A 576,716-nucleotide genomic window follows, 5' to 3' on the forward strand; every position below is an offset into this window, starting at 1 on the left:
AGAATAGAGTAAGACAGTGGAGAGCAAGGCCCTTTGTTTGTAAAGGACTATCACAGGGTGACTTGTCCAGCGCTCCTGTGCTAGAATAGGTGCTCCCAGATTGGCCAATTAAGAGGGCAGGTCATTACCTGGGGCTATAAAGAGTCAGGCTATGTCACCTTGCCTCAGTGGGTCACAACTGAAAATACCAGATTCAGGACAAACTGCTGAGAAATAGGGCAGGCACACCCCAAAACTGGTGATTATTCTTCCATATGATATACCAAACCAACAACAAAAGTAAACTTCTGTCTTACCAGACTCACTAACAAGAAGTCAGAAATGCAGTCTCCTTAGGTATTCCAGTCTTTGTTTCGTCACCCAGACACTAGACTTAGTGATGGGTGGTCATTTAAAACCAATTTCATCAACCAAAGGGTTCTTCTGATCCCAAAGGACCAGCCACATACCCAGGTCAATATATAACTCAGATCTTACCCAATAATCTCGCTGTTCCCAGTCCTTTAGTATCTAAGAGCCAAAGGTTTATTTATAAGAGAATAGAAAAGAAAGAAATGAGAGTTAAAATGATCAAAGGAATCAAATACATACAATAATTGCAAAGTTCTTGGATCAGGCTTGAAGGAGTGATGGAATAAACTGCTGGTTTGTTAAGTCTCTGGTTGCTTCCAAAAGATTAGGTCATCAGTCTCGTGGTTAGAATACTCCCATTAGTATAAGTCATAGTTCAGAGATCAAGCAGGAAAGAGGCAAAATGGAGATGCTTCCAGGCATAGGTGCCGACTCCGTGGGTGCAGAGGTTGAGCACCCCCAGGGAAATGAGAAAGCCAGCACCTGGTGCTGTGGGGACAGATGGTGCGTATCTATGGACAAAGGGGAAAAGTCCTGGTGCATTTCTGTGAATCTATTAGCTGTTGTACCATCTTCATCTGGGCTCAGTTGCCCCGTGGGCATGAGCCAAAGCCCATTGAAGTCAATGGAAAGATTCGCACTGATTTCAGCAGGCTTTGGATCCAGCCTTGGGATCCTTGTACCAGCTGGAACCTATTACTTGATCTCTTTGAGTGAGGCAAAAGCTCCTTCTACACATGCAAAGCAAAGCCCTAAGAGGCAGGCGTCAGGCAGAAACCCTCCGAGTTAATGGGTTTTGCTCTCTAACATGCAAGAATCTTTGAAAATTATTGTCTATTATTTTACTCTGCTCTTGCCTATTCCTGTTGCATTGAGTGACTATTGTGGACAGTGATTACATTCCCTCTGATGGGAGCGTTTCTGTCTTTCTCCTATTGTCTGAGATTTATGTGTGAAAAGCACAACATGCACTATTTACTTTGAAGATAAGAAAATAAAGCTAATTATAATGTGAGAAGAGCCAGGAAAGGCAACTACAATTACAAAAATGCAGCTTCAGCTAAGGAAAATAACTGCACCAAGAGAGATTCATTTTTGTATTCCTACTGTCAGTGCGCATTACAATCATGCTCACTGCCATCCAACACTGACCAAGCATGCAGCTTGAGAGAAATCACACGGGAAGCCAGGAAGTGGCTCGGCAATTCAGCAGCATGGAAGAAAAATAACTGTCCCTATGGACATTTAAGGGGGGAAATGCTGCCTCTGAAGAACAAGGAATGTCTGTTGGATAGAGTTGAGTATATTGCAGTAGCAGATATTGTTTGAGTTCCAGCAGGTGCTTTATCTAAGCACCAAGATGCACTTACATCTCCCAAACCACTTAAAAACTCATTAATGTGTCTCTACTTGTTGCACCACCCAAGAAACTCCACTGACTTCAGTAGAGTTACTCTGGAATTACAATGGTGTAACAAAAACCAGGATCAGGCCCTTTCTACTGTTTTTCATCTGCAGATAAAACAATAAAAGATATTGTAAAGACATTTACCATTTTGAAGTGAAGGAAGTGCTCATATATACAAATATTTCATAGTAAGACATACACAGAAGTTGAGAATGAATTTTCCCCTAATACAGCTAAATAGCATTTATGTTGTTGGAGAAGTTTTTGTAAGTGGACCTGTGTTATGTTTTAATTATTTAGCCTACAAAGTTATCCTAAGTTCAGTTGTAAGAAGTATGTGAAAGTTGATAAGATGTTACAATAACCATGAACATTGGTCAAGTTGTTTACGACAAAAAGGTGCAAGCAAACCGGATAGAGAAACTGTTATTAGTCCAAACAAAACGGCCTGTTGATACAAGCCAAGGACAGTGGTGAGATCACACTTGGTTTACAGGAAAATGTGGGAACAAAGTTACCTGTGCCCAGTTTGGCCTTATGGAAATGGATTTAATTGGTGGACAAAAGAATGAGGAAAAAAATATGCCACCCACTTTTACACCTTTTTGACATTCTTAACAATAGACTTTGAAAAAAAAAGAATCCCCAGCTCATCCCCCAACCTGCCAGCACTGCAACTCATCTTGTCTCACCTAAAGGACTTTCTTCCTGAGAGGAAGGCCAGCCGGCCTTGCTCTTGTTTGAGGAACTTTATTTCTACCTGTGAGTGCTTAAAGTCATCATGTGATCATATGCAGTGTTGTTGTAGCCATGTTGGTCCCAGGATATTAGAGATACAAAGTGGGTGAGGTAATATCTTTTACTGGATCAACTTCTGTTGGTGAGAGAGACAAGCTTTCGAGCTACAGGGATCTCTGCTTCAGGTCTGGGAAATGTACTCAGAGTGTCACTGCTACATACAAGGTGGAACAGATTGTTTAGCATAAGTAGTTAACACATATTTCAAGGGAGAATTCAAGGTAAAGTGGCCTGTTAACATCTCTACAGTCAAAGGGGGAAAGGAAACACTTTCCACAAAGGGTATGTAGAGGGTCCTAGAGCCTTGGTTGCAGCCCAAGCCTGAGCATCTACACTGCAGTTAAACCGCCTCTTAGCCCAAGTCCCACAAGCCACTGAGTCAGCTGGCACAGGCCAGCCATGGGTGGCTAATTGCAATGTAGATGTACCTAAAGTGATCACTCTATACCTGAAAAAAGAAAAGGAGTACTTGTGGCACCTTAGAGACTAACCAATTTATTTGAGCATAAGCTTTCGTGAGCTACAGCTCACTTCATCGGATGCATACTGTGGAAACTGCAGAAGACATTATATACACAGAGAGACCACGAAACAATACCTTCTCCCACCCCACTCTCCTGCTGGTAATGTCTTCTGCAGTTTCCATAGTATGCATCCGATGAAGTGAGCTGTAGCTCACGAAAGCTTATGCTCAAATAAATTGGTTAGTCTCTAAGGTGCCACAAGTACTCCTTTTCTTTTTGCGAATACAGACTAACACGGCTGTTACTCTGAAACTCTATACCTGGCCTCTGAGTCCTCATCTGCAAAGGAAACCTGCAAAACACCGTCAAAAGACGAGTTTGGGAGCTTAAACGCATAACTTTGCTGCACACTAAAAATCATGGACTGAACAGAGACACTGGATTTATGGCTTATTACAACAATTTATAACCCATTAACTCACACACACACCTACCTTCCCCCCCCCACCTTATGACTGGAGGGGTGTTAACAGGCCACTTCACCTTGAACCATCCCTTAAATATGTGTTAACTACTTAAGCTAAACAATCTGTTCCACCTAGTATTTAGCTGTGACAGCCTGAGTACATTTCCCAGACCTGAAGAAGAGCTCTATGTAAGATCAAAGCCTGTCTCTCTCAACCAACAGAACTTGGTCCAATAAAAGATATTCTTTCACCCAACCCATCACATCATCATGCCATCAGCCCTCATGGACAGTGGGGTTACCTGAGCTGGTATGCAAAGGTACATAGGATAATAAGGTGATAAGTAACAGTCAGCATGGATTTGTCAAGAACAAATCATGTCAGACTAACCTGATAGCTTTCTTTGACAGGGTAACAAGCCTTGTGGATGGGGCAGAAGCAGTAGACATGGTATAGCTTGACCTTAGTAAGGCTTTTGATACTGTCTCACATGACCTCAAAAACAAACTAGGCAAATACAACCTACATGGAGCTACTACAGGGTGGATGTACAGATGACACATGCCTGATGATACTGGGGAGGACACAATGTAAAGGGGCAGCCATGTGACCAACCCACGTGTCACCTCTGGGAGGAACCTTCTAGCCCCACCTCCCTGGGCCAGGGCAGCCAATCACGCTAGTCCTTGGGAGACTGGGGCCACAGGCATGGGGAGCACATGCCTCTGGGCTGGGTTAATGGGCCCCGGCCCAACTCAAAGCATCAGTGGCTCCTTGGAGCTCCTGTGCCCTCACAGACACCTCAGCAGGGGGAAGAGAGTGGGCAATGCCCCTACATACGGCTGAGCAGAGGGACCAGGCTCCTGGCGCCTTCCCCAGTAACCCCCTGTCCTGCACCTGACCTAGGGTCGCCGCACTCTCCCCACTCCACCAGAATTACCTATGGGTGGGAAGGCTCTGTCCATCTCCTGCTACACCTCCCTCCCCCGCCTTCCCACCGCCAGCACTTCCTGCTCACTTGGCCCTTCTCCCTGGCAGCCAGGCCCGGGCAGGGTGGAGCTGCTTCTTTGGCCAGCTGAGGGTCTCTGCTTCTGTGCAGCATGGTGCTTGTCTGTGAGAGCCCAGCTGGGGAGGTAGCCCCTCCGCTCCCAACCCGGGGCTTCTGGACAGGAAGCCAAGCGAGCCAGAGCCCCCATCCCCAGTACATTTCCGGCTCACTCAGCCCTTGTTCCCCTGTCTAATTATCAGTGACCCTGAGCGGAGTCTGCTGGTGTGAGAAGCAGCTCCATCTCACCCTCTCAGCTCCCTGGATGGGCCTGGCTGCTGGGGGAGTGGCCAAGTGAACTGGAAGTGCCAGGGGAGAGGTGCAGCAGGACAAGAACAAAGCCACCCTCCCCCGGCGGTGGGACGAACAAAGCAAGCCCTGCGAGGGCAGCATGGCACCCACCGAAATTGGGGGGCACTTGACCCCATATGTCCCCCCTAACATCACCTATGGGTGGGTGCATAACTGATTGGAAAACCATACACAGAGAGTAGTTATCGGAGCTGGAAGGGCCTATAAAGTGGGATCCCACAGGGATCAATTTTGGGTCTGGTTCTGTTCAAAATCTTCATCAATGATTTAGATAATGGCATAGAGAGTACACTTATAAAGTTTGTGGATGATAACAAGCTGGGAGGGGTTGCAAGTGCTTTGGAGGATAGGATTAAAATTCAAAATGATCTGGACAAACTGGGGAAATGGTCTGAAGTAAACAGGATGAAATTCAATAAGGACAAATGAAATTTAGGAAGGAACAATTAGTTGCACACACACAAAATGAGAAATGACTGCCTAGCAAGGAGAACTGCAGAAAGGGATCTGGGGCTCACAGTGAATCACAAGCTGAATATGAGTCAACCATGTAACACTGTTGCAAATAAAGTAAACATCCTTCTGGGATGTATTAGCAGGAGTTGTAAGCAAGACACGAGACGTAATTCTTCCGCTCCACTTCAGGTTGATACGGCCTCAACTGGAGTATTGTTCTAGTTCTGGGTGCCACATTTCAGGAAAGATGTGGACAAATTGGAGAAAGTCCAGAGAAGAGCAACAAAAATGATTAAAGGACTAGAAAACATGACCTAAGAGGGAAGACTGAAAAAATTGGGTTTGTTTAGTCTGAAGAGAAGACTGAGAGGGGACATGATAACAGTTTTCAAGTACATAAAAGGTTGCTACAAGGAAGAGAGAGAAAAATTGTTCTCCTTAACCTCTGAGGATAGGACAAGAAGCAATAGGCTTGAATCGCATCAAGGGAGGTTTAGGCTGAACATTAGAAAAAACTTCCTAACTGTCAGGGTGGTTAAGCACTGGAATAAATTGCCTAGGGAGGTTGTGGAATCTCCATCACTGGAGATTTTTAAGAGCAGGTTAGATAAACACCTATCAGGAATGGTCTTCTAGATAATACTTAGTCCTGCCATGAGTGCAGGGGACTGAACTAGATGACCTCATGAGGTCCCTTCCAGTCCTACGATTCTATGAGTCTATAAGATCCTGTATTTTATTCTCTTCTCTTGCTGTGTTATTTTCTTTCTGCCCCACTGTTTCTTTCCTCCTATCCTAGCTCACTCTCTTGGCTTTCCATCGAATCCCGAAGTCAACTATACTGTATTAATCCAAACCTGCCTTGTCTATGGAAAAAGAATCCAACCAGATGACGGTCCTGACCAGATTGCAGCTAACCAGGGTCCAAGCAGCAAATGTTGTGAGTGACTTGCCAGCCAAAGCATCCACTCATAACTCACCAGCGGTCAAAAACATCAGCAAAAGCCATATTTCATCCATCTTTTCTATCCTAGTTCTACTCCACCTTGTGTCTGTCTGTTTGTTAAGAACAGAATAAGTGAATGCCCTTCACATCGGGACTGAGAGTGAAATTAACCTTTTCCTTTTCATCAAAGAAAGGTTGTTCTGAAAATAAGAAATTCTGATATTTTAACTCCAAAAGGAGAGAAACTTTGATAAGGTCGGACTAAGTTTGTTTTGCATAATCACCCAACCATAGCTGCTATATGAATGTTTGTTCTTTCTTGCGTTTTATCAATAAACTTTACTTTGAATGAATGCTTTGGGGCGTTAGCCAAATAACTGAGAAGAACCAGGGTGTCTGTAGAAAGGTATCCCCAAACCTATCAATCACTGGGTCATATTGGACAGTAAAAGAGTTTATTAACACTGTTTAACTCTTTAGGCTTTGAGATCAATTTCCATACAACAGGTAAGAGGGTCTTGTGAAAGATTTATCCCAGCCATTTTACCTGTCAGCAAGAGAAAATCCCAGTGAGTTCTTTGGGGCACAGACCTTGTCTACCTCCATGCACCGTACCTGGCATAACAGCATCCTGGTTTGGATCTTGACTGGGGCACCTGGGTGCTACTAAGTAACATTAGATAAATTCAAAGTAATAATAACAGCAAACACTTATGCTGCATGTATGGAGATTTGCCAGTTCATTCAGTTGGATTCCTTAAAAGGGAGACCCAGTAGAACCCAAATGGGTTGATTTTCATTATTCCTGTATCTTAATCTTTGGCCCTTATGAATAAGAGGGTTGCTATTTTCTTTTACACATGGATGTGAGGTTTGTTCACATGGATTTGCAGTGTTCCACCTCAGGCAAGGCTACACTGTTAACCATTCAAGAAATAGCACTTGAACATATGGCTCAGACTGAAGGCTTCTTTATAAAGCACTATATGAAATAAAAGTGAAAGTCCCCTAACACAATGTAATCCTGTGAAACTCACCTAACTGACAGATTTCTGGGTCTTCAGGAGTAGGCCAGTTAAGATGGTTCTGCAATACTAAGTCATCAAGCAGGAAGCTCTGCAAGAAATACAGGCATGGATACAAGGTATACATCAGGGATTGGCAACCTTTGGCACGCAGCCTGTCAGGGAAATCCCCTGGCGGGCTGGGATGGTTTGTTTACCTGCAGTGTCCGCAGGTTCAGACGATTGCAGTTCCCACTGGCTGCGGTTCACCATTCCAGGCCAATGGGGGCTGTGGGAACCAGCGGCCAGCACATCCCTCGGCCCGTGCCGCTTCCCGCAGACCCCATTGGCCTGGAACGGCAAACCTGTTTTCTAAAAGGATTATTTGGGGGGAGTTCTATGGCCTGTGTTATACAGGTCATACTTCACAAGATAATCATAATTAAGGGTATGATTTGTCACAGAGGTCAGGGAAATCAGGGATTCTGTGACTTTACCAGACCACCGTGACTTCACTTCAGCTGTCAGCTGTGGGGGCGGAGGTGGGGATGTGCCTCCCTGACCCGCAGCTTCAACTAGAGCCGGGGCTGTCTGCCCTCCCACACCCCTGAAGCTTCGACCGGTGCTGGAGCCAGGACTGCGCGCCCCCCTTGCAGCTGCGGCCAGGGCTGGAGCCAGGACTGTGCGCCCAACAGCTTCAGCGAATGCCAGAGTTGGGGCTGTGCACCCCCCATACCCTGCAGCTGCAGCTGGAGACTGGGCTGTGTTCCCCCCCTTCGCCCCCCCCCCCACACGGTTTGGGTTGGTGCAGTGCCATAGCTGTGCCCCGCTGTGGGGCTGGGGCTGTCAGTCCTGCTGTGGGACTGCACCTGTCATTCCTTCCCTCCACAAGCTCTCTATCCCCCTGTTATTTTTAGTAAAAGTCTTGGACAGATCACGGCTTCTGTGGAATTTTGTTTATTGCCCTTGACCTGAAAATATGAAAATAACCATGACAAAATCTTACTCTTAGTCATAATGGTCCTTTCCGGATTTAGGAGCTATGAGTCTACTTTCACACGGCGCATTTACCAAGCAACACATCACATTTACAATATAGATTAAGGGATTCTACATACATGTGCTGGGGTTTAGTTCTGCCCAGCAACCACCAAATTAGATTTCCAGGAGAAAGTAAACAAGCAAGTGTGCAGAGCAGAATCTGAGCATCTCAAATGTTAGACTTTTCAATGCTGCTTCAGTTTATCATACAGATGCTTAAAGGGCTCGATCTTGCAAGGGGCTGAGTCCAGCAATGCATTTAAGTTTCCACTTAACTTTAAGCACATACTTAAGTGCGTTGCTAGACTGGGGCCAGAGCACTGGGCCTCTTGCAGGATCGAGACCAATGTGAGCGACCTTTCCCAGCAATATGGTTGTGCTGTGGATAAAGGGAGCTTCCCCTTTCCAAATCAGTGTCTCACTTTTCAACCACACAAAACAGCAACAAAAAAAACCTCATCATTTTACTCCAGCGAGAAAACTGTACTTGGCAAAGAGATGCTCACAGCTGAAAATCTCGCCCTGTGGAATTTCAGTAAACACCCGGCACTACATGGGATAGAAGGAAAAGACAAGAGCAAAGGGATCCCGCTGCTGCCAAGAGCGGGACTATGCAAAGAATGTGACCACGAGCATCCATTTCCAAGGTACGACACTGTCTTGTGAACTGCTGGCAGTGATTTGATCTCAATTCAGGCTTTTCTTTGCGCCTCACTTACATAGTCCATCCTTATTTTCTGGTAAATCGACCATAGCGGGACACATCATTCCATAGATCTGAACAAACATAGCAAGTAGAAAAAAATATTGTTGTGTTTGTGATATCATATCATAGAGACATTATTATGTTATGATTATGGCATAATTCTGATGTATTTTATGCAAGACGGATCAGGTGAGATGTAATTGGAAAGGTTATAATTTACTGAGTATGATTATCCTATTTGTATGCATGTATCATTTTTGTATCTGAAGTTAGGAATATTGTTTATGTATCTATTACAAATGTGTTTACACATCAGGAATGCCCACTAGGCAGAATGGAATCAGTCTAGATGGCTGGCTGGGAAGGGCCAGTCAGATTAAAGGGCCATTAGAGAAAACAATAGGCCTTAGAAGAAGTATATCTCCCACTGGGGGAGGGGGCGGGGCGGGGGGAAGCTTCCTGAGGATGCTTCAAACAGCCTCTGACTCATGGCTGCTATGACACTACAGGGACATGCGATCAGGTCACCTGGTGCTGAGTCCATCTTGGGATACCAGTGTTTTTCCACTGACTGGCATGAGAACCAAGCTTTGAGACAAAGGGTTCCCGCCATGTGCAAAAGCTATATAAGACAGAGGAGTGACATCATTGTGGTTCTTCACTGACTCCCCACCCAAAGAGACTCCTGGAAACACCTGAGGAACAAAGACTGAACTGGGGGGAAGTGGCGGACCCAGGCTAAAGGGATTTTTAGCCTGTGAATGAAACACCTGTGGATTCCAAGCTATAAGTTAGTGCAGCTTGCCCCTTGAGAGCCTTCAGCCTGCTTACATCATCATTTAGGGTGAGAATTTACTACTCATATCTGATCTATGTAGTATATTAAGCTTAGTTTGCAAGTTTGTTTATTTGCTAGGTAATCTGCTTTGCTATCCCTTATCACTTAAAATCTATCTTTTGTAGTTAATAACTTTGTTTTTGCTTTGTCTAAAACCAGTTTGTATGGAAGTCCTAACTTGGGGCAGAAAACTGTCGTATATTTCCTCTCCACCTTGATGAGAGTGTGTGTGGGGGGGTGAATTTCATGAGCTTACACGGTACAGTTCCCCGTGCAGTGCAAGATGGTATAATTTTGGGTTTGCACTCCAGAGGGGGGTGCATGCCTGAGGAACTGGGAGGTGCCCTAGCTGTGCCTCCCCATGCAGGGGCTGGTTAAAGAACCTGTGTGCATGTAACTGCAGCTGGGTGTGTCCCTACCTGTATGTGTGCTGGTAAAAGGGCAGACTGGTGACAGCAATAGAGTGTAAAGGGAGCCCAGGCTGGTGGGTCAGGGGGGCTCTGCAGTACCCCGGTTCCAGGTGGCAATCCCAGGGGAACCTGTCACAGTGTTAAAAAACAAATGTGCAATAGATTTATTTCCCCCCCAAAAAATACCTGTATGTAAATATTTTTGTGCATGGGGACCATTGTCATGAATAGGTCATTCTTGTACAACTCATAGTCACATGGCCAGTAGATTTGCAAACAACAGGAGTAAAGATATTTTGTATGCACACATGTATTCAGAGATTCCAAGGCCAGAAGGGCCCATTGTGATCGTCTAGCCTGACCTCCTGCATAACTCAGGCCAAAAAACTTCCCCAGACGAATTCCTTTTGAACTAGAGCATATCTTTTTAACAAAACATCCACTCTGTCTCTCCCTAGGTATTGATAACACACCCATCATCATAGTACCTGAGCACAGCAATCCTGACAGGGCCTATCCTAGCAGCTGGCAGGGCCAAATGGATAATGCCTGGCACTGGGAAGCCTATTTTATTCTATTAGTTACAACTAAACACCATTCCACCCCCTGGTGACTACACAGGCAGAAAAGCAGCTTCTGCAGGGCCACCATTACCCCTGCTGTGTAGGTGGATGGAGAGTGAGCAGGCAAGGAGTGGATAGAGACTTGACTCTACTCCACCAATGCGTGAACCACACTTCAGTCACCAGGAGCCTTCCCCAGTAAACTACTGCTCCCCGGTCAGGTCTCTAGATTAAAGACTAAGCCCTCTTTTTTACAGCTTGCTTGTTCCTTCCAGCAGGCCTTGTTTAGTCTTAAAGAGACAGCACATGCTTTACAAGACCAGATACCCTTCTATAATAATGTTAAATGATATCTGTGTATGTGTTCTTGTTTTTATAATAATAACCGGAGTAGTATATACGGTGAGGGGGGCAAAGATATAAACTTTTAAACACCTCACATCAGTGAGAGCTGAACGCAGTATATGTGGGAAGAGAAAAGAACAGGGTTTGTATGTACACAGAACAGTATGGCACTAAGAGAAATAGACTCTTTAGCAAATAAAAAAATAAAAGCAGCAGCTGAGTCTTGAATAGGTGGTTTAGTTGTTCAAGGGTGTTCACTGAAAGCTTCAATAATACCTAGGGAAAAATAGGCCCATTATCTCTAAAGTTTTGTTTCTCTTTAGGATTATTCATTTTATGTTAGGGGGTAGATTGTGTATTACAAGGAACGAATGCTTTTGCAACTCTGTACTACTTCTAGTGTTAATTGCCTGCTTATTAAAAAAAAATCTGTTTTTGTTGTGGGGAAGGGTTGGAGGGGGTGTGGAAGGGGGTAGCCGGTATCCTTTAGGTTTAGGGAATCACAAAAATGATCATTTTTTTAACAATTCAGTCATTTCAGGTGGGAGAAAGGAAATGTTTATTTACAAAGGAAAAATCTTTTGCAAGATCATTTGAGGCTTGGATTTATTCCCGCATAGATGGTGAAAGAAAATTGGATTGCGCACCCATTATATTTGGCAGATTTGTGAGGAAAGAGTCTGTAATGCTGAATTAATTATGAATCACTTCTTTTCAGTTTGGTAAGAGGTGCCAATTTTCTCTTGATGACATTTTGTTCTATAAAATCTTTGCCCACATATTTTTTTTTTAGTTTTCTTCAACTTGAAGTGTTTTGAAGATTGGCAGGCTTTATTCTCCACTGCCTTACAACCTTGTGTATTGATTTATACTTAAATATTTATTATCTGTATATTGGTTGTGCCTAAAAGCTCCAGGTCCATTGTGGTAGGTGTTGTATAAACACTTAACAAAAAGACAGTTTCTGTCCCAAATAGCTGACAATCTCCGGTGAGAGACAACAGGTGGATGCAACACACAGACGGGGGAGCACAAGTTAACAGTGATGATCAGATGAGACAGAACAATCAGTGTGAATCAGAATGGTAGCATTTTATTTCTACTTTGCAATCTCTTTGCAGCGGTGCAAATGAAGCTGCATGGGGAACGAGAACGCAGAATCAGGCCCAGAACTTTTTAACCCTCACGGCCATCTCATACCATATTGTTGGTGGAATATGATGGAATTATTTTATTTTGGCACTGACAGTGTACTTAACACTGCATACTGCATGCCAACAAAGTCCCTATGTAGCATTATCAATTATTTTTTTGTATTTCTTGCTGCCTCACTTCCCACCCAATTGTGCAAACTTCTGGGGGGAGGGCGGGGGAAGGTGAGCTCCCATGCCAGGAATCTCATGGAAATCAATGGTGCTGATTCTCTGCTCAGTTACACTAGTTTACACCTGAGTTACTCATGATTAACACTGGGCTGAGAAAAGAATCAGGCCCATTGGGAGTACTCATGCAAGTCGTCATGCAGGTAAGTAAGGGTTGTGCACAGACCCTTCCAGGGTATGATTGGTTTGGCTGTAACTTGATTTCAGTCATCTCATTTATTGTACTATTCCCCATGCAAAGGCTTAACCTTTAAAACACAGTCTGCATTGTTAGATGTTGCCATTTCCCACTTTGAAACTTGCACTTCCATTAGCAACTAATAAAATCAACAATACAGTCTGCCAGAATTTTTCCCAGCCTGAAGAATGGTATAAAAAAGACAAGAAGCATCTGCAGGGACATCTGGGTTAAAGATACACAACAAACTCTGGCACAGGATGATGGCGTCCGCTTTGGTTCCCTGGTCTTAGTTGACTAAAGAAGTCTGCTTAGTCACTTTTAGTCAACTACAGCATGATGAGCCAAAGAGAACTGTATGGCCCCTGAATGACTGCTGTTTAGAGACCACAGTCACTGATTTCTTTTTAATTCCTACATGTGATACAGACTAAATCTTCTTTTTACAGAGATCCCATTTAGGTGCAAATGAAGAAGCATCGGTATAACTGAGAAGATCCTTTATTCCCCCCGCTGCTCCCCAAGTATTTTAAGAGGGAAGAAAGCAGAGAGGGATAGCCTCCTGCTTAATCCTGAAGGCTCCCCCATTGTGGGATGCTTTAGGCATACCCTGAAAGGGACAGACAGGAATATGTGATCTGGGCAAAGAGCAGAGTCACTGGAAGGACAGACCACTGCAGGGTGGAGCGCAATGAGCAAGGGAGGTGCCTGGGAAGAAGAGAACCTGCCACACCCCCACCTGACCACTAAATGGCCCTGGTGGTGAGCGTCTCCCTTCACAGGACCATTTAGGAATGCAGATGTGCATTACTCACCCAGCCAAACTCTTGTTATATGGTCTGGAGCATGTTATTAATGGACAGTGTGGTATAAAGACAGGACAGAATGTGTACCAGCTACCCTTGATTTCAGTGGGTGTCCTATGTGTGTGCACTTGAGGGACAGTGCGGCTCATGAGATTACATTCCCTGTTGTCGAGGGGAAAATAATGTGACATACATTTCGTATCCTGGAACTTGATCTTGCAGTCCTTAGTCAGGGAGCTAGATGTTTTTCTGAGGAACAACTGCAGGAGCTATCAGTAGGACCTTATAACAGCACTCATCAGCATGGAATCTGAGTACCCTATATTATTCATATAAATCTAGGATCATCAATGACTACTGTAAATAGGTGTATTTCCTAATATGCTGTGCAAACACAGTGCACACTCTACATAAAACCTTACCCCCTTCCTGCTTGATTGACAAAAAAAAACAAACCTCAGATCTTCTTTCCTCAGAGAGCCACTCTCACCTCCCTTATCTGGAGATGTGGTAACAAGATACCTATCTCAGTGAGTGTGTAGAACTCACTCACCTCTTTCCCATTAGGATCTACAAGTGCTGATGGGGTGGGGTATTTCAGGCAAACACTGTCAGTGTGTTACAACCATAGGCTTTCAAATTCATCTCTCTTGTCCCTTATCACCTGAGAATTGAAAGCACAGTGGTATGGATTTGCCTTATAGGCCTGGCCCAGCTCCTGCTGAAATCAATTTCACACTTTGTGTTCACTTCAGTGGGAATCAACTCAGGCTTTAAACACATTTTTCCTTTAAAAAAACAAAGCAATTAAAAAAACTCAGTCTGTTTCCACCACTGCAGAAATTAAATTACTGACATACATAAAATGCCAAGCATCGTTTTGGTGCTATGTATGTATGAAATAACAAATACTAATATCTAATCATTAAAAGTTAAAATGAATAACATGGATAATACAATTACTATATTCTTCTGGCCATAAGTATCTTTTGCTCCAAGAAACAAACTGACATAGGAAAACATACTTCTTGCATAGTTTGCCCAAGTTGTCACCTACATTCTCTTTTCCTCTAATCAGTGGTTATATATTAGACAGACAAAAAAAAAAAAAAAAAAAAGAAAAAAAACCTGTCCCTGTGCCAAGCAGTTTTGAAAAGGCTTCCACAGGAAATTCTGCTGCTGTAGGACATAAGTTCATGAGAAAGGGTTTCCAACATTTTTCCAGCTGACAGGAAACTGTTTGCCACAAAAGATTTCTTGATGTTCTGCCCCCAACTTGAGTCAATAATCAGGCATTCTGCTTGTGACTCAGGCAATAAAAATGCAAAACATCTGACTTGGAGCTACAAGATGAAGACACTGTGTGGAGATTTGTGAACTTAAAGTGAAATCTCATTGGATTCAATTCCAAAGAGGACAAGCTTACTTTTGAAGAAACACCTCTGATAAATATACTCCAGTATTCTAGGTGCTCATTTCCCACAGTGATGAGAAAAGAAACATGCCTTCAGCAGATCGCTAGACAGACAAATGATTTAATAATAATAATGTATTACAATATTCTGCATTATAATAAAATTATAATATTCCTTATTGCTTATGCAGGCAAAACTTCCACATCACTTTGTTTGAGGCATATCCTTAATGGAAGTTTTGCCTAAGTAATGACAGCAAACTTTGGCCACTTAATAATAATAATAAATACTAATAATAATTAATAATGTTTAGTTGTTGAAGTCAATGGGAGTTCTAGCTATCTACCTATTTGATATTTATATAGCCTTCTTCATCAACATAATATCTGAGCAATTCAGAAACATTAAGAAATGTATCTTGTCATAAATATAAAGGGAAGGGTAAACCCCTTTGAAATCCCTCCTGGCCAGGGGAAAGCTCCTCTCACCTGTAAAGGGTTAAGAAGCTAAAGGTAACCTCGCTGGCACCTGACCAAAATGACCAATGAGGAGACAAGATACTTTCAAAAGCTGGGAGGAGGGAGAGAAACAAAGGGTCTGTGTGTCTGTCTGTATGCTGGGTCTTGGCGGGGGATAGACCAGGAATGGAGTCTTAGAACTTTTAGTAAGTAATCTAGCTAGGTATGTGTTAGATTATGATTTCTTTAAATGGCTGAGAAAAGAATTGTGCTGAATAGAATAACTATTTCTGTCTGTGTATCTTTTTTGTAACTTAAGGTTTTGCCTAGAGGGGTTCTCTATGTTTTTGAATCTAATTACCCTGTAAGATATCTACCATCCTGATTTTACAGGGGGGATTTCTTCATTTCTATTTACTTCTATTTTTATTAAAAGTCTTCTTGTAAGAAACTGAATGCTTTTTTCATTGTTCTCAGATCCCAGGGTTTGGGTCTGTGGTCACCTATGCAAATTGGTGAGGCTTTTTATCCAACATTTCCCAGGAAAGGGGGGGTGCAAGTGTTGGGAGGATTGTGCATTGTTCTTAAGATCCAAGGGTCTGGGTCTGTAGTCACCTAGGCAAATTGGTGAGGCTTTTTACCAAACCTTGTCCAGGAAGTGGGGTGCAAGGTTTTGGGAAGTATTTTGGGGGGAAGGACGCGTCCAAACAGCTCTTCCCCAGTAACCAGTATTAGTTTGGTGGTGGTAGCGGCCAGTCCAAGGACAACGGGTGGAATATTTTGTACCTTGGGGAAGTTTTGACCTAAGCTGGTAAAGATAAGCTTAGGAGGTTTTTCATGCAGGTCCCCACATCTGTACCCTAGAGTTCAGAGTGGGGGAGGAACCTTGACATATCTTCACAACCCCCCTTTGATGTAAGGAAGTATTTATTATCCATCTCTTACAGGCAGGAAACTGAATCCCAGAGAGATTAAATGACTTGCCCAGTCTGTGGTAGAGCTGAAAAATGAACCCAAATCAGTTGAGTACTAGTCCAACATCTTAACTGTAAAATTACTTGCTCATGCACTCAGAATTTGGCCCCTGGAGTTGCACAAATATTCACTACCCTTTACAAAACTCTTGAGTAGTAGACAATTTGGGGTGGCTATATGACCTGCCCATCATCCCAAGCAACTCAGTGGCAGCATTAGGACTAGACCACAGGAGTTGGTGGATTCTAGTCCCATGCCTGGTTTACTCAACCACATTGCTTCTTCAGTCAGCTAGGAATGAGGTACTGGCATAACTCCTTTTCACTCCCCTGTGCCACCATGACCAGGGAAAGAGGCAGGGTTATTTCAGTGGAGCTCTCTCTCCAAAGTGTCTAGTAGAATTCTTCTGTGCCTAGTTCCAATACTTGTCTGTGTAGCTTTCCTGTTTGGGTCATTTTGTCTATGATCATTTAACTTATCCTGGGTGAGCAGGATTGGGTGCTGGGACCCACTGGGCCCAGGTTATTATTTCTAACTATGTATTGCTGTTTTACACAACCAGGTGCCTCTTAGGTGATGGGCTCTTAATAAATTACTGCACTAAATACATTTAAAATAGCTCTGGACATTGTCTTTTAGGCCATCACTCTAGCCTCCTATGGCCCTTTTTGTATTTCAATATCTTTCCGGCATCCTCGACTGGGTGATCCCAGCATGTACCTTTTATCCAGAGAAGATGTTTATTCCCTTCTAATACTTCTCTCCCAGCAAGGCCCCACTCAGACCCCAGTTCCTGACACACCTTGCCAGAGTTAAGGCTTTGTCCTGCAAGTTGCTGAGCACACTCCCCTTCTATCGAAGTCAGAGCAATGTTCAAATCAATGGGAGTTGATGGTGCTCCACATGGTAAAGGATCAGGCCCTGAGTCGGTGAGGGGATATAATGCAAAGATGTGTATGTGCAGTATGGATTCATGAATTCTCTCATATGAATTTCTCATTGAAGGTGGAATAGTCTCATGGGAGACAGCCACCATCTGTTTGCAGACTGATAGTGATGTGACTGAGGTTTTGGACTGAAGTGTGTGGGACTGTTCAAGTGTGTGACTCACTTTTTCTGTGGGTTCCCCTGCCAGAATTTTCTCTTGAATTCTCTGTACTGCTGTACCTTACAAAATGGAGAAAATGCACAGTGACTAATCTACAAATATCGGGTGGGAAAGGCTGTATTTGTCAGAGTTGTTTGTCTGACCTGGAAATGGATTTGCCAGTTTAAACAAAAAGAACTGCAGATGCATAACTTGGGCTGGAAAGAATTTTTGCTTCTCTAATAGAAAAAAAGGTATCATTTATTTATCTATTCACGACTCGTGATATTTCTAAGTGCCAAGTGGAGGGCAGAGAAAAGAAGAAATTTTAATAGAAAGTAAAGTTGAGCCTGAGCCCTAAAATTCAGATTCGGCTTAGAACCTGCATTTCCCCTAAATCTGGGCCCTTTTGCACTCTCTCTCTCGTCTAATGACCATTCCTTTATGGATAAACACTTAAATAATCATTGGACAAGAGAGAGAGAATGACTTTGTGCTCCAGTGATTGGGGCACCCACACAGGAGACCCTGGATCCAGTCCCCTTGTGCCAATCCCTTAGAATATAAGAACAGCCAAACTGGGTCAGACCAAAGGTCCATCCAGCCCAGCATCCCATCTTCTGACAGTGGCCAATGCCAGGTGCTTCAGAGGGAATGAACAGCACAGGTAATCATCAAGTGATCCATCCTGTTGCCCATTCCCAGCATCTGGCTTAATTATTTATGGACAGTGAAGCAGCTTCATCAGGAGAAACTGAGGGAGCTCTGCATCAGAATAGCCCAGCGCTCAGTGGTTAGAGCACTCTCATAAGAGGAAGGAGACCTCCTATTCAATCCTTTCTCCCATCTCCATCTGGAAGAGCAGGGAATTGAACCTAGGTTTGCAGTTGTTAAGCAATTATGTACCATGTAGATATATAGCCCTGTATATGTACTTAAGTGATGGGGAGCAGTCAGAAAGGAGGCTGAAACAGGCACCTCCCGAGTGAGTGCTCTAACCATTGGGTTAAAAGTTATAAGGTGGGCACGGCCACCTCCTCTAGCTGTTTTGTGCAGAGTGAGAGACGTGCCTAACCCATTCCTGCAGTAAACACCTTAGATGTCTGACTCCATGCAGCAGGTTCCCATTCGTGGCTCACTAAGCAGAGAGAGGCAGCTCCCTGCAGTCCAGACTTAGGCACCTATCTCTGAGAGCGGAGCAGGGCTTAGGGGACACCCCTGTCATCGGCATCTCCCATTAGCTAGCGTAGGCTGCTCCCCACCTAGCATGCTGGCTTTTGTGGATAGCATTCTTAGACCCCTATCTCTCCCCATGCATTGATTAGGCAGCCTTGGTACTGAACTTGGCTTTGAGGCTCACAGTGACGTTCTTATGACTTTCTAGGTCTGCAACACTCAGAATTGCTGCAAATAGGTCTCTTCATGAATCCCACCCAGGGAGTTCAAGCAACTTTCCCAAGGTCACACACAGTCTGTAACAGAGCTAGGATTGGAATCCAAATTTCTGGAGTCTGCAAAAAAACCCCAAACCCTACATACATAAATTACAATGATGCGGACATGTATATGTGCGTATTTATTTGTTTTTCCTAAATTTAATTAAGTATTTTAGTATTTAAGTATTCCTGTAGACAAGCAAGAAATTGTCCAGTTTCTGCTGATGACTCAGACTAGCCTTATTGGCTTTTAAATCATTCTTAACAGTTTGTACAAAGCATTCTGCCAGTCCATTTGTAGCAGGATTGTTCGGAGCTGAGGGTATGTGAATTTCATTTGAAGCTAGGAACCTCTGAAATCCATTGTCACTCACCAAAGGTAGCAGTAAACCAAACTGGGTAAACAAGGCACAAAGATGTCCAATGGTCTTGGTGGCTGTAGTAAAAGTCATTCTGAAAGCTTCCAGCCATTTTAAATGGGCATTGACTATGACCAAAAACATATAGCCTTCTAAAGGTCCAGCAAAATCCACATGAATATGTGTCCAAGAAGTCTGAGGCCACAACCAAGGGTGGAGACAAGCTGGGCCAGGGCCATGCTTAATTTGCTGACATATAGTACAGAACTTTGCCTTCCTCTCAGTGTCTTTATTGATCCCTGGCCACCAGACATGACTCCGGGCTATGGTCTTCATCCGTACAATCATGGATGGAGCGTATCAAAGGCAGGGAAAGGCTAAGCCTACCCAAACTGCCTGTGTGGCCCTGGCCACACTCCACCCCCAGGTTCCCTCCTGCTTCCCGTCACGCTCTGCTGTGGCTTTTTCTTTTCCCCTGTGGCCAGGGCCCTGGGCCAATGGCACTGGAACCAGGCGTGCCAGTAGGCCATAGCCCTCCTACTTTTTGAAAGTAGATGGGCCCATCCTTCTTGACCACTGGTATGATGGGTGTAGCCCACACCCCATGGGAAATCAGTGACAAGACTTCAATGTTCACTGAATTGTCTAAATCAGAGCACTACCAGAGGTTTCAGAGCATAAGGCATAACTCTGGGCTTGCAATATTTTGGCTGCCTGTCAGACTTAACTGTGAGCTTCACTGACGCATTGCTCATCCATCCAAGTTCTTTTTCAAAGACTTTGGAATGTCTGTCCAGTATTTCTTGAAGATTTCAAGTGCTTTTGTGATTGTCTTCATATCACTCAAGTTCACCTTGAGCTTCTCAAGCCAAGATCTGCCAAATAACGGCGGATACTTTCCTTCAATCACATATAAAGGTAAAATGACTGATTGTCCATCTAGTTGAACTTTCACTGGAGCATCCCTTGGACCAACTTTTCTGTAGTATAAGTCTTTAAAGTCATGGAGGTTTCTTCAAGGGGAACTTGTGACAAAGTCTGGTGATAGTTAGATACAGAAATCAGTGAAACAGCAGCTCCAGTGATCAAGCTCCATTCTTGTAGGAACTCCTTTGATCAAGGGTGTAACCCAGATGACATCTCTGACTCGAACTTCCAATAACACATGTCGTGCTAGATCTTGGTCAGTGTCATTAGAGCTGTTGTCTTTTTCCACATTATGAATTGCTGACTTTGATCCTTTCTTAGGCTCAGTCTCTATAGGTGTGTTCTAGGATGTACGGTCACTTTATGTTGTTGGTCGTCAAACTGTACAACAGGTCACGGCAATGAGTCCTTTCTTCTGGCACTTTCTGTAAATAACCTGACATGCCCAGCAATACTTCTCAGAATGTACAGTTTGCACACAATGGCCACACAGAAATTCCTCTTGTTCCTGTGGTTTTCTGTCTCACCAGTTCAGGAGGTGACCTTCCCAGTTCAGACTAAATTCCAGAGAATCCTTCTCTGCAGTCACAGGCTTCTTGAATGTAAGCATTGATACAATCAATAACTTCTTCCAGACCTGGTCATTGCATAATCCAGAGACTCACTGGTCACGGAGGGCATCATGTAATGTTTGTCTGAACTGACAGTGCTCTGACAACTTCCTTAAAGCAGCAACAAACTGTGCTACTGACTCTCCACTTCCCTGGTCTCGCTGATGGAACCAATATCGTTCTGCCAACATCGATGGGATAGGAGAAAAGTGCTCCTGCACGGCTGCAGTAATTGTGGCATATATGGGAGTTCCAGGCACAGTTGGAGACAATAGGTCATGCAGCAGTCCATATGCCTTCAGACCCATCGCTCTCCGCAAGGTTGAAACTCGTCCATCTGGAATGGTGTTGCTGGATACACATTGCTCAGAACATGGTACACCACCCACAAACACAGTTGTCATCAAACTCACCAACATTACCCACAAAAGATTCCATTTCTCTGTTCTTATGTCAGACTTCACACCTCCTGGATGCCTTCTGTTCCACAGGGAAATTTGACTGCACTATCTGCGCTCCCTCAGCCTCTGAAAGCTGTCCGCTTACACACTTCTTTGGCTGTACTTGGTCCCCCTCTGCTAGCAACAGACACTCAGTGCAGGCTAAGCCATTCCCCCGCCTGCCTGCTTGCACAAGGTCTGTCAAGATGGCTGCTTGTTTCCTACTTCCAGCTGGCTTCTGGCACATGCTATCCCAGAAGCAAAACACGCTGTCTGTCACTCTGTGCCTCTAGGTGAATTTAACCCCTTTTAATAGTATTATTTGCTTACTGTTTCTTCTTCTTGCAATGGGAGCACTGGACATGCATGGACTAGAAATCCTCATTGCTAAGGCTACGTTTTAGTCACAGGTATTTTTAGTAAAAGTCTCGGACAGGTCACGGGTTGTACCCTAAAATTCACGGGCCTGTGACCTGTCCATGACTCTTATTAAAAATACCAGCCCTGACTAAAACTTGGGCGGGGGCCACGGGTACTCAGGGGGTGGGGGAGGGAGTGTCCAGGGGCACCACAGGTGCTGGGGCATGTGGCCCGGGACCCCCACTGGTACTGGGGGGGAGTGGAAGAGCTGGCAGGGGCTTCCAACTGGTTCCGGGTCCCTGCAGCTCCTAGCGGCAGAGACAGGGGCCAGGGCAGGGGCTCTGCTGCTCCCGCCACAAGCGCCAGCTGCCGCAGCTCCAATGGGCTGGGAACCACAGCCAATGGGAGCTGCAGGGGCGGGGCCTGCAGGCACAGGCAGCGTGCGGCACAGAGTCCCCCCTTCCACCCCATCTCCTCCGCCCCCTAGGAGCTGCAGGGGTGCCATGCCAGTGGGAGCTGGTGAGTCCCCCCCCACCCCTAGGTACGCCCCCCCCGCACTCCCCAACCCCCTGCTCCTAGCCCTGAGGCCCCTCCCACACACCCAAACTGCTACTGCTGGCCCAGGGGCTGCTAGAAGAAGGCTGACAAGGCTTCGTTCAGCTTTAATGCTACAGCAAGGTGACTTGGGAACGGTGTCTGAAGAGGGTTTTTTATTATTATTATTAATAATAATAAACTGATAAGAACAGATAATTTTTTCACTTCAAGGTCCAAGAGACACAGACAAGGTTTTCATCTCAAGGCCAAAAGACCAAAAAACATCAAGACACTTGATCACGGCCTTTGATAGGCCAAGAGACTACTTACACTTGATCTTAGCACATAGAGCACTGAAGAGTTGGAAGCTGGAGCTTGCGCTGAGTTGCTTCTGAGACAATGGCATTCCGATGCTATTTTCAGAGCCCTAGAGAGTGGAGTAAGTCACCTTCTAGTGCTGAAAAACAACAGTTTCCTGGCGTTTTTTATATACATACACTTGTTCTTTTCTGTTGGACATGGTTCAAGGCTAGGTCAGCAGGCAATGGTGGTATCCGAACCACTTACCCTTTTGAGAGTATATGCCGTCTTTTGGTTATGAACAGACTATAGGAGCTTCCCCCGCATCCTACTAGAGTAGAGTATCTAGCCAGACCAATCCCTGGTGTGACTCCACTGGAATTCCTCCAGGGATGAATGTAGTTCTACATCCCTCTGTGTTAACTGCACTCTTCCAAAACATACCCTCTTCTCCTAAATGCTGAAGAACAGAGCAGCCTCCACTGTGTGAGCACTAATTACCTTTCTGTGCAATGCTTAGCATGGAAAAGGTCTGTAGTCATTTCTGTGTCCTTTTTTTCTGCTTTTGAACTCATTACATGTGGAAAAGGCAAGATGTTAGTTGTGCCTTATATTGCTTCCTTGCCAGCTGTAGATGCAAATTCCTCAAACCAGACATGTGAAGAAAGTTAATTACAGAAAGCTACCACCTTACTCTGACAGCCTTCATTATGAGGGGGAGGGGAATCATGGATTCAGTCAGTTGGGGCCACTCCCTTTTTTTTTTTGTTTTGTTTTAAAGGTCAAGAGTAGCTCAAATATACAGAATCTATTTTTTAAATCACCATAACTAAGTATATTTTAAGCTACAAAGGCTAAATCAGCCTGTATTATATTGGTAAGATTAGTCATTGAATACATCACACAAATGGCCGTCAGTGGCTTAAATGAGTTGCCAAGTCCTCTCTATCAACAAGAGACCCTTTTCAGACAGAGAAAAGGAAGGCCTCACTCCCAAAAGAGACAGGCTGTTTCAGAGAGCCAAGACGCAGGCCTTGTCTACACGACACAGTTTTGTCAACGAAAGTCAGGTTTCATCGACAAAACAGTGGAGCTGTACACGCAACAATGCTCCTCCCGCCGACTTAACTCTCCTGCTACGCCGACATAATAAAACCACCTCCACGAGCAGCATAGGGCCTTTTGCAACAAAGTTAAAGTAGACACTGCGCTTGCTTATGTCACCCTAAGTGGCCTCCAGGAGGTGTCCCACAATGTCCATCCTGAACACTCTGGTCAGCAGTTTCTACCCTGCTGCCCTGCAGCCAGGTACACCCAGGCATGCATCCCTCCCCCTTTAAAGCCCCAGGGAATTTTTGGAATTCCTGTTTCTTCGGAGTGGACAGCTCACATCGTTCCCAGCTGATCATGCCGGCTTTCTGCGGCAAACATGCTCCCGCCTGGAGTACACTGGAGTTGCTGGGTCTGCGGGGAGAGGAGGCTGTGCAGTCGCAGCTCCAATCCGGCCGTTGGAACTTTGAGACCTACGAGCAGATTGCTCGTGGCATGGAGTAGAAGGGGCCCCAAAGGGACCCACAGCAGTGCCGTGCTAAGATCAAGGAGCTGAGGCAGGTGTACTAGAAGGCAAGGGAGGCCAACGGTCACTCTGATGCAGCGCCAAAAACATGCCATTTCTACAAGGAGCTGCACGCCATCCTCGGTGGCAAACCCACCTCCACCGCCAAGAGTCTCATGGATACTTTGGAGGGACTGGATGCAGTGGCCAGCGGAGCCTACCCCGAGGATGAAGTGGTGGATGAGGAGGTAAAGTTGGAGGAGGATGTGGGACAGGTGACAGGCTCGTCTGGTGGTGTGGCGAGCCAGGACCTCTTTTTGATTCCAGAGGGGTCTAGCCAGTCCCATCAGTCCAGCTCTGGCAAGCCTGAAGCAGGAGAGGGGAGCTCTGGTAAGTACTCATTTCACTTTCATACTGCACGGTTACATGAGGTAGAGGGGTCCTTTATTTTGTTACAGGGTGCATGTAGGAAAAGGGTTTGAAATTAACAACACTAGTTACTGTTTGCATCTGCTTCTCATTCCCCTATGCCACTACGCAGTGGGGGCCCTGCGGAAAAGTTTGTTAATGCACACCAAGATCTCCTGGGAATCCTCCATAGAGATCTCTGGAAAACTTTCTTGCAGATACTCTGCAATCCCCCGCTGAAGGTTCCTTGTCAGAGCTGTTTTGTTTCTTCCCCCGTTGTAGGAAACGTTGCCGTGCCAATCGGCAGTTACTTCTAGAGGAACCAAAGAGGCACACAGGTGAGCAGCATAAGGACCCAGTCTGAAGCTGCATGCATGCAGGAGATGCATCCTGGCCTCTTCGGTCACCATCAGTAGTGTGATTTCAGCTTCGATCACCCCCACCTGTGAAAAACGGTGCCAGTATTCAGAATAGTGTCCCTAGGTGTTTGTAGTGATCCCCTTTTGAAAGCACCCAGATCCTTTGTCCCACCTTGCACCTTCCCCCTCTGGGCCAAACACACCATGTTTAGCGCTCTGGCCACGCGTGCTTGCCAAGGAAAAGTGAGGAAGAGGTGTAAGTAACTTTTATGATTCAAGCCTGTGAGTGTGTGCTCGACTCCCCCTGCAGCCCATTGCCTTCCTTAACTCCCCACACACATTCCTCTCACGTTCCTGGCCCATCACAGTACTCCTTGCACTCCACCTCTAGGGGCATTTTCCATAACGTCAGCTGGACTTACACACAGCTGTGAGATCCTCACTTCAGCGAATGCTGCTCACTGTCATGTTCTTGCAAGAAATGTTAATCTGTATATTGCTGTTTTTTAAAAAAAAATAGTATTACGAACACAGTGATTCATTATTTGTGTCCTACACAGGGTGGCTGCAACAGAAATTCATACACAGAGGCAATCGGCACATTTGCAGACTACAGTTAACTCTCAGGCAGGGATCATTACAGGGATCATTCAATCTGGCAAATAAACAATGCCTGGCTCAGTTCATTACAGACAGACACACTACTGGGGCTTATTATCAAAATGATTCGAATAGTCCCCTGACTCTCCTGTTGAGCCCCTCTAATAAACCTGCTGTCTAGCTGCTCAAAATCAGCTGCGAGGTGATCCACCTCAGTGCTCCACACCTGAAGAAACTTTTCTCCCTTGGCTTCACAATGCTATGCAAAGCACAGCAGGCTGCTATGGCTATGGGAATCTTTTCCTCATTGAGGTCTAACCTGCCAAATGGCACGACCCTTTAATCTGCCAAGTGCACATGCTATGGTCATTCTGCACCTGCTGAGCTTGTTGTTGAAATGCTCCTTGCTGCTGTCAAGGTTTCCGGTGTAAGGCTTCATGAGCCACGGGAGTAAGGGGAAGGCTGGGTCTCCCAGGATCACTAGAGGCATTTGCACATCCCCCTATTGGAATCTTCTGGTCTGGAAAGAAAGTCCTTGCATGCAGCTTTCTATACAGATCAGTGTTGATGGTCAGTGAAACAACCAGTGATCCACCAGTGCCTGCAATGCCATAGAGAAGTAGCCCTTTCTATTGATGTACCTGTCACAAGATAGTCTGGGGCCAAAATTGGGATATGTGTGCCATCTATCACCCCGCCGCATTTAGGGAATTCCATTGCCGCAAAGCCATCCACTATTTCCCACACATTGTCCAGAGTCACAGTCCTTTGTAGCAGGAGGTGATTAATGGTCCTTGCATCACCGCAACCCCCACGGTGGACTTCCCGACTGATTCACGACTGACCTGTAGCAGTCTAGAGTTGCCAGCTTCCACACAACGATCGCCACTCACTTTTCCACCATGAGGGCACCTCTTGTTTTGGTGTCCTTGCACTGCAGGGCTGGGGCAAGCTCTGCAGAGAGTTCAAGGAAGGTGGAAAAATTCTGCAGTCACTGCTCATCATCCCATACCAGCATCACGATCCGATCCCACCACTTGGTACTTGTTTCTTGGGCCCAATAGCAACGGTCCACCATGTGCAGCTGCTCTGTGAATGCAACATCAATCATGAATTGCTTTTTCCCATGGCGCACAGCAGGGCAGGTAGCACAGATTCTTGTTCAGATTCGCAGCTCATGAAATACTGCAGGATCAGCCACGTTGTGTTTGGTAAAATAATGTGGCCAGGCCTCTGGTTGTTTTAATCCTTCCCTCTCCGTTTGGCATGTTCATGTGGACAGACAAATAAAACTTTGCTTTGAAGAGGCTCTTCTGTGTCACTGCACCTTTTTACCTGTCACTGGTTCCCAAAGGTAAGCCAAGACCTGCTGGACCTGCAGAGGGCACATGGATGGTGAACAAGGTGTTGTGATCTGAGCACTCAGTCTAAGCGTGAGGTGCACTGTGGGGAGGAGTACAGGCACAGGGTACAGCTCACCCTGAACCATGATCTGTGATGTTAGAAATGTACAGCTGAAATCTTTAAAACACTGGAATCAAGTACAGCCCATTGTACGTCCCCCTGTTTGTGTTCCCTGCTGTGGATCTGAAGGCGAGGGTTCTTGAGCTTTCGAGCAAATGACGTTTGTTAGAATATAGATATTTCAGGCCTGCCTGTAAAGGGCTATACTTTAAGAACGTAGGTGTATTTTTACGTAGCTAGTTACAGGGGTATAAAAACAAAGAATCAAAATCACAGTCTGCCTGTGTATGGGCCTTCTCTCACGAGGACAGTCTGAGGCCTTGTTCTTAGGCTAAGGCCTTTGGCTAAGCAGCAGGGGCAGCCATAAGCTTGGAAGTGTAGGGTTACATCCCAAACCAGTCACATTGAAATAAGGTGGTATTGGGCTGTTGGGAAGACAATCCTGTCCTGATAGTGCCCATCACCACCAGATAAAGAAACAGATCTTAAGATGATTAAAGAAAATTTAGTTCGATAGAATCCTGTCTGGCAAGAAATCATTTATCAATAGTTGTGGTTGTTAAACCCTCATTTCTGTATTGTTTTATCTTTATCTTTATGGGCCCCACTTTTCTATTGTTAATCTGTCTGGTTCTCTAATTGTTTCTGTCTGCTGTATCATTAATTTTGCTAGGTGTAAGTTAATTAGGGTAGTGGGATATAATTGGTTAGAGAATTATGTTACAATATGTTAGGATTAGTTAGTTAAATTTCAGTAAAATGATTGGTTAAGGTGTAACTGGGATCATTACTATATAAACTGGGGTCAAACAGGAAGTGGAAGGGAAATTGGAATCATGCTTGCTAAGTGGGGTGACAGAGAATAGGGAACAGGGACACAGGCAAGGCTCTGCAGCATCAGAGCTGGAAGGGGGACGTGGAGTAAACGCTCTGCGGCGTCAGAGCTGGGAAGGGAAACGGGGTAAACGCTTTGCGGCGTCAGAGCTGGGAAGAGGGACATTGGGGAACAGGCTCTATTGGTGTATAGAGAGAAGCCCAACTGGTGTGAAGGATTTCAGAATATGCTTGCTTGGAAACTAACCCCAATAAACATCACATTGTCTGCACTTTGGACTTCTGGTCTTTTGCTGCTTGCTGTCTGTGTGACAAGAACCAGGGAAGTGGGAGGGCTGAGGGAAAGCCCTCTAACAGCCTTGTTTGTCCTTAATGATCCTGTGTGCTGACCCTTATACAGATTTCACAGGTTGTGTGTAGACTACAGAAGCTCCAGACTGATTATGATAAAAATGCACCAGAAAACTAGTTGCCCACCTCGAAGCGCAATGCCCTACTGAGAGCTAGAACATCTCTTTGTATGCTGAACTTCAAGCTATGTTTGCTTAGCATTTTATGACCAGCTGCCTTCTGAACTTCAAAAATTAATCTTCCTTGCTGTAAGGATGTGCTGTTTAAATTCCATTATCAGAAAATTAACAAACTTGTTGGAATTTACCAAGTCCTCCTACTGAAATCTGCATCCAGAAAATCCCAGTAGGTTATCCTACAGCCAGGTGTATGAGACATGCCACTAGATTGCACAGATTTATTTATAAACTTTTTAAAAAAATAGTTTTACATGACCAAGTAAAACAAATGCAGTAAGACAAAGATAAATCGCAAGTAAAGCCAACAAAGATAAGTGTGCTTATATTGTATAATTCAGGCTCACTATTTGTTGTAAGGCACTCCTTGTATAAAGCAGTCTGATTCCAAAAAGCATCCTCTTTGCATGGTCTTATAGCAGGCTTCTGGTAAACCACGGGACAATCGGGGTGTACCATGTTCTGCTAGTGCTCTGTTCACATCTTGCATCACATTAACTGGGAGAACCAATGCACCTTCCTGCCAGTGCTTACCTGGTATTTGCAAAATCTCTTAGTTCTGCTGAAGAGCCCTGAAAGATTGCCACCAAAGTACCAAGGATTCTCAGCTCCTAGAGAAGTCATGAGAGCTCATCATACTGCTCCACTATTAGGGTTACCATATTTCAGGTTCCCAAAAAGAGGGACACAGCCAGGGGGGCAGAAGGGGAGGGGAAGCTAGAGGTACAGTTGAGGGTGTTGGAGAGTGTGTGTACTGGGAGATATATGGGGGTGTTGGAGGGGTTGTGTACTGGGAGGGGTATTTGGGGGTGCTGGAGGGGGTACCTGGGGCCTCACTCTTGAGGTGGGGGAGCAGTATTGCCCCCATCACAGTGGCAGGGTGGTTGGCGCAGCCCTGGAACACAGCAACAGCTGTCAGTCAGTGTCTCCCTGAGGGGCTCGAGGGGCTCTCCTGCTCCCCAAGGCTGGGAGGTGGGGCCCGGATGGGCAGGATCCAGCAGCTGCAAGGGACCAATCAGATGCAGATGCAGGGGAGGGACCAATCAGGAAGCAGACCAATCAGGGCTCTTTTGGAGCTGCAACATCTGCTCTGCAAAAAAACAGAACATTGCCCCTTATTTGAAAAATCCGCCCGGACAGAGGATGGAGGATCAAAAAAGAGGCACTGTCCAGAAAAACCCATACATATGGTAGCCCCCTAACTATTCTTATATTGTGGTAGTGCTTAGAGGCCCTAACTGAGATTGGAGCCCCATTGTGCTAGGCACCATATAGACACAAAGTAAGAGACTGTCCCTCCATGAGCTTACAATAAATAGACAAAGGAAGGGAGAAAGGAAGTGTTATGCCAGTTTTACTGATGGGGAAATTGAGGTACAGAGGCCCAGCCTCAAAACTATTTCAGTGCCTAACTCCCACTGAGGATCTGAGCTTAAGTGACTGGACCAAGGCTGCACAGGAAGGCTGTGGCACAAGTGGGAATTTGTGATGAGGTGTCCACCCCACACAAGGCCTGAAGGGGTTAAAGTGGCCAGGTGGGCCAACTAACTGCCCAGGGTGCACCTGGAGGAGGAGCCAGGAAGCAGGGATATTTAGATGAGGCTCAGCTTGACAGGAACAGGTGAGACCTATAGAAAGCCCAGGAGCTGAGAGCAGAATGGGGGCTACAAGGATGTAGGCTGAAGTCCCTCCCTGGAGAAAGGGAGGTGTGTTTGGGGATATAGAGGCAAGTAGCCTTCAGTTACACCCTGGGAGGAGGGAGTCGTGCACCTGGCAAAATCAGAGAGCCGGAAACGCTCAAGGGAAAAGCAGCAAGGTATGAGATAGGGCAGACCTGGCTGCTGAAGAGAAGGCCGCTGAGCTGAAATCTGAAATAGAAGGCAGGCCCAGGTTACCCTACCAGCCACTGGAGAAGTGTCACAGACCAGGCAGTGGAGAGCGGACTGCCTGGGACCGTTTGCCCCAAAAGACTTCAATACCCTGGAAGGGGAGGAACATAGTGACCTGGCCGGAGGGCCGAGTCGTGAAGAGGAAGCTCTAGTTCCTGGAGCGAGAGGGGCTGCAGGCTGAGAGAAGAAGACAGGTTGGGAGACCGTCGGAGGAAGGTGCAGCACATGGAAGGTGCTAATCACGACAGTGACCAGGGTGAGGCGCCCCTAGTGGTGAGTGGAGCCTGTGACAGAATTGAATCCAGAACCATTTTCCAAGGTCTCAGTCCAGTGCCTTTACCACAGGATCAATCTTCAACCGTTAGTCCCTCCCCACCAACCCAGGTGCCTTTTAACACTCTAAAATCAATGACAGCATGAGCCATTAGTGAGTCTGAGCTCAACCTGTGCTTGTCTTATAGGAGCTTTGGCTTCCCTTTGTTATTCAGGGGCTTCTATCCCCAGTATGCTGATAAAACCCTATTGTCATGTACCCATAGTCCATAATAGCCAATTCAATTAGTCAGCATGAAATAAAACTGATCTTTCCCATCACAAAGCTGTCACCCTTAGAATGTAATTAGAAAAATGAAAACCATTAAAAGGCCCATGTGCTCACATACCCCCCACCCCCATTGCCAGTCCCCTCTGCTGAAAGCAATGGGCTGAGTACATATGTGTGATAAATGAGTGCACTTAGAACACTAATATTATAAAAAGAATGGGAGTGTGTGATTCTCCAAGCATATCAGGGATAACAAGCTTCCACCAGGCAATCTCCCACTGTAATAATTATTATTTTCAGTGACAAAACTTCTTTGTTAGACAATATAGGCTAAATTCCCGCACAGCATAATTCCATCAGAGTTAATGGAGCTAGGCCAAAGATAGCTTTGTCCTCCTGTATTGAGACTGGCGTGCTTTAACCACTGGGTTGACATGTGCTGTAGGAGCACCCTTTCAAAGCAATGAGCAGGAGAGTAGCTACGCAGCCCCTACAAACATTAATCAATGCTAAGGGGAGTTGTTGCCCACTTCCCACATGCAGTCGTGAAAATATACCCTACGAAACTTTCTCAGTTTTACATAGGCCACAATGGGAACAGCATGACCCAACCTGATTCCCCCCTTCTCATTTCTATAGGAGTGAACATAAACCCACACATCAGTAAGTCAGCATTGCAGTAAATTCAAGAAATCTGCCTGAATGAGCTAGAATTGACTGATGTGTGAACAGAGAAGGCCAGACAGACAGACACACACCCTTGCTTTAGCAAGCTATGAGAACTACAAGGATGCCTGTTAGTAGGGAAGGCAGGTTCCTGAGAGGAAGAGTGAACAATTAAACGGACTCCTCTCTCACATACATAATGTTAGTGTATAAAATCTCCAGCCACACACCTGTGTGAACACATGGTGATAAATGGGGTAGAGATCAGGCTATAGCTCAGGGCTGGATGGGGTGGGGGTGAAAGCAACGCAGATTCTCTGGAACACCTAGCTTTTAATCCAGCTTCAAATAAGGGAAAAGCAAAGTAGCTGCTGGTTTTGCTTCCCATATAAGCAGAGCTAAGAAGGCCCATTTGTTGTTGTTTTATCCAAAGGCCTCGATCAGGATTGGGTGGGGCCCCCTTGCGCTAGGTTCTGTATGAACACACATGAACGGGCATTCCCTGCCCAAAGAGTTTGCAAGGTACGTGCATAAGAAGATGATTCTGCAGGTTCAGATTCCACATTGCGAGGGACTCACCTGTTGTTGCTGTCCTTGGGAGCGCCCTAAAAGGGATCTCTCAACATGGAAGGACAGGACTCTGTGGAAAAGTTCAGACTCTGTTAACCCTTTGGCCCATTCCATGTGGGACTGCAGGGGGATGATACACATGCCCCTAGAGCCAGCAGCCCAGTCCCTTCCACCCTTTTCCTGTGGTCAGCAGGGTCTAGGAACAGTGCTATGGAGGTGACTAATCTCCCCTCCCCTTTTCATGCAGGAAAGGTCAAATCCACATACAGGTTTTGCCTTCCATGTACAGATCTAGCAGGCCTGATCTGACTCAATTCTTTGTCAGCTACTACCCTGGCCATTTCTCCTTCCTATTTGCTGAGGCGCCATGTTACGTTTGTGGAACAACTGTGACATCTAGAGGCTTAATGTATTATTTCCCTGAAGTAATTTGTGACTTTAATTCCACTTCATTTTAATAGTGTTTTGCTATGTTTGCGTTTACTACAGCCATGATAGGGGGCATAGTTTCACAATATCTGAGTCCACTGTAAGTAGGCTCAATCATGCAATCTCAAGGAATCTCTCCCATTTGCTCTTGGCCTCAACTAAATCTAAAAGAAGAGTTCACACTGTCGAGATTCACACTGTATTTTCACCAAATGAACTTTATAGAAGTTAAAGTTCCAGGCACCCTTTTGATGAACAACCGATGACTAGAATTGCCCCCACTTCTGGACTATCTGAGCATCTCACAATCTTTTCCTATATTTATCCTCACAACAACGGTGTGAGTTAAGGAAGTGCTGCTATTTCCATTTTAGAGATGAGGAACTGAGGCACAGACAGACTAAGACCCAGATCCACAAAGGGACTTTAGGCACATAACTTGCTTTGAAATCAATGGGAATTAGGCACTTCAGTTAGGGGCACCGGAATGGGGGGCGGGAGGGCCAAGGGGCCATAGCCCTCCCACTTTTGAATGTGGATGAGCCTGGCCCGTCCACTTTTCGCCACAGGACCGGCCCCCTGTCTCTCCTCTTTCCCTGAGGCCACGCCCACCAGCCAGGCTGAAAGCTGGAGCCTGGCCCAGGTAAGAGCAGCCCAGAGCCCGGACAGCTGTGGGAGCTGCAGGTGTGACCAGGTGTCCAGATGACCAGGTGTCCAGTTTTCGACTGGGCTGTTGACTGTCTGGTTGGCGGCGCTGCACAGCAGAGATGGCAGGCTCCCGGCTAACCTCTGCGCCATGCAGATCCTGCACCCCTAAGCCTCCCTCGCACCCCACCCCTGATCCCCCTCCCACTCTCCGAACCCCTCAGTCCCATACTGGAGCACTCTCCTGCAACCCAAACCCCTCATCCTCACCCCAGAGCCCGAAACCCCAGCCCAAGCCCAAGCCCTCACCCCCTCTCATATCCCATCCCACTGCCTCAGCCTGGAGCCGCCTCCCGCACTCTGAAATCCTCATTTATGGCCCCACCCCAGAGCCCTCACCACCAGCCAGAGCCCTCACCCCCTCCCGCACCCCAACCCCCAAGCCAGCCCAGTGAAAATGAGCAAGTGAGTAAGGGTGGGGAGAGCAAGCGACAGAAGGATGGGGGGGGATGGAGTGATCGGGGTGGAGCCTCGTAGAAGGGGTGGGGTAGGCGTGGGGCCTCAGAGGAGGGGCAGGGCAGGAGGCTGGGCAAGGATGTTCAGTTTTGTGCAAGTAGAATGTTGGCAACCCTATGCAGGCTCTTCACCTGCCCGGGGTGGAGAGACCTGAGAGCAGCCCCCAAACCGTGTCCCCGCCCCCCAGATCCCTCACCCAGGGCAGATGGAGGGTCCACAGCTCCCCACAGCTGCCCGGGCAGCTCTTAACCATAGTCTGGCTGTGCCTTTTTTGGAACCCGAGGCCCCGCCCCCCCCAGGCTGGGGTCCCCAGCTCCAACTTCTGGGTTGGCCAGGGGGACAGGGTTTCAGGGGACGAGGAGGGTCAGGGCAGGGCCATGGAGTGGGTGGGGCCTCATCCCCCCCACAGACACACTTTTAGGAATAACCCCTTGCCCCTGATCTCAATACTTCTCAGGATTTGGGCCTAGGTGATTCGCCCACAATCACATTGGACGTCTGTGGTATCCTAGGCTAATTCCCCAATCATTGAACCATCCAAAAATCATGGCACTAGCCATTCTTGTGACTCACAACTTGAACTAGACTTTCCAGGTTTGAGATCTGTTTAGGAAACTATGTTTGTGGGATTTGGTTTTGAAATGTTGTGTCTGAAGAAAGTATCTGTCTGTGTATGTGCAAATGAATACCCGGTTCTCTCTCTCACACACACACACACACACACACGATGAGTCAGGAGACGAGTGTTTAGAATCCGATTATGCCAATGATCTTTTTCTAAACATTTGGTACAGGTATAGCTGTACGGTTCAATAACTCCCTTTTCTCCTGTGCTTCCAACGGTTGATATTCTACCAGCAGCTTTGTAAGGCCATAATAGCAGTGGCAGTATTTCAGAGTTGCTGCTAACTCCAAGCCTAAGGGGAAACTGTCAATAAATCCAGGAGCTTTTACAAACAGGTCTGGAGTGGCTTGTTTATCAGAGTTTACATTTCTGGTGGACTGTTAACCTTCAAGTGACTCATTCCTAATGTTGCAGTCACTCTGCCGACAGTCAGATGTAATCTGGATCGTTGGAAGGCTGTTAAATGTTCCATGAAAATGAGTGGGCAGTCTCAGTCCAGTTCCTAAGCAATGGGTGTTTAGATCATGAAGTGGCATCAGAAGTGGCACTCATTGGCATCCTTTCTGGCAGGCTCACCCAAGAATTCAAAAGCAGTAGCAGCCCAAAGCTTGACCTCTCTGGCTCCAAAAGGTGCACCCTGCAGGTCAAGACTGAGGCGTACTGGCAGAGTGAGGTGGGAGATGCTGCTCAGCCGCTGCTACTAACATACTCCAGGGCTGAGGGATGAGTAGTTGTGTCTTTTCAGAGGCTTCAAAGGCCAAGATATAGGGCCAGGTTTTCCAAAACTATGGACATGCAACTGCATGTGCAACATGCAGCTGAATGCCTAATTTAGGGATGGGATTATTTTAACTGTGCACATGTGGAGTAACTGCACATCTGTAGAGCTAATAAGGGCACATCTGCATGAACTTGCATTTGAACTTACCATGGTTACATGCCTAGAGCTTTTCAAGCATGGTCACTCTTTGAACTATTCAGGATTTGGTACGGGTATAGCTAAACTATTCAGAATAGTGCCTGCACTATTCAGGATGATCAGAAAATTAAATGGTTTCAGAGTAACAGCCGTGTTAGTCTGTATTTGCAAAAAGAAAAGGAGTACTTGTGGCACCTTAGAGACTAACCAATTTATCTGAGTATAAGTGAGCTGTAGCTCACGAAAGCTTATGCTCAAATAAATTGGTTAGTCTCTAAGGTGCCACAAGTACTCCTTTTCTTTTAGAAAATTAAATGAAAATGGTCCTGACAGCAAGAGAGAGCTGAACAAAATTTGTTAGAAAATCTGGAAATACTAAAAAGGTCAAAGGAGCAACACTGTGTTAGATACTGTGTGTTAGATACTGACTGGGGAGATACAGTCAGTGTTCTGAAGAATTGGATAAATCATTTACAGGCTGTGGGTATGTGATGAGGGAGTGGAGAGACAAATTATGCATGGGGAGATGACTGACTACAATTAATAGGTCACAAACCTTGGTGAATATGTGGTAGACTCTACGTTAAAGTAGTGAAACATTTACAAGGTCTGAGTAGGTGTAGGAATGCATGAGGGAAATTTGTAGAGTGTAAGATTCGGAAGTCATGTGATGGTTGGAGACTGAGTAATCCCCAACTGAGACAGCTCCCAAATGTCAAAGGAAAAATTAAAGCCACAGGCCTCCAATTTCAAAGTGACCAGTGATTTTGGAGACCCAACATGAGATGTTTTAAAGGGGCCTGATTTTCAGAGTGTGAGTGATCAGCAATTTCTGAAAATCAAGTCCCTTTACAGCGTCTCAGGTTGGGTACCTGAAATTACTTACTTAGTAAGTGAAATTACTTAGTCACTTCTAAAAATATGGGCCAACAGTTTAAAAAAAAAATCCAGCAAAGAGCAGCAAGAAAATAAGAATGAAAAAGAACTTGTCTGAATCAAGAGCAGGTGTTATGAAAACTATGGCAAAGGAAAGTGTGAACTCAGCGTAACAGTAAAACAAACCTCTTTACAAAACAACAAGCAGACGGGAACTGTTCCTCAGCTGAAGAAATATTTCTGATGCATAAGTCATGTTGCTGAACCAAAAAAGCCATTTTAAAAAAAGAATTGGAGGTAGGAATGTTTGGGGATACATTAAAACATGCAACATTGTTGATATGGCAGATTGCTTATCAAAGCTACCCCTGGTAATCTGACTAAATGTAGCCAATATTTACAGCAGCATAAATCCAGAGTAACAGAATGGTAGATAAGTATATTTCATTATCTTTATTTTCCAGATGGGAAAACTGAGCGGTTAAGGCCCTAATCAGCAAAGCACACATATGTTTAAGTCCCACTGAAGTCTTAAATAGGCTGAAAATTAAGCATGTGCTTAAGTGCTTTTCTGAATCAGAGCCCAAGTGACTTGCTCAAGCTCACAGGGTGAGTCAGTGGCAGAGCTGAGACTGCTGAGTTCCAGGCAAGTCCGAGGCTTAAATCACTAACAAATGTTGCTTCTGTTTAAGAATCAAGGGTATGGGTGGGGTATCTGTTGTATTTGAAGTTTAATTTCTTTACCTGTCTCAAGGAGTATAAAAGGTTCCTCTACTCCTGAGAATTTTGTGATCCCTTTTAAGACTTCAGACAGCACTTTAAAAATATTTTGATGTAGATTCTCCTTTTGACTTTCAGTGCATCTAAATTGGAAATGTAATTTCAAAAGCTTTCTGCAGATGAAAGACAAAAATGGTGAATGCAGCTGAGTAAAACAAAGCAGGGGGTGAGGGGAAACAAAAAGGCAAGTGGAGAAAGGGCTGGCTTTTCAGAGAAGTGGCTTCCCTTTTTGCAGGCACAACTTCATACTCCGAGAAGAGAGGCTGAGTTTAAACCCTAGCTAAAATTCTTGGTCTGAATATTTCAGCCTATTTTCTTCCTGCTCCTGTATCACCAGCTAAAGGACCCAGGCCTTTGACTGGGGCTTCTCTTCCCTGCCTGCTTTTCCCTTTTCAATTGCTTCTCAAATTCATTCTGATTTTCTGTCTTCTCCCACCTACCTACAGCCCATTAAGTTGAGGACCTACAATGAGCATATAAGTCCCAGGGCCAGAAGACTTAAAGAGATGGATTTCTCTGTAGGGGAGAAGATGAAAAGCCAGTTCTGGCCAGCTTCATTTATATGAATTATAATGTTGCTTACCCGTAATTCCATCTACTAAGTGTTTTTTTTCTGTGGCTGGAGTTTGTTGTTTTGATCGTGTAAGTGATTTACTATTAACGTACTCATGAAAGGGAGAAAAATTGTGGTGGGATATTCCCTGGAGTGAGTGAGAGTCACACTGAGTGTACAGGTAGCGGATTTCGGGTTGGTAACAAAACTCATACTCAGATTCTGTGCTCAGAGTGCATCTCTGAGAATGGTCCATGTGAGAAGCCTTTGTCTTGAGGCCTGACTGGATTAGTGATAGTGCAGCAGAGCTGACCTGTCAGTACTCTGGCCTGCTAGGCTAACAGAATTAGAGTCAGTATCACAGAACTGGACTAGCTGTATGGTGGAGTGGCTCTCTCTAGACTGCAGTGGTCTAGAAGAGGAGAGCAGGGCGGGGCGTGGCTAAGAGTTTTGGCCTCAATGTGTCAGACCATTATTATTTGGGGCTGCAGAGTTCACCAAGTTCCTGGGGCGTTGGTTTGGATGGCTCCGTTTCTTAGGTATATGCATGTATAGAGGAATTTCATGTTGTTTTTAAAGGGTTTTCCCTTCCCCTCAAATAAAATGCTCGTTGTAGTTCTGCATTCCCAGCGGATTCTGAGTGCTTGTAAATGGGGAAGAACCACCGGCAAAGATGAGAACTTATGTTAATTTCACAGACCCGCAGTTGTTTTATTTTTCAGAAAAGAATCCCAAGACAGATTGAACCCAGCCCTTACTGCTGCTTTTGGCACCTGGCAGAAGGGTTATAGTGACCATCAGTAAGGAGAGGCATTTTATTAATTACAATATTGCAGTAGCCCCCAGAGGCCCCAGCTGAGATCCAGCTGATTGGCCTGTCACTGAGACTGAATGCTGATTGGCTGGAGTTTAGTATGTGATGGGCAGGGGGGCTAAGAGACTATAAGCGTCCCCCAGCTTAGACTGAGGTCAAGTCCAGTTTTGAAAGACTGAATTTAGCCTGGGACAGGCCAGCACAAACCAGCCCGGACAGAGTTTGCTGTAGTTTAGACAAAAGCTTGTTCTGACTGTGGGAAGTTTTACTGCACGGGACCTCATGCTCTATGTATGGGTGGGTTAGCCCAGCAGGAAGAGTCCCTGGGGTGAAGACACCCGCATGAATTCAGCAAATGACAGGATCACACATGTTTAGTATTGGAAGAGAGGGTCCCCTGGTGCTGCTGACAAAACCAGTTCCGCTTGCTCCTGAGGCAGGAAGTGCACACTCCCATCCCTGAACTCCCTCTCCGAGTCAGTCCTGAGACCATCTGGGAGGAGCCGTCCCCTCAAGGGGCTGTCAGAGGGAGTGCCAAGAAACACACTCTTATCCTACCAGCCCAGGAACATTACTTGAGCTGGAAACTATATTGGTTTGACATCGCTATGGAAATCTTTGTACTTTATTTCAGTTCCTTTGGGACCTAAAATTAACAGTATATTTTTCTTGTATATTTTCAATGTTTCAGAATCTGTCTCTTCTGCTTGCCCCTTCATGGTGTCAGTCTGTGATTCACAGTTCACATGCGGTAGATCGCTGAGTGACAGAGCTCCCCTGGGCGAGCCACTGTACCATAATAAGAGAGAGTTAGTCTCTGCACTGAAGAGCTTCTGATCTATTCAGACAAGACAGACAAAGGATGGGAAGGGAAACAGGCACAGAAAGAGGAAGTGACTTGCTCAAAGTCATATACGAGGCCAGCAGTAAAGCCACAAATACAACCCAGGTCTCTTGACTCCCAGTTGCAGTGCCCTCTCCAACTGCCACATTAATGAGTAAACTGTAAAAATGGGCCCTTCTTATTGAATGGATCCACTCACTGTGAGGATTTAGAGTTATAGCTTTACTGGAAAATTAATGTCTGTATCACTGTTCTCTCTTGTCAACCCTGCAGTACCACCAGAGCTGCACGGGATGATTTTATGGCTCATGCTTCACCAAGAGCAATTCCCTCGTCTTCAAATTCTGCCCTCCACTACACCTGTGCAGCCCTGCTGAAGGCAGGATGGTTACACAGATATGACTGCACATCTGGTCTGCAGCTGATGACATATCTGAGCCTAGAAGACACAGTTTGACTCTCTGAGTCTAACCCAAGATTTTAGGTTGGTGGTTAAAAAAAATCAGCTTTTTGTTTGAAGGTCTGGTCTACGCTACAAAGTTAGGTCGACATAAGCCATGTTAGGTCGAGTTAATAATGTATGTGTCTACACTATCGAGTCCCTTCCGCCGACCTGAAGGGCTTGTAAAGTCAAATTCTGTACTCCACCTCCGCGAGAGGCATAGCGCTTCAGTCGACATCCACAGGTAGACATGGGGATAATGTAGACACTGCGCTGTGTAATTCGAATGAATTGGCCTCCAGGAGGTGTCCCACAGCGCTCCTCTGTAACCACGTTGGAGAGCACTTTCAACTCCACTGCACTTCAGCCAGGTATACAGGAAACAGCCACCCCCCTGTTAAAGTCCCTGGAACTTTTGAATGTTCATTTCCTGTTTGATTAGGGGGAGAGCTCGTTAGCACAGCTGACAATGGATGCTCAAGCATGGAGCGTTCCAGCATGGAGCACACTAGATCTTATTGCTGTGTGGGGAGAAGAGTGTGCAGGCAGAGCTCCAATCCAGCAGAAGAAACGCTGACATCTATGCCAAGATCACGCAAGGCATGGAGGAGAAGGGCTACACCAGGGACACACAGCAGTGCCATGTGAAAATAAAGAAGCATTGGCAAGCATATCAGAAGACAAGGGAGGTGAACAGTTGCTCTTGTTCTGAGCCATAGACATGCCCCTTCTTTGACGAGCTGTATGTGATTCTAGGTGGTGACCCCACCACTACCCCAAAACGCTCCGTCGATACCTCCCAGGAGCCCCAGGTGACCTCGGGCAACAACAAGGAGGACATTACTGACGAGGAAGAGGAGGAGGAGAATGTGAGGCAGGCAAGCGGAGGATCCATTCTCCCTGACAGCCAAGAACTTTTTTTAACTCTGGAGCCCATCCCCTCACAAGACCAATTGTCGGCAGAGCATGATGCCAGGGAAGACACCTCTGGTGAGTACACATTTTTAGTCAGACTGTAGGGGTTACACACTATTATTTTTAATGTTGGATCTGAATTAAAAAATTGGGATAGAAGTTATCAGCGGCCACTCCAGCTACGCAAAGGGTGCTCTCAGAAAAAGACTGTTTATGTGCCTAGGGATAGCCCGGGAATCCTCCCTTGAGATCTCTCAGAAGCTTTCATGGAGGTACTCTGCAGTACTTTGCAGAAGGTTTCTGGAAAGAACTGCCATATTTCATCCACCATGGTAGGACACTCCAGTATTAACTCTGCTGGCATCATTGTGGCACACAGCACTGCAGCATAAGGACCAGGTCTGTACCCAGACACTTGCAGCATCTGCTCCCTTTCCACCTCTGTTACCCTCAGGAGAATGATATCGCATATGGTGACCTAAGGGAGATGGGGAAGTTTTAAATGCTAGCCCTTAAACTGCAAGCAATTCGGTAAGTAGTCTGCCCCTGTTTGATGAATTCTGGGTCACACTGCCACACTTTGCAGCCAGCATTTAAAAAGCGGAGGGGGAGAGGGGTGATGCTTCCTGTTCACCTCCCTTCCACCCCAACACCCGACTCGGTGCTGCTTTTGTAACAATCAAACTATTTCTGGGTCTTTACGCTGGTGCCTGTCCTCAAGCACCATCCAGGTTGCTATGGGAAAGGGGGTTGTGCTGAGGTTGCAACCATTGATCCCAAGGATGTTTTAACAAAAGCTGCAGCACAAAACCTCTCGCCCATGCTTCGTGGCCTTACTCGCCATGGTTGTAGCAGCAAACCGACTCTTGCAGTACCAGCGGTTCTGCTTAAGTTGTGGCTTGCAGAGAAGTGCATTGAGGGGTGTTTCTTTTATAAAAAAATTTAACCTTGCACCAGAAACAATGTATGTACTCTTAAAGCTGCCCTTGTGCTTTGTGTTCTTTGCAGCTGAAACCTTGTCCGTAGGCGCACGCTCCGCACCGGGACACAGACTTCTCCAGATTAGAAGGGCAGAAAAAGAAGACTCTGGAGAACATGTTCAATGGGTTAATGTGCACCTCCGAGAGTGACAAGATGGAGCTCAGCGCACAGAGGATTACACTGTCCATCAGACTGCACAATGATCGCAAGGACAGAAGAGCATGCAAGGAATACAAGCGTGTCACGCAGGATGAGATGGTGCGGATTATGAGGGAGCAAACAGACATGCTGAGGCGTCTGGTTGAAGTTTAAGAAAGGCAGCTGGACACTAGAGTCCCGCTGCAGCCTATGGTGAACCTGCTGCCATCTTCCCAAGCTCCACATCCTCCTCTCCCAGACGTCCTAGGATGCAGGTCGGTGGGGAGTCCGGTATCCCTTGCACTCACCTCCAGGGGAGGGTACAAGAACCAGAAGGCACCCATTCCCACACCTTTGATTGTTATTGCAGTGCAACTGTTAGCAAGCTGTCCTTGTCCATCCCCCTGTTTCCCCCCCAGCCAGTGTTATCAGCCCTTTTGCCCCAGGTTATCTTACTTTTCTTTACTCTCTCTCAGTGTTTGTAAGCATAATAAAAATCAATGCATTGAGAAGAAAAGGCTCTTTATTCATTCAGTACACAGCAGTTAGCGGGGGTGTAGTTTACAGGGGAGTACATGCAATGAAGTGGACAGCTAGGTAAGGAACAACACACATAAGTGTCACATTACTGTGGGTCATTGATTAAACTAGTTTTCAAAGCCTCACAGAGACACAATGTGCCTCGATGTGCTCTTCTTATTGCCCTGGTGTCTGGCTACTCAAAATTGGCTGCCAGGTGATCTGTCTTCACCTCCCACCCCACCGGAAACTTTTCTCCCTTTGTTTCACAGATATTATGGAGCACGCAGCAACAACAATGGGGTTATTGATTTCACTGAGGTCTAACCTAGTAAGTAAACTACGCCAGTGGGCTTTTAAATGTCCAAAGGAATATTCCACCACCATTCTGCATGTGCTCAACCTATGGTTGAACCGCTCCTTAGTGCTGTCCAGGCTGACTGTGTACGGCTTCAGAGTCATGGGAGCAAGGGGTAGGCTGGGTCTCCCAGGATCACAATTGGCATTTCAACATAACCAACAGTTATTTTTCAGTCTGGAAAGAAAGTTCCTGCTTGCAACTTTCTGAACAGACGAGAGTTCATAAAGATGCGCACGTCATGCACCTTTCCTGGCCATCCCACATTGATGTCGGTGAAATGGCCCCTGTGAGCCACCAGTGCTTGCAATACCATAGAGAAGTACCCCTTTCGGTTTATGTATTCTTTGGCAAGGTAGTCTGGTGCCAAGACAGGGACATGCGTTCCGTCTATCACCCCACCGCAGTTAAGGAACCCCATTGCAGCAAAACCATCCACTATGTCCTGCATGTTTCCCAGAGTCACTACCCTTCTTAGCAAAAGTCTATTGATTGCCCTGGCAACTTGGATCACAGCAGACCTCACGGAAGATTTCCACACTACAAATTGATTCCCAACTGACCGGTAGCAGTCTGGCGTTGCAAGCTTCCACAGAGCTATTGCCACTTGCTTCTCCACTGTCAGAGCAGCTCTCATTTTAGCATTGCTGTGTGTCAGGGCTGGGGAAAGCTCTTTGCACAGTTCCTGGAAAGTGGCCTTATGCATTCGAAAGTTCTGCAGCCACTGCTTGTCATCCCATAGCTTTATAATGATGTGGTCCCACCAGTCAGTGCTTGTTTCCTGGGCCCAGATGTGGTGCTCCACTGTGTCAAGGTGATGTGCAACTGTCACCAGCATCTGCGAATTGCTCCACTCCATGGCTTCCAGCAGGGCTGCTTGCGTGGCATCACATTGTTCTGCGCTTCGGCTCCTCCTTCAGCTGAGCAAATAGCGCAGGATAAGGCGTGAGGTGTTTGTAATTATCACAACATCAGTGTACAGCTGAGCGGGGTCCATGCTTGCCATGCTATGGCGTCTGCACAGGTAACCCAGGCTTAGGAAAAAAGGCACAAAAAAGGCTTGGTTTGTTTGCCATTGATTTCAGGGTGGGAGGGAGGGAGGTAAGTGCATCATGGGAGGCTAATGCCATGTTCCCATAACCGCTCGCACCAATGTTTTGGTCCCATGAGTCGTTGCAAGCCCAACCCAACATTCCACTCAGCTCCATGCACTGTGGGATAGCTACCCACAGTGCAGTGCTCCGTGAGTCAATGCAAGCCCTGCTAGTGAGGACGCGGTCCGCCGACACAATGTGTGTAGCGGGGACATGCAGAATTGACTTGCTTAAATCGGAGACTCAGTGTTGACCTAAATAAAATTGAACTAATTTTGTAATGTAGACATACCGTGAGCAAATCTGGCAATGAGACAATCAGCTGAGTGAAGGTTTGCAGGCCCTCAGCCAGTACGTCACGTAGCATCTCCATGTCTTGGTACCACAGCATAGTGTAAAGCGTAGTGATGTAGTTATTTTCCCACACAGTGCAAATACAGCTCGGTAGGCCTCCTTCGTTCTGATATGTAGCACTCTTCTGAAGACAATATTGATGATTCCTTGTAGGGGTACAGCTAGGAAAACTCTTCAAAATTCATAAATGGACATTTAAGCAGGAAAATTTGTTTGAATAAACTCGATAAATTTACTTCATCACTATCCATGAGCCATTTTATTGTCTTTCTCTGAAAATGTGTACACGTAATTTTAATTCGCAAGAATACTCACAGAACGACAGTGTTTTGAATTCAAAATGTGTTTACACAAGAATTTGAACCAGAAGTCACAGAAATGCTCCTGTGAATTTGTTTATGCAAACATTTGTGTCACAAGTGATTTATTAAAGTCTTCTTCCTTTTCATAGGTTTGCCATCCAACAAGGGAGCACACAACACTGTGTGCTTAAATATGCTCTGTGATTGGTCACCTAGCAAATAGAGTAAATAGTTGGGGAGTGATCAATGAGATTAAACTTGTTCCCATAAAACATTTAATGAATAACTTGGAATAAGAATAAAAATCAGTCTTTTTGCAGATTACCCCTTTTTTTGTTCACAAATTAAAATTGTCCGATAAACTTGCTGAGATGACCTGGCCAACTTTAATCAGAATTACAGGCTTTAGCATAATTATTTTTCTAAATTTACATAGATTTTTTTTTATTGGAATGATATGAGCCAGTATTTACAATTGCATACACTTTTCCCATTTAAAGAAAAAATAAAAGCAGTCTCTCTGGTGACACAACTTCAAGTGGAATACAAATGGAATTTTAGCCCTATGGAGCGGAGAAAGCAAAGAACAAAAGAACTAGTGAGAGAAAAACATGACGAAATCCCAAAAGGAAGAGGAGGAGGGAAATAAAACTTTCTTCACACTTCACACGGGTACATAACTCTTCAACCCTTCTTAGTTCCTGGTTTAGACATCTTGTCCTTTTATTAACAGAGTATTTAAAGGTAGAATTTAAACCAAAGAATGCATAATTTAGCCAGCTTTCACCCTGAGTTAGAGGTAGTCTTCCCTCTTCTAGCCCGTGCCACCCTTTGGTCAGCCTGGCATCTGTTGGCTGGAGGGTGAAATGGCTTTGGCAGTGACTGGCACTACTATGAAATGAAATATTTGTAGAAGCAGTAGCTCCATGCCTATGGAGTGAACAAAGATGACAATACTCGGCACCCTCCATGGCTCATCTCTGTAATAACTTGCCAATTTTTTAAGGACTAGTTAAGATGGACCAGGCAGCCTGACAAAATAAAGCCTCCTGAGCACTGGCATCAATTCTGCCCCATCATCCCATGAGTCCAAGGTCCTGCAAGAGCTATTTATGATGCAGAGGGATGAGTCAGACCTTTAGTGATGCCCTTCTGATTGGCATGTGAAGAAGAGAGCAGAAGATAGGGAGTGGAAAAAGAGGAGCAAACCCCCACGGACTGGGACTGAGCGGTGAGAGATTGGAAAAGGCATTTTGGGTAGCAAAAGGGGCAGAGCTTAGGAAGGGCAGCATAAAGCTGTAGAGAGGGAACCCCCATTGAATTTGTGCTTGGAAAGGTGGGCCATCTAAACTCTTATGTCCTGCTTCTGAGTAAGGCAATGGACTGAAAGGATGTTACTAGTTTGCCGGATAGCAGCTCGGCTCTGGCAGAGATTACTTGTGGCATCTAATGCCCATTTATTGGTAAAGCCAAGGATTGAATGAAAGTAAAGCTTCAAACTCAGCCCTGAAGGGGGGGGGGCCCTTTCAAGGCAGAGGAGGTCAGCTTTGCTCCCTGCTGTTAGACTATCTGGCCTCCTGACACAGAAAATGTGGGTCCCAACTAATTTTTCCCATGCGTCCTCTGTGATTGGGCAATGGAAAATCTCTGGGTCCACAATCCAGTCCTACAACCACAGCCCCTTCACCTGTGCAGAGTCATCCTCAATCCAAAGGGCCATCCAGTCCAGCATCTCTCTGAGGTCACTGACTATTTGTAACTCTCTGGGTCTGCAGACAGATGGAGGTATGCGGTGTCCCAGGAAACCACTGCCTGATACAGCCCAGGAGGAACCAGGCTTGGCAGCCATACCAGTATTCCTTCCTCCAAGGCCTGCCTGGTCAGGCACCAGCAGTCCCTCTGTAGGCAGGAGATTGGATGGCTGCTGGATAACATGACTGAGCAGCATAGCATCATAGCCTGTGCAGAAGTCCTGAGTCTGGCAGCTTCACTGCATCATACGATATAGATGATCTGGGGCGGGGCTTTCAGAAGAGGTGTAGGATTGAGATCTAGGAACTCCTGCATTCTAATTCCGGCTCTGACAATGACTTCTGTAACAGTAGGCCAAGTATTTAACCTCTTTGGCCTCGTCTTGACTAGGAAAAAGGCTCTGCACGGCCTGCCACATAAATTGGGCTCTCATCTGTGCAGCAACTTGGTTTAAAAAATAAAATACTATTAGTTATCCGGTGTCAGTTTATAGATGTGACTTGCGTGCTGTGACTGTCTGTAGCAAGGGGCGGGGTCAACAGAGTTTTTCTCCAGTCAGGAAGATGTTTTTCCCCCAGATGGAAGGATTACTTTTTTTCCCCTTCTTTAAGTTGATGGAGATGAGCAAATCCTTGCAGCGGGGAGCAGGATCAAAAGTGGTTTAGTTTTGCTGAGAACTCATTCAGATGGAGATTTTTTCTCCTGATCACCCACTCCATACATTTCTTTAGTCAACTGAGCTTCAGATGTCTGGGACTTTCTTCTGTTGTTAGGAGGTTAATTGGAATTTTCTGTGACTATAGAAAAGGGTTTTCATAGTTTAGCTGCTCCAGCAAGGGAGTTTCAAAAGCTTGGAAAGCAGAAGTAAGTCATCTTATACCTCTTCTGTTTCAATTGCTTTGCCAAAGTGATGTAAGGAGTGCTGAGATACCATTATCCCGGGCACACCAGGGTTCACTTACAGAACATTTCCATTCTAGTTTGCTTGCAAATTTAACTGGGTCAGCAGTTGAATCCCTCTCACTGTGGTTTGTAATCAATTATGGCTCAAACATCAGTATCACAGAAGATGATCATGTGAGTAAGAAGTAGGGTTGCTAGGGGAGGTTTCCTAGGTTGGTGGGCCAGATCATCTGCTGTTATAACTCCATTCAGTTACATAGCACCATGTAGTAAACCAGTGGTAACACTGGGATTAGAACCCTGGTCTCCTGACTCCCAGTTTAGTGCCCCATCTACTAAGACATTACCTAGTAGCACTAGTTAGAACACAGCTACTGTAAGTACTACATTAACACATAATGGAGGCTGAGTTTATGTCCATGTCTCCTCAGACACACCCATTCTCAAGTTTTCATGAACACTACATTCTGAAGAGCAAAGGGAGGGGGACTTGAGACTCACTCCCGCTCTGTGTGGAGGACCACACCTAAAGCTACACCTAACTGATGTACTCATACATGGCCTCCTCTCCATGAACTGGGAAACACAATGCTGGGTGGTGTTCAGCAGGGAGCTCAGGAACATGCAGAATCAAGGGCCATACCCTCACATGCTATGCTGAGGAACATGAGTGCTGAAGGAAGAGATTACTGGTGCTCAAGAATGTGTTCCGCCTCTTTCCATCCTTTAGTTATAAAACCATTCTCTGGGGAAGGAGAAGAGATGGGCTCTTAACTCCTTTTGGCTCTGGTCAGGGCTACAGCTGGAGAAATGTAATTGTTTTGAGAGTGGAATGGAGTTTGTCAGACTTTTGTATCCAGAGACGTCTGCTAGTGACTTTCAACATCCTTAGAAATAGTCTAGAATTTCCATTCCACACTCCTAGTCCACATCCCATCTTTCCAAGAGATACAATGATTTTGTTGTGATTCACTTGCTTTCTGGTCAACTGAATATGCAAATACTACTGGGTGAGGCATGTCAGCTGTTCTCCACCATTGGCAAATGGCACCAGAAAGGAGTTAAAAGGGAAGACCCATACAAGAAATCCTGCTAGCTTTTCCCAATCTCTCTCCTTTTAAGATTAGCTAATTTGGTATGGTGAGAGAGGTGGTCCCTCAGCCCTGTAAGAAAGGGGTTCTCCAGATACCACTTTGCTAGGTGTCTCAGACATGCCTGGCCTATTGACTCTCCTGCTTTCTGTACCAGACAAAAAATGCCCCTTTGACAGGTAGACATACAGCATCATAATGCCCAGTCAATTTCTCTACAACTAGCCCATCGTTAGCCCGGTATCTGTATAGATGCACCAGTGTTGATCCCTGAGTATAGACAAGAACATGGAAGGGTTAGCACTGACTGACCTCACTGAAGTTTAACCCCTACTTCAAGAAAGGCTAAACCCTGATTAGTGCATTCGGTACACACCCTGGCTTGCCCTTGTTTATATTTAGGGGTAACCACTTGTGCAGCTGCACTGATTTCTTGTCACCGATAGCTAAGTAAGGGATATTCCTGGCTAACTATTATGCTTTAGTCCAGGCACTCCAACACGTAGGCTTTGGACCTCCCTGGAGGAGGCAGCAGGTAGGAGCACCTCCTGTTGTCACTAATTGAACAAAGAGATTATAGGTGTCCTTCCTCACACGTGTCCTCAAAACAGCATCCAGCCTGTGTGACGAGCTAGGGAAGGAACCTTGGATTTTAATTCCCAGCCTGGTGCCATATCCACTGTAATAGTGACAAGAATAACTAACTTTTCCCATTTTCCCGAAGGAGGTACTACATGCTGTCCTTGAAATTTGTGTACACTTCCAGCATGAATGGGGGTCACGTAGGTGGATTGCAGGTGGTATGGAATGAAAGATAGTCTGCCTAATGCAGTGTTTCTCAAATGTGGCCAGCATGGCTGCATGCAGCCACCAGGGGCTTTTTGTTCAGCCACAGCCTCCTGGGTGGTGAATGGAGGTGGGGCACAAAGCAGCGGCCCCTCCCCAGGGCCGTCAGCAGGGTTTGGGTTCTGCCCCTTCTGGAGCCATACACACCAGAGAGGCAGGCCGCTTTTGTTTGTTCCCCACCTTCCCGGGGGTGGTGGGGTTCGGGCGTCTGGCTTCAGCCTTGGGGTGGCAGATGGTGGGCTCTGTTCTCCGGCCACAGAGTTTCACGGTCTGGCTGCAGAGCCATGGGCTCTTGCCCTGGCCTCCAGTCATGCGGCAACAGGTGCCGGCCCCAGGCTCACCACCCCACATCGCTCCTGGTCCCCGCTACGTCCTCCGGCGCCAGGCTTTAGCCATGCGGCTGCAGAGCTCCAGTCTTGGGCTCTGCCCCCAGGCTCACCAACACCCCCTGACCCCCACTGCCTCCCCGGACTCCTCATCCACCCGCCCACCCCATTGCATCTGGCCCCCACTGCCTCCCCACCTCCCCATCCGGGGCTTAATTTGTCCCCCGGCTTGCCAGGGCTAAGTAAGTTTGTTGTGAAAAGCGATATTTGTATGTTTGTTAGTATCACTGTTCACAGCCTCACAGATCACTAGCAAATCTGCTACTGTGGAAAGTGATATTAGAAAACATGCAGATATCACTTTTCACAGAAGCAGACTAGCAAGACTAAAAAAAAAGCAACCAACAAGCAAAAGAAACAACAACAAAAGACAAGAACATGCAAAGCACCTTATTTGTTTCTGAGTAACAGCCGTGTTAGTCTGTATTCGCAAAAAGAAAAGGATGCACGGTATGCATCTGATGAAGTAAGCTGTAGCTCACAAAAGCTCATGCTCAAATAAATTGGTTAGTCTCTAAGGTGCCACAAGGACTCCTTTTCTTATTTGTTTCTGTTCTGCTTAGGTCCAGTAAAGAAAATAGACAACTATACATTATTTTTATTATTAAGTCTGCAAAAAAACCCCAACATAAATAAATTACAATGATTTGGACATGTAGATGTGTGTATTTATTTGTTTTTCCTGAAGTTGATTAAGTATTTTAGGAAAAATTGTCAGAGCGGCCACCAGCAAGAGTTGGCAGCCGCACTCTGAAGCCACCAAAAAATTTGTTGTGAGAACCCCTGGCCTAATGCTACCACTAGATGGCACACGTCCCATGTTTTCAAGCAGAAAGCTACGCTGGCTGTAAAAAATCTTTTGAAAAGAATTAAATTCTATTGTGTGGATCTTTATTTGTAATCATTTTTAAGCACTTGAGTAAAAATAGCACTGACTTAATGCCTGTTACTTGGATCACTTCAGAATATGCTTTAGAACATTTACAGTTACCCTCTCAGTCTAAAGCATTTAATATTGGCCGCTTCTGCATGTAGCCTGCAGTAAGCATCTTATGAGTATTATTTATCACTCCTTACTAGTACGTTAGAGAGGCAGATTTTCCAATTATTTGCTGTTCCGGCCGGATGTTTTTCTTTCTTCAGAGTAAGTTCACGAAATAGGAGAAGCAGTCAGGATATTAGCTAAATACTGGTGTTAATACAAAAGGAAGTCCTGTTTACTGGTATAACTGCAGACAGTGAGTTCTTTTACTTGTGTTTGGATGTTCTAACCTATTGATTTAGAAAATGAAGACAGACACCACCTCTGAAATTTAACTGTGTAAGTTGGCTTTTTTACTGCTAGACAGACTACTGGCAGGCAAATAAGCCAAAAAACAAATCTGAACTTATAAACTAAGATAAACCTTGCACTACAACAAGATTTTGGTCTGGAATTTAAATTGTATGTTTGTTCTGTTGCTCTGTGAATATAAACCCTTAAGAACAGACACCCAGATTCCAGGGTGATGGACACACTATAAATAACCTAGGAAGACGGAATAGCAGTGATTCCTTAAATTATCTTGCCAGATTAATTCTCATTAGCTGCGTTTACCCTTTAAACCACCTTTTCACCCCCCCACTCCTAGGTTGGCTGTGTACTGGGCTGGTCCCGACCCCAAGCATAAACCAAAACAGCTGGCTGTTACCAACCACCAAAGGCTGTTACAGCAGCTGGAGTTTGCCAGAGGGCACAGGACCCCTAGCCACGCTCCCTCTGGCAGCTGGAGGAAGCAGCAGTGGTCTTCTGTACCAGTTCTACACCACTAGAAGAGCCCTCTCTACTGGGATGATCCTCTTACTCTGCTTTTGGTGGAGCACCACGAAGTGGTCTTAATGTAGCTGTAAATCAGGACCATCCACTGCACCTATGACAGAGTTTGGATGGAGCTTTGCAAAGATAAGAAGATGCTCTATACTACGGTGCTCTAACTCACTAAACTTTGACAATCTGTAACTGAACTCTCCTGGATTAAATCCAGTGCTACAAACTCTATGTATATTATTTTGATGTCTTGTAAAACCTCTTTGTGCAGGTTTGTTGACAAGAGCACTGACAAGCAGGGTACACTGGAATGCTCTAGAGGGCCAGCGGTTGTGGCTTTCATTTCTAGGTCACCCGTTCAAAGCTAGCCTACATTGCAGCTAAAAGTCGCTGAAAGCTATGTAGTGAGCTGTGTGAACATAGCTTTGTTCTTACTAGTAAGAGTGTCCACCTCACAACATCCACCACCATAGTTACTAGGAGCTTGCTGTCTCAGAGGAGAACATGGATTATAGGTTTATGCAGACTGAGCTAGTCTCTCCCACACTCTTGTATCCCTCCAGGTCAGCATTGAGGCACGCTAGCGTGAATTAACTCACATTGTCAATAGCAGTGCTGTCTCTGGTCTGTGGCCAGAGAACTTTAGGAAATGGTGCTGTTAATTTCTCAGTTAAATAATCTAACAAGGACCAGTGGAAAGTTCACTTTAGGTTCTGTATGAGGTAAGTGGCCTCATATCAAATTATGGCCCCTCTTTAGGAAAAGCGAGACTGATTAGTACACAATTCCTATAGTCTCCTTTATAAGAGCTGATTACTATCAGCTCTCCCTTGTGATTTAGTTAAGTATTAAAGATTATACTAATCTAAGTAATCCTGTGCACTCCTAATGTAAACAATTTGTGAGTTGTAAAATAATTATACCATAAACTGTAATTCTGATGTCAAACTAGCTGGTGAAAAGACTAACAGACAATTCTTAACTGATGAACAAACATGGAGTAAAAAAGGAAAAGACTTTCAGTTGCACTGGAATAACTATACTAGTCAATGTATTTAAAGATGGATTACTAAGAACAGAATTTGGCCCCTACAAAAGCCACCAGCAATACTGAGTGCCCTTAGTAGGCAAAATGATTTTGCTGAAGTTATCTATCTTCATTCTAGGTTCTGAATGCATTCCATGTTTTAAAACCAATCCTTCCATACTTGAAGCAGAGGGGAGCCTTACTTGAACAAAAATAGCAGGACCAGGCCGTGCGTTGCTTGTTTTTCCCCTAAAGTCACTAATAGAGCAGTAGCAGGTTGCTCCATGATCATTTTAGAGCTGTGCCATACATCTCAGCATGTGAAGAGGTTTGACTATCTATTCAGGCAAGCCTGGATGCACTGCAGAAAAGCTACAGCCCAGTCCTGCTTCCTCACCAATGCTTTTGAACCCAACAACCCCCTTCGGAAACATTCCTTCTCACTCAGACTTAGGGCTTCCTGGAATAAGGCTGCTCAAGAAGCTGAAACATGTCTTGAATTTTATCTGTTGTCCACTAATGATAGCTGGGAGCACTCTTGCCCAGCTTGGACCCAAATGTAGGTCTTAGGCCAAAGTTCTAACTCATTTAAGTGAAGCATTTCAGTTCTCTGTGTAACGCTGGCAAACCAGGTGCTGGAAGCCAGTCTGTTTCACTTGCATGTTAGCATGCTGAAGATGGGTATTGACCTCATAACAATGTGAAATGCTTGTAAATTAGTGCATAAAATAATCTCACATCTTTATCATACAGTGTAAGGCAATATTTAAGTTTTTGCTTTATAACTGTAAAAAAAAAAAAAGGTTGCCCTGAAACTGTCAGCAGGGATCTTCTTCTGCTCATCAAGAAGGCTATCAAAACTAAATGGGCCATTATGAGACATCACAACACAAATGTTTTGTCAATTGCCCCTTCATACTCACAAAGAGGTTACATTCAAGAGGGCTCTTCCCATCAGCTTGAACTCTGGAAGAAGGAAATAAAAATAAGGAACAAGAGAATTTTCATCTCTCTGGCTTTAGGATTCTTACAGGGTTGGAGCTATGAAACAGAAGTAGAGAACCCCAGGGCCAACCTGGGTTATCCCTAAAAGGCATACAGTGCTGAGAGATTAATACAACAGTCACCTTTTAAAACCCTAGACTGTAAACTCAGTGTATATGTTTGCTTGCTTTAACCTTGTAATAACTCATTTCTTTTCTTAGTTAATTAATCCTTAGTCAGTTTGCTACAGGATTGGCTACAAGCTTTGTCTTTGGGGTGAGATCTGAGATACAAATTGACCTAGGGTAAGTGACTGGTCTCTTGGGATTGGAAGCAACCTGCATCTTTGGTGTATGGCAACCAGCTATCACTAAGTCCAGCTTGTCTGGGTGGCAAAATAGACTGTAGTGCCCAAAGGGACTGTCAGACTCTATGATAAGACGATTCTAGTGCTTCAGGAGTTCACACTTGTTACTGGGTTGGTGAAAGCTAATTATAGAACACAAAACCAGTTGCAGGTCTCTGCCCTGCTTCTTGACTGTCTGTCCTGAGCTTGGCACGACACTCTTCACTTAGAAAGGAAGAAAGGGAGGGGTGATGGCGGAAAAGCAAAAAACCCACAATGCTTTGTGTTTACAACAGGAGGATAAAGACAGTTTATGAAAGGAAACTCCCCCCCCCCCCCAAAAAAAAAAATCAAGACACAAGAAGAATCCATTACTTATTCACAGAGGTTAACAAAATTTTATTTTGATAGAAAAATTAAATAGCAAAGTTTTTTGTACAGTGATAAATTAGAAATTTACAGTACATACATCAATGCAGATATACTTTCTGTACATCTAAAAAATTATCAGTGTCCATTCCCTTCAACAAGTTAGTTTCTCTTTCTGAAGCTCTATCATAAGTAGTTTCGCTTGTACCTGTCTGTCAGACGTTTCAGAATCCTGTATGTCAGCACAAAACACCAACTGGGGGTGGGACTGGCTTGAGAGAGAAAGGAGGAGAAGGGATTCAGCAGAAAAAGTAACTGTTGTAAAGTTTTGAGCTCTATAGCCACAGCAACTGCAATTCCAAGGCAGGATTAGTCACACATTGTTTGGTTTTAAATTCATAACTACGTTGAAATGAGAGAAACCGAGTTGCCGATATTCAGTCTTTGTAACTACGTGCTTCAGACTTGATCTAGAGTGGCTTTTCCAATAACAAATGCCCGAACAACTAGAACAGCAAGGTAAATGCACATAGTTAAGTTGTGCCTTTTCAGAGGGGCTTCTGCGGCCCTGGGTCAGATGCTCTGCCTCATTACCTGGAAGTAAATCAGGAAGAAATTCACTGAGCTCTGGTACATAACTGCAAGAGAATTTAGGCCCACTGTGTCTCAGACAGGCACAATGCCTCCAAGGGAGAATGGTCGCTATGTGGCTGCTATCCCCATACTATTTGAGTGCCTCACAACTTTCATGGATTTATCTTCCCTTCACCCTGCAATGTAAGGAAACATCATCCTCATCTGACTAACTTTCAGATGTCACTAATCACCAGTGCTATCATTCTAGTAAGAGATCTACTGAGTCATGCTCTGAAATTCAATGATAACAGGAAAGGTCACCCCTTAACAAATTCTGGGATGACGAGGATAAAAATGCATAGGTCAATCACATCAAATAGCATGAAGTTCAGTGTGTATGAATCCCCGAGCGTCCTTAACCTGTGACTTCACTGGAGGGACTCCTGGATGAATTTGGCGCACTCACTTTCTCGCCTTCACCCCTCAGAATTTAGAGCTAGCTTCTGATTTGGCATCCTTATTTCAATCGTAAATAGATCAAGCATCATGGTGAAGCCCAGCCATCCACAGCTTTCATTCTTGTAAAACTGTTTCCAGACCAGAATACATAGATCCAACAAGGCATTACCATCCAACAGAAGAGACTTGATAAAGGATTGGATTTGGAACACTCAGCTAGTACATAGAGCTGATCAAAATAATGGTGTGTTGTGGGTAGAATGAGTCAAGTTGTCACTTGCTCTGCTAGTGACTGATCCCAACTGCGCAGACTGAAATGAGGTTGTTTTGTTTTTAAGCACATATTTCAGCACAGACACAATGCAGGCCTTTAACACAGTTTGAGAGATAGAGGGGGGACCCCTTTCAGGCCTGCTTCATCCTACAAAAGACCACAGAACCCTCAGCTACCACTTAAGTCCACAGCAATTGAAGGCACTCAGCATCTCCCTTGATCAGGCACCCATACACCAGGGGTTGTCAAACTGGGTCATTACATGGGGGCGTCGCAAGCTGTCAGCCTCCAGCCCAAACCCTGCTTTGCCTCTAGCATTTATAATGGTATTAAATATATTAAAAAATGTTTTTCCATTTATAAGGGGGGGTCACACTCAGAGGCTTGCTATGTGAAAGGGGTCACCAGTACAAAAGTTTGAGAATCACTGCCATGCACTGAAGACAAAGCAAGATTTTAGGGCACACAGGGGAAGCTACTGGTGGGTCTTTCAAGGGGAGCACTTAAATGCTGCTCTTTATTTAGGTTTACATTATACTTCCTGTTAATCAAGCTGGACTGTGGCATTCATTAGTCTCATGCTCCCTATGAACATGACAGGCCAAGGGCAAGGAACCTTGCCATTAACTAGGAAACATATTACTCACCAAGAAGAAGTTGGACTTCTTCTCCATGGAGCCCTTTTCAAAAAGGAAAATGTCTCCATTGTTGCTGAAGTCTGATTACATTCTTACATATAAAATTTTTTTTTAAGTCACTTTCAGTGACCATCAGTTTGAGCTAGTCAGCTGTACTGCTATGTCATGGCTGGAGAATGTTCTTTTATTTTTAATTGACACACACACTTATACGACTGATCTGTGTTAACATGAAGTTGCCAAGTAACTTAACATTTCACTTTTCCCAGACTGGCGTCTGCATAGATGTAATCACACAGAGTGAAATATATTAAGTCTTAATTGCTTAATGCAATAGGTCTCCGGGGAGAGCCAGATAAGTTTACTTGGAGAAAAACTACATGTTCTGCTGAATAAAGAGTTTGTCCAAAGTGAGCCTTCATTCACTTTCCCTCAGCTGTATTTTGCAGTAGGAAGGAGAGCTATTAAAAGAAAAACCCTAAGTTATTAATGCAAAGGAATAAAATAGTCAGAATCTGGAAATAGCCAGGTTATCAAAAAAGGATAAAAGGGGGCAGGGAGATAAATGGAAACTATATATGCTGTTATGCTTCAATCTCCCAGTTAATCTACTTCTGATAAAAGAAAGTACTGAGTGAAGCTTCTAAACACATCAAACGAAGTACTGATGTTTTAGAGAGCAAAGCGCGTGCCAATGTAGAGGTTAGTATTAGGTTGTCAGCTGAGCTATACAGCAATACATCCTAACACCTAACTGAATCCTACAAATTCCCTGTTTGAGTTGTTTTTATACCTGGAAAGCTTCGCTGGCATTTGCATGAGGACCCAATCCTTGGCTGAATTATGCACCGTGCAACACTGATGAAGGCAACAGGCTATATTGGCTATGGGTCCAATCCTAAAAGGTGCTGACCACATCCCTTAAGACACTGAATTCAAAGGGAGTGATGCTGTCAATTGAAGCTGAGAGCACCCATCGCCTCACAGGATTGGACCCTAACCCAGCCCAGAATTTGGCCCTCATCCTCCATGCACTGTAACATGATTCAGGAAAATCGGCAACCCAAGTAACAAGATGCAAGACCCTGTGGCTTCTAATGACACTAATACATTGCAACCTGCTTTACAAAAATGTGACATATTCAGATTTTTCACAGCTTTCAAAGCCTCCCCAGGCTTTTGTATTTTGGGCAGCATGCTTTATGATTATTCTGTTTTTGAAATTATTGCTTATTCTTTAAGGTTTCTTTTCAGAGACAGATTTTGTACTTTACCTCCCCATACCACCCCAGCAACATTTCTACTGCAAGTGTTTATACACAAGTCCTTCTTGGAAGAGATGTCAGCACGGAGGTTTTGTTTACACCACAGTCTCATTCCCTTTCCCAGGTTTCACCCAACCATCCACTCTCTTCTCTCGTTTCACTTTCCCTGAGTTCACCAGTCTGTTAGAGCACTTCTGCCACGTGTGCAGAGTCTTGGCAGACCAAATCCACATGCCAGATGTGATACCCACCAGCAGAGACATGAAAATTTTGAGCATCTCCACTGCCATATTGGAATCATCCGCTGAATAGCGGAAGATAGCCCAGTTGGAGATTTCATAGAAGTAACATGCAATTACACATGTAGCTGGGACAGTGTATAGAACGGAAAAGACACCAATTTTGACCATCAGTCTTTCCAGCTTGTCAGTTTTAGTCCCATCTTTTTGAAGATTAGACCTGATTTTAAATAAGGCCACTAAACCTGCTGCTATGAATAAAGTTCCAATAACCAAGTAGGTGAAAAGCGGAGCAACGACAAAGCCAGTGAGTGCATCTAGGTTCTGGTTGCCGACATAACACAGACCAGTGAGCTCATCTGCATCTACCAGTCTCATAATCAAGATGACTATGGTCTTCACTGCAGGGATAGCCCAGGCTGCAATATGGAAATAGGAGCTGTGCATTTCTATAGCCTCATGGCCCCATTTGAGTCCTGCTGCTAGAAACCATGTTAATGTCAGAATCACCCACCAGATGGAGCTAGCCATCCCAAAAAAATACATCAGTAAGAAAATTATAGCACATCCTGTGTTCTTAAGACCTTCTTGGATAAGAACAGGTTCTGCTGCCTCTTCAAAATCACAGGATATCCTTTCCCGGCCTACAGTCAGCCTCACAATATAAGCAATGCTATAAATATTGTAGCACATGCTCAGAAATATGATGGGGCGCTCAGGGTAGGAAAACCTGGACGAATCAGTCAGGAAGGTCAGGACTGTGAAGGCCGTTGATATGAAGCACAGGCTAGCCCACACGGCCATCCAGATATCAGTGAATTCCTTAGCTGATCTGCTATAGAGACCAGCATCATAGCCACACTTAAGGACACAGCTCAGGCTTCTTTTTACCCAGATATACTGCTCTGAATTAGATCCCATTGTGTGACACTCTTCTCCTGGCTGCAAGGATGTCTTGCTGTGAAGGGGAACCTCTTCATCCCCTGGACCCTCCATACACATGTGGTTATGGTCATTTTGGGGTGGGAATTTACTGCAGTTTAGACTGTCTGGCCAGGCAAATCCAAATTCTTTCAGAACAGGTTCACATCTTCTTTTGACGGAAAGGCACATGCCACCGCAGGGACCTATTGGGATGTTAATCTTCTCTGTGCACATTGGAACATAGACTGAACAAAGGAAGAACTGGAAGAGAAAAACAATAGTCAAACTTGTGCTTAAAAGAAGATACAAATGGTAGACTATATAGCAAGTTCCCTCTCTATCCTCTTTAACTGTTCAGTTACTTTGCCTAAGTAAGCAAGGAGCAGCATGTAGTAAAGAAACCAAGGGAAAAAATCCTAAAAACCTCAGCCCTTGTTTTCAATTCAAAAAGTGTTTTAAGGCCAAATCTTGATCACTTTACTCACTAGAATTAGCTTTACTGAAGTCAATGGGCCAAATTCACGCAAGGCGAGCAGAACTTAGCCCTAAATCTAAGCCTCAAATTTACAGTTTAGGAGGGCAAAACACCAACTGAATAAGTAATTTAAACTTTAACACAAATATATAGACCTTAGTTTTTAAGACTGCATAGAGATATTTAAAACTTGAAATAAAACAGTTAAAATATTAAGAGCTCATTGAATTAACAACATTCATGGTTGAACTTGGTCTTTGTAAATCGTATTTTCTCTTATAATGAAGTTAGGACACTAATTTGCTCAGTACTTGACTCTTGTAATTCTGGTACACACAAAGCAAATAGATCTGTGTGTAAAACTGATCATTTAAGAAAAATGCCAAGCAATTATTAGTTTGGATACAACTGTCTGAAGAAGTAAGTTTGTTATTCAACAACATCTAAGTCATGGGCTAGGACGGGGATCTTGCCATTAATATGGGAGAGCAACTCCTACAGTGAAGTTACTGGAGGGGGTCCTCTTACCACAATTTTATGCTATGTCCCTTTGTTTTTTTATGATGACAAGTCACACACACATATGTTCACCTCCTCTGTCCATTATGTCTGGATGCACATTGGTTCACCAGCTCCATACACATAACAACTGTCATCTATGGTTATAAGTGAAGGGCTTTATATGCAAGCATCTGAACTGGAAAGTCATGTCCTTGAAACTGTCTGTTTAGTATACGCTGTACTTTCATGGTGTTCAAGGATAAATATTTTTCTTTAAGAAGTCAGTGAGAAAGTTCACATGCCTTGATCTGTAAAAGTCATATTTTTAATATTAGGCTAAATGACATTTTCAAACCCATAAAAAGAGAGATCAGCCAATTTATTAACCCTGATTTAGGGTGTTCCCTTTAGTCTTCACACTAGTCCAAATTCCTGGGCTACCAAAGGGAACATAAACAAGTACAGCATGCCAATCGACAGAAAAGTTTGGCTTCTTCTCCTAGCTTCTGACTTTGTGTGGAGGTTACTCCAGAAAGAGGACTGGGAACGGGGCTCCTTGTGTATTTACTTCAGTCTCTCAGCAACTGTAAACTGTGAGATTAAATGCTATTGTAACCTTATTGTACCTTCTTATCTGTAGATTCACACCCAGAGGGGAAAGCTAATCTTGAGCCACTTTGCAGCTGGAAGTTTCCAAATATATCTTTGTTTAACCCTTTTAATAGTTTCTTTTAAAACTTTTGTTTACCCCAGCAGATATTTTCACGCTCTTCTATCCTAGAAACTTGGGCTAAGAAATAACCCGAAACCCGCCCACGGCTGCTCCCAAATCGGCAGCAGGGAAACTAGGTTGAAGGAGATTTACAAAACAAAGGCAAGAAATGCAACAGATTGAAACTTGGGAGTCAGTGGGAAGTTCGCAGAACAAATGCAAGAAGTAAAGCGGGGGGGATTCGGGATAGTCCCTGCTGCTGGAAGCGAAACGGTCTCTTTCCACTCTAGAAACCATTAGTTTAGCACCTTAGGAGCAGATTAGGTTGGGAAATAAATGGGGAGGGGGAAATTTACAGCATTTAGGGGTGCAGCTGGCACCATAACGGCAGCCCTTTCCCTGCAGTCTGCCCCGCTCGGGTTTGCCCCACGAGAGGGATCCTCTGGCCGCGGCACAGATCCCTGGCGCGAGCGCCGCTGCCGAATGTCACTCGTGCGGGGCTTGCCGCGGCGGGGGGACCGGCGGAGGTGGGGGGGGGGAGACCCCCGCGCTGGCGGCTCCTGGCACCGGCAGGAGCCCCCCGCACACCCTGCCTCGCGGGCCTGGCGGTCAGGGAGCGGGGCCCGGGGCAGGGAGTGCAAGGGGCGGGCCAGGGCGGCGGCGGCACCCACCTGGAGCTGGCTGGAGCAGCCGTACTGGATGAGCGGGGTGAAGGTGGTGAGCTGCAGCTCCGCGTCCGCCTGCAGCTCGTGCCCCACCAGGTTGGGCATCTTGGTGACGTTGTAGCCCAGGTTCTGGCACATGGCGATGCGGATGGCATCGCAGCGCCGCTCCTCGTCCTCCCCGAAGCCGCGCGCCGCGCCGGGCAGCAGCCCCAGCCCGAGCCCCAGCAGCAGCCCCAGCAGCGGCAGCAGGAGGCGGCGGCGGCGGCCCCGCAGCCCCATGGCCCGGCCCGGGCCGAGCCCCGCGCCGCGCCGCGCGCCCGCCCTGCACCGCCCGGGCGCTGCCCCCGGCCAGACGGGCCCCGCGCGCGGCCGCTCTGCGGACACGGCCCGGCCGGACAGCGCGGGGGCGGGGCGGCCCGGCGGTTAAAGGGCCGGGCGGAGACACTGCCCAGGGGAGGGACCGCGCGGCGCCGCCCCGCCCCCGCCCACGGAGCGACCCACGGGCGGCGGGCGGAGCAGCGGCCCCCACTGCCCTGCCTCCGGGGAGCCATCCCGCCACATGCTCCCCGGTCCTCCCCCGGGGACCCTCCCGCCGCGCCCCTGGGGCAACGCCCCCCGATCCTCCTCCGGGGACCCTCCCGCCGCACCCCCGGGGCAACGCCCCCCGATCCTCCCCCGGGAACCCTCCCGCCGCACCCCCGGGGCAACGCCCCCCGATCCTCCCGCCGCACCCCCAGGGCAACGCCCCCCCCCGGTCCTACCCCGGGGACCCTCCCGCCGCGCCCCTGGGGCAACGCCCCCCGATCCTCCTCCGGGGACCCTCCCGCCGCTCCCCCGGGGCAACGCCCCCCGATCCTCCCGCCGCACCCCCAGGGCAACGCCCCCCCCCCGTCCTACCCCGGGGACCCTCCCGCCGCGCCCCTGGGGCAACGCCCCCCGATCCTCCTCCGGGGACCCTCCCGCCGCTCCCCCGGGGCAACGCCCCCCGATCCTCCCGCCGCACCCCCAGGGCAACGCCCCCCTCCCGTCCTACCCCGGGGACCCTCCCGCCGCGCCCCTGGGGCAACGCCCCCCGATCCTCCTCCGGGGACCCTCCCGCCGCTCCCCCGGGGCAACGCCCCCCGATCCTCCCGCCGCACCCCCAGGGCAACGCCCCCCCCGGTCCTACCCCGGGGACCCTCCCGCCGCACCCCGATCCTCCCCTGGGGAGCCCTCCTGCCACATGCTCCCCGGTCCTCTCCCGGGGACCCTCCCGCCGCACCCCCGGGGCAACGCCCCCCGATCCTCCCCCGGGGACCCTCCCGCCGCACCCTCGGGGCAACACCCCCCGATCCTCCCCCGGGGATCCTCCCTCCGCACCCCGATCCTCCCCCGGGGAACCCTCCCGCCGCACCCTCGGGGCAACACCCCCCGATCCTCCCCCGGAACCTTCCTGCCACAGCCGCGGGCAATGTCCGTGCGGGGAACCCTTCCGCCCCCCGGGGAACTCTCCCGCCACATACCGGGGCAGTTTCCCACCCAACCCCCTCCAGGAACCCAACCGCTGCACCCCGGGGCAATGCCCAATGTCCCCTCCCAGGCCCTCCTGGGAACCCTTCCCCCAGACTCTGGAGCAATGCTCCATTTCCCCCACACTGAGAACACCTCCTACCTCCCCTATCGCTCCTAGGAAATCACCCACCTTCCCCCACAGTGGGAACCATCCTACCCCCCAGCACCTCTGGAAAATGCCCCTCTGTCTTGCATCCTCTCCTCTGACTCATCCAGCATTGCCCCATTGGGAACCCTCCTGCCCCAACTCATCCCCAGAACCCTAGGGAAAATGTCACCTCCCCTCCACCCTTGAGACACCCAGCAACCCCCCATTGGGAATCCTTAAGCACCCCCTGTGCAATGCCCCAAACTCCCTTTCAGGAGCACCTTCCAGCACCCCTTCTGGCTCTTAGCCCCCACACAGACATCCTGGGAAAAGCCTCACTGTTTGGCTGCTGGGGAACCCTCATTCACCCCTTTCCCTTCCCCAAGCCTCCCATCCTACCCAGTCTCTAAGCAGTACCGCTTCCAAGATAAGACAATCTACCACCTGGGTAGCAAGCGGCTCCTGCTAATTGCAGTGGTGTATGTGCCTGATAAGATAGAGGGCAGCACAAAGCGGTCATATGCAGTCAAAAGTCAAAGTCAATCCAGTAGGAAATAACCATGTGACTTTAGCTTTTTGTTTCTCTCCCTCTCTAAGAGCGGGACATCAGAATGATGACAGCAACCTGGCCAAGAAAGGGCTTTCTTCTTCTCTTTCCCAGACCAGCAGGGTGCTGCAAGTAGAACCTACATATGCAAGTGAAGATGCATATTGGCCTGCTGGTTGCGCATGTTCAGTAATAGCAGGATTTGTGTTAAAGATGGAAGGAAGGAGCTTACTTAGCCGATGTCTACACTAGAAATGCTACAATGGCACAGCTGCAGCTCTGCCGCTGAAGCGCAGACGCTTACTACAGAGAAGGTAGGGGTTCTTCTGTTGTTGTAATAAATCCATCTCTCCAAGAGGCAGTAGCTAGTTCAAGCGAAGAATTCTCCCAGTGACTTAGCAGTGTCTTCACCGGGCCTTTGGTTGTCTCAATGATGTTGCACAGGGTGTGAAATTTTTCACAGCCCTGGGTGATGTAGTGAAGCGGAACTAACTTTGTAGTGTAGTGTAGTGCAGCCCCCAAATGATAAACTCTTTGAGGCAGGACAGTCTGTGTGTTCTTTGTGTTTGTATAGTGCCAAGCACAATGGGGCCCTGGCCCACAACCAGGCTCCTAGGCACTGTGGCAATACAGATAATGATAATTAGTAATAATTTCAAACCAAAGGCATTATTCAAAAGAAAAAATTATAATCATCCCTCATTATAATAGCGTATATTCGTGGGCAAAAGCAATTTGTTGAGCACCACTTACCGTCAGTGCCCTAATCCTACATTTTGGGCAGAGCTGGTTAATATTTTTCAAACTACAGGTTTGTTGTTATTGTTGAAAAATTCCCTTTTTTCCCTTTTTTGGATGTTGCCAAACAAGTTTGTGTTTTGTGAAAAATGTGGTGGCTTTTTGGATATTATTTCTGAATTTTTATCAAGTACTTTGAAAACATTTTCAAAATGATTATTGAAATTTGTTTACTGAAAAATGGGCTTTTGGGGGGGGGCAGGAAATCCCATCACCACCAATACCATAACCATAAGTTAAAAATAGACTAATTTTGGACTCTGAAAATCTTTAGCCATCTCTTCATCAATTATACACAGTAATAAAGAACAAGACTTCATATGCAGAATGTGACAGCCCATTCGTTAATGGAGTGTCTTGCCATGAGCATATTCAACAAGTTCTGTGATTTGCACTGGTTGCCTCTTGGTTTGTGGGGGAAACTTAAGGTGTTTCATTTGACTTGTAAAAGCTCACATTTCTCCCTGTGCTGAACCACTGCAGAGGTGCTCAAGTTAAATCCCTGCTGGTATAGACAAGAGCAAGTTGCTGGCATAGTGCTCTCTGGGAGGGCCCCATAGCTTAGGAATTCACTCTCTCCTTGGTCCAAAAAAACAGGTTGAGTTTGATGACCTTCAGAGCACACAGCACAGCTCATCTTCTTTCCCCATGTATGTGAAAACTGTGGGAGGGTGGTCAGGGGTTTTGGGCTTTTCAGTTATCTTGGGTTACTGGCAGTGAGTTAAATTGTACTGCTGCGCTTTAGTTATGTTTGGGTATTAATTTTGTTGTACTGTTAAGTTATGTCAAGGACACCTAGAATATACAGGTGGGTGCCATTTTTGGCATTTGTATAAACCTAAATAAGATAAATAAATAAATGAAATATAATCCTGACTTTTCAGTGGGATGGACTGGATGATCTAGTAGGTCTTTTCTGTCTCTGACTTCTGTGATTGTGTATAAAGGATCATGTCAAAAATAAAGATAAGAGTAGAGAAATGGGCTCAGATTTGAGACCTCCCAGCATTGTTTTGCACCTCTGATGAGTTCTGGTTTTCTCTTTACAAAAATGTGTCAACAATTAATTGATGTTTGTACAGCTCTTTGGAACTGTTTGTAAAGCCAAATTTAAGAGCCCTATTACTGTGTGTGTATGTATATTGCTGTGAACATCTCTAAGTATATATCTTGCTCCCAAAGATGCTCCACTCTCTCTTAAGTCTCCTAGTCACACTAGTCAGTGAAGTCCAGTTAATTTACTGAAGCAGAAGTTAGTTGCCTCTTCTCCTCCTCTGCCGGGTTGTGGATGATGAATGAGAATGTCAGTCACAGCAAAGGTCACAGATATGGCCACTGCCAGGTTTCCTGCAGCAGCTTGGTTGGATCCAGGGTGTTATTACTGCTGCCTTCCTGGTCTCCATCCAAAGTCCAATAAACATGACTGCTAGTGAGAATGTTCGAGTACTGAATGGTCATTAAAATGTTCGCATCTAATGAGATAAGTAGTATCTTAACTAGACTTTTATCAATCTAGGGACCTAGATGGCTGCCATCACCATAATAGCTCAGCTCTAGCCACAAACATCAAGAAATGTAGCCTCACAACATCCCTAGGAGGAAGTAATAGTATTATTATCATCTCCTTTATATAGATGGGCAGCGGAGGCGCAATGTGACCAAGCCAGAGCCATGAATTGAACTCAGCTCCTCTAAGTCCCATCTTTACCCACCAGCGTTGTCTGCTGTAATTAAATTTGACTATTTTTCTTTATAATTTCTATAATGCTATGAATGCCCAGGGTGCTTTACAAACATAGAGAAGATACACTCCATGACACAAAGTGCTTGCTGTCTAAATCAGACACAAGCAAATGGACAACATGTACACTAAAACGCCATGCAATGAAGCAGTCAAAAGAATGATGTAGGCAAAATACTGTCACGTGGGGTCAGATATTTTGTTCGGTCTTATGCAGGAAATCAAACTGGAGGATCATGGTTCTCCTTTCTGGCCTTAAAAATCTATGAATCTTTGCCCCAGTACAGCAAATCCTTTGTAATGTGAAGTCTTCTGCCACAGTTAGGTGCTGAAGCAGCACCAGCTGCCTCCCCAATCTCACCCACATACTCCTGTAATAGACCTATAACCTCTGGCTGAGTTACTGAAGGACTCAAATCATGATTTAAAGACTTCAAGTTACAGAAAATCCATTAAGTCAGAAGCCTAGAGCACTAAGCCACATGAAGTACAACATGAAATATACACAGTATGACTTGTACCCAATGAAGTGCAATAACAACAAGGTTCTCAAAAAGCTTCTAGAAGAAATGTTATACAGAAAGAATATCTAACTTCCTTATCTTCTGTATCAAAATCATCAAAAATGTGGGTATGCCATTGAACTGTTTGGCCCGTGGTGCAAAGTCCCTCAGCTGAAAGCTATGCAGAGATAGACTTTACTATAACCCTCCAGCCACGTTTTCCTGATCCTCATTCATGAGGCAGTGGCTTTCTTCCCTTTAGCTTTTTCCATTTCAGTGTTAAGAGCTAGCAGTAATGGTGTCTACCTGTACCCAGAGACAAGGGTGGAATTCTGTTTTTAGATGCACGGAAGTATACAGATGGAGTCTTGCCTGGCTATACTCATATGTACAATTGCAGAGTGGCCTGTAGCAAGGTTGACTGCTACTTGCACAAGGCAAAGCAAGATCCCAGAGATGGGAGTAAACTGGGAACTTGATTATTGTTTCTAGTGCGTCTGTGACAGCAATCATGCACAATGACTGCCTGCTTGCTTACACTTCATCTCACCTTGCTGTCATTTATGTGCATATTATTGTTCTCTTGGCTCCTTATGATCACTTTGCAGTCCCTTCTTGGCACTCTGATCTGTATACATCATTAGAAAGTGAAAGCTCTTCTTCTTGAGCCAGTGATAATCTCTGGTATGAGGTTGATCACAAGTTGTAAACTGCACTCTGTGAATGAGGAAGTGTCTACATTTTTACAGTGTCTCAGCAGGATTTTTTGGGCTAAGGTAATGGCTCTGAGAATAAATTTTTCTAGGATAGGTTGGTATGGTGCTGTCTGCATGGAAGTCCAATAGGCAAACTGATGGAGGGAGTGATTCAGTGTCTTTCCAATGAAGATGCATATTATCATCTATATGATAAATACCTTTTGGCAGATCTGAAGAATGTGTGATGGAGATGCAGGTGAGTTACTGCATCTCCTGCAGGACCCCGAATTTGAGAGTTACAAGCGGAAATAATCTGCTTCTCTGCTGAATGCAATTACTGTCCCACACTCCTACAGATGAAATAGGTCAAGGCTGTGCACATTCGTTCGTATATTTCATTTCCCCTAGGGATTAGTGTCCATTTGTGAGATTTAAGTGGTGCACAGGCCTTACCCAGGCCCTCTACACAGAAGTGAATTTCATGCTAGGAGATTATAAAATCCCATTTCTCATTCAAGGGAATAATTTCCAATAATCTCTTAGGGCCAGATCCCTTTACTCACGTTGAACAGTACATTTTTCCAGGAGGGCTCCCACTGAAATCCATGGGACTGCTCGTGAAGAATGGTGCTGCTCAGTGTGAGCAAGGTTATGAGAATGTAGCCCCCAGTAATTTGATCTTTGGGTGTACTTTAAAAAATATTATGAGGCAATGTAAGTTTGACTGCTTCACTCTCCCCTCATTCTTCTGCATGTCACTTGTCTTCTTACACTATAAATTCCTTGTGGAGGAAGACCCTTTGATTATATGCTTGTACAGTATCTCATTCAGTAGTGCCCCAATTCTGACTGGGGCCTCTGGGTGCCACTGCAATATAAATGTTAAATAATTCAGATGAGTTTGGATGAGTACTGTAAACTATGTGGGTGGCAGTGAATGATGGAAGGTTATAAAATCTTGGTAAATTTTCTGGATCTCTTAACTGTTCATTAGCTGGACTCAACTAGAACAGATCCTTTAGACATTAAATTTTATCTTAACTAACATTTTAAGTCAAATTTCCATGGGTATGTTTTTTTTTTTTTAAATGAGCTAGAGAAGTTGAAACTGGCTTTAGCATCTCAGATCTGCAGGAGGGGAACCCTGCTGAAACACATCTTATAAGCCTCACCAGAGCAGGGCTCCTCTCCCCCAGTTAACAAGTCCACGTATGTGTGTATCATGGTAGGATTTCTACTTGTCTGGGATATGGGGGTAGTGGATGGTGGGTGGAGTAGAAAACTGGGAGGCTTTTATCTACATTGGAAACTATACACACTCCCCCTTACCTTGTCCGCATCTCTATCTGCCCAGGTCCTCTATAGATACACCCTACATACCTCTCCTGGTTCCCTGAACCCACTTCTCCTTTCCCTCGTTCTGTGTGCTTTCTCTGTCCTCATGCTCCAACACTGTCCTACCCCACAATGCGACCCATACTACCATTCATGGCTCTGTGATCCCCCTAGTAGACTCCTAACCCCAATTCCTGCCTCACCACATTACTATGGTCTCCCGTTCACCTTTGACTCAGCTTGGTAAGGTGAGTGAGGAGTGAGGTCAGTTTATATTTGCTCTTGTACACTTAAAAACAACTTTTATTCTCCTTTCAATCGCTACCCATTCTCCCACCACAAGCTGTAAAAAAGTCCATATCCTCAGCAAGACCAGCAAAACAAATATGGGCTTTCTAGGCCAAGCCATTATTGAGATCTAATTAGCCAAAAAGCATTAGGACATCTTTAAAAAAATTAACTACACTGTGAAAACATTATAATTTAAAAAGTTGCTGTCTGATTTTTACCATATTTGCCAGGAAACCTCTGCCCTGTAAAGAAATGCAATGTGTCAAATTTAAAGAAGATCTGTTTCTGTTTGGGAAAATTAGTGGATTATGATTTGAAAACCTGATTTAATGGGGAGCAAATTTCAGCCTGAACTATGGAACCAATACTGATCTACATATCACTTTCATTCTAAACTGCTACTTTCATTTGCTTATACCTTTTTCAAAGATTAATCTTTTGGGCTGAAATTTCCCATGCGTGATCTTAGCTCAGAAGATTATTATTTTTTGGAAACAATAAATATTTTTCATCTAAGAAAATTGTTCAGGGGCTTTTTTACACTCTGATAACTCAAAAACAGCTTGGTTTTATAACTTCAAATTTGGCATGTACAGTGTGCAGTCTTGGAGGAATTTATGTTTTGCTTGGGTTGAAGAACTTTCATTTTGCAATGCCAAATTGGTCTGGAAGTTTGGAAATGATAAACAGAGCATGCTCAGGATGTTATTTAACTTTGACATTGGAAAGACAAATTGAGTTACATTTCTCTTATAGGTCACATGTCATTTTGCAAGTTTGCACGGATTGCCTCTTTCCAAAGCTTCTTTTCCAACTGGATCTTCCTGTTTCCCATTTTTCTTTGATTACACAGGAGTTTCACTGGTTACTTCCCATGCATTTGTTACTCTTTGCACATGCTGTACTTGCAAGTCCCTCTGTGGCATTTCAGCGGAGCCTTCTTCTAACTCATGACCAGAAACTCAGCTATCACTCAGCTCACCTATGGCACAAAGAGAGAAGTAATACTTTCTTTGAAAGCATTAGACAGTGCTTTGCCTCTAAATACATTACTTATAGAAATCACTTATGATCTTTTAAACAAATTATTAGACTTCAGCCATGTCAATTTTACAGACATCTGCTGGCATAGCTGTGTCAGTCAGGGGTGTGAGGAGCTGTAACCTTTGACTGTGCCAGAAGCCCCTAGTGTAGGTAGTTATATGGCAAAACTCTACTTTTACTTGTGGTTTGCTTGGGGGATGAGATGGGGTTGTTGCTGGTGGAATTAGCTACACTGGGAGCTTTTCCTGTATAGGCTATATTCTCACCAGGAGCACATTGCTGGTACAGAATTCCAGTATAGTTATACAGCAAAGCGCTCCTAGTGTAGACATGGCCTTTGAATATCAAGTTAGGCTACATATAAACCCCGCTGTAAATGATAGATTAGAGGCCAGATTCACCGATCCCAGTTGCTTGGCACTGCTCCATTGATGCAAAGCAGACGTAAACTGGTTTAATTGGCCAGTTACTCAAGGTTTATGGTTGCTTTGTGTCACTGGAGCAGCGCAAAGCAGTCAGAACATGCCGGTGAATCTTTAAATGGGCTATTTTCTCCCCACAAAAAAAGCATGTGAACTAGCATGTCCTGCTTAGTTACATTACAGTCTATAATAACATGCCAACCATGGCAGAAAGTAACCTTTTTTTTAATATCACAGACAGGTGATTTTCACTCTCCTGGGAAGAATGTCCTGCCTCTGTCCAGAGCCTGGGTGAGCTATACCCACACTCCCTTTGTAGCTTTTGTGAATATGCAAAAAGACAACTTGAGGTAGTGTTAAACTGTATCTCTTGCTGATGGAAACTATAGGCCTGATTCTCATTTACATAAAAGCCTATTTACACTGGCCTGGCACTGCAAGGTAGCCCTAAAGCAAGTATAAATTATTAAAGCCCCTTTAAAGTTCCAGAGTGATGTAAATGAGCCTTGTAAATGAGAATCAGGCCCAGAATTTTTCAATTACATAGGCAGTAGGCTGGTCCAATTTTCAGAGATATTGTTCATTCACACATGGGCCATTTCCAACGCAGACATTGCTAAATTGTATTCTTCCTCTCTGTTCTTGGATTCTTTATCTTTTTTTAATGACCTGTGTGTCTCTGGATGGCCATTGTCTGAGATTTTAAGGCCTGGTCTTCAGGAACTGGTACAATCATTTCAGTTAGTGTATATTTTACTAATAGGATATTTTACTAATATAGTTATACTGGCACGGCCCCTAGTGTGGATGCAGTTAAACTGGTACAAAGGTGCCTTATTTCAGTATAGATTACTCCCCTTCTCCTATAGAAATAGCTGCGCTGGTATAAGGTACCTTATACCAATATCACTCAGTCCATGCGAGGGGGTTGGACCACTTTAACTTTTCTGGTATAATTAAAGTCGCACAACTTTTGTGTGAAGACAAACCCTGCGACTTGATTCTAGGTTCTGAGTAGGACATGTTTGACCAGTTTTGGGGCAACATCTAATTAGCATTAAAATTGGTAAATTAATCTTACAGGTCACTGTTACACCCACTGAAGGCCTTTCTGTGCTAGAGCCTTTATGCCTTTGCAAAACTCATTCAAGCACTTGAAATGGTGGTGAGAACACTTTATAGTCCCGCATGTATCCCTTTGTGTGTTCACAAAAGTGCTCAGAATGTTTCACAAGCATTCCATGTTCCTTGTAACTGCACTAGCTCCAAACAAGTCTGGTAAAAGAGTCTGTCTGTATTTTAGCTTTTGATATAGTGCTTATCACTCTGGCATTCTCGCAATGTAAAGCATTTTGGCAGGAAAGGCACAATTGTAAGATTATATCATTATTACTGCATCACATACAATTGAGCGTGGAATAATCTCTCCTTTTGAAACCAAAAAGAAAAGGAGTACTTGTGGCACCTTAGAGACTAACCAATTTATTTGAGCATAAGCTTTCGTGAGCTACAGCTCACTTCATCGGATGCATTCAGACTAACTCAGCTGCTACTCTGAAACCTTTTGAAACCGTATCATTTATAGTTGTAGGCTGACAATTCCTCTAATAACCTTTAGACCTAGACAGGAGGTTAGAAAATAATAAGCATGGATGTGAATTCTTGTGTTTACGTTTATATTGTTCAGAGGCATTTTTAAATCCTCAGGGAGTCTTTCATGGGGCCAAAATTACATGAGAACTGGTATTACTGTGGTACTTCAATTCCTGGGTGGTGGAAATAATACAAGATGTTCAGGTGATTATTTTGACCCCAGATTTTTTTTTTTAAAGCTTGTTAAAAATGTGACTACAAAAACAGAGAAATCGGGGTTTCAACCAAAATGTACAGACCAAGAAACAAAGCCTCTTATTAGCCAAAGATGGAATTTGCAGGCTACAACTGGCAATGATACTGTATGAGAGGATGAAATCATTGCACAATTGACGAGAGGGGGAACATGCCAGAATTCCACATGTGGAGAAATCACCTATGGAATATGCCAGTGTACAAAGGTCTCTCTTCTTTTGAAGCTCACGGGGCAAAGCAAGGGAGAATTGGTCTCTAATTACATACAGGAATCATCCCCTGTGCCACTAAAATGCAGCCAATCTCTAAGACTGAGTGCAGGGGGTGGTGGTGGAAAAGTGATGCCATGTCCCCTGACAGGCCCCCCCGAGACTCCTGGGGGGTCATGCCAAGTGATGCCATGTCCCCTGACAGACCCCCCTGTTCCCCATCCCCTGACTGCCCCCCCAGAATGTCTGCCCCATCCAACTGCCCCCTGCTCCCTGTCCCCGGAACTCCCTGCCCCTATCCAAGTTCCCCGCTCCCCACCCCCTTACCATGCTGCTCAGAGCAGCGGGACTGGCAGCTGCGCCACCTGGCCAGAGCCAGTCATGCCGCTGCGCTGCCCAGCAGGAGCTCGCAACCCCGCCACCCAGAGTGCTGGCGGCATGGCGAGCTGAGGCTGCGGGGGAGGAGGGACAGCAGGAGAGGGGCTGGGGGCTAGCCTGCCCGGCCGGGAGCTCAAAGGCTGGGCAGGACAGTCTCACAGGCCGGATGTGGCCTGCGGGCCATAGTTTGCCTACCTCGGATTTAAGGGCTCAATCACAGTTTGCTATGAGCCCTATGTTTGGGTCACCATGTCGTGCCAGGAAAAGCATTCACCAAGATATTGCAGAGGAGAATGAAGAGGTACATGGAAGTGGTGCTTGCAGAGGAACAGGCTGGAGGTACAATAGATCAGTTATTTGTGATAAGACACATTAGAGAAGTACATAGAACACAACCAAACCTGTTATTGTAACTTTGTAGATGTCAACCTGGTTTGTGATAGCATTTGGCATAAAGGGTTTTGGCATCCCCAACCAACTGATTAAGCCGATAGAGAACGGCTACAGCAAGTGCGATGAGAGCAGACAAGAAGCTGGTGGAAGATCACAGAAGTGAGACAAAGATGCATGCTATCACCAGATTTCTTCAGCTGGGTTCTGGTAGCAGTAGTGACGGTAGCACTGAGAGGTGAAATGAGATGAGTGATGTTGAGTGGGAGCACAGTGAATAACCTTAGACACAGATGATATTGACCTTATCGAATTGCCCAAGGAGGACATACAGAGACGTACTGACAAGGTAGAGAGTCTGGGAAAATGGAAAATTTGGACTCAAGATCAGTATGGAGAAGACAAAAATAACGGCAATTGGAAGACAAGAGGACGACGTAAAGATCAAAGTTGGTGACAAAGAACTAGAACAAGTGGAAAATTGCATGTACATTGGAAGACTAGTGTCAAAGAATGGGAACTGTGAAGATATGACATAAGAAGTATCCTATTAGCTGCTACAACATTTGGAAAACCCTGCAATATTTGGAAAGCTAAAGACATTTGAGACAACTGCTGTGCTGATACTGCTGTATGGATTGGAGCGTTGGAGTGTGAGGAAAGCAGTGAACTAGCTGAGGGGAATATTGAGAGCACCAAGACTGCAGAAAATAAAAGTGACAAGTGATAAGAAAACAGCTTGGGCAAGAAATTACGCTGTTGCAGACGATTAAAAAAAGACTGCCAAGTTGTGAATTTGTGTCAGAAATGGACCCCAAAAGGATACAATACAAGGTGATACCTCCCAGAGTACAAGGAACTAGAAACAGAGGGCAACTGAAGATGTATTGGGTAGACATGGCGAAGAAAGACATCGAACAAGGTTTAAAGATGAACAAGGCTGTGAAGCTGGTACAGGAGAGAAAGTGGTTCAAAGACTTCAGGTGGCCCCATTGTTGCTGCTGAGCTGGTGGACAGGAATCAAAGAAAGAAATTGCAGCACTGCTGCAAAAGCAGACTGGGAAACAAATTGTGACTCTGGTGGTTCTCTCTCCCCTGCGTTGGGGAGTATATTCAGCATCAGCATTACACCTGGCACAGCATATGTCCCTTAGCATGACAATGCCGCTGGGCTGATCAGCAGGTTGTGGATGGAGCTGAAGCTCTGTTCCTTCCCACCCACATTATGGGCGGTGAGGGAATGAATGCTGTGGTCCTATGAAGACTACTGTTGTTACCTGAGCTACTACCCGCCGGTGCCCGGGAATCTAAGGGTACTGAGGGCATGCAGGACAGGTCACCATCTGGCTCTAAATGATTAACTTGATAAAAGAAATACAGGAAAGGGGAGTGTGGAGGAAGGATATGGTGCCACAGATCTGATTATGAGGTTATTCGGATTTGGCAGATTAGACATGCAGCTTGGTGGTACACTTTTTTCCATCATAGAACAAGTTCATTTTTAGTAGGTGATGCTGTAGAAATGGGTTTTTAGGAGGGACCTGAATAAAGCAAAGGCAGAGTATCGGCAAGTGGGAGGGAGTATCAAACATGGCAGTGACACCTCCCCACCAAGCAGCTGGGTGGAGAGTAGGGTGACCAGATGTCCTGATTTTATATGGACAGTCCTGATTTTTGGATGTTTTTCTTATATAGGTTCCTATTACCCCCCACCCCCCTCCCGATTTTCACATTTGCTGTCTGGTCACCCTAGTGGGGAAGAGTGTCCAACAGAGCTGAGCTAGTACAAGGGAGGAAGTAACCTGCACCCTTTTCATGGCTACAGTAAACTACTTCCTTGGAGGGAAGAGAGGGTCAAAGGAAAAGTTGTGACTCCCTGGGTCAGAATTCCTGCCCCAGGCTTCTCTTGTGATGGTACACATCACACTGTGCTTTACTATTTATCCAGGATTGAACTTAATTGTTAATTAAAGACTTTATGGTTCAATCTAGCCAAGCGACTAAGAGAACAATACCAGCTACTGGCCCAATAGCACATCATCTTAATAGGTCAGATTCAGTTATGTGCGACTTTATTGAAGCCAATAGAATTACAGCAGGTATAAAACTGACCCACTATCATGTCCTGGTTTGTGTGGCAATATCAGTGTGGCTAACACTATGACTCTGTTTTCTTGTTATTAAATACAGCATCCCTGTAAGAAAGACTACAAATATATTTTTGGAAAAAATCCAGGTTTCTACAAACTGCAGGATATTACTGTGTGACTCAAAATGTTCACATGATATTATCCCACAGTTCACCCCATATTTATTTTGGAAAATATTACATCTGGAAAATGGGAAACATTCCAGTTAATTCCCTTACCTTTTAAATATAAGCAGACACAAGGGTATTTTGAGACCATTCCCTACTAAAAATGAACAAGTAACATGCACAATTGCAAGCAACCAAGAAAACATGCTCAAATACTGTGAACAGGTTTACACCTATAATCTAGACTGATTATAGGTGTAACCTGAAAGGTGAAGGCTGAAATGTCTTCCTTAAGAAGTCCCTATTTCCCTGGAGGACAATCTGTAAAGATACAGTTCATTTAACTTCCACTGACTTCCCAAGCATTAGAGACTATCAGGATACGTGCAAATAGAAATGATTTCCTTTATTATCAGCTTACAATTTGTTTCCTACATAGGTGTCACAATATTGTACCTTGGTCTTGACAAGAAACAGGTAGGTGAGGTTGACTGTTCCTAGGTATGTATATAGATAGGATGGAATTCCAGGCCTTCTCTATTGAGGGCCTGCAGCTCTCCTCTGGAATGCTCTCCTCTCATTCTCCAGATTATGTCTCTACCATCTTTCAGGAAAAGACTAAAACATCTTTTCTTTTCTTATTAGTTTGTTGCTTACTGAAGAAGATTAGCAGCAGTGTGATTATAAGTAAGATCTGAGTTATATATTGACCTGGCTAAATGGCTGATCTCTTGAGATTGGAAGGATCCTGTGCTTGATGAAATTGGTTTTCTGTAACCACTCATCATAGAGTCCAGTGTCTGGGTGGGGAAACAAAGGCTGGAATGCCTAAGGAGACTGCATTTTTTACTTCTTGTTAACCAGTGTGGTGAGACAGAAGTTTATTTTTGCTACTGGCTTGGTATAATCTAATGATAGAATAACCACATGATTGGGGTGAGTCTGCCCTATTTTACCCGTGGGTATACACATAAACACACACATGCATATATCAAATTACTTCAGTGGAGTAACATCAGGGATGAATTTGGCCCATAACAATGTGCTTAGCACTTATACAATCTTTCATGTCAGGCTCTCCAAGCATTTTAAAGATAAGGGTAAGTGGAAAGACACTGGAGTTGGGGAGAGAACAAACATAAAAGGAGAAAGAAACAGAGATGATAGCAGAAGAACTGCAGAAGAGGAAACAGAAAAAAGGGAAGATAAGACTGAGAAACCATTCTGCTAGAAACAGCATCTCTCATCAGTTAAAGGCAAGAGTAGCTACCCCCAGAAGAGCCAATTCAGGCACTGAACTGAGCATGCATAATAGGGAAGAGCTGAATCACCTAATCCAAGGTAGAAAAACAAATACAGAACAGAAAAGACCCCAAATTTGAAAGTATCACAGGGGAAAAAAGGCAAGGGTGTCATATTTCTTCTTACTTAAAATACTTCCAGATTGATTCAACATTTAAAAATGTTTCCATGGAAGGAATCCCAGGCCCCATACATTTGGAATTCAAAACCTCTAGCTAGGTTCAGTTCTTCTTTTGGATGATCTCATTCCTCTCTTTCCTCATCTTATTTTGATCCAATTAGCTAGCAGCTTCAGCTCCATACACTGAGGCGGCATGCAGAATCCCTCACCCCACCAGCCCAACTGTTATAGCCTTAACTTCCCCTACACGGCCACCTGCCCTGCCAGGGAAAGAAAACTAATAGAGTCTCTTCAAACTGCTAGCCCAGCTGAAAGAGAGCTGTGCAACACAACTGTAGTTTGTTTAGTCTTTGTCATACTAACCGTATATTTAAGACAATATGATATAAACCCAATGTACGCCACAATTTTGTAGCTGATCAATTTGCCACAGAACCCACCCTTAGTCTCAGAACTCAACCATTTCACTAACAAAACCACCCAAAATCTGAAGTTCCGAGCTCTTTTGTTCGTGCATGTGAATAGAGCACAAATCAATGCAGGGCTGTCTTCCTGTGGGGCTTGTCTACACAGGAAAAGTTTACCACTGGTATCATTATAGTTAAACCAGTATAGATCATTGTACAAACAGTCTTATTCCAGTATAAGAGTGGCTTTTTTCAGTTTAGCTTAACTCCCCTCTCTCCCCCAAGTGACATAAGATAAACTGAAAAAGGTCCTCTTATACTTGAATAAGAGTGTCCATAAAGGGGGTTGTATCAGTATACTGGTTAAAATGGACACGTTAGGCCATATCTACACTAGGGACTTTTTAGGAATACTAGTGTACTAAACTCGTGAAGTGCTCTGAGTGTGGATACAAACACAGCTCAAAGCTGTGGTTTGTACTGGTATAGTAAATCGACCCCCATGAGTGAAACAAGCTGTATCAGTGTCACCGTGCCTCAGTGGGTCACAGCTGAGAATGCCAGATTCAGGACAAACTGCTGAAAAATAGGGCAGACTCATCACAATCATGTGGTTATTCTATCATTAGATTATACCAAGCCAGTAGCAAAAATAAACTTCTGTCTTACCACACTGGTTAACAAGAAGTAAAAAATGCAGTCTTCTTAGGCAGTTCAGCCTTTGTCTCCCCACCCAGATGCTGGACTCTATGATGAGTGGTTACTGAAAACCAATTTAATCACATATAGGGTCCTTCCAATCTCAAGAGATCAGCCACTTAGCCAGATCAATATATAACTCAGATCTTACCCAATAATCACACTACTGCCAATCCTTTAGTAACTAAAATCTAAAGGTTTACTAATAAAAGAAGAGAGTTAATAGATCATATACATACAATAATTGCAATGTCCTTATATCAGGTTTATAGCAGTGATGTTATAGACTACTGGCTTGTAAAGTCTCTCCAGTAACTTCCGAAAGACTGGAAGGTCCTCAGTCCATTGTTCAGTATGCTACTTTTAGCTGTAAATCCAGTCCAGAAAATCAGGGCAGGAGAGAGGCAAGATGGAGTCATGTGCCTGGAAATTCACTCTTTCAAACAAAGCTCACAGCCCAGTTTGTGGAAAGTTACCGGCACAAGTTGGAGTCTAGGGTCACACAAGCATATCACATGTCTGTCACGGTTTGATGACTCACAGGGGAAGCCATTTCCCATATCCATGCTGAGGTGTCCACAGGAAGAGCTATCTGGGTGGAATGAGTTTCTTCCATGGCCCACTGTTAGAGTGAAGTGTCCTTAATGGGGCATCCAGCTTGAATGGGCTGGCAAGACTGGATGTAAATAACTTCAGATACAGTGAGGATACATGGATTTAAACAGGATGATCTTATTTACGCATCATAACTTTTCCATTGGCACCTTACATGACACACTTTGTACAAAATACGTTGCAATTGTCTAACTGTGGCAAAACCAAGGATATAAATGGTCATATTTCAATCATACAGCATCACAACCAGTAAAAGTGCTGCTTTGCTGGTATAATTGCATCCACACTAGGGACTACTTCTGGCACAGCTATGTCAGTCACACATCACACCTCTTCCTACCCTTAACGGACAAATCCTTGCCGGCAGAAATCTGTAATGTACGGGGAGTCTACACTACAATGGCTTTCCTAGTAGAGCTATACTGGTGCAGCACTGCCAGCAAACTCCCTCACGGAGAAACAGCTTATATTTGCTGGTCTAGTTAAACCACATCCCCAAATGACATAAATTATACTGACAAAAGGACTCTTTTGCTGGTATAAGTTGCCTTTACATTGGGGTGTTTGCTGGTGGAACCATGCTGGTTTGGGGTGTGTGTGTGATGTTTTTCACACGTCCAACCACAATTATACTGGCTAAACACTGTGAGTGTAGATCTGGCCTTAGCTTATACTGGTGTAAACTTCCCAGGTAGACAAGCCCTTGAGTCTGCAAACAGCCATTGTCAATAGCTCTGAGTACCATGAACTGCCCCCGTCACCTCTATTTGAAAGCTGAATATGTAAATTTCAGTATCAACACTGGTTTCAGAGTGGTAGCCCTGTTAGTCTGTATCAGCAGAAAGAATGAGGAGGACTTGTGGCACCTTAGAGACTAACACATTTATTTGAGCATAAGCTTTTGTGGGCTAAAAATACAGTAGCAAGATATATATATACAGAGAACATGAAAAATGGGGTTGCCATACCAACTCTTAACGAGACCAATCGATGAAGGTGAGCTATTATCAGCAGGAGAAAAAAACAAAACAAAACCTTTTGTAGTGATAATCAGGATGGCCCATTTCAAACAGTTGAGCAGAAGGTGTAACAGTAGGGGAAAAATTAGCATGGGGAAATAGTTTTTAGTTAGTGTAATGACTCATCCACTCCCAGTCTTTATTCAAGCCTAATTTAATGGTGTCCAGTTTGCAGATTAATTCCAGTTCTGCTGTTTCTCGTTGGAGTCTGTTTTTGAAGTTTTTTTGTTGAATAATTGTGACTTTTAGGTCTGTAATTGAGTGTCCAGGGAAGTTGAAATGTTCTCCGACTGGTTTTTAAATGTTACAATTCTTGACGTCTGATTTGTGTCTATTTATTCTTTTGCGTAGAGACTGTCCGCTTTGGCCAATGTACATGGCAGAGGGGCATTGCTGGCACATATCACATTGGTAGATGTGCAGATGAATGAGCCTCTGATAGTGTGGCTGATGTGATTAGGCCCTATGATGGTGTCCCCTGAATAGATATGTGGACAGAGTTGGCAATGGGCTTTGTTGCAAGTATAGATTCCTGGGTTACTGTTTTTGTTGTGTGGTGTGTGGTTGCTGGTGAATATTTGCTTCAGGTTGGGGGGCTGTCTGTAAGCAAGGACTGGCCTGTCTCCCAAAATCTGTGAGAGTGAGGGATCATCCTTCAGGATAGGTTGTAGATCTTTGATGATGCGCTGGAGAGGTTTAGTTGGGGATTGAAGGTGATGGCTAGTGGTGTTCTGTTACTTTCTTTGTTGGACCTGTCCTGTAGTATGTGACTTCTGGGTACTCTTCTGGCTCTGTCAATCTGTTTCTTGACTTCAGCAGGTGGGTATTGTAGTTGTAAGAACACTTGATAGAGAACTTGTAGGTGTTTGTCTCTGTCTGAGGGGTTGGAGCAAATGTGGTTGTATCTTAGAGCTTGGCTGTAGACAATGGATTATGTGGAGTGGTCTGGTCTGGATGAAAGCTGGAGGGATGTAGGTAAGTATAGCGGTTGGTAGGTTTCCGGTATAGGGTGGTGTTTATGTGACCATCGCTTATTTCACTGCTGAGCATTTCAACATCCAGCTTATTCCACAAACCCAAAATGCCTCCTACACCTTCCTGATACCAAAAGCCTTGGTCCTTCCCTATCCCTGCGCCAAAACATCCTTCCATCTATAATGTGGTTGTGTTTTCAATACAGCCTGCAGTTCATTGAGAATGAAAAATTATGGGGAAGGGTAAAACAAACCATTAGTATCAAATTAAATAGGGTACTGTAATTCTCAAACTTTTCTGGCATGGCCAACATCTGCCTTGCAGACCACTTCCCTTCCCATTCATGATGGTGTGGTGCAACTCCTCTCCCAGTTGTGATTACATGCACTCTATTGGTGCTCTCTGAATATTAAAATAATAGGCAAAGGAAGATGGTCGGAGCTACTGAGTTGGCTCTTGCCCCAATGGGAAACTTGCTGGAAGAGATGGGGAGAGGTTGGTGCCAGATAAATGGATAATTTGCAGGAATTAGTTGGGACTGTACAAATTGCTTGCAACCTGCTGAATTAGATTCCACAGGTCTCCCTAAGAATGGCCTGGAAGTTGACTACAGGATAAAGGAGTTCTTTTCTCTCTCTGGAACTGACCCAACTCCATACTTTGATGGGGGTATTGAACTTTTACTGATCCCTTGGGTTATTATTTTATGGAAAGGGAGGTTTTCTTCCTATCTCACCCTGGGGCCTGTTTTCTGTCCAGCTCCTGCGGTGGCCTTCTCCTGACTTGACTTTTGCACAAGGGGGCAAAGTGAAGAATGCTGTTCCCCACACACTGCTGCACGGGTGGGACTTGAAGGCCAGATATAAGGGAGCTGCAATAGTTATGAGAGTCGATGAAGCCTTGGACAGGAAGGTGAATGAAATCACAGCAGGATAGGACTGCAGAAAATAGCATAAAAGGTGACAGGCAGTTTTGCAGAGGGAAGATATGAAGGAGGACAGAGTTCAGGATCATGGATGAGCTGAGGAAATCAGGATATATGATTTAAAGAGGGATTTGGGGATGGAGCTCTTTAAGAATATGCCTCTTATCTAAGAGAAGCATTTATATCCTTCAAATGCTACCAAGTTTAAACTTAGTTCAGAGGGATGGACAGGAGTCATTAATATATGTGAGCTATGAACCTTGTATGCAGAGAAGACTTAGGCACAGTCCACAGAAGTCTGAAAGAGCTGCTGGAGCCAAGGGTGGGATCAGCCAAAGAGTTTGTTCCGATGATGTAATGCTTCTTAATGTTTCATTGGCTGAGTGTTGACATTTGATACCTTGCTGGTGAGTCTCTGGAGGTAGGCAGTTCTCTGGCTTGTTAGGTTCTTATTACATTGACTTATTCTCTAACTTGCCTCTGAATTCTTAATTACTCCAAAGTCAGGATTTGGCAGATAAAACTCTACACTTGAAAGGTACTGCTTTTATCGCGACTGATAATATCTTAAAAAAAAAAAAGAGGGCAAGGTATAGGGAAAATGTAAAACACAGCAGCACAAACAAAATTATTGTTAAACAGAATGTCCTTCGGCTGACATCTCAGAGAAAACTTAGATCTCCAAAGGTGGAGAGCTTAATTAGCTGATAAAAAGAAAAGGAGGACTAGTGGCACCTTAGAGACTAACAAATTTATTTGAGCATAAGCTTTCGTGAGCTGCTCACGAAAGCTTATGCTCAAATAAATTTGTTAGTCTCTAAGGTGCCACAAGTTCTCCTTTTCTTTCTGCAGATACAGACTAACACAGCTGCTACTCTGAAACCTGTAATTAGCTGATGTTTGCACATCACTTTGGTAATGTGCAGCCCTGTTAGTGCTAAGTGTTTTTATGACTCTCCTACTCTATCAATTAAAAAACATTGATAATGGAGGGATATTGCTGGTGGCAAGGACCAGAGAGAAAGAGACTGCATTTGACCACAAACAGCCCTGTTACAGATTCAGGAGATAGGCTGAAAGGGAGACTCATGTTACCACACCTGCTGCAGGACAGAAGCTAGCTCTCAGCCTTATTACAGGAAGGGGGGATCCCAAAACAAGCAATTAAACAAAGTAGTATGATTGGTTAGGATCAGAAAACAATTAAATACCAAGAGTACAGAACTGTAACCAGTACATCCCGGTGGAAAAACTGGAGTACTCTTCATCAATAATAATGGAGAGGAAGTGACAGGGACCATAAAATGGGAGCAGAAGACTGCCTCCAGGACTTAAGACGAACTGCAAATAGTGGGGTAGAGCAAAATGCTGTGTTTAAGGTGGGAAATATAGGTCAATGGGCATCGCCACTTTGCTTTCTCGAGGGGCACTGCTCCACATGACAGATTTGGGCAGCAATACCATGGTGCCCAAAGTCTAGAAAACTGGCTCCTCTGACCTCAGCAGAGAGCTTCCATCACTTTACATACTGTGTAGCATTTCTTATAGGGGAGATCCCCTTGTGGATACCACCCAACCCAGACCTTCCTTATGGAAGCTGTAATGCATCCTTCTAGCTGGATGGTGGCCCCTGGAACTGGAATAGCCCTGCTGCTTACTCTCTTACTCTTATTAAGCTCTTTTAGCTTGTAGTAGTGGCTTATGCTTCAGTTGCTGAAAGTTACTGTTTCTATCCCTGATGATGACCATGTGTTTGTGTGTGTATGGCCATGTTTCATTGCAAAATGGCACTCTAGATTGGATTTGAGCTCCTGTGGGCCTTGAACACCTGACACTATATAATCTAACATTGTCAGCCATGCAATCTGCTCATTTAGTGCATTTGGTTGTGTCTCCTTCTAGTGGGTAGTCGTGACAAAGTTAAGAGTCTGTTACTTATTGACAGTTAATGGAATTTCGGTTTTAGTTCTAGGTACATTAGCTTCTAGTGAAGGTCAGTTTCTGCCCTTGGTAATGGCTATATCTGACATAGGTGATGAGACTGTTAAAGAGAGTAGATGAAAATAAACTCCCTGCAGTGTAAAAGTCTGTAGTGTACACAAAACCTTACATCTGTATCACTACCCTTGAGCGACACAGTTAGCATATGTCTACATTAGCACTTTTGTCAGTATAACTTATGTCACTCAGAGGTGTGGAAAAAACTCCACCCCTCTAAGTGACATAGGTTGCACCAACAAAAGCACCAACATGGACAGTGCTATATTGCTGCTTGTAAGCTCGCAAGCGGAGACATGCCTCATACCGACCTAACGCCCAGTATGGACAGTGTTATGTTGATGGGTCCGCTTCTTCTGTCGACATAGCTACCACCTTCTGCAGAGGTGGATTAACTACACCGATGGGAGCTCTCCCGTCGTCGGTGTAGCAGCATCTTCTCTGAAGTGCTGCAGCTGCGCTGCTGTAGCATTTTAACTGCAGACCTACCCACAAACAACGGGAGGAAAGTCAGCATCATACAAGTATTAAAAAAGGCCCTCGTGCTGATCCTGGGAATTACAGAATCAGGTGAATCAGATGAAAGAATAACTAAAGACACAGTCATAAAACAACCAATTGAGGACAGCATGACAGATAAACCACCCCGGTTTTGTAAAGAACAAACATCCCTTGGTAACCAAAGTTATTCTTCATGTATTGCATTAAAATGACACTATCAAACAACGTAATTTCTCTGCCCCCCTCTCCCAATCACACACAGCTAAATCTACCTTTCTCCCCAACAAATTACAGCTACTTCAGGGGTTCTCAAACTGGGGTTATTCCGTGGCGGGGGGGTGTCGCAAGCTGTCAGCCTTCACCCCAAACCCCACTTTGCATCCAGCATTTATAACGGTGTTAAATATATGAAAAAGTGTTTTTAATTTATAAGGGAGGCCGCACTCAGAGGCTTGCTATGTGAAAGGGGTCACCAGTACAAACGTTTGAGAACTACTGAGCTATTTCATTTGCATCACAAGCTCTTCTATTGTAAAGGGAGCAGATGATGTCAAGTCTCTAGTATATGTTGACACAACGCATCAGACATTGACAAGGCTGGAAAGCCACAGTGAGTTGAGGAGTTAATCCCCTATCCATTTCCTATTAGTGCATGTGCGTCCCTCATTCACAGAGCACCTGTTATTTTATTTTCAAAGTACATCCGTATTCACCTATGTAGTGCCCCAGGTGCCTATCCCATTCATTACAACAAACATAGACAAAGGACTGCCCATAAATATACCCACCTCAACCCAGATACTTAACCAGGAAGGGAAAAGGGAGGTGGGCAGAAGGCTAACAAATCAGGGCTCTGGCCGTCGGGGTGCTTTAATGGTCCAGCTTGAGTTCCAAAACCGAGAGTGGCACAGACCTCCCCAAGTCCCCAATCAGCCCTCTTCACCCCACATGCACGGAACATTCCCCTTTCTCCGCCCTCATCCAGCCCTTTCCACCCCCCACCCCCTCCCCCGCGCCATGCACGGAGCTCCCCATCCAGCCCTTTCCACCCCCCTCCCCGCCATGCACGGAGCTCCCCATCCAGCCCTTTCCACCCCCCTCCCCGCCATGCACGGAGCTCCCCATCCAGCCCTTTCCACCCCCCTCCCCGCCATGCACGGAGCTCCCCATCCAGCCCTTTCCACCCCCCTCCCCGCCATGCACGGAGCTCCCCATCCAGCCCTTTCCACCCCCCTCCCCGCCATGCACGGAGCTCCCCATCCAGCCCTTTCCACCCCCCTCCCCGCCATGCACGGAGCTCCCCATCCAGCCCTTTCCACCCCCCTCCCCGCCATGCACGGAGCTCCCCATCCAGCCCTTTCCACCCCCCTCCCCGCCATGCACGGAGCTCCCCATCCAGCCCTTTCCACCCCCCTCCCCGCCATGCACGGAGCTCCCCATCCAGCCCTTTCCACCCCCCTCCCCGCCATGCACGGAGCTCCCCATCCAGCCCTTTCCACCCCCCTCCCCGCCATGCACGGAGCTCCCCATCCAGCCCGCATTCAGCGATCAGGCCCACACCGCCCGCCCCATGCAGAGTTCGCTCTCCGGTCCCGCTGGCTCCTCCTCCCGCCGGGTCGGTCGGGGTGGCCGCTGGCCTCGGGGAACACAAGCACTGAAACCCCCGTCCGCTCATCCCGCCAGCTCCCTGCGCGCGGGACGCGCTGATTGGCTGCACGGCTCACGCGAGCCGCGCTGGGGGCGGGTTTGGCCGCGAGTAACCCCGGCCGCGCGAGCTGCCCGCGCGACCTTTCTCCTGCGTTAGTGGTGCCGCGGCGCCCCTCCCCGGCGGTCGCAGGAGCGCGGCAAGATGGCGGCGCTGAGCAAGTCCATCCCCCACAACTGCTACGAGATCGGGCACACCTGGCACCCGCACTGCGGCCGGGCCTTCGTGCACATCACCCACGGGGCGCTGGCTGAGTCCCTGCGCATCTACGGCACCCTCTACCTGGTGAGCCCGGACCCGGGCGAGGGGGGAGGGGTATGGGGGCGGGGAGAGGGACGTGGCCGCGGGGGGGCGGGGGGAGGATGGACATGGGGGGAGGATGGGCAGGGGCTGCGGGGGAGGATCCCGGGCTTGTGTGTGGCAGGGAGGATGGGCAGGGGTTGTGGGAGGAGGGTGGGCAGGTTGGGGGGGACAGGGCAGGGATTGGGGGGATGACACTGAGTAGGGCGGAGAGGATCAGGACGGGGCGGGGGATGCAGAAGGAGACAAAGCACCCTGTGTTTGGTGAGCCCTGAATGGGACAGGGGACATGGCGGGAGGGCCAATGGGACAGGAGGAGGAAGAGGTCACCAGGTGAGTTCTGTTGGAGGAGAAGGGAGGAAGAAAGCCCTTGACCTTCGGGACAGTGAGGGGAACAAGGATGCACTGGGGATGACAGCGTCCTTTATCTGGTGAGAGGATCAGGAGGAGATCCTACAGGGAGCAGATAGAGAACCATGTGGTACAAGGGTGTCATCCCTGTCTTGTGAGGGAATACGCACCTGGGTGAGGCAGGGGTGTTGGGGGTGGGGGGACTTTGGAGAAATTTGGCACCATTCCCAGTGCCTGAGGTACTCCTTCCCCAAAGAGGAAACTATGTGTGTAGGGGTCTTTTTAGGTAGGGAGGCATTTGGGATGAATTCCGATGCAAGATTAAGGTATGTTACTCCTTATTTTGGAATGCATCTGGGATGAGCATCCTGCCTCTCTTTCTCCTCACTGTACATTTTTGGGGCATTTGGGATGTGTCCTCCCTGCTTAACTGTAGATATTCTCTCCCACCTTTCCTCCACTTTGGGAAGTATCTGCTGTTCCTTTCTAAGTACATTTTTTTTTCTCAGGCAGTTATGTGCTTGCCTCTTGCTTACCTCTCCTTTGCTTCCATCAAAAGTTTGTATTCCTCATTTTAAATATACTTATCCTACCTTTAACTATGTAATTTACAAACCTCTGTATCCTGGGGAACATGTGCAGAAAATACTCTCTCTCTCTCTATAAGAGAGAGAGTTATGCAAGACGTATCTTCACTTTCCCAGCAGTAGCTTCTGAGGCCAGATGAGATATTTTCCTAATTTGACTAGGTGAATAGTGATATTTCATTTGGGAGGAGAGAGATTGAAATTTACAAGATTTTATGCTGTTTCAAGTGGTGACAGGTTAAAAGAGAAAATTTAGGGTGTTGATCATTCTATCAATAGCAGCTGTGCAGCTCCCATTGGAATCAGTGGAAACTGTATTTGTAAAATTAAGAGGACAGTCAGGCTGACAATATCTTAAGCATGGATTGTCAAAGGAGCCTAAGTAGATTAAGCACCCATTTAATGGACATTGGGCATCTAACCCACTTAGGTTCCTTTGAAAATACCAGTTTAAAGATTGGATTAAAACACTCCATGCAGTCCTTCCTTACAAGAGAGGGAAACTTGAAGATATTAAAGTGAATCCAAAATGAGTAAGACTTATGGCACGTCTGAACCCTGAATTGTAACAGCACTCTCAGTCACTGAATGGTTTCACTAAATGAAAATCATGACAGGCTTGCTTCTGAGTTAAAATTTGTTGTTCCATACAGAGAAATCCACACACCAGTCTTTGCACAACCTTGTTATTTTTGTTTACCATTCTTAACTTTACCCATGTGAGTGATCTCATTAGCTTCAGTGGGAGTTACCACTTGTGAGTAAAGCAAAGTGCAAGTGTAAGGTGTTTGCAGAACCTGGATCTTTGTTTGAACAACTCACAGCAATGAGTAAAAAAATCCAAATTGTGTGAAGAAAAATCAAATTCTGCATTTTATGTATTCTAACTGTAAGTTCCCCCTTATTGTTCTATGTGCTTTGTGGCTACTGTTTCATCTTCTTAATTTTATCAGTGGGTGGTCAAGTGCTGTTTCCAGTACTACTTTAGGTCCTGTCCTCTTCATAGCAGTAGAAATGTACGTGTCTGGCCTTGTTCTCTGCCAAGCATGTAATTGTCTCTGTTTGTCTGCTTCTCTGGTGCCACAAGTTAATAAGTTAGGTAAGTAGAGATAACTAAAATTTCATCTTCCAAAAGTTTGTGTGGGAGTAAATTAGAGTGAACAGACAAGGAGAGAGTGACTGGCCGGAGGCTAGTGGTACGGAAATGAACACATTTGGGGACAGTTGTGAGCCACAGTCCCAATTTGTAACATCTACAGCTTACATTTCTGAAATGTTTGCCCACCTCTCTGTCAATTATGGAGACTGACTGAGCCAATTAAATGTAGCCAGCATTTGTTGAAAATTATTTGTAAGTGAAATGTTGGCCAAAAACAGTCTCTTTGTATTCTTAAGCACTCCTGATATTTTTTACACAACTATGTAATGTGCTTACATGTGCTTCAGGTAAAAATTAAGCCTGCAAGCTTAGTGTTCCAGCTGTCTTTAGCTTTGCTTCAGTTAATTTTGGAAAACCTTTGCCATTGACGTAAGGTAAATGGACAGCATCCTTTAAGGAGTATATTTGACAGTCATATAGCTGATTTTAGGTATATTAAGTAAAGCTGTCAGTATTCATGTAACTATCTTGTTATGATGAGCCTTGTTTCTATCTGTTCTTTGTATTACTGTAGTGCCTAGGAGCACTAATTGTGGAGCAGCACCCTGTTGCATGAAGCATTAAAAGAGGCTGGATAAACATTAAGTATTAAAAGTAACTGCCCCTAAACTTGCAATTGTCAAAATAAATAGTACTTTTCATTCTAGTGTCCTTACTTTGTTGTCTGTTCACTTGGTAATTCTCAGTGGGTCTTCCTGACACACATATTTAGAAGCTCAAGTAGAGACAAATAGCTTCTGAGGTGCTTAGCTAATCCATGCTATGACTCCTCTGGCCTGCCATGGCTCCCTGCGTTATTTACCCAGTTTACATCCAGAATACAAAGTGTCTGCTCTATATTGGTAGGAAGGGTTTTTAAATGTTCAGTAACTCATCATTGAGGGACCTCATTTCTGTAATTATGGTGTTGATTTTGGATCTGAATAGTTGTATTCCTCTTGTCCCCCTCATTCTCTGTGCCATCTTCCCCAACACTTCTCCCTGTTCTCAATCCTGTGGATCTGGCCACTCTGCAAAGATGTTTGAAAATAGATGGCTTTTATGCTGCACGTCCAGACCTCTATCATACATAAAGAGATCAATTTACATCTACAGTGTGCTTTTGCTCAGCTCTGAGCACCCATTAAATTTATATGACTGTCTTTGAAAATGCCACCAAACATGGGCTCCCATGCAGCTTGTGCATAGAAAAATGCCAACTTATAAAATGTCTGGCGTGCCCAACTACCACTTGAAGCTCTAGATCAATGATCACCAACTGGTCGATCATGACCTCTGGCGGCACAGCAGAGCTTCTAAGACAGGCTCCTTGCCTACTCTGGCCCCATGCTGCTTCTGGAAGGGGGCAGGGGTCTCCCTCTGCATGCTGCTCCTGCCTGCAAGCACTGCCTCTGCAGATACCATTGCCTGGGAACGGGTAGCTATGCCCAATGGGAGCTGCGGGGGTAGTGCTTGCAGAGAGGGGCAGCACGCGGAGCCACGTGCTGCCGCCCCTCCCCCCAGGGGCCCCAGGGGCTTGTTGGCCTCTTCTGGGTGCGGCGTGGGGCCAAGATAGGCAGGGAGCCTGCTTTAGTGGCAGCCATGCTGATCCAGCAACCAGGAGCTGCTGGAGATAAGTGCTGTCCAGCGGGAGGCCGCACCCCAACCACCAGCCTTGCGCCCCCCTCTGGGAGTCTGAACCCTCTCCTGCACTCCCAGCCCTGCCCCAGGCTCAGCGCAGAGCCCCCTCCCACACTGCAAACCCCTCGGCTCCAGCCCAGAGCTCGCACCTCCTCCTGAACCCCAACTCCCTACCCCAGCCTGGTGAAAGTGAGTGAGAGCGAACGATGGGGGGGCAGGGGATAGTGTGAGTGGAGCAGGGTTTTGGGGAAGGGATAGGGCCTCGAGGAAGCGGGGGGGTTAGACGCTGGGTTGCCCTTAAATTCAAAAAGTGATCTTGGGCATAAAAAGGTTGGAGACCACTGTCCTAGATGGTAGCCCGAATACCCAAATGGCTATTTGCATCTGCCCAAGCTTTTGAAAATGTTAGCAAATGTATGTAGACAGGACTCCTCATCTGTTTCACTTCCAATTCTGCAACATTCAAAGACAGGAAGTGAAAAAAGTGCTTTAATAGCATTTTTTAAAAACCAGGTGACTAAGTCTTCCTCTCCACCTATTTCTGAGACTTTTCTATCAATTTGAAGGCACTTACCTCATTGCCTCACTACACTACAGGTGCCCCATAAGAAGATTGCTGAAGTATCTTTAATGATTTTGAACTAGAGGGAAAGGAGTAAAATCAGGTAAAACAGCAATATTTGGAGAATCTACATCTTATAGCAATGATTTTTTGAAAATTCCAGCATCTGGAGTGCAGCTGAGCCTGAGCATTCAGACTTGGGTGACTGTCCTAAAACATGTTTTCAAAGACCAAGCATCTACCCACATTCTGCTTTGACAGTTTCCCCTGTTGTTGGTTATCTAAAGCTGGCTGCTCAAACCATCTGCAGAGTACCCAAAGGAAGCCATTTGCCAATACACATGCTAGTCATGAGTGTGAATTTGATGTCTCTAATGCAGTGGTTCCCAAACTTGTTCCGCCGCTTGTGCAGGGAAAGCTCCTGCCGGGCCGGGGTGGTTTGTTTACCTGCCAAGCTCGCAGGTTCAGCCGATCGCGGCTTCCACTAACTGCGGTTTGCTGCTCCAGGCCAATGGGAGCTGCTGGAAGCGGTGGCTAGTACGTCCCTTGGCTCGCGGTGCTTCCAGCAGCTCCCATTGGCTTGGAGCAGCGAACCGCGGCCACCGGGAGCCACGATTGGCTGAACCTGCAGACACGGCAGGTAAACAAACCTGCCCGGCCCAGCAGGGGTTTTCCCTGCACAAGCGGCAGAACAAGTTTGGGAACCACTGCTCTAATGCATCACAATTTTCAGTGAAGTCAATAGGAATTCTGAATCAGCTCCTTTCAAGCTCAGACCTTGGTAGCCAGAGTGTGACTACACCTACAAACCAAGAGAAGCTCTACATTCACTGGTATTTTTTACATACTTCCACTCAGTTTGAGTGAGGCAGAATTTTTCTCTTCAATTATACCTACAATTCCAAAGCCACATAAATAATAATTTTAGTGATGTGGTTTAAAATTTTTAGCTAAGAAAAAAAAGTTAAATATGAAAAGTTATGTTTTTTTCAAAGCAAGGCCAGTTGCAAAACCAGAATATCACCGTTTACCCTTTTTCAAGGAAACCTATAAAACTCGGGGCTTGTTTACATTCTGTATTTTTGGACCAACTACATCAGAACAAAAAAATCTGTAGCGTAGACAATCTTGGATCAGATTCCACATAACTGCAAGCTAAATATCTCATGGAACCTTTTTTTGAAGAGTTGTGAAAAATGCTGGTATACTGAGTAACAGTCTAAATCCTTTCTCTTTGTCACTGCAATGGATCCAAATATCCAAAACTGTGAACTACTGCGGGCTGAATAGCGGCTCTGTTTGCTTACACTTCAGTGCACTACATGTATTTCACTTACTACTTTGTAAACTGTTTCTAGGTAACTTGAACATGAAAGGTGATATGTAAAACTAAATTGTCTCCTTTTTCCACCACACAGTTTTCATTAAATCCTTGACCTGCCAAATTTAGTGGAACTATAGAGTTTCACCCCTCCCCCCCCACCAGATATATTCTTTCATTTAATGAAACCAGGATTTATCTTTATTCTAAATAAGGGAATTTTCATTTGCCTCACGTTTTTATAGCAGAAGCATGTTATACATCAGAAAGTGCAGTAGATTGAATTTGTGAATAAGTAAATTAAATTATGTGAATTTGTCATTTATAACTTGAATATTAAGTTTACTCAGTTGTGTTTCCTTTTCTGTGGAAAGAAGTAGCCATTTTTAAAACTTAGTTCAGTATTTGTCCTAAACTGTTGTTTTCTAAGTGGATTGTATATACTGTCTTGTTTTCAGTTGAGCTTAAGAAAAGGGTGGGTGGATGTAAGAGAATATAATAGTGTGTCTCTTGGTCAATAGTGGTCTGCGGAATCAGGTTTTTTGAGTCCTCTATTCAGCCTGCCACTGTGACTTTGAGTAAATCATTTTACCTTTGTGTGCCTCAGTTTCCCCATTTATAAAATGGGTATAATAATCCACATGACACCAAACTTGTGGAGTTAGTGGCATGAGGCATGATAATTAATACTTGTAAAATACTTTGAGATACTAAAAAACATTCTGTAAAAGTGAAAATTAGTATTTAGAAAAGTCTAGGGATTTTTTCTTTTTTTTTTTTTGCAGCAGATGTAATCATACCAAATCTCTGATCTCCAAAGAGTGTCAAGTATAAATGAGGCAGCAATCTTAGAGCAGTAACAGCTACAGCAACTGACTTTCTGTTGACAGATTGGCTAGCCAGAGACAACTCAAAGGAGGTACCAAACTGTCCCCAAAATAGTGAGCATTTTTTAGATGCTCCATTTTGCCACTAACTTGGGCAGCCAAGGAATCTCAGCAGACAAACACTGTTGGCTGCTGGTGACCTCATTGACTGCTGGATCTGTGATCCTTTCCCAATTTCCAAATAATAATCCTGAGTGGGCACATTTTGATTTTTCTTGTGGCCAGTGACTACCTCAAAAGCCAGGGATAGCTATGAAAGTGCAGCCCAAAAAGACTGCTTTCAGGAGGCTAGATACCTATCCAATGTCTAAAAGAAAAGGAGTACTTGTGGCACCTTAGAGACTAACCAATTTATTTGAGCATGAGCTTTCGTGAGCTACAGCTCACTGCATCCGATGAAGTGAGCTGTAGCTCACGAAAGCTCATGCTCAAATAAATTGGTTAGTCTCTAAGGTGCCACAAGTACTCCTTTTCTTTTTGCGAATACAGACTAACACGGCTGTTACTCTGAAACCTATCCATTACTGCTAATGCTATTAAAAGCATGCCCAAGCTTATTGAAACATCACAGACCTGTCTGTGCTGGTTCTGCTGTTCCTACTCAGTTAAAGTGTTTGAAATGGTGCTAGCCATATGTACAAGTTTTGCCAGTACTATGTAGACATGTTATCTTTTAAAAATGTAATTCTAATTTAGCTGTTCCTATAAAGCATCTGAACTGTAACATTTAAGAGTATTTAGTATCTCCTTGTGAGGTATTGCTGATGGTGAGGAGCGTGTCTGTTGAATACAGCACCCTTGTTTGAATACTGGAAACAGAACATGTAACATAATGGAAGAGGTAACAGTAGATGGCTTACAGATGGTGTCTTTGACTCCAGTACTCTGTAATACCTGTATTACCAGAGTCATTGTAAGGCTTTATTCTTTAATACTTGTCATGCACTTTGCTATCTTCAGATGGAAGGTGTTATAGGAAAAAGTGCAAAATAATTAGCTGACAGTAGTGCTAAAAAGACTGAAATAAGTTTTATAATAACGTTTTTCTTTAAAGGTGCTCCATGACTAAAACATCCTGAGTGCCCAAGAAAATATGACCAAATAACATAGCTTACAAAAGTCCAGTGTAAATAAGGCCCATTAATTAAAAATGGAAAGAAAAGAGAACAGAATTTGAAAGTGTCTTTTTGTATTTTGAGTCATTAATGGTTGGCCTACTTTCTAAGAATGCAAACAGACCGAGGGGGAAAAAATTATTTTTTTAAGACTCCTTCATTTAAAAAAATTAAAGCTGGAAAGGAGGACCTTAGGTAGCTGAAATATGAGGTTTGAAACATGTAGGCCTCTGGAGTTATGGGTTCAAATGATAGGAAGGTCTGTTTTAACCTTTCAGTTTTTTAATGTGGATAAAATGAACTTTTGTCCACTTACTATATGTGGGTCTCCTGAATGACAAAAATTAAATAAAAAATCCTGATTGCTCTATGTGAACATCTGAAATTTTTGTGGTACATTTCTTCTAAAGCAGCAGTGTTAGCTAGTGTCATGATTAAATTTTCATTTACATAATTGATTACGGTAGACAGAATTTAATCTTGCGATTTAATTTGGCTAAAGTATTCTTCACTTCCTCTTCTAAACTTTTGGTAAACTCCTTCTGTGTTTCATCCCAGAGGTGGCTGAATTACTGCGGTGGTAGAAATAATTGTTCTGCATGGTGTGTGTAGATAAATATACATTGTGACAAAGTTCCTGCTCTACCTTGGTGAGTCTTGCGCTTATTGGTGGATTTGCTCACCTTGGAGCTTCACGGCAGCCCTTAGCTTAGCCGTTTTTCTGAATTCACAGTCCAGGTAGACTCCTCCTGTGTCTGACCAGGAGTTGGGAGGATTTGGGGGGGAACCCAGGCCCACCCTCTACTCCGGGTTCCAGCCCAGGGCCCTGTGGAATGCAGCTGTCTAGAGTGTATCCAGGATCAGCTGTGTGACAGCTACAACTCCCTTGGCTACTTCTCCGTGGCCTCCTTCCAACACCTTCTTTATCCTCACCATAGGACCTTTCTCCCGGTGTCTGATAATGCTTGTACACCTCAGTCCTCCAACAGTCCCCGTTCTCACTCTCAGCTCCTCACACGCACGCCATAAACTGAAGTGAGATCCTTTTTAAAACCCAGGTGCCCTGATTAGCCTGCCTTAATTGATTCTAGCAACTTCTTGATTGGCTGCAGGTGTTCTAATCAGCCTGTCTTAATTGTTTCCAGAAGGTTCCTGATTGTTCTGGAACCTTCCCTGTTACCTTACCCAGGGAAAAGGGACCTCCTTCGCTTGCTGCTACTCTATTCGCTTTCTATGCTTTCCTAAAGCCCCCTAGCCTGGATTTTTCTTACTTTTTGACCCTGCTTAGTTCCCCCCCCGACCGGGCCAGGTGCTTTTTCTTTGTTTTGTTTTGTTTTGCTGTTTTTTTGCTGCCGTTCGAGTGCTGGTTGGCTGCCAGCTTGCTGCCAGCCCCCGCCCCCCCCCCCGCTTGCTCTCGAACACTACTATTTGCTCCAGCTGAAACCCCTGGAGGAGGGGGGGAGGACTGCCGACCCGCTACCCGGAGGAGGGGAGTGGAAGCCCCCAGACCCAGCCGTTTTGCTGTTGTTTCTAAACCCGTACCGAGCTAGGAAGATTCTTCTTATCTCTGCAACATTCTTGGCCTGCTGAAAGCCTGATTACAAAGCTGGAAGAGAAGATAGCTGACAGAAAAAAATCACCCGGGAGGGGAGGGGGCCGTAAGACTGAGTAATTTTGAATTGTACTCTCGTGTGGGGGGAGTTTGACTGTGTTTTAACTGCGTTTGTGGGGGCACAGGGGGTGTGGCACGGAGCTGCCCCCCGATCCATCAGTGCCCCCCCCCAACACTATTATGACCGTCATGGCCCCCTGTGCCGTCCGTCCCTGCTGGCAACTTGCCATCTGCCTTTGGATTCAGCTGTTTGCTTTGAATTTTGCCGTTCGGAGCGGACACAACAGCCGACCAAACGAGACTCTTTGGACAAACGTGCATGGATCCACGTCCCCCCCCCTCCCCCCCCGGTGGACTGTTTACCCCACAGTTTGCCCCTGTTACCGGACCCCAACTCCTGGTTTCCTCCCCCATCCAGTCCGACCCATTTGGCATCCCCCCCCCGCCTGCAGCCCAGCAGGGAGGAGTGGTTAATCTGCTTCCCCCTCCCCCATCCTCCTTCTGGTGTCTCCCCATCTCTCCCTGCTCACAATGGGGAATGAGAGGGGTGAAGCCCCTCTAACAACCTCAGTTGCCCCTCCCCCACCTACCCCCCAGCCCTCCCCCCAACCACTGCTGTCAAAACATCTGCCCCCGCCCCCGCTGGGGCATCGGCAGCAGGAGGCACCCGGGCGATTACTGCCGCTGCAACGTCCACCGCCCCCCCAGATTCTAGGAAACGCCCCCAGTTGGCCGGAAAGGCCAGGATGTGAAGAAAGGAAAAGGCCCCGCTAAAACCACCAGGCCCTCCATGGCAGGGGCTGCCCACACCGCTGTGGCCTCGTCATCGACCATGGCGTCCCTCCCCGCTGTTTCCTCCACCAGCTCTGCGAGAGTCCCTCCCCCGGCCCCCAGGACCTATGCCCGGGCGGTGCCACCGCCCCCCCCCCCGCCCCCAGCCTGCCGCCTCGTCATCTCGCCCACCCACCGCCTCCGCTACCATCAATAGCGGCCTGGGCCCCTTTCCCACCATGACCAGGAAGCACGGCATCCGTTGCCTCCTGGTCCCCACCTCGCCCCACGTGGAGACATACGTGCAGGCATTGGCGAGGGTGGTAGGACCCACGGCTATCGTGGCGGCCTCCAAAATGTACGGGAAGGTCGTCTTTTTCTTAGCATCGGAGGCTGCCGCCCAGGAGGCGGTGGAGAAGGGCCTGGCGGTCGGGGGGTGTTTGTCCCCCTGGAGCCGCTAGAGGACCTGGGCGTTCACCTAGTGCTCACCTCCGTCCCTCCCTTTCTATCCAATGCCGCCCTGTTACCCGCTCTCTCCACCCTGGGGAAACTCGTTTCTGTCATTAGCCCTCTCCCGTTGGGCTGCAAGGACCCCACCCTTCGTCACGTCCTCTCGTTCTGCCGGCAAGTGCAGCTTCTACCGCCGCTGGCGGCGCGTGACGGAGAGGCGCTCGAGGGGTCCTTCCTAGTCCCCTACCAGGGAGCCCGCTATCGGGTCTTTTATTCCACGGGAGAAGCCTGGTGCTACCTCTGCCGCTCAGCGGGGCATGTCCGAAGAGACTGCCCTTTGACCCAGCAGGGAGGGGCACCCGAGAGCCCCGAGACCCGGCAGGACGTCAGCTCCGTCGTTGCTGACGCCCCTGGCCGCCCGGCACCTGAAACCACCTCTCCTCCTGCTCGATCCACCGAGGCTTCCGTCCGGGCCCAAGAGACACCTCCCCTACAACGCCCAGACGAGCAAGGGAGTCCCACCCTTGCTATCAACAATCCAGCAGAGCCTATGGAGGAGGGTGCAGCAAAGCTATTACCGGGTATAGGAGAGGGCCCGCCCCAAGGAGAACCCCCGCCCCCCATGCTGCCTCACCATTACCCCTCCGAACCCCTGAACCATCACCTCTGCCCCCTGACACGACCCCTGCTAACCAACCCCCAGACGATGCTATGGAGGGCTGGACCCTAGTCCAGGGGAAGCGAGGCAAGCGAAAGGCTCGAGCTCCGCTGCACCCATCCGATGCGGAGACCCCCCGGAAGACCAGGAAGAGAGGCACTGATACTGAGCCTTCCGTTATGCCCACGACTCAGATCCATCCGCCGGTGTTGGGAGGGGAAGACAGAATAGCATTGGAAGGTAGACCCTCCCCTCCGAGACCCCTGAGGAAGCCCATTCCACCCGGATACCATCCGAACCTCCTGCGAACCCCGAAGCGACCGTCGAGGCGGGCCCCAGAGGAGAGGCCCCCGGGGTAGCAGAAGACGACCTCTCCTCCAAGTATGAGGAGATTGAGGCCCTAGGTTTGACCCCGGTCACCCAGGGAGAGGATGATCTACTGCCGGCTGGCCTCGATCTGGGCAACCTCACCCCAGTCCCCCTTTCCCCATGTTCCCTCCCCCTAACTGCCTTCCCGGGCGGGCACCCTACAGAAGGTGGTCCACCACCAGATGCCATGGCCGCCAAATCCACCACAGAGTCTGTGCCTAGCATCACTGGGAGCCCCCTCCCCCACCCCTCAACCCTCGAATCTGCTCAGGAGGCACAACTTTTCAGCTGCTTGCCTCCCGAAGCCCAGAGCCTCGCCTCTGCCCCCGCCCCCACCCCTGTCCCTGCCCAATCCACCTCCTCCTGCAATGCTATTGACACCCCTGGGGTTATTTCTTTCCCGTTTTTTGCGGATTCCCCCCAGGGAGCAGCCTTTGCATTCTCCTGCCATGACCCATTAGGAGCTGCAATTTTCCCTCTGCCATCCCCTTCTACCCCAAGGTGTGAGATGGACCTAATAACTTTAGCCTGTCAGACGCCCCGTCGGTGGTCCGCACCCTGCCTGCCCGCCTTAGCGGACCACGAGGCTGCATCAAGAACCCCACCAGGGAACAACCCGGAAATCGCAACCCTACCCCCCCCATGAGCTGTGAAATGCATTGCGGAAGTTTTTAGAAAACATCTGTGGCGCCCGCAACAGGGTACAGCTGGCTCTCCAGCTATGGGGGGACTTTGATCAAATCCTCCTGGCCACAGGGGCTCTTATAAAGGAGGGTAGAGGGCAAGGAAAGCATGGTGCTGCGGCCTAAGGGCGGGCCTGCGGCTTCCGTAATGATCTACTCACTTATGGGATGGGTCACGGATTGCTGCGCGACCCGCCGAGGGCCGCGAACACCCCCGCCAATAAGGAACCCCACCCCCAAGCCCTCCGCATGACGCCTCTCATTATCGCAGCTTTGAACACCGGGGGCTGTAGGATGGCTCTCTGCAGATCCCAGGTGCTCTCTTACCTTACTCTGTAGTTTTCCTGCAGGAGACCCATATGGATCCGACCGCCGAGGACAGCTGGTGGCTGGAGTGGGGGGACGGGGTCTACTTTAGCCACTTCACAATGTGGCAAGCTGGAGTGGCGACCCTGTTCTCCTCCAACCTACGGCCCAAGGTGCTAGGGGTCACTGAGGCCGTGCCAGGCCACCTGCTGCATCTCCAAGTCCGTATGGAGGGGCTCGTGGTCAACTTTGTTAATATCTATGCCCCGACAATGAGCCCGAAACGGCCACAATTCTATCAGCGGGTGTTCGACTTCCTCAGCACCCTAGATTCTCACGAGTGCCTAGTCCTGGGAGGGGACTTTAATACCACCCTCGAGGAATGGGACCGCTCAGGGGCCGAGCTGAGCCTGGCCGCTGCGAACATTCTCCGAGAAATAGTCGAATATCACTCCCTAGTAGACGTCTGGCGTGACCAGCACCCAGATGACACTTCCACGTTCACCTTTGTCCGGGTGGAGGCCCATCGGTCACACCACTCTCGTTTGGACCATATTTATTTATCCCGTTTCCATCTTTCACAGGCCCACTCCTCCAACATTTGGCTGGCCCCATTTTCCGACCATCATTTAGCCGCCATAACAGCCTCCCTCCGTGCAGAGAGGCCAGGGCCAGCCTATTGGCACTTTAACAACAGCCTGTTGGAGGATGAGGGCTTTGTGACGTCCTTCTGGGAGTTTTGGCTGGCCTGGCGAGAGCAGCGGCGTGCCTTTCCCTCGGCGCGGCGATGGTGGGATCTAGGGAAGGTGCGCACCAAGCTCTTCTGCCGTGACTACACCCAGGGCACGAGCCGATGGAGGAATGCAGCGATAGAGCAGTTGGAACGGGAGGTCTTGGAGATGGAGAGGCGTCTGGCCGCCAGCCCCGAGGACCCGTTCCTCTGCGGAGCGTGCCGGGAGAAGTGGGAGGAGCTCTGGGCCCTCGAGGACCATCGGGCCTGAGGTGCCTTTGTTCGATCCCGCATCCGCCTCCTTCGGGAGATGGATCGCGGCTCCCGTTTCTTCTATGCCCTGCAGAAAATGAGGGGGGCCAAGAAACACGTCACCTGCCTTCTAGCAGAAGATGGCGCCTCCCTCATGGATCCGGTGGAGATGTGTGGGAGGGCCCGTGACTTCTACACAAGCCTTTTCTCCCTGGATCCGACCTATCCTGGCGCTTGCAGGGTGCTCTGGGAGGAACTCCCCACGGTCAGCATGGGCGACCGAGACCGGCTAGAGCTGCCTCTCACCCTGGCCGAGTTTTCGGAAGCCCTCCGTCGCATGCCCACCAATAAATCTCCAGGCATAGACGGGCTGACCGTGGAGTTCTACCACGCGTTCTGGGACATCCTTGGCCCAGACCTAGCCACTGTCTGGGCTGAGTCTTTGCAAGGCGGGGTCCTCCCTCTTTCGTGCAGCCGAGCAGTGCTCGCCTTGTTGCCGAAGAAGGGGAACCTCCACGATTTACGAAACTGGCGTCCCGTCTCACTCCTTAGCACGGACTACAAAATCGTAGCGAAAGCAATCTTACTGCGGCTAGGGTCCGTGATGGCGGACGTGATCCACCCAGACCAGACCTATACTATCGCGGGTCGCAGCATTTTTGACAACCTATTTCTAGTCCGAGACCTTTTGGAACTCGGGCTTAGAGACGGTCTGTCGTTCGCCCTCCTGTCTCTCGATCAGGAGAAGGCGTTCGATAGAGTAGACCATGAGTACCTCCTGAGCACTCTGCAGGTGTTTGGATTCGGACCTCAGTTTGTGAGTTTTCTCCGGGTGCTGTACGCCTCCGCAGAGTGTTTGGTTAGGCTCAACTGGACCCTGACTGAGCCAGTCAGCTTCGGGCGAGGAGTGCGGCGGGGTGCCCCCTCTCGGGCCCGCTGTACGCTCTGGCGATTGAGCCTTTCCTCTGTCTCCTCCGCAGGAGGTTGACAGGGTTGGTGCTGCGGGAGCTGGAGCTGCGGCTGGTCCTGTCGGCGTACGCCGATGACGTGCTCCTCGTGGTCCAGGACCCGGGCGACTTGGCGCAGGTGGAGGCTTGCCAGGCCATCTACTCAGCAGCCTCCTCCTCCTGAGTCAACTGGGTCAAGAGCTCTGGCTTGGCGGTGGAGGACTGGCGGCAGGTGAGCTCCCTCCCATCCGTGCTTCAGACCATCTGGTGGAATGTGGGTCCACTGCTCTACGTAGGTGTTTACCTTTCTGCCATGCACCCTTCCCCGCCGGAGAACTGGGAAAATTTAGAGGGCGGGGTGATAGAGCGGCTCCGGAAATGGATGAGGCTACTCCGATGTCTCTCCCTCCGAGGGAGAGCACTGGTGCTTAACCAACTAGTTCTGTCCACGCTCTGGTACCGACTCAACACCCTGGTTCCGGCCCCGGGTTTCCTGACCAACCTCCGGACAACGATTCTAGAGTTCTTTTGGTCAGGAATGCACTGGGCCCCTGTTGGGGTTCTTCATCTACCCCTGAAGGAAGGAGGGCAGGGCCTGAAGTGTCTGCACACTCAGGTCCGTGTCTTCCGCCTCCAGGCCCTACAGAGGCTCCTTTATAGTGCAGGTAGTTCGACGTGGAGCATATTGGCGCACGCCTTCCTGCGCCGCTTCCAAGGGCCCTGATATGATCGGCAGCTCTTTTATCTCTGTCCGAGAGGTTTTCCGCGAGACCTCTGTGGGCTGCCGGTCTTCTACCAGGACCTCCTCCGGACCTGGAAATTGTTCTCAACGACCAGGTCCGTGGCGGCCACCGCGGGAGCAGATCTCCTCACGGAGCCCCTGCTACACCACCCCAGCTCCGTGTGCAGGTGGCGGAGTCCCGCTCGGTGCACCAGAGTTTGGTCTTGGCGGAAGTGACGAGAGTCGGAGACCTCCTGGACTACGACCGGGGAGACTGGCTGGATCCCCTGATGCTCGCCCGGCGCATGGGGCTCTCCAGACCTCGTACCCCCGGCGCGTACTTCAGGAGGTGAAGGCCGCCTTGACGCCCGCTGCTCGGGCTTATCTTAATCGAGCCCTGCGCGAGGGCGCACCCCGCCCACCCTCTACCCCAGGCCCGCTGGACCTTTCAATTGGGCCCCTACCCTGTAGATCCCAACAAACCCCTCACCCTTTCACTGTAAGCCGGCTGCATGAACTGCAGCCAGTCAGCTTCCAAATCGCGCCACGGAAATATTTATACACACTCACGCTTCACACCCTTCACGCCCACACCCGTGTCTGGTGTCCCGCCCCGATATAAAGTGGCGGGACCTCCTGCCACCTTTGGAGGGTGAGCAACCTCGGTGGGCCAGCCTGTATTCCACCTTGGTCCTGAGGCCCGTCGGGGACATTAGTTGGCGACTCCTTCACGGAGCTGTGAGCACGGGTGTGTTTTTGACACGGTTCACCCCCATCCCAGATACCTGCCCTTTTTGCAACGTGAGGGAAACCCTGGCGCATGTATATTTAGAGTGTGCCAGATTGCAGCCCCTTTTCCGGCTCCTCACGAATATTTTATTACGCTTTTGGCTACACTTCTCCCCTCACCTTTTTATTTACACACTCCCCATCTGTGGCCCCACAAAATCGTGAGATCTCCTGGTTAATCTCCTCCTGGCCCTAGCTAAAACAGCCATTTATAAAATCAGAGAGGGGAGGTTGGCTAATGAAGCGTCCTGCGATTGTAGGGCCGTTTTCCGATCCTCAATACATTCACGTATCTGGGCAGAGTTCCTCTGGGCGGCATCCACCGACTCCCTTGACACCTTCGAGGAGCGGTGGGCGCTGTCTGAGGTTCTCTGCTCGGTGTCCCCGTCTGGTTCCCTCTGCCTGACCCTTTGATTGAGGGGAAGAGCGAGAGACCCCAACCCCAGCCGTTGCCGCTGTGGATACCATCATCATTGTCACCTAGGAGGGGTCCTATAACATGTGGGTGTAATTCCCCCCCACCCCAAACCGCCCACCCCGCAGCCGTGCCCATCTTGTCGGGCACTCTCAGGAGAGGAATAATCGGTGACACTGGGGGTGGCACTAGGTAACTCGAGTGTCGAGGAAGCCCTCCTGCTCTAGGCCACCAGGTAACTCAGGAGGGTGGAAGACCACGAGTGTCGAGGAAGCCTCCCTGCTCTGGGCCCAGGCTAACCTGAACACTTCTCCTTCCTGAAGGCTGCTGTGTTATACCTTCTGTTTGCTTTTGTTTTGTTGCATAGTTTTGCTTTATTCTCTTTGGTGATTCTTTGTAAGTGTTACACAAATAAAATTCTTTTCTGCTTCAAAAAAAAAAAAAATTACTCTCCTGTAGCCATCTAGCCCGACTCTGTCACAACATTTAGAAAGCACTTTGCAAAATGTCTGAATAAAAGGTATAATTACAAAATAGCATTGTGTTAGAAGAGAGGGAGAAAGTACCAATGATAGATAATTTATTATATGTATTATTGAGCACCACAGAGCCCCAGTCATAACTAGGATGCCATTGTGCTAGACACTATACAAACACAGAACAAAACGACAGATTGTGCCCCAGTGAGCTTACAATCTAAGTGTAAGACAAGAGTAGACATACTGGCAGGGGGATGCAAGGAAACAATTTTGGTCTTTGTGATAGGCTGTGGTCTCCACACACCAGTAGTCTAATTGTTGTCAAGTTTTTAATGACCAAAACTCTTCAACAGGCAGAAATTTTCCTGTTACTTTTAGTGAATGTCAGCAAGATGGTGCTTCTGAACCAGTGCAGACACGTAGACAGGACCAAACCATGTCTAGCGTTACTACAAGTGTAGACAAGAACAAATGATCTTTACCATGATTTCATAAACTGTCTTTGAGGTTTGGGCAACTTTGTATAATTTTCAGTGCTAGCTCAGGTACACCGATTGCTGAGCTATGATGTTCGCAACAAAACTTTCTGGTGTAGACAGGGCTCTAATGGGCAAAGCTGAAACATTTTGGAGAATGGTCCCATTAAGGACTAAGGCAGGGAGGAAAAAAGAGTTCATGGGGAAGGAGATGTGGTATCTGGAGGTAGTTTGGGGCCAGAGGAAGAGGAAGGTTACAAACGGATATTAACTTCTTTATAACTTTTCCTTCTGTTCCATGTGACAATACAGTAGAATCTAGACTTTTTTGAACACCAATATTATCAGTGATCATTTATATGAACTATTTTTTCCTGATTGAGGGGGAAAACAATCATATAATGAAATTGATATATATGAAGAAGTACAGTAGAACCTCAAAGATACAAACATCAGAGTTACTGACTGACTGGTCAACCGGACACCATGTGGAACCGTAAGTAAGCAATCCAACAGCAGCATAGATGACCTGCTTCCGCCCCCCTCCTCCCCCAAGTGGCAAATACTGTACTGTGCCTTTATTGCATCTTAAAGGTAGGCACATCTGGGCTGTCTCTTCCCACCCCCATCCCTTAATTGCCACATGGGGGCAGTCACAGGTAGGAGGTGAAGATGCTGAGTTTCACAGGCACAACTGTGGGCCCCCGGGCAGGCAGAGCAGGAGCAGCTTTGGGGTCTGCAGCTTTCCTGTAAGCCACGAGCGCAGTTTCCCGCCCTCTCTGGAAAAGAAACTTCCCAAGTTCCTGCAGGAACCTGGCCTGGAGTGTTGCTGCTGGAGCTGGAGCCCAAGCTCCTGCCTGGATGTTGCGCTCAGGAGGAGCAGCTCAGTTTTAAAGGGCCATAGCCTGCACTGCATACCCACTGACACCGTGGTGCCCCAGGGTGCATCACTCATCACCCTTGGAGCCAGGGGGCTAGAACCAGCTGTCTGTGCACATCCCACTTGCTGGGCAGCCACTTACAGGTAGAGTAGAAGACACTGAAGTTCACAGGCACAGTTGTGAGCCCTCGCTCTGAGCAGTCAACCCTGAGGAGCATCCCATAATGTCTTGTTCAGTGTTATGAACGTTTCAGAGTTACGAACAACCTCCATTTCTGAGGTGTCTGTAACAATGAGGTTCTATTGTAGTTGCCATCTGTTCGCATTCTGATGCCTTCAATGCACTGGAAATCACTTTGCAGTGTTTGTAGGACAGTAAGAAAGTGATGTGGTGCATAATAGAGCAACTTACGCACTGTACCTACTGTAATTTTGGGCAAATACATGAAGATCATGACAGATAACGTGTCATGTATGTTTTATATAAATGATCAATGGGGAGCAAGATCACCCTTCCTCTGTACTGAAGTGATGAGATTCTGGAATTGGTGCATATGAAATCACAGCAGTTTACTTCCTGGGCATTCCAAACATCTCCACGAGTAGCCTCAGCAGACACTTTTGCTCAGGACCACTAATGGGAAATAGGTCCCATCATGCTCCACCACATATGGTGGTGGGACATCCTGCAGGTAGACCTTTTTGCGATGGCCAGAAACAAGAAATGCTTCCAGTTCTCGAGAGGTGGGCTGAGCTGCCATTCCTTGGGAGATGTCTTTCTCCTTCATTAAACATTGGGTCTGCTGTATGCATTTTCCTCCAGTTCTTCTAATATACAAGGTGCTGATCAAGGTAAAGAAAGATAAGGCCAGGGTTATTCTGGTGGGCCTAATGTAGCCAAGACAGGCATGGTTTCTTTTCCTCATCTAGTTGGCTGTTTGTCAACTGATCACCCTTCAGATGTTCTTCATCTTCTCTCTAAGGATGCCTGTCAAATTCTTCACTCCAACCTGGAAGTTCTTCGCCTCTAAGCATGGCTAATCAATGGCTTGTGGGATTAGACTCAGTCTGGTCTGAGGAGGTAACCAGAGTATTGTTGCACAGTAGGAAGCAGTTTACTCATAATACTTACCTACAGAAGTGGATGAGATTCAGCTACTGATGTGACATATAAGACACCTTCCACCAGCGTCGTCTTCACTGTCATATATACTAGACTACATCCTGGAATTGAAAAAAGACAGGGTTGTTTCCGAGTAGCAGCAGTGTTAGTCTGTATCCGCAAAAAGAAAAGGAGTACTTGTGGCACCTTAGAGACTAACAAATTTATTTGAGCATAAGCTTTCGTGAGCTACAGCTCGCGTCATCGGATGCATGCAGTGGGGAGATTTTATATACACAGAGAACACGAAACAATGAGTGTTACCATACACACTGTAATGAGAGTGATCAGGTAAGGTGAGCTATTACCAGCAGGAGAGCCGGGGGGAACCTTTTGTAGTGATAATCAAGGTGGGCCATTTCCAACAGTTAGAGCCAGAAGAGTACCCAGAAGTTACCTACTACAGGACAGGCCCAACAAAGAAAGTAACAGAACGCCACTAGCCATCACCTTCAACCCCCAACTAAAACCTCTCCAACGCATCATCAAGGATATACAACCTGTCCTGAAGGACGACCCATCACTCTCACAGATCTTGGGAGACAGGCCAGTCCTTGCTTACAGACAGCCCCAACCTGAAGCAAATACTCACCAGCAATCACACAACAAAACCACTAACCCAGGAACCTATCTTGGCAACAAAGCCTGTTGCCAACTCTGTCCACATATCTATTCGGAGACTCCATCATAGGGCCTAATCACATCAGCCACACTATCAGAGGCTCGTTCACCTGCACATCTGCCAATGTGATATGTGCCATCATGAGCCAGCAATGCCCCTCTGCCATGTACATTGGCCAAACTGGACAGTCTTTCCGTAAAAGAATAAATGGACACAAATCAGACGTCAAGAATTATAACATTCAAAAAACCAGTCGGAGAACACTTCAATCTCTCTGGTCACTCGATTACAGACCTAAAAGTGGCAATTCTTCAACAAAAAACCTTCAAAAACAGACTCCAATGAGAGACTGCTGAATTGGAATTAATTTGCAAACTGGACACAATTAACTTAGGCTTGAGTAAAGACTGGGAGTGGATGTGTCATTACACAAAGTAAAACTATTTCCCCATGTTTATCCCCCTTCCCTGCCCCCCCCTCCCCCCCCCCCCGTTCCTTAGACGTTCTTGTCAACTGCTGGAAATGGCCCACCTTGATTATCATTACAAAAGGTTTTCCACACCCTCCTCCCCCCCCCCCCGCTCTCCTGCTGGTAATAGCTCACCTTACCTGATCACTCTTTTTACAGTGTGTATGGTAACACTCATTGTTTCATGTTCTCTGTGTATATAAAATCTCCCCACTGTATTTTCCACTGCATGCGTCCGATGAAGTGAGCTGTAGCTCACGAAAGCTTATGCTCAAATAAATTTGTTAGTCTCTCAGATGCCACAAGTCCTCCTTTTCTTTTTAGGGTTGTTTCTGAGTTCCACTAGTGCAGTTTTGGCAGCTGTTACAACATTTCATTCCCAGGTGGAGGGTTTTTGGGTATTTGATCATCCAGTGATGAGGTTTCTCAAGGGGTGGGTGTGACGTTCCCCTGGTGTTATCTGGACTGGTGATCTGCTAGGTCACTCCAATCCTCGACTCTGGGAGCCAGCCTTACCCTGCTCTGCTGTGAGGACCCCCACTCCTGGCCTGTTCGTGCACAGCCTCTGGCATGTAAGCTGCTCCCAGCTACATGAGTGAGCACTTTTGGTCAGCCGCTGTTTGGATTGTGCATCTGAATGACACTAGTCAATACCTCCAGTCCCATACACAACCCTGTAAACTCTGTCTTGCAGTGTCCAGTAATGCCCGCTGGATGCTGCAAGCTTATATGAGTTTGTCTCTTTAACAAAGAAATTGATATGTACCAGGCTTGTTATCCCAAGGGGAGTCTGACACGCTTCAAACCAAATGCACTGCTTCAGGTAGAATAAACAAATTTATTAACTACTAAAGATAGATTTTAAGTGATTATAAGTCAAAGCACAAGAAGTCAGATTTGGTTAAATGAAATAAAAGGAAAACACATTCTAAGCTGATCTTAACACTTTCAATGCCCTTACAAACTTGGATGCTTCTCACCACAGGCTGGCTGGATGCCCTTCAGCCAGGCTCTCCCCTTTGATCAGTGTTTCCGTCGCTTGGTGGTGGTGTCTCTAGATGGAGGTGTAAGAGAGAAAAGCATGGCAAACATCTCTCCCTTTTATTATATATTTTTTTCTCTTGGCTTCAGCCCCCCTCCGCCCTTCAGATGAGCATTACCTCATTGTAGTCCCAAACTGACCAAGGGAAGGGGGGTGACTCCTTCGAGTGTCTTAACAGATTCTTTGATGCTGCCTAGGCCAGTGTCCTTTGTTCTTGTGAGACTGGGCTGGGTTTGTCCCCTGATGCCCTGTTGAGATGTGAATTGCTTCTCTGTTCCTGGAGAGTTTTGCCTGGGCTTGTTTTAAGCCATGAGGACACATTTTCAGCCTCATAACTATATACATGAAATTACAACCTATAACGTTACTATAAATTACTATAACAACAATGTTCAGTGAATTGTGAGCCTTCTGAAGACACTCAACATGAGAAACTTTGCATTGGGTATCACACAATCCTATTATACGGATGAACATGGTGGTGCAGGGTGTTCCCCCGAGATACAGAGTGTCACAGTGTAAACATCCTACCCTGATTTGGGAACCTCAGTTTGGTGCTTAGATGCCTTACAAGAGCCGCTGTTGAACCTGTGGCAACCTGCTCCCTCCTTGCCATTTTCAACAATAAGTCCTTCTGGTAGCCATTACTTCTGCTTGAAGAGTTGGGGAGATTAGGGCTCTGATCGCATATCCCCCTTTCACAGTATTTTTCAGCGACAAGGTCATATTATGACTATATCCCAAGGTCACATTATGACTACATCCCAAATTCTTACTACAGGTGTCTTCTGATTTTCACATTAACCTGCTTATTCAGCTTCCACTTTTCTTCCCTAAACAGCACCTGAAATAGGAAGATTTGATATTGCACACACTCAGTGTCAGAAGGGCTTAAGCCTTTTACTTGGGCAGGACTAAGCCATTTAGAAAATTTCCCAAATTGTTTTATGTCTATTCTGGACAGATCTAAGGGATCTCCAGTTCCCAAGCAAAGACTTTCTAGATGGATAACTGACTCCATTATCTGTCAGTCTCATGATCTTCAACCTCCTTCCAGAGTAGTAATTCTTTCTTTAATTTGATAATCATTCCTAAAAATGTACCCATTGCTGAAATATGTAGAGCCACAACTTGGACCTCCATACATACCTTTTCTGAACAGTATGCAGTAACTCATGACTCGGCTTTTGATGCTATGTTAGGCTCTACTGTGCTGTCTTCAATTTTGGACTGTACGCCGAAGCCCTCCCCTCCTTAGAGGGTACTGCTTGGTAGTCACCTAAAGTGGAGCACCCATAGGGACGCTAGTTGAAGAAGAAGAGATTACTCGCCCTGTGAAGTAGCTGTGGTTCTTTGAGATGTGACCCCCCTGGCCATGGTTGCTCCACCACCTGTTCTCCTTCCCCTCAGTTTTGGAGTTCTCTGCTATCGAGCTTTGTGGTAGAGAAGGAGATGAGGGAAGTGCGTCTGCACAGTTTTATATAGCCATGGTGCAGAGCACAAGGCTGGATAGTGTGCATGTGTGGGCCAAACAGGCACTGCTACCCAAGATCTCTGATCAAAGGTGCATGGGGTGTATACTTACCGGAAGTGTAGCACCCATAGGGAAGGAACTGAAGTGGAGCATTCATAGGGGGGACATATCTTGAAGAACCGCTATTACTGCACAGGGTGAGTAACCTCTTCTTCTAGTTCCCTTGTGTGAACACTAGACCATTTTGACTCAAATTTTATATTTAAAGAATGTGTGTGTATATATTACTTTCTGGCTCTCTCATTTTTTAAGCAGTATTATGGTAATTTGGCAACTAGCTTACAGTCTCTGACACTGAGTTCTGAAACTGCCACAAATACTACTTTTTAACTGTGCTCACTATGTGCAGAAGATCTTTGCTGGGTCACTGTTTTTCTGAAAAATGTTTAAAAAAAAACTACCTTGAACTCAAGCTCTTAGCTGTTTATAAGTGCTATAATTTCCACCTGAAGATAATTTTACAGTAATATAAAATATTTTATTCTGATTTTTAGTTTTACTATCAGGTGATCATATTGTAATTTGCTAGTTTTCAAAAATTAACAAATAATTTATCATATTCCCAAATTTACAATCTACTTAAGCCTCGCCTACACTAGAAAATTGTACTGTTTTTAACTGTATGGAATATAATTAAAGTGATACAACCTTCCTGGTGTGAACACAGTTATACTGGTATAAAGGTACTTTATACGAGTATAGCTATTCACGTAAGGAAAGGGGAATAACTTTACTGGTAAATCACCAGTATCTCGGTATAACTGTTATGCTGGGAGAATTTTGCACCACTGCGTGCATGCAGAATTCATGTACCCTACAGATTTCTTTGCTTTCCTGCAGAAAAATGCTTTCCTGAAGCAAAGGGAAGCCGCAAGAGCGGTCATGTGCCCCTCCCCAGCAGCGTGGGCCTGTTGTTCTGGGGGCCTGGAGCAGCTGGCAGAGAGGTAAATCACAGTGTGTGTGAGGGGAGAGGGGCTGGGTGTGCACTGGCTGGTGACTCCTACCCTGCATCAGACTCAGCTGCTATCCCGAGCTGGGCTGGGAACAGGGAAGGATGGGACTTCCTCTTCCCCTGCAAGGAGCAGCCGTGGGTCGGTCAGATCTACCCCCAGAAGTCTCCCCTGGCTGCAGAAAGTGCTACACCTATGTGGGCCCGCATTGCTTCTCAGCTGTGTGGGGAGGGGTCACTGTATGAGGAGCTGCTCCTCCATCCACTCTACCCCCCCCATACAGACAACCCCCTACCGAGCCCCCCGGACCGCCTTCCTGCTGAGCCTTGCTCCCCCCGCACCCAGACCTCCCCTGCATCCAGACCTCCACCCCTTCACCTGGACTGCCCTCTCTGAGCCCCCTGCACTCAAACCCCCACTCCAGTGAGCCCCATCCCCCTCCACATGGACAACACCGACAAGCTCCCAACAGCCAGACTCCCACCCTACTGAGCTCCTAGCACTGGCACTCAGACCCCCGCCCCACTCTCCCAGCACCCAGACCCCCTTCTGAGTCCCCCTTCCAGACCCTCCCCCGTTGAGCTGCAGCCACCTTTGCCTGGCCCCCTCCCCCACTGCAGAGTCCCATTTCCCCTGCACGCGAATCCCCAACTGAGCCGCCCGAACCCAGATTGCCCCACACAGAATTCTCTCACCCCACCCCTGGATCGCCTGCACAGCAGACCCCTCCACACTTGGATCCTCCCGGGCTGAACCTGCCTGCCTTCACCTGTATCGGGCGCAAAGTCTGGATGTGTGTGTGAGACTCTGTCCCTCTCGCTTACTGTCTTGGTGCGTGCCTGGCACGGAGGGTTGGGGCCCCAGGGTGTTTCTGGGGCAGGCCTGGCCCTTGTGCTGTGTCAGGGATGGGTGCAGCCTCACTGCTAAGTCCATATCCTGGGGTGGGGGGGCTACAGGGGGATCTCCCACCTCTGTGTAGCCAATGGCCTGTGTTCCCCACTGCCATGCTGGAGTCTCCACATGTATTTATTGACAAATAAAATTTGCAGAATTTTAAAATATTGTGTGCAGATTTTTTTTGGTGCAGTATTCCTTCCAGAGTAAACTGTGTCCATATTACGGCTTTTACCAGTATAACTATTTCGGTTAAAAAAATTGTATCCAACTGAAACAGTTATATTGGTAAAACTTTCAGACGTAGACTTAGACCTTCGACGATACGGACAAGGGAAGGGAGAAAAGTAGTAGTATTACGGCCATTTCACATATAGGTAGCGCACTACCAGATTCATGGTCCATTCTGGTCAATTTCCATGGCTATGGGATTTGAAAACTAGTTAATTTCACGTTTTCAGGTATTTACATTTGAAATTTCATTGTGTTGTAACCATGGGGGCCCTGACCCAAAAAGGGGGCTGTGGGAGGGTTGCAAAACTGTTGGGCGGGGGCGGCGGTCACGGGACTGCCACCTTCACTTCACCTCGGATCTTCCTGCAGCTCGAGGAGGCTTCCAGAGGTGGAGGTGGGTCCGATTTCCCTTGTGCTGCTGGGAGAGCAGGCCATTGGTGGATTAATGCATGGGTCCACAGGGGCCTAGCAAAATGGGGGCCCTGAGCCCTCAAAGACGCCATGGGCATGGAAGCCTTGAGCCTGGGTGTTCTGAGCCCTGGCAGGAGCTGGGGGAGCGGGCACCCTGAACCTTAGCAGGGGCGGAAGCCCCGAGACCAGGTGCCCTGAGACCAGGCACCCCAAGCCCTGGCAGGAGCTGGGGGACAGAAACCCTGAGCCCCAGCAGGAGCCACGGGAGCAGAAGGCCTGAGCCCGGGTGCCTCGAGCCCTGGCAGGGGCTGTGGGGGAGAGAGTCCTAGCAGGAGCCACAGCGTGGAAGCCCTGGCAGAAGCAATGGTGCGGAATCCCTGAGCCTGGCTCCTGGCCAGGCTGGGGAGGGACAGGACTTGCTCTTCCCCTGCACAGCTGCTTTCAGTGGGGAGATCAGATCCACCTCCAGGTACCTTCCCCAGCTGCAGGAAGCTCCGGGGCTGCTGCAGTGCAGAAGCCCTGGGTGTATCACCTTCGCTTCTGCGCTGCCCCTGGAGGTGGGTCTGATCTCCGCACCGAGAGTGACCCTACAGGGGAAGAACAAGTCCTGTCCCTCTGCAGCCCGGCTGGGACTAGCATTAGGAGCCCCTGGCTGGGGCGCTCCCACCAGCACAAAGGAGATTCGATTTCACTGGGAAGGGCGTATTTCACGGTCTGTGACATGTTTTTCATGGCCGTGACGATGGTAGGGCCAACATATAGGGAACGGCAGCTCAGAGACTGAGTTTCTGAGGTTACACAGGGACTCTGTGACAGAGCCAGGATTTGAACCGAGGCTTCTGAGTCCTAGTCCAGTTCTTTTTAATTTTCTCTTTTGTGTCTTTTTCTCTGACGTTTGCTCCTTTTGTCTTTCTCTTCCGTTCTTGACTTCATGTAATTTCCTACTATGCCTGTGCTTGTAACAGCCCACTTCATCTGGTGCACTTAGCACCTTCCCCTTCAAATCCTTCTTTAGAGTTCACTGTTTCTATTCCAGTGCTGATCTCTTTTTTTTTTTTTTTTTTTTGGCACTTTTTTTCTCCTTAATTGTTTGTTGCGTCTGTATGATTTCTTTTGTAAGGTCCCCAGGGCAAGGATCTTGTACACCTATGTGTTGCTAAAGGCCGTGTATGTTGTATAGTCTACAGTAAATCCTGTCCACATGTGATAACCTGTTTTGTCTATAATCCTGGAGATAATAGTGCCTGAACATTTAATTTAGTGGCTAGTTGCCAAATTACAAGGTGATTTGTTTTTGTTCACCTTTGAAACATGAAAATAATTACACTGTTGCAATTTTTAGGTTCAATCTGATAAAATGTGAAAAAAATGTATTAATTGTACACTGATGGTAGCGAACTTTGTAGATGTTTGGTAGGTTGCATAGGGATCCTGCAAGCCATAAAGGTCTTCTGTACTTGCTGGTGGTGTTCCAGAAGGTTGTAGTGAAATTCTTTAATGAAAATCAAGGCAAAAATTTTTAAACAATTTAAATACAGTTTTTACTCCTAATAAATATTAACCTTCGAACCCTAATTACACTATGAGAGAGGCATAGCTACTCTAATTTAAGCCCCATTTCAACCTGAATGTCATATCTTGAAAAATTAACTTGCAGATGCATACCCAATGGCACATTTTTGTAGGATGTTGTAACAAGTGCTGTGCATGGGAGATGAGGGTTTAGCTCTAGCTGTATATTTTTATGGAGACTGGTTTAATGTCAATTAAGGCTTTACTAGAGACTATTTAAGTTTACTTGCTTTTGTTGAAGTACAATTCTAAAATGTATGATTCATTCAAAAATTTTCAAAATGATACATTTATCTGTTCCTTCCCCTCATAGTGCAACCAGAGGAACCTTCATGGGGCTGAGTTTTATCCTCCTTTATTTGTATGTGCAACACCCATTGACTTCCAGTAACATTTAATCAGTTGGGAACTTTTACTTTGAGGACAGAGTGAAAAACCCTTTGATAGTGTAGCCAAATGCTTGTCCCTGTCTGCATTGGGATCAGAACCATGGCATCTACAAGTATACATTAAACACATTTGTTCTAGCCGAATATGAGTTCAATCCTTGAGGGGGCCATTTAGGGATTTGGGGCAAAAATTGGGGATTGGTCCTGCTTTGAGCAGGGCGTTGGACTAGATGACCTCCTGAGGTCCCTTCCAACCCTGATATTCTGTGATTCCCCTGATTAGTATTTATTCGAACTGTCTTGTCTCTACCCATGACATTAACGTAATAATGAAAACATGCCACGTCCTCAGTAATCAGATATTGTGCTAGTGTTTGCGCAGGAAAAACGGTCATAATGATGTTGATTAATAATAATAATAATTATTAATAATAAATACATTTGTAGTCATGGTTGCCGGTTGTACGGTGGCCAGAAAAACAGATCTGTGTGCACGTGAATGCACATGCTTTTATCACTGCGTCGAAGTGATTTATATAAGGCTTTTTATAAACACCGTCAGCTGCTGCAAGAAATAACTGTGTTTTTCCGATACCTAGTGAGTGGTGGTGTAATCGTTAGGTTATTCAAAAGACAATTTTTTTTTCAACTTTCACAGTTCAGTGGTGTCAGTCAGATTCAAGACTCACTGAATTTGTCAGACCACTCTGTTTATGAGCAAAGCGCTTTGCCAGTGCACCCAGATATATGTGAGCCTCCTGCAAAAGCTCAAGCTAACTTATTTATACACGTAAGCCAAAGCCAATTTAACATAGGAGACAAAAGGAAGCAGAAACTGACAAATATACATACGTATCTTATTTGCATACTACTGTTTACCAATCTCCTAGCTCAGTAGGAGCTCTAAGTTAATTAGTTTGAGGACCCATTGTCTCTCACACCTTAATGTTTCTCTTCCTGACAACTATATTTCAACAAACTCTTCAAGCAGCATTTCTTTAATGAATTATAATTTCAATATAATTCATTCTACTTTCACAGTTCCTCCTTTTGGTCAAGCTATGCAATTACCAACAATGATTGGGTTCCACGTATCAATCGTTCTTTATCTCTTTGTTCATCAGTGATATTTAAAATCATCAAATTAGCACTCTGGTTTGGGGCAGCTATCTGTGTAGCATGCCTGACACAATTTTGGATACAACAGGAAAGTAACTGAAAACATACAAAAATTATTAGGATTCCAAACAGGAGAGTTAGGGCTCCCTGAAACAGTTTCCTATGCCACAGAAATTGAAAAGGTTACTTAGCCACTTCCATAAAGAACTTGGCTCGTAGTGGGGAAGATATGTGATTTGTTTTAAGTGGCTAGCACAATCTATTACGTCATTGGTGTTGTCTGATATATACACACAGCAGTCTTTTCCAATGAGAGCACAAGTCCCTCCTTTTGCCGCCAGCACTATGTCCAATGCCTGACAGTTTTGGAGGGCCATCAGTCGGATTGCCCCTGTTTCTTTGGCCAGGGCTCTTAAACTTTCTCTGGTTTCATTTGCCATTATTTCAACTACTGCTTGTAACCTTAGGAGCCTTTTTGCATGGTGTATTACTCCCCCTAATGGTATTAAGGAACCGCCAATGGCCTCTTCCCAGGTTAAGGGGCTTATGTTATTTACATACCATTGGGCATCTGTTAAGTCCCTTCTTTTTCGCCTGAAATTGCGGAGGCGTTCTCAAGGGAAGATTCCTAGCACTCGGAATTGTGGGAAGAGTCGGGTGGGATAACAGATTCCTGACCAATTAGCTGGTAGCACGGTATAAGCTCTGGTCCCACACACCCAGTGATGGCCTATTAAGGCCAGGAAGGGTCGGTTGCACCCATTTGTCATATAGGTGTTTGCAAAGGAGGAGTAGTATCCCCCAAAGTGTACAGGGTAATTCTCCTTACGAGGAGTGGTGTTATTTGCATGATATTGAAAGATTGTATTGTTTTCACTAAGGTTACTGTAGGGGGAACATGAGATTGATTTTTCTGTTTGATCCCAGGTTGAGAAAAAATTCATATCTCCATACCCGGCCTGCCACTTTTTAGTTTTGTTTGAATAATCCCATACACCATTGGCCACGATATGCTGAAGGCAACAGCTTTTCCCCAGATCCAGCCCTGTCCCATTACACGCCCAACACCAATGACCTTTTCCCTCCACCACACATATCCATTTAGATGCATTTATTTCCACCGCTTCCCAAGTGTCATTGCTGTTCCATATTTTGTTAAACGGATGAGGCCCTCCAGTGAGGTCTGGGGACTTGAGTGGGATAGCCAGGACAGGAACACCAGTTTGAGAGTGGGCTGGGATGTGGCTGCAGACCCAGCGATTAGAAATAGTAAGGGTCTGAGCTATCCACACCTGCTGCTGGATAAAAGAATTGTCATCGTGGTCTCCCCAGGCCGTAAGATACCAGCAGCCGAGGAACAGGCAGAGGTGCATGTTGGAGGCAAGGTTCTTCTGGTTCTGAGAACCTCAACTGAGGGAACCGCAGTCACGGTTTTATGCCCACCAGGCAGTAGGCACTAGGCTCGCTACTGCTTTTTTTGTTCGTCATCTACTTCTGGCAACCCTTACGAGAGCATAGATTGTAAGGTATTGCAGACTGTTCCTCTACGTCGTCTTCTGGAGTCAAAATTGACTCTGCGTTGTCCTGCGGTGATGATTGGTTCTCTGGGGATGGTGCCTCCTTATGCTGTGAAGCATGTATCCACGCTGCGATGCCAGATAGTTTATCAGCTGTCTGTGTAGTAAGCAGTACCTGATGAGGACGCTTCCACCGGGGCTCCAAGGCGTGCTTTAGATGATGGCGCCGTACGTAGACCAAATCACCTGGCTCGAGGTTGTGGCAAGCGTCGGAGGTGGGTTCCGTGGGCCAGGCGGCTCGAACCTGTGAATGGAAGTGACTTACAGCTTGCATTAGTCCCTTGCAATACTGAAGGAGCGCACTGTGAGTCAAGTTCAAATCTGGAACGGGAGTAATGGTAGTCATAGCTCGCATCGGGCATCCCATAACAATTTCAAAGGGACTTAATTTATGCCTTTGGGATAGAGTGTATCTCATGTCCATAGGGGCTAATGGCAAGGCTACTGGCCATCTTAATCCTGTAGAGTTACAAATTTTAGTAAGCTTGTTCTTAAGTACACCATTTCGTCTTTCAACTGCACCTGCACTCTGTGGGTGGTAGGGACAGTGCAACAGGTGTTTGATATGCAATATACAGTCCAGGTGTTGAACAAGTTTTCCAGTAAAATGTGTACCCCGATCACTGAACAGAGTAGCAGGAATTCCCTTGGCAGGCATAATATGATTTAACAAACATTTGGCAACAGGCAGTGAGTCAGCCTTGCGACAAGGAAAGGCTTCAATCCAACCAGAGAATAAACATACCATAACCAATATAAATTCATATTATTGACACTTAAGCATTTGTACAAAATCAAGTTGCCAATGCAGGAAAGGTGCTTGAGGCAGGCCCTGGAACCCCTGGGCCACTTTTCCAGGTTTACCAATATTATGGCTTTGGCAAATGGTACAGGCTGCACAGTGGCGGGCTGCAAAAGAGCTAAAATGGGGGGCCCCACCATCCTGTCTTAGTTACAGCAGAGACCATCCCCTCCTTTCCGACATGCGAAACACTGTGTAGCAGGGCGGCCAGAGACGGGTAGAGTGAAAAGGGGGCTACAAAGGTGCCAGTAGGCGAGCGCCAAAGAGAATCGGGATGTAGAGAGCAACCTTGGGCAACCCAGGATTCTTTCTCGGTTTCTGGGGCAGGGTGAGGTCAGTGAGGGACGGCGGCGGTATAGAAACAGAAAGGGAACCTAGAAATGCATCTGGGGAAGGTTCTATGGCAGCAGCATGTTTAGCAAATGCGTTACCCTTAGCAACATCAGTACTGCCATTGAGTGACCAGGGCACTTAACAATAGCTAGGGCAGATGGAAGTAAAACTGCATACAGGAGGGCAGCGATGTAGGGCCCATTTTTAATAGGGGTACTGGCAGAGGTGAGGAAACCCTGAGTTTGCCAGGGGGTACCAAAGTCATGTACAACCCCAAAAGCGTAGCGGGAGTCAGTGTAAATGGTGGCGGAGCATCCCTCCGCCAAAAAGCAGGCACGGGTAAGGGCAACTAATTCAGCGACTTGTGCTGAGGTTACAGAAGGTAAAGGCGCAGCTTCCAGGGTTTCAGAGAGTGAAACTACAGCGTATCCTGCAAGGAGACGACTTTGGTCGTCTCGAAAACAGGAACCATCAGTAAATAAAACAAGGTCAGAGTTAGGGAGAGGGACATCAGAAAGGTTAGAACGTGGGACGGTGACAGCAGAGACAGTTGCAAGGCAGTCATGGGGATCACCGTCATTAGACAAAGGAAGGAGAGTGGCAGGGTTCAACTGAGAACAACGCTTTATGGTGATATATGAAGCTGATAGTAGTAAAAGTTCGTACCTGGTAAGGCGGGCAGAGGAGAGGTGGCATGTGTTATGTTGTCGCAGGAGAGTTTCTGCAGAGTGAGGGACCAGGAGGGTAAGAGGAGAGCGGAGAACAAGGGAATCAGATATTTCGACTAGACGCGCTGCAGCAGCCACAGCATGTAGGCAGGGGGGTAAGCCTTGGGCAACAGGGTCTGAAGTGGCAGAGAAATAAGCCACTGGGCTGTTCTTTTCTCCGTGCATCTGAGTGAGAACTCCAAGTGCACACCCAGATTGTTCGTGGCAGAAAAGGGTAAAAGGCTTAGAATAGTCAGGCAGCCCTAAGGCAGGGGCAGAAGCCAAACCCTGTTTGAGGGAAACAGGCAGAATTGGCCTCAGGGGGCCACGGCATGGGGTCAGGCACAGAGAATCGAGTGAGTTCCTGGAGAGGTTTTGCAAGGGAGGCATAATGGGGAATCCATTGTCTGCAAAATCCAGCCATGCCTAAAAACTTTCGGACCTGGTGTGGGGAGCGGGGTCGGGGAAAGCTAAGGATAGCTTGGACACGGGTGGGAGAAAGTGCACGGGAATCCTGGGAGAGGAGAAAGCCAAGGTATGTGACAGAAGCTTGACAGAGTTGTAGTTTAGAGCGAGAAGCTTTGTGACCCTTATTTGCTAGGGCAGTAAGGAGCACTAAAAAGTCAGTTTCAGAGGCAGACAATGAAGGGGAACAGAGGAGTAGATCATCTACATATTGGACTAGTGTGGACCTAGACGGGAAAACAAGGTCAGCAAGGTCTCGGGCTAATGCTTGGGAAAAATATGACGGGCTTTCAGTATACCCCTGGGGCAGTGTGGTCCATGTGTACTGTTGCCCCTTGTAAGAAAAGGCAAAGAGGAACTGGGAGTCAGGGTGAACCGGGACAGAAAAGAAAGCAGAGCACAAATCAACAACAGTAAAATGAGTTGCATCTGGTGGGATAGAAGCCAGAATCGTCGCTGGGTTAGGGACAACAGGAAAGGCAGGTATGACAATGTGGTTAATGGCCCGAAGGTCCTGAACAAACCGCCACGATTTACCATCAGCTTTTTGAACTGGGAGGATAGGAGTGTTACAGGGGCTGGAGCAGGGGATAATAATGCCTTGTTCCCGCAGGGCGGTCATGACTGGGGCAATTCCAGCCTTTGCTTCGGGGTTTAAAGGGTATTGAGACAGGCGAGGCAGAGGTTTGGAGGAATCAACAATAATGCAGACGGGGTCAGTATGTAAACGGCCCACTTCAGACGGGTGGGTCGGCCACAGAGAGGATGGGACCTGTGAAATTAGGTGTTCAAGGGACGGGACCAAGGGGCAGCAGGGGACCGGAGTGGAAAGGGGAGTTTCAGACAGCAGGGAGGCTACAGAATCACTCAGAGAGGACTGGGGGATTTGTAAGTAGACACCATCCGGGGAACAGTAGATGGTGCAGCCAAGTTTACATAACAGGTCCCGACCCAAAAGATTCACCGGAGTGGAATCCGAGAGGAGGAATGCATGGTCCGCGGAAAGGGGACCAACCTGGACTGGTAGAGGTTTTGAAAGGGGATAAGGGGTTGGGACTCCCGTAATGCCCACAGCAGATATGGTTTTTTTTGGAGCGGGGAACCTCAGGCAGGTCGGCAGTACGAACTGCAGAGAGCGAAGCTCCCGTATCAACAAGGAAAGGGAGAGAAAGATCGTTAATGGTCAAAACACATTCACCCGTGGGAGTGAGAGGTAGTAAAGGAGCTAAAATTTCCTGAGATTCCCTGGTGTTCTGTCATTGCTGTGGGACAAAGTAAGTCTGGGGACTGTAGGGCTGTGCCGACAGGGGGCCTAGCTGGTTGTTTACAGAGCTATTAGGCTGGCGCGGACACCCGTTTTTTCAATGTCCGGGTTGTTTACAGTAATTACAAACACCCCCAAAACCTGAAAATCCAGTTCCACGGCCCCTCCCATGACCACGTCCCCCTCCCCGGTACTGTTTACCTTGCCCTGAATAATGCTGTATTTGCAGGGCCATTAACTTTTGGAAAGATTGTTCCTCCTTTCCCTTTAGAGTGCGATGGCAGTGTTCTGCCACTGATTGCAATTTATCCATGGTTTCAGTTTCCCACCCAACACTTACTCGCTTTAGCGTTCTGCCAATAGTAGGTAGGAGGCCATTAACAAACGCGTGAGCCAGGGTGCCCTTTCCCATTGGTATTGCTGTATACCAGAATGTTGCAGAAAAACATCAGTCAGTCGGGTGCGATGGTCACCTGGACTTTCTCCCTGTCGCTGTTTACAGCAATGTATGGCTGTCCAGTTTGTTTTTGGAGTCCATACTCGAGGGATGGCCTCATGTAGGTTTTTAGCTCGGTCTTTACACTTTTTCCGGTGTTCAGCATCAGGACCGGCGTCTGGTAAAGCTGAATGGCGCTCACTGATGGGCCAGTTGGCTGCTGTGAGCCATTTTTCATGCTCGCTAGGGTTACAAGTAGCTTGCACAGCTGCAGGAGGTCTGCCTCAGAGGGTTCATAGGTGTCGCACACTAACAAAAATTCCTCTACAAATGTGGTAGGATTTTCCAGGGGCTTTGGAAAGCCTTTTACAATTGAAAGGAGCTCTGTATGAGTCCAGGGTTTATAGCTCCAAGTGGGACCCTCTTGTTGGCCCCCAGTATGCAGGATTTGGAGGGGAGCCTGGATAGGTTTAGAGCCAGAGCGTAAGCGTTGGGCCCAATCAGTGTCCAGGCTATCTTCGTATGTATGGGGAAAAACAGAGGAGTCAGGCAGACTGGAGGGTTTTGGGGGAATGGGGGTTTTTTCTTTACAGGTCTGAGTGGTACCGGAGGAATGGGCCTGGGCAGTATTGGACGATCCGGACTGGTCTGAACTGAAGACCCCTGGGAGTTGTTGTGACCGCCTATTGATCCGATGCAAGGATGCCAGGCCAATTAATGCATCTTCCTCATCGTCATCCCCAGAATTTAACAAGGGGTTTTCTTCGTCCCTTCCGACAATGAGATGGGAGTATGAAGGGGAATGGGATCAATCTTGATCTTCTCGGAGAACGGGATAAAGGGGAGCGCTCGGTCTGGCAGTGGGAGAGGAGGCTTCTAATAAAGCTTTTAACTTATCATTTGAATCCTTGAGAGAGGCAAGTTTTGATTCTGTCCACCTATGATTTGCCTCTTCCCACCACTGCATGAAACAATCAACCTCTCCTTTTGCCAATTTAGTTTTAGGTTGGCCGAGTTTGTCTTTTAAGACGTCTACACGCTTTTTGTCCCAAGATCCTAACAGTGGCCACTGAATTTTGGGATTCTCCATTTTTCCAGAAATTTACAGGAGTCCGGACCCTTCCTAAAATACATAAAATGAGCCAGTGTTCCTTTAGGAAACTGTCCCGACTTAGACGTCTGATTACGCATACAGGAGGACTTTACACACCAATCACACAAGAAGGAAAGGCGTGTTCGGCAGAGTGATGCCCGGTGCAACACACAAAAGGAGCCCACAGGCTACTGCCTCAATTGCCTTGCTTTCACACCAAGGATTTTACTCAAGGCGCAGTATGGCTGCGATTGTGCAGATTTCACTCACTCAGACTGTGGGGACAGGAACTCTTTGTTTAGCTGATCCCCGGATGGAGACGGCGCCCAGACTCAAACACACCACAGGGAGGATGGATAGACACAGAGACAAGGCAACCCTCAGTCCGGACAAAACACAGAAATAATTACCTGACCAGATTCCTGATGTCAGATCCTGGGATCCCTACCAGAACAGAGTGGGAACCAACAGGTTTGATGGTGAAGACTTCACTGTGGTCATGCACCCTTCCGTTCTGGTGGAGGACCGCTTGGGCCAGGTGCCGGCTTGCCACGGCCCTCCTAAGGACGGTCAGGAGTCACACGGCCCCAGTGAAGACGGTTGCCATCTCGGTGGGACCTCCAAATTGTCAAAGTCAGATTCAAAACTCACTGAATTTGTCAGACCAGTCTATTTATTAGCAAAGCACTTTGTCAATGCATCCAGATATATGTGAGCCTCCTGCAAAAGCTCAAGCTAACTTATTTATACACGTAAGCCAAAGCCAATTTAACATAGGAGACAAAAGGAAGCAGAAACTGACAAATATACATACATATCTTATTTGCATACTAATGTTTACCAATCTCCTAGCTCAGTAGGAGCTCTAAGTTAATTAGTTTGAGGACCCATTGTCTCTCACTCCTTAATGTTTCTCTTTCTGACAACTATATTTCAACAAACTCTTCAAGCAGCATTTCTTTAATGAATTATAATTTCAATATAATTCATTCTACTTTCACAGTGGTTATAAACTTTGTTAGTACGATAACTCATAATTGTTATATATTTTTTATTTTTATGGGTTATTAAATTGTCTAATGGAATTACTTTTATTCTTACATATCTGCAGTCAACTTTCTAAAAAGGACCACATCAACTTGAAAATCACAATTCAGTCTGAAAATGTTACCTATAAGTGTTACAAGATACACTTTTGACTAGAGAAGGAAAATTTCCTCAGCTTTTCACTTTCTTTTGTTATTTTTAATAGTACTCAGTATTCCTGTTTCTTGTATAGTTCACTTAATTTATTCTCGTCTGTGTGGATCTTTTTATGCATTAACAAAGGGTGGAACTTTTTTTTTAATTTAAAAAAAAGGAAAATGTCAATATCCTTGTAATAATTGGCAAGAGGATTTTGAGTAGCTGTGATACCTGAAGCTTCTAAATCATAATGTGAAATTGACTAGCTTTCAATTTGACAGTCTTTTAATGTAGCCTTTTAGCCAATAGTGGAAAAGATCTTCATTCACTAATTTAAAAGGAAGCAGCATGTACGCTTACAAAATTCACCAGCATGAAGATTTGTTGGCCTGTATAGGAAGGGAGGGGTGGGAGAAGGTGAAAATGTTGTTACTAATAATTTATAACTCAGAAGATGTGATTTTAATGAGGAAATCTGTGACTATTTCGCAGATGAATGAGCCAAGAAATCTCACTGAGCTCAAGGACACTCTATTCAAGAGTCCTCCCAGGAGCTCAGTTTAGACTCTGAGATGGAAGTTGCATCCACTGAAAGTCAGTGAGGCTCTCAGAGGAATTACTGTGTCACTTGATTCTTGCGAAGTGTTTGATAAGTCTCTTGTTCTTCTCTGGCCAAATCCATAATACCATGTGGTGGTCTTCCCATGATTTGAGACAAGTAGGAATATAGATCATAGATTGCTGAAAAGGCCTCTAACATTATCATCAAGCCGTCATGACCTCTGAATGACTTATTTTTGGGCAAATAATTTGCACATGTTGAGGATATATGAATTGTTGATACAGATTCCTGCACACCATGAGGCCTTCAGTGCCGTCAGTGTTAAGTCTTGCCTGAGTGGTACTGACATACTTATATGCTTCAGTAACATAAAAACATTCAAGTCAATCTGGCCTACTTCACAAAACTTTTTCAGTTTTTGCAAAGTTTTGTGAAGAAATTTGAAAGGAGAGGGATGAAGGAAGAGTCCCAGTTGAAGGATCAAATAAAGGACAGGAAATATCTGAGGTTCTTTACCTCTTCATCTCTTATGCTCCAGTTGGCCATGGGTTGAATTTTTCTGAAACTGAACAAGTGTCATATGCATCAGAAATTAGTTGGGTTTGCACAATGTAATAATACAAAACTACTCAAGATAGTTAAGTCCCAGGCAGACAGTGTAGAGTTACAAAAGGATCTCTCAAAACTGGGTGACTGAGCAACAAAATGGCAGATGAAATTCAATGTTGATAAATGCAAAGTAATGCACATTGGAAAGCATAATCCCAACAATACATATAAAATGATGGGGTCTAAATTAGCTATTACCACTCAAGAAAGAGATCTTGGAGTCGTTGTGGAAAGTTCTCTGAAAACATCCACTCAGTGTTCAGTGGCGGTCAAAAAAGTGTACAGAATGTTGGTAATCATTAAGAAAGGGATAGATAATAAGACAAAATATCATATTGCCTTTATATAAATCCATGATATGCCCACATCTTGAATACTGCTTGCAGATTTGGCGCCCCATCTCAAAAAAGATATATTGGAATTGGAAAAGGTTCAGAAAAGGGCAATAAAAATGGTTAGGGGTATGGAACAGCTGCCATAAGAAGAGAGCTTAATTAGACTGGGACTTTTCATGTTGGAAAAGAGGCGACTGTTGGGGGGATGTGATAGAGGTCTATAAAATCATGACTGGTGTGGAGAAAGAAAATAAGGAACTGTTATTTTTATTTACTCCTCATAATACAAGAGCTAGGGGCCACCAAGTGAAATTAATAGGCAGCAGGTTTAAAACAGACAAAAGGAAGTATTTTTTTCACACAACACACAGAGAACCTGTGGAACTCCTTGCCAGAGGATGTTATGAAGGCCAAGACTATAACATGTTTCAAAAAAGAACTAGATAAATTCATAGGTCCATCAATGGTTATTAGTCAGGATGGGCAGGGATGGTGTCCCTAGCCTCTGTTTGCTGGAATCTGGGAATGGGCAACAGGGGATGGATCGTTGATTATTACCTGTTCTGTTCATTCCCTCTGGGGCACCTAGCATTGGCCACTGTCAGAAGACAGGATACTGGGCTAGATGGACCTTTGGTCTGACCTACTATAGCCATTCTTATATTCTTAATGCTTGTGATGCATATAGCTAAGTAATTAAGGCTAATTTTACCTTTAAAAATCAGCTGGTTCCAGTGGGTGCAAATGCAGTTTTCTTCTCCCAGTGTTTAACACTGTTGTCCAGTTGGTGTAGATAGAGCAACCCACATTCAGCAACTGTTGTAAGAAAGCGTGGTTGGCCAGTGATTGGAACTGTGGTTGGACCATACTTTCTTAAATGAATGCTGAACTTGGTTGAGCCTGTCTGTGACTGGGAGATGCATTTTCATCTTTGTTCATAGGAAGAGCCATGTTTGACACTTGAAGTTAAAATGTCTGTTTCCTTTTTTATATTTATAATTTTTTAATAGAATTTTCCAAATACAACGCATACACCAAAATATCAGATTCATCGTAATACACAAAGCAAATAAACAAGGTTAGGTTAAAGGGAGAAGAGAGGAAGCGACATATGTATCTTTACTGTCTACGTTAATCATAGAGCTCTAGAAAGTCAGCCCAGATTGCTTTGAATTTTTCAGGCATTCGTCTTGTGTGGAATGCCAGTTTTTAGCTGTGAGGTCAGCTGTGTCATGAGTCAGGCATCAATGTTTGGTGGGGATCGATTTTTCCATTTTTGAAGGACTAACTTTTTAGTTCCCAAAGCTGCATATTGGAACCATGCTGCCCTGTTAACAGGGCTTTGGAGTTGTGCTCCGGCTCTGCTCCAGCTCCAGGCAAAAATGTTTAATACATTTCATTATGGCTTTTTCATGAGTTACATGGCCATAGATAAAAAAAAAATCTGTTTTATTTCTTCACCTTTTTTTAGAGTTATTTTCTCTTGGATAACTAAAATATCAATTTATTCATTTGAAATCTATGTACTTATGTTATACGGAGTACTATGAGTTAGCATATGACTTGCTAAGGTTTGAGAAACAATTGGTTGAAAAATGGATTATAGAGTTTTGAAATATATGTGCAACCATGCATATATCTGAATATCCATACACTGAAACAAAACTTTACAAATGAACTAATGAGGGCATTTATTGTATAGTGAGACTAATTGTGACTACTCAGTTAAAAAGAATATTGCATCTACTAGATGCACATATCTAAAATGTTGAATATATGAATCTCTCATATCGTTCGCTAGATATTTGTCTAGTGCGTCGCACCATGGGGCCCTGGCCTGATGCCTATGGATGCCTTGATGCATATGGGTGCTGCCACAGTATGAATTTTCAATAACCTGCTGAATTTGGAACACAGTTTTAAATTGCAGGGAAATTCAGTTAAACAGTGTAAAGTTTTAATTGCAAATGTAAATGCTAAACGTCTAGGAAATTCAAAGTTGTGGTTGGCTTGGAAACAATAATTTGGCTACATTTTCTACCTATATTAAATGTAACAGCCTACGTACTGCAGGTGTGCAAAGGGAAGGGATGAACAACAATTGCTGTAGAAACAATAACTGAATGTAGTGACTATGGCCCAGATTTACAAAGGTGCCTACCTCAGGTACTTTTGCAAACCCCACTAGGCACCTGTCTGCATCTTTAGGTGCCTAACTACTGTTAAAATTCTGGCCCCATGCCTTTAAATGCAAATGCATAGTTTGTGTTGAAAACATTTTCTAATTATTGTGTTTATTTCCTATCAAAGTGTATTGATAGACTAGCTCAATCTCGCAAAAATCTGCTTGTGCAGAGCAAATAGTTCTATTTTGAAGGGTGAGTAAAATACTATTAGTGTTTGAATTACTCTTGTTCCCCTTAATAAAGGGTGAATGAATAGATTTTAGGTCCTGGAGTAGTACATTTTTATGACAAGTCTGCAAGACTGGAGATATTTTTAAAAATATTAAGTCTGAGCATTTTTGAAAGAAGAGTGGCAGCAATACTTTTCTACAAAGTGTTGGTGTTCTGATATAATGGACTGTATGTTTAATTTTTCAGGTTTGAAATATAATACTGTGAAATCTATAGTTAAGATTGCGAAAAAGTTTCCATTAATAACCTCTTGTTTTTACTTGATGTCTCAAACTTTTTAAAAACTTGAAACTTAGTTTGCTAGTAGTCCTTAAGGAGCAATGCATGGTTAGCAAGTTTTTTTAATGAATAATCAAAGTTAATAGTTTAAATGTTTTCTTATTGAATAAAAATTCTGAAAATATTATACAGTACAGAAAGCTGCTGGACACTTAGACCTTCTCCCCCCTATATTTCAGATGTGTGAGAAGAGACCTAACACACTAGATGTAGAAACTGTGTTATCACCACCTTATGCACGACTGGAATTCACTCAGAAACTATGCTGATGAGGGCTGTGTAAGAAGCTACATAGAACAGAATTTTCAGAAGCTGGATATAAAGAATATTCTCTCATACTAAGACAGTATTTCATAGCAGAGCCCTGTAGAAGAGAACTGTTCAGGTTGAGTCTACAAATATGCAGAGATAATTTCCAGCCTCTTCAAGTTAGATCTGCTTGATCAGAAAACAATGTTAATTATTCATTTTGGCAAACAAACCAACACCCAATTTAAACATCCATTTATTTGCAATGCCGAAATTAAGGTACATTTAAAAAAAAAAAAAAAAAAAAAGGATCAAATAAGAAATGACACCACCTTAGGCAACAGATCTGTTTCCTGTGGGAAAAGGATATCTGGATCTGACATGTTTACAGTTACATATTAAGGATTTATTTAATCACTGTTGGCAAAATCCATTCATGCCCAAAATGAAGGATTAGTATCAATCCACAGAGAAGAAGATAGCATTTATAACTTAATCTGACAGAGTTCCAAGATATCTAGGAGGCTTTCCTGGAAACTGATGAAGAAAACCCAGACCTCAGGAGAATGAAGCCTGGGATTCTGCTGCCCTCACAATTTAAATTTTCCTGCTCTGTGGAGCTTTGTGCACTGCAAAGGATTTAAAATTTAAATGATAAGGTCAGCAAATGTCAGCCAACCCTTTCTCTACCGGCAATTGTTAACAAACTAGCTGACAGCTAAGAAACTCAGCTCTAACAGGCTCTGCAGTTCTTCTCAATGCTGCCCACAATACACTGAACTCTCTTCTCCTTCCAGCAGGCAAGACTCCATATCTATGCTGACTCTTCAGCCTCTCCTATCTAATACATATATTGCCCTCATCACCGTAATATCTAAGTAGCTCAGAATTATTAATGGATTTTATCCTCCCAGCACTCCTGTGAGATAGGGAAGTACTCTCTCCATTTTACTCTATGGTCTCTTGCTGCCCTTCAGACAACGTAGTTCCTGCAATAGCTGTGTGTCGGGAGCTGCCCTTACCTGCAGCCGCCTCCAGGTCCCCCTGAAAGGGGTTTTCCTCCTTCTTTTCTGGCAGTATCGATTTTAGTGATGCTTTCCCCTACAGAATTTGGGAGATGGAGAGGGAGAATAAAGTGGAATCCAGCTGGCTCACTTGCCCAGTCTCCTGTAATCCAGAGGGTCCCCTATTGACTCTGAGTGGGTGCTGTGAGTAGTATGGGGCCCTAGTTAATTTAGTTTTGTTGGTTAAAGGGGAGACTACAATGGGTCATACTGAAAAGTGAACTGTCAGGCGGTGGGGAGGTTACTGGTGGAGTTCCTCAGGGATTGGTCTGGGGACCAATCTTATTTAACATTTTCATTAATGACCTTGGCACAAAAAGGTGGAGTGTGCTGATAAAATTTGCAGATGACACAAAGTTAGGAGATGTAACCAGTACGAAGGAGGACTTAAATATCATAAAGAAGATTTTAATGACTATGACAAATGGAGTAATAGAAATGGGATGAAATTTAGTAGTGCAAAGTCATGCATTTCGGGACTAACAATACATTTGTTTTGCTATGAGCTGGAGACACATCAGTTAGAAGAGACAGAGAAGGAAAAACACCTGGGTGTACTGGTCAGTTACAGGATGACTATGAGCCGTCAATGTGATGTGGCCATGGAAAAGGTTAATGCACTCTTAGGATGCATCATGTGAGGTATTTCCAGTAGAGATAGGGAAGTATCATTACCATTATACAAGGCACTGGTGCACTCATCTAGAATACTATATACAGTTCTGGTCTCCCATGTTGAAGAAAGATGAATTCAAACTGTGACAGGTGGAGACAAGGACTGTTAGTATGATCAGAGGAATGTAGAATTTACTTTAAGACAGGAGCCTTAAGGAGCTCGGCTTGCTTAACCTTGGTTAACCAAACAAAGGCTGAGGGGAGATATGATTGCTCCCTATAAATAACTCAGAGGAATACACGACAGGGAAGGAAAGGTATTATTTAAGTTGAGGGCCAATCTTGACACAAAAGCAAATGGATATAAATTGTCCATAAAAAAATTTAGGCTTGAAATTAGGCAAAGTTTTCTAACTATCAGAGAGGAATGAAGTTCTGGAACAGCCTCCCAAGGGGAATAGTGTGGACAAAAAATCTAACCGGGTTCAAGGCTGAGCTTGATAGGTTTATGGAAGGGATGGTATGATGAGGTTGCCTACAATGGTATGTGGTCCATCTGAAACTGTTAGTAGTAAGTATAGTCGCACCTCAGTGTTACGAACACCTCGGGAATGGAGGTGGTTCGTAATTCTTGAAAAAACATTGACAGAATGTGAATACTGTTCTTTCAAAAGTTTACAGCTGAACATTAACTTAATGCAACTTTGAAATTTTACTATGCAGAAGAAAAATGCTGCTTTTAAACACCTTAATTTAAGTGAAACAAGCACAGAAAGAGTTTCCTTACCTTGTCAAATCTTTTTTTTTATCTTTCCCTTTATTTTTTTTAGTAGTTTACATTTAACACCGTACTGATTTTACCTTTTTTTTTTTTTTTTTTTTTTGGTCTCTCCCTGCTGCCTGAGTGCATACTTACAGATCCAAATGAGGTGTGTGGTTGACTGGTCAGTTCGTAATGCTGAAGTTCTATTGTATCTCCAGTTGTCTGAGATGGAACACTAGATGGGGGAGGGCTCTGAGTGACTATAGTGAATTCTTTATCAGGTTTTTGGTTGGTGGGTCTTGCTGACACACACAGGGTCTCATTGTCATAATTGGGGTTGGGAAGGAATTTCCACTGGGTCAGACTGGCAGAGACCCTGGGGGTTTTTGACTTCTGCAGCGTGGGGGCTGGGTCACTTGCTGATTTGAACTAGGAAACTTGGTGCCCTAGTCCACTTGGATGAGAAGGAAGAGAAGTAAAGAAAAGAAAGAAAGGCAATAGTGGAAATCTGAATAGAAAGTGCTAAGTGAATATATCTTTGTCCTTCACCACTATGCTAACTTCATGGAAATTCAGAACAATTATGTGAGCTTTTTCCTACCTGTAAGTCTTTGTTGATAGACTGAATCTAAAAAGCTATATGCATTTCTTGCAAGTAATCTCACCCTTCTTATAAAACATACAAGCAGAAATTTAATTGACCTCTAGGCATATTTATTGTCTATATCTAGTCTGTTTTCTGTTGGCTGACACTTATTGTGTGATTTTTTGCAAGAGAGGACCTACTCATAAGAGATGCTTTGTATAAATGATATGGCTATTCTAAGCACTCTCTTTCTGATCTCTGACGTCATAGTGAATTTTTTTGAGGAAGACTTGCCCGTCAAGGTAAAAAAAATTGTTAGGTTCCTTGAAGTTAAAATTTACAGAAATATTTCACTATTTTATGGGGGGCTGCATAAGGCATGTGCTTGGACTTCTTAGGGATGTTTTAACCTGTATTCATTTCCATACCTTGGAACACAAAGTATTGTGAAAATTTATCACCAGCTTAAAACAGCTAGCCTTCTCCCACTCAGCAAGGTCAGCAAGGTAGTAAAATTCTTCTTATAGTCATAATGGCCTCTGCATTTCTTGCACAATTTCAGAGGAAGTCTTTTATGGTATTCTTCATAAAAGTATCTCAGTAAATTAAGAGGCTTTGATTTATTGTTTACATGAATGTGTCTCCCTGTGCAAAAGTCCTCTTTTTCTTTACAGTGTAAAAAAACTAGTTGAATTCAAGTGTGCATCCTTTCTTTATCCCTCCAGATTGCGGCAGTTCTCAGGAAACGAAAGCTTGACTATTATCTGCACAAACTGCTACCTGAGATTTTGCAGTCAACTTCCTTTCTGACTGCGAATGGGAGCTTGTATATTGCTTTCTTTTGCATTTTAAGGTTGGTATACACTATGCTAAATATTTGAGAATGACTTGCTATATAGTATCTTCAGTTTTTCCTTTTTATTTGTAGAATTATTCCTATATGCTTCCTATTGTGACTTCTTTGAAAAGCAGCCACACCTTTATTGGAATAAGAAGATGATCTAATGAAAGGTTTCAGAGTAACAGCCGTGTTAGTCTGTATTCGCAAAAAGAAAAGGAGTACTTGTGGCACCTTAGAGACTAACCAATTTATTTGAGCATGAGCTTTCGTGAGCTACAGCTCACTTCATCGGATGCACCTCCGATGAAGTGAGCTGTAGCTCACGAAAGCTCATGCTCAAATAAATTGGTTAGTCTCTAAGGTGCCACAAGTACTCCTTTTCTTTTGACCTAATGAAAGGTTCTCCCATCTTGTTTTCTGTCTTTACTAATTCAGTGTATATTTTTCCCACTGTTTTTGTCAGTATGCCACTTTGTGAATTAATTTTTTCCATCCTTTTGTACTTCATCAATATCTATACGTGCACTAAGTGTAATAGCTGATTGATATTGACCTTTAATTTCTACTTCCTGAAGGAGACGTAAATATCATTATAATAAATTAATTTTTTTTGGTAACTTTCTCTTTATTACCTTAACTCTGGTCATAAAGGAAGGGGAGCAGAGCTCCAATACAGCTGCTCGTGCTTTCTCATTGGTTGGCTGGGTGAATGTGATTGTTCTGTCTTTCAGTCATTGTTCTTCCTTCTTGAACTGTGACAATGGGCTTTTCATAGAATCCTAGAATATCAGGGTTGGAAGGGACCTCAGGAGGTCATCTAGCCCAACCCCCTGCTCAAAGCAGGACCAATTCCCAACTAAATCATCCCAACCAGGGCTTTGTCAAGCCTGACCTTAGCAACTTCTAAGGAAGGAGATTCCACCACCTCCCTAGGTAACGCATTCCAGTGCTTCACCACCCTCCTAGTGAAAAAGTTTTTCCTCCTATCCAACCTAAATCTCTCCCACTGCAACTTGAGACCATTACTCCTCATTCTGTCATCTGCTACCACTGAGAACAGTCTAGATCCATCCTCTTTGGAACCCCCTTTCAGGTAGTTGAAAGCAGCTATCAAATCCTCCCCTCATTCTTCTCTTCCACAGACTAAACAATCCCAGTTCCTTCAGCCTCTCCTCATAAGTCATGTGTTTCAGTCCCCTGATCATTTTTGTTGCCCTCCGGTGGACGCTTTCCAATTTTTCCACATCCTTCTTGTAGTGTGGAGCCCAAAACTGGACACAGTACTCCAGATGAGGCCTCACCAATGTCGAATAGAGGGGAATGATTACGCCCCTCGATCTGCTGGCAGTGCCACTACTTATACATCCCAAAATGCCATTGGCCTTCTTGGCAACAAGGGCACCTGTGGACTTGTATCCTTTTCTGCACAAGGAAATTGACTGGAATAGGTATGCTTTAATAGCTCCCTATGTGGAGACTCTGTTCTGAAATAAAAGTATCTTTATTCTGGAATAGCTACTCTGCTCACAAAATGGAGTAATTCTGGAATAAAATCACTTTTTATTCTGAAATAGTGTCCACATGGAGGAGTTACTCCAGAATAGCTATATTATACCAAAGTAGTTGTGCTGGTCAGTTTCCTCCATATAGACAAACCATAACTCATCTGTGTAGATGTGTAAACTCGAAAGAACCTGACTTTCAAACCTTGTATCACGTCATGATAAAGTTCAGAGTAGCAGCCGTCTTAGTCTATATTCGCAAAAAGAAAAGGAGTACTAGTGGCACCTTAGAGATGCACCCGATGAAGTGAGCTGTAGCTCACGAAAGCTTATGCTCAAATAAATTCGTTAGTTTCTAAGGTGCCACTAGTACTCCTTTTCTTTTCATGACAAAGGATGTTGTCAAGCTTTTTAGGGACGCAAGTAAAACTCTCTTTAAAGTGTGGCTTTGCTCTGAAAGGTGACTCTAGGTGACCGTTACTCAATAGTCCTAAGTCAATGTGTATTGCAAGTAATTGTGGAGATAATTAAGGCTGAGACTTGCTTCCCTTGTAATTCTGCTTCTCTGAAGTTTTCACCTTGCAGGATTATAAATCACCCATTTACCTCCCTTTGAGGTTGGAACAGAATCTGTTTGAGGTGGCATTGTATTTTACATCTCTATTTTTAAATTCTTTTCTGAGCTGCTAGTTTTTTTTCCAGTCATTTTTAGTTTTAATGGCTGACTTTCTCTGGGGATATTTCACTTTCTGCTCTTTTGGAATTGAGTGGAAGGTTCCAAAGATTGAGTTAAGCACAAAGCATCCTGGGTAACAGTAAGGTGTTTAGCTTGTGCTCAGACGTCTGTCTGCTGCCCTTGAGAATTCTACCTTCCTCACACTAGGGTGTGGAGGAACCAGAAGTGAGACCCCTGGAAGAAGATATCTTCAGGGAAGCAGAATTTCAAATATATACCTTGACATTGTAATTATGTTAATACTTTGTACCTATATGGCACCCTTCATCCAAAGATGTTAAAGTGGTTTAAAAAGCATGTAAGTATTTTAAGTGTGGGATAACTGTGGGACACAGTTTGGGTAAATTTTTGAAAAGCAGCTAAGTCCAATTTTCAAAAGGAATGTGGGCACTTATCAGTTTCAGGCTCTTAAGTCACTTAAAAGCGCTTTAGAACATTTTACTCCTGATCTATACACTTGGATTGGTCATCTAAAAGTTTGATTGTAAACGGATTTAGTTATACTAGTGCCAGCCCCTCTGTAGACACTTTTATATTTGTTTAAACTTGGCTTATATTGGTTTAGCTTACAGGGGCAAGTTAAACCAGTTTAGACCAATAGAAGTGTGTTCACACAGGGGTTTTTCCCAGTTAACTAAATTATTGCATGTTTGTGTATAGACAAGCCTTAAACTTTGGGAAAGGCTGCATAGTGAATCAATGGCAGGGACTGAAAGAACCTAGGTTTCTAACTCCCTGTTCTAACCACTAGACACAACACAACAGTAATCTTGTAATCCAAAACATTATTTCTATCTATATTTTTAGATTCTTCATGATGAGAAGTGCTTTTGGCTTTTGAATTTGCAGACAATTGCACTATGTAAAATGTATATTGCTGTCTTTTAAATATTATTATCAAATTGAAAATGTAAGTATTAGTAAAATGATTCAAAACTATGCCAAAACAACAGATTCCTGTAATAATGAACTTTTAGCTGGTGCAGCATTTGGCATTGTCCAGTGAAATTAACCTTCTGTAGCCGTGGGAATGTATAGTGTGTATAATTGCCATTACATCACTCGTTGCTGATTCACTGACTCCTCTCACTTTTGAACATAAACTGGTCGTACTTCTTTGCATCATTGTTTTTGTGGCATATTGAGGGCAAAGATAGAATGAGGCAAGTCCTTTGCCCTTCCTAGGACAGGGATAAAATTGAGCTGGTTCAAATGGTGTTTCTAATTTCACTAGTTCTTTATTATGTGGTGCCATTTCTCATATGTAATTTCATCTCTTTTCATTGCCCCATATGAATTTATCATGTTACTTGTGCTGTTTTATGAGGACAGAGTCTCAAATGAGATTGTGCTGCTGAATCAGCTGCTATTGCTTGTTAAAGCTCTGCGTACAATCTTTCCACTTCACTAGTACCCCCATTCCTTGGAGATGGTTTATTGCCTCCACAGTCCATTCCAAGTAGGCTGAATATGCAAGAGTTCAGAATCAAGTTTTTAATAACTGACTGGACAATTGGGCTGCTACTGTAATTTACATTTAGCAAATGTGTACGTTGTTTTTCCCTTTTTCCACAGTAACAAATTTAATCTTTGCCCCAAAACATAATTCCTTACACGTAGTCATTATTTTGTGTAATAAATCCATTTTCAGAATGATTTTGTTTATTAATGTGCCCTGAATTTATAAGATTTTTTTTTATTTGTATTATTCCTGAAGTTGTGGACTCCTGGGGTGAGATCCTGGTCCTATAGAAGTCAATGGGAGATTTGCAATTCTTGAGTTTAATAAAGCCAGGATTTCACCCCTGGATTCTATTTTCAGCTCTTACATTGACTTATTGAGTGACCTTAGAGAAGTCACTTAACTTCTCGGCATCAGTTTCCCTATCTGTCTTCAGGACGTGCTGTGAAGTGTATTTATCTGAACCGCCTTGCGGTTCATTTGATAGCCCCACATTCATTCCATACACCTCTAAATCTTTCTGAAGAGGCTATCCTGACTGCAGAAGAGACCGTAGCAGTCTCAATTTTTGTGTAGTTCTACATAATTCTTTAACCTTTCATAAATATCACTTGGGGGCTAAGGTACTATTTGCTTTAAAATAGAAGCCCTTTGAAATGGGTGTAGTACTGATGTACCTAAGTGGTATTATGGGACTTAATGTTTATGAAGTGTCTGGAAATCTTCATTGAAAGGAACTGTGTAAGTGTAAAAGTATTCCTATTGGTGTCTGTGCAATATGAACTAATTCAAAGGGTGCAATGTATCTCTATCGGTGGAAAATGGACATGAATACAGTCTTATATTGAGCATAACACATGCATCATACGCTAACTTTCTTGTTGCTTTGGCATGTGATATAATAGATATAAAATTACATTTTCAGGAGGATACTTGGAAAATTCTACTTTTGGACTCCGGGCTTCGGAGCTGCTTTACCGGCTTCCTACGTGGCCATTCTCATTGAAAGGAAAAGCAGGTACATTTCATTTTATACGTTTTTACTGTTATACCAGTTCCTGTGCTTTCACTAATATGAGGAAGTTCAAATGGCTGCTCTTTGTAAAAGTCATTTGGACCCAAGCTAAAAAAAAAAAAAGTAGTTCAACTGAAATAGTATATATTTATTAATCCCATACAGTGGATTAAGAAGCAATAGTAAGGAAAGTGTAGACTTTGCAAAAATATGTAGTGTAATTTTTTTGGTTTAGTTCATGGACTGGTAGTGAAACTGGACACAGCTATTGCTTATAGACACAGTAAGTGAATCAAGATAGCTATTTATGTTTTTGTTTTTTTATTAATAATGCTGACATTTAGACAGTTACAAACTAAAAAGGGTATGTCTTCCTGTCAATAGACTAGTTTGAATCTTGAGGTCAGTAAACCCCCAAGTAAAGTTCTACTTTAAGATTAATGGACGTCTTGTATGCTTTTACTAATAATTCTATAGTTAGTATTCATGCTTTTATTGCTAATGATATTATTATTATTATTTCAAAGGCACTAATCCCTGTAGTGTCTGGATGTTAGTTATGTAAAATTTAAAGGTGACAGTAAATCACTCAGCTGAGGAACAACTACTCTTAACTTTTTGTGCTGAGAGGATTCAGAACGAGCGGATACACTTCCTTGAATCCACAGCTGGTTCTGTCTCTCTATCTTAGTGAAAAGCTTGCAGAAAGGGATGTCTTGCTACGTGTTTCAAAAGTGGTAAGGCTCTATCAGTCTCACTGTGGCGACAGCAAATTCCACAGCCCAGGGCCACCCTGTGAGTACACCCTGCCTCAGTAAGTTTTTTAAATCTGAGTTTGTCTCTTTTGGCTGCCTGGCTGCATAGTGAAAGGTGGTCATTCAGACTTCGCACTATCTAGGGCTTTAAGGGTAAAGACTAGGACCTTGAAATGTCCCTCATATTAATAGACAGCTGACACCAAGTATTGGCCTAACTAACTTTGGATGGTTTGCTCCACTAAGCAGGCAGACCACTGCATAAACAAGTGGTAGTTTCTGGATGGCCTTCAGGATCGAGCCCTGGTAAAGCATGCTGCACCTCTTTCAGCACTGGATATCCAAAGCATAGATTACCATACATTCAGAAGACGGGGATGGGAGGAGGAAGAGCACTTTCAGCTATCGTGCATGTATGGAACATCTGTATGCAATAAGTCTAAAAGGTCCTTTCACCTGAGACTGGTTGCAAAATGCATATCCACTATTTCATCCTCTGGCTGTCTGACCCTCATCTCACCCCCATTCTCTCTTCCTCATCATCCACTCTCTGTGTTTCCTAGCATGTATGGAGGTGTTTGGGTGTGAAGGATCTCCCTCACCATATTGTCGCTCCCCATTAACTAGCACCTGTTGCTCCTGGGGGGGTGAAGTCCTTTCCTCTGGATGCCCCCATGCCCTACTCAGCTGAATCTGCTCCCTGGTACCCGAGGAGTAGCTAGAGCAGGGTAGTGAGGGGCAGCCAGATGGGTGGTCTTCATTTGATGAAGATACCTGTATGGATGCGTGGGGGGGTGTGGTGCAGTTGGAGAGGGGAATGAGAAGTGACAGTTGCAACACTTCTAGTGGCTTTGGCAGAAGTACACAAATAAAGGAAAAAGCTTAGCAGGAAGCACATGCAGAGAGTTGAAGAGAAGTGGTGCAAGCTTGGAAATGTACTTTTTGTGTGTTTCCTTTGCTGTAGGGCTGCCCACTACCTTGCTAAACCTCTTATGATTATTCTGTTGAAAAATTGGGTCAAGCTCTGTTTGATCAGTGTCCCAAGTATTTAGCAGTTCTTACGTTATTTCCATAATATTCATTCTAATTTAGTGTAGTCAAGATATGTTTCTTTATCTGAAAGTAGTTCTTGAATGTAATCAAAAGGTTTTCGAAAGGAGAGTACATTTTTAAGAGTGGCATTTAATGTGGAGGGGAAACGATATTAAATGGTAACATTACTGTCTAATTGTATTTCACTTTTGTTTCATAAGTGAGTTACTTTTGTGGTAAGTCTTGGAATCTGACTGCCTGATGTTTCCCCTTCTGGAGTTACTTCCCAGAGGGTGGGTTCACTTTGGCAAGGTTTTACTTAAGCTAGCTGCTTAGATTCCAGCACTCCTGCTGGCTTCAGTGTTTCATTCCATGATATAAGCAAGTAGATTTTCTGCAGTTGTGCCAGGGACAAATGCCAGCTTAATTTTTACTACATGCCTGGCACAGTGTTTCATTTTTATTTTTTATTTTTCAGTGTAAGGTCAAACTCAGAAAAGTACTTAAAACATTAAGTGTCAAAATCAGGATGGTAGTATATTTGTGAATTGTTTCTAGCTCTCCAAATATATATGAACCAAGGACAGAAACTGATCACACTCCCAAATAATTTAGGATTTAGTGCAAAAGTGGAAGAAGTTGGAAAAACTTGCAAATTAAAAATAAATAAATTAGTAAAATGAGGCAAATGGCACAGTAAGACTCGATGGCAAATTAGGATTTTCTCACACTTCGTACTAATGCACTAAAGCATTAATGTTTATCATCAGTTTCTTTCTTCTTGTAGTATTAATTAAAAAAAAATCAAAGTTGATAAACAGTATCAGAAAGGTAGTCAGAGTTCATAGTCTTTGAAAACATAGTTGATATTTTAATGCCAAATATTTTGTTAGAAGCTCATACTTCTGACAAATGTAATTAAAGTAATGCACTGAAATAAGTCTTTCCAATTGTAGGTGTATTCATTTGTACACTCTTTAGCACAGAAAAAAGCCATATATTTTACGTTTAACTTTTATAAATGTCTGGAAAATCAAACTTTTGGTGACACTTTTTGGCAGCTACAACTATCTCTTTATTAGGTTTAGAAAAGAAAGTCTATTGACGAAAATAGGGAAACAAAGAAGCTGCTTGCTTTGTGTTTAGTTTACAGACATGTTGCTGGCCCTTTAAATTTTAGTTAGCAGCTGGCAAGAGCACAAAACTTAATCACTTAATCTCTTCCCAAGTGGATACCCTATTTTAGGTTCCTCATAGGCATTTGCTTGCACAGCATCCTTGTCAGGCTCTGAATTCAGGAACAAAATGCTTGTAAATCAGGCTGCCGATGTTGAGTGGTGGTGTTTTTGTATGCTAGGCCAGACTCTTGTACCCTATATAAACCTTAGAAAAAGGCAGGAAAAGAAAGTAGTTTTATATGGACCAGCAAGATACTTTATACTCACTTAAATGAAACACATTTTTTTAAACTATCACAAGCTTGCTTTGACTGTAGGTTTGTAGGGTAATGAGAAATTGGCATGGTAGTAGACATGGTAAACAGCTATGTAGCAATTAAAGCAATCAGATAGAGCTTTTGAGTTAGTTAATAATTGCAAACAAACTCCAATTGATGTACAATATTTTACTGTTTCTCTTTTTCTGTAGATCAAGATCCATATAATGATGTATCTGTATATATCTTAATTAATATTCTTGTAATATATTAGTACAGTTATCTCACCTGTGAAAACTGTCATATCAGAACCTGGAGAGATAAGGTCTGTGAGGTAATGTCTTTTATTGGGCCAACTTCTGTTTGTGAGAGAGACAAGCTTTCAAGCCACGCAAAGCTCTTCTGACCTGAGGAAGAGTACTACAGAAGGGATGTGGACAAATTGGAGAGAGTCCAGCAGAGGGCAACGAAAATGATTAGGGGGCTGGGGCACATGACTTAGGAGGAGAGGCTGAGGGAACTGGGGTTATTTAGTTTGCAGAAGAGAAGAGTGAGTGAGGGGGATTTGATAGCAGCCTTCAGCTACCTGAAGGGGGGTTCCAAAGAGGATGGAGCTCTGCTATTCTCAGTGGTGGCATATGACCGAACAAGGAGCACTGGTCTCAAGTTGCAGTGGGGGAGGTCTAGGCTGGATATTAAGAAACACTATTTCACTAGGTGAAGCGGTGGAATGGGTTACTTAGGGAGGTGGTGGAATCTCCATCCTTAGAGGTTTTTAAGGCCCAGCTTGAGAAAGCCTTGGCTGGGATGATTTAGTTCAAGGGTCTCAAACATGCAGCCCATAGGCCACATGCGGGCCAAGCTCCCCGCAGCCCCCCCCCCCTCCGCGCCACGTCCCCAGCCTACCTCCAGGCCAGGGGTGGGCAAACTACGGCCCCGGGCCGGTTCTGGCCCCTCAGGGCTTTGGATCCAGCCTGTGGATTTGCAAACCCCATGGTGCTGAGGCCCCCGCGCCGGGAAGTGGCGGGCACCGCTTCCCTGTGGCTGGGAACGGGGAAGCACGGCCAATGGGAGCTTCGGGGGTGGTACCCACAGGCAAGAATAGCTCACGGAGTTCTCTGCTCCCTCTTCCCCCGGGGCTGCATGGACAGGGTGCCCACCGCTTCCCGGAGCGGCACAGGGCCAGGCCGGGTCAGGCAGGGAACCTACCCTGAGCCCGGTGCTCGCCCCTGGCACCCTGGAGCCTCGCAAGGTAAGCGGCACTGGGCTGGAACCCGAACCCCTCCTGCACCCCAACTCTCTGCTCTGACCCCCCTGCTACACCCCAAACCCCTGCTGCACCCCGCACTCCCTCCTGCACCCCAACCCCCTGCCCTGAGCCCCCTGCTGTGGGGATGGAGTGGGGGGCAGGGGCAGCAGGGGGAAGTGGGTGATGCAGCCCTTGGGCCAGCATACGAGTCCTCATGTGGTCCTCCTGGTGATTCGAGTTTGAGACCCCTGATTTAGTTGGTGTTGGTCCTGCTCTGAGTAGGGGATTGGACTAGATGACCTCCTGAGGTCTCTTCCAACCCTAATATTCTGTGATTCTATAATTAGTGGACCTATTTCTATATCTATTCTATGTATTTGTTGCTTTAACTTTTTACGAGTAATTGGCAGGGACCCTGGAAAATTACAGGTGTGTTTTTTATGTTACATATTCTGACAGGTAAAAGGAAAATATTCTTGTAAGTAAGGAAAGTATTTGACACTTAATTGTATGGATTTGTCACAGAAAATGAACTAAATGAGGGTGTTCTGACTTTGCTTACTTAGGTAAGGTTTTAATGATTTATATTTTGATGAATATTACAAGTCTTGCAAAACTCATGAAAATGTACTAGCCCTGTACAAAATCTTCTTTCATGTCTGTTCTTATTCGAGTGCTTGCTCCTGTTGATTCCATGTTAGGTGTGTGTGCGCCCACGTTTATGGCAGCTGGAGATTTTTCCCTTAGTGGTATGTGTAGGGTCAGCTCTGGAACTCCATGTTCGTGCGCCGGTACATGAGGCGCCGTCAGTCCTGCGCCCTCTCAGTTCCTCCTTACCACCCCTGAGGTCGCTGGAATGCCTTTCTCCTTGTGATTCACAAGCGCTCCCAGTGGTTTTCCTTTTCATAGCTTTTGTATATAGTTGTATATGCTCAGGTCCCTGGGATTCAAATCGTGTGCTGTTTGCTACAAACCCATGCTAGTGGTGACCCCACACAAGTTGTCTGAAGTGTCTGGGGGAAACACACGTTAAAGAGAGATGCAGAATTTGTAAGGGCTTCAAACTACGCACTCAAAAAGACACATTCATCTGAAAGCCCTCCTGATGGAGGCGGCACTCAGATCAGCCTCGGTACCCTCTCGCTCCGACTTGGCACTGAGTACCTCGACCTCGTGCAGAGTGCCCCACTGGCACTGGGTTCACCTCAGCAATGCTCACCAATACCAGTGCCATGGAAGTGCCACAGGAAGCAGTGTACTGAAGGTTGGTGCTCCTCTGCCTTGAAGAAGGATGTGAAAGGGTGGAAGGCAAAACACTGATGTCAGGTCATCTGCCTCTGTGAGGGCTACAAGGTCCAGCCTCTCCAGCTAGGGATCCGACCCAAATATAGAACCACCCCTGACTCCAGGTAGTGGAAGGGGTCCCCTACACCTCATAGTGCCCTCGATGCCAGAGGTGTTTCAAGCGGCTAGGGACCTGTTGGCCCTACTGGAGCTGCCCACACCACAGGACCTCCGTCCAACAGTGGAGCCAGTGAAGGCTCCCCCTGCCAAAGGGAAGCCCTCCATGGGCCTGCCTCAATGGTTGCTTGTTCGATACCATTCTCCGGAGTCCCGGCACCGGTCCACGACTCCATGACCCCAGTCCCCAGCACCATGTCCGCGGTTCCCCACTATAAAATGGAGAAATCTCCTGTGGCCATAGAAGATAGAAATATGGAAGTAGTAGTCTTCGACCCCGGTTCCACGTTCCCGGTCTCCGGCTCCACGACGTGGATCACCAACCTCACAGCGTCAGTCTGTCTCCCTGGCACCAGCTGTCCTCCTCCTGGCACTGGTCACCGACACTGTGGTGCCACTCATCGACTCCTCGTCGCTGATCTCTGACACCTCGATCTCCATCTCCGTGGCACTCCCCACCCTCTCAACACCTGTCTCTAGCTTGGCACCGATCTCAGGACCCCCATCATCGGTTACCTTCCCCTCAACACCACTTGGCACCACATCATAGCAGGCAGCAAGAGGCACGGACAGCTCCCCCATGGTCCCCTAGAGAGGAGACCACCTCGGAGTCAGAAGGGGATTTTGAATCCCAGTCTCGGAGGCACTAGTCGGACTGCGGTACCATCTCTGTGACGGGCATCTGGCCGCAAGGTCAATGGCCACTACATTGGCCATACTGGAATCCATGGGGGCTCCCTACGATGCCAGGATTGTACTCCCAGTGGTAATCTACAGCTGCTTCTGGAAAGTGGACCATGGCGCTGCTTTCTCTGATGCAGAAACTAGACTTGAGCTGTGTTGCTGATACCGAGATACAGGCATCCTCTTGGGGGCAGCTTCTCTGGTGGAAGAGGGGGCTCCAGCTCCACATTCAGCGTTGCTGTCGTCCTCATCATCCCCGGAAAAGGCGGTCACCGGTCCCTCCCACCCACTCCCACCAGATGACTTTTGAGACCATCAGGACCTTCTGAAAAGGATGGCCTCCAACTTGCGACGAGAGGCAGAGGATCTCACTCAGCCTCAGATAGCTTCTTTGATATTTTGGTGGCCGCGGCACCCTCTAAAGTAGTGCTTCCAATATATGAAGGAGTGCTGGAAGTGGTTTAGGCCCTTTGGCAGACCCCATCCTCTCTGTCCCCAACCGCAAAAAGAGCAGAAAAGAAATATTATGTCCCGGCCAAGGGCTATGAGTACTTGTATTCAACCGCACCACCCCGGGTCTCTTGTGGTTTTTGTCATAATGAGCGGGACAGGCAGGGCCAGGTGAGCGCTCTGCCTAAAAACAAGGATGCAAGGAAGCTGGACTTGTTTGGAAGAAAAATTTATTCCACGGCCAGTCTCCAACTCAGAATCTCCAACCAACAGGCATTGCTGGGGAAATATAATATATGCGACTTCATGGCTAAATTTAGGAATTGCCTGCCACAGGAGCTCAGACAAGAGTTTGCATCCATCTTGGAGGAGGGCAAGACAGTTGCCAGAGCCTCTCTCCAAACTGCATTGGATGTGGCTGATTCAGTGGCCAGGTTTATGGCCTCCACTGTGTACAGGCGACGGGGCTCGTGGCTGCAATTGTTGGGGCTATCTCAGGAGGTGCAGCCATCCATTCAGGACCTCCCATTGAAAGGCACTGCTCTATTTTCAGAGCAGATGGATACTGGGCTGCATGGCCTGAAAGATTCCTGCACCACGCTTTGCTCCTTGGCCCTGTACATGCCGCAGGCCTCCAGGAAACACTTTCAGCCACCCCCATCACCTACATTCTCGGGTCCACAGCGGCAGAGCTCCTACAAGGAAAAAGACAGAGGCTTTAAATGCTGCTGACCCACCTTGTCCCCCTCAGCTGCCCAGTCGGGCCCCGTGTGCTACCCAGGTGTCCCTTGGCAGGCAATTTGAGGGTGTGCCTGGGGACAGAGTTCCAGTCTTGCCCCAGGACCCATCCTCCCGTTTATTTCTGAACCGTCTATCTCCCTTCCTCGCTGCATGGGCCAGGGTCACCTCAGACCATTGGGTGCTCAACACCGTAGCAGTTGACTACACTCAGCAGTTTTCCTCCATCCCTCCCTCTCATGTCCCTTCCCCATCCCTCTTCAGGGACCCTTATCATGAGCATCTCCTTGTCCAGGAAGTGGAATCCCTCCTATGTCTGGGGGCCATGGAGGAGGTTCCTCAAGATATGAGGGGGAAAGGGTTTTATTCCCGTTATTTCCTAATCCTGAAGGTCAAAGGGGGCCTCAGACCCATTCTAGACCTGCATCTCAAGATATCTCAAGAAGCTGAAGTTCTGCATGGTCTCCCTGGCCTCTATCATTTCCTCTCTGGAGCCAGGAGACTGGTACGCTGCCCTTGACTTAAAGGATGCCTACTTCCATATTTCTATCTTCCATAGCCACAGGAGATTCCTCCATTTTGAGGTGGGGCAGTGCCACTACCAATTCACGGCACTGTCCTTCGGCCTATCATCTGCTCCGAGGGTCTTCATGAAGTGCATAGCAGTGTTGGCCGCTTACCTGAAGTGTTGAGGCATTAAAATCTATCCAGGCCTCCATAACTGTCTTGTCAGAGACAGGTCACGAGCCCAAGTTCAGCATGGCTTTACTTTGATGAAAGCCACCTGTCAGGAACTAGGCCTGCTTATCAACAAACAAAAATCAACTCTGATCCCCGTTGAAAGGATAGAGTTTATAGGAGCAGTACTTGACTCCCCCCGGGCCAGAGCCTACTTGCCAGAGTCCCAATTCTGAGCTATGTTGGACCTCATTATGTATGTCTGAGCCCACCTGCTCACGACTGCTCGACATGTCATTCATCTCAAGGTATCACACCTCCCGGGCACCTGAAGTGCGCTGGCGGATCTCCTCAGCAAGTCCTTTTCTTCTTGCCATGAGTGGTCACTCCACTCAGAAGTTGTCAACATGATCTTCTGAAAGCGGGGGACTCCCCAGATGGCCCTATTCGTGTCTGGACAGAACAGGAAGTGTCAGCAGTTTTTCTCGTTTTGCAGGCTTGCTAGAAGCTCCCTGTCCAACGCTTTCCTGCTCCCTTGGATGGGAGCAGTGCTGTATGCCTTCCCGCTGATATCCCTGCTTCACAAGGTCCTACTGAAGGTCAAGAAGGACAAAGCAAAGGTCATCCCAGTAGCTTTGGCATGGCCGCACCAGCACTAGGTCAGCACACTTTTGGACCTTTCGGTAGAGCTCCCTCTCCAACCGGACTTGCTCTCGCAGAACCAGGGCCATCTGCTCCATCTGAACCTAGCATCACTGCATCTGATGGCATGGCTTTAGCGTGGCCGAATGCGGAGGAGCAAGCCTGCTCGGAGCAAGCCTGCTCGGAGCAAGTTCAACAGATCATGTCGGTCTGCCAGTGTTCTCTCATAGAATCTCCTTGTGGATAATCGCCTGCATCAAGTTCTGCTATGAACAAGCACAGGTGTTGTCACTGGCCATTGTGACTTCCCATTCCACCAGAGTACAAGCTTCGTCAGTGGCCTTCCTCATGTAGATACCGATCCAAGATATCTGCAGAGCCGCCACCTGGTCTTCAGTTCATACTATTACATCCCACTATGCCATCACCCAGCAGACCGGGGATGACGCCAGCTTCGGTAGAGCAGTGTTGCAAGCAGCACGACCGTGAGCTCTGTGCCCACTTCCAGGGATACTGCTTGTGCGTCACCTAACATGGAATTGACATGAGCAAGCACTTGAAGAAGAAAAATCAGTTACCTATCTTTTATAACTTGTTCTTCAAGATGTGTGGCTCATGTCCATTCCATGACCCACCCTTTCCCCCCCACTGTTGGAGTTGATGACAAGAAAGAACTAAGAGGGTGCAAGGCCGATAGCACTTCATAGACATGCGCACGAGTGTGGTGCTCAAGGGGCTGCCAGAGCTGGCCCAATGGATACCACTAAGGGAAAAATCTCCAGCTGCCGTGCATGTGGGTGCGCACATGCCTAAGATGGAATCTACCTGAGCAACACATCTTGAAGAACAGCAGTTAAAAAAAGTAGGTAACCATTTTTTATTACTTGACAATTGAGGGAGGGGGGTATTTCGCTTACCCATATTAGATGAATAACTCACCCAAGTTAAGATGATATAGTTTTTAGCAAGGGTTTTATAAAACAAGATTTCTTCTGTATTATGTCAAACAAATGTGCATATTATATTGTTAATGATTTTATGAATTCATATATTTAATATTACCACTTACCTTTTAAATTCAGAAGCAGGAATCTCCAGCATGCACATAGTGTTGGTATGTGCACACTCCTGTTAATTGTTTTTAATAAAAGCTATGCCCATCTGTAAAGATACAAGAACTAAAATTTTGCCCATCTGCTTTAACTTGTCCAAGTAATTCAAGGCCGTAGTCTCCTTTGAGTCCCATTAACATCAATGAGAGGTGTGCACATACCTGAGGGGAGACTGTGGTAGATATAGTCTCATCATGTTAACACTCTTTCCATTCTACTAGTATCTCAAGAGGATGTTAAACAGCAGCTTCTAAAGTTATACATTTTAAAATCACCAGGCCTGGATAACTTACATCCAAGAGTTTTAAAAGAGCTGGCTTAGGAGCTCACTAGACTGTTAATGCTAGTTTTCACTGAGTCTTGGAGCATTGGGGAAGGTCCAGGAGACTGAAGAAAGCTACTATTCTGCCAATATTAAAAAGGATAAACAGAATGACATGGATAGGTCTGCCAGTCTGACATGGATGCTGGGCAAGATAATGGAGTGGCTGATATGGAACTTGATTAATGAAGAATTAAAATACAGTAATGTAGTTAATGCAAATTAACATGGGTTTATGGAAAATGGTCCTGTGAAACTATCTTTTTTTTTTTATAAGATTACAAGTTAGGTTGATAATGGTAATAGTGTTGATATAATATATTTAGACTTCTGTAAGGCACGTGACTTGATACTCCATGCCATTTTGATTAAAAACTAGAATGGTATGAAATTAATGTGGCACACATTAAACTGATCAAAAGCTGGCTACTTGATAGGTCTCGAAATGTGATTGTAAATGGGGAATCATGAAGTTGGGGTAGTTCTGTCTACTGGGGTCCCACAGGATTCTGTTTTTGCTGTATGCATTTGTGACATGGACAAAAAGAAAAACTGTCATACAAAAATTGGGGGAGTGGTAAATAATTAAGAGGACAGGTCACTGATTCAGAGTGATCTGGATTGCTTGTTAAACTGGGTGCAAGCAAACAGTATGAGTTTTGATATGACCACATGTAAATGTATACATCTAAGAACAAAGAATGTAGGCCATATTTACAGGATGGTGGGCTCTATCCTGAGAATCAGTGACTCTGAAATAGGTTTGGAGTGGTGTTGGATAATCAGCTGAACATGAGCTCCAATTATGACACTGCCCTAGTGATTATATTATCTCTGTATCTGGCAATTGTGCAACTGCTGATGGAATAAGTGTGTCCAGTTCTGGTGTCCACAATTGAAGAAGGATATTGAGAAATTGGAGAGCGATCAGAGAAGAGCCACGAGAATGATTAAAGGAATAGAAAATTTGCCTTATAGTGATTGAGCTTCTTAAGATGGTCTATTTAGCTTATTAAAGAGAAGGGTAAAGGAGCTGGTCAGGTGGATGGCCTGCCTGCTTGGCTTCCATTGAAAATTTTACAGAATAGACTCATTCCCACAGAACATTTCTTATAAGTGTTGTCTGACAGGGAAAACCATTCTGTCAGAATTTTTTTTTACCACCTCTGTTCTTAAGCAAACCAGGGTTGGGCTGGGTTAGTGTTGACAATACAAGTTACTTTATTGATATTGTGGTAGAGGATGACTTATTAAAAAAAAAAAAAAAAAAGAAAAGGTAATACGTCAGAATTGAGGCGGGTTACGTTATGACTTACAATTTGACTTGTAAGAGGATTTGAAGTTTCTTTGCTTGTTTAAGACTCATGATCAAGAGGAAGAATGGCCTTTAGGTTAAACTCTGGACAGGGACTCGGGATACTGGTTCAGTTCTTGGCTTTATCACAGGCTTCCTGTGTGATTCTGGCCATGACACTTAGGTTAAACTTTGAAAAGTCCCCATGTCCCAATGAGTTCATCTGTTTTCAAAAACTTTACTCTGGAGCTTAAACTAGTCTCCTTAATTTCTTTATACCTCAATTCCCATCTGTTTCAGCCTTAGCGATACTTAAACCCGTTCTGCCTCTTTGACCATACCACTCTTGATGTGCCTTTCTGACTTCTTCTGTTTTAGTACTTCAAATGCAAGCTTTTCAACTTCATTTACAAAGTCCTACATTATCATGCTCCCTGAAGCCCCATTATGTGTTTGCCTTAATTTGGTCCTGGCCATTATCTACATTTGTCTTTCTGTTTTGTTTAACAGTGTGCTTTACAATCTTTTATTCAGTACTCACCCTCTCGGGAGCCTACTGCTTCATCTTTTAAATTTAGCTTTTTATTTAAGCTTTTTATTTTTATTTAATCACGCCTCTCTTACAAATTAATACACATTTCCAAAATATAATCGAGTACAGGAATGTACATGTACTTCTAATTTTTCCCTTGCTGCAATATCCCTGCTCTGTATTTGCCAAAGGGAACTTAAATTAAAACACATCTGAATACCAAATGAAGCAAAACAATAAAAATATATATCATGATTTTGGGTATTGGTATTGCACCCTGTGAAACAAATATAAAATTGAAGACTAGTTCTCTACCCTTCTGATATTTGGAACTCTAAAGTTCTTCACTCTGAGGTTTGCTTTTCTCATATATTGAATTCAAATTAGTGCATGCTATGCATAGCTAGACATAAGGGGAGGGGAAAGTCAGATTTCCAAGGCTGAATAGGAGTTTTTGTCTGGGAGTTTTTAAAAAAATTTGTTAAAAAATATAGTTGCATTCAATCCTTTGGCATTTTCTGTTTCTAAAACTTACTGAGGAGAGCTTTTCATATATCTGATTCAAATATGTTAAGTGACCTTTGTAACTTTCTGCCAGTAACTGTAGATTGTTGGGAAATACTATGTTAAATAAGTATTAGTATTGAAGTAGCACCTTGGAGCTAGGATCTATACAAACAAAACCCCAAAAGTTTGTGTCTGCCCAGAAGAGTTTACTTGTTCTAACTTTTTTTTTTATTCTACAGAGATACTCTATAAATAATTTAGAAATGAATAAGGAAGCTACCACACACACACTATTTGAAGGGAAAGAATTCTGATTTCTTTCTTACTTGAACAATTTTAAATAAATCAATGGAGAATATAGTAAGTTTAACTCTCTTGAATTCTCTGCATTTGTGATAACACTGCACTTCAATATTCTACTAAATTCCCACCCAAATTTGTTCACTTTTATAATTTTCTGGGCCAGTGATGTGAAGGTTGCACGTGCTTTGGCCATGTAATGCCCTGAAATAAAAATTTGGTCAGATTGCCTTCATGTATTTCCAGTGTTCTTAGAAGTAAAATTAACGAAGTCATCTCCATTAATTTCACTGGGAAAAATGTTTCCATATGGGAAACATAGAATAGGCAAAGGGGGAGTGATATGACTAGCGATTATGCAAGTTATATAATTAGAATGAAGGAAGGAATGAGTAAGCAGAGAAGCAATGTTGCTTTATGAAGATCAGCTAAGAAGTGTCAACACTCAGCTTCTTTGACTGTTTAGGGTATGTCTACACTACGAAATCAGGTCGAATTTATAGAAGTCGTTTTTTTAGAAATCGGTTTTATATATTCGAGTGTGTGTGTCCCCACAGAAAATGCTCTAAGTGCATTAAGTGCATTAACTTGGCGGAGTGCTTCCACAGTACCGAGGCAAGCGTCGACTTTCGGAGCGTTGCACTGTGGGTAGCTATCCCACAGTTACCGCAGTCTCCGCTGCCCATTGGAATTCTGGGTTGAGATCCCAATGCCCGATGGGGCTAAAACATTGTCGCGGGTGGTTCTGGGTACATATCGTCAGGCCCCCCTTCCCTCCCTCCCTCCGTGAAAGCAAGGGCAGACAATCGTTTCGCGCCTTTTTTCCTGAGTTACCTGTGCAGACGCCATACCACGGCAAGCATGGAGCCCGCTCAGGTAACGTCACCGTATGTCTCCTGGGTGCTGGCAGACACGGTACTGCATTGCTACAGAGTAGCAGCAACCCATTGCCTTCTGGCAGCAGATGGTGCAATATGACTGGTAGTCATCATCGTCATGTCCAAGGTGCTCCTGGCTGCGTCGGCCGGGAGCGCCTGGACAGACATGGGCGCAGGGACTAAGTTTGGAGTGACTTGACCAGGTCATTCTCTTTAGTCCTGAAGTCAGTCCTATTGAATCATCTTATGGTGAGCAGGCAGGCAATACGGATTGCTAGCAGTCGTACTGTACCATCTTCTGCCGGGCAGGCAAGAGATGATGATGGCTAGCAGTCGTATTGCACCGTCTTCTGCCGAGCAGCCATGAGATGTGGATGGCTTGCAGTCCTTCTGCACCGTCTGCTGCCAGCCAAAGATGTAAAAGATAGATGGAGTGGATCAAAACAAGAAATAGACCAGATTTGTTTTGTACTCATTTGCTCCCCCTCCCCCCCCCCCCCCCGTCTAGGGGACTCATTCCTCTAGGTCACACTGCAGTCACTCACAGAGAAGGTGCAGCGAGGTAAATCTAGCCATGTATCAATCAGAGGCCAGACTAACCTCATTGTTCCAGTAAGAACAATAACTTAGGTGCACCATTTCTTATTGGAACCCTCCGTGAAGTCCTGCCTGAAATACTCCTTGATGTAAAGCCACCCCCTTTGTTGATTTTAGCTCCCTGAAGCCAACCCTGTAAGCCATGTCGTCAGTCGCCCCTCCCTCCGTCAGAGCAATGGCAGACAATCGTTCCGCGCCTTTTTTCTGTGCGCACACCATACTAAGGCAAGCATGGAGGCTGCTCAGCTCACTTTGGCAATTAGGAGCACGTTAAACACCACACGCATTATCCAGCAGTATATGCAGCACCAGAACCTGGCAGAGCGATGCCAGGCGAGGAGGCGACATCAGCGCAGTCACGTGAGTGATTAGGACATGGACACAGATTTCTCTGAAAGCATGGGCCCTGCCAATGCATGCATCATGGTGCTAATGGGGCAGGTTCATGCTGTGGAACGCCGATTCTGGGCTCGGGAAATAAGCACAGACTGGTGGGACCGCATAGTGTTGCAGGTCTGGGACGATTCCCAGTGGCTGCAAAACTTTCGCATGCGTAGGGGCACTTTCATGGAACTTTGTGACTTGCTTTCCCCTGCTCTGAAGCGCATGAATACCAAGATGAGAGCAGCCCTCACAGTTGAGAAGCGAGTGGCGATAGCCCTGTGGAAGCTTGCAAGGCCAGACAGCTACCGGTCAGTTGGGAATCAATTTAGAGTGGGCAACTCTACTGTGGGGGCTGCTGTGATGCAAGTAGCCCACGCAATCAAAGATCTGCTGATATCAAGGGTAGTGACCCTGGGAAATGTGCAGGTCATAGTGGATGGCTTTGCTGCAATGGGATTCCCTAACTGTGGTGGGGCCATAGACGGAACCCATCTCCCTGTCTTGGCACCGGAGCACCAAGCCGGCGAGTACATAAACCGCAAGGGGTACTTTTCAATAGTGCTGCAAGCTCTGGTGGATCACAAGGGACGTTTCACCAACATCAACGTGGGATGGCTGGGAAAGGTACATGACGCTCGCATCTTCAGGAACTCTGGTCTGTTTCAAAAGCTGCAGGAAGGGACTTTATTCCCAGACCAGAAAATAACTGTTGGGGACGTTGAAATGCCTATATGTATCCTTGGGGACCCAGCCTACCCCTTAATGCCACGGCTCATGAAGCCGTACACAGGCAGCCTGGACAGTAGTCAGGAGCTGTTCAACTACAGGCTGAGCAAGTGCAGAATGGTGGTAGAATGTGCATTTGGACGTTTAAAGGCGCGCTGGTGCAGTTTACTGACTCGCTTAGACCTCAGCGAAACCAATATTCCCACTGTTATTACTGCTTGCTGTGTGCTCCACAATATCTGTGAGAGTAAGGGGGAGATGTTTATGGCAGGCTGGGAGGTTGAGGCAAATCGCCTGGCTACTGGTTACGCGCAGCCAGACACCAGGGCGGTTAGAAGAGCACAGGAGGGCGCGGTACGCATCAGAGAAGCTTTGAAAACCAGTTTCATGACTGGCCAGGCTACGGTGTGAAAGTTCTGTTTGTTTCTCCTTGATGAAACCCCCCGCCCCTTGGTTCACTCTACTTCCCTGCAAGCTAACCACCCTCCCCTCCTCCCTTTAATGATTGCTTGCAGAGGCAATAAAGTCATTGTTGCTTCACATTCCTGCATTGTTTATTCATTCATCACACAAATAGGGGGATGACTACCAAGGTAGCCCAGGAGGGGTGGTGGAGGAGGGAAGGAAAATGCCACACAGCACTTTAAAAGTTTACAACTTTAAAGTTTATTGAATGCCAGCCTTCTTTTTTTTGGGCAATCCTCTGTGGTGGAGTGGCTGGTTGGCCGGTGACCCCCCCACCGCGTTCTTGGGCATCTGGGTGTGGAGGCTATGGAACTTGGGGAGGAGGGCGGTTGGTTACACAGGGGCTGTAGTGGCAGTCTGTGCTCCAGCTGCCTTTGCTGCAACTCAACCATACACTGGAGCATACTGGTTTGGTCCTCCAGCAGCCTCAGCATTGAATCCTGCTTCCTCTCATCACGCTGCTGCCACATTTGAGCTTCAGCCCTCTCTTCAGCCCGCCACCTCTTCTCCCGGACATTTTGTGCTTTCCTGCACTCTGACATTATTTGCTTCCACGCATTCGTCTGTGCTCTGTCAGTGCGGGAGGACAGCATGAGCTCAGAGAACATTTCATCACGAGTGCATTTTTTTTTCTTTCTAATGTTCACTAGCCTCTGGGAAGGAGAAGATCCTGTGATCATTGAAACACATGCAGCTGGTGGAGGAAAAAAAAAAGGACAGCGGTATTTAAAAAGACACATTTTATAAAACAGTGGCTACACTCTTTCAGGGTAAACCTTGCTGTTAACATTACATACATAGCACATGTGCTTTCCTTACAAGGTCGCATTTTGCCTCTCCCTACCGCGTGGCTACCCCCTCAACCCTCTCCCCTCCCCGTGGCTAACAGCGGGGAACATTTCTGTTCAGCCACAGGTAAACAGCCCAGCAGGAACGGGCTCCTCTGAGTGACCCCTGAAGAAAAGCACCCTATTTCAACCAGGTGACCATGAATGATATCTCACTCTCCTGAGGATAACACAGAGAGATAAAGAACGGATGTTGTTTGAACGCTAGCTAACATACACTGCAATGCTCTGTTGTACAATGATTCCCGAGTACGTGTTACTGGCCTGGAGTGGTAAAGTGTCCTACCGTGGAGGACGCAATAAGGCTGCCCTCCCCAGAAACCTTTTGCAAAGGCTTTGGGAGTACATCCAGGAGAACCACGAATGCTAGGGCAAAGTAATCCTTTCACATGCTTGCTTTTAAACCATGTATAGTATTTTAAAAGGTACACTCATCGGAGGTCACTTCTCCGCCTGCCGGGTCCAGGAAGTAGCCTTGGGTGGGTTTGGGGGGTACTGGCTCCAGGTCCAGGGTGAGAAACAGTTCCTGGCTGTCGGGAAAACCGGTTTCTCTGCTTGCTTGCTGTGAGCTATCTACAACCTCCTCCTCATCATCATCTTCTTCGTCCCCAAAACCTGCTTCCATGTTGCCTCCATCTCCATTGAAGGAGTCAAACAACACGGCTGGGGTAGTGGTGGCTGAACCCCCTAAAATGGCATGCAGCTCATCATAGAAGTGGCATGTTTGGGGCTCTGACCCGGAGCGGCCGTTCGCCTCTCTGGTTTTCTGGTAGGCTTGCCTCAGCTCCTTCAGTTTCACGCGGCACTGCTTCGGGTCCCTGTTATGGCCTCTGTCCTTCATGCCCTGGGAGATTTTGACAAAGGTTTTGGCATTTCGAAAACTGGAACTGAGTTCTGATAGCACGGATTCCTCTCCCCATACAGCGATCAGATCCCGTACCTCCCGTTCGGTCCATGCTGGAGCTCTTTTGCGATTCTGGGACTCCATCATGGTCGCCTCTGCTGATGAGCTCTGCATGGTCACCTGCAGCTTGCCACGCTGGCCAAACAGGAAATGAGATCCAAAAGTTTGCGGTTCTTTTCCTGTCTACCTGGCCAGTGCATCTGAGTTGAGAGTGCTGTCCAGAGCGGTCACAATGGAGCACTCTGGGATAGCTCCCGGAGGCCAATACCGTCGAATTGTGTCCACAGTACCCCAAATTCGAGCCGGCAAGGCCGATTTAAACGCTAATCCACTTGTCAGGGATGGAGTAAGGAAATCGATTTTAAGAGCCCTTTAAGTCGAAATAAAGGGCTTCATCGTGTGGACGGGTGCAGGTTTACATCGATTTAACGCTGCTAAATTTGACCTAAAGTCCTAGTGTAGACCAGGGCTTACTTCAGGTTTAATACAGTTGCTTTAGATTGGTTTTCTTATAGCTTCTATTCTGGTTTATAGAATGACAGGTCACTATGGAAAAGTTTATAGTAAATAATGTAGCTGGTAGTATTGATGCAAACAAACACATTGGTTAATGCATCTAATAAGTGACAGCAGAGTATCATGATTAGTCTTCAGAATGCCTTATGGACTGCAGCTGTCATTGAAGTTATACTGGGATTATGAGGGAGCCCCTGGTCAAAGGAAAGGGATGTGATTTGGAGGTCATAAAGAGACATTGTGATACTGGCAAGATGTAAACCAAATACTGCATTTGTAAAAGTAGCTGACAGTCAAAATGTGCTCTGAATGAAAAACTATAGAAGCCATTTTGTGTTTTATACATTGTTTGTTAGTTCATGTAACTTTTGATCAGAGGCACTTTTTATAAAGGTCTTGAGAATTTTTAGGTTAATGCTCAAATACCAGAGAAAGGAGTCTTTTGACATATTAACATATGTCTAAAATATTTGAACCTTTATGTTGTTTTAGAGGGAGGTGTACTGTCTGTGACTAAATCTAATTGGCTCATATTTTCTGTATTTGATAATTGGTAGCTTCTGTATTTTTGTTTTATTCTTCTCCCACGTGCAATGTCTGTTCATTAGATAAGATCCTCTTACTTGATGATAAGGGTATGGAAATTCATGAATGGTGTGTCTTAGCCTCTGTTACTCTTATCTTTTTCAAAGTATATACCTTCTTTCAGTAATCTTTATACTAAGCCACTAACTTTAATGAAAGGCTTGTGCTTCTGTTTATATATAGATCAGTGTAAGTAGTACAGCCTGTTTGATCTATAAACTACTGTATTGCTAGCTGATCACTATGGCTGTGTGACACACTTTATTCTGTTGATCTAAGGTTCAGTTAGCAATAGAAAAAAATTGCCTTGGGAATAGTTGCAAAACTAAGTCAGATTTGTTTAATTAAATTTATTTTATATAACATGGGATCATGAGGGTTTAATATTTGGTATGTAGTTTAAGTTGTTAATTTAAATTGGCCTGCACTTGAGCATTATACTTAAATAATAAAAAATGCATATTTTTTTAAGTAAGCATCTTAAAAGTAAAATTTTAATCTCATTCTTAGCATGTAAAGACATTATTTCTATTTTCAATTAGTACTAGAGGCAAATTTGATATTTTAATGGTAGGAATGGTTTATGAAGAATTACTTTAACTTTCTCAGATAGCTTGCAAAGTGTACATGTTAATCATGTTACTTTATCTTTGCCAGAATCTGTCCTAATGAAATGCTTGTTTATTTTTTCTGTTCTAATTGAGTGATATGAATTCCTTGCAGACAGTCTGTCATCCAAATCTAACACTTTATTTCTATTTTAATTCTACATAAGTGTCACAAGGGCCATCGCACTCACTTGACCTCTGGTCTGTGGCATCTAGGTGTTCCATCACGTCAACCATGTTGTCAGAGGCTCAGCCTTCTGGCTGAGCCCCTGGACAGTCTGCATTTTCTGCAAAAACAAAATACAAATGATTTGTCCCATGGGTGTGGTAAGGCTCTGTTTTTCAGAGGGCTTCTGGTTGGCTGTGGTCCCAGTAGACTCTCAGGCTAATGCAAAAGGGTAGCGCTGCTAAGGGCTGGTCTACACTGGGAACTTGAATCGGCATAGCTATGTCTCAGGGGTGTGAGAAATCCAACTATGCCACCTGGACCACCAGCAGTGCTGCTGTAGTGGTTTAAATATAGACATACCATAAAAGTGGATCAGTATTGGGCCCTCCCTTCTTGCTGGGGAGTGGCCATCAGGCATTGGTATTCTGAGAAGCTCTTGCCTTCAGCCAGCTCCCTTTTTCAGGAGCTGAGAATGGAGGTCTGCTGTCCAGTCTGGTCTGCCACCCACTGTGCTGTGTTCTCCCCTTTTAAGCTCCTCTTCCAAGTCTGTCATCCCTCACAGGTGTGGTGGGGAGAACCGACTGAGCCCAGAATAGTTTATTGCTCAGTGTGGGGTTTGGGTACCCCATCTCACCAAGACATCAGAACATGATCTGATTGTGTAATCTAGGAGGATGCAGACTTGCACTACACTATTTTAATGTATATCTACATATAGTTTATAACCTTTAGCATTATCATTTCATGCCTCTGGTTGTTATTAGCTGTTGTATTTGTAAATTTACATGTATCCGGTTCAATAAGAAGGCATTTTTAATGAAGCGTTTACAGAATATTTTACATGAAATTCGAAGTGGAATCTCAACAGGAAAAGAAGCAGCTACTTTTTTAAAACAACAACAACAATGATTTAGGTTTTTCAATTTTCAAGACGTACAACATGCATCTTTATACCGTATACTGTTGCATGTGTAATCAGCCATGTTAACTTCCAAAGTCTGAAAATAACTTGAAACAAAGTTATTTGTTGTGAATTTTGTTTGGTTTTTAAAATAATGGTCCTACTGGGAGTCCTATTGCAAATCTGAGGAAGCCCACAAGAAGGAGCTTCCAATCAAGTAGAATTTAGGAACCTGGGTAGAATAAACCCTTGCTCCATTGGTGACCAATGCTAACCACTGTCCTCACATGCCAACTTGTAGAGAGTAGCCCCTATTCTTCAGATTTCCTGTGATCTGTAGAAAGGGAGTACTACTCCTGTGACTTTCCATAGGTCCTTGAGATCAGAATTCCTCTTCTGCAGAGATTAGTGTGTAGGAGTAGGCCTCACATCCTGTAAACTTCTTAATGTCTGAAGGACTGGGACTGTTTGTAACTTTTACTTGAAGTAAGGGGAAATGTGGCTGGCAGGAGGCTTGAGGGTCAACAGATCTTAGAGGAAGGAAAGAGCTTCCTTACTGCACTATATGCTTTGCCCTAGCCTCCCCAGAGCCTCTTTCTTCTGCTGCTCCCTATGATTACATTGAGCCTTGAGATGCACCTTGAAACAATAAGGCTTTTGAGGTTATACCTTGGGAAAGGGTGAGACACTAGGGCCAAACCTAGGTGCCTACACTTAGACCCCATATTTTGGCTTGTAAGTAAGTGTCTGTTTTCAGAGGCATTGAACATTCAGGTTTTTAGAATTTCCAGTCTCTGACATCAGAGTGCTGCAAAATTTAGGTCCAACAGTTCAGTCCCCAAAGCCTTGCAAGTGGTGGTGGAGCAGGTGCAGTTACTGCCATTATAGTTAAGGTTGCATAATGTTTCCATTCTGATCCCCTTTTTTTCACTCACAGTGTTTGGAAACTAACTCTGTAGACTAAAATATATCAGTAAAAGTGATTTAGCCATCTGAACATGAGGGTAGTAGAGAAAAACTATACTTTTCACTTTGTAAAAATATTGCTACATTTTAAAAAATGGTTCTACAGTTGAAATTACTGCAGATAAAGTGTGAAATTGATATTCAAACTGAGAAGTTGCCACTGAATGCTCTAGTGAAACTTGATTGGGATATAATGTTTTGTAACATGCATGCTGATTGTGAAGTGCCAGCAAAAGAAGGCTGAACTGTACTATGCAGGCATGTATATGTTGACCAAGTACTGAAAACTGTACTGAAGTTATAAAAGAATTAAGGAGGGAAACAACACCCAGAAAACACATGTCTAGATAAACTCATTTAGTGCAATCAACTGTATATCTCATACAAGACTATCACAAACACCAAGATGTCAGACTCATGTTGAGTAGTGCAAAGTGGTACATGAACCCTTTATCATCCACAGTCTTATCTCCTGACTTGGTCTGTGTCACTGAAACCTGACACCACAGCCCTCAAGTTGGCTTACATTATCCCCCCCCCCCCCCAGGTTATTCTATACATCTCATACCTTCACTCAGAATGGACAAACCTGGAGGATGGAATAGCTGTTATATGCTTATGCATCCTCAAATAGGGGAGACAAAACCTAAAATCAGTGTTTTGAATGCCTGCATGAAATCTGAGTCCAGAGGGGGAAAAAAGAACCCACATGAATATCTTGGTAATCTACAGACCTAAACACTAAAGGTTGCTGAAACCACTGTTTTCCCATAAATTGGATTGTGGGAATATTCTAGATGGGTTATAGACCCCGTGTGGAAGGGAGGCTGCAGGGTAGTGGGTTGGGGGGATGGTTGAAGAGTGAACCCGCCTCACACACACTCCACAGTGGTGGCTCTTATCTCAGAGCTGGGTCCAGCTCTCCAGTCCGGGTAGCGTGACTTCATGCATGTGGTTACAGCAGCACTCAGGTTTGGCCCAGCTGCCCCTTTGTCATGATGGAAGGCTGGATGGGCCAAATTGCAGTTTGTGGCATTGTGAGCTGGCACATGGGGTCTCAGCAGCACATGATGGAGGAGTGACTGGGCCAAACCTGAGTGGCACTGCAACCCCCTATGCCAGGTCTCGATTTCCAGAGTGGGGAGCCAGGCCTAGCCCTGTGGGACATGAGCTGCCACTGGAGGGTGAGTGTGCGGTGGGCTAGACCTCCAATCCTCCCCCTACTCCAGGGCATCTCCTCTGCACCAGTAATACTCATTGGAAAGTAATTGCAAAGTAATGTCCATTGGAAAATATAATCCCAATTGTATCTGCATAATGACGGGATCTAAATTAGCTGTTACCACTCAAAAAAGAGATCTTGGAGACATTGTGGTTAGTTCTCTGAAAACATCTGCTAAATGTTCAGTTGCAGTCAAAAAAGCTAACAGTGTTAGAAGCCATTAGGAAAGAGAGAAATAAGATAAAAAAATATCATAATGCCACTCCGTAAATCCATGGTACACCCAGACCTTGAATACTGCCTATCTCAAAAAAGATATGTTAGAATTGGAAAAGCTTCAGAGAAGGGCAACGAAAATGATTAAGGGTATGGAACAGCTTCCATATAAGGAAAGATTTAAAGACTGGAAAAGAAACAGAGGAAATATGATAGAGATCTATGAAATCTTGACTGTTGTGGAGGTGACTAGGGAAGCGTTATTTACTCCTTCACATAACACAAGAACCAGGGGTCACCCAATGAAATTAATAGGCATCAAGTTTAAAACAAAAGTAAGGAAGTACTTCTTCACACAGTGCAAAGTCAATCTGTGGAACTCGTTGCCAGGGAATGTTGTGAAGGCCAAAGGTATAACTGGCTTAAAAAGGGAATTGGATAAGTTAATGGAAGATAAGTCCATCAATGGCTATTAGACAAGATGGTCAGGAATGCAACCCCATGCTTTTGTTGTCTCTAGCCTCTGATTGCCAGAAGCTGAGAGTGGATGACTAGGGATGGATTACTCAGTGATTGCCTGTTCTCTTCAGTCTCTCTGAAACACCTAGCATTGGCCACTGTTGGAAGACTGGATACTGGGTTAGATGGACCATTGGTCTGACCCAGTGTCACCATTTTTATGTATTAGAAAACAACAGTGCACTAGGGGAGCACCCCATCTTCTTCATATTAAAAGAATTAAGTTTGTCTCCCTTTTTTAAATTAAAAATGCGTTCATGGAGTTACATTCTATTGAAGATAATTATCAAATGATTTTAAAAATAATTGAGTAGTCATGCTAACTTCCCTTCCTTCTTTTTATTGAAAAAAAGAGAAGCAATTTTTATTAAATTTTTGGTTTTAATGTGTTAAACGCAATAGTGTTTTAACTATTTTCTTCTAAAGGAAACAAATTCATACAGTCAGTAAAACAAATTAACTGTACACCCTGTAGAAACTTATTATAAAAAAAATTAACTCCAAACATATACAAACAAAAGATAATGAAGCAGTACCAGCCTTAAAGATTATAAGAGTAATTAACCCTCCCCAAAATTTTAGGGTACTAATATTTTTTAAAAAAGTATAATAACTGTGCTGACCATCTGACTGTTAAAGAAAGTAAGCATGGAGTAGCGTCTTAGAAGAATTTAATTATACTGTAGAATATAATGTTAAGACACATCATTTAAAATTACTAGAAGTCTTTCATTTAATTTCTATTACTGAAAGTTGATTAATGTGCTTATCTTTTGGAAACTGTTAGTCATTCATTTTATAAAAACCTGTCAATGGGGTTCTAGAATTTGAATTCTCTCTTTTCATGAATCTTGTGTTGTCACCAGATACTCAATTTTAAATATTTTAATTTCCCTTTTTTTAGGACAGTCTTTTGACTCTGTCTTGGCTCACTAGACATTAGGGAAAAATGGTGATGGGAAACTTATGTAAGACTATGCAACAGTTACATTTCTGAACTTTAGATCTTAGCTAGTAGTGCACCAGTTGAAAAGTCAGCAAGAATTATTGATGCTAATTTAACTGGACTGAATTACTGTAAATATCTTTTCCATTTGGCTTTTTATCCATATCTTGTTCTCTCTCATACACTTTTCTCAGACATATATCCAAAATAATAAAACATTATATCCAAGTTCACTTTTCCTTCTTTACAGAGCAACAAATTCTGAATATCTCAAAAAGAAAAAAGTAACCATTTTGGCTGACATGTAACCTTAACAGAATGAGGAAGTGTATTTGCTTCGAGTGAGTGCTGATTTTTAGAGTCATTTCCTGTTGTCCTACACTGTGGGCTTGTCTTCACTACTGGGAGATCGACGCTGCTGCAATCGATGCAGTGGGTGTTGATTTAGTGGGTCTGGTGAAGACCTAAGTTCCCTGTAAACTGTGCAGTCCATTTAGCGCCACGCAGGCGCTCAGGGAACCTGCTGGGGGAGGGGCGCCCCTCCCCTGACCCCAACTTGGCCGGGGTGCCTCTACCCTGACCCAAACCCATGTCTCTCATCACCTCCATATTGGTGCACATAACAAAATTCATTCCGCATATGGGTGGGAAAAATTAGAAGGAACAATGGTGAAGACCTGCTAAATCAACAGCAGAGCATTCTCTGGTGGACTCCGGTACTTTAGCTCCCCAAGAAGAGTAAGGTAAGTGGACCGGAGAGCGTCTCCCGTCGATGCAGCGCAGTGAAAACACTGGTAAGTTGACCTAGGCTACGTCAACTCCAGCTACGTTATTCAGTAGCGTAACTTAAGTTGACTTACCCCGGTAGTGTGGACAAGGCCTATGGAGTTTTCCTGTTACTTTAGCTTACAGTCCAAACTTCGGATATTGAAAACGACAGTTCAAAAAAAAAAAAAAGTTGGTGGAGGATCCCTATAATGTATATGGTGACACGGTGATATTTGATGAGTAATTTTTTTTTTTTTTTTGCACATGAAAATTGCTGTTATTAGGTGTTTGAAAGTTGAAAAAGTAGCAAATTTGTTTGATTTCTTATCGGTTTAAAACTCACTGCTTAAGTCTGTGTTTTATATTCTCTGTAGTATTTTGAAAACTTACCTGTTGTTGCTGGTTTTCGATGAAATTTTGTACTAGTGTTTCACTGTTAGATTCCACTGTCGGTAGGAAACTGGTGGGTGTGGGATTAACTATAACCTAAACATCAGCTGCAGTGCTTCTCTTATTTCGGAGAACCAACCACAGTTTTAAATCTAGAATGTAAGTTTCTTTGTGTTGTCAGTCTGCTGCAGGGAAGAAAAAAATTATCTCTTGATTTGATTGTGTTTTGAGCCATCTTTGATTTAGTTTTTACAGGTTATTAAGTGGGCTGTTTTACAGTGGGGGAAAAGTTCTTCCTCTTTTTGCAGACCACAAATCCTGTCTGGGGAGCCATTGTAGGCTATTATGTTAGATTCTTAGCTTGTGTTCAGAAACTAAAGCCAAAGTTAACTTCTTTCTTTTTCTTTTGCTCTTTTTGTTTCTCAAGCTGCATACAATTTGTTTTCAATGAACCAAAATGAAGCAGGAGCAAAATAAGTTCTCTTCTTCCCCCTATTTTTGTTGTAATTTTGAATTTCTTGATTAATTTGATTGGACTTTTGCTTGTGGGTTTCATATTTGTAAAGAATCCACACAATGCTTAACTAATTAAACCAAGGTGGTAGTTGTGTTACAATACCCAACAGTATTTGAGCTAATAAATACTTCTATTTGTCCCTATAGAATACAAGCCTGAGTTCATGGGAAAATTGCCGAATATATATTCTTCAGGAAGGTAAACTACAGTATATTAAAGCCATATGCAGTTCAAATCCTGACATAGGTCATAAGAAAAAATAAGTTGGGTTGTCTAATTTTAGTACTCATTTGTGCACGTCTCAGAACCACTACTCAGTCTGATGCGTTTGGCAGTTTTTACTCAGGAGAAATCCAAGACTAGAATAATAAGAATTTTGCAGTTTAAGATTGAGGTGTAGTTACAGAGATATATAGCAAATAGGTTTTGTTTAACAGTGCTATAAATGTTTGTGTCTTGATTGGTACTAAATTCAACTACAGATTTAAAAAAAACCTGGGTAAATCATTCTTAAAAAAGATGATTTTTTTCTGAAATTTTGGAATTGGCTAATAGCTTCTCCTTTGGTTGCTTCACTTTTGTGGAAGCTGTATGTGGAGAAACAGACTCCACCAAAGAGAAACTATGCTCTGAAAGTAGGTTTCCTTTATTTCATACGTGATGATAATCAGCCTTAAGAGTGTGTGTGGGGTGTGTGAGTATTATATATAATGTTTTACAAAACGTACAGGGTCACAGTTACCTTAAATCACACTTTATTTTGAAAATGTTTGATCAATTATTGTTACAATTAATAGCAAGAATTATTCCAACTGGAAGAGATTAGAAAAATGTTTATTCAGTTTGTATACACTTGTACGTACCTCACTATTTCATGTTGTGTAGTCTTTTTCTACTATCTGTACGCATCTTTCAACAGCAACTTTTAAAAATGAAAATATGATAAAGAATGCAAGGTAGATAAAATAATTCTAGCTAACTATTTTTTCCAATTGATTAGATTTCAAGTTGAGTGTTTCTTTAAGACAAAGTCTCCGGCCTGAAGGGTTTGTAATCTGGTTTGTAATCAAGCAATGTAGAAGACAGTGTTGCAAACTTAGGAGAACGTGGAAATATCATTGGAGAGAACAACAGAAGTTTCATGAAAGAAATGTATTTAAAGGAGAGAAGAGTGGTGGATGCACAGTGTGGGAGCCAGCCATAGAAACAATATAAAATAAGGCCCCAAGATGAGAGCAAGAGTCGGAGATGAAGGGTGCTATTACAGGAAAGGTGAGGGAGCACCATGAGTGGCAAAGGGTTTAGGAAGATGTAACATCTCAACAGCTGTTCTGCAGCCATCCAGGGAAAGTAAGTTTTCCGTTGGATATGGTACTTTTTCACTTTCTGTTCTAAACTGTTTTGTAGTGCTGCTGCTGTGTGATAAATGGTCACTTATACCCAAAATCACAAACATTCAGTACACCCAGTTGCAAGAGACCAGTCTCTCATTCATCTCAGTTTGCATCCCAGATGTCACACCAAAGACAACCCTGTAGCCAATTCTATAGTAAACTGAGTAGTTTATTAGCTGAGAAAAAGAAATGAGTTATTGAGAGGTTAAAGCAGGTAAAAATGTATGTAAAGGGGAGTATAAAAAGGTAGCAGAGATGTAGTGTTCTGCCAGTTTCCCAAAAGTCTTTCAGGGCTACCCAGAATAACTCTGGGGATATTCACCTCCTTTTTCAGTTTTCTGCCCTGTAAGAATAATCTAGACAGACAAGAGATGAAGAATTTTTCCTTGTGTCCATATTTATAGCTTCTCACAGAAATCAAGCTGACAGCAACAGTTCCCAAACAGGTCCCTTCTTCATTGGGCGGGGGGATGGGGAGGGAATGCACGTAGTCTTCGATATTTGATCTTGCATAATGGCTCATTTGCGTTTAATGAACAGGATTTAACATCTTCTTGTCAGAGACCGTCATTTGCATTACACAAGGCTTTTTCCCTGTTTGAGTTACAGAGTGGCAAAGGTTTACAATACAAATGCTTGCTATCACTTTACAATGTGCGGTATAGTTGAATGAGAGCAATATGTGCAGCATCCTACAAGTATTTTATAAAATAATAAATGCATTCTTATCAACTTAACATCTCATATTTATTTTGGTAATGCTAACACACAGGAAAGGAAGGCTGGTTTCCAGCTATGCATTTGTAAGTGTTCAGTAAGAGGTCTGGGGCCTTGGCATGAGCTGGTATCTGGTCTGCCAGCATCACACAGCTGCTGATTTATTTTCATTTCAGATATATCTCAGACATAAAGAAGTTTAATCAAGTGATATTTTTAAACTTTAAAGCTTACTTTTTTGATTAATATTTCATCAGGTATATGCTTTCTATAATACAGTTGGGTGTTCATGCATAAACAGGAAGATTGTGAAAGATAAATAGGTTTGAAACAAGTAGCACTACTAACTATGGTAAGTAACCATTGCTTTAATCAGCCTCCACCAGACTGGAGGATAGCTAATGTAACACAGATTTTTAAGAGTGGTAGCCATGTTAGTCTGTATCAGCAAAAACAATGAGGAGTCCTTGTGGCACCTTAGAGACTAACACATTTATTTGGGCATAAACTTTCATGGGCTAGAACCCACTTCATCAGATGCATGGAGTGGAAAATACAGGAGCAGGTATAAATACATGAAAAGATGTGAATTGCCTTACCAAGTGTGAGGTCAGTTTAACAAGACAATTCATTTGGCAACAGGATACCAAGGGAGGAAAAATAACTTTTGAAGTGGTAATGAGAGTGGCCCATTTCAGACAGTTGACAAGAAGGTGTGAGTAACAGTAGGGGGAAATTATTATTGGGGAAATTAGGTTTAGGTGTTGTAAAGACCTCCCAGTCTTTATTCAGGCCTAATCTGATGGTGTCCAGTTTGCAAATTAATTCCAGTTCTGCAGTTTCACATTGGAGACTGTTTTTGAAGTTTTTTTGTTGAAGAATTGCCACTTTTAGGTCTGTTATTGACTGACAAGGGAGTTTGAAATGTTCTCCTACTGGTTTTTGAATGTTATGATTCCTGATGTCAGATTTGTGTCCATTTATTCTTTTGGGTAGAGACTGTCCGGTTTGGCCAGTGTACGTAGCAGAGGGGCATTGCTGGCACGTGATCACATTGGCAGATGTGCAGGTGAATGAGCCCTTGATGGTGTGGCTGATGTGGTTAGGTCCTATGATGGTGTCCCTTGAATAGGCAGACAGCCCCTCAACCTGAAGCAAATACTCACCAGCAACTACACACCACACAACAAAAACACCAACCTAGGAACCAAACCCTGCAACAAACCCTGGTGCCAACTCTGCCCCTCTGCTATGGGGAGAACACTTCAATCTCCAATAACAATGTCATTCAATAACAGACCTAAAAGTGGCAATTCTTCAACAAAAAAACTTCAAAACCAGATTCCAACGTGGAACTGGAATTAATTTGCAAATTGGACACCACGCCTCAGTGTAAAGTGCAGAAATGAGTCCCAATAGGAGCCAGAATTCTATTAGACCCCTTGGAGCCAGAACTGTGTAAGGAAAAACACACCTCTCTCTTCTTCCTTCTCTCCCCCGACTCCTGACACAAGGCACTAGGCTCTGGCTGGACTGTTGTTAATTTTGATAGAATATGTCGGCCCAGAGAATCAAAGGAATTAACTTGACCTGGTTACTGCATGATGCTAAACAGTTAAAGATGGTTTGGGGTTTTCAGTACAGAGACCTTGGCCTGCTTTGTCCCATGACAAATATACACAAATATTCATGTCAAAGTTTTGGAAATTTATTAAGAGACATAAGAGGCAGAGCATAGAAAACTGTATCACAAAGCATTTTGAACTTGGATTGGTTTTACAGATATGATATAATTGGTTATGCAGAACAAACTTGATTAAAAACTTATCAAAGTCCCTTCTTCACAGAGAGGATATCAGTTAGTCTCTTACTTTGTCAAGCAATCCTTTGTGGGGAAGGAAGGGTAAGTTCTGTAATTGAATTTTGAGTTGACTGCTATTAATAGTGATTGCTTTTCCTACTTTTAACAAAACAGACTGATGCAGAAGGGGGAGAAAAGGTACAGATTTTGTTGATGTTCTCAGGTGTCTGCTCGGTCATAGGGGTATGCTCTGGCCTGGCAGGGTGGCCACGACACCTGTTGTTCTGACTTGCTTCCCTGGTCCGGGTTGTCACTTGACTGGTATAGTTGGATTCTTTCACTGGTCCTTCTCAGGCTGGGTGGAGCTGGATGGTCCATCTCATCTCATTGTGCTAATGCCATGCAGTGCAATTGGTCTCGGAATTATGTCAAAAAGAGATTTCGCGCTCTCTCTCTCTCTCTCTCTCTCATTTCCTCTTCCTGCCAAGATGGCTTCAGGCTCAGGAAGCTTTGTTCCTCCAGGAAGTTGTTTGGCTTTGGTGGTGGAAGAGTCTGGAGATTTATGCAGAAGTTATCGTGCACAGAATGGTGTAGCCTGTGGTGCTATTAGCAGACATTATGAGCCTTGTTCATATGGTACCTGGGGTTTGTGCCCCCATGCAGATGGTACCTGTGGGGGAACTGTAAAGTTCACATGGCTGGAGGCAGAGGATGGCTACTCATTTTCTAGTATTACTGGGAAATATCACAAGGCAGAAATGGAGTAACTGGTAGGAAAAAAGGGGGGGTGCAGCCCCTCAAAAAATGTTCTTTTCCTGCAAGAGCCCAGTAGGCTCCTTCTAACATATAACTTGCTTTAAGATGCTTTTCCAATTGGCAAAATCAGGCAACAGCATTGCAGTGTATTGGCTTAAAGTTTAGGAGAGTGTTAAACCAGAGGGAAATTGAGGTGGATAATCGCTGAACATGAGCTCGCAGTATGATGCTGTGGGCAAAAGAGCTGTTGCGATCCTGGGATGTATAAACAGGGGAGGGTTTGGTGGGGAGGGTTTGGATGGTTTATTTTTTGTGTCCATGGCTTGTTTTTCTTTGAAGTTTTTATTTCAATACACATGAACAGAACAGGGTGGGGTGGGGCAATGCAGAATAGGAAGAAAATAATGGGGAAGGGAAGACAGAGAAAGATCTCTTGTTTGAGCCTGATGTCTTCACTTGTCCAGTGATGACAGTCAGGCATCCTCACTAGTGTTGGTCAAGACATCCCAATGATCGAAACTCAGGAACAGAGGACAGTCTCTCTTGGATGAAACAGAGCCCTGTCATCTTTCGCCAAGGAGTCCCTCAGGAGTCTGGTCTTCCCTTTAGTTCCCTGAAATCACTTTCTAAGAAGCCCAAAGGAAGTATGGAGGGGATTAGTAGAATAGGTCATTCCCTCATTATTTTATTAATCAATTAGGCCTAAATTTGTCCATACACCAGTTTTGATTCATTAATTTCAAATTCTTCTTAATCAGTCTTTAACACAGTCCTTGGATTGTATCAGTAGCCCTTTTTGTTTAGACTAATCCAGTCTGTCTCCTTTTTGTACCTTTTCATCAATATTCGTTGTTATAGGTTATTGTAACTTAATATAAACTTTCACTCACTTTCCAACAGTTGAACTCACAATTGGAGTAGGCTTGCTAGACTCCAGTTATCACTGTGTAGGGAAGAACCCTTGCCCCTGTTTGAAGGCAGAAAGCTCCCTTTTAATCCCATGTCTGCTCCAAGGGTGTGGGGAAGGGAAACTCTCCTTGGGGAGAAGCAGAAGCAGTTGCAGCAGGCACTAATACTGATGACATCAGGTTGCTTTCTGCAGGTTTCCCCAGTGCACACTGGCTGTTTTGCACCAATCCCTCCCACCCTGTCACTCACAATCTCTTCTCCTCAGCTTCAGACCACCCCTATATTCCATGCTCCGCTCCACTCCCTCTGTCCCTCTCTCTTTTTCCTTTCCTTCCTTTGTCTTTGGCTAATCCCCTCCTAATAACCCTTTCCAAAATACAGCTAGTAGTTTAATTTTATCCTTACCAGCCTTGCATGTGGTCATTTTTGGTGAAACTTTTATTTTTGTAATGTTGTAAGCATTCTAAACTTAAATAAGAGGCTTGATCCATTGATTTTAGCGGGAGATCAGGCTATTCCATGTCTTGCATGGTCAGTCCCATGTTGTATGTATATAAAAACATTGCTATGTTTATATATACACAAGGTACAGTATAATGTATTTGTGAGCAACTGTAAATATTCACAGACTTCACTCTTTTAGAATAGCTGTGTTTGTCTGTCATGTCCTCTAGTGCATGATGGCAGCGTCTTCCTGTGTGTTAATAATACCACTGCTGGATACCATCAAGGTACTGATGTTTCCAAGGATGATTAAAAAAATGCATATTGTGACGAGCTGTGATCACAGCAGTTTAGCTGGAGGTCTTGATAACATGCAGTCCATCCTTGGGAGGGCTGTTAAAAATTAGTCTCTCTTTATTCTGTTACATGTATCGTCACTTGTAAGGCACTTTTATGGATGGATTTTTGTGGTGAGACACGTACAGCATCATTGAACTGAATAGATTTAATATTCATTAATGTTAATTTTATATCCTTGGATTTTTGTCTGTTTTTAGCTTGATATAAACAGTAGCATGAATGTATAGCTCAGTGATCAGAGTCCAGGTGGAAGGACGGAAAGTTTTAAAACAAATTGGAAATTTGGAACGTAAAGTCACACACTTTGCTCTTCTGGTGATCTTTCTGTAAATATGAATTCTTTTTAAAATCTCTTCAGGTGCTTTAAAATCTTTTTAAAAGCAGAATTCTTCTTTTTTAAGAACTTGCTAAAACAGTGATCTGCTATCTTGTAGAAGGCTATAATCTGATGTAAATTACTTTTATTTAAAATGTTTTGTAAATACATGTTTAGAATATTACATCTCTAGATTTTGTAAGTTTAATAATTTACTTTTGCATATTATTTCTTATATTGTTCTTCAGATAAAATTTCAGTGTTTGAGTATTTTTTTTTGCTATGTGTTAAAGAACTATAAATGCAAGCGTTCTGATAATGAATTTTGTTTTTCTCTATAAAATTAGTTCTTTTTGTGCAGGTAATAATTGATTGATTGATTAAATGAAGTAACTGGACATGCTGGCTACCTTTCTTAGTTAATTATTGTTGCAATAGTAACATATCCTGTGGAAGAATTACAACAAAAATCTAATAGGTAGATTCCGTTTTGTGGCATGTCACAATATTTTTTCCATGCTTAGGTTAATATTCCTGGAAATAAGTATAGTGCTGCTATAATTTAAAATTTTCTGGGAAATAGCGCAAATGAATTAAAAGTATATAGTAGTGCTTAAGTGAATTTTTAGTTGAAACTTGAATAAAACTTTATCATCTAATCATTTCTTGACCCCAGGAAACAAGTATAGTATTATCATGTTTCATTGTGATAAGTCATTGTGTGCATTTTTGCCAGTGTAGACGTTGTCAAACCACATCCTAATAGGGAGATCTTGTGGATAATCTTCCCTCCCATTCACAATAACATAATATATCAGTATATGGAAAAATAATTTAATGAAAGTCTTTAATGTATTTTAGCTGTCTTCAGTGTGGTGTAGCAGCAAGTAATGAGGAGAGAGGCAGCATTGTGTGACCAGGCAATTTTCTGAAGACCACTTGTGGTCCATTAACCACGGTTTGGGAACTGTTGTCTCAATAAAATTTATAGTGATGTGGGAAGCCAAACCAAAGACTTTGAAGGTGTGGACAGAGACAAATGATGTGTTGTTGTTTTTAGCAATGAATATGCAATGCAGAGAGAACAAATTGTTTTCATCTTTAAAGCATTTCCCACCCAGGGATCTCATGGGTGAGGTAAGTATTATCTATTTTACAGATGAGAAAACTGAGACACAGAGAAGTTGTGATTTGATCAAGTATGTGACATAGCTGGATATAGAAATAGAACCCAAGTCTACCCTTTCGATGTAGCAGAGTAAAGGAAACTACCTACCTGGGAAGTCTGAGCACTTAATCATTGAGACAATATTTTGGATAGGTGTGGAGAGGGTAGGTGGTATCCTATAGCTTTCCCTGCCCCTACGCATAAATCACTATGTTAAAAATAGTCTTTTGCAAGTCTCATAAGGCAGATGGTAGAGTTTAGTTTTTTCAGAGCAGCTTTTTGCATGTTTTCTCAATGAACATAGGTGTAAAATCATCAGAGGAATTGATCAAGATTCAGTTGTTGGAAATCCTTTGATGCACAATAATGTTTTATATAGTCATTTTAATAAAAACTGTATCTCAAAACAGTTTGGAAATAAGAGATACAAAGTTTAAAAAACCCTAAAAACCAGAGCAGGACAAATTATAAGACTTGGTCTAAAGAAGAGGTGTTTTCAGATCAGATTTGAAAATGGAGAGTTGAGGCAGACAGAAGACAGTTTTAGAGGGCGGGTTCTGCAGAAGAGATGACTTACACCAACAGTAAGATTGTATGGAGGGTGAAAGAGGAAGCCTATGATAAGTGAGGTTTTGTGTTGAAGGTCCCGGACTAGTACTTTGGAGATCTAGGTTTAATACTTTTCTGTTTTAATTCACCATCTTGAAATGGAGAGAGAACTTTACAATATGCCTGTAAAGTGGGAACAGTTATTTAATAGATGTAAGGTTTGATTCAGTATTACGATCATGAGTCTCTAAATATGTCAGATGACCAGTGGAAGGAGAGAGAGCATTACAGAGAGACAATCTGTGAAGTGTTTTGGAGAAGATTCATACACTGATTTTTAAACTGGATGTTGAAATAAAAATACTTTTGTACTTATGCATTATAGGTTCCATCTTGATGCTCTTTGCATATACTAGTTAATGGAGCCTCACAATGTTCTTGTGAAATAAGGTACCTACAGTTCTATTTTGCAGGTGATGAATCTGAAGCCTATGCACCAGTGCCATTCACTTTTTTCTGATTAAATTCTTCGTCTCAGCTGATTTGGATCTAATTGTTTTCTACTTTGTGAAATTGGCCCTTTTAAAGCACCATGTATGTATGTATGTACGTATATATATACGTATGTGTATATATGTCTAATAAAGACGTCTAAACAGATAAAGTGATCACAGAAATAAAAAATTAATGGTAGTTTAGGTACAAGTGATCATGACTTTATCAAATTTATAACGTGCAAGGAAAATAAAGTCTAAACCAGTTTTTATATATATATATATATATATAAAAACATACACACATACACACGTATATACATATATACGGACATACAAACATGGTGCTTTAAATGGGCAATTTCACAAAGGAGAAAACAATTAGATCCAAATCAGCTGAGATAAAGAATTTAATAAGAAAAAAGTGAATGCAAATTGGGAATAATTTAAGAATACTGTATTAGATGCCCCAAAAGCCACAATAGAGGAGGAAGCTCGTGCTGGTTTAAAAAACAGACCTGGTTTAGAGGGGAAGTGAAGGCAACTATAAAATACATATATAAATGGAAGAATGGGAAAGTTTATAGTAATGAATATAAATCAGAGGCTAGAAATTGTAGAAAATTCATAAGGGAATCATAGGACTGCAGGGGACCTTGAAAAGTCATCTAGTCCAGTCCTCTGCACTCATGGCAGGACTAAATAATATCTTAGACCATCCCTGACAGATGTTTGACTAACCTACTCTTAAAAGTCTCCAATGATGGAGATTTCACAGCCTCCCTTTGTAATTTATTCCAGTGCTTTACCACTCTGACAGGAAATTTTTCCTAATGTTGAACCTAAACCACCCTTGCTGTAATGATAGCCCCTTTGGTTCTTGTCCTATCCACAGAGGCTAAGGAGAACAATTTTTTCCCTCCTCCTTGTAGCAACCTCTTATTTACTTGAAAACTGTTATCGTGTCCCCTCTGTCTTCTCTTCTCCAGACTAAATAAACCCAATCTTCCCTCATAGGTCATGTTTTCTAGACCTTTAATAATTTTTGCTGCTCGTCTCCTGAAATTAGCGCCCAGAACTGGACACACTACTCCAGTTGAGGTCTAATCAGCAGGGAGTAGAGCGAAAGAATTACTTTTCGTGTCTTGCTTACAACACTCCTTCTAATACATCCCAAAATTGTGGTGGTATTTTTTGTTTTTTTGGTTTTTTTTGTATTTTTGTTGTTTTTTGCAACAGTGTTACACTATTGACTCCTCTTTAGCTTGTGATCCACTATGACCCATAGATCCCTTTCTGCAGTACTCCATCCTAGGCAGTCATTTCCCATTTTGTGTGCGCGCAACTGATTGTTCTTTCCTAAGTGGAGTACTTTGCATTTGTCCCTATTGAATTTCATCCTATTTACTTCAGACCATTTCTCCAGTTTGTCCCGATTTATTTTGAATTTTACTCCTATTCTCCAAAGCACTTGCAACCCCTTGCAGCGTGTTATCAGTCACAAATTTTGTAAGTGTAGTCTCTATGCCATTATCTAAAACATTGATGAAGAACTTGACCTAGAACCAATTCCTGCATAACCCCAGTCGATATGCCCTTCCAGGTTGACTGTGAACCACTGATGATAACTCTCTGAACAGTTTTCCAACCAGTTATGCACTCACCTTTTAATAGTTCCATTGTATTGCCCTAGTTTGGTTATGAGAAGGCTATGTGAGACAGTATCAAAGACCTTACTAAACTCAAGATATAACACATCTACCACTTTCCCCCCATCCGCAAGGCTTGTTACCCTATCAAAGAAAGCTATTAGGTTGATCTGACATGATTTGTTCTTGACAAATCTATGCTGACTGTTAATTTTCACCTTACTATCACCTTACTAGGTTAGGGATGGGCAAATTATGGCCTGTGGGCCAGATGCGGCCTGCCAGCCGTTTTAATCTAGCCCTTGAGCTCCCACTGTGGAGTGGGGTCTGGTGCTTGCCCCGCTCTGGCCGGGGAGCAGGGTTGGGGGCCGCTCCATGCGGCTCTCGGAAGCAGCAGTATGTCCCCCCTCCAGCTCCTATGTATAGGGGCAGCCAGGGGGCTCTGCACGCTGCTCCCGCCCCAAGCGCCGCCTCTGCAGCTCCCATTGGCTGGGAACTGTGGCCAATAAGAGGTGCAGAGGCGGCACCTGCAGATGGGGCAGCGCGCAGCAGAGTCGCCTGGCTGCGCCTCTGTGTAGGAGTAGGAGTGGGGGGACATGCTGCTGCTTCCGGGAGCCGCTTAAGGAAAGTGCTGCCCGGAGCCTGCACCCAACCCTCTGCCCTGATCCACGTCCCACTCTCCAAACCCCTCTGCCCCAACCCGGAGCACCCTTCTACACCCGAAACCCCTCATCCCCAGCCCCGCCCCAAAGTCCGCACCTTACTAGCTAGAGCCCTCATCCCCCTCCCACTCCCCAACCCCATTTTTGTAAGCATTTATGGCACAATTTCTATACCCAGATGTGGCCTGACCCACCCCTGCTCTAGGTGTTTGCAGATTGATTGCTTAATTATTTGCAGTATTATCTTTCCGGCTACTGAAGTTAAGCTGACTGGTCTGTAATTCCCTAGGTTTTCCTTGTTTCCCTTTTTATAGATGGCACTATATTTGCCCTTTTCCAGTCTGCTGGAATCTCTCCTTTCTTCCATGACTTTTCGAAGATAATCACCAATGGCTCAGATATCTCCTCAGTCAGCTCCTTGAGTATTCTAGGATGTATTTCATCAGGCTCTGGTGACTTGAAGACATCTGACTTGTCTAGGTCAGTCTGGCAAAATAATGGAGCAGCTGACACAAGACTAGATTAATAAAGAATTAAAGAAGGATAATGTAATTATTACAAGTTTGGTTGGTAAAGGTAATAGTATTGACATATTACACTTAGAGTTCTCTAAGGTGTTTCACTTGGTATTGTATAACATTTTGATTAAAACTAGTGACCTAAAGTTAGCCTGGCACACACAACTGGCAAACTGAGAGGTCTCAAAATGTAATTGTAAATGAGGACTCATCATTGAGTAGGTTTGTTTGTAGTGGGGCCCTGCAGAGATTGATTCTTGGCCCTACACTGTTCACATTTTTATCAATCATCTGGAAGAAAATGTAAAAGTTTTACCGATAATTGCAGATGACGGAAAAGTTGCAGGAGTAGTAAATAGTGAAGAGGACAGGTCACTGATTTAGAGCCATCTGGATCACTTGATAAACTGGGCACAAGCAAACTGTTTTAACATGATTAAATGTAAAATGATATATCTAGGAACAAAGAATATAGGCCATACTTACAGAATGGAAGACTGTATCCCTAGGAAAGTGACTTTGAAAAAGATTTGGGGATGGTGGTTGATAATCAGTGGAACATGAGCTCCCCGTGTGATGCTATGCCAAAAAGAGCTAATGCAATCCTTGGATGCATGAACAGGAGAATCTCAAGTAGGGGTAGAGAGGTTATATTACCTTTGTATTTGGCACTGGTGCAACTACTGCTGCAATACTGTGTCCAGTTGTGATGCTCTCAATTCAAGAAAGATGTTGATAAATTGGAGAGGGTTCAGAGAAGAGCCACAAGAATGACTAAAGGGTTAGAAAATATGCCTTATAGTGATAGACTCGAGGAGCTCAATCTCTTTAGTTTGTTAAAGAGAACGGTGACTTGATTACAGTCTGAGTATCTACATGCGGAACAAATATTCAATAATGGGTTCTTCAGTCTAGCAGAACAGATATAACATGATCAATGGCTGGAATTTGAAGCTACGCAAATTCAGACTGGAAATAAGGCATACATTTTTAATGGTGACAGTAATTAATTTTTTGAGTTTACCAAGGATTGTGGTTTATTCTCCATGACTGACAATTTTTAAATCAAATCAGATTGGATTGGTAAAAAAAATCCTCTAGGAATTATTTTGGGGAAGTTCTGTGGTCTGTGTTACACAGACAACAGACTAGATGATCACAACAGCACTTTCTGGTCTTGGAATATATGAATCTATGAAGACAGAGAGAGGCTAAGTGGCTTGTCCATTTTTTTCTGTCCAGTCAATGGAAGAGTTTCTTCTGGCTCCCAGTCCAGGACCTTAACTACAAGATTGGTGCCAGTAGTTTGTTTTGAGTATGGGAGTCCTATTTGTTGTTGATGTTGGATAGACAACTGTCATTTCGCAAAGATAATTTTACAAATGTGGATATAAATGGTTTCAGATACAGAATTGTTTAAAGGGCATTAAAAACCTGTTCTACGAGATAGAAAACCTTGTTTACTCAGGTGCTGCATACCATGAAGTTAACCTTGTTTTCTTTGAGCCTGTTTTATTTGTATATTGTTGAGTGAAGAAAGAGGAACTTCTAAAATCAGCATAAAATGGGTTCTTTTATTCATAGATTCATAGATATTAAGGTCAGAAGGGACCATTATCATCATCTAGTCTGACCTCCTGCACAATGAAGGCCACAGAATCTCACCGACCCACTCCTGTGATAAACCTTTCACCTATGTCTGAGCTATTGAAGTCCTCAAATCATAGTTTAAAGACTTCAAGGAGCACAGAATCCTCCAGCAAGTGACATGTGCCGCATGCTACAGAGGAAGGCGAAAAACCTCCAGGGCCTCTTCCAAACTGCCCTGGAGGAAAATTCCTTCCAGACCCCAAATATGGCGATCAGCTGAACCCTGAGCATATGGGCAAGATTCACCAGCCAGATACCCAGGAAAGAATTCTCTGTAGTAACTCAGATCCCACCCTATCTAATATCCCATTGGGCCTATTTACCACGAATATTTAAAGATCAATTAATTGCCAAAATCATGTTATTCAATCATACATTCTCCTCCATAAACTTATCGAGTTTAATCCGCTCGAACCCCCTTCTAAACACAACCAGACTTTCCACTTGCATCTCCAGTCCTCTGATCTTTTCCTCCATCAGCTCTATTAGACGACATTTCATGCAGACAAAACTCTTACCAGGTAGCCCCTCCAGGATCATATACATACCGCAGCTTCCACATCCAGTCATCTTCATTGTGTCTTCCACTACATGGGTCACTCCCACTGCTGTCTCTGTATCTGTCATAGCCTTCTCACCTATATCCTGTTAATTTGGGAAACACAAACCACACCAAAACACCACCACCCACAGCAAAAGCAAACCCCAAACAAGTACCACAATACAAACTCCCACTGAAACTCCTCTGTTTACAACTCTGTTTGCTGGCTCCTCTGCTGCTGTAGCTGTCTGTGCTGCTGCCTGACTGGCTGGCTACCTGTATAGGACCCCTAGTCAGGGAAGCCCCGCCCCCTAATCAGGGCTCAGCTTCTCTCCCAGCACAAAGTCGCTACAAGCCTCTGCACATACAAATAATACAAATACAAGACCAAATACAAATACCTTCTCCAACAGAACTCCCACTGAAACTCCCCTGTTTACAGCTCTGTTTGCTGGCTCCTGTGCTGCTCTAGCTGTCTGTTGTCTTGTCTTAAATACAAAATGACACCAGGATAATGTTCCAAAAGCATTTATTTTGTCATTTGGGGCCTAGCAGAGGGAACAGCAGAATACAAGTTTGTATAGTTTATTCTCTTACAAAATATTATGTGGCTCAGTTTGCAATTGTGCAACTTCTGGGTTCCTCCTCATTTGCTCTGACAGGCAGGATAATGACCGATTGCCAGCTAGGATTTTTCTGCTGTCTAGTGCTGCTTCTTCTGCCTTTTCCATTTGATTTGTGCCTTAGGGTAACATTTAGGGCAATCCTATGTAACAGTGTGTCAAGGTTCCTTCCCCACCCTGAACTCTAGGGTACAGATGTGGGGACCTGCATGAAAACCTCCTAAGCTTACTTTTACCAGCTTAGGTTAAAACTTCCCCAAGGTACAAACTATTTTACCCTTTGCCCTTGGACTTCCGCTGCCACCACCAAACGTTTATCTGGGTTTATTTATTAGGAAAGCATTGTTTGGAAACGTCTTTCCCCCAAAAATCCTCCCAACACTTGCACCCCACTTCCTGGGGAAGGCTTGGTAAAAATCCTCACCAATTTGCATAGGTGAACACAGACCCAAACCCTTGGATCTTAAGAACAATGAAAAAGCATTCAGTTTCTGAAAAGAAGGATTTTAATAGAAGTAAAAAAGAATCACCTCTGTAAAGCAGGATGGTAAATACCTTACAGGGTAATTAGATTCAAAACATAGAGAATCCCTCTAGGCAAAACCTTAAGTTACAAAAAGACACACAGACAGGAATATCCATTCTATTCAGCACAGCTTAATTTCTCAGCCATTTAAAGAAATCATAATCTAATACATATCTAGCTAGATTAAGTACTAAATTCTAAGACTCCATTCCTGTTCTGTCCCCGGCAAAAGCGTCACACAGACAGACACAGACCCTTTGTTTTTCTCCCTCCTCCCAGCTTTTGAAAGTATCTTATCTCCTCACTGGTCATTTTGGTCAGGTGCCAGCGAGGTTATCCTAGCTTCTTAACCCTTTACAGGTGAAAGGATTTTTCCTCTGGCCAGGAGGGATTTTAAAGGTGTTTACCCTTCCCTTTATATTTATGACACAGTGCCTGGCTGCCATGTGTGTCTCAACACAGTGAAGGCTAAAAGCAGGAGGTGGGAACACCTCAACTGTTCCTCTTACAGTACTGTTTTCCAGTGGATGCCTTCAGCATTTTCAGTTCTGTCACAGAGGAACCTTCCACACCTCAGTGGAATGAGACAACTCTGAAGCAATTTCTGTAGCTGTAACAAAACTAGTCATTTAAATTGTCCAAAGGGGAGAGAAGCTTATCTTCTGTGGCAGAGATATTCCCCAAAGTAGTAGTGGTGTAAGTTGCGGTTTGTAGCATGGTCTTTGATGCTATGAAAGATAAATCCAGTCTCTCAAGCGAAAGCAAAATAGACAAAAGCTTTCCCCCAGGTATCTTCAGGCTCTGAAAAGAAGGTGCTTCAATATCTTAAGGAGTAAGGGGTCCACTTCTTTTCCCTTAGCCAGTGAAGTGCTTGAGTACATCAGTGAGTTCTTGGCTATTTAATCTTAATGGGAGGGATTCCACATGTTATCAAAAACATTTTTTGAGTGTTCCCAGGGATTTACTCATGGGTTTCTTCCACTTTTTCCTGGTACTTATTTGACCTGAATGCTGTGTAGTTGATGATCGTACAGAGAACAGCAGGGGTGAAAGTAACCTAAAGGACTTACTCGTACTCCGGGGTCCTGAGTAGGGGGCAGGACCTCAACTGGAAGACGCAGGGCCTTTAGAGCCCCGGGCCCTTTAAATTGAGATTTTTGACCAGAGTGCCCCTCCAAAAACAGACCCTAGCAGCTCTGGTCAGCACTGCTGACTGGGCCATTAAAAGTCCGGTCGGCGGAGCAGTGGGGCTAAGGCAGGTTCCTGGAAGCAGTGGCATGTTCCCCCTCCAGCTCCTACGTGTAGCGGCAGCCAGGGGGCTCTGCACACTTCCCCCACCCCAAGTGCCCGCTTTGCAGCTCTCATTGGCTGGGAACTGCAGCCTGAGCTGGAGAAAGCTTAGTGCAAATTTAGCTGCCAGAATCTAAGAAGGCTCTACTGTGCATGTACACTGATTTTTTTTCTTTCAGCCACTGAGATTCTAATGCTATCTTTAGATTCCAACAGAAGGAGCATTATGGAAAACAGAAAATAGTGCAAGACTTGTGATAAAATCACAAGAGTTGGCAACACTGATAAAAACTAGGATTCGCCAAGGCATAGGTTCCAGACTAATTTTGGTGTGGGAATACACAGGAACATATGAACAGTGGAGTTAGTGAAAATTGCATAACCCTATAGCTGCCCTTTCACAGTGCAAATGTGCTCTTGTGACTGGAAAGCTAATGGGTGGCTCCTTGAAAGGAAAGTTCTGTTCTTGCTCCCACAGTGATCTCTAACGCAAAGTGTCATAGGACTAGCTCACATGTACAAGGCTGCAGATATGGGTAACAGCCCCCAGACCCAAGCTTCTGTCCTCTGCTGCAGTGGAACTCAACCAAAGTGCATGAGTATATATGTTCAAGCTTATGGACCTACCATCGTAGGTCCCTGTCTCAAATGGCTTATAACCACCTGCAGCATGGAGAACGGTGAGCTACAAAGCAAGAGCAAACACGCTTAAAATTCAAGTGGAAAAAAAGTTTTAGAAGTTCAAAACACCAAAAACAGGCAGAAAGTAGCAGGAGAGAAAATGGTAGCAACTATACCAGGGCCTGGTCTGAGGAGACATTGCTGGGATGTGTGTGGTCCTTAACCAGAAAAGGTTGGGAACCACTGAATTAGGCCAAGAAATCAGTTGTAGATTTTGTTAAAACTTTATTCTGTCATTGAGTAAGCAATAAGAATTAGAAACAATTGTCACTGAACTGCTTTGAAGCAATGTTTTTGAGCACAGTGTTATTGGCATGGTTTCTGTGGAGATACTTCTTGTTTTTTCTGCCATGGATAATGCTTGAAAACTACATAAGTAAACCAAAGCTATCTTCTAGAGACTCTAGGAAAGCTTTCTGTTGTTACGTTGTGATATTAAACTGTAATTTGTTTCAGCATGAGGGGTGATTAATATTGATATGTGTCTTATTCACTAATCTGTTTATTTCTGTTTATAGGAGAGGTCTGCTTACAATTTACATGGCCAATTTGGTAAGTAATCCTTTCTTCTAAGAATAAAATTATATGTGGTATTGTAAGTGCATATTATAAATTAATTTTAATAATTTAAGTTAATTGTCTTTTTAAACCTTGAAATTTTTTTATTTTCAAAAACTCAAATTATCTTAATGCCAAAAGTTTGACAATTACTTTTTAAAAGCAAATAATTTCAGAGTAAAGATTGAAACATAATTCATTATATGGTGCTTAGATTCTCTTCTACCTCAGTGCTAAGACAGTGGCTCATTCTATTTACCATATCAACAGCAATTTAATTGTAAAGACATGTAAAGAACTTTGTGTTTGATTTTGTGGATTAGAGTCTAGTCCCTCAAATTCCCTTGCATTTAAATTGTATTTTTAGTTAATTGATTTATATTATATGCTATGACTGAATACACACATTTTACCATGTGGTAATCTCAATATAAAATTGCTGTATAATCCATATTCTCTGTAAAATTCCATTAAACTCAATGATATGTGTGTTCAGTTTATTTCAATAGTGCATTGCAAAGTAAATGTTATAGTAATTTTACTTTAAATGTCTCATGATCATACTGCTCAGAATGATGTGGATATTCCACAAACAATATTCAACCTTGTTTTTTCTTTTTTTGTGTGATTTTTTTAAACTGATTTTTATGAAGAAAAATAACAAAAAGTGTTAAAAAGATAATGATTTACAGCTTGTATATGTTCCTGAATACTGTACGCTTGCAGGATCTCCAATAAAATTAGTTTTACAACTTGTCAAAAGTGTACAAATACAAGACAAAGCTATGTAGACATAACATGTGGTGGTGGTGACTTACAGTAATAAAATAGGTTTCAGAGTAGCAGCCATGTTAGTATGTATCCGCAAAAAGAACAGGAGTACTAGTGGCACCTTAGAGACTAACAAATTTATTAGAGCATAGGCTTTCGTGGGCTACAGCCCACTTCATCGGATGCATAGAATGGAACATATAGTAAGATATATACACATACATATACATACACACGTACAGATAAGTTGGAAGTTACCATACAATTGGCCTCTCACTTTGTATGGTAACTTCTAACTTATCTGTATGTGTGTGTGTGTGTGTGTATGTATAATATATATACATATATATATATCTTAGTAAGATAGATATATCTTATGTTTGTGTATATCTATATCTTACTTACACACACACACACACAGATACAGATAGTTGGAAGTTACCATATGTGTGTATATATCTATATCTATCTAATCTATCTATCTATCTCTTACTAAGATAGATTATATATACACATACAGATAAATTGGAAGTTACCATACAAGCTGTGAGAGGCTAATTAGTTAAGATGAGCTACTATCAGCAGGAGAAAAAAACTTTTGTAGTGATAATCAAGATGGCCCATTTAGACAGTTGACAAGAAGGTGTGAGGAAACTTAATCTGATTATCACTACAAAAGATTTTTTCTCCTGCTGATGGTAATTCATCTTAACTAATTAGCCTCTCTGTTTGTATGGTAACTTCCAACTTATCTGTATGTATGTATGTGTACGTATATATATCTATATATAGATATATATCTTACTATATGTTCCATTCTATGCATCCGATGAAGTGGGCTGTAGCCCACGAAAGCTTATGCTCTAATAAATTTGTTAGTCTCTAAGGTGCCAGTAATATAACAGGAGAAGACATTCATGAATAGGAATTAAAAAGCAAGGAGAGAGGCCTGGGAGGTGTTATTAGGTGAAATAAACATCTGACATTCTTCAAGCAGTCTGAATGTTGTTTTTTTCCCATCCAAATGTATCTGGAAATGGGGGCATATATCTTTGAATTCATATAATTGATCTCAGCAGCAGTAAGTTATTCTTTCTTTGGATGCTCATTCAGACAGGTCTGAAAACCACTGTTTTCTTACATCTTTGTAAAATCACTTGGTGATCATTGCATCCCTCAAGAACCAAAGTCTCTGTGGTGGAGTTAAACCCGGCCTAGCAGGTAAATATCCTAAAATATAATTTTCAGCATGGGCCTGGCTGCTGAAGTGAAGCACCATTTTCACGCTTGTGTCCACCTCTTTCCAAAGCTGCCTAACTGTTGGACAGGCCCATAGCACAGCTTTATTTTATTACAGCACCAACAAACATCAGAAGATGCACTTTTATCTTGTGCAACATCTGTAGCATCCAGTCCACTTTTAAATAAAATCTTTTGTTTTATCAAGCATAGTCTATGATCCAAAGAGGCGTCTTACACATAACATAGTATGATCTGCCATTGAGATGCTTTTAAGGGTGGTGGTAAATCCTCTTGTAATGCTTTAACAAAGAACTTGACTAGTGGAGTTCCTCTTCATTCGTAAATCATACATGTAGAGCCTGGGCCTGAAGAGTTCATGAAATATTTCTAAAGTTCCTAAGTAGTTCTGGGGCCTCTGGCAGTTCTATGTGTCCATGCCAAGTTGATGTAGTAGTAAATGTCTTCATTGTAAGTGCTGCCACTCAGCTGAGGGTGGCAGTTCATAGTAGTGCTTTGGCATTAGAAAAGGGACAAAGCACTCACTATTGATTAATTGGGAAGCCTGTATGATGCCCCTACTCTGCCATTCCTTCCAAATGATAGGTTTGTTCCTAATTTGCAAATCTGGGTTGCCCCGTATAGGCAATTGTTCACAAAACTAAGGATGTAACTGGTATCTGGTAGCTAGGATAGCCCAGATTTTCATGCAGCAATGACTGTGTCCCTGAAGACCTGGTTATCCGAGACCACATTGTTGGTCGTGATGTGAGAAGTTGCTAGAATACAGCAGTTGGATCCAGAAACTAAACATAGGTTTTATACACCACAATATTTGGATTTGGACCAATCTCCAGCCCAGTCTTTCAAAATCCTTTTCTGTGTCTAACCCTAGAATGACTGGGGTTCATCATATTTGACAAAATGTTGATATGGCAATGAAAGCTTATCAGAGCCATAATGGCCTCTGACAAACCCAAATTCTTTTGGGTGTATGGTAGAGCCCATAATTTCTCTAGTTTCCTCACCAAAACTTTTGCCAGTATGCCAATATTTTGACATCACTGTTAACAGGTGAAATTGGCCTATAACTGGAACAAAGTGTGGCATCTATTCCTCTTTCACTAAGGCTATGCTGGTTAAAAAACTGACTTGTTTTAAAGGGGAAGTGAAGGCAGCTGTAATTAGTGTGTATGTGTGCATAAGAAAAGGGAAGCTGATAGAAATGGATATTAATCAGAATATAGGAAATGTAGAAAATTGATAAGAAAGCAAAGGGACACAAGGAGTAATCTATGGCCAGCAGAGTTAAGCACAACAAAAAGGAGTTATTTAAATGTGTTAGGAACTAAATGAATCCTGATGATGGTATTGGTCCATTATCAGATTGAAATGGTAGAATTATGAATAATAATGCAGAAAAGGCAGAAGTGGTCAATAAATATTTCTGTTCCATATTTGGGGAAAAAATAGATGATGCAGTCTCAGCATATGGTAATAACACTTTCCATTCCGCTAGTATCTCTGGAGGATGATAAAAAGAAGCTACTAAAGTTGGACATTTTAAAACCAGCTGGTCCAGATAATTTGCATCCTAGAGTTTTAAAAGCACTAGCTGAGGAGCTAAATTTTGGAGCATGGGGAAAGTTCCAGAGGACTGGAAGGAAGCTAACGTTGTGCCAGTTTTTAAAAAGGATAAAAGGGATGACCTGGGTAATTATAGGCCTATCAACCTACATCAGTCCCTGACAAAAAAAAATGAAGTGGCTGATATGGGACTCAACTAATAAAGAATTAAATGAGTGTATTGTAATTAATGCAAATCATCCTGGGTTTATTGAAAATATATCCTGTATATTTGGTATATTTTGTATGAGTTTATAAATTTGGATGATAAAGGTAATGTTGCTGACATAATGTACTTATAGTTCTTTAAGGTGTTTGACTTGGTACAAATGACATTTTGATTAAAAAACTAAAACAATATAAAATTAACATGGAACACATTAAATGGATTAAATGTTGGCTAATTGATAGATCTCAAATTGTGATTGTAAATAGGGAATCATGAAGAGGGTGTGTTTCAGTGCGATCCCACCAGGATTGTTTTTTGGCCCTATGCTATTTAATATTTTTATCCATGACTTGGAAGAGAACAATAAATCATCTCTAAAGATTGCAGATGACACAAAAATTGGGGAAGTGGTAAATAATGAAAAGGACAGGTCACTGATTCAGAGCAATCTAGATCACTTGGTAAACTGAGCGGAAGCAAACAGTGTGCGTTTTAATATGACTAAATATAAAAGTATGCATCTAGGAACAAAGAATGTATGCCCAACTTACGTTATGGGGAACTTTTATCCTGGGAAGCAGTGACTTTGAACATTTTTTGGGGGGTGGTGGAGAATAATCTGCTGAACATTACTTACTGTAACTGAAGGTTCTTCGAGATATATCGTCCCTATCTGTATTCCACTATCCATCCTCCTTCCCCTCTGCTTCAGACTTGACCGCACTGCAGTAAGAGGAGGAACTGGAGTGCGGTCGACCCGCACTGCCCCTTGTACCCTTGGTCAGGAGCAGGAGAAGACGTATTGCACATGTGCAGATCAATGGATATAGCTTGGAAAAATCTTCCAGATTCAGGTGCATGGTATGTATGCACATCCACGTGTGAAATAAAGATAGGGGCCACACATCTTGAAGAAGCTCCAGTTACAGAAATAACCTCCGCTTTTGTGTGATATGTGATCCACTAGGAACTTTCCCATCCTACATTAAAGAAAATAGAATAGGTTGCATGCCTAGTTTCCTTTGGAATTTGAACAGTGGACACTAACATTTTTTTTAAACTGGGATTTTTAATAGAATTGTCACAGACTCTTTAACTACATAAGCTAACAGAGCTTTGGCTTCCTAATAAAAGTAATCTAGTCTTGCAAGATTTAACATTTTTCTTCCCTAATTCAAGTAGAATCAACTTGCTCAAGCATCTTGCAGTGGAAGTGTAGATTATAAGATTGGTAATACTTAATAGGAGATGTTATCCATTTGGAAAGGACTTTTCAGGACAGGAGTTCAAAAGGCTTGTTTAAAAAAAAATAGGAATAACCTAACGATTTTTTGAATTACTAGGCAAACGTTCCTTTAAAAAAAATGTAGCATTTGGTCTGCGTCACATTAGTTTTTAAGCTCTATACCACAAAGATGTCTGAGAAGGATACAATAGAGAAGTTAAGTAGTGCAACAACATTTAATGGAGACTGTTTGGAACCATGAACCTTCTCTAGGATGTGATGGTTTGGTGTTAAGAATTCTAATCACAAATCTGGATGTACTTTGAACAACAGTAAAATCAGAATAACAGGGCCCCTGCTTCATCAAGTCTGTTTAACTGTTATATATATGTGTGTGTGTATAGTGTGTGTGTGTATATGTATATATAATATGATTAATGTTCTCTTGGTTGTGTTGCTTTGCTATAATACAAACAGTTTTATATGCTTGGTGAGATTTACTGATAGTAAATTTAGATCTTCATTAGTTTATAGTCTTAATACACTTATATTTAGGATTGAGAGAATATCCTATTCTGGAGACTTGTAAAGTTTAATATTTAATGACAACACTTAGCTTTGAGAACTGAAACATGATTTATCTTAAGTGAATTACTAAGCAGTGCAATTGTTTAGCAGAAGTAAAATGGGAAATTATATATTGAGCTTTCTTGCACTTTGGTCAGAAGCAATATAAAAAAATGAATAAAGACTAATTCCATATTTTATTAATTCATTACATCTTTCTTATGTGATTAATAAAATGGGAACAATAATATTAATTATTTCTCATAGGACTGTTAGGTTTATCCTAGGCAGATGTTTTATGGACAGAGTATTTATATAAATGGTGCTTCAGACCTTGCTAAAATCAGTATTTTGGTCTGAGCTGTCATTTTTGTTTTACTTTATAGAGGTTTTTGTACATTGCTACATACATAAATTTGTCCAGTTTTAGAAATGAGAGATGGGTAGTGCTAAATTTTCTAGATGTTATAACAATTACTTTGCCTACTGCTGCAGTGAGTTTGTGTTTTGAATTCTGAGACCATTTCTATCATTGATAGCCAGGTGCAACTGATCATAATCCCATTGGCAGAACTGGGCTGTCTGTGTTCAGAGAACAAACCTAATCTACAATATGGGTGTAGTAATATTTATCTACCTCACGGGGGTGATTAATGTGATGTTTAACAATTAGGGTAGCGAAATTCAGCAAATTGTTAAGGCCAATGAAAGAGATTGGAACAGAACTCCTGCTTCCTAGCCTTATGCTCACTATAGTAAGAAGAGACACATTTAGTAAGCCTGGTGTTTGCTAGAAATATTTGGTCAAGGGGCCTGGCAAGTTAGGAGTAGTTCAGTGGTGAGGTAAACTAACTAGCTGCACTTTTTTATACTAACATAGAATGCCAGCTTGATAAATAAGTTATTTCAGGGGAGAAAAAATTGACTATTTAAAGGTGCTTTCTCAGTTTTACTTCAGCAGTTACCAGTCTAGCTTAACAGACAAGGTCATGAGCTCTGTTTTCTGACGTGTTACATCGGGAACTATATTTTTCTTACTGGGTTTTTAGAAGTAACTAAGAATTAGAAATAAACAAAGGACAAGATTATGTAGAATTTTATTTTTGATAATCAGAATCTAAAATCAATCAACAACCTCACTGGAAATCAGTGCAAAGATTTTACAAGTAAAGTAATATGGTTAGATCTAAAGTTGCTGAGAATGTGGGAGTCAGAATCTTGAACCAGTTGCAATATATGAATCAACATTTCTGTAATACCAAGGAAGAGAGTGTTACAGTGGTTGGTCCTGGAGGCCACCCAGACACATACAAGTCTTTCCAGTTCTATTTTGGATTGCACATGTTGAAGTCAAGACATTTCTAAGATGGTAAATGAAGTATTGCAATTGATCCTCTAAGGATAATTTGGGATCAAAGGGACCCCCAAGATTCCAACAAGAGGTGGAAAATGAAACATAATCACCAAAGTTGTTTTTGGCTGAAAAGGTAGAAAATATTAATAGATAAGGGAGGCCAATTAATAAGACACATGGCTGTTAGATTTCAAAAAGTTATGTCATAATGTATTGTGAACTAGGAAAACATTCAGCATTAGTAGAAATTGCTGTTAAGTAGAAGACCGCATATCTTCAAATTAATTTTAGGTGGTGAGAAGGAAAAACATACTTAGAACTTGTAGAAGGAATGTTCTATATTAAAGACAAAGGGATAGAATGTCAAGATCAGTAAAAGACCAATCCTGCTTAGGACCAACTTGATATATTGGCTATTGGGGAAATATACACTTTCTATAAAACACACAGCTATTCTTAACATTGGAAAGCTAACCAAAAGAAGTGGGTTAGCTAGCACCCATTGCTCAACCAGTGTAACTATAAAAAGTGCATAAATTAAACAACGTTGACTTTGTCTCTCTTTTCCCCTTTATCCCTTATACCACCTCTGTGTATCTTATCTGAAATTTAGTCTGTAAACTCCTTGAGTTGTGAACCTATAATTGTTTGTATTTTTTAAGTATCATGTGCACTTATTATATGGTGCTGTACTCCTAATAAACTTCTAATTTTTAAAGTGCTCTACAAAGATTAAATCTCACAAGATGCCTTTGATGTAGACAAGTTTTTCCCAATTTTAGAGGCGGGGAAGCTGAGAAACAGATTTGTAAGGGACACAGATCTGAGTGTCTGGATCTGAGTCAGTTGCAGAGCCATTATTAGCTCTCAAGATTCCTGGGTTTGTCAGACAACTAGATTATGCCTTCAGTCTTATTTTTAAACAGGCTCAGAAGTGTATGAACATAGGAGAGCATCAGACTCTAAACCTAAGGACTCCATGGTATTGTGTAAACGTTTCCCCCTTCAGTCATTGCTTACCCTTTATCATTTACCTAGTTTCAAAAACATATGCCTTAAAGAGTAAGACCCATTCTCTACCCTAGAGAACGTAGACAAAGAAAGCAATAATTAATACATTTATTTTTGAAGCATTCTCTTTGCAGCTGTCCCATTAGCCCCGCCCACCAAGATGTTTAGGGTCAAGTTCTGACACCTTTATTTGCATGGGGAAGAAACTTAACTGAGTTACAATGTTTTTATTATGGGACAGATTCTGACACTCTTCTTTTTGTAATTTCTTAAACAACATTAAAACACTATTTAAAACACCCTCATTAAAATTAAATAAAAGAAAATTGAGGGATTATGATGTAGAAACATGAGGGTGAAAAGACACCAGGAAAAAAGACTGTAGGCTGTTTTGGGCAGGGTTGATTCAGTGGTTAGGGCACTCACCTAGGGCTTTGGAGACCAGGGTTCAATTTCGTGCTCTGCCATAGACTTCCTGTGTGACCTTGGACATATCACTTAGCCTCTCTGTGCCTCAGTTCCACATCAGTAAAATGGGGGATAATAATTCTTCCCTACGTCAGGGTGTGTTGTGAGGATAAATATATGAAAGATTGTGAAGTTCCTTGAGATCTACTGATGAAATGTGCTATATGAGCTAGGTATTCGTATATTCTGATCGTACTACATGTAGTACAATGGGATCTTGAGATGGTGGGGCTTTAGGCATGACCACGGTATAAATGTTAACGAATAAAGATCAATATGGGGCAAACGATTGTCATTCAAAAAAACTACCATGTTGAGCAGAGGTGGACTGAGGTGGATTTCGCTAGGGCAGTGGGTTTCACAGTATTTCCTCCTGACCTTACTTACAGTGGTTAGTTCCAAAGATCAAAGGGCAACAATAAATATTTAAGAGCTGATTCTTAGACGTACTGCACTCCCTTTGTGCTGCCCAGGCAGCGCGAAGGGAGCAGAAACCTCTACAAGTCCTTGCTCAGACTTCCTCCAGCATGGGGGGAATAGAGGATGCTGTGCTGTCTCCTGTGCCTCCCTCCCTGCAATCCTTCATTCAGGGGGACAGTTTGGAGTGTTCTGCTGGGAGGCTGTTGTCAACTGGCACAAGTTAGAGCAGCCCCCAAGCTATCCTCTTTTTTTCCTTTTCATGGGTTGCCCTTGATGGTTGGGTGGGAGTCTACCTCTCTAGTGTTCTACATAGTGCTGGACATCCCGCGTCTGACCCTGATTTTTTGAGTGATGGGATGGTTCTGCAGCCTCATGTCTCAACCCGCAGCCTAATAGGGCTGTGCATGTGCAGTGCTCGAAGCTCAGCCATATGAGATGTTTCCTTGAGTCTGCAAGGGAAAGGGGAGGTGTCTTGTCCCTAAGTCTGCTGTGGGTATGATTGCTCTGCAGAGATTGTAGGAATGGAGGGTGCAGTAAAACACCAGGGGAAAAGTCCAGTGGCAGAGACCTGGACACTGGAACCCCTGAAAGGACAGTGATCACTGCTGCACTAAGATCTCATTGCTGTCAGATGATCCACAGGGGTGCTCTGCATGGGCCCACGGGTCAGCATGCCTTGCAGGATTGGGACCCAGGCTTGTAATGCTCATTTTTCCTCATTTTGAGAGTCACTGCCCCTCATTTTGGAGTGTGGGGGTTGTCAGAGGGAAGCCATCCCTTGCTAGGCTCTCTCCTGGGCTTAGGCAGAGCCAGTCAAGCTCCTTCCTGTTTTTCTGGGGGCCTTGCACAGTCCTATAAGTCAGGCATTGGAGCAACCAGTGTTACTTTCCTTGCTTCTCTTTGATGCAACAAGAGGCCAACAGGGAGCTTCTGAGCAGGTGCAGCAGGGAGACAGAGTGAATTAGTCCAAACAGAAAGGCCTATTGATATAATTCAGTGACTATATTAAAATTAAGCCTGGTAAATGAGAAGTGTGTGACCAGAAAACAATGAACCAAAATTGGCATTTCAGAAATGAGGTGTAATTGGAGGACAAAATAATGAGGGGATGGGTTGTTCCACTTATCACTTCTTTTTAAAAGAAAAGACTTTTGGGGGAGGGAAGGAGGGAAATTAAGAAGCAGCTGCCTGCCAGCACCCATTGTCATGAGTTTTACATTCATGGGTGCCACCCTTTGTCTCCTGGGACCACAGGATCCACCATGACATTGGGTCTTTGCTGTCTTGGTCCTCAGAGATGTCCTGACCAGATGGGGCCAGAGAGATGGGACCAAATAACATCATCACCTCCGCTGGTTCTGGCTGAATTCAGATATGAGACTTAGTCATGTCATCGTCTCTGTGTTTTCTTTTTCTTCCCGACCTTATTTGTTCTTCTTTTTCTCTTCTGTCTAATAAATGTCTGGCTTAGCTAGCCCACACTGCTGGTGAGCCTGTGACCAAAAGTCATTCCCTAAACACCCTGACACTGGTACAAGTTTTGCCAGGTTTCAAAGTGTCTGGTAAGACCATGTGCTGTGCCTGTGCTTTTCTAGCAGCGAGGTTGCAAGTGAGATTCAACGCCAGAGACCTAAACTGCATTTTCTATCTTTGCTGTTCTTTTTTTGTTCCTTTTTATCTGTTTGTCTTATTTTGTTTTCTAGGATTTGGGATTGGACTTGAGCAAAAATAGCTCCAGTCCATTTCAGTTAACTTGTACTCTTTTCCCCTGAAAGGATAGCTATTATAATTTAAGTGACTATCAAATAAAGGGGGTATCCTTTGAAAAACAGCTAAAGGGAAAGGGAACAGTGAATTGTTAAAATGTAAGCTTTATTTAATACTTCAAGCACTTCAACGTCTTTTTCCTTCTTTTCTATATCTTCAATAAAAGGTTAAACAAAATGAATGATGTATTTGCCATGGTACTAAGCAGGTTGAGGTGTCTGTATACCAAACCCTGAACCTTGTTTAAAACTGTTTAATGTTGGACAGTTACAGGGTCATGTTAACACATTTGACACACATCTTCGGGCTCATATGTTTCATAATACAACAAACATCCAGTAGGAGATGTTCAGGAAAGAATTCTCAGTTGATACTGGGCTGAATTCAGCCCACCAATGAGCAGCTGTTTAACTTGTAACCATTCCCTTGAGACAGCCAGCTTCCTATGTCTATACTGCTCTTTTTACTCAAATCTACTTAAGCAACAGTTAAAGCTACTTCTAAAATATTTATCTTGTTAAAATGAAATACATAACACAGAAGAGATTCAGCACATACCTTCTAATAAATGTTCCACAGCTTTCTATATGCCATAAAAAACAAGGGACAGTGAGTGGTTACTGTTTAACATACTCTGAAAGTCCAAGCAAATGCATTGTTCTTTGATTGCATAAGTGGACTAAGTGTGTGTTCATTTGAAATTATGGCCATTTCAATCACTCAGTGAAAAAGAGGGACAGTCAGTTGCATTCCTAAGGCTTTGACACATGAAATATTTGGTCTACCTGTGTGCCAGACTCCTGAAGCCTAGATTAAAAATGAGTTCCTCAGGGTATACTGGAAAAGTAAGTTTTAATATAGTCACATACTTCTTTCCAGATGCTTAACATTTTCGAGTACTGTTGCCCCAGCACATCGAAATATTCGTAAATCTTCAGGTTTTCCAATACTTTACCAAAAATTGGGCTAATTTAAGATGCATGGTATACTTAAGTAGCAAAGATAAGCTGTATATTTGGTATCATGTTGTAAAAGCGTATGTTAATAAAAAGGCATACATCCTATGAAAGAGAGGGAGAATGAGAATATATGAATAAGGTGGGAGGCCTTTTTCTCTTGAATACACTGATTTGACATTTAGAAAACATGGCACCTGATCCTTTGCTTCTACTCTGGCAGTATTCCCACTGAAGTCCAGGAGTAAAGGCAATGCAAGGTCAAAACAACAGGAAAAAAAAGTGTATTTAGGTTTACTAATATATTTTAAAGTTTTCAGCAGTACCAAAGTCCCCCTGAGAAAATGGGTGGGTTTTTTCTTACATAACTAAATTTTGGCTATGTTTTTCTCACATTATTTATAATGGTAACATTTTACAGGTACTGTGAAGAAAAATAATTTCTCATTATTGTTAGCGCTCTGGCCATCATTTTCTTAAAGTGTTGTAATGTTTCCAAAATAATCTCCTATGGTTTAAATGAATTAGGAAACACTGCCATAGACAATTTCCGCTGTGTGATTATTTATGTAATGTTTTATCTGCGATGGAGCATAACTTCTCAAACTATCTGTCAACATGGATCCCACTCGTTGTGTGCATGCACCAGAGATTGTAATTTTTTATCCAGAAGTGTCTGCTGGGTTTGTACATGCACCCTGCATGCCTTTGTGCCCTTTCCTCCAAGCACAAAGGGTTGGGCAATTCCAACTACTACTCAGTTCCTTCTTACTGCTCATGGCAGCCAGGCAGAACATAGTTGTTAGAATATTTTCTGGCTACCCTGTGATGAGGAAGAACACCTCCTATTGAATATTACTCTTCTGCTTTCCGCTAGTGCTCTGACCTCAGGCTCTTGGGGGCCAAAGAGAGCTCACAGAGCAACCAGAGGGTCAGAGAGTGAGGTGCAGGTCTCCTCAGATCAGTGAGCTTCCCCTACTCACCATAGAAGAAAAGAGCACTGCTCAAAGCCTAGCACTCAAATTGATCTCCCTCTTGGGTACCATCTAAAAAAGAAATCTGAGTCATCATTCTCTGGACTTTTCTGCTGCTAAGATGGCACCGCAGACTTCCTTTGCCTTGGTACTGCTCCATACCAGTCAAAGTCGGTCACCAGTTTCCAGCTTTCTGGAGCACTGACCTTGGTACAGTCTACGTCTACCATTTTGATGTTGACTAGACACAAGAGAACTTCTTTGGCACTGCCTTTGATATCGCTCATTCTATACTGGTTCCTTTGCTACTGCTGTCTTCAGTGCCATCTCTCTCTGTGCTGGCTGGCTACCTTCTACAGCACTGAGAGATTCGACGGTTACTTCAGAGCCTGAATCTCCACGTCTGAATCTGAATGTCACTTTTGGTAGCAGCCTCAAAGCTCTATTCACCACTGGAACGCGGTACCAGGCATGAAGATCTTACATCCTGCTATGTCCTGTCATGTACATTAGCCCTCTAGTTTTTGGCTACCTCATTATAAGCAGCTACTGACACAGCTGCAAGATCCATGGCTTTTGGTGTTACAATACAGAGAACATCTTCACTGGTTGTGTTCAGTGTCATAAATGAAGTCCAGATGACAATAGAGGACTTATCTTTTTGAAGGACATGATTGATTTTGCTGAAAGACCAATGAAACATTAAATTCATTGAAGGACTCAAGATCAAGTCTTTGGTTTTTAAGTCTCTCTACCCCAAAACATAGGAGAAACGAATTGAAACCTCATTGACTTGAAGACACAGACCATCCTGTTCTTATTTCTATAATCAGTAACCTACAGAATCTTTCAGAAAGAGGCCATAACATCAAAAAGGAAGGGTTTTGCTTCTTCAATTGATGTCTCAGCCTGCATTAGCCAAAATCAGTACATTTTTTTTGCTGTAGTTGCGTGCTTTGGACTAATCTGTAAGAATCTCTTCTCTCCCTTTGGCACCTGCCTTTCGTTTTTCCAGAAATGCTTGTAGTAGAAATCCTGTGCTCTTGGATGTCATTCAGAAAGGCTGTCATCCAGTTTCAGTCCCTGTTTCTTCCCTATCCTCAACACTGTCCCTCTTGAGACTCTTTTCATGAATGCCCACTTCAAAAGGAGGTAGATTCTCCTAATTCACCTGAGTACAATAGAATGAGTGATCAAGGGCAGAGAATTCTATTTCCTGTACTTCCTAAATCCAAAGAAGCGGTGGTGGTGAACTATCCTAGTCTCAGGCATCACAGTTACAGTTGGTAATTCTTACTTCCATAATTCCTTCCCTAGATACCATGGATTACTTCATAACTTTCAATTTACCGCTTATTTTCATGTATCAGATACTTCCTGTTAGCTGCATCTAATTTTTTTGGTGGTAGGTGCACATTGTTAATTTAGAGTGCTTTTGTTTGGTTTCTCCACTGCCAAAGGCTCTTCAAATCAGAGGAAATGAACTTAGTTTTTTGACCTTGAAGACAAGCGAGGAAGAGAGTCTGTCACAGCAAATTAATTCTAACTCCTACCCAACTGACAGAGTTAATTGGAGCAGTCTTCAATTTAAGAATGGCAAGAGCCTTTATTCCTCAGCAGATTTTGTACTATTCAGCTCTTCAGGCTCATCCTGTTACTTCAGTGAAAGTCTGTGGTTACTTGGCCACGTGGCTTCATGCATTTTCTTAGCATCACATGCCAGATTTTGCCTCAGACCCTTTCAGGAGTGGATAAGTCAATCTATCAACCAAGCAGGTGCAGTATGAACTTGCAAGTGACAGTTTCTGCATGAGTCTTGTTGTTTCAAAGCTCCATGCACTGGATGTTCTGAGTGCATTAACTTATTACCTGCATAGGATGAATCAGTTTCGTAGGTCACCCAGACCATATGTAGCTTTTGGAGGAAAGTACTAAGGTCAAGCCATTTCCTCATAAAGGCTCTTCAAATGAATCTTCAAATTCCTACCCAAGATGGTTTCCAAATTCCACCTCAGTTATCCCATACATTTACCTACCTTCTTCCTCAAGATTCTAATGAGGAAAGAAGGCTTCTCTCGTTAGATGTTCGCAGGGTGTTGGCCTTTTATCTTGAGGAAAGCCATTTTGGAAATATCCTAGGCTTTTTCTAGCCATAGTGGAGAGAGTCAAAGGGCAAGCCATTTCCACTGAGAGAATCTCAAAGTGTGCCTCTGGGTGCATTACATTCTGCTATCGGTTATTGGGATGATCCCCACTTGAAGGGCCCATTCTGTGAGAGTGCAAGCAACAACTACGCCGCACTCCACAACATGTCCCTTGCTGACATATACAAGGCAGCCAGATGGAGTTTGGTACACATCTTTTCCATACACTGTGCTCTAATGCATAATTCCATAACAGATATGTCATTCAGAACAGCAGTCTCCTGTTCCACAGTCTCCTCACACCATCCTCTCACATAAGTGTACTACTTGTTACTCACTTTCAGTGGAATACAATAGGGACCATGACTTGAAGAAGAAAACAAAGTTACTTATCTGTGACTAGAGGTTCTTCAAGATGTGTGCTCCCTATCTGTATTCCAAACCCACCTTCCTTCCCTCTGCTGTGGATCTAACAGATCTGCAGTAGAGAAGGAAATGGAAACTCCAGTGGCCCACTGCACAATTTATTGCCTCGGGTGAAACCACGCAGGATGTATACATGGACTGCTGAACAGTACTATTTTGAAAAGCTCCAGATGTGGGCGCGTGTTGCATGCGCATAACCCTTCTGTTGTATTACAGATAGGGACCACGCACCTCAAAGAACCTCCAGTTACATGCAAGTAACCTCGTTTTTCCAGGATCTCATAGAGGAAGGCAAAGTGATTGCCAGTTGATGCAGCTAATGCATCTTCCAGGGCATTGGCTACTGCCATCATGATGCACAGGGAATCATGGGTCCATTATTTGAGGTTTCCCAGGGAAGTCCAGAACACTTCTGAGGACCTTCCCTTTGATGAGACTCATCTGTTTAATCAGAAGACGTCCTTAACATTTTAAAGGACTCCAGGGTACCCTCCTCTCCCTGGGAATATATATACTTGCCCCGAAGAGAAAATTCCACCAGCAACAGTATAAGCCTAGACTGATGGCTCAGTATTTCTTCCACCAGAGATCTTTTGAGCCATCCCATGAGAAGCAAAGAGCGCAGAAGACCTGCTTCCTCACACCTTCTGCAGTGGATTCCTCATTCCGCTCCCTCGACTAAATACTGTTTTTTATGGGAGCCTGGGAGCTGCAGAACACCAAGCCCAACACCTTCCACCTTGGGGTGGGGGGTCATCTAGCACCCTTTTTCAGTACCCAAGGTGCCATAACAATGGACAAATGGGTGCTCAGTCATCCATTCGGGCTCTATGATAGAGTTTGTGTCCTTCCTCTCTCCAAAATCCTTTTCCCCACCCCTTCTCGGGGATCATTCTCACAGGAAGTGGAATCTCTCTTACAGTGAGGATTGATAGAGCGGGTTCCTCTTCACTAGCAAGGGAAGGGTTGCCTGCATTCTTCCCAAAACTGCGTGCATCCTCAGAAGAAATAAGGCTCTATTCCCTTGATGTTCGGTGAGCCTTAGCTTTTTACCTGCAGAGAATGAAAACAGGAAACCCCCTAGACTGTTTGTCTCCAGAGCAGAAAGGGTCACGTTATATCCTCTCAAAGAATCTTGAAATGGATCTTGACCTGTAATTTGCTCTATCATTCCTATTGCATTGGTTGAAGTGCTTCTGCTTGATATTTGTAAGGCAGTTATGTGAAGCACAGTTAACGCATTTGCTAGACTCTTTGGTTTGGTACAGGACTCCTCTGATGCATCTTTTTGGAACAGCAGTCCTTCATTCAGCTCTGCCATCTATGCCCTCACATGCTCCTCTTTTTTTGAGTACTGCTTGTCCACAGTGGAGTACACATAGGGACCAGCCCTCAAAAAAAAAAAAAAAAAGTTAACTTACTTTACAGTAATTCTTCAATATGGGTAGTCCTATCTGTAGTACATTTCCTGCCCTCCTTCCCGTTAGCTTCAGATCTTCTCTGATTCACAGTGGAGAAGGGTCTGGAGAAGCAGTTGATCCTCCTCACCCTTTATCTTCTCGGTTGGAGATACAAAGTGAGACGGCCCATGTGTGCACTAACGAACACTGTTTTCAAAATTCTCCATGGGCGCATGGTGTACATCACATCCATACCCACAGTGAAACACAGATCGAGACCACACATCTTGAAGAACCTCCAGTTACATAAGGTAAGTAACATTCTCTTTCTTACGTTTCTTAGTTGTTACAGTGCTTCTTACTTGTGTGTTGTGTGTGTGGTGTTGGGGGGGGGGGGGAAGAAGGGTGTTTGTGGTGGTTGTGTGTTTTTATTGTAACTATTTTATATAATGTATTTTTTGGTCAGGAGCCAGAGCAGAAGTTGAAAGCACCAACCAGAGGATTAATGATGAAAAGTTGGTCAAAAAGGGAGTTTTGAGTAGGGATTAGAAGTAGGAAAGTGTTACTTGGTTACAGGAAGAAGGAAGCTGTTTTGGGCCTACCCCATTCTACTGTACTTGAGTCAAATGCTCTGAGAATGCTCAATGGTACAGAAACGTCCAAGAAGAACAGTACTGTTGCTGACTGTAGAGAAGATGGAAGGGTTACTAGCGAAGTTTAAAAAAAAGAAAAAAAAGGAAAAAGTTTGTGGTAAGAGGACAGTGTTTTTTTTTTTGTTTTTTTTTTTAAAGTAGGATTAGACTAGTAGGGTGCCTACCAAAAGGAAGGTGGTAGAATGGAATTTTTCTCAAGAGGCTGATGAAATTACTCATAATTTGGAAGGTCAAAAGAAGCAGAGCCTCTTTCTGCACAACAGCAATACTTGTTTCACAGAGCTACGCCACAGATCAGTAAATGGAGAAAAATGTATCTCCATTCCTTTTGACTGAGTCATTGAAGTTTGCTGTTGTGACTTTGCAAAGAAAGGTATTGTATGATCATTTCCAAATCCCTTGCTTAAAAATCAAATGCAGATGTTTTAAAGTAATGGGAGACCAAGCATGTTTTACATTAGTCAATAAAGACTCAACACACTTTCCAAAAATTATATTTTGGAATTCAAAATTAGGTGCCCTAAATGGGGGTAGTTATGTACTTTACACATACCGTGTTTTGTTGAATAGGCAGTTGGGCAAACAAAACAGGCATTGAAATAAACTGCTACTCTTAAGTATAAAAATGACATAAAACTCATATTAAAGGAGAAGTAGATTAAAGTCCTATTTTCTTCTGAGTGGATTATAATATGAACTAATTTGATTAACTGAATGCTTAACATAATCATATTATAGATAATGGATAGGATTCTGAAACTTAAGGTCATTGTCACTACCACCACAGTAAATCTTTTAAAGGCAAGTTTTAAAATTAGGAGTCATGTGATACTGAAGCATTGCTGATGTCTTCACTTTTAAATCATACTGTAATAAAGTTAGATCCTGGCAGCTGGCGTTCTTGCGGATTGACATGGCTAATTGTTTTTGGCATGTTAGCCCCAGGAAACCTCATCTATCACTTCAGCACAGGAAGCTTGGCAAGAGCCAGGGAAAACATTTAATACATTGTCTCTTGCTTTTTATGTAAGGCTGCTTTGCCATTTTGAACTTTCCTGTGTAACTCTTTAAAAGCTTGATACTACAGTATTTTAGTTTGAAATTTATTTAATCCATTTACATTTATTTTTCCCCACAGTGAGCAAATAAGCAAAGATTTGGCATTTGGTAATTAACAAATATATAGATATTAACTATAATTAATAATTGAAAGTGATTATCCAGACAAAGCTTTTCCTTAGTAATGGATCAGATATTGAATGCTTAGTTTTACACTCGAAAAATATTAATTTCCAAGGAAAATTATATCCTTTTTGTAGAAGTCGACTATTGAGAATCCTGTGAATAACACAGACGAAAACAATGTTGTTATTCACATTGTGAAAAGATCTTGGGCAGACAACAATTCTAATTAGAGTATGACTATGAACAGTGATTGTGTAAAGCAAAGTTCTGGTTGTATAGAGAGGAAGGATAGGGCAGTGGTTCGATTACTAGCCTAGGACTTGAGAGACCCAAGTTGAAGTCTGTGCTCCACCACAGATTTCCTGTGTGATCTTGGTCAAGTCACTTAGCCTCTTTGTGCCTCAGTTCCCCACCTCTAAAATAGTGATAGTAGTACTATCACTACCCCACAAAGGTGTTCTGAGGTAAAAACATTAAAAGATTGTGGGGTCATAAGAAAGAGCTTTTTGGTAATGCACCAATGATGTCTCACTGGGAAGAAGAGAACAGCTCTGTTTTCTATAATATTAAAGGCTTAAATGAAAAGAAAATAGTAAAAAGCATTTCCCCCTGTTCTCCTTTTCCTCTCTGGGGCTGATTCACTGTTGCCTAGCACCTTATATAGTTACGTATACTACTGAAAGTGCGTGTAAAATGCTACCATTTTGATTTGGTAGCATTTTATACAATTACTGTTCCCATGGCATGTATTTTAATCATTTGTCAGATTGCTGTTAATGTTTTGGGTCTCTAACGATCAGATTGTTGGCTGGTATCTTTTGGATCACACAATTTTTCTTGTTCTGTTGAAGCTCTAGTTTTGGAATTTGAAGATTGTCCCTTGTCAGTCTCAACAATCTCTATGTGTACTAGATTTCCTTTGAATATTTTGTATCTTCCTCTGAATATTGACAAGGTTTGAAAGTGATCAATTGAATCTGCTGCCTGGGCTGTTTACCTGAGGCATGATTATAACTGACAGGGAATTAGTGTCCCTTTCAAAACTGAGTTCTGGTAATGGGACCATGCTCCCAGAGTAGTCACCAGTATGCTTCAATGTGGTCACAGTGCAGTGGGTTTGCACCTGATGTATTCGATTTTTCCGTTTGAAAAAATCCAGTTCTTACCAACTTTTGAAGTGCCAAATTTCCTGAGCATCCTCAGTCCTGCTCTGTGTTTCTTTGCCCACAGCCACTGCCATAGCTCTCAGAACTGCAGTGATGTACTTTTTCTTTGCTATCCAAGAGAATAGTCATATTGATGTTTTATATGACTTATAAAATCTTCAAGTTCAGTAAAATTGCAAGGTTGTAGACCAAGAAAGTAATGTTTTATATCTCTGGGACTTCAACATCAAGAACATACTATTTGACTAATGTATCTTGGTGAACTCAACAATTTTGTTTTAGATTTCTTCACATTATTGACTTTCTTGGAGTAAAGAGTCCATATTTAGTGACTTTTGGCTAACATGATGAAAATCAAGAGATTATTTAACAGGACGTTCATTTTGTTGATTTCCAGAGGAGAGCCAAACATTTTCCTTCTGAGGAAGTCTAAGGAAGTAAGATAAATTATTGAACCATGAGCTCTGATATTCTTCCAAGAGAGAAATTCAGAATATTATCTCTAAAATCCTAAATCAGGGTAATTAATTGTGGTCCCATAATTTAGAAATCTATTTTTTAATTTGAGAGAGTGAATCATCTGAGTGCAGATCTGGGATTCACTGAGTCCTAAATGCTAATCCAAAGAGTGATGCTGATATGCTGTGATGGAACTAATTTAAATTCTCTGCCTGTTCCTCTAGGTGTAAGGTACAAAAAGTAATACTTACCTCCAAAGCTGTGTTGGGGGGATTTATTAATGTTGTTTGAAAATGAAAAGCTCTATGGTAAGTACTTATGTAGCCAAAACACAATCTCTCCCACCAGTATTTTCTTCACTTCGGTTTGTGGGGGCTCTTTTTCAGCCATGAATCTTTTCCTGGTGACTTCCTGTGAAATGCCTGGTTGTAATGTTATTTGAATTTAATTTATTTCAATTTGTATTTCATTTAAAATGTAAGTATCCAAGCTCTAGGTGCTCAGATCTGGTGAGCACAGTAGAAGAACCTAAATGGAACAAAATATGCATGGAATTTTGTCCTTAAACACACAAAAGATACAAAGTGAAATGTCCACAGCTAAACCCTCCTTAGCTCACTGATGAGTTGCTACCTCTTCTATCCACTAAACCCCTCCCCAGAATGGGTGTTTCCAATGAATTTCAGCTGTTACCTGATGAGTTCATTAAAACACCATTTACAGTTTAGGCCTCATCTTCCCAAAAGTTTATAATCCGAAATCTCCGCTTTACCCTCCCTAAGTAGCGTCTTTATTGCTTTCATAGAAAGTTTATTTCTGTAGGAATAATCCTGGACTCTATCTCAACCATTTCTACCCATTTCTGTAAAACAAGGTAAAGTCCATTTAGTCTATTATTTTGGCTTATTCCAAATTTTTCTTTAAGACATACATTTTCTCTTTTTTATTTTAGTTCAGTGACTTCATATGTCTGTCATTCTGTGGGAGAAATGTAAATGGATGCTTCTCCAGCTGGCTGTTTGGACTCACTTGTTTAGACAACCTGAGAATGTTGTGTATTTGTACATGTTGTGAAGTCAGTTCAGTTATAAATTATAGACTCCTTTCTAATTCTGAAGTGTTTTCTTCACATCCTTCAGAAAGCATAATGGTGACTGATACTTCCAGTTAAGGTTGTGGAACACATTCTCTCTCAAACGCATTGTTAGGAGTTTTACATTGCTGATAATCAGCTGATTCAGTACTATTCCTATTTACTTGAGATAAATAATTATTTCAAGATACCTAAACACTTCGTCTTCCTTAACTTATCTCTGCTATGATGCCTACAAAACACTACCATTCAAAATGGAGGTTTAGCAAAAAGCACTTTCAGGGTTATTCTCTGGTGATCTCTTAGCTGACAATCTGTTTTCCCCCTCTTTCTTGTTCTTTTGATTCTAACATTTATTTAAATATAATAGGTAAAGAAATCTGATTATCAGCCTAGATAGCTTTGTTAATTGCATCTTTAATTGCTTTTTGGTAATGTTGTTTTGGTCTTTTAAAATGAGTGAGTTCAGAGGATGATTCAGTTATCCATGCATATTTTCATATTTTTTGGCTCTGGTGTCTGGACTCTTGAAGTTCTAGAGTTTTATCGTGATCTTGCACAGGTTGTCTCGTGAGTCCTTTGGGTAGGCTACTAAAACTTCTGGTTAGATGTAGCTGTGTATTTAACTCAATTGCATAATGTTAAGGTTAACACAAATAAATAACTAAAACCCTTCTGTGCCTTGAGAAGTCAGTGGGCCACCTTGGCTGCTTCTACTGAGCTACACCTTGGAAAACCCCTTGTCCCTGACTCAAATATCTTTTATGGTAATCCTGAAAATTTAGGCCCTCATCCTGCAAGGGTTTACATGCTATCTTAATTTTAAGAACTGTGAGTAGTCCCATTGACGTTAGTGGGTTTACTCACAGTGCATAATGTTAAGCAGGTGTATAAGTCTTCACAGGATTGAGTCCCTAATGTGGTGGTTGTACTTGAGTTCTGATAGTCACCTGACATGTTCATTATTTCCATACAGTATCTAACTCACTTTTGCACAGCTATTCTTGTGTTGCAAGTTCCCTTCCTTTGTGTAATCTGAATCTTTTCCTTAGTGTATGTTGGATTCTTCTTTTGAACCTTTCCAGGTTTTATATTATGAGTTGACGTTTCTAAGGCACCTTTCAAACTTCTTACCTAGATATTTCAAAGAATTAATAGTTGCAGGAGTTTATTACATTATTCCAATTTAATGAATCCATTGTGCTATTAGTATTTTTGTACTTTTATTTTCATGTTTGAGTGCCATATCAGGACAGACTCAGAAGTGATTCTTAAAATGGTAGAAGACTTGCTTATCTGTCTACTTGAGAGACCATAGTAATCAGTGGCACTTCTTAGGAAACATGCATGAGGATTATTTCCAGATCTAAGTGTTTAATTCATGCATCATTGTAACAAGCCACAGTTGGCTGTCGAGTCAGTAGTGAAGTTCCTTGTGATAAATAAAACCAAGTTTTTTCCAAATAGAGCTTCAGAGAAGACCACTTGGTGGGGTATAGTTCAACACTTAAATCTGAGGATATTTGTTTTCACTCTATGGAGTGGGGAAAATAAGATGTGCGTTTTCTTACTTTAAGCAAGTGCTCCCTGATAGAGGACTCAGCCCTATAAGTCATGCATAGAGGTAAACCAGTCTTCATACTAGTGTTTTGATAAATTTCCCTGTCAGTCTATAAACTGAGGCTTTTCTCATTTAGAAATTGGGGGTCTGAGTTGGGGGAGACAACCTCAAACCAAAAAAAAAACCCTTTATTTCAAAAACTGGTTCAGGTTTATAAGTGAAACTATCACTTGTGCAAAACACAAGCACTTAAATGTAAGGAAACAAATAAAATACATGTTGTTATCAAGAACAAGGAAATACTTCTCTCAAAGTTCAATAGCTGTAAAAGTGAACCATGGATTATTTTTGTTTTGATATATTGTTAGCTTTATTACACTATCTAAGCTAGTATAAGTGGGAAATATCAGTTAATGTTTTCTACTGGCAGTAGAGTATTCCTGGGGAATTACTTTATTATTGCTATATATATATATATATATATATATATATATATATATATATGTATGTAATTTAATAATGTTAAAATTGTGTGTCTGTGGATTTGTATTTGAGGCTGATCAGTATGTGTCATTTGGTTTATACAGCTGATTTTTTTTAGAAGCATTTTGTAATGTTCTTGTATCTTGCAACTGCTGATAAAGAATAGTACATATTTTGGGTCAGAGTTCAGACAGTTGTGTTGTGAAATTTTTCTTTGAATACGATAAGAGTGTGTGGAGGTTTATTTATAATCAGTGTAAGATTGATGACATAACCGCTAAGTGTTTGGGCTTTGTAAATTATTTGATAGGTAAGCATATTGTTGTCACTAGCTATAGCAATCATAACTGTTTTTTTTGTTTTTGTTTTGTTTTGTTTTTTTAAGAAGGTCTGATGCAAAATGGACTTGAACCCAAGTCTCCCAAGTTCTTGGCTAGCGCACCCTAACTATCCTTCCTCTCCTAGTTTGGTCAGCAGGAGCTATTCCTTTAAAAACAAACGACAGTAAAACCTGCCAAGAGTGACCACTTGGTTTTTCTTCAGAGGTTTGCACACCAGAGAACGTTGTTATTCTGTGGCCTCTGCAAGTAATCACTCGTGAGCAGGTGGTCTCTAAAGTAGGTTTTACTGTATTTTTTTTTAAGATAGCAAGGCTCATTCTCAAAGGTGGATGCCTCGGAGCACTGCTTATTAGCTATAGGGCCTTTTGACTTTAGATGCCTAGTTTCAGTTCTGCCTAGCTAAGCAGGGTTTAAAAATTGTTCCCATCTAATGGATATTTGGTGGCCCATTATGAGTTGTTAGTCCCTGTTCCAGGTCCCATGTTGCACACTCACCACCATGCTTTCCACTAGATTGGAAGCTCTCCAAGGTGAAGACTGTTCCTTATTATGTACTTATATAGTGCCTAGCACAATGGGGCTCCAGTCTTGACTGGGTCCTCTATTGTAGTGACTCTCAACCTTTCCAGACTATTGTACCCCTTTCAGGAGTCTGATTTGTCTTGCATACTCCCAAGTTTCACCTCAGTTAAAAACTACTTGCTTACAAAAATCAGGCATAAAAATACAAAAGTGTCACAGTACATTACTAATGAAAAATTGCTGACTTTCTCATATTTACCATATAATTATAAAATAAATCAATTTGAATATAAATATTGTACTTACATTTCAGTTATAGTATATAAATCAGTATAAACAAGTCATTGTCTTCATGAAATTTTAGTTTGTACTGACTTCACTAGTGCTTTTCATGTGGCCTGTTGTAAAACTAGGCAAATATCTTAGATGAGTTGATGTACCTCCCTGGAAGACCTCTGTGTACCCCCAGGGGTGTGCATACCTCTGGTTGAGAATCACTGCTCTAGTGGCAACTCCTGCAGAGGTGTCAAAGTCACCTCACTATAAATTTGCAAGAGTTAGCATCGTAACTCTCACACACACGGGGCCTATCAGTTGTGCAGGGAGCACTGAAAAATCAGAAGAGACACCAAAAAACAATTTTTACTTTGGCTCAAATTCAAGATTTTTTTAAAAATAATCTTATGAATTTGGGGGTCTTATGATTTTTTTAACTCCTTAGTTGGCAATCCAGCCTTCAGAATATAGGTTCTCCCTTTCCTTTGTCAGTGTTGGGAGTCTTAATTGCCGCCTTATTTGCTTCTCTCGCAAGCGCCTCTGCACTTTCTCCAAAGACACTCCACATTAATGGGACCATCCCCCCCAACAAAATTAATGAAGATGCAACCTCATCCTCTGTTTACATCCCTCCTCAAGACCTACTTCTGCTCTGATGCCTGCCAATCACTCCAGTCAGGTCTTGGTTAGGCAAGGTGTGAGCTATGACTTGGGCTAAACTTTATTCATTTTATTACCTTATTCTCTGAACCTACCACTACCTGGTTTGTTTCATCCACTGATTGTATCCTGGCTGTCATATAGATTGTGAGCTCTCTGGGCCAGGGATGATCTTCTTTATTACATGCCTCTACAAGTGCTAAGCACAACAGGGCCCTGAAACGTGATGAGAGTTCCTAGGTACTGTCATAGTACACAAAATTAATAATAATGAAAGGTTGGAATTTAATTTCAACACCACCTTATACTGTTGACAAAGCATAGAAGAAGGCATAGAGCACATTACCCTTCGAATTTTCTGAGCCATCTGGTAAAGAAATAATCACCAGAAAGAGAGTCCTTAGTACATAAGGAAGATGTTTGAATTGAATTATTGTATCTTCCACTTGATGTATCTTGAACAGAAACATCCAGAATTTAGAGGTTATATGTGAAAATTTGGGCCTGTGCTAAAGTCTTGGGATGAGTTAGTGATAGAACTGGAAATAGAATCCAGAGGCTTTGACATCAGTTGTCTAACTTAACTACTAGTCTGCATTGCCTTTGTATTATAAAATAATGAAGCTTCTGATAACATGTGGAGGTTTGGATTCATACTTTATCTTTTACAGTTTTGGCAGTTATATTGAAAGTCTCTCCAGTTATGCTGTGTATTAAATCTGCGCTCACACTGACTTAATTTATAGGATCAGACTTATGTGTTTTCTGTCATTATCGTATCTGGGATATACAGCGAAGCACTATGAAAAATATATTCTGGACAAATTTTATACAACTTTTTTTTTAAAAAATGAAGACAGTAAGGAGAAAATGTAGTTCTCTGTTTGAAGTGCTTTATTTTTTCTGGATGTTTTCAAATGGGTTTAAAGTTATATCATGTAGTAATGTAACTACCGTGGGTCTTACTTATGGGAGGAATAGGAATCCTAGCTGAACACTTAAAAATATAGTATTACTTTTATCTTTTGTATTTAAAAATGCACTAGTTGAAATAGAACACTTCAAACATTTAACCCCCTTCATATATGAATATATAATACTGCTAATTCTGCTCTGAAATATTTTTCTTAAGGTCAGTCATGGGGTATTGATCATTAAGTTTTCAAACTGGAGGTCTGGTGTATAATAATTAGCACCACTGTTAATGTTACAGGAAGAAAACATAGCAAGCTAGTTTAAAAATCACATAGTGTTAGGTATTCCTTTTTTGTGAAAAAGTTTAGATTAGAAGTTAGAGTTAAAAGCAGGCAGTTTCTTTGGAAAAATATCACAAAACAGCCAGCTCCCTTCTGTTCCACACTTTCTTTTCATGTTTTGTGGTGCATAATGTCCATGTACATAAAATATAACCTGGTCATCTTTGTTATAACTGTATGCACACTTTGGGGCATGCATTGTGAGCAAGAAGCATTTTCTGCTTTATATAATGGGGCCCATAAGCCAGTGTGTAAAATGTTTTCAGAGGTATTTTTTGATTCTGTAAATAACCATATAATTTCCCTTATGTTGATAGTCATATGTAATGGATGTGTTGGTGTGTAGCCATCAGTTTGTGTGAATTGGCAAATGTTAGCACTTGGTGTTTTTTCAAAGTTCTTTACACGATGCTATTACAGGATCTGTAGACTTTAAACAGTGCTGAGACCAAGCTTTAATTGTGTAAACAGTCATTGATTTGGCATTCAGGGGGAGGAGGTGGAGCATGTGGAATCTTGTCTCTGTGATGTGCTCCTTATGCCTTTAATAAGGTTAGAAACGTGGAGGAGGACAACCTCTAGTGCAGCTTGTAAATGTCAGTCTTGATGGGAGAAAGTCCAGCTTGTAAGCAGCATTGGTGTTGGAAAAGTGAAAGGAAAACTCCTTACTCTAAAGCTGATCTCTTACAGGGGAAACATTTGGAAAAAGAAATATTTGATCATTTTAGCTGCAACAAAAAAGTAGTTTAATCACGATTCTCTTAAAACATTCAACACCTTTACTAACTGGTGGCAAGATTGAAGATCGAGATAAAAACGTTTTTGTTCCTTATGTAAAACTATTTTTCTTGCTCAGTACAACTTTATTTGAAATCCATTCACAAATAAAATTTTTCAGGTGCTGTTCTTTCATCTCTTAAATATCAAGTCCTGGTCCCAGAAGACAGCCTGAGTTTACTGGTTTTGTACAGGAAAATATGGGTGGAGGTGAATGGGATTGGAATCATCATTTCCGGTGGGGGTGAGGTGAAGAGCTCCAGAGCAGACCCTTTTTAGACACTAGTGAAGCCTCAGTACTGCAGTGGTCTCCATGCCCTGCTTCCCTTCATGGGGGTTTGTTCAGAGGAGCCACGTAATCTTGGATCCACTGGCCATGCTCTGCTCACCTCTATGCTTCACAGTGCACGGAGGCCACAGCAGGAGCTTCTGATCCAGTATTCAATGGAGCACAATTTGAGCAATGTGACTATGTGCAGAGTTTATCCAGAGTTGAAGAATCCTTCACCAGCCAATCAGCAGTAGAGTGGCTCAGTGGCTGCTGCAGTATGCAATTGCTTTCACTTTTCTTGAGGATCTTAAATATCACACAGAATTGGGAAGCTAGCAACCATAAGGGAATGTGGAACCTGGACTCATTCCCAAGGAAAAAGATTGGTCATGCAGTGGGTTTAGAATGCTGCCCATTTAGAGGGCTTTTATTTTGTTTGATTTTTGAAGTACAGTGTTAACAAGTTGATTTCCACCTAAAAAGTGTTTGCTGCATTAATAAGCTGACAGGGAAAGAGTTTCTAATTTTTCCATTCCAGTTTTAAGGGGTTTATTTGTGGGATTATTCCTAATTAGCTTCCTGTGTGGATGCTTTTATTGAAGGATTAACTAATTTGGAATAACACACTCTTGTTCCAGGATTCCACACGTGGAATTTATCAGGAATAGAGATATTCCTCTTTAAATTCACACCCTATCTTAAGCCCTGATTTAGGTTACAGAAATAAATCCATGTATCTCAGTTTCAGTAAGAAATGTTAGTAGTGTGGTAGATTTCTTCCAGTAAACTTCAATTTGTATTAAAAGTTTCTGATTTTACAGCTATTTAAAAATTATCCCATTAAGTGATTACCTTTGAAAATTAGAAAAAAAAGTCCCATTTTTGACTCCTCTCACTTCAAAGTTAAAAGGTTAAAATATGTGCTTATATAAGTGTAGATAAACTCATGCATAAGATGGTTAAATAAATAAAATAACTAATGACTGAACCCTGTCGTAAGTGTCCTTATAAAATCTTCAGAGTCAAAACTCTGCTGTGTAATACTTTTATTGTCATCATTTTGAAGGTTTTGCATACCAAAGTCTTGATGTGAAAAGTTTTCAGTGTGCATACTTGGTGACAACTTTCAGTGCAGGCTTACCTAATGGGATAGAGAGATTGATGATGATGATAATGAATATGCATAATTTTTCTCTTACCCATTTTATAAAACTTTAATATGCACTGTCCTTTGTGTTAGTATTTCTTTCTCCAACTGTTGTTGTTCATAAAAAGCTGTAGGTAACAAGTATATTTGTTAGATATTAATATTTTAAAGGCCTTATATTTTCTACCATAAACAGCTAACATATTTTTTCTTTATAAAGACCTACTGCCATTAAAGATGTTTCTAATGCTCTTGAAGTTGCTGTACAGATTGATCATTTCTCCTTTATAAAAATGTGTAACTCAGTTCAATGACTAAGTTCTGCTGAGATGCCCTCTGAAGTTTACTTTTCCCCAGAAGAATAATCCTCTTGCTTTTATTTTCAAAACTTTATGTTTGCCATGTCTCTGATTCTCAGCCTAATTACAGTTGCAGGGAACTGAACCAGGTTCTTGAGCACATTGAGCTGTACAAATTAGCTCCTATCCCTTCCAACCATGGGATTATAACCGAATTTTTAGATTGAGTAGAGGGAGGAATTACCAGGGTTATTTCCTTGTAAAGGTTTTGTGAGACATTAAGGAGTGCCGACATAACATTGCCCAGTTGAAGTATTGCTAAATCAATTTTAGAGAATTTTTGAACGATCTCTTTTAATTTGGACACCCATAGGATCTAGGCAGGTGCACCTGAATCTTGACAGAGTCGTGTGCACCGTGAACCCATGTAGAGTTGATTATGGTGCCTACCTGGAAGTGATAACAGTAAGACCAATTGGTGCAAACTCTGCTTTCGATTGGCTGAAATACGACCGACTGACTGCGCATTGAGCGTATAGTTGATAACAACAAAAATGATGTTTCAGTGAATTTTTGTGGAATACCTACACGCCTATCTTTTATTATTGCTTCCTCAGAATAGGTGTTGTTAACTAAAGATTTTTTAAGGTGGAGCCATCCCTCACGCATTATACATTTTCCTTGAGCAGTACAATGTTTTTTAATACTTACGGGGCCACAAATGGCACCGAATAATGGTCCTTTTTTAAAAGCTTCTTTCCAAGCAGAAGCATTTCTGCAAGGTCCTTTTGAACAGCAATAGATTAAAACAAATTCAGTGCTTTGAAACAAAAGTGTTTGTCTGCGGAGGCTTTCCTGAAGTGCCTGGGTTTGAAGGGCGTTTTCCTTCCATTGCTGGCAATTTATTTTGTTTTGTTGCTGGACCACTGCTTGGAGACTGCATTGTTCCTGAACTGAACTTCCGTTACGTAGGGTGTAAGTTGTAACAGATGTACCATACGGAAGGACTTGTTCAGATGTCCAATTAGTGCTTTGTGGTCCAACAGGATAATATATTCTTAAAAGTTTAGTCCCCAGCAATTTTTCGGTATCACCCACATCCCATTTCACTTCCGTTTGACAAGCATACACAGGTCCTTTACCATATGTGAAACATGAAGAATTATAATACGCACAACAAAAATACCAGAGCGTATCATTAATAGGGAGTATAGATCCAAAAGGAGGCTGAAGTAAATACGAATAGGAGATGATGGAACGTTTCCACGCCAAGGTTTCTCAATCATAGTTAGATTGACAGCTTTTACTGGGCACCAAGGTTTGCTGACATTGCAAACAGTTCCATTAAACGTGCACCTCGGTTAGGATGAGTTCACAGGGGTGAGGTAGGTACCATTTCCTACGCACAAATCAGCCGCTGCCGAGTTTAATACTGCAGACACCCAGATGAAGCAGAGCCACATCTCTGTAAAAGAAAAAACACAAGGTGGCTTACTGTATGGGTTCAGTGGCCTGAGGGCTTATCCAAGCTTGATTGGCACAGATATTACCACTAGTAATAGAAATCAGATAAGTAAATGTATCTTTGTTATTTTTCCCTCCAAGGGTTTACAAGTTTGAGGCAATACAAGCCAGACCAACTGATTCTTCTGGTGCAACGGTTTCCAAGGGTCAGTCTTAAGGAGTGGCTTTTGTTTTTAAGTATATTGCCATTTTTTTAGAATTTATTCCTTGGAGAACAGCAGATAATTTATTTCCCCACCCTTTCCAATCACCTTGCTCATTTTTTAATTTAGGTTTAAGATCTTGGATTTTTCTTTTCACCACCCCGTTACTTTGTCGGTGATAAGGCATGTGCAAGATGGGAACTATTAACTGACCCGAACACCAACACTCCCATTCTCAGCTATTCCAAGGAGGGCCACCATTAGTAGAAATAATACCGGGAGGACCCCAGACAGTTATTAACTTCTCACGCCATCTAATGATATTGGACGCCTTATAGGAGCCCAATGGAAAAACAGCGGTTCTTTGGGAGCCTAGGTCTACAACAACTAAGCCCATGGGGTTTTCTTTTGATCCCGCAAGCGGCCCCATAAGATCCATTTGCCAATGGTAATTTACCTGCCACTTTTTTGTTTGTAAGTGCCTAACATATAAACATAGCTATATTTTCAATGGCTCAGGCAAAACTTAGTTATCCGTCACAGCTGCAATGGTTTTATGAACCTCTGAAAACCCTAGATCACGTAAAATAAATTCAAGAATAGATTTGTTACAATGACCCTGATTTTTATGAGTAACCTTTGCATAGTGAATGGCTGCACGAGACGGTTCCTGCTTTTTGGCTATATGCCAGAGCTGGAGGACCTCATTTACGACAGCATGAGCAGGAGGAGTAAGGACCTATGATTAGCAATTTTTACAACCGCTGAAATTTTGCCAGGTTCACAATGATTTTTTTAAGAATTTCACTATAGAATTTTAGGGTATATTATGGACCCTTTCAGAATTAATGAAGTTAGAGCTTTGGGCCCCCAAACACCCCTTATAAAGGTAAGAACTGTCTACACCAATGTACCAATTCTCTCCTCCATGATTTATTTGTGCAAGGGATAAGGAGAATGCCAATGCCTTGACCTCGGCCAGTTGAGCCGAAGGTTTCGTTTGAAGTCTGAGTTTTCATTGAGGCACATTTTAAGCAGTTATACCCAACTGCCCCTCCATGCTGTGGTGTGCCATCGATTCATAACCATACTTTTTTCGTGTTATATTTTGGAATACACCATTGTTTTTGTAAAAACTGGTGATTGCTTTGGATCCATTTTACAGGCAGTGGACGAAACTGGGTTTTTAGAGACCATGCCATTTTTAGTACTGCCTCTGGCATGTCCTGATGCATCCACCGAAACTCAGAACCTACTGAAAAAGGATTATATGAAAACACAGACCAAATGAACAGGTTTTCTGCAAACCTCTGAAGAATGGGGTAAATCTGATTAAGAATAGTTAATGTTTTGTCTGTGGAGGACTGGGCGTACTGATAAGAATGAAAGGTACCACTGGTAAAGGAAGAATGCTTTCCTTGTTTGAATTCCACCCACCAGTGTTCAAGCCCAGTATTTACATACACATCCACTCTTTTGGAAGCGTGTAGGTAGGTAAGAGAAGGTTCCTTAAAGAAGTGGATCTTCCATTTTTGCCATACTGTTTGTATAAGCGACCAATCAGGGTTTTTTCCCCCTACTTAGAAGGTAGGCCTGCTTGAAAAAGGTATTTCAGGAGGGAGACCAGAGGCTAGTTTGGACCGCTAATTCAGCAGCCCTTTGGAAGTCCTTTAAGGAATGGATAGAAGTAAGTTTGTCTATTGCTTCCATTACATCTGAATTCAAGGTAATATCTGTGGCACCCCATATCCACCCCAAGAATGTTTGCCTAAGGGCGGGGTTCTTTACCTTCTTCTTTTTGATTTTCCAACCCTGATTTGTAAGATGTTGCAGCAAGGCATTTAAAACAGTACTGCAATTTTTTTGGGTGAAATCAAAGACCAAGATATCATCCAAATAACTAACGCAATTATCATAATTGAAGAAGGCCATTGATTGTGCCATCATTTGTGTAGCCCATGCAGGGGAATTACCAAATCCCTGAGGGGTAACTTGGAATTTATATTTTTTCCCATTCCACATGAAGGCAGTCAGTCCCTGAGGATCTAGGATTAGAATTTGAAAGAACATATCTTTAATGTCTATGACTGCCTTCAAGGGGTTGTGCAATTTAGCAAGAAGATTAAATTGAATTTGAGTTCGATTGGCAATAACCTCTTTTTCTGTTTGAACAACAGCATTAATTCATCTATAATCTATTACCAATCGCCCTTTTCTGGGTTCTTTTTTAGCCACAGTCCAAACAGGTGATGCGTGTGGTGAGACTGTCTCCTCAATCCACCCATTAGTTAAAGCTTGGTCAACTAATTCATTATCCAAGGTGATTTGCTGACACGACAATGGGTACTGCTTTTGAGGTCCCACCTGTACATTTGGTTTTAACTGGACTAAAAAGGGAGTCTGTTCTAGCATGGGAAGTGTAATATAGGTAGTCAAAAAAGATTTAGCACAAGGAATTTTTCCAATATTATCATTTCCTAAAATATGAAAGGAGTTACATTTCATAGGTACTAGGATGATAGAACAACTAATACCTTCTATTGAAAGATTTGAGACAAAACCTTTTTTAGTTCCCCTGATTCCCTGTAACCAAACTTCAGGAAGTCCCTTTTTGTTAATGGTTTTGACAAAATAAACAGATTTTTCAGCACCCGTATCGAGTAACCAATTTTTCTGCTTTTCATTGGTATCTAATTTTAACACAGGGAGACTTCTATTAAGATTTATTGAAATGACTTTGCTTGTCTCCCTGTTCGAGCCACCTTTTCCCTATTCGTTTTTTTTTTTTACCCCACACAACAAATCCGTGCTGTTCAGCCAATTTTACTAGCTCAGGATCTGGAAGCTGGGCCTCTGGAAGCTTGTTCAGGTTTCGTAAAAAGGTGAAGGCTGCCCTTGCAACCCCAGAGTGCTCTTGTCTAGGGTTTACGGTGGGATTTGATTTCAAAGGTTTGGGGTGACTAGTTACATTTTCTTGGTCCCATTGAATTTGGCAGGAGGACAGAGCCTCCAAGGTGAGTCCACCCAACCCTAAAACAACAGATTCCAGCCATGGATTTTTGTGCTTAATTTCGTCTGACAGATAGCCACATGTCGAGCAGTAGCTGGACTCACTACCCTGGCTTATGTTTCTATAAAAGTGTCATTTCGCCACCCAGCGGTACTGTCAATGTTATCTCTTATACTGAGAAGTGTATTTAAAAAAATGTATGCATACATTGACTCCCAGTCTCGAATTTTCTCTGGGTTTGGCTTAGTTCTCTTTCCTCGGGTATTAGTCCAAGCCATTCCCAAGGCCACAACAGGAACCGAGTTTGGTTCCTGGCCTATTTTTACTTTCCAGTTGCCTCCGGTTATTCCCCCGGTGGACTGGTAAGTCAACACTAAGGGGGCATCCAGCATAGTGAAAAAATTATCACTATGTTCCTTATATAATCGCATTATCCATTTCCAAATAGGTTTACCGTCTTTCCTAGAGACTCTGGCCTGCAAGTCTCTGAGCTTAGCAGGAGTGAAGGTCCTACATTCAGTGAATATAGTGGTCTTTTGACCATTGTTTTTGGATTTGGTAGCAATTACAGGATATAGAGGTACAGGTGGACCGGAGGGAACTGCCTCCGGCGAACTGTAGGGAGGAGGTGGACTGACTTCCTCAACCGTGACAGGAGGAGGGGACAGGGCACAATGAGGTTGAAGCGGCAAGTGAATGGTTTTTCGCTGTTTAATTACAGTGGAACTTAAACACCCCAAGCAGTCCAACATGGGCTGACATAATCCCTTCTTATTGATCTTATCTTCATCCCACAATAATTCTTTTAGGACCAACAGTTGAAGAAGTTGGTCCATACATGGAAGATGTTTAGGGACAGTTGCCTTTACTTTGCAAACCTTCCCTAGATCTTCTAAGAGCGTGTGGGCAGGACCATCGACAGGAATTTTACCTTGTTCATTAAAATTAACACAGATGGGAGAGCGAATTTTCCAGGAATTAAAGGCAACCACCACCCGGTGTGCCAAGGTTCCTGTCGTATGCAAGCAGTTAAGCCCCATGTTGGAAGTTTGACCCTTCATTGCTACAATTCCTGGAGGCGTTTCAGTAAATCAAAATTATAGTTAATTTGAATATTTATTTGTATATTTCCATGATTTTCATTGTAATGGAAAGCAATATGTTCCACTAAATGCCCAATTGGAGTGTTTGCTATATTCATATTAGTCCTACCCATGTATGGGCATTCCCTAGCAGGGCCTGACGGGACCAATAATGCATCTCCTTTATGGGCCTTATCTATTTTTACTGGAGGAAAATTACTGTCCTTCTATGGTGAAATTGGTTAATTTGCGTGGAATATAAATTCTCAAATTTGGAGGCAAAGGCTTCTACAATGAGCGATAGGGGTACTGGATCTGGAGAACCTAGGTATTTTTGGATTTGTTCCCTTCCAGGTCCGGGAGGGAGAAGTTCCCAGCAATATCCCGTAATATAAGTTAATATAGGATGGTCTCCTATGAATGCCCGCTTACCAGTATTACGATATAATGTTACCAAGCAATAATTCGGCATTTATACCACCGTCCTCTCAAAGACAGGAGTTTGACCTTCTGAGGTTAGTTCTTCTAATGGAAGAACCGGATCGTCAAGTTGCCTATGAGGATACTGTCTATCCCGGGAACAAAAATAGTGCTTAAGAAGACAACAGATTACTCCAACAAAAAACAAAGACTGTAGAAGAAACAAGCGGCAATAATTCCTGGGTCAGACCCTGAACTCATGTAGAGAATGTGAATTCACAGTGAAATGACCAGTCTCACCACAAGACAGTTTTTATAACCCGTGGGAACACTGTCATTATCACTGTAAATCAAAGAGAAGAATACTAATGCACAGTGACAAGATTAACCCCAGCACAAGACAATTTTTATAACCTGTATTGACACTGATGTTTTCACTGTAGATTAAAAGAGACGGCACAGTAAATTATGACACTGGAGGGCTGAAATCCTTCTTAATGAAGTAGCAAGAAGGTATGGTAGTAGCAGCAAGAAGGTGCCATCAGGTAGAAGGTGTGAGGTAGAAACACAAGAGGTTCGCTAACTGTGACCTGGGGGTTTAAAACAGATAAGTTGACAATGTAAAAAGGACCAGACTGCTAGAACCACACGTTTGGAAACATTGACTGCTGTCTTTTGCTTTTGAGATCAAGGCCCAGTACTGAAATTTAAAATGCGAACCACGTCCTTGTATCCTGTAGTGTGTATCACCCGAGTCTTTTACTGCTTTTACTGCAGCTCGGCAGACAGGTGTCTGATGGACACCCAAATAGAAAATATACTGCAGAGTCTTTAGAGGCTTATGGGTCTCAGGGCAGATGGTTTAAGTTTCTTACTGCGTCCCCTTATCCCAGATTTTATCATCCCACTGCTGACACCGTGCGGAGATAAAGGAAGGAGGAGGCATGCCTCGGGGCCCTATTTCACCCCGGGGTGTTTGCTACTTCTCACCATCCAACACAGATGTAATGAGGTTAAATGGTGTCTGTATAAAATAAGTAAGAACTACTAATTATTCCTCAAGAAAGACTTTTAATGGTTTTCGACTACAATAACAGCATAAACAAGAAAAGGAAAACCAAAGACCAGCACTGAATCAGAATTAATACAAAAGGCAGATAATATTGAAGAGAAGCTCAAGTACATGTAATATTGTGGACCATTTGTGAGTTTCTGAACAGTGACTCTACATATGCTGGTCCTGGCAGGTCATCATAAAAAGCTCCGAAGACAAGCATAAGTAAAGCTATTATTCACCAGCTCTATATTCCTGGTGACAAACTATTTCAAAGGCAGCATAAAGCTGATGAACCATAGCACTACATGCATCCGCTTGGACTACTTAAAAGACAAGCCCAATACATGCAAAGCTATTATGCATCAGCCACATACTATTGATTTTATGCGACCGTATTGATACAACTATGATCAATTTGGCTCGAGCAACCAGACTTCTTTACTCCACAGACTTACCCTGCATTTGTCCGAAAATACGTTACCCTTCAGTCGGCTGCTTTCCGCACTGGCCAGGTACAGACATTCGAGAAGTGCACGTCCCTCCGGTTGAGGGGATGTGGGTCGGGTTTACTGAAAAACTCGCACAGTCCCATGCCTTTGTCTTTATCTGGTCTGACAGCCGTGTTTTAGAACAGACTAACCAATCAGGGTGGGCCACAGTGTTTATGTGGTTGCCCTAGTTGTAGAATTGATGCATATTTAATTTTTATGTCCAACTGTTAGTTGTTCGTATAATTTAGGCCTATTTATTTTTGGTAGCCAATTAGATCTTGAATGTGGTTAATTTGGGGTTGATAAATACATAGGAGTCAGCATAAATTGTTATTTGGTTGCAGCGTGTCCTGACCACAAGCCACAAGCTTAAGCTTTATTTTTGCAAGACTTACATTTTAAAGTATACGGAAGTTTGAGGCCTAACGTTTGCAATACTTCTATTTCGTTCAAGCTTGACAAGACAGTTGCTCAATTTATTCACACTAAACTTGAATATGGGCATTGTTTGATAATGCTTGCAAAGTATGGTAAGTTAGTGGCCCAAGGCAAAGTGTGAGGTAGAATGGGAGATTTCAGTAACCTTCCTTGAGAATTTTGCCATGACCAGAAATAACAGAGCACCACCAAAAATGTCTGAAGGATTTTGATTAAATCACATAAGTGCCTACTAATATACCATTTGTGAATCTATTTGATCCAAAGGTTTAAGATACTGCTATTTCAATGGACTTTAGAGTAGCTGCTAACACTGACAGAAAAGTCTTACTAGTGGATGAAAACTTGTAGTTGTTTCTTTTTGAAATTTAGCCTACCAGTTTATTAAATTAAATCCTGAAGATATGATAAATAGAACCAAAGAATGTAAATGGGACTACCTACGCTATTCAGTAAAATTTTTTCCTGAAAATAAATTCATTACAAACTCTAAATCCAGGAATATCTTTTGTCTGAACTGTATTAATCTCAATCTCTATGTCAACTAGGTATTAGCTCATCTTAAGTGATCACTCTCCTTACAGTGTGTATGGTAACACCCATTGTTTCATGTTCTCTGTGTATATAAATATCCCCACTGTATTTTCCACTGAATGCATCCGATGAAGTGAGCTGTAGCTCACGAAAGCTTATGCTCAAATATATTTGTTAGTCTCTAAGGTGCCACAAGTACTCCTTTTCTTTTTGCATATCACATTGAGGCGTTTCTGTGTGTGAGTGTGTGTGGGAATCAGCCTGAGGCACAGACCTGTCATGGAGAACTTCAACTCAGAACAGTTAAAGTTTGGATAAGTTACAGCCAACTGAAAATGAACTTCTAATGAAAAATGTTCAGCAGCCTTAACTATAGACATTGATGGAGGGCTGGGAAAGGCAGTAATCATGCTTACTGTATACAAAAAGAACAGGAGTACTTGTGGCACCGTAGAGACTAACAAATTTATTAGAGCATAAGCCTTCGTGGGCTACAGCCCACTTCATCGGATGCATAGAATGGAACATATAGTAAGAAGATAGATAGATATATATACACATACAGAGAACATGAAAAGGTGGAAGTAGCCATACCAACTGTAAGAGGCAAATTAATTGAGATGCTCTATTATCAGCAGGAGAAAAAAACTTTTGTAGTGATAATCAAGATGGCTCATTTAGGCAGTTGACAAGAAGGTGTGAGGATACTTAACATGGGGAAATTGATTCAATATGTGTAATGACCCAGCCATTTCCAGTCTCTATTCAAACCCAAGTTAATGGTATCTAGTTTGCATATTAATTCAAGCTCAGCAGTTTTTCTCGTTGCAGTCTGTTTTTGAAGCTTTTCTGTAGCAGAATTGCTATGCATCCGATGAAGTGAGCTGTAGCCCACTCAAGCTTATGTTCTAATAAATTTGTTTAGTCTCTAAGGTGCCACAAGTACTCCTTTTCTTTTTGCGGATACAGACTAACACGGCTGCTACTCTGAAACCTGTTACTATGTACAGAAGATGAATTATCTAAGGTTTACTGTAGTTCCTGAGCCAGATAATCTTAGGGGTGATGCAAGGGGTGAGAGTATTTATAATAAATTAAAATGGCTTGCAGTGGCTTGCCAATGCTTTCATTCTAGGTATCAATTTGTAGGTGAACCATCCTGCACTCCAATCCTACACTACTTGAAGTGCAAAATTCAGTTGTTAGTCCAGTGGAGTTATTTGGACCACAGTTTGAGAACCACTGCTTTCACTTACTTATCCATATTCATATTACCTTGGTATCTGCTTCACTGAATTGCATGAAAAATTGCCTGTTTGCAAACTATTTATTTGATTATAGTTCATGATTTGGTTTGATTGTGGAAGATTGGACAAATGACCAGGGAAGAGTTTAAAAATATTGCTCAGGCATGCAGGAGTGAAATCAGGAAGGCCAAATCACACCTGGAGTTGCAGCTAGCAAGAGATGTTAAGAGTAACAAGAAGGGTTTCTTCAGGTATGTTAGCAACAGGAAGAAAGTCAAGGAAAGTGTGGGCCCCTTACTGAATGAGGGAGGGAACCTAGTGACAGAGGATGTGGAAAAAGCTAATGTACTCAATGCTTTTTTTGCCTCTGTCTTCACGAACAAGGTCAGCTCCCAGACCGCTGCACTGAGCAGCACTGCATGGGGAGGAGGTGACCAGCTCTCTGTGAAGAAAGAAGTGGTTCGGGACTATTTAGAAAAGCTGACGAGCACAAGTCCATGGGGCCGGATGCGCTGCATCCAAGAGTGCTAAAGGAATTGGCGGCTGTGATTGCAGAGTCATTGGCCATTATCTTTGAAAACTCATGGCGATCGGGGGAGGTCCCGGACGACTGGAAAAAGACTAATGTAGTGCCCATCTTTAAAAAAAGGGAAGGAGGAGGATCCTGGGAACTACAGGCCAGTCAGCCTCACCTCAGTCCCTGGAAAAATCATGGAGCAGATCTTCAAGGAATCAATTCTGAAGCACTTAGAGAAGAGGAAAGTGATCAGGAACAGTCAGCATGGATTCACCAAGGGCAAGTCATGCCTGACTAATCTAATTGCCTTCTATGACAAGATAACTGGCTCTGTGGATGAGGGGAAAGCAGTGGATGTGTTGTTCCTTGACTTTAGCAAAGCTTTTTATATGATCTCCCACAGTATTCTTGCCAGCAAGTTAAAGAAGTATGAGCTGGATGAATGGACTATAGGGTGGATAGAAAGCTGGCTAGATTGTCGGGCTCAACGGGTAGTGATCAATGGCTCCATGTCTAGTTGGCAGCCGGTATCAAGCGGAGTGCCCCAAGGGTCGGTCTTGGGGCCAGTTTTGTTCAATATCTTCATTAATGATCTGGAGGATGGTGTGGACTGCACTCTCAGCAAATTTGCGGATGATACTAAACTGGGAGGAGAGGTAGATACGCTGGAGGGTAGGGATAGGATACAGAGGGCCCATGACAATTAGAGGATTGGGTCAAAAGAAATCTGATGAGTTTCAACAAGGACAAGTGCAGAGTCCTGCACTTAGGATGGAAGAATCCCATGCATCGCTACAGACTAGGGACCAAGTGGCTAGGCAGCAGTTCTGCAGAAAAGGACCTAGGGGTTACAGTGGACGAGAAGCTGGATATGAGTCAACAGTGTGCCGTTGTTGCCAAGAAGGCCAATGGCATTTTGGGCTGTATATGTAGGGGCATTGCCAGCAGATCGAGGGACGTGATCGTTCTGCTCTATTCGACATTGGTGAGAGGGATGTGTGAGTTATGCAACATTGTCAGTGAGTTACACAGTTATTTTTGAAACAGCAGCGGAGTGTTTGGTATAGGGAATCCTGAGTTTCTGTTCCTAGTTCTAGGAGTTGAATGTTGTCTAGTGGTTAGAGCAGTTGTCAGGGCCTGCTCTAGCAATAGGGAAACTAGGCAGCTGCCTAGAGTGGCAGGTTCTGCCTAGGGGGGCCAGGACGATCCAAACTCGAGTGGCGTCATGATGAAGAGGTGGATGGGCAAAACCTGCGTGAGTGGCCTTGCAACCTGGTGCTTGTCCCCCACCTCCTTCTACCATAAATCATTGAACCATTAGAAGGCTCAGGGTACACCCCAGGGTTCAACTTCCGGGCTGGAAACCTCTGTTCTAGGAGGTAGGAGAGCGGTGGTGCACTGAAGTTTTGCCTTGGGTGGCAGATTATCTCAGGCAACCTCTGGCAGTGGTTGCAGACAGCACAGACAAACACATCATTTGGCACATGGCCCCTGCCTTTCAGAATTAAAGTGAATGAAACTTGGCTCTGTTGCATTAAACATGGGGTTCTATTCCGAGTTCTGGCAGCAGTGGATGTGTGCAATCTCTTATCTCTGAATGATAACTGCCTCCCCCAGTGGAAGGATATGAGGGCTTGGTTAATAGTAAAGGTGGTTCTTTGAGGGCCTCTCTGCATGCCCAGTCATGAGTGGTACCCCAGATACCTTGTGCTTGCAGAACCCTCTTCAAAGCTGTGACCACTGGAGCTGCATGCATATGGGGATAAGAAGTATTAACAGCAGGCAGTAGAAGAGCTGAGACTAGAGCTATTCGTAGAATGCAGTTTGCACTCTGCATGCAAATGCTTTGTCTAACTTTTCATATCTTTTCAGTGTTTGACTTTGTGCCTTTAACGTTATTTTTTCATGGTTTTTAAATGTAATTTTCTAGATTTGAAGAATGCAAACTGAAAAACAAAAAATTCCATCCTGTGGAAGTGTAATGTCTCTCATTTGGGATATCAGCAGAGTTAGAACCTTTTAGATCCACCACCCAGACCTCTACCACTGAGCTAATTGCTATTATCTTCTATGGACCAGACACTGAAAGGTAGCGAGGAGTACACTTGTTGCCAGTGGATTTCGCAATTATTTTCTGCCAGCAAGAGGTTGAGAAATGCTGAATTCTATTCCGTGTTCTGTAGGGAGTGTGCTTTAGTGGTTACAGACCCCTCTATTCCTGTCCCCCTAGCATGTTTCCCATACCAGTCCCTTTAGTCTCTGTCCCCGCTGTGTCTGTAACTCTGCTCCTGACTTTCGCGTCATTCCATCCTGCTTCATTCTTCCTTTGCTCCTGTCTCCTTGTCTTATTCCAACCTGTCTATGCTCAATGTTTAGCTGATTGTCATATGTGGGGTCAGGAAAGAATTTTCTCCCAGGTCAGATTGGCAGTGACTCTGGGCTTTTTTGCCTTCTTCTGAAGCGTGTGGGTGCACTTCGCTTGCCAGGATTATCTGGATATATCTCATGTAGGCCTGGTCTACACTGCCGCTTAAGTTGATGTAAGTTACCTCTCTCAGGGGTGTGGAACCCCCCTCCCTCCCAACTTACCTGCTGACTTACCCCTCTGCCGACTTACCTTCCGCCTCTTGGGGAGGTGTATTGAAGTCGACAGGATAGTGCTCTGCCATCGACTTTTTGTGTGTTCACTAGAGTCGCTGCATTGATCGCAGCGGTGCCGCATTTAGCTTGTCAATGTAAACAAGCCCTCTGTCATTTCCCTGCCATTGTGGGGGCCTCAGGCACTGGTGCATCTCAATCCTTCCTATTCTCTACCTATGGCACATAATAGTCTAGTCTCCAGTGGGCTGTAATACTTTGGTCTAATTTCAGTTGTTGTGTTTTAGGATGCGGGTGTTGCATGGTGTTGGTAGTCTGTGAGATACAGGAGGTCGCACTAGATCAGTGGTGCCCATCTTTATTACACAGGAGGGCCACATAATCCTAAACACAACCTTGTATGGGCCAAACAGATTATACATATTTTAATAAGATTTCAAGTCATCTGTATTGATTTATATTTTCAGTTCAGCTTGTTTATTAGTTTATAAGTTCAGTATGTATTTAGATAGGTTGTTTCTATATACAATATTGTCTATTTACAAAGTTGTATAAACTAAAATGATGTAAACGTGATGACAAAACAATAATGAATCGGCTGTTAGTATATTATGTTCAAGAAGGCTACAGGCCTTAGGAAATGCTCTGCTGGTATGTTGGGCACCCCTGCACTAGATGATCTGGTGGTCCCTTCTGGCTTTAAACTCTGACTCTCTCTGATGCCCCTCTGCATTCGTTAAGTGGCTTCCTTCTTCTCCACACTGGATGTCCACAGGAGGAGCAGTGAGAATAAGAGAGACAATTTACCTGTTAGTACTATTGCCCTCTGCCATAGCGACCACCAGCAGCCTAGAGGAGCAAATGTGAGGAAAATCCTGCTCGGCTACTGTCTGGAGCATGCTTAATAAGGCTACCATGCGTAGAATGCACTCACTGTAGTTGGTATGGAGCGCTCTGTGGGTGGAGCCAGCCTCACTAGAGGTGGAATGTTCAAAGAGTTTTGTGGCCAGCTTCCAACAAACTTCTATCAGGTGTATGCAAATGACAGTATTTAGAAATGTAAAATTCAGCACATTTAGGTGAATTTTCATAGTGATAGCAAAAGGTACATCCTTTACACTAGGATTACCTGCCTCTGACAAATTTCAAGTTCCTGTTCTAAAAGCATGTAAGCGAAGAGCTTCTCAGCTAAATGGTTGCAAGAATTTTGTAACATGGGCAAAACAATGCAATTTTCCCCTCACTTGTCAGAAATAACTCCTTAAAGTAAGTGTGTGTGTGTGTGTGTGTGTGTGTGTGTGTGTGTATATATATATATGGGGTGTGTGTGTGTGTGTGTGTGTATATACTGGGGGTGGGCAAACTACGGCCTGGGGGCCACATCCGACCCTTCAGACATTTTAATCTGGCCCTCGATCTCCCGCTGGAGAGTGGGGTAAGGGGCTTGCCCCACTCCACATGTGCTGTGGCTCCCGGAAGCAGAGGCATGTCCCTGCTCCGGCTCCTACGCATAGGGGCAGCCGGGGGTCCGCACGTTGCTCCCACCCCAATTGCCATCCCTGCAGCTCCCATTGGCTGGGAACTGCAGCCAATGGGAGCTGCAGGGGCGGCACTTAGGGCGGGGGCAGCATACAGAGCCACCTAGCTGCGCCTCCGCGTAGGAGCCAGAGGGGGGGACATGCTGCTGTGTCCAGGAGCTGCTTGAGGTAAATGCCGCCCGGAGCCTGCACCCCTGATCCCCTCCCGCACTCCATCCCCCAGGCTTGATCCCCCTCTCATCCTCTGAACCCCTCGGTCCTAGCCCAGAGCACCCTCCTGCAGCCCCAACCCCTCATCTCCAGCCCCACCCCAGAGCTTGCACCCCCAGCTGGAGCCCCCACCCTTCCCACACACCCCAGCCCGGAGCTACCTCCTGCACCCTGAACTCCTAATTTCTGGCCCCACCCCAGAGCCTGCACCCCCAACTGGAGCCCTCACCCCTCCTCTCCCGCACCTCAACGCCCAATTTTGTGAGCATTCATGGCCACCATACAATTTCCATAGCTAGATGTGGCCCTCAGGCCAAAAAGTTTGCCCACCCCTGGTGTATACATATATATTCAGATTGAGGCAGATACTCAGAATGGGTAGGTTTCAGAGTGTTAGTCTGTATCCGCAAAAAGAACGAGGAATACTTGTGGCACCTTAGAGACCAACCCACTTCATCGGATGCATGCAGTGGAAAATGCAGTAGGAAGCTATATGTATACACACACACACACACACACAACATGAAAAAATGGGTGTTGCCATACCTACTGTAATGAGAGAGATCAGTTAAGGTGAGCTATTATCAGCAGGAGAAAAAAATCTTTTGTTGTATTAATCAGGATGGCCCATTTCCAACAGTTGACAAGAAGGTGTGAGTAACAGTAGGGGGGGAAATCGTTTTACTTTGTGTAATGACCCACCCACTCCCAGTCTTTATTCAAGCCTAATTTAATGGTGTCCAGTTTGCAAATTAATTCCAATTCAGCAGTTTCTTGTTGGAGTCTGATTTTGAAGTTTTTTTGTTGAAGAATTGTGACTTTTAGGTCTGTAATTGAGTGACCAGGGAGATTGAAGTGTTCTCTGACTGGTTTTTGAATGTTATAATTCTTGACATCTGATTTGTGTCTATTTATTCTTTTACGTAGAGACTGTCCGGTTTGCCAATGTACCTGGCAGAGGGGCATAACTTCCCCATGAGAGTCTGGGCAGTCATTTAATATTTCTGTGAAAACTGAGCCACGTTAGTATGTTTGGGATAGCATCTACCTGGTTCAGAGGAGTGTGTTGAGACATAATTTATTTTTGCTGGTAAACACTTAGAGATTCTAGGATGCAAGATTCTTTAAATAAAAATGTTACATTTTATTCTAATTAAAAGTATATGCACTAACTGTATTCATAGTTGGAAATGCAAATATGTTTAATGAATGAACAACCTGAGAAATGTTGGCTATTGTGGCTTTCAAGGGCTTAAATAATAATTTTGCTGAAGAGATTTAATTAGGAGCTGATTACTGCCCAGCACCAATAAAAATAATGTAATATGTAGGAGTTTAATTATTTGGATAATAGTGGCATTAAAATATCTGCCTGCTAAGAATCATCAGAAATGAAATTGCATTACTCTTAGGCTTTATAAACTTTACTGTAAAACAGGTTGAAAATAAGAGCATTTCTGCTGATCTTGATGGGAATGAGTGTCTTTTACATATGGCTTCAATTCACATTTTAATCAGAATGTGGAAGTCATTATAATGACATCTGAAACTGAGGTAGCAATAAAAAAATTATCACAAATAAGACAGCAGACACAAATTATTTTGTTTTTATTACTGGGTGGCCCTTTTGAAACTTCCTAAAATTAATTCATTCCAGATATTTGAAAATTGAAATTATATTATGACAAATTTATTTCTGTTCATATTTAACTTGAGCCTCCTTAGTAAGGCTGATAAAACATCTCCGTGTGCTGTAGTAGTTTTAATCCTAGTGACTGGTTTATCAGAAACCACTGTGAAAACAAACACTCGTAATTACTGCACTGCTTTTGTAAATTATCGATTCTGTAAGGTACTACAGAAGTATAAGTGCTGCTATGTTGTTTAAATTGGTCACAAAGGTGCCATGACAGATTCAGTGTCTGTGATGAGATTACATAGCTGTTTAAGCAACATACCCTGCAGTAACTGATTAGAATATTTTCTTGTAAGACTAACTATATTGACAGACTCTTATATTAAAGTTATGGTGTGGGAACGACTGAAGCAGGCTACTCAGATTCAGACACTTCTAACTCTGTGCATTGCTGTGACTGATGTACAATCTTCTCTTAAAAGTTCCTGGTGATATCAGTTGTACCAAACTTCATATGGACACTAGTTAGTAAATGCACTATTTGCTTGTGCAGACCATAAGAGTTTTGGTAAGGTATACAAAGCCCTAGATGCAGATCTTTTAAATGAGTCTATCAAATATGATTTTCAGAAGTGATTAGTGACTTTAGCTGCTTCAATTTTTTGATGCCCATCTTAGGACTTCAGATTTTTCAGAGGGTGGGTGCTGATTTATTGAGTTGAATGATAAAACTCAATACATTGAGGGTTCTTTCATGAAAAGTCTGGATTTTTCTAATTTTGGTCACAAGGTTTTTTTTTAATGAATTTTAACAAATCTAATGCTATACATGACCAGGACAGGGGATTAGGAGGTTTTTTAATTGGTTAAATATTAAATGGCTTTATAAATGTTTAGTGTAAAATTAAGGACTTTTGCCTTAAAATTTGCCATGAGAAATAATATCAAGATATGTGCCATGACTTTTTTCAAAATAAAATTATGATACTTGCAGTTTTCTCTAATACAAAGCCCTGACTCCTTTTTTTGCATAGCAAACAGCCAGTGAACATTCTTCTACTGGACTGACAAAATGTTCAGACTCGGGCTGAGAATTCGGTTTTCATTCCTTTGGATACAAGAAACTCCTGTTGACTTTGCATTGTGAGAATAAGGTCCTGTGTTGGCAGAGTTCTTAAGCAGACTATAAACATGTTTTTGGATGCCACACTGTTTGTATATTAAAACAAATCAAAAATGTCTTAGAGAAATTTGTTTACATAGCTAGTTGTACAATAACTTCTGAATTGTGTGTTACATGAGATAAGTAAAGTATCTAAAGGTTATTGCTCATAATCCTACTTATGTCAGCTCTTTTTGTCCTCTTTCATAATCGTGAGTAATATACTTCTATTATTTATCTTTTTGAATATAAATCTGTTGTATGCATTTTTACTATCATGGTTGTATTTACCAAAACTTTAAATGAATTTTCTTAAAAAAGAAGCAAAGTTAAAGATAAACATTAAAATCACAATGCAAATTACAAACTTGTTAAGTTACCATAGAGTTTAAAAAGAACCTTAAACAAATAACTCAAAATTTTATGCACTCCTATAAGAAACAGTTAAACACCATTTTAAAAGTTTCCTGGACTTAAACCTTCTGTGTCAATTTTTCATTTCTAAATTATTTTTTATAGCGAAGTTATAAATAACTAAATGGTTTTTATTAGAAACAATGTCAGACCCTGAACACTAGAGACAAGAGAGGTGCTGCTATAACTTCTTAACACCCTTTTGAAATTTTTCCTAAATGAAAGGACCACATTCACAAGTGTATAACTGAACATGCCATTTGTTTTTTAAAGGAGCTTCTTGTCCTTCCCCTTGCCTCCAAAAGTACCTGCATATGTTTAGTTGAGGGGTTGCAGAATTAATGTTCATATTTGTGAAAAGAGACAGTCTCTGCATTTTCCAGAATTATTGGTAGTGAAAAAAGGTAAAGGAAATGTTACATTTGTGGAAGCATGGTTTTAATCACTAAGAGCCTATGTACTGTATGTGTTGTGTTTGTAAAATTTATGTATGAGTGCTAAACTGCATTGGGGTAATTTATGGTGCAAATAAATGTCAGTGGCTGAAGTAAACTAGTGCAGGAAACTGTGAAACTCAGACAAAAAATGAAGAATTGAAATGCATTATAAATGTAAGACAGTGATACAGTTGTTTTCTGGCATCCACCTAGGCAAGTATAAATTCATTTACAATATGTTTAGTAAAAGTCTCAGGCCAGTAAAAGCACACTTACTGAGTAGTTTTGGAAGCTTTCCAGTTCTGCTTTTTTGTCTAGTGACAAGGTAGGCTGGTTCCTTTTGCCTTTAATAAAACAAAGAATTCTATATTGCTGCCCTGTTTATAAGGTTGTTAAAACTTGTAGTTTGGTATCTGAGGATAATGTTTTGCATTGTGTTTAATTAGTGCAAATGAAGGAGTACCAGTTTCTGAAATTTTACTCAGTTACTATAAAACACAGAGTTCCAGTTCATTCAGAGTTACTGCCTCCATGGGTGCCAGCCATACAGACTCCACAACCTCTGGAGTCTAATAATGATTCATGACTCCATGTTTCTGTGGCATTGGCATTTTGGAAGCAGTAATGTGGCCCTCCTGTTTATGAACATCATCTGTAGTGACTCCCATCTGTGATATTTTATGGAGTGAAAGCCTGGGGCACATGGGCAGCTGGGTAAAACTCCACAATGGTAGGGTTCAAAATAATTAAAAATAAAATAAAGCTCAAAACACCACCACTTCTTTGGGATAACTGTTTCCAAGTGTCTGTATCTGCTTTTGCAGAAGCGTCTAATATTCTGGAGTAGATTGTATTTATATAGCATGTTTGGGTAGGGGAGTTCATTTTGTTGTCCATAGATTTTAAGGCAAGTAGGGATCACATGGATCACCTAGCCAGGAAGAAAAGGTGGATAAGGCTTTTTTTAAACAACAAATGAAATCATCCAAGGCACAGGATTTGGTGGTGTTGGGGGACTTCAACTATCCAGACATCTATTGGAAAAATAATACAGAAGGGCCAGATTATCCAACAAGTTTTTGAAATGCATTGTAGACAATATTTTATCTCAGAAGGTGGAGAAAACTACTAGGGGAGAGGCTGTTTTAGATTTGATTTTGACAAATAGAGAAGAATTGGTTGAGAATTTGAAAGTGGATGGCAGCTTGTGTGAAAGTGATCATGAAATGGTGGAGTTCATGATCCTAAGGGTTGGTAGGAGAGAAAACAGCAGACTAAAGATAATGAATTTCAAGAAAGCAGACTTCAGCACACTCAGGCAGTTGGTAGGTAAGATTCCATGGGAAGCAAGTCTAAGGGGAAAAACAGTTCCAGAGAGTTGCCAGTTTTTTAAAGTGACACTATTAAAGGCACAAGAGCAAACTATCCCATCACACTGGAAAGATAGGAAGTATGGCAGGAGACCACCCTGGCTTAACCAGGAGATCTTCAATGATTTGAAACTCAAAAAAGAGTTCGCAAAAAGAAAAGGAGTACTTGTGGCACCTTAGAGACTAACCAATTTATTTGAGCATAAGCTTTCGTGAGCTACAAATAAATTGGTTAGTCTCTAAGGTGCCACAAGTACTCCTTTTCTTTTTGCGAATACAGACTAACATGGCTGTTACTCTGAAACCTGTCAAAAAAGAGTTGTCACAAAAAGAGAAACTAGGTCACATTATGAAGGATGAATATACCCCCCCCCCCCGCTCCCCAATCAGGTGGGAATAAAATTAGATATACCAAGGCATGAAATGAGATTAAACTAGCTAAAGACATAAAGGGTAACAAGAAAACATTTCACAAGTACATTTGAAGCAAGAGGAAGACCAAGGACACAGGGTAAGTCTGTTACTCAATGGGGGGGAAAGACAACAACAAAAGATGTGGAAATGGAGGAAGTGCAACACGCCTTTTTTGTTTGTTTTCACCAAAAAGGCTAGTAGTGATTGGATGTCTAACAGAGTGAATGCCCGTGAAAATGAGGTAGGATCTGAGGCTAAAACAGGGAAAAAACTAGTTAAAAATTTATTAGATATCTTGAAGTTGGTAGAACCTGTGGAAATACACCCTAGAATGCTCAAGGAGCTGACTGAGGTGGTATCTGAGCCATTAGCAATTATCTTTGAAAACTCATGGAAGATGGGAGAGGTTCCAGAGGACTGGAAGAGGCCAAATATAGTGCCAATCTATAAAAAGGGGAGTAAGGACAACCCAGGTAATTACAGCTTAACTGCAGCATTCAGGAAGATAATGGAGCAAATAATTAAGCAATCAGTTTGCAAACACCTAAAAGATAATAAGGTGATAAGTAGCAGCATGGATTTGTCAAGTCACCTGTTAGTCTTTGGATTATACTCTCACTGTACAGCAGATTTTTCAAGACCTTAGATCATTCTTGTAGCTCTTTTCTAAGCCCTTTTCAGTTTTTCAACATTCCCTTTCAAATGTGGACATGGTATTCCAGTAACAGGCTCACTATAAAACCCATATACAGAAATAACATCATCTCCCTACTCCTACTTGATATTTCACTCTTTATACTTCAAAGATCACATTAGCCCTTAGCTGCTGCAGAGCTCTGGGAACTCATGTTCAGTGAGCTGTCTACTATGACACTGAAGCCCATTTCAGTGTTACTACATTCCAGTATATAGTCCCCCATCTTGTAAGTGTGACCTGCCTTATTTGTTCCACAGATATGGAATTTGTGGGTTATACATTCTAACATTTTGCTAATGAGTACTTCCTTAAAAACAAAAGTAATGTTCTCGATCCTTTTTATTTATTTTAAAAAGGCAAGTATCACAATCTGGTTGTCAAGTTCCAAATATCCTAAGGTTCAGGGTACTTCTAAATATTTTTCGGATATTAGTCCCATTGTCAGCACATGTTCCACTGCTACTGCTTAGAGGAGCAAGTTCATTGTTTGGGTTTGTCATAAATATAAGGGGAAGGGTAAACCCCTTTGAAATTCCTCCTGGCCAGGGGAAAGCTCCTCTCACCTGTAAAGGGTTAAGAAGCTAAAGGTAACCTCGCTGGCACCTGACCAAAATGACCAATGAGGAGACAAGATACTTTCAAAAGCTGGGAGGAGGGAGAGAAACAAAGGGTCTGTGTCTGTCTGTATGCTGTGCTTGGCCAGGGATAGACCAGGAATGGAGTCTTAGAACTTTTAGTAAGTAATCTAGCTAGGTATGTGTTAGATTATGATTTCTTTAAATGGCTGAGAAAAGAATTGTGCTGAATAGAATAACTATTTCTGTCTGTGTATCTTTTTTGTAACTTAAGGTTTTGCCTAGAGGGGTTCTCTATGTTTTCTAATCTAATTACCCTGTAAGATATCTACCATCCTGATTTTACAGGGGGGATTTCTTCATTTCTATTTACTTCTATTTTCTATTAAAAGTCTTCTTGTAAAAGACTGAATGCTTTTTCATTGTTCTCAGATCCAAGGGTTTGGGTCTGTGGTCACCTATGCAAATTGGTGAGGCTTTTTATCCAACATTTCCCAGGAAAGGGGGGGTGCAAGTGTTGGGAGGATTGTTCATTGTTCTTAAGATCCAAGGGTCTGGGTCTGTAGTCACCTAGGTAAATTGGTGAGGCTTTTTACCAAACCTTGTCCAGGAAGTGGGGTGCAGGGTTTTGGGAAGTATTTTGGGGGGAAAGACGCGTCCAAACAGCTCTTCCCCAGTAACCAGTATTAGTTTGGTGGTGGTAGCGGCCATTCCAAGGACCACGGGTGGAATACTTTGTACCTTGGGGAAGTTTTGACCTAAGCTGGTAAAGATAAGCTTAGGAGGTTTTTCATGCAGGTCCCCACATCTGTACCCTAGAGTTCAGAGTGGGGGAGGAACCTTGACATGGTGGCATAGTGGTGGGATTAACCTGAAATCATTTTGAGATCCAGTTGAGATTTTTTGAACTAGAAATACAGATTTTAAAAAGGAATTTTTTTTTCCTGTGGCTTTGAAGCAGCTTTGAAACTGAAAGCATCTTGGGTTTTCCCTGCTTTGTGGCCAAGCAGAGACAAAAGGGGATTATCTTGTGAATTGCAGGTTTTCTTTGCCTGGAGGCAGGGTACTTAACTCCTGCAGGGAAATTCACAGTCTTCCAACCCAGAGGTTTTTTTTTTTTCTTTTCTTCCTAAAAGTAAATAAGGGGTGTGTGTTCTACCCATTTGCTTTTTCTTTGGGCTGGGTAAGCAGGTTTCCAAGTAGTTGGAGGTTTTTTGCTTTAAGTTGGGCCCAGAGCAGAGACAAGGGAATTGTCTTTTTCTGTAGGCTGACAATCACTATCAGAGAATAGGTATTCTATTCCAGCACAGCAAAATTTTACAGCCAAGTTTTGTTTGTTTATTTCTAAACCTCGGGTGTAAAGTTAGTTAAAAACAGAGAGGTTAGAATGACCAAATCCTCAGCTCGACTACAGCTGGAATTAGCCAAATTTCAGGCTGAGGAAAGACAAAGGGAACATGAAAGACAGATAGAACTCATGCGGCTGAAGAAGGAACAAGAAAGGGAGGCAGAACAACACCAAGCGGCTGCTCACAGGAGAGCTATGGAAGCGAGGGACAAAGAACTGGAGGAGAAGGAAAAAGAGAGGAAGTATGTGGAGGAGATGGAGAAGATAAAGGCTCAGCAGAATATCCCAACAAACCCTAGTAATCCTTCTCCAAGTACCACTTCCCATCCCAGAAAGTTCCCCACCTACAAGGCAGGCGATGATACTGAGGCCTTCCTAGAAAACTTCGAAAGGGCCTGCCTTGGGTACAACATCTCTACTGACCAATACATGGTAGAGCTGAGGCCGCAGCTCAGTGGACCCTTAGCTGAGGTGGCAGCTGAAATGCCTAAAGAACACATGAACAAGTATGAACTGTTTAAATCCAAGGCGAGAGTCAGAATGGGGATAACACCCGAGCAGTCTCGTCGGAGGTTCAGAGCCCTAAGGTGGAAACCAGACATGTCATTTACCCGACATGCCTACCACATTGTGAAACATTGGGATGCCTGGATATCAGGAGCAAGTGTTGAATCTCCAGTAAATTTGCCCTTCCTAATGCAAATGGAACAATTCTTAGAGGGTGTTCCTGAGGAAATAGAAAGATACATCCTAGATGGGAAACCCAAAACTGTAATCGAGGCAGGAGAGATTGGAGCCAGATGGGTGGAGGTGGCAGAGAAGAAGAAAACTGGTCGCAGTTGGAGCGGAGACCAGAAGGGACCACCCCAGACCACACCCTATTACCGGGGGCCGCCCAAGGCCCCACCTACCTCCCAAAGAACCCTCCAGACCCCTTATCGTCCTGCCACCCCGTTCTCCAGCAACCCTCCTCGCCCCAGTGACCCGTCAGCTGGACGATGTTTTAAATGTAACGAGCTGGGGCATGTAAAGGCCAACTGCCCCAAGAACCCCAACAGATTACAGTTCATTGCACCGGAATCACACCAGAGGTCCACAGGCCCAGATACTTCCCAGATACCCTTAGAGCGGAGGGAAACTGTGAGTGTGGGCGGGAAGAAGGTCACCGCGTGGAGGGACACCGGAGCACAAGTGTCAGCTATCCATGCTTCCTTAGTGGACCCCAATTTAATCAACCCAGAGATCCAAGTGACGATTCAACCCTTCAAGTCCAACTCTTTCAATTTGCCTACAGCCAAGTTGCCTGTCCAGTACAAGGGCTGGTCAGGAATGTGGATTTTTGCAGTCTATGATGATTATCCCATCCCCATGCTGTTGGGGGAAGACTTGGCCAATCATGTGAAGCAGGCCAAGAGGGTGGGAATGGTCACCCGCAGCCAGGCTAAACAAGCCGTGAGGCCTAGCTCTGTTCCGGAAACTTCTATCAGGACCCAGTCAGAGGTGATGGACCCGGACCCCAGGCCAATGTCTGCAACAGCAGTAGTGGATCCAGTCCCAGAGACCCAGACGGAACCAGTCCCAGAACCGGAACCAGCCGAACAACCAACACCAGACCCCGTGCCAGCACTGAATCCAGTACTTGCAACCTCAACACCAGAGGGCCCCACTGAACCTGAACTGGCAGCAGCCGATAACCCTACACAAGAGGCTCAGCCGGAGCCTGAATCCCAACATAGTGCACCAGCGGAGAGCGGTTCACAGTCAACAGAAACAGCTCCATCCCCTATATTGCTTCCAGAGGGACCAAGCCTAGGTCCACAATCCAATGAGGGACTGATGTCTCCAGCATCAAGGGAACAGTTCCAGACCGAACAGGAAGCAGATGAAAGCCTCCAGAGAGCTTGGACAGCGGCACGGAGCAACCCACCGCCTCTCAGCTCTTCTAATCGATCCAGGTTTGTTGTAGAAAGAGGACTTTTATACAAGGAAACTCTTTCTGGTAGACACCAGGAAGACTGGCATCCTCAGAGACAGTTGGTAGTTCCAACTAAATACCGGGCCAAGCTCTTGAGCTTAGCCCACGATCACCCTAGTGGCCATGCTGGGGTGAACAGGACCAAAGACCGTTTGGGGGGGTCATTCCACTGGGAGGGAATGGGAAAGGATGTTTCTACCTATGTCCAGTCTTGTGAGGTGTGCCAAAGAGTGGGAAAACCCCAAGACCAGGTCAAAGCCCCTCTCCAGCCACTCCCCATCATTGAAGTTCCATTTCAGCGAGTAGCTGTGGATATTCTGGGTCCTTTTCCGAAAAAGACAGCCAGAGGAAAGCAGTACATACTGACTTTCATGGATTTTGCCACCCGATGGCCGGAAGCAGTAGCTCTAAGCAACACCAGGGCTAAAAGTGTATGCCAGGCACTAGCAGACATTTTTGCCAGGGTAGGTTGGCCCTCCGACATCCTCACAGATGCAGGGACTAATTTCCTGGCAGGAACTATGAAAAACCTTTGGGAAGCTCATGGGGTAAATCACTTGGTTGCCACTCCTTACCACCATCAAACAAATGGCATGGTGGAGAAGTTTAATGGAACTTTGGGGGCCATGATACGTAAATTCGTAAATGAGCACTCCAATGATTGGGACCTAGTGTTGCAGCAGTTGCTCTTTGCCTACAGAGCTGTACCACATCCCAGTTTAGGGTTTTCCCCATTTGAACTTGTATATGGCCGTGAGGTTAAGGGGCCATTGCAGTTGGTGAAGCAGCAATGGGAGGGATTTACACCTTCTCCAGGAACTAACATTCTGGACTTTGTAACCAACCTACAAAACACCCTCCGAACCTCTTTAGCCCTTGCTAAAGAAAACTTACAGGATGCTCAAAAAGAGCAAAAAGCCTGGTATGATAAACATGCCAGAGAGCGTTCCTTCAAAGTAGGAGACCAGGTCATGGTCTTAAGGGCGCTCCAGGCCCATAAAATGGAAGCATCGTGGGAAGGGCCATTCACGGTCCAGGAGCGCCTGGGAGCTGTTAATTATCTCATAGCATTCCCCACCTCCAACCGAAAGCCTAAGGTGTACCATATTAATTCTCTAAAGCCCTTTTATTCCAGAGAATTAAAGGTTTGTCAGTTTACAGCCCAGGGAGAAGATGATGCTGAGTGGCCTGAAGGTGTCTACTACGAAGGGAAATGTGCTGGTGGTGTGGAAGAGGTGAACCTCTCCATGACCCTTGGGCGTATGCAGCGACAGCAGATCCAGGAGCTGTGCACTAGCTACGCGCCAACGTTCTCAGCCACCCCAGGACTGACTGAACGGGCATACCACTCCATTGACACAGGTAATGCTCACCCAATTAGGGTCCAACCTTACCGGGTGTCTCCTCAAGCTAAAACTGCTATAGAACGGGAGATCCAGGATATGTTACAGATGGGTGTAATCCGCCCCTCTGAAAGTGCATGGGCATCTCCAGTGGTTCTAGTTCCCAAACCAGATGGGGAAATACGTTTTTGCGTGGACTACCGTAAGCTAAATGCTGTAACTCGCCCAGACAACTATCCAATGCCACGCACAGATGAACTGTTAGAGAAACTGGGACGGGCCCAGTTCATCTCTACCTTGGACTTAACAAAGGGGTACTGGCAGGTACCGCTAGATGAATCTGCCAAGGAAAGGTCAGCCTTCATCACACATCTCGGGCTGTATGAATTTAATGTACTCCCTTTCGGGCTGCGAAATGCACCCGCCACTTTCCAAAGACTTGTAGATGGTCTCCTAGCGGGATTAGGAGAATATGCAGTCGCCTACCTTGATGATGTGGCCATATTTTCGGATTCCTGGGCAGACCACCTGGAACATCTACAAAAAGTCCTTGAGCGCATAAGGGAGGCAGGACTAACTGTTAAGGCTAAGAAGTGTCAAATAGGCCTAAACAGAGTGACTTACCTTGGACACCAGGTGGGTCAAGGAACTATCAGCCCCCTACAGGCCAAAGTGGATGCTATCCAAAAGTGGCCTGTCCCAAAGTCAAAGAAACAGGTTCAATCCTTCTTAGGCTTGGCTGGTTATTACAGACGATTTGTACCGCACTACAGCCAAATCGCTGCCCCACTGACAGACCTAACCAAAAAGAAACAGCCAAATGCTGTTCAGTGGACCGGAAAGTGTCAGAAGGCCTTTAACAAGCTTAAAGCGACACTCATGTCTGACCCTGTACTAAGGGCCCCAGACTTTGACAAACCGTTCCTAGTAACCACAGATGCATCCGAGCGTGGTGTGGGAGCAGTTTTAATGCAGAAAGGACCTGATCAAGAATTCCACCCTGTAGTGTTTCTCAGCAAAAAACTGTCTGAGAGGGAAAGCAACTGGTCAGTCACTGAAAAAGAATGTTATGCCATTGTCTACGCTCTGGAAAAGCTACGCCCATATGTTTGGGGACGGCGTTTCCACCTGCAAACCGACCATGCTGCACTGAAGTGGCTTCACACCGTCAAAGAAACTAACAAAAAACTTCTTCGGTGGAGTTTAGCTCTCCAAGATTTTGATTTCGACATCCAACACATCTCAGGAGCTTCTAACAAAGTGGCTGATGCACTCTCCCGTGAAAGTTTCCCAGAATCAACTGGTTAAAATCGTCCTTAAGATGTGGAAAATATTGTTAGTCTTTATGTACTTGGTAGTATATTTAGAGATGCATGTGTCTTATTAACTCTGTTTTTCCTAGAGCTCCAGGAAGAAATCCCAGCCAGTGTTTCACCCTAGCTGAGATTTGGGGGGCGTGTCATAAATATAAGGGGAAGGGTAAACCCCTTTGAAATTCCTCCTGGCCAGGGGAAAGCTCCTCTCACCTGTAAAGGGTTAAGAAGCTAAAGGTAACCTCGCTGGCACCTGACCAAAATGACCAATGAGGAGACAAGATACTTTCAAAAGCTGGGAGGAGGGAGAGAAACAAAGGGTCTGTGTCTGTCTGTATGCTGTGCTTGGCCAGGGATAGACCAGGAATGGAGTCTTAGAACTTTTAGTAAGTAATCTAGCTAGGTATGTGTTAGATTATGATTTCTTTAAATGGCTGAGAAAAGAATTGTGCTGAATAGAATAACTATTTCTGTCTGTGTATCTTTTTTGTAACTTAAGGTTTTGCCTAGAGGGGTTCTCTATGTTTTCTAATCTAATTACCCTGTAAGATATCTACCATCCTGATTTTACAGGGGGGATTTCTTCATTTCTATTTACTTCTATTTTCTATTAAAAGTCTTCTTGTAAAAGACTGAATGCTTTTTCATTGTTCTCAGATCCAAGGGTTTGGGTCTGTGGTCACCTATGCAAATTGGTGAGGCTTTTTATCCAACATTTCCCAGGGAAGGGGGGGTGCAAGTGTTGGGAGGATTGTTCATTGTTCTTAAGATCCAAGGGTCTGGGTCTGTAGTCACCTAGGTAAATTGGTGAGGCTTTTTACCAAACCTTGTCCAGGAAGTGGGGTGCAGGGTTTTGGGAAGTATTTTGGGGGGAAAGACGCGTCCAAACAGCTCTTCCCCAGTAACCAGTATTAGTTTGGTGGTGGTAGCGGCCATTCCAAGGACCACGGGTGGAATACTTTGTACCTTGGGGAAGTTTTGACCTAAGCTGGTAAAGATAAGCTTAGGAGGTTTTTCATGCAGGTCCCCACATCTGTACCCTAGAGTTCAGAGTGGGGGAGGAACCTTGACAGGGTTGTATTTAAATACAAACAAAACTAAGACCACAAACCCACAAATATGCACTCATGTTCGTAATTTACTTATGTGAATAAAGTTAAACACGTACATAAATGCTTGCATGATTAAAGCTTACATCTGATCCAAAATAATTTTAATAAAATCATTCTTTTTTTTATTTAAACAAACAAACAGACAAAAGCTTGAGTAACTATCTTTGAAAGATTCAAGCAATGATCTATACTACCTGGCAGTGCGTTAACATATGTTGCATTCAACTTGTATCTGTTTCCTATACTTGTCATGTTATGATGTTTAATAATAAAATTCTTAAAATTACTTAAAACATTGCAGAAATGAAAAGGCCAATATAAAACCACATATACTAACAGTGGAATAATACTCTTCAATATCCTTTCTTTGTTTGGAAGTATACAGATTGTGTGTTTTTACCAACCAGTGGCAATAGCAGTTTCTACGTTTTGCTACAATATACTTATCTTGTCCTTGTCTTGTTCTTCAAAAGCTGTAATGATTTTGAAATTGCAGAAGGCTAGTAAGGAGGAGCTGCCAAAAATATTGAGCTGTTGTAATGCCATATTTCTGAAATATAAGCAAAAGCCCCACTGGATCACCCATCTCTCTGTAAAAGGCTATACTGGGTCATTGATACTGTAATTGAAGAACCTTGTGGAGAAATGGTCTGAAGTAAATAGGATGAAATTCAATAAGGACAAATGCAAAGTATTCCACTTAGGAAGGAACGATCAGTTGTACACATACAAATTGGGAAATGACTGCCTAGGATGGAATACTGTGGAAAAGGATCTGGGGGTCATAGTGGATCACAAGCTAAGTATGAGTGAACAGTGTAACACTGAGAGAGACATAACCGTTTTCAAGTACATAAAAGGTTGTTACAAGAAGGAGGGAGAAAAATTGTTCTAACGTTTACAGATAGAACAGAAGCAAAGGGGTTTAATTTGCAGCAAGGGTGGTTCAAGTTGGACATTAGGAAAAACTTTCTAACTGTCAGGGTGGTTAAGCACTGGAATAAATTGCCTAGGGAGGTTGTGGAATCTCCATCATTGGAGATTTTTAAGAGCAGGTTAGACAAACACCCTGTCACAGATGGTCTAGATCAGGGGTTCTCAAACTTCATTGCTTCGCAACCCCCTTCTGACAACAAACGTTACTACATGACCCCATCGAAACCCAAGATTGTCTGATCCCTGCTGCCCCAGATTGGGAGGGCCAAAACCCAAGCCTCACCACTCCAGGCGGGAGGGAGTAGGCAGGGCCAAAGCCCAAGAGTTTCAGCCCTAGGCAGGGAGCTTGTAACCTGAATCCCACTGCCCAGAGCTGAAGCCCTCGGGCTTTGGCTTTGGCCCCAGCCCTGGGCTCCAACAAGTCTAAGTCAGCCCTGGTGACCCCATTAAGATGGAATCACAACCCACTTTGGGGTCCCGACCCACAGTTTGAGAACCGCTGGTTTAGATAATACTTAGTCCTGTCAGTAGTGCAGGGAACTGGACAAGATGACCCCTTGAGGTCCCTTCCAGTCTTACGATTCTATGACTTTATCATATAAATAAAGATTAATCATAATAAGAGCATCACAAATTCTGTGTTGCACAATGGGACAAAATTTTGCTGCTGTCTTAGGACATATTCTGTCTCCATAAAATACTCTTCGTTCCCATCCCCCTTTCTTAAAAACACACAGAGAGCAATGGCTTACAGTTGAAAATACTCATTGTAAAATTAGGTAGTGATTACTTCTAGTGATTTTTTTTTTCCCCCAGGTTTCAGAGTAGCAGCCATGTTAGTCTGTATCCGCAAAAAGAAAAGGAGTACTTGTGGCACCTTAGAGACTAACCAATTTATTTGAGTATAAGCTTTCGTGAGCTACAGCTCAGTTCCTTCCCCACTCTGAACTCTAGGATACAGATGTGGGGACCTGCATGAAAACCTCCTAAGCTTACTGTTACCAGCTTAGGTTAAAACTTCCCCAAGGTACAAACTGTTTTACCCTTTGCCCTTGGACTTCCACTGCCACCACCAAATACTTACCTGGGTTTATTTTTATTAGGAAAGCATTGTTTGGAAACGTCTTTCCCCCCAAAATCTTCCCAACCCTTGCATCCCACTTCCTGGGGAAGGTTTGGTGAAGATCCTCACCAGTTTGCATAGGTGACCACAGACCCAAACCCTTGGATCTTAAGAACAATGAAAAAGCATTCAGTTTTCTTACAAGAAGACTTTTAATAGAAGTAAAAAAGAATCACCTCTGTAAAATCAGGAGGGTAAATACCTTACAGGGTAATTAGATTCAAAACATAGAGAATCCCTCTAGGCAAAACCTTAAGTTACAAAAAAGACACACAGACAGGAATATTCATTCTATTCAGCACAACTGTAGCTCACGAAAGCTTATGCTCAAATAAATTGGTTAGTCTCTAAGGTGCCACAAGTACTCCTTTTTTTTTCATCAGTATGTTCTGCAGGTCACCTGATTAAATTAGTAGGCAACAGGTTTAAAGCAAATGTAAGGAAATATTTCTTGACACAATCAACATGTGGAACTCATTGCCAGGGGATGTTGTGAAGGGCAAAAGTTTTACTGGGTTAAAAAAAAAGAATTAGATAAGTTCATGCATGATAGGTTCATCAGTGGATGTTAGCCAAGGTTGTTAGGGATGCAACCCCAGGCTGTGGGTGTCCCTAAACCTCTGACTGCTAGAAGCTGGGACTGGGAAACAGGCAGTGGATCACTCAATAATTGCCATGCTCTGTTCATTCCCTCTGAAGCATCTGGCACCAGCCTCTGTTGGAAGGCAGGATACTTGGCTAGATGTACCACTGGTCTCACCCAATATACCATTCTTATGTTTTAATCACATAATAGATTCAGTGGGAATTTTAGGGCTGTCAGTACAGTGTTATGTTGTGACAACAGGGAACCCTACATGGTATCTCTGACCTACTGTGTTGCACAGATTGGATTCAATGTAGCAATGCAGTACCATGCAGCCTTTGTTACTGGAGGAAGGAGAGGCAAGATATTACTTCTGTGCATTGTATTAGAACACTGTACCTTCTGTCTGGTGTCCACACTTTCCAAAGGGTGTTGAAAATTTGTATAATTCAGAAAAAAAGCTACAAGACTGGTGATATGGGGTCTGAAAAATGTGCTTTGCAGTGAGACTAAAGAGGTCAATCTACTTAGGTTATAGAAGACAACAGTAAAAGATGTCTTAATCATTTTGTAAGGACCAGATTTTTAAAGATATTAAGGCACGTAGTGGGATTTTCAAAAACAAGTTAAAAAACCCATTGATTTCAGTGGGTTTTAGGTGCTTAGATACTTTTAAAAAACCCACCAGGTGTCTTAATATATTTAAATATCTGGCCCTAGATGCCTAAATATGGTGAGTATCTTAAATAGCAGAAGGCTTTGTTATGCCTTTGTCTAATACATTAAAAAATCCATTGTTGAAGCTAGAAAAATTCAAACTAGAAATAAAGTGCAAATTTTTAACAGTGAGGGTAAATCAGTTGAAAAGCTAACTAAGGAATGTGGTAGATTGTCTATCAACTGACCATCTTACTCTGTTTGACATCAAGATTGCATTTCTTTCTAAAGATATGATCTTGTTCCACCACAAGTTATTGCGCTCAGTGCAGGAAATACTGGAGGAAAAGCAACTGGCCTGCCATCTAGTTAAATTAGATGAAGATAATGGTTCCATCTGCCTGTAAAAATCTATGAATGTCTCTTTCCTTTCTCTCTTTTATGGAATAATTTTTAGTAATAAGTTTTGTTCTTTATAAAGCATCAATTCATCTTAAATTGTTATTGCCATGATCATGATTCATTATACAAATCTAAAAAAATAAAATAAAAATAAATCCACTGTTAGTGCTACAGTAATTGCATCAGCAACAGTAGTCAATCTTATCAATGAAACTACTTTGCATTCGAGGATATTACAAAAGGTGTTTTTATTAGGTACAAATCTGTCATCTATTTTAAAAATAAGGTGAAGATGGAAAAAGGATGCATTATAAGTAGGATTTTGGAGAAAATGTCACATTATTATAAAGTTCACTGGATTTTTTCAGAAACTACTCAAGAGGAAGCTTCAACAAGGTAATACATTTAAAGAAAAATATCCAAACACCACCTTTCCTCTGTTTGTAGGATGGAAAGGGAAAGAGCTGTGGAGATCTCATTGCATTTGCTTTAGTGAATTTGTGAGGCTGAAAGATACTACAGTGCCGACACCTTCTAAAAGATCGATATGGGTGGATAGAAACAAAATGTATTTATAAACAAAGGCATATTATAAAATATTGTTTATAGCTTCAGTTTAGACTGACCATATCTGCTCAAATGTCTGTCATGTACATATTATTACTCCTGGGGGAATTCTGCAACACTGCGCATGTGCAGAATATATGTCTCCTGCAGATTTTTTTGCTTCATCACAGAAAAATGACTTTCTGATGGGGAAGCAAAGGGAACCCACTAGAGCGATCATGCGACCCTCTCCAGCAGTATTTTTTCAGTGACCAGGGCAATCAGTAGAGAGGTAAATCACTGTGGGGCAGGAGACGGGACTGGGGAAGACCTGGCTGGTGGCTCCTATCCTGTGCTGGGCTCAGCTGCTAGTCCTGGCTAGGCTGGGGAGGACAGGACTTCCTCTTCCCCTGCATGGCATCCGGGGCCAGGTCAGACCCACCCCCAGATTTCTGCCCTGGCTGCAGGAAGCTCTGCAAACTCCCAGTCCCCCTGATTCCTGCACCCATTGCTCCTCAGGTGTACGGTGAGGGATCCCTGTACAGGGAGCTGCACCCCCATGTGCCCAACCCCCATGCATCCAGACCCTCTCATACCCAAACCCTCCCGACGAGCCTTGCACTCAGAACTCTTCCCCCCACCCCCCGATGAGCCCCACTCCCCCTGCACTAACCCAATGAGTCACCCGCACCTGGATCACCACCCCACTGAGCCCCACTCGCCCAGCATCTGGAGCCCCCAAACCCAGACCCCCCTGCCAAGCTCTATCTTCTCCATGCCCAGACCCCCCCCCTGCTGAGCCCCAACCACCTTCACGTGGACCGCCCTGCAGAGTCCCATTACTATTGCACCCAAACCCCCCTGACAAGCCACTGTGCATCCAGATTCCACCCGCACCTGGATCCCCCACTGGCTGCCCGCAACCAGATTGTCCCACACAGAACCCTCTCAACCCACACTAGGATCCCCCCACACTAAGCCTCTCCACACTTGGATCCTGCCTTGCTGAGCCTGCCTGCCCTCACAGAGAGGCAGGGTCCTGGGGTGTTTCTGGGGCAGGCCCGGTCCTTGCGCTGTCAAGTTTGGGTGCTGCTTCACTGCTGAGTTTGTGTCCTGTTGTGGGGAAGGGGAGGCAGCTGCACAGTGATCTCCCACCTCTGTGCAGCTAGTGGCCTGTGCTCCCCACTGTCATGCTGGAGCCTCCATATTTATTTGATAAATAAAATTTGTAGACTTTTAAAATATTGTGCGCAGAATTTGTAATTTTTTGGTGCAGAGTGCCTTCAGGAGTAGCATATCCAGAACATATAAGAATAGAAATTAACTTTGAAATATGGCCTATTTAAAATTTTATATCATAAGGAAACAAACAGATTTGTATGTAAACATTTTCATAATATATAATTTTGTGGGTTTTTTGAGGTTTTTGAAAGATGAAAGCTTTCCCTATGTTACAGGCCAGGACTTATCTATAAAATCCAAGATTTTCAATTTAGGGTGAATGGCACGATATTTTGTGGTATAAGAATGAAATGGATGTAATCTGCACGTGCAGTGACAAATTTCATTTTCTTACATTTCATTAAAATCCATAAATCATTGTGCATAACTTTCATAAATCTGTCTCCAAGGGTAGGCCTTCAAAGGTAGATTGAAACCACAGAAGATTCCTGAACCCTTATGAACTTCCCTTACCCGCATTTTTTTACATATTTCTTTTTTAAAGACTAGAACTAGAAGCAGATTTTCATAGATTTTCATGTTGATGGATGCTACTTTTCGTTCATCTTCTGTCCATTTCATTTTCATCTTTGGTTAGATTCATGATGCATGTGATAGAAAAATTATATGAAAAATGATGCATTTCTCATATTCATTGGCGTAATGTTACAGGTATAACAAAACGTAGTATGATGGACTTTCATATTGCATCAGATATGGCCTGACAGAACATACATTTCTAAAAACATACACTTTTCTTCTGGATTCAGTAACTACTAATTTGGCTTAATTCACATTGAGGTCATTCAAACCATCTGCTGATAATTTAAATCTTTAGATAACTCTCTAACCCATATCTCTGAACAGAAGTATATTTACAGTATTCCTAAAACCACTGCTTAAGCTCCATACATCTCAGTATTTAAGGCAATGAACTGAATGAAAACAGTTCATAACTTTCTACAGCCCCCAAAAGCTCTATAACTAATTAAACACCAAGCTTTAGCAGTACTAGGGACTTTTAAAGGCTTAACTGTATTTCCACTTGATTATTTCTCTTAAAACTATTGCTTACAAAACATTGTTTCATTTCCAATACTTCCTGTTTTTATTGGTTATCCTGAAACCACTTGAAGCGTTTTTAACACCATGAATTGTACATCATAGTTACAATTGCACATCCTGGAATAATTTGCGTCTTTTTTTCATCTGTAGAAAATCAGGGTAATTTATTAAAGACTTCAGTTTAATTAGGAAGAACAATGTGGCAATTTCTGTTATCTGTGTAGAAAATATGATCTAATTTGGTGATCATGCAAAAAAAATCTTTATTGGAAAATATGCAAGAAATATGTTGAATATTACAAATCAGGATTAAAAAGAGTTATAATATTTGCGTGTCTTTCTTTTATAATTCAAAATAGGGATATATATTAATTTGTTTATGATGATACATAATTTGTTTATGATGATTTCTTCATATGAGGTTATTGAAGTGTGCACAAGAGAGACTACTAGACATTATAAAATTGTTTTATGTGGAAAAAAAGTCTTGACATAATGCCTAAAGTGCAGAGTGTTTCCTCCAGAAATCTTATGCTGAAGGTTTTAGAAATGATTTTATGAAGTGGTACATGGTTGAACGACAGAGATTCATTTGTGGGGGAGCAGCACTCTGCATACTTCTTGTTTATCTGATGAATTCTTTGGCTAAAAAGAACATCATGTACTTACGTCTGTTAAAATGAAGTGTTTGATATATCCAGGATTCTGTGCTATTTGTGTTTAAAGGATTTAAGATTAGCCAAGTTTCACCCTCATGTTAGGTCTTGCCATTTGAAACAATATGGGTTTATTTAATGGAAATGCATAGTAGCAGAAAACATTGTAGCATGAATATTGATATTAGTTATTGTAGTAAAATGAACAACTTAGAATTAAGCAAAAATGTACTGTCTTAATTAAACCATTAGACTGTACTGATCTTTTATGTTTAGTAAAATGCTTATTTTGACTACCAGTATGCTAAGATCCTAATATATTAATATAGCATGCATCTGTTCTCAGTTTTTGCAGTCACAATACACTAGTATCTATCTTCAAACATTTTTGATCAATAATTCATTTTTTCCTAGTTAAAATGGCAGACAAGCCAAGAAGCTTTTTTAACTCGGGAAGAATTACTACATAGGTTAGTAGTTTAATTTATTGAAATGTTAGAGGATAATGACTGATTCTTTTCTCTTCCTTCTGATTTGGGGGAAAGATTAAAAATTAATTAAGCACTCACATGAGTAAGAGCAGCATTTGCAAATATACTATCTAGGATAAAAATTTACAGGGTATCATCAATCAGTATGAGTCTCACCACAGAGTAATTACCAGCATAGGTCACAAAGAAACCTCACACATCATATAGTATTGTATAGTTACAAATTTTTTTTCTGAAGCAGATAAGTGCCGGTAATATATGGATCAGTGATTTGTTTCAGTATGGCGTATCCCACATATAAAAGAAATGTGGCCTCTGTGTTTACTCCTTCCTCCTGGAGTATACCAGAAAGCACATGAGATTTCCATTCTTCCTCTTTCTCTCTTCTGCTGTGATGGCGGTGGTTGTGGTCTTCTCTTCTCTTTCTTTTCAAAACCTTGGTCTTGTCTTGGCTTCTGTGGCTCTCCTTTCCTGGTTCTCCTCCTTCCTTTCTAATTGCTCTTTCAGTATGTCCTTCAAAAGATCCTCCTCATCTTCTTTCCAACATTTTGTGGGGGTTCCATAGAGCTCTGCCTTTGGGCCCCTTCTCTTGTCCCTTCTATACCTTATGTCTGGGTAATCTTATCTGCAAACACAAATTCAACTACCATCTCTGTGCTGACGACTCACAGATCTACCTGTCTCAAATTGGACATGTGTGAGGAACTATAGTATATTGTGATTTTCCAAGCTGTTATGTGGAGTAATAGATTTTTCTTTGGGGGAAATTACAGAAAAATTAGGAAATTATAGCTCCTGACATTTATAAGCATTTATTTTCCTGATCTTAAAAATTGTTTGGTGACTTAAAACTTTTCTTTTCTATAAACATAGATTGATAGAGGATTGAAGAATAAAGAGTTTTCTATTGTCCACCTGCTGACAGCTTTGTCAAAAACTATTAAAAGTATTTTTGGTATCAATATTTTATTTATTTTGAGACATTTTCTGAAATATATTCCTTTCTAAAAGACACGCTGTATTTCAGCCACAAATTACTCATGCCAACAGTGAACATTTATATAGTATGGAGGAATTATTCCCTTCACTGTAGGAATTACTGGGTGAATCTTTGTGGCCTGTATTATGGAAGAGGCCATGGTATATATTGATAGTGGGAACATATGGGAATTGAGGCTTAGAGAAATTAAGGTAAAAAATATCCATAATTTTGGGTGCGCAAATTGAGACACCTATTTTCTGATTTTTCAGAATACACAGCATTATGTAGCACATTACATGTTCAAAGCACAGCTCCCATTGACAGTGAGTCAAGTCAGGCACCCAGAAAATGAGGAACACAGAATTAGTGACCATCTATGAAAAGCTGGGTTTAAGTGACTTGCCAAGCATCATAGAGGAATTCTGTGGCAGAGGCAGGAATATAATTCATTTCCCCTGGTTTAAGCATGAGACCATAATTTCTCTTCCTACTATCTCCTGCCTCATTCACTACAGACCTTCCAACTTCTGCAGCAAATGAGGCAAGGGTCCTGTAGACAAGTCACCTTCAGAACACAATCCCGATTCATCTCCAGAGCAGGTCCACACTGTGTACTGAATGATGAATGGTTCTATGGAAATGTGACTGTGATCCTGTAATTAAAGACTGTATCATAATAGAAATGCAGCAGAAGGGTTTCCTAACTTTTGAGCACTTGATTTTGCAGCCTTAATAATGTTCTTTTAATGTAGATTTTGATATGTAATTTATTAGGTTTTTAAAAAAGCCAACTGAAAATAAACAAATTACATCATGTTTCATCATAGTGACAACCACATGGTTCATTAGCAGGTTTGGTACCTTTAGATATACTGCATTGACCTTTCCCACTTGAGTTTGTAACAGATAGCAGTAGTAGGTTGTTATCTTGTGTGTGGACCAGCACAAGCGGTAGTTGGAACACTTTGCCAGTGGATTTCACAGAAATTTGCTCACAGCAGAAAAATGGTGAGACTCAAAAATCTTGGGTACCACTACTGGCTCTAGAAAGGAATACGCTTCAGAGGGTGCACTCTTCTGGTTGTTTTTCATGAGGCTTTATCCCTTCTGCCATTTCCCTTCTAACCAGTCCTGTCTCTTCCCCACCACTGACTCTTCATCTGACTCCCATTTTCTTTATGTAGTGCATTCCCAGTCTCTTTGGCCAGCCAGTCCCAGTGACCACTACAATTCCTAGTCCCCATGCCTTCCAGCCTTGGTCTCTTTGTTATAACTCTTAATCTCAGTTCCCCTTACCAACTCCTTGCTTAGCCATTCCTAGTCTCCCCTGCAACTCCCAATCCCAGTTCCCCCACTGCTCCCATCCCAGTCTCTTCTCCCTTCCAGACTTTTGTCCCTTCTGCAAGCTATTCAAACAGCTTCCCGCCTGCGTGTCAGCAGTAGTGAAGCATTGAGAGCACATGAGAGACAGGCTCCCTGCTCTAAGTTCTGGTGGCTGGTCCTGGCATGTCCTGGAGCAACCAGGAACTGCAATTGGAAGGGAAAGCTCTGCTCAGAGCTGTCCTGGAGTATGCCCTGTGTGCAAATGGAATATTTGGGAACTTAAGCAGTGAAGCTCTAGCAAGTCTCTACTAAGCATATGTGAACTGAGGTTTTTCAGGAGAATGGCAAAAGTCACATTTTTTTATTTAAAAGAAAAAGAAAAAAGGCCACCCCTGCCAAATTTCAAGTCCCTGTTCCAAAGAGTGGGGATGCTAGAGTTTCTGAAAGAAAAAGTTGGCAGAATTTTTTAACATGGAAAAGACATATTTTTCCTTAACATCGTTCTTGGAAGCAGCTGAACAGTTGTTGCTGACATTTAAAATAAAATGTAAAAAAGCAGCCTCAGGAAGACACATTTCCTGGAAACTGTAAGTCCAAATGTTTAAACTTTGGCAACATCATAGGCAACTGAAAACAAGGTCTTATAATGGAAGAGTTGGGCAACCTTAATAAGATTCTATCAGCCAATACTATATTTGAAAATACATTTTAAAGGATTTGAAGTGTTAGGATGTCTCATTTCATTCCCAGTTTTTTTAGCCATAACTTTTCATTTAAAATGTATGAGATAGTCTTTCTTGTTGATACATGGTAACTTCAGTATCCTGATAAATTCTGTCTTCTGCTTTGCAGAGTCAGTGAGGTGATATTTAAAATTTGTAAAGAATTATGAAATCACTTTATGAGAAGTGAAAGGTTTGTTTTGAAATGTTTATTTCCTTTCATTTAAGACACCCAGTTATTATAGAACAGAGGTCCCGAAACTAGGGGGGCATGGAGGAACTTTTTTGGGGGGTGTGGCCCGGCTGGGTGCAGGCCCGCCCCCAAGGGAGTGCCACCCACATCTGCTCCTGGCCCTGGCCCCGGCTGCCGGTCCTGGCTCCTGGCCAAGGCTCTGCTCCCAATTCCACCCCCAGTTGTGGCCCAAGCCTCTGCCCTCTTACCCCTGTCTGCGTCCCCACTTCCTGGAGCTGCGGGCCCCCTCCTGGCACTGTGGAGGGGAGGGTAGAGAGGGACAGGACTGAGGGGGGCCGGTGAGGTAAAAAGTTTGGGGACCACTGTTGTGGAATCTCCAAACACAGTTGTTACATAGCTATGACTGAATGGGTGAGATACTAACTTTAATTTAACAAAATCAATAGATTGTGTGAACACCTACCTCCTTACCCTCAAACCTCTATCAATCTTTGTCTTGTGTCTAATTGTTACCCTTTTAAATACACAGCTTTTTATTGCCTTCTTTGGGTTTTACATTGCAAAAAACCCTATCATTATCTCAGTGACCATGTCATCCTATAGTGAATAGCTAGAGGTGGCCTCATTTCCCCCACCCCCATCTGGGTCGGAAACTATGATAGTAGCGTTAATCTTCTTAGTGACACTCCGCACATGAAGAGTGGTGCTCCTATCAACAAATCTATGGTGCCAGATTTGCAAATGCTGTGAATTTGCCCCTTGTTTCTGCATGGCTTTGCATCTGGTGTTAGCTGTGCGAGTACAAGTATATTAAAAGAGAGCTCATACGAGCAGAGGTGAAAGGGAAGTCACACACACCAGTGATTTTCAATAGAAACAAAGGTAGCTTAGCTGTATTGACAGAATGCTCTATTTGACAGAAACATCCTTAAAAATGTTGGTGGGAAGAGCTGATGAAAGAAACCAATTCTGAGGCATACAAAAGGTTGTGTGGGGTTCTCTCACCCCTTTATTCTTGGAGAGGATGAAGAAGAATGATCAGATTTTGGATTTGCTATGTATTGCTGTGGGTGGAAATGAGCTAATCAATTCTGAAGTCCAGTGTTCTGGAGCTGTTGCATTCCTTTACAAGGAGAAAAGACAGTACAGCACAATTGAAAGCTCTTCCATAGATCTACTTCTGCTTCTTTAAATAAAATGAAAATAAACATGTATATAGTAAGCTATTGTGTATATATATATTTGTAAGAGGAACAGTAGATTATTCTGAATATATGCCATGTAAAAAAGTACATCAAACTTATGAGATACTGTTTACTTGAATTTGTGTAGTGGATATCCTGAAACAAAACGGTAAGAAAACAGCAAATCTGGTAGTCCTTTCAGCATTGAGCTACTTACTGTATCAATCACTGTGCATTACTATCTAAAGTCACCAAATTAGAAATAAATATAGCTGAGATACTAACTATTTTTGCTTAATTACTTTTCATGTTCTGAATATATTTTATAGTTTGTCCGTGTTCTTATCTTCTAAACTGTAGCTTGCTAAACTTTCTCTCTCTCTCTCGTCTACCCTTTAACATTGACTTTTTATGTTCATGAACAGACCCATTTTCTATTGAAAAGCCTACATGCGTTATAAACAGTTTAAATAAAAGCCCACTACCCTAAATTATATGAAAGGCAGACTACTTCATTTCAGAACAAATAAATTATAGATGATGATGAAGTGTGAGTCTACATTTGTAAGGAGTAAATTTATTCTCATATCTGATCACATCCCAGATATAAGTGTAAGGACTTGTCACATGGGTGAGATGCTTCCAGTTTCTTTTCTTTCTACAAAAGCCAACAGCCCACAGGCATTAGAAATATTTACCAGCACTAAACACTTTCCCACAGATCTTTCACTTGCATGATTTTCCTCTTCTAATAAGGTGCATAGGCAACGTCATGCAGTTCATTCACTTTCTGAAAAGTCAGTAAGCTCCAGTTATTTCAGATATGTGTTAATTGTCCCTACTAACCAGGAAAAGGAGGAGATAATCATCACAAACAAATAAAAACTAATCTTAAAAAAAAGATTTTTCTTCTAGTAGTATCCCTATGGGTGCTCCACTCTAAGTGCAGTAGCACCCTCTGTGCCCTTCATCAGGGATTTCTCATAGCAATGTCTGTTTGACCTGTGCATGCATGTTAATCAGTCTTGTGTCCCACCCCATATAATGCTGCACAGATGAACCTCCCCTAGTTCTTTCCCAACTGCCTCAGCCTGAGACAGAGCTCTAGCAGTCGTTCTTTTGAGATCTCAACTCTAATTTCTTTACTCATAGTTAGCATTAGTGTTAGTTTTTTCTATAATCAGTAGTTGCTTTTATATGAGACACTTTTTCTTTTACTTTTCTACGTACTGTTTAGATAGACTTAAGATAGTTTGACATTATTCTGTCTGAGAGGTGATGACTGATTCTCCTGGCTTCAAGCACTGTTTGTCATGCTGGGAAGTGATCCTGGTCAGCAACAGACATTCCTGCGGTATCTGCTGCCTTGGGGAGTCTCACATTGTACAAAAGTGTAATTTTTGTCTGGCATTAAAATCAAGAGCCAGGAAAAATAGAGAAACAAAGCTTCACCTCCTTATGATGGAGAGCTTTCTATGTCTGGCCTCAGATCCAGGCCAAGGGGCCCCCCTGTACCTCGATCCCCAAGCAAGTTGACTGAGAACCCCAGTTACAGTACAGGACTCCTCTCACAAGACCTTGAAAGAATGTGCCCCAAGTTCGCCAGGTAGAGATTCTACCACTAAAAAGCAGAGGTCATCAGTTCCCTCAGCTACCCTGGCACCACTGGCTCTCCAATCAGGTATCGATGAGACGCCCAGTTCCTCTAATACCCAGGGCACAGATAGACCACAAGGTTATGGCCCTGGAGAGATCCTTGGTACTTTCACCAGATCGAGGCAGCAGGAAGAGCTCTTCCTCTGCTCCCTTGGTAGCAAAGAAGCCCACTCGGGCTCCGACTATGCCTCCCTCAAAGCGCATGAGACCTTTGGCACCGTCAACAGCCATGCCATCTTCCGAGTACCTAAAGATTGCGGTATCGTCAGCGCCCTCAGCCATGACTGCTCTGGCATAATCGTCAGCCTTGGTACCAGTGCCCCTTATGGTACTGCAAGAGTTCCATGTTCCCTAGGACCTGGTTGAATCTGAGACTCCTGACTCTCCGCTCCTAGGCTCTGATGTGCTCTCAGTACTGAGGACATCCTGATCACCTGAGATTTTCCCGGTACCAATTATTGCATCTCAGATCTCCCTAGGCGCTCCACCATTCTTCAGTGAACTTGAGGAAGAAGATGCTGTTGAGGACTTCACCTCGGTTTCACAAAGTGTTGGTCCAGGGCTGCTCTCCTCACTCCTTCAGAGGTCCCTTCCCAGAGGCTTCTGGTGAAGCTGCCACTGCTCATGGTTCACAATTACCACCACCGCTTTGCTGATATGAGCACTCTTTGGTGCCTCCTCCTTTGCCGTAATGGAACCCTTGGGTAACTTATTGCCAACAATTCTCCAGAGCACCCAGTGCTACCACCCATAGAGAGGAACAACCAACATCACCTGCTCCCCCCAGGAGACGTGACCCTCAAGAGGAATCTTTTGAGGAGCGAGAGTCTAGAGCTGATGAAGAGGTTTCGTCTAGTCAACATCTCTTCATCTCTGGATGTAGTCATGCCTTCTACCCCTTCCCTGACAGATGATTTTAAATAATCAAGAGAGTAGCAGACTCCTTGCGGATTCCACTCAAGGAGGTTACAGAGTCTCCTCATAAGCTGCTCGATATCCTTCACTTACTTTTATCAACCCATATGGCCTTACCTGTCAATGATGCTCTTTTAGATTCAGCAAAGATAATTTGGCACACTCCAGCTTCTATTCCACTGATATGGATAAGAGCAGACAAGGAGTGCTACATCCCAGCAAAGGACTCAGAGTTTTTATTTTTCCATCCCGCACCTAGTTCCTTGGTAGTGGATGCAGTGAATGAATGTGATAAAGACCACAAGCGCTTTGATCTACTAGGAAGAAAGCCCTACTCTTCGGCATTCGTCCAGTTTAGCACTGCCAATTATCAGGCTTTGATGGCAAGGTATAATCATGTCAGCTACTTCAGATTAGCCTCCTTCATTGACTACCTACTGGTGGAACACAGGGAGCAGTTTCAAGCCATTGTTGTGGAGGGCCAACTGCTGGCCAGGACAATCTTGCAAGCCTCCCTTGATGCTGGTGACATCGCCGCTCATTCGATCACCATAGTGATGGTAATAGGAAGAGACTCCTTGTTTCAGCTCTCCAGTTTCACTAAGGAGGTTCAGACCACAGTTAAGGATCTTTCTTTTGATGGGTCTAAGTTGTTCGCAGATACTACACCTGAGTCTCTACGAACACTGAAGGATTCTAGAGCGACTTTGCATTCTCTTCGCATTTACACCCCTACATTCAAGACAAGCTAAGCAAATCTCAGATACCCCATCCAATTCCTTCTCTCCCAGAGGGCATATGAGCCATACCAAAGAAGACAGAGGTTTCAGAGAAGGAAATCATCCACTTCTCAGCCTCCCGCCTCGCACCTCCAAGCAGCAATTTTGATGTGTTGGTCCTCATCCTCTTCCATTGCACCAATTCACCAGCCTTCATTCCACCGGCAACCACCTTCACACGACAAATGAGCATGGGAGTTGATCACTACAGACAAGTGGGTCTTGGAGATCGTCTCCACAGGTTACACTTTACTTCACTTCCACCAATGAACCTCCTTTCCTCGTCCCGCTTCAGGGACCCCTCTCATGAGAGCATGCTTCATCAAGAAATAGGCGCTCTTTTGCACTTGGGAGTTATAGAACTAGTCCCCAAGCAGCCCGGAGGGAAGGGGTTTTATTCAGGTTACTTCCTGATACCAAAAAAAGTGGAGATTGGAGAGCTGTCCTAGAGCTGAGACTACACAGTGCCTATGTAAATGTGCAGAAATTCAAAATTGTGACTCACAGCTTTAATTCCCTCACTAGAGCAAGAAAATTGGTTTTCAGCCCCTGACCTTGAAGATGTGTATTTCCACATCACTGTCCACCCATCCCACAAATGATTCATCCATTTTATTGTTGGCTTGGACCACTTCCAATATTGTGTGCTCCCCTTTGGCCTATCATCCACTCTGAGGGTTTTTTCGAAGGTCATGTTGGTGTCGCAGGACAGCTCTGCAGAAAAGGTATTTTAGTATTCCCTTATCTGGATGATTGGTTGCTAAAAGGCTGCTCCCTGGAGCTGACGTCTCAGGCAACTTCCAAGGCCACAGACCTCTTCTGCCAATTAGGCCTGCGACTCAACATACAAAAATCCATCTTGACCCTAGTACAGACCCTAGAGTTTATAGGGACACATCTCAGTTCAATCACAGAGAGAGCCTACCTTCCTTGGCACAGGTTTGTGGCTCAAGTCTACATAGCAAACATGGTTCAACTCAGCCCACAAACCACAGTCAGGAACTGCATTCAATTACTAGGGCACATAGCGCCACCACCTTCATGACGGAACATGCCAGACTTTGAATGCACTGCCTCCAAAGATGGTTCAGAACTATTTTTTCACCCACTAGACACAGTCTAGATATGCTTCTTTCCATACTTGTCTTCGTGAAACAGTCCCTCAGCTGGTGGCAGGACTGTTACAACCTGTGCACAGGAGTTCCATCCACATTTCTCCCCCAATCGTCATTGCAATGATGAATGCCTCTCTGCTAAGATGGGACACACATCTAGACACTTGTACGATCTAAGGAAAGTGGATGTTGCCAGAGACGATGCTACATATCAATCTCCTGGAGCTCAGCGTATCAGATACACCTGTCTCCAGTTCCTATCGCTAATCAAGGACAAACACATACATATAATGACTGACGATATATCATTAATATTTTACATCAACAGCCAGGGACAAGCGAGATCCCCTTCCCTTTGTACTGAGGCCATCAGATTCTGGAAGTGGTGTATACAGAATCACATTACTATCACAGCTGCCTATCTCCCGTACATTCAGAATGTGACTGCGGCCATGCTCAGCATACACTTCTTTCAAGACCCCGAGTGGGAAATAGATACCAACATATTACATCATATATTTCACCAATATACCCCGTAGATAGATTTGTTTGCCACGGAGGCAAACAAGAAATGCACCCACTTCTGTATCACCAATCCTTAGGGGACACTTGTCACCTTTAGTGGTCGTCAGCCCTACTAATGCTTTCCCACCGACACCCTGAATAGCCAAAGTTATGCTCAAAATAAAGAAGGACAGAGCCAGAGTCATTTTAATAGATCTGACCTGTTGCAGGCAAACGTAGTATCCTTATTTGATACAGCTGTCTGTATGCCCACAGATCACTCTCTGCACTGCTCCCTATCTCCTGTCCCAAGAGTGCATAAAGATTTTTCATCCCAATCTTGCGATGTTTTGTCTCAAAGCATGGTTAGTCGATGGCTCACGGTAATGGAGATAACCTGCTCAGAGGATATAAAAAGAGTGCTATTACACAGCAGGAAACAGTCTACTTGCTACACATATTCTCAAAATGGCAGTTGATCGCAGACCACTTTCACCAATGACCGCATCGCTTCCAGATATACTAGATTACACCTTGCCTCTGAAAACCTCCGGTCTATCATCCACCTGGCTTTAATTCCCTCACTAGAGCTTTTCAACCCCCAATAGAGGGCTATTCCATCTTTACCCAACCCAAAACCAGCAAGGTTCCTCAGAGGGCCGGGGAACCTCTATCCAGTGGTCCAATGTCCTTCCCCAGGTAGGACCTCAAGCTGGTCCTTAAATGCCTCACAAGACTACCCGTAAAACCTCTGGCTACTTGCTAATTGCTCCATTATCAGTGAAGACAGTATTGCTGGCAGCCATCATGTTGGTGCAAGGGATTGGTGAAACAGGGACCCTGATGGCATACCCTCCCCCCCACAGTTTTTTTTAAATACAAGGTCAGGCTGTGACCCCACCCCGAGTTCTTACCTAAGTTCTCTTCTGAATTCCATCTCAGTCAGCCCATTCACTTACCTATCTCCTATCCGAAACCACATCTGAATCCCTAGGATGCACTGCTGCATATCCCGAATGTCAGGAGAGCTCTGGCCTTCTATCTAGACAGAACGAAACCCTTCAGAAAGGTCAACACGTTATTCGTCTCGATAGCAGACAGATCAAAGGGGTCGGTAATCTCGAACCAGAGACTTACAGATTTCAGACTGCATTAACTCCTGTTACCAGTCTCATAACAATGAGCTACCCTTACTCACATGCATCCATTCTGTAAGGTCTATTGCCACTTTCACGGCCTTCCTCAAAAACATACTGATCATCAAAATCTGTAAAGCCACTACATGGGCTTCTGTACATACATTCTTTGAATATTATGCATTAATTCACAAGTCCACCTCTGATACAGTGTGCAGCTCAGCTATACTTTCTGCCGTACTGGATTGAAGTCTGAAGCCCCCTCCACCTTAACAGGTACCTCTCAGTAGTCACCTAGAGTGAAGCACCTATAAGGACACTACTCGAGGAAGAAGAAATGGTTACTTGCTCTGTGCAGTAGCTATGGTTCTTCGAGATGTGTGTCTCTATGGGTGCTCAACTACCTGCCCTCTTTCCTCTCTGCTTCAGAGTTTTCTGCCATGAGGCTTTATGGTAGAGAAAGAACAGGGGTCAGTTCGACCATGTAGCACTATATGACAATGGGACAGGGAAAAAGATTAACACACATGTGCAGGATGAATGGACACTGCTTTGAGAAATCTCTGACCAAGGGCACGGGGGGCACTAGTGCATCTTGAATGGAGCTCCCATATGAGGACACATCTCAAAGAACCACAGTTACTGCACAGGGTGAGTAACCATTTCTTTGCCCCAAAGTTGTGCTTCTTGGCTTCTCTACTATAAGTCCCCATTTTGTGATGTCAGTACTACCAAGGAATCCCTGGTAAGATACCCAGCCAGCTAATAAGGGCTCAGATACTATAAAGGACAGGGTTTCATCACATGGTGTGGCCTTCAAAGCTTCTTCATTACTTTACACTCATATTACTAAAACAGAAACTTTGAAAACCCTGACGACATAAATAAAATGGCACATATGCAGAGATTTCAACCTAAAGATTTGTTCCGGAGTGTTTCTTTTGCTTGATAGCCCTTGAAAGAAGGTTACCATGTAGGATTTTTTTCTGAATATTCTTATTTAAATGTTGAGTAGTAAAACAGTTAATAAACTTGACTTACATTTTAGTTATAAGTGTAATAGCTGAAAAGTAATAGTCATCATTACTGTATTGTCTTTTCAAAATAACAGTTTTTTTTATTTTTATACACAGGCCACGGAAACCCTTTTTCGAATGGGGGTAGCAAGAGGAGCCATTACACCTTTAAGGCATGGAGAAGTAAGATTGAATGTCTGGTTTTTGCATATATGGTGTAAAGTTTTATTTATTTTTACTTTAATATTTTGTAAATTCTTAGAATATATATTCAGATAACTAAAGAGTTGATAGTCTTATAGATAATATGTCTGTCTGCTTTTACGGTTTGTTGCAAATGAGTAGAGAGCCCAGATGCTGTGCCTTGGGGAAAGGCATGTTCTTTATATTTCATTTTACATTGAATCATGATGCAGCGCTGTAATCTAGGTGACTCACTGGAGGATACTTCTAGCCCTGATGATTCTCTGCTGAACGTTCTGAGGAGGGAAGAGGGTCCTGAGAAATTAACATGAGTTTGGGTTTTAGAAGTTCCTGGTTCTGCGAATGGGTGGCTACGGGCAAGCCACTTCATCTTTTTGTGTTTGTTTCTTTCCTACCTCACAGGGTTAATTAGTTAATGATTGTGAAGTACTTTGAACATGTAAAGTATATTGTTCATATCTGCTTGTGTCTGTATGGAATGGTTTTTTTGTTTGTCCTTTGGGTTGACATATATGGAGACACTATTATTTGCATTCTGCTGATTAAGTAACTCTCAGTTCCATGGAAAATACTATACGCAGTTATGGTATTTTTCAGTAATGATCCAAACTACATCTTGAAACTATTGTGAGTTGTAGTATTTTGGGTCATTACTCTAGAAAACTCAAGTGTATTGTTATGGCTGTCTGATTTCATCACGTTATGTTTTGATTTTAAATGCAAAATGTTTGTCTAGTTGACCCAGCTCTTGCAGTACATTGCCAATCATATTATAGCATATATTCTCTTTCTGTGCTATTGAAATTAGCTTAATTTCTCCCCATTTAAGTGGAGTAGAGTACCTGTGGATCGGAACAAAGGTTTCTGTTTCCCCGGCCCAGTTTCTTTATCTTGAGATCCTATTTTGCCATAGCTTTTCTTTGATCATAGGTTTAACTGTTCTGAACATGGGGTCCTTTATGCTTTTTCTATACTGCTCTTCACCCTTCTCCACAATTAGTCATGGGTGTGTCTACAGTTCAGGATAGAGGGGTAATTTCCAGCTCAAGGAGACATATCTGGGCTACCGCTGGTCAAGCTTATGTGCTAAAAGTAGAAGTGTAGCTGTAGCAGCATGTGCAAGGGGAGGGGCTAGCTGCCCAAGTGTGTACCTAGCATCTCAGATGGGATTGTACTCAGGGCAGCTAGCCCCTCATGCTATCACAGCTACACTTCTATTGTTAGCACACTAGCTCAATCAGAGGTAATGCGGGTATGCCTCCTTGATCTGGAAAGTATACCTCCATCTTGAAGTGCAGATATACCCTAAGAGATATGATGCGCTCTCCAGCAGGATGCTATGTATGGAATATATGCAACACTTCCCACTTCTCTCCACCTCTTCGAAGAGGGTGTCTTGAGAGAGATGATCTCTGGGTGTTTTTTGTGATAGCACAGAGCGCAGTACACTAGGGTGTTCATTCGGGCTTAATTAGTTATACGTGGTAGGACGAATGTTGCACTAATACGAGTAAAGTAGAAATGTGGTTTGCTTGAAATGATCCATGTGGATAGTGGAGAATTCATGTTGCTTTTTAAAGAGTTATTAACTAAATCTTGCAGTTTCATAAAGTAGACTAATACAAACAATTATATCTTTTTATGAGCATTACGGTGGTAATACGAATGTCAGTCCTAAACCACTTCCTCTGATACTACTATTTTTATCGTGTTGATGCTTAAAAAAAGGTCCTATTGCAATGTTACATTCACAGATCACAGACCAATGTAGAGCAGGAAATCTTTTGAGCCATTTACCTTCTCCTAAAATTACTCCACGGAAAACTAGTAGTTCAGGCATTACAGTGGGCAGCCAGGAGGTCTGTATTGATGGGTATTTGGCTTTTGCTGCTCTTCCAGTTCTGAATGTTTGTTTTTCTTGAACTATCTGCTTTTTCTGTGCTTTATGAATAAGATTATTGTTCCTATGTGGTTTTAGTATCCTTCTGTTTGAATTGAAATTGTTCCTGCTTCCCAATTTCCCAGCAACAACTTCTTCTGTTATCAGACTCTCCAAAGCATTGATGTCTCTGTGAATTGTGAATTGAATAGCCATACTGTCAATTTATATATCACACTAAAAATGTTTGATCTATTATTGTTGCTTGTAATACCTAAGTTGACTATAACTAAGATTAGAGGAAAAATATTTTTTTCCAGTTTACTTAGAGCTGTTGACAGCCCTTTTGTGAAAAGCCATTTTCCCTGTTTCCTCTGTTGTTTGTGACTGTCTTTCACAAAACTGGAAAGAGAAACATATTTGTAAATAAAAAAAAGAATGTGATTCTGAACCCTCAAATACTGGCTTTGGGAATTTAGGCAGATATAGTATCTTAAAATGCTTTAAACACAGTTTTTGAAATTGCCTAGATTCCAAGTTGCCTGTGTCTCTTTCTTGGTGGAGAAAACCTCTGATATGCCTGATTTTGTGATGGAAATTAAATCTCAGCCCTAATCAATGCAGGCAAATATATGTGAATTGCCACTGTGCTTCCTCTTATCTATGTGACTTTGCTTGATCCTCCTTTATTTGATGAATGAATAAAACCACCATGTCAAAGACTAGAGACAGGGAACATATAATTTAAGTATGAATGTGCCCAATAGTTTTAAGGGTGAGCATTAATTTAGTGAGTGAAAATTGAGCTCCAGGTGACCAGTTACATTTAGGATTTTCTGTATACTTATTTTTGTGGGAAATCTTCAAACATTTCCAGCTTGAAGCTTTAGTTGCACTTCCACTTCGCTGCTGGGCTTTGCCTATACTTTGAATTCATCAGTTAGTCATCAGCAACTGATTAGCAGCACTGGTGCAAACCCCAGAAATAAACAAGGAAAGATGTGATTTGCATTATCTAAGTTTCATTGAAAGTCAATAGGATTTATGCTTTTAAGGCCCAGATACACAAAGGTATTTAGGTACCTAACTCCTAATGACTTCAGTGGGAGTTAAGTGAGAATCTGGGCCTAAGTCACTTTTGAAAATGGGATTTGGGCTTCTAAGTCATTTAGGTGCTTTAATTTTTTTATTCTGTAGTTGCCTTGAAAGTCAGTGAGACTTAGGCACCTTTGAAAATTTTACCCAAAGTCTTATGTATTACACAATATAACCAGCTTCCAGAAGTGAGCCAAACAATATTACAGCCCTGTTCATTTTGAAGTTCAGAGACTGCCTATTCACTGAAGTCAAATAATATTAAACAATACAATTTAAATATTTTGCTTTTGATTATGCAGTACTGATAGCTGGTAGTACATTTTTTTGAGAAATTGGGATTCAGAGGGAGAAAAGAAGAGGATAGAATGGACAAGACAAACTTAAATAGAAACCTGTAAAATCTTAGGGCAGTATGCAGCTGCTAGATTATTTGCTGCCAAATAATGAAAACAGACCAATGGACCACGTCTGGAAAATGCATATATGAGAGGATACTTTTAAATGACATGCAAATGGAGGTCAATTGCTATCTTACAAAGTAGCTACATTTTCAACAAATGTTAAATACATTTTTCACATGGGCAGGGGAGGGGCTTGTGGCCCGGCCCCCACCTCCTATTCGCTCCCCCTTTCCCCGCGGACTCCTGCCCCATCCACACTCCCTGACTGCCCCCGGACCCCCGTCCCTAACTGCCCCCTGCAGCCCCATCCATCCCCTCCTCTCATTCCTGACTGCCCCTCTGGAAACCCTGCCCCATCCAACCACCCCTTCTCCCTGATCACCCCCAGACCCCTTGCCTCTAACTGCCCCCGACGCCACATCCAACCTCTCCTCTCATTCCTGACTGCCCCTCTGGGACCCCGCCCCATCCAACCACCCCTCCTTCTTGACTGCCCCCCCAGGACCCCTGCCCCCATTCAATCCCCTGTTCCCGTCCCGACTCCTATCCACACCCCCGCCCTCTGACCACCACCCCGAACTCCCCTGCCCTCTATCCAACCCCCTCCACCCTGCGCCCTGCCCCCTTAACATGCTGTCTGGAGCACCGGTGGCTGGCAGTGCGACAGCCGCGCTGCCTGGCTGGAGCCGGGCCATGCTGGCGCCGCCACCACACAGCACAGAGCACCGGGTCAGGCCAGGCTCTGCAGCCGCACTGCCCCAGGAGCTCACAGCCCTGCAGCCCAGAGCATTGCGCTGGCAGCGGAGCGAGGGGGGACAGCAGTGGAGGAGCCGGGGGACAGCCTCCCGGGGAAGGAGCTCAGGGGCCGGGCAGGAGGGTCCCGTGGGCCGTAGTTTGCCTACCTCTGGTATAAATGATACTGTTTTTTAGGTACAAAGGTATTTTTTGTCTCTCTGAGCTAGTAGTTTTTCCAGAAATCCCGGTTTGTGTACACTCGCATAATTTTCTTCAAAGTAGCCTCGCTCATGTTGAGCCTCTTGCTGTCTTGGAGGTAGTCCAACTTTGACAATAAATGCTCTCCATGAATAAATCCAGAGGGTATGCTCAAAGCTTGCTGTGCTATTTTGCTGAAGTTGGGATGTGTGTCTTGATGATTGTTCCAAAAACCACATCCAGTTTCACATGGTCAGGGTTAGGTATGTTCATGTAAGTAGTAAATTCCTCTTTCAGATTTGAAATTTCATTTTTAGTGGCAAATGGTTGAAATATTCTGGGATAACGGTTGCTGTAAAATTCACCTTGAGGAAGGGGTGCAACACCTGGATGACATTCCATAAAGAATCTTCGACACCAAACACTTCAGGGTTCAGATTATGGGCCACAGTCGTCTTCCATTTCTTGCTGAGCATTGTACGAAGATTTTGAATGCTTTCTTGGTTTATTGGATTTCCAGAACAGTTGGGTTTTCTCGTCATGTGTTTGTCCTGCAGCTTTTGTGCTCGATTTAGCTGAGATTTTGGTTGTCAGGATAAGGTAAAGTCTGTATTGGCAAACGTATTGGCAGTAGTCGAAGAAAACTCCAGTGTTTTCTGTGTGTCACACAGTGATTCTAAGTTTTTCAACAATGAACATTTCCTTAGTGCGCAGAATCTGGCAGTCATTTTGGTTATTTACCAGTCTCTTCTGAGTTTCTTCTTTAGAACCAACAAACTCAGGATGATCTAGGAGACACATTAGCCCATTCCACGTTTTGTTTACATGACAGGCAACGAAGTACAAGCTCATCCACTGATGTGCCACAACTGAGGTAGCTAATCTGCAGTTGGCTCTGCAATCATCTCTCACTGCGCAAATCAAAGCCTTCAGCTTGTTCAGATGCTTTAAAATGGCCCGGAATCCAATGATGCAGAGTTTCACATCTTTCATTTCTTCTGTAGCAGTAGCTGCTGACAGCTCAATGTTAATCAGATGAATAGGACAGGTAATACATAGCAGCTCCAGTTTGTGATTGATTTTAATTTCCCGTGTGAACTTAGCCATGTAGGAAACAGAATCTTTGTTAGTTGTGGCCACATTTTTCCAAGTTAGTTGGTACATCTCAAACATGTCAATTATTGCTGTGTCGAGAAAGTGGCAGTCAGCAGACAGGATGACTGTCACATCAGCACAAAATAATGCGAGTTTATTTGCTTTGAAATAAAAAAACAAAAACAAAAGGCCAAGAATCGGGATATTCCAAAGCATTAGGAGATTCGTCAAAAATCAGATGAGACAATTAGTTGCATCAGTTTAGATACTAAAGCATTATTTTCTTTCAGACACGAGTGAGGTTGTCTGCATTAGGAAGCGTTTTTGCTGCTGGATGGTATTGTTGCACAAAGTCACCAGTACACCCCTCTGCAGTTAACAGTGGTTGTCCAGTGAAACAAAGAGTGAACACAGATTCATTGACACAATCGTGCTGTGTCCTCTCTTTCATTAAAGCCCTGGTGAATGTTCCTGATATTGACTGTTTATCCAAAAGCTCACTTTCTTCTTTAAGTTTCTTGTGTTGCTTGCTTTCTACATGCTCCTTTATTCTGCCAGCACAAATACTGACCTCAGTGCTGCAAGAACTGCGCCACAATGGATTCTCTTCACTTCTGTCTTTACTTTTCTTGAAAATTTCTAAGCACTGATTTTATTCTTGGTATTCAGATACAGATTTGTGTTTTTGCCCCAGGTTTACTTTTTTTACCTGCTCCGTCTATACTTGATTGTATAAATTCAGCGCCCCACTAAACAGACACAAAGAAATAGGTGGGCAGCCTCTCTTTGTGAGTCAATCATAGCTCATCAACATTGGTTGATTTTCCGACCTCCACCGTGTTTGTTCTGTTTTTTTACACTGTGGAACTGCTTCAGTCTCAGACCTGCAGGACACAATAACGACATAAAGCATTAATATTAACAAAAATAAGTACCTGAAAAAAATATTGAGTGAGTTGATAAATGGGTGTAAATCAGTAAAAAGGAACTCCTTTAATTAAAAAAACTGGTAATTAATGAAAATCAGTAAAAACTGAAAATGCAGAACACTAATTCTACTGTATGTGATATTTACGGACTAAGCCAGTTACTAGTATAATAAGTAAAAGTACTAGTGAATCCAGATATAGATACAATGGAACGCTTCAATACAGCATAAAGATGGGAGAACTTTGACTTACCTAAATTATAGCACCGAGTGATGTAACATTAAAGTATTTGCTTAGGAGGCTCGGTATGTCTACACTAGAAATGTAAATCAACCTATATTAGGTCAACTTACAGCCACTGCAGTGATTGCAGTGGTGCATGTCCACACTACTCCAGCTGCCTGTGCTACTCTCCTTAGTTCCTCCCACTAGGAACTGGATCCAGCCACCTGGGCTTCTCGCCCAGGGTCTCAGCCAGGACCAGGGTCCATTCTCGCCCCTCGCCCAGCTGGGAGTGGGGTCCAGCTGCCCAGCTCTCCAGGGGAGCTCCAGCTGCCCAGCTTTCTTGTCCATTTCATGGCTCCGGCCATGAAATGGACAAGAAAGCCAACAGCTGATGTAAGTTGCCCCCTGTTCCCCTAACTACACAGGCAGAAGCCTTATGCCTCTCGTGGAGGTGAAGTTAGTGTGTCGGTGTAATAGGGCACTTAGATTGGTGGGAACAAGGCTGTAGTGTAGACACTGACATAATTAGATCAACATTATTCAGTAGAATGGATTCTGGGGAAGTAGGAAAGGTGAGTGTATGAAGCTTTTTGCTTGAATAAATTATCGTGTTAAAATCTGAATACTTAAGTTTGGTGAATCAAACAAGATGTTTGGATACAAGTTCCCATTGTGTAATTACAGTTGACTGGACCTGAAAATCAGAAGTGACATCAGTAAAATAGAATGAATTTCCCAAAAGGAGCAAAACTATCTAGAGTCCTATAAAAACACAGTTATTTCTTCCAAGAAAAAGCTGGACACTTGAATTGTGCCCAAAAGAAAGTGTACATGGTGCGCCAAAGCAGAAGAAATTAAAGCTTGAACTCAAGATCTGGCTGACCACGTTCAGTATGAGAAGTGCTAAGTTGGCAATAAAAATCCAAAAGGGTCTAGTTGTTTCTTGGAAAGGCCAGATTGAGAGGGAAACTCTCCAAATAGGGAGAAATTTTAGTTACATTTTCATAGCAGTATTTGAAATGTAGGTGGGACTGTTTAACTTTAGGGGGAAAACTAGGGTTCATCTTGAATTTAATTACAAATCCTCATGTTGCATTGCAGTGAACAAATTGGAAAAAAAAATTCTTATCAAACAAAGGAGAAATCATTAACTGGTCCAAGTCTCGCCAGTTTCCAAGACCAGATAGATTTGAAATTTGTAATGCTGAATGTAATGCTGAATTGAAGGAAACCTTCTCTCTCACTTCCTGCTTGCAGCCTTTCTGTGTATCAGGGAATTCATCTTCTCAGCCATCTTCTGTGTATGGATACAGAACTTTTAAGCCTTTCCTTTATTACCTTTGAAGAAATCGGAAATGTATGTTGTGATGCTGTATCATCTTGCTATTTATATATGGATTAAAAAATTACTGTTGAGGTTTTGGCATGAAAGTTGGAAATGATACTGCCAAGTGTCATTTATCCAAATGAAGTAGATAGTGTTAAGAACTGTTTTATTGCTTGACAGCATATGAAGACTTCTGAAGAATTATTTCAATGATAGCGTTGGCCCTGTGACTGAATGCCAAAAAAATTAATAGTATCAAGGAAAGGTAACAAAAGCCAAGAATATAATTAACTTCACGATTCAGCATATTTTTCTCGTTATAGAATTTTCTGTTAATGTCTCTGTTTTGGGGAATGTGTAGGAGGCAGAGATGGGAATGTGTGTTAGACCAAACTGCTCTGGTGGAAGATAGGGAAAGTCCACCAGTTACGATCAGTGTAATGGCTTTTGTTTACGTCTGTGGCCCTTATCCAGGAGAGAGGCAACATTTCATTTATTTTAAGAATGGGCTGGATGGCAGAATGCAGAAGACACAAGGATTTGATGAGAATAAATCTTGACGTATGTGTTCTAGTTACACTGGTTGGCTGTTAATTTGAACTAAACATTTGAAGCTCAAATTCTCTAAGATGCAGAAATACCATTCCAATCTATATGAATATATCTACAGTGCCTTTGTGAAACTTGGCAAGTCTCCTGATACACAGAATGTATAGAGGTTATGTTTTATCTAGTTTAAATTGTATTATCTGGAAAGGAGACCTAGTGTCCATGTATTGTTTACCACAATGCAAACGTCAACTCTTTTGTATTAAAACCTTCTTAAGTTTGAGTTAGATTTATTATCACAAATAGTGTGTCGTCGAGCAGTGATGATATGGTAACTCCATTGAGAATGCTTTGCCATATTGTATCCCAACTGTGCATTAGTTCCTGTCATTATTGTAATTTAATTTTATTTCTTTTCATTGTTAATTGTTAATATATTATGGTAGAGTCATAGACTACACCGATGGACATTTTAGTTGCTGGTCTGGAAGGTTTCCTAAGAGAAAACTGTCTACCATATAGAAGTTATCTATTGTTTCTTGAAAGACAAATATTTCTTCCTGTAATGCCATAATAATATTTACCACTTAAATTATGCTTTTCATCTTCAAAGTGCTTAATAAATGTCACACAATTAATCATCAGGACATTTGTAAAAGATTCATCGCTAAGTATTGTTATATCCATTTTACAGATTGAGACAGAGATAACAGATAGAGGTTAAGGGACCTGCCCAAGACTGCAAAGAGTCTTGGTCAAATCCAAGATTAGCTGGGAGAGTGTGTAGTTCTTAACGCAGTGCCCAGGTGACTGTATCACACCGTGACCTGGGTAAATGAATCAGTCTGTCTTTGTGTTGTAGGTTATTGTTTTAGTTATTGCTTGTGTATTATTTATATTTTTAGGAAATTTGCAGATAACGAGAAATGAAATAAATGACTATTACAAAAACACTGAAAAGCTTAACAGTAAATCGCAAAGTATGTTGAAAAAACATCAGTTCCTTTCAAAAAGAAATGGAAAGTGAAACAAAACCCTTAGAACTGCCACCAATTTGAATCATATAGAAGCACATGTTTGTTAATGGAACATATATATTTTGTTATGCAAGCATATTTATTATGTAGTCATGGAAATTAAACTGCAAATACCTTTCCCTGACAAACCCAAGTAGAACTTTTCAGTTTGAATTCAAATGAAATTATATTGAATGATGAAAGATAAGACATTGAAACATTAGCATGTGTTTAAAAATACTGGTTTTGAATGTCTCTTGAAGACTTCAAGAGTCCATTAAAATGTTCTTTGATTCAGACCTCACTAGCTGCTTATCTCTTTCTACATGATAGGTTTGGATTTTAGCCATTTTTCGTTCGTAAGTCTTTTTATAAATCATACATAAGACATTTTGGATGGGGTTTTAAAAAGTGCATAAGAGATTTATGTTCCCATTGAAAGCCAACTAAGAGTTGGGTGCTTAACTCCCTTAATTCTTTTTGGAAATTTCATTCTTTTTATCTGTTCACTGAAGATTGGTTCCATTATAGTATGTAAAACATAAGAATTAAACAGCTTTGAATTTAGAAAAGAAACTAAATAAGTGTTTTACCATGTTGGTTAAAGTTAGTCCAATAAAAGATATTCCCTCACCCACCTTGTCTCTGTTTTAACAAGAGAATTTCAAAAGCTTTTGTTTGTGGATAAAGCAAACTAAATGTAATATACTATAAATTTAAATAATTTATTTTTATCAGTTAGACAAGTATACAATAATTGTTATATCTCTGGTGCATTTATATTACTAAAATTGTAATTACATATAAAAATGTAAGGAAAGTAATTATTTTATTCCATTATTAAATTGGTTGTGCTTACTCCATGGTAGGTGCTTTCCTGACAATTTATTGCTATAAGAAATTTAATGGAGAACATTGCAATAATAATAGACCTGTGTAGCTACATTGGTGCAGTGATGGCATAAGTTAAGCACATACTTAAGGGTTTGCAGAGTCAGGGCCTGGCTTTTCTTTACAAAGAACTGAGCCAGCGTTTTCACAGATTTATTATTATAAATATATTGTTAAACGGCCCAGTCTGGGGCACCAGTGTGCTAAGTGCTGTACAAATCTAATAAGAGATAGTTCCAGCTCCAAGGAGCTTACACTCTAAACAGGTGAGACAGATACAGGCTGGGAGAAAAGAAGTATTGTCGTCCCCACTTGGGGCACAAAGAGATTAAAGTTGTACGAGAAGTCTATGCTAGAACTGGGAACTGAACCCCTATCTTCTGAGAGTTAGTACAGTGCCTTAACCAAAAGACTGTCTTTTTTTTCTCTAAAGATGACTTTGTATCAAAAAAGATGAAAATGAGGAATAAATACTGTGACATATTGGGGTGCAGTCCATATCATAGAATCATAGAATATCAGGGTTGGAAGGGACCTCAGGAGGTCATCTAGTCCAACCCCCTCCTCAAAGCAGGACCAATCCCCAATTAAATCACCCCAGCCAGGGCTTTGTCGAGCCTGACCTTAAAAACTTCTAAGGAAGGAGATTCTACCACCTCCCTAGGTACCAGTGGGGGACTGTGTCACCCTGCCCCACAAACTTAGGTTACAGCATGGCAGCCATACCCTGAAGGTCCACATGGTTACATTTTGGCTTGCGCAAAGGTTGTGGATCTCTCGAGACTTATGTGTAGTACTGGGGAGGAGCCTGTGGTCGTGGTACATGTGGGTACCAATGACATAGGGAAGAAGGTCCTGGAGGCCAAATTTAGGCTGTTAGGTAATTGATTGAAGTCCAGGACCTCCATGGTAGTATTCTCAGAAATGCTTCCAGTTCACGTGCAGGGCCAGTTAGACGGGCAGAACTGTAGGGTCTCAATGCGTGGATGAGACGATGGTGTAGGGAGGAGGGGTTTAGATTTATTAGGAATTGGGGAAACTTTTGGGAAAGAGGGAGCCTAAACAAGAAGGATCAGCTCCACCTAAACCAAAATAGAACCAGATGGCTGGCACTTAAAATTAAAAAGGTCGTAGAGCAGTTTTTAAACTATGGGCTGGGGGAAAGCTGACAGGTGTGGTGGAGCACATGGTTCGGATAGAGACATCCATTAGGGGTGGATCTATTAATGAAGATTTTCTATGTCCTAGTGAGGAGCAGAGGATAGAAGATGATAAAATACAGGTAGGATCTGATCAGAAACAGTCAAATGAAAAAGAGTCCCGTTCAATTGCATCATGTAATGGCAGATAGCTAAAAAGTGACAAGCTTTTAAAGTGTTTATATACAAATGCTAGAAGTCTAAATAATATGGGTGAACTAGAGTGCCTCATATTAAATGAGGATATTGATATAAGAGGCATCACAGAAACTTGGTGAAATGAGGATAATCAATAGGACATAGTAATACCAGGTTACAAAATATATTGGAAGGACAGAACAGGTCATGCTGGTGGGGGAGTGGTACTATATGGGAAAGAGAGAGTAGAATCAAATGAAGTAAAAATCTTAAATAAACCAAGCTATTCCATAGAATCTCTATGCATAGTAATTCCATGCTCTAATAATAAGAACATAGCAGTGGGGATATATTACCGACCACCTGACCAAGACGGTGTTAGTGACTGTTGAAATGCTCCGGGAGATTAGAGGTTTTTAAGGTCAGGCTTGACAAAGCCCTGGCTGGGATGATTTAGTTGGGGAATGGTCCTGCTTTGAGTAGGAAGTTGGACTAGATGACCTCCTGAGGTCCCTTCCAACCCTGATATTCTATGATTCTGTGATTCTAGTATCTCATTTATTTTTGTCATTCCATCATATTTCTGTAATGCCTGTTACTTTAAGCTTCCATGGTCAAACAGTCTAGTTCACATGTTTTTGCTTATATTTGTGTGTATGTGTGTGTGTGTCTGTAGACACATAATTTAGCCATGGTTTCTATTTTAATAACTTACTTTTCTGACATTTTATTACTTTTCCTTAATTTATCTTTGTGATTTCAACCCGCCCTTGCTCCAGTACATCCGTAAATACCATCCTTATCCTGTACTGGATAGAGAAATACCTTAGTATTGCAGTCACCCCTAGCAGATGTCTTTGCCCTACCAGAAAGTCCCATACTTTATTTAACTTCCCCCAAACCTTGTTAATTTTCTGTGCCACCTGTCTGGGTGGAGCCAGTTCCTTCATATAGACTCTTACGTACTCCAAAAGTTCGCTGGTATCCAATACAATTTGAATTTCTCCTCTATGCATTTTTATCATCTTTGCATTAATATTGAGAAATTCCATGCTATTGGGGTTAGATTCAAGATTATTATTATAACTCTCAGAAGGGTTTTAAAGGTAAATATAATAATATAATGCTAATTTGAACAATCTTAGGTTAAAGTTTTCCAACTGGAGAGATTGTTGTGCATACTCTTTTTTCTCTACCTCACCCCAGAACCATGGAACCCCAGTCACGTGGTGCTAAGGAGAAGGAGGGGGCAATGCTGCAGTGGCTTTGTAGATTCAAGGTCCTTTCCACTATTTTTCCCTCTGTCTTTCTCCATGTCTCTCAGCAGAGTGGGACATAGAACCGTAGATCAGTTAAACTATGACAGGTTTCAGAGTAACAGCCGTGTTAGTCTGTATTCGCAAAAAGAAAAGGAGTACTTGTGGCACCTTAGAGACTAACCAATTTATTTGAGCATGAGCTTTCGTGAGCTACAGCTCACTTCATCAGATGCATACCGTGGAAACTGCAGCAGACTTTATATATACACAGAGAATATGAAACAATACCTCCTCCCACCCCACTGTCCTGCTGGTAATAGCTTATCTAAAGTAATCATCAGGTTAGGCCATTTCCAGCGCTGGAAATGGCCTAACCTGATGATTACTTTAGATAAGCTATTACCAGCAGGACAGTGGGGTGGGAGGAGGTATTGTTTCATATTCTCTGTGTATATATAAAGTCTGCTGCAGTTTCCACGGTATGCATCTGATGAAGTGAGCTGTAGCTCACGAAAGCTCATGCTCAAATAAATTGGTTAATCTCTAAGGTGCCACAAGTACTCCTTTTCTTTCAGTTAAACTATATAATTCAATTAAATGTACAGTATTCCCTTCTATTTACATCAACAGCTTTTAGTAAAGTCTTCATTCCAGTTTAACTGCCTGCCTTGAGACCCATATAAGAGAAACCATTAAATACAAAACACTAATAAAATATTTTTAGCTTGTGTACCATAAAAAGAACAATGTCTTTGAAAAGTTCCTTTCAATAACAAGGCATTTTTCTGTACAGAGGAATTTATTCTAAATGCTATAGAATTATTGTACCATATTATTTAACTTTTGCAGCATAATGATTCTTCTGTTCATATTTTGTTAGACTCGAAATGTGATGTCTATAGTGCATGAATGAGTGCCAGAAGGCTTCATAAACTGCACCGTTTTAGATTGAAAAATCAATGCGAGTCTTCTAAAGCTGATTCTGATTTAATTAATGTTGTTTTGGGCACATTTTGTTTCCTATGATTTCAGCTCAAGGGCATGCCAGGCCTAATCACTTACAGGCACATTACAGAGCAAATGGTGATGTGATACCAGACATCTGATCCCCTAACCCCTTTGCTTTCATATCACAAAGATGTCATTATTATCAGGGGTTCAAAAGTTCTGCTCTCACGGATTGCTCTGACATCTCTGGTTTCTGTCCTTTTTGTCTGAATGCTTTGTTGCATGTTAATTTATGGGGATGATGTTTTCTTGTATATACATAAATCTTATAAACTAAATGCTTAATCTGTGGGTTTCAGGGTGCATATCCACCTTCTTTTCTCCCCTCTTAAAAAAGGGAGTTTCTGTGCAGAAAGAAAGATAGTTGCCTACAAAAACAGTGGAGTCCCCTTTTCTTATAGGGAAGGTCACCTCCATGCATGGATCTAAGGGGCATGATCTGTGCCTTCATTTTTATTTTGCTCTTAAAGGATTTTATTTCAATATAAGCATCCCCAGACTAGTGTTCTGAAACCCTTGTAAATTCTGATACCAGCTTAGGAGCAAGCACATACACATGCAGATGGAGAGTCCCCTAACGGAATGCTTTTAGAGGAGCCTTTTTTGGGGCATGGGAAAGGCAGGAAACAATAAAAACATCGAGGCTGTCCTTCATACATCGTCATGAAGGAGCAGTAAAGGGGAAATACAAAAACATAAAAATAAAACTACTCTACTGTTCATCTTTAAACTTTAGGATTGTTATACGTCAAGAGGTATTTCTAAATATGGTTTGTAGCTGGAAGATTTCTTTGCTAAACCAGAATGAATAGCAATGCAAAGGTAGCTTATTTACAGAAGCTCTGTATGCTTTGTCAACTTTATCAGGGAGATCAGAATAAGAAATCCTGTCAGGAAATGGTATGTTACTGAAAATAAAAAGCTTGCATTGGAGAGGCAGATTATAATAGCTTTCCAGGGATAAAGTGCTCAATTTTTTTAATTTCCTATTAAAAAAATGTAAGTGTACTTTCCTTGGGGAGGAAGGGAGCAGAACATTCATCTTCTGAAGCTAACTTTATTGCTCAACGTATGTGTCTTCTGATTCCTCTGTCATTAAGAGTGGTTCCTAAGCTCAGCTACTCCAGTGTACAAATGACTGAGTGCCTCTTCTGAGCTAAGAAGACTGTGGCTGCCGAATACTAGAAAGCTGTCATTTGCCACTCCACTATTATTGGATCTTTGGTCTCAATCTCTCTTGGATTATCCATTTTAAGTGATTGGTCAGTTTCAGCCATGAAGGAGGAGAGTGAAGCTTCAGTTGAGTGCTAGGAACTTTTCTGCCTGTTTTGTTAACACATTTTGGCTGAAGTTATTTGTTTCGTAGTGTCCAAAGATGCCCTGATTGCTATAAAAATACTTAGCTCATTCCAAATTGTTTATTATTTGACTGGTAGACTTGATATGATTGAAGACCATGAACAGTAGGGGAGAATGGTGACTTCTTATGCATATGCACCTCTTTGTGGTTCTGTAATATGTTTTTAAGTTAAAAAAGTAGATAAAGAATGAGGGAATATACTGGAGCCATCACAAAAGTGAGTTTTAGGGAGGGATCTACATGAATACAGGGTAGTGGCTAGGTGATTCCTTTCTCTAAATTTTATGATAAAATGGCATGCTAATATCTCCCCTTGATCTGTAAAGATGAAATGCAAAGGTAAAGTGAAAATTGAGTTAAACTCAGGTGTATTTGCTAGTTGCCTCTACTAAAGAGATTCTGGGAGGAAGTCAGCAGAGAAATACTTTTACCTTAACTTTTAAAAATTGTCTTCTCCTCCGTGACATTTTCTGACGCTGTGCTAGTATGTTCCAGAATTTATTACACTTTGGCATAGCCAAAACCATATGTGACAAATACAGACAGAACATAAAACAACAACAAATGTATAGAAGAATCTAATGGAAACCAGAAAATCTATTCAGTTCTCAGTATACTTTGTGCCAACTTCAAAGGAATTTTTGGGTGTGCAAGAAATGTAGAATTGGGGATTAAGTTTTTGAATTAACTTTGCTTTGTTGAAATAGTTTATAAGAAATTTTTTAAATTATTTGACTACTCATTAAAAATAAAATACATTTAGTAAATGACTAGCACTTGAATATATAGAAACACCTGCTCTAAAACAAATGGTATCATGATGCACAAATACCCAAATTGTGTCCACAGATAGAGGCATACAATTGTTAGTGAAGTGTGTCTGAGGGTAGGATTTAGTTTAAAACTATAGAAATAAAATTAAAATAGAAGAAAAGGAGCAACTAAGAGTCAACCGCTCAAAACAGATATTATATTAAAGAGACAAGATGGGTGAGGTAATATCTTTTATTGGACCAGCTTCTCTTGATGAGAGAGACAAACTTTCGAACATATAGTACTCAATTGTCCATCCCTCTGAAAAATATAGTTAAAAAATGGCAAGCAACTTTGGTTTCACTCTTCAGTTTTATCTTCAAGTAAATATAGGAGTGCGTCATATTCCTCTATATTTTCAGAGAAAGCCAATTTTGAATCTGATGCTGTCGTGTGGTGTTTTTGTGATTTGGATGAACATTCCATAGGGACAAGGATGAAAGCATAAAGTCTTTGTAATTAGAAATTAAACATCTTCTGTATACCCTTTTTAAGTTTTCCTTTTTAGCCTTAAAAGCAGTTTTGTACTGTTTTTATTTCTCCATTGAAACAACTCAGTTAGGAGGGTCTGATTCCAGAGTGGCTTCATGTGTGGAATTGCTGGAGAATAGCAGCCTTAGTTCACTGTGCTATCTTGAATAACAAATTGGAGTTCAATGACACAAGGTATTCTTACTAAGTGTAAGGGATGAATTTACTGTCCTTTTGTTTTAAACCTAAAAACTATAAGGAGAAACTCCTTTTATTCTCTGAAGGCTTATAAAGAACTGAGTTTTTTCTTGCTCAAGATAACAGTTATTTCATTGTTGCTTGTTTCATCCATAGGTCAGCTAGGGCTAGATGAGATAGGTTAGGCCTCCAAGGGTAGGGTCTGGCAACTCTCTAAGTCTGTCATTCTACCAGAAACAAGATAATCTTCAGAGTAGATTATTTGTTTGCATTAGCAGGACTATAGCTTTAGGCAGAAGGATGTTACCCAATAGTACTTCGTCTGAGAGCATGTGTAATTTTATGGGCAAGTTAATGGTAAAAAGGTACGGGAGGTGACATTTGATTAGTAAAAATCTACAGAATCATAATTTCAATGGTGTCCCCTCTGCATCATGGCAGGGGGGACTCGCTCCCTGCACCCCCTCCCCCCATCCCAGACTCCCAGCTCCAGGTTCTACGATTGGTAGAAATTTTGATAATACAGTTTCATCATGGGTTGAGCTGGGTGTCATGCAAAAGCCCTTTCTCCCACAAACACAATGGTACCAAACATGACAAACCTAAAACAAATATGTATCTATATATTCAAGAAAATGTTTGATTTTGTTATTATACTTTCACACAAGGATGCTTTTCTTACATAAAAAAAGACATTGATCTATAGTCCTGGGGAAATTAGCCTTGACATGTAGGACTGAAAACATTTATTCATCAAAGTTGTCCTCATTGTCATCTCCGTCTAGGGCACCACTGTTAGACACATTGTCACACTGATCCTCATCTGTGCTGCACTTGCATATCTCCATACAAGGCAGGCTGCTGGCCAAATATTTGCAAGGTGGTGAGCATCTGGTCTTTGCACACAAGCATTTGATTAGCTGAAGGATTGATTCAGGAATGTGTGGTGTTTCACATCATCCAAGACCCATCCATGCCCTATAGGAGAGGGCAGTTTTGGATGTGCTCAATTATCCCAGAGCCATTCTAATGCTTTGTAATTTGCCCTCTTGATAGCAAATATAAATACACCCCTTGTTAATGGCAATTTTTCTCAGTTTGTCTGCTTCTTGGAAAACATCCACTATCTTAGCTCTGCAAGTGTCATAACGTTGGTCTTCCAATGGTAAACTCAGTATATGAATGCCTCCAGTGCATCTGTAACTTCATCAGTGTCTGTCTCTTCACATCTTCAGAGTGAAGAGAGAGTCTTCAGAGGCTGAATCAAATGCCTTCCAATAAGATAATTTGGTCTTTCCAGCCAAACTATCAGTAGGTCACATCCTGAAAGGGCATGGACACCTGACAGTCCAGTGGCTTTTAATGGTCTGGGTGATAGGAACACATCTCTGAGGGTTATACAGTAATTCTGTTCTCCAGCAGGCAGTACAAACACAGAATCTTGCAGAAGTCTGGCATAGTGTCTCCCAGACAGCACTAGAACATGTGTGTCTTGTGCAAAAACTCAGAGTAATCTCAGTATCATCTTCCTCTTGACAGCTACAAAGAAACTCCACTGAACAGTGTGAGGGCAGCAGCTCCATTACACCATGCAATAACACAATTCTTCCCATGCTGGAGCATTTTTTGTACAAAGTGTGTGGTTAACTTATCTTTTGTGCGAGTATGAGACAGTAGTTTCTTCATTGTGATATCGGAGACGTTCGCGGTGTCAATTATTTTGTATTGAAGACTTTCAGAACTATGGAGTCTCTTCTTTCTGGTAATATTCCTTAAAGTTCCTTTTACCTCCAGTGATGGTTGTTGGAATGGTAATGGCTTGCCTAGCAAGTGCTTCCCTTAGCGTTCTTTTTTAGCGCAGTTAGTTTAGTTGTAGTTATTCTTAGCAGTGTATATAGTGAGGTTTGGGAGCGGGGTATGCCATAAGCCCAAGGCTTTAAACCTTGCGGAACCTGCCGTAAGCCAATGCCAACGGGTGACCCTCACAACTCGTGTGTGGGGGAGGCGCACCAGACAGAAAGGTGCAAGTTCTTCAGGGCTTTCTGCACTAGACCAAAAAAGGAGCGAGATTTCAGACTTAGTTGCTCATGGAATGCGCTCTCTGTCCCCAGTCTACTGTGGAGTGCCATGACCCGGCACCGAGCGCGTCCATACGGAGTGCTCCGGCATCTGTACTTGACACGGTGCCGAAGAAAGACTCTAGTATAAGAGACCCTCGGCATGGGCACTTTCCAGCACTGCATGCCGAGGAGACAAGCTGGCACCGCTCGTAGTCCTCGGCGGTGTGCAAGCGGCATTGAAAAACAGACAGGGGATGTTCCCCGGTGCCGAAAACAGTGGGACCAGCAGGCGCTGCACCGATGCATCCCTTGAAGGAGCACCCGGCGCCCAAGCAGCAAGAGCCAGCGCCATCTGAAGGGACTGTTGAGTCCGGCACCCAGCGGCTCCCCGGAGGGGCAGTGCCAGGTGTAGGAGTTAGAGCTGCCCCCCAGCCCAGATGCTTTTTGAAGCCACCAGAGATTTAATTGCCATGACGGCTCCTCAGTCCCTGATGGTCAGAGGAAAGCCTCCGGCACCGCTGCAACCAGCTCCATCAAGAGGCAAGTCGGCCGTGAGGCGGTGGTCACCCTCTCCTGCCTGGCACCATTCCCCTAGGCACCGCTCCAGCACCGGATTCTGTGGGGGGTTCCCTGACAGCAGCAAGACATCGCTCTCCTTCCCTGGCATCGAGCACGCTGAGGCATCGATCCCCAGCTCCTAGAGAGGACCGGTACCTGTCTCTGGCACCGGATTCCTGACACGGGCATCTTGACACCGGTCCCCCATATCATCAGCTCGGTACCAGTCCCCGGTGCAGTACCCTTTGGCTCCACCGTGGTCATCATGGTCGAGATCCATCTTATCAGACGGTGACTCCATGTATTCCTGTCGCAGCCGACATAGATCTGACAGGTGACAGAGGGAAGCATCATTGGCATGGCACCCACAGTGGCAGCCTCCGGCACAATGGCCCTTTTGTACCCCCTGGGTTTACCATCAGGCCCAGGGGTCTTTCTCCAGGGGCTCCTGCTCAGTGGCCTCTGAGTACCAACCATCCCAGTCAGCCAAGAACCAGCCTACACCCCGGGGATCTGAGGCAACTTTGGCACAAGCCCCACTGCTGGCTCAGGTTGTCACCGAGACGACTCCGAGGCAAGACCCATTGCAAGGCCAGACTACTACCACCAAAGCTATGGTCACCACTGAGGCCCCAGACTCTGACCAGGAGGACCCCGTTCTACCTCTGACCTCCTCATCTTCATCCCCTGACGAGGCGGTGGCAACAGCTTCAACCTCAGGTCCTCCTCCAGTTAACCACGGGGCCCACCAGGATTGCCCGCAACATGGGATTGCAGGCAGAGGAAGTGGTTGAACCCAAGGACCCCATGGCTGACATCCTTGTGCCAGCACTTTCCAATCCAGTTGAGAAATTGCTAGGCAATTTATGAACTCCAGCTCAATCGCTGTTTGCAGTAGTAAAATCAATGTTTCTGTTGCTTTTACCTTTTGACACAACACTTTACATATGTCCTTGGTGTAGTACTTGATGAGAGACTCAACATTGCGTGTATGGGCATCTTTTGGGTCAGAGCACCCACTTAACCTTACCTTCCGTGCAACAATCTCGCTAAGAGTGACTGCTTCATATCGTTTCTCACCTGTCTCACTTATTGAAACTGTACTTACTGGATGTCTTCAGGCTTCCAGCTTACTATGGAAGAAGCAGCTGTTATTCTCGGAACACATTCCATAGGACCTAGTGCAGTAGTCCCCAAACTGTGGGGCCTGCCCCGCAGGGGGCTTGGAGAAACATTTGGGGAGGCATGCAGTGGGGGGCCTGGCCAGCCCCCACAGGGGACGGGGAGGGAGCGCCATCCAGCCCCACTCTGCCCCAAGATCAGCTCCGTCTTCAGCCGCAGCTCCACTCCGCCCCCTGCTCTGCCACCTGCCCAGCTCCGGCCCCAGCCACAGCTCCACTCCATCCCCTGCTCTGCCCCCAGCTGCAGCTCCACTCCGCCCTCTGCTCCGCTCCCAGCGCAGCTCTGCCCTCATTCACTCTCCACCCCCAGGTCAGCTCTGCCTCTAGCCCTAGCTCCACCTTCAGCACAAGCTCCGCTGCTGAGGAAGTCTTGGCTGTGCAGTAATGGGGTTGGGGGCTGGGGGAGGCATGGGCAGATTCCATTGCTAATAAGGGAAGGTGTGACAAGAAAAGTTTGGGCACCATTGGCCTAGTGTAAGATGAGTCTCCCATAGCTGGCATTTCATAGAATCATAGAATATCAGGGTTGGAAGGGACCTCAGGAGGTCATGTAGTCCAATCCCCTGCTCAAAGCAGGACCAATCCCCAATTAAATCATCCCAGCCAGGGCTTTGTCAAGCCTGACCTTAAAAACTTCTAAGGAAGGAGATTCTACCACCTCCCTAGGTAACACATTCCAGTGTTTCACCACCCACCTAGTGAAAAAGTTTTTCCTAATATCCAACCTAAACCTCCCCCACTGCAACTTGAGACCATTACTCCTTGTCCTGTCCTCTTCTACCACTGAGAATAGTCTAGAACCATCCTCTCTGGAACCACCTCTCAGGTTGTTGAAAGCAGCTATCAAATCCCCCCTCATTCTTCTCTTCTGCAGACTAAACAATCCCAGTTCTGTCAGCCTCTCCTCATAAGTCATGTGTTCCAGACCCCCTAATCATTTTTGTTGCCCTTCGCTGGACTCTCTCCAATTTATCCACATCCTTCTTGTAGTGTGGGGCCCAAAACTGGACACAGTACTCCAGATGAGGCCTCACCAATGTCGAATAGAGGGGGATGATCACGTCCCTCGATCTGCTGGCTATGCCCCTACTTATACATCCCAAAATGCCATTGGCCTTCTTGGCAACAAGGGCACACTGCTGACTCATATCCAGCTTCTCGTCCACTGTCACCCCTAGGTCCTTTTCCGCAGAACTGCTGCCTAGCCATTCGGTCCCTAGTCTGTAGCGGTGCATTGGGTTCTTCCATCCTAAGTGCAGGACCCTGCACTTATCCTTATTGAACCTCATCAGATTTCTTTTGGCCCAATCCTCCAATTTGTCTAGGTCCCTCTGTATCCTATCCCTGCCCTCCAGCGTATCTACCACTCCTCCCAGTTTAGTATCATCCGCAAATTTGCTGAGAGTGCAATCCACACCATCCTCCAGATCATTTATGAAGATATTGAACAAAACCGGCCCCAGGACCGACCCCTGGGGCACTCCACTTGACACCGGCTGCCAACTAGACATGGAGCCATTGATCACTACCCATTGAGCCCGACAATCTAGCCAACTTTCTACCCACCTTATAGTGCATTCATCCAGCCCATACTTCTTTAACTTGCTGACAAGAATACTGTGGGAGACCGTGTCAAAAGCTTTGCTAAAGTCAAGAAACAATACATCCACTGCTTTCCCTTCATCCACAGAACCAGTAATCTCATCATAGAAGGCGATTAGATTAGTCAGGCATGACCTTCCCTTGGTGAATCCATGCTGACTGTTCCTGATCACTTTCCTCTCGTGTAAGTGCTTCAGGATTGATTCCTTGAGGACCTGCTCTATGATTTTTCCAGGGACTGAGGTGAGGCTGACTGGCCTGTAGTTCCCAGGATCCTCCTTCTTCCCTTTTTTAAAGATTGGCACTACATTAGCCTTTTTCCAGTCATCCGGGACTTCCCCCATTCGCCACGAGTTTTCAAAGATAATGGCCAATGGCTCTGCAATCACAGCCGCCAATTCCTTTAGCACTCTCGGATGCAACTCGTCCGGCCCCATAGACTTGTGCACGTCCAGCTTTTCTAAATAGTCCCTAACCACCTCTTTCTCCACAGAGGGCTGGCCATCTACTCCCCATGTTGTGATGCCCAGTGCAGCAGTCTGGGAGCTGTCCTTGTTAGAGAAGACAGAGGCAAAAATACCATTGAGCACATTAGCTTTTTCCACATCCTCTGTCACTAGGCTGCCTCCCTCATTCAGTAAGGGGCCCACACTCTCCTTGGCTTTCTTCTTGTTGCCAATATACCTGAAGAACCCTTCTTGTTACTCTTGACATCTCTTGCTAGCTGCAGCTCCAGGTGCGATTTGGCCCTCCTGATTTCATTCCTACATGCCTGAGCAATATTTTTATACTCTTCCCTGGTCATATGTCCAACCTTCCACTTCTTGTGAGCTTCTTTTTTATGTTTAAGATCCGCTAGGATTTCACCGTTAAGCCAAGCTGGTCGCCTGCCATATTTACTATTCTTTCGACTCATCGGGATGGTTTGTCCCTGTAACCTCAACAGGGATTCCTTGAAATACAGCCAGCTCTCCTGGACTCCTTTCCCCTTCATGTTAGTCCCCCAGGGGATCCTACCCATCCGTTCCCCGAGGGAGTCGAAGTCTGCTTTCCTGAAATCCAGGGTCCGTATCCTGCTGCTTCCCTTTCTTCCCTGTGTCAGGATCCTGAACTCAACCAACTCATGGTCACTGCCTCCCAGATTCCTGTCCACTTTTGCTTCCCCCACTAATTCTTCCCTGTTTGTGAGCAGCAGGTCAAGAAAAGCTCCCCCCCAGTTGGCTCCTCGGGCACTTGCACCAGGAAATTGTCCCCTACGCTTTTCAAAAGCTCCCTGGATTGTCTATGCACCGCTGTATTGCTCTCCCAGCAGATATCAGGAAAATTAAAGTCACCCATGAGAACCAGGGCGTGCGATCTAGTAGCTTCTGCGAGTTGCCGGAAGAAAGCCTCATCCACCTCATCCCCCTGGTCCGGTGGTCTATAGCAGACTCCCACCACTACATCACTCTTGTTGCTCACACTTCTAAACTTAATCCAGAGACACTCAGGTTTTTCTGCAGTTTCGTACCGGAGCTCTGAGCAGTCGTACTGCTCCCTTACATACCGTGCTACTCCCCCACCTTTTCTGCCCTGCCTGTCCTTCCTGAACAGTTTATAACCATCCATGACAGTACTCCAGTCATGTGAGTTATCCCACCAAGTCTCTGTTATTCCAATCACGTCATAATTCCTTGACATCACCAGGACCTCCAGTTTTCCCTGCTTGTTTCCAAGGCTTTGTGCATTCGTATATAAGCACTTGAGATAACCTGCTGATCGCCCCTCATTCTCAGTATGAGGCAGGAGCCCTCCCCTCACAGACATTCCTGCCTGTGCTTCCTCCCGGTATCCCGCTTTCCCACTTACCTCAGGGCTTTGGTCTCCTTCCCCCGGTGAACCTAGTTTAAAGCCCTCCTCACTGGGTTAGCCAGCCTGCTCGCAAAGATGCTCTTCCCTCTCTTCGTAAGATGGAGCCCGTCTGTGCCCAGCACTCCTCCTTCATGGAACACCATCCCATGGTCAAAGAATCCAAAGCCTTCTCTCCGACACCACCTGCATAGCCATTCGTTGACTTTCATGATTCGACGGTCCCTGCCCTGGCCTTTTCCTTCAACGGGGAGGATGGACGAGAAGACCACTTGCGCCTCAAACTCCTTTTCCTTCTTCCCAGAGCCACGTAGTCCGCAGTGATCCGCTCAAGGTCATTCTTGGCAGTATCATTGGTGCCCACGTGGAGAAGCAGGAAGGGGTAGCGATCCGAGGGCTTGATGAGTCTCGGCAGTCTCTTCATCACATCGCGAATTTTTGCCCCTGGCAAGCAGCAGACTTCTCGGTTTTCCCGGTCAGGGCGGCAGATAGATGACTCAGTCCCCGACCACCACCACCCGTCTCCTTCTCTTGGGAGTGGTGGTCGTTGTCCCAGCATCTTCAGTTTTTTCCTTTTGCTCAATGTACTTCTCTCCAACCTTGTCCAATTGAGTTTATGGGTGCACTTCTTACAGCATGTAAGGTGCATTGAGCATTGTGTTTAATCAGGTCCTCCGTGGTGGTATTCTCCAAAGACTCAGCTGCTAGTCTGTATCTTTGTCTCCCCATTGATGCCTAAAAACGACCAAGACCAAAGTAAAAACAAGGAGTTTGTAATAAATTACTTTGGGTTTGTAATTAATTATGTTATGTAACTATGTGCAAACTGTTGGCAGATGGATTCCAGTAATTTCTGGCTGGATGCTGATGTCTTAACCTGTGCCTCATTAAAACTCTTTTGACATAAACAAAACTGATAATCAATACCATTGAGCTGCTGCTTTTTTGATGGCAAATCAACTTGAAGCACTCCAATGGTAATCTGTAACATTAAATAAGTTAATCAGGTATCATGTTCTGAACATTCACCGATAACACAATAGTGTCAGTTGAGGGCCACAATTTAATTTTGAGGTCTGAATATTTGACTTGCCTGTGTTAAACTATAATTAAAAAAAATTGATTTTTAAACAGTTTCTCAAATAGCTATAATTGTCTAGGTTTGTCATTTTTGGTACCACTAAGTTTGTGGGAGAAAGGGCTTTTGAATGTTAGCAAACTGGACCGATTTCCGATGACATTTTATATAAACCTTTCCACCTGGAGCTGGGACCTGGCAGGAGGAGGGTCAGTGAGTCCCCTGTTACCCTGTAGACACCATTGAAATTATGATTCTGTAGATTTTTACAAATCAAAGGACACCTCCTTTAGCTTTCTATCACTAACTTACCCGTGGAATGAGATATTACTACATTATGCTCCCAGACTAACTTGGCTTGTGTTTCTTTTTCAAATTGGTACCATTCATAGACCAGAGAAGTGTTAAAATCCTGTATGTATTTAAGTGTGCTAAAGATAGAATGAAAATCTTAATTCTGCATTTCTGTACTTGCTCCTTTAAGTATTGTCCTGAGTTCCCCCGGGAATGTGACTTCACCTTACATCAAAGCGCAGAAGCTTGTGGAGTGTTTTGAGTATTATGGGCTGCATGGTCTTTCTCACAAGCCATGGAATGCTCTGACTAGTGTATAAAAGGAAGTGAAGTCACACTCTCAGTTTCTTCCACCCACTGAAGCTGCAAGTTGGAACTCCCTGTGGTCCTTCAGAGCATGTCTACATTGCAACTAGACACCTGTGGCTGGCCCGTGCCAGCCAACTTGGGTTCGTGAGGGTGTTTAATTGTGGCATAAACATTTGGGCTTGGGTGGGAGCCTGGGCTCTCCATTTTGTAGCATCCTAGAGCCCAGACTCCATCTCGACCCTGAATGTCAACTCTGTAATTAACCAGCCCCTTAGGCTGAGCCCTGTGAGCCCGGGTCATTTGGCATGAGCAAGCCGCTGGTTTTTAATTGCAACGTACATATACACTCAGATTCCATTGTTTGCCAACTATTGCCTGGGGACATTTCCTCCCTAGTTAGGAGCTAGTTTGTTACAACTAATACTTAGAATAGTGCTATCAAGGTTTCTCTTTCCGTAAAATGGTTTTTGAGATTTATGAGACCTTGATTTCACAGGAGCTGCCTCTCTTACCTCCACTGGATTAGTTTGTTTTCTGTCATAATGGATCCTGAATCCAAAAAAGACTAAGTTCAAAGAAGGGGATTCAAAAAATGGCCTTCTTTGTAATTAACCCCTATCCCATACAAAAATGTGACGTTTTAGGTGTTTGTGTGAAGGGCATTTTCTCTGTGTGCCTGTAGCTTATTTTTTGGTCCTGTAAAAAATGAGAAGTTCTACTCCAGTTGATGCTTGTGAAAAAAGTTCTTGTAACTTCCATGGCAGATTTAGAACTGGCTCATGACCTTTCTTCAAAATCCCATTGATGGGACAAATCAAAATCTGACAACAGACAAATTCTAAGATGGTCTCAAGTACCTGAAGAGCCAAGAACAATTTTGGACTTGTCATCAAAGATTTTTCCTCTGTATCAAGAGACCAGAGGAATAAGAGGAAAACACTGTACCACTCCCTATCTACGTGTATTTATTTTCTTCCCCCTCTCATTTGCCCCAAGTGAGTTTTGATCTGTGGTTCTGGTTCATGCATCAGACCTCCAGTGGATTTATCATCATCAAACCATTTATTGTCCAAAAATTCTCAGTGTCATTTTCATAACTTTAAAATGTTACTGTATGTAAACAGGTTTCATAAATTTAAATACAACATTGAAATGTATGTATCCTTGCCTTTATTTTCTATGAATAGAGGGCATACATTATGTAGTTTCCTATTTGGAATTAAAAAATTGGGATTAAATATACAAAATAATCATGCAAACTAATGCTTAACGTTTAGGATGGCTTTCCTCATTAATCAATAATTTTAGATGATAGATGGATGAGTGATTTAAACAGGTGAAAAGCAGGAACAGGAGAGATTTAAACAAGAGTTATAGACAGCTACAATAGAAAGTAGCAAATGACATTTTTACAGCATTGACTGTGCAAGGAGCTCTAACAGACATCTTTCAAACTCTGTCTTGTGTTTTGTAGTTATATACCAGGTACATCGAGTTTAACTTTAAAGTAATGGTAAATGTTGTTATTAGGCTGAATGCTTGGATAAGTTGTAATATTTTACTAAAATGTAGTATTTAAATATTCTTCATATAAAGGTTGCTTTAAAAAAGTCCAAAATCAGAGTATAGTACAATAAGGTAGGCTGTTTACATTAATACTGACTAGATGCCAAGGGTTTCAATATCCTCCTGTGGATGGAGAAGTATGGGATCCAGTGGATCTTGATCTGTGGAAAGCGCTGCATCCTTTTCCCAACTGTATGGTTGCAAGACCTACTGGTGAATATACATGTCCCAGGAGTGGCCAGATAAGTAGCATCAAAGTTCCAAAACTCCAGACCTTTTGTAGATAAGTTAATTGACCGTGCGAATATTGCTTTATTCATTATATCAGTGGTTCAGCCTCTTGTGGCCTAATCAGCACACAGCTACAGCCCATGTGACATCCTCAGGGCCATATAGGTAATATATATATTGTGTGGATGTGGCCCACATAACACAAAGAGAGCTGCATATGCGGCCCACAATGGTAAATAGGTTGAGAACTACTGCATTATATATCCTCCTACAAGTTAAAAGTTTTTTGTTTTTTTTTTTTAAAGAAAGAGCTATGAGAGCTGTGTATGGGGCTAGGATAGGCTTGTCAACAGTGTCCTATCGATTAAAAGAGCTCAATGGGTTTAGGGAATAGGAACCTTTGGTCAGTTCTGCAGTGAGGCAAACCTTGATTGCTAGACAGAATTCCAGGGAAACTCTGAGAGCCCAAACATAAAATTTCCCTCCCCTGTGTGGATATATCTTGCTTCGAGGAACAGTTGGGCCTCAAACATTTTAAACACCTATATAATTTTAAAACAAGCTGTTTTAGTGGGAAGGTAGCTTAAATGCTGAGGCCCAATCTTCATATGTAATAAATTGTAGGTTTGCAAGCAGTTGCTGTTTCTGTGAGCACACATCTGGCTTTATATCACTGTCTGCACCAGTACATTCTGACATCTGTGCAGAATTAAATTGGTTTCTTTCATTTTGGTCTGTAAAGATACAAAATGTTCCTCTTCGACTATTGTGTCAGAGTATGACATAGTAATGATGGCTGAGGAGCTGATCTACCAGCAGCAGGAATGTCAGCATGAACAAACTGTGTTGGTGCAGTTCTCCTACAGTGTACCATGAAACCAATCTCTACCTGTCAGTTATAGTTTTATGGAAACTAATTCCTTGTTGCAGAGTAGCAGCCATGTTAGTCTGTATTTGCAAAAAGAAAAGGAGTACTTGTGGCACCTTAGAGACTAACAAATTTATTTGAGCATAAGCTTTTGTGAGCTACAGTTATGAAACAGTGCTATTTGCTACAAGAAAAATAAATGCATTCCAGAGGTGACTGAATTAATAAAATAATGATCTTTCAGTTACAGGAACTTAAATCAGGTCCCCTGCAGCTGTTACAAAAATGAGTTTACTGGTCTCAGCAGACTTCCTAACGGGCTACTGTTCACAACACCACATACAATTAAGCTTAAGTGATGTCTGTGCTCAGGACAGGGTCAAGACTGATTTAGCAAGGAAACTTAATTACTTCTCTCCCTCAGAGAAAATGGCCAAACAAGGTTGAGGTCATTGGCAGGGCAATGTGGGAAAGCTACTGCTGGGTTGCCTTCACCATGTCTAAATTGTGGCTAACTGGAAGACTTCAGTTAGCACTGCTAACATTCAGTAACACAAATATTCTCTCAAAAAGAACTTGTGCATCATTTTTTCCCTAGTTTTAGCTTAATGTCAAAGTGAAGGTCAACTAAGCATGAGTTATTTTTAATTTTTAAAAAATCATCTCCAGACATACTCAATATTCCATCCAGTTTGCCTGATAAAATCAAACTACTTCTCTGTGTGGCTGTAGTACTTTTGTGCTAATGAAGAAGGAATTTTTTTTATTACTCTTCAAATACATGAAAAAGTGAAAGTGTGCTACTTATGGACAGAGAAACATCAATCATATAATGCTAAAGTTAGTGTCATCAAGCTTTTTCACAGTTTTATGTGTCAATAGTTAATTGACGCAAATTTGCAATAGTTAACTTCCACAGATTTTATTAAGAAAGTAGTTTAATGAGAGTTCTGATGTACAAACTATGAATACACTTTTAACAAGCTAGTTTCTACTGCAAAATAAAATTAGTTCATTTGCCTTTTTTAAGAATATGTTATTTAAAGGAAACAGGAACTTGTATTTTGTGACTCCAAGGAATACATCTGGAATAACAATTCAGAAAGACATATGGTATCAATTGGTTTACGTTTTCCTATATGCAAAAAGAACAGGAGGACTTGTGGCACCTTAGAGACTAACACATTTATTTGAGCATAAGCTTTCGTGAGCTACAGCCCACTTCATCGGATGCATGCAGTGGAAGCTTCGATAGTAGTAAGAGGGGATGGCTTTTCATTAATTACTCAGAATTAGAAATGTGTGTACTATACATCCCTATGTCTTCTATTAGGGCACTTGTCTGGGCTCTAAAAAAGATGCTGTGCAAAGCTGAAGAATGGCAAATGAGAGGAAGAGTAATGGGGGAGAAATTAACTTTTATTTTTGCCTGCTGAGGTTATTTTGTTTTTCTTACAGTGCACAATTTCCCTCTTGGATCTTAACTCTGTTACACTAGATGCACATCTCCCATTTACCTCTATGGGAATTTCCAGTTTCAGGTAAAAGGCAATATTGCAATTGAGATCTGTTGAGCAGAACTGAGAGAATTGTGCCATAAGACCTGGATCCTGCTACACTTACACACATGTTAATGGGAATATTCACATTAGTAAAATTAAACATTTATATATGTGTTAGCACAGGGGTGGCCAACCTGTGGCTCCGAAGCCACATGCGGCTCTTCAGAAGTTAATATGCGGCTCCTTTTATAGGCACCGGCTCCGGGGCTGGAGCTAAAGGCGTCAACTTTCCAATGTTCCGGGGGCACTCACTGCTCAACCCCTGGCTCTGCCACAGGCCCTGCCCCCACTCCACGCCTTCCCGCCCCCTCCCCTGAGCCTGCAGTGCCCTCGCTCCTCCCTCCCACCCCCGAGCCTCCTGCATGCCACGAAACAGCTGATTGGGAGGTGCAGGGAGGGAGGGGGAGGTGCTGATCAGCGGGGCTGCCGGTGGGTGGGAGGCGCTGGGAGTGGGGTGGGGGTGCTGATGGGGGGCTGCTGACTATTACTGTGGCTCTTTGGCAATGTACATTGGTAAATTCTGGCTCCTCCTCAGGCTCAGGTTGGCCACCCCTGTGTTAGCAGGATTGTGGTCTAAGACCCAAATTCAGAAAAAGCATTTGAGCACATGCTTAAGTTCACCCTTATCCAGCAAAGCACTTTAAGGCTCAATTAGAGTGGTGCTGTGACTCATACACCAGGTTGCACATCCACTCACTCAAATTTGACCCAGCTGCCCCACCCTCATGCCCCGGTCATGATGAAGGGCTGGCCAGGCCAGACCTGAGTGGAGCTGTGACCCTGTGTGCCAGGTTGCAACACCAAGAGTGGGGGACCCAGCTTCACAGGGCAGGAACCTCCACTCTGGGTGAGTATGGTGCAAGTTCCCTCCCCCCCGCAGGTCTCTCCTCCTCATTTGTATCCGCATTGTTTATCAAAAATCACAAAAACTGTGACTTTTACTAAATTTACTGTGACCATTCCATGATTTTTTTATTACAAAGTGCCATGACAAATCTACAGCCCTAACTATGTCTGAGGCTGCTTCCATGGTATGCTTAAAAACATATCTATTTTAGAGATTTGTACAATAGCTACTTGGGAGTTCAATACAGAAGAGCGCCATTTATCCGATTTAAATGGGACCAGGGCTAGGTAGGATAATCAAAAATTCGGATTATTTATAGAATGGGAAAGTGCGAGGCTGAAGCCCTGTCTAGCAGCCACAGGAGAGATCGCCCACTTCTGAGCCTGTATGCACTGGTTGTTCGGTGGTTAATACGGAGAGCCAGATAATGGAGGGTTGGATAAACGGGTTTCTATTGTCTATATGTTGGATTGCGCTTCTCATTCTTATGCAGTGTTTGGTAGGGCAGTTCTATAATAATTGTTTAATTGAGAATTCTTCAGTCTACCATCCGTCAAGGCTGCATTGTTTGCTGGTCTCCCTTGAGTGGCAGTAAGCACAGGCACATGAAGAAGTGGTTACTTACCAGTATCTGTAGTTCTTCAAGGGATACCTCTGCGTGTTCCTATACCCTTCTCCTTTCCTTCAGAGTTCTCTATGCCTCCCTGGACTCTGAGAGTTCAGGAGAAAGAAACTGGAGAGATTAAGGCTCATACTACCCTTCTGTAGCCCAAGGACTCAGTATTTTTGCAGTGAGGTGAGGTGGGGTTCATATGAGCCCCAGTGGGCATTACTTTCCAGAAGGGATTGGAACACCGTGTCAGAGGTTCATTGAGTCCCATGAGTGTGAAAATAGACTCATCCCTTGAAGAACAACAGTTACTGCTAAGAAACCTCTTTCTTTTTTTCCTCTCTAAAACTGAGAGCATTCTTAATGCAATACTTCACCAACTGAGGGCTTGTCTACATGGGGAGTTTAAGACAGACTAAATCAAATTAATCTGGTCTGAAAATGCTTGACTCTGCATTTATTGCAAACCCTGGAGCCCTCTTTCAAAATGAACTAAGTTTTCCACTCAGCAAGTTAGTCCAGTCTATTGTTCGTGTGCATGCAATGCTGCTGTGAACTACTTTGGCAGGTTTCAGAGTAGCAGCCGTGTTAGTCTGTATTCGCAAAAAGAACAGGAGTACTTGTGGCACCTTAGAGACTAACAAATTTATTTGAGCATAAGCTTTCATGAGCTACAGCTCACTTCGTTGGATGCATTCAGTGGAAAATACAGTGGGGACATTTATATACACAGAGAACATGAAACAATGGGTGTTATCATACACACTGTAAGGAGAGTGATCACTTAAGATGAGCTAATACCAGCAGGAGAGCGGGGGGTGCGGGTGGGGGAAGAAAACCTTTTGTAGTGATAATCAAGGTGGGCCATTTCCAGCAGTTGACAAGAAGGTCTGAGGAACAGTGAGGGGGAGTAAACATGGGGAAATAGTTTTACTTTGTGTAATGACCCATCCACTCCCCATCTCTATTCAAGCCTAAGTTAATTGTATCCAGTTTGCAAATTAATTCCAATTCATCAGTCTCTCATTGGAGTCTGTTTTTGAAGTCTTTTTGTTGTAATATTGCGACTTTTAGGTCTGTAATAGAGTGACCAGAGAGATTGAAGTCTTCTCTGACTGGTTTATGAATGTTATAATTCTTGAAATCTGATTTGTGTCCATTTATTCTTTTACATAGAGACTGTCCAGTTTGACGAATGTACATAGCAGAGGGGCATTGCTGGCATATGATGGCATGTATCACATTGGTAGATGTGCAGGTGAACGAGCCTCTGATAGTGTGGCTGATGTGATTAGGCCCTATGATGGTGTCCCCTGAATAGATATGTGGACACAGTTGGCAACGGGCTTTGTTGCAAGGATAGGTTCCTGGGTTAGTGGTTCTGTTGTGTGGTGTGTGGTTGCCGGTGAGTATTTGCTTCAGGTTGGGGGCTGTCTGTAAGCAAGGACTGGCCTGTTTCCCAAGATCTGTGAGAGTGATGGGTCGTCCTTCAGGATAGGTTGTAGATCCTTGATGATGTGTTGGGGGCTGAAGGTGATGGCTTGTGGCGTTCTGTTATTTTCTTTGTTGGGCCTGTCCTGTAGTAGGTAATTTCTGGGTACTCTTCTGGCTCTGTCAGTCTGTTTCTTGACTTCAGCAGGTGGGTATTGTAGTTGTAAGAATGCTTGATAGAGATCTTGTAAGTGTTTGTCTCTGCCTGAGGGGTTGGAGCAAATGCGGTTGTATCGTAGAGCTTGGCTGTAGACAATGGATCGTGTGGTGTGATCTGGGTGAAAGCTGGAGGCAAGTAGGTAGGAATAGCGGTCAGTAGGTTTCTGGTATAGGGTGGTGTTTATGTGACCATTGTTTATTAGCACCGTAGTGTCCAGGAAGTGGATCTCTTGTGTGGACTGGTCCAGGCTGAGGTTGATGGTGGGATGGAAATTGTTGAAATCATGGTGGAATTCCTCAAGGGCTTCTTTTCCATGGGTCCAGATGATGATGATGTCATCAATATAGCACAAGTAAAGTAGGGGCGTTAGGGGACGAGAGCTTAGGAAGCGTTGTTCTAAGTCAGCCATAAAAATGTTGGCATACTGTGGGGCCATGCGGGTACCCAGAGCAGTGCCACTGGTTTGAAGGTATACATTGTCCCCAAATGTGAAATAGTTATGGGTGAGGACAAAGTCACAAAGTTCAGCTACCAGGTTTGCCGTGACATTATCAGGGATACTGTTCCTGACGTCTTGTACTCCATCTTTGTGTGGAATGTTGGTGAAGAGGGCCTCTGCATCCATAGTGGCCAAGATGGTGTTTTCAGGAAGATCGCCGATGGATTGTAATTTCCTCAGGAAGTCAGTGGTGTCTCGAAGATAGCTGGGAGTTCTGATAGCGTAGGGCCTGAGGAGGGAGTCTACATAGCCAGACAATCCTGCTGTCAGGGTGCCAATGCCTGAGATGATGGGGCGTCCAGGATTTCCAGGTTTATGGATCTTGGAATAGATAGATAGAATACCCCAGGTCGGGGTTCCAGGGATGTGTCTGTGCGGATTTGTTCTTGTGCTTTTTCAGGGAGTTTCTTGAGCAAATGATGTAGTTTCTTTTGGTAATCCTCAGTGGGATCAGAGAGTAATGGCTTGTAGAAAGTGGTGTTGGAGAGCTGCCTAGCAGCCTCTTGTTCATATTCTGTCCTATTCATGATGACGACAGCACCTCCATTATCAGCCTTTTTGATTATGGTGTCAGAGTTGTTTCTGAGGCTGTGGATGGCATTGTGTTCTGCACGGCTGAGGTTATGGGGCAAGTGATGCTGCTTTTCCACAATTTCAGCCCATGCACGTCGGTGGAAGCATTCTATGTAGAAGTCCTGTCTGTTGTTTCGATCTTCAGGAGGAGTCCACCCAGAATCCTTCTTTTTGGAGTGTTGGTAGGAAGGTCCCTGTGGATTAGTATGTTGTTCAGAGGTGTGTTGGAAATATTCCTTGAGTCGGAGATGTCGAAAATAGGATTCTTGGTCACCACAGAACTGTATCATGCTCATGGGGGTGGAGGGGCAGAAGGAGAGGTCCCGAGTTAGGACAGATTCTTCTGCTGGTCTAAGAGTATAGTTGAATAGATTAACAATATTGCTGGGTGGGTTAAGGGAACCATTACTGTGGCCCCTTGTGGCATGTCGTAGTGTAGGTAGTTTAATGTCCTTTTTCTTTTGTAGAGAAGCAAAGTGTGTGTTGTAAATGGCTTGTCTAGTTTTTGTGAAGTCCAGCCAGGAGAAAGTTTGTGTGGAAGGTTGGTTTTTTATGAGAGTATCCAGTTTTGAGAGCTTATTCTTAATCTTTCCCTTTTGCTGTGGAGGATGTTGATCAGGTGGTTCCGCAGTTTCTTTGAGAGCGTGTGGCACAAGCAGTCAGCATAGTCTGTGTGGTATGTAGACTGTAATGGATTTTTTACCTTCAGTCCTTTTGGTATGATGTCCATCTTCCAGTGACTATCCCACACTGCTTTGCGAGTGACTGATACTGACCTGTTGTGCCATCCCTTGCTCTGGGGTCAAGTTGACTTGGTCTTCCTTCCTCTGTTTACAAGGTGCACAGCCAGATTTTGTCCATTCACTCCTGGATTCCAGTTTATCACAGTAGCTGAAATAATATTCCAGAAGCCCTACCACATGCCTTGAGCAGCCACTTGGAGCTGCATTGAGACTCTGAATCTCATCGCCATCTGGGGAGAATGATGCAGGAAGTTCTTGTGGGCACTGTCGGAATAAAAACCTTTTTGTGGATGTTGCCAAGCAGATGTCTGCAAGGGGCCACAACTGGGATGCCGAACAATGCCACATAAAGAGCAAACAGCTCAGTAGCACCTACATTAAAATGAGGGATGACAGGGAAAAAAATCTGAAAGGGGACATGTAACCTGTCAATTTTTTGAGGAGTTGGACAGCATTTTACATAACCACATGACCACCCACCCAGGAAGCTTGTGGAGCCTGCTGCCTGTCTTCTCTACACCCGCATGCTCTCCTCAGGGATGTCCAGCAAGAAGAGCAAGACTCATTGGAGAATGAACATGAAGAAGCCAGTGAAGAGATCTCTCCAAGAAGACAGGATTTCTTTGGGACTCAGGACCCTGATGCTAGACAGGTAGACAGCAAGTTCAGTTCCTGTCCTGTTGTAGTCAACCCCAGTTCCAGGCAGCAACCCAGACTGGGACTATAGCAGGAACCTGGGCATGTAATTTTTTAAAATAACTTACTATCTAAGTTTTAATTTATTATACTATTCTGCCATGCTAACTTCTGTTTTGGCTGCCCCATGGTCGCAGCCATTGTAGGCAGATGTGAGCTAAAAGCCATTCCGTGTCTGAGGGCCCAACCTCCATCTCCTGCTCGCTCCATCTGCCCATGCTGTCCATTTGTTCCCCCAAAGACCTTTCTAAAAGGGTGGCTACTCCATCTCCTGCTAAAGCTCTGATTACTGACCGTTTTCCAGCCCATACCACATAAGGCACGTAACCATGTACCTGTTTTCCTTTCCTCAGCTCTCCTACCTGGAGAATGGTAGCCCCTCCTCCTCCGATCCTGTTTGCCCCAGCAGCTGAATCCTCTACTCCACCCTCAACTATGGGAGAGTTGAATAAGGAAAACATTCTTTTGTGTGAAATGCAAAAGTTTATTGAGACAGTGATTACAGGAAAAGAAGTTTTGTTAGTGTTCTCGCTTTATGTGAGGTAGAGAACGACTTTGCATGTTGTTCTTTGTAGTTAGCTAGTTTTTAATATATTGTTTCATAATTAAAAGCAGCTTCATTTTCATTTCAGCTGAAGGTTTGTCTCTGTTACATAATAGATTGTTTAACAGTAAAAATGTTTAAAATTTTTTTCATAAGATGACAATTCATTTTACACATAAAATAATAAAGTTTGTACTAATTCATAAGGTTTTACAAACACGCACAAAAGATACAATAAGAAAAGGAGTACTTGTGGCACCTTAGAGACTAACAAATAGTCTCTACGGTGCCACAAGTACTCCTTTTCTTTTTGCGAATACAGACTAACACAGCTGCTACTCTGAAAAAAGATACAATAGGGATTGCCACAATGTTATGCTTCTACCTTCATAAATAACACTGAACTGCACAAAGAACTCCCAACCTCCCTTCCCTGGGTTAACAGCAATTTCAGGCCTGAGACTGAAAATAAGAGCAGTCGGCATCACTGACAGTGTTGTTCCAGCTGTTTGCATTTTGTACTGGACATCTTTCTATCTACTCATACTCCTAAGGAAGTCTCCGCACTTCAGCCTTGAACCCTTTGCTAAGACTTTCTCCCTTACTTTCAGAAATATTGTGCAAAATACAACATGCTGCTATAATCTTTAGGATTCCCCCCAACTCCCACTGCTTCCAATTTATTCCACAAACAGCTCCAGCTCCCTTTCAAATGGCCAGATGTACTCTCCACTACCCCTTTGCAACTACCAAGGCAGTAGTTAAACAGTTCCTTTCTTGTCTCCAAGCAGCCTGTGAATAGCTTCACTAACTGGGGAAGCAGAGGATGAGCCAGGTCTCTCAGGGTAGCCAGAGTAATGTCCACCCCACTAATGTTCATAGAGTTCCTGGGGCCACACTGTTATTTCTCTATTAATTTAAAGAGACCTTATTTCTGAAAGATCTTTGCATTGTGAACCCTTCCAGACCAGCTAGCATTTATGTCCTTAATCCTGCCACACTGGTCAACAAGCCCTTGGAGCACCATGAAGAAATACCCTTTTCTGTTTATGAATTCTAAATTCTGATGGAGTGGGGGAATGACAAATAATAGGCACATGAGTCCCATCAGTTGCCCCAGTACAGTCTGGGGACCTGTGACAGGGTGGACTCACCTCTCATGAATGCCTCCTGTAAGTTGGGTGCAAACTGCACTCTCTGTGCTCGCAGTGCCCCCTGTCAGCTTTCTCCGTCGTCAGGCAGGTCTTCAGTGGCTCAGCCCTCCGGCCAAGTCACACACAGCCTCAACACATGAAGGAACCCCTTCCCAGATAAAAGGCCCAACAGGATCTGTCCTGTGCCCTTGTTACCATGTTTCGCTCTCTCTCTGGGCTCAGTCCTCAGCCCCTTCTGGGCTAGCTTTAAGTCTGTGTCTGCCCTGGTAGAGAGCAGTGCTCCCAGGACTTTCTCCCTGCAGACCCTTTAAGTCCTGCCCTTCACTTGGGGCTCTAAACAAGCCTTCTCTTCTTCTTGGGGTTTTGGCCACCCTGCCAGTGGCCAATGGGGGACCTGGGCCTGCCCACTGTCCCAACCCAGGGACCCTATAAATAGCAGTCATGTGCTACTTCCTGCAATAGTTGCTGCTGCTATGCTTTGCACAGATTGAGTCCTGTGACAGGTTGTACTGGGCCCTTTGAGACCCCCTGCTGGAAGCCTATCACACCCTGCCCCAAAAATTGAGCAGTGAAGGTGCGTCTCCCAAGCCTGCTTAGAGAGGATACAGGGAAGCAGGGATGATAACCTCCTGAACATCATCAAGTTTTATAACCCAGTGCAACATTATCTTTTTCATGGCATCACATACCTGCATGACAATGACCCAAAGGTCAGTCTCCCCATGCGTGGGAGTGTGGCAGGCGAATTCCTCTGGCTTTGAGTGCTGAAGTACATACAGTTCAAGCAGCCTCTGCATATTCAAGGTTGCTAGCATAGCAGTGCAGAGCACTGTTTGTCCATGTTGGCCAACAGCTATTCAAAAATGGCATAGCCTGCCCATGAAGGAAATACTGAGTGGAGCCAGATTAATCATGGGAGTTTAAAAACAAATTGGGCTATCCTCGGTTCTGCTATGCATCCCACTATGTGCCGCAAGAAAAATCTCAGAATGCATGTTTCTCATCAGTGAAGCAAAGGATCATGGGATACCCTCGGAGAATTCTGTTCCATTAGTTTGTCGCAAACCACCGCCATGTATACATAATGATGTGCCTTGACAACTGGTACACTCTTCCGTGTACACACTGTGACTTGTATACAGCATGTGACCTGATGGGCAGCAAAAAGCTGTGGGTTAACCCCCTGTTTAGATAAGTCCTGAGTCTGACTAATATAGGAATTTCTTTTCAGAACTAAAAGAGCATCCTCATTTACTTTCTAGACATATGCAAGGGAACTAGAGGTTGAATAATCAGTGTGAATGGAAAAGATTGATTCCTTACATTTTTCATATCAACTCAGGGTCTTAGGTTGGTTCTTTTGTTTCATTCCAAATAGAAAAGAGCCATTTGAAAGTCCAAGTCTGATCCGTCAGAGAATCAGAGAACCTGGTACCATACTAACATGTGGAGAACAAGAAGAATTATTTTGCTGACTTTGCCCCAAAAAATTCTTTCACAAGAAAGATGACACCACCCACAACTACCACAACCCCACTGACAGTTATAAGAAAAAAGAATCACTTGACTGGACATCCCAAAGTGGATGAAACCATACACTTGATCATTACATTGATTGCTTCTGAAAAAAAAATTGACTCTGAAATCCTTAACAAACATCACATCCACCACAATCTCTCCACTGCTGAGAGGACTGCTATACAGTCCCAGAAATCCAACCACCAGATAGTGAGCAAACCAGCAGACCAGGGGAATGCCATTGTAGTCCTCAACTGTGATGATTACATCAAAGAGGCCAACCTACAACTCTCTGACACCACCTACAATAGAGAATTAGGAGAAGACCCCACACCATAATTCGCCTAGGAATTTAAAGGTGTTATCAAATCCTAGCCCAAACAATTCCAAGAAAAACTCTACAACATCATCTAATATGAACATTCCTCAAGGACCTTCTACATGCTTCCCAAGATACACAAGCTAGGGAAACCTGGAAGACGCATCAGATCTGAGCATGCTGAAGGAATACTGGAACTTGTAGAAACTATCCTCTAACCACTCATCACACAAGGTGGCCAGTTTTCTTCAGGACACAACCAACGTAATCCAGAAACTCCACAATATTAACAGGCTCCCTCAAAACACCATTCTGGCCATTAGTGATGTCCTCTCCCTATATTCCAACATTCCTCACAATAACAGAATTGCTGCCTGCCTCAAATATCTACAAGACAAGGGACAACACTCAGATATCCACCCAAACACATTGCCAAGGTCATCCATTTCATCCTCACCCATAACAATTTTACATCCAGTAACAAACACTGTGTCCAAACCATGGAAACAGCCCTGGGTACTAGGATGGCTCTCCAATATGCTAACCTCTTCATAGGGTCACCTGGAGAAAAAGTTTCTGGACAAATGCACCCGTAAAAACAATGATATGCCTGAGATATATTGATATTTTCATCCTCTGGACAGATGACCTGAAGACCCTTATATAGTTTCATCACAACTTCAACCACAACCCATCCGTCAAACTCCCTAGAACACTCCCACATCAACATTTACTTTCTGGACACCACGCTCAGCTTCAGCAATGAAACCCTACAGACAACTATATACAAGAAATCCACAGTTCTCCACACTTAAGTCCACAGGTCCAGCAACCACCCAAACACACCAAGAAATCTGTTATATATGGCCAGGCACTCAGGTACCACAGAATATGGTCTGAGGAGAAAGTCCAGGATACACACACTAACAAACTTAAAACTGCCTTCACCAAACAAGCACACTCGACCAGAGAAGTAAATCACATCATAGAATGGGCCTCCCAAATATCCCAAGAGAGCCTGCTTCAATACAGGGGAGAAAAAGCCCTCTGACTGCACACCCCTAGTTATCACTTACCATCCCACACTGGAACCCATATGGGGTATCATTAAACAATTACAGCCCATATTCAATGGGGACCATATCCTGCAATAAATGTTTCCTGAACCCTTTCTTTGGGTCTTCAAAAAACTCCCCAACCTCTCCAAACTCATCAGAAGCAAACTCCCCAAAGACCAGGACACACCAACTCAAAGTGCACCAGCTCCTGCCATATCAGATGCAAAACCTGAAGCCATATCTCCACTGCTGCAATTATCAATACCCCCCACAACCACACTTTTCAAAATCTATGGGTCCTACACATGCCTATCACAGCATGTGGTGTACTGCATCTGGTGCACTAAGTGCCCCAGTAACAACTCTCACAGAAAAATGATAAGACAAAACCACCATATCACCCATGTGCCAACACTTTTCAAAAAATGATCACTCCAAATCTGACCTCTCAGACATCATCCTCAGAGGAAACCTGCACATCTTCAAAAAACAAGCCTGGGAACTTAAATTCATAACTCTACTAGACACCAAAAATCATGAACTTAATAAAGATACTGGATTTATGGCTCATTACAACAATCTGTAACCCATTAACCCTCCTTTATCCAATAGCGTATGTAGAGTATTGTCAGTCCACTTCACTTTGAATGGACTCTTGCAACATGTGTTAACTGCTTATCCGTTCCATTTGTAGTTAGCTGTAGCACTCTTAGTACCTTTCCCAGACCTGCAGAAGAGCTCTGTGTAAGCCTGAAAGCTTGTCTCACCAAGTTGGTCCAATAAAAGATGTAACCTCACTTACCATGTCTTTCTAATATCCTGGGACCAACCAACAACACTGAAAACCATTTGAAAATGACAGCTGATAAACAACACAGTACAGTAGGGCATGTGATTATCAAGAAGTCATTGCAATGTGAGGTATTAGATGAGTCTAATCTGCCAGCATATGGTTCCCACAGTTAACTACATGTTATGCAATTGTGTTATTGTGTTAAGAATTTTCTATTACTTTCGTGTGGCAATTAATTAAACAACCAATGCAAATTACTTGTGTAGAAACTCACAGTTGTTAGGACTGTTGGAGCAGTGAGGTTCACAAAGGTTAACATTATTAAATAGAAGAATGGAAAGCCAGGCATATTACTGCTTCAGCTAAAAGTGTTTTCATAGTTTTATTTTAATGTGCAGAGGTAATTGAAGCAATTTTATGATGGGTATTAAAGCTGATGAGTTAGGCACACACAATATTCCAGTATGATAAATAACCCTCATTAGCCTACTAGAGTCTTGCTAGATTCAGTTTGGTTTCAAACTGATTATAAAACTTGTACAATACAATAAAAATCTCTAATTTGCACTGACTGCAAGACAAATCACTAATGACCAAATTTTATGAACTAATCAGTAAGTGAATACATCTTTAAATGGATAACTTATGCTAAAATGAACTTTAAAGTATTTATAATTATAGCTTTGTTTTTAATGATGTATTAGGAAGGAAATGTGTTGAGATATGTTTTGTTAATGTAATAACATTTAAATATTATATTTTACTATAACAACTATTAAATTGTTTGGCAGTGGGAAGAGCCTGACAACTTTAAGCGCAAAGTAGGTATATGATTTAGTAAAGTGCTAAGGTGGTAATTCCTTGTGACTCGCTGGAATCATTTATCAAGAGGTATGTGCGCTATGGAAAAATGTCAGTTGAGGTCATTTTATCCATACTGGTATAGGCACCTCTGGAATGAAATGTGGCATCTGTTTAACCTTTCACAGTAATACTATACAAAAATTTAAAACAAGAAGAATAGTATCCAACTGAAAGTTCCGAGGGAATTTTAGGTCAGCTGAATGTAATTATTCAGGTTAGAATTTGGCTAGGAACCAAATTATTTGCCTTTTTTTTTTTTTGCAGAGAGCACCATGGGTTATTTAATAACTACAAATGCCCAGGACCTCTATTTTACATCTCATCCAAAAGACAGCAGTAAAACAACAGAGTGCCTCCTAAAATCAGACTGATGTTCAGAACTTAAAGGAAGATTGCCTCCTGCAGAAGTGCTCATATCATTTATTCACCAACTAGATATTCAGAGGTCTCCGGTCCATCCCCGAGTCTAAGAGCTTGTCTGTACTTACATATTTACATCAAATAGCTATTCCAGAAAAGCTAAATGGGAAAAATGCACTCTTATTCCAGAATAAGTGTCCGCATAGGGGTTTGTATGAAAATAACTATTCTGGAATACCTATTTTGGTAAATTTCCAAGTGCAGACAATACTTTAGATTGTCTTTAAAGGAGTTTTATCCAAGGCCTTTTGAAAATTCAAGTAAATTCTCTGCGCAGTCTTGCTTATCTATCATTATATTAAACTTCTGAAAAGATTCTGAGGAATTAGAGGAATGTGAATTCCCCTTTCAGACACTAAGCTTATAGATCACACCTATCAAAGTATACAGTACTTGCCCCTTAATTGTATTCTTAATCAATATCTCCAGAAATGATATGAAACTCAATGGCATGAAATTTCCTTGGCTTCTTTTTAGAAAATAGACTTAATTTTTGCTACTTCCAATCTAGCTGCTGTTCAAGTGACTTATTAAGGAGAGGTACATGGTTTGTGCCACTTTATTGTGAGCTTATTTATGATATATAAAGAAAGTTTGAAGTGTTTTTGAAAAGTTTATTTTTTATTCTGCTTGTTCTTCTCAGTAGAAATTTAGGTCTTCCTTGTTTTTTTAGAAGATCCTTTGGGTGAGAGTAGAGTTGACAGGTATATGACATCCTGAAATATCAAGGAAATGAAACCTGATTAATTGAGGGGAAGCAATTTTTATTCAGATTTCTTTTAAACTTTTAAAAATTGTTTAGCACTTAACGCAAATGCCTTTAAAAAAGTTGAAGAACAACTCTTCTGGCTAAAGATTCAGTTGAGATCTGAGAAGGCTGTTGTCATAAACATACAGCTAAGGGTAGCATAAAATCCCTCCTTTACCTGTAAAGGGTTAATCAGTTCCATTAACCTAGTTGGCACCTGAGCAGAGGGACCAATGGGGAAAGAAGATACTTTCAAATTGGGCGGGGGGAAGGTTTTTGTTTGTGTTCTTTGTTGTTCTCTCCAAGACAAAGAGAGGGACCAAGCAGGTAATCCAGCTCCTACTGAAAGACACATCTAAAATTACAGAAGTAGTAAGTAATAGCAAGGAAATACGTTAAGAGTATCTTTCGTTTTAGCTTGTGAATTTTCCCTATGCTAAGAGGAAGGTTTATTCCTGTTTTTTGTAACTTTAAAGTTTTGCCTGGAGGGGAATCCTCTGCGTTTTAAATCATATTATCCTGTAAAATTACCTTCCACCCTGATTTTACAGAGGTGCTGCTTTTACTTTTTTTCTTTAGAATAAAGTTCTGTTTTTAAGAATCTGATTGGGGTTTTTAGTGTCCTAAAAACCCAAGGGTCTGGTCTGTGCTCACCTTGTCTACTCTCAAGCCTTTCCAGGAAAGGGGGTGAAGGGACTCGGGGGGATATTTTTGGGAAACAGGAACTCCAAGTGGTCCTTTCCCTAAATCTTTCTCTAACTCACTTGGTGGTTGCAGTGATACCGTCCAAGGACAAGGAAGAATTTGTGCCTTGGGGAAGTTTTTAACCTAAGCTGGTAGAAATAAGCTTAGGGGGTCTTTTATGTGGGTCCCCACCTCTGAACCCTAGAGTTCAGAGTGGGGAGGGAACCCTGATAACTCTCAATGTATTGTGCATGAGAAGACCTGTTTAAAAAAAGGGGGGCGGGGGAGAAAAAACATAACAGTCCAAAACCGTAAGAAGAATGACAATACTGGGTCAGACCAATGGTCTGCCTAGCCCCAAATCCTGTTTTCCAACAGTGGCCAGTGTCAGATGCTTCAGAACAGAGCAGTTTATCGAGTGATCCATCCCCTGTCATCAAGTCCCAGCTTCTGGCAGTTAAAGGTTTAGGGACACCTGGAGCATGGGCTTTTGTGCCTGAGCATCTTTGCTAATAGCCATTGATGGACCTATTCTTCATGAACTTATCTAATCCTTTTTTGAACCCAGTTATGCTTTTGGCCTTCACAACATCGCCTGGAAAAAAGTTCCATAGGTTGACTGTGCATTGTGTGAAGAAGGACTTCATTATATTTGTTTTAAACCTGCGGCCTATTAATTTCATTGGGTGACCCCTAGTTCTTGTGTTATGTAAAAGGGTAAATTCCATATTCACTTTCTCCATACAATTAATGATTTTATAGACTTCTGTCATACCCCCTCTTAGCAGTCTCTTTTCTAAGCTGAACAGTTCCAGTCTTTTTAATCTCTCCTCAAATGGAAATTGTTCCATATCCATAATCATTTTTGTTGCCATTCCCGGCACCTTTTCCAATTCTGATATATCCTTTTTTTGAAATGGGACAACGAGAACTGCACAGAATATTCAGGGTGTGGTCATACAATTGATTTATTTAGTGACATTATTTTATTTTCTGTTGTATTACCTATCCCTTTTCTAATGGTTTCTAAAATTCTGTTAGATTTTTATGACTGCTATTGCTCAATGAGTAGCAGGAGAGTGAATTTGTGTGGGGGGGTGGAGGGTGAGAAAACCTGGATTTGTGCTGGAAATGGCCTAACCCGACGATTACTTTAGATAAGCTATTACCAGCAGGACAGTGGGGTGGGAAGAGGTATTGTTTCATATTCTCTGTGTATATATAAAGTCTGCTGCAGTTTCCACAGTATGCATCTGATGAAGTGAGCTATAGCTCACGAAAGCTCATGCTCAAATAAATTGGTTAGTCTCTAAGGTGCCACAAGTACTCCATTTCTGTTTTCAGAGAATTATCCACAATGCGTCAAGATCTCTCTTGAGTGATAACAGTTAATTTAGACCCCATCATTTTGTATGAATAGTTGAGATTATTTTTCCAGTGTTCATTACTTTGCATTTATGAATATTGAATTTCATCTGCCGTTTTATCACACAGTTTTGTGAGATCCCTTTGTAACTCTTCACAGTAAGCATTGATCTTAATTCTTTTCTTAAGTAACTTTGTTTCATCTGTAAATTTTGCCACTTCACTGCCTTTTCCAGAGAAATGTTGAACAAGGGTGGCCAGCCTGTGGCTCCGAAGCCACATGTGGCTCTTCAGACGTTAATATGCGGCTCCTTGTGCAGGCACCGACTCCGGGGCTGGAGCTGCAGGCGCCAACTTTCCAATGGGCCAGGGGGTGCTCACTGCTCAACCCCTGGCTCTGGCACAGGCCCTGCCCCCACTCCACCCCTTCCCGCCCCCTCCCCTGAGCCTGCTATGCCCTCACTCCTACTCCCTTCCACCCAGAGCCTCCTGCATGCCACAAAACAGCTGATCAGGAGGTGTGGGGGTGGGGAGGGGGAGGCGCAGATTGGCAGGGCTGCTGGTGGGCAGGAGGCGCTGGGAGCGGGGTGGGGGAGCTGATGTATTACTGTGGCTCTTTGGCAATGTACATTGGTAAATTCTGGCTCTTTCTCAGGCTCAGGTTGGCCACCTCTGATTTATGAATATGTTGAACAGCACAGGTCACAGTACAGATCCTTCAGGGACTCTGTTATTTACTTCTCTCTCCTTTCTGAAAACTGACCATTTATTCCAACCCTTTGTTTCTTGCCTTTTAACCAGTTCCTGATCCATGAGAGGACCTTCCCTCTTAACGCATGACTGCTTATTTTCCTAAAAGCCTTTGGTAAGGGACTTTGTCAAAGGCTTTCTGAAAGTCTAAGTACACAGAAGAGCTCTGTGTAGGTCAAAAGCTTGTACCTTCCACCAACAGAAGTTGGTCCAGTCAAAGATAAAACCTCACCTACCTTGTCTCCCTCAAATATACTGTATCAACTGGTTCACCGTTGTCCACATGCTTGATGACACCCTGAAAGAATTTTAATAGATTGGTGGGGCAGATTTTCCCTTTACAAAAGGCATGTTGACTCTTCTCTGACATAATAGATTTGTGAAGCATGGTTTCAGTAGATTGGTGAGGCATGATTCCTGTCATTTCTAAGGTAAATAATACCGAATGGGGGAAATACACATAACCAATTTGTTTTCCTTTGCAAGTCACCTTTAAGAATATTGCATATATTTAATATTTTTGCTATGGTATAGTTTGAACCTATTTGAACTTAATGGTAAAACTCTGAGAGCCAGATTCATGTGGACTTCTCAACTTTTTTTTCTTTTACGGATGGGTATTAGTGCCCTTGAAGATGACATTAGACGTTATTTTCTTGGAATATGCCTCAGTAATGGACAATTTCTGCAAAAAGTGTTTCCCAAATGTTTGACCGTCGTGTTAGTGAAATAGATACTTTCCAAATGGTGTGTAACATTGCCAAATGTTCAGGTACTGTCTGATAGAGTATCTTGGATGCTGTAATAATTATACACAGAGACAAATTTGAGGATACTGTGGAAGCCTTACTTCAGTTCTCTTAGTTTTTTAGGTTTTACCAGGGGTCTTTAAAAAAAACCAAACAACGAACAACAACCAAAAAAAAAACAACCCAAAAAACCCCCCAAACAAAAACAAGTGCTATTTTGTACAAAACTCAGAACATTCTGTTATCAACAGGAAGGAAAGGAATCTCTAATGGGTGTACTACTCTATCCCCCTTCATTGTGGCAAGACAGATTTATTTATTATTATTTATTATTCCTACATCACTGTTAGTAGAGGGATGACTAGGCCAGAATTCAGCAGCTCCAACTATGAAAGTTTCACAATTTCCCATTGTCTAACTGTATTTATAGCAGTAAATTTTCCTCTATTAATTAACTTAAGTTTACTTGCTTGCATTGAAGCAGGGCTTGAAAAGTTTTACTCAGACCTAATGGACCTTTATCACCATCCTCCAAGGCCATGCTGCTTGCAGTTTAGAGGATTAAACCAAAGGTATGTCTACACTTGGAGCTGGGTGTGTGATTCCAGCTCATGTAGGCATACTTGCACTTTCTCTCATCAAGCTCGCATGCTAAAATAGCACAGTAGCCAAGTACAAAGCCACATGAACTTTGTGGGTATGTATTTGTCACGGCTAGCTTATCTTTCCACTTGCTGCTGCCCATGCTACCGCAACTACACTATTTTTAGTACCCTACCTCGACAACAGCTAGTATGACTGTCTACTTGAAGCAGGAATCACACCTCTAGCTCATAGTGTAGTCCTATTGTGTACTGAATAATTGTGCAGTATTTAATTCTAACATTGGCAAACAACTTCTTGTGTAAATATACTTTTAAAAAGGAAACTCTACATCTTCTTGCTTTTGTTACACATTCTTTCCCTTCCTGGCTTCACTATACTTTTTCTCTCTTAAGGTAGATTGATCATGGTGTGTCCAAAATCAATAAACTGCAGGTGAATCCTAGGTGAGATACCAACTCACTCTCATCTGCTGGGAATGTGGAGGTTGCTGAGATTAATATCAGGAAACTGTCCCTTGTCTCTATTTCAGGGCTTCGTCTTTGCTATCACTCTGGCTAGTACACCATTAAATTAGGCTTGAATAAAGACTGGGAGTGGATGTGTCATTACACAAAGTAAAACGACTTCCCCATGTTTATTTTTCCGCCCTACTGTTCCTCACATATTCTTGTCAACTGCTGGAAATGGCCCATCTTGATTATCACTACAAAAGGTTTTTTTTTCTCTCCTGCTGGTAGTGGCTCACCTTAACTGATCACTCTCGTTATAGTGTGTATGGTAACACACATTGTTTCATGTTCTCTGTGTATATAAAATTGACCTACTATATTTTCCACTGCATACATCCGATGAAGTGGGCTGTAGCCCACGAAAGCTTATGCTCAAATAAATGTGTTAGTCTCTAAGGTGCCACAAGTACTCCTGTTCTTTCTGGCTAGTAAGTGTCCAATGAATATGAAGCCTCTTCCCCACAAAAATTCCTCCTCTGACTGCTGGAAGGATGGCCTTCTCTCAGTTACCCCTGTAATCCAGAGCCTCCTGGCTACCCTCCTGTTGCTTTATATTTGCTATGAGGAGTGTATGTCTGCTATTCTATCCAATCCATTTTGAGTCATCATCCCCAGCGACAGGTTTCAGAGTAGCCGCCGTGTTAGTCTGTATTCGCAAAAAGAAAAGGAGTACTTGTGGCACCTTAGAGACTAACCAATTTATTTGAGCATAAGCTTTCGTGAGCTACAGCATCCGATGAAGTGAGCTGTAGCTCACGAAAGCTTATGCTCAAATAAATTGGTTAGTCTCTAAGATGCCACAAGTACTCCTTTTCTTCTTCCCCAGTGAATAGCTCCTGTTTCTGGCACTGCTGCTGCTGGCAGCTTTCTCAAGCAGGGGAGTGAAATGGACCTAATTGTCAGATTTACCGCTTCCACAGTTTCAGAATAGCATAGTCCTAGATAAAACTTACAAGACTCAAGTTTTTGCTCTGCTGCAGCATTAAGCTGCCTGCAGACTCAAGAAGATAGCACTGCGTTGGTTTGCCATTGGTTAACATTTGGAAAGTTATCTTTGCAACACTAAAGTCTAGAAATGTCTATTTTAAAAATCAGTGCTTAGACTCTCCAGGAGTTTGGAGGTGCTTACTGAGGAAAGCTGACTGCTTACCACAGTGGATGAGAATTGGCTTTTTCAAACCCTGTATTGAAATTTACTCTTTCTTGCTCTGCACTAGCTGATCCCCCTGCTCTCCTCCTAACAGCCCTTTATGCATTGGTTGAATGTTTAATTCTTCTTTTCTAAAAACTGTACATGCCAAATTCCTGCATTTTCCTCATTTTCTGCTTTTAAAACCTTACATTACAATACGTTTGTTGGTCTTCTCTGAATACGTCTCAGTTTGGTTCTTTTTAAATGTGGTGCCTAAAAATTGAGCTCTAATTCCAAGTGGAATGAAAAAAAATCTTATTTTTATTGTTTTATTCTTATTGATTACTTTGGAGATATGTTCATACAGCCAAATATGAATAATCAGAAGTGTATTAAATGGAGCTTTAAAGGAATACAGTTGTTCAAAGTAAAAGCCATTAGTGCACCAAAATTAAAAATAATCTATTAAATTTACTTTGTGTTCCAAGCCAAATATTCTGTTATATTGCAAACATTATGAAATAAGCATATGGTCCAGGTAAAAAGATAACTTTGTTTGTAAAAGGGTGGTATTTCTAGGAGTTTTTTCCTGTAATGTGATAGCTGAAAGTATTGGTCTGTGTTTTACGCTGATTTAAAATGATGACGTTTGTTAACTTGAATATGGGTAATCTGATCCAGCAATCTGATTTTTAGCTGCATTGGGATAGCATGCTGCCTTGCCTATCCTGTTCTGGTTTTGTTTCAGGTTTTTTTTTCACGTTTGTAATTATTCCCTTTGGCCCGTAAACACTAAGGTCCACATGAGGTCAGGTTATACCTCGCTAAAGATAATAATAACAAATTTGAGAAGGCCACATGATGTTTCCTGTTTTCTCTGTGTATGGAGATCAGCGATTCTAGGATCACAAGCTGCAAGGATGGACATAATTGAGAATTTGTCCTTAAATTCAGATTAGAATCGTCAAGTAATTTTTCTTTTTTTCTTGTTCTCCATTGTTTAAATACTTCCTGAAAAGAACTGAGATAGGAGTGGTGCTGTTGCTGGCGAGTTTTCTTACAGACTTTGTCCTTTTCCATTTGGCAGATGTTTTCTTTCAGTGTTTCCAGTGGAGTTAGGTTAACAAAACTGTTTCTGTTTAACCACCACCTCAGCTTGATAGTGTGAAGAGGAAATTGGTACAGCTTGGGACTTATATTGGTAGTTAATTGCCGCTGAGAGCCCACTTGAGGAGGAGAAAATATTGTATTTTGTGGATTCAACAAAAAAAAGTGATTCTAGGGTGGAAACGTTGTTATGAAAACTAAGACCAGGTCTACAGTATAGACCTATATCAGTATAACTACGTTGCTCAGGGGTGTGAAAATCCACACCCCTGAGCAACACAGTTATATCAACCTAACCCCCTGTGTAGACAGCACTGTGCCAACACTTCTCCCATCGGTGTAGCTATTACTTCTCGAGTAGCTGCATTAACTATGCCAACTAAGCTCTCCCATTGGTGTAGGAGCATCTTTACTTAAGCTCTATAGCTGCATCAGTGCAGCTTCTCCGCTGCTGCGTTTTAAGTGTAGATTTGCCCAAATAAACCATGTTTATGGGTGAGTGTGTGCTGAGAGGGAACTCTGTCTCCTTCAGCAGGCAGTAGAGGATAATTCGGCAATCCCATATTGGAACAGAATGATATACCAAAGATATACAAGGTAGAAAAATGTTTTGGAGTTGCAGAGTGAGAACATATCTTCTCCACCTCCAGCTTTGAATAAGCCTATTGCAAATCATAAAAGCTTTATTTTGCTCTTATGAGCAAAAGTTGTGGAGAGGGAGGAAGGAAAAGCACAATCGGATAAGGAATCATGGAATCATGCTGCAGGAGCAAGCGTAAAGGCCATAGTAGCATTGGCTTGGATGCTTTGCAATGGGGGGCTAATATAGCACCTTTGTGGATGCTGGATAAAAAGGAGAGTTAATTCTTTGCGTTAATTCAGTAAGTTTTTTGCGATCCCACTGCTATATAGTCTCTGGGTCTTCTGGTGCAACTGAGGCCTCAAAGAATGAGGGCTTCATGTCTGAATATGGATTACAGAATCAGGCCCATAGTTACAGTGAGATCAAGTGTGTCTAAATTCCCCACAAATTAACTTTTTAGATTAGATATCTTTGCTAGAGCTACATGCTGAAGAATATTTTGTTTCAGTAGTGAAGTCACTGAAGTCCATTGTTTGTTTTCATTTGACCTAATCATTCTTGCGTGCCAGGGTCTTGTAGAATAGTCTCTTATGTATGCGCCTGATACCATTCTTTTATGTAACCTGGCAGAAGAGGATGTGAACTTAGGCTAAATTTTACAGGAAAGCCTTTTGAGAGCTCACAGGAAATAGACCAGAAATATAATTGTGCAAAAAGTGCTGACTTATTTAGAGCTTCCTGCTCACTGATGAAAGACAGAGTTTAACTTCAATTACCTTGCTGAAATTTTCATTAGCGTTATTTTAGTTTTTGAGTTCTCTGGACCTGAATTTGTGAACCTGCTAATATGATAGCATAATTAACCATGGCATTTTATATAGTTTCTTGTTTTCATATTTAACAGTATAAAAATGCTAAATCTCAGCTTTGCCAAAAAATCTGTCATTATTCTATCTGAGTACAGCACAAAAAGGTTAGTCAACCTGGGAAAACTTATTGTTAGCAAAGCCAAGGCTCTGGCTTTATTGCATTGCAATTATATCTTTTACACAAGTGAATCTGGAGTTTTGATAATCAGTAACGTCTTCAAAAATCCCGAACAAAATGAAGGAAAAAACTTCCTTTAAATTCTAATAAAAGGAATTATTTTTTTTAATTTAAAGTTTAAAATAAAAAGTGGAGGAAAAGTGAAACCAGTTATAACAATTACATTTGATAGTATAGTATAGCTATTACATTATTCAGTTTCAAAAAATCGGAACTGTTCCATGAAATGTGAAGAGAATTTTCATTGTTATTATTTTGGCCTAAAATATGTATTCATATATGATTCCGTTTTTATTTACTGCTGATATATTAGTAAAATTTACTAATGATACTAATGATTAAAAATTTACTAAAATTTAAAATTTACATGAAAGATCAACAGCATGCATGTTCATTTCCAATCAAAAAACACCCTTGATATATTGAATCTGTGGTATGAGAGTGTCTGTAACTTTAATTATTTTACAGTTATACCTATAACCTCTTTGGTTCCCCACTCACCCTTGGGTACTGGCTCTTACTCACTGTCCAGGTGCTCATACCCCTCCTCGTCTGGAAGGAGATGCAGAGTGTCATGGGTCTTGGTCCCCCCCGGGTCCCTTTACTCTGCCCCCCTCCTCATGCTGAGATGGTGTAAAATTTGAGATTTTAAATCGTAATACTTTTTGACTACTACAAAGTTTATCTTCCAGCATTAGAGTTAAAATATTTACAGTGCTGTTGAGAATTTTCTGTTAACAGCAAATGCCATCGCTCCAGGAATCATGCATTTTCAGTTAAATTCAGGAAATTCCAGTTCAAAGCACCAGAGGCCCCAAATGGCAAAATATACTATATATTGTCAGGCTTTGAATAATCATGATGTGGAAAAGTATGTATATATTCTCATGCTTTTTATAAGAGACCTGTTCTTATGAGCTAATACACTGATGAATGTTTATATCTACCCAAAATGAGCAGTCATTTAAAATACATTTTCATAGTGTACTTCATAGTGGCTTGGTCTACACTTAAAATGTATACCACCATAGCTGCATCAATCAAGAGGGTGAAAAAAACACACAACCTAGTGACATAACTAAGCCAACAGAACCCACAGTTGTCATAGCTGATGCCATTCCGGGAGGTGGCATTCCTACACCAGCAGAAATGCTCCTGTTGGGCATACACTGTTAGTACGCTGGTGGCTATGCAGGCATAGGGTCTGTAGTATAGACATAGCCATGAAATACTGTCATTGACAACGTTGACATTGAAATTATTATAATTGGTATCTGAGTTAGCACCCATTGAAACAATCGGAGTAGTTCGTATCTCATAAGTATTGTTGGGCAGACATCATTCCATCCGCCATTAACAGAGTTTGTTCTTTCAGGATGATCCGTCAACGGGCTTTCTTTGAATTTTTTGGACAGTGCTTAGCCAAACCTTAAGCCTGGTCTGCACCGAAAAATTGACCATGCTACATTGCTCGGGGCACTGCATGATTTAGTTGGGTCAACCTAACCCCCACTGTAGTCACAGCTAAGAAGTCCTCTGTCAACCTAGCTGCCGCTTCTTGGAGAGGTGGATTAACTTTGTTCACGGAAAAGCACCTTTTTCAGTGTCTGAAGCACCTGCAGCATGGGGCTAAACTGTAGCTGTAGCTATGCTGCTTTAGCTGCTGTCGTGCAGATAGACCCTTATTCTGGAAGGGGATGGTCTGGAAGGAGTTCTTAAGGCTGAGTAGCCAGTTTGGATGTGCGATTGGCGACAGAATAATAGAAAGGGACTGAAACAGATTTTGGCCGGGGCCACAAGACACCTGAAAGACTGAAGGCTTCTCTACATGCCTTGGCAAAGTACACTAGTGGGATATGATTTGTAAAGCACACTAACATATTGCACTGTCGCTGCCTCCTGCAGACCCTGCTGGTACGCTCCAAATGATTCGTAGAATATGCCAGTGCAGTACTGTTTGAGTGAGCCAGCAGGATCTCCATGGTAGTTAAAGTGCTTTACAAATCGTACCCCTCTAGTGTGCTTTGCTAGTGCTGTGTAGATAAGCCATGAGTTTCTTTCTCTGGCACTTTCCCACAGACTAAGTATGCATCCGATGAAGTGAGCTGTAGCTCACGAAAGCTTATGCTCAAATAAATTGGTTAGTCTCCAAGGTGCCACAAGTACTCCTTTTCTTTTTAAGTTCAGAGAGGAGAAGGGGTTTTGACACTGAAGGCTGACTGGGAGGTGGAGGGTCATTTTCAGCAGGGTTCCTCCATTTGTATAGAATAAAATTTCCATGGTTTGGTTCATATCCCTGTTTATGTGTGTATAATGTTATTGGTAGGATTAGATTTTAAATAGTGGGTTTTTTTCAGTCGAACACTAATTGATGTCCTGTTTCACTTATCCATTAACCAGGGCCTGCAAGTCGAAGTAGGGTGGCTATCTCCTCCGAATCTAAAAGATAACACCATGTCTAGGGAAACAAGGTTGTGAGGAGAGGTTAAAACCAATCACACTTGGGTCATATTTGCAAGATTTTTTCATAATCGTTACAGCTAGGGACTTGGTTAAAAAAAATGAAGGCTACGATTCAGCAGAACAATTAAAAGACCTGTTTGTACCCCACACTTTAGCAAATATTAAATTAAACAATGGCATTTAAATTACAAAAAGACCCGTAATTCTAAAAATGTTAACTAGTTTCATGCAACTAACATTTTATAATCTGTTCAGTGTGCTTCAGTTACTTGTAATGCTTTGTATCATTTATCAAATAGGTCTTTTCAACACTTGTCACTATACAAATAGGACGTGTGCAATATCCAAGTCTACAGGTTCTGTTGCACCACAAGACAGAATCATCTTAGGAGGTATTCGGGTTTTCAAAGTGAATGGTGTTGTGTGGAGTCCTTTAATCTTTCACTAGATAAAGCTCCACGTCTGTGTTTACCTCTCAGTGATCCTTAATGAGACAGTTCAAAAGGAAAGTAAATGTAGTCAGAAAGAATAAAGAAAAGTGCTTGAGCTGTTTGATGTTGTATTTGAAGATCTTACTGTTAAATCAACTTCTTTAACAAAAAGGGTTCTCCATTTACAGTCAGTGTGTTGAGAGGGTTCAGCTGAAAGCTGGTTTTCCTACAATTATTCTCATTATCAGTAAACCTCTTATTAGTTTGTTACACTGGACTAAAAATTGTTTGTTCTTTACCCAAGACCAAATGGATCAGGTCTTTCATATGTAAATAGTTGTTAGGTAGAGCACCAGTCATGCTAATGAGAGAGACCTGAAGACTTTATCAACATTTAATAGCTAATTAAGTGCAGAACTGTTTTAATGCAATGTTAGGAACAGAAAGCGTGCCTACTAGTGTCTTGTAGAGACAAACAATTTCAAGTACTTCAGGTGTTTCTATCTACTTCACACTGGAAGCATTAATCCAAGATTAGGAATTTAGTCAACATGATATCTTTAGAGGAGAGATATACTTATTTAAAATGCAGTTCAACTGTTTATTTAATGAAAAGAATTATGTATACTCTTGATTTGAAATGTATTAATACACCTCTAAGTAAAATTAAACAATCAAGTTTAAACCTGTGTTTTTCCGTGAGCTAACATCATAATAGTTCCAGGTGCAAAATATTTAATTGTATTAAGCAGTAACAGTATACTTAAAATAAGTCCTATTACTGAAACACCACAGGTAGTGTTGTTTTCATGACCCCCAGGATATTTTCACTGTTGTTCTTTTGTTATACTTCATCTGTAAGTTTTTAGTGCAGAGTACTGTGTTCTTTTGGTATATGTAGTTTTCATGGCATACACAGAGCAGTACAGATTATTGTAATTTGCAACATGTGTTCTATGTTATAGAAAAGTTTGACACTGGATTATATGAGAAATAATGTGATCATGTAATTAATGACTGTACTGTAATGCACATTCACAGGCAGCAGAGTTAAGGTTTTGCACTCAAATTTAACGATGGTATTATAAGAATTTTGAGTGCATAACCATGTGACCTATAAGATTCTCTTTATTTTAATAAATTGAATGATGATTTTGTTATTTAACTGTAGTGCATCTTGAGTTCCCTTGTATTGTATTGTACTGATGTTGAGTCTGGGAACACTGATATTTGATGAAAACATATGAGGAAGTTATAAAATTTGACCAATGAATCAAAATCAAATAATTAACATTTCCAAATGTTTCAACACTTTGATGAAGTGTTTTAAAAGTGATACATTAACTTCTAAAACCAAACACAATCAGCAGTCTAATGCCATTGCCAACAATGAGTCTCCAAAGAAAGGAGCCATAAGAACAACACAGTACTTGATGAATGTATGGTTTAAATCAGAGCATCTATTAGTGAGATAAAGAGTGTTAATATCTGAATTTACATACACTACTTCACTATGAAAACCTATCCCAGAATGGTGACAAAAATGTGATTCTTCATCATGCTAAGATCCACAGATCCATTTCAATGCTTGCAGTTTGGAAGTCTGGCAACAAAGGAGTTCTCCCTTTGTGTGTGCCTCCTTGGCAGCGAGAGGATCAGCCAGGCCTGCCTGCCTGCCGCAGACTTTTTCTGGGGAAAATTTCAAACTTTATTTCAAATCTCTTATTTGTGTGTGTGCGTGCGCGCATGTACACACAAAAGGGCATTCTTTCTCCTCAGAAGAGGAAGGCCTGCTGTCTGAATCAGACTGAGGGAATCAAATAGTAAAATATATATCCAAAACAAAACAATGGATAGAAACCTTCTTACAGAATACCAAGAACAACACGTGATGAGCTCCTCTTGGTAGACACTCAATGGGCTGCTCTACTGGACCCAAACCCTGGGTCCCCATGCTCTCAACTTGCTGGGGCTGGGCAGAATTTAAGCACTGTCTCTGAGCCTCTAGATATGCTCTCCGGGTGTAGACCTTCTGTCTGACACACCTAGTGACAGTAAAGACTCTGAAGTCCAATGGCCTTGGTCCAGAAACTAGTGCTGGCTCTCCTGAGCTTCCCCAGTAGTTTTTGCATACACTCAGAGTTCCACTGAAGCTATGGGGACCTTCTAGTTTAATGTTTCCCCATTTGGGCACTTAGTGACAGCATAATCAAGAAACACACACACTCTGCAAAGGAATTTCTAAACACACAAACTTTGCTCTTAGATAGCACAAGAGATAAACAGATCTGTGGAAGAATAACAAAACCTGCATTCAGATCCTTGCCTCAGTTTCAACCAGATTAATATATGAAAAATTGTCTTTTTGATTACTCCTCTTTTTCAGGGGGTTCAGACTCCTCCTCCGTCTTCTGCCCAGCTGTGTTTCTTCTGGTTGTGGTCCAACTTTGATCATTACCATTTGATGTGACACGTGCTCCCAGGGTCTCTTCTAGGATTATTGCTGTATTAATATTGACTTTACGAAAGATGTAAATTCACTTATCTTTTCCTGTACAATTTTTCTGATCGGGACTCTGTATAGAGAAAATAGTGCTACAACTTCTGGAGCATGATGAGGGCTGGGAAAGGGAGGGGGAGCTGTAGATGTGATGTGTCTTGATTTTAGTAAGACTTTTGACACAGTCCTTTATGATATTATCATGAGCAAACTAGGGAAATATGGTGTAGATGAATTTTACTGAAAGGTGGGTGCAAAACAGATTGAAAGACTGTACTCAAAGAGTAGTTTTCAATAGTTTGTTGTCAAATTGGGGAGGGGGGAACATATCTAGTAAGGTCCTGCAGGTGTCTGTCCTGGGTCTAGTACTATTCAGTATTTTCATTAAGGATTTGGATAATGGAGAGTATACTTATCAAATTTGCAGATGACACCAAGCCGGGAAGGGTTACAAGCACTTCAGAGGACAGGATTAGATTTCAAAATGACTGAGACAAATTGGAGAACTGATCTGAATTCAGCAAGATGAAACTCAATAAAGACAAGTGCAAAGCACTGTAGTTAGGAAGGAAAAATCAAATGCACAGCTACAAAATGAAGAATAACTGACTAGGTGGTGGTAGTACTGAAAACACTTTATAGGTTATAGTCGATCACAAATGGAACATGGTCAACAATAGGATCAATTTGCAAAAAATCTGGAGGTAATTATCCCTCTCTGTTCATCACTCCTCAGCAGGAGTACTGTGTCCAGTTCTGGGCACTACACTTTAGGAAAGATGTGGACGAATTGGAGAGAGTTCAGATGAGAGCAACAAAAATAATAAAAGGTTTAGGAAACCTAACCTGTGAGAAAAGCTTAAAAAACAAACAAACCTGAGCATGTTTAGTCTTGAGAAAAGAAGGCTGAGGGAAGACCTGAAGACAGTCTTCAAATAAGTTAAGAAAGTGGTCCCCAAACTTTTGAGGGTCGTGCACCCCCCCCTTACCCTGCCTGCCTCCACAGAGCCAGGGCCAGGAGTGGGGCTGGAGTTCGGGGGGAGGGGGGAGAGAGGGGGAGAAGCGGACAGGGGTAAGAGGTCTGAGGCTGGAGCTGCAGCTGGGGGTGGGCTTAGTGCCGGGAGTGGGGCCAGAAACAGAGTCACGGCCAGTGGCTGGGAGCAGAGCTGTGCCAAGGCTGGGGACAGGGCCAGGCGCAGGGCCGGGAGCTGGTGTTGAGAGGCGAGGCTGGAACCAGAGCGGAGGTGGGGGCAGGAAAGCGCTCCTTCCATGCCCCCCCCCATGTGGGCTGGCCTGATCCCTGCTGCGCCCCCAAAGGTTCATCTGCGCCCCTCCCCAGAGTTTCATCCTCACCCCCCCTGGAAGGATGCACCCCACAGTTTGGGGACCTGTGTTAAGGGCTGTTATAAACAGGACGGTGATCAGTTGTTCTCCATGTCCACTGAAGATATGACAAGAAGTAATGAGTTTAATCTGCAGCAAGGGAGATTTAGGTTAGATATTAGGAAAAAACTGTCTAACTATAAGGATAATTAAGCACTGGAATAGGCTTCCATAGGAGATTTTAAAAACTGGGTTAGACAAATACCTGACAGGGATGGTCTAGGTATACTTGGTCATGCCTCAATGCTGGTGACTGTATTAGATGATCTCTCAAGGTTCTCCCAGCCCTACATTTCTATGATACTGTGGTTAGTGAACCAGATAGTGATCCTTATGCTAGCTGGAGGTAATGGAGAATGGCTATTAGAAAGAGAAAGAGCACAGCATCCACTAGCTGGAACACAGTGATTCATTGAGGTCACGGAGCACTGTTCCTTCCATGGATAGCAGCATCTATTTCTGCTTTCCTAGGGAGAGCAAAGTTTCCTATCTCCGGCTGCACTGCCCATTAAGAGGGAGCTGAACACTGAGAGTTAGATGGCAGAAGTTGGATTAAGCAGAGTGGAACCTGCACCCAGAAGTATTCTTACTCATTGTAATCAGTTTTAGTGACTTATTTCAGAGTAACAGCCGTGTTAGTCTGTATTTGCAAAAAGAAAAGGAGTACTTGTGGCACCTTAGAGACTAACCAATTTATTTGAGCATGAGCTTTCGTGAGCTACAGCTCACTTCATCGGATGCATACTGTGGAAACTGCAGAAGACATTATATACACAGAGACCATGAAACAATACCTCCTCCCACCCCACTCTCCTGCTGGTAATAGCCCATCCAAAGTGACCACTCTCTTTATAATGTGTATGATAATCAAGGTGGGCCATTTCCAGCACAAATCCAGGTTTTCTCACCCCCTGCCCCTTTTTCCAAAAACCACACACACAAACTCACTCTCCTGCTGGTAATAGCTTATCCAAAGTGACTACTCTCCTTACAATGTGCATGATGATCAAGGTGGGCCATTTCCAGCACAAATCCAGGTTTTCTCAACCAACCCCCCACCCCCCCCAGAAACTCACTCTCCTGCTGGCAATAGCTCATCCAAACTGACCACTCTCCTTACCATGTGTATGATAATCAAGGTGGGCCATTTCCAGCATAAATCTAAGTTTAACCAGAATGTCTGGGGGGGCGGGTAGGAAAAAACAAGGGGAAATAGGCTACCTTGCATAATGACTTAGCCACTCCCAGTCTCTATTTAACTCTCAGTGGGATCATAGGGTAATGGCTTGTAGAAAGTGGTGTTGGAGAGCTGCCGAGCAGCCTCTTGTTCATATTCCGACCTATTCATGATGACGACAGCACCTCCTTTATCAGCCTTTTTGATTATGGTGTCAGAGTTGTTTCTGAGGCTGTGGATGGCATTGTGTTCTGCACGGCTGAGGTTATGGGGCAAGTGATGCTGCTTTTCCACAATTTCAGCCCGTGCACGTCGGTGGAAGCATTCTATGTAGAAGTCCAGTCTGCTGTTTCGACCTTCAGGAGTAGTCCACCTAGAATCCTTCTTTCTGTAATGTTGGTAGGGAGGCCTCTGTGGAGTAGTATGTTGTTCAGAGGTATTTTGGAAATATTCCTTGAGTCGGAGACGTCGAAAATAGGATTCTCGGTCACCACAGAACTGTAACATGTTCGTGGGGGTACTCAGTTTGTGTGTGTGTGGGGGGGGGGGGGGCGGAGGGTGCTGGAAATGACCCAACCTAATGATCACTTTAGATACGCTATTACCAGCAGGAGAGTGAGTTTGTGTGTGTATGGGGGTGGGGGGGTGAGAAAACCTGGATTTGTGCTGGAAATGGCCCACCTTGATTATCATGCACATTGTAGGGAGAGTGGTCACTTTGGATGGGCTATTACTAGCAGGAGAGTGAGTTTGTGGGGGGGGGGGGGCAGACGGTGAGAAAACCTGGATTTGTGCTGGAAATGGCCCAACTTGATGGTCACTTTAGATAAGCTATTACCAGCAGGACAGTGGGGTGGGAGGGGGTATTGTTTCATGGTCTCTGTGTGTATATAATGTCTTCTGCAGTTTCCATGGTATGCATCCGATGAAGTGAGTTGTAGCTCACGAAAGCTCATGCTCAAATAAATTGGTTAGTCTCTAAGGTGCCACAAGTACTCCTTTTCTTATTGTAGGGAGAGTGGTCACTTTGGATGAGCTGTTACCAGCAGGAGAGTGCGTTTGTGTGTGTATGGGGTTGGGGGGGTGAGAAAACCTGGATTTGTGCAGGAAATGGCCCACCTTGATTATCATACACATTGTGAAGAGAATGGTCACTTTGGATGGGCTATTACCAGCAGGAGAGTGAGTTTGTTTGTGGGGGGGCGGAGGGTGAGAAAACCTGGATTTGTGCTGGAAATGACCCAACTTGATGGTCACTTTAGATAAGCTATTACCAGCAGGACAGTGGGGTGGGAGGAGGTATTGTTTCATGGTCTCTGTCTGTATATAATGTCTTCTGCAGTTTCCACGGTATGCATCCGATGAAGTGAGCTGTAGCTCACGAAAGCTCATGCTCAGATAAATTGGTTAGTCTCTAAGGTGCCACAAGTACTCCTTTTCTTTTTGCATCCCATTTATGAAATAGAAAAGTGGAGTTCAGCAGGCTTACATTTTTATTTCTATTTTGCTTAATGGCTTCTTATTAAGTTTTTAATATTGAAAGCTCTGTTTAGATTGTAAACTGGGCAGGAATTTGGTCTTCATAATTGTTACTTTTTCCTATGTATCTGATAAAGATCAGCTGTGAAAACCGATCACTTTAAAAATCGATAATGTAAATAGATACAGTAAAGATTATGATAATATTGTGACCCTTATACTAAGTGACTTTTTGAGAATTGTTTTCTGTGCTGTATAAACAGTTCTAGAAGTCTCTATGCCGACCTCTAAACACTTCTATGGCCAACATTTAGGAGGAGTCAACAAAAAGACACAGCATTTTGCCATATAATAATAATCGAGTTGCAGATTAACTTTCTTGATTTAATAATGTTTTAACTGCTCTGTATTGAGAATTGTACTAACAAAAGGAATGAAACATTGTCTAGCTTCTCTGTAGCCATCACAAGCTAAAGTGCAAGATGTTGATCCTGCACCCATCACATATGGGAGTACAGGGTGCAGAATCAGGCCTCTGTTTTGTAACTATACTCAGTGAATTGAACCAGGTACTATGACAGCAGTTGTATAATAGGGTGACTAGTTTTAATTTTGTTCCTGCCTGTAGAGAACGCATGGACATTAAGTTCTAATAAATATGTATATTGTTTCTTTCTACACTGAAATTATACACCTACCCTTTAAAACATGATTTGCCCTTAAACTTATGTTTTATTATTTAAAAAAAATGAATATATCAGTTACTGAGTCAATAAGACATAGATGAAGGCTCCATTTTTTTCTCTCCTCTCAGTATCAGTGTTAAGCCAGAAAGTACTACTATACTTGTAGTATTTTTTACCTTTCCTTTCAGAATCTCAAAGACTTTTGTAAACCTTAAGTCTGACAACACCTCTTTAACAGTTTTGGGAAATTAAGGCTCTGATAGATTATATTACTTTGCTAAGTCACATAATGGGTCGGTAATAGTAAATTGCCAATATCATAAATACTGCATATTGATGAACTTTCATAAAGATAGATTAATCCTACTGATTTTTGTATATTCTCAAAAGACTATCTTAGTCCAAATTTCCCCTTTTCTTCTGACCTCTTATCCCCTAGGTGGTTGCTTTCAGAATTCATTTCCCTCCCAACTGGACTATGTATGTTTTGTAAAGCACATAAGAATCATTCTCAATGAAAGGTGCTATATTTATTTATATTATTTTCCTTTGTAAAATCTAGGCACATCAATTTGGACCAGGGCAAAGTCTGTACCTGAGTTCTTGAGGTTTGGGTGGTTTTTTGTTTTGTTTTTTACTTTGTAATTATAAAATACACCTCAAAGCTTTTAAAATATTTTTTCCAATATGATTTGAAGTTCTGACTATTTGGGAGTGGTTTTCACTTTCTTATTTTCATAGTACATGGAAGCATCCTTACCATACAAGAAAGTTTTACTTTACATGTTCGCATATAGCATGTACTTACATTTTTCATTCAACACATAAAGTGATCTTTGCTTTCACCCTCTTCTAAATAGTTCTTTTGATTATGTATCTCTTCTGCTGTAGTTAGTGAGTATAAAATGTTATTTGTTAATAGACCTTATTATCCTGAGGGGTTAATTTTATCATATGATGACATCTAATGTCAGCTGTACATTATGGAGGCTCCCATCATGGGAAATGTGAGAGGCATTTTAGATTTGTGCTTACCATCCCTTTCTCCCCGTACTCCCCAAATGTTCTCAGGAAGCTGTTACTTTAAAAAACATAACAAAAACTCCAAAACAACAACATGTAGTTCATAGTATGATTGAACAATCTGACTTAGTCATAGGTATTTCTACAAGAAACACACACATTAAACTATTCTTTATGCATAAAATTATAGTATTGGCCAGCATATTGACGGATGAGGAAAAAGAAATATCACTTTCTTTTCTTTCATACATATGAAATATTGTATAATTCTGTTACTGAGATACTGTATAGATATAAAATCAAGTTACATGGTTTTAACATTAAGTAAATAAAAAGTATCTTGGTGTTTCTAAAGACCAAATTACAAGACAAGGTTAGAAGCTGCAGCTGTTGCATTTTACATGTTATCCTATTTGGTTAGCACCAGTAATGTGGTTGGCACTGTATAAACACAAGAAATGAAGACAAGCCCTGTCCTGAAGAGTTCACAATCTGATAATATAGGCACATTGCAAATAGAAGGCAAATATATTGGAAGATCCAGATGTGGGGATAACTTTTTTAAAGTATTAACTCTCTTCTTAAAGACACCAAGAAAGAAGTTGGATTTGATTGAAGAGAGGTCATGTTACACATCATCTGCAAGTCTTCTGATCAGTGATTCCTCCCCCCCCCCTCTTTTTTTTTACTTTTAACTTTGGAAACATTTTTGTAAAATGATTGGACCCTGATCCTACAAAGATTTGGGGGATTTTTTACACGCTTAAAGTTAATCACATGCATAAATCTTTGCAGGATGGGAGCCTTATCTTGATATCTGGATGTGAATATATTTCTGGGTCATTCAACTCTCTATTAAAAAATACCTCCTTTTTATTAATGAAGAATTTCAGCCTGACAAATTTACTTCTTTTTCATGAAACCTCTGTGGTGGTTTTGCATATTCATACATGCTATGTTCTTACGGACAGTCACACTTCATAGTCTTTATCTTATGACTTGCCACTTTAAACTGCTGTAACATTTCTTTTCAGTGCTATGCCAAACATATAGCATATATAAAAAATCTGAAAATATAAAGAAACCCTAACTGTCATTTTGTATATTTAAAATGTACTGAATAATAAAAGTTAAACAATCCAGGTCAAAATAAACAAATATTTTCACCATCTCTGTATTTTGCAGAATTAATGATCTGATTCAAGTAAGCCATAATTTACATGCTAGCTTACTACAGTGTGTTTCTCTGCTGTGCTGTATGTCTGTTGCATTTTCTGTTAACCAGCTATGGATTGATGCATTGGGTATCCCATTAAAACCCTTTCACTGTGGCCAAACATCCATCTGATGCTTGATTTATCTGAACAGACATTCTTTGAAATCTGCTACTAGAACACATGCAAATTCCAGCAGTCAATGAAGAGGTGAAAGCAGCTGGGTGAATATCACTTCTAACCAAGAGATAGACACAGTTCCCACTCTGTATGTGTATCTTTCTTTCTCTCTGTGATTATATTGGGACACCATAGTTAAAGTTGCATTAAGATTTGCACTGAAAGCAGGATATATGTCTGATTTCTTTGAGAGTTGAAAATTAATTCACTTCTGTATCATAAAAATATATATGGCATAAATTAGTTTAATCATAAAAATATACATGCATCAGTTTGTCAATTTCTTAATTTTTAATTTATTACTACAATTATCATTTTTGTCCAAGTCAAAATAATTGTCAGTTGATGTTTTTGTTCATATATATCATTGAGTATATTTATCATCAAATAGAGGCTTCAAAATCTAAATTTTCATTTAAACAAAAGTTATAGATCTAGTCCTCATGGTTATTGGGGTTTTTGTGTGTGTGTGTGGGGGGGGGATTTTGAAAACTAAAAATGAGTGTACATTTATTAAATGTTGCCTTCCTGAGTCTACAGACAGTCTAAATAAATATCTGTGAGATTTGAATTATCCCATTCATTTCAATGTAATTGTTAGCTCTTAAACCCAAAGATAACTTAAATTGAGTACTTTAATTCTTGATCATTTTAGCAAGAATATCTAACTAAAGTAACAAGTGGATTTAAAACTTCAAATGACACGTGGTTTTAATAAATATTAAGGAAGGGCATCAGGGTCTCTCTAGTTAAGACTGTGATGGCATTTACAACTGAAGCGTGGATTAAAACTTATACACTATACAAAAAAAGTATATTAAAAACATTATGGGTGAAATCTTGGCAAAACCCCAGTTGACTTCAGTGGGGCCAGGATTTTGTCCTGTATTTCCAAAGTGAAACAAATTAGGAAATGCCAAAATGTAAAGTAATCTTAATTCTGCCCCTTGTGTGTTTGTGATATGATGCAGTGTTTAATTACATGATCAAATACTGTTTTTCCACAGTTATGAATATTGCCATAACTTCCTTGTTTTAATTGTTACAAGGAAATATAGTCGAACAACCTTAACTTGGTTAATTTTTTTGGGAGGGAATTGATTATATACAGAGACCGAGAAATAGGAAACTTAATTTAAAAAGTAGTGTCTATATAGTAATAGTAGTAGTGTTTAGCATAGTAAATCAGGCATTCAAAAGTTAAGGCTGCTCTGACAGCATTAATTAGGATACCCTGTGTATTTATAAGAATTGTTCAATGGTGTATACTAAAATAAAGATGGTATTCTCACTTTTGGGCCTTGAGTTCTCAGGGTGAGACAAGGTGCCCCAATCTATGCTGGTTACTTGAGATCCAGGAATGGTAATCCTGTGTAATACCTTCAGAGAAGCATAATTACAGGTAAATTATCTCCTTTATTAGATGAATACCTACCTTTTACTAGGAAAACAAGAATGAAAAATATAGTGAAATCTGTTTAAGTGACCACCAAAAGTAATGAGTTCAAAAAAGAATTGGAAAAGTTAATGGAGAATATGTTCATCAGAGGCTACTAGCGAAGGTGGTCGGGGCGCAACCCCATGCTCCAGGTATCACTAAGCCTCTGACTGTCAGAAGCTGGGACTGGATGACAGGGATGGATTATATGATAATTGCCTTATTCTGATCAGTCGCTCTGAAGCTTCGGGCCCTGGCCACTGTCTTATGACATGATACTGGGCTGGATGGACCATTGGTCTGACCCAGTATGGCCATTCTTGTGTTCTTAAAAAACTGTCACAGGTTGACTGGCCCTTTAAAGGGGTGCAGGGTCCAGTGCACCTGGACTGATTACCTGCTGCCCAGATGGTCTGAAGGAAGAGTAACTGGCCTTATAAAGTGGGAGACAGCAGCAGTATACAGGAGAGAAAGTTGTACAGAGCAGGAAGCTGCAGCCTCCTGCAGAGGTGCAGATCTTAGTATTTACAAACCTCAAGAGGAAGCTGGATATTGTTACAGAAATTCTCAGTGCTAAAGGGATCAGCTAATGTTGTAAAGGACACCTGGGCCTTATAAAAGGACTGAGGTCAGTCTGGGTTGAAACTACAGGGAGTGGGTAGGCTCCTGTGGAAGCATTGAGCTAGGTTCTGCAGGAGAACAGTAACCCAATTTTCAGTTACATCTTGAAAACTCTGTCCTCTAGCTAACGCCTTCAAACGTAGCTTTTTTCTTGTAGACCTTAGCCAAATCAATATTTATAGATATCAAACCAAACTGAGACCTAAAAATCCCTTTTTTAGTCCTGCTGTTTTGGGGTGGTTGTTTTTGTTAAAGCTTGGATGAATATATTCATGGTGAGGATGTATAATGCTGTTATTTTGAATTTGTCTACATTTAAATTCTTCTGCCGTATATCCAAATATACGGTTCTGTTAGATTTTTCTGAAGTTCTTCCTAATACTCTCCAATCTTGACTTTCCTAAAACATTTTGTCACCTACAAACATCATCTCACTGCTCTTTCAAATCATTAATAAATAGATTAAAATAACAGTGGGCCTACTATATGACATTGGAAACTGTTCTTAAGTGCTGAAAATTCCTACTATTTTTTCTGTTCCTTAACTAGTTTCTAATACATAATAGAAGTTTACCTCACCCCATGACTATTCATAATTTTCACAGTGTCTATTGGGATAAGTGCTCTGTTGCTGGATACAATACAGAAATTTGATAGTTACTTTCATGACACCTCTTTAAATAGTGTTAATTCTGGATATACTAGTTTAGTGCATGTGCCTTAAGGAGAAGTATCAGTTGTAAATTTTTTTGCATAATAGGGTAATATCAGACCTTGTAATTGTTCAGTGAATATGAACTCCTGAACAAAATAGAGAAAACATAAATCCCAGGGTGTAGATGAAATTCCGGAAGATAATCTATAGCATGAACTAAGGAGGCATGATTATAAGTCTAATAAGATACACATGCAAAGACTGCTAAGAGAATTTATTGTTGGTTTAGTATTCACTGCATTTGTAATATTTGCAGGAGAAGTAACCAGACTTAAATTTCAGGATTACATATGGATTTAATATTTAAAAGTCTACTAATATGCTGTAACATACTTTTGTAACATTATGTTTAAAATATATCACTAATTATATCTTTAAAATATCTTAATTTGAATAATTCACAACCACATAATCCTCATTTGTTCCTCAGAGTTGTAAACCCTCATGGGCCATATTGCTCTCTGTTATGCTGGTAAGGGTGTGCACCAATGTAGCTGAGAGCAGTACTTGACTCACTTGCTGTGCAACTCCAAACAGCTAATTTTTGTGACGATCATAAAAAAAAAAAAAGTGAGGTGTATGATTTTCTTTCTAGAGACTTTGTCTGATCCTGATCCTGTACTTTAACTGGCATAAAACTCCCTGTGATTTGCATGAGCATGATCTGTAGAGTTTTAAATATTTCAGCATTTTGTCACTTTTGGATTTCTTAGGGTGTATCAAATCTAATATACTAGGTGGGTTTTTAAAATATCAAAACTTTGACGGCTTGTTTTTATTCTTGTGTTGTATGCATATTTTAAAGAGATATTTAAAAGACGAGAGATAGCAGTGATAGATAGCAGTAATTAGAATGTTTGCTTATGTAATTGGCTTTCATTTCAAGTATTTGAGACATCTTTTGCTCCCTCATAACATCCTGAATGTAAAGGGAAGTGGAAAGATTTTCTCCTCCTACTCTGTATATTTTTAAGAGCTGTCCAGGCAATGTTTTAAATATAACTGAAGCTATGGTTGTGCCTGCTGCCAAAATGTGCATCATCTTTTGCCACCTAAAGTTTGTGTGTGTGTATGGGTTCATGGTTGTCATTCTTTTCAGAAGTATTGCATGGTGCATAGTGCATTATAGTGTATAATTCTTATATTTCTAAAATGTTTACGCATATATGTACTAAAACATTATTGGTAGCTATTATTGCAAAACAAAACATGCATTTTGTATTTAGGTATTTTAGCTTGTTAATGATTTTTAAACTATTAGTTGCAATGTTCCCTCTATTTTTTTCTGTCCGTGTGCGGAATTAATTTTGTTATGTGCACCAATATTGAGGTAATGTGCAGATGTGCGCCACCAGTAGAAACAAAAAACCTAGATATAATATATATTTTTAAAAAGTTACCATAGGGATAATTACTCCGGCCAGGACAGGTTAGGCATTTTGGAACTCATTACTCAAAGTGTTAAATTTAAGCATAAAAGAGAGAAATAAAATTATGAAATGCATAGACCAGTCAAAAAACTAAAATAACAGCACTTTCAAAGAATAAAATTACAGAGCCTATATGTGCATTGCAGGAAGTACCAAGAAGTAACAACAACAACACAAGTATTTGTTGAGAGGTGAGTGTGTGAGAGAGAGATAGTGTGTGTATGAGAGAGACACACAGAGACTCTGTGTGTGTGTCAGAGACAGTGTGTGTGACAGAGACTGTGTGTGAGAGAGAGACTCTGTGTGTGTGTGTGTGTGTGTGTGAGAGAGAGAGAGAGAGAGAGAGACTCTGTGTGTGTGTGTGTGTGTGTGTGTGTGTGTGTGTGTGTGTGTGTGTGTGTGTGTAAAAAGAAAAGGAGTACTTGTGGCACCTTAGAGACTAACCAATTTATTTGAGCATAAGCTTTCATGAGCTACAGCTCACTTCATCGGATGCATGTAGTGGAAAATACAGTGGGGAGATTTATTTACACAGAGAACATGAAACAATGGGTGTTACCATACACACTGTAACAAGAGCGATCAGGTAAGGTGAGCTATTACCAGCAGGAGAGCTGGGGGGGGGGGAGGGACAACCTTTTGTAGTGATAATCAAGGTGGGCCATTTCCAGCAGTTGACAAGAATGTGTGAGGAACGGGGGGGAACGCCTAAGTTAATTGTATCCAGTTTACAAATTAATTTCAATTCAGCAGTCTTTCGTTGGGGTCTGTTTTTGAAGTTTTTTTGTTGAAGAATTGCCACTTTTAGGTCTGTAATCGAGTGACCAACGAGATTGAAGTGTTCTCCGACTGGTTTTTGAATGTTATAATTCTTGACGTCTGATTTGTGTCCATTTATTCTTTTATGTAGAGACTGTCCAGTTTGGCCAGTGTACATGGCAGAGGGGCATTGCTGACATATGATGGCATATATCACATTGGTAGATGTGCAGATGAACGAGCCTTTGATAGTGTGGCTGATGTGATAGGCCCTGTGATGGTGTCCCCTGAATAGATATGTGGACACAGTTGGCAACGGGCTTTGTTGCAAGGATGGGTTCCTGGGTTAGTGGTTCTGTTGTGTGGTATGTGGTTGCTGGTGAGTATTTGCTTCAGGTTGGGGGGCTGTCTGTAAGCAAGGACTGGCCTGTCTCCCAAGATCTGTGAGAGTGATGGGTCATCCTTCAGGATAGGTTGTAGATCCTTGATGATGCGTTGGAGGGGTTTTAGTTGGGGGCTGAAGGTGATGGCTAGTGCCTTTCTGTTATTTTCTTTGTTGGGCCTGCCCTGTAGTAGGTAACTTCTGGGTACTCTTCTGGTTCTGTCAATCTGTTTCTTCACTTCAGCAGGTGGGTACTGTAGTTGTAAGAATGCTTGATAGAGATCTTGTAGGTGTTTGTCTCTGTCTGAGGGGTTGGAGCAAATGCGGTTATATCGTAGAGCTTGGCTGTAGACAATGGATCATGTGGTGTGGTCTGGAGGCATGTAGGTAGGCATAGTGGTCAGTAGGTTTCCGGTATAGGGTGGCGTTTATGTGACCATTGCTTATTAGCACGGTCGTGTCCAGGAAGTGGATCTCTTGTGTGGACTGGTCCAGGCTGAGGTTGATGGTTGTGTGTGTGTGTGTGTGTGTGCTGGCTGCTGGGGAAGTGTATTAGAGACCATGCGCTGTCTCTTTACGCAGAGAGGCACTCACCAGTCTGAAGGCTCAGACCGCAGCAGGTGCGAGCAGCTCCATCCCACTCCTGAGTCCACCCACCACCCCCAATAGAGATCGGGTGCATGGGCGGAGGGGAGGAGGACACCTTGACATCAGCACACTTCCCCCCCCTGCTCTGCACAGCAAGCAGGAGGGTCCTGGGATCAGCTGGCCAGGGGGCTCCAAGGCAGAGGGCAGGAGTAACGTCGCTGCAGAGCAGCAGGGAGAGGGACACCTGAACACAAGTGACCAGATGTGTGAGGCTCTACTAATCAAGTGCACTGCACTTGATTGACTCTTGGGCTGCCATGAATCTTAGAGGGAATACTGAAGTTGTATTCCATTACATAATGTAATTATTTGGAGTATTAGCAATAATTACGATGTTTGAAAATTCTTGTCTTACTTTTTCCTAGTATGTGTTGCGGACATTTTTTATATGTTGTATTTTTGGATAAACACATGACATTTTGAAAGTAAATTTAATATAATGCAGTCTTTTGATATAAGGAAACAATTAGCATTTACAATATTCTGAATAAGTACAAAGGAATAATACAAAATTATTAGGTTTCAGAGTAACAGCCATGTTAGTCTGTCTTCGCAAAAAGAAAAGGAGTACTTGTGGCACCTTAGAGACTAACCAATTTATTTGAGCATGAGCTTTTGTGAGCTACAGTTCATTTCATCGGATGCATACCGTGGAAACTGCAGAAGACATTATATACAGACAGAGACCATGAAACAATACCTCCTCCCACCCCACTGTCTTGCTGGTAATAGCCCATCTAAAGTGACCACTCTCTTCACAATGTGTATGATAATCAAGGTGGGCCATTTCCTGCACAAATCCAGGTTTTCTAACCCCTCCACCCCCATACACACACAGACTCACTCTCCTGCTGGTAATAGCTTATCCAAAGTGACCACTCTCCCTACAATGTGCATGATAATCAAGGTGGGCCATTTCCAGCACAAATCCAGGCTTTCTCGTATTTTAAGTCTATTTAAAAACTTGCTTAGACTGAAGCGTTCTGCCAGTTTTGAGTTTACTACGTTAATCATAACAAAGCTTTCAGAGTTTGTTTTTATCAAAAAAAGCCAAACTGAGACGTGATAGAATCTAGGACCATTATTAGACTCAGTGCAGAATACAGACAAAAAACCCAGGGCAGCTTGAGAGAAAGGAAGAGAGGACAAGTGTCAAGAATGGAGGCATGGGGTACAGAGAAGCAGGAGGACAAAGGCAGAGGAACAACTTCTTTGTTTTTTGTTCTCATATATCATTACAATTGTAAAATAATATTTTGTTAGCTGACTTAACAGACACTATTTCCAGAACTGTGCTTACAACAGTCATTCAAAATAGTACACAAAGATGTTCAGTAATGATAAGGAACTGATTGTAGTTTTAGGTTGTAAAAATAGCGTGAATCATTTAAGCTAAAGGGAAGAATGTGTCAAATAGAAAAGGAGAAATCTGATATGGAAAATGCTTTTATTTTCAAGTTTGTAGACGCATATTACAAAAAACAAGTAGTAAGGAAAACAATTTAAATTCATTATTACCATGCACAAAACCAGAAATCAAAACAAAATAAACTGTTAACATTGAATTAAGGTTGATCATATATATCAGTAACTTAAATGTAAAAACATTACAGGGACGTTGCAATTATGCCATACCAGGCATTATAAACACAGGAAATTCAGAGTTAAAATTACAATGATAAGAAATCCAAACATGTTAAGGTAAGAAACAGACAGATAAGGCACCCAAATAATCGTAACTCTGTCATGCAATAATGATACAATAATGAATAGGCGATTGTAGTGTTTGTGGTACCAGATTAGATTAAACTGATGTTTAGACACCAGATTTTATCCCCTCATGATTACTAATTTCTCAGAAAGTTCATTCTAGGCTCATTGAATTAAAGTACTATACATTTGGGGAAGATATGCTGTATTTTCCCTGCAAAACAAAGGGGTCAAATCGCTCCTTTAAATGCAAAAAGAACTCAACCTTAACTATGGAGCCCAGCTCATCCATCCATCCGTCCATCCATTGGTATCTATCTAGTATATGAAAGCCATTTGAATAACACCAGAATGGTACGTGCCTGATCCTGTGAACACTTAAACATATGACAGGTTTCAGAGTAACAGCCGTGTTAGTCTGTATTCGCAAAAAGAAAAGGAGTACTTGTGGCACCTTAGAGACTAACCAGTTTATTTGAGCATAGGTTTTTGTGAGCTTCAGCTCACGTAGCTCACGAAAGCTTATGCTTAAATAAATTGGTTAGTCTCTAAGGTGCCACAAGTACTCCTTTTCTTTAAACATATGAGTAACTTTAGTCACATGGACATCAATGGGAGTATCACATGAGTTAAGCTATTCATGGATGTAAGTGTTTGCAACATCAGGTGCTTGTTCATAATTGTAAGTCCTTACATTCCAAACCACTTCAGCACCATTCTTGTGGTTTTTGATGTCATAAAGACTACTTAATGGAATTATAACCTTATTTATTATTGTGCTGATCTAATTTAAAGACACTTATGCTAAACCCTTTATTATTGCAGTGAAAAGAACACTGTCGTTTTTACTTCAGATTACTTAAAGGAGAACTTCCTTATTCTGAACCATCATCTGCTTTTACACCTTCTTCCCTGCCTTATGCTAATTTATCAGTGGTCAGAGAAATCACCTGGCATGCAGATTTGTTTATTTAATGAACATGTGAAAACCTCACACATATTTGTTTTAATACGGGAAGTTCAGAATGCTGTATTTCAATTCATTGTATTCACATTGTGGGTCTCTATGCATTTTTTTCTCAGTTAAAGCCCAGATCTTACTTTATGAAATATAATTTATACCAATATCTTTACTTTTATAGTATGAATCAGCACATGATTAGAAGGTAAGAATGTATGTAGAGAACAGTTTTAAGTCTCATGGCGTTCATAAATAATATGTATCAGGAACCATCTGTTCTCCTCAAGGGCTTTTTCTATTAAAACATTAACTACATTAATTTTGGGGGATTTTAAACCAATGTTTTCACGTGACATTTTTGGCAAGTTAATGTTCCCCTCATTTTTGCTTCATTTTATTGTTTTCAATAGACAGGAGTTTTTATCCACTCTTTGACCCTTGCAAAACTTAGTTAAATATAGCACATTTGTGCATCAACCTCCACCCCAATTAGCCCTGTTTATTGTGAGTGCATGACTACTTAAATCTGAAAGATAGATAAAGTTGAACCATTTCAGTTTCCAAGTGCCTGAGCATTGTGAAGGATTACATGTGACCATATGATTCCACTTCACTGCTAATCATCTTCACAGCGTGAAGTTATTGAGTTGTTCTGCCATGCTGAGATACTGCTTGTTCATCTCATTCCAGTTTCTTGGGCAGAGACAACACTGATATTTAGACAGGGCTAAGCTGACTTTTACATTGATTTATGAGTGCTTTGGAAATATCTCAGAGAGGATTTTCTGTAGTCTGTGCTTTGTAGAATTTTATTTGAAAAAATATTAGTCCATGAACTGCAGGAAATTCTTAGAAGTAGTAGAGCTTTTTCTGTAGCATCATTAGTTTTGGACTTACAAAAACTTGTGGGAAAACTTCTTTTGCTTGAAAAAATTACATTTTTTGTATAGTTATTGAAAAATATGTTCACCATAAGAATAACCTTACACTTTATACATTTTCCTTAGAAGTAGAATTAAACTATAATTATATTAATACAATGTGTCTATTAATGTTTTTAATGGGTGTTCATAGACTTGTTTTTAAAATATAGTCAAGACAAACTAGGGTTCATAAAATCATTGAAGTTCGCCACCATCCAGGGAGTCTTTAACAAGGTATTATCATTGCAGCCATACTGTTTGCTTTCAGGGAAGACTAAACAACCCACCCCACACCTAAAAAACAAAAGAAACAAACAAAAAAACAACCAACCGACCAGAGAGTATTATAGTCATAGTTTGGAGGTGAGGGTGTTAAAGATGTGCTATTTCAGGGAAATGGGAAATTAACTGAAAATGTGCTAGTGTCACATTTAATATATATGTCTGGATATATAGAGAAATTTTGTTGTAGTGTTCACTTGGCAAGCGGTTGGTTTGCTCTACTTTTAACAAAAATGTTTAAGTGCTCATTAAAAAGGTTATTCATTTTCCCACTGTTTTTCTTTCCAAGTTACTTTAAAAAATCATAATTCCAAGTTTATTATTTCAACAGAAATATTAATTTATTAAAAGCTGGGTTTTGTTACTTGAATTTATGACCTAATGTATCACAGTACAGTTTTAGCATAATTTAAGAACCTTATGGAGCTTGTTCCTGCAAGCTTGTTGTGCTCCACTACAAAGTAAGCAGAAAAACCTTTGTGTACGAATACGGGTAAGCAAACACTAGGCTTCGTCCTCCTTTTTGAACAGAATTAAGTCTCTATCCCATTGTGCTCCTATACTCTTCCTCTTAAAACTTCAGAATAAAAAAGAGATGATATGGGAAAGTGCATATTCACAAAGGTGTGAGTTTAAGTGTAATCCCCAGCATGCAAATGTGGTGCTTTGATACGCACTTCCCTCCTAGAGTCTGATCCAAAGCCCTACTGAAGTCAATGGAGAGATTCTTGTTGACTTCAATGAGTATTGAATTGGGGCATTATAGCTTAGTCCTGCTACTCTGCAGGAAAAACTCATTAACAGTGAAACAAAACTCTCCTTAATGAAGGATTGTATCCCTCTACCCTGCTTGTCATCTTTTACTTTGCACTTATACATCCAACTCTCTACACTAGCTTTGTGTGAGATCAAGTCTGTCACATCATCCAACCAGCTATTCAATGAAAAATAGATTTCGGATGACTTATTTTGATGTGCTATACACCTAAGGTGAATGAGGGCCTTGGTTTTCCCAATTGCTCTGAAGTGACTGAGGTTTTGAGAATTTTGTAGAAGGAAGGCAGTTGTTACCTTGAGTGGCTCATCTGATTGAGTTTACTTAGCAAAGATGCAGAAGGAGGCAAATAAGTTATATTAATTGGTATTTTCTGTTGATTCCTCTTGCCATTTTCCTCCTTTTAGCAAAAATGGATGGAAAGTATCTTTCTTGTAATTACTATGAGCCAAAATCAACGTTTTTTAATTTGGAAACACAAAAACATGTGACAGCTCCTAACAGTTTGTGCACACACATTTATATTTCAGAGTAGCAGCGGCGTTCGTCTGTATCCGCAAAAAGAACAGGCATACTTGTGGCACCTTAGAGACTAACAAATTTATTTGAGCATAAGTTTTCATGGGCTACAGCCCACTTCATCAGATGCATAGAATGGAACATACAGTAAGAATATATATATATATATATATATATATGTATATACACACAGAGAACATGAAAAGGTGGAATAAAAGGCTAATTAATTAAGATGAGCTATTATTTATATACATTTATATTTAAATACATTTATATTTCATCATTCAGAGTTACTACAAGTGACCCATCATATGATGGACTTTCAACTTACTGTATATTTTGTAATAATGGAGCATTATACACTAATGATCCTTCTCTGTTTTTTAGATAAACAGAATGATGATGTAAAGGAAGTATAAAGATAATGTGGCAGTTAGTGTTTCACTTGAGGACTGTTTTGTGATTTCTACTGTGTTCTCTCAAGCTTTGTTCAGAAAAGACCATAAAGGAACTTGTGTGAAATGGTAGAACTAGAAAGAAGTGGTTTGCGGTAATACTGCTGCACCTTTTCATGTGCATTAGAAAAAATCAGGTTAAAAACTGGTAAGTGCTTTTTGTGACTACAAATAAAGGATTACTGAAGTGCTTAACTACATATGTTTATATGAAGTTAGTGAACCAGAAAAATCTGAGGATTTCATTTTTCTTTTTCTTTTAATACTGACAGGTGCTCTCCATTTTGGTGTGATGATGTTATACATTTGCCAGTTCTGATCATTTCATTATGATCAAACGACGCTGCTTTAAAATGAATCTACATAATCTCTTGTTTAATATCACATATTAGTCTTCCTTTTGATCTTATCTGTCTACAGATTGCTTGGGGCTTACTGACAGAAAAAGTTCGAGTCTCCAACAGCTGCAGTGGTGTAGGTGTAGCTAAATTGGCACAGAGCCCAACCAGCATCTGACAAATTGGTTTCTTCATTCTCATAAAGCATGTCAATTTAAAAGCAGTAGTAATACCCCCATTGCTTTACAATTTACTTATTTTAAACCTGAAAGGTGACAAAGATGCAGATTTTTTAAAGATTGTGGCTCGAGTTTATAACAAGACTTTTAATGTTCAAAAACTATCCTAAAGCACCATGGATTTCAATTATGAAAATACAACCAGGTGTTTATAGACTTTTATATGGGTTACATTGTAATAGGATTTACTGTAGACAAAAGGAAAAGTGTTACGTAACTTGAAATACCACAACAGTTTAATTGTGTTTCCACCTTACAATAAAAGGTATATGTTTGTTGGTGCACATGGTTTAGGATTACTACAAATATGAGTTTGAGGAAAGTGAACTATGGATTTATCAATGGATAGTTATATTTCTTTACACAAAGAACAAACACCTGCTTTCAATCTAAAATTACTTTTATTTTAGATTTAAGGCAAACAATAAAGAACGAGGATAAAGTTACTGTGTAAGAGTGTGAATGTGTCTGTGTAAAAGACTGTGGCAAATCTGAGAACCAAATAGCCGTTATCTCTGTAGACAGAATTCTTAGGAATTAAAGGTGCAGTTCAGAGAAAAATAAAAGGCATAACAATAGTCACTGGTAAAATGAGACATGACTATCATAGAATTAGTTGAGGACTTTTGGAATAAAGTTCATAACAGAAGATACTGCATGACTTTTGAGTAACTGGAATAATAGAGCTGTATTTGGTCCTTAGATGTATGTACACAACTCATATTGAAATTAATGAGAATTGTATATCATTATGTTAAGACACTAAAATCTTGCCAACTTTCTAAAAGGACACGATGTGAGAACTTTAAAGCTTTGGAAATCTGTTTGTTTTAAAGCCCAATACTTTCATTTTAAAGAACAAGACAGTAGCCGTCTTCTTATAGATTTTAAGGCCAGAGGGAATCATTAGGATTATCTAGTATGTCATCATCCATAACCCTGGCCAGAGAACCTTATCCTGCTTTAAGCATATAACTTCTGCTGAGCTATAGCATATCTTTTAGAAAGACATCTAGTCTTGACTTAGACTGCAAGTGATGGAGAATCCACCACATCCCTAGGTAAGTTGGAGATGAGGCCCAGTGGTTAATTACTTTCACTGTTAGAAAAAATGTCACCTTATTTCTAGCCTCAATTTGCATAGCTTCAACTTCCAACCATTGTTATGCCATTTTCTTCAATGTTAAAGAGCTGTCTTTCCTATGTAAGTACTTCATACTTGTAAAATGTGTTCAAGTCACCTCTTAAGCTTCTCTTGGATAAACTAAATAGACTGAGGTTCTTTACTCACTGTAAAATGATTCCAGAGTATGAATCGTTCTTGCGGCTCTTTTCTGAACTGTTTGCAGTTTTTCAACATCCTTCTTGAAGTGTGGAGACCAGAACTATATGCACTGTTCTATCATTAGTCTCACTAATGCTGCATACAGAGGTAATACCACTTCCTTACTCCTACTTGATATTCCTTGCTTATACGTCCAAGGATCACAATTGACCTCGTAGCTACAGAATCACATTGGAAGCTTATGTTCAACTGGCTATACATCATAACCCCTAACTCTTTTTCAGGTACAAATACAGTCCCCTGTCTTTAAATGTGAGCTATATTCTTTGTTACTAAATGTAGACTTTGTGTTAAAAAAAAAATGTTGTTCAAATAATTCCACCTTACCAAGCAATCTAGGTCGATCTGCATAACAGACTTGTCCACCTCATTGTTTACCACTCCACCAATTTTTGTCTCATCTGCAAATGTTACCAGCGTTGATAGTTATTGAATAGTATTGGGTCAAGAAAAGAGTCCCAAAGGAACCCCACTAGAAATATTTCCATTGGATGATGATTCCCTCTTACAGTTGCTTTTTGAGATCTGGCAGTTGAACAATTTTAATTAATTAAATATAGGCAACCTTGATTTTTTTTTTCTTTTACAGTGCTGTTTTTTTAACCAGAATATCATGTGATTCTATGTTAAGTATCGTACGGAATTCTGTATTATCTACCAGAGACTATTTTATATACTTTTATCAACCAAATTGGTGATCTCAACAAAAATGATACCAACTTTGTTTGAGGCCTATTTTCCATAAAGCCATGTTGATTGGCATTAATTATGCTATCATCTTTTAATTATTTACTGATTGTGTTCCATATCAGGCTTGGTCTCCACACAGTTTTCTGTAGTAGTATAACTATTTCAGTTAGAACAACAAGGAGTCCTTGTGGCACTTTAGAGACTAACAAATTTATTTGAGCATAAGCTTTTGTGGACTAAAACCCACTTCATCAAATGCATGGAGTGGAAAATACAGCAGAGAGGTATAAATACACAGCATATGAAAAGATGGGAGTTACCTTACCAAGTGGGGGGTCAGTGCTAACAAGCCAATCAATTAAGGTGGAGGTGGGCTATTTTCAACAGTTGACAAGAAGGGAGGAAAAATCACTTTTGTAGTGCTAATGAGTAAAGTGTAATCAAGGTGGCCCATTTCAAGCAGTTGACAAGAAGGTGTGAATATCAGCAGGGGGAAAGTTAGTTTTGGTATGGTGACAGGTTTCAGAGTGGTAGCGGTGTTAGTCCTGTATCAGCAAAAACAACGAGGAGTCTTTGTGGTACCTTAGAGACTAACAAATTTATTTGGGCATAGCTTTTGTGGGCTAGAACCCACTTCATCAGATGCATGGAGTGTAAAATACAGTAAATACATAGTACATGAAAAGATAGGTGTTGCCTTACCAAGTGGGGGGTTAGTCTAACGAGACAATTCAATTAAGAGTAGAATACCAAGGGAGGAAAATCACTTTTGTAGTGGTAATAAGGGTTGCCCATTTCAAACAGTTGACAGGAAGGTGTGAGTAACAGTAGGGGGAAATTAGTATGGGGAAATTAGGTTTGTAAAGACCCATCCACTTCCAGTCTTTATTCAGACCTAATTTGATGGAGTCCAGTTTGCAGATTAATTCCAGTTCTGCAGTTTCACGTTGGAGACTGTTTTTGAAGCTTTTGTTATTGAAGAATTGCCATGTTTAAATCTGTTATTGAGTGACCAGGGAGACTGAAGTGTTCTCCTACTGGTTTTTGAACGTTATAATTCCTGATGTCAGATTTGTGTCTATGTACATTGGCCAAACCAGACAGTCTCTATGCAAAAGAATAAATGGACAAAAATCGTTGTCAGGCTAACCAGCCACTAGTATCCTGGGTCATCCTGTTCACCCCTTTAAAATATCGGCACAACATTGGCTCTTTCTCATCATCTGGAACTTCCCCAGTGTTCCGAGATTAATTAAAAATCAACATTAATAAAAACAGTGAGCTCCTCTTAGGTGCAGGTTATCTGGTCCCATTGATTGAAACATGTTTAACTTTCATAGTTGCTGTTTAACATCCTGCATAGCTAATGATAGAAAATATTTCATTATCACCGTAAGATATGAATACATCATTTTGCTTCTTTCCAGAGAACGGATATATTTGTTGAAAACGTAGACCTTTTCCTCATCCCGATTGACAATTTTACTATTTTATCTAGTATCAGACCTATGCTATTGCTGTGATTTTGTTTCTTCCAGATATATTTAATAAATTCCTTTTTATTGTCCTTAGCCCTAGTGGCCATAAAGTTTTTCACTGATAGTTTTAGTTTCCCTTATCAATTGTCAGCATTTCCTAACTGCCAATTTTTACTCATTGCTAACTGCTTCCCCGGTCTTCCATTTGTTATACATTGTGTATGGGTTTTTGTTTTTTTTTCATTCTTTATTCCTACCTTCACCTCCTGACTAAATGAGAATGTTTTTTTAACCAAAGGAGCCTTGTTTTGTGACTGCAGAGCCAGTGTGGCTCGTCATCCAATTGCTAAGAGCTAATGTATTTATGCTAGCATTTAATACCAGGAGAGACCAATTCTTCACACCAAGAAAGGGAAAGAAGGGCAAGCAATACAGGTGAAAAAGGATCTTCTAGACTCCTTCTTGAAAATGGCTTTGGTGCTTTTTATGCGACTGGGAGAGAGTTTAGGAAACTTAGGTGTAGCAAGTAAGAACCAGAAAATATTAGTGCAGTATTTAGGAAATGAATCTCAAACAATTGTACAGCAAGGGGGGGGTGCATGCCAAAACCATTGCTGTCATAAATGGGCATAACATTGTTTACTCTATTGTGTAACCTTTACTTAATGTGATTTCTTAACTAGGGTTTGTAGAAAGAATGGGGCGGGGGTAACCTGCATACAGCAATAGGATTCAGCACTCATTAGATATAAATTTCAGAGTGCTAAACATAGTTATATACTTGAAACTAGTTTGTACACAATTCAGTTCTCACGTATAATTTTCAGTGCTATTGTCTATTTAGTCATGTGGTGGAAAATTAACCACGCGTTGTGTTTGGATCAGAACAAACCTGAGGCCAGCTTTATTCAAGCATGCGCATACAGGGAGAGTTAGCTGGAGCTGCTCTGGCGTAAACAGAAAATACAGGAGTTTATATAGCTGAAAACCACAATTGGTCAAGCACACTTCCCCCAGTGGAGCTTTCCCTTATTTGGCATATAATGCGAGCATATAAAACAGTAGTTTTGCCTTATTTGGAATATAGCAAAACAAGCTTTTCGTGTTATTGACAGGTTGTTCTTTTGCGGTTAACGGTCTTTCCTAATTTCTAGCTGTTAGGGTTACATTTCTCAAGCTGTGCTGCTGCAATTTCCCCACAATGGAATTTTCCTTACTCTTTTCTTACGCTTCATATTCATAGTTAGCTTGACCAAAGTTTTAGGCCTACTTGGGTCTACTGTGTTTTTCCTCCATATTCCCCTCTTTGGTGCCTTTTTGGCACCACTAATTGGGCCTAAACTTCCATAGCCATGAGCCTGTCAATCTCCTCCTTTTCTTCTTCCTGTTCTTCTGCCCAAACTGTATCATACGTCTCATTTACAATCATCAGTGCCACCTGCTTTCTTGAACTGAGGTTGGCAGGTCTAGGTTTGGATAGGCAATGATAAATACATTTATTACAGCAACAATAACATAACCCTATGCTAAACAGCAGTAAAAGCAACATTCCCATGGTGATAATATGATGCGGTTGGGATTGTTGTATAGCTTTAGTCACAAAACACAATACATCAGTCTGGGTACACAAAGTAGACATTCTATAGGCAGTATAAAAGGCATTCTTTTCGGCTTGATATATATTTTGGAGCATGTGAATTTGTTCCTGTAATTCGGAAATTTTCTGAACCTCTGGTAGGATTGAAAGCAAATTTTGGAATCGGTCAGGTACTAAAGTAGTCCAGTTAAAGGGTATTTGGAACCTAAGGGCTAACTGTAGAATTTTATCCGCAGGCCAATAAATAATATGGCCTGCAGCGGTGGTGAGATTGAAATGTATGTCTTGAAAAGTGGTGACCTTAACATACACACAGCTATTATTTGCTTGGAAAAGCAGATGTCTTGTCAGGGTAGTTCCTTGTCCTTTACCCTCCCAACAAACTTTGTCATGTACTGTGACAACTTCCCTGGGCTTCAGTTTGCATACACACTGAAGCTGTGGGGGGGGTCTAACGGCCAGAGTGTCCATTGACTTCCTATCCCTATCCAAATGTTGGGTGTTATTCCAGGAGCACTGATTATGAATCAGTTAGGCGTACCAGGTAGTTTAATTTTCCAAATGTGTTGGTGAATTATCCAATCCCACATGCATCCTCCCCACAGACCCGGTAGGATTCAGTATGTGGGAGTCCACACCCCTCCAACGGGTCAGTATGCCTGGAAGGAGCATTGCGAATGTCTGCATTTCCACCCAGAAAGTTTCCAAGTATATCTCCAGGGCCGTAGATTAGATGATACTTCTGAAGTATTTGTAAGGGCAGTGACCAAGTTTGATGCTCCAAGATTACTCCGAATGGCCATCAGCTGGTCATTCAGGAAATACTGAATTTCTAAACATGCCAGATCCCACTGCAATGCCTTCCCAGCCTCAGTGATATTTAGCACTATAGTTGTCAGCAGTTTCTGGGTTATTGAACTAAGGGCAGAAATAACACATAATTCACCAACACCAGCCTGCACCTGAGTTAACTGTGCTCCGGTAATAAGACCTGTGGTCTTTTTCAGTTGTCTCAGTTTTTCTTCATGCTGCTGGCCTTTATAAATGTTCCAAACCGCAGCCACACTATTGGCTTCATCCCATAAGCGTCCGGCCAGGTCCCTCTTTTTTTTTTTTTTTTTCTAGAGGCAACCCAGGCCCTTTGCTGAGCTAACCTAGTAGCAGCCCCTTTTGAGCAATTTGGATATATAGAGGTGACTTGAAAACTGGATAACAGCAGAGTGAACTTGACAGTTCCTAGTATAGCATTAATCACAGTCCATTGAAATTCTAACCCATCCTTTCTCTGCGAAGGGCTGTACCACAACTGTTGGTTAGGTACTTGCAAGTGCTTCTGGGAGGCAGCAGCATCGAGTGCATAGGAAAGGGTATGTTGCAATATGGTTCAGATTAAAACATCAGTTACTGAGATAATTTTAATACAGATATATTTTTTCTGTTGCAGAGCAAGCTCTTTGATTATTTACTAGTTGGGTGATCAAACAACAGTAAGGGAAAGCAGTGGATGTATTGTTTCTTGACTTTAGCAAAGCTTTTGACATGGTCTTCCACAGTATTCTTGTCAGCAAGTTAAAGAAGTACGGGCTGGATGAATGCACTATAAGGTGCGTAGAAAGTTGGCTAGATTGTCGGGCTCAACGGGTAGTGATCAATGGCCCCATGTCTAGTTGGCAGCCAGTGTCAAGTGGAGTGCCCCAGGGGTCGGTCCTGGGGCTGGTTTTGTTCAATATCTTCATAAATGATCTGGAGGATGGTGTGGATTGCACTCTCAGCAAATTTGCGGATGATACTAAACTGGGAGGAGTGGTAGATATGCTGGAGGGCAGGGATAGGATACAGAGGGACCTAGACAAATTGGAGGATTGGGCCAAAAGAAATCTGATGAGGTTCAATAAGGATAAGTGCAGGGTCCTGCACTTAGGACGGAAGAACCCAATGCACCGCTACAGACTAGGGACCGAATGGCTAGGCAGCAGTTCTGCGGAAAAGGACCTAGGGGTGACAGTGGACGAGAAGCTGGATATGAGTCATCAGTGTGCCCTTGTTGCCAAGAAGGCCAATGGCATTTTGGGATGTATAAGTAGGGGCATAGCGAGCAGATCGAGGGACGTGATCGTCCCCCTCTATTCGACATTGGTGAGGCCTCATCTGGAGTACTGTGTCCAGTTTTGGGCCCCACACTACAAGAAGGATGTGGATAAATTGGAAAGAGTCCAGCGAAGGGCAACAAAAATGATTAGGGGTCTGGAACACATGACTTATGAGGAGAGGGTGAGGGAACTGGGATTGTTTAGTCTGCAGAAGAGAAGAATGAGGGGGGATTTGATAGCTGCTTTCAACTACCTGAGAGGTGGTTCCAGAGAGGATGGTTCTAGACTATTCTCAGTGGTAGAAGAGGACAGGACAAGGAGTAATGGTCTCAAGTTGCAGTGGGGGAGGTTTAGGTTGGATATTAGGAAAAACTTTTTCACTAGGAGGGTGGTGAAACACTGGAATGTGTTGCCTAGGGAGGTGGTGGAATCTCCTTCCTTAGAAGTTTTTAAGGTCAGGCTTGACAAAGCCCTGGCTGGGATGATTTAATTGGGGATTGGTCCTGCTTTTGAGCAGTCCTTCGTCTTTTCCACCAGTGCCAATGTCTTTTATAGTCAGGAATCCCTGGACTTTGGTGGTTTCAGCAGAGCGAATGTTCCTTTTTCTTTCTTGGAACAGCCGTGGTTTAACATTATGCAGGGGAGAGGTTACTAGCACATCATCCTGTAATGGTTTGGTGGTTCTAGCAAAGTCCAAATGCACAGTAGTTCTGTCAGTGGATAAGGGAGAGGTTACTAGCACTTCACCTTGTTCTTTTCTCCTGCTGTCCAGAAGGAACAGCAGCATCAGTCAGAGGATCATCCTGAGGTGGAGGGATGGCAGTCAGTCCCCGGCACCCCACAGCTGTGTTGGTAATTAACAGGACTTGATAAGGGCCTCTCCAGCACGGGGCCAGGGCGGTCTTTCACTGATGGACCTTTATATAGACCCAATCTTTTGGTCCCAGTGAGTGGCAGGGTTGCTCAGGATTCTTGGATAGTGCTTCTTTTACCTGTGTATAAAGAGACCTGACAGATTTCATTAGTGCCTGGCGATAATCAAGCATTGTGTCATCCATTAAATGAATGTCCATCTGAGCCAGGGCCAGTGGGGGCACAGCCAGTAGTTGCATCGGGTGCCCTGTTAGAATTTCATGAGGGCTGAGTCCAGTCTTTCGATTGGTATTGGCCCTCATATTCATTAACGCTAATGGGAGGGCCACTTTAAATTCATTTTAGCACAGATCTTGGCCAGTTTATTTTTCAAAATCGCATTTTGACGTTTCACTGTCCCGGCAGACTGCGGGTGGTGGGGGAAGTGGAGATTGTGTTAGATCTGTAAAGCTGCACATAACTTGTTATAATTTGTCCAATAACATTAGGTCCACTATCCCTGTTGCTACTCACAGGTATGCCAAATTGTGGTACAAAATCCTTAAACAAAGTTTTACAACAGTTTTGGCATCTGCCTCTTTGCACGGAAAGGCCTCAACCCAATTGGAAAATACATTAACTAAAACTATCACACTTATAATTACACATTTAGACATTTAAATAAAATCAATCTGAATATTTACAAAAGGTTCCCAGGAAGGGGGATGTGCTGCTTGCCTAACCTTGACAGCTTTACCAACACTATGTTGCTGGCAGATTGCACTGATGAAGTGAGCTGTAGCTCACGAAAGCTTATGCTCAAATAAATTGGTTAGTCTCTAAGGTGCCACAAGTACTCCTTTTTTTTTTTGCGAACACAGACTAACACGGCTGTTACTCTGAAAACTGTTGGCAGTATTGCTTAAAATATTCCTTTCTTTACAAATACCGTTGCTGATTGCAGGCAAAACTGAGGAATTACTCCCCATATTTTCCTGTATTTGTTTTATAGGCAGGTCAGGTTTCAATGGCTTCTATCTTTATTATTTAGGTGATTTGCATTAACACAGACATTCTCGGCTTGCTTTTGGATTCAAAGTTATCAGCCGCTTAGAGACTTTGTCTCAAAAGGACACAGTTAACTTCTAACTTTTAACTCCTGCTTTTAAACACACATTTATTTGAAAAGGAAAACACAACTCATTTTGGTTCCCCTTTGGCAAAGTGACCGTTGATTACACAGAGCCACCTTAAGGGTTCGTCTACACTACAGAATAAGGTCGAATTTATAGAAGTAGTTTTTTTAGAAATCTGTTTTATATATTCGAGTGTGTGTCCCCCCACAGAAAATGCTCTAAGTGCATTAAGTGCATTAACTTGGCTGAGTGCTTCCACAGTACCGAGGCTAGAGTCGACTTCCAGAGCGTTGCACTGTGGATAGCTATCCCACAGTTCCCGCAGTCTCCGCTGCCCATTGGAATTCTAGGTTGAGTTCTCAATGCCTGATAGGGCTAAAACATTGTCGCGGGTGGTTCTGGGTACATATCGTCAGGCCCCCTTTCCCTCCCTCCCTCCGTGAAAGCAAGGGCAGACAATCGTTTCGCGCCTTTTTTCCTGAGTTACCTGTGCAGACGCCATACCATGGCAAGCATGGAGCCTGCTCAGGTAACCGTCACCGTATGTCTCCTGGGTGCTGGCAGACGCGGTATGGCATTGCTACACAGTAGCAGCAACCCATTGCCTTCTGCCAGCAGACGGTGCAGTACGACTGGTAGCCGTCCTCGTCGTGTCCGAGGTGCTCCTGGCCAGGTCGGCTGGGAGCGCCTGGGCAGACATGGGCGCAGGGACTAAATTTGGAGTGACTTGACCAGTCATTCTCTTTAGTCCTGCAGTCAGTCCTATTGAACCGTCTTATGGTGAGCAGGCAGGCGATACAGATTGCTAGCAGTCGTACTGTATCATCTTCTGCCAGGCAGGCAAGAGATGAGGATGGCTAGCAGTCGTACTGTACCATCTTCTGCCGAGCAGCCATGAGATGTGGATGGCATGCAGTCCTTCTGCACCGTCTCCTGCCAGCCAAAGATGTAAAAGATAGATGGAGTGGATCAAAACAAGAAATAGACCAGATTTGTTTTGTACTCATTTGCCTCCTCCCCTGTCTAGGGGACTCATTCCTCTAGGTCACACTGCAGTCACTCACAGAGAAGGTGCAGCGAGGTAAATCTAGCCATGTATCAATCAGAGGCCAGGCTAACCTCCTTGTTCCAATAAGAACAATAACTTAGGTGCACCATTTCTTATTGGAACCGTCCGTGAAGTCCTGCCTGAAATACTCCTTGATGTAAAGCCACCCCCTTTGTTGATTTTAGCTCCCTGAAGCCAACCCTGTAAGCCATGTCGTCAGTCGCCCCTCCCTCCGTCAGAGCAATGGCAGACAATCATTCCGCGCCTTTTTTCTGTGCGGACGCCATACCAAGGCAAGCATGGAAGCCGCTCAGCTCACTTTGGCAATTAGGAGCACATTAAACACCACACGCATTATCCAGCAGTATATGCAGCACCAGAACCTGGCAAAGCGATACTGGGCGAGGAGGCGACATCAGCGCAGTCACATGAGTGATCAGGACATGGACACAGATTTCTCTGAAAGCATGGACCCTGCCAATGCATGCATCATGGTGCTAATGGGGCAGGTTCATGCTGTGGAACGCCGATTCTGGGCTCAGGAAATAAGCACAGACTGGTGGGACCGCATAGTGTTGCAGGTCTGGGACGATTCCCAGTGGCTGCAAAACTTTCGCATGCATAAGGGCACTTCCATGGAACTTTGTGACTTGCTTTCCCCTGCCCTGAGGCGCATGAATACCAAGATGAGAGCAGCCCTCACAGTTGAGAAGCGAGTGGCGATAGCCCTGTGGAAGCTTGCAACACCAGACAGCTACCGGTCAGTTGGGAATCAATTTGGAGTGGGCAAATCTACTGTGGGGGCTGCTGTGATGCAAGTAGCCCACGCAATCAAAGATCTGCTGATATCAAGGGCAGTGACCCTGGGAAATGTGCAGGTCATAGTGGATGGCTTTACTGCAATGGGATTCCCTAACTGTGGTGGGGCCATAGACGGAACCCATCTCCCTATCTTGGCACCGGAGCACCAAGCCAGCGAGTACATAAACCGCAAGGGGTACTTTTCAATAGTGCTGCAAGCTCTGGTGGATCACAAGGGACGTTTCACCAACATCAACGTGGGATGGCCGGGAAAGGTACATGACGCTCGCATCTTCAGGAACTTTGGTCTGTTTCAAAAGCTGCAGGAAGGAACTTTATTCCCAGACCAGAAAATAACTGTTGGGGATGTTGAAATGCCTATATGTATCCTTGGGGACCCAGCCTACCCCTTAATGCCATGGCTCATGAAGCCGTACACAGGCAGCCTGGACAGTAGTCAGGAGCTGTTCAACTACAGGCTGAGCAAGTGCAGAATGGTGGTAGAATGTGCATTTGGACGTTTAAAGGCGCGCTGGCGCAGTTTACTGACTCGCTTAGACCTCGCGAAACCAATATTCCCACTGTTATTACTGCTTGCTGTGTGCTCCACAATATCTGTGAGAGTAAGGGGGAGACGTTTATGGCGGGGTGGGAGGTTGAGGCAAATTGCCTGGCTGCTGGTTACGCGCAGCCAGACACCAGGGCGGTTAGAAGAGCATAGGAGGGCGCGGTACGCATCAGAGAAGCTTTGAAAACCAGTTTCATGACTGGCCAGGCTACGGTGTGGAAGTTCTGTTTGTTTCTCCTTGATGAAACCCCACGCCCCTTGGTTCACTCTACTTCCCTGTAAGCTAACCACCCTCCCCTCCTCCCTTCGATCACCGCTTGCAGAGGCAATAAATTCATTTTTGCTTCACATTCATGCATTCTTTATTCATTCATCACACAAATAGGGGGATGACTACCAAGGTAGCCCAGGAGGGGTGGTGGAGGGAAGGAAAATGCCAAACAGCACTTTAAAAGTTTACAACTTTAAAATTTATTGAATGCCAGCCTTCTTTTTTTGGGGCAATCTTCTGTGGCGGAATGGCTGGTTGGCCGGAGGCCCCCCCACCGCGTTCTTGGGCGTCTGGGTGTGGAGGCTATGGAACTTGGGGAGGAGGGCGGTTGGTTACACAGGGGCTGTAGTGGCAGTCTGTGCTCCAGCTGCCTTTGCTGCAGCTCAACCATACACTGGAGCATACTGGTTTGGTTCTCCAGCAGCCTCAGCATTGAATCCTGCCTCCTCTCATCACGCTGCCGCCACATTTGAGCTTCAGCTCTGTCTTCAGCCCGCCACTTACTCTCTTCAGCCCGCCACCTCTCCTCCCGGTCATTTTGTGCTTTCCTGCACTCTGACATTATTTGCCTCCACGCATTCGTCTGTGCTCTGTCAGTGTGGGAGGACAGCATGAGCTCGGAGAACATTCATCTCGAGTGCGTTTTTTTTTCTTTCTAAGCTTCACTAGCCTCTGGGAAGGAGAAGATCCTGTGATCATTGAAACACATGCAGCTGGTGGAGAAAAAAAAAGGGACAGCGGTATTTAAAAAGGCACATTTTATAAAACAGTAGCTACACTCTTTCAGGGTAAACCTTGCTGTTAACATTACATACATAGCACATGTGCTTTCTTTACAAGGTCGCATTTTGCCTCCCCCCACCACTTGGCCACCCCCTCAACCCTCCCCCCTCCCTGTGGCTAACAGTGGGGAACATTTCTGTTTAGCCACAGGCAAACAGCCCAGCAGGAATGGGATCCTCTGAGTGTCCCCTGAAGAAAAGCACTCTATTTCAAGCAGGTGACCATGAATGATATCTCACTCTCTTGAGGATAACACAGAGAGATAAAGAACGGATGTTGTTTGAACGCCAGCAAACATACGCTGCAATGCTTTGTTGTACAATGATTCCCGAGTACGTGTTACTGGCCTGGAGTGGTAAAGTGTCCTACCATGAAGGATGCAATAAGGCTGCCCTCCCCAGAAACCTTTTGCAAAGGCTTTGGGAGTACATCCAGGAGAGCCGCGAATGCCAGGGCAAAGTAATCCTTTCACATGCTTGCTTTTAAACCACGTATAGTATTTTAAAAGGTACACTCATCGGAGGTCCCTTCTCCGCCTGCTGGGTCCAGGAGGCAGCCTTGGGTGGGTTCGGGGGGTACTGGCTCCAGGTCCAGGGTGAGAAACAGTTCCTGGCTGTCGGGAAAACCGGTTTCTCTGCTTGCTTGCTGTGAGCTATCTACAACCTCCTCCTCATCATCATCTTCTTCGTCCCCAAAACCTGCTTCCATGTTGCCTCCATCTCCATTGAAGGAGTCAAACAACACGGCTGGGGTAGTGGTGGCTGAACCCCCTAAAATGGCATGCAGCTCATCATAGAAGCGGCATGTTTGGGGCTCTGACCTGGAGCGGCCGTTTGCCTCTCTGGTTTTCTGGTAGGCTTGCCTCAGCTCCTTCAGTTTCACGCGGCACTGCTTCGGGTCCCTGTTATGGCCTCTGTCCTTCATGCCCTGGGAGATTTTGACAAAGGTTTTGGCATTTCGAAAACTGGAACTGAGTTCTGATAGCACGGATTCCTCTCCCCATACAGCGATCAGATCCCGTACCTCCCGTTCAGTCCATGCTGGAGCTCTTTTGCGATTCTGGGACTCCACCATGGTCACCTCTGCTGATGAGCTCTGCATGGTCACCTGCAGCTTGCCACGCTGGCCAAACAGGAAATGAGATTCAAAAGTTTGCGGTTCTTTTCCTGTCTACCTGGCCAGTGCATCTGAGTTGAGAGTGCTGTCCAGAGCGGTCACAATGGAGCACTCTGGGATAGCTCCCGGAGGCCAATACTGTCTAATTGTGTCCACAGTACCCCAAATTCGATCCGGCAAGGCCGATTTAAGCGCTAATCCACTTGTCAGGGGTGGAGTAAGGAAATCGATTTTAATAGCCCTTTAAGTCGAAATAAAGGGCTTCATCGTGTGGATGGGTGCAGCTTTACATTGATTTAATACTGCTAAATTCGACCTAACGTCCTAGTTTAGACCAGGGCTAAGACTTAGTGTAGAGCACTGACTACAGCTTTTATCTGCTATTTGTTACCAAAACAGATTTAAAATCTTTTCCCATTTTCCTGGCTTTGACTGCCCTGCTGCAGGCACAACTTTGGTCTTTATTTAAAAACATTTTAAATCTTGTAAAGCATTAAGTCACCTTAAGGATTAAATGCTAAATACCAAAATTAAATAACACTAGTTTCTTTTGTCTGGCAAAAGTATTTTTCGGTTTTACAATTTTAAAACAACACCAATTCATCTTAAACTTGTAAAACAAAGATTGTACACACCAGGAGTGTTTTTTAGCAAATTTGACTAACTTGTTCACAGTTAAATGATTCCACTTAAATAACCTCTTGCCTGGATTATCTACAGACATTCCCAGAAGGAATGGCTGCAAAGAAACCAAGAATTTTCTTTTCATAACACCTTCTTTTAACATTTATACAAAGTTTCCCTGCTTAATTTCCTCCAGTAGCTACAGAGTTAACCTCTCAGTTTCTTCCTTTTAACTTCCTCTAACTGTAGTTGCCTGCTTGTCTGGGCCCGATCCTTTTTTCCCCCTCCTTGTTGCATTATTTTTTCCATGGGCACAGGCATTGTTTCACTACCAATTTAGCAAGGAGGGTGGGCTTCTTGACTAACCCCCCTTTTCTTTATTTATACACACCTATTTACATACACACACATTTATTTCTTCACATCCAGGTGCATCTTATTTAATAATAACCTTAATTCTTTATGTTCAGACCTAATACAATCTTTCCTTGAGGCGGTAACAACCCCTCAGCACCGGTGCTTTGCAGGAAAGGATAGTAGCAGGGCTAGGGACAACGGGAAAGGTAGGGAGGACAGCAGCATTAACGACACGGTAAAATGGGGGAGTTATACTCATGGACCATAGGAATAATGACTCGTTGCTGAATGCAGGAAGTAAGAACAGGTTGGATTTTTCCTTGGCCTGTTTTGGTAGAGGGTACTGCTGCACCTCGGGAAGGGGTCTTGCTGGGTTTAGGTGAATCTTAACGGGTTGGGCAGACCCAATGCACCCAACCTGGTTGGCATGATCAGCTCACAAGGCTTACAAGGAGGGAGAGACCTTAGCCAGCAGTTCCTGTTGCAACAAGGAAGGGCTGGGGTTGGTCTTCTCCTGTAAAATTCCAGGACCTCATTGTGAGCGGGACCAGGCACATTCAGATACACACCATCTGGGGTACAGCAGATTACACAATTTAATTTACACAGCAAGTCTTTTCCCAAAAGGTTAGCAGGTGAACAAGGCCTTAGGAGGAAAGTATGATGGTCAAACAAAGGACTGATAGAAACGGACAGAGGTGAAGAGACAGGGTGGGGAATAGGAGTATTGCCCACCCTTATTACATTCTAAACATAAATCTATAAGATCCTCAGAGGGAGCTGTGGGGGTACCCTGAAGAGGCCTTAAAGGGTAGAGAGAGATATCTGCTGTTGGTCTTCAGGAGTTTGAGGAAAAGCTAATCTCACTCATGCCTTCTTTAATGATGTTTTAAGTTTCTTCTGGGAGTCCTTGAGACTCCTCAATACGGCTCTGTTTTTCGGTTTTCCAATACCAATCGAAATATGCATCAAACTGACCTTGCCCTACCGCCTTGGCCTGAAATGCGCCTCTGAGGTGCACAATCTTGTCAAGGTCGAAGCTTCCCTCTAAAGGAGACTGTAATTTCGGATCATCCCTGGTATACCAATTCCATTTCTTTAGAAACTTGCAAGTGAAAGGACTATAATTTGCGTACATGTAGTACGCCGGTGTGCCTTTTGGCGGGACGGTGATCCTTCTTGACTCACTGGCCCCCATCCTTAGCAGGTGAGGCGGGAATCCCTTTTGGATCCTCTGGCTCCCAGAATCCCTATGGATCTTTCACTCGTCCCACTCACACAGGGAAGGTTTGTTTAGGGCCTCCACGACTGTCTTACAGCCCCCCTTTAGCAAAGAGCGTCGGCTGGCTTCGCATACTCTCTCGCTTCAGGCGAGGTGATCAGACCAGTCAGTGGCTTTTCAAACCGCCTTCAGGTGGGAACCAGATTCGGGGTGGAAAGAAGGTATGGAAACAGACCGTCAGAGGACAGAAAGGATGGGATCACACACTCCTAGACCCAGACAGGTCCCTCACCGGTCATACCAGGCAGAGGGAAACTGCCATGGTCAGGATATTTATTGCTATGCCCACTAGATGGAGTCACAGGGCTTGTGTTAGAGGCACCTCTGGTCATGAGCCCACGGCTTCGCAGGGTGCTTTGGGCGTCTTCCTGTGATTCTCACTCACACTGGTCTACCGACCTTCACTTTCACACTGGCACACGGAACCAGATCTATCCACGACCTGCCCAGCCACACTCAGTGGCTCTTCCCGGGGAAACCAAACCTGGATGGGACTCTAACCCACCCCAAGGGCATCAGGGGTGTCTGGTAGGAAAAGTCCAGATAGAGCGTACAACTCACCCAAGCCCAGAGCCTATGGGTGGTCCTCCACCAGAAACCCAATATAGAGATTTCAAAAGGTCTCTTACCTTTTTGGATGGGCCCAGGGCCTGGTGGGGAGCAGCTCGCTGTCCTCTGGCTCTTGTCTATCTGAGTCACGGCACCAAGACTGTGGTGGAAAATTAACCGCATGTTGTGTTTGGATCAGAACAAAGCCAGAACAAAGCTTTATTCAAGCATGCATATGCAGGGAGAGTCAGCGGAGATGCTCTGGCATAAACAGAAAATACATGAGTTTATATAGCTGAAAACCACAATTGGTCAAGAACACTTTCACCAATGGAGCTTTTCCTTATTTGGCATATAATGCAAGCCTTAACAGTAGTTTTGTCTTATTTGGAATTTGGAATATAGCAAAATAAGCTTTTCCTGTTATTGACAGTTTGTTCTTTTGCGGTTAACCGTCTTTCCTAATTTCTAGCTATTAGGGTTACATTTCTTAAGCTGTGCTGCTGCAGTTTCCCCACAATGAATTTTCCTTACTCTCTTCTTAGGCTTCATATACACAGTTAGCTTGACCAAAGTTTTAGGCCTACTTGGGTTTACTGTGTTTTTCCTCCACAGTCAAAACCTCCGAACCATCCTTGACCTCTCTAACTGCCATGAAATTGTATCAAATGTTATGTCACTGTTGAAAGGCATTTGCCCTATTAGAATTGTAAAGCACACTGACTTTGTATGATCAACAGTCACATTGGTATCCCAGTATTTCACATATGTTTCTATAGTATGCCGATGAAAGGAAATAGTCAATATATATTACTTCCTGACCTTTAAATAAAAGCCAGTCATGTTGATCTACACATATATTTCCACCATTTTAAAATTTCTTTTTAAAAAATTAAGCATTGTTTGCTTAAGAAATAATAAGAGTAATAGGCTCTATAGAAAGCCCATAGATAGAAATCATTGTTATTAAAGCAACAGTATTTTTAAGGTAAAATGTTAAAATTACATATAAAAGTTAAACAAAGAGTTCTAGAAACTACTCCAAAAATGTAGGTGTACAGCAACAAAGGAGTGATTATAATCATTATCAGCAGAGGAAATAGTAGAAAATTCTATTCTTCAATGGCTACAACGACCAGGTGGGTTACTTTAGGCATTTTTTAAAATGAATTTGCTTTTTGGTGTAAATCCAGTATTTCAAGAATAAATATTTGTGATCATTTCACTAAATCTCTGAAATTGCACTTGAGGGTATTAATCACTGAAACATTGCAACAAATAAGAATAATAGAAATAATAGAAAAATAGTAACAACTAGGAAAGTAAACAGCATATTGGTATTTAGTGTGTTACTAAGCAATGTACTTAAAATGTTGTGTTACTGTAAAAACTTTAATAATTTTTTAACTGCCGGCATGGGACATCACTGAGATCTGGAGGTCAGCAGTGTTATTTCTGTCTCAGGGTTTCCAGAAATAAAATTTCTGCAGTCAGAATTTATCTGACAATATGGTGATGCTTCAGCAGAACGGAATCCATGGTTCTGATAGCTGTACCCCACCCTGCACCCCACTTCTATCCCATGGCTACCAGTTCTGAGTAACACAGCCCCTCCACACATTCACTGCAGAGAGTCTATAGCCAGACTGATGGAAAAGCTGTGTTCCAGTCCAGGTCTCCCACTATACACAGACATTTTCTGTCACCCTAGAGCACGACTTACACTGAGGTGTCAACTGTAGTCTCAACTCGTAGTGAGTGGTCAGCTAAAAACATCTGGAATAGTTTCCTTGTCGCTGATCTGTCCGTTCAACCACCTGGATTTGATCTGCCACATCGCCTTTGGACTCCGCTGAACAGGTTCCAAACTGGCCAAGGAATATGAACAGCCAACCTGTACACATGGGGTCTGTGAAATGACCCACTTTGTCAATATGGCTTCTGTCAGTCAATAGTGCACGTTGTCAACAAGTGTCAACTGATTAAATTTCGTGGTGGCCTCAGGGCCCTTCATTATGCTGATGAAGCTGCTGTTGGGTGGCTCAGAAAACAGCAAACACTGGAAGAATAGATGTATTGTCTGTGCAGTTCTAATAGTTGTAAAATTTGCTTTTCTTACTAGATATATAGCTAGACCTCTTACGTAAGGAGCCAAGAGGTTGGTTAAGAAGGTGATGGTTTTACATATCATGCCCACACTTGAAAATAAGTGTTATGATGCACCAACAGTTGAAACAGAGCTACTTCTTCTGTTAGCTGTATTTCATGCTCTTCAGTGTTGAATTGTAGCTCTGACACTGTAAATACTTGTCATTTAGGCCAGGTCTGTACTACAGGGTTAAGTCGACTTAAGTTATGTTGACGATCAGAAACTGATATCATTACATTGCTTGTGCATGTTCACACAAGGCTCTTTGCGGCGGCAGAGCACATCCACAGTTGGTGCTCCAGCACCATCCGAGAGCAGTGCATTGTGGGTAGCTATCCCACTGTGCAAATCACCACCTTTTGCCACTAGGAGTTCTGGGCATGGATCACAGTGCATCATGAGGGTGTGCTCACTGCCCCATGATGCATTTTTTTCTCTCCCATCATTCCATGGGCTTCAGACTACGTTTCGCACCATTTTTCAACTGCCCCTGTAAACTTTGTGCCTGGCATTCTGCCAGAAAGCATGGATACTGCACTGCTCTCCAGTCTTGTGATGAGTGTTATGAATACAACACAGTTGATCCTGCAGTATTTCAAGAGCTATGAATCTGAAAACTGTGTGCTATGGAAAACATCAGTCTTGAATTATTTCTGTCATTCATGGAGCAGCTGCACACAGTGGACTGTTGCTATTGGACTTGGGAAACAAGCACCGAGTAGTGGGATCAGATTGTGATGCAGGTATGGGATGACGAGCAGTGGCCGCAGAACTTTTGGATGCACAAAGCCACCTTGCTGGAACCTTTTGCGGAGATCCTACATTGCAGCACAAGGACACCAAAATGAGAGCTGTCCTCATGGTGGAAAAGCAAGTGGAAGCTGGCAGCTGCAGACTGCTACTGGTCATTTGCGAATCAGTTTGGAGCTGGGAAGTCCACCGTGAGCGTTACGGTGATGCAAGTGTTCAGGGCCACTAATTGCTTCCTACTACAAAGGACTGTAACTCTGGGCAGTGTGCGGGAAATAGTGGATGGCTTTGTGGCAATGGGATTCCCTAACTGCAGCAAAGCAATAGATGACATGCATATCCCAATTTTGGCCCCAGACCACTTTGCGATGGAGTACATCACAGAAAGAGCTACTTCTCTGTGATATTGCAGGCGCTAGTGGATCATCAGTGTTTTACTGGCACCTATGCAGGGTGGTCAGGAAAGGTGCATGTCACATGCATTTTCAGGAATGCTGGCCTGTATAGAAAGCTGCATGCAGGGACTTTCTCTCCAGACCAGAAGATTCCAACAGGGGATGTGGAACTGCCCACAGTGATCCTGGGAAGCCCAGCCTACTCCTAACTCCTGTGGCTTATGAAGCCTTACAACAGAAACCTTGGTAGCAGCAAGGAGCGCTTCAACAACAGGCTCAACAGGTTCAGAAGGACTGAAGAATGTGTTTTTGGCAGATTAAAGGGTTGCTAGTGCTGCCTTTTTGGCAGGTTAGACCTCAGTGAGAAAAGTATTCCCATGGTCATAGCAGCCTGCTGTGCTCTCCATAGCATGTGTGAAGCCAAGTGGGGGAAGTTTCCCCAGGGGTGGAGCATTGAGATGATGGATCACCTGGCAGCTGAGTTTGAACAACCAGACACAAGGGCTATTAGAGGGTCTCAACAGAGGACTATTCGAATCTGGGAGGCTTTGAAGCAACATTTTGATAATGAGCGTAGTAATGCATTCAGCCAGGCATTGTTTACTTGCCACCTTGAATGACCCTTGTAATGATTGCTGCCTGAGTGTTAATTGTAGTCTGCAAATATGCCGATTGCCACTGAGTATGACTGTCTGTTGTAACCACCTTGTGTCAGACACAAATAAAGAATCGTATTTCTAAGACTAAATTTTTATTAAACAGCAATATACAGATGTCCATTTCTTACAAGTAGCACTCTCTTGAGTTCTCTTACAGTTGTGTGTAAGTCAAGCTGTCTTTATGGAATATGTCCCTAGGGATGTCCCAACGGGCCAGGAACATGCGAGGAATGTGAGGGGAGGAAGTTTGGGAAGGGCATGGAACACAATTTTGTATAGGCTGCAGGGGGAGTCAAACACAGATGTGTTTTGTCTGCAGCACAATCAGGGACCTGAGCATCTCTGTTTGGTCCTCCATGAGTTCTGTCATTTGCTCCTGCCCCTGTCTCCTCTCCTGGCTATCTGTTTTGAGTTTTTCATTTATTGTCTCACTCCACACGCTGTGCTTGCTATCTGCATGATCACATGATTGCATGACTTCTCGAAACATGTCTTCCTTACTCCTCATTCGCCACCTTATCTGATAGAGGCACTCTGCCAGTGTGTAGGAGTTGGCCCTCAAGGGCACATCTGCAGAAGCAAAAGAAATAATATTCAGAGTCAGTATTGTGCATGCAGTCATAATCTTGAATCATAAAAGTTACATACACCTCTTTCTCACTTTACTTTGTCAAGCATGTATCATGGTGAGAGCAGTAAATATGGTGAGTTTGGCCAGGGCTGGGAAGGTGCAAGATGGGACAAAGGGTCTTGGTGGTTTCAGAAGGGGATCACTACAAGCGCCTAGGGACACTATTCTAAATACTGGCACTTTTTTCCTCAGGCAGGGGTGATCAAAGTTGATATCTCTCTAATGAGGGTAACCGAGGATGCAAGGGTGCATCTCCTGCTTGCGTGTTGTTTCAGACTGGGTCCATATGCTGCTCACCTGTGTGCTGCTTTGATTCCTGCAGAAATAATTGCCAATTGGTGTGGCAAAGCTTCCTACAATAGGGGAAGAAACAAAGCAGCTTTGGCAGAGGATTGCAGAGTACCTTCAGGAAAGTTTCGTAGAGATCTCTGTGGAGGATTCGCGGGAGATCCTGGTGTGCATTAGCAAACTTTCCCATAGGGCCCCCACCATGTTGTTAATATCTGTCCCTTCTCCCACGTGCACCATGCAACAAAATAAAGGACACCTCTAACTCATATCACCGTGCAGTATGAAAGCGAAATGAGTACTTACTGGAGCTCCCCTCTCCTGCTTCAGGCATGCCAGAGCCGGACTAATGGGACTGGCTAGACCCCTTCGGAGTCAAAAAGAGGTCTGGCTCACCACACCGCTGGATGACCCTGTTGCCTGTCCCACATCCTCCTCCAATTCAACCTCCTTGTCCACCACTTTATCTTCTGGGTTGAATCTGCTGGCCACTGCCTCCAATCCCCCCGAAGTATCCACAGAGCTCTTGGCAGTGGAGGTGGGGTCACCGCTGAGGATGGCATGCAGCTCCTTATAGAAGCAGCCTGTTCTCGGTGCCACACCAGAGCAACAGTTGGCCTCCTAGTATGCCTGTCTCAGCTCCTTGATCTTAGCATGGCACTGCTGTGGGTCCCTTTTATGCCCCTTCTACTCCATGCCACGAGCAATCTGGTCATAGGTCTCAAAGTTCCTACAGCTGGATCGGAGCTGCGACTGCACAGCCTCCTCTCTCCGCAGACCCAACAGATCAGCAACTCTGCTGTACTCCAGGCAGAAGGGCATTTGCTGCAGAAAGCCAGTATGGTCAGCTGGGAAGATGCTATGTGAACTCTCCACACTGAGCAAACAGGAAGTGGAATTTAAAATCCCCCAGGGCTTTAAGGGGGAGGGATGCATGTCTGTGTCTCTGGTTGCAGGGCAGTGGAACTGAAACTGCTGACCACAGCTATCTTGATGGACATTGTGGGACACCTCCTGGAAGCCACTTAAGGTGACATAAGCAAGCACAGTGTCTACACTGGCATTCTGTCGCTTGTCACAAAAAGCTCTGGGCTGCTCATCAAGGTGGAAAATACAGTAGGGAGATTTTATATACAGAGAACATGAAACAATGGGTGTTACCATACACACTGTAACAATAGTGATCAGGTAAGGTGGGCTATTACCAGCAGGAGAACGGGGGGATGGGACGGACAGACGGACGACCTTTTGTAGTGATAATCAAGGTGGGCCATTTCCAGCAGTTGACAAGAATGTGTGAGTAACAATAGGGGGGAAAAATAAACATGGGGAAATAGTTTTACTTTGTGTAATGACACATCCACTCCCAGTCTTTATTCAAGCCTAATTTAATGGTGTCCAGTTTGCAAATTAATTCCAATTCAGCAGTCTCTCGTTGGAGTCTGTTTTTGAAGTTTTTTTGATGTAATATTGCGACTTTTAGGTCTGTAATCGAGTGACCAGAGAGGTTGAAGTGTTCTCTGACTGGTTTTTGAATGTAGACTTATTCCACTTTGCTCCAGGCCCCAATCCCTGGTCCCATGACCATTCATACTCCTATGCTGAAAGTTTGGGGGGAGTCAGCAGCCTCCGGGGAGTCCCTCTGTTATCTTGGTCCCCACGAGATCTCTCTGGGGATCTGTGAATGAGAAAGGACCCAAAAATAGCTGGGTCAGAGTTGGAATATGGAGGCTGGGAGCAGGCTCAGGAAGTACCTTGAAAAGATCCCCACAGATAATGTAATGCAGCCCCAGGCTACATTAACTTTCTGATTTGCCTGCATTGAGGTGTGGATCCCTAGGATTGCTGCTCATGGGGGAAGCCCGGGCAGTACATCTTCAGAGTGGTATATTGGGAGCATAGTTTGCACAGAGCTGAAATCGATAGGGCGGGGGTAGTCAATTTTTTGTTGTCAAGGTCCAACTGTCTTGGTCAAAGTCCAGACTCCAGAGAAAGTAGTAATAAAAAAAAAAGTAAATAAAAAGATTTTGACTGTCCTTTCAAATGGTGGGCTGGATTTGGCCTGTGGTCTGCCTATTGACTACCCCCCACTATAGAGTTTGTGGGCCAGCTCAATGTCCTGTTGCATGACATGAGGAAGATAGATAGTGGTGGGGAAACTTGTCCCAAGTGGACTATGTGGAGAAAATTGAAAATCTCATATTTTTCACCTGCTCCACTCTGGCTTTTTCATAGGTGAGAACTATGGGGCCATTGGTTAAATCAACTCTGATTTTAGAACTCAATAAGCTTACTCTTTTCCAGTATTTTTTGTTTTTCTAAGCCCACAAATGCTTGGATGTTCAAATACAGATGTGTGAACAAGACGACTTCTTAACTTTTTCAAAAATCACAACACGATCAAAAGAAAGCGTGCTGTAATATCTTGCTTTTTTCTAATGCCTTTTTTAAGGTGGCTCTACTTGATCATGATCTTTGGAAATCACTTCCTTACTAGTTCCTGTAATAAACTTCCTGGGTCAGCAGAGGCTAGGTGACCTGCAGAGACTATGCACCTGCTCTGGGACAGTGGAGAAACCAAAAAGGGTGTGGTGAAAAGGAAGGATGGAGAAAGGGGGTGGAAGATAAATAGTTAAGTGTTTTTCTAAGTTTGAAGTTTAAGTTCAATGGCTCATTCTAGTTTCTGTATCTGTGAACCAGAGGCCTTGTCCATCATGCTTTCATGTACATTTGCTGCTTCTTAGCTCATATTGTAGCCTCACTTCTTTCTCTGGTGCCACATAAATCCCTCTCAGAAATGACAGAGAGGGGTTATTGGGTGGAGACTCAGCAACACAGCTGACTCAGTATAGATATATAGTGTACCATGCACTTTATTGTGTGAAGATTGTACAGATGAAAATTTAAATTGTCTTCTATGCATGAATATTGAAGGCTGCACAGTGCTTTTTGTAACATATGTCAGTGGCCAAAATTCCCCCTCCCCCCATACTATTGCAGAGTGGTGATTGGCTGTCTTCCACTGCACACTGCTTTTCAGTAGCGTATGCACACACAAAGCTTACTGAAGTCAGAGGAGGGACTCACACATCAATGGACTCTGGATCAAGATCATAGTTCTTTTAAGCATTCTGGAATCTTCCAGGATAAAAGACACTACTTATATTATTATTTATAATACATTCGTGCAAAGAGTCACATGTGACAGGCCTTCTGCTTCCCCTGTAGTTACTCATCCTGTTGTATCAAAGCAAGAAAAAGTGCCCAACACAAGCAGGTGGCACCCAGCCACTCCGACACTTCTCAAATGGCATCCAGTAAACCCCCAAACTGCCCAAGCACCTACTCTACCCAGCAACTGCAACGCCCCTCAGACACCTCCGCATCTACTGACCCAAGGACCTGCAGATAGCCCAGCACTCCTACACAAACTTACACCTATCTACCCCAACCATAGCTGCCAGTTTTTCCGCAGCTGTATGTCAAATGTGCTCAGTAGCTGCAGTTGGGAGCTGCTGAGTGATGAACACTTGAAAATCTGGCTATTTCATTTCAATGTTTAAATGTGAGCTGAGCTCTTTTGAAAAGTCTGGCATCGATTGTGAGCACTGAGCACTTCTGAAAATCTGCCCCTTTATGCGTTGTCAGCAACTTTACTTCTTTTATAAAATGTAATATGATACAGCAAGTGACTTCCAAAACCTATAAAACATTTACACATCAAATTTACTGACCTACCATGTAACAGTGTTCTTTTTTTATAGTTTATTTGCATCTCATTAAAGACATTTAAATAAAAATATAGTGTAAATATTAGTTTTAAAAGCAGTGGCACAGGGTATATCACTCTTTCTGCAAACATTTAGACTGTCTTCTTGATTTATCTGTTTCTACAGCTGGAAAACATCAAGGTCTATATGTTGCCAAGCTCAGTTTATTGACCCTGTAACATAAATCAAGTATGGATGGACCATGCAAGGAAAAAACCTGGAGTAGACTTCCGGCCCATTGGATACTATTTTCCAACTTTAATTCACTCAAAATACAAAATTATATTATTTATAGATTAAGTATTTTTCTCTTTTCAAGATTGCTGTCATTTTTGAAATTTGAATTTTGCTTTAATATATTTGTTGTTTTGTAGTTATTGAAAATACTGGCTGCAAAGTACATATTGCATGTGCATCTTTTGACTAATGCAGGTAATTTTCTGTGTTTTTCTGGCCCTGAAGGTTGTCTGAAAATAAGGCAGGAGATTTTGAAAAGTCGTATTTGTTGAATGAAGGTTACAGTGATTTTTGTCTACCCTGTGCCCCTCCTTCTGCCTCTAGTGGTGCTACTATGGCCCTGCATCTCACTCTGAGTGGTCTTGAATTTATAAAAGTAACACAAATGTAGGGGCTGAAAGGAACATTGAGAGGTCATCTAGTCCAGCCCCCTGTGCTGAGGCAGGATCAAATATACCTAGAGCATCCTGGACACGTGTTTGTCCTGCCTTTTCTTAAAAACCTCCAATGACGGGGATTCTTCAACCTTCCTTGGAAGCCTATTCCTCTGCTTAACTATTCTTATAGTTAAAGTTTTTCTTAATATCTAACTGTAAAGGGATCGGCATTTGCCTCTCGTGAGAACCCCCTCTGGCTAATGGTTTCTTCGGTGGGTCTTCAGCTAAGTTCCCTGTAAACTGCACAGCAGCCTATTAAGTGCTGCACAGGCGCTCAGGGAACTGATCTGTCCGGGATCTGCCATGGCCGGGGGAGGAACACCCCTCCCACGGCCCCAACCCAGCCTGGACCTGCCGCGGCTGGGGGAGAGCTGCCCTTCCCCCAACCCCAACCTAGCCACGCCCCAGAGGTGCGCCCCTCCCCCGGCCCCAACTCAGCCACAGACCTGCCACAGCCAGGGGAGGGGAAGCCCAAACCCAGCCCCGGCCCAGGCCTGCCGCAGCCGAGAGACAGATGCAGTGCCTATCCTGTGGCCCCAGCCCTGGAGCTGCTGCGGTGGGGAGAGGCGTCTTTCCCCTGCGCCCCAGCCCAGGTGCTGCTGGGTGGAGTCCTCTCTCCCTGCCGTAGCCCTGGAGTAGCCTACACCTCAAACCATTCATCCCTGGCCCCACCCCAGAGCCTGCACCCCCAGCATGAGCCCTCACATCCCTGCACCCCAATCCTCTGCCCCAGCCCTGAGCCCCCTCCCACACTCCAAATTCCTCAGCACCACCCCCACCACATGAATTTTGATATGTGCACCAATATGAAGGTGATGTGTCACACATCTCCATACTGGTGCACATAACAAAATTCATTCCGCACGTGTGGGAAAAGTTTGAGGGAACACTGGTCTTCAGTCACTTAGCCCCCCAGCCGAGTCACAGACACTGTCTGTAGGAGGAACAGAACAAACCCCTTCCGGGGTATACAGTCTTTATCTTCCACCAAGGCTTCCTCTCTGGAGACACTATCCTCTATAACAGTCCAACAGGGCCCATTGTGATACCCTCCATTGGTATGTCTTTTTGGCAGCCTCCCCCAGCCAGGCTCAGTCTTTAACCCCACCAACAGAGTCCATTGTGGTACCCTCGCTTGGTCTGCCTAGATTCTGGGGTTAGTCCTTGCTTGGGGTCAGTCCTCAGCCAGCCAGGAGCTGCTTCTTAGCTCCCCCCTGTCTTCAGCAGCCCTCCCTGGGCTCAGAACTGCCTGCACTGAGCTGTCTGTGATCCTGCTGCTCTTCTAGCCAGCCAGGAACCCAGTTCTCTCTCTTCCAGCTCCAGGCAGCAACTGAGTGCTCTGTCTCTGCTGTTTCTTTTTATATGGCCCTCCTGGCCACTCCAGCAGCCCCTATGATTCTCCTGAAGCCACTCTAGGCTGCCTGGAGGACTTCTCCTCTGCTCTTTTCTGGAATGGAGTGAAGCCAGGCCGCGAGACCTCCAGCAGGGGGCCTCCAAACCTAATCCATCCCATCACAGTAACCTAAATCTCACGTGTTGCAAAGTAAGCCCATTACAACTTGTTCTATCTTCAGTGAACATAAAAAACAACTGACCACCATTCTCTTTATAAGAGCTACTTTTGAATGTTATCAGATCCCCCTCAGTCTTCTTTTCTCAAGACTAAACATGCCCACTGTTTTTTTTTTTAATCTTTCCTCATAGGTCGGGTTTTCTAAATTTTTTGATCATTTTTGTTTCTCTCCTCTCCAAACTTTCTCCAGTTTGTCCACATCTTTCTTAAAGTGTGATTCCCAGTACTGGACACAGTACTCCAGCTGAGGCCTCACCAGTGTTGAGGCAGGGCAGTTTTACCTCCTGTGTCATACATATGACACTCCTGTTAATACGCCCCAGAATATTGGTCTTTTTTTGCAGCTGCACCTTATTGTTTACTCTCATTCAATTTGTGATCCATGATAAATACTAATTCCTTTCCAGTTTATTTCCAGAAATAAATTAGTCTGGCGCTTATTTTATATGGGAACTTCTGGAGTTCTTGAAATAACTCCCATTGTAACACGCTATTGTTTAGAGTTTGATCTCTGCCAATAAAGTAAAATTAAAAGAAAATTTAGTAATGTGTGTGTGACAGTTATGCTATCCCTCACAATCTCTGTTTTTAGAAATAAACTGGAATATAATAGCTATCTGCAGGTGAAGTGTTCCTTTACAAATTACAGAAGCCAGTCTAACAATTTAAAGTTAACAGAAACCTAATTTTATTGCTGTTCTCACAAAAGTAATAATATATGATTAACCTTTTGAGAAGACTCCTTTGTAATGGTATTTATGTGATGTTTCATGGAATCATAGTATATCAGGGTTGTGAGGGACCTCAGGAAGTCATCTAGTCCAACCCCCTGCTCAAAGCAGGACCAATCCCCAACTAAATCATTCGGTTTCCATCCTCTTTACTTTACCCCATCCAGGGCTTCCCTTTTTTTTGTATTTTTGACTATGTCTTAATAGAGACAGACTTATGGATCCACTTCCTTTCCCATTTGCAATTTCATAACACCCCTGTGGCAATTACAACAATTACTGTAGGATTAGTAAGGTTTTGTTTGAAATATTATTCTTGTGTGAGTTCCATGATTTTTGCTTCAGGAAATACTCTTATGTTTCCTGCTGAAAATCTCACTGTGGGACAACACTTTTTTTGTTGTTGAATGGTTATCTTCACATTTTTCTCTCTACTTTCTTTCTCACTTCACCCTCTTATGAGAACCCTCATTTCATTGCCCAGTAAATTTTCATCAGTCTGGTTTATTATCTTTATTTTGTCATTGGATTACTTCCCCTTTGTCCATTTGCCTGAGTATTTTAGCATAGTTATTTAAGGGTTCAGAAAGTAAATAGGAAAAGTGAATGGTTTTGGTATGTAAAGTCATATACAATTTCAGTAAAGAGTAAACCAATACTTTGCTAATTCCTCTTAGTCGTCATAAATCTTAATGATAAAATAGATTAGTTATAAGTCAAAAATACTTACTTTTTAAAATTGATATATTGTGTGCTTTTATACTGGGGGGAAAAAGTCCCATAAAAATGACATGGGATTACCTGCTTCACTGCACGTCCTGTGTGTTCTGTTTACAAGAAAAACAATGTTTTTCTAATCGCTAGCCCTACAAATTCAGCCTGGGAGCCAATGGACTTGATTGATATATGTGATTATTTGGTTATATATGTTCATTCTTCGTTTGTATTTTTGAGAGAATATTAATATAGAAAATACTATACAGGTTTTTACCTCTTAGATAATTAAACATTTCATGATTCTCACTTCAAAGATTTTATGAATGTTCAATTTTAAATCCACAGAGGGCATTTGTTTTGTTTTGTTTGAGCACTACGTTAGCCTTTTCCTTTTTCATTTAACAATGGCTTAAATTATGAAGGGAACAGTTTTTACTGTTTATTTTTTTAGACTCTTATGAGAACATATTAAAGTGTAAAAACATTAATGTTGTCAGGAAGCAAAACAACTTCTGTGTAAACACACAAGCTGCAGAATAACAAGAGGGTTAATAAAATATATGGCAGTAATAGGAAATGAAGGATACATTCTGTAAAATATCTCCCTTGGGTTACCTTATGTGTGAGACTTTGTCATCTTATTATAAACATTCCAATTGCTCAGGCTTAAAACATTAGTTAACATTTGCAGCCCTGAATCACTGCAGTTGAAATTATTAATGTTGTGGTAGCTGCGGATATATGAACATGGATTTGCTCTTGCTGCTAAATCCTAGGCAAACTATGACTCTGGCCATAGCCAAACTTCATAAGCTGGAAAGGTTTTTCGTCCCTTTCATTCAGGGATGCCATGTGTTTTGGTTTAATTCCCACATCTTTCCCTTAAAAACAGTATCCAGAGAGGTGTTTGTTATTTTAAATAATATTCTAAAACCAATTTTTCCCCATGTGGTTTAGAGGTTACTTCAGGCATCTGTGTGTGGGCATAGCTCATTTTGCAGTCCATCAACTATTTCCTTGTTTTGTTTGTTCACAAAATGAAGGAAACTTTTAAAATACAACCAGTTTATGTATAAAATGTAATCTAACAGATTTATAAAATCTGTTATCAAACATCTCAAAGTGCATGTGCAGAGATAAAACACATTAATAAGACACAATGATCTTGAAATCTAGTCAGCTTTTTTTAAAAAAATATAGTTGAAAGTAGTTTCAGGGGATGCCTCTCCTACTAGATTCAGAGTAACAGCCATGTTAGTCTGTATTTGCAAAAAGAAAAGGAGTACTTGTGGCACCTTAGAGACTAACCAATTTATTTGAGCATAAGCTTTTGTGAGCTACAGCTCACTTCATCGGATGCATACTGTGGAAAATACAGAAGATGTTTTTATACACACAAACCATGAAAAATGGGTGTTTATCACTACAAAAGGTTTTCTCTCCCCCCACCCTACTCTTCTGCTGATAATAGCTTATCTAAAGTGATCACTATCCTTACAATGTTTACGATAATCAAGGTGGGCCATTTCCAGCACAAATCCAGGTTTTCTCCCCCGCCCCCCCCCCCAAACAAACCCACTCTCCTGTTGGTAATAGCTTATCTAAAGTGATCACTCTCCTTACAATGCGTATGATAATCAAGGTGGGCCATTTCCAGCACAAATCCAGGGTTTAACAAGAACGTCTGAGGAACAGTGGGGGGGAGGAATAAACAAGGGAAATAGGTTACTTTTTTGTAACCATTCCCAGTCTCTATTCAAACCTAAGTTAATTGTATCCAATTTGCAAATTAATTCCAATTCAGCAGCCTCTCGTTTGTGTGTATAAAAACATCTTCTGTATTTTCCACAGTATGCATCCGATGAAGTGAGCTGTAGCTCACGAAAGCTTATGCTCAGATAAATTGGTTAGTCTCTAAGGTGCCACAAGTACTCCTTTTCTTTTTTCTCCTACTAGAGTTCCCTTGTCAATTTCGGTTTTTTGTTTTTTTTTTACAATGTTTCCTGTTTTAAAAATTATTTTTCTGTCCCTCAATTGCTCACAAACAAGTGAAAGTAAGGGCCTGACTTTGTAACCCTTAGGCTGAATCATACTTACTTATGTGAGTAACTTCATTAGGATCAGGAAAATCAGTGAAATCAATCAAACACTAAGTAAACAAACAAAAAGACATTTTTCCCTTTTAATTCCTTGTGGTAATCTTCCCACGTTACTAAAATCATTAGTAGATATGTTTTCACACCGTGTGATTTTTGAGTTGATGATGTCCTCTTGATTAACAGCATATTTAAGACTTAGGGTGAAATCTGTCCCTATTGAAGTCAATGGGAGTTTTGCCACTGATTTCAATAAGGCCAGGATTTCCTCCTTACTGCAAGTCTACTACCAACTAATTAATGCAAACTATTTCTGTAAAGTCGGAGGAAGTTCTTACTGTACATTTCCCTGTCTATATATGTCTGTTTTGGTATTTGCATTATAAGCTACTTTGCACAGAAGTTTAGCCTTCGAAAGAAGGCTCCTCTTTGTTTCTCTATTTCAAATGAAGAGGGGAAAGATCTGACCCATCAGGTTATAGCTTGGTTGCATAATAAATTGGGCATTGACTTCAATTACCTAAGTATTATAATATTCCTTGTGAATTAAGGGAGTTTTACTTTGGCTCCCAACTGCTTTATATTAAGATTTTTTGTAATGTAATCTTTTACGTCACTTTGTGCTTATTTCCCAAGGTGAGTGTGGTAATGAGAGAGGAGTTTACTTTATGAAGCTGGCAAACTGTAAAGATTAGATTAGAACAGAATACAATATGGAGGTGACCTAGAAGCAGATTTTCATAAAGGGAACTTTAAATTTGTTTGAAGTAATTTCACTACAGAATTTCAGTTAAATCATCAGTGAAAATGGTGCATATATACTAAAAATATTCTCAGACGATGTAGGTGAATATGAAGAATAATATTTTAATCTCAAGTCAGCAGAGTACTTCTAGATGATACATCTGAACAGCAGTCTTTATCTAATGACATGCTCCCCAGTTGGCTGTTTGGGATCAAACAGACCTTGTAACAAACTGAACTGCTGCCAATATCATCACTGCTGCTAAAACAAAATAATTAACTTTTGCCAGCATGCTGAGCTACAACTGTGACAGCACATGTGCGTGGAAATTCTGTCTGGGACTATGCCGAGAGGTAGCAGTGAAAACATGCGGGGGGAAGAAGCAGGTACTCACCAGAAGTGCAGTGTTTATATGTGCAACAGTAGTTTCATTAACTGCAGAAATTAAGTACTTTAGTCATAAATGTAAGTATGCTTCTGGTTTGAGCAGGCTAGTTACGAAACTGAAACAAATCCTCATAATTTTACCACACTGTTTAACTGACAGTGTGACCTGAGATGTGATACAAATTCTTTATTTAAGAACACAACCTAATCAAAGTAATAATGCAAATTAGAGAAGAAGACTAATAAGTTAGAAGATAACTCATTACTCTATATTTTAAAGTGTCTTGGCCAGTCTAATTGATAGAAGTCCCAAGCAGTGGGGACTGCATAACTTCCCTTTTCCAGAGCTTAGTAGATTTCAGTTTTTCCTGATATTCAGCTTCATTTTTCTGCTTTTTAAGTTTTATCACATTCTTCTAGTTATACCTCCATGCACCACCCTAAGTCACTATTCTCCCTCTTATTCAGCTCTTTCAACCTCTTCTCCTGCTTCTTGAAAATATTCATAGCCCTGGGCTGGCCCGAGCGGCTCCCTTCCTCCCCCACTCCCCTCAAGAGGGCTGGCCAAAGCCCTCCCAGCCTCCCATCCGCACGGGGCTGGCCTGAGATCCTGCTCCCCACAAGTGCCTGGGGCCAGCCCAATCCCCCTCCCCCTTGCACATGGGGCTGGTCCTCCAAGCCTGCACACAGAGCTCATGGTCTGGAGTCCCCCAGCGCCCGCCCGCCCACGCACTCGGCTTCTCATGCAGGTCAGGTCAGCATGAGACGCTCCCCCTAACCCATCCTCCACCGCAGGGCTGGCATTGCCACTCGTCTCCTCCCCCAGCTCCTACGTGTTCCTTTGCGTCCCGCTAGGGTTCGCACCCCATTTTTTTGGCAAAACTCTGTATTCGTCCCATTTGCTCTTTCCAGCTGATGATCAGAGCAAAAGGGCAAATGCCCAGTTTTGTCAAAAAAGTTGGGACGGCTGGGACAGGGCCTAAAATATGGACTGTCCCAGCCAAAATAGGACATAGGGTCACCCTACATAGCTCTCTTCTGAAATCCCTTCCATTTGTCCGTATCTTTTGGATAACATTGTGTCCAAACGTAATATTCTCTCTAAATTTCCTTGTTTTTAAACTTCAGCCATCAGTAGTGTTTGAGTGCCTCACAAGAAGTTTGCAATCCCGAAGAGGCCAGAAGTTCCTGGGGCACAGAGGCACAGCACAAAACTTGCATCACTAGGAGGCACAGGGAACTAAGCATTTTTGTGTCCTCTCAATTGTGGGCAATTGCAGGGAACAGTGAGGGCTCCAGAGTATTGTATGCAGCCCTATAGGGCTGCCTAAGTTACAGCTTTCTATGGTTGATAGTGCTTCCCAGCTTCCCCACAGCACTGTGTAATGCAGCCCTGCCCTCAGCATATACCGCAACCCTGCCTGTGCCCATGACATGTCCCCTATTCTGGGGCTTGTGGCAGGAGCCTCATAGAACAGTGTAAGCTGCTTTGTGCAAAGCCTACACTAGGGGGAATTCTTCTCTGGCTGGACGTGGGACTCAACTGGCCCTTTTACAGTGACAGCGGATGGGAGAAAATCCCTCTTCTGTACTGAAATCTTAGCCCCGTTGCAGCCAATGGGATTTTGCCATTGACTTCCATGGACAAAGAATTTTGCTTTGAATGTCTAAAAGGCAATCCTGAATATTGTGTGCTGCTTCTGACAACCTTTAAAAGGAAACGAAAGAAAAATGTTTGGAAACTTGCTAATAAATTCCTCCTTAAACCCAATTGGTCTGAATAATAGTAAAAGTAACGTTTGTAAAGCACTTTGAAAATAAAAAATGCTATATTAGCATAGTGAAAGTTTGGAAGCAGTATCCCTGCCATGTGGAAAAGACTGGTAACAGTTCTAAATGCCACATCTCAAGTGTTCCCCCTAAAGTTCGCTAAATGCTAAAAATGACTGAATTTTGCTATCCTAAGGTCAACATTCCTGTCTTAGTGGACAGTCAGATGAAAATTGGATATTTTTCCTTCCTATGCTGACTATCTTAAAGAGTCGTCTAGAGTGGCCCTGATGGAGAAACTAATAGGAACAATAACCAAAGTTATCAGGTCACTTGTGAAAGGACTACAATAATTTAATGATATGCATTCACTTTCTCCCCTCATGTTACCATTTCAGTTTTATTTACTCTTTCCTTATAGAGTCTTCTAGCCCTTTAGATCTATAGTATATTTACATTAGGGTACGTTAAAAAGGGGGAAAGTTGCCTGTAAGTATTTGTAAGATATGTCTGAATAATTACACTGTATATACTGTGCTCTGTATTATTTCCAAATGGAAAACACTAAAAATAAAATGATAAAAGTTCCAAATTCCTAATCCTAGGATGGTCTTGAAGGTGATGTTCTCAGGCCATTAAAAAAAATATTTTGCTCAACTGTCCCCCACAGATCTAAATTTATCTCTGTTCCATACAATGTTGGTATCCTTCCATTTGAGTGAACTGTAGAGCATGTCATCCGATGGCTGGTTATGTAAAACTTTACCTGAAGGAAATCAATCTCACATTGTTTCAAACTCTGCCTACTTTGCTGGTTTTTGTCATTGCACCATCCTGACCTAGCTTTTATATTTTTATTTATTCATTTATACAGGGCCTGAACTAAAGCCTACTGAAATGATGATTGTTTCTGTTGACTTCAGTAGGCTTTGGATCAGGCCCATACAACATGGAAAATGAAGGTAAACTTCACATTCTAATGTCTGTGAGGCCTCCTCTGATCCTAAACAGATTTAGATATAGAGTTAGTCTAACTTTCTTATGTAATAATCTTCTTTCTCCTTCTTATAGGTCCTTTTGTTCTGCATCACAGCTGCTCTGTTCATGTTCTTTTTCAGGTATGTTATGTTACTAGTATTTCTATTCATATTAAAGGATTACTTGAAACAGAAAATTGCCCACTTATTTGATTCTGAGCTCAAGATACCACCACCTAGTATATTTCTGGAGCAGGCCTGCTGGATAGGTCTTAGGTCCTCTTGCTGCTGGTAGTCCCAAAAACTTAATTGTGCATGAAGACAAATCATCCAAAGAGTTTAGAAGAAAAGTGAGTTTATGAGGTGTGTGTTTATGTGTTGTGTGTGTGTGTGTGTGTATATACACACACACACACACATGCAGATAAACAGCTGTGGAGCATATTTAAACTAATAAAAACTGTGCCAAGGCAGCCCTTGTAGGTATGAAACATCTATATTCCATCCCAGTTGTTCTGAATGGTTTACTGCTAGGAAGATAGTTGTTATTCTTTATAAGTAAATATTAGGAGCATATGAACTAATACATACAGCATGTACACTGATCATTTCAGTAACTGTAAAATCACAATAAAAGAAGTGATTGTAAAATATCTTTTGGAGTGCAGCTGTCCCTATTTTTAATTGGAGTGTAGATGGTTTTTAATTTGTTTTTACATACTTTATTATTATATATCAATTTGTATTCTTCTTTTTAAAACTATGCAGTTTCTGGTTTTGGTTAGAAACTCTGACAAAGTTTTAAAACGTTCCTTTTCTTAGTTTGTAAGAAATGTATATTTAAAATGTGTAACTCTTCAGTACTTGAATTTTAAATATCAGTTTCCTAACGTCATTCCATCCCTATATTTGGTAGTCATTCCTTAAAATAACATATACCTACAACCTTTGTGTTAGAATTTTCTGGTAGCAGTCCTGGAGTTTCACAACTGTGTTTTGTTTTGTTTTTCATAATTACATAGCCATTGAATCACTTACAAGTATTGGCTGAGAATATACTGTGGAGGGGGGAAACATTATTGTAAAAGCTTCTAAAAAGCATTCCTTTCCTCATCTACTACCCATTAAGATTCTGAAATTGGCAGACTCCTCTTTGTTTTGTTTTGTGCTGCTCTCCTTAGCTGTGTTATGGCAGCATATGATTAGCCTGGGGGATTTCACTTGTAATGTTGATACTAGACACCTGTCTAGAGGAATTCTTATAAGAAAATCTAAAATGCTGGGTAATTTTGTGAAAGTTATGAATGCTGGTTATTTTAAAAGTTGCTAATTATTTGTTTGTTTCTGTGGTGGTGAATGAGTGATTTAAAGAGGAAATTAAAAGCTAAAATGAAAACTGAGTACAGCACAGGAATATGTGCTGAGTTCCTCCATTAACCAGCCTATGTAGGGCATTTAGCACAGCAATATATTGTATGTTGCCATTTAAAAATTCCCTTTGTTCTCTGTGAAATACTCTAATAAATTCTTGCTTAATCAAAGACATCACTGAATGTGTCATTCTGTAATACCACTGCTTGAGAGTCCCTTGGATGGATACCAAAACCACCACCTCTCTTCTAGTAGCCCAGTCGCTTTAGGACAGGATCGAAGCATACTAATGAGGCAGCATCAGGAAATTTTAATGTCTCTATCCATGCTATAATAACATATGATTTGCCATACTGTGATCCAACTGGTACAATAACCTATTTTAGTCCGTGGCCAGAAGATTCTTTTGAGAAAGTCCTTGCTGTCCTTTGTGCAGTGTGGCATGAAAGATAAACCCAGAAGGAAGGCCAAGCTACAGGTCTACTATGACCTCACTGCACCGCACATAGTGAGGGATGTAGATTTTAAAGATTTGTGTAGTCACAGGTCCTTCAGAGGACAATCCTGTGGGGCGTGGTTCACAGTCTTTCTCCCTTTCTGCAGAACAGATTTCCTGCCTCCTCAAAAACGACTGAAATGGAAGGGCAACCCTGAGGAGCTAGATGAGGAGTTAGGACAATGCAGGACAAGGGGAGTCAGGACAAGGGGCCAGTCAGAGTACCTTCAAAGAAAAGAGAAAGGTGATGCCCAAATGTTGGCCATGATTCCAGCTATGATCTAAGTACAGCTGCACCATATTTCCATCCTCTACAAAAAAGACCACAGATGGAGGATGTTGGTCTCAGTTCTATTTCTGAGGATAAGAGTGAATGTAGTAATGGGCCCTCAAGCCCATCCCTTTTTTCTTCTCTTGAACCAGGGTCTCTCCCCCTATTTCTCAATTAACCTGGCCCAAATGGGAAACCCGATGCAGCACTCGACTTCAGAGTACCCTCTGGATCTGCAAGCCTGGAGTCTGGTTTGCAACAAGGGAGAAAATTGTTAGCCTAGTGACTGCAGCAGAATCCCTCTGCTCCCAGATGGTGAAGACATAGGACCTTCACTCAGGACCTTGTCCTGTCACCCATCAGTGATAAATCTCTCAACCCCCAAGCTCCTTTTCCCAGGAGCCTCTGGAGGGAGCTTTGTGTAGGGAGCTACAAGGGCTGTCACAGGAAGAAAAGAAGACAAATCACATGGGGAATAGTCATTAAACTATCTGTCATCTGGTGCAGAGTTGGTCAGTAAACCCCAGGGACTTCTACTGCATGCTATTCCTGGTCACAAACAAATCTCCTGTTCCTGATGACAAACAAATTCATCAGGAGCTCAACTTGGAAGACCTCCAACAGATTCCCAGAAAATATGTAGTTCAAGATAGGGACACCCAAATCTACTCAGACATTCATCACATAGAGGATTTTCCCATTGTCTGTAGGGGAACATCTTCTATATCCCCATTTATTGATCCCACAGGAAAAACCTGTGCTTTATCTTGGGACAACAGCATTTCCAATAAAGGTTTTTGGCCTTTGGTTTGTCCATCAGTTCTAGAATATCCCATGTGGTTAAGGTGGCCTTTTCCAGGATCTACAAGACAACAACAACAACAATTTATGTTGATAATACCAGAACTGTCTTCCTGTGGCAATAACAGCCTCATGAGGAAGATGGAAATCAAATGCCTTATAAGAAAGGATCTTCCAAGCAGCTACATGGTTCAATTCACACATGCTCTTTGTTCTCCAAGTTGAGCTTGGCTGATGCTGCCTTTGCGACAAAAGTGCTCCAATCTGTAGTCCCCCACTAGTAAAAGAGAAAAAAATCAATATCTGTATATAATCTTAATAAGGTTATCTCTCTCCCTTGAGGCACACCGCTAATCTCATTGTAGCAAATATATGGTCACTATTACATGAGAATAGGACATTTTTTCCATGTCTCCCTGAATATTTCCTTTCTCAGCACAATGAATTTCAAAGATCCAGCCCGCCCTAAGGTGATTGTTCTGTTATAAACAAAGATTTGATATGACCTTTGGTTCAGCTGATAAATGTATATGTTTCTGTTAAGCTCTGCAGTATATGGAATATCTATCTTGAGTTATTTGTGAAGTAAATTCAATATAGACCATTTTATCAGGAGTTACCATTTGCTGTGGAAGTTTAACTCAAACTGGCAGGACCAAACCTCTTCCTGCCAATGTCTGGCATGTCTGAGTCTTCCTCCACAGCAGCAAATAGGCTGAGGATCCTACATAATGTATCTGTGGACGTTATTACTCAGAGAAAGAAAATTTTCAAGTATAATTCACACAAACTTTCCTATTATTCATTGTGTAAAAAGGTATTTCCTTTTCTCAGTTTTTGAAGTTTTGTCTTTTACGTTTTATGGAAAACCCCTTATTCTTGTATTAAATCAGGTGCTGTCTTATATATCATCTCTTAATCAGTCATTTTATATACCTCTTTCGTGTCCCTTCTTATTTGTCTCCTCTGTAAACTACGCCATCCTGATCTTTTTAGTCTCTCCTCAGATGGAAGTCTTTTCATGCATCCAGTTCATTTCCTCTGCTAATCTCCAGACCACTTCTATTTCTGTTTTTTTCACTTTCAAGACAAGGGTGATCAGAACTGAACATAAAGAAAAGGAGTACTTGTGGCACCTTAGAGACTAACAAATTTATTTGAGCATAAGCTTTCATGAGCTACAGCTCACTTCATCGGATGCATGCAGTGGAAAATACAGTGGGGAGATTTATATACACAGAGAACATGAAACAATGAGTGTTACCATACACACTGTAAGGACAGTGATCAGGTAAGGTGAGCTATTACCAGCAGGAGAGCGGGGGTGGGGGGACCTTTTGTAGTGATAATCAAGGTGGGCCATTTCCAGCAGTAGTTAAGAACGTGTGAGGTGCTCAAGGTGACAGCATAGCGCCTGTCTATAAAATGACATTACAGTATTTCTAATGTTATTTTCTAAACTAGTCTTTATGTAGCCAAACATTTTCTTTTGTTCTTTTGATGACCATTGCACACTGAGTAGATGTTTTCACAGAACTGTCCATAAAGATCCCCTGGCTTTTTTCCCCTAGCTGGTTACAGCTAATTTAGAACACAGCAATGTGTGTCAGTAGTTCACATTATTCCTTCCTTTCTTACATGTGGCTAAACATGAAAACTTCAGTGCCCAGGAGATCAGTCCAATACTTTTTATGAGCTCTGAATTTAAGAAACAACTTACCTTTCAAACCATCTTTGTTACAAATGAGCAAGTTTGCAAGGCGTTAGCTATTCAAACAGCCAAATTAAACTAGATGCAATTCGGAGTAATAGTTATCTTCTTCTAAATCTACATGTGGGATCTGTGCAGAGAAATATGGCTGTAAGTCTATCTGCTCTTACTTGGCTAACTGTTTTCTGACTTGGCTCCATTTTTAGTGATCACCTCTTTTTTATGACTGAAATGTTCTAAGTTGGCTGTTTTCAGAGAGATCCCATTTTTAAAAATATGGCTGATCATTTTTTTTTTGTAACTTGGCTCGTTTGCTACACGTAAAGTATTTTGCTCAGGGAATTTGTCAGCAATCATTATTAATCATTCTGTTCGCAGGGAAAGTTTAGAAAATGGTTTGTTTTAAAGCAGGTATAAACAGGAAATCACTTGAGAGTGATTCACTTTGGCCTGCTAGACATAAAACTCATTTTCTCTTTTTCAGAGTTTGGGGCAACAAATTCATTACTGGTCATTGCCTTTTCACTGTTGTAATCCTGAACATTATTAACATGGTCTATTTAAAAGTAAATGTAAAGACAAAGGTTTTCCGAAGGCTGTATGAATTGGTAGGTTTCATTACCACATGTGAATGTCGTGACCAACACATTTTTAATTTTATGGGCAGAAGAAAAGTTCTCCTGTTCTAACGTAAATGAGAATATATGTATAATGTTCCTGAGACTTTAGCAGAAGCTGGTTTGGCTCATTCTACTAATAGTCTTGGCACTGTATAATATAACTTAAGATATGCACTTCCGCAAAAGAATGCGTTATGATATTTTTACACGCAACTGGGTGTCTGTTGGGAATAGCTGTAGTTCCACACAAATTTCCTACAGACCATTTGGCAAAGTCTGACATACAAAGGCAATTTAAGTACCCAATGCAAGTAGTTTGAATGCACAGGTTTAATTAAAATTCTTATGTTGGCCTCTTGAAAGTAACTTATTAAAAAGGCCTAAATAAGTCCTCAGTCTTTCCCATTGTATAGCTGGCCCCATGTTACAGGGATGGGGAAAGAGGAGAGTGGAAAAGGGCATGCTGAAGACACCAGATAAAGGGAAAGGCAATCAATGCTGTAATACATAAGAGTAGATTGTCCATTAAGATCTTCCTGAGACCTGGGTTTAGGACCTGAAGCTGCATGGGGATATCAGAGCAGATCATCTGAAAACTGCAGCAGGACAAATTTAATTTTTAAAGGTTGTAATGTTGTTCCTCGCTTGGTTATTGACTAAACTGTAAGCCCAAATTTCGGAGCATTGTACTGTAATTGCTAGAAAGGGTACTCTCTCCCTCCCTTAACTTGATTTTCTGTCTGCTGTGGTACTGTTCACTGAACGAGACTTTGCACTGATGCAGCGGAATTGGGAATCTACATGAGCTAATGAAGCCTTCAGCTCGATGATTCATTTGCTAGCATCAGTTACTCACCACTGAGTCTTCCTTCCTTCCTTAAGACTTGAAGGGGGAAAGGAAGTGAGATGGAGGAAAAGAATTGGGGGGTAGTTTTGACAATCCCCCCAAAAGCTCTTTCCGAAGGCAACTTAAGTGCAGAAGCTACTCTCAGAGGAGTCACTACCTGCACGGTTTCAACGACTGTAGGCACCAACCATTGAGATGTATGGGTTGAATGGAAAATGCCACCAAACTAAGAAGGAAGGTTACCTCTGATGGGGTCATAATAAACAGTCCTCTTTCCTCTCAAGTTTGGAGTATTTAGGGAACATTTTCTGTTTCGCCTTTGTTTAGTAATTTTCAAGTTACTCCCTGCCACCAAGGTTTTTGGCCTATGTTCCCACAGTCTCTTTGTGAGGGTGTGGGGTAGGGTGGCCAGGTGCCTGGTTTTCAACCGGAAAGTCCAGTCGAAAAGGTGACCCGACAGTGTCCTTTCAGATCTACTTGACCCATTGTCCAGTTACTGTGGGTGAAGAAGGCGGGGCGATGTCAGGTCATCACCCACATCAGCCCCTATGGAGCCTGGGCTGCCTCCTACCTGCATCGGGCAGCTGCAGCTCCCAGCCCCAGCTCCGCAGACGAGTCCCTCCTGACCCGGGTGGGGGAGTGGAAGGGGAAAAGGAGTGAGCGACATGGAGGAGGGAGGAAAAGAAGTGGAAGGGGGTGGAGACTTGGGGACAAGAGATAGGACTGGGGCAGGGATTTGGGGTCAATAGGCAGGGCAGGGGTGGAGCCTCGGGGGGAAGAGGCGGGGAAGGGGAGGTTCTGACACTGCTGCTGGAGTGTTCAGTTTTTAAATATTATCAAGTTGGCAACCCTAGTGTGCGTGAAGGAAGCTTCCTGTGAATGGAGGGGCACAGGGATAGGAGGGGAAGCAAGGGGAGCTACTGAAACTTTGGGGGGGTTGCAGGGGCAGCCGGCCTCAGCCTGGGAAGGGGCATCCTGCTAGTTCCTACTGCCACTCCTACGTCAGTTCCTAGAGGACTGGTGCACAGTGCCTTCCTGGTGGCTGGTGCCCTGTGCACTGACACCTTCTTGTCCCTTGCCCATGTGCTGGTGCGCTGTCCCATCCTCCACCCCACCCCAGTGGGTGGTGCACAGGCTCTTGCCCCTCCACAGGGCTGAGTGTCTCCTCCAGGACCTGTGGTGGCTGACAGGAAGGACCGATGTGGGCCAGGGAGTCCTACCTGATCTCATGCACTGTGGAAGCTACTCCAGCCCCTGTTCCAGATCCCGTTCTTGTCCATCCTCTCTCCCCACCATCCTAGCTCCCCATGTGTGGAACATAGTTGGGTCTGGCTTTCACTTCTGCCAGATATTGGGGTGGGAGTGCTAGCCCCTCTCCCTGTCTTCCCAATTACAGTGTCCCGAGGTGTGCCACTGTTAAAGGACATATACATATAAAAGCTTCCCCTCCAAATAATCCGCCAGCCCCTAATCTTTGCATCTCTGTCTGTGATGTGGCTATCCCCAGCTTCACTCCTGACAGCTCACCGTACTCATATCTCCAGCCTCCATCTCTGAGAATGCGTACCTTCCTCCAACAACTCTTCTTTCAGCTCTTCTCAGCTGACTTCTAGGTTGGTTAGATGCATCAACAGGTTTTTCAAGCAGCCTCCTGCAAAGTCTGCTGAGCTGTCCAAACATCATTTTATCTGATGCAGCAGCCATAAGAAAAGAGAGGAAGTCTGACAGAGAGGGTGCTGTAGCTTGGACTGTGGGAGTGGAGTTACAGTCTTTAACTGGGAAAGCGGGGAAAAAAAGGAAGATTTCAGTTGATTGTGGTAGATAATGAAGAGGACAAGTCATGGATACAAAGGGGTCTGGGACGATTGGTAAATTTGGTGCAAGCAAATTATATGTATTTTAATATGGCCAAATACAAAATTGTACATCTAGGAACAAAGAATATAAGCCATAGGATGGGGTCTCTATCTTGGGAAGCAGTGACTTTGAACAACACTTTGGGGGTCATGATGGATAATCAGCTGAACATGAGCTCGCAGTGTGATGCTGTGGCCAAAAGAGCTAATCTTTGGATGTATAAATGGGGGGATCTTGAGTAGAAGTAGGGAGTTATTACACCTCTGCGTTTGGCACACTGAACACTTCTGGAATCCTATGTCCAGTTCTGGTGTCCACAGTTTAAGGAGGATGTTGATAAGTTAGAAAAGATTTAGAGAAGAATCACAAGAATGACTAAAGGATTGAAATCCATGCCTCATATTTTGACTCCAGGAGCTCAATCTATTTAATTTAAAAAAAGAGAAGGTTAATGGGTGACTTGATTACAGTCTGTAAGTGCCTACATTGGGAACAGAAATTCAATAATGGGCTCTTCAATCTAGCAGATAAAAGTCTTAACAAAATCTAATGACTGAATGTTGAAGTGAGATAAATTCAGTCTGGGAATTAGGTGCAAAATTTTAATAATAAGGGTGACTAATTATTGGAACAATTTACCAAGGGTCATGGTAGATTCTCCATCACTAACAATTTTAAAATCAAGATTGGATTTTTTTCTAAAGGATTTACTCTAGTTCAAACAGGAATTAATTCAGGGAAGTTCTATGGCCTTGCCATGCAGTGAGGTCAGACTAGATGGTCCCATCTGACTTTATAATCTGTGAATTTGGGGAAAGTTGAAGGGGGACAAGAGGGTAACAGCAGGAAGAAGAGCAAGAATGAAAGAGGAAGAGAGTAGGAATGGGAGGGAAAGAAGAAGGAAGGAAATTGAGACAAGGGAAGACAGAAGAAGACTGAAACGGAGTATAGAATAGAAAAAAAATATGGAGGGGAAAAATCAGCGTTAACATGGTATGGCAGGGTTGAATAAAAGGTTTTAGATTTACAAAGAGAAGAGGCATATTTTACTGACAATCCCAGTTCTTCCTTTTAAAATTTCTTCTTATCATGCAGTCTTTTGATGATACCTCCTTCTGTCTCAGTTGTCTGCCACATTTTTTCTCTCATTTCTTTAAAGGTGACCATGAGATCAGGGCCTTCAGTGCATACCTCTCACACTTTCTGGATTATCCTAATACACCCAAACTTCTGTAACATGGTCAAGCAGTATTTCAGTTTAATACATGCATAAAATGAATCACATTGAACCAATTTTCATGTTTTTAAATCTCAAAACTTTGTGGAGGAACATCCCTCAAAGGACTTTGCCCATCCACTTTGAGATGTCGACAAGCTCTACTTGGACTTATTATTCACTCCTCTCAGTAAAAAGTTCCTGCCCATGCACCTGACTTTTGGCTGCTTAACTTGTTTTGAAATACACTATTTTTGGCATCTTATAAGTTTCAGATGCAGCAATGCACAAATGACTGTTAAAGACCATTCTGCCAGAAGCTGGTACTGGATCACAGGGAATGGATCATTCACTAATTTCCCTCTTCCTTTCACTCACCCTGAAGCATCTGGCACTGGCCACTGTTGGAAGACAGGCTACTGGACTAGATGAACCACTGGTCTGACCCAGTAAGGCCATTCTTATGATGTTATTATGCCCATTTCTTCCTGCATTTCTCTTCTCTGCTCTCCTTGGTTCCAAAACATTTCCTGTGTGTCTGGGACAGGGAAGATATTGAAGGAGAGATTTAGATGGAATTTTTACTCCACATTTCCTTAACTCAGTCCTGAAAATACAAGGGGGAAGTGGGAGGGATAGATTTCCAGAATAACTGGATAGATTAAAACTGGGCTCTTTTATTATCAGAGCCTTTATGCTCTTTGTTGAGAGAGGGTGAGAAAGGAAGGGAGGGAGGGGCCATTAAGATGGAGGATTGCCAATACAAATGTCGAGTATACAAATTAAATACCTTGGCTTTTTTGTAGCATTTTTGTTTTCCATATTTAGCTGCGGCTTTGTGTGTGCTGAGAATACCAAAACTGTTTAGAACATGGTAATGTATGTACTGTATACTTTTGTAAAAATCTACATAATGAAAAACCTTCAATCTATTCACAATAAACAAACACCTAAATATAAATCCTATCCACATACCTTTAGAAAATCCAGCAATTTGTTTGAAGATATATTGTCAAAGGCCTAGACTGGTTGCTATAGTAATTAATCCTGAGACTACATAGTACTGATTCACAATAGACATGTCTTAATTCATCTGCTCTAAACACTGGAAAGGAAAGCATAAAGCTGCATTTGCAAGCTGAAACTAGTTATTAAGGGAAGTAGGATGATTTGATTAATGGATTTGAACATAAAATTCAGAATAAAGTCACTGTCTTCTGTGGGAAGGAATTTAAGAAGCATATTATTTTACTAAACGTTTATCTGAAACAGATACTGTATGAGTAAACAGTATTTTCTGTTTAAGAACATTTCTGTGATTTCCTATCACAAAACATAAAATTCTTGCAAGCAGAAATATTGAGTTACACATCTTGTTTCTGATATGATTCTTCATTTTAATATAATGTACTGGAGTTTGTACAAGGGAGCCCATTAACAATCGTCTCAAGAGATTCAAAGATAGTCATAAATGCTTCAGGCTGATTTGTTTCAATGAAAGCCTCTTGATTTTTTCAATACATTCCCATGTCTTAAAGAGAGGTTTCCTCCACTGTCTGTCTCTCTCACTCTGTATATAAGTATGTATATGAAACATATTTGTCTATTATATTTATGATTGTAATATAATATAAAATAAGATACGGACACCTGAGAAGTGCAGCTACCCTCTCCTATCATTCAGTTAAGATGAATTACTGAATCTTGTATAAATTCACTGAAAACCAATCAGAGAGCTCCCTTTTCATGCAGAGTTCTCATTCCGTTTCATTATTGTAATTGCAGTACTCTCAAATTAGGGCTATTTACTTTTCTTTACCACTGAAACATATATCCTATATTTTTGAAATGGTATTTCAGAGTGCCCCTAATTGTTTTATAAGTGTTGGGTGTCTCCACATCTTCAGTCCCTTTTATTTGATCAATTAAGCTCCCTTTTGACAACTGCATGTGAAGAGCTGTTTGGTGCCTTTTAACAGGCTAGGACTATAAGGAGTTGCACCTATTTAGATTTTTATATTGCTTATGCCTCACCTTTCTTACTAAGGTGAAAACTCTTTTTTAGTACTTGGTTTTGGCTAATTAGCAGAACATTAGATTGTAAATTACAAAAAGAAACTAATCCTGCTATAGAATAATAGGAATAAAGTTATCAGGTGTTGAAACTAGTTTAACTACATTATCATTTAGTCTTAACCATCTAAGTTAAGAGCCAGGTTAAAAGTTGTTTGTTTCTGAGACAGAACTGAATGCCTAGCAGTATTTAATGTTTTATGTGATTTTTAACTACTTTGTTGGATGCTGGTGATGATGACTGCTTTATTCCGGTTAATATTCAATTACAGAGATGACAACTGTCACCAATGTATTCCACCACTCTGGTTCTGAACAAAGGGTCTTGTAAAAAGATGCCGTATTCTCTCAACACAACAGCAAGAGTCAGCATATCTATAATTGCATCAATTAGCTGTTTTTTAGGCTGTCTTCAGTTTCACTTTTTATTATCAGAAATCAGGATCATAATTGGACTAGAGGTTTTAATATGTGTTCATCACAAACGATTGTGTCGCTTATTCTATTTTTTCCCTCAAATCATAGCTTGAATTCTGCATCACTTGTCACTGAAGTCCCATCATCTTATCAGCAATAGGCAATTTTTCTTTAGTAATTTCACTTTTAATTGGAAAATCTTAAATATTCTGCTGAAGTCTGATTTCTGGAAATTTTAGGTGCTGCAGGTCTGACTAGCAATTGAAAAAAAACCAATGACTACTGCATTTTAGATTTCAAACAGAAGCTGATCAAGTTGAAATGAATGAATTTTAATGTCTTTGTATGCTTGACTTGACACAATTGTAGAATGTTGTTCCTTATAGAAATCTGCAGTGCTCATTTTGCGGGTAATGAGAGTTGCTGTGTAGAATGCTAAAGAAGATTTTGAGGAACTGAAATGTAAGAATCAAAAACTAGAGAGTGTGGAAAATGTATTCTGTTTGCCAAGCTGATTAATGCTATCATGTTTAACATGGAATTGTTGGGGGAGCAAAACCAAAAAAACCCACCAATCCTATTTGCAAATAAAATGCTGTATAATGTTTTTTTAATCATTATACTGTAGGTACCTTGCAGACTTGCCCAAGATTGCACAGCCATCAGTTCAGAATAGAAGTAGAACCTTGAATTCCTAACTCCCAGTTGTCATAGGGCTTGGGGTGCAATCCAGACCAGTAAGGGGTTGTGTCACAACTTGCCCTGCAAGCGAGGGTGCCTTACAGTGCTTTGCTGCTGTAGCACCTAGCCTGGGATGCTCACAGCCAGCCTATAAGCACGCAGGCCACACCCTGAGCATGTGTGCTAGACTACCCTGATTCAGTAACTCTGACCCCAGCAGCCTGTCTACATCCCACAGACCCACTCTGGCTTTGACTAGGCTTGGTTACAATCAGCAAGGTGACCCCAACACACACCCTGTCTCAAATCATCCCCAAATCGTGTGCCCTGCAATGTCCAGCCTTGTCCTGGACAGCTCCAAGAAACAATAACGTTAATTCACAGCCTATTAACTGGGGTAAATACAACCTTTCCTTCAAACACCGCATTGAGTTGGTTTATAGTAAAAAATAAAACAAATTTATTAACAATAAGAAATAGATTAAGTGATGCCAAGTAAAAGGAATAAAGTTAGATAGGGTTACAACCAAATAAAAGTGAAAATACATCTATAAGTCTAAAACTTAACCTTGCAAGGTACAGGCTTTATTCAAGATGGTTTCTCTCACCAGTTATTCTTCTCTCCAGGACCTTCCATAGAAGTACAAGATTCTGCCTTCCTTTGTCTTCCAAGGTGAAAGATCTTGGCCTGAACAGGTGTCTCACCCACATTCCGTTCCCAGAAACTTCAGCCCCCCTGACCCCCCCGGTTGGAGGACCCATCTTTCTCAGCTTGCAAGAGCTCTTTTCCCTGGTGTCTGTTTAGTGATGGATGTCATATATGGCTTCTGTCCTTGCTTATGTCTTCCAGTGTTCAATGACCTTGCTTCAAGAGGCAGGATGATCTCAGGATGATCTTCCCATCCTCCTGCTGATTCCTGTATAAATGGGGTTTCTGTTGTTTTTGGTCACAACATGCTTAATTTCATTGGAGACCGGTAGATAGCTGCCTTCTCTCCTCTTTGGAAGGGAACCTGTTTCACCACAGACTTCAAAATATGATATCATTAAGCATTCTTATTTCCTCATGTAGAGGTAATAAATACATTTCACAATGATATTAATCACCAGTGTGTCATGAGCTTTCAGAAAAGAGCTCACTCTACACACTTTTATAATACAATAATATTGCATACAATCAGGTGATTCAATTGTCTGGCGCACACACTCTCAGGATGTGACCTGCATGCTTGTAGGCTGGCTGTGAGCATCCCAGGCTGGGTGCTACTGCAGAAAGGCACTGAAAAGCACCTAGAGTTGCAGGGCAAGTGGTGACATAACTCCTTACTGGTCTGGATTGCACCCTACACCCCCTGACTCCAATCCTATATGCTAACCACTAGACCACATTGCTTCTACACAGTTATCATTAGGTATTGAAGTTGGGTAAACATTGTCCACAGTTTACCTCATTTACCCAATGTCATAGTGTTTCATTGGCAGAGCTGGGAATAGAATCCAGGTCTCTAGACTCCCAGGCATGGGCCTGACCTACTGGATCACAGAGCATGCTTAAAATTTGAATAATAAGATTCATTTCTCATTCACTTTTTATTGACCTGTAATTGTTATTAACTTTCCAAATGAACAGTAGTTGTATGTTCCCTTTTCACTTTCAATCCAGCACAAAGAAGCAAATTCTACTGCCAGTAACCTCACAGGACTCGATATACAGCAAATTAATGTTAGAAATGTTGAGCTGAAAACTGACTTTTTTTTTACCTGATTTTCAAGATGCAGTGTTTCTTGAGGGATGGAGCTGAGGTTTGATTTTGGCTTGTATATAAGGTTTGGCATCAAAATAAAAACCTTTTTTTCTTTCTCTTTCCCATAGAGCAGGGGTGGGCAAACTTTTTGGCCTGAGGGCCACATCTGGGTTACAAAACTGTATGGAGGGCTGGGTAGGGAAGGTTGTGCCACCCCAAACAGCCTGGACCCCGACCCCATCGCCCCCTCCCACTTCCCATCCCCTTACTGCCCCCCTCAGAGCCCCCTGACCCATCCAACCCCCTGCTCCTTGTCCCCTGACCGCCCCCTCCTGGGACCCCTCGCCCCTAACCCCCCCCGGACCCCAGCCCCTATCCAACCCTTCTTGCTCCCTATCCCCTGATTGCCCTGACCCCTATCCACACCCCCGCCCCCTGACAGGTCCCCCGGGACTCCCATGCCTATCCAAGCCCCCCTGTTCCCCATCCCCTGACCGCCTCCCCCGCCCCAGAACCTCCACCTCATCCAACCTCCCCCTGCTCTCTGTCCCCTGACTGCCCCCCGGGACCCCCTGCCTCTTATCCAACCCCCTGCCTCTTATACAACCCCCCGCTCCCTGCCTTTTTACTATGCCGCTTAGAGCACCAGGACTGGCAGCCGTGCCACCCACCCACGCTGCCGTGCAGTCTAGAGCACCAGGGCAGGCCGGCGGCTGTCACAGCTGCACTGCCCGGCAGGAGCTCACAGCCCCGCCGCCCAGAGTGGTGGCGGCACGGCGAGCTGAGGCTGCGGGGGAGCGGGGACAGCAGGGGAGGGGCCGTGCGCTAGCCTCCCTGGCCGAGAGCTCGAGGGCCGGGCAGAAGGGATGTGGCCCGTGGGCTACAGTTTTCCCATCTCTGCTCTAGAGTATTGGCTGAGTGTGTAGCAAGGTATTAAACTCCTTGTAGAACCCAGATTCCCATTCTGAAAGAATAATAGAAAATAGTCTACTGGCAGTTAACCCCCGCTTGACTCACCTACTTTCATTTATCCTGTTGCTTTCCAAACCAGACAATGTTCAGTGAAGAAGTTAGGCACTATCTATGTCAGAAAAGTCTTCAGAACAGGCAGTAATAAAAAAAATATAAAATTTTATGAGGAAGAATGAATAGTAACTCACTCTATTCTAGAAGAACAAGTATGTATCTTTTATCGGGGGGTAGCCGTGTTAGTCTGTATACAGAAAAACAAAAAGGAGTCCGGTGGCACCTTAAAGACTAACAGATTTATATGGGCAGATATGCTGCCTTACCAAAGAAGATAGAGACATAAGAAGGGGAGCCAGGATAGTATCCAGAGTAGAAAAATAAGGATCAAACAAGAGTAGGGCCTGCAAGAATGAGGAAGAAAATACAATTAAAGGGCTAGAACTGGGAGAAAACTGCAAAAGGGGATGTATCATTTACTGCGATGTCTGTTTTGTGATCTTGCTTTTAATAAAGCACTTTCTTGAAAGAGCTTATTTGAAAGCAATTTTGGACAATCCAGGTATCTAATTTATGTGTATCAGGTCATCTTTAGCTCTTTTTTCCCCCCAAACAAGTTAGAGGCACAATTTTCTCTTGCAGCGCTGTGGTTGTTTGAACCTAGCCAATTATACTTATCCGATTGTACTGCATAAGCCTTAATTATACTTTCAAACAATATACCCAGAATTGAAGTGTCTCTCGCTCCTTTTAAAAAGAAAGACACCACATTAGTGACACCCAAGCCTTTGAACAGCCTTTGTTGTTTTTAAAGGAGATTTTGCATATCCTCATCAGTACTTCTCACTTTCTTTCTTTCACACTGGAAAAGAGATTTTCTGGGCACTGAGATGGAAGGTTGAGTCCTTTCTTGCTAGTGTTGTATTCTCACCTTCAAGCTGCTCTTTCGAATCTTCCGCATTCCGCTAAGGGTGCATGGACCTTTACATTAGACCCAGATGGACAGCCTATTTTCTATGATCCGAAGTCTTTGTCCCACTTGTAAATCTGTTTTGTGATTTCCACTGATTAAATTAGTTGTTCCGCTTCTGATCCCACAATATGTAAAAAGACTGCCACAGTAAGCTTTCCTGATCCTCTGTGAGAGAAGGGGTTCCAGTGTAAAGTAAACGTCTAATTTCACTCACTCCTAACTCAAAACAGTGTCTTTGTGATGGAAGCTTTTCATATTCCGCCCAAAGATCCATTTTGTGTGTGTTTGAGCCAAATTGGTACGTACATTTTTGAGTTACAAGTGCACCAAAAGTCAGTAAAATATTCTGACAGTGGAAGAGAAGTCTTTCCCCCTCTTCACTCTTCCATAACTCGATATTGAGAAATGTTTCTTATGACTTTCAATAGCAACAGCAAAACCAATTTTAGGCTTAGCATGGATTTATTTTTTGAGGAAGTTGTGAGCAGTTTTCAAATGTAGGTTTAGTCCTAGTGTGCACTGTGTTTATCATTAAGGCAAACAGAAAAATCTTGGCACAGATACAGTATGTAATTCCGTTGCCGCATTTATTTACCAGTATGTAAATCTATATCACGTGACAGGTCTTGGTAGCTCGTTGCATTTGCCACACCACCAAATTAACACTTTTGAAGAAAATGCTAACCATTAACTATAAACTCAAGGTTAGATTCACTCTTTTTCCTCCTTGTTCAGTCATTTTCGGACATATAGTAGATAGACACTTGGAATTTATTGAAACCTGCCCTCTTATAACAATAAATTCTGTTCTCTCTTTAGTGGGTTGCTTTTCAGATAGTTAGATCCAATTGCAGGGAGTACACAAGGGAGGAAGTACACTGCCTACGTACAAGCAATGCAAAAATTGCAGGAGTACAACAGACAGCATTTTTCCACCATTATCAGCTTTCAGTGGGGATTCTGTTTCAGATATGTGACTGTGATTCAGTGAACCAGGAAGGTGTTTACCTGCAAGGTGAGTTGGTAGTAACGGGAGAAGCTTTGAATGTCTAAAATTTCAGGCGTCTCCATTTAGAGACATCCCTAGAGGAAGAAAAAGAGCGTCTCCTCCCCTTTTCTAGGTTCCCTCTGTCAATCACAAAGCCCTTTTGTCTTTCTGTTACATTGATGTGACTGGGCTTTGGCTATTTATCATGTTTCTGTCATCCTAACATGCAAAATAAAAGAGAGGAAATAGCTTCTGGTTCTCAGGCCCTGGAGAATAAGTTGCTTGTGGCTGCTGAGGACCTGTGTGTCCCAGCTGCCCTGGAATGCTTTCTGCAGTGATTTGATCAACAACAATGTAGCACATTGCCCTTATGGTTTGGTGCTCCTAAGGCACTGTTCAGAACAAGGCTGATATTACAAGTCAGATGATGGGAAAGCAATTGAGCTTCACAGATCTGATTTCTCTCTCTTTGATCCTGGCGTAAAAGTGCCAAAGTCTCAAAGTGGAAACACAGTGCAGAGGAGACTTCCGGCTGCTTTAATCCTGAATCTAAAGAGATCCATTCATAGGGTTTCAGAGTGATATTTTGTTTTTACATGATTTTAAAAGTAATGCTGGGTGCACTTTGCTTCCAGTAGTCAGTCATCAGTGACTGCAATAGTTTATATCTATAGGAATGCTAAATAATTTTCTTTTAAATTTCCAGTTCTGTATACCCTATTTTCTTGCTTTTGTTTATAAGTTTTTCTGTATCGAAGGTATCTCACAAACATTAATTTGTACTTTCACACATCTCTGAAGCACTGCTTTCATTTTACAGATGGAGAACTGAGTCACTGAGGAATTAGATGATTTGCTAATGTTCAGATAGGAAATCTTTGGGAGAGATGGGATTGAACCCAGATTTCCTGAGGGCCAGTCCAGTGCCTTAACTAGAAAACCATCCTTTCTGTATTCCTGTTGCAGTATGTAATTTACTGCTACAAATTAGAGTGTGGTACAGAATTGCTGCCTGAGGCTTAGTGACTATGAAGTGGTAGAAGACTGGTTATAATACTATATAACAAGGTACTTCATTTTTAAGCCAGGAAAATTGCAGTCCAGGTTTGAAGTGTCCTTCTATTCTTTCTTGAGCAGAATCAGGGATGGGGGAGAGATTATGGCACATATTATCCTTTCTAAAGGAAGGGAGTCCCAGCTTGAGGATGTGTTCTCAAACATCATCTCTCTGTCCGTCCATGCTGAAAGAAATACAGGAAGCCGTGGATGTGGTTCAATCAAGCAGCAGCTTTATTCACTTATAATATCTGGAAGTACCCAGCAACATATAGTGCACAGGAGGAGGTCAGCTCCCTGCTGATCCAGATGTAGGAGCCTCAAACTCCCTTCCTCAGCTCCCTTAAAGGGGGCCAGAAAAAGGAGGGGGGGGGGTCAGCTCCCTGATGATGAGACTTAGGAGCCCCAAGCCTCCTTATTCAACTCCCGCAGACAGAGACAAACACCTACAAGATCTCTATCAAGCATTCTTACAACTACAATACCACCTGCTGAAGTGAAGAAACAGATTGACAGGTCCAGAAGAGTACCCAGAAGTTACCTACTACAGGACAGGACCAACAAAGAAAATAACAGAACGCCACTAGCCATCACCTTCAGCCCCCAACTAAAACCTTTCCAGCGCATCATCAAGGAGCTACAACCTATCCTTAAGGACGACCCATCACTCTCACAGATCTTGGGAGACAGGCCAGTCCTTTCTTACAGGCAGCCCCCCAACCTGAAGCAAATACTCACCAGCAACCACACACCACACAACAAAAACACTAACCCAGGAACCTATCCTTGCAACAAAGCCCGTTGCCAACTGTGTCCACATATCTATTCAGGGGACACCATCATAGGGCCTAATCACATCAGCCACACTATCAGAGGCTTGTTCACCTGCACATCTACCAATGTGATAAATGCCATCATGTGCCAGCAATGCCCCTCTGCCACGTACATTGGCCAAACCGGACAGTCTCTATGTAAAAGAATAAATGGACACAAATCAGATGTCAAGAATTATAACATTCAAAAACCAGTCGGAGAACACTTCAGTCTCTCTAATCACTTGATTGCAGACCTAAAAGTGGCAATATTACAACAAAAAGACTTCAAAAACAGACTCCAGCAAGAGACTGCTGAATTGGAATTAATTTGCAAACTGGACACCATTAAATTGGGCTTGAATAAAGACTGGGAATGGATGTGTCATTACACAAAGTAAAACTATTTCCCCGTGTTTATTTTTCCCCCCTACTGTTCCTCACACATTCTTGTCAACTGCTGGAAATGGCCCACCTTGATTATCACTACAAAAGGTTGGTTTTTTTTCTCTCCTGCTGGTAATAGCTCACCTTACCTGATCACTCTCGTTACAGTATGTATGGTAACACTCATTGTTTCATGTTCTCTGTGTATATAAAATCCCCCCACTGTATTTTCCACTGCATGCATCTGATGAAGTGAGCTGTAGCTCAAGAAAGCTTATGCTCAAATAAATTTGTTAGTCTCTAAGGTGCCACAAGTACTCCTTTTCTTTTTGTGGATACAGACTAACACGGCTGCTACTCTGAAACGTCCCATAAGAGAGATTTTCCTTCAAATCCTTTTCTAATCCGTTATATCTGATAACTGTATCCTTTCCCTATTGAATACCTGCCGTGTACATCTGCCACAAGTTTACAGGTTAAGTTGTGGCGTTATAACCTAACCTCCTGTACTCCACCAAATACCAGACCAGCTGTGGAGAAGTGAAAAATTCCTTCACAACTCCCTGAGAAAAAGGGGCAGCTAACATAATGCCAACAGTTGGTCAAAAGGGAACGTAGTCCTTTTGCGAAGTTCATAGGTGCATGTTGCCTCCGCCCCCACCCCCGACTCTTCCAGTTGGCAGCAAGGGCTATGCAATGACCTTTTCCTTACCTGGCCCCACTGTCCATCCCTATAAGCTTTCCCCCTTCTCGCACCTGATGTCAGAGAGCCCATAAATGGGTATCGAACTTTATCTTCCACTTAGCCGGACAAAGATCTACTCCCATAAAATTGCAGTGGGCACATTGTAGCCATTTGAAAAAAGAAAAAGGAGATGAACAACCAGCAGCTCATGCAAGAAGGGGAAAAGTGCTTTTTATTCTGCTCTAATTCCCACCCCCAATCTTCTTCCAAAGGCATTTTGCATGTTGTTTACCTTTCTTATGCATACACTTCATGTGTTAGGTGCCTTGGATTGAACACTACTTTTATTCCTGTTGCTTTCCTTTCTCCCCATCTCTAAATTCTGCTCCTCAACAGTTTCCTTTCTGCTTGTGCTGCTGCTGTGTTGTTCTATTTTTAAAAATAGATACCTAATTTTGTCATAGTTGAAGAATGTATATCTGGTTTCTTATTTAATAAACTTAAATCAGAAGCACCAAAATCTCCCAATATAAAATAAAATAAAACTTGAAAAAGAAAGTTGCCCTGAGTAAGAAATTTTGAAATGGGTAACAATAACCTCACATTTACAAAGGGTTATTTCTTCAAAGTCTTTAGTAACTTTTAAGGTGACCAGATAGCAAGTGTGAAAAATCGGGACCGGGGTGAAGGGTAATAGGAGCCTATGTAAGAAAAAGCCCCAAATATCAGGACTGTCCCTATAAAATCAGGACATCTGGTCACCCTAGTAACTTTACCTAATTGATCTCTAGCATCTCTGTAATACCGTTTATCCTATTCTAACAGATGGGAGCACAGATACATAGGAAGTGACCAGGCAGTGGTAGGAACAGAATTCAGGAATGCTTGGCATCTTGGTAATACCATTTTATCCCATTCTAACAGATGGGAGCACAGACACACAGGAAGTGACCAGGCAGTGGTAGGAATATAATTCAGGAATGCTTGGCTCCCAATCTTGTGCTTTGTCAGCAAGACTTTGTTGGATTGGCTGTTACAATTCAATGGGTTGGATTTTTCCCCAATGGAAAAAGTTGTAGTTCTTGAGGATGACATCATAGTCACGAAACACGAGGCCCCATCCTGTACTCCTTAATCACGTAAGTAATCCTATTGACTGTATGTTAGTAGGGATATCAGGGCCTCAGTTTTGCAAAAGGCAACTTAAACAAATGTAAAATGTATTTATATAAAAACAAATAACCCTGTGCTTATGAAACATTCAGAGCTTTGCACCAAAATACACAACTGCATAATATTTTATGTACAAAAGTTGTATAGGTTTTGTATATTCCTAATGTAATGTTTCCATACCATAGGTCTTCGGAGAGTTTTTATAGAATGGAACAAGTGATATTTATCTTTCATTTTAGAAATGTGCATATTTTTAACTGTAGACATTGGAAATACTTAGAATTCTGTTCCTGTGAGCTAATTGCTGACTAGAATAGTCAAATAAAAGCTACTTTGTGGTTAGATGTTTGTGGTCTTTCTTTTGGCTTTTTGCCCTAAGATAAAATGTCAGTGTAAAACATGGTATCAGACGATGTATCCCGCACATAATTTCAAGCCTGCCAAATGGCTGAAATGGCTGGAATTTTATAAACATTAAATTACATCATTCTTCTCCATTCTACCTTCTACTTACACTTTATTAGTATTTTGGTAGCAGAATATAAATTATGCTTTGCAAACAGCTGACAATGTCATAGATTATTTCTACTGGCATATGTTCTGTACTTTATAAAGCAGCTTTTATATTGCTGTTTCTAGTTTGTGAAATTGAGGTTTATGGGATATTTTCTCATACTCTGTATAATTAGACATACTTTATTGTCTGCTGTATATTGGATATATTGACTAGAAAATGCATTAGGAGAATGTTTCTGGGGATTTTTAATAGTTTTAGCTAGATACCTGAAGTCTCAAACCAACAAAATGTGGTCAGTTTCATATACAATAATGGTTTAGGGCTTGACCCTGTTCCTACTGAAGTGAATGGCAATACTCTACTGGCTCTAGAAGAAGCAGGATTGGACTCATAGGGTAAAATCCTGGCCCTGTTAAAGTCACTGACAAAACTCCCACTGACATAAATGGAGCCAGAATTTCACTTAATCTGAAGGAGAAGATGGGATATGTAAATGCCCAATGAGAAACTAAAGAAATATTACATCAATTACTAAATCACTAAATCAAATAAATACTACAAATACTAAATGAGCCTGATGAATTTCCTGCCATTGCAGGGGCCTTAGACATTTATAGCACTTTGGTCTCTCCTATTCTCCACTATGGCACACAGTTTATAGTTTCCTGAGCACTGAAATGCTTTGTTTTAACTAAAAGTCTTTGACTTTAATATAGAGATATCTGGGTGAAATTTCATTCCCTGTGACATACAGGAGGTCAGACTAGATGATGTACTATTGATCCCTTCTGGTCTTAAAATATATGAAATATATTAAATAAATTTAAAATAGCAGCCATAATTAGAAAAGGTAGAGTGGACCTGTAATGAATAATTCTACACTATGTCAAAACATTCTAAGGAAAAGGTTTTTTCTGTTCAAGTTGAAATGAAAAATGAATTTACATTATTTACAGTGAAACCCTATAAAGCGATTTAGTCCCTGATCATTCAAACACATATATTTTTATGAATAATTGAACTAAGATCGCTAAGAGCTCTGTGAAGTCTGTTATTGACACTGAACTCAGTCTGACTACTCACATGTATAAATATATACAAAAATAAGGCGTGGTGTGTGGGTCCAAATTTCACATTCAGTTCGCTTATAAGTTAGTACTTGAGATCCTAAGATAAGCAAAATTCTCTTTACCTTCAGTGGGAGTCTTTCTTGTGTAAAGACTGAAGCATCACTCCTTTAAAGAGCAACCAAGCTGGAAATTGCAATAATTTTTCTGCCGATATGTCAACTATATGCCAAAATATAGTAAATTGTAGGAGTTCTAAAGTTTATGAGGCTTGGAAGGGCTGCTAACAAAACAAATAGCAGTTCACTGGAGCAACAAAGATTGATTGTACAAGGGAGGAGGCGCATTAAGGAGAAGTCGGAACATTGCTGTGTTTTAATGCAGTACAAACACGGATGGTAATGGTCACACACTGTGTGTCTAGTATATGTTCATGTGCGTTTATTTGAAGAGTGCAAGCTCTCCTACAGAAAGAGAAATGGCAGCCATCTTCCTTTTATCAATAGCTTCTGCCAAGAGATACAGCATTTTAAAGGATCATTACCAACTTTGAAAGCTAATCAGTTACAAAAGATGAAATGCAGACAGCTTCAGGTGCTATACCTGCCCTGAGTCCCCCTGCCAATTTTTGTGCTTTTACATTTGCAGTTTCCTGTTTCAAACAAATATTGGTCTTTCTTGTGTTGCTGCATGAAAGAGTCACACAAACAGGGGTAACTGGCTAACTGCACTATTTAAAGGAAATATTGAAACCGAAATGCTGACACACAGCCACCAAGTACACATACTAAAAAAATGGAGAAATATATTTTTTCTTGAAAGTCTTTCAACTATATTAAGCTGTGTCTGAAACAATAGATAAAACTATTTGAGGCAGAAATGTGATGTAAGTTTAATGAGTCCCTTTAAAATGCAGAATTTCAGATATAACTATCAAGAACTAAGAGTTATCAGTTTTTCCTTGTATTTCACATATACGCATGAAACACTGTCGTATTTATATGCATGTCGCTGTATTAAGACTTTTTTAAAAAGTAGTGTGTTTGAAATTTGAGTCTCTTGACTCATCCTTTACTATGACTATGTCTATGCTTGCAATTGTACACTGTTACATGTGCGTTGTTGTGCCTCTGATGCACGTTCCTTAAGGAGAGCGCATATTAAAAAAGCTAGCGTGCATGAGGGGTGTGGGTATGTACACACCAATGCTCTGGCATGGCCATGTACCCGTTCTACAGTGCAGTGTGAACAGGGGCAAGGGGCATGTACCCAGGTCATGGGTATCAGTAATCCTCCAGGGTCTTTCCCACAATGCATTGATCCCTTTGCTGCCTGACCCTTACTCAAAGGCATAAAGGTCCTTGGCCCCCCTCATGGTAGTAGTATCCTGCACTAAGCATTTCAGATCAATTCTTCTATGAACTGTATTGGTCACCACAGCCGATCATGGATCATATTCCAAGAGCTGCCACCTGTTCTCTAGAGCATACCTGGGTGTTGATCAATGTGTAGTCAAAGTACATCATCCTCCATGACTTCGCCTGGATCGGCAGGAACATCAACTTCTCACAGAGACTCGGGCATTCACCAGACTCTGTCCTTGTGCCGGGAATGCATGAAGCACCTGAGGCTCCTATAATGGAAGATGAAGAACTCCAACAATCACTCCAGGAGAGGACATAGCATGTGCCCAGGCTATGATGAGCTGGATGGGGTGCTCTCCAGGGCTACCGGTACAGAGCATGAAGTATCTCACAACCCCTTCTGTGTGGCGGGACACAGATGAGGGGCAAGGTGAACAGGCATCAGGGTCTGTCATGGGAAGTCCTGGAGCAACCCCCAGGAGACCCGATGGAACAGAAGCATAGGATTCTGCATCTCTACCTGGTAGACCCAGTTGATGAAGCCTGTAATTGAGGTCCTGAGGATGACCTGAGCCGCTACAGGAACAAGAAACCAAGGCCAGTAAGTTACAGTACATCCCCACACTCCCCGAAAATATCCCCTCTTGCTCCGGTAATATATATGCCTAAAGCCACCTACCCCCACCCCAGCATGCTCCCTGAGGAAAACACAGCTGTAAAATTAATGATTAAATTGAAATCCTGTGAACTACTGTAAAGCATTTAGTGGGCTCTTTACCAGATTAGTAATGAGCAGTCACTGTGCACCGGTGTCTGTGCGTTTTTCAGCCAGCACTCTGGCAGCAGTGGTCCTTGGGCTGCACAGATTGGGCAGAAATGAGGAGTGGGAGCAGTGGGTACTGAAAGGGCCTAGGTGGGGAAAGACCCAACACCACCCCTCCCCATCCATCTTTCCTTCCCCTTATCAACAATAGCCATGCGGAAGGAAAGTGGTGGTGCTTGATTGCTTGTGTGTGCAAGGGATTTTCCCTTCACCCCTCCCCTGGTTCTTGTTACGCAGACAGAAAGTGGAAGACAACCCAATGTTTCCTTATACTGGCATAATTATACCTGTAGTGCATGCCCTCAGTCTTATCCCTTGCAATTTATGGACATGTTCCATTTTGGAATGTCTTGGGTCTGGGGGCTTTGTACCACATCTTTTGTATCCCATGGGAGGGGTAAGGAGTGAAATTGTGCTTCAGTGAGGGACAGGTATTTCTTTGATTTTTAGTGTTTCTTGTATCTTCCCCTTCTCCATTCCTTTTGCTCCTCCTGACTGGTTGCTTGACCTTATCTTGGGAGAGGAGTTGAGGCAGGACCGTCCTTCAAGTGTACGCTCACATATTACACTCCCACTCTGCCCAGGAACACTTTAGCTCCATCTCTTATCACCCAATCTGGCTTGTGGGCCGATGTAACACAGAGTGTCTTTGTTTTTTGTTCACACACATTAGTAAAAATATAAAAATATCAAAAGTCAAATGGGCAAACAAGACCCCAAATTCTATCTCAGGTGAATATACAGGCCTGAATACTACATTATACTAACACTTCTAACACTGTGCAGGCCCGGTTAGGTTTTGGAAGAGAAAGAGAGCCATGTGGTTGTCCGAGGAATGTCATGACGATGCATTATCCCTGTGACCATTTCAAATGTTTATTACCATTCCCCGTCTCTGGTGTCTTGATCTCTCCCTGTGCTGAGGCACTCTGCAGAAACCAGAAGAAGCAGAGGTGACTGAAGCATCCACTGTGGCAGTTGCACAAACACAATGCTGTGTCCCTTAGCAGTGGAGAGGTGACTGGCTTGCGGTGTTAATCCAAAAGTTCAGAAAAGAAAATACACTTGTGGTGTGACTCTGTTTCCATGCCTCTTTCAGTGCTGTTTGCCAGACATGGGCCGGACTATCAGGCAAGGCAGACAAGGAGCATGCTGGATGATCCTGCACTGGCACCCAAAGAAACTCCTGGCATGGGAACATCCCAGAACATGTAGGAGGGGAAACAGTGAGCCTGATTCAGTCCTTTTAGGACAGCCTTTGTTTGGCAGCCAAATTCCATGCAGGAGACATCCCTGTTTGTTACACCACCCTCAGTATTCCACAGCTATCCCTCTCTTGTCAGTGGGAGGGAAAGGGCAAGGAGACGTGTCCACAGACAGTAATGCTCACCCCGTTCTCATGGAATTTGACCAGGTGTTTTGTTTGTGTGTTCCTGTTTCAAACCGTTTTAGCTCAGTGTCCAATATATGTCTGTAAATAAAAATTACTGTTCACTTGTGTCCATACCTTGCTTTCTGAGTATGATCACCGTGACATTTCTCCCCCATTTGGGATGCATCATCAGGATTCACAGCACATGGCTGATTTCTGTAAATGTGTGGTGCCAAAGAAATGCAATGACTTCTGTCCCTCCCATGCTCCCTTCCCCCCAGCCATGAATTTCCTACTCCTTAGGAAAAAAAAAAAAAAAAAGACAGTGAGGTAAGCTGTGAAATACCTGTTGCTGTCTAATGCACCAGAATGAAAAACAGAAGAGATGGGTGCACAGCATATGTGGACACTCAGTGTGGGTATTGGGTACATGCTAGCAGTACACAGAGAAGTACCCAAGGAAGTGTGCAACTATAGATGTGCTTTTGGATTTCAGATGTGCCGCAAAATCTTTTGCATTGGTGCTTCAAAGAAGTGGCTTAGGTTATCTATCCATAATTTCAGCAGTGGAGTAGAAAAATCTGTAGAATGTTAGTAACAGCTTCCATTGTCATGCCTGCTATAGAGTGAAAGAATAGTGAATCCCCCATAAAATACGTTAAAATAACATTGATAGGTATGCCAACAAAATTTTGCAAAATTCTGAATTAAAGGTGCAAGAGGAATTTATGTGTATCAATAATTAGGTTTATTGGGACATTAAAGGTTTGAATAAGCCTGTTTTAAAACTTTATTTTCCTATCCATTTCAGAAATGTTTTAAAGTAACTAAAGGATTTGGTCTGCTATTATTGTAAAGCTAGTTAACTAGAAATAACTGACCTACTTCAAACATGTTAGACTCAAAAAATAGCGAGTGTTAGTGCTCACTAAAAAAAGGTAAGTTTTCAAATATATATTGTGCCAAAACCAATGTGTGACCCCCCTTTGTGAGGCACTCCTGCAGTCAACGAAAAGACCAGCAGTTAATCAAAGTATAAAATGCATGCCAGCTGGCTTTGCAAAGAGCTGACTGACGCATTGTGTTCCCAGGCATTGCTATTACTGCTGTGCATGTGCACACACTGGGATATGCAGTCAATAGAACGGTACTGTCTGTACTACAGTGTGTGCACTACAAAATACAAGGTTTTCCAAGTGAAAGAGGAGAAAATCAGTAGGAAAACATATTTTATTCTTAAGTTTCTAACATGCTATCACCTAAAGTGATAAATTTAATACAATTATTGCATAAAAGTAATTGTTGTCCATTTAAGCCATTTTTAGTGCAGAGTTTGGCAACATTGACTCCAAAACATTGTATTTTTAGAGCTCCAGGAAGCAAACATAGTTGAGTACTTTTTGTTTTCCTGGAAGAAAATAATACATCTGGATAGACAATTTAAACATCAAATTAATATGAAAACAACCAAAACGTTCATATTTTAAAAATTATTTACACAGCATGACAGAGATTTTAATATGACTTCACAAGCCAAAAGCAGCATACTGCTCCAAAGAGTTTACAATCTAAATCACACAATTGTGGTACACAGGACAATCGTTCATATTTAAGAATGTGAAGAGATATTTGCCAGTGAGGAGTTGAGCACCAGAAAACAAATACATGTTTACAATGCAAAAAGTGTGCAGCCTATTTAATGGCTTTGTATTTATCCAATTTCTGGAGCAATAATTCCGGTAGCATCTGTGCCTTAACTTAATAGTACTGATAGAAATTTAATAAAATATCTGTATATAAATGGACACAACCTTGAGTTGTACCTTCAGAATATTTTTCTTTATTGTGTTTACAATGTTTGGTTTTCCTTCCTCCTCTCCCCCCAAAACTGTAATTGAATGGATACCACCAATTTGGAAAGGTTTGTCTGATGCAAATTTCCCTTTCTAAAATGGTTCAAGCTCAAACTGTTGGATTATAATGATTTTGGGGTCATATTTCTATTGTAAACCTGGTTTTTAAGGATTATAACAAGGCCACAGAACACAGTTTCAGCCTAAATTTGGGATTTTGAAAATCACTGAAATAGAAAATCATGAGGTTCTCTACATTCAGGTTAAATTTTAAATCAATTTTTTGAATCTGAATCCATCCTGTGCTGTCAGATGTCGCTTAGGACACAAAGAAGGCTCTGCCATCTCTTTCTATCCTGGGCCACTCTTTGCTGTCTCCTCTATGTTGTTAAATCCTATAAGTTTTCCCCCTTTGAGTAGCATGTGATGGAGAGATTCTTTGGATCAGTTCCTTTTTCATGTTCCTTCAGCTGTCCAGTGGTGTGCCTTCCATTGCAGACTCTCTGGCTTAATTTGTTCCAGGTATTGTCAACTGATTATTCATGTTAAATTTGAATCAAATGATATTTAGTTGCAAATCCATCTTACTGCTGCACTAAAGTTAGTACACAACTTCTGTGTGACCAGCAGAGAATTCAGCAGTCTTGGGAGCTGAAAGTACAGGAAGACAAGTAGGTAATACGTGACATGTGGGCATGAAGGTGTCTGTCTGAAATTTTGTCTTTGGTTGGAGAAAGAACATTAAAAATGACTGTCTGCTTAAAAGAAAAAGGAAACATTAATAAACTTATTATGTGATACTATAAATAATAAACAGGGCCAAATGATTGTTAAAATAATATGGAGGTTGTTAACATAGGATTTACTGTCCAAAATATCCTCTTCTACTATTGCAAGCTCCTCCTATCAAGCCTGTGGCTTCTTAAGTTTGTACTGCAAAAATCACCTTCCTCTCTTGCAACTTGCACCATGTTGTTTCCCAGTTTGAATCCTTTCACAGACGTCCGTTCAGTTGCCAAGTCAAGTTCAAACTTCTGGTCCTCAAGTTCAGGGCTCTGAGATCTCAAGGTAATACATTTTCTCCTTCTCCTTACACAACCTTCCTGTTTAGTTGCTCCTTGTTTGTCTTTCCTGACCTGGTCTTCATACCTTCGTCTGTGCTGCCCTTTATAGTTGACACAGCCAATCACCATCTTTTCATTTAACTTCTTCCTGTCTTTTCCACAAATGTCTCCAAGCTAAGTCACCAGGTAGTCATGTAAATTTGCATACATCTAAAAATGAATTTCTTGTAATTAACATCTGAGACTGTAAGCTCCTCTGGTCAAGAATTATGTCATTTACTTATTTATATACCTATATAATTCTGTAAGTAATCCTTATTACTTAGTATATTGTGAGATGTATCTGCTATAAGAGAGAGTGTAATGTGTCAGTGTCAGAATTATCCACAAAATCAAGTACATTCTGGCCTTGTTTTTTTTCTAGACTTCTCTTGTCACTTTGTACATTAATTATGGTATACAGTCCTCTGTTAGAGTCTTGGAACATCCTGCATTACATTTGAATTGCAATACTTATGGACAACATATTTTCTCCATCTCATCTGCAGGTTTTTTTTCTCTGCCCCCTTTGCTGTACTATAGAAATGAAGGTTTTGTATTACAATATAATAGAGTATGCTGAACTCAAATGATATTGGGAGCAGAATGATTTCTAGCAAGAATACCTGTATTATTTCATTCTTTTTCTTATTTGCAGTGTTATTGTATCCATGTTGGTCCAAGGATATGAGAGAGACAAGGTGAGTGAGATAATATATTTTATTGTACCAACTTCTGTTGGTGGAAAAGACAAGCTCTCGAAAGCTTGTCTCTTTCTTCAGCAGAAGCTGGTCCACTAAAAGATGTTAACTCACCTACCATGTCCCTTTCATTCTTGACATTTTCAAAATTATCTATTGCTTATGCAGTAGCCAAATTTAATATTAATCTCCATAGCTACTCATAATGCCAGCAAAAATTACTCTTTTTAGCAACACTAGTCCAAATTTAAAATAGCAGTAAACCTAAACATGAACACTATCAGAAATTCCAATATTATCTGATTTTTTGCATGCTCCATTTGTTGATCTGTGAACTGCATTATGCAGCCTGGAAAAGAAGCCTTAATGTAGCTGAGTAGAGCCTACAGTTCACTCATAGATATCCAACAGCAAATTAAAAAATGGGGACTTTTTCCATAGATATAAGTAAACTCAACTTCCCAAAATACAGACAAACCAATGCTGATTGTAGCTGGAAGTTTGGAGGTTAAATATCTACAATGAAACAAGAGGAGACTGTCTGTGTTAAGTTAATGAAGGGGGGTTGGAACTGTAGAATCTGTTCCGAAAATGTAGCCAGGGGTTCTAACTGAGAAATTCCAACACTTTAATGAAAGTGCAGCAGTTCTGTTTCAAGTACTGTGTCTGTGGTTATTTATGCTATGGGAACCTTGATGCTAAAATATTTTTGTCGTCTTGAGAGAGTTTTAAGGTGTTGCTCAGGATAGGGGTCAAATCCTGGCCCCATTGAGGACAAGGAGAGTTTTGCCATTGTTGTCAGTGGAGCCAGGATTTCACCCATTGTACCTGGGAGGAAGAGGAGAGGGATTTTTTTGCAGTTGGGTTTCAAAAATCTAGTATGGATCATTCTACTTTCTTTATTTGAGGGTTCAGTGGAAGAGAAGCTAATGTGTGGGTGCTGTCTTCAGTAGTTCTTGCTTGTCAGACTTTTGCTGTTCAAACCACTGCATTGAGGTATGAGGGCACTTGCTCGTCAAACTTTCAGTTGTAGTATACTTGTTGAGCCTCATTCTTATCATGTATGTTCATATTTGTTCATACATCAATATTATTTTGTCAAATAAGGTTCTATTTAGCCATTTTTCTGCCAAAACACTGTCATTTAAATTAAGCTGTCCAGAGCTGACAAGATAACAATGTAATAATCACTCTAAACTACCTTCTGTTTAAATTTTTTTCACTTGTTAAAATAGGTATATAAAAAGGGATGCATTATACTTCTGTTGGGAAAAGCTGAAATCTTTGATCTACTTCCCAAGTTATACTAATATACACACACTTATGAGCTTAATCCTGGAAGCTATTTATTCACAAATAAAACAATTTGGATCATCTCCAGATTGAAACGTTGTTGTTGTGCATATCAATCTTTTTAGTTAACACTTGCAAAAGTGGGAACTAAGAACTTAGTATGGATGGTATACGTTCCATTGAAATACACTAAATGAAGTGCTATTTGAAATGCACACCATGAAGTGTAATTTTGGTTTCTTGTTGTTCGAGTAGGTATTCCTTGAATTGTGTTCAGTTGTCATGTCATATAGTATAAATGATATTAAACCTTAGTCTGGCATTTAGGCAAGCATTTTATATCCAACCACCATGCAGGCTGAGCCACATGTGAAGAACTATTTGTTTGGTTTCCACTTGTGTGATAATACCTCTTCTTTTTTGCTTCACGTCTTCACTATCTGCTGGATCGGTGTGTAGTGATTGATCCATCGGGGATCAATTTATCGCGACTCGTCTAGACGCGATAAATCGATCCCCTTCCCAACCCCTTCCCCAAATCCCCAACCCCACCGCATTTCCCCCCCCCATTGCTTCCTGGGGCTCCCCCCATAACCCTCCGCCCTAGCTCACCTCCGCTCTGCCTGCTCTCCTGAACATGCTGCTGCTCTGCTTCTTCCACCTCCCTGTCAGGCGAGGGAGAGGCAGCAAGTTCAGGGGAGCAGGCGGAGCGGAGGTAAGTGAGGGTGGGGGGGAGCGCAGGAAGTAATGGGGGGGTAGAGGAACCGCTCCCCGCCCCAGCTCACCTCCACTCCATGACTGCCGCCTCCCCCAGTGCACCGCCGCTCAGCTTCTCTCCCTCCCTCCCAGGCTTGCCGCGTGAAACAGCTGTTTTGCACGCGGAAAGCCTGGGAGGGAGGGGGGAGAAGCAGAGCGGCAGCTGCGCGCTCAAGGGAGCAGGTGGAGGCGGAGCGGAGGCGAGCTGGGGTGGCGGGGGCACGTTTATAGGGGTGGCATGGCCAGCACCAGAATGCTGCCCCTAGAAATGTGCAGCCCCAAGCACCTGCTTGTTTTGCTGGTGCCTAGAGCCGGTCCTGCCTAAATTTAGAGCAATATAGAAACTGTTTCACTCTTTTCTGCCTTGTGGGTACAGGAAATTCAAAATACAAATGCATAAAATGTTGTGGTATTACCCAGTATGTAAACATAGGAACACAATTGAAATCTGTGTTCAGTAGCAATAGGTACTCATCTGGATGTGATGCTTTCAGACTCCATTCACTCTGACAGCCTTATATTTGTAGGCTCAGAAAAGTCTGGCAAACTCATTAGTAAGATGGCCAGGGAGTGAATCCTGAGTCCCTCAGAGACTAAGAACCTCTTCCACATGTGAAGAACACTGGACTGTTTCTATGTGCTGTGCTGAACAACAGGAAACAGCTTCATTTCAGTCCCAACCCTTTTTTTTTTTTTTTTTTTTAAAGCCATGGCAGTGAACTCCTGACAGCACAGTGGTAGAAAGAATTATTTTAGGCCTTTCTAAATCTTGGCAGTGGTGGTTATTTCCATTTGTGCATGAATTCTTTTCTTGCTTTCATCTGACCCAGCTGAGGCTGGTTCAGGCAGAATGCTAAAGAATGACTCTTTTGGAGAACTCTCTTGCTGCCTATGGTTCTTCCACTCTCTCAATCAATCTTTCCTAAAGTTAGATTATAAAAGTGGAATTGACGGTCACAGATCTGCCGGACTCCCCCTACTGGCCCACCCAGATTGCTGTCCAGGGACTTCCCAAGGTGTTTAAGCCTCTCGCACTTTGAATGGAGTCCAGCCACTGCTCAACTTTTGGGGTTTATGGGACCACTCCCAAAGTGCAGACCTTCTACCTAGCCCCTGGGCTTAGTGCTGACCCTTCAGACTCCCCCATCACTTAAACATACACTCCCCCAGAGTGAGCCTTCTGGTTTACAGTTTGGTGTGTTATAGTTGTGAAGCTTAGAGTACACACAGGCATTTCACACAGGAATCTAACTCCCGTTGCTCTTTTATTTCACAGATAAAGCATAAGAGAATACAGATCACACGGAACGCAACAAACATCCTAAACACAATGCTCCTCACAAACTCATTCTTCCTTTGGGGGATCATCTGTGTTCAGGAAGATAGGTAGAGTCCACTGCTACATGCTGGGTTGTTTCTCCCTCATCTTTTTGTCCCTTTTATCAGGTGATGTCCTGCTCAGCTTCTTCAGGCAGTCACAGACCCCTGCCAGGTGACTTCATTGCCAAGGCAACCTCTCTCTTGCTAAATCAGCTACTCTAGTTGGTAGCAAGTGTAGAGCTATTCCATTTTGATGGAAGAGCATTTAATGTCAACGACTTTCTTTTGTTGTTCTTTTGCCTCCAGCCTTTGGAATTTCACCCCAGCATGAAGATGGACAGACAACAAAGAAGGCAAATGACAACAAAAAGGCAAAATGGAGTTAGCAGCTTGGTAAAGCTACATACAGAGAGTTAATAATCTCTCAAACAGAATACATGAATTGTACAGACAGATTCCCCAGTTCGTCACATTAACAAAAATAAGTTTATCAGTTAATGTAATATTTATCTCAATAAGAAATTAAATTAAAATTGTGTATAGTATCCTAATTATACACTAATGAACTGGGATTAAACAGTATAAAATCACTGGAAATTATCTGGCTAAGCCCTGTGCAGAAACTGACTGAAAAGACCATTGTACAGCAGATTTACAAGATAAGCAAGACAGGGTTTTGTTCATTTTTGTTCAGATTTTGAATTGGTTCTTCTAAGGTTAGGAACATACTTAGAAATTACTGTACTGGAACAACTCAGTGATTCATCTAGTCCTGCTGAGAAAGTACTATTGAAGGATTCCAAAAATTTAAATCAAGGACTTGATCAGGATTTCAAGTTTGTCACGCAGTGCTTAAACCAGTTGGAGGTCTGGCAACTGAGAAAGAATCATGGATGAGTAAAACTCCACCAAAACCGGGTCTGGTTACTCCAGAGGCTTCCAAAATGGCCAGGGTGGAAAGTGTTGTCATGAAGAACAGTTACCTGAACTGGGGTTCTTCTAGCAATGTTGTCTGCATGTATTTCACTCTTGGTACACGTGTTCCAGGCATGCATGATCAGATTATTTTAGCCAGCAGTGGCCACTGGGGCCGTGCCTGCACCCCAGATGTCCTCATATTCCCCACACCAGAGGCATAAGAGGCAGAGCAGACCCAACCATCCCTCACTTTCTTCAACCAAAGAAAATCTGGAATCTATGTGAACAACACATTTCAGAGAACCTTAGTTGCTATGAGGTCCTTCCTTCTTTGAGTGATTGTCCATGTAGATTCCACTCTTGGTGGCTAACATGCAGTTGTCTGTCCAGGGCTGGCCTTACCATGAGGCCAAATGAGGCAGCCACCTTAGGTGCCAGACGGGGGGGGAGGGGAGGGGGCACTAGGACCCAGAGTTTAGAAAATTGTGTCTGCTGCTGGTGCATATGTATTCTCTCTGCTCTAGATGCACAGAGATGGTGGAGCGTTGTGCTGGAGGAAGGAGGGCACAAGAGACATAACAGGCAGGCAGGAGAAAAGGTGAGACGGAATAACAGAAAGCAGCAGGAGCTGCAGGGAGAGAGAGGAGGAGGAGCCTCTTATGTACCTCTCTAGCACCCCCAGGAGCCTGGACTGATTAACACCAGCTTCTCAGGGAGCTTCCTGTTTCCTGCTGCTTTCCTGAACCCACTTGAGGAGAGCAGGCAGTCAACTGAAGTAGTAGGAGCCAGTTAGGCCCTTAAGACGCTGATATCTTCCCTCACTCAGGCCCTGCTACCAGCCTGCTTATTTGTACCCTTCAGTTGAGTGTTGAGAGCCACTATAGCTGGCACAGAACACCAGTCATGGGTGAAAGAAGAAAACGCCCCTCTGGGATGGCATTCAGAAAAAGAAAGAAAGCAAGGGAAGCTTTTCTGTCTAAGCAGGAAGGAGTTCTCCTGAGATACATAGACACAAATGTTCACAGTGAGCCTTTCGGCATGAGTGAGGATGTGAGTGGTGAGGAGATGCCTGAATTTTCCAGTTAGTCAGAGTGCATGTGACCTGGCAGCTGCTGCAACATCCATATCTCCTTCTCAAATGGATGTAACCATGCACATTCCTGAAGAAAAGTGTAGATCAGAGAAGGGTGTGGTGGAGGTGCAAGAAACAGCTGCTGCTGAGTTTAGTTCCTTAAGTCTAGATGATCCAGGACTGTGGACCCACTTGAGCAGTAGCCTGAGGGACTTCCTTGTACTGCCTGTGCCACAAGTGAAAAACTTCATGTTCCCCAAAGACAATGAAAATAGAAGTTTCCATCCAACACATTACTGGTGTGAAATCCCCAATGGTGACAAAGTGGAGAGGCCAGGGCTTATGTACTCAAAAACTCAGAATGCTGCATACTGTTTTTGTTGCAAACTTTTCCAGTCACATTGGGTTCTACAGGAACAAAGGACTGGAAAAATCTGACATGCCATGAGAAGGCAGCAAATCACCAGAGAGCATTCCACAGGTGGAAAGAGCTTGAGATGAGACTTAGGGCTTGTCTACACTTACCTTTTATAGCACTCTAATTTGCTGGCTCAGGAGTGTGAAAAATCACCCCCCTGAGCGCAGCAAGTCTGAGTGCTTTAAAACGCTAGTGTGGACAGGCTTCAAGCTCTCAGAGCCGTGCTCCCAGCGCTCGGAACTAATCCCCTCATGGAGGTGGATTACCAAGAGCACTGGAAGAGCTCTCTCCCAGCGCTCGCACGCAACCACACTCATACTTCAAAGCGCTGCGGCGGGAGCACTCCCTCAGCAGCGCTTTGAAGTTTCTAGTGTAGCCATGCCCTAAAGTTAAGGCCCACCATCGATGATCAGCATCAAGAGAAGATTGCATCAGAGTCTCTTTATTGGCAAAATGTTCTGAATAGGCTCATTGTCATTGTGAGAATGATTGCTACCCAAAACCTAGCACTGTGTGGCACTTCAGATCAGCTGTATGTGCCAAACAATGGAAACTTCCTCAAAATTGTGGAGCTGATGGCTGAGTTTGATACTGTAGGAGCATCTAAGAAGAGTCACCACCCAACCACTACCTTGGAAAAACAATTAAAAATGAGATTGTACAGTTACTGGCAACAAAAGTCAAACAGAAAATTGTGGCAGATCTGAAGTTAGCAAGATATTACTCTGTTATTCTGGACTGCACACCTGACATCAGCCATACGGAACAAATTACTTTAATGGTGCATTTTGTAACAATAACAGAACCTAGTGAAAATGTCCCTGTAGTGGTAACTGCCAGAGAGCATTTTCTAGAATTGATTGACATTGATGATACTACAGGAGCTGGTATGACAAATGTGCTTCTTAAAAAGCTGGAAGATATGGAAATTGCAATAGCTGACATGAGAGGACAAGGCTACGATAATGGTGCCAACATGAGAGGAAAGAACAGAGCAGTACACAGATCTGAGAGTTAAACCCTCGAGCTTTTTTTGTCCCGTGCAGTTCTCATTCATTGAACTTGGTGGTCAGGGATGCAGCATCAGTTTCTAATGAGGCTGCTGAATTTTTAAATGTAATTCAAAGCATCTATGTATTTTTCTCGGCATCAACTCATCGATGGCAAATTTTGAAGCAATATCTGGGAACATGCTCTCTGACACTGAAACCACTGAGTGCCACATGATGGGAAAGTCGAGTGGAGGCGATAAAGCCTATCAAACACCAAAGTGGGAAGATAGATGATGCTATCGTTGCCATTATGGAGGATAATGCTATGACAGGAACTGTTTGTGGGAGAACAGTGGCAGAGGGAAATGGAATCACCAGAAACATACATAACTTCAAATTTCTGTGTGGCTTAGTGTTGTGGCATGACATACTGTTTGAAATAAATGTTGTAAGCAAGAGACTCCAAGATGTTGACCTTGATTTATCTGGAGCAATGGAACAACTGGACAAAGCAAAGTCATACCTACCGTCTTACCGGTCAGATGAGGGATTTCAAAACGTTCTGAAGGGTGCACAGAGGAACTTCACACTGAAGCTATTTTCCCACCCATTCAAGAATACAAGAGTCACCAAAGAAGACAACATTTTGATTATGAGGCACAGGATAATCCCATAAGAGACCCCAAACAACAATTCAAAGTTGAATTCTTTAACCGGGTGCTAGATTGTGCAATACAGTCAGTTGAAGAACGTTTCATGCAGCTCAAGGAACACAGCAGTATATTTGGGATGTTGTATGATATTCCCAAACTCCTCACTATACCTGAAGAAGACCTACACCAGCAGTGCAGGGCACTAGAGACAGTGTTGACACATGATGACATGCATGATATTGATGCAAGTGATTTAGGTGATGAATGAAAGTCCTTTCAAGATACATTTCAGCAGGATCAACTCCAAAGGCTGTTCTGGAATATATGTGCACAAATAAGATGACCATCCTCTTTCCAAATGCTTTTGTTGCTCTGCGCATATTTCTAACGCTTTCTGCAACAGTTGCCAGTCGAGAACACAGCTTCTCCAAGCTGAAGTTAATAAAAACACATTCATGCTCCACAATGACACAGGAGAGGCTTGTTGGCCTTGCAGCCATCTCAATAGAGCATGAGCTGGCCCACACTGTGGACCTTCAGGAAGCAGTTCAAATCTTTGCAACCAAGAAGACACAGAAAGCACCACTATGATTATTCAAACAGATAAAAATGCCAATGTTTACTATGCAGACAAGAAAAGTTACATTTGCTGTTCAGGCGTTCAAAAGTTAAGTGTTACTTAAAATTTTTGAACAAGGCATTTTAAGTTTTTAGTTCTCCTTTATTGGGGTAGGTAGCAGAGCAGTGCCATGAGAGGAGTAGAACAGGAAGAAGGCAGAATTGAGACCTTTCAAAGTTTTGGCCCAAGTGAGGGGGCATGGGGGCGTCACTTGAACTCCCTGCCTTAGGTGCCAAAATGTTGTGGGCTGGCCCTGTGTCTGTCTGCTTGGAAGTAGGTACTAGGAGTCATACTCAATCAATGACTACAGGACAACCCTACCAAAAGAGGCATCTGATCTAGAAACCTCTACCAAAGAAAAGTGTCTTGTAGATCTGTGGACTGAACTCCATGGACCTACTCTACAAATTTTAGAAAAAGTGATGGTTCTTTGAAAAGATAGCAGAAGCTGCTTGACCTCTAGTGGAATGAGCTCTAATGGGGCTGGGTGTCTCTAACCTGATTAGATTGTAACTCGTTCTTATACAGTAGGAAACCCATGTTGATAATTTCTGTGGGGATATTCCCTGATGCTTAATCCAATCAGCTAAAGCCACAAATTGTCTAGGTGTGCTGCTGAATTATTTTGGTCTGTTAAAGTAATTCCCTTACTGCATCAAGTACATGAAGTTTAGCTTTCCCCAGTGTTGAGTGAAGCTTGTGGAAGAAAACTGGGAGATGAATATGTTGGTTCATATGGAACATGAAACAGCTTTGGGCAGGTGCTTGGAATGAGGCCCAAAATTGACCTTGTCCTTATCTATAAGGGGATGTGCCCCCAGGGCTTAAATCTTCCGTAACCTATGACATGATGGAATGGCTTCTAAAAGTCTTCATTAAAAGATGCTACATGGAACAAGTTGCTAAAGGCTCAAAGGTGGGGGGACCCATCAACCCTATTAATACTATACTGAGGGGGCACACGTACAGGGGGAGAAACATGAATAAGGCCCTTAAGGAATCTAGCCACCGCAGGGTGAGAAAATACAATGAGGTTTCTGGAAAGAAAGGTGATGTGCTGATGTTGCTGCTAGGTGAACCCTTATATAAAGAAAAGTAAATAGACCAGGATTACCGAAAATGGGTGTTGTCAAGGGAAACAGTTGGAGACAAGATGACCAAATAGAAACCCTTTTCCACTTAGCTTTGTAAGTCAGTCTATTTGAGGCTTTCCTGCTTTTGAGCAGAATGTTCTGAACTTCAGCTGAACAGCTTCTTCTGTCTATAAATAAAAATTAGCAAAAAATATTAAAGATTTTATTTGTTGTTAAGCCAAGAGGAAAATGAAGAATTAGCTAATTATTTTACAAGTACACTAGCTAATCACTAACACTAACTACAGCAGAGTCACAGAGAAGCAGGTGGATGTTGCAAGTGTTCTGCCTCATTGCCACAGGCAGTGAGAAGAAACTGAGGGATAATCAGGCCAACTCTGCCCTTTCTGCCATTGGGTGGCAGGGAGAGGACATCCACGGCATAGGTATGGCACCAACAGATGCTGCTGGCCAAAAAAATTTAATCTTGTTCACATGGCACACCTCACATGGAATCCATGAGAGCAATCACTCAAAGAAGAAACAAAGGTTTTTGGACAGAAACTAAAAGTCAGATCACACACTAGCTTCATCTATAGTCTTAGGACCCCAAACCTGATCAGTTATTACAATGTGCAGATATTTGAAACACACATGAATTAAGATGGAGTATAAAATTATCAATATACAAGAAGGCATAACTAAAAACTTCAAGCATCTTACCGAATGCCCAGAAACTGTTGAAAGCAAATAACTCTATAATAATGCCAAGTTATTAGGGAAAAAAAATAGGTTACCAACTTGCAGGATCTGGGCCTGCTATGTGGAGATTGCAATTTTTCAATATTGGTAGCCTGAGAGATTGCATGGGAACATGAAGGGACAATCACTATGATAAAGTGGATATACATAGTATCAAGCAGGACTCTGGTTACACACTTCAAAGAGCTCAATACAGGGGCTACTGAAATGCTGCATCTGAGAGACAAAGATAAAATTCTACAATGCATGATTATGAATACTGCTAATCCTTTTTAAAGCAGTATGTGTAAGCCACTTTATTATATTGTACCAATTGTAGCCAGAAATGTGACTTAAAGGACCTCAGTCATTTGGTACGTAATTGTACTAAAGCAACTGCATGATATTGATTGATTGATTGATTTATATGTATACTACATCCAAAACAAGTGTGCTCATCCCAAACTCTGGATGCCTTTGACAAGCTCTTTAAACTCTACACTAAAATATACACTTTCCCCACAAGAACCAGGACATGGAGTGCCACAGTTCTTGTCATTTTTTTCAGCAGCAGTAGTCCACATTATGACACATCTGTATTCATCCTCCAATTTACTGTGGTGCTCCCCTGATATCCAAGTCACGCTCATCAATCATTGGCAGTCCCTCTGCTCTTTCACACTAGTGCTGATAGCTAAGTCATGTTCTGCGATCTTCATCAGTCTGAAAGGGATTGCTTCCCCCCAACACCTGTTAGCCAAGTGGGAATTCCTCCTCCTTCAGCCACCCCTGCTGTTCTTAATGAATAACAAAGTGTGCTAATAATCAAAATATTGTCTTTGTTCTTTTTATTTTTCAAATACTCATTTTAATACATTATTTTTTACTGTTTTTTCCACAGGGACAATTTCTTTAAGAAATGCCTGCTTGCCTACACCCTACTTTCTGCTTTTTGCATTACTGTTTTTTCACTGTATAGTGATCAAAATATTTTTATTTTTAATAATTCTCACAAGCCATAAATCACTAATACATAAGTATGGACACTTGACAGTTTTCTGCAGGAAAAAAAGGGATTTTGATATAGTGACCCAAACAGGGTTTTTTCCTATTTATTTATTATTTCCATCAAGCATACAATAAATATTGTATTATGGGCAATTTAAATTTTTACATAAGATTGATTTTCGTAATTAAAAAAACAATACTTTGGAACACAGCAGTTTTACTGCAAGAAGAAATATGGATTCTGATAAGTAACCCTAAAATATTTGTCATGTATTTTCTCAAGCTGTATGTGACTGTGATGCCAGAATGGTTCTTTTAGAGTGTCTTCACATGCAAATACTGTTACTGTACTTTCTGTGAGGCTGCATGATATTTTCATTGCTCTAAAGGGATACTTTTAACAAAAATAGTAGTTGAAAGGTTATTTGGTTCAGTGAAGGAAACGACTCAACAAGTAAAAAATAGATGAATCAGTCAGGCGAAACATTCAGCAATAAAGGAGAATAGGTGGGAGTAACTTTTTGTGAACTGAAATTCTTTGAATACTTGATAGACATTTACTAATTAAACTTCCCCAATGTACAAGATTTGTAAATTAGAGAGGTTAAAGAAGAAATTAAATAAAACAAATCAACAAATAATGAGACCCACAGGCAGTGTTGTTATATAGTTTATAGTGACTTGACCAATTAAAGTACCCAAGTGGTGTATACTTTGTGCAGAAGAGGATGTGAGTTAATTACAGCATATTATTAAGACCCTCTGGACTCTTCATTAAGATTAAAACACTAACATTGTTAAAGGATTCTACAGACTTGACTTGATTTTGTCTCTGAGGTTCTCTACTTTACAGAGGAAAATGAATTAGCACTAGAGCTGAGTGATCCTTTTTTTTTTTCTTTTCACCACAAAAATTCATATTTGGGTCAACTGAAATGTGCAATGAATTTACTGAATTGTTTCAGCAGAAAAAAAAAATCCCAAAAGTGAACTTTTCAATTCAAAACATTCCATTTCAAATTTTACTTCAATTTTATTTTTAAAAAGGTGTTAGAAATGAAACTAAGCGTTTCTTTTTGGTTCAAACTAAACATTTCATTCAATCTAAAACAACATTTTTTGTACTTTTATTTTCATTTCATTTAAAAACTTAAAAAATAAATTTGTTTCGAGTTGACCTGAAACAATTATTTTGAGATGTTTTCAGTTTTTGAAACTGAACCAAAAAATTAGTTATTCACACAACTCTAATTAGTACACTCACTTCAACAATTGTTGCAACACTCAGTCCTTCCTTTATAGTTATTTTCTGGTTCCTGAATAACATGATTACTGTTGTTGTGTTTGTGCTACCTTAGGACCAGAGTTGTGATGTCTGTGCAGGCTCATCTCCAGTTGATTACAATTCAAGTTGTGCCCCTACTGGGACTTTTCCTTCAGGTGATAATAGAGGCAAGTTTCAGGCCTGCTGATGTCAGCCTTCTCATATCCCCAGCAGAATTCTTGCTCGCTGCTGGCAGAAAGAAACAATGCATGGCTCTCACTATTCATTCCATCGATTTAGACCTGACCTTTTAAAAAAGGCATGATTAAAATCTAGGTGCCTGGATTGTTAACTGAATATATCATTTTATGACAAAGTCCTCCATACTAGCACTTTATCAGCCTAGCATGGTGAGATAGTGCGTTAAAATGTCTGAGGCTTTTGCTCAGAACTGCTCTTGAAGTAGTTTGTTTTTAATTCACTATTTAAAGTTGAAGAGATTTCAGATCTCTTTGACATATGTTAATGCTAGGAATATACCTCAGAGTATAGGAGATGTACAGGAACAGCATTGTCAGATACTTAACCTACCTTTCTGTTGGCAAAGATAGTTATTTCTTTTGTGTTGCAAAAACAAACAATTTATTTTGAGGGGAAGCGAATTCATGTGTTCCTGAATGTAGCACAGACCACCCAGGCCTGATGGCCATCTTTTATATCTCTTAAATCTAAATAGGTTCATGATGAGCTTGATCAGTCTGTTCTATCTAGCCAAACATTGTGGATCTGTGAAGGGAGAAAATTCTTTCTTTCTTTCTTTCTTTCTTTCTTTCTTTCTTTCTTTCTTTCAAAAGACAGATTTCTCAGTAAGAGAACTTGAGGAGCTTGTAGAATAGTGAAATAGTCAAAAATACATGTATCTGAATCAGTGTTCTGTACTGAGAATTATACTTCACTCTGCATAATATTGTTTGCTGCTGAAATAATTCTGCTTAGCGATGCACCCTCCAAACTGGGAACAGAGAATGAGGCTGCAGTGCAGCATCCTTGCAACTGCATCTCCAGCCTGTATACTGGAATAGTGGCCACAGATTGATCATGCCACTTGGAAGAATTGGGCCACTAGTGTTGAAGCTAGTGTTGCTCTACAGGAGTCCATCCACGCAGTTGCCGGATCAGGGACGTTGTACATCATTCTTAATGATGAGTAGGATCTTTGGTGGGGGTGGGGAGATGGAATTTAAAAATAAGTGGATTGAAAAATTACTGTGGTTGTGTTCAGTGGGTGTAGAAGAATTGAGCAAAGACTAATGAAAACCAGCCTTTTTGTGCAATGACACAGGAAAACTGAACGTTTTCCATGTTCAGTTTGAGAGGTTTTTCATAGATTCTAAGGTCATATTAACTGCATATTGTTTGCTTGCACCCTCTTCACCAAGCAGTCCGGATCGTTTTCTATCAGCAACCTGTCTCTTCATTTTTTACCGTTCCCCAATTTTTGTGACATCTGGAAACTGTCAGTGATTTTATTTTCTTCCAGGTCATTGATAAAAATGCTAAATAGTGTAGGACTGAGAACCAGTGTGTGCAGGATCCACTGGAAACGCATCCATTCAGTGACAATTCCCTATTACAATTACATATTATCCATAAGCCAAATTGTAATCCATTTAGTGTGTGTCGTGTTAATTTTATATCAGTCAACTTGTGTAATCAAAATGTCTTTCAGTACCAAGGTGGGTGAGGTAATATCTTTTATTATCTCTCACCAACAGAAGTTGGTTCAATCTTCCAATATACTTTGAAAAAGGCAGCTAGGAGGTATTATTTTCAGACTTTGCAATTGGTTTTAAACTAAAGCTGTTTTGTGCCTACAGAACTGAGAAGGCATGGGGAAGAAATGGGTGAAAGTTCATCTGTGAGGATCTCAACCTTTGAAATATGGCATAGTCTCTCAGTTTATATGCATCTTCTCAAAATCATATTATGAAACATTCTGTTAACTGGAGCTTTGCAGAAGATAGCTGACTACATACAGATTTTATAAAATCCAGAGAGTTTTCACTTTTCTTTTATCTTAAGATAATTCTTAAACAGATGTAACTTCTGTCAAAAGTAGTAACAACGTGCATTCACCTCTTATTCTTACGCCATGCAAACATGTACTCATCTATTATGCTAAAGATGCAGCCATTTTTTCCTTTCCAGCATTCATTTAAAAATTATAAATCCTAATTATAAAAACTGTTTCTGTAATCAAACTCTGCTTTAACCATCCCTCTTGACATTTCCCATTCTGTGTACACACAGAGCAAAACAAATGCAGATTATGGAGATGGTTTGACATTTGCTTTGTCCTTCTCAACATCATGCCATTTTAGGATTGTTTTGACAATTTTACCAACTTTTAAATGCCATGCCCACTATGGGAGCATCTAGTTTAACCATTTCTTATCATGTTTGCATTATATGTTGAAATAGTGCAAGAGCTCCTTCATAAAGATGCAAAAGAGGGAGTCCAGAGACAAGTTAATTCTATTTGCATAAAGTGCTGCCAGGTTAGGGAGATGGCAACAAAATGGCATTTGAATACAAATTCTCATGGATCAAAGCTGTACTGAAAAATAGAATTTTACAATCAAAACATACCAAATATATTCAAGCCTAATACCATTCCTTCAAACAGTTTTTTAAAAAATAAATATTTTACTTTGATTCATGAATACAAAGTTTCTTCATTCAATTGAAATTTATCCTGGCACAGAGGTTCCGTATAAGGCCTCTGGATCTTTTAAATCCTGCATCTATGTGAGGAGCTACTGATAAAACAGCTGCCCCAGAGAGAGCCCTTACATACTGGTGTAACATACATGGGCAGAGATGCAAGATAGGAGCTATTGTTTCGAATTTCAGGGCTTTTGATGTGGCTCCAGTAAACGAGATATAATTTGATTATCTTTAAATTGGGAAAATGTTATGGGTGTGTTTGACAGGTGGTAGCATCGCCATTATTCTCACTGAATTCAAAATCAGCTTTCCAGATTTTGATCAACAATATTAATTAATAAATAATGGTATTTTAGATGAAGATTAAGCATGGAAAATTTCATCCCAAAAAAGAATACTTTTGGGACAGGTATCGAGAGAATATTTTTCCAATCCTACTTTTACAGTACCAGTCATAACCCGTTACATTCTGTGAATTAAACTGGACTGGATTCACACTCAAATTACTCCACTCACGCTAACCTAATTCACCTCGCAGTGGCCACACTGTGAAACAACACTCGAGCTTCACAGAGTGATTGTATTAGTAGCAAAGAGCGATGGGATTACTAGTTGATGAGTTGTGGTAATGTGAGCTATTGCATTACTAGCTCCGGCATTAGAAACTGTTAAACTTCAAGGTATGCCCCGGAAGGGCCAGCTCGCTTAAGCTGAGAGCACCATAACTTGATCTAGAGATTTCTGTGTGCAGATAGGAATCTGATTAGAGACAAAACTCAAGTTATAGCTCACGCTAACAATATAATGACGAGAAGTCCAATGAGTAGGATAACCGTGCCACAATGGGTCACAACTGAGAATGCCAAACTCAGGACAAACTGCTGAGAAACAAGGCAAATACAACCTGTCATAAATATAAAGGGAAGGGTAACAACTTTCCTGTATACAGTACTATAAAATCCCTCCTGGCCAGAGGCACAAAATCCTTTTATCTTTAAAGGGTTAAGAAGCTCAGGTAACCTGGCTGGCACCTGACCAAAAGGACCAATAAGGGGACAACATACTTTCAATTCTGGGGGAGGGGGAAAAGGTTTTGGGTCTGTCTGTTCTGTGTGCTTGCTGGACACAGATCAAGGAAGCAAGCAATCCAACTCCATTAGAATTAGTAAGTACTAGCAAGGGAATGCGTTAGCTTATTTTTGTTTTGGCTTGTGATTTTCTCTGTTTGAAAGGAAGGTGTATTCCTGGTTTTCTTTTTGTAACTTTAAAGTTTAGCCCAGAGGAAAATCCTCTGTGTTTTTGAATCTGATTGCCCTGTAAGATTATCTTCCATTCTAATTTTACAGAGGTGCTTCTTTTACCTTTTTTCTTTCTCATAAAGTTCTGTTTCTTTTAGAATCTGATTGGGGTTTTTTTTAGTGTCCTAAAAAAACCCAAGGTTGGTCTGTGCTCATCTTGTTTATTCTCAAGCCTCCCCATGAAAGGAGGGTTGGGGGGAATATTAGGGGGAAGTAGGAACTCCAAGTGGTCCTTTCCCTGAGTTTGTCTAAATCGCTTGGTGGTGGCAGCGTTACCTAATCCAAGGTACAAGGGAGAATTTGTGCCTTGGGGAGTTTTTAACCTAAGCTGGTAGAAATAAGTTTAGGGGGTCTCTCATGCGGGTCCCCACGTCTGTACCCTAGAGTTCAGAGTGGGGAGGGAACCCTGACACAACCCAAGACTGGTGGCTAATCCCCGATAGGATATACCAAACCAGCAACAAAATTAAACTTCTGTTTCACCACATTGGCTAACAAGAAGTCATAAAAGCAGTTTCCTTGGGCATCCCAGTCCTTGTATTACCACCGAAAACACTCGATTTAGAGATGAGTGGTTCTTTACAACCAGTTTAATCAAAATAAAAGGTTACACACCGTAATTGCAAAGTTCTTGCTTTAGGCTTGCAGCAGCAATGAAATAAACTGCTGGCTTAAGTCAAGTCTCTGGTTGCTTCCAAATCATTGGAAGGACCTCAGTCCATTGGTTAAAATGTTCCCATTAGTATAAATTCATAAGCCATAGGCTGGAACAACATAGAGGCAAAATGAAGGAGTTTCCAGGCCATTTATATCCTCTGCCACTTGGAGGGAAATCCATTGTTTAAAACAAAAATGTCAGCACAGCTAGTGGAGAATCACAGGTGACCACATAGTGTTTGGAGTCACATGGGCAAGTCACATGTTCATGCCCAATCTTGCTCAGTCATAGCAGGAAATTACATTAAGTGTAGATAGGCATCTCCCATGGTCCATTGTCAGTTACATGTTCTTTTGATGGGCCGCTCAATTTGAATAGTCCCTCCAAGATGTGTGGGCTAGCTACCTTGTGGGAGTTACCCCAGGAGCAAACATTTGAAATCCAGGTATAAAGCCAATACTTATAACTTCAAATACAAAAATGATACATACATATCGATAGCATAATTATATTCAGCAAATCATAACCTTTCTACAGACATCATACATGCCACATTTTGTACAAGATTTGTTGCAAATATATAACAGTGGTTGCAACAATGATCTATGTTAACATCACACAAATAGATATTTTGTACATAGTTTTGTAAACAATGGCATTCCTGTTAGTTAGTTAGTTAGTTCAGGAACTAACTAACATTTTCTAATCCCATATATATCTCAAGAAGTGATTTTTGTGACTGGCATGCACCTGAAGAATCACTGTGCACAGAGCTGAACTTCACAGTGCACAGGGAGCTTAGTCCTGCAGTGCTGAGCACTTGGACCTGATTCAGCAAAGCACCTAAGCATGATCTTAACTTCAGTCATGTGAATAATCATATTTACTTTAATAGAAAAGCTCAAATAATTAAAGTTAAGTTTGTGCATAAGTGGATCTTGGCAGTGCTCAGCAATATGAAAGATTGAGCCTAAAGAGGGTAGACTACCTACACAAGATTGTCCTGCATTGGACAAGTCATTGGATCCATCACGGATTTTCTGTGTCACAAGTCCTACGCACTCACAGAGATGAAGGGATTTGAGTCTTAGTGAATCAACGTTTAATTTTTTCTATCTTTAGTTTGTTGCAAATGTTCCATAACATATTAATCAAATGCTACCATGTTTAATTCTTTTCAGATACAGATAAAATTTTTATCTTTAAAAATAATAACTTATGCTATCTAAATAAACAAATCTATATACAATAGCCAGCTTAGCAACTAAAAATCAAAAAGTGAATACAGATGGTAACAACCATCTTCAAATAAAACAGTTCTTCTCTTCAGTGAAAACTTTTACAGCTGCATTGTATATTTATTATGTAAGTCTTGTAAAACTAAGTGGATGAAATGTGATTCATGAGGCAAAGTACACATTGGTGTACAGCTCAATTGGCCAGATTCATCCCTGGTGTAAAGTCAGTTGAGTTATGCCCAAAATTATTTTTCTCATTATGGCTGTGGCACTTGAGAAGGAAATCTGAATGTCCATAGGCTTGCTCTTGCCTACATTACCCTCTGCTAACATGTTCTCTTTCATGTTCAGTTACCAGCCAATGCTGTTTTCGTTGTCTTTGTTGTAGGTTTTAGCTTTAGATAAAGCTCTTATGTTCTTTGACAGTGACATTATTCACACTTCCCTAATATGAGACCAAGTGAAAGGCCATTTATTTACCATAATCTGCTTTGTTTACACAGAACATGAATGAGCATAAAAGCCCAAAAAAACAAAATTGTACCTTTTGTCTTTTATAGGAATTTTGAGGCTATCTTGTAGTTTAGGCATTTTATTTTTAAAATAGCATTTGTATCTACTGTATTTTTCATTTGGAAACAGCATGAGTAATTCATTATTATATGTATAATTTCATATTACTGAGTGCCCTAGCAAATAATTACCAGGATTTAACTGAATGAGGCGAACCTCTCTATCTCCATTGCATGAGTGATTTGAGAGCAAAGGTTGTGACCTAAAGGGTCAAGAATATTGTGTGGAGTGTGTGAGTGCAGTGGACTTATCAGATGATCCCATTCAGCCTCTGCTTTTCTATTGAAATTTTCCTGATGCTGCACAATTAGTAAACACTGGTTACCAGGGATGTTAATGTTCTTTCTGGGTTCTGTTTGTTTTGTTGCTTGCATGGAGTCCTGATTAGAGCTTCTGAGGTGGAATTCACTCAAAAGTGATTTATTTTGTGTATCTAAGCTGGAGTCCAGCTGTTTGAGGCTTTTTTTGCAGGGAAGTCTAGGTTTCAGATAGCATCTAGAGTGGCAGGAGAATTGTGGTTAAGATACCCATTTGCAGCCTAAAACTTGTGCACTAAAATATTTGACTATTTAATAGTTGTTATGTTCTAGAAATTGTCACAGGTTCTTATTATTAAACTTCTCATAATAGTACCAAAGTGTGAGACTTTGCTCTACTTCTAGTTTAATTCTTAATTTTTTTTTAAAAAATTGTCTTCCCCTTGAAAAAACACCATGTCTGCTTTTATAAAACTGTATTAAAACAAAATAATAAAACATAGTCCTTAAAAGATCTTGTGTAAGTCTGGCATAAGTTGAAATATTTATAACAGATGATAAGATGTTGGTGTGTAAAGTCAGAATATAGTATGTTGTCAACCCAGAGCATTCTGGAAAGCCCACAGAATATCTCACTGAAGAATGTGCCCTAAGAAAAGTTTCTCATTCAGAAATTAAAACCTCTATTGATACACAGAAACAGACTCCTATTCATATGTCCCATATGATTTGTAACATCCTAATCCTTGCCATGAATCCCTTCCTTATTCTCAGTGTCTGAGACTGAGACACATAATTTCAAAACATGGCTTCTTCACATTTTTGAAAACTTAAGTTCTTCATTATTTGAGGGTTTTTATCACTCAGTTCTCACAACTGCCTTGGAGTTCCTAAATCCTGTGAAAGAGCCACTATTCTTAAAATTCTTTGACAGAAAACTTGTGCAGAAGGATATCCATGACTTGCTACCATCGACTCTTCACCTGCAAATGTCCTGAATTTAAAGATCCTAATTTCATAAAACCTTATTTCCTTTGTTTTACCAGTCAATATACTTCAATATCTTTTGTCTGAAACATTAATAGAGATGCCTTTCTCTTAAATGGGTCTATATGAGTGGTTTGTCTATATGCTTACTGATAAGACAACTCCTGACACACCTAGCTGGTACTTTACTGCATGGTTTGCTTAAAATTAATTTGTGCATCTGTTCCACAGGTTATTTTTAGATTACTGTAGGCCATATTCTGAAGCTACAATAATTCCTTCCAAAACTGACTCCTTTAATGAACTGTACCATAGTGTAAACATGTGAAATAGTGCAGGTCCAAGAATCCATGTCTGCCTCCAGAGGACTACATAATTGTTTACATACCATTGATAAGTTGTTAAAAGGGAGCAGGAATTTATGATTGGAACTTTAGCCCAATTCTTGCTGATAATTAAAAATTAAACAATCCTATCCATCTGGTCACATGACTTGTCAGCATCTGGACTAGCTTTTGAGTCAGCATCAGGTGCAGTTAGGTACAGCATATGTTTAGAACTCTAGGGAGGAAGAAAGGAGGAGGTATTCTCCATAGGAGGAAAAATTCCAAGCTTGTTGTGCTTTCTTGTACAACACTGCAAACTAAACTCACATCATCCAGAGAGATCTACCAGATCTGAAGAAATATTTTATTGGGAAAATCCTCTATCCACTGGCTTTCTTCCTTCTTTTCTAACACATAGAGTGTTAGCAAGTATCATGTGCCCAAATTTGCCTCAACAAAACACCATCACTGCTGTGTAGAACAGAAATATTCCCTCATGCTGCCTGTGAAACAATGAAAATAGTTTGTACCTGAAAACTCCTGATCCAGTAAACTTCCATAGGACCCTAGAGGGATAACCCACTCAACAGCAAGATCAGGGCATAGACTTTTTGGTGAAACACTATAACCAAGTACCAGATTAAACTGTTGACTAACTCCACGATGGCCACATCCCCATAGATCACCATTATTCACAGATAAATTACACCCAGTAATAGCCAGAAGCCCAGAATTAAACAGAAGTGGTATGAAGACTGCCCATCTAAATGCCAACAATGGCACAAGTCCCTCCTCAATTGCATGCCACAGCTACAACAGAGGCTAAAAGTTCCATGTTTTCTCCTGCAGTAATACGTGCCAAGTCAAACACCAAAGAGCTGTCTGGCTGATTGATCAGAAATGCCCATGTCCACCATCAGACACAAGCCATTCCAGGTGCAAGAAGCTCTAACCTTACTTTTCAGAGGATTGACAAAATCACAGCTGGCCTTGCAGTGAATGTGAAAGCCACACTAGGAGCAAGAACATGGTCTGTTGCAACTGTCTTGATAGACTTTGGGCCTATAAACCACACTGAAACCCAGAAACTTGTCTGACCTACCACCTGTGAATCAGACCTCTGTCCTTCCTGACTGGGCTCCCTGGTAATATCATCAGCACCCCATTGAGGAGGGCTCCCTGTAAACCTCCATGCAGTGTGCAAAACTCCAGTGACCCTTAAATAGTTGCCACTGGCACACAGGAACTGCAAGCTGTTCTCTTGTTTCCAACTTAATCTCCCTGATCAAAGTCATAGAGAAGGTGGTAGTGATCAGGCTCCAATACCACCTGCCCTCCTTTGATATCGTGGGCTGTTCACAGTCATGCTTCAGACTGGATCCTGGCACAGAGATCACCCTCCTAGCCCTGATGGAGATGGATGGGGACCACAGTTCAATGCTCATAATCTTTGACCTCTAAGCAACCTTTGACACCATTGTTGAAGTGTTACTGGCTTGCATAAAAAGTACATGGCAAGAGTGGGTCATTGTCATAAATATAAAGGGAAAGGGAAACACCTTTAAATCCCTTCTGGCCAGAGGAAAAACCCTTTCACCTGTAAAGGGTTAAGAAGCTAAGATAACCTTGCTGGCACCTGACCAAAATGACCAATGAGTAGACAAGATACTTTCAAAGCTGGAGGGTGGGGGAACAAAGGTTTCTCTCTGTCTGTGTGATGCTTTTGCCGGGACCAGAGCAGGAATGCAGGTTAGAACTCCTGTAAAGAGTTAGTAAGCAATCTAGTTAGATATGCGTTAGATTCTGTTTTGTTTAAATGGCTGATAAAATAAGTTGTGGTGAATGGGATATATATTCCTGGTTTTGTGTCTTTTTGTAACTTAAGGTTTTGCCTAGAGGAATTCTCTATGTTTTGAATCTGATTACCCTGTAAGGTATTTACCATCCTGATTTTACAGATGTGATTCTTTTACTTTTTCTTTAATTAAAATTCTTCTTTTAAAAACCTGATTGCTTTTTCATTGTTCTTAAGATCCAAGGGTTTGGGTCTGTGTTCACCTAGGCAAATTGGTGAGGGTTTTTATCAAGCCTTCCCCAGGAAAGGGGGTGTAGTGCTTGGGGGGATATTTGGGGGGCGGGGGGAGAAAGACATTTCCAAGTGAACACTTCCCCTGTTCTTTGTGTAACACTTTGGTGGTGGTAGCATTTAACCTAAGTTGGTAAGAATAAGCTAAGGGGGTCTTTCATGAGGTCCCCACATCTGTACCCTAGAGTTCAGAGTGGAGAAGGAACCTTGACGTGGTGGCAGAGCGGTAGAATTAATTTGAAATAATTTTGAGATATTTTTTTTGAACCAGAAGCACAGAAGGATTTTAAAAGATTTTAAAGGGTTTTGTAAAAGGGGACAAAGCAACAAGCATAACAAAAGGGAGCTTGCTTTTGTGAGCTGGAGTTTCTCTACCTAAAGGCAGGGTAGTTAACCTCCTGCAGGGAAATTCACAAGTTCTTCAGAGACCTGAAGAGGTAGTTTTGTTTTTAGGTAAGAGCAACTAGAGGGTTTTTCTGTCTGTTTGCCTGGAGACAAAGGATTTTTCTGTAGGCTGACAATCATTATCAGAGAACATAGGTATCAGGTTACAGAACAACCTATTTTTTTTTTTTGACAAGCCAAGTTTCTTTGTTTGTTTATTTGTGTTATTTTTCTTGGGTGTAAAGTTAGTTATAAACAGAGAGGCAAACATGACAGAGCCCAAGGCAGAAACAGCCAAAGAGGCTGCCCACAGGAGAGAACTGGAGGCAGTGAAAGAGGCAGAAAAAAACCAAGAGGCTGCCCACAGGAGAGCTATGGAGGCAAGGGAAAAAGAAATGGAGGAGAAGGAAAAAGAGAGGAAGCATGAACTGGAGTTGGAGAAGGTAGGGCTGAGCGGAATCTACTGGATAACCCTAACAATCCTTCCTCAACAATCCACAAATGGGAGCAACTGTGTCCACAGTATGATGAATCCAGTGATATTGCTGAATATTTTCTCACCTTTGAGAGACACTGCACTCTTCATAAAATCCCTGAAGCTCACAAGATGACCACATTGGTTGCAAAATTGACTGGAAGAGCTCTGGACATATTCAATAAGATGTCTATTGATGAGGCTTCTGACTATAATAAAGTTCAAGGATTTAGTTTTAAAGCAATTTCAAATTACTTCTGAAATGTACAGAGTAAAATTTCGAACCCTTAAGAGAGGGCCTGGACTAAGTAATGTGGCTTATCTAAACCAGATGAAGGATCTGTTAGATAAATGGTTCCAAGGAAGGGGTGTCACTAGCTTTGACGGAATGTGTGATCTGATAGCTCAGGAGTAATTCCTGAATATGTCCAAGGAGGAAATAAAACAGTGTTTATGGGATAAGGAAATGGACTCAGCAGAAAGTCTTGCTTCTTATGCTGATCGATACGAGCAGTCCCAGACCGCCAGAGAGGCGGGGCAAGCCGGAACAAAATGGGTGGAGGGAGGAGAGAGGAACAACCCTGGTCGCAGTCCAATCCTGGAGCAGATACCAGAAGGGACACCCTCAGACCACACCCTACTACCGGGGGCAACCCAAGGCCCCAACTACACACTAAGGAATACTCCAGACACCTTATTGTCCTGCACACCGTTCTCCAGCAACCCACCTCGCCCTAGTGACCCATCTGCTTGATGATGTTTTAAATGTAACAAGCCGGGGCATGTAAAGGCCAACTGCCCCAAGAACCCCAACAGATTACAGTTCATTGCTCCGGAATTACACAGAGGTCCTCAGGCCCAGATACCTCCCAGATACCCTCGGAGCGGAGGGAAACTGTCAGCGTGGGCGGGAAGAAGGTCACCACATGGAGGGACACCGCAACGCAAGTGTTGGCTATCCATGCTTCCTTAGTGGACCCCAATTTAATCGACCCAGAGATCCAAGTGACAATTTAACCCTTCAAGTCCAACTCTTTCAATTTGCCTACAGCCAAGTTGCCTGTCCAGTACAAGGGCTGGTCGGGAACATGGACTTTTGCAGTCTATGATGATTATCCCATCCCCATGCTGTTGTGGGAAGACTTGGCCAATCATGTGAAGCTAGCTAAGAGGGTGGGAATGGTCACCCGCAGCCAGGCTAAGCAAGCCATCATGCCTAGCTCTGTTCCGGAAACTTCTACCAGGACCCGGTCAGAGGTGATGGAACCGGACTCCATGCCCATGTCTGTAACAGCAGTAGTGGATCCAGTTCCAGAGACCCAGACAGAGCCAGTCCCAGAACCGGAACCGGCGGAACAACCAGCACCAGACCCATTGCCAGCACTGAACCCAGTACTTGCAACCCCAACACCAGAGGGCCACACTGAACCTGAACTGGCAGCAGCCCATAACCCTACACAAGAGGCTCAGCCGGAGCCTGAACCCCAACATAGTGTTCCAGTGGAGAGCGGTTCACAGTCAACGGAAACAGCCCCATCCCCTACGTCACTTCCAGAGGGACCAGGCCTAGGTCCACAAGCCAATGAGGAACTGATGTGTCCAGGGAACAATTCCAGACCAAACAGGAAGCAGATGAAAACCTCCAGAGAGTTTGGACGGCGGCCCGGAGCAACCCACCACCTCTCAGCTCTTCTAATCAATCCAGGTTTGTTGTAGAAAGAGGACTTTTATACAAAGAAACTCTTTCTGGTGGACACCAGGAAGACTGGCATCCTCAGAGACAGTTGGTAATTCCAACTAAATACCGGGCCAAGCTCTTGAGCTTAGCCCACAGTCATCCTAGTGGCCATGCTAGGGTGAACAGGACCAAAGACCATTTAGGGAGGTCATTCCACTGGGAGGGAATGGACACGGATGTTTCTACCTATGTCCGGTCTTGTGAGGTATGCCAAAGAGTGGGAAAACCCCAAGACCAGGTCAAAGCCCCTCTCCAGCCACTCCCCGTCATAGAGGTTCCATTTCAGTGAGTAGCTGTGGATATTCTGGGTCCTTTTCCAAAAAAGACACCCAGAGGAAAGCAGTACATACTGACTTGCATGGATTTTGCCACCCGATGGCCGGAAGCAGTAAAGCTCAAAGCAACACCAGGGCTAAAAGTGTGTGCCAGGCACTAGCAGACATTTTTGCCAGGGTAGGTTGGCCCTCCGACTTCTTCACAGATGCAGGAACTAATTTCCTGGCAGGAACTATGGAAAGCCTTTGGGAAACTCATGGGGTGAATCACTTGGTTGCCACCCCTTACTATCATCAAACAAATGGCCTGGTGGAGAAATTTAATGGAACTTTGGGGGCCATGATACGTAAATTCATAAATGAGCACTCCAATGATTGGGACCTAGTGTTGCAGCAGTTGCTCTTTGCCTACAGAGCTGTACCACATCCCAGTTTAGGGTTTTCACCATTTGAACTTGTATACGGCTGCGAGGTTAAGGGGCCATTACAGTTGATGAAGCAGGAGGAGTTTACACCTTCTCCAGGAACTAACATTCTGGACTTCGTAACCAACCTACAAAACACCCTCTGAACCTCTTTAGCCCCAAGCTAAAGAAAACCTACAGGATGCTCAAAAAGAGAAAAAAGCCTGGTATGATAAACATGCCAGAGAGCACTCCTTCAAAGTAGGGGACCAGATCATGGTCTTAAAGGTGCTCCAGGCCCGTAAAATGGAAGCGTCGTGGGAAGGGCCATTCACGGTCCAGGAGCGCCTGGGAGCTGTTAATTATCTCAGAGCATTCCCCACCTCCAACCAAAAGCCTAAGGTGCACCATATTAATTCTCTAAAGCCCTTTTATTCCAGAGAATTAAAGGTTTGTCAGTTTACAGCCCAGGGAGGAGATGACGCTGAGTGGCCTGAAGGTGTCTACTACGAAGGGAAAAGTGCTGGTGGCTTGGAAGAGGTGAACCTCTCCATGACCCTTGGGCGTATGCAGCAACAGCAGATCCAGGAGCTGTGCATTAGTTACGCGCCGACGTTCTCAGCCACCCCAGGACTGACTGAATGGGCATACCACTCCATTGACACAGGTAATGCTCACCCAATTAAAGTCCAACCTTACCGGGTGTCTCCTCAAGCTAAAACTGCTATAGAACGGGAGATCCAGGATATGCTACAGATGGGGGTAATCTGCCCCTCTGGCAGTGCATGGGCATCTCCAGTGGTTCTAGTTCCAAAACCAGATGGGGAGATAGGTTTCTGCATGGACTACCGTAAACTAAATGCTGTAACTCTCCCAGACAACTATCCAGTGCCACACACAGGTGAATTATTAGAGAAACTGGGACAGGCCCAGTTCATCTCTACCTTGGACTTAACCAAGGAGTACTGGCAGGTACCGCTAGATGAATGCGCCAAGGAAAGGTCAGCCTTCATTACGCATGTCTGGCTGTATGAATTTAATGTACTCCCTTTCGGGCTGCGGATTTTACCCTCCACCTTCCAAAGACTTGTAGATGGTCTCCTAGAGGGATTAGGAGAATATGCAGTCACCTACCTTGACGATGTGGCCATATTTTTGGATTCCTGGGCAGAACAACTGGAACATCTACAAAAAGTCTTCGAGCACATAAGGGAGGCAGGACTAACTGTTAAGGCTAAGAAGTGTCAAATAGGCCTAAACAGAGTGACTTACCTTGGACACCAGGTGGGTCAAGGAACTTTCAACCCCCTACAGGCCAAAGTGGATGCTATCCAAAAGTGGCCTGTCCCAAAGTCAAAGAAACAGGTTCAGTCCTTCTTAGGCTTGACTGGATATTACAGGCGATTTGTATCGCAATACAGCCAAATCGCCACCCCACTGACAGACCTAACCAAAAAGAAACAGCCAAATGCCTTTCAGTGGACCGAAGAGTGTCAGAAGGCCTTTAAGCAGCTTAAAGCGACACTCAGGTGTGACCCTGTGCTAAGGGCCCCAGACTTTGACAAACCATTCCTAGTAACCACAGATGCGTCCAAGCGTGGTGTGGGAGCAGTTTTAATGCAGGAAAGACCGGATCAAGAATTCCATCCTGTAGAGTTTCTTAGAAAGAAGCCGTCTGAGAGGGAAAGCAACTGGTCAGTCAGTGAAAAAGAATGTTACGCCATTGTCTACGCTCTGGAAAAGCTACGCCCATACGTTTGGGGACGTTGTTTCCACCTGCAAACCGACCATGCTGCGCTACAGTGGCTTCATACCACCACGGAAATAACAAAAAACTTCTTTGGTGGAGTTTAGCTCTCCAAGATTTTGATTTCGACATCCAACACATCTCAGGAGCTTCTAACAAAGTGGCTGATGCACTCTCCCGTGAAAGTTTCCCAGAATCAACTGGTTAAAATCGTCCTTGAGATGTGGAAAATATTGTTAGTCTTTATGTACTTGGTAGTATATTTAGAGGTGCATGTGTCTTATTAACAATGTTTTCTCCTAGAGCTCCAGGAAGAAATCCCAGCCAGTGTTTCACCCTATCTATGATTTGGGGTGTGTGTCATAAAGGGAAAGGTAAACACCTTTAAATCCCTCCTAGCCAGAGTAAAAACTCTTTCACCTGTAAAGGGTTAAGAAGCTAAGATAACCTTGCTGGCACCTGACCAAAATGACCAATGAGGAGACAAGATACTTTCAAAGCTTGGGGGGGAACAAAGGGTTCTCTCTGTCTGTGTGGTGCTTTTGCCGGGACCAGAGCAGGAATGCAGGTCAGAACTCCCGTAAAGAGTTAGTAAGCAATCTAGTTAGATATGCGTTAGATTCTGTTTTGTTTAAATGGCTGATAAAATAAGTTGTGCTGAATGGGATGTATATTCCTGTTTTTGTGTCTTTTTGTAACTTAAGGTTTTGCCTAGAGGGATTCTCTATGTTTTGAATCTGATTATCCTGTAAGGTATTTACCATCCTGATTTTACAGAGGTGATTCTTTTACTTTTTCTTTAATTAAAATTCTTTTTTTAAGAACCTGATTGCTTTTTTATTGTTCTTAAGATCCAAGGGTTTGGGTCTGTGTTCACCTAGGCAAATTGGTGAGGATTCTTATCAAGCCCTCCCCAGGAAAGGGGGTGTAGTGCTTGGGATGATATTTAGGGGGGCGGGACCTTTCCAAGTGGGCACTTCCCCTGTTCTTTGTGTAACACTTTGGTGGTGGCAGCATTTAACCTAAGTTGGTAAGAATAAGCTTCGGGGGTCTTCCATGCAGGTTCCTACATCTGTACCCTAGAGTTCAGAGTGGGGAAGGAACCTTGACAGTCATGGAATAGTTGCCTGCTGACTCTGCTCATTCTTATCAGACAGATTAAAAGTGTGATGGACGCATTGTTCTCTGTGCGGGTTCTAAAAGGTTTAGTTGTAGCCCTTCTCCTTCCCCTCCTCTCTAGACACACACACAAATATATACTGGTGACAGAGCAGCTGTCAATGACCTGATATTGGTGACAGAACTGCTATCAATTATCGTTAACACTGAAATCCTTGTGTCTTCGTGTCTATATAAAATGAGATAACTAGAGAGATGAAATGCCATGGGCTTCAGTGTTAAGAACACATGGATAGCAGCTCTGTGACCGTCTCCACTGGTGTAGCTTATGCCATTACCGACATATCCCAGTGCCTAGAAGAAATAGGTTATTGGATGAAAAGTTTAGACTGCACCCGGGGAAGACAGAGGTGATACATCAAGGAAGTGGCAGGAAACTCAAGGATCTTGCTGAACCATCAGTACACCCTAAATTAAATGCATCCAACCACTGGTACCAAGTTAGTTCAAGCCCATATAATGTCAAATAACATGACACAGTGGAATTGCTGGAATATTCATTGGTTTTGGACCTGGCATTGCATCAGTGGCAAGAAACATATTTTACCATCTTCTGCTGGTCATGAAATGATTCCTTTTCCTCTCAGATGTGTTTCTCAACTCAGTCACCTCCATTAACTCTATTAGGGATGAATCTGACTGCCTCCAGGAAGTTGAAGCAAAAGCAAGTGTGTACACATCGCATCAGTATTTGGTGAGCTCTGCTAGCGTTCTACCCCTTTTTCAGATTGAATTTAAGGTCCTAGTCTTGATATAGCAAACAGTTAGGTTAGAGCCAACTACCTCAAAGGCTACCTATCTAACCAGGGTCCTCCAAGACAATTGTGCTGCACAAGAAATACTTCAATTAGACACTCCCAGGAGAAGAGTTTTTGGAGCAGAGTATTTTCAGTAGCAGGACTCGGCTATGGAACACCTTAGCAGAAGCTGTCAGAAAACAATGACAATGATCAGGTCTAATTGGAAGACCCACCCCTTTGACAGTGCCTTCCAACAGTAACAGCATTTACTAAAGACTAGCCCATAGTTCGGAACATTGGAGACAGAGGAAAGGCAAGAGAGGGGGAAAAAAACCACATCCAAATATGTACAGTGGGAACAAGGGAGACTGAAGACATTGCCATTTAGGGCATGCTTATATTTATTGTATGGTATTAAGATATCACAGTGATAGCTGTTTTTTTTTTCTCTAAGATATGGTGATTAAAAGTAGGCGAGCTACTGAAGGCTTCCAACTGCCTGACTGAGGATGAGCAGTCACTGAGAATATTTTGGCATTATCTCTGTGTGACAGCAGTGATACGTATGCATAGTCAACTCCAGCGACTTGGATTATTTGTTTGGCTTGCAGAGCTGAAAAGACCACTTGGTTTGGCTCAGCCTTCAGTTCTGTGGTTTGTCTGCATTCAGATAACGTTAGCAAATATTTCCAGATAAATTGCTTCCTGTTTGTCAGGGCCAGTTATTTGCCCTGTCAAGCAAGTTTACATGTTTAACCGTAACATGTCAAAATCGGTTAGTCACTGTGTCATGTTATTTGACATTATATGCTCTGCATCTCAGCAAGTATCATGTTACAGAAGGTAAATGTAGTGACAAAATGGTGAGGGGAGCCCACGTTGTTTTAAAAGGCCACAGTTTGTAGTTGGTTTAGTTGTAGTTATTGTTATCTAGTGTGTGAGAGTGTTAAGTTTATCCTTCCCTGGCTACACTAGATCTAGATAAAGTCTCCCCAGCATTCCTACACCCTGGTAGACTATCCTGTTCCTGTTGGAGTGTGCACTATCATTACTTCTGTAATTGCATTACTAGATCATTTCCTTTTGGGGTGGAAATACCATAATTTTAATATCCTTTGTACTCTGACATATTTGTGGCTGTAGTCTCAAAATCCTAGAACACTAGGATCAAGATTTTTTTTTTTTAATGGGTGCCCAAAGTTTTGCTTTTAAGTCCATATTTAGGCCTAAATAAGTAGTCTGATTCTCAAAAGTATTGGCTTTAATGGGAGTTACTAAGACCAGTATTTTTACACGTATTTAGGCGTTGCGGTGCTCAGTGTTGCAATGCCTACCCGATTTAGGAGCCTAAATCTCATTTTCAAAAGGAATTTAGGCATTTAGGAGTCATAATGTCTAAATATCTTTAGAAACCTGGGGCCAAGTGCTCAGCCTTTTATTTAGGAGCCTAAATATGAAGTTAGAAGAACTGCAGGCTGCCTTTTTAAAAAACTCTAGCGTGCACAGTGGACATTTAATATATTATATATTATTACCCTCATCTATATTGCAATCATTTCACAGATTTTAAGGCCAGAAAGGATCTATGAGGATTTGTGTATCCATTTTTTCTCTATTGTACACCACTTGCAACATTGCCTTTGGAGCCTGTGTGACCGTTTATTTCTATGAAAAACGGACAGAGGCAAAACAAGGCATGGCTTGAAATCAAAAGCCTTCACTCCCAATTTTAAATGCCAGCGGCCAAGAGAGGCTTGTTTGAGCCAAGGCCTGCCTGTCAGACACTTAGATACTGGATTAACCATGTGTTTTAGGAAAGAACACTTGACTAGAATATGGATGTTATATTTTGATGAAGCACTGCCAAATGTGGAAAACCACATAATTGTGTGTACATGACGCATCCTTCTGGCGTTGTTCTAAAGGACCACAAAAGCATATACCTCCCACATAACCAGCCCTGTCTGGAAGAGTAACAGGTTTTTAAAATAGTTTATTTTAAAATGTTTGTTTCTCCGAATTGGGTGTTTTCTGAAGTTAGTGTGAAATGGATGTATTTCCTCAGTTGCTCCTAGTGGAGAGCAACACAGAAACGTACCTTCAATTTTTCATTATAATACTCTTTAGATGTGAAGGATCCTCACTGGTAGGCATAGAAAAAGGGGGGCTGATTGTCCTCCAATCTGTGAATTACTCTCACCTCTGATTTTATTCTTGCTTCTAACTGTGCATGCATAACAGTCAATATTTTTCCAGATTACTTTAAAGCTCTATGAATAAATGAAATACAGCAGATTTTTTGCTCTGTAGTTCCAACCCTTAAATGTGTCAAAAATAAATAAATAAATATATAAATAAAAAGTGAAGCCCCCAAAATCATGACACTAACAGTTTGTCTATATGTACAGCATTGCAGCAGCACAGCAACGCCACTGTAGCGCTTCAGTGAAGACACTATGTCAACAGGAGACCTTCTCCCTTCAGGGTAGGTACTCTACCTACCAAGGAGGCGGTAGCTGTGTCGGCAGGAGAAGGCCTCCTGTTGACAGAGTGCTGTGTACACCGGGAGTTAGGTTGGTATAACTGCATCGCTCATGGGTGTGGATTTTCCACACACTTGAGTGACATAGTTATGCCAACGTAAGTTGCCTCGTGTAGACCAGGCCCAACATAAAAAAAAGAAATGTAGGGTTCTTTTTACTGCTGTCTGGTTTTTGAGCCTTTAAGATACACACAGCTCACATTTTCATGCTTTTCTCTGCAATCACGAGAGCTAGAAATATGGTTTGTTTTGTTTTTTGATGAAACCTTATATTTGTATGTAACCCCATGAATCCAGGAGCTGAGGCTTTAAGAAAAACAAACTATGGCAGACTCACAATGCAATCATGAGAGTTGACAACACTGATTGCTACTTTTTCTACATAGTGGCACTAAATACAGAAGATTTCTATTGTGTCGGTAGATTACGAATAAGTTTTAAATAAATATGAAGGTTTTATTGGTCCCCCAAAATTGAACAGCAGATATCCACAAGGTTTAATTTTCCAGCTATAACTCTTAATTGGAGGAATATTATTATAAATAGTTTGTTCTTTCTTTTTATTATACTTGTCTAGGATGTTTCTATGGCTTCTATTTGTGATTGTATTCCATAAGTATTTAGTTCCTGTTAAATTGCTGAGTCTGACTTTTCTTCATGTTTTTATTATTAAAAATCAAAATTGGGGAAATTACAATCTTTATGGTTCAGAAACCACATTTATGTAAGTTTTGGACTTGAAAGGAACAGAAGTTCATCCAAGGGTACCCACTAGTTCCAGCTGTGCCTTCGTTCAAAGTCTTATGCTCCAAGACTGTGATGACATGAAAATATCTTTCAGAATTTGCAGTCAAAGGCATTAATATACATAACTTCATTATGGCACCTTTCACCAGTGCTACAGCCAATTTAACTGTTTAAAAATAAACCAGCAAGGGGGAAAATCTAATCTAGGGGTCTCCCACCATTCAGTTCAGCAGACTCTTTTCTAAGGGAGAGGTCCGTTCATGTACAACTTCCCTTCCTAACATCCAAGTCCCCTCAGTTCTCGTGTCTCAAACACTATCCTTCAGAGATTCTCCTGTTCACTGGTGGTCCATGGACCCCAGTTCAAGAACTTGCTCTAGAATAACATTTTCAAAATGACTTAGGCATTCAGGAGCCTAAGTCTTTTAAAGTCAATGGATCTTAGGTATTTTGGAAAATGTGGCCCCCCATATCATAATAAGTGAACTACGTTTCCTTTCTGTAAATTTATATACAGAATTTGAAGTGATAAGAAATACTCAGAGCAATGTGAATTACATGCTAACCCTCTTAAGCTGTCTGACTGCTGTTTGGTATGGTAGAAGCTTGGAACTGAAAAAGCTTACTACAGAAATGCTGCTGTTATTTCATGGTAAATAATAGTGATGGAATGAAAGTGTTAAAACAAACAGCAATTATAGTTAGTGTAGAGATGAGATGGGATAAAAGGTTAGGATTTGATTTTAAAAAGACCATTAGTTTAACTTTTTTGTATTAGCATTTTGTATTGGTATAAAGGAATGCCTAGACTTGGATCTTATGTGTAACCTCAGGAGCTGAATGACAAGCGTATGTGTAAGTTCAGAACCACTAGTGTTTGCTCAGTAAATACGAGACCTAAAAATAATCAGCTCTATATGCAGTGACATCTTTTGATAGGACAGTAATATATACCTATTTATAGTATGTACATCACCCTGGTTTCTGGTGCTAACAATTTAAAGTACAATTCATGGTTAGGTCACCGAACTGGCATCTTCTGCACCTTTCTTTCTTAAGCATTGCTAGAATATATGGAATTTATCTCTGCTATATCAGTCATTCTTCTAATGTTATTGCAAGAAGGCTTTTGCAGGAAGGCATGTCTTACAGTTTCCTCTACAGGTGGTATCATCTGTGTTTAAATATGTTCTGGAATGGAACTCCAAAGTTATACTATATAGCTCTGGTTTGACTGAAACTTGTGCTATGAAATAAAATTACGAACATAGGAGCAGCAGACATAATTGTTAGCGCTTTAAGTCTATCAGAGCCATTTTTTATGTACAAAAGAACCATGTAAAACAACTTCTGTCTTTCCCGGTGTAATCACGGGTCAGTTGGAGGTCAGTGAAAATGTGAATTCCAGAGGTGTATCTATCTTGTCTTGCAGGGGGCGGAAATGACTTGTCACTGGTACAGAATGCTTTACTCCTGGATAAATACATACACTCTTGAATAAGCATATTAGATGGCAAAAGCAAAGTGCACCTTGTAAGTCACAAAAGCAATACACATCCTCAGCACTGTTGTAAACTACTGTGAGTTCAAGTTCTCATACAGAACTTTGTTTCTTTGATGCCCGTTTTTCTTCCCAGATGCACTAAGAATTTTTAAGTGTGTGCATCTGGATGTCACTGAGAGTTGGTACTCTAGCAGTCCTCGCACTTTTGCCAAGCAGAAAGAAAACTCTGCAGTAACTGAATTCAGATGTCAGTGGCTTGCCTTAAACTCGAGGGCTGAAATATTTCCTGTAAACTACTAATGGCTATTTAAAAGAGGCATTTGGAATTAGATAGAAAAAATATGCACTTTTGATCACATGACCATCTGATGATGTGGACATTCATTATCTTGCTTTTATTTTCTGCTTCCCTCCACCCCCACCTACCCTTTAGGGATTGATCCTGCAAAGTGCTGAGTCCTGATCCAGAAAATCACTCAAGTGTTTGCTTAACTTTGAGTAGTCCCATTCAAGTCAATCTGAGCAATCCAATTACATTTTACATTTTTATTTTTAGAAACGCAATTCTAACAAGAATGTGACATTGAAGTGAAAAGGAAAACTGTTTTTATACTGAAGTCAAGTTACAGTTTTGGATTCAGAGTGGGGAATGCTATCAGTCAAAACCTTACATTTGATTGCCAATTAAATATTCTGTTTTGTTGCCAAGATTTGATGTCCATTAATCCACTACTTACAATGGTCTCATTTTAAAAGGTGGGCTTTTTTGAGCTATATTACTAGTTCCAGCAGTGTTCATTTTAAGTACATGGAATCTATCTCAAACAAGTAGAATCTTTCAAAAGCAAAATAAATTTTAAGTGTGACCAATATTTAACTGTGACCTCTGAAATATTAAAGTGGAGTAAGGCTGCACACGTTTAGAATGTGAGACAGTCAGTAATACGAGAGAACATTAGACCAGAGTTAAGGTTTTGTATAAAAAGCACAATTCGATGAAGTTGGGGTGCATATTTTTTCTGTCTTTTGAAGATGGAAGTGTTAGAATGTATAACTGTGCTAAAAGTGGCATTGAATCCTGGAGACTTTTCCCTTAAAATTTTATTTGCATATTTTTAAGGTTTTGGGAGGGTGGAGCATATCCTGCTGCAGTATTAACTGTTGTTAAATCATGGTTTTGTGTGTATTATATAAGAAATTATGAGTGACCTTTTCTATATTATTGCCATCTTGAAATCCCACTCATTTTGAAAGTGTTCATATAGAAATGCTAGAAGTCTAAATACTAAGATGGGTAAACTTGAGTACATGATATTAAATGAGGATATTGATATAATAGGCATCACAGAAGCTTGGTGGAACAATGATAATCAATGGGACACAGTAGTACCAGGGTATAAAATATATAGGAATGACAGAGTAGATCATGCTGGTGTAGGAATAAGACTATATGTGAAAGAAAACATAGAGTCAAATATAGGAAAAATCTTAAATGAATCAAACTGTACCACAGAATCTCTATGGCTAGAAATCCTATGCTTGAATAATAAGAATATATTCCCAATGCAAAGTCACAAGCCCCCAGTACTCCCAGCCCCATACAGCTCTGGGTATCAGTGATACTGGGTCCAGCTCTTGTTTGGCCTTCTCGGGCAATTTCTCCCTGGCACAGTGCTCCTTCTGACTCCTGTCCTGGGGCGTCCCTGCCCCTCCCTGGCTTCAGGCAGATTCTCGGCTGCTTCACTCTGTGAGGGCCTGCTTTCTGCGGCCCTTCTGTCTGGAGCTCCAGACACACACGCCCTCTCCTTTCTCTCTCCCTCCAAAACCCCCCCACATTTCCTGGGACAATCAGCACTTCCTCCCCGCAGGACAAAGATTTAAAGGGGTTACATATAATTAGGCAGGCCAAAAAAGAATTTGAAGAGCAACTAGCAAGAGACTCAAAAACTAATAGCAAGACATTTTTTAAATACACCAGAAGCAGGAAAGCCAGTAGGACCGCTGAAATATCAAGGAGCTAAAGGGCCGCTACAGGAGCACTCAAGGTAAACAAGGCCATTCCGAGAAGCTAAATGAATTCTTTCCATCATTCTTCACTGTAGAGGATGTGAGGGAGATTCCCCACCTGAGCCATTCTTTTTAGGTGACAAATCTAAGGACTTGTCTACACTACCGCTTAAGTCGATGTAACTTACGTCGCTCAGGGGTCTGAAAAAACCACCCCACTAAGCAAGTTACATTGCTTTAAAATGGTGTCTACACTGTTATATTGGTGGGACATAGCTTCTGCCTCTCGTTGAGGTGGAGTAATTACATTGATTGGAGAGCAGTAGTGAAGATAAGCCCTAAGGCCTTGTCTACACTATGAAATTAGATCAAATTTATAGAAGTCGGTTTTGTAGAAAGCGTTTTTATACAGTCAATTGTGTGCGTCCCCACACAAATGCTCTAAGTGCATGTAGTCGGCAGAGTGTGTCCACAGTACTGAGGCAGCCGTCGACTTCCGGAGCGTTGCACTGGGGATAGCTATCCCACAGTTCCCGCAGTCTCCGCCGCCCATTTGAATTCTGGGTAGAAATCCCAGTGCCTGATGGGGCTAAAACATTGTCGCAGGTGGTTCTGGGTACATATCGTCAGGCCCCCCTTCCCTCCCTCCCTCCATGAAAGCAAGGGCAGACAATTGTGTTGCGCCTTTTTTCTTGAGTTACCTGTGCAGACGCCATACCACGGCAAGCATGGAGCCCGCTCAGCTAACTGTCACCGTATGTCTCCTGGGTGCTAGCAGACACGATACTGCATTGCTACACAGCAACAGTTTATTGCCTTTTGGCAACAGACAGTGCAGTATGACTGGTAGGCATTGTCGACATAGTCCAGGGTGCTCTTCTAACTGACCTCGATGAGGTCGGGGCGCCTGGGCAAACATGGGAGTGACTCAGCCAGGTCATTTTGCCTTTTAAGTTTCGTCTCATGGCGATTCAGTCCTACCGGCAGTGCACTGTCTTTTAATCTGCAGCCAGCAGAAGACGATGGCTAGCAGTCATACTGCACCATCTTCTTCCAAGCACCCAGGAGATGATGATGGCTAGTGGTCATACTGCACAGTCTGCTGCCAGCAAGATGTATAAAGATAGATGAAGTGGATCAAAACAAGAAATAGACCAGATTTGTTTTGTATTCATTTTTTCCTCCCTCCCTCCATGAGATCAATGGCCTGCTAAACTGAGTTTTGAGTTCTATCCTTGAGGTTTTGAGTTCTATCCTTGAGGGGGTCATTCTGTTTCTCGCAAAGCCACCCCCTTTGTTGATTTTAATTCCCTGTAAGCCAACCCTGTAAGCCATGTTGTCAGTCGCTCCTCCCTCCGCCAGAGCAATGGCAAACAATCATTTCGCGCCCTTTTCCCTGGATTGCCCGAGCAGGAGCAGACGCCATAGCGCAGCAAGCATGGAGCCCGTTCAGCTCACCACAGCAGTTATGACCATTGTAAACACCTCGCGCATTATTGTGCAGTGTATGCAGAACCAGCACCTGAAAAACCAGGCGAGGAGGGGACGGCAGCGTGGTGATGAGGACATGAACACACTTTTCTCTAAAACCGTGTTCCCCCACAATTTGGAGATCATGGTGTTAATGGGGCAGGCTCATGCCGTGGAACGCCGATTCTGGGCCTGGGAAACAAGCACAGACTGGTGGGACCGCACAGTGTTGCAGGTCTGGGATGATTCCCAGTGGCTCTGAAACTTTCGCATGCATAAGGGCACTTCCATGGAATTTTGTGACTTGCTTTCCCCTGCCCTGAAGCGCAAGAATACCAAGTGAGAGCAGCCCTCACAGTTCACAAGCGAGTGGTAATAGCCCTGTGGAAGCTTGCAATGCCAGACAGCTACCGGTCAGTCGGTAATCAATTTGGAGTGGGCAAATCTACTGTGGGGGTTGCTGTGATGCAAGTAGCCAGCACAGTCACTGAGCTGCTGCTATCAAAGGTAGTGACTCTGGGAAATGTGCAGGTCATACTAGATGGCTTTGCTGCAATGGGATTCCCTAACTGTGGTGGGGCTATAGACGGAATGCATATCCTTATCTTGGGACCAGACCAACAGGACAGCCAGTACATAAACCGCAAGGGGTGCAGCAAGCACTGGTGGATCACAAGGGACATTTCACCAACATCAACGTGGGATGGCCGGGAAAGGTTCATGACACTCACGTCTTCAGGAACTCTGGTCTGTTTAAACGGCTGCAGGAAGGGATTTACTTCCCAGACCAGAAAATAACTTTTGGGGATGTTGAAATGCGTATAGTTATCCTTGGGGACCCAGCCTACCCCTTATGAAGCCGTACACAGGCATCCTGGACAGTTGTCAGGAGCTGTTCAACTAAAGGCTGAGCAAGTGCAGAATGGTGATAGAGTGTGCATTTGGAAGTTTAAAGGGTCGCTGGCGCAGTTTACTGACTCGCTCAGACCTCAACGAAACCAATATTTCCATTGTTATTTCTGCTTGTTGTGTGCTCCACAATCTCTGTGAGAGTAAGGGGGAGATGTTTATGGCGGGATGGGAGGTTGATGCAAATTGCCTGGCCTCTGAATACACACAGCCAGACACCAGGGCACTTAGAAGAGCACAGCAGGAAGCGGTGCATATCAGAGAAGCTTTGAAAAACAGTTTCATGACTGGCCATGACTGTGTGACACTTCTGTTTGTTTCTCCTTGATGAAAACCCGCCCCCTTGATTGACTCTAATTCCCTGTAAACCACCCGCCCTCCCGCCTTCGATCACAGCTTGCTTGTAAAGGAAATAAAGTCACTATCATTTTAAAAACATGTATTCTTTATTAATTGATTATAAAAATAGGGAGATAACTCACAAGGTAGCCCAGGTGGGGTGTGGGAGGAGAGTAGGAGGGAAGCAAAAGGCCACTTTAAAACTTGTTGAATGCCAGCCTTCTGTTGCTTGGGCTGTCCACTGGGGTGGAGTGGTTGGGTGTCCGAAGCCTCCCACCCCGCGTTCTTGGGCGTCTTGGGTGAGGAGGCTATGGAACTTGGGGAGGAGAGAGAGTGGTTAAGCAGGGGCTGCAGTGGCAGTCTGTGATCCTGCTACCGTTCATGAACCTCCACCAGACACCGGAGCATGTCCGTTTGATCCTGCAGTAGCCCCAGCATTTCCTCATGCCTCCTCTGATCTTCCTGCCACCACCTCTCCTCACATTCATCGGCCACTGTCCTGTACTCTGCTATTGTGTCCCTCCACACAGCTCTGTCAGTGCCAGACGACTGCATGAGCTCAGAGAACATTTCATCGCACGTGCGTTTTTTTCACCGCCTTATCTGAGATAGCCTCTGGGACGGAGGAGGGAGGCTTGAAACATTTGCAGCTGCTGGAGGAAAAAAAGGGAGTGAAGTACTTAAAAAGATACATTTTACAGAACAATGACTATACTCTTTCACGGTGAACAACACTATTCACATTACATAGCACATGTGATTTGGTACAAAGTCGCATTTTGCATCTTATATTGAGTGCTTGCAGCTTTGGTGTTAGAGATCACACACGCAGGGCCAGGCAACAGAATTCGGCTTGCTGGCGGCCATGGGTAAGCCATAGTCTTTCGGCTTCTGCAACCTTCATAACAGCAGCCCCCTCCTTTCCCATACCAAGCATATCCCATTGAGTTGGCCATTTAGTGCTGCAGTTTTCCTGTTAACATGCAGCAGCAGAAACCAAACGAACCCCCTCCCCTGATCCAATTCTCTGGGATGATCACTTTTCCCCTCCCGCCACCGCCTGGTTGTTATCAGGGAAGATCCCTGCTAGCCAAACGCGAACAGCTCAGCGCCAATGCCCCCCCCCCACTGCGGGCTAACTGCGGGGAGGATTTATTTTCAGCCATAGGCAAACAATCCAGTAGGAATGGCCACCTCTGAATGTCCCCTTTAATCGAATTCCCCTATTTTAACCAGGTTACCATGAACAATATCACTCTCCTGAGGATAACACAGAGAGATAACGCATGGATGTTGCTTGAATGCCAGCAAACACCGGGACCATACGCTGCCAGGCTTTGTCATGCAATGATACCAGATTACTTGCTACTAGCATGGCGTGCTAAAGTCTCCTACCCTGGAGGACGGAATAAGGCTGCTCTCCCCAGAAACCTTCTGCAAAGGCTTTTAGAGTACCTCCAAGAGAGCTTCATGGAGATGTCCCTGGAGGATTTCTGCTCCATCCCCAGACACGTTAACAGACTTTTCCAGTAGCAGCAGTACTGACCACGAATGCATCCCAAGTCCTCAGGGCTACTTAATCTTTAAAAAACGCTTGCTTTTATAACATGTATTATATTTAAAAAGGTACACTCACCAGAGGTCCCTTCTCTGGCTTCGTTGGGTTCGGAGGGTATTTCAGTCAGGGTGATAAAAAGATCCTGGCTGTCAGGGAGAACAGTGGGCTGTGTGCTCTCCCCAAGCTCTTCCTCTTCCTCATCTTCCCCATCTGCAAAATCCTCAGCCATAGCGGAGAGTATCCCATCATCGAAGTCCACAGACAGGGGTGGGGTAGTGGTGGCGGCCCCCCCTAGAATTGCATGCAGCTCAGTGTAGAAATGGCAAGTCTGGGGCTCCGTCCCGGAGCGTCTGTGTGATTCTTTGGTTTTCTGGTACACTTGTCTGAGCTCCTCAAGTTTCACGCGGCACTGTGTTGCGTCCCTGATGTAGCCTCTGTCCCTCATGGCCTCTGAGTTTTTTGAAATGTTTTGGCATTTCGTCTTTTGGAACGTAGTTCTGATAGCACGGATTCCTCTCCCCATACAGCGATCAGATCCAGTATCTCCCGTTTGGTCCATGCTGGAGCTCTTTTTCAATTCTGGGACTGCATGGTCGCCTGTGCTGATGAGCTCGCCTGGCTAAACAGGAAATGAGATTCAAAAGTTCTCGGGGCTTTTCCTGTACGCCTGGCCAGTGCATCCGAGTTCAGAGTGCTGTCCAGAGCAGTCACAATGGTGCACTGTGGGATAGCTCCCGGAGGCCAATACCTTCGAATTGTGTCCACACTAACCCTAATTCAAAACAGCGATGTCAATTTCAGCGCTAATCCCCTCATTGGGGAGGAGTACAGAAATCGGTTTTAAGAGCCCTTTATGTCGAAAAAATGGCTTCGTTGTGTGGACGGCTGCAGAGTTAATTCGGATTTAACACTGCTAAATCCGACATGAACTCATAGTGTAGACCAGGCCTAAGGAACTGTCCCAGACATACAGTAGAGGAGGTCATTTTGCAATTCAAGCACACTTAAAAGACATTTCAGTTTGATTTAAATGATAAAACACGCTCAGCATTTCTAAATTTCAGAAGGAATCTAATTGCATAACTCTGGAGCAGTAACTAGAGCTCAGAGGTTTCTCATGGATATGCCAAAATGTGAACACAATTATCCTGCAGTCATGCCACATAATTAACTACCTGCATCCATGTCATTTTCATGTATGGAAGAAAAAGGAAACAAGATTTCCTTAGTTTGTTCTCTTCTTGCATTTGTATGCTGCAATATTGACTGTTTTAAGCAAAATTGACAGTTTCAGATCGTCTGCTTTTGACATCAGTGCAGTTAATTTTTTAATCTGAAATTTGAAATATTTTTTGAAAAGTTATGCCTTGTCCACACTATGAGGAAACCTGGAAAAATATTCAAGATCTGTTTAAAGATGGTTTCAGAGCATGACTTCAATTTTTGAATGTATATGTGTACTTTCTATTTATTTCTTTGAATTGAGACTATATTACTGCTGTGTTTTTACATTTTCCTTTAAATCATTGAACTCTCCCTTTCTCCATAGTGTGATGCTAGCTAACATGATATAATTTACATTAAAAATAGTGGGTTGTGAAACAAGGTTCTTTTGTTGATGCTATCTTTAATAATTTCCTTCATATTTTTTTCCCAGGACTGGTCTGAGTAGATAAGCCCTTTGGGCAAAGAAAGAGGGAAACTAAATGTATAGTTTACAACAGAGAAAACTTGTGGGAGAAAAATGGCTATAGTTTATAAAGCCTTTCTCTGTCATAAAATTGCCCCTGCAGATTTCCTTTCCAGGATTGTGGGTTGTGCCTTATGATCCAATACCATTTTAAAGCAGTTCATTCTGAACGTGGTTATAAAATGCTCTGCTCCTGTAACTGGGAATGGTTATTCTTTATGGCTGTATGAACAGTCTTGGAATATCTTCTGTCGCACTGGGAAGGATTGTTGCCTTTAGGGTTGCCAGCCCCACTGGATTGTCCTGGAGTCTCCAGGAATTAAAGATTAATCTTTAATTAAAGATTATGTCATGTGATGAAACCTCCAGGAATATGTCCAATCACAATTGGCAACCTTCCATGGTAAATGGAAGTGAAGAGGGGTAAGGGAAGAAATTTCCTCACTGATTTTTTTCTGCATCATTCAGGGGCAGGGAGAGGGGGAGCTTCATCCCTCCCGCTGCTGTGGAATGAGTTGCAAGGCCCACCAACAAACCTCACATATCCTTCAGTATCTGCAGGAGATCCCGGCCTAGTCCATCTGCCCAGAGGCCATGTGTAGCAGCTCTGGGGATGTGGTGCACCACACTGTCCAGGTCTGGAACCCAACCTTTTCCCCTTGTCGCCACATCTGCGCCCAGACCTGACTGACTGTGGGAAGGTTAATGAAGCCCAGGCTATATTCTTGTGCCGAACCAATCTCTGCAGTGCCAGTGGGCAAATGGTGTGCGCCACACCAGCACTTCATGGCTGTGCTGCCGCAGTGTGCCTCTACAGAGACAATGTACCCAGAGCATTTCAGCTCCTGGTAAACAGCCTTCCCTGGAAGGTACATAAGAATGTCCATACCGGGTCAGACCAATGGTCCATTTAGCCCAATATCCTGTCTTGCAACAACGGCCAGTGCCAGGTGCCCCAGAGGGAATGAACAGAACAGGTAATCATAAAGTGATCCATCCCCTGTCGCCCATTCCCAGTTTCTGGCAAACAGGGATGGTGTCCCTAGCCTCGGCCCATCCTGGCTAATAGCCATTGAGGGACCTATTTTCCTCGAACTTATCTAGTTCTTTTTTGAGCCCTGGTATAGTCTTGGCCTGCACAACATCCTCTAGCAAAGAGTTCCACAGGTTGACTATGCATTGTCTGAAGAAATACTTCCTTTTGTTTGTATTAAACCTGCTGCCTATTAATTTCATTTGGTGAACCCTAGTTCTCGTGTTATGGAAAGGAGTAAATTATTCCACTTCCTTATTTACTTTCTCCACACCAGTTATGGTTTTTTCAGGAAGCAATGTAAAAATGGACAGGATTTTTTCACAGTCTTAGTAGGTAATAGGACACAGAGAAGGAGTCTGAAGGAAGCAAAGGCTTAGGTTTGATATTAGGGAAGAATTCTTTAATATGAACAGCAGCTGGTGAGTGGAATATCTTACTTTCACTCCCAGAGGCTTTGATATGATGTCGGCTCAGTGCTTGTAAGATTTATGTTACAATCTGACTTGTCATAAAATAGTGAATGCCCAGCCAGGATCAGAGCAGTTCTATCTGGTTCTTTTTTGGGTAGCTTAGATGCTTTCTATTGGTCATATAAATATCAAAGGTGCCTTTCTGCAGGGTATGTAAGCTTTGAGATGATATTCCCTTTGAGAAGATATGATTTGATTGGAAAATTATAGTTGTTATTAACAAGGCCAAAATGATAAAGAAAAAATAGATTATTCCAAAACTTTCTTGCTAAAGCTGCCTAATTGGTAGAGATGGACTGAGGAAATAGTGTTATAATCTAGGTCTGGTTTCAGATGACATATATTACCTGCTGACTGAACACTAGATATGGTTCATGTTCAGGATAAGTGGCACTGAAATGTTGTAAACTATTCTCAAAAGATTTGAGCCCCAAATGTCAAAACTTGCACGTTTTAACCTTTGGGGCCACATTTGGAAATGGATCAGGAAAATAGGCTTGTTATGGTTCTAGATCCCACACAGAATCAAAACCACAAGTGTGGGTTTTGATACAGGGTTTCAAATCTGAACCCTTCCCTGCCCCAAAAATTTGGGTTATGAGTTCACATTTGAGATTTGGTTTGGTTTCCATCTCTAATGGTAAGACACTGGAGCAAATTCTTCTCTGATCCATGCTGGTGTAAAACTGGAGCAACTAATTCTGTAGAAGTTAGTGGAGTCACTTCGTGTCTACATTGGTGTATCTGAGATGAATCAGGTTCTTGTTGCAAAGGTCAGTTGTAGTGACGGGTCAGTACAGATTTAATAAAGCTTACGAACACCTGTTATTAAAAATCATGGCTTAACAGCTAAAAGGCCAACTCACCTAGTGTGAAAAACACCAGAAAGAGCTATTAAAGTCTGCTTTGGCCTCAGCCTTATCTCCTCAGGCCTGATTGAGAGGCCAGAGAGAGAGGTTGGCTATACCTTTGTCCATACATCTCTGATATTTTATTTTGTACAAGCAGGGTTATGGTAAAAATATTATTGGCTTGGAATGAATGATTTTGAGATGTCATTTGATCCCATTGAGTAATATGTATCTCTTTCAGTTCTTATGGGAGAGTTAAACATTACTGAACCTCACTTCATGTTTCAAAGCCGTCAAATATACAAGCAATTCTCAGATGGCTTGCAGTAGAACTAAACTTGGGCTAATAATACATGTTTACCTGCCCACCTCTTTGGGTCAAAATCATTATGGAGGTGGCCCAGACAGCCATTACGTCCACTTGATCTCCAGTGTCTCATCGGTCATATAGAAACCATTTTTCTCCAGAGCTATTAATTAGAAATCTACCCTTTCACTCCCAATCCATTTGATTCTGATAGGCAAAAAAATCATTGTGATCTGGTGGGTGCAAGGGATATAGATAGGATAGGTTAAAAAACAATGTGGTATTGGGAGTGACAAGAAAGAAATAGGAGAAGAAAGGAAAGAGAAATTATAGAGGAAGAGGTTAAAATAATAGTATCAGGAAAAGGAGAGAAAGATGCTGCAGGTGGGTAGAGGGAGAGAGAAGGAAAAGAGGAGACAGACACAGAAAGCAACTCAGGAAAATGACACATTATATAGGACACAGTGAAAAGAAGCAAGGAAAAGAAAGATGTTACAACAGAAGCAAGAGAGAGTGTAACCTGTATTTAAAGTGTATAAAATAGGAAGCTGATTGACAATGCATTACAAGAAGCATAGTTCACACTGAAGAGTGGACAACTTTTACTCCTTGAAATTGCAGGGGCTGTGGTTTGTGGGGCATGGCTTCATGGTGTGACAACTTGGGCATTTTCTCCCCTGGCTACTAGGCTTAGTCTTTGGACTGGTATTTGACACCTACTTTATATGTTAATCCTTCTTAAGCATATTCTATCACAACCAGTAAATTGTTATGCCATGGTACTTCTTATTCCTGTGGAAGAGTGAGCTTAATTCCCAGAACACACAGCCATAATGAAATTCAATGTAGGGAAAGTTGAATTTTTCTAATTTACTTTTTCCTTGAAGGATAACATAGGTAATATTCGCAAAAAGAAAAGGAGTACTTGTGGCACCTTAGAGACTAACAAATTTATTTGAGCATAAGCTTTCGTGAGCTACAGCTCACTTCATTCAGTGGAAAATATTGTGATTTTTCAGTAAATGTGTCACGTGTCACATTCTCCCAACAAGTACAGTGGGTGAAATGACAGTAATTAAACTCCTTTTCCCAGCTGACTTCTTGAGCAGAGCGTGTCAGTCAATCACAGAGAGTGAGCCTTTAGAAAAGTTTTAGCAAGGAATGCCAATAAAAAAAATTGAAAACATAATAGCTGGGTTTTAGCCCTACAGCTTGGTGAGGAGACCTCTTCCCTTCCCTACACACTGGTTAGAGATTAAGCGTGCCTCTCTCAACAAAATTAGAGTTGGTTTAAGACCTGACTGTTAAAGTCTGGCTGAATTTTGCTTCCACACAGGAGAGCTGTTCTAGATTGTGGCAAGAGTAGCTTTCTTTAGGGGAAAATGTGTGCATGTGGCCTCAAGTAATATTTTTCTTCATCTGATATTTTGGATAACATGGGCCAGATTCTCTCCTGTGCCAAGATCTGTTGGGCACAAGAAGTTCGAGGACCCCTGGACTGTTTATAGAGTTGTAACACTTGCCCAACTGTAGCCCTGATGTAAGTTAGAGTATCCTAGAGCTCTGCTCCATTCCCTCTCTCTTCTGTCCTAACCCATACTAGAAAGAGACAGTTGGCAGAGGAGCTGGCTCATCTGGCTTTGCATCAGTGGAGAATTCCCCTCTGGAGGGAAAATTCTCAACTGGCCAGCTGCAGCCAGAGTATGTGCCCTTCATGCTGCTCAGGATGCCCAAAAGATACCAAATTGCAGGGGTTGAGAATCTGGCCCAGTGACTTTCAGAGTTGTGAGAAACGATGTCATGTGCTGATTGTAATACTGTTAAAGTTTACAACATTGAAATGATTAATAGATTCCAAGGTCAGAAGGGAACATTGTGATCATCTAGTCCGATCTCTTGTATAATACGAGTCATAGAACTTTACCAAGATAATTCCTAGAACATATCTTTTAGAAAAATACCCTGATTTAAAAATTGTCGGTGTTGGAGAATCCACCACAACCTTTGGTAAATTGTTCCAATGGCAATTACTCTCTCTGTTAAAAATTTATGTCTAATTTCCAATCGGAAATTGTCTAGCTTCAACTCCCAACCATTGGATCATGTTATACCTTTCACTACTAGATTGAAGAGCCCATTGTCAAATATTTGTTCCCCATCTAGGTACTTATACACTGTAATCAAGTCACCCCTTAACCTTCACTTTGTTAAACTAAATAAACCTGAGCTGTAAATAGAACTCCAAATAGAACGATATTTGTAATATTGCTTATATGCTTAGCCAGTGGTTCTCAACCAGGAGTCCGAGACCCCCTGGGGGGCCGCAAACAAGTTTCAGGGGGTCCGCCAAGCAGGGCCAGTGTTAGACTCTCTGGGGCCCAGGGCAGAAAGCTGAAGTCCCACCACATGGGGCTGAAGCCCAGGGCCCTGAACCCTTCCACCTGGGACTGAAGTCGAAGCCTGAGCAACTTAGCTTCCTGGGGGCCCCTGTGGCCTGGGGCCCCAGGCAGTTGCACTGCTTGCTATCCCCTAATGCCAGTCCTTGCTTTTGTTTGCAGAAAACCAGTTGTTGTGTCTCAGGTGGGCCATAGAGCCTTTTATAGCATGTTGGGGAGCCTCAGAAAGTAAAAGGTTGAGAGCCCCTGCGTTAAGCCATATATGTAACTGGCTGGTGCATTTTGTTTGGAAGGTTTCACCATTAATACAATTGTAAATAATAGTGATACCATAACTCTGATAATGACTCTCACATAAACTAATAACTAGGTGGGGATTAATTATCATAGATGGCTAATGGGGATAGGCATTATGAAAGGTTGTACAGAAATGTTCTTAATGTTTCCTAGGGTAATGGATACCTTTTACATGTTTTGCATTTGAGTAACTTAGATGTCTGGTAGTGTTTTAAGATCAGTGCCTCATTTATTAATTGTCTTCTTTGATGCAAATTTAAAAGAAAATTACTAGTGAAACAATGTTGGTCAAAAAGAAAAGGAGTACTTGTGGCACCTTAGAGACTAACGAATTTATTTGAGCATGAGCTTTCGTGAGCTACAGCTCACTTCATCAGCTGTAGCTCACGAAAGCTCATGCTCAAATAAATTCGTTAGTCTCTAAGGTGCCACAAGTACTCCTTTTCTTTCTGCGAATACAGACTAACACGGCTGTTACTCTGAAACCTGTCATAATGTTGGTCAAGAATTCTGTCAGATCTGTCCCCGCTTGAATAACAGTTGATTAGGGACATCTACTGGTGTAATGATGTAATAATTGTTGCAGCATTTGCAAACTGAAGCTGCAAGATTGAGGCAAAATGACTTTTCAGGGTTGCATTATAATTACTTCTTTGTTTGTATAAAACTCTCCAAATGACTACTTGTGTATTTAAACTTAAATTGCACATTTTATTTGTTTGTATTCTGAGCAAAGAAGACTGTCATGAGTAACAATAAAATTAGAAACTAAGGCCCCAATTTTAGTTGATAGTCTACAAGCAGACTGTATGAAATGCTCTGAAGTCAGTGGGGCTTCACACAGTCACCCACACGCCATCAATTGCAGGATCAGGGCCTGATAAAGACAGCACTGGGAGCCTTTTGCTCCTCATTAGCACATCCAAGAGCAGAAGGGCAACTGAATGATGGTCTGTGCGGGGTTCTATAACATGTATCCAGTGATACATAGTCCCAGGCAAGCCTGGTCAGTAATCCAAGCCACTTTCCCATTCCATTCCCCCACTTTCCCATACACATACTGCTATCAGCAGCAGGCACTAAATGCTCTACACCTGCTCCTTTCTTGGAATAGCAGTTACATGTCCTAGGGATGGTGGTGCCCCAAGCTTTCCTGAGGCATCTTGGCCTGCGTGGGCAGCATGGCACAAGGACCTTCTGCTCAACCACTGCTATTCTCCCAGCCTTGGCAACTGGCTATCTTAATGGCAGGATTTTATCTTCTGTTAGCATACAATGTATTCTTTAACTAATGGAATAAAATAGCAGCTTTTTTATGTGTCATATATTCTGACTGTAGTGCACTTTCATCATGATCCATTCCCCTCTGATTTATAGCCCTCTAAAAAGAAAAAAAATACAAATGTCTAGAGTAAAAAGTGCTGCTCTTTGCTTCTCTAGCAGCAGGACACTGATATGCTGATAGTCATCCAGGAAGAATCCGTAGCAGCTGCAGGCTCCAATTGCAGTCAACACACCCACTTCAGAAAACATCAAACTCCTGAAACTCCAGTTGCCAATTAAAACGTCAAAGTATTAGAGGAAAGCTTACATATTATACCGCAATCAGCATTAGCATTTACAAATCTAGGGCCCTTTCTTGCTACCCTTATTCAGAAAAGTAGTCCCATACACTAATGCAGAAGGGCTGCAGAACCAGAGCAACTGCCATACAATTGACTTGCTGTGACTTTTACAGTGGAAGTTTTTTCCAGAATAAGGAGTACAGGATTCAGCTCCCATATGAAGGAAGACACTAGCTCTCAAACTCCAAGTGTGTTTAAAAAAAAAAGTGTGCAGAACACTTCTCATCCCTTTCAGTAGGTTTATGTTTTGTCAAGCACATTGTGACAGTTTTTTGTAAAACTAACAAATCCATGGCCACGTAAGAATTCACGTTGTTACTTCTGTAGACCATGGCCAATATTTGTCTCACGGTCACAGCAGGGGTAGAACTTAGATCTTCCTTCTTTAAAGATCTGCATATCCCTATCAGTTTTGATCAAAAAGTTTTGACACAGGAGGTTCTGGGTGTTCTCTGTTCACAGTCTCCCAGGAAATTCCAGGAGGCCATGGTGTACTTCATGCTGAAAACTGTGTTATCCCCGTTGGCTATAAATTAGTTGCATACTTATTTTCCTTTATTGGATTTATTAATGATCAAATCGTTATCCTCAAATTTTTGTTGTTCTTAGGCAGCTTTACATCAATATTTCATCTCTGAGATTTTATTTTCGTTGCATGCAGATTGTCACACAAAACCAAAAGTCTAATTTTTGTGTTTCAGGTGCAAAGATGGTTTGAAAGGATTTACATTCTCTGCGCTTAAGTAAGTATCTAAAAAAACAAACCCAGTAGTTTTAGCTCAAAGTGACCGTTTTGGGGAAACGTGTATACTGGAAGCTGCTTTATAGGACACCAGAATCTCCTTAACAAAAACCGTACTGGTATAAACCTTTCCTGTATTTTGAGACATATTGTATATTTCAAAGAGGCCATAATATAGAATTGGCAGGAAAGGAGAGTTTTCAAATGTGTGACTGTTTTACAAAAGGGGATTTACAATAAATGAATACAGTGCTAATGCATGGGGCTAGGCGATGTATGTGTGAGAAGGAGCGTTAAACATTTCCTCTTCCAGAGACAGGAATCCTAAATCCCAGCATTCTACTGGGAATAAGCAGAAATCCGTTGCTACTGTGTTTTGTCCTGGGTCCTGTATGTTTGTTAATGATGGTTTATATTTACAAAGTACTCTGGGAATACAGGAGTGGCTCCATTTTACAGGCACCATAGGAGACATGTAGACAGTGCATGATTAAGTCTTGTGTCTGTCATATTAGAAACTTGGGTTTTATTCCTAGCTCTGCCAGACATTTCCTTGTACAACTTCTCTGATCCTGTGTTGCTTTTGGTAATATGGGGATAATGACACTTGCCTGCCTCCTAAAGTTGGGATCTCAGGCCGTGCTCAAAAGAAGAGTTGTAAGGTGCGGAAAATTATTAATACTACTCTGTGGAATCCATTTTTAAAGACTTCGGTTTTTTATTTGCTTTTTAAGTAACAAATATAATTGCCTTGTGTTTTCCTTTTCCTTCCAGATTCATTGTAGGTAAAGAAGAAATTCCCACACATTCATTTTCACCAGAAGTAGCATTTTCAAAAATAGACAGAAAAATAAAGCACCGGGAAGAAGTATCGCGGCGAATGAACATAATAGCTCTAACAAAGAAACTTGTGGACAAAGTGTGAGTCCAAAAAAACAAAAAAAACCAAACCCAAACCCTAATTGATTCCTTTTTATTTTACTCACTTTCACACGTGCTCATTCCATTTTATATAACAACAGTGTTTCATGCTATTTTTGATTTGTATTTCTTTTATTGATTAACAACAATAACAAAACGGTGAGCTATTATTAAAAACAAAGTAAAACAAAGATAAACCTATTTATTAGCATTAGCTCATATTACTTAAGATATACAATTCACTAACTAGGTAACAGCCTTCATCTACCCCCCACTTTGGCAGGAAAGTTCTGGGTCAGCTTCTAGTCTGACCTCTCATCTGCAGCAAAAATCATTGGGAGAGCCTTAAACCCCTTGTTTTCTCCCATAGACACAGGTTTTGAAGTGGGACAGCAAGCCTCCATCACCTACCTGTCCCTTCTTCATTTGGTAATACGGTTGACCTTCTGTGTCCCAAATCCAGCATTACTGCAGTATAGGTCTACAGGTGAAGCACTAGCTAAATCTCGATTGTAATACTTCTGGTGATGGTAAATCAAGCATAGCAGAAGCCTCCTTCCTACACAAATAAGAGTAGGGTTGAGCACTCTCAGCTCCTATTTACTTCTATGGGAGAGAAAGGTGTTCAGCCCCCTTTTTAGGACTAGGTCCTTATTACAGTATGTTCCTGACAGTCAGTAACAAAAAAGATGTTCTAAGTATTCCATGTTGTGAAAGGGGTGGTGAAGAGTGCTTATTTCAGAGTGAAAGCCCTTCAAATAGAAAGAAACACTTACCTCCAGCATTGAGCTAAGGGATAGCTAGAAGGCCAATCCCTTTCTTGTTCCTCATACCTATTTTGTTTTAAATACCCTTGACATGAACTAATTGAAAATAGTGAGGCATGATCAGTGCCCCTCTAGCCAAAATGTATTTGTTCAACGTTAGAAGGCTAAACGATTAACAAATGAGGAGTATGCTTCCTTTGGGATTTCCAAACTCCCTCTTCCCCTACATTCAAAAACCATTGCATTTTTAATCCTAATACTTTCTCAAGTTTCTCTTCCATATGTTTCCTTTCAGATATAATTGATTCTAAATGTCTGTAACCTGATCACGTTCTCGTTACAATTTTTGCTACATAAACTAATCTTGTGGATGATTTATGGCCAATATACTTTACAATACATGATTCAAAGCTTCCAGGATATTTGACACAGTATATAAATTATGTGATTTATTTTCTATTAAACCACAAATAATTGACTACAAGAAAATATCATTTTTAGAGCTAGTATGAAATGACTTTCCTCAAATAAATTTGTTAGTCTCTAAGGTGCCACAAGTACTCCTTTTCTTTTTGCGAATACAGACTAACACGGCTGCTACTCTGAAACCTTTAATTCTGTGTCATACAAGTCTAATTACTGTAAAATCCACACATCCCATCCTCCCTAAAATCATCTCCTCTTTATGCTTTGAGCCAAACCCTAATCCCAAGTAAGGGCCACAGAAAATCTATACCACAGTGAAACTGACAGAACTACACTGCACTGGAATGGTCATGGTTGAGAGAGGCCTCTGCAGTTCCCTCCAGTAGGCCCACAAGGTGGTACAGGGAGGGATTGCAGTATAGCCAGTGGATCCCTGGCCAAAACAGCAACATCAGTCTAATATGGGTGGGTGTGGGAAAGAGTGTCAGTGATCATAGGCTGCAGAATGGCCCAGCTACAGCTCTATGGTCTTGGAGGGATGATTCACAATTCCTTCCCATAGGCCACAGTAGGGAATTCATAGGCATAGGCCGTTTACCCAAGCTTAGCATGGAAAAGAGGATTGGGTCAAAATACATGTACATGTACTTCTGAAATACTAATAAAGTACTGTTTTATTTGTACAGTACTTTGATGACTTCATAAAAGTACACAGTGCCTTACAATTGAATCATAGCAATGTAGGGTTGGACAGGACTTCAAGAGGTTATCTAATTCAGCCTCCTGTGCAGAGGCAGGACCAATTATACCTTGACCATCCCTGACAGTGTTGTCCAACCTGTTCTTAACATCCAGTGATGGGGATTCCACAACCTCCCCTGGAATCCTCTTCCAGTGCTTAACTTCCGATATAGTTAGGATATTTTCCCTAATATCTAACCTAAACCTCCCTTGCTACAGATTAAGCCCATTACTTCTTGTGTTGCCTTCAGTGGACGTGAAGAACAATTGATTCCTATTCTCTTTATAACAGCCCTTAACATATGTGAAGACTGTTATCAGGTACCCCCTCCGTTTTCTTTTCTCAAGACTAAAGATACCCAGTTTTTTAATCTTTCCTCATAGGTCAGGTTTTCTAAACCTTTTATCATTTTTGTTGCTCTTCTCTGGACTCTCTCCAATTTGACCACATCATCTTTCCTAAAGTGTGGTGCTCAGAACTGAACACAATACTCCAGCTGAGGCCTTATAAGTGCCGGGAAAAGTGGGACAATTTACCCCCTGTGTCTTAAATACAGTAGTCCTGTTAATACACTCCACATTGATATTAGTCCTTTTTATAACTGCGTCAGATTGTAGATTCATATTCAGTTTGTGATACACTGTAACCCCCAGATCCTTTTCAGCATTACTATTATCTAGTCAGTTATTCACCAATTTTTAGCTGTGTGTTTGATTTTTTCCTTCCTAAGTGTAGTACTTTGTACTTGTCTTGTTTGAATTTCATCTTGTTGATTTCAGACCAATTTTCCAATTTGTCAAGTTATTTTGAATTCCAGTCCTGTCCTCCAAAGTGCTTACAACCTCTTCCAGCTTGGCGTCATCTTCAAATGTATAGCATACTCTTCTCTCCATTATCCAAATCATTAATGAAAATATTAACTAGTACCAGACCCTGACTGAACCCTGTGAGACCCCATTGGATAGGCCCTCCCAGTTTGACAGCAAACTACTGAGTACTCTAGGAGTACAAGGTTTTAACATGTTGTGCACCCCCTGATAGTAATTTCGTCTAGACCGCATTTCCCTAGTTTGCTTACGAGAATGTCATGTAGGACTGTGTCAAAACGTGACATGCAAAATAAATAATGGGGAAATAGCAAGAGACTATTGTATACATTTTTAGCAAGAGAAAGTTTATAAAATCTCCGGTAGATTACAGTAAAACCAACTTCTGGTTAATATGGATTTCATTGTTTCTTTTGCAGATGCAAACATGGTCCAAGACATAGATGCTGTAAACATTATGAAGATAATTGCATCTCATATTGCATTAAAGTAAGTAGGAATCTGACATTTTTTGTAAACACTCACAGAGACTGGTGAAAACGTATAAAGTTTAGTACAGAAAAAGAATATGTAAGTTACAATGGGCAAATGCAGATTCCATATGTCTTAGCCTCTGAAGTCTGTTGTTGGTCATGCTTTTTCATAATAAAAAGAGTCAGTTATAAGTTTGTGAAAATCATCTTCTGCACAAGAATCTTTCTTTCTTTCAACTACACTACTATGGTAGATCAATACAATAATCTGAGAACCTAAAGTGAGTGGAAAAAAATGGATCAGCAAAAAATAAACTTGCTTAATTACATGAGGCTCTTCGTAACTGATCCCACTTGCAGCTACATCCTAAATAAAGCACCTGGAATGTGCTGTGCTGGGCAGACAGATCAGCAGTGGCACACATACAGCTGTGCATGTCTGGCACACTGTTGTTTGATTTTGGACTCGCTAGTCTATTAATTTATTTTAAGGGGTAACGGGAGATTGTCCACAGTTGCTGCAGACAGAGAGAGCTGTCTATGTCCAGTGGCATGAATTAGCCTCCTCCATAATATGGCCATGTTTATGGGCATTTTTTCAGAGGAGTACTGTGTGGAGAAGATTGGCACAGGTGGGACAACCTGCTACATGGTCCTAGTTTTGGGTGAAACTTCAGCAGAACTTGATCTTTTAATAATCTACATTTTTTATTTATGGAGAAGCAAAAATTGATAGCTAGGCAGTTTAGCTTTTACGGATGCTTCTGCTATATTTTATCTTTAAAATGCTTTTTTTCCCCCATTAAAAATAGTGCATTTTTTTAGAATTTATCTCTTTTGGTTTTTTATGGCAAGGCTCGCTACATTAAGATAAAGCTTTAGAGGAGGTATAGTACAATAGTTATTTTCTTATATTTACACAGTTCAGTATCTTGTTCAATATTATTTTGTTACTTCTTCTTTGAACTATGCAATATTTCAGCAAACTTAGTAACAGTGTTAGCCTCTGATTCAACAAAGTATTTAAGTATGTGCTGAAGTTCCATTGAAGTCTGTGGGACGTGAAGTATTTTGCTGAATAGATCTGGGAATGTGTAATAAAATATTTACAAAATATTCAGAATAATTGTAACAATTTTTTTTTTACTAAAGATAAAGTGACTAAACATAAAAACAACACAACTAGAATAACTAACAGAAAATACGTCTCCCCTCCTTGGGATGAGAAAAGAGAGAACCATTCAGCACCTATTTTTTTTATTATTTTCACCAGAATTTTCAAAATTGGGTGCCTAATGTATAGATTCTATAAAATTCCATGTCTTCAGTTGGACTTAACATAGTAGTAACGTTAGCATGTGCATAAGTGTTCGTATGATCAGGGCCTAAGTTAAGACAACATGTGGTTAGCTGTTGCACAGCTTTATAGTTAAATGTAAATGTATACATCTAGGAACAAAGGATGTAGGGCCACACTTACAGGATGTAGGAAGCAATGACTCAGAAAAAGATTTGGGAGTCAGGGTGGATAATCAGCTGAACATGAGCTCCCAGTGTAACACTGTGGCCAAAAGGGCTAATGTGATCTTTGGATGCATAAACAGGGGAATCTTGAGTAGAAGTAGAGAGGTTATTTTACCTCTGTATTTGGCCCTCATGTGACTGCTGCTGGAATACCACGTCCAATTCTGGTGTCAACAATTCAAGAAGGATGTTGATAAATTATAGAGGATTCAGAGAAGACCCATAAGAATGATTAAAGGATTAGATAACCTGCCTTACAGTGATAGACTCAAGGAGCTCAATTTATTTACCTTAACAAACATAAGAATGGCATACTTGGTCAAACCAATGGTCCATTTAGTCCACTGTTCTGCTTCCAACAGTGGCCCATGTCAGATGCTTCAGAGGCAGTGAACAGAACAGGGCAATTTATCAAGAGATCCATCCCTTGTCATCCAGTTCCAGCTTCTAACAGTCAGAGGTTGAGGGATACCCAGAGCATGGGATTGCATCCCTAACCATCTTGGCTATTAGCCAGTGATGGACCTAGTCTCTGTGATTCTTCTTTGAACCCAGTTATACTTTTGGCCTTCACAACATTCCCTGGTAACGATTTCCACAGGTTGACTGTGCGTTGTGTGAAGTACTTCCTTATGTTTGTTTTTAATCTGCTGCCTCTTAATTTCATCAGATGACCTCTGGTTCTTGTGTTATGTGAAGGGGTAAATAACACTTCCCTAGTCACTTTCTCACATAATTCATTATTGTATAGACCTTTATCAGATCCCCCCTTAGTTATCTCTTTTCCAAGATGAACAGTCCCAGTCTTTTCAATCTCTCCTCATGGAAGCTGTTCCATACCTCTAGTCATTTTTGTTGCCCTTCTCTCTACCATTTCCAATTCTGATACATCTTTTTTGAAGTGGTGCAACCAGAACTACACAGAGTATTCAAGATGTGGGTGTACCATGGATTTATACAGTGGCATTATGACATTTTCTGTCTTCTTATCTGTTCCTTTCCTAATGGTTCCTAACATTCTTTTAGTTTGAGCAGATATTTTCTGAGAACTATCCGTGATAATGCCAAGTTTTTCCTCTGTATTATATTTTCCCTTACCATTGCTTGTCTTCCTATTATCATAGTTATGCATACATTTCTATCACATTCTCTTTTCTCTTTCCTTCTCCATATTTAGACACATATTAGCCAGCTAGTATAACCTGCAGTAGCCTATTATCTTTATCTTTGATAGCAGGCTAGTGGATCACCTCATTTTCATAAACTTCACTTAGAATTTGAAATAATCTGGGTGTCTTGGCTGTGTAGAGTTCTGTGAAGGGTTATCTAGTCCAACAAAGGCATTTGAAGAGCCTTCCCTTTCTCCTTTGATCCACTTGATTCCAGCAGCTAATTTAAAAGAAGATATATGTTAGCCAACAGTGCGTACCTAAAATGATGAACTTCAGTTTCTCTGTGCCAGTGTTGATGATAACAGCAGATGAACAATACAGTTTACCTGGTAATTGTGGTGACTAGAAGAAAATTAGGAGAATACTCCAGTAGTTACAATCTGTTTAATTATTTTATTTTATTTTATTTTTATTATTCTTTCAAGAGATGTGGGATACTATACCGAACAGTTAAATTTGTAAATGATTCTACATTTAATTTGAAAGCAAATTTATTAAAAAAATTGATAGATTTAATACTATTTGGAAACATTGCTACAATTTATCTGACTTCTGGTATATTACTGAACTCTGTTTTGAATATATACATTTGGGGAATTGAGTTTTAATACTATCAAGATATTTTTAAAAGAATCTTTTTAAAAAAATTGAATTCCTCAGATGATTTTTGCAGATGTGTAATTTAATTGCACTGCTATTTCTGGCTCTTCGTATCCAAATCATAAAATTTCTGCAACATAGATTGTTCCTAAGGAAAGGTTTAATATAGAGATTTCAGTGTATATTAATTTCCTTCTTTTGTGTATTTTTTATATTTTTCTTTTCCCCCATTCATTTGCCTGTGATCTGATATCTTTCTATGGAGAATAAAAGTGATAACTGATGATCTTATAATTTACAAAACTGAATGTTTTGTGTGACTACAGGTAATGCAAATCAGCTGTAAAGTGCTTGTTATATTGTCTCCTTATTGCTCACTGAACTAATGATAAAGATTCAGTATTTATATGTCTTGCTACTGTTCGCTGCACACGAGAGCTAAGGCCCTAATCCTGCAGACCCACACATTTCAATGGGACTTGTTCATGAGTTACTCATGTGCTAGACAGTTTGCAGATTGGAACAGCATAATACAATGTCGTGTTCTAGTCCATCAGAACTAAAATACCTTTTTCTTTTGGTGGGTGAAAAGTGAGGGCTCTGAGTTTTTTGTTTATAAAAATGTTTTTTGTCCTATGTTTGTGACTATTGTAAAACTTCCCATAATTTTACATAATCTAAATTCATCTTAAATTTGACATTTTAATTACACAAAAGTCAGAAAATTCAGAATTAAGATTCACGGAGTAAATTTAATTCTGCCTTGCTCATAAACTTTGAAATAGAGGTTTTCATTATATGATCACACCTCACTGTGATATAAACTATTTAGAAAATATGAGATAAAAGTTCCCCAGAGGATATCATTTACTTAGCTTTTAAAGCCACATGCGATGGAGACATAGGAGCTATTTCATACATCTGGCTACTGCCTTTTCACTAGCACCATTGTAAAAGACACAATACACTTATTCCGGAATGCACTAATACTGTCCATCCACTTCCAGACATTGTTATTCAACTGTTGTACCCCACTTACTTTGTTTCATAAACAGTTTCATAAGTAAAAAGTTATGGAATATTATTGTTGCAAGAAATGGGTGTTGCTGATGATGTTTAACCAGAATAAAGTTTTGGGACTCTTTATGAGGGATTAAAATGTTCTGTATGATGCACAGATTTTTAATTTCTGAATTGGACAGATTGCTAATTTCAATCCTCTGCCCACTGGTTTTATAAACAAATAACAGAAACCTTGAACATTTGGAACATCCCACTCAGATGCCTGCTTAATTCAGTAAGAATGTACTACCAGTGCTCAGCACACGATGTTCAGATACTTTCAAATGAAATGTTTCCAACCAAGAAAGCATTTTCTGCTATGTGGAGAGAGAGTGATAAATACCTAGATTTATGCTTTAAAACCAACTGTTCTTAAATTATCAAACCGTTAAAAGAAGAAGAAAAAAGAAGCCTCTAAATAATTTTCTTAAAGGCTGAAGCTTTTTTTCCTCACACTTGGATGATTTTTTTTAAATGAGTGGACAGATTTTCTTCAGACTTTTCAGAGATGGTTACCTGTGGGCTAAGAATAAGCATAAGAAACTGTTGAGAAAATTACAAGAAACAGAAAAAGAAAAGAGTTTAGAACGAAAGAACCAACCCAATCTCAGTTATGGCACTTTACAAAACAAACTCTGAGACATATCAGCCTTTCAGAGTGGAGCAGTAGGAAGAATTTCATATGAGCCTGTGTTTGTCTTTTTTAATAGTTCTGCACATGATCTCTTCTGGGTTTGCACTTTCTTCATAGCAGACTTTGCAAAGCCTCCAGGTCGGTTGTTTGTTGAGAGAACATGCCAAGGAGTCACTGTCTAATTCACACATTTTCTGAAAGGACTTTGTTTTGTTATGGGCTTTTCCCCTCCCTCAGCACTTCTTCCAGATGTTTGAGTATGTGGCTTATTTTCTTTACCACATTGTTTGCCTTTCCATACCCAACTGTGGTTGAAGGCGGGGAGAGAATAATTTGGAAATTAAGCCATCAGGACTGTTTCAAGGAACAGAATTTTGGAGTAGAGATAGTGTGTGTCCTTTGAGACCTTTTAAGTATCCATTTAAGTTAAAAGAAAGACAGTCAATCTAGGCGGTCTAGGATTCTATTTCCTTAGTTATTTTGCAGGGAAGTTAGTTCAAAAAGCTAGTTTCAAGTTCCAAGAAGGGAGGGTACATTTCAGATAATGTCAACAAAGTGGGCTTTTAAAATGCTGCATTTCAAAAATAAGCTACGAGTACACTCGTGTAGGTCATGTTTTTTGCCAATTTTTTTTAAAGTTGCTGTTTCTTAACTTTTCCTCCAGGGCTTCATTAGAATGTTTAGTGTTGGTTACCTGATCCAGTGTTGCCTTCGAATCCCATCAGCGTTCAGGCATCTATTTACAAAACCTTCCCGGCTGCTTTCTCTATTCTATAACAAAGAAAACTTCCAGCTTGGAGCCTTTCTGGGATCTTTTGTCAGTATATACAAAGTAAGTGCAAAAACATTGAAAACTTAGTATCATTTATTTATGTTGATTTCGAAAATAACAAAAAGCCCCCCCGTCTTTACTTAAACATTCTGACATTGTACAGACCCTCAGCCCATAACAAAGTCTAGCTGTAATCAAATCATAAATGTCAAGCCAATGCCCAAGCTCAGGATCTGCTCTTCCATTCTCCCCACGAGTGCTCAAAAAAACAGATGAGAGTTGCAGTATGTCCTGAAAGTGAGTGGATTTGAGCAATTTCAGACCTAGAGGGGAGTGAATTCTAAAGTGAAACGGATGGTGTCAGCAGCCCTTTCTGTTATATGGAGGAGACTCTAGCTCAGCCACCTCTATTATCTGCAGGAGAGACAGTATTGCCCATGAAAAGAGGCTCTTTTTCAAGTAGGCATCTCCCAGGCCACTTAGGGTTTTTTAGCTCATAAGCAACATCTTCAGTTCTACCTTAGAATCATAGAAGTGTAGGACTGAAAGGAACCTCAGTAGGTCATCTAGTCCAATCCCCTGCACTCAAAGCAGGACTAAGTAGACCAGTCCTGACAGGTGTTTGGAGGTTTTAAGAACAGGTTAGACAATGATGGAGATTCCACAACCACCCTAGGTAGTTTTTGGAATGTTCACTACGCTGACAGGTTGTTTTTCCTAATGTCTAACCTAAACTGCCCTTGCTGCAATGTAAGCCCATTGCTTCATATCCTATCCTCAGCACTTAAAGTGAACAACTTTTCACCCTCCTCCTTGTACAACCTTGAAGCTACCAGCAAAAAATTGTAGGATAAAGTGTCTTGTGCTACTCCTATGACACTCCACTCACCAGTTGGGAAGCCACCTTCTACTCCAGTTCCAGATTTTAAACTGATGTAGACTGGATTGTCAGCTGATGTAGATTACTGCAGCTCCCTTGAAATCAACTGAATTATATTGATTTACAGCAGCTGAGAATCTGGCCCAACCTATAGCCACACGCAGAGCATGCTGCAATACTCAAATGTTGATGTAACCATAGCAATTTCATATCCTTAACCAAATTAACAATATTTCTATTGCGTATTCAGACATAAATATGTGAGTATTCAAAAGCTAAAAACTACTGTCTTACTTTTGTAATCAACTGTTACAGGCTGCAAAGCAAGAAAACAGAATTTCACTTTTAATTTAAAGTGGCTAGAATTAGACACAAGTAATTGTTAATTACCGGGATTAAAAATTTTGGTAGAACTGCACAAATGAGCTGTTGAGAGTTTACAAAAATGACAGCTACTCAAATCTTTTACTGGAGTTTATAAAGGGTGAAATATTCTGCCTGATGTTTTTAATGTTGAAGGGTGACTGCATGTTGAATGTGTGTTACATTGTTTTTTATTTCTGCTTTGAGATATGTCACAGAGAACCACATCTATACCTCACCTACTAAGCATAGTGTAACGTAAGCAGATCTTGTATAGTACCTTCTAACCACTCACTTATTGCAAGCCAAAAAAATGGAATACAATTTGCAGTGAGGACACATCATGGACCACTTCAAAAATCTTGATATCTTCAGATGCTTTTTAGAAGATATACTTTTGTCAAACACAAGTTATGCTTCAGTCAAAGACAAATTTTGGGGATCAATACAAGGGTAACTAGGTGAAAGTTAAGCATAGACCTGTGCTGTACAGGAGGTAAGGCTAGATTATCTATGCTAATGGTTCCTTCTGGCCTTAATCTCTACAGGTCTATGAATTGCTCATAATAACAACAGGTTACTCGGAATTCCACTAGGACAATGAGATCTGAGGACAAGCTCTGTGTATCTTGAAAGCTTGTCCATTCCACCAACAGAAGTTGGTCCAATCAAAGATTACCTCACCCACCTTGTCTCTTGTGTCATGGAACCAACATGGCAACAACAACACCGCAATTCCATTGGGACTTTTAGCTATTTGCAAAACTTTAAAGTTGCTCTTTAGGTTACTGGGAGCCCTGATTTATCAAAACATCGTGAGCCTGTTGGGTGGACACATGAGGAACTGGGGGGTGTTCTGGCCCTAGTGGAGGTCAACCAAAGTCACCCTCCTCTACCCCTCCCACCCTCTTTGGCTACTCTTGTTCCTCACAGCTGAACAGGGGAGGGGAGAGATTGATCAGCAAATTAAGCTGCTCCAAATATATGGACAGTGATCAGACAGCAGGTGGATTTTCCCCTCTCCCTTCAGAGTAAGTTTAAGGTTAGTTTGATTGATCACACAGTATATGCTCCCGAATGTTGAGAAAATTTAGTTTGCTCCTAATCTAAAATACATAAAGTGCACCCAGGAACCCCAGTGATGGGTGCCTTATAAATGCTTATAGTAGCAGTCGGGACAATTGTTAATGAGGTGATTGTTGATCCTTCATGAATACCTTATATATATGTTTATACATTATTATTGGATTATACTGTAATGTAACCCCAAACTAATAACATTTTAAATAAAACACTAACCAAGGCTATTGTATTTCCCCCACAAATGCAGGGTACTAGTTGCTTCCTGCGCTGGGTACGAAACCTGGATGATGAACTTCATGCTCTTATAGCAGGTAAGTCCATGAGAAGCAGTGGATAGTGCCCAAGTCAGTAATATTGTCATTAGATTTAAAAGGTTGGATTAAATGCATAAATATAAACAAGCTACTGTTGCTTAGCTAGAAGGAATGGCTGAGTCTCTAGCAGCAGCTCTAAAACACCTAGACTTGCTGGAACCACAGGTTCAAATCCTGATGGGTGGGTGGGAGGGTGTGTGTTTGTGAAACAGACTTTCTTCCTTCTAAAGGACATAACCTGAATCCCAATCCTAATGAATGAAGCCTTAAAATCCCAAGGATCTCTGTTCCCTGTGTGGCCATTAAAGATTGCATGACACTTCATAAGAATGGGGGCTTGCCCCCAGTATCTTTAACCAAATTTCCCCCTCCCCTTTGGTTGTACAATGTGCTGGGCATAGATTGTCCACAGGAGTGGCCGTAGGCATTTTGAGAGGTAGACTAGATTTTGGCACACTTCCCCCCCACCCCCCCCACCAAGAGGTTGGAAAAAAACAACAAAAAAAGAGCGGGCAGTCAGTCAGTGGAGTGCAAAAAAAAAGTGGGGGGGGGGGGGGGCTGAGCAGCACGGCATCCCCTGGAAGTTGGCACCCAGGGCAGCAAGCCTGGTTATCTGGATAACTTCTGCCTTCCCCTTCAGGGAGTGTGTAAGTACCACATAGAGTATTTCTACACAGCAAGAAGAGATGTGATTGTAGCATGGATAGGCATACCTAATCTAGCTTTAATGTAGCTAGAACGGGCAACAATGGTAGTTTAGAGAAGGAAGCATGCACTTTAGTGTGGGCGAACAACCCGAGCACGTACCCAAGGTCCCTGCAGGGTTTGTACGGTAGCAGCTAGCCCATGCTGAATCCTGTGCCACCGCGTCAGTACTAATGTTGTTATCCATGCTAGGCAGATTACAGCTAGCATGATATACCTGCCCATGCTACAAGCACATCTTTGCTTGCAGTGTAAACCTACCCATAGAGAGCAAAATCCTGCCGTTACACTTTAGGAGCTGCATTGCAGGAGGAAAAGGAGGTCATCAAGCCATCTTGATAGCATACGTAGGACAGCACATAGCTTGCGTGTAACCGCTTTTATTTGTGCAGTACATTCCATCATCTGTCCAGCAGGCTAACCCTTGGAACCATTGTGTGCTGATGGCCACATTAACCAGTTCCCCAGCGTAGCACTCAAGACCAGTATCCTATCTTACTCCGACACTTCAACTTAGACTTCATGTGCATGCTCTTCTCCCCACAGCGTATGCACACAACAGAGAACACCATTTACCCCATCATTTATAAAGCACCTTAGGATACTTAGGATGAAAAGCACCATATACTGTGAAATATTACTGGAGAGCATTTGGAAGTCTGTCCCAAGTGCTTTGAGAACAGGAAAGTAAATGTGAAGCTTGTGTTGAAATGAAAACCAGCGTTTAGGTGGTTTAATGTAAATGCAATACTTTTGTTCTGAAGTTTCCTTTTATAAATTATACTTGCATTGTTTGTGTTTAGCATCAAGGGCAATAAATTGTACTTGGCACAAGAGTAAGGTTGTCTTTTTTATTTTGATCTTTCCCAATGTCTAATAGAACTTGCTCTGTATACATTAGCATGCTCATTTAAAAAGAGGGACAGAACCTGGCCCTTCCGCTGGAGCCAAAGAACATCCCTGGGCAGTAGAACTGATGCAGTTCCACTGTGCTGTGATGGGGTGGGAAGTGAGTATGAACAAAGTATGCACTGTCTGCGTGGTGCACAGTGCTGCTCCCTGTGGACCCGCTGTGCAGCAGGGATGTGGGTGTGTAGAGTCAGGTCCAGAGCATCCACTGTTGTATGGATCCTCTGGACCAGTTCGGGGGGGGGGGGAGATTTGGGGCCAGGAAGCTGGTTACGAGGCTAAAGATTTGGCTCCCAGTTTCAAAATTACAGGAGTCTGTTCTTTCTAAAAAGCATAAAAGACCCTTTCATATGCACTACAGAAACATCACTGAACATTGGATGTAATAGATGCTAATAGAGAGAGTCACAAGTTTGTGTAATGTCAGAACTGTGTTGAGCGATAGCAAGGAAATAGTTGAGGCTCTTACCAATAATTTTGTTTTCTAACTGTTGCAGGATCCCTGGCAGGAGTTTCTATGATGTTTTACAAAAGCACTACTATCTCCATGTACCTGGCTTCCAAACTAGTGGAGGTAAGTAAGGTACACTGCTAGTTCCAGATTTCAGAGTAACAGCCGTGTTAGTCTGTATTCGCAAAAAGAAAAGGAGTACTTGTGGCACCTTAGAGACTAACCAATTTATTTGAGCATGAGCTTTCGTGAGCTACAGCTCACTTCATCGGATGCATACCGTGGAAACTGCAGCAGACCTGGTATGCATCCGATGAAGTGAGCTAAGTGGTTAGTCTCTAAGGTGCCACAAGTACTCCTTTTCTTTTTGCTAGTTCCAGAGTGTTTCTTCTTAGCTGTTGTAACAGAGCGGAGGAAGAAAACAAATGTTACAAGCGTTGGCCAAAAGTGCAAATGTAATGTGAGATTGTACAACAATGCTCCATTATACCAGACGTGTGCCCAAGTGATGGCTCAGTACTGTGGTCTCATGTCCTTTATATCCCTCCTTTCCAGAACTAAGTCTAATAGTTTATCCATTTATCTGCACATATTTTCCCCCTCATCTCCCCCTAATTTCCTTTTTGTAGCCCCCTGCTGCGTCACCTTTGCAGAATTTCAAATATAAAAGTTCCAAGAATGTGCATTTTGTCAATTTCCACCAAAACCATAAGTCAAAACTAGTCCTTCCCTTCAGATTTATTGCCAAAACCTACAGCTGACTTCCTGCCTCTGTTCTCTGATTTTGGCATTAGTCTGAATTATGAATTACGGTAACTCAATATAGTTTTGGTTTTAGCATGCAGATGAAATTGCTTTCCTGTTTGCTTTAATTGATCAAATTCTAACCTGGAAAGTGACCACCAGTTACATTGCTTTTTTTTTTTTTTTTTTTTTTTGAGGTCTGAAAGTCCATTCTGTTTTCTATGAGCTATTAAAATTATGTTAGTCTGGGAAAAAGTAAAAATGAAGAGTGACTGCCTATGCAAACAACAACTCAGGGATTGTTCATACACCCATATTTACAGTCACAGTTTATGAATATGTGAATTGGGAAAGAAAAGGGGAGATCACTCTTTGGAGTCTTTTTTTAAGTTTCACTGTGATTTTTCTATGAAATCATGAGTTATTCATGGCTCTCCCTCTAGCAGCCGCACTGGGATAAACTGATAGTGTCTGCCCATTATGCCAAGACCCCGAACCATTGCCACTTCCTTCCACTCACCTCCAGGACTCCAATCTGTAATACTGTTAATCCAGCTCCTTTACTAGCTATGGATTTGTTTTAAAGAAAAGAGAGAGAGAAATGTGAAGAATAAGATGAAATGTGAAACAAAGAGAAACATGTAATGTGGTCCTACATGTTCCTTACAATCCAGAGTCAGATTCTGAAGGTGGTTTACGTTATGATATGTCAACACAACTCAGTCCCATAGGGTTATCCCTGTTGTATTAGTTCTACGTATTTCAGGGCTACATTTATAATAAATAAAATGTTATGCTGTATTGCTGATGGTTTTCTCTGGACTTTACTCTGAGACATTGTGGCTGCAATGAAATAACAAAAATACTGCATGGGTTTATTTCAGTTTTTACTTCTTTTACCATATTATACAAGCCAAGGGTAACTGACCAAAGAGGCGTGTGCTGCTTGGAAGGTCAAGCTGTGTTCAAGAAAATAAACTTTAAATGTTTTCTCAAAAAGAAAGTATGTGATTTGGAGTTGTTTAAGGGTAGCAAAATATCCATTGTATTTGACTACTTACCGCTTTGTTCTTTTTAAAAAGAAGCATGTATCACAGAGATTACCTCCTGTACTCTCCAAGATCTACAATGCCCCTTTAAAATAAACAAATCCATGCTGTGCAATGTCATATAGACATTTGGGGTAAATTTTTTAAACGCACCTAGGTGACTTAGGGACCAGAATCCCATTTTCAAAAGTGCCTTAGGCACTCAGGAACCAGAAGACTTATCTACGGGTGGTGTAAGACACACTGCGGGGGGAGGGAGAAGATGAATAAAGTGCACTAATGTGTTGCACACTAATTGCTCCAAATAGACCTTGCAAGTGCACATAAAAGTTCCCTAGTACTCATTAATGTAGTGCTGTTCAATAGGATCCAGGAGCCTCTGCATTCTAGTCTCAGCATTTATACTACTTTCGTTGACTTGGACAAGTCATTTAAGCCATCTGCCACAATAGTCACATTTGTAATGTGGGTTTGAAAGGATCCCCGGAACTGTGGGACTGCTGTGCCCCCATAACTCTCCAGCCTGGGCTGTCTCACACAATGCTGTGTCAGTAACAAGCAGGAAACCCCTCCAGGTGCTGTGATCACTCAGCCATCAGCATGTGGAACCCAGCTAAATTGCATGAATGCTTCCTGAGCCACTCATGAATCATACAGCGAGAGGCACCAGCAAGTCACCCCAGCTCCTACGCTTGCACCCCAGAAATATACCATCTTTCAACGCTCAAGACTCCCTTGGACAGCACAAGCTCATTCATTAGTTTGCCACTTCATCATAGGAAAGTGGACATGCACCAACCTTTGTAAACTGAGCTGAGATTCCCCAAGCACTTCAACCAAGAACACGCTGTTTTAGGTAAAATATAAAACAGATTTATTAACTACAGAAAGGTAGATTAGAAGTCAATGTTGGTTACCTAAGAAATAAGAATAAACTTGCAGTCTAAAATCTACAGACTAAGCAATATTTGAATCAAGCAATCTCTCACCCTAATAGATATTAGGGGCAGCTTACAGTTGTCAATACACAGGCTAGATTCCCTTCCCAGTCTGGGACCAATCTCCCCAGTTCAAAGTCTGTGTCTTCCAGATGATCTTCCAGGTGTTGAGATGGGGGAGGAGAAAGGCCAAGTGATGATGTCACTGTCCCTCTTTTATACTTTTTTCCAGGTACTAGAAAGATCCTTGCTGTGATGTGGGGTCAGGCAGTCCTAATTGCGTATGTGCTCTCTCTGAGGAGTCTCTGGAAGAGTGGATTCTTCTTGATGGGCCATCAGTCCCTGTCTGGGCAGTGATAGTTGCTCCTTTGTAGCTACTGAAATGCTAGCTGGGTACTCCCCACTTCATGACATATTTCAGTAACGCGCACACAGCAATTCTTTATAACTTCACATACAATAACAGAATATACACCTCAACAGGATATTAACATTCAGCAGATCAAGACTTTTTAAATGATACCTCACAAGGCATACTTTGTACAAAACATCTCATAATCATATCAGAGTAGTGAATATGGGGGTTCCGGGGTGCTGCTTTGAGGTACAGAGTGTAACAGTGGTGTTTCTTGACTTTCCTCATAGAGGTATGTGACGACTAGTTAATGTTCAAATAGCTCTGAAGATGGAAAAAGCTATGTTAATGGTACGCTTCTAACGATCAATGCACTGACAAACTGCGCATCTATTTACATCATCATTAGTTCCCAACCGTGGTTTGTTTGCAACCTCCTTTGGAGTGATTGGTGGATGGGCATTCCCATCCCTCATACCAACCCCTGGTACAAAGAGATCACTGTCCCCATACTTCTCTCTACATGCTCTTTATAGTGTCTGCTTTTATTCTTGTTGTCTTTATTCTTTCTTCCTGCTCATCAAGATTTTTATTTTCTCTCTTTTAAAGCTTTCTAGTTTAATTTTAATTTTATTTTGCTCTCTTTTTCCTTGTTTTGTGGCTCTCCCATTACAGTCCCCCATTCTCTGGAAGGCTACATGCTGCTTGTTGCATGGTGCAGGGGAATCGGTATTTGCTGGTGGTTCCATTGGGTACAAGTGAACTGCATGCCAAAGGAACAGGGGAGTTGTTCCCATTGCTAGCTGCATCAGAAATCACTGCATCAGAAATCACTTAAGCAGGGAGAGAAAATGGACTGCTTTCCCCAGAGCTGTAAAGGGTGGGCTGGATCTGAGTTCATAGAGCTTTCCTTACCTCCACTGCTTCTCTTTTCTGCCCTCCTCCTGCAGCTAGTCTGCAGCCAATAATGTTGGAAAACCCTTTAGTAAGTCTTGCCATGCATTGAATGTATACGTCACTCCAGTGTGAAAAATCCATAAATAAATTACAGAACACCGATGAGCTTGCAGGTCATGGCTCTTGCATAAGAAAATGTCACATGAATTTCAGTAGCTGTCACAACTTTGGCAGGGGACTTCAGGAATGGGACCATAACTAACGACAAAGTACATACCATTTGCCTTTGGTATGATTTACTCAACATGTGTTTTGTTTGTTTTTATAGACCATGTACTTCAAAGGCATTGAAGCAGGAAAGGTTCCCTATTTTCCTCATGCAGACAGCATCATCTATGCCATTTCCACAGCAATCTGCTTTCAGGCGGTACGTATTTTGCCTTCAAATAAAAGACAAAATTCCTTCAACTTATTTCAAATTTTGATTAAAACAATGGGTTGAAATGGAGATTCCATGATAAAGCAGGAGTTAGTGCAATGTAGCTCCTATTTCTGTATCTGCCACACTGATTTTGTACTGTTACGGTGGGAAGATAATTTAGTCTTTCCATGACTGTTTATCCATTTGTAATGTAATGTGGATATCATAAGCAGGTTTTGACTTCTATGGAAAAAAAAAATCTCAAGATGTATTAACCAAAGACAATTAAAAATGGACTGAATGGCAGAGACTTCACCTCACTTAGTATTTTGCTCCAGGAGACAGACAATAAGTCTTAATATTCAACCATAGAGTACTGCTGAATTGGAAAACTTCACACTCAATCCACTTTAACTGCAACTGTAGATTTGAAAAATCAGGCGAAACTAACAAGGAAATCTCCAGTTTTGTAACTTGAAACAAGCTGCAGTCATCTCCTCTCTCTTCCCTCCTGAATCACCTACTCCTTCACCACCTTTCTTTAGTGCGTCAAAACCACCTCTTCATCCATGGTTTACTCCTCTTCTTGCCTTCCCCAGTCCAGCCCTGGCTGTGCTGGTTGAATCTACCTCCCACGGCTGCTGCAAAGGCCCTGGCCTTGTTGACCTACTCGCCTGCAACTTTCTGCTACTCCATCCTGCCATCTGCATGCTGCTGTCAGAATCTGCCAACCCTACTTTTGTTGTTCAGGCTGAATGCATTTCTGGAGCTTTTTATTCTCCGGGAGTGAGAATCTGTTTTCTGTACCATTCCTTTAGAATAAATCAAGTTACTTACTTTCAATTCTTATTCACTGGTGCTTAACCAAAACAACTCTAGTCACCCACAAAGCATCCCCATAAAATGGTATATTTTCTATCTTTACGTCTAAGGTAACTGATGGATTGAGGCATCTCAGGTGACCAGGGTTTCATGTAGGGGAACAGACATGCTATCCTGCTATGATCTGATGTTCAGAGACTTTAGCTATGGTTCTCTCACTAGTCATTTGCAGTTAGCACATACCCAAGAGTATGGCTCTCTTGTGCCTACATATCATTAGAGAGTAAGAATTGCAGGTAGCTCACTTTCATTTTCTTAGTATCTATGGCTGACCATGTTTTAATTATTTACTGGGAGAAATTATGATCAATATTCTGATTGTAGGCTGTGATGGAAGTTCAGACCCTGAGACCTTCTTATTGGAAATTCCTTTTACGATTGACAAAAGGCAGGTAAGTAACTGAGGTGGTTGGAAATGCTTAGTAGCAAATTTCATTTTAGCTAGACAGGTATTGTCTTTAATTCACTTGCTGTCAAAGACTACTTTGAGAAGTCTGTGTTATATGAGGTATTAGATAAAATTGGTAGTGAATATATGTCAAAATTATATGAATGTGACTGTCACTTATTAAGCACTTCAAAAACTTTTGGATTCAAAGTTTGTGAGAAAACCTAGTTTCATATTCTACAGAAATGTTAAAATGTTAGTCTAAAGTGAGAGGTTTCAGAGTAACAGCCATGTTAGTCTGTATTCGCAAAAAGAAAAGGAGTACTTGTGGCACCTTAGAGACTAACCAATTTATTTGAGCATGAGCTTTCGTGAGCTACAGCTCACTTCATCTAGTTAAACATGAGGCAGTTTAACTGGGACCTTTGGAGAGCATCTTGGTCAAAAAATAGTTTTGCAGTTTCAGAATTTAAGACCTGATTATGTTTTGCAGGGTTTGAAATTGATCCATCATCTGTTTTCAGGAAATTATCCCTGTAATTTTATCTTTTTAAAATCAAAATCATTCTCAAAGTTGTCAAACATTGTCATTTACCAAAAGTGCAGATTTCCAAAAATCACGTTTAAAATCATTACCAAACATTTTCACGCAATAAAAATGTTTTACAGTGATTTCAAACACAATTTTGGTAAACATGTCAATACAAAAGTTGACAGACATATTAAAAATTCTCACAAAAACTTGAAAACTTTGAAGATTTTGACAATTTTTCATGAAAAGCTCCTTTTCTGAAAAAAGACCATATTTTTTGTTGGAAGGTATGTTTCTTTTAAAATTTCTGACCAGTTATAATCATAAACTTTTTTAGATTCTGTGTCCAGCTGAATCCTGTTTTATTCTGTATTTGCACTGGAAATCTAAAATATTCTTTTGACAATGCAGCAGAACGCAGCACCCAATAGAAGATGAATCACTTGACAAGCAATCTAAAAGCAGACTGACCAAAATGGGAAGAATTATGGAAGCTCATAATTCCCCAAACAGAACCAAACTGAATGGGGATAACTTGATAATGTGCAAAATTGCACAAAAGACCAATATGTCAATTTGAAAATCACACTTCTTCCTGAATTATTTTGCCCTAAGCTTACTGTAATTGAAAGAGGTTACAGGGAGAAAGCTGCATGTTTTTCACTTTGTTTTGTGTTTTGATACCACTTTCATAGAATCATAGAATATCAGAGTTGGAAGGTACCTCAGGAGGTCATCTAGTCCAACCTCCTGCTTTGTGTATAATCAGTTTGACTCTTTTGCTGAGTAGGCAGTCATTTTCTCCTATTGCTTGTGTGAGTCTTTCACAGTAACAGGGGAGGGAAAACATCTTAAAAAATAAGAAAATGTTGTTGTGAAACCACTAAGGGGAACTCAGGAGACATGTAGACAGAACTGTGCTTTTGCTCATCCTGGGGACAAGAAAAGGGCATTTTTTTTTTTTCTGGTAGAAGTAGTCAAATGTATTAAATAAAATACAAATCACATGCGAAGTGATTCACTTCATAAGCATTTGTATTGTTCAAACATAAAAAGGCACCCGTGGTGTCCAAAATGAAAAACTTGCAATTCTCTAAGAACATAAGACGATAACTGAGTCCCCATTTTACGTACTAGTCAGGATTACCTCTCTCGTGTGTCCGCCCTTAGCATCCAGTACAGTTTTTAAAACCTACTTGCTGTTTGTAAAAGCTTTTAGCACCCTGCTTGTTGAAACATTGAATCAAATGCAGTTAAGGTTTTTTAAAGATCTGATTGCAAACTTAAGATCATATCCTACAATTCTTCTTCTGCTTGACTAAACTCTTATTGACTTTAACAGGTATTTTACCTGCATAAGAAGTGCAGGTTTAAAGATATGGGCAATATTTCATCATTACAATGTAGAATAACTTTAAAGTAATTTTATTTATTATTAAATGGAAAAAGTGTTCATTTTGTCATGAGTCTTTTCTATTTCAGGTTTGCTGTCATGAATAGACAAGTATTAGATGTATTTGGTACTGAAGCATCTAAGAACTTCAAGAATTTCATACCTAAGCTTGACCCAAGATATACTTCTGTATCACCGGAGCTACCAATTGAGCTGTCTTGAAAAACGATACTTTATCTTGTGATTAAATATGATCACCATTTTGTCCTGAAGAGTTAATTAACTTAACAGTCAAATTGATGGAAGAGGACTTGTGTTCCACTTCAGTATTATTTCAATGAGAAATGCTTTTTACCAATCAGAAATACTGAAGCTTTGTAGGAAGATGTGGCTTAATAATTAAGCCCTTTCCATAGCCAGAAACTGTTTCTGGATCATTGTAGTTGATTGACAATATGGTAGATTCTTGACTGAATTAAATCAATGAGTAATATATCTATAGAAAAGAGAATTAAAATACACCTATGACATAAATATACTTTAAAATAACATTTTCAAAATTTCTGTAGCTCATTCCAGTAGAAAATTTCTTTGTAAAACTAATATTTCCAAAATGAGAAAGGAGGGTTTCAATCCAAAGTTTTACCTTATCTTAAAACTGTTACAGTCTGGTGAGAAATGTCCCCTGAATTCCAAATATGTGTTTTTAAAAATCCACCAGTCTGTCACTGAAAATTTTAAAAATAACCAATAGCCACTTTTAATTCAAGACTAGGCTATTTCTACCCAGCTATGGCTACAAAAACAGCAACCCCTCCACCAAAAGAGTGCTGGTTAGCCCATAAACCATACTCCAGAGCTGTCATTCCATTGATGTAGACCATGAACAAAGGAAATGTAAAAAAAAACAGGTGTCAGTGACTTGTGCTTCTTAAGAAACAGCAGTGTGTGGAAGTTAATATTTGCCACATGGAAAATGACAAGACAATGAGAGGGAGGAATGCAATGGCTGAGCTTTCGAGAGGGTAGTCCAAACAGTAGATTGCTTAAAATACAAACACACACACTAAAATTAAATGAGTTTTACAAAAAAGACTTGACGAGTATCAATTTAGATTAAATCTACTTGATTTAAGCATCAATACTAAATTGCATTCCAATGGTCTTCAAAAGGGAACAAACTCCTAAAGTTCAACCATCATAGCAAAACAGTTTTATCTGACACATTCATTCGTGTTTCTTCATATTCAGTTGTTCTGTTAATCGATGAAGAATGCTTTCCCCTTGATATAGCAGACAGTCGTGACCATAGACAATTCCATGAAGTTTAATACGGTACTTAATATAAATAAATATCTGCTCAAAATCCACTTCTTTCTTTCTCTGCATATTTTTACAGATGACACTTCACCTTTGTGTTCTAAAGTGAAATCTTGACATGCTAATTTCTTTCCTACTTCTGTTGTTTATAGGCTGTTCAGGGCAGCCATGGCTGAATTATGATCAGAGTCTCCTAGCTTTTCAGGGAAAATATGAGCTTTACTTGCATTCGACTAAAAAGATCAGACAATGGAAATGCAACAAATGCCTGTGAATGGGAAGTAAGGATGTATGCATTTATTTTTTTTTATTTTTTTTAATCTGGTTTATTTGCTGGAAGCTTTTGCCACACATAGTAAAATAATTACTTAATAGAACCTATGTCATAACAGTAATTCTGTCCCAATCTTAACACATTTCAGCTCCCATTTGTTTAATTTCACAATGCCATGTATGTTAACATTTACATCAGACTTAACAAAATTGTCATGAAAATGTACCAGCCTATGCAGAAAACCTACCTGTTCATCCTTTACCATAATAATGATGATCATCAGCTACTTATAATTCCTTGTGAAAACAACATACATGGCCCAAGTTGAGTGGGTTTTGCAAGCTAGGTTTGTGTGCAATATCTTATTTGCTTGTAATGGTAAACTAACATTGCTCAAAAATAAAAAAAAATCAGCTGGGCTCTGGCAGGATTGTAGGAGGAATGTTGGAAGGACTGTTTTTCCATTAGCATTTCTGAAACACATGACCTTCTGAAGTCTGAATGCTGTATGTTTTGGGTAACATTTTAGAACTGATGTACTAGACTATCAGGACTTAGTAGAGTGATTGTGCCAGTCTCAGATTTTTCAAAATCTTTTACAGATAGCTTAGCTTTTCTTTTCTTTGTTGGAATGAAAATGGTGATAGGTCTCTATATTTGAGTTAAAACAGCCGAGGACTGTGTCTCAATATCTAGATACCAGTTTGGTCCATGTCTTCTTGTTTCCTACATTCATAATCCTTGTTTTAATGGCTGTCATGTAATGTAAAAATAAAACATTCTAAACCTTAAATTATTATTTTTATTGGAGTCAAATACTTGTGGGATGGGTGGAGGGGGAAAGCACTCTTAGTCCTAATGTTTTCCTCCCTGACAGTAATATATTTGCTTCTTTACAAAATTGTAATTTTCTGTTCACTTTTCTTAGTAAAACCACTGAAGTAAATCCAGTGGTAGTGAATGAATTCTTCATGTGACTAAGCGTTGTAGATTTAACCTGCATAACTTTGCAATATAAACCAAAACACAGGACTTTAATATTTTTTATTTACAAATATTTTGTATAAAAGTGGCATATGAATATACTCAGTGATGCTCCATATACTAAATGCAAAAAAAGCTGTTAATGTAATGTTAAAGCTGAACAGTTAAGTGCTCAAGTCAGGCAGTGCAAAAGACAAGATTGAAAACACAATGTTAATTCAGCACATATACATTTCAATATCTAAGGCAATATGACCTTGACTTTAAAGAATGTATCATAATACATGCAAAGTGGCAGAGTTAAGGTTGCAGCCATTCATTACCTTTGTATTTCCTAATTTTTGCTTGCTTAACTGTACAACATTGCATTGCAAAGATTTCACAGAATCCCACTTGTTTCAGGGCAGGCTGAGGATCAGGGTGAGTGATGGTCAGTACTTGGATCCAGAGGAGAGAGGAATCCTATGATGACAGTTACATTGCCACTGCAGAGGAAAACAAGGGTAGAACTGACACAGCTTTGTTAGTTACATGTATTGTAGGAATTTTGTAGGTAGGGAGTAAGCCTGCCACCTATCTACCCATGGCAGCATGGCACAGGTGAGTCTTATGGAGAGATTTGGAGGAGGATAGGGCAGGGGCTGTTTGAATTTTATCAGGGAGCCTTTCCCATTCATAAGGGGCAGCATGGCAGAAAGCACAGACTGTTTAAGGGAGAAACTGTCTGGTGGATGATAAAGGCTGGAAACCCTGATGGAGCAAAGATTAGCAACGGAAGAGAGGAGAGTGTGACCGAGGACTGAGCCTTGAGGGATGCCCACAGAGAGAGGAAAGGGGAGGTGGTTAACCCACGAAACAAGACAAGGTAAGAGCAATCAGAGAGGAAGGAAAGCCACTGCTATGAGGATAGAACCATGAAAAGCAATGGGAGCCAAAATTCCAAAAAGTAGGGAGAAGTTGATAAATGTCAAAAGCCATCGATAGGTCCAGGAGGATAAGGCTGTAGTACAGGCCCTGAGATTTGGCCAGGAAGAGGCCAATAGAGACTTCAGTGTGAGTAGTTTTAGTGGAGATTAGAGGGCAGAAGAAGCCAGATTGGAGAGGGTCAGGAATGGAATTGGAGGAAAGCAGAGGCAACATGTAACTGGATAGAGGGGGGCATGTGACCTTCCCATGCATTTCCTCTGCCTCCACCCCCTGACTCGTCTCAGCGAGTGGTCTGCAAAGCAGGTAGTGGGAATCACTGGGACTCCAGTAGCAGGGAAGGAGAAATAGCTCCATGTAGCGGGAGATGGGCGGTAGGGGGACTCAGCCAGTTGCCCTGCTGCTTCCTGCCCACATTGCATGGACACTCAGTGAGTGCCACCGCCAGGGGTAATCACTGTCTCCTTGCTGTTGGGCATCCCAGCAAGAGGTGTCCCAAGAAATCTGGAGAGGGTACATGACCCCATATGTCCCTCCCACACACCCCCATGCATCGCCTCTGGAGGAAAGGAACTCCAGAGAGCCGTTGTAGATGGAATGTTCAGTGAGTTTGGAGATTAAAAGAAGAGAGATTGGATGGTAGGTTGAAGGGGATGGGGAGTGTCAAGTTTTGGTTAACGGGTGGGAGAAGAACCTGAGGAGAGTGAGAGGTTGAGAAGAAAAGCGAGAGGGGGGAAGAGAGTAAGGAGAGGATGTTAGAAAGTGAGGGATTGGGGTCCCTTGGGCAGGGAGAGGGTTGGAGGAGGAGAGAAGGCAGGATGTCTCAGCAACAGGGGAGGCGGAAGAGAGTGTATTGGGCTTGGTGTGGGAGGAAACTGAACAAGAATTCACTCTCCCCAACGAGGCTGCTGACTTTGTCTTCCATGCACAGAAGTTTGGACTGCTAAGACAGCAGTGATCAGAGTGAAGACTGGCTGAAATTATGGTGTACTGTGTCCCACAACCAGGAGCATCCGATGTCTCTGCGAGTTCGCAAATGAAATCCTTCATGTTGCTGACTGTGGCTGCCCAAGCCCAGTTCCTTCCTAAGCACAAGTAGCAAGAACTTACTTCTACTTAAAAAGCAGGCTTTCACGTCAACTGGCGTAACAGAAGTTCTGTATCCCTGCGTGGCTGTGCTTAGCCCCACCAGCAGCAGTCAGAATACTCTAGGATTCATTTCCATAACCAACAGAATCCAAAGGGCTCCAAAGCAGATAGCCAACCTGCCACTCTCAGTAACCTGCCACAATCTGCCTCTCATAAGCAGACTAGAAGCATGGTACCAACCCCCCTGACCCAACAATAGTTTCTAGTAATCTTGGATACATGGGCGCTAAGAATTGTCTGCGGAACTAGAAATTAAGGTTTTCAGAAAACCTTGAATGCTCTTGGACTGTTTTGGAAGAGCTGCTGCAGGAAATCCAATCGCTTTCAGCAAAGTTTTGTACAAGGGAGAAAGAAGGGAAGGGGTTTTATCCCTTACGCTTCAGGACATTCAAAAATATAGACGTGCTCAGGCTCATGCTGGATCTCAGGGGCCTAAGTAGTGACTGGTCAATGAAAAGTTCAGAATGGTCTCCTTGGGAACCATCATGCATCGCCTGAGTTCACCAACAGTGAATCTTTCTAGACAAGATTGTCTCCATATTGGTATAAATTGAGCAGGCAGAAACTGACAAGAAGATCCTGTGCCTCATAAATTGCAGTTTTACTCAATTACCCTCAGGTTTCACCTCATGACTGTCCCTTGCCCAACACTTGTGTATGTTAGATTGGAATATCTGCCTTAGCTCCATTTCTCCTTGCGCTCTGTCCATCTTTCCATTCTGATTAGTGACTTTTAGCATTGGTACAACATTAATTTGTACAAAGTCAATGTGCACTTCACAGACAGGTCACTGCCCTGAACAGCTTAGACAGAATGAGGACAGGATGTCACACAAAGCAGTAGGATTGAGTAGTATCATTTGGCGCACACATGGGTTCCCTGGTTTTTGTTTGGATTTTCTTTTTTAGATTTTTAGTCCTCTAGCGAACACACTCCTTCAACGAGCTGGAGGGTAGAGTATAGATGATGGAGGATGTTTGGAAATAGGTGGAGCATCATCAATTTTGGGGGCTGAATTTTAGAAATTGCCTCTCTTTTTCTGCAAGACATGAATATTCATATTGTCTCCAAGCCATATGAGGTTAACACATACTCGGGATAAGCACAGAATCAACTATCTTACATCTGATGTTGATTTTGGGGTTAAACCCTTTCAAGTGTTTTCATTATTTAATAAAGGAGAAAGAACTTTTTCTATTAGACATATTTTAAGCCATCCTTTGGTTTTGAACTACTTTTTATGTATTTTTTTCTGTAAAGAAATGGAACTTCAATCAACTAATTGCAATTGCTGAAGTTTTACATTTGCAAAGACAACAACCAGACCACCTTTCTGTTACGTCCTTTGAAGTGTAAATGTTTAGCCCAGGAACCATGGATATCCTCAGCATGATGGTTTTTATACTTTACCATATCAAACAAATATAAGGCTCATTTTAATTGCCAGATCCTTCAACTATAACAAGCATAAATGTGAATTAGAGTTCACTTTGATCTGAGAGGGTTTTGCATAGTGCAGGCCAAGGTAGTTTTCTGCTTCCTAATTAAAACATAGAGGACAAACGAATAGTCAGAGTTAGGTGCCAGTGCTCTGCAATGCAATGAGGAAGACTGGTTTGGTTTCTAGTCATGGTATAGTTCTCCTCAAGCTGGCAGCAGTACCATCCATTTTCTCCTTAACTGCCACAGTGGAAGACCTCAAAGGTAGTGCTGCTAAGGACATGAGAGCAGTCGTTAACGGGTGTCAAAGTTTGACTCAGTCTCACAATTTATCAGACCACTCTGTTTTATTAGCAAAGCTGCTCTGCTAATACATTTAGAAGTGAGCCCCCCGAGTGGGGCTTGTGTCTTTTAATTTATACAGTTTTTTGGAGAACAAGTTACAGACAAAAGAAGAAAAAGATTTTAGTCACCACCCTTTGAGATCCCTGAGACCAGTCACGTATCTTCAATTACCTGCCACCCTTAACAATCTCCTTTAACAGCTTCCAGTTAACTTAACTAATTGCCCTTCACACCTTCCATTCTGATGCCTGCTTCTTAGATGTGCTGGCTCTATCTTAATTGCTTCTCCATTCAAAAGCTAACTGTCCCTACGTGTGCTCCCTGAGATACTTTGTAACATGTTTTGGCATGCCCTCTCATATACAATGTATCCAGCATGTCCCCTTATACAACGTTATACTTATACAGTGTTATACTTCCACATGGGCGAATTATCAAGTTTGCCTGAAGGGTACAGAAGATCCACCCCACTTGGGTCCAAGACAGATATGAATGATACTTTGTATTTATCAAGCACATTTCATCCAAGGATCTCAAAAGGGACAAATTTCTCCTTCCCATGACAACACCCACACTGAACCCCCACTGCCCGGGAGTGGAGGTAGGTGGGGAAAGGAGCTACTATGGGCTTAGCTACCGTGAGTACATAGAGCATCCACACAGATGGCTCTGGCCACTCGCCAATCTGGAGCCAATGCAGATCTCAGGGGTTTTGGGACTGCCCTGCTGCCTGTTTTGCAGTATGAGACCAAACCTGCCCCTGATGGGATAACTAAGTAGAAAACTCCACACGAAGAACTTTGCTGAGATTTCCTCCCCTTAGTCCGCTTCCAAGTGGTCAGATCAGAGCCAGGATTTTTATGTGGCAAATATTTTCTATACTTTTTCCTAGCATAGGTGGATATGATAAATGTGAACAATAAAACATAGATGAGGAAAATATAGCTGAACTTTCTTACAAATAAGAGTTTATGAAATGTAGCTATTCAACCACTACAAAACTCAGTGATGGAGAAGAAATATATTAAACTGTCTTGTATTTGGTATTCAACCATGAAAGCGCTGTTCATCTCTGCTCCTTTTTAAGCCAAACAAAATCACTTGTGTATATGCTGCATCCTAGTCCACTGCCCAGATTTTGCACATTTGAGGGATGTGTTATGCTCTCTAGAGTTCTCAGGTTAGTGTGAATTAACAACGAATTTCCGTCTTTCTGTTTAGTGTGAGATTCTTATACGTTAAAGAGAATCATCTCCTTGGACACAAAAACAATATCCCTGTAAACACTGGACATTTCTGGGCACAGCACAAGGTTTATTTGTCTGAACCCGTGACAGAAAATGACATCCTAATTCATTAATATAATTGTTTGCATGGCACCCTTTGCTCAGTAGGACAGGATAACTCTAGGCTGACTGTTATATTTGTGTAGTAATAACACTCCTGTGCAAAGCCCAGCCAACTTTGCAGTAATACCCCTAGATCAGGGATTGGCAATGGGGGCTGCGGGAAGCGGCATGGGCTGAGGGATGTGCTGGCCGCCACTTCCCGCAGCTCCCATTGGCCTGGAATGGTGAACCGCAGCCAGTGGCAGCTGTGATTAGCCGAACCTGCGGACGCTGCAGGTAAACAAACCGTCCTGGCCTGCCAGTGGATTTCCCTGATGGGCCACGTGCCAAAGGTTGCCAATCCCTGCCGTAGATTCTCCAGCACTCTGATGGAAATTCTGCAGTAGCACCAGATAATTTTTTTAATGGAGGTTTTTGCTCAGTAAAATATGAAAGTGACTGGGGGTTGCTCGGTGCTACAATAGTAACACTAATAATAATTAATACAATCAGTCTGGTAATTCTAGTGCTATTTATTTCACTATTCAATTTATTTTACAATAGCCTTGCAATTTCATTTTTCAATATGGCACCAATTGTCATTTTTAGGTTTCAGAGTTAACGATCCATTAAGATGCATGGGGTAGTTCACATAGTTCAGCTATCATTTCAGCCTGTTTGGAGACTCAAGACATTACTCCATGGCTTTATGCTCTGTTGACGTTCTCAGGGTTTTCTCCGCAACCATTAGGGCTCGAAACACATTTTGAAAAAAGAAAGCTGAGATTCTCACGCACAATTCTGCAGCAAGGGATGAATTCGACAGAGCCAGAGGGTACAAAGGGCCCTGCCTGTGTGTACTGTATGGAAGATCAGCATCTTACTAGACATAAGATTTGTACAAATAAAAGGACAGCATTGGGCAGTTTTGTTTTTCCTCTATGACTCAGTAATATCCCAGTAATGGAGCAGTGCTGTCTGTACCTGACACTTTCTTAATAGCACACTGTCATGGCTTCCTATAGATGCAAAGGGAACATACTTTCATATGGAGGAGCTGAGAAACAGGATGGAAAGGAGTCCTAATGGTATGGAAGGATATGGATTGTGAAGTATTTATACACATTTCTAAAGCTGCAGCCTGAGCAGAGGCAAGGAACACAGAAAGTCCAGCAGTGCCTTGTCCTCCTGCTACTTCTTGTACATTCCATACACAGGGTAAAAGACAGAAGGAGTCTTGATTCCTGCCAAAACTTCTGACAAAGTGCCCTCACCTCTCTCTGAGGTGGCCCACCCACCTGGAACACTGAACCAAGGAGCTCAGCAGGTGAGCACTCCCCAGTGCATCTGCATCGCCTCACTTTCTGAATCCCCAGGGGGCATGTGTGTCAAATGCCTTTACCCTTGCTGATCCCCTCTCCTGCTCAGTGTGTATCTTGGGCTACTGGGGGAGAGTCTGGGTTCTGATGCAGCTGTGGTATTGTTAAACACAGGAAATGGCAGGTGTTCACAATGTCTCAAGATTGTTATTAGAATCATAAGATCAAAAGAAGATGGTCATCGATAGTTCTGCTCCACCAGATGCTCCTGAGATAAATTTCACCCAGGTCCCTGGCCCATCAGGGGAGTTTAACCCTTTTCCTAGGAGCTACTTCCACTATAAAGCCACCACTGCCCTTTCCAGTCTGGGGGCACCTTCTTCTAGAAACATTCCTCATCGTGCTTTTCTGGCTCTTATTAAATGTGAGAGACAATCCACTGCAGCCCCAAAGTGGCCATTTTGTAGCTCATTGCTGCAGGCTGCTTCTCCCTCCACACCAGCCACTAAATATTCTTAGTGCCTCTACTCTAATGTCAAGCCACTCTGAAGGGTCTCTTAGCTACTGGGCTATTCTACTGGTACATTTATTTGGAAGAGAGTTTGGTTGCAACTCAATCAAGCGAGGCTGAGGTGAGACTTATGGAGGTGGGGATGTGCTTGCCAGCAGCTTGACCATGTTTATTATTCAGGCTGTACAGCCGCCACTGGGGAGAGAAGTGCAGAGACAGGGGCTCACTGTGGATTGTTCTCTCAGCAGGTAGCCCTGTGCTGAGATGGTGGCTGAATGATGATTGCCCTCAAAGCCTTATCTAGGCAGTTCTACAGTCATATCAAGCCTAGACTCCTGCTACTCTAATGCATTCCCAGCTGGGCTTCCTTTGAAAGTAGCTAGAGGCTGTAGCCCTTACCATATATAATTATGCAATTGTTTTTTTCTTTTGGGTGGGACTGAAGAAGTCTGCCATGTCTGCTATCTCACTGCATTGGCTGCTGAGATGCTGAAGTCTCCATATAAGTATAGGAAATCATAGACTGATAGACTTTAAGGTTAGAAGGGACCATCATGGTCATCTAGTCTGACCTCCTGCACATTGCAGGCCACAGAATCTCACCCACCAACTCCTGGAATAGACCCCTAGCCTCTGGCTGAGTTAGTGACACCCTCAATTCATGGTTTAAAGACTTCAAGTTACGGAGAATCTACCAGTTAACTAGTTTAAACCTGTAAGTGACCCATGCCCCAGACTGCCAAAGAAGGTGAAAAACCCCCAGGGTTTCTGCCAACCTGACAGAGAAAATCCTTCCCAAAATATGGTGGTGAGTTAGACGCTGAGCATGTGGGCAAGACTTGCGAGGCAGATACCTGGGAAAGAATTCTCCATAGTAACTCAGAGCCTCCCGATCGAGTGTCCCATCTCCAGCCATTGGGGATTTTTGCTACTGGCAATGCTTCTGGATCTAAGCTAAAACAACATCAGCAAGTTTCTCTCACCCTATACCTCCGCTCAGCAACTAAAGGCAGCCAAGGTGGGCCTGTTATCAGTCCCCCCTTCAGTCAGGACTGAGTTTGTGGGCAGCACTTTCCATGGTTGTGTTCAGAAGGGGATCAACAGCATCTTAGAATAAAGATTTCAGCTTTTTCTTGCAGCCGCTGCTGCTACCAGAAGTCACCAGTGGACTTGTGCTGTGTTTGGCCTACAGGGGTCACAAAAAGACATCCCTGAACCAACCACTTCAACTTCCTGACATTCCTGAGATCATCCTGCTGGTACTGACCTGGTACCCAGCAAAATAGCCCGCTAGTGCTTGCCAGTGCCAGCTGTGTGCCTGCTTCTGACGGTGAGATACTTCTGGCTCGGTCAGCACAGCAACTCCATCCATCCCAGCGACCTTCTAGCCCAGATGCAATTCTGAGTTGCATTGCCAATATGCCTTGGCAATGCAAGGGATGATCTGCTAGATCATCCCTCTCAAGGTAGATGCCAATATATTTCCAGACACAATTTCTTATGGTGGTGCCTCCTATTTTACTGCTCCCATACTGTAATAATAGCAGGACACGGTGCCTTGGCCATTCCTTGCATGCTAGTTCCAAGTGGGATTATAAAATTGTTCAGCTGCATTCTCCCTGGATTTCCTCCCCCATATCATCACAGCCACAGACGTGCTCCCAGTCTTAAATACAACAAAAGATGTTCCAAGAGCCCAGGGGAGCTGTCCGGAAGGCACCACGCTTTCCTTCTTCAGTTAAGAAAAGATGCTGCTGCTAATCACTAATATCTCCCTGAAGGAAAGTCTGTAACAAGTGGCTTTTATGGAGGGTTATTGTAATGCTGCCACTGATCTCAGTCAGGCCAGTGAAATACAGAGCAACTTCATTAAAGTCAGCGGCACTGCTCAAGATTTGCACTGGCATTACTGGTCTTTGGGTTGTAGCAGTTCAGAGCAAAGTAGAAAATTCCTGTGGTCTCTTAAATTTACCATGGTTTTAAGGCAGATCAAACTTATGGTGGCACTTTCTCCTCTGTTTCCTTCACTTAAATGTAACCATTCACAATGACAGGATGAAGGAAAAAAGATTAAATGTTTTCTATCTGCTCTCACCAACGCCTAAGAACAATGGAAAACAAACAAGTAGGAGCCCTGCTTCCAGAACAAACCAAGGAGCATCATGTATAATAACTTTGCACTGTGTTCTTCATCTTTCATCTGAAGATCACCAACTGCTTTATAAATGTTAGTGAATTAAGACTCAAATAGCCCCTGTGAGACTGAGTATCCCTCAGTTTACAGACGAGGAAATTAAGGCACCGGGAAATTAATTTACTTGTCTTCAGGTCAATAAAGGAATGTGGCAGAATCCAGAAAAGAACTCCTGGGGCTTGTCTACAATCCATCACTGTAGCTATGCTGATGTAGCTAGATGCTTTCCACAGTGACAGAAGAAGTTTTTCTGCCACTGTAGGTCAGGAGTGCCCAACCTACAGCCTAAGGGCGGCCCATGGCCCACCAGAGCATTTCAGAAGGTCTGTGACCTGATTCAACACAATATACTAACAGCCAATTCATAACGGTCATCATGTTTACATCATTTTAGTTTACACAAGTGTGTAAACAGACAATACTGTACATGCAAACAACCTATCTAAATACATACAAAACAAGCTGACCTTAAAATATAAATCAATACAGGTGACTTTAAATCGTATTACAATATGTGGAATCTGTTTGGCCCACCCAAGGTTGTGCTTCAGTTTATGTGGCCCTCCTGTGTAAAAGGCGGAGCACACCGGGGTAGGCAATCCTCCTCTCTGAGCAGTACTAGCTAGGTTGACAAAAGCATTCTTCTGTGACCCTTAGCCATGTGTACACCAGGAGTTGCCATAGCTTCACACCTCTGAGCAACATAGCTAGAGCAAGCTAAATTTTAAGTGTAGCCGAGGCATCAGTCTCCTAGCTCCAAGACTCATGCCTTAGTTCCAAAACCATCATCCTTCTCATATATGTATATATGCAGATAAAAAAATGAAACCAACATTAAATATATTAAAACTAAACAATTGTTAACAGTATCTAAAAACTATGGGAAAAATGAATAGATCCTAATTTCTTCCACACTGGCAGTGGGTGGGATTTTTCCAAAATTCCCAAGTGACTTAAGAGTACAAATCCCACAGAAAGTTTATGGGACTTGTTTACCTAAAAACTCCTAAGTGATGTGAACATCCTATGTTGTAGTGCTTGGTACCTGGTTCTTCTAGTCCTTACTGTCCTTGAACACCTTCCCATCTGTTCTTATGTTTGGGAGATTAATGGACATTAGAACTCCACATAATCTTCCAAGAGGCTCTTAATAAAACACCAGTCTACAAAGCCCTCTCAAGCAGCAGGTCAAAACACGGTCTAATTTGCCCTGTATTTCCATTTCAACAGAATCCCTAAGTGCATCAAGGGTTGACAACCCTCTGAAGTCAGTCCTCCAAGTGTTCTGGTCTGTAGGTCATCCTTCCATTCCAAACATCACAAGGCCGAGACCACTTAGAGAGAGATTAGTGAGTGTGCTCTACAGCCTTACCTAAGGGTCATATGGCTTTTAGTTCATGCAGTAGAGGCTCATGCATTTAGCTCCAGAGGTCCAGTTCTATCCCGCCCGCTGATGACTGGGGTCCGTCTGTGTTACATTCACATGGTGCCTGTCACAAGTCAACGTGATCTGGAGAAAAAACAGGGACTTTGATTTAATATTTTTAATACCAATCCAGTTCTCTTTGCATTTCAAAATTCACATTTGTCTCCTGCTCCTGGGTGCCGAGGGGATGTTGCTGCTGTCTATTTGGGAGTTAACAAATAGTGAGGAGGGGGAGGAAATGGAATGTGACTGTATAGCATGCTTTCCTCCTCAAAGCTGCAGATTTACAGGCACAAGAGCATCAAGCCTGTATGAAATTATTTCCTTTCTGTGAACTTTGATACAATTCCCACTGGATAACACAGTGAACAGCAGCAAAAATCCCTCATCCAACCATAACAGTCTACTCAAAGTCAGGACAAGAAACCAGAGAGAGGCCAAGAAGAGAGCGATCATTATCGTACAGTAATAGGCCACTTTCCACCCCAGGCTTCTACTGACCTTTCTAAAGCTCTTTCTCGTGGAGGTACTGAAGCAACTTTAGGACCAAATCAATTAGTTTACTCCCAGCAAACCAGATTGAACCAGAATTCTTATTGCTGATGTTTAAAACCACAGAGGAATTCCTAATGACCCCTTGCTGTTTGCAGCATTTAGAACAAAGCAGAGCTGATTAAATAACTTCTCCTTTGATAGTGCTGTTCACATGTTAGCCTTGCTGGAAACTTGGCTCAATACAATTTCTGATGATGAACTGCAGCATATGCAAGATCTCTGGCTTGAGGTTTTCTGGTTTACAATACAGCTGTCAGGGAAGTTAACTGGATAATGTGCATTATCGAGCAATCTGGATTTTTCAGTGCATCTACAGGAAGTTGTATGCAGAGTTCTCATTTAGCCATCCTCAGATCTACATGCAAAACTCCTGTGAGCCCCAGATAGCAATTGTTCCTCAATATCTGACAGGCACTGTTACAGAGATGGGACACACCTGGATAGCCTGTGCTATTCTTTATAGGTTCTTATACCATACCCATCACTATAGTATCTGAGCACCTGCCCGCTGCTTCTGTCTGTCATGGTTATTTGTTTAGTACTAACAGTGTGCTCAGCAGTGTACAAGACACCAAAGAAATCAGCATCCTTGCTCCAGGGAGTGTAAACTCTAGATAGGAATTTAAAGTGTAAGAGAGAAATTCTGCCATCTTGAAATGAGCCAAATTCCCATTGAAATCAATGGGGAGAATCCAGTACAGATGTCCAGTGGGAAACTTCTGAGGTGTAAATGGCACACATTTGCACTGGGACTGCCTCTCCTGGGGTGGGGGTGATTTTCGGTGATATGGTGGTAGCAACATTTAATTGTGTTGAGGGGGAGGAGTTGTACAGCATCAGATGTTGATTGAACAAGCACTGTGCATATCATTAAATACAGAATTTATTTCTAACCCCATAAAATTACTTCACAGTTATTTAGTGCTAACAGTTCTTTTCTCAGCCCGTGGGACTGAACAAACATGAATTAATCAGCATGAGCAGGGCATTAAAGTGACTTGCCCACGGCCCAAAAGAGTCCGTGTCAGGCCTGGGATTAGAAATTGAAGTCCCAGCTCAGATCTCTAGACCAAATCGCTCTTTAAGGCCTTGATCCTCCCCTGCTTGAAGCCAATGGTAGTTTAGCCACCACCTTCCATGGGAGAAAGGAAACACAGCCTTTCATGTGCTATGTTTGGCAAAAGTCTCAATTTCATCAGTTATGGGCAGGATGGGAATGGTGGTATATAACACAAAACAGTTCTACTACTTTGAGTGATCTCGTAAAATGAAAGTTATCTCTGCTGTACATCAGGCTCCAGTACTCCTTGTGCAGCAGGGGGCAGGAGCACTGATTCATGATAGGCTTAATCCAGAGACCAATGAGGTACCAGTTTGACTCACCACAGCATTTATCCAGCTTCTCCTGGATCACTGATGGTATCGTTTGGACTCCCAGCTATTGCAGTCACAGCAGCACAACAGGGAGAGAGAGGATCAGTGAACAAACAGAGCAGCCTTAGCCAGCTGATCTCTAGCGATTTCATTGTGATTTAGAGGTTTAATTCCTGGCAGGGCTTGTCATGGTAACACTTTTGTTCCTTTGTTTCCACAGGAAGTTTTTGATTCCCAGTCACTAGTAGTTACTTTTGCAAGGGAGGAAAATGAGTCATAAAGTTTCCTGTTGGTCTGAGGAGATATGCAAAGAAACTGCATGTGAGGAATTCTGCTTGGCTACCCGACCTTCTGTCAGTGACAGCAGCTAGAGAGGATGGACTGCTCACAGGGGAAATGGAGTACACAGAGCTCTTGGTTTACCATGGACGTTAATTCATTGCCTGAATCTTTAGCAGTTAACTACAGAAAATACTCCACGGTGCTTTCACTACAGAGAGGATACAAAGGCCAGTAGCTTGACAGTTGGAGTCTGTTGGTAGCTCCCATTTGCACGTTTATTTTCAAAGACTTACCAAATATTTTCTCTGCTCTGAATATGCTAAGTGGGTTCGTTTTTTTAAACGCTAGAACTAAAAGAGGAAAGTGAATTGTTACTCTGTGGGAAAATAATCCCCGATCCTCCCCACATACACAGTTTCCACAGGATTATGACAAACGGGGTGGGCCTAAATTCAGAAAAATTGAGCTCATTTGAGCACATTTTGTGTGTGTGTTAACAAAACAACAAGGAAATGAAATCCATTTCGCCCTACCAAATTAATAGACTCAATGGTGTCAAGGGAATGGGAGGACTGAATCCTACAGCGAGTTACCCTAGTTACGTTGTACCACTGAGCCAGGGAATTGTCAAGATGATCTAATAGCTCTTTTCTGTCTCCAATTTCTCTGATTTGCTGACTGCATTTGCAGGATTTTTTCTAAGTGGGACACAGCGAAGGAAAGGAAATACCATTCCATAGGTTTAACTTTAATATCCACATGCATCCCGATCATACACGAACAAATGGAAAATTAACATTAGAAAGTGGTGTGTGAGTGCCCCATAGTGACTCTCTTCCTATGCTATGTAAGTGAGAAACCACTTGGGGCCAGCTCCAGCACATAAACAGGCAATATTAATTAAAGCAGGGTAGAAAGTCCAATTCTGAACTGCCCAGCTGGCCTTCTGACTCTGCTGTTCCTTCTCCCTGGGCAGTTGTTTCCTCTTACTCACACTGCAGGGACAGCTTGCTGGTTAAAATCATTCCCCACAAAATGGATTCTTTCGCCTGTAATGGTTATGGAGTTTTGCCTCTCCTCTCCTTTCCAGTTTAAGGCCCCTTGCTTATCTTATCTTTGCCCGCATGGAGGAGATCTAGGCAGATAAAACCCTCTTCACATTTTAAATCTTTCTTGCTTTCTGGCTGGTTGACGTCCCCACTCACAGCCCCCTGACACCTATAAAAGTCACAAATTGTACTCTTTTAAAATCTCCTTTCCACCTGTGCTTTCTCAGTGGAAGGTGATATCTCTTTCCTACACACAGTGCTTGCTGCCAAGGTGATAAATATCTCTACAGACATCGCCAGTTGTATCACTGGAAATGCTTCCCCAGAACTCTAGCTAGGTCCAGGAATTCTTCATCTCCGTAATCACTCTGACGCTGCGAGACAACGCTATCATTTATAACAGGTGAACATGTGTAGGTAATATAAAAGGGGAGTGATTTCATTTAAATGTCAGTGTTTCAGCATGTTGTCTTTTACTGAACATTATTTAAGGTCATACCATGTTATGAGCCATCAAGACTGGATAAAATCATCCCAGACGTTTGATTTTCTTTTTTTACTCAGACAAATGAAAAAATATTAACTGATAACATTTGGTAAACAAAGAAGAAAATTGTACATCCTCCTCTTTCGGTAAGTGCGCGCACTATTGTATATTAATAGACAAAAATGAAACAAGAAATGAATTTCATTTAATTTTAGCTGCTACAAATGTGTCAGACGAACAATGGCTGACACTATTCTTATATTGGTCCATGCTTCCCCACCCTACCCCACTAATGCAGCTCAGGGAAAGCATTTTTGCTGAATTCCTGGCCCCACTGAAGTCATTGGAAGTTCTGTCATTGATTTCAATAGGGCCAGGATTTCACTCCTTGAGTTTTGGATTAATTTCCTGCTATGCAGGGGATGTTACATATGGGTTCATGCTGGATATTGGCCTGATCCAGCTCCTGTTGAAGTAAACAGAGAAACTCCTTTCAGAGTAACAGCCCTGTTAGTCTGTATTCGCAAAAAGAAAAGGAGTACTTGTGGCACCTTAGAGACTAACCAATTTATTTGAGCATGAGCTTTCGTGAGCTACAGCTCACTTCATCGGATGCACCTGTTGAAACTCCTGTTAACTTCAGTGGGAGCTGGACCATGCCCTGGTTATGGGTCTGAGCCAAAGAGCATTTACAGTGACTTCTACCAGCTTTAGCTCAAGTCCCTATGGGATAGTCACAGAACCTCTGAAAGGACTGCTTATTTGATTACTTGTAGGTGGTATGACCGGAACATGCAGAGAGCTCGTTTTCTATGTATCCTTAGTTTATTTTTAAAATTATTTCTATGAATATAATATGCCTAGTAACAAATATACCACTAGGTTAGACAAAAGAGGGTGTTCTCTTTGCAGTGGCATCAAGTGTTTGTTTTAGAGGTATCAGGTTGGCTTTTCCATTATCTTTCATACTGCATGCATTCCTGGCACAATAGGTGTGTAACATTTGTTTAAACGAGTCCACAAGGTGGCACTCTGTCTCCACAGTTGATGCACCATCAAGGAGTATAGCTGAACAGCAACAGCAGTAGCTGATGCAGTTAAAGGGAGGATATAAAATTATAAGTGCAGAGGATTATTCTTTTACCAGCAATTTGCAGAAGAAAATGGGGTGGTATTTGCATGATGGTGGAGAAACTTGAGCAGTCTTCATGAAATCCATTGTGCAGCATTTTGATAACAGAAAATATCGCAATATCAGCAATATGTAACTTTGCTTAGATCAGGGAAACTGACAAGAAAACTGGATATTTTTTATACACACTATAGCCCTGATTCAGCAGAATACTTAACCACCTGCTTGAGTCCACCTGTAGTCAGGAAAGTGCTTAAACTTGTGTTAAAGTCCCATTGAGTTCAATGAGATTAAGCATATGGAGGCTACTGTTAAGCCTGTCCTTAAGTGCTCTCCTGATTCGCGGCCTGTCGCAGCAGCACACAGTTTATATCTTTTTGGGTGTAAACATCAAGCAATTAAAAGGAATCGCAATAAACTTATTGTTTGTAGAGAGGCAAAAAGTGGTTGGTGCTTTACAAAGGAAATGAAGATGGAACCCCAGCCCCACACAGCCAGATCCTGCAGACCCTATTTCAGCTGAGCATTCCTTACTCATGGACTTCAGTAGATCCACTTAGGTGAGCAAGGGTTTTCAGGCCCAATGTTAGGGAGGAAAAACAGCTGAAGATGATACATACAGGGAGAGGCTGCCGGAAGAGCAGGCAAGGGGAACGATAAAACCATGAGGTTGCTAAAATGAGTCACGCTGATGTCTTAATCTCAGCAAATAGTAGAGACCAAGATGACTAGTAATTTTGGATGCCCAACTTGAGACTCCTTAAAAGGGGCCTGATTTTCAGTTGGTGCTGACTACTCACCCGCTGAATATCCGAGCTCTTTAAAGTGTCTCAAATTAGGCAGCCAAGACCCCCAAACTCATAACTCACATTTGGAAATTCTGACCTAAATCTATATAAAATTATGGAAAATAAAGAAAGGAACAAGAGCTGGAGTGCATCAAGGCTCAGCACTACCCCACCCTTTTTTTTTTTTTATGGATGCTTGATGTGCGTGTAGAAAACACCTAGAGCGTGGCACCGTGGTGCATGTTTTTTGCAGATGACGTAGTGCTTATGGGGGTGAGCCAAGAGGAAGTGGATGAAGATTTAGAGAGATGGAGGTGCATACCTGTAAGAAATGGGATCAAAATCAGCAGAAATAAAACAGAGCATATTTTAAATCTGATGGTACCCTGCAAGAAGACAACAAGACTGAGTCTGGGATGGCCATCCACTACCAAAAGTACAGTTTAAGTATCTAGGTTCACTGGTATAGGATAATGGTGAACTCAATGACAAGCTTATATGTAGAACAGTAAAGGCCTGGACTAAATGGAGAGAAGTGAGTGGCGTGATCTGCAACAGGAGAATGCCTGTCACATTGAAAAGTATGATGCAGAAGAGGGAAATTAGGCCTGCACTTTAGTATGGCTCTGAATGCTGGATGCCGAGGAAGAGACAGGAGCAGATCTTGAATACAGTGGAAATGAGAATGTGAAGATGGATGCTAGGAGTTCACAAGGGTGGACCGTGTTCAGAGCGAATGAATTAGGGGAAGTACAACAGTGGTACCAATGGAAGAAAAGCTGAGGGAATCCAGGCTCAGTTCCAGTTTGTTTTATGTTCCTAAAGCTCATGCTTGAAGGTTTCAGCCACCATGGGGGGGATCAGGAAGGGATTTTTTCCTCCCAATGTATTCTGGGAGGGTTTTTTGTTACCTTCTTCTTAAACATCAAGGGTGACAATGTCTGGAGATGGGACATTGGATATGGTGGGCCAGAGTTCAAGGTGGTACCAAGCAATCTCTCTCTGAGATGCTTTATTGGCTGGTTCTTGCTCACATGCTCAGGATCTAACTGAATGCCATATGTGGAGTTGGGAAGGAATTTTCCCAGGTCAGATTGGCCATGAATTTTTTTGGGGGGGGGAGGGGGGAGGGGAGGAGGAAGATTGCCTTCCTCTACTGTGTGTTGTGTAGGTCACTTGCCAAGATTTTCTGAGTATATTTCACTTAATCATTTCCCTTGGCTGTCATACTTTGGTCCCATTTTGATTTTGCGGTTTAGTTTAGTGCTGAGTAACTTTTGGCGGTCTGTGATTCATAGGTGGTCAGATTTGATGACCTAGTGGTCCCTTTTGTTTTTAAATTCAATGACTCAATGTTGAGATGGTTTGGGCACGTGAAAAGAAAATCAGAAGTATGGGAAACAGGTTATTCAACTTAGAAGTTGAGAGTAACAGAAGGGTTGGAAGACCCAAAACTGGGCGGATGGATGGATGTCACACAAAACAATCTGAGAAGCTGCAGAATTTCTGAGGAACTGCTTCAAGACAGACTGGAATGGAGAAGGACTTAAAGAGCCAACCACAGGACTAAGACCAGAAGAAAAGTGAAAGGAACAAAGTAGGAACACTCTATAAAATGGAATATAAACAGGGTAACCTCTTAGCAGCAGCCTTGAATTTTTCTAGAATAGTAAGGCTGGTGGGAGGTTTTGTTTTGGGTTTTTTTGGGGGGGATTAAATTATATTTTATTAGGGGCTAATAAGTTCAGACAAGTGTGTAGAAGCCTTGCCACTGAGACAAATCAAACCCTGAAGTGGAACTTTTTATCATTGTACAGACAGATTAAAAGCCAATACAGTCTGGAAATAACTTGAGAGATATTATTTCCTGGTTCCCGTGAGAACATGAGCAGGGACACACTGTACCAGTTGTTGTCAGTGTCAGCTATTCAACAGAAGACTCATGAGTACCAAATTACAATAATCCTGCCTGGAAGGACCAGAAAACTTGTACTCTGATAGCAGCTGAACCCAATTGACTAGAATTGCCTGTTATGCAATCCTTTGGCTCTCTTTATTAGCCTACAGGTGGGAAATGGGCAATCTAATATGTTACATGCTGTCGTGGCTGCATACATTCTTTGCACTGCCATGAGACAATACAGATTTGTGCTTATATAGTTTGATGTATGTATTTCTTGTGCATGTATGTTACTTATTTTTAACCTCTCAGAACAATGACTTCGGGGGTGGTCAGGGGCAGTGAGCCATCCTCTCTACTAAGCCAGAGTAACAAAAGGGCTAATAAGACAAATCTCCCATCAAGTCACAGATCACAGCACTGCTTTTCTGCAGGTGGTGCTGGTACCTTAGGGTTGAAGTATCCTCTGCTTCTGAGTGTTGGACCCAGGTAACAGATCCAGCCACCTGAAATTTCCCCAAGTCACACTCCTATCCGGTCAGGAAATGTGTTTTGTTCCTGTGGAATATTTTCAACAAAAAAGCTTTCATTGACTGTTTTTCTTCAAAAATTGTTAGGCTTTTATTTTAAAAAAATGGAAATTGAAAAAAAAAAAAAAAAGGTTACTTACCTTCTCGTAACTGTTGTTTTTTGAGATGTGTTGTTCCTGTCCCTTCCAATCAGATGTGCACGCGCGCATGTGCACAGGAGCGGGAAGATTTTTTCCCTTATCAGCAACCATAGGGTCAGCCTGGGCACTCCCTGGAGTTGCGCCTTCATGGTGCCCAATATAGAGCCCTGCTGACCCTACATCGCCTCAGTTCCTTCTTGCCGGCGACTCCAACAGAGGGTAGGAGGGTGGGTATTGGAATGGACAGGAACAACACATCTCGAAGAACAAAAGTTACGAGAAGGTGAGTTACCGTTTTTTCTTCTCCAAGTGCTTGTTCATGTCAATTCCAATCAGATGACTAACGAGCCCAAGTTCAGGAGGCGGAGTCAGTCATCCACTGATTGGAGCACTGCTCGTCTGAAGGCCGCATCGTCTCTGGCCTGCTGGGTCATCCCATAATGCTTGGTGAAAGTATGGATGGAGGACCATGTCACTGATCTGCAGATTTCCTGAATGGGAATCTGAGCCAGGAACGCTGTTGACAAAGCCTGCACCCTGGTGGCGTGTGCAGTGATTGGGGGTGCGGGAACCCACACCAGGTTGTAGTGCTCGCGGATGCAGGACGTGATCCATGACAAAACGCATTGTTACAACACAGGCAGACCTTTCATTCTGTCCACCATGAATAGCTGGACTGATTTTCAGAACGGTTTAGTTCTCTTGATGTAGAAAGCTAGCGCCCTGTGGACATCCAATGAGGGGAGTCTCTGCTCCCTGACGCTAGAATGTGGCTTGGGGTAGAATACCGGGAGAAAGACGTCCTGGTTAATGTGAAACTGTAACACAACCTTTGGGAGGAAAGCAGGGTGAGGTCTGAGCTGCACCTTGTCCTTGTAGAACACAGTGTAAGTAGGCTCTGATGTTAAGGCATTGAGTTCAGACACCCTCCTGGACGAGGTTATTGCCACCAGAACGCCACCTTGTAAGAGAGGTAGAGCAGGAAGCACGTCGCCAAGGGCTGAAAAGGTGGTCCCATGAGTCTAGAAAGGACCAGGTGGAGGTCCTAGACAGGGACAGGCTGACAGACGTTAAGGTATAGCCTGTTGAGCCCTTTTAAGAACCTGATGACCATGGGCTTAGCAAATACTAAGCAGCCCTGCACACCTGGGTGAAAGGCCGAGATGGCAGCTAAGTGCACCCTTATTGACGACAACGAAAGCCCCTGCTGCTTCAGAAGGAGGAGGTAGTCCAGAATAAGCAGCACTGAGGCTAGTGTAGGGGACGAATGGCGCTGCGCTGACCAGATTGAAAATGTCTTCCACTTGGCAAGGTAGGTGGCTCTCATAGAGGGTTTTCTGCTGCCAAGGAGGACCTGTCTAACCTGGTCTGAACAGGAGAGCTCCATCGGGTTCAACCATGGAGCTTCCACGCTGTGAGGTGAAGCTACTCGAGGTTCGTATGTTGGAGACGACGGTGATCTTGCGTCAGAAGGTCCAGGAAGAGCGGCAGGGTGATCGGGGCTTCCATGGACGTGTCTAGGAGAGATGTGTACCAGTGCTGGCAGGGCCAGGCTGGTGCTATCTGTATGACCTGAGCTTGTTCCCTCCAGATCTTGAAGAGTACCTTGTGAAAGAGTGGTATGGGCAGAAAGGCGTATAGGAGACAACCTCACCATGGAGGAGGAATGCGTCCATGCTGGAGCCTAGGCTGTGATTTTGGAAGGATCAGAACTTCTGGCACTTCCTGTTGTGTCACATGGTGAATAGGTCTATCTGGGGAAAGCCCCACCTTTGGAAGATTGAAATGGCGATATCCAGGTGAAGGGACCACTCATGGGTGTGAAACAACCTGCTGAGGTGCTTCACCAGCTCGTTCTGTACCCTGGGGAGGTACAATGCTTGCAGGTGTATTGAATGTTCTATACAGAAGTCCCACACCATGAGGGCTTCCTGGTACAGGGGAGAGGAGCGTGCACCCCCATGATTGTTGATATAGAACATTGCTGTTGTGTTGTACGACAGGACTGATACACACTGTCCCGTTAAGTATGCCTGAAAGGTCTGGCATGCCGGGCGCACCGCTCTCAGCTCTCTGACGTTGATGTGAAGAGCCAGGTCTGCCTGAGACCCAAGACCCGGAGTTCTGCGGTCTCCTAGAGGTGCTCCCCAGCCCAAGTCTGATGTGTCCGTCACTAGCGACATAGATGGCTGTGGACTGGCAAAGGGGAGAGTCAAAATGGTGGGGAAGAGAAAGGAAGGTTGGTCCAGTGGTTAGGGCACTGGTTTGGGATTCATGCTCCTCATGTGACTTTGAACAAATCACTGAGTCTCTCTGTGCTTCAGTTCTGAATCTGTAAAATGGGGATACAATAGCCTTGCCTTACCTCACAGGGGAGTTGCAGGATAAATACATTAACGACTGTGAGGAGCTCAGATACTACAGTGATGAGGGGCATATTAGTATCTAGTTTGATGAAAAGGACAGTAACAAAGATCCCAAGGTTTTCAGTGAGACATGCAGACGTTGTGAAGGTGCTGTTAATTGTATTGTGTTACCTTGCTTCCCCCACTCACTTCTCAAAGGCAGGAATGATTTTTAGAAGGGACGTGACTAAGATGAGAGGTGTGATCTGGCGAACAGGCTCGGGGAGGTCATTCCAGGCATAAAGGGAAGCATGAGAGACATTTGTGTAAGAGAAGGTGTCAAGACTGGTATCACTGGCAAAGCAGAGGGAGGGGAGAACGCAAAGGACGTCAAGTCAGGGGAATGGGCAGGGGTTACATGTGGTTGGGCCTTGAAAAAGATGGACTGACAAACATATTTGGAAACTTTCTATGATTTTTTTCCTGATAATATTCAGCCTACATTTCCTGTTGTCTAGTTTTATCCCATTAGCTGTATTTATAACCTCTAACTTATTCCTTTCCCTCTTTGGTGCTTACTCGTTTCAAATACTTATATGTGGTTATTGCAATCCTTCTCCCAGCCAACCCCTCACCTTCCTTAGACAATGTTTGACAAAGCATTGGTTCTGTAGGTCATTTTAACATTTCTTCAGATGTTAACACCTCCACCCTTACTCACTTTTGGTTTTTCTCTGCATTTCCCCTATGGAGAGAGATGAGGTACACAGTGCATTTTTCAAGCATTATGTTTCTCCATACACAGAGCACAAACAGGTGTTTTCAGTCTAAATTACATTCTCTTTACATTTAGGAGAGCAACAAAATAAGAAGGAATAAGAGTAAATTCTTAACGATAGAGAGAGTGTGCACATGTAACACCAACAGACCCCGGTCGTCGGCAGGCGATCGAACCTGGAGCTAAATGCGTGAGCTAAAAGCCATACAGCCCTTAGCTAAGGCTATAGAGCAGACTCATTAATCTCTCTCTCTCAGTGGTCTCGGTGCCAGTAGATGGGACAGAGCACCACACCCAGGTGTGTGGGTTACACACATGCACCCAGTGTGCGCCCCCTCATTAACCGTCTGCACTGGACTGAATACAAAATGGTTTCCTGTCACCCCAGACAGCAGAATCCTTAGAGATTTCAAAGAGGCAGTGCGCAGAAAACAAAGGCATGACTGGGCAACGTAACAAAGACTGGCAAGAGGAAGGATGGTCCCGTGGCTCGCATGTTAGCCTCAGGCTCGGGGGGCCAAGGTTCAGTTCCTTCCCTGCCTGACTTTATGCAAATTATTCAAGGCCAAGTGGACTTCAATGGAAGTTAAATGGCTTGGTGCGTCGGAAAATCCAACAGGGCACCAATATGTGTCTTAAGCTGCCGAAACACCCTTAGAAATCTCACCCTTAGTCTTTCTGTGTCTCAATTTCCTAGATGCCGAAAGGGAAATAATAATCGTGTCAGGCTCATTCTTATTATTACAGTATTCAAAGGGCTGTTGTGGGAATGAATATATTAAAACAGATTATCAGGCATTCAGATGCTATGGTAATGAGGGTCATATAAGTACCTTGCAGATAAAATTATTGTATTTGTGGTGTGGTACTTATCACTTGTACTGTCTGATCATCTCGTTAATATTGATGAAGCTTTTATAACCAGGGGAAACACTTCAAACGTTTAAATTTGGGGCTAAATTATCCTTACAAGCATACACAGCTGTGTCTGTAGTAAAATGCACAAGTGAAAACATAACAAGCCAATGTGCTCTTCCCTTTTGTCTTCGCTTTGGACTTTTACGATTAAACTATTTTACTATAAAAAACTATTGGAGCCCTGCAGGTAAATAAATGAAGCATCCCAGAGTCTCCCCATCCTCCTCTCCCATTATACTGCACACACCCCTAGTAGATACATTCGTGGGGAATGTGGATCTTGCTCATACCCACCCGCAAACAAAATGAATGTCAGAGCCGCTCATCGACCCCATCACATTAAGCAGCAGACTTGCCTTTCATTTTTATGATAAATGTGTAAAGTTCTTTAGAAAAGGAAAAATTAGCCAAATGTCAGAGCCTCTTCCAGGCCCTTATTAGGCCAGGCAACACGCTTACCATTGACTTTTTGTTCTGAATATGCCTTAGTGAAGTGTTTATCTTCTTTTTTTAAAAAAAACACCCTCAGATGAGCTAAATGTCAGAATCTCTCTCCAGCACACTGGGTGACAAATGACCACATTTTTTCTGAGTCAGCTACATCTCTGAAATTCTGCCACACATGGCTTCATCTCCAGTCACTGTTAGTCATGGTGATGAAGCACTGATTCTGGTGGAGGGGAGTGATGTGGAGGGGGTTTTGGACATATGACTGGAAAAAGGCTTTTAGGAAATATAATTGTCACATATGGAATACGTCTGTAGGAAGACACAGCACCCAAAGCTTATCAAGCATTTCATGAGCCTTGCCTTCCCTCCTCTTCCTCTCAAAGACCAAATCTGCCTTGACTTACTCACTCAGAACCCCCGTTTCCTTCATTACTCCTAGTTTTATGGTGGGTTCTGGTCCCAGCTGTGCCACTGATTTACTGCATGTCACTGGGCACATTACTTCACCTCTCTGTGCTTCAGTTTCCCCTCCCATCCTTTATCTAGCATGTCTGTTTAGGCCCTGATTCAGACGTAATTAAACATATGGCCAGCTTTAAGCATGTGAGTAGTTCCACTGATTTAAAGGATAGTGATTTATAAGCTCTTTGGGACAGGAGCTGTCTCTTACTATATGTTTGTGCAGCACCTAGCACAATGGGGCTCCAATCTCCAGTAGTAGCCTGTAGTTGCTACTAATGCAAATAAATACTTTCCCATCTCTGATTCTCCTCTCGTTTACATTGACTGCATACTGGTGCAACTCTATTGATGTAAATAGTTACTGCTACTCCATGATGTGTGAGAAGAAAATTTGCCCCATATATTTAACTTTTGATTACACCATCATATTAAAATATAAAGATAGAACATGTCCAAAATGGGAAATCCTCTTTATGACTTTGATAGTGGTTTAACAGACAGTTTCAGTCCAAAATGCTTATGTATTATAATTAAGCTTTGATCCAATAAAAGGCAGCCCTGTACTCAGAGGTCAGATAGGAAAAAAATGAAAGTGGTGATATTCTACAGAAGATCAATGCACAATCCCATGGATGTTCCTGGTAAAATGACTAGCAGTGAAACAATTAACACTGCAGACATTTCATTTGTCATATGCGGTCAGTTAACACCTCTTTTCCTGCCACTGGCCCAGATTCTTAGGTGATGAAAATTGATGTACCTCTGTTGGCTTTGGTGTAGCTATTCCAGTTACACAAGCCGAAGATCAGGTCCATTGTTTTTTGTCTTCTTGAACGCAAAGGAAAATAGTAGGTCTTCGTTCATGTTGGTAAGGGTATTTACTGACCATCAGGGGTAGGAACTAGGGCCTGATTCTCTTTTCACTTAAACTGGGGTACAAGCAGCGTATCTATATGAACATTTAGTTCCTGGCAAGCTGGGATGCAAATGAAGCCTGTGCTAGCCTGCCAGCGTCTAACTCCGTGTGCACCCCATTGATGCCCATTAACGGTTGGCTAATGCTCTTTGATCTAGTCCTGTTTCAAAGAGGATGAGATCAAAGCACTCTAAGGAACTGTTAATGCACATCAGCAGAGAGCACATGGATAGACAGACCACGTCAGGCTAGTGCAGGTAACTCCACATCCCAGCTTGCTGCGGTTTAATTGTGTAGACAAGCCCAGAGCTGAGGTCAGCGGGCCTGACTGTCATTTCAGGGTATGTTTCCTCTACAAGTGCTACAGCAGCACAGCAGTAGTGTAGTGTAGATACTTAGTTCAGCAATGGAAAAACTGTGTATGGCTATCGTAAATCCACCCCCTCCAGATGCAGTCGCTAAGTTGACCGAAGAATTCTTCCATTTACCTCATTGTGTCTACCGTGGGAGCTAGGTCAAACTAACTGTGTCATAAAGGGGGCAACATTTTTCACAGGCCTCAGCAATGTCGCGAGGTCAATGTGACGTTTAGGTGTAGAGCAGGCCTTAATTATACCACTCGTTCACCGTGAACTCCCATGCCGTGGGTAAATCAGGAGACGGCAATAGAGGTGAATCCGGCACAGCGCACCTACACAGCTGTAAAACGGACACAGTGAAAGGGGAAGGAAAGGAATTGCTTTTCAGTGAAAAGTCAGGACCTGTACAACAAACTGACGGGCAAGTGGTAGTGCTGCTCGAGCTAAAACTAGCAGCGCAGCCGAGGGTAGCCCGCGGGGGCAGCTCAGGCTCTGGTTAACTACAGACCTGCTTGGACACCCTGGCTATGTACTCGGGCGGCTAGCCTGAGCCACCACCCGTGCTACCAAGACTACACTGATATTTTTAGTAGGCTAGCTCAAGCAGATCTGTCCACTTGAGCTGGGAAGTACATTCCCACCTGCTGCACGGACAAACAGACAGCAAACTATATGGGGAACGTGCAAACACACACTACACCTGGTTAAACAAACCACACACAAGCATTTAGAGCAGGTATTGGCCTCCCCACACAAAGGCACATTTTGAGTGCATGATTATTTTTGTGTTTGGAATAACACATGAGAACTGGAAAGCTAGAAAATTGAATTAGAAACTTACAACTGAATTCATTAAGTGAAGCTTGGTTCAACTATGCAGAGTTAGAATGGTTTATAATCTTCTCTTCCAATTCAGCAAAGCACTTAAGCATGTGGTTAAGACCCACTGACTTCAAAGTTAAAGTTAAACTTTGAAGTCAGTGCATCTTAAGCACATGCTTAAGTACTTTGCTGAATCAGGAGCAGGAGAGGAAGTGACAATCCACACAACCATTGGAAGACTGAATCTGTTAATTCATGTGTGGTCATCATATGCATAATTAAGTTATACATATATATTTTCTGGCTCAACCAGCACACAATATTTGAAAACTCAGCCTGAGATGTTTCAAGAACTGTTGAAACTTGTTTTTTCCCCACTTCTTTAGACTGACCTAGAATAATTATCGTATGAATTTAAAATCATTCTCTAATTCTAAAACAAGATTGAGGAATAGATATAATCGTTTCACCATATATCCGTGCTCTAACTGCTAAAACATTTGTCTTACTGTCCTTCCCTGCTAGAAAAAATTGTTACATCCACATTCTAAATGATAGGGAAAATATTTTTAATTCTTAATGCTAATCATTAGCTCTTCATTAGCTATTGTAGTTTGCTTTAAAAGATGCAAATAATCCTTTTGCTATCAAAATTCTCTCTTTCCTACGTAGATTTCTTTTCTCAGGGAGGATATAGAGAAAAAATGACTTAAGCACTCTGCATGCAGAATTTAGAGGGGCGCATTCGTTTGAAAGCTGGAAAAATATTGTGACTTATGCATCCATGGTGGTGAATGAAATGAAAAATAAGTTTGTCCATTAGCTGCACCTCTAAATGGATCTGGCCCACTAGTGGAGCAAACATGGCATATGGAGAAGATATGTCTTTTATTTCTGCTGCTAAGTGAATTACCATAAGGTACTGCAAATCCATTTTTTTGGTAAAGGGAACTGCTCAGTGCGCAACAAAAATAAGACTACTCACAGGAGTGCAGGCCAGGAGCTGCTGCTTTATTTAGCTGCATCACAACAGAGTGTGTATGTGAAACTCCTACTGACTAAAACAGGAAGTATGGGTGGGGCAGACGCAGTATGGAGCCATCCCATAATATGCTGGGTAACCCAGTTAACTCTATCGTGATCACTTTTCTACACCATTAAAAACAGTGCGATTGTCCAGTGGGACTGAAAGGAGAGTTAGATCATCATAGAATCATAGAACCATGGGGCTGGAAGGGAACCTTGAGAAGTCACGAAGTCCAGCCGTAGACAATGCCTGACAGGTGTTTGTCCAACTTGTTCTTAAAAACCTCCAGTGTTGGGGATTCCACAACTTCCCTTGGAAACCTGTTCCAGAGCTTATCAACCCTTATAGTTAGAAAGTTTTCTCCTAATATCTAACCTAAATCTCTCTTACTGCAGATTAATCTATTTCTTGTCCTACCGTCGGTGGACATGGAGAACAATTGATCACTGTCTTCTTTATAACAGTCCTTCACGTATCTGAAGACTATCAGGTCTTCTTTTCTTAACACTAAAAATACCCAGTTTTTTTAACCTTTCCTCATAGGTGGCTGGTGAAAATATTCCCGGGGTGGGGGGGACTGAGCGTGCCCTTCACTCACCCCACAGGGTGGTCCTGTCCTGTGGGAGTAGGCCCAGTTCCTTGACCAATCCGTTTGGCTCTCACCGCTCACAGATTCAAAGGATCCTGCCACAGTGTCATGTGACGGGTGGATATACATGTGCAGGCGGGGCCCTCCGGCCGCAACGCCTGCCCTGCCCCCTTCCGTGCCTTGGTGTTGCCAGATGTGCAGCTGCAGGATCCTTCCCCACTCCCCCGGCACACTCCTTCACCCAGGAATCCCCTCAGGATCCCTTCCCTGCCCCCTTTCAGGACGCTTTTCCTTCCCTTGGGACTTCCTCTTTCCCTCCCCATCACCTCAGGATCTCTCCCCTCTTCTCCTGGGACTCTCACCCTGTCCCAGCAAACCTCATTCAGATCCCCAACATGGAGAGACTCCACTTGCCACTCCCCACCAGCCCCATCTCCTCCTCTCAAGAACCTGCACTAGGACAGAGCTCTCCCACTCACCTGCCGGCTCCCGGATGCCATAACTCCTCCTCCTCCTCCTCCTCCACTGTGGCCTGCTCCAGATGTGGATCCCAAACCTCCCAGCCCCGCAGAGCCCCCTGGAACTGGGCCTTTTCAAACATTAACATTCCCTGGAAGCAGCACTCAGGTGCTAGCACCCCTTGCTGGGACTGAGGAATCCAGATCCACCTGCGGGGAACTCAGCACACAGGTAGGTCTCTCCCTGCAGCACCCTGCCCGCTTCCTTGGTGCCACCAGACACAGGGTTTGCCTACTGAGCTGGGCATATGTATGGGCACTGAGGTGGCTCAGAAAATGACAAGGCAGAGATAGACATGGGGGAGGGAGGGCTGAGCCCCCTCTAGCCCTAGTCACTCACCACACGTGCCTATCAATTTACTACACTGCAGCATTTTAGTGTTTGCTGCGAATTTACAATCCCGCTGTGGGGTCTGAGAGAACAGAATCAGGCCCTTAATATTGTTAGCTTTTGTAAACTGCTCCCAAGATCAGGCCCAAGGACAGCAGATGAGTTGCAAAGTACCATGGAGTTAGGGAAAACTCTCTTTTTCTGAAAAAAGTGATGAGGTGGGTTCCCCCGCATACTGTTTTTAAAATACCTGACAGATAGCCCATGTATTTGTTTCTATTGAGGACCAGACTCAGGTGCTGAGGAAATGCCAGTTCTGTTCCTTGTAAATGAGATTAGAATTTATTAATGAAACTATCATCAAGCTAGTGACAAGCTGTGCATGTGCCACAAGGAGAAGACTCTGCTCTTGTTTGTCATCTCTGGGAGATTGCAGACTGGCTGAAAGGTTCAAGGATTTAGCAGGGTGATATTCATGTCCATCCATTGCAGGGCAATGAACTTAGAGAAAGACTGGATACTTTAAAGATACCAAAGGTAAATGTTTGCCTTATTTATGAAGTGGCAAGGTTTCACAGGCCTGTATTGATTACTGACGTTTGAACAGAGCAGGACGCCTTTTAACAAGGGCATGACCAATAGGGGTTGAATGGCGGGAAGAAATCCCCTTTGCTGTTCAGCCTTTCGAGGCATGTGCAGGTCTTGAAAGGTGTGTATCTGTGCATGTCTGGACGCTCGTTTGTATCAGTTGTCCTGCTATGAGGAAATCTTCTAGGACCTAATCCAAAGCCAACTGGAATCAACAGGAACTATCCCGTTGACTTCAATGGGCTTTGGATGAGGCCCTGGATCTTCAACAACGGGGAGTAAGGACTAGATTCTGCAAGGTGCTGAGTCCCCTGGCCTGACCCCCAAAAGACTTTAAGCATGTGAATAGTCCCATTTACTTCAGTGAGATTACTCACATGCTTAACTCTAATCACCTGTTTAGTAGTCCCTGTGAAGTTAATGGGACTATTCACACGTTTAAAGTTAAGCACCTGCCTAGGTCTTTTGCTGGGTCAGGCCAGAGGGCTCAGCACCTTGCAGGATTGAGTCCTAAATCAGTATTCTGTTCCCTAGGGAAGGGAGCAGAATGTGTGAGAATCAAGACGGTTGCTACACTCCCTGGCTGAAGTCGCTAGAATAATCTCCTGGAAAAAGCTAGTTATCCTTTTAGCAAAACTGATTATTCTGGGCTAGCAACTAAAACGTTGGTTATGCTGGTGTGAGCAAAAGGGGAATTTGGCCTTCTGTCATTAATACCTTTTTGATACTTGGATTTGAACTTCCCATGCTGTGGTGATTTCGCACAAAAAATACATTAAAGTTGGGTGGTGAACCACACAGCATGGCTGAGCATTGAACAGCCGTGCCATGTTAGTATTTCTATTATATATTGGAAAGTTATTTGTCTTTGGATTCTTCACCCAGCAGGTTGTCTGGGGCTCCCTGTAACGTGATATAACTTCATGCAACCTGCACAAATGATGTTGCAGATTGGCACTGTAACTTGTGTACGAGCATTTTGGGGCCCAATTCTGCCACTCTACTTATTCAAGCAGGCAGGCCCATTGACTTCCCTAGGATTTATCGCATAAGCAAATACTATATAGTGTGAGTAAGGGCGGCAGGATCAGGATTTTGGAGACTTCAAATGAGGAATAGAACTGGTCAAAAACATTTAAGGGATAATGTTTTAAATCAGAAATGGCCTTTTTTCAAAAACAAAATCTTTTGGAAGAACTTGATTCTCCCCCCTAAAATTTACATTTGTATTCAAAACTTTAATTTGAAATGTTAACTAAATGACTATCAAAATTGACCATTTACCCAAAACAATGACAAATTTCTAGGCATTTCAATAACATTTTTGATGAAAAAACAATTAACGTTTTGATTAAAAATTATTTTAAAAAATTCTAAAACACTAAATGGCTATGGTTATTTTTAAGTCAGTTTGGTAAATTATAATTTTTAATAATCGTTTCAAGAATGTTTTTGATAAATGCTTTTTATTTAATAACACCTGAAATATTTTGGATTAAAACAAAAAATGGGTCTGATGTGAACCCTGGGAAACGCAAACAACTTCCAACTTTCAAAAATGTTTCATAATTTTTTTTTTCATTTTTTGATCTGCTCCAGTGAGGGGCTCTCAGAACTGTTCAGATCCCAGTTCTGCATCCATTGCTGACAGCAAGCTGAATGTATCAATGCAAATAGCCCCAATTAAGTTACTTTGGCTCAGATCTGCAATTCAGTGGAATTAGGCACCTAAATACCTTTGCAGATCTGGGTCTTTGTTCTTTCCTGCTGGCTCATAATACATAACCAGCCAATATCACTTGTTTCACTCTGAGGGCTGGTCTACACTAAGGGCAGATAGAAGCTGCTGCAATTGATGCAGCAGGGGTTGATTTAGTGGGTCTAGTGAAGACCCGCTAAATGGACGGCAGAGCGCTCTCCAGTTGACCCTGGTACTCCAGCTCCCCGAGAGAATAAGGTAAGTGGGCGGTAGAGTGTCTCCTGTCGATGCAGCACAGTGAAGACACTGGGGTAAGTGGCCCTAAGCTACGTCGACTCCAGCTACATTATTCACATAGCTGGAGTAGCCTAACTTGGGTTGACTTACCGCCGGTAGCGAAGAGAAGCCTTGAGTTAGTACATCACACTTGTTGTTCCTGAGGTGGGGTGGGTCAGGGTGAATGTGTTGGCATATATCGTTAAAACTCTAAAATCCTTAGATGAAAGTCACTCCTTAAGTACAGTTACTTGCATTTTTTTTAAAAGAGCTAGAGGGAATGGTGTAAAATCTGTTGCTCATGAGTGTGGAAGTATTTGGTCAGTGTGCCAGTATGTGATTATTATATGATGTTATGGACAGGTGATGATGAGTGTCAATAGATTTCCAAGATGACGTCTAGAAGGTGCCTATTGTGTGAATTTTAGTCTAATTTGTAGAGCTGAGCCAATAATTCACAGCAAATAATATATGACACATTTAGAACCTGTCTTTCTGATTGCAGGGTATTCTATCTATCTTAAAGTTTTATACTGCTGCCCATCAATATTGTATCTGAATGCCTTCCATATAAAATTGTTAGCAAGAGCTATGTTGACTTTGTGTCAAGTATCAGGGGGTAGCCGTGTTGGTCTGTATCCACAAAAACAACAAGAAGTCCGGTGGCACCTTAAAGACTAAGAGATTTATTTGGGCATAAGCTTTCGCTCTGAAGAAGTGGTTTTTTATCCACAAAAGCTTGTGCCCAAATAAATCTCTTAGCCTTTAAGGTGCCACCGGACTCCCTGTTGTTTTTGTGTTGACTTTGTGGATGTTCACAAGCAGCTCTTCCTTGCTTTGGATTTATTTTGAATGCCGCCAATGCATTTTTGTGTGAAAATTTTCAACTCTATTCTTATTTTTAGATTATAAGGCCAGAAGGGGACATCTGTGATTGTCTAGTTGGACCTCTTATAAAACACAGGCCATAGGATTTTCTGAATTAATTCCTGTTTGAACTAGAGCATATTTTCATAAAGAACAATTATCTGAGCGCCACTGTCCTCCTGGGTTACACAGGCACCCTTTACCATGCTGTGCCTTATTTTCTCTGTCAGTAAAAGGAAGATGATGCCCACTTTGCAAAGTGCTTTGAGATCTACAGATCAAAAGCACTATATAAAAGCTGTATTATTTGTTAAGATTGGCCAAACAAGTCATTCTGCCTGGAATGGATGGCTGCACAAATATTTCTGCTGAGATTAGTTAGAGGTAAATTTGTGACTCTGAACTTTGTTTTCCATGAATATAAGTTAAGATAAAATATGAGCACATGCATGTTTGTGGAAAACCAAGAGAAAGGAGAAATGAGAATAACCAAAGCAAATTCAAATAAAAATTACAAGCGGATAATCACCGAAAACTAGTTTGGTATTTGGCTGAATCTATCCATTATCATTCATAATTACGAACCCATTGTCAGTAGCATGACTGTATCTCTTTCATCTTTACTACAGCAGTAGTTCTAGGTCATCAGCTAAAGCCGAAATGCTATTAATCAGGGTTATTTTTTTCATTTCATTGGTTTCAGAGCTAAATCACCAATTACCAGCATAAGCCAGCTAATGTTTTCTTTCTGATTAAACAAAGTGTAGTGATTCTTTCCCCACAAAAGCTCTCTTTCTTTAAATCAAGCAGCAACGTCTCTTTTCATTATCTACAGTTCAATGCTATAAAAGAGAAAGACAATTACAACAGACTGTTAGACACTTTTACTATGTGAGCTTGAGCTTTTCCAGACATTTTTAGGGTTGTACAGTATACAACTATGTGGTTGCTTAGCTGCCACTGAAATCTGGCATGTATCTGTATACATGCATGATTATCCTCAAGGGTGGAAAGCAGAAAGTCTAGTGGTTAGAGCATTGCAGTGGGATTCTGGAAACTTGGGTTCTATTTATGTCTCAGCCACAGTGCATCTATCATAACCTCTGTGCAACTAGGGGACAATTATGTTCTTATCTGTACAATGGGTACAATAATACTTCATTGTCCCACAGGAGTGTTGCTAAGGTTCCTGGACAACTGCACAGTATTCATATTAGCTCTTTTCCTGTTGCATTTTTGCACTTGTTTGTTTTAACTTGCCAGAACGGGCCAAAACACAAGTAGCCACATGACAGCTTGTTTTCGGCAAACTTTGCTCAAGGGCTATCCCTACCTCTGCCTATTCCTATACAACAGCTTTGCAGAAACCAAAAAGAAAAGGAGTACTTTTGGCACCTTACAGACTAACCAATTTATTTGAGCATAAGCTTTCGTGAGCTACAGCTCACTTCATCGGATGCATATTGTGGAAAGTGTAGAAGATCTTTTATACACACAAAGCATGAAAAAATACCTCCTCCCACCCCACTCTCCTGCTGGTAATAGCTTACCTAAAGTGATCACTCTCCTTACAATGTGTATGATAATCAAGTTGGGCCATTTCCAGCACAAATCCAGGTTTTCTCACCCCTCCCCCCCACACACAAACCCACTCTCCTGCTGGTAATAGCTTATCTAAAGTGATCACTCTCCTTACAATGTATATGATAATCAAGGTGGGTCATTTCCAGCACAAATCCAGGGTTTAACAAGAACGTCTGGGCGGGGGGGCTTAGGAAAAAACAAGGGGAAATAGGTTACCTTGCATAATGATTTAGCCACTCCCAGTCTCTATTCAAGCCTAAGTTAATTGTATCCAATTTGCAAATGAATTCCAATTCAACAGTTTCTCGCTGGAGTCTGCATTTGAAGATTTTTGTTGAAGAATTGCAACTTTCATGTCTGTAATCACGTGACCAGAGGGATTGAAGTGTTCTCCGACTGGTTTATGAATGTTATAATTCTTGACATCTGATTTGTGTCCATTTATTCTTTTACGTAGAGACTGTCCAGTTTGACCAATGTACATGGCAGAGGAGCATTGCTGGCACATGATGGCATATATCACGTTGGTGGATGTGCAGGTGAATGAGCCTCTGATAGTGTGGCTGATGTTATTAGGCCCTGTGATACTCTGCTGCCATCTAGCCCTGCTATGGATAAACACTAGCCTGCTTGTGAGGAGAGAGAGTCAGGAAAATATTCACTGGGTAGCATATGTAATTTTTATCCTCTATGACTTGTTTTCTGTGATACTGTACCTTTAAACGCAGAATAATTCCACCCGCCTGCCCTCCTGATAGTGACTAGTAGCCAGTTTTATCTTCAGTTCAGTGCAGTCGCTCAGAAGAGACAGATACACTTACTTGGTGCTCTCTCCTGGAGACCTTACTTTAGTTCATCCTGGTGGTGGTGCTGCTTCTGAATGTGATATACATTCCAGCCGGAGGGACATGACTGCTCCTTGGAACCATATAACTCTCTGCTATATATTTCATAGATTTTTAAAATATATGAATGTGGTGAAACTAAAATAACTAGCGATTTTCAATTGTCCAATAATGAATGGCTGTAAAGCTCTTTGAGATCTCCTGAATTAAGGTGCCCCAGAGAGCGGCAAAGGGATTCTACGTTAATTTTTCTGCATTGTTGGGCAGCAAAGGCCTTGTGGGGTGTTGAGAGGCCAAGTAGCTTCAGCAGCAAAAAACTCATGACCACCTGCAGCTGACCAGAAAATTGAGGTTTTCCCACAATAACACCCTCATTGTCATAGATTCATTCATAGATATATATATAAGAGGATCCTACACCTGCTTCTTAGTGGTAGGGCTGAAAATTAGAATCATTGTTATCTTTGGCTCTTTGACACTATGGTGATGAGAACCACACAAGCCTCAGGAAACTGAGAGACGACTTCTGCTCTTATTTACTCTGTTTTTCTTGTTGATAGACTCCATTTATGTCAGTGGAATACTCCTGTTCTGTACTGATGTGAAGGAGAGGAGAATCAGTCCCAAGAATCTGGGGACATAAGAAATTAATTATGCTTCCTTGTTTCCTTCCCTAAAATATGACTCAGCTTCAAGGATTGCCTGATCTGCCTATCTCGTCTCCATTAATGTTCCTGCATTTGATTAATTCAATACAAGTTTATCCTTTAATGTCCTTACGTATTTCATTTCCTTTTTCTTGGCATTAGACTGACTTTTATCCCAGGCCTTTAGTTAATCTTCATCTGCCCCAAACACATTAGTATTTTGTGCTCTAATAATGTATAAGTGGTGTAATAAACACCCAGGGGGTCATTACCATTTGAGAACTTGCTATTCAAAAAAGTAGGGCCATGAATGTGCTGGGGAATATAATAATTAGTCACTCCCCATTGTGAACAGCTGCTGTCCACAGTGCCTTATACATGAACTTAACAACACATGCCTGGATAGTACTAAACACCAGTAGGTGTCCTTTATCAGTCACCCTGGGCTTGTCTTTGAGTTGCAGTGGAATCAATGAGAATTGCAGCTGCTTGGCCAGGCCCCTTGTTTATGCACCAGATACATGGTACACATGGTACAGAAACATAAATGACGGCTACTGCACAATATGAATATTGTGCTATGCAGAGCTAGGGCCAAGATTTTTTTTTTTAAATGGATGCTTTAAAGGAAGCTCGTAAGTCTATAGTCGCACTGCTTCCTTCATTGTGATTTAGTTTCCAAAATCCCTCCCAGCACACACAAGCATGCATAGCACTCGCTTATTATGATACCTCCTTGTGGTAAAGTCTGAAGCAGATTCTGAACTCTGGAGCAGGGACTTGTCTTTTACCTTTTACGGTAAAGAAAACTTTTACTTACACCAATAGTGCTAAGTAAAAAATAACAACTTTCTCTCACGAAGCAGCCACTGTTTTATTCCTTAGAAGCAGGGAGGTTTTTCCACTGTCTGTCATGTTATCATCCAAGGAATCTGCCTTTGGAGTGGGCAATGCCACAGAGACAAAGCTAGGAGCAGAAATGACTACTGAGTCCATGTCCTGGCAGCGTTACCAATGTGTTTGCTGTTCTGCATGTAAAATTTAATTATGGCTCTTGTTTTAGTTACTTCTTAGTCATTTCAAAAGTAATTAAATTTGAAGCTGTGTCAGGTACTGAAGAATCCATTTAACATTTAAATGGATAAGTGCCACTCGGATACTTAACCCAGGCTGGCATTGCCACAGAATCCCAACAAACTCATTCATTCCTGTGTAAGCAGAGATCTAGGGAGCATACTCGAGGTTCAGTGTTAGACAGGGAGAAGAGGAAGAAGGGCTAAGTAATGCAACTGCCAAGCTGCAAGCAGTGGGGTTTCAGTGAAGAGCCCTTTAGTGACTCTATTGCATCTGAGCACTGGCCACACCCGCTTCCTCCCACTCACTCAGGCCTCTAACCTGGCAGTTGTCTGTGCTGCAGGCAGTGTCCAAAATCTAACCTTTGTACTTTATCCACACAGCTAAACTCTCCTCCAGGCCAACCTCATTTCCTATTTTCTTACTGTAATTTCCTCCTCTCTGTGGCATCCAAATGGCCACCCGTCCGTCCATACAGAACTCAGCGGTTCAGACTGTCCTCCTTGCCTGCTGCTCTGACCACATCACCCACACTCTGGATCCCCTTTTTCCAACACTTCACATTCAAGCTGCTGCGTCTTGCCTTTAAGACCCTGATTAACTCTGAATGTCCTCACTCATCTAACCTTCCCTCTTTTCGTGTCACCAACTATCCCCTCCATCTAGCCAGTGTTGCCAGTTTCACTGACTCTTTGTCTGATAACCCCACAATTTTCTTTGCCAGTTCTTTAATGCCACCCTCAACACATGTTAAGGCCCAGTTTTACCATGAGGCCTACAAGAAATTAGCCAACAATTCTTTTACTAATTGTAACAACGATAACCCTGGCTGGCATCTTCTTTATGCTATCAAGCTGTACGAAATGTTACTGAGACTACCTCAGTCCTTTTGCTCCATCTCCTGCTTACTATCTTTTACCCCTAGTCCTTGCACTATGACAAACTAATTTGTAGGCTCCTGAGGGCATCTTGTCCTCTCCCCTGTATTATGAAGTGTTCACCATACCTCCTTAACTTGTGAGCTCTTCACAGCATGGACCATCCTTCTTGAGCACTTAGAAAGCACTTAACACATAATAGGCACGACTGTAAATAAGTAAATCAACAGCAACAATAATTGGAAGGCAATGTTACAAGCCTGGAAGGTTCACAACTTCTTTCCATCCTAGTGTACCTTGTAGATTCAGAGATTCTAATGCCAAACGGGACCACTGTGGTCATCTAGTGTGTGCTCCTGTAAAGCATAAGCCGAAGAACTTCCCCAAAATAAGTCCTAGCGCATATCTTTTAGAAAAACATCCAACCTTGATTTAAAAATCACCAGTGATGGTGAATCTACCTCAACCCCTGGTAAATTGTTAATCTCACTCTCTAAAATATACACCATATTTTCAGTCTGAATTTGTCTAGCTTCAACTTCCAGCCATTGGATTGTGTTATACCTTTGTCTGCTTGATTGACAAGCCCATTATTAAATATTTATTTCCCATGTAGGTATTAATAGGCTGTAATGAAGTCCCCTCTTAACCTGCTCTTTGTTAAACTAAATAGATTGAGCTCCTTGAGTCTATCACCATAAGGCATGTTTTCAATCCCATTTAATCATCCTCATAGCTCTTCTCTGAACTCTCATCAATTTATCATCATCCTTCTTGAATTGTGGACACCAGAACTGGACACAGTATTCCAGCAGCGATTACACCAATGCCAAATAAAGAGATAACATAACTTCTCTGCTGCTACTCGAGATTCCCCTGCCTATACATCCCAGGATCATATTAGCTGTTGGGCCATAGCATCACACTGGGAGCACATGTTCAGTTGTTTATCCACCGCGACCCCCAAATCTTTTATAGAGTCACTGCTTCCCAGGATAGAGTCCTCCCTGCTATAAATATTGCCTACATTCTTTGTTTCCAGACATACACTTTGCAGGCGTGTTAAACAGGGACTGCCATTGGACTTAGCCTTTGTAAAGGAGGTGGAGGGCTCTTTGTGCTGGTGACCTTTTGTGCTCCCATGCAGGGCCAGGCCTAATTGCTCCAACAAGGAGCAAAACCTGCTTATGTGATTCATCCATATCTAGCCCTGCCTCTTGACCTGTTCTTTTTTTGCATGTTAACTAGTTCTTCCTGCATAACTCTGTTGCTCTAAGGACAGTATTCACCCTGGTGCTGTGGGGTAGTACAAGCCCTATGCATCAGTTAAGTCCCACCATAAACCTTAGGACTGTGTGTGCCTTAAGGACTGAAATGGGACTTAAGTGATGCCTTGTGCTCTTCCTTAGCACAGGGGAGAATTTTGCCCCAAGTTACCAACAGTTCTTTGATAAACTCTCTTTATATACGTACTTTTTACTGTATTATTGTGTGTGGCTGTGGCTGTGTGTAAACTTTCAGGATTCTGCATTAAAGTCTGTCAGGAAAACTAAATTCTTCAGCTCATATCAACAGATGCTCACATCCTGCTGAGTTTTGGGACAGTGAGGTAGAAGAAACTGATTAAAAAAAAAAAAAAGCTTGAGGATTGCATAACACTTACTTGATGTGTCTTGTGGTGGAAAGTTTTCTTCTAGAGCTCTCCAAGGCACCCTTACCTCCTCTAAAGTAACCCAGATTAATTAACCACAGGGAAACCACACTCGGATATGTTGTCCATTAAGTCCCTGATGACCAGCCTTTCCCCACTACATATTAAGGAGCTTAATTAAGGTTGGCTAGAATCTAGGGACCAGAATGGCAGCTCAAAAACTGTGGCAATTGGGTGATTTCTCAATAAATCATTAAAAGGGTTTCCAGGGTTCATTTTGCAGCTGGTTTTGCCATTACTGGCAAAGAAACCTTCATTGCAGCAATAAGATGATCTCCAAGAGAATTGATTTTCGGAAACAAATGCATTTCATGTTTCTCATTTCCTGTGGTTCCGTTTTGAAGAATGGCCCTAAAGGAAGCAGAGTAATGTGATAGCAGTGAATACAGTACAAACTAGAAAAGTTGCTTAAGTTTCTAGGTCACTTAGTTTGTGTCTTGCTATTTTTGGCTTAAATGCCCTATTCTTCTATTTTCCAATTTTCTCTGTTTATTATCATGATATGAAAGGGAGCAAAATGAAAGCATTTTGATTGTTTATAACATCTTATCTGTCAGAGAGTATAGTTCATATTGCTAAAACCTTGAAGGAATAAAACCACTTGTATGTAGAGCTGGTTCGATATTAAAAATAATTCACAAATATTTTTCCAAATAGAAAAGCTGAGACTGGTTTGGGAAAATATTATTTGTTATTTGTAAGTATTGAGTCAACGGTTGTGTATTTGTGAAAATGTTTGTGAATCCTGAAATTTGTATGGCGGCTTAGCATGAATCGCTTCCTGGGACGAATTTCCAGACTAATATGTGATTCATTATTAATCATTCATTATCTTCTAGTTTAAAATGTTGTCCAATCAGAGAGCAGAAACAATACCCTGTGATTTAGATGGCCAATCATAAATAAAGAATAGCAAATTGCAAATAGTCACAGTGCCCTGAAAGAACAATCGCTAAAACTGAAAACTATGCATCCAAATTAGTCTGCAAATAGTTTTGAATGCACAGTATATCTGTTAGCAGAAATGTTGATTGGTTTGTAAGGTGATAAAAGGGCCAGGCTTTTAAGGAATATTATTTACCACAAATAAATTGGCTAGCTCTGTTTATAAGGTAGGTAGGGCTGTGTGAAAGTTTTCTAATGAAGTCCATAAACAAACAGCATTCATCTGATTTTTCAAACCTGAAACCATAGCAGGTTTCTCCCACTCTGCCCCCTCAGATAAAAAATGTACTGAGTTTCTCAAACCTGGGGATAATTTATGATTTTGCATGGAAACCGTGTGAAGCTGGGTGGTGGCTTTATCCAGTTGTAACACAAAACCAGGGAGAGCTTTGTGGGTTTGGCCTGGGGATGGGTCTGAACCTCCATGAATCAAAGAACATTTGCAGAAAATTCTTGCAGAGACAAGCCCTCACTATCCACTGCATGGGCTTCATCCCTGCTCCTATTGAAGTCAGTTACAAAACATCTATGTCTCCTTGGCCATGTAGGGACTTGAAAAATTGAGATTAGTCAATTTGCTTTGCTCTGTGCTGGTCCTTCCTCTATATTTTTATCCTAGTCTAGCAGTTTGCAGATCTGTTAAAGCTTGAAAATTTGAAAGCCAAACTAAGGTTCCAGTATATCTTAGAGCAGCATTTCTCAAATGAGGCCACCATGGCCACATGTGGTCTTCAGAGGTTTTCCTGCGGCCATGACAGTCTCCTGGGAAGAGATGTGGGAGAGGTCAAAGCAGCACACCCACCCCCCCCACACCCCTGCAGCACTCAGGGGTTCCAGGGGCAGGCTTCAGCCCTCTCTGTCCGGTTTTAGCTGGGGGACTTCAGGGGTGGCTTCAGCCCCTCCGTCCCCTCGATTCAGACAGGCTCCGGTGGTGGGCTTCACCCTACTTTCTCCCCTCCCTTGCTTCAGCTGGAGACTCCAGTGGCGGGGTTCAGTTCCCCCCCACACACAACTTCAGCCGCTTATCCATCCTCCCCCAGCAGTGGGGCTCTTGCTTCAGCGCCCACCCCCCAGCTTCAGCTGCAGGGCTTCCCCCCCTCCCCGAATCCAGCTGTGGGGCTCCAGCTCTGGGCTTCAGCAGGCCAGCCTTACAGGGCACCGTGGTTAAGAGGCAAGGAGTGGATGAGCCTGGGGTGAGAGGCTATGGAAGGGAGCTTGGGGAAATGTGGGGGAGGGCGAGGCAATGGGGGGGGGAAGTCAGTGGGGGTCAGGGGGATCCATGGGAGGCAGGGAGAGGCAGCAGGGGCCAGAGACAACAGGTCAGGGGCCAGAGGAGGCAGCGGGCCAAGGGCACCAAAATACAAAATACATTAGTTTTATTATTGATCTGTAAAACCTCTACATAAATAAATTACAATGATGTGTCATAAATATAAAGGGAAGGGTAAACCCCTTTGAAATCCCTCATGGCCAGGGGAAAGCTCCTCTCACATGTAAAGGGTTAAGAAGCTAAAGGTAACCTCGCTGGCACCTGACCAAAATGACCAATGAGGAGACAAGATACTTTCAAAAGCTGGGAGGAGGGAGAGAAACAAAGGGTCTCCGTCTGTCTATATGCTGTTTCTGCCGGGGATAGACCAGGAATGGAGTCTTAGAACTTTTAGTAAGTAATCTAGCTAGGTACGTGTTAGATTATGATTTCTTTAAATGGCTGAGAAAAGAATTGTGCTGAATAGAATAACTATTTCTGACTGTGTATCTTTTTTGTAACTTAAGGTTTTGCCTAGAGGGATTCTCTATGTTTTGAATCTAATTACCCTGTAAGGTATCTACCATCCTGATTTTACAGAGGGGATTTCTTTACTTCTATTTCTATTAAAAGTCTTCTTGTAAGAAAACTGAATGCTTTTTTCATTGTTCTCAGATCCAAGGGTTTGGGTCTGTGGTCACCTATGCAAATTGGTGAGGCTTTTTATCCAACATTTCCCAGGAAAGGGGGGGTGCAAGGTTTTGGGAAGTATTTTGGGGGGAAAGACGTTTCCAAACAGCTCTTCCCCAGTAACCAGTATTTGTTTGGTGGTGGTAGCGGCCAATCCAAGGACAAAGGGTGGAATATTTTGTACCTTGGGGAAGTTTTGACCTAAGCTGGTAAAGATAAGCTTAGGAGGTTTTTCATGCAGGTCCCCACATCTGTACCCTAGCGTTCAGAGTGGGGAAGGAACCTTGACAGATGTGGACATGTGTATGTGCATAATTATTTGTTTTTCCTAAAGCTAATTAAGTATTCTAGGAAAATTTGTCAGAGAAGCCACCAACAAGGTCTTAGAGGACCACTGTAGGTTTAAAAATCATACTCCTAATTTTTTTTTCCAGATCCATCTTGCCATCTCTATTCAGGCAAAATTCCTCTATTGGAGGTAATGGACATTCTGCATCAGTAAGGACTGCAGTATCAGATCCATCCTGCATTACTAACAACACCTTTAGACTATTAAAAACTGAAAAAATCCTATTACTTTTCACCTTGTGTTTTGGGTTCCCCCCCCTGCCCCCTCCCCCAATAATGAAAACCATGATTAGTTTCATTCTAATCCATAGTCAGTTTCACTGTCTGGTTTTCATGCACTAGCTCAGAGGGGAAGAGGGATATTTATTGTCAAACAAACAAAGTTAATTTCTGTTAAATTTAAAATAAATATAGAAAATCCTTCTATTCGTGTCATATTAATATTAAGTTTGGTAAAAATTCACCTCCTCCTTTATTAAACCCAACCTAAAATTTCAAACAAAGCACCATACATTGTTGCTCTGTTCCAGTAAGGCTACTGTGGTATGCAGGGATTTGTCACTGATAAGAGGCCACCAAGTGGTATTTACTTTATCATTGCCTTTGTCCACACACAGAACTGGAGCAACTATTGAATGGCCATAATAAAGATCTTTATCATAATGGAGACTAACTGATTATTGTCACTCCTCTCATGGCTCCAGTTAGTAGCTGTTTCCTGACTTGTCTACCAAGAGAAGACCACAGACAAGGTCACACACCATCTTCACCTGTAAAATCAGAACAAAAAATGTTCCTCGTTCAATGGGACAGTTATTTAACCATTTTCCTTGGGGTCTCTTGCAGAAACCAAAAATGGCATGAAAATGACACTGTAATGTTCTATCCTACCAAGCACTAATCCTGATTCTCCAGAGGCAAAAGTACACCATGGCCAAAGGGAGTTACTCCAGATTTACATCTGTATACCAGAGAGCAGAGTTTGGCTTCGTATATGATTTTAGAATTCTCATCCTTAGTCTGCGCAGTAGCAGAATTGGTACAGTAAATCCCTTAAAGTTAAGCTCAGGGGGGACTCATTGTTTTTACATTCTTTTACATTCCCACATGAAAACATTTGTTGCACACAGATATGATCTCTTGGCTGCTTACACTCATCCCGCTCTGTTTGCAATCAAAGCTGAGCTGAATAAGACCTTAATTCGTTCTGAGCTTGGCAAAGTTTATAAACAAGACGAAAATTGATATTTGAAGAGACATGGGATTTCATCACTGCTGACCTGAACAAAATGCACAAGTGGTGAACACTTTTTAAAAGGCAATTAGAATAAAGCAGCTGCATAGCTGGTAGAGTGTGTCTCTGTGCAAGTTGTAATCCAGACGAAACATCCAGGTATGATGAGCTGAAACATCCAGGTATTTAAATGTGAATTTCATCTCTGCGCAGAATTCTAGCTAGTCACATAAAATTCTGTGTGCCTAATTCACTTTGGATGACATTCACAAAGTGTATGTACCACATAAGTCTCATGTAAACCCTCAAGGAAATGATGGGGGTAGATATTCAATAGCACCAAGTGAATACTCCAGAATCCCTTAAGTGCTTTTGAAAATCCCACCTTTATCTCTCACATTATTTTTATGTTCCATTCTGGGACAATTTTTAGGCAGAAATATTTGTAGTCTTATAAAAATTCTGTGTATTCAGTTAGCTTAGGGTGAAATGCACCTCTTTGAGGAAGACCAGCACAATACCTAATAACCACTTAAATTCCACTTATACCTTGTGGATTAAGGTCATGTTCATGCTGACTCTCTCTCTGCTAGGTGTTTATCATCATGCAGTGTTGATTACAGGGCATAAATGGGACCTATGTGGTGCTAGGCTTGTGAATTTCACCCTAAGTGAATTGGACACACAGAATTTTGAGGCTATAATGACTTCTGGCTAAATTATGCAGAAATAGACATTTTTAATGTGAGGAATAAATGTCTGTATTCTAAACTGATATCCTTCTTTCTTGTCAAGAAGACCATTAGTGAGGCAGCATTCCACACTCCAATGAAAGACACAGTCAAGCCCCCAAATTGAATGTAACTTAATTTTTGGCAGGGTGGTACTGAGCAGAAAGATTTATTGCTGTGTCTGTGGTAACTACAGGGTGGCTACTTTCAAAGTACTCACTGTTTTCCATCAAACTTTTCATGTATTTCCTACGAGGCAGTGGGAGCACCAGCAGTTGACTAGAGCGTTGGAATCCCTGGAGGTCCTGGGGCTCAATCCTGCAAGGTGCTGAATACCCTTTATTCCCACGTGGATTGCACAAGAGTACTGTGATACCAGGATAATGAGCCCTGGATGTATCGAAGACAGACAGATGACCATGCTATATTGCTCCCCAGGTTTCTCATCCTTGCGCCCATGGGCTGCCTGGCTGCACCTGCACACCAAGGGTGTGCTGAAAACATGAAATGGGCTTTTCACACCCCTATGGTTTGGAGAAGGATGCTGCTGCAGAGCGTAGCTCCCCTTTGACCCCACTCAGCCATGCTTCACTACAGCGATCATATGTAGGGTCACTGGGAGAGCCGGCTCAACACTTTCCCTCTGACAGAATCTGAGCCATTTCATTGAGGTCTTCTGTCTTAATCATAATCTTTTGGAGCCTCTGCTTTTTAGATTATGGGCTTGTTAGGAGAGACTGTTGCTGAAGCTTGATATCTTGATTATTCATCTTGGACACTTATTTTTATGCCTCATGACTCTCCTCTAGGTGCTTCTCAGCATGCACTGTTGATTAGAGAATTAAAATGCACATATATAATAAAGGTAGTCACTTTGTAATTGCAAATACTTATTTATAAACATACAGGCCTTGTTCTATTCTCAGTCTTTGCACAGAACTCCCATTCTTGCCAATGAGAATGCCTCATTCTGAATGAAAGTAAAATATGGGATAATGAACACAACTTGGCCTAATACTAATAAATCCCACGTGCTGCTCCTCCTCCCAAATGGCCTGTTACTTTTCATTTCCTTCCTCTTAGGTCATGGCACTTTTAAGTCTGATTTTAGTGTAGCACAGATGTTGTCCAAATAGATTAAATCCATTGCTTCACCTTTCCTTTTCTCTCCCTCTCCATGCAAGCTACTGTATCAAAAATCTCCCATCAAAACTTTTCATATCTCCCTCCTGGCTTCCTTCAGAATTCTGGGATGTAATTTATCCAAAACTGGTGCTGTGTTTGTCATGTCCAGCTGGGTGCTTTGGGACAACCCATCAGCATTTTAACATTTCCCTTCCCCCCACCCACAGGAAAACAGAATTTGGGATAGGAGCTTTAGCTTCTTTTTTTTTATGAGTACCAAAAAGACTCAAAGTCTTTTAGTACTCATTGACAAGACAAAAACATGCCCTCAGATCTTCAGTAATGTCCATATTATCTTTCACTAACTTCCCATTAAAGCAATGGCCATGTTCTACCTTCTTACCAGGCTATCGGCTGTATTTCTATTCATTCTTGTATTTCACTTCGAAGGGACATTGCAATTTTTCTTTAGACCTTTTGATCTATAGCTTGGATTTTACTTTCTCTATATGATTTTCTTGTCAGACAAATTATTTTGTGGTGTTTCTCACATGCTGAAATTGACATGACTGTGGCCATATACTTCAGTCACTGCACACAGCATTATCAATAATACCAACAGGGCACGGTGTGTGTGTATGTGTGTGTGCAGGTGTGCACACAACTTTGGGTATAGTGTTTCCTAGTTAACTGCTAGTGCAGTGTAGCAAGGAAAGCAAAATATAGCTTATGGGTAGATTTTACAGAAGTAGTGACTAATTACTATTTCCTAAGGCTTGATCCTGAATGGCAGTGAGTGCTGTGAGCTTAATTCATTAAAACACTTAAGCACATGCTTAGTATTAAACCCATGAATAGACCCAGTAAAGAGCTTCAAGAATAGATGATAAAATCACAAGAGTTAGCAGCACTGATGTTGGTTGAGCAAACTTTGAGACTGAGAGTTTCAAAGTAGTCTAGGAGATACAGATGCATATTTAATCTTAAAGGAAGCTACATATTTAAATCCTTTAAACTGCTTTGAAAATCAGAGCCTGAGCTTATTTTGAAACAGATGTCTGATATTTGATAAATACATGTTTTTCCCTGTTTCTAAAATGGTATATTGCAGTGAGGTGGTATTTTACTGTAAAATCATTGCATATCATAGAATCCTAGAATATTAGGGTTGGAAGGGACCTCAGGAGGTCATCTAGTCCAACCCCCTGCTCAAAGCAGGACCAATCCCCAACTGAATCATCCTAACCAGGGCTTTGTCAACCTGACCTTGAAAACTTCTAAGGAAGGAGATTCCACCACCTCCCTAGGTAACGCATTCCAGTGCTTCACCACCCTCCTAGTGACAAAGTTTTTCCTAATATCCAACCTAAACCTCCTCCACTGCAACTTGAGACCATTACTTCTTGTTCTGTCATCTGCTACCACTGAGAACAGTCTTGATCCGTCCTCTTTGGAACTCCCTTTCAGGTAGTTGAAAGCAGCTATCAAATCCCCCCTCATTCTTCTCTTCTGCAGACTAAACAATCCCAGTTCCTTCAGCCTCTCCTCATAAGTCATGTGCTCCAGCCCCCTAATAATTTTTGTTGCCCTCCGCTGGACTCTTTCCAATTTTTCCACATCCTTCTTGTAGTGTGGGGCCCAAAACTGGACACAGAACTCCAGATGAGGCCTCACCAATGTCAAATAGAGGGGAATGATCACATCCCTCACTCTGCTGGCAATGCCCCTACTTATACAGCCCAATATGCCGTTAGCCTTCTTGGCAACAAATGCACACTGTTGACTCATATCCAGCTTCTTGTCCACTGTAACCCCTAGGTCCTTTTCTGCTGAACTGCTGCCTAGCCGCTCAGTCCCTCGTCTGAGGCAGTGCATGGGATTCTTCTGTCCTAAGTGCAGGACTGAAGAGGAGTAGAGATCACTTATGAGAAGTATATGAGGAGTAGAGATAACTTTTCAGAGTGTAGCATCTGCTAGAACTGTGCTATTTTCATTCAGCAACAAAGCTGATTCTTGGCTATATCATTTATTTAAACACAGTAAAAATGAAGAATTTACTATGTACCTCTGGTGTAGCATCTAGTTCTAACCTCACTACAACATTGCCTCAGTAAGTCTGCTGCATAGTTTCTGTTCCAAGAGGAAGTGAATGAACTTCTAACTTTCTGGGATCTTTACCATATGTCGTGGAGTTTATTTCTCTTTTTATTTAGCCCCGTGCTAACTCTGTACATTATGGTTATGTTCATGGAATAATATTATTCAGGCATTTCTTAGGGTACCTATCATCATAGTACCTAGGCGTTGATATTTTTCTGTTTGAGTCTCGGTTTTTTGTTACAAAGCTGAAAATTCACAAAGCTTTATTCCTCTTTTAAACAGGGAAGGGGGCATTTCCCTCATTTACTCTACCCACTCCAGTTGTTCAAATGTTACCACTCTGGGCTCTAAAATGAGGGATTAAAAAATACTTACTTTCCCGCTCTCCATCTGCAGTCGATCCAGCAGGGGTACCGATGCCCATTTTTAACCTCCAAGCCAGCGAAATTCAGTGAGTGCAACTGTTCACACAGTTCCACGAGAGAGTTTACCACTCTCATTCTTATAGAAGAATTGTAATTAAAACTAACATTATATACACAACTTCCAGCACTGGCAAATTACTAAATTAATGCATCCTGCTCTGTTGGATTAAGCGTACATTGCATCTGGCTATGCAAAAAATCTTTCTAATTTACCATTTGCACATTAACAAACTTACAAAGACACTTCCTTGCAATGACAATCACAAATACTCTTATTTTCAGTGGTTTATTCTTAAATTAGTTTGGTAGGCTTTAAGGCAGTATAGTGCACTGAGTAGGGCACTGAGGAATCAGGAGAGCAGAGTTCTATTTCTGTCTCTACCACTGACCTGCCATGTGAACTTGGGTAAGGCTCCACGTCTCAGTTCCTCCACCTGTAAAATGCATAGAATGATACCTTTCTTTGTGAACTATTTTCAAGGTATGCATGAAGAAACTTGATAGATATTATTCAGAATTTGAGTTTTAAGAATCACAAACCTGATGTTTTCTTAGGATGGCCAAAGCACATAGCTACTGGATCACTAGCTGCTCTGTTAACTCACTTACGTTACAACCATCATAGATACAACAATAACATAGAAGTAAACTGGCTTATTATACACACCAAACAGTGCAATTTCAATAATAAAGCAAGTATCAGAGGGGTAGCCGTGTTAGTCTGGATCTGTAAAAGCGGCAAAGGGTCCTGTGGCACCTTATAGACTAACAGACGTATTGGAGCATAAGCTTTCGTGGGTGAATACCCACTTCGTTGGATGCATGTAGTGGAAGTTTCCAGAGGCAGGTATAAATATGCAAGCAAGAATCAGGCTAGGGATAACGAGGTTAGTTCAATCAGGGAGGATGAGGCCCTCTTCTTGCAGTGGAGGTGTGAACACCAAGGGAGGAGAAACTGCTTTTGTAGTTGGCGAGCCATTCACAGTCTTTGTTTAATCCTGAGCTGGTGGTATCAAATTTGCAAATGAACTGAAGCTCAGCAGTTTCTCTTTGAAGTCTGGTCCTGAAGTTTTTTTTGCTGCAGGATGGCTACCTTTACATCTGCTATTGTGTGTCCAGGGAGGTTGAAATAGTGTTCTACAGGTTTTTGTATATTACCATTCCTAATATCTGATTTGTGTCCATTTATCCTTTTACGTAGGGACTGTCCAGTTTGGCCAATGTACATAGCAGAGGGGCACTGCTGGCACATGATAGCGTATATTACATTGGTGGACATGCAGGTGAATGAACCGGTGATGGTGTGGCTGATCTGGTTAGGTCCTGTGATGGTGTCGCTGGTGTTGATATGTGGGCAGAGCTGGCATCGAGGTTTGTTGCATGGATTGGTTCCTGAGTTAAAGTTACTATGGTGCGGTATGTAGTTCCTGGTGAGAATATGCTTCAGGTTAGCGGGTTGTCTGTGGGCGAGGACTGGCCTGCCTCCCAAGGCCTGTGAAAGTGAGGGATCATTGTCCAGGATGGGTTGTAGATCACTGATGGTGCGTTGGAGAGGTTTTAGCTGAGGACTGTATGTGATGGCCAGTGGAGTACTGTTGGTTTCTTTCTTGGGCTTGTCTTGCAGCAGGAGGCTTCTGGGTACACGTCTGGCTCTGTTGATCTGTTTCCTTATTTCCTTGTGTGGGTATCGTAGTTTTGAGAATGCTTGGTGAAGATCTTGTAGGTGTTGGTCTCTGTCTGAGGCGTTAGAGCAAATGTGGTTGTACCTCAGCGCTTGGCTGTAAACAATGGATTGTGTGGTGTGTCTGGGATGGAAGGTGGAGGCATGAAGGTAGGCATAGCTGTCGGTGGGTTTTCGGTATAGGGTGGTGTTAACGTGACTGTCACTTATTTGCACCGTGGTGTCTAGGAAGTGGACCTCCCGTGTAGATTGGTCCAGGCTGAGGTTGATGGTAGGGTGGAAGCTATTGAAATCGTGGTGGAATTCTTCTAGGGTTTCCTTCGTATGGGTCCAGATGATGAAGATGTCATCAACGTAGCATAGGTAGAGAAGGGGCGTGAGTGGACAAGAGCTGAGGAAGTGTTGTTCCAGGTCAGCCATATAAATGTTGGCATATTGTGGGACCATGCGGGTGCCCATAGCGGTGTCACTGGTCTGGAGGTAAATATTGTCACCAAATTTGAAATAATTGTGCATGAGGATAAAGTCACAGAGCTCAGCAACCAGTTGTGCTGTGGCATCATTAGGGATACTGTTCCTGACAGCTTGTATTCCATCTGTGTGGGGGATGTTTGTGTAGAGAGCCTCTACATCCATGGTGGCTAGGATGGAGTTTTCTGGAAGATCACCAATGCATTATAGTTTTCTCAGGAAATCAGTGGTGTCACGGAGATAGCTGGGGGTGCTAGTAGCGTAGGGTCTGAGTAGAGAGTCCACATATCCGGACAGTCCTTCAGAGAGAGTGCCAATGCCCGAGATGATGGGGCGTCCAGGATTTCTGGGTTTGTGGATCTTGGGTAGTAGATAGAATAACCCCGGTCGGGGCTCTAAGGGTATGTTGATTTATTCCTGTGTTAGTGTATGGAATGTCCTGAGTAGATGGTACGGTTTCTTAGTTTATGCCTCAGTGGGATCTGAGGAAAGTGGCCTGTAGAATTTGGTACTGGAGAGTTGTCTGGCAGCCTCCTTTTGGTAGTCAGACCTGTTCATGATGACAACAGCACCTCCTTTATCAGATAAAACAGTATCTAACTTATTAAATTGGAATCGAAGTGTATGGTATAAAGAGGACTTCTAATTGCAGCTTTGATGTTCTACCACTAGGTGGAAAGTAAGACTACAGTTACCCCTTGCTTAATAAACTGTGAAAACAAGAAGCAGTTTGTACTCCTGCAATCTAAACTCCTTCGGATTTGAAACCAATGATTACATTAAATGACTCCATTTCTAAGATTATGGGTCCTTTAAAAACACTAAACCTGGATTCTCAACTGTTGTAAAGCAACATAGCTTCATGGACTTCAGTGGATTATGTTACTTTACACCTACTGAGGATCTGGCCTCTGTAGATTATAAAGGTGCAGATGGGCTTTCTAGATAAATGAAGATAAAACATTCATCTCCTGTTGTTCTATTAATAAAGGGCCTAACCCTGCATACACTTACTATCTGATGCAATCCCTGATTCAGCAAAGCACCAAAAGGGAAATGCTTTAAGCGCATGTGTAGTCCCATTGACTTCAACTGGAATTATTTACATTCTTAAAGTTAAGGATGTTCTTTAATTCATGTGCTTATTGTTAAGCATGTTCTTAAATGCTCTAGTGACTTGAGGGTGTTGTTCTTATTACAGTGATTAGCAACTGTTTACAGAATCAGGATTTTCAGGGCAGGGAACCTGTATACATCAGTACTGTAAAACAACACACACATCTACAACACTATCCTAATAACAATTAGTAATAAAAACAATGAGACTCATTAGATATACAAATACACAAGTTTGCACGGGACAATGAAAAGTACCAGATTAAGGAATCTGTTTTAAATGCATGGAATTATTAAACAAACCATGAACTTTTTCCTCAGGAACCATCTATTTAAAAAAATGAAAGGTGTGCAAGATTTCTCTTTAATCTAAGTTAAAACAATGATATTTGCAGATCAAACAAATATCCCCGTTATAAAACATCACCTTCAGCTTTGATGTCGCACTACATTATTTTTACATTCTTTGTAAGCACTTATTTTACATATAATAAAATAGTTTCAAAAAAATATTTAGTGGAATTACTGCTGATAGATTAAATGATTAGCTAGTGTTGACTTTGTTTGCATCAGTGACTTATTGAAAGGGATTCTGAATAGCAAGAAGATATCTGGGTTTTATACATTAAAGCACATTTGTTTACTAAATAAATATATTGAGCTTCTTTCATACTGGAGATCAAATAAATGTAGAATGCTAAAGGAGGTTAATGGTTGCACATAAGTCCCCTTGGGAAATCAGTGTAGCAAACACTGACTAATAAAAACAGAGCCTGCTAATGATCTGAAAGCAAATGTACCACAAGTCAACTCGATAGTTTTCTCCAAAGATTATATTTGGTCCAATTTACTTTTTCTCACTTTTTCTGAATTGATAGCATGATATCCATTTTTAAAACCGGAGCCAAGTTGTACTGAAGACCTTAAAAGTTTATCAAAGGGTTAAGGTGGCATTTGTGATACACATGATCTCAGAAGCACTGAAAAGATGATTGTGTAACAAGAGGGGCAAATTGTCAAGCAATCAGATAATCAGCTAGAGAGCCACTTGTGTGGCACCAAAAATTGAACATGTTGGTTTAGTCTCAGATAGGCAACCAAAGTTTGGATGGTTTACCAAAGATGAGTTTGAATAATCCACACATCTTGAATCCAGAAAACCTGGGCAGTTAGGGCTCAGTCCTGCAAGGTATTGAGCATTCTAGCTCAATCCAGCCAAACATTTAAGCATTAAGGATCTGGCCAGAGGGCTCAATGGCTTGCAGGATTGAACCCTAAGTGCCCAGGAGTCTTTCCATTGACTTCCATTGGTGTTGTATAGGCCCCAAACAACTTTAAACAAGATCTTTTGTGACAGACTGTTTCACCTCCAGTTCCAGCAAGAAACAGAAGTGCAAAGTACATAAAAATAACTATTGAAGAAGAAATCTGAACTAAACTATTTAGAACAACATGAAAGGGTTGGTTTGAGCTCAGGGCAAAGGTTCCTACTGGCTCTTATAATAGAATATCAGAGTTGGAAGGGACTTCAGGAGGTCATCTAGTCCAACCCCCTGCTCAAAGCAGGACCAATCCCCAATTAAATCATCCCAGCCAGTTATCTGAACTACCTGCCTTACAGAGGTGCATATTAATAGCTGTAAAGTGTTTGGAACATGTGCTAAATATTATAGAGCACAATTTATATGTAGGCATCAAAACACTTGTTTTAGGTGTTTAGACAGGATACAGAGGGACCTAGACAAATTGGAGGATTGGGCCAAAAGAAATCTGATGAGGTTCAATAAGGATAAGTGCAGGGTCCTGCACTTAGGATGGAAGAACCCAATGCACAGCTACAGACTAGGGACCGAATGGCTAGGCAGCAGTTCTGCGGAAAAGGACCTAGGGGTGACAGTGGACGAGAAGCTGGATATGAGTCAGCAGTGTGCCCTTGTTGCCAAGAAGGCCAATGGCATTTTGGGATGTATAAGTAGGGGCATAGCGAACAGATCAAGGGACGTGATCGTCCCCCTCTATTCGACATTGGTGAGGGCTCATCTGGAGTACTGTGTCCAGTTTTGGGCCCCACACTACAAGAAGGATGTGGATAAATTGGAGAGAGTCCAGCGAAGGGCAACAAAAATGATTAGGGGTCTGGAACACATGACTTATGAGGAGAGGCTGAGGGAACTGGGATTGTTTAGTCTGAGGAAGAGAAGAATGAGGGGGGATTTGATAGCTGCTTTCAACTACCTGAGAGGTGGTTCCAGAGAGGATGGTTCTAGACTATTCTCAGTGGTGGAAGAGGACAGGACAAGGAGTAATGGTCTCAAGTTGCAGTGGGGGAGGTTTAGGTTGGATATTAGGAAAAACTTTTTCACTAGGAGGGTGGTGAAACACTGGAATGCGTTACCTAGGGAGGTGGTAGAATCTCCTTCCTTAGAAGTTTTTAAGGTCAGGCTTGACAAAGCCCTGGCTGGGATGATTTAATTGGGGATGGGTCCTGCTTTTGAGCAGGGGGTTGGACTAGATGACCTCCTGAGGTCCCTTCCAACCCTGGAGAGGCAAAAGGCTGGAGAGCCAAACTACCATTTGTAAACCAAAGGTTTCCAGAGCCTGAACCATATTGGTTGGGAATTGGAATAAGAGGTTATAATGCCTAAGGGGCGCTGGCTGCACTCACATCTGTATATGCGACAAAGGCAGGCTTAATGTCGCTGGGAAAGCTGGCATGAATGTGGCCCTTGCTTCACCTTTTAGAACAGATGCACCTTGTGTTTTCCTCATTATTGGTCTCCCGGGGCTTAATGAGCGTGTGCCACACCTCATCCTCCACAGATATGTCCTCTCTAAGATGTTCAGCACACTAGCGGTTACTCTGCCTTATTCCTGGGCAACATTAGATTCAGCAAAGCCTAGGAGCAGTCGCAATTTGAACCATAGTTTCAGTGATTTCATGTGCTCTGAGATTTGTACTGATGCAAATTGACATTTCCACTCCTCATCTGGTACCCTTCACTCAGTCCTGCGTTTCAGCCTGTCTCTCTGGCATCTTCTCTTGCATTCTCTTTGATTATGAATTTAGCTGCTTTAATTACAGAGGAGAGTACCCCACAAGCACTATTGTTGCGGTTTAAATACAAGACAGAACAAGGCTTTAAGCAAGCAAGCAGGCTGGTTTGCCAACGGGCTGGTTTGCCTGTTAGTCTTTTTATTTTTATTTTTTATTTTTGTGCATTATATATTTTAACAGATAAAAGGAATACACTGGCTTTGTATAATATTTTTATTTACTAATTTTTATTTACTGCATTTTTTGTTTTTGGGCTTTGAGCCCAGTTCTGGGAGGCTTCCCACGGTTTATGTCATCTGGGCGAGATTCCAAGGTTTATGCCCTTGAGAGGAGCCGTGTGTGCACTGCTCCTACACAACACTCCGGGTGTGCCCTGAATGTTGCCAAGTGCATGAACCCCATATGAATCCTACACACTATGAATATCAATAGGTGGTATAGCGTCAGGAGTACTGATATTATCCAGTTCCTTTGTGCAGCTCAAATGGTGCATAGGGGCCAGATCTTGGCTGTAAAAGGACAGAGAAGAGTTCTCTTTGCAGAGGGATACTCTCTGATGGTGTACCTGGCAAAGGCAGCTCCATGGCCAATCACCTCCCTCTACCACAATGTAGGGCTGAGATGCTGCAGAGCAGAGCTCCACTATGCTGATCCTCACTACTAGCATGAGGGTCTCCAAGGGCCCTTCCACCAGCCACTTCAACTAGAGCAGCCCAACTGTAACTGATACCACGGCTGAGCCAGTGCAAAATTGGGAAGCTGTAACTGGCTGCCAGGCCCCCTCCCCCAATCACATTCAAGGAGCAGAACTTCAGCATAGGTGAGAATTGAGTCTTTAATGTGAATCAAGAGATAATTCCACTCTACTTGGTGGCTAAGAAAACTTTTCTGCTACAATTATCCATTGTAAGGATCTGTTTAGAACCATAACTTCAGGACACCGCTTGTTTCTCTTTACGTGCAATCCCTTCATACAGTCAAATCCAGATATACAATAATTTTTACAAATCACATTACCTGTGTGTCCTGGGATTTAAAGAATATAATAGTAACATCACGCTGTCACAGTTCCCAAGGCAACTGCACTCCTCACCCTTCATGGCCTCCACGAGGGTGTCCCCTCTCAGGCCTCCGCTGACAACTTTTTTGGGGTGGGTATGCCCCAGGGACCTCTTGGTGATAACTGGCAGAGGGTACGGGGTGCCTAAGGGTGACAGGGATCCTCTGAGTTTGGTATCTATGCATTAGTTCATCGAAGAGTGCCATGTAAGATCTCCACTGAAAGCTTGTGTCACACTGGTCCTCTTAGCTATTGTGAAATGTATGTATGGATAATACATAAGGAGTTATGTGTCCATACTAAAAATTATGCTCTTGAAGTCCATGAGTGGGGGCTGGTCACCAGACGATGGGAAACAGGTTTCTTTCAGGCAAGAAATGATTATCTATCTGTCTGGCCACATGTAAATTGAGTACTGTAGTTCACCCATTTACAGTATGAGCCAAATACTAATCAAGTAATTGAAAAATCTCCAGCATAGATTCTAGACAGGAAAACCCAAGCAGGGGGGTTATTCTGTTTGCAAGTGAAGACAATGGATGTTTGGACAGTAACTTAGAGACAGAGGCAACACTCTTCATCTTTCCACTGAGGAGGCAAGAGGACAGTGTGATTTATCTCACGAATGGAAGACTACAGCCAAGCCCGGCTGTAATATGCTGGAAGGATTTTGGATGTGTTTTTCGCTCTATATGACATGACAGTAACAAGTTAAGTAAGTCTAGAGTGCATATTGTGTTTTGTTTTATATGCAACCATTTGTTCCCATTGACTCTGTTAGCTTCTTCTCCAATCTCTGTGTGACGGGTTGGACCCCCTCCTCCCTGTCTGGGATGCCACCTGATGTGCTGGGATTTAACTGAGCCTCTCCCGCTCAACCAGCCTGGGTTCCCTCTCCCTGCTTTGCTGAATTAGGCTCTCCAGCCTTTTGCAGCACACACACACTAGGGCCACACTCAGCTGCAGCCACAGACTGAAGTCAGCTGTGTGTGAGAGGACTCCCCCAGCACTCACGTACCCACCCCTTTTAACAGACAAACTCAAAATACTACTGTCTTACACTGTATAGAATATCTGTACAATTCCCCAATTAAATCATCCCAGCCAGGGCTTTGTCAAGCCAGACCTTGAAAACCTCTAAAGAAGGACATTTCATTACCCCCGTAGGTAACCCATTCCAGTGCTTCATCACCCTCTTAGTGAAAAAGTTTTTCCTAACATCCAGCCTAAACCTCCCCCACTGCAACTTGAGACCATTGCTTCTTGTTCTGTCAAAGATACTTAAGGCACAAGTTGCCTTGGCTTTCCCAGGTTTTCATACACATGCTAAAGATCTTAGCCTGGGACCATCACTTGTCACAGTTCAGTCTTTGTTCTTCAGGTGTTTTCAGGTGTGTTGTTGAAGGGAGAGTGAAGACCCCTCATGTTATCTTTGTCCCTCTTTTATATCTTCCCCCCACTTGCTGCAAAGCTTTTTTGCTATGACGTGGGTCAAACAGTCCCCATTGTACAGAGCTATGTCTGAGAGGTTTCTATTGCACACAGTTCCTGGGGTGATCCTTATGCTTGTGTGCTATTAATGTAAGGGGACTGTTGCCCCCTTACTAACATTCCGTTGCGGTGTTTTGGTTGGCTAGCTCCCAGTACTAAAAAGGGGGAAGGGTCGATGGGGAATCAGGACCCTGAGACTGACAGCCCCCAGGAACAATGGGGAGAGGCCAATGCCCCAGGTCAGCCTGAATGACAGGGCCAGCAGGCTAATCAGGGAGTCAAGATGCCAGGGAGGTCCTGTCCTCCATGTGAGCTGGATTTGCCTGGGTCAGACAGAGTGGGGCCGAGCTAAGGAGAAAGCAGGGGCCTGAGCTGAGCTGGGGAGCTGAGCTGTGCCAGATCCAGAGGGACCAGACCCTGTCCTGGGAGCAGAGCTGCAGCCCCAAAGCCAGAGGCACAGCCCAGAGAGACCAGACTTGCCCTGGGAGGAGAGCTGCAGCAACCAGAGCCAGAGGGGCCAGAAAAGCAGCCCAGGAAGCAGGTCAGTGCTGGGAGCAGAGTCACAGAAGCAGCCTGCAGAGCAGACCTGTCCTGGGAGCAGAGCTGCAGCAACCAGAGCCAGAGGGGCCAAAGAAGCAGCCCAGGGAGCTGGAGGCAGAGCAGCAGCAGTGCAGAAACAGAGTGGTGGAGCTGGGGCTGGAGCAGTCTGGAGCTGGGTGCGGTGAGCAGCTGGGGAGAGCGAGGGGGACCCTGGGCAGCAGACCCAGCACAGGGAGACGCCTCAGCCAAGAGGCTCTGCAGGCCAGGCTTGGATCGTAACCCCGACAGGGTGGGGGCGACACTGGGAAGAAGGGTCCTACTAGTTAGAGCCTGAGAGCTTGTGGCCATCACCAGAGCAAGTGTCCAATCCACAGCATCCCTGCAGCAAAGCCAGGGCCTGAGAAGGAGGCCTGGGACTTACAAGGAACTGACTGTGAACTGCCCTGACATTCCAGAGACACTGTTTATGATGTTCCCTGCCACAGAGTGGGATGATGTTTCCTTTAACCTTTCCCATTTTTCCTTATTCTTTTTAAAATTAATTGTTGATTAAATAACTTGCATTTGCTTTAACTTGTATGTAATGGTCAGTGGGTCAGAGAAGTGCCCAGTGCAGAGAGAGTACCCCGGAGTGGGGACACCCTAGCCCCTGTCCTAGGTGACCACAGCAGGGTTGGGGGTCGAGCCCACCAGGAATCCTGGGCCCAGCCTTGTTGGGGTTACGAGGACTCTCCAGTCAGGAGAGTGGAAGGGGAGTCCTCAAGGGCAGGGAGGCCACTGGGTAAAGGAAGTGGGAGCGAGGACTCAGATCCTTTCACTAGCCCACTTCACTGGGGTAGAACAGAAGCTAGGAAAGTTCCCCACAAGAGCGGGACTATTCCCCCGCTTATACTAACATTGTTTGGCCTCATCCAATGTAGCACATTTGAAATACAGAGACATGGTCAATATTCCCAGCTTCAGATACAAAAATGATACATGCATAGACATTGGAGAAACACATTCAGTAAATTATAACCTTTCCAATGATATCTTACAAGACTCACATTGCATAAAGTATAGCTTAGTTATACCATAACCATATTTCTATGAAGATATGGGGCATAACGTCACACTCTGCTCTTGGGAAAATAAACTTTTACTTGTTTTCATTGTAAACATATCTAAATGCTGTGAGTTAAGGGATGCTGTGATCTAAGGTGTGGCTGGTAAGCAGGGGTTGTACTATTTCTTTGGGAGCAGAGGATCTGCGAGTGTCCAGTGGATCAGTGGCTGAACACGCCAGGGAGATGCTTGGAGGATTCGGGGTTGGAGTGTGCCTGTTGTTAACCTGTAAAGAGAAAGCAGAGGACTGGAAGGCAGTGCTTGTGTTATCAGAGGCTGGTGGTGTTGGGAAATTGACCCACAGCAGGCATAGACAAAGTTTCCTTACCCTAAACCAGGTGGTAACAAGGTGCCTCACAACCCTGGGTACCCCTGGGAAGTGTCACAGCAGGAACTTGTGTTCCTGTCCCTTCAGACCTTGGATTCAGGCTGTAATTCCTCCTCCCCTTCACTGTGATCACCTTAGCAAGTCTGAGTTTACTTCAGGACTCACTGTCACCCAGGGACAATGACAAAGGCTTACTAGTCACCAGCCAGCCTTCATAAAGCAAAGTAGTTATGTTGTTCCAGCACTTGCTGTGTCCCAGAGACAATGACAAATGGTTCACCAGTGACCAGCCAGCCTTCATAAGCAAAGCATTTATGTTATTTCAACACTTGCTATCTCCCAGGGACAATGATGAAGGGCTTACCAGGGACCAGCCAGCCTTCATAAAGCAAAATATCTTTTTAGAACAAAAGCATTACAGAAAAAAACATGTATTGTACGCATGCCTGTCTGCCCAGGTGTCACCTGTCTTCCACATGGAGACCCTGGTAGGTTTCAGAGTTCCTCAGACCCTTCCAGCAAGGTTTTATCTTCTTGGTTAGTCTCATGTCAATTCTTGGATTGATTGAGGGAGACACCTCTCTATTGTCCCTTTATACAATTCTCAGTTCTTCATTTGCTGGGTCTCTTGAGCCCAGTCAAAACCAGTATATGCAATTCCCTCCAAGGTGGGAGGTACTTCTCCTGATTTACTTGTCTAGAAGATTAGAGTTGGAAGAGACCTCAGGAGGTCATCTAGTCCAATCCCCTGCTCAAAGCAGGACCAACCCCAACTAAATCATCCCAGCCAGGGCTTTGTCAAGCTGGACCTTAAAAACCCTCAAAGGATGGAGATGCCACAATCTCCCTAGGTAACCCATTCCAGTGTTTCACCACCCTCTTAGTGATATAGTGTTTCCTAAGATCCAACCTAGACCTCCCCCACTGCAACTTGAGAACATTGCTTCTTGTTCTGTCATCTGCCACCACTTTGGAACCCCCCTTCAGTTAGTTGAAGGCTGCTATCAAATCCCCCCTCACTCTTCTCTTCTGCAGACTAAATAAGCCCAGTCCCCTCAGCCTCTCCTCATAAGTCATGTGCCCCAACCCGCTAATAATTTTTGTTACCCTGCACTGGACTCTCTCCAATTTATCCACATCCTTTCTGTGGTGGGGGCCCAAAACTGGATGCAATACTCCAGATGTGGCTTCACCAGTGCTGAATAGAGGGGAATAATCACTTCCCTTGATCTGCTGGTAATGTTCCTACTAATACAGCCCAATGTGCCGTTAGCCTTCTTGGCAACAAGGGGACAATGTTGACTCATATCCAGCTTCTCGTCCACTGTAATCCGCAGGTCCTTTTCTGCAGAACTGCTGCTTAGCCAGTCGGTCCCCAGCCTGTAGCAGTGCATGGGATTCTTCACAGTCACAGGGCCTCATGCCACAGGGGCTCCTGCGAAGCTACATTGCTCAGGCTTTGGCTTCAGTCCCAGATGGCAGGGCTCAGGGCCCTGGCTTTCAGCTTCATGTGGTGGGGCTTCAGCTTTCTATCCTTGGCCCTAGTGAGTCTAATGCTGGCCCTGCTTGGCGGCCCCCCTGAAACCTGCTTGATACCCCAGGGAGCCCCGGATCCCTGGGTGAGAACCACTGATCTAGACAATCCCTGATAGGCACGAGTCTAACCTGCTCTTAAAAATCTCCAGTGATGGAGATTCCACAACCTCCCTTCATAATTTGTTCCAGTGCTTACTTACCATTAAAGTTAAAACGTTTTTCCTAAGGTCTAAACTAAATCTCCCTTGCTGTAATTTAAGCCCATTGCTGCTTCTCCTCTCCTCAGTGGTAAAGGAGAACAATTTATTGCCCTCTTCCTTATAACAACCTTTTGCATTCTTGAAGACTATTATCATGCCCCTTCCTCAATCTTCTCTTCTCTAGACTAGTCAAACCTAGTTTTTTTTAATGGTTCCATGTTTTCTAGACCTTTAATAATTTTTGTTTCCCTCCTCTTGACTTTCTCCAGTTTGCCCACATCTTCCCCAAGGTGTGGCACCACACGTTGGTGCCCAGGACACAGTATCTATTTGAAGCCTTATCAGTGCCAAGTAGACTGGAAAAATTACTTGTCATGTCTTTCTTACAACACTTCTGCTAATACATCTCAGAATGATGACTTTTTTTCAACAGTATTACGTTGTTGAATCACTGTGATGGGGCGTACCTACCCCGCACCACCCCTGAGAGGGTTAACTCTGCTCTTCAGGGTGAGGAAGCCCCACCCCTCCGACCCTGCTGGGCATGCTCAGCCTGGAGGCAGCATATAAAAGGTAGCAGCCCAGTTCAGCCTGGGCAGGCTGCTGGAAGGGAAGGGTGCAGGCCCTCTCCAGGGAGTTGCTTCAGGCCCCGACTGAAGGACTATGGCTCGCAGTGATCCTGACGGACTCCAGGCTGCCCGATGAGTCCCGAGAAGGGACCACACTGGTGTGAGCCCAGCCATTTAAGGACCCCAGGAGCTTTGATGAGGGGAGAAAGGGTAAGAAGCAGCCCATGGGACTTAAACTTTTTGCTGGTGAGTACACCAGGGAACCGGTCAGCATGTTTCAGGAAGATCCCTGCTGACTCGGTGGTAAATACCCCCACCGCTGCTTGGGCTGGGACTTGAAGGAGCAGGGAGGGCCTTACTTCCCTTTTCCAGGGTGCCACATGCTCCTGAATGGTGCCCCACTCCTCCAACAGGCCATGCTATCCCACAGAGGTGGGCTACTTTACTGACTTGGCCATTGGGCCACTGCCCCAAGTGGAAGGCAGTGACACCTTATTGACACCAGACTGTTGGCCATACGACCATATTTATAGTAAAGGTCATCAGCATAAGAACTAACTGGCTGGGCACAGCCTTTTCCCTTCTTTTGGACCACACGTGACCTGACACCCCGTGGTGGGATGTACCTGCCCCGCAACACTCACTTTTAGTTTGTGATCTGCTCTACCCCCCAGCTCCTTTTGTGCAGTACTCCTTCCCAGGCAGTCATTTTCCATTTTGTATGTGTGCAACTGATTGTTCCTTTCTAAGTGTAGAACTTCGCATTTGTCCTTATTGAATTTCATCCTATTTATTTCAGACCATTTCTCCAGTTCTTCAAGATCATTTTGAATCCTGTCCTCCAAAGTGCTTGAAGCCTCTCCCAGCTCTGTATCATCCACAAACTGTATAAGTGTATATGCCATTATCCAAATCACTTATGAAGATATTGAATAGATTTGGACCCAGAACAGGTCCCTGTGGGACCCCACTCGATATCCCCTTCCAGCTTGATTGTGAACCATTAATAACTACTCTCGGAGTATGGTTTTCCAACCAGCTGTGCACCCACCTTATTGTAGGTTCATCTAGGCTATATTTCCCTAGTTTGTATGAGAGTCATGTAAGACAGTATTAAAAGACTTACTAGAGTTGTGATATATCACACCTACTGCTTCCCCCTGTGAGACTATAGAAAAAAAATGACCATGTTTACACTAAGGTATCACCACTGATGCATAATTATGATAAATCTTATACAAAGTATGCCTTGTAAGATACCATTGGAAAAGCTGTGGTCTGTTGAACAATGTTATCATGTTTATATGCATGTATTATCGTTGTATATGAAATTATGAATCGTTACTATCTCAAACATGTTGTTTTCCTCGGTTAACACCCACAAGACAGACTTACATCAAGACCAGCCAGCCCTGGTTGACGGGCCAGAAGGAGAATCAACTCTTCCAATGGCCCCCTACTCAGGACGCCTCAGAGAGCATGTAGACAATGGATGCCTCATGACTCAGCAAGAGCATGTAACACATGTGACCCCTGCCTCCATGTTTGTTCCCGTAACTTTCCATGCACATATAAATTGGAGTCAGTGACATCATCCCCTGGCCTCTTTCCTGCTCCACATCTCTGGTCTGTGATTTCTAACCAAAGGAGAGCTTTGAACCATGGACTGCGGAGCTAGAGGCCCTGAAGGGGACTGTCTGTCGCTCCATATAACTAGTACTGTATTTTGGAAGCACACATTTGTTACTGGTTTGGTGAAGTCTTATGAGAGAATGCACCACCAATCTGGGGTATATGCCCTGTATTCTAGCAGTCTGACCTGAGACTGGTGCTCTTAGCTGTGTCCCATACTAGGCAGTGGGACACCCCTCCCCATCCACAAGGCTTTTTATTGTGTCAAAGAAGAATGTTAGGTTGGTTTGACATGGATTATTCTTGATAAATCCATGTTGACTGTTATTAATAACTTCATTATCTTCTAGCTACTTACAAATTGATTGTTTGATTACTTGCTCCATTATCTTTCTGGAGTTGAGTTGACTGGTCTGTAATTCCCTGAATTATCCTTATTCTCCTTTTTATAGATAGGCATTCTATTTACCCTTTTACTGTCCTCTGGGTTCTCTCCTGTCTTCCAAGAGTTCTCAAAGATTGCTAATGGCTCAGAGTCTCTTCAGCCAGTTCCTTAAGTATTCTAAGGTATTCCTTTAAATATTTTGTCAGGCCTTGCTGACTGAAGACATCTAACTTGTCTCACTAATTTTTAATTTGTTGTTTTCCCTATTTTAACCTCTGATCGTACCCTGTTTACACTGATATCCACTATGTTAGTCATCCAGTCACTGCTAACCTTTCTGGTGAAAACTGAAGCAAAACAGGCATTTAACTCTTTGCTGCGTTTTGTGCTATTGTTTTCCCCTCCTCATTGAATAATGGGCTTACCCTGTCCTTGGTCTTCCTCTTGCTTCTAATGTATTTGTAAAACATTTTTATTGTTACTCTTTATATCCCTAGCTAGTTTAATCTCGCTTTGTGCCTTAGGCTTTCTAATGTTGTCCCTAAAATGCTTTTTTTATATTCATTCTTTGTAATTTGATTTAGTTTCCATTTTTGTATGACTCTTTTTGAGTTTCTAGTCATTGAAGATCTTCTGGTTAAGCCACAGTGGTCTCTTACTATTCTTCCTATCTTCCTGTTCATTAAGATAATTCGCTCTTGTATCATTAAAGTCTCTTTAAGAAACTGTCAACTCTCCTGAACTCTTTTTTTTCCTTTAGACTTGCTTCCCCAGGGATCTTACCTACTAATTCTTTGAGCTTGCTAAGGGCTGCCTTCTTGTAGTCCATTGTTGTTTTTTCTGCTGTTTTTCCTCCTACCGTTCTTTAGAATACTGAACTCTACCATTGCACGGTCACTTTCACCAAAGCTGCCTTTCACCTTCAAATTTTCAACCAGTTCTGCACTGTTTAACTGAATCAAATCTAGAACAGCCTGTCTCCAAATCTCTCTCTCTCTCTCCACCTTCTGTAATAAAAATTTGTCTTCAAGGCATTTCAAGATCTTGTTGGATAATCTGTGCCGGCTAAATTATTTTCCCAACAGATGTCTGGGTAGATGATGTCTAATGTTCCTGATAGATCATTCACAGTTAGTGATTTCCCTTTGGTCATTGTGTTTCTTGTCTTGCTTCATGAAACATATTAACCCATTTATATCTGGGGGGAAACCACCCAATGCAAAAGGGAAACTGAGTCATGTAAAAATAAACCAAAAGTTTACCACTTCTCTGTCCTTCCCATTTGTGGCTGTTCCTTCAGGTTCCTGAATTAGTACCATATTTTCAAAATCATGACAGGTTTCAGAGTAGCAGCCTTGTTAGTCTGTATCCACAAAAAGAACAGGAGTACTTGTGGCACCTTAGAGACTAACACATTTATTAGAGCATAAGCTTTTGTGGGCTACAGCCCACTTCATTGGATGCATAGAATGGAACATATAGTAAGAAGATTCACCCATGAAAGCTTATGCTCCAATACATCTGTTAGCCTATAAGGTGCCACAGAACTCTTTGCCATTATTATAAAACTTATCATCCATTCTGCTCTCAGTCAGCCAATTGAAAACCCCATGTACCTCCGTTGACTTCAAAGGAGTTATTCTGGGTTTTTACCAGTAGATGCAAGAACAGAATTTGACCCAATAGATGAGCCAGTACAATATGTGCATGGACTCCTCTTCCCACCCCCAGGGCCAATCAGAGCTGGGGCCAGGAGGTCCATCTGGCCTGGGCCTCAAGCTCAAAGGGGGCCTCCAATTTAGACTCTTGTTAATTTTTTGGCATTTGATCAGTTTTGCAACTTGTTTTTATGCGCATCCCTATTGGACCAAAATGTGACACTCTCTCTCAGCTTAGAGCTGCAAATCTAAGCAAATGAGAAATAATCAAATGATGTCTCACTCTTTTTTTTGGTGCCTTATTTTGTTTCCATGTGTTGTCATTTTTTATTTTTATTATGGCTAGGGGCCTCAAAAGCTGCAAGTGGCCTGGGCCTGCCCACCCCTCCGCATTTTCTGTTACCATTAGCCAGGTGTTTGGATATTATTGAGCTGCATTACAATAGCCTTACATCGTAGTTAATAATAAGGAAGAGGAAATGTATCAAACATGTTTGGCAGGGCAGTTTAGAAACTCTAAACTGACAGTTGCTGCAAAGTAAAAATTTAATACCAGTGAGGCTAATAGAAAAACCTCTACAATTAATTTTTAATCTCAAATGTAGACAGAGCTGTGCCATGTTCTAACTAGAGGGCCCTTATATTAAAGTGGGACCAGGATTGGGGATCCATTTTGCAGTTTGACCTTTGGAAGGAAGCGTTTAGATCTACTCCATCAAATTCCACCGGTTTCTTTGGTTCTGTTGTTATAAAAGCCATTCAATATAATTTTTGCCTAGGACTTTTATTCATCCAACTCTGTCTTTATGTTGGAAAGTTTGCAATTAGCCTGAAACCTGATTAAATGCAATTTAAATAGAGGTACATTGTACCATTATTTTTCAATCTCTTGCTGTATCACAACTTGGATGGTCTAGGCAAGAAACCACAGACTTAAAGCCAGGAGTGTGAAAGACCTGTTTGCCTATTTGATTGTCTTGTAGCTGATTAGGGCCAGATTGACTGGATGGATCAATCAAACCAGTAGATTGTCATATTCTTTATTTATAGCACAGAATCATATTGTTATACTAGATTCAAATCCCCCACCCCATATTGGACTTTTGGATCCTAATATTATTGCATTATAAGGCCCTGGTGGGAGATGCTCTGAATAGGTAGGTATACTTCATCATCATTCTTCACTGGACCAGTTTTCTGTAGAGACATAGGAAATTTGAGATGCCATTATTGAACTTTTATCAAAGGAACTTCAGCAATTGTGATTATTAGGCCATTTTCACATTTTTAAGATGGACCATTTCAGCATTTTATTTACAAGCAAATGTTTTGTTTCAATGCTTCTTATTTTAAATGTCATTTAATTCGACCAAAGAAATGTGTTTCTTTCCAGAAGAAACCAAAAAAAAAATTCAGTTTTGATTCAAAATGAAACTTTTTTTGTATATATTTTTCAGTTCAGCCACTGAGTTGAAAAACCAATCATTTACTCAACTCTAATGAGACGGTCTACTGGAATTTTCCATTTGTATTGATAAGGAAGGTAGATTGGTCCTCAGAACAACCCATGATAGAAAGATAAGAAATTATTTTTAAAAAAGTATTGTATTGATCTAAAGGCAATTTGTGTTCTTGTTACCTTTCAAGCTCTTTACTGTAAAATGAGAAAAAGAGAATTTTCCCATCAAACCGGCATACACTATTCACAAATGAATATAGGATAATCTATCAGCAAAGAAATTGTTTTGTGGAGTGAATCTAGCTGTTAGCATAAATATTAATCTGGCATTTCTTGAATTCACATGAGTGCTACTTATGGGCTAAATGCTCAAGCTATTATTTGAAATCTTGAGATCAGCTGAGACCTCAGTGGAGTCAATGAATGTCAATGAGACTGAAGCCCACACTGAATACTGTTGACTTTTTCTGTAAACTGCAGCTTGGGAGATGAATAAATCAGAGCGCCCTCACAAACAGATTATCGGCCCTTCTCTGAATGGAAGATAGACACACACTATTTTAAAATAGTGATCCTTGGACCTATACACAACATATAGCATAGAAAAAGGGCATATTAGGGCTATATCATATATTATCCTTCTCCAGAGGTGCAAGGAGCATCCTCCCTTGCACTTCCATGCTGGGGCTGAGCAAAATCACAGCCCCTGAAAAACGACATGAAGCAGCAGTGTAACAGACTCCCTCTTCCATGCTAAGGAGATAGGGAGCTCCCACCCACTTGCGGAAAGGTCTGACTTTAGGGCCTAACCAACCAGGGCAGCCAGCATGCACTTTATGTTCTGTACACTGTACAGCACTCATTCAACCACTATGAACCAACCAGTCTACCAGTGGTTGTCACAGACACGCTTTTGTCTGTACCAGACTTAACGCCTTAACATTTATCAGCTGCTAATGTTAGCAGGTGGCCCCAACACCTCCCCCAGCCCTGAACCTCCTGAGACCTGTGTGCTCTGATATGTCCAGCTCTCTCCTGCAACATTCAGAGGAATAATAAGATCTTTTTGATCTTTTAAGGAGACAAAACCCACCAGCCTGCCACATTAATCAGTTGACATCCACTTTACTAGAAACCCAGCTGGTTTAGATTAATAGTAAAACAAGTTTATGAGCAAACAAAGATAGGGTTTTAAGTGAGGTTAAGTATAAGAGATAAAGATAGAAATGGTTACAAGCAAATAAAAGTGAAACCACACATCTAAAAGTCGAAAACGTAATCTAGCAATGTTTGATTCAAGGATTTGTTCAGACAGCTTTTCTCACCCCCAGTCTTCCAGCAAGATGGTGTCTGACCCCCTCTTTGGTCAGGATCTCTTCCAGAGGCCCAAAGATGCTGGTTTCGTTGTCTTCTTAGGTGAAAGAGAGAATGTGGGGTTTTCTGTCTCCTTTCTTTTATAGTCCAGTGAACATTTGAAATGGATTGTCCCAAAGGTTACCCCTCAAATTAGCTCATTCAGAGAGTGAGGAAGGTGACATGGAAGTTCGTGGAGGAGGCTCCATGATCTTTTTCCCCACCCACTCGGCTGCCTTGATGGTTCTGTTTACTGCTTATATATAAATTGAGGTAAACACACATTCCTTTGTTTAGGATAGGTCTGTTTAACAACTTTTGCCTGCGCAGGGCTGGCTGCTTTTGGACAAGTAACATTATACAGGGGAAAATCACAACTTTACATATAATGTTGCTACATAGATTTCACCATGACATTATTGACCAGTCAGTTATTCATTTTCAAATGATATCTCACAAGGTATATTTTGTACAAAGATTATCACAGTGGAGAGTAGGGTATGAATACAGGGTGCTTTGTGTCACAGTTCCCAAGCACTTCTGTCATACAGTATTCTCTCCAGAGTGCATAGCTCAGCCAGCCCTAACCATTAGGTTTCTTCCCTGTTGATACAGAATAACCAGAACACAAGAAACCTCTCCCTTCTCTCAGGATTCACAGAGCTGCCGATTCATAGTCATTCCATAAGGCAACCGTCTTCTCTCTGGGTATCTGTCTGGCTATATAGCCTCTCCTTATAGCAAAATAACAGCAAGTGCTTGTGTTTGGATTTGCACAACCAGTCCCAGGAGCTGTCTCCCTCTTCCTGGTCCTTCTATATCGGGCTGGCCAAACCGTGGCTCCTGGACCGCATGACGGTTCTTTTACAGTTAAAGTACGTTTTGCGAAGTCCCCCATGTTCCCCCCATTCTCCACCTACCAGAGTTGGGTGTCGGGGGAGCTTGGGACCTCTGCCTTGCAACATGGTAGCGGGGCAGGAGCTTCTCCCGAGCAGGGAGGGGAGAGTCTCGGGGCTTCAGCGCTGCAGGGCATGCCTGCTGGAGCTCGAGGCTTCAGCAGGAGTGGGGATGAAGCCCCAAGATCCAGCAGGTCGCCTTGGCTCTTGAACTGCTGAAGATTGCTGTACGTGGCTTAGGGGGTCAGTAAATTTGGCCACCCCATCCTGTATCATCTAGTCTGATCTCCTAGAGTGTTAATGAGGCACAGCCCTGTCTGGTTTCTGTCTCTTATCCCTTGTCTCTTTTCACAGCAACTGGGCTGGGAACCTTAATTTGTTACACCTGAGGACATGAAAGCTGGCATGAGCACACTATTTTAAAAAATGCATTTGATACAAAGACAAATCACCTCTTACCTTCTTTCAGTTGGTGTGTTTGGTTTTTGGATTATGGTGAGTACCAGTCTACCTGCCTGATAAATACAAATGGGATTTTTATGGTCAAATTTTCTATGAACTGAAAAATAGTAGTACATACTTTCTTCATCAGTAATGCAAAAAAATCCACTATCTTTTAGCTAAAGGGCATTTATCACTGTGGATAAACTGACTGCCTTATTATTGTTAAAGTAATATATTCAAATCCTTATGAACAGGAAAGTCCTAAAGTTACTGTATATCTTTGTGGGAGAAAGAAATGAAAACCTGACCAAAGATTTTCAGAAACAGGAACCTAGCAGTATACGCCTAAGTTCATATTTAAGACCGTAAGTTGACTCTGTGATTTATTTTTCAAAAATACTAACCACCCAATAGCTTCCACTGACCTGAAATTCAGTAATATGCACCTGGGAGGGTACTTTAGGCACTTATTTTTCAAAAACATGGTCTAGATTCATTAAGTTATCTAGGACATGCAAGAGAATAATAATCAAAGCAAAATGTTTGGCAGCTGAAAACACTGGGAAGGATGACAACAAATTTTAAATATAAATCAAAAGCAAACTCCAGGACCAATGAAAACGGAATCAGGAAGATCTGGATGGAAGACTGGATCATGGTTGAATATTACCAAAGGTCTTCATTTGAGAAGATGAAGAACATGTCCAACTTCTCTTCTCCCCAGCCCACCATGTTCTGGGGAGCAAACCAGAACAGTGAAGAGATGTGTCTCCACCTGCCCTCTCAGCCTGAGTGCCTTAAATGTTCTGCTGCTGTGGCTCACAGCCTGGATACCGACAGTCATCAGACATACATGCACTGAGTGTCTGTATTTTAAGCAGCTCTGGCTCAGCAATTCTGATTACAGCAGCTGGCTTGTTACCCCCCAGCCACACTCTGGTATTCACCAGCTTTGTTACACCTGGCAAGATGACCCCAACATCCCCCAGTCCCAATTTTTCCTGAAACCATGTGCTCTTCAATACCCACTCCTTTCCTGGGCTATTCAGAAGAATACTAAATTTTGTTTGCTCCTCTAAAGAGACAAAATGCACAGCTTCTCTCTTTAACTGGAGTTAACAATCACTTAAATTCAAACACAGTACTGGGTTGGTTTAGATTAAAACTAAGAAAAAGTTTTTTTAAGAAAAGGAGACAGGGCTTTATGTGAGTTCACATATAAAGGATAGAAATGGTTACAAGCAAATAAAAGTAAAAAACGCTTTCTAGAGACTAAGAGTTAACAAAACTACAGACTTGGTTCAAGTTAAGATTCTTATCACTCTTCCTTCCAGCAAGATGTCTGACTATGCCCTTGGCCATGATCTCCTGCAAAGACAAAGTGCTCAGTTCCTTTGTTTTCATTGGTGAAAAGATAACTTGGGGTTCTTTGTCCCTCCCTTCTATAGTCCAGTGACCCTTTGAAGTGGACTCTTCTGAAGGTTACCCCCCAAAATAAAGTTCATTCAGGGTGGTGAGGAAGGCAAGATGGGATCTGGTGGTGAAGGAAGTTCCATGGTGGTTTCGTCCTGTGCTGTTGTTTGCTAAAATGAAAATAGATCTGTTCCTGCCCTTTCCACGGCAAATGAATGGCCACTTGCCACGTGATGCTAATTGATTCTGATGAAAACTGTCTGGAGGAGTTGGCTATCCTTTGTCTATTTACTCACTCCACAGACTTGTCTGGTAAACACATTTTAGTTCCACTTTTCCTTCATATTGCTATGGTCCCTTGGGTGTTTACTATATACACACAACACAAGAATATTAATGATCAGTGTGTTATTACTTTTCCAATGACGGGTTTCAGAGTAGCAGCCGTGTTAGTCTGTATCCGCAAAAAGAAAAGGAGTACTTGTGGCACCTTAGAAACTAACACATTTATTTGAGCATAAGCTTTCATGAGCTAAAGTTTATGCTCAAATAAATGTGTTAGTCTCTAAGGTGCCACAAGTACTCCTTTTCTGTTTACTTTTCCAATGACTCATATCGGACAGAGTTTATGACATTAATACATTGGGGTACACTGAACTGGTCAAGCCAACTGAAACTCATTACCAGGTACCAGGAGCCCCTTGCATTGGGATGCTGTTAGGGTCATACACCCCAAAAAAACAAACACAAACCCCCCAAATAATAATAATACTACTAATAATTGCATAATAACAATTAATTGGAGTCATGAGCCTACATCAAGAGAACAAACTTCTTCATGCTTTCCATGTTTGCTTCTTTTGCAATGCTTAATTCAATGAAAAAAAGTGTAAGAAAAAATAAAATGCCTAAACCAGTTCTAATCTACCAGCTATTCAGTAATGAGTTCTTAGTACAACGATGCATTAATCAGAAAGCCTGTTCCTACCACAAGATGCCTCAAAGTGACATATAAGGCTTGATTTCATGAGTTACCCCAGTTTAACAACTATTTCCTCTCACTTGAATGATCAGGCCTATAAACTAATGGCAACCAATGCTAACTGGAGAATTAGCATAGGCTATAAGATATCATTAAGTTTTAGATTACAACATAATTAACAAAATATAGCATATTTTACAGTTTATGACACCCTCCCAAAGTCCTTGTTGTCAAGTTACAGCGCTGATTTAATCACACATGAAATTCAGTTTATGAGCCATTACACTCAAGAGGGAGAGGACATAAAAACAAAAATTGATCAATGCAGTTAAAATATATATTACAACAGTTTTTTATAATGGCAGCTGCAACAGGAAATTCCACTAGATGAACAGCTTTGATATAGGCTGTTGTAAAAAAAGAATCATTTACCACAACAAAACAAAATAAAATAAATAAAACATCTTGATTTAGTTTAGTTTCTTAAAAAGAAAAGGCGTACTTGTGGCACCTTAGAGACTAACAAATTTATTTGAGCATAAGCTTTCGTGAGCTACAGCTCACTTCATCGGATGCATCCGATGAAGTGAGCTGTAGCTCACGAAATCTTATGCTCAAATAAATTTGTTAGTCTCTAAGGTGCCACAAGTACTCCTTTTCTTTTTGTGAATACAGACTAACACGGCTGCTACTCTGAAACCTTTAGTTTCTTAGTTCACTTTGAAATACATTTTCCAAGCTTGAATGCCTATGTAAAAAATATGAAAGAATGATAAGGGATGCTACTAAATAATTTAATTAACATTTTCTTTGGCTTTCAGATGAGAGTTAAAACAATGCTGTTGACCACTTGTGACCATTAAACACCCTCTGTATTTACATCTCTTTTGGAAACTCACCTCTTCTGCAATGCCGACAACAAGTGAGTCAAGTATAGCCACTCTCATCTCTTTATCTTCCTTACCTTTTAGACACAGAGGCTGCATTGTGACCCTACATTCCAACCCAAATAAGTGGCAGCTCATAGCTAGGCTGCCTCAGGACCAAGGAAGGAACCTGAATGTGTCAATCATAATCTGGTTTCTGTTTCTCCCTCCGCGTCAAAGCTCCACCCACTCCCTGCCCATCTATGTGACTCCCCTCTTCACACCCAGGCTCTCTGTGCAGTTAGCCTGTACAAAGGGAGTAAAAAGGCTCTATAAACCCTCTTACCCCCTGTGCAGGCATGTAGTATAGCTCAAAATGGAGCCATAAAAAATAACCCTTCACTGAACCACCGTGATGTGAACATGCCTAAACTAAATGACCACTGTATTTATATAGCTGTCATTCTTCTTCCCTTTCCTCTGCCTACTATCACCTCCATTCATTGTGCTACCACCATACACTTATATCTCATGAAAGCAAACAACTAAATACTGACAAACGTTATAAGTGTTTGTATACAAATGCTAGAAGTCTAAATACTGAGATGGGTGAACTTGAATGCCTGGTATTAAATGAGGATATTGAAATAATAGGCATCACAGAGATTTGGTGGAATGATGATAATCATAGAATCATAGAATATCAGGGTTGGAAGGGACCTCAGGAGGTCATCTAGTCCAACCCCCTGCTCAAAAGCAGTACCCATCCCCAATTAAATCATCCCAGCCAGAGCTTTGTCAAGCCTGACCTTAAAAACTTCTAAGGAAGGAGATTCCACCACCTCCCTAGGCAACGCATTCCAGTGTTTCACCACCCTCCTAGTGAAAAAGTTTTTCCTAATATCCAACCTAAACCTCCCCCACTGCAACTTGAGACCATTACTCCTTGTCCTGTCCTCTTCCACCACTGAGAATAGTGTAGAACCATCCTCTCTAGAACCACCTCTCAGGTAGTTGAAAGCAGCTATCAAATCCCCCCTCATTCTTCTCTTCCTCAGACTAAACAATCCCAGTTCCCTCAGCCTCTCCTCATAAGTCATGTGTTCCAGACCCCTAATCATTTTTGTTGCCCTTCGCTGGACTCTTTCCAATTTATCCGCATCCTTCTTGTAGTGTAGGGCCCAAAACTGGACACAGTACTCCAGATGAGGCCTCACCAATGTCGAATAGAGGGGGACGATCACGTCCCTCAATCTGCTTGCTATGCCCCTACTTATATATCCCAAAATGCCATTGGCCTTCTTGGCAACAAGGGCACACTGCTGACTCATATCCAGCTTCTCGTCCACTGTCACTCCTCGGTCCTTTTCCGCAGAACTGCTGCCTAGCCATTCGGTCCCTAGTCTGTAGCTGTGCATTGGGTTCTTCCGTCCTAAGTGCAGGACCCTGCACTTATCCTTATTGAACCTCATCAGATTTCTTTTGGCCCAATCCTCCAATTTGTCTAGGTCCCTCTGTATCCTATCCCTGCCCTCCAGCGTATCTACCACTCCTCCCAGTTTAGTATCATCTGCAAATTTGCTGGAAGTGCAATCCACACCATCCTCCAGATCATTTATGAAGATATTGAACAAAACCGGCCCCAGGACCGACCCCTGGGGCACTCCACTTGACACCGGCTGCCAACTAGACATGGAGCCATTGATCACTACCCGTTGAGCCTGACAATCTAGCCAACTTTCTACCCACTTTATAGTGCATTCATCCAGCCCGTACTTCTTTAACTTGCTGACAAGAATACTGTGGGAGACAGTGTCAAAAGCTTTGCTAAAGTCAAGATACAATACATCCACTGCTTTCCCTTCATCCACAGAACCAGTAATCTCATCATAGAAGGCAATTAGATTAGTCAGGCATGACCTTCCCTTGGTGAATCCATGCTGACTGTTCCTGATCACTTTCCTCTCATGTAAGTGCTTCAGGATTGATTCTTTGAGGACCTGCTCCATGATTTTTCCGGGGACTGAGGTGAGGCTGACTGGCCTGTAGTTCCCAGGATCCTCCTCCTTCCCTTTTTTAAAGATTGGCACTACATTAGCCTTTTTCCAGTCAGCCGGGACTTCCCCCGTTCGCCATGAGTTTTCAAAGATAATGGCCAATGGCTCTGCAATCACAGCCGCCAGTTCCTTTAGCACTCTCGGATGTAACTCGTCCGGCCACATGGACTGGTGCACGTCCAGCTTTTCTAAATAGTCCCTAACCACCTCTTTCTCCACAGAGGGCTGGCCATCTATTCCCCATGTTGTGATGCCCACCGCAGCAGTCTGGGAGCTGACCTTGTTCGTGAAGACAGAGGCAAAAAAAGCATTGAGTACATTAGCTTTTTCCACATCCTCTGTCACTAGGCTGCCTCCCTCATTCATTAAGGGGCCCACACTTTCCTTGGCTTTCTTCTTGTTGCCAACATACCTGAAGAAACCCTTCTTGTTACTCTTAACATCTCTCGCTAGCTGCAGCTCCAGGTGCGATTTGGCCCTCCTAATTTCATTCCTACATGCCCGAGCAATATTTTTATACTCCTCCCTGGTCATATGTCCAACCTTCCACTTCTTGTAAGCTTCTTTTTTATGTTTAAGATCCGCTAGGATTTCACCATTAAGCCAAGCTGGTCGCCTGCCATATTTACTATTCTTTCGACACATTGGGATGGTTTGTCCCTGTAACCTCAACAGGGATTCCTTGAAATACAGCCAGCTCTCCTGGACTCCTTTCCCCTTCATGTTAGTCCCCCAGGGGATCCTACCCATCCGTTCCCTGAGGGAGTCGAAGTCTGCTTTCCTGAAGTCCAGGGTCCGTATCCTGCTGCTTACCTTTCTTCCCTGTGTCAGGATCCTGAACTCAACCAACTCATGGTCACTGCCTCCCAGATTCCCGTCCACTTTTGCTTCCCCTCCTAATTCTTCCCGGTTTGTGAGCAGCAGGTCAAGAAAAGCTCCCCCCCAGTTGGCTCCTCTAGCACTTGCACCAGGAAATTGTCCCCTACGCTTTCCAAAAACTTCCTGGATTGTCTATGCACCGCTGTATTGCTCTCCCAGCAGATATCAGGAAAATTAAAGTCACCCATGAGAACCAGGGCGTGCGATCTAGTAGCTTCCGCGAGCTGCCGGAAGAAAGCCTCATCCACCTCATCCCCCTGGTCCGGTGGTCTATAGCAGACTCCCACCACTACGTCACTCCTGTTGCTCACACTTCTAAACTTAATCCAGAGACACTCAGGTTTTTCTGCAGTTTCGTACCGGAACTCTGAGCAGTCATACTGCTCCCTTACATACAGTGCTACTCCCCCACCTTTTCTGCCCTGCCTGTCCTTCCTGAACAGTTTATAACCATCCATGACAGTACTCCAGTCATGTGAGTTATCCCACCAAGTCTCTGTTATTCCAATCACATCATAATTCCTTGACGTCACCAGGACCTCCAGTTCTCCCTGCTTGTTTCCAAGGCTTTGTGCATTCGTATATAAGCACTTGAGATAACCTGCTGATCGCCCCTCATTCTCAGTATGAGGCAGGAGCCCTCCCCTCACAGACATTCCTGCCTGTGCTTCCTCCCGGTATCCCGCTTTCCCACTTACCTCAGGGCTTTGGTCTCCTTCCCCCGGTGAACCTAGTTTAAAGTTTAATCAATGGAAGATGGTAATGCCAGGGTACAAAATATATAGGAATGAAAAATTAGGATGTGCAGGTGGGCGTGTGGCACTATATGTGAAAGAAAGCAGTATCATAGAATTTCTATGGATAGAAATTTCATACTTGAATAAGAAGAGTATAGCAGCAGGAATATACTACCAGCCACCTGACCAAGATGGTGACAGTGACTGTGAAACGTTCAGGGAGCTTAGAGAGGCTACAAAAACAGAAAACCCAATAATAATGGGAGATTTCAACTGTCCCCCATATTGACTGGGTATATGTCATCTTAGGATGGAATACAGACAGACATTTTCTAGACGCCATTAATGACTGCTTCTTGGAGCAGCTAGTGCTGGAACCCACAAGGGGAGAAGCAATTCTTGATTTAGGCTGAAGTCGCGTATAGGATCTGGTCCAAGAGATGAATGTAACTGAACCACTCAATAATAGCGACTATTTAATTTAACATTAATTTAACATTTAATGTAATTTAATTTAACATCCTTGTAGGGGGGAAATACCACAGTCGCATTTAACTTCAAAAAGGGGGAACTACAAAAAACGAGGAGGCTAGTTCACTGGAAATTAGAAGGTACAGTCACAAGAGTGAAATGCCTGCAAGCTGCATGGAAATGTTTTAACAACACCATAACAGAGGCTCAAACTATATGTATACCCCAAATAAAAAAAGAAAACAGTAGGAGGATCAAAAAAATGCCACCATGTTTAAAAGCAGAGTAAGAGAGGCAGTTAGAGGGAAAAAGACATCCTTTAGAAATTGGAAGTCAAATCCTGCTGAGGAAAATTCAAAGGAGCACAAACTCTGGCAAGTCAAGTGTAGAAGTATAATTAGGCAGGCCAAAAAAGAATTGAAGAGCAACTACCAAAAGATGCAAAAACTAACAGCAAATTTTAATTCTGGTACATTAGAAGCAGGAAGTGTGCCAAACAATCAGTGGGGCCACTGGGTGATCTAGGTGATAAAAGAGCACTCAAGGAAGACAAGGCCAGTGTAGAGAAACTAAATGAATTCTATGCATGAGTGTTGACTTCAGAGGATGTGAGGGAGATACCCACACCTGACTCATTCTTTTTAGGTGACAAACCTGAAGAACCGTCCCAGGTTGAGGTGTCAAGAAAGGAGGGTTTAGAACAAATTGATAAATTAAACAGTAATAAGTCATGAGGAGTAGATGGTATGCACCCAAGAGTTCTTCAGGAACTCAAATATGAAATTGCAGAACTCCTAACTGTGGTATGTAACCTATCACTTAAATCAGCCTCTCAACCAGATGACTGGAGGATAGCTAAAGTGATGCCAATTTATGAAAACAGCTCCAGAGGTGATCCTGCCAATTACAGGCTGGTAAATCTAACTTCAGTATCAGACAAATTTGTTGAAACTATAGTAAATAACAGGATTATCAGACACAGAGATGAACAGGATATGTTGGGGAAGAGTCAACACGGCTTTTGTAACAGGAAATCGTGCTTCACAAATCTATTAGAATTCTTTAAGGGTGTCAACAAGCATGTGGACAAGGGTGATCCAGTGGATATAGCACACTTCGACTTTCAGAAAGCCTTCGACAAGGTCTCACGCCACCAGTCTTTAAGCAAAGTAAGCAGACATGGGATAAGAGGGAAGGTTCTTTCATGGATCAGTAACTGGTTAAAAGATTGCAAACAAAGGGTAGGAATAAATGGTAAATTTGCACAGTAAAGAGAGATAAATATCTGGCTTCTCCAAGGATCTGCACTGTAACCTGTGCTGTTAAACATATTCATGAATTATTTGGAAAAGGAGGTAAACAGTGAGACGACAAAGTTTGAAGATGATACAAAATTACTCAAGATAGTTAAGTCCAAAGCAGACTGCGAAGAGTTACAAAACTGGGTGACTGGACAACAAAATGGCAGATGAAATTGAATGGTGATAAGTGCAAACTAATGCACATTGGAAAACATAACTTCAACTACACATACAAAATGGTGGGATCTAAATTAGCTGTTACCACTCAAGAAAGAGATCTTGGGAGTCACTGTGGATAGTTCTATGAAAACATCTGCTCAGTGTGCAGCAGTGGTCAAAAAAGTGAAAAGAATGTTAGGAATCATTAGGAAAGGGGTTAATAATAAAACAGAAAATATCATAATGCTGCAACATAAAACCAAAGAATGCCCACACCTTGAATACTGCATGCAGTTCTGGTTGCCCCGTTTTAAGACACATATATTAGAATTGGAAAAGGTAGCGAGAAGGGCAACCAAAATGGTTGGTGGAGGGAACAGCACTCATGTGAGGGGAGGATTAAAAAGGCTGGGACTGTTCAGCTTAGAAAAGAGATGACTGAGGGGCCCATGATAGAGGTCTTTATAATCATTACTGGTGGGGAGAAAGTGACTAGGGAAGTGTTATTTGCCCCTTCACATGAGTTCAGAATCTGTGGTCACCGATGAAATTAAAATTCAGCTGGTTTAAAACAAATGTAAGGAAGTAGTTCTCCACACAACACACAGTCAACCTGTGGAACTCATTGCCAGGGATGTTGTGAAGGCCAAAAATATAACTGGATTCAACAAAGAATTAGATAAGTTCATGGAGGATAGGTCCATGAATGGCTGTTAGCCAAGATGGTCAGGCATGTAACCCTGTGTTCTGGGTGTCCCTAAAGCTCTGAGTGCCAGATGTTGGGACTGGACAACAGGGAATGGATCACTCAAGAATTTCCCTATTCTGTTCTTCCCCTCTCAAGCATCTGGCATCAGCCATTATCAGAAGACAGGATACTGAACTAGATGGACTGTAGATAGGATCCAGTATGGCCAATCTGATGTTCTTATGTTCACTAAAAGTTAGATTCTATCTACTCTTACTCATATTGAGTATCAGCTTTACTCCAGTAATAGCTCCATTAAAATCAATGGAATTATTTGCAGATCAAAGTGCTCTTCAGTGTGATTAAAGGTAGCTAAATCTTGTCCTTAGATTGTAAATGTGAACATTAGGGAAGATACTGTATTGAATCCATATTAATTAAGTAATTAATAAATTACATCTATTGTGTTTCTCACAAATTAATTAATGTTTGGGTTGCTTAGCTCAAGTTACAGACAAGAGTCTTGTAAATGTGTATGGTATTAATAAAAAATAAGATTACAGGAAGAAAAGGTTATAGGACACTGTTTACAAAGTTTGAGTGAATGATTTTAACATAAAATGAAAAAAAACTTAACCAGGAATAATAAATCCAGCGGAGAATTTATATTATGCAACCCTGGGGAGGTGATTTTGGTACTAGTAAGAAATTAAAAGTCCTTAATATAGGTCTCTATCAATTTGACAATCAAACTGTATATGTCAATTAAGAGTTTGGGGAAATTCAATGGCCGTTCAATCAAAAATAATTCTGAAGTTACAAATCAAGAACCATACATACAAGTCGTTCCATTGTATTTTTTATGCACACACTGTCTAGGGATGTCCTAGTTCTGTTTGCAGAATTTCAACAGTTTCAGCAAGCACTAACATATACTCTGAATCTTTTTCCTGAAGCACACAGCCCTATGGTCTTTGAAAAGCTTCTCCAGTGCTGTTCTGTTCAGTGTTGTGTAACCTCTTTGGTTGTTATGACATGCTCTGCATTCATTTTTAAGCTCTCTGTCAACAACTTCATTTCTTTGTAGGGATGTTCACTTTGGAGTTTTCTGGTCTATTTGTAAAGCCTTTACCCATTCTGTGATGATTTTATACCCTTATTCAATCAATCTGTCATAGAGCAATGTAAAGTGATTTAAGTTAGATCTTCTCAAACTAAGTTTGGTTCAGCACCAGCAGGATGATACCTGTTTATTATTTCTTCAGTTTAGAGGATAAATTGCTTCATCTTTCCACAGCCAATCAGGAAACTAACAAGTCTCCATGGCCAGTCAGTAGCTTTTAACACACTTTGTCTGGATTTACCTTACAGATATTCATTTCACATTCACATAAATTAATGCTGAGAATGAAAGTTGGGGGGTTCACCTTTTTAGGCCCCTTTGAAACTTCCAGTCTCTTTTTTCTCCCAGTTAGGCTCCTAAAGCCATTTCAGAGAATTAAATAAAAAGGGCCTGACTTTCACAATGCCAAGCACCTATAAAACCAATTGAAGTCCATAGCACCTGTAGAAGTTAGCACCTTTGAAAATGCAAGCCACTTATTTAGGTGGATAAATATGGATTTCGATGCCTTATTCAGACATCTAAAATTTTTGGTAAATAATACTAAACTGTGTAGTGTTTTTTTGCATTGTTACAAGGTTGCTGTGTTCCGTCCAAGCCCTGGGTCCATTTTAGTGGTTAGTAAAGTGAGCATTTGGGGATCCTTTGGAATGAAATGTGCTATGGGAACATAATTAGAATTTTATGTCTTGTCACATTCTCCATAAATTAGTTTTGATCCCATTTTATGAACTTGTAAAACTCAAAGTCCAAGGCTCACTTTATTTGTACTATTGCAATACTGTATCCACAAAGGGCCAATGCAATCCTTCGATGTATAAACAATGGAATATCAAGGAGGAGGAGGGAGATTATATTACCTTTGTATTTGGCACTGGTGAGACCAGTACTGGAATACTGTGTCCAGTTCTGGTTATCAAAAAGGATGTTACTAAACTGGAGAGGGGTCAGAGGAGAGTTACAAGAATAATTAAAGGATTAGAAAACACACCTTATAGTGATAGGCTAGAGGAACTCAGTCTATTCAGGTTAACAAAGGGAAGGTTAAAGACATCTCAGTCTAAGTACCTACATGGGGAACAAATATTTGATAATGGGCTCTTCAGTGTCTCGGGCAATGGCTGGAAGTTGAAGCTAGACAAATACAAACTGGAATCAAAGTGTAAATTTTTAACAAGGAGTGTTAACCATTAATAATTAACCATTGGAACAATTTACCAGGGAGTCACAAGCTCAGCCTTGCCTGTAGGCTCCAGCTGATGGTGATATGGCATCTTAAGGATAATTAGTGACCCCATCCGTGAAAGGGTAAGGAAGAGACTACACAGAGAAGAGAAGGCAGGACTCTCGTGCAGGTAGGCGAACTTAAGGGTGTAGGATCAGGATCCTATGGATGGGAGTCCTGGGATAGTGCTTACACAGGCAGGAAGTCAGGAAAGAGGACCCACATAGAGCAGTGTAGGCAAGGAAGTTGTGAGCCTGGGCCTACAAGGAGCAGAAAGATCCCTAGGTGAAGCTACCAGAGTCCCTGGGGAAGGGAGGCAGAGAGGGAAAACCTGCTAAGACAAGAAGCAACAAGGAAGAGCTCTGCTAGAGTAGGTTAGTCTCCTGTGGAGGAAGCTCTGAGTTAGGGTCAGTAAAAGCTCTACAGTGGAGCCTCAGAGGGGCAGAAGAGTTATTAATTCAGCAGACAAAGGAGAAGCCAGAGGCCTGAGAACCAAAGGGATGCTATGTAAGCACAGCCTGTGGGGAAGCAATACAAGGGGATGCAGAGGCAGAATGTGGCCCAGGGAGACAACATATTTGAACAAGCAGACCTCTTGGTGCTTAATATAGGGTCCTGGGGCTGGAACTCAGAGTACAGGGTGGGCCTGGATTCCCCTACCAGAGCCTGAGAAAGGGGTATGGAAAGCCCAACAGAAGGAATAGCTCAAAGAACAGTCCAGTGAATAGCCCTACAGGGTGAGGTATTGAGACTCAGAGGGATTAAGTGACTTGCCCAAGATCACACTGGGACTGAACCAGCTCTCCGGAGCCCCAGGCCAGTGCTTTCATCAAAAGACTACCCTCCTTTCAGCCTTTTTTCTTGCAGTCTGCATCCTTCTCAATACAGCTCCACAAACCAAACAGAAAAGCTTTGCATGGAAGTGACACAGATAAAGCTCAGCCCCCTTTACGGAGCTGCCTTTTACTCTTAGGGTACATCTACAGTACGGAATTATTTTGAAATGATTCTATTCGAATTTTTGGAAGTGATTTTATACGTTCGGTCTCCTGTGTCCCCACTGAAGCGCGTGAATTTGGCGGAGTGCGTCCACAGTACCGAGGCTAGCACTGAATGTTGGAAGGGTGCGCTGTGGGTAGCTATCCCACAGTTCTCACAGTCTCCGCCCCCACCATCGGAATTCTGGGTTCAGCTCCCAGTGCATGATGGGGCAAAAACATTCTCGTGGGTGCTTCTGGGTGTGTGTCGTCAGTCTCTCCTCCCTTTGTGAAAGCTACGGCAGATAATCGTTTCGCACCTTTTTGGCGTGCAGACGCCGTGCTGCTTTCAGCAGACGGTGCACCGCTGCTTTCCTGCTACTATGAATCCACCTCTCATTTCCTCTCTTCTTCCTATGTAATCTCTACTATCTATTCTTTCTCTTCCTCATCGAACGCTTCCGCTGCCAACTGTGCTCGGCCATCGTGAACCGAGCAGCACAGCTTCCTCCGCCAACTCTGCTCTCCCACTATTGCCACGCTTCCAAGCTTCTCCATGTTGTCTGTCTGGGGCTCCCACCTCCGTGAAAGCTGCAGAAAACAACCATTTTCCGCCGTTGTTCAGCTACCGTGAACCGAACAGCACAGCTTCCACTGCCACTCTGCTCTCCTACATTTTGTACCCTTTTTCCAGGATTACCCGTGCAGGCGCCATAGCCATGGAGCCAGATCAGATCTCCGCTGCAGTTTTGACCATTGTAAATACCTCATGCATTATCCAGTAGTATGTGCAGTACCTGCAAAACCGGGTGAGGAAGTGATGACAGCGCGATTACTATACTGATGAGGACATGGACACAGACGTTCCTAGAAGCACGGCATGTGGCGATTGGGAGATTATGGTGTTGTTGGGCCAGGTTCATACCATGGAACGCCGATTCTGGGCCCGGGAAGCAAGCACAAACTGGTGGGACCGCATAGTGTTGCAGGTATGGAATGATTCCCAGTGGCTGAGAAACTTTCGTATGCATAGGGCCACTTTCATGGAACTTTGTGACTTGCTGTCCCTTGCCCTGAAGCACAAAGACACCAAAATGAGAGCAGCCCCCAAGTTGAGAAGCAAGTGGCCATAGCCCTGTGGAAGCTTGCAATGCCCGACAGCTACCAGTCAGTCTGGAATCAGTTTCGAGTGGGCAAATCTACTGTGGGGCTGCTGTGCTGCAAGTAGCCAACACAATCATTGACCAGCTGCTCTCAAGGGTAGTGACTTTGGGAAATGTGCAGACCATTATGGATGGCTTTAATGAGCTGGGGTTCCCTAACTGCGGCGGGGCGACAGACGGAATGCATATCCCTATCTTGGCCCCGGAATGCCGGGGCGGCCAGTAGATAAACTGCAAGGGGTACTTTTCCATGGTGCTGAAAGCACTGGTGGATCACAAAGGACGTTTCACCGACATCAACGTGGGATGGCCAGGAAAGGTGCATGACGCTCGTATCTTCAGGAACTCTGGGGTCTGTTTGAACAGCTGCAGGAAGGAACTTACTTCCCAGATGAGAAAATTACTGTTGGGGATGTTGAAATGCCTATAGTTATCCTTGGGGACCCAGCCTACCCCTTAATGCCCTGGCTTATGAAGCTGTACACAGGCACCCTGGACAGTAGTAAGGAGCAGTTCAACTATAGGCTGAGAAAGTGCAGAATGGTGGTAGAATGTGTGTTTGGACGTTTGAAAGCACGCTGGTGCAGTTTACTGACTCAGTTAGATCTCAGCACAACCAATATTCCAGTTGTAATTGCTGCTTGTTGTGTGCTCTACAATATCTGTGAGAGTAAGGGGGAGACATTTATGATGGGGTGGGAGGTTGAGGCAACTCGCCTGGTGGTCAGTTTTGCAAGCCAGACAACAGGGCAATTAGAAGAGTTCAGCAGGGCATGCTGCACATCAGAGAAGTTTTGAAAGCCAGTTTCATGACTGGCCAGGGTATGGTGTGACAGTTGTGTTTGTTTCTCTTAAAGTTACCCACCCCCAATATATATGAAAGGAAATAAAGTCACAATTGTTTAAAAACTATTCTTTATTATTTGGTGCACAAAACATTGAGAGAAATCAGAAGCTAGATGGGGGGGTATTGGGTTAGGGGGGCGGAGGAGGAGGGAAGGACAAGTCCAGAAACCAAATCAAAATTTAGGATATGCCAGCTTTCTGCTGCTTGTGCAATCCTCTGGGGTTGACTGTGTGGGTCCCTGTAGCCTCTCCCCCCTCGTGTTCTTGGGCATCTGGGTGCAGAGGCTATGGAACTTGGGGAGGAGGGAGGGCGGTTATTCAGGGGCTGCAGCGGCAGTCTATGGTCTTGCTGCCTTTCCCGCATTAGATCCACCATACAGCGGAGCACGTCAGTTTGCTCCCCCATGAGCTAACCATAGCATCCTGCCTGCTCTCATCGCACACATCCCTCCTCTCCTCGTATTCATGTAATGGTTTACACGACTCCGCAATTGTTTGCTTTCACGTATTCAGCTGGGCCCTATCAGTGAGAGAGGACTGCATGAGCGCGGCGAACATGTTGTCCCGAGTTCGTTTTTCCACCTTCTAATCTGGACCAGCCTCTGGGACGGATTAGATAGGGGCCATGTTGAAACATTTGCACCTGCTGCAGGAGGAGAAAAAGGGAGGGTTGTATTTTAAAAGATGCATTTTAGAGAACAAAGGGGACACTCTTTCTCAGTGAAACAGGCAATTCGTAGTACACAGCACATGTTCTTTCTGTACAAGGTCTCATTTTGCCTCTTATACTGAAGTGTCTGCCACTTTGGTGTAAGCCATCACATGCGGCCAGGCAACAGAATTCAGCTTGCAGGCAGCCATGGTAAGCCCTAGGGGCATGTGGGGTTCTGCTTCTTCTGCATTCGTTTTAATGCTTTCAAACTGCTGGGCCCCCTTTCCCATAGCAAGCAATGCCTGGTGGGTTTGCCATATAAAAGGAGGGCCTGCGGGCTCTCTGGGATGATCGCTTCACACAACACCCTTCCCCACCTCCACACACCGCGGGGCTCCGATGAGGTTCTGAGCAGGGATGAGCCCTTTAAACTAAATGCGAACAGCACAGCACGGCTGGGTTTTCCCCACCCCCCACCGCATGGCTCTGATCAAGCTCTAACTCAGCAGAAGTGCCTTCTCAGGGGTCATGGTCCGGGAGCATGCTTTGGGAGTGGGGGGAGGCTATTGGCTCCAGCATTAAGAATAGTTCCTGGCTAGGGGGGAAAACAGATTCCCCACTTGCCGCCTGTGCACTGTCCTCCTCCTCCTCTTCGTCCTCCAATAACTCATCCTCTTCACTCGGTGCTACTCCCCCCCTTGCAGGTGTCCATGGACAGTGGTGGGGTAGTGGTGGCGTCACCCCACATAATTGCATGCAGCTCATGGTAGAAGCGGCATGTATGGGGCTGTGACCCAGAGCACCCATTCGTCTCCCTGGCTTTTTGGTACGCTTGCCTGAGCTACTTGATTTTTGTATGACACTGGTCTGTGTCCCTGGAGTAGCCTCTTTCCGTCATGGCCCTGGAGACTTTAGCGTACATAATTGTGTTTTTTTTTTTTTTGGAACGTAGTTCTGCCATAACAGATTCGTCTCCCCAACATGCAATGAGATCCAGTACCTCCCGTTTGGATCATGCTGGAGCTCGTCTGCGAATCCAGCACTGCGTGGTCTCTTGTGATAGTGGACTCTGCATGGTCACCTGTTGTGGTGGACTGTGCTGATGATCACCTGTGCTGATGGTGACCAAACAGGAAATTCAAAAGTTCCCAGGGCTTTTACTGCCTACCTGGCTAGTGCATCGGAGTTCAGAGTGTTGTCCAGAGCAGTCACAAGGGAGCATTCTGGGATAGCTCCCGGAGGCCAATATCGTCAAATTGCATCCACAGTACCTGTAACCCGGAACTGCGATCTCAATTTTAGCGCTACTCCACTTGCCGAGGTGGAGTACAGAAATCGGATTAAAGAGCCCTTTAAATAAAAAAAAACTGGTTTGGTTGTGTGGACGGAATCAGTTTTATTTCAAAGTGACTCGGCTAATTCCGAAATTACCACGTACTGTAGACCAGGCCTTAGTTGAACATATGCTAAAGCGGCTTCAAGGTACTTGAACCATTAATTCAAAATAGGTTTCAGAGTAGCAGCCGTGTTAGTCTGTATTCGCAAAAAGAAAAGGAGTACTTGTGGCACCTTAGAGACTAACAAATTTATTTGAGCATAACCTTTCGTGAGCTACAGCTCACTTCATCGGTATAGAGGCAAAGAATTTTTCACAAATAATACATAAAAGTTGAATATAATTAAGAGAGATTGCTTTGTGAGGGCATGATCTTGACTATCCTTCTTTAGGGGAATAGTCTTTACTTGCATGAACAGTCACCTGAAATCAGTGGGTCTAATTCTGCGAGTAAGGGTTTCCAGCATCAAGCCTGGTTTCATGCCAGGTGCACTGGTTTTGAAAGTCAATTACTCTTCAAGTCAGTGGAGCTATGCTCATTTTATACCATCTGAGGAGCTGACCTTCAGGCTAGCCTCATGATAGGGGATTGGTCCTGCTTTGAGGAGGGGGTTGAACTAGATGACCTCCTGAGATCCCTTCCAACCCTGATATTCTATGATTCTATGACAGCTAGAAAACTTCAGTTCTAAGGAACAAAACTCATTACAATATTATGTTGGTATTTGCTTCTTGCAGTAACTATTTTCCAGAATAGTAAACTCAGTCAAAATGTTTCCCTGGTTGTAGCGATGTGCTTCAATTTGCAAGCACATGCTGCAGTTTTTGCTGAGGCTGGCAAACATCCGCACAATTGAACAGAAGTGCTATTTGTGGCTATTACTTCTCTGTTTAAAATCAAAACCTTAGTCCATGTAAAAAATCCTGACACTTCAGCATTTAACCATGTAAAGTTAAGGCTGTGCATGGTACCTTATCTCTGCCTGCTTGTGCATTATGACACAAAGGGAGATTATGTCTCATGCTATGAACCTTTGTCGCTTTACAGTAAAGTTTCCCTCAACAGGCCCCTGCCAGAGCCAGCTGTCCAGTATCCCCTTCTGGATTAATTGGCATAGAAAATATGCCAGAGCGTGTGCTATGGGAGGGAGAAAACATGGCCAGAGCCTGTTGTACTCTGGCAATATTTAGCTGGTGTAACTGCCCCTGGGAGCTGCCCCTTTCAGTGTTATCTAGCACAGCCTTGAGGCTGCTCAAAGTTACAATAAGAGCTGATTTTGCTTCTGAGGATTAGGGAGTGAAAAGGTGGCATATAGCCATCCCTCCAGATGTCCAGAGCACAGTTCTGACAGAGCTGATGATCCATACTCTAGTTACAATATTATATATTCTCTCTCCAATAATATACATGCCATTCAATTTTTCCATTACTTTAGAGACCTTCATGTAGCATCTTGTACATATACCAGAATTCCTGAAAGTCATTGATATGACAGTAACTCTGTAAACTGTACTTACACAGTTTATATTAAACAGTAATAATGAGCATTTGCTGTTCATATGTCACTTAGCACTAAGCATCTCTGTAGCTAAAGCATGCAGGTTGTTATTTATTATTTGTATTGCAGTAGCATATAGGGGCCCCATTCATGGCTGAGGGCCCCTTTGTGCACAAACATGGAATAAAAATACCATCCCTGACCTAAAGAGATTACAATCTAAGCCTAAAACAAGAGACAACAGACAGAGAGGGGAGAGCACAAGGTAACAATGAGACAATGCTGTCAACATGCTAAAGCAGCGGTCACAACAGTGTATCTGCCTAACAATGTATTTTGTAGGCATCGTGGCAGAGAAGAGTTTTAAGGGAGACAATGAGGTGGCTTGCAGATGTGTATGATGAGCTTCTCCCATGCATGAGGGGCAGCATGGGAGAAAGCACGAAGGAGCTTCCTTAAAAATGTAACAAAAGGGTGGTGAAGGCTGGTGTCATTGGCAGAGCAAGCGTGGGAGTCAACATTTGACACAACACCTTATTTCTTGAAACCTTAGGTTGCAGCAATGCAAGAAAGCTTTTTTCCAGTGCTTTCCCCCCCCCTTCAAAATTTGGCTAAAATGTTAGATAGATATAGCCCCTATAAATCTCCCCGTGCAATGGTATAATGCACTATACCTTGTCCCAAGCTTCGAAAAGCACCCATTTTTCAGTGCGCGGTAATGAACTTTGTAATGTCACTTCCTCGTTAGTATATCACCCACCTAGAAGGACATAAACTGTGCTGAAGCCTACACAGATCCTGGTTTTCAGTCCACACATTGACACGCTTGCAGAGATGTGGCATTCCAAGTTCAGCGGATCCTTACATCACATATGGGACCAAGGCTGTTTCTCTGCATTTTGCTAATTTGAAACGCTATGTATGGAGGGACTGTTCCATAATGATGCTGCAGCATTCTGCTTCCGCACACCAGTTCTACTGGAGTTATGAATGCTTCATTTTATGGAGTCCACTATCCTACCCCATCTTATATCAACCACATAACGCAATGGTTGCGCTGGGAAAAAGTCTAGAGCCAAATTGTGCTCATTTTATCCACACGCCGTGTGTCATTTGGCCTTGATCCTGCAGCCCTTACGTGCATGAGTTTAGCCTTAGGGCTTGTCTACATTACCCGCTGGATCAACAGGCAGCAATCGATCCTGCTGGGGTTGATTTATCGCATCTAGTCTAGATGCGATAAATCGACCACCGAGTGCTCTCCTGTTGACTTTGGTACTCCACCAGGGCGAGAGACGCAGGCGCAGTCAACAGGGCAGCATCAGCCATCGATTTACCACAGTGAAGACGCCACTGTCAGTAGATATAAGTACGTCAACCTCAGCGTGGACTAGTCCACACAAGAGATCCACTTCCTGGACACTACCGTGCTAATAAGCAATGGTCACATAAACGCCACCCTATACCAGAAACCTACTGACCACTATACTTACCTACATGCCTCCAGCTCTCATCCAGACCACACCACACGATCCATTGTCTACAGCCAAGCTCTACGATACAACCGCGTTTGCTCCAACCCCTCAGACAGAGACAGACACCTACAAAATCTCTATCAAGCGTTCTTACAACTACAATACCCACCTGATGAAGTGAAGAAACAGATTAACAGAGCCAGAAGAGTACCCAGAAGTTACCGACTACAGGACAGGCCCAACAAAGAAAATAACAGAACGCCACTAGCCATCATCTTCAGCCCCAAACTAAAACCTCTCCAATGCATCATCAAGGAGCTACAACCTATCCTGAAGGACGACCCATCACTCTCACAGATCTTGGGAGACAGGCCAGTCCTTGCTTACAGACAGCCCCCCAACCTGAAGCAAATACTCACCAGCACAACAAAAACACTAATCCAGGAACCTATCCTTGCAACAAAGCCCATTGCCAGCTCTGTCCGCATATCTATTCAAGGGACACCATCATAGGACCTAATCACATCAGCCACACCATCAGAGGCTCGTTCACCTGCCCATCTACCAATGTGATATATGCCATCATGTGCCAGCAATGCCCCTCTGCCATGTACATTGGTCAAACCGGACAATTGCTACGGAAAGGAATAAATGGACACAAATCAGACGTCAAGAATTATAACATTCAAAAACCAGTTAGAGAACACTTCAACCTCCCTGGTCACTCAATTTCAGACCTAAAAGTCGCAATTCTGCAACAAAAAAACTTCAAAAACAGACTCCAATGAGAAACTGCAGAATTGGAATTCATTTGCAAACTGGACACAATTAAATTAGGATTCAATAAAGACTGGGAGTGGATGGGTCATTACACAAAGTAAAAACTTTCCCCATGCTAATTTTTCCCCTACTGTTATTCACACCTTCTTGTCAGCTGTTTGAAATGGACCATCCTGATTATCACTACGAAAGGTTTTTTTTTCCTTCTGATAATAGCCCACCTCAATTGATTAGTCTCGTTACAGTTGGTATGGGAAAACCCATTCTTTTCATGTTCTCTGTGTATATATATCTTCCTACTGTATTTTCCACTGCATGCATCCGATGAAGTGGGTTTTAGCCCATGAAAGCTTATGCCCAAATAAATTTGTTAGTCTCTATGGTGCCACAAGTACTCCTTGTTTTTTGTTGACTTCAGCTACATTATTCACGTAGCTGAAGTTGTGTAACTTAGATCGATTCCACCCCACCGCAGTGTAGATCAGGCCTATGTCATACAAATTGTTCTATGGACTCCAAAGGGACTTCTCAGGTGAGTAAGGACTGCAGGATTGGGCCAATCAGTTCAGTGTGATGTGAACAAAAGACCCAAATCATCATTGCCCTGTAGTCTCTTTATGCTAGCTAGGTTGGAGCAAAGAGGCCACAGGGCAGGCACAGATCCACACCACATCCGTCTCCACTCCCAGGAACACCCCGAGCACAGGGAGGGAATGAGGGTAGGGGGTGTTTTGGAGTACGCCAGGGTGGGGCAGAGGAAGGAGAGGGTGGGAGGAGGTGTGGCTAGGGCAGATCTGCATCCTGATTATTCTAATCCCTTCTTAAACTACAAAGGCTATGTCTGCACTGCAGTTGGGACAGCACATATACGCAGGGATGAGTTAGCTTTGATTGGGGACGTTCGCTAAAAATAGCACTGTAGCCATGGTGGCACAGGCAGCAACATGGGCTAGCTGCCTAGGCACGTCCCCAAGATCCTGGGCGGGTTGTACTGTGGCAGCTGCCCCAGCTACACTGTTATTTTTAGCGAGCTAGCTGGATCCAAGCTGTTTCAGGTATATCTATATGCGTTGCAATCACGCCTCCTGATTGCTGTGTAGACAACACTTAGAAGCCTTGTTCTCAGCCCTCACTGCATGTGAATAGAGGGGGCACAGGCTGCCTACCCTTCATTCCTAGACTGGCCCAGGCCCCAGCACAAGGGTGAACCTGGCCAAAGGTGAGCCAGATATGGCTCCTAGTAAAACAGGGCATTACATGGCAGATTTTAGTTCTTTGGCATGCTAGTATTGTTCAATTAACAATGATCTGGGCTAAGTGCAATGACTGTCTTGAGCAGGTTTTGTTTTCTTTCTTGTAAATCGGCTTTTAAATAATTCGGAATTGCTGCTTTAATTCCTCCCTTCCTTGCTGATCAAGTTGTGAACAAGAACAGACAATTAGTAATTAAAGAAGGTTTCCTTACTCCTGCAGAGGTGGATTTTACCTTTGTGTAGGATTCTGATAAATGCAACTGGATATCACTGAAGCAGCGATTTTATGCCATTTCCCTCTCCCCTGGACACACGCAGCCCCTGAAGTTTTGCAAATTTGATTTGATCACTTTTGATTAGACTTGTAAGACAGCTGTATCGACTGCTGTGCTGAGCTGCTTTTCTTTCTCTACTAAGGTTGTGCAGCTCAACTTTGAGGATCTGTATTAATTTAATTAATGCCTTGCTCTTTAATGACTCCCGCCAACCCTGTTTTTAAAATGGCACACCCTGATTTTGGTCTAAGGGCGGGAATGAACTAGGAAGCAGCGCATTTCAAACTGCAGCCTAATTTAATGTTTTAATAACAAACAAACACAACAAGTGAGAAAAACGTGTGGCAGACCCATTACGGATGTCAGTGGACATTTTGATCTTCTTTTTAGCTGCTCTGCTGGCTTCAGTCCCCTGCAGAATACATGCTAAAATGCCATTGATGAAGTTTTCAATCATAATTTTCATCCTTGTATATTTCACATCATGACACTTGGCAGACAATATGTTATGAAGAGAGTATCATCAATGAAGTATGAATGCAAGCCTATTTTAAAAGTTCCTACAACGGAAACGGAAATTTGATAATAGCGGGTTCTTCACTCTAGAAGACAAAGGTAGCACAAGATCCAGTGGGTGGAAGCTGAGACTGAATAAATTCAGACTCAAAATATGGCACAAATTTTTAACAGTGAGGGTGATATTAATAATTGGAAATGGTGGATTCTCTATCACCGGCAATTTTTAAATCAAGATTAGATGCTTTTCTAAATGATATCTGCAGATTCAAACATGAGTTTATAGGTATTAATAGAATTCCTATAAGAAGCCTGTGTTGTGCAGAAGGTCAGACAAGATATACTAAACAGAGGAGAAAGGAAGAATTCAGCTATGGAGCCAGATCCTCAGCTGGTGTAAATTGGCAGAACTCAGTTGAAGTCAAGGGAGCCAAACAGATTTGCACCACCAGAGGATCTCTGGCCCACTGCTCATAGATTGCAAACGTTTGTGGGCATAGGGCATGCCTCAGTTAGGGCCAGATTCTCTAGTCAGGCCACGCTGCAGTCAGCAGAGATCCAGAGAAGGAGGAGCAACGGGGCTGGAAATAGAGCTGGGTGACATTTTTGGACCATATTTTTTTTCTAGTGAAAAATGCAAACTCACAAAATCTGAAAAATTTTGCAAATTTGTGTTGATTTTGCCAAGTTTTTCCCCATTAAACCGCCTCCCCCGTACTGAAAAGTTTCATTTCACCCTCTTCAGACTGTAAAGTTTTTCTTTTTTTTCATTCAGAATGACATTTTTATTTTGAAATTTATTTTCTTTTTCTTTTTTTCTTTTAAATATGGAAAGTGTGAAATGCTTGCAATAAAAACAAACCCCAATACTTTGTTTCTTGGAGAATGATTTTTTCAACCTTTTGATTTGCTAAAAGTTTCCAAAAAAATGCATTATTGGCTTGATGCAAATAAATCTTTCCCCCTAAATTTTTAGACTTGGCCAGCGAACCAAAACAATCCATTATTCGCCCATCTCTATCTCTAAGCCACCCTTATGCTCCTACCATCCCAGAGTGGACACAGGGTCACGATGATCCCTGCTGTAGGTTAGAGGGGCCTTCAGGATGTCCATGGCGTCCACCAAGGATTGACAGAATACACTACGCCCCCTGCTGCTCCAGCACACCCCAACATGTCTCTTATACTGGGTATGGAGCCAGGTGTGGTGGGATTCCCCCATGCAAGAGAAATCCTTGCACCAGCTGTCTATGCTAGCCTTCTGGTCCCTTTGTCCTGCTAGAGTGGTACAAAGGGGCTGGCATGAGGGGCTAGAATCTGCCCATTGGACTAGACAGTACCATGAAAATGTATGGCACTATACAAGCAATTTTTAATGCAAATACTAACATGAATCCATTCACAGTTTCATGGAAATGACGACTGTTTTTCATTACCTTGTTCTGGCTCCTGTGTCCTAAAGCAATGAAGGGGGCATTTTTCTCTCTTTCTAACAGAAAGTTGCCTCAATAGAAGGCTGGGTGGCAAATAGTTCTGCTGTCTGCTGATCTTAACATTTAAACAGAGGGCCAGCCATGCTTTCACAAGGGCAAATAGCTTAGCTGTGGTCCTGATTTTGTTTTTTGATTTTTGTAAGTTGCTGCGTTCTATTCAGCCGTTATCTATGTCATGATTTTTGTTATAACTGTAGGCCAGTCCAAATATGCATAGCTGTATATATCATCTCCTGGTATAATTAATATATCAGAGCTGAGTGGAGATGATAAAAAGCCACTTTGTGTTCACCGCACCAGCACATTAAATAAGCCTGGAATATCTTGAGCCCAAATGGCTGTAATAAATATTCCCAACTTTCCCTAATTCCCCCCTTAGTTGTCGATCTCTCCTTTCTTCTGATTAATAGTCAACCTTCTAAGGGTAAAGGTAAAAAATAGTTTTTAAATGGAATAGGCAGCTCCACGTAAAGAATGCCTATACTGTTAAATGCAGAACAGCTGAAGGATGTAAACGATTTCAAAGTAGATTTACAGTGGGGGCGAAAGCGTGTAAATGGATGACTCAATGCACACACCACCCCATTCCCATCTCTGCTGTTTCTGCTGAACAGGAAAAAATAATCCTTGGGCCTGCGTCTCTCCTGCTTTGTACTTTATACGTGTTGCATTTTGCATCCATCTTGCACAAGTGTTAAGTGGCTATTGAAGGTGCAAGGCAGGGAAGAATCAGGCCCCAGGAGACTTATTTCATGCTGTTCTCGCTTCCTCCTTCTCCTCTCAATTTCTCTGGCCCTCTGATCATGCACCAATATATTAAATGAAATGAATTTGCTTCATCCATGTGAACCCCAGAGAAAATGGGTTGCCTATGGGTGAAGTTCAGGGGAGCCTGGGGGAGCAAATTCCACCCCCAAACCTGGAGCTAGGACGCAGGATGCTAGAGCTCCTCATGCTCCCCAGGGGCTGTCTCCTCTGGAGCAGCAGACATGAGCCTTACCTCCTGTATGAAACTGCAGATTCTGTGCCCAGTCCAGTCTCATGACCTTAACTCTGCCCTATGCAGGACAGAGTGGGAAGTCCCCTTTGCAGTGCCCTGTGGAGCTTTCCTCCTGTGCTCTCTTCTAAGATCATGGACTGCAGATGCCACTTTCTCTGCAGTCTCTTTCTCATGCACTTTCTCTGCAGGGAGAGCCCTTAATAATCTGTCCCTTAATTGCTGACTGTCTGTAAAATACCAAGCTTTTAAATATTAATAGATCTACCATGATCTGTTACCCTACTGTTGGTTGGATGCTGGATCTTCAACACGCTTTCCATCATGCACAAGGCTTCCCCCACTATTTTGCTGATGTTAGGGAAGCATTTAGGGTAGAATTCATAAAACTACTTCAGGTGCTTATGTCCAGATTTAGACACCTGAGTCCCCCACTGTGATCCTCCAAACTCCTGCTGAACCCTGTAGGCGCCCAAGTTTCTGCCTCTGGTCATGCTCACAGCAGCTTCCTTCTAGGTGTCCAGATGCCTATTACCTCCCTAAACTCCAGAACCAAGGGAAGATAAGTATTTGGCTGCCTAACTCGACCCAGGGGCCCAATCCAGTAAGTATACTCACAGTTTGCCCACTTTAGAACTTTTAATCCGATGGCTAGAATACTCACCTGGGATATCATAGAATCATAGAATATCAGGGTTGGAAGGGACCTCAGGAGGTCATCTAGTCCAACCCCCTGCTCAAAGAGAGACGCAGGTTCAATTTCCCCTCCCTGGCAGTGTAAGAGCAGGGATTTGGACAGGAGACTCTCACTTTTCAGGAATTAGCTCTAACCCCTGAGCTCTGGAATATTCTGATATGGGGCCCCCTCAATGGCTCCTGTTGTAGCTGCTCCACTGTGGATACATATAGAAAGAGTGATTGGGCCAGAGAGAGAGCTACGCTGGGAATGACCCTTCAGTCCATTGGTTGGCACCCACCTGGGCGGCAGAAGACTCTGGCTCAAATCCCCCTGCTCCAATCACTCTTTCCATACTTATCCCCTGTGGAACAGTTTCAGCAGGAGAGATTTAGGAAGCCACACACCAGAATATACTGGAGCTCAGTGGTTAGAGCACACTCCTGAGAGGTTGCAGACCCCTGTTCAAATCCTTTCTTAACCTCCTCCCAGGGAGAGGGGAGTTCAGCCTGGGTTTCCCACACCACAGGTGAGTGCTCTAAATGCTGGACTAAAAGTTATACGTTGGACATGGGCACCTCCTCCTCCAGGCATTGTGTGTGGAGAGAGACAGGCGCCTAACTCATTCCCGCAAGAAACTGTGTAGCTGCCTACGGCTGGGGAGCAGTTCCCGTTTGTGCATTGCTAGCAGAGGTTCCCATTTGTGCATTACTCCCCGTGGCCTGGACTTAGGTGCCTATGTCTGAGAAAGGGGTGGGGCGTAGCAGGTAGACATCTCCCATTGATTAGCTTGGGTGGCTCCCTGCCGACTGTGCCGGCTTTGGAGGATTGCATTCTAAGTTGCTTATCTCTGCCCTGCCACTGTAGAGTGAGCCTGGGTGTCTAACTCAGCTTTGCGGCTCGCAGTGTGGTTCCTGTGATTTCCTAGGCACCTAAAAGTTTGGTGCTGTGATACTCAGTGTTGCAACACCCAAGTCCCTTCATGGATCCCACACGGTGGCACTGTGGTAATAAGAAAGCAGCACAGTTTGCAAACCCTAATGGATATGCACAGACAGCAGCAAAGGAAAGTATTTATTCTATAATGGGAAACTACCCAAAGGTAGAAGCTCTTTGAAAAAGCTGAGTGAAAGTACTATTTGTTTATACGTAGGGTTTGGTTAGAGTGTTGCTGGCATGGACAAATGCCAAGGGAAACAGATTGGCGAGTGCCCCAGGAATATTAGTGCTTGTCATTTTTCATGTTGTCTGTCCTTTCAAACCAAAAGAAAAATACCTGCATACTTATGGATTGAAAGAGCTGAGACACAAACCCAGAGGCTAATATTATCATTAATCAGAAAAGTTATCGAAATAGTTGTGCCCAGGCACTAACTCTTACTGCTTCTGTGAATGCTGGTTTATACAGAAGCTCTTGGAGCGCTTAGGAAGAAACTATAAAATCCTTTATAATAAAGAAATGGGTAAATGCCCTTAGTCATGGCACTATTGATAGTGCTGTAGCAAAGGTGCAAAAACAGAACAGTGTGGTATAGCAATACCACCTAAGGGCTAGCCTCAGATACCCTTATTCAGGAGGAGTAGTTCCCAACTCAAAAAATGAAGCAATGGGCTGTGCAGTGTTAAGCATATGCCCAAGGACTTAGCAGAATCAGGGCCAAAGTGCTGAGCTCATCTCAGACTCCAGCCCTTCAGGAGTGCAGGAGATTCATAGCTGCCTTTTCAGAGACCTAGAGCAGCCTGAGACTCTTCCCAGGGAGACCCCCTCAAAGGTTTTATTGTGCTGTCATTTATGCCACCTTCTGCAGTGGTTCTGCAGATCTCAACCTAAATAGCATCTGGCTTGTTCAGTCTTTTTATGGCAGGCCTGCAGCAGGATGTCCAGGTGCCACAGAAATGAATCCTGCAATGAATACATGACGAGGGTAAAATGGATAATTTGACACTTTTAGCCAACTTTTCTCCTTTTAGAATATGCCTGGGCAGAGTCTGAATTGCTGGAATGGATTCATTATTTGAATGCATCCTTTAGAATTGTTAGTCCATGGATTGGATGCAAATATTCAAGCTGTGTTATGTTTTTCTGATCAGGGGATAATTCTTACAGTATCATTTCTGTTCTCTTAGCGGCTGAGTGTGCAAATGCTTCTTTGTTTCTCGTTGCTTTGTCTCTCCAGCAGATCCTAGGTCCCAGCCACCGTCCTTCTCAAGGAAGAGGATTACATAAAACTCCCTCAGTTGCCCTGGGGAGTCACTCTGAGAACCCTACAAGGTATCAGGAGTAGCTGATAGGGAGGACACACCAGGCACCAGAAATAGATTACTTTGAGATCACAGTGCAAATTCCAGAAGTTCTTTGCACTGTGACTCTGAGCTGTATTTGCTCTTTGTCACTTCTCTTGGGGTTTTGCAATTTGACCTGACGTGTGCAGTCCAATAGCATCAGTTTCTCTAAATCTTTCTATTGTAGTCTTTATTATAGTATCTTGGTACCCCCCCCCTTTTTTTTACCATTAACTGCTGCAGGGAGCTTCCTGCACCAAATATGTTAGTCCCTCTGAAAAGTCTGTTCTCTTGCCCCTCACAATGTAGCTGCAAGCACACAAATCCTAATGTTCACCTATTGCTGTGTTTACATTGTGCACCTATGAACCATAATCCCTTTTTCTTAAAGGCATTTCTCCCATGAAGGCTTTCTTGGTGTTAAATCTCTCCTTGACCACAGGATATTTTACCACGTAAGACCACACAGAGAGGAATGAGCCTTGGCCCATATTGCAATGCTGCCTCTGCTTATAATGTAAATACAGGAACATCCACATTTTGCAATATACAGGTGGCTGCAGTGGTGAATTGCCTAGAGCCTGCTGACTACAGCTCCATTTCTATATAGTTTTGTATACACTTTTGCACCATTTCTATTGAGTTGTTAATAGGACAGGCTGCTTTTCTTCCATCTGTTCGGAGGGTACTTGTGATGTGGAGACCTGTCCATTTGGAATTGGACCAAGATCACCAACTTCTTTCCCTCAGGGATGGTGGAAGATTAATGAACACCAGGAAGAGATGGGAAGCAGAGCAATTATGGTCAGTTGTAACCCATGGTGATGAGCCTTTGCTTTCAGAGAAAAACACTCTCTTCATGGAAAGAAGGGACGCTCCACTCGAGAATAAGTGGTTTTTTTGGCTATCAAACTCAACCACCCTTGCAAGCAGCTGGACTCAGAGCAGAAGGTGTTCAGAACCTTAGCCTGGTTCATAGAGGTGAATTATCTTTTCTGGGTAAAGCCCGCAAGGCTGTGGCTGAGAGGAGAGATGATGTGCATCCCTTCAGCTCGCATGGACTCTTTCCCTCGTTCATGCAGCACCCAGATGCCTGGAGTGGGCAGCACAGGGTCAATGTATGTGCACGTTCATGCCTGTGTCTGGCAGTGTGGGCCGGGTGTACAATGTCTCAGAAGCTGCTGAGTTTCTTTCTAGGATGAAGTGAGGAAAACCCTGGGTGGTGACCACTTTCTGGACAGACTAAAGGGGTTACAATGCATCCCAAAAGGACAGTAATAGGAACACACAATTATACAGTCTAATTTGGTGATCCCAAGTCACTTTTTAAAAATATAGGCTGTGAAAAAATACAAAATGATATCAGCAATAGGTGTAGGGTTGAGGTGCCTTTAAACAAGCATCCCTTAAGACCTGTATTGGGTCCAGTCCAGCAGTCCTTGCTCAGGCAATATTCCTACTGAGTCCATCAGGCCCAGCATCTGAAAGATGAACATTTGGCCTTGTAAATGGTGTAGGTTTTGGTTTTGTAGAACATTGGTCCACCTTCTATGGGAGAAGGAGGTTGTATAGTTTGGATGGCCTCTACTTCTGTACAAGGGGGGCCTTCTTCTTGGAGATAGGCAGGCTAGAGAAGGCAGGAGGACGTTAGACCAATAACAAAAGGTGAGGATAAAAAGAGGCAAGATATGAGCACCTCAGTACAAAACCAAGGTGTTTAGAACAAAATTAATAAAGGCACCAAGGACATGAAGAGAAGAAACTATGTAATTGCCATACAGCAATGCTAGGCACCTGGGTAACAGAAAAAGGAACTGGAATTCCTCGTTTATGAGCATAAACTTGATCTAGTAGGTATTATTGAAACCTGATGGGATGATTCCCATGACTTGAATGTTAAAATCAATCTTTATAACCTACTGAGTGGGCAAAAGGGGAGGAGGGGTGGCACCCTATGTAAAAAATGGCATACATGTTTCTGAGTCACATATAGCTTGGAAGAAAATGATTCTGAGTACTGATGGATCAGTGTCCTAACAGGAAAATCACAAGATGGGGTATCAGTTGGTGTCTGCTACAGACCATCAAATCACGCTAGGGACCGGCTGACTGGCTTCTTAGACACTTACCTATAAAGTGTAGGGGGAAAAAGTTGCATGATCGTGAGGGACTTCACTTTGAGTGACAGTGCAGGAGATCTGATGCTGCCACCACTAGAACATCCTTGGAATTTCTAAACATTATAGATGACAATTTCCTAACTCAAAAAGTGTTGCAGCCAACATGGTGGAATTCTATATTAGACTTTGTATTGACAGATAAAGAGGAACTCATCACAGAATTAAAAAATTATGGTAACTAAGGTACAAGCGATTAGGATTTGATCACATTTATAATTTTAAAACAGAATCAAATCTAGACCAGTGAGCCAAATTAGCTGGAGGGAGAATATAATCAGAAAAATGTAAATGATGATTGGGAATTATTTAAGAACACTTTACTAGAGGCCCCAAAAGCCACAATCGAGAAAGAAGGCTATATTGGTTAAAAAACTGATCTGGTTTAGAGGGTAAGTGAAGGCAGCTATAAACAATAAAATTAAAATAAAATAATATATAACACATGAAAGGAAGGGGAAGTTGATAGTAATTAATATAATTCAGAAGCTGGGAATTGTAGAAAATTGATAAAGGAAACAAAAGGACACAAAGAGAAAACTGTCCGGCAGAATTTAGGACAATACGGAGGAATATTTAAAATATATTAGGAACAAAAAGAATCCTAGCAATGTTATTGTTCCATTATTAGATGGAAATGGTAGAAATCCTGAAAAGGTGGAAGTGTTCAATAAATATTTTTTTCTGTAATTGGGAAACAAACAGTTGATGTAGTCATACTATACTAGAATGATATAAAATGAATATGGCACATATTAAATGGATTAAAAGCTGGCTAGTTAATACGTACCAAAGGTAACTGTAAATAGGGAATCATAATCAAATGGGTGTGTTTCTAGTGAGTCCTGCAGGGATCAGTTCTTGGCCCTATGCTGTGTAACATTTTTATTAATGATCTGGAAGAAAACATAAAATTATCACTGATAACGTTTGCAGATGACACAAAAATTGGGGTAGTGGTATATAATGAAGAGGACCAGTCACTGTTTCAGAGTGACGTGGATTGCTTGATAGGCTGGGCACAAGCAAACTATATGCATTTTAATATGGCTAAATGCAAATGTATACATCTCGGAACAAAGAATGTAGGCCCAATTTACAGGATGGGGTGTTCTACCCTGAGAGATAGACTCTGAAAAAGGTTTGGGGGTAGGGTTGAAAATTAGCTGACCATGAGCTCCCAGGGTGACACTGTGGCCAAAAAGGCTAATGCATAAACAGGGATTCATAAACAGGGGAAACTTGAACAGGAGTAGAGAGATTATTTTACATGTGTATTTGGCACTGGTATGACCATTGTTGGACTACTATTTTGAGTTCTGGTGTTCACAATGCAAGAAGTAAGTTAATAAATTGGAGAGGGTTCAGAGAAAAGCCATGAGAATGATTAAAGGATTAGAAAACATGCTTTATAGTGATAAACTCCAGGAGGTCAATCTACTTATCTTAACAAAGAGTAGGCTAAGGGGTGACTTGATTATAGATTATTGGTACCTACATGGGGAATAACTATGGCTGGAAGTTGAAGCTAGACAAATTCAGATGGAAATAAGATGTAACTTTTTAATGGTGAAACTAATTAACCATTGGAACAATTTAGCAAGGATCATGGTAGATTCTCCATTACTGACAATTTTTAAATCAAGATTGGATGGTTTCCTAAAAAATAAGCTCTAGAAATTACTTTGCGGGAAGTTCTGTGGCCTGTATTATACACAGACAGTGAGATTAGATGATCACAATGGTCCCTTCGGGCATTTGAAGCTGTGAAGCTTTACCTCCAAAACAGCTGACTTCATTGTAACATGATCTGAGACCTTTGAGAGGGAAAGGAGGGAAAATTAAAACCCAACAGCTTATCTAGCTCATAACGGACCTGCTAATATACATTGAACTTGCTTTCCAGTGAAAACATGATAAAGTTTTCAGCCTAAAATGCACTTTTTAATCCACCTTTGAAGGAACTCTTAGAAGGCTTCCTAACTCATTATAACAAATATTTGATTATAATTTAAAGACTTAATATGATTCTGTAACATTAAAGGTGAATACCACAGTAAGGGTGAGATGCTGAGTATCCTTAATCCTCATTGAAACCAACAGTAGTATATGGCAGAGATGGTCAGTACCTTGAAGAATGGAGTAAAAGGTTTTGTTGCTGTTTTAAAGCCAACCCTTTGATTCCTGGAATGTGCTCCACAAAAGTTCCTTTGAAATGATACACTTGGATTATTTGCTATGCTATCTACTTTCTTTTCCAAAAAAAATCTTACGCGGACATAGCTGATTGTTTTAAAGTCATTTCCCTCAAGTGCATCTGAAGGACAAACTGCCTGAAGAACTGCATAAACAATGTCTTATGTTTAAATGTCAAACCTAAACAAGTAGCTCAAAAGGAATAACATTTAATGTATTTTAAGTTAAGGGCAATAATATAATTTTACAGAAAAAATCCATTATGACATTTGTTTATTCTTCATAATACAGTCAAACAATGTTTTAGGAGTAACAGTGATCTTTTTGTTCTTTCAATAGCTTCACTTGGGTATTTGAAACAGCTGTTGCTTTTCATGACAATCTGTGGCCTCAATGATTATTAAAAGCTTATTTTTTTCTCCCTTCTCATGCAAAATGAACAAGTACATTTTAAACTTCATAATCACAATTACATCCATAATTTTTCTTCACTTACATAATCCTCTTCTCTCTCTGGTCTCTTGAGGCTGCCAGTTAGACAATTGCTTCTTCACAGTCATTATGTATTTCACTCATGGAGTTTACCTTCTACTGATTGATTTATTGATGCTTTTCCCTAGAGCAGTAAACTAATTTGCCGTTTTCAGGGACAAAACATTTGTGTTACTGTATTATGTTTGATAAACACCTCAGTGTAATTACTCTATATGTGAGTCTCACAGGTGGGAGCTAAGAATTCTTGTTCTGATATGGGCTCCCTCAGAAGGAGCCTGTCACATTCTGGGGGGCACTTCAGACCAGTGAGAGGTTGTGACACCAGCTGCCCTGTAACTCTGGGTGCCTTAAATGCTCTGCTGCTGTGGCTCAGCCTGGACACCAACAGCCAGCGGACAAACATGTAGATCATGGAGTGTGTGTGTGTGTGTGTGTTGTGCCACCCTGCTTCAGCGCTCTGACCGCAGCAGCCTGTCTACAACATAATAACCCCACCCTGGTCTCCACCAGCTTTGGTTACTACTTGTAGGGTGACCCTAACACATCCCTACTCCCAGATTTCCCCCCAACCATCTACCCTGATGTGTCCTGCCTTCTCTTGGGAACACTCACAGAAATAATAAGGTTTGTTGCTCCTTCAAAGGGACAAAAGTGCAGCTTATCATTTTAAATGGTGTTAACAATCACGTCAATTCAAACACAGCACTAGGTCAGTTTAGTTTAAAAGTAAGACAAGCATATTAACAAAAGGACATAGGTTAAGTGATATCAAGTAAAAGGGATTGAAGATAGAGTTACCAAACAAACAAAAGTAAAAATACACATTCTAGTGGCTAAGACTTAATCTTTTTCTTTTGAGCTATGGCTGACTTTCTCTCAGTCAGGATCTTCCACAGAAGTACAAGGTGCTGGTTTGCTTTGTCTTCTTAGGTGAAAGATCTTCATGTAAGCAGGTTTCTCATCTGTATTCAGTTTCCAGAGACTTTGACCCCCTTGGTTGAAGGCTCCATCTTGCAAGAGCTTGCACGAGCTCTGGTCCCTTGTGTCTGTCCAGTGATGGATGCCAACATGGCTTCTTCTCTCCCCTTATATCTGCCCAAACTCACTGTTTTGTCCCCAGACTCAACACACCCCGACATACGTCATGCAAAAATATTAATTAACAGTGATTTATTGGTGTTCCAGTGATATTTTACATGGCAACTTTTAGATACAGATTATGACAACAGTGTGTGGTGTAGTGAGTATGTCAGGCCTGACGAGTTTCTGACAGAGTGGTGAACCACACACGGGCCTGTGTGTCACAGAGCACCTTAATATTCTTCCTTTTAGTGAAATTGGGCTAGTAATACATAACAGGGTGAAAGAATATTACTTTCTAGGCCCCGTCTAGGTTTGTTGTTGCACAACCTTAAGCTCAGGGGTTAGAAGCTTGGTTAAAAGAGGAGTAATTTTGACCAAAAAGTTGGGATAGGAGAGTGCAACCCCAAAAAGTTCTAATGCAAGTGCCTTCTTCCCCACCCATCCACCAGTATGTTTGTCTTCCCCAGCGTCTCTTCCTGTGGTACAGTCTCAGGTTCCCATCGTGTGCTTCAGAGGTTCTAGATCAGTGATACTCAGAATGAAGCTCGTGAGCTACAAGTGGCTCTTTGCAGCACAGGATATTAAAACACTGTGTGATTTAATTATTAACCAATCTAAGTTATTAACCGATCAGAATGCTTTTACTACGCTATTAACCAATTGTAGTTGATAAAATAATGCTTGGGCAGTTATTTTGCTTGCATTCATTTCACTCTTGTGACTGTATCTTTTCATTTCTATTAACTAGCCTCCTCATTTTTGTGTAGTTTCCATTTTTGAAGTTAAATGCTATGGTAATGGGTTTCTTTGTCCCCCCCCCACAAAAATGTTAAATACAATTACATTATAGTTGCTATTATTAAATGGTTCAGCTACATTAATCTCTTGGACCAGATCCTGTTCCACTTTGGACTAAATCAAGAATTGCCTCTCCCTTTTTGGGTTCCAGGACTAGATGCTCCAAGAAGCAGTCATTAATGGTGTCTAGAAATAGCCCATTGTCTTTATTCTGCTGTTTGCCCTCCTACCATTCCTTAGTATCGTGATCTCCAACATTTCATGATCATTTTCACCCAACTTGTAGTCCCCAGCTTGCTCAGACAGAGGGGGTAAACAACTCCCAGAAGGGAGCGTGATCGTGCGCTCCTGCACAGTGAACCAAGGAAAGTGTATTAGAGCTGCTGCAGCTGCGTTGGGGTGTCCAAGTCCCCTGCTGGGAGGACGATGCGGCACATGAGGGCCCAGGATGTAGCCTCCCTGCCTGGAGCAGGTAAGGAGTATGATGGGGGGGGGGTGGTGGTATCGGAAGATTTAATTCAATTATACTATAATTATCTAAACCAGTAACCAAGGTTGTGGCCCACCTGAAAGTAATTGCCAGGGAAGCAAGCTAGCCCTGCTGACCCTTGAAAGGACACGGAAACAGACCTCTGATCAAGAATAGGCACACAGGCAGTAATACTTTGAAAACAGAAATAATATTTATTTAAAAGTGAGTGGTTACAATAAAAGAATAGACATAGATATGATAAGTGGTAGATAGGATAAGGATAAGTGGTGCGGCAACAAAGAGATACAATGCAATAATAATAATAATAAAAAGAAGACAGTAATAGAAGACTGAAGTGGTGCGGCAAATTAGAGACACACCAGTGCAATAACAATCTGTTACCTCTATCGCATATAGCAATATAACAATAAAATCACTCACTTAATATTGTATAACATATAACAATACATATAACAAATATAAACATTCAATACTAAATACTTAAAGCTAAACATCCAGTAAGCACTGGCCGGGGAGTTACTCCACGGGTAAGGGAAGATCTCACTCAGACCATAGACACCCAGCTTTATTTACAAGCAAAACCCATACGCTCTAGGACAACGGAAGGCAAACTACTGCCTGCAGGCTGGATCCAGCGCATCAGGGCTTTCAATCCAGCCTGTGGGATTGCCAGCCCTGTGGCACAGCAGGGCCAAGGCAGGCTCCCTGCCTGCCCTGGCCCCGCGCCACTCCCAGAAGCAGCCTGCACCATGTCCCTGCGGCCCCTGAGCGGGTGGGGGGGGCACAGAGGACTCCTTGCACTGCCCTTGCCTTCAGAGACAGCCCCCCACAGCTCCCATTGTTTGGGAACAGAAACCACGGCCAATGGGAGCTTCGGGGGTGATACCCACAGGGGAGGGCAGCACGCGGTGGACCTGCCTGCCCCACCCAACCCCACCCCCAGGAGCCACTGCCGGACATGCTGGCCACTTCTGGGAGTAGCACGGGGCCAGGACATGCTAGGAACCTGCCTTAGTCCTGCTGCGTGCCGCTGCCACCCTGGAGCCGCGCGAGGTAAGCAGCGCTGGGCTGGAGCCCGCACTCCGAACCCCTCCTGAACCCCAACCTCCTGCCCTGAGCCTCCTAACCCCCTGCCTTGATCCCCTCCCGCATTCCGCACCCTCTCCTGCACCTGAATCCCCTTCTGTGAGTCCCCTCCTACACTCCACACCCCAACCCCTTGCCCTGATCCCCTTCCTGCACACCACACCCTCTCCCACACCCTGCACTCCCTTCCGCTTATTCTCTAATTGCTTATTCTCTAATTGCTGTTTATAGTGTGGTCGGTTTGGGGAGGTCTCCTAGGCAAGGCTGGGAGCTTCTTAATGAGGCTCTAGCCTGCCATCTTTTGATCCCTAATCCTTTTAGGGTCCCTTCATGAGGGGGTGAGGCTAAGTGAGGTTGAAAAAGCCAGAGGAGCTAGCGAACAGGGGAGTTTTGCGAGGGAGTTTAGAGAGAGAATGTGAGAGCCATGTACACCTAAACATTCTCTCCCCCCTTCCCAAAAAACCCCAAGTAAACAACAACAAAAAACCCTGTAATAGTAAAAATAATTCAGGGAGAAACCCAGCCACAGCGCGAGGGCTCTCCAGTTTATTGCACTGAATGCAGCATGTTTGTTTACCTACTTTGTGGGCAGGTGGCATAGTTTTGCTAGGAGGGCTTCAGCTTCCTCGGCCATGGGATGCTGTTCTGGGAAGGACTGTTGAGCAGAGATGGGTCCATTATCAAGGAAGGAGAAGAGTATCTTTAGATACAGACTAGGTTCAATGGGGGGCAGGAGGGAAAAGCTCATAGGCAAGTCCAAAACACGGAGACCTGCGTGTAGGATTGAAATCTAGGAGGAACATGGGGAATCACAGCATGGGCAAAGGAGAGACAAGGGAGAATAGAGAGTCAAAAATCTAATGAACTTAAAATGTCTGTATACTCGTGCACGATGTATGGAGAACAAACAGGAAGAACTAGCAATATTAGAATGATCACAATTACAACATAATTGGTATCACAGATTTGATGGAATAATTCATGTGCTTGAAAATATTGATGTAAAAAAGGGTACAGCTTGTTCAGGCAGGATAGGTTGTCCATATATGCTTGTATTGTTTTTTACATTCATCCTTCATAAATTGTCCTAGTTTCCACTTTTTATATGACTCTTTTTTGAGTTTCAGGTCACTGAAGATCTCCTAGTTAGGGCAGGTTGGTCTCTTACCATATTTCCTATGCTCTTGTACCCTTAATAATGTCTCTCTAAAGAACTACCCACTTTCCTGATTTCTTTTTCCCTTAGAAATGCTTCCCATGGGATCTTACTTACCTATTCTCTGCGTTTGCTAGCGTCTGCCTTCTTGAAGTCCACTGTCTATTCTGCCGTTTGCCCACCTACCATTCCTTAGTATCATGATCTCTAACATTTCATGATCACTTTCACCCA

General features: G+C 42.6%; 2 protein-coding genes across 5 annotated transcripts; one reads left to right on the top strand and one right to left on the bottom strand.

Moving 5' to 3' along the window:
* Positions 1–53,494: 53,494 nt before the first annotated feature.
* Positions 53,495–60,463, bottom strand: FZD4 (frizzled class receptor 4). Its single transcript, XM_077808026.1, has 2 exons — positions 60,191–60,463; positions 53,495–58,092 (listed from the first exon to the last, which is right to left on the bottom strand). The coding sequence occupies exons 1-2, from the start codon at positions 60,461–60,463 to the stop codon at positions 56,764–56,766; spliced, it is 1,602 nt and encodes a 533-aa protein (XP_077664152.1). The 3' UTR covers positions 53,495–56,763.
* A 24,199-nt stretch (positions 60,464–84,662) lies between these two features.
* On the top strand, positions 84,663–470,302 carry TMEM135 (transmembrane protein 135). 4 transcript variants are annotated; one of them, XM_077808030.1, is made up of 16 exons: positions 84,717–84,836; positions 89,166–89,233; positions 108,661–108,764; positions 134,197–134,289; positions 178,169–178,202; positions 254,805–254,870; positions 366,131–366,177; positions 445,651–445,692; positions 446,466–446,612; positions 449,794–449,863; positions 455,504–455,671; positions 458,185–458,248; positions 460,363–460,439; positions 464,628–464,726; positions 465,927–465,994; positions 468,005–470,302. In XM_077808030.1, exons 3-16 carry the CDS (start codon positions 108,703–108,705, stop codon positions 468,135–468,137), a joined length of 1,170 nt encoding a protein of 389 aa, XP_077664156.1. In that variant the 5' UTR covers positions 84,717–84,836; positions 89,166–89,233; positions 108,661–108,702; the 3' UTR covers positions 468,138–470,302. The 4 variants fall into 4 exon arrangements, with proteins under 4 accessions (XP_077664154.1, XP_077664153.1, XP_077664155.1 ...); XM_077808028.1 differs by lacking the exon at positions 89,166–89,233 and having other exon boundaries at positions 84,663–84,836; XM_077808027.1 differs by lacking the exons at positions 89,166–89,233; positions 108,661–108,764 and adding an exon at positions 129,456–129,583 and having other exon boundaries at positions 84,663–84,836.
* The last annotated feature ends 106,414 nt before the right edge of the window (positions 470,303–576,716 follow it).

Source organism: Eretmochelys imbricata, chromosome 1, assembly GCF_965152235.1.
Source record: "Eretmochelys imbricata isolate rEreImb1 chromosome 1, rEreImb1.hap1, whole genome shotgun sequence".
Classification (NCBI taxonomy): domain Eukaryota; kingdom Metazoa; phylum Chordata; order Testudines; family Cheloniidae; genus Eretmochelys; species Eretmochelys imbricata.

Coding starts and splice junctions, on each gene's coding strand:
- FZD4 (XM_077808026.1), bottom strand. CDS start 60,463: ATGGGGCTGCGGGGCCGCCGCCGCCGCCTCCTGCTGCCGCTGCTGGGG. Junction 58,093..60,190: donor GCTGCTCCAGCCAGCTCCAG/GTGGGTGCCGCC, acceptor TTTCTCTTCCAG/TTCTTCCTTTGTTCAGTCTA.
- TMEM135 (XM_077808027.1), top strand. CDS start 84,696: ATGGCGGCGCTGAGCAAGTCCATCCCCCACAACTGCTACGAGATCGGG. Junction 84,837..129,455: donor TCTACGGCACCCTCTACCTG/GTGAGCCCGGAC, acceptor TTATCCCTCCAG/ATTGCGGCAGTTCTCAGGAA. Junction 460,440..464,627: donor TGGCTTCCAAACTAGTGGAG/GTAAGTAAGGTA, acceptor TTGTTTTTATAG/ACCATGTACTTCAAAGGCAT.